Genomic DNA, 459,992 nt, shown 5'->3' with positions numbered 1-459,992 from the left:
GGCGTGCTCTGACAGTGAGGACAGTGAGCAAGATCTTGGGAATGATGGTGTCATGCATACACCTGGTCCCCAATGTAAGCCTACAAATGAGACCACTCCAAGAGTGGCTGCAACAGCAATGGTCACAAGCTACAGGAAGTTGGGAGGATCTAGTGGTTGAACCGCACACGGTGCAGGAAGAAATGAAGTGGTGGACCAAAGAGAGGATAACAATAGGGAAGCCTCTAACGCCACCGGACCCAACAGTGACTATCACAACAGACACATCCCAGAAGGAAGGGGCGCACACATGAAAAGGCTCAGAGTGAGGGGTATGTGGAGCCCAGCGGATGCAGTCAGACACATCAATTACCTGGAGCTGAAAACAGTGTTGCTTGCCCTCAAGGCCTTTCAGAAACAACTGTACAACCAAAAGGTGCTGATACAAACAGACAACACCACAACAATGTTTTTACATCAACAAGCAGGGGGAAACTCAATCATTCCCTCTAGCATGCTTGGCACAGGAAATCTGGAGATGGGCAATACCACTCAAAATAGACCTGCTAGCCATACACCTGCCAGGGAAGGACAATGTAGAAGCGGATTGGCTCAGCAGGCAGAGTTCAGCAGACTATTCAGGAGGTGGGGCACTCCGACAATAGACCTGTTTGCAACACGCCAGAATGCAAAATGCCAGTACTTTGCATCCAGACAACCAGAGGCACTATCCCAGGGGAATGCCCTATGGATAAGCTGGTCAAAAACATTTGCCTTCGCTTTTCCCCCAATACCACTGATCCCCTGGGTTCTCAACAAATGCATGACGAGCAACATGATGCTCATCCTGGTGGCATCACAATGGGCCAGGCAGACCTGGTACTCACAGATAATGGAGATGGCGCAGGGTCCACCCCACAAGTTCTCAAAAAGAAGAGACCTACTCTCCATGTAAAACGGAGAAGTTCTACACCCAGAGCCGGAGAGCCTCAGCCTCTCAGCTTGGCTCCTGAGGACTTGGAGTTCGCACATCTAAAACTACCAGAGAGCACCCTGCGGGTGCTGCGAGAGGCAAGAAGGCCCAGCACACGCAAGTGCTATGGGGAAACATGGAAACGATTCACTCAATGGTGCTGCAAGAAAAAACTCCATAGAAAGCTGACCAGGGAATCAATGGTGCTAAGATACCTCACGCACCTAATAAGAGCTAAGCTAAGCTCATCCTCGCTGAGGGTACACCTGGCAGCGATTGTGGCATACACAAGAGGAGAAACGGGGAGAAGCTTCTTTACATCTCAAGTAGTAAAAAGATTCCTGGAAGGGGCTAAGAGAATAGCGCCACCAAAAAGGATGCCACTGCCGGCTTGGAACCTGAATGTGGTACTGACAGAGCTCATGAAAGCACCTTTCGAACCCATCCACAAGGCATCACTGCAAATGCTGACAATGAAAGCGGCCTTTCTGGTAGCAATCACCTCGCTACGCAGGGTGAGCGAACTACAGGGACTAACACTGCAAGAACCCTACATCCAGATACAGTGACAGGGTCGTGATGAGAACAGACCCGCACTTCATGCCAAAGGTGGTGTCAAGGTTCCACATGAATCAGAGTATTCAAATTCCTAGCTTCTTCCAGAACCCCACGACAAGCGCTGAGAGGGTGCTCCACACTCTAGACGCAAGAAGGGCAGTGATGCACTACATTGAAAGGACGAAGGAACACAGGAAGACAAAACAGTTCTTCGTATCCTTCGCAAACAGTTACCTGGGTAGACCAGTGACTAGGAACACCATAGCTCGATGGATCGCACAAACGATACAATTCTGCCACAAGCAAGCGGGGCAGGACCTAACAGGAGGGGCACAGGCCCACTCGACCAGGAAGAAAGGAGCAACAATTGCCTTTCTGGCCAACACACCAATTCAGGACATATGCCTGGCAGCAACATGGGCTTCAGTGCACATGTTCACTAAGCACTATTGCGTGGTTGTACAGATGAACAAGGAAGCACAAGTAGGACAAAGAGTGCTTCAACATATATTCAACAACCAACGCTCATCTTCCACCCAGCCGCCACAAAAGTAACAAAACAGCTACAAAATCTATGCACAGCATAGTGAATCCAGAAAGATTCACCTTGCAAAACGAATAGTTTCTTACCTGTCCGTGTAGTTTTGCAGCTTGAAGAGCTTTCTGGATTCACTAGCGAACCCACCCGCCTCCGCCAGAAAGATGAGGCTGGAAAAGGTTCAAACGCATGGAATAGAAAGCAAGTTGAAGCTTACAAGATACGTGAAAAGAATTACGTTGGAGAAAGGATTAACAAACATAGCCATGGATTCACTACAATGACACAAAAGAGAAGAAAAAAAAAGAATCCGAAGATGGCGCCCAAGGGTGGGAGCTTCTGCCGGAAGCATGCAGACGTCACCGAAAGTACACCAAATGGTGGGAGGTCGACGCCCACCTGGGCTAAGAAAAAAAGACTAAGATTCCGGACCCAACCACCAGATAGCGGAATATGCACAGCATAGTGAATCCAGAAAGATCTTCAAGCTGCAAAACTACACCGACCGGTAAGAAACTATTCGATACTAAGGAACTACAAAAGTTAAAGTAGTATACTAGGTGTACTATTAACACACGGGGAGCTTTCTCCTTCTTTAATGCAGATCTACTGAGTGATACTACGTTCGAGGCATATGAGCTGCAGATCACACTGTGCATAGATCTCCATCTGGTGTTGGGCCCGGATGTTTACACTTTGTTGTTGTCCTGGAAAAGTCTTTGGAAGTCCTGAGATAGGTGACTCTTCCTTTGCACCATAGTGCGCATGGGCATCTGCTCCATCTTCAGATTGTTTTTTTCTGCCATCGGGCTCAGATGTGTTTCTCGTGGTCCAGTTCGGACAGTCACTGATTCCACTTTCGAAACGCTAGACTTCACCCTTTGTACAGTATTGTTTTTGATTGCGATCCCTAGTCGTTGAGTATCTCTCAAACTTCATAGTACTCGATTCTGATCGTCGAGGGCCTTCGGGCCTACTTGGGCCTTGGCATCTGGCTCGTGGAAAGGACTCCATTAAAAAAGTGTCCTCAATGTGGGTCAAAGTTTCCCCACACCGATCTGCATGATGTGTGTAACCTCTGCCTTTCACCAGAGCACGAGGCCAGAGACTGCAGCTTGTGCCTCTTTCCGCTCCAAGAGTCCAATTAGGATTGTCGAGCTCGAGGAAAAATGGCTCGCTCGTCGACATCCATTCCCAATGCCATCTTCCAAGAGGGCGTTGACGTACCTAAACAGGAGCGAGTCCAAGAACTCCTCATCAGCGCCTCCGAAGCAGAGGACTTCAACGTCAAAGAACTCACTCCTGCACAGCAGGTCGTAAGTGAAGACATCGACCCTCACCCCCTCCATACACCATTGAAAAAGGCTTTGGTCACACCTTCACCTTCGGGCCCAGGTACACACAGAGAAACTGCTTCCCATGCCCCGCCCTCTGGCTCTGCAAAGAAGCCTATTAAGCCTTCAGGCGACTCTGGCTCGAGTCAGTCAGCACCGGTACCGAAACCCGGTCACCGGCACCGTAAAAGAAACCACCCTCCTCCGTGCCGATCGCTGCCTCCACATCCAAGCACTCTGCACCTAAATCTACAAGCACCGACCCATCCACTCTGAAAAAACACACGGAGCCGAGCAAAAAGCTGCTCCCTAAAAGTTCGGATCCACACTCTTCAGAGCCAAAAAAAACCTTGGAACCAAAGAGAACTGGTTCCACAGACTGCTGCAGAGACTGCAAAACATCATGGTTCCAAGCCAAAAGACCACAAAACTGTTCCGGAGTCAGTGCCGCGTAAGTCTATCGAACAGAAAAAGTCAGTGCCGAAAGATCAGCCTCCATCAGAAGAGCTTTTTACACCAGACCCTCGACAAGCTCCACTAAAAGACCCTAAAACTGGTAAGCTCACCCTATGTTTGAAGAAGAGACCATTGGATACGCCTCCACTGGCTCCACCACCTAAAAAGAGGGACATTGCCACATCTCCACTCGGGGTCCCTTCTCCACCATCACCTCCTCCACCACCACACCATTCTCCTCCACCATCTCCTCCACCAGGAAACGATGATGACACCTTTGATGAAGGGAGGGGTGCAGATGAGGAGCCACTAGGGGACCCTAGTCCACCTTCTTCCCCTGATCCCTGGGACGATTACAACACGCCAGATGTCCCTAATGTTCCACAGGAGGACGTGTACCCCTCTATGCCTTTCCCTCCAGAGGACACAACTGGTTTTAATCAGCTGCTTCACGGAGCTGCCCAATACCACAGTTAACTTGCTTACAGACCTGGCGGAAGAGGATTTCCTACGGGACACTTTTGATACCTCACAAAGGTCCACTTCTATTTTGCCTATTCTAAAAAGGGTCATCAAGTTTGCACCCGAAGTGATTAAAGATCCTGTGAGAGCTAGAGTTATTAGCCCCAGGATCGAGAAAAAGTACAAAGCTGGCCCTGCGGACCCAGCCTACATTAAGGGCCCTGTACCTCTAGATTCGCTAGCAGTCTCCAATGCTAGGAAAAGGGCCAACTCTCAGACATCAGGGGACGCTCCACCCCCGATTAGGAGTCCAAACTCTTAGACGCCTCTGGCAAAAGAACAGCATCACAAGCAGTTAACATATGGCGTATCGCCAACACAAGTTCTGTTAGCCATATATGATAGGACACATTACGATAAACTAGAGTCCCTATTGCAGCACATACCAGACAAATAATAAAAACAGGGCCAATGACCTCATACAGGAGGGAAAAATCATCACTAACACCTCCATTCATTGCGCCCTGGACGTAGCAGATACTGCCTCCAGAGCCGTCAACACAAGGGTCCTTCTGCGTGGACCTGCTTGGCTACGCATTTCAGGTTTTAAACCTGAAGTACAAACTTCCATTTTAAACCAGCCATTCGATCAGTAACACTTATTTGGACCTAATGTAGATTAATCACTTGAAAAGATGAAAAAAGACACACACAGCTAAGTCTATGGGAGCCTTGCAATCACAAGCTCCCAGACATTCTTTTAGTCGCTCCTTCCACAAAGGCACCTCCAGAGGCTACTCCTCTGACAACCCCTCCACCTCTTACAAGGCTCCCACCCAGAATACATTCACCAGAGGTTACCAAAGAGGAGGCTACTGAGGCAACAATAACAAAGGTAGAGGCAAGACTAATAATACCAGATCTGCCTCCACCCCTGCCCAAGGACTTACCTCTGCTCCCCCGGACCATTGCACTCCAGTCGGGGGGAGAATACAACCGTTTCTTCCTGTCTGGAGCAACATCACCCCAAACAGGTGGGTGAGACAAATCGTTCAAACAGGTTACTGTATAGAACTCACTTCTACCCCCAAACATACCACCCAGGCAGCACCCAACATCACTAGAACACTTATTATTGTTAAAACAGGAGGTCATCTACCTCCTGCAAAAACATGCAATAGAACCGGTACCCCTGCGTCAGCTAAACACAGGGGTTTACTCCCTATACTTCCTCATTCCAAAGAAGGACAGCTCTCTCCGACCCATCCTGGACCTCAGGACCCTAAACCTGTACATACAATCAGATCACTTTCACATGGTCACACTTCAACAGGTCCTTCCTTTGCTCACACAAGGCGATTTCCTTGCCACTCTAGATCTCAAGGACGCCTACTTTCATATTCCCATTCACACCTCTCACAGGAAATATCTCTGGTTTGTAGTGGACGGTCTGCATTATCAATTCAAGGTTCTCCCATTCAGAGCCACCACAGCACCCTGAGTCTTCACCAAGTGTCTAGCAGTAGTGGCTGCTCACCTATGAAGGCAGCATATTCACTTCTACCCCTACCTAGACGACTGGCTCATAAAAGCCAAGTAAAACAACCAGTGTGTACGCCACACTAACGCCTCAATCCAACTGCTACACAACTTGGGGTTTACCATAAACCACCCAAAGTCACCTACAACCGTCCCAAATACAACAATACCCCGGAGTTACAATAAATACCTCAAAGGCACTTGCATATCCCAATCCAGCCAGGATAGCAAGCATACAAAGCCTCGCCACAAAGTTTCAACCGCAACACTCTTCCAGCTCGAGTGTTCATGCAACTAATAGGGATGTTGGCCTCTTGCATATTCATAGTACCTCACGCAAGACTCCAGATGCGTCCCCTACAAGAATGTCTAGGCCATCAGTGGAACCAAGCTCAAGGTCCGCTGACAGATCTGGTGTTAGTGGACAGTCGCATGCATCACTCTACAGTGGTGGAACATCAAAAACCTTTCCAAGGGGCAACAGTTCATCGAGCCAGTCCCACAAATTGTGCTAACAGCGGACGCATTGCTCTCAGGCTGGGGAGCTCATCTTTTACATCATATTATGCAGGGCAGGTTGACACCCCAACAAATGTTGCTCCACATCAATCACCTAGTTACTAGCCATATTCCTAGCATTGAAGTCGTTCCAGAAACACATTCTGGGCAAAGCTGTCCTAGTCCACACAGACAATGACAGCAATGTATTATTTACAAAAACAAGGCGGGACACACTCCTTGCAACTCTCCAAACTAGCACAAAGCATATGGAGATGGGCTATTCCTCAAAACATTTTTATCCTAGCCCAACATGTTCCACGAGTCCAAAACAATATAGCAGATCTGTTAAGTCGTCAACCACAACAGACTCACAAGTGGGAACTTCATCTGCAAGTTCTTCAAGCATTTTTCCAGTCTTGGGGGCACCCAGAGATAGATCTCTTCGCCACACACAAACGTCAAATGCCCAAGCTTCGCCGCCAGGTATCCACACCCATTGTCCAAAGGCAATGCGATAAGAATGAATAGGTCAGGCAGATTGTCGTTCGTTTTTCCGGCTCTCCCACTCATTCCACTGGTGGTTCGCAAACTGCAGCAACACTCACTGACTCTCATCCTAGTTGCTCCAGCAGGCGCCAGACAACCGTGATACACCACATTACTGGAACTAACTAGTCCCGCACCAAAAACTACACCTTCTCCACACCACCTAACACAGAGCCATGGAGAAATCAGACACCCAGATCCTGCACAGCTCAACCTAGCGATCTGGATACTGAAGTCCTAGAGTTTGGTTACCTTAACCTTCCCCTTGATTGTATGAATGTTATCAGAGAAGCTAGACGCCCCACCACTAGAGCTTGCTATGCAGCAAGGTGTAAACAATTCATTATCTACTGCAACAATAACAACATCAATCCCTTAAATGTGTCAATCCAACACATCGTATGCTACATCTCCAAAGGTCTAATCTAGCATACACATCTATTAGGTTACATCTGGCTGCTATAGCAGCCTACTTTGAATAGTGACAAATGTCTGTTTTCCGAGTACCTGCCATCTAAGCCTTTATGTAAGGACTCAAAAGAATAATTCCACCCAGAGTACCACCTCACCTGTGTGGAACTTAAATATTGTTCTCACAAGACTAATGGGGTCCTCCATTAGAACCCCTACACAAATGCAAATTGCAGTTTCTCACAGGGAAAGTCGCTTTCCTAGTGGCCATTACTTCTCTTAGTCAGTGAGCTTCAAGCACCTACTATTAAAGAACCGTTTTTACAACCCCATCATAACAAAGTGGTTCTCAAAACAAACCCAAAATTCCTTCCTAAAGTAATTTCTCCCTTTCATCTCAACCAGTCTGTAGAGTTGCCAATATTTTTCTCGCAACCACAAACAGTCGCAGAAAGAGCTCTTCGTAGGCTAGACGCAGAAAGAGCACTCTATTATATTGACAGAACAAAACCTTTTCGCAAAACTCAACAACTTTTTGTATCCTTGTCACCACTACATAAAGGCAATCCTATATCAAAAGCTGGAATTGCAAGGTGGATTTTAAAATGTATACAAATGTGCTATCAAAAAGCAAAACTTACCAGAAAAATAGGGGCTTCAATGGCTTTCATAGGGAACATTCCCTTAGATGACATCTGCAGAGCAGCTACATGGTCTACACCACACAGATTCACAAAACATTTGTGTAGATGTGCAAGCAAAGCAACAAGTTAGTGTGGGCCAGGCTGTACTCAAAACTCTATTTCAAACAACTGCAACAGATACTGGTGGTCGCTGCTAAGGTGGAGTACTGCTATACAATCTATGCACAGTGTGTGATCTGCAGCTCATATGCCTCAAACTGAAAATGCTACTTACCAGTATGCATCTGTTCTTGGCATGTAGAGCTGCAGATTCACACACGCCCACCCGACTACCTTTATATGTTCCAGTATCATCTTATTTAGATAAAACATACATGGGAATCTTTTCTGTTTCTCACAACTCCATCATTTCCCTAACTGGGAAAAACAATCAGAAGATGGAGCAGATGCCCATGTGCACTATAGTCTAAAGGAGGATTCCCCGATCTCGTGAATTCCAAAGACTTTTCCAAGACGACGACAAAGTGCAAACATCTGGGCCCAACACCAGATGGTGATCTATGCACAGTGTGTGAATCTGCAGCTCTACATGCCAAGAACAGATGCATACTGGTAAGTAGCGTTTTCCTTTTAATATACATCATGTTAGTGGCTGTGTGACTGTATTTATCCTTGTGCATATCGGTGTGAGAGTGGCTGTATGAGTGGTTGTGTGAGTAGCTGTGTGGGTGTGTGTCGGTGGGTGAGTGGATGGGTCAGTGGGTAATTGGGTATTGACATGGGTGAGTGGATGTCTGAATGGCTGTATGAGTTAGTGAAGGTGTGTTAGTGGCTGTAGGGTTGATTGGCAGTTTGAGTTGGTGTTTCGTTAAGTTACTTCGTGTGTAAGTGACTATTGGACAGTGAGTGTGAAAGGCTTTATGGGTGATTACAGGAATGTGAGTGCTTGTATGGATGTGTAATTAGGCATGTAAGTGGTTGTGTGATTGAGTGTATGAAGGCTTGTATGGGTGAGTGGATGTGTGACCTTTGTAGGTAAATAAGTGGGTGTGTGAGTAGCTGTATGGGTGAGTGGTTATGTGACTGGCTGTATGGGTAGGTGAATGGTTAATTGAGTGAGTGGGTGTGTGAGTGGCTCTATGGAGGAGTGAGTGGGTGTGAGTACTGGTATAGGTCTGTGAGTGCGTATGTCAGTGGTTGTATGGTTGTGAGTAGGAGTATGAGTGGTTGTATGGGGGTGTGAGTAGGTGTGTGATTCTGTGGATATAATCATCAGTGCCATTTGAAATGTCTAGTGATGTCATGAGTGATGTAATATGTGAGGTCCTAAGCAGTGCATTGCAGGGGCATAATTTCTAGTTACCTCAGGTAACTAACTGCCGAATTACAGTGGTTTTGTACAAGTTCTAACAAAATATCTTCTCTCTCCTTGGTACACTGAATCCCTAAAGAAGGAAACCCTTATGTAGGAAACATGAGCGCAAAGTGAGAGTCTAAATCAGATTAGGATAAACTCATTTATAAATCAGCATTTAAAAAATATTGAAACGAGCATTAAAAATGCAATCGATCTCACCTTTGATTAGGTTAAACCCATTTGCTTTGCTATACAATACCATTAGCGAAGCAAACAGCTTTAACTTAATCAAAGGCGAGATCTATTGTATTTTCAATGCTTGTTAGAACTGTTGCTCTGCCGCCAGGAAAGAAAAGGGAACGCCTATGACTGTTTTGTAAGGCGCACAGCATTCAGTAAATAAATGTTGGATGCAGTCTAACAGTAAGGCAGTATACACCTTAAAAAAAAGAAACCATGATGAAGCAGTATAGTTAATAAATGTTATCATCATATTTAGATGTGCTTCAAAGAAAACAAGAAAGCGAGTTGAGTAGATGGGCATGCTGATAACAAGGACATTTCCTGCGGTGAAAACCAGGTGTAGAAACTGACAGCATGTGCCTAAAAGCAAAGACCACTTTGCTTTAGCCTGTGAATTTAAGTCGAACCCAAAATAGCGACACAGAATCTTTTTGGTTACAATTGCCCTGCTGCCAGAAAACAAATGGGAACGGGTGCAACTGGTTTTTAAGGTGCACATAGACACTTTCTATAACTGTTTCTCTGCAGCCAGGAAAGACACCCAAAGAATGTGCACCAAGTTCCACACCGAGCGTTTAAGTAGAATAAAGACCGCATTGAACCTGGCAAGCTGCGTACTAAAAGCAGCATTTTGATGAAACGTGCAGGTAGCTTTAAAGTATGTTACCCTGCTAATCAATCACACAAACAATGCACACAAAGTTCCACGCCACGCGTTTAAAGAAAATAAAACACACCCTGAACATGTCAAATTCTCGTGTCCGTAGTAGTGCTGGTTACTGCAGACTGCACAAAAATGCTGTGTCAAAGAAGCACGGCTGCGAAAGCGACTGGGCCGTCAAAAGGAACAGATAATCCAGGGTGCGTGTGCCTACAACTGTGACAAGCTGCATGTCACGTGTAAGCAACAAATAATCCAGGGTGCGCTTAACGCGGTAAATTCTTGTTTCCCTAGTACTGCTGGTCACTGCAAACGGCACAAAAAAAACTGTAATAAAAAAATAAACACACCCCGAACATCCGCAAAATAACAAATTAAAAAAATAAGCACACCCTGTATGCGTTAAATTCTTGTGTCCCTAGTCATTTAAAGAGCAGCAGCAGCGCAAGTGAAATAGTTGGTTTTATTAAAGTAAATTAAGCGCCCGCCATGATGAATGCGCAGTAGCGCAAGTAAAATAGTTAGTTTTAAGACTAATGCACAGACAGTAAACCAGCTGCTCGAAGCAAAAAGACATAAGTGGATGCCTGCTTGTGCCCCGCGGAACTGCAGGACAGAAAATATAAAAGCACACGAGAAGCTGCATTTTCGTTGCTATGGCAACAAAATGGCGTGGGACTGTCCACAGTCCCTACGGACACGCGCAGGCGGCTTGCTATGGACAAATGGCGAGAGCAGCCATGTTTGTCCATGCAGACGCGTCCATGAAAGCCCTTGGCAGAATTGATTCCAAAAGTTACTCGCAATAGCGAGAGCAGCACATGCGCTGCTTTCGCCAGCCGAGACCTAAAATCTCCAATACTCCAAGAAGGACCCACATTGTCGACCGAACAAACTCTACAAAACTCTTCAAAAGAGCTTTTTAAATTTTTAAATTAATTCACTATTCAGACAATCTGTAATTCCACCATCCCATCATGTAATGATCTTGCAGTACTTTTTGAAATTTCAAATAATGTTACATTGACAAAACCAGCTTCCCCTGAAGTCCTAGATAACTCAGTCCACCACCCTGGAGCTTTTTAATTCTGCTACCCCATATCAAGTATTGGATCAGCCAAATAGGATCAAATCGGGATCCCCGTTGAATCTCACCCCCATTATGTTATTGCTTCTCTGTCTCCAATACTTTTTTGTTTAATTCGTTTTTATTAACCTTTTTTTGTTTGTGTTTGCACATTTCTCAATAAAACATACAGTCGGAACAGCACTCATGTAATCGATGGAAAAGGGAGGGGGAGAAGATTAATTGCCAGTAGCAAGGTACAGTTTGACTAGTAATAACATGGCAATGAAAATTCAGATTGCATTAGTTACATCAAGGCTAGTGACAATATCCCAAAAAAAGAGTGGTGTTGACAAATCCCAGCATCGGGTAGTATGCATGGAATTCGGGCAATAAAACATATAGCCAGGGTATTACTCATGTAACAGCTTGAGAAGGAGAGAAACTGATTATCGACGCCAAAGCATTCTTGGGCTGATAACAACCTGACCATGAAAGTTCAGAGTGCACAAATTACATCAAAGCTTGTGGCAATATCTCAAGAAAGACAGTGGGATGCTGGCAAATCACTGCATCAAATAGCATGTGAGTAATGTGAGAGCAGTGCAGTTCAAACTTGACCTAGGACATCTGGCACAACAAAATGAGGAATACGAAAGTGAAGGAAGGGTAGGGCAGAGTCGCGTAAGACCTGTCGCCATAGCCAGTCGCTGGAGGACATCAAACACCTTTAAGACTCAGTGGCAGCGGCGTTCTGTGGTACAGAGGCAGTGTTGATCTGGGAGTCCATGTTAGTCCGCAGGCGCGTCCGTGGGGGAGAGGGAGTATTCTGAGTAATAATCCTCTGTGACGCAGGTGGGGATCCCATGTCTGTTTCCAAAAGTTTGGAGACCATCGCATCCCATTGAGGTGCCAGGGGGAACATGCAAATTCCAAGCAGGTCTTCTCTGCTTAGCGCTGCACCCTCTGCCCTAGCCCAATCGGATAGGGATAGACGCCAAGCAAGAGGGTGAGGCGGTAGGGGGGATTCCCACTGCTTGGTGATCAAGCGTTTGACTGTTATCAGACCTAGGTCTAAAAACGCATGGCAGCTCGATATTTCTTGTTTCTGCTGAAGAGGTGCAGTACATGGGCTTCCCAGGTCGGGGGGAATGGAATGGGGTGTGCCGCTTATGAGGGTAGTTATCACAGTTTTCCAGTAGTCAATCAGGACAGAGCAACCCCAAAGCATATGTATCAAGTCGGCATCCGATTGTCGGCAGCAGGGGCAAGCTGCATCCACGCGGAGGAAGTATCTGTTTTTGTAGGCTGGGGTAAGGTAGGCCCGATGTAATATGAAAAAGTGTATCGTTGGAATAGGTGATACCGGGTGATGCGGGTTGGACCGCTACGGCAAGCCAGCCATTCCCTATCTGTGAACGCTCTACGCAGGGCCTCCTCCCAGTGAAGTCGAGAGATCTATTCCTGTTGGCTGTTGAAGTGAGGATGCAAACCAGCTCGTGAGGTGTCGTCCTCTCCCCATCACATGAAGGTATTGCAAAGTATGGTGTATGGGGGGGTTCCTGAGCAAGCCCACCCCGTTTGGACGCTAATGAGGCGGAGTGTTCTGTGTAGTAAAAACTGCCCAGGATGTATATTCTCCCCCATTATAAGTTCCTGAAATGGAAAAAGAGCGCAGTCTTGAAATAGGTCCCCCACATCTTGTATCCCCTCCGAAGTCCAGTTATGTAGCTCTGCTGCTGTCGTGTAAGTGTCCCCCGTGGGGTTCCCAACAGTGGGATGGCGGGTGCATATGGAATGGTGGTTCTAGTAAGGAGAAGGCATCTGCGATAGCATTTGTGCGCTACAGTGAGAAGGAAAATATCTGGAGGTCTAAGCGCTGAGCGGGGTGAAGACCTGGAGTAGAATTTTCAGCTGCAGCGGGCGTCGCAAGGAGTCCGTGTCTAGTAGGTAACGGGAGGACATCCACCTGGCGATCCATTGCAGCTGGCAGGCCAGGTAGTAATGTTCAAAGTTTTGCACGCAGGGCCGCCCAGCTCCGTAGGTAGATAGTTTTCCCATGGACACCCTATGGCGCGAGTTCCCCCATATGAAATCTCGCACTACAGCCTCCCACTGCCTGAAGAAGGGGGGAGATGATGAGGGGTAGAGTGGCAAAATAATAGAGGAGGCGGGGAAGGACCACTATTTTAACCAGGGCGATTCTACCAGAGATCGCTTATTGGAGAGTTTTCCAGAAACCCAACTGGGATCGAATCGCAGTGGTAGCTCGGACAATGTTTCCATCAAAGAGGTCAGCCTTGGCGTGATAAATCAGGACGCCTAAGTAACGGAAAGGGTCAGTGCACCAGGCCACCCGTGTCCCCCCCCCATTCCCCCAGGAAGAATATTATGAAGATCCCTGGCATATATTAACAGATGATTGGCACAGAGCAATATGGTGTGTACGCCATCCCCTAGTTCAATTCCCATGTCAACTTGTGTGTGGATATGAGCTGCCAGCGGCTCCATCGCGAACGCAGACAGCGGGACAATGGGCATCCTTGTTGGGTCCCACGTCGCACTGGAATCGGATATGGGCCCGTCCGAACACTGACTGATGGAGTACAATATAACCGCTGCACTAAGCCTAGTAAGTATGGGCCAGCTCCAAACCGAACCAGAGTAGCGAATAGGAAGTTCCAGGCTAGCGAGTCGAAGGCCTTCTCAAGATGTAATACCATGCAACCGGAGAGCGGCCAAGTGGTTGGGGCATATTCTGCCAACCAAAAGTAGCGGCGCCTATCAGGGGCGTGTTACGCTGCGGAACAAAACCGTTCTGGTCAGGGTGCACCAGATCAGGGACGAGTGGGGCCAGCCGATTGGCCAAAACCTTTGCCAGGATTTTATAATCCGAATTTAATATAGCGATCGGTCGGTAGGAGCCAAGGGATGTGGGGTCCTTACCAGGTTTCAACAACGACACCATGTTAGCGGTACGCATGGTAAGGGGCAGGGGCCCTTCCGAGATTGCCTCCAGAAACAGAGTGTAATTGTGGTGCTAAATGGTCCACGTAAGTTTTGAAAAATTCCGTCGAGAGTCCGTCCGGCCCTGGAGTTTTACCCCAAGACAAGGCACGCAACACAGCTCATATTTCGTCTTCAACTATAGGAGAGTCCAGCTCCAGGTACTGGTCCACTGTGAGAGTAGGTAACTCTACCATGTCTAGGAAGGATCTTGCGTCATGTGTGTTACCCTTCAGAAGGGTGTCGTACAGATGCTTGTAGTGCTCAGTCATCAGTACGTGTATGTCTCCATGGGTGTTACACTCTCTACCAAGATCGTCGAGTAAGAGAAGTATGGGGCGCTGGGGAACTCTGGCTCCAATACTTCTTGTCCCCAGTACAGACCTATGCAATCTTTCGTTGAAGCTGGCAACTCTTCCATCTAAATGGAAAACTGCATGGTTTACACCCATTCTCAAACCTATGGCTAATTCTACAGACATACAAAATTATAGGCCCATATCACTGCTCATCTTTGGCGTTGAAAGGGAAGTCATTGGTAAATGCATAATAATTGCGTGTTGTTACCTGAGTAGAGCAGGCTCATTGGGTCAACATTAGTTAAGGGCATGTGAATAATATTAAATATGAATTTTGTCACGGTAAAACATAGGCATCTAAAATATTGTTTTTATTTGTAGATCTTACATCGATAATGTCTTTGTCCTGATGAAGGTGATCAGATTAACAAACACCGAAATGCCGCTTCGACTGTTTTTTAACTAATTTCATGGTTTTTTGTACATTGTGATGATGAGATATTATGTTTTTAACTATGAGCAACATTAAGTTTTATATTTAGAGTGTAACCCAAAGGGAGGAATTAAATAAATAGCATTCTTTTTTACGAAATTGACTATGATGCTTAGTAATTAGTGACACTTGCCCTAATGTTCTGAGTTTTTAAAAAAGTTTTTTTATATATTTTTGTGAAGCACTGAAAGTACCCACGTATTATAGGTAGTTCTCTCTACTAGATCTATCTGACTTTTCCGTCAAAATACCACAGGGTTTATCTTTATCACTTACCCCCTTCCCTGTCAATAAGCATAGGGGTATCTTCCTATTTTTTGCACGTCATTGGTAAACCAACAGTTGGTGTCTTTTTTCGAATCCAACTCCCCGTTACATTCCTCCCAGTCATACTTCCGGGCTCTTATAGCACGGAGTCAGCGTTAATGGAGGTTACGGACACAATCAGACTTGCCTTAGATCAGTCGAATTCGGGGATGGTGATTTCCTTGATCTATCAGCTGCATTTGACACCATTTCCCACCCATTGTAATCTGGAGATTTGTGTCGCCGGTAAAGCTCTGAAATTGGTGTAATTTTTTTATGAGAACTCGCAGTACAAATGGATCCCTATTGTTCTAGAACAATGGTCTTTGATAAAGGGGGGCCACATGTATCTATTTTGAGTCCTACTCTTTTTAACCTATATGTGGCTCCCTTGGCCAGGCTTACCAGGTCGTGTGGTTTCGAAACAATTTCTTATGCTGATGACACACAACTTGTCATCACCATGGATTCTAATCCGGAACTTACCAAAATCAAATGTAAAGATTGTTTGCTAAAAAAGCATCATGAATGACAGCTAACTTCCTTCAGCTCAAAACTAGTAAGACTTAAGTCTTGCTTTTAGGGAAGGCCCACTCAGTCTGGTCTACTGACTGGTGGCCATCCGAACTTGGATCGTCCCAGATTCTTTAAAAAACTAGTCAAAAACGTAGGTGTCGTTTTAGGTTATGATCGCTCCATGAACGAGCATGTCAAAACTATCTCTGGAATATGTTTCGGCCTGATACTCCTGCTTAGAAAAGCTTTTCACTAGGCTCCAGAATGAACGGAAACCCTAGTCCAGGTGCTGATAGTGAGCAGCCTGGACTATGGGAATTCCCTTTTGGTCTCAATGAATGAAGGCCTTTTTTCCTGACTTCAGGTGGTACAGAATACAGCAGGGCGCCCCCTCGACTGTAATCTTCCTCTGCAATCTCCATCGGAACCTTTATTACGTTCCATTCACTGGCTTCCCATATAAAAGCATGTATCTTCAAAGTTGTGTTTGGTCTTTAAATTACTACATGGGAATGGTCCATGTTAACTTAAAAACAAACTGCAGCCATATATCCCGGTATGCTGGCTCTGATCCAGTGAGCTACTACTGCTACGCCCCAAACGTATCCGTACATCTAGATATGGTGGCCACTCCTTTTGATTTTTATCTCCCAAACACTACACTTGCCTCTTAGTTCTTGCTCAGACCTAATCACCTTCAAGAAATTCCTGAAAACATGGCTGTTCGATCTTTATTTACCTATGGAATTGTGACCTGTATGTGACTGCTTCGGGCCCCAAGAGATCCCCTCTGGGATGATTAGTGTGCCTAATAAATAAGTGAAATTTGACCCTAACTAAAACATCCCTGTAACCTTTGTTTATTCCCTCCATTAATTTCTAAGACCTCTTAGCAATCCCGCTGTATAGGACTTACTGGAGACAAGTCCCACACAGCGGGATTGCTGAGATCTGATTGGCAACACCCTGTTTCTCCACCATTCTGCAAACGGGCCTCCTGGCGCGTTACTAGTAGGGGATATGGTCCCCTTGGCTATTAAGGGTCTTTGGGGGCCAACTGCCACTCCTGTTACCTCCAGCATGTCCCACACAGTAGGCTGATAAGGTTTTCGGTGGCCCCACCCCCTTTCTCCACCACTCTGCATACACACCTCCTGGCAAAATGCTGGTTAGGGAGCTGATGCGCCATTGGCTGCTTAGGGGCCATAGGAGCCAGCAAGCCCTCCTGTTACCTCCAGTAAGCCCCACACAGCTTGATTGAGAGGTCGTCAGGACACACCCCCTTTCTCCACCACTCTGCAAATGCGCCTCCTGGTGCACTGCTGCTTGGGGTAAGAAGTCAACTTTAGTCCTGTGACCCTCGGGAGGCAAGGGGATCTCATCCACCCCCACCCAGGGTGCAGAGATGCATGTTTGAAGAGTGGTGGATAAAGTGGGCCTGGCCTCTGACCACCTCTCAGCAAACCCACTGTGTGTGGCTTACTGGAGGAAACGGGAGTTCTTGTTGGCCCCTAAGGCCCCTCAGTAGCCAAGAGGACTTCATCCCCTAACCAGCAGCGTGCCAGGAGGAGCGTTTGCAGAGTGGCGGAGATAGGCGACACAACCACTCACACAGAAGGGGCCCCAGATGTGATGCATAGTCAGGGGGAACAGGGGAAACTGAGAAATACAATCAAGGAAAGATCCCTCTGCCTGCAGGATGTAACTGCTGTATATACACACAAAGCGATACAAAAGGGAATGATGGACGGAGCGTTTGAGCAAATCAAACACTCGCCCCCAGTCAACTTATCTGGGTTTAATCTATCACCATTCTTTAGCTCAGTCCGCCACCCCAGTTCAGACATGGCTATATGCTAATCAATCTGACCCTGTGCCTCATGGGAACAGTCCAGCCCGAACTGCCAAGCCATGTCTTCCCTGGACCGGAAACAAGTATCCTGGGACCGGTTTCAGGTTCATAACCCTCATCAGCCAGGCTATCTTGAATCCAGTGGCAAAGTGAGCAAGGGACCCACGTCTGAGCATACCCTGCTAACTTAGGGCGAACAAAGCGATACAAAAGGGGATGATGGACGGAGCCTCTGACCACCTCTCAGCAAACCCACTGTGTGGCGTACTGGAGGAAACAGGAGTTCTTGTTGGCCCCTAAGGCCACTCAGTGGCCAAGGGGACTTCATCCCCTAACCAGCAGCATGCCAGGAGGAGCCAGGGCTGTTTCTAGGTGTTTTGCCACCCTAGGCGAGAATTGAAAAATGCCGCCCACTCCTTTTCACTACCATCACTCTCTCCCCCCGTCATCCAGGCTAGAAGCCTCAATCATTTCCTGCTTTGATAGAGTTTCTATTATGGCCTTTGGGCCTTTTTGAAGTATTGCACTAACACATGGTGTTGGTTGGCACACATCAATGCAGTAAATCACTCTAGCTTGCTCTCACATTCCCTCAAAGGTGAAAAGGTAAAATTTGTTCCTTGACAGGATATCACATTCTTTCAATCCAACCATGAAGATGAGTGCAAGAAGGCCCTCGCCATCATCTCAGAGGCACCACCTCGGAGTACGTATTGGAATGGTCCACCACACCTTAGACACACTTATGGCCTGTGTCCATCATCTCACATGGGACATCAATCAATGGTAGAGGCAATGAAGGAGCCTTGGAATGGCCTCTAGTCTTGCCACTCACTTTAGATGCTGGTCATACCTGGCTAGTAGAACAATAGATCTAACCTGTCCTTTGTCTGTTTGGCTGAAAGTAACTTATGTTATGAGCTAGAAACAAGATAACGTTTCTGTGTGCGTCTAGAGCTATCAAAATAGGTACTTACACCTGTTCTGGTTCTATAGGTTTTCTGTACGGTAGACCTTCCTCCCAGACCAAGCTTTGCCTGCTAACCACTCCAGTGGCAACTTGTTTTTTGACCACCATGCATAGGCCCAGTAGAGTAGGACATTCTTCTTGTGTTTGTTTGCACTTCCACCTGTAGCTCTGACAATGACCCTGAGTCAAATACAAGAGTGACCCCAAGGGCGTCAATGTCTGGAACAGAGGCAGCGGGCACCATAACAATATGGTTTCTACTACAATACACTCTCTAGATCCTTCACCTCCAGGTGTGGAGACAACCTCAGCCTAAAGCTGAAATACTGCCTGTGATCTCGACAGCAAGGTTGTCCAGGAAATACAGGCCTCTGGCCATGGCACTAGCTCAGGCACAATTAGGTTATTGCAAAGTAGGCACCCAGCACCCTTTATCTGTTCCACAGCTATGTCGACCAAGACCATGTAGCTGTTTACCTCTAGCACGCGTCTGTTCATTTGCAGTGGCTACTAGGAGAAGGCGCTGACAAGCTGCCTGAATTCACGAGCACGGGTGGCAAACGGGGCCGGACTGGTAACCAAAACTGGCCCTGGCAAAGTGCTCGGCCAGCGGCTGAGCTCTTTGCCAGGGCCGGTTTTTGTCCGATTTTGTTAAAGGTCCTGTAACAAAATCGGCCACCAGGGGCTCAAAAGCGGCCGCCACCCGTGCGGCGCACCGGGGGATTGCCCGGTGCCGGCTACGGCCAGTCCGGGCCTGGTGGCAAACCGAAAATGATTGCTGTGGGAGGTGGCACGAGGCAGCCCTTAGCTTGCTGCTGCAGAGTCAATGGCCGAGGCCAGACACACAGCGCTATGGCTGCCTGGATGAAGATCAGATCACCAAGAACAGAGAGTTAAGTAAAGTAAGTTTTGCCACCCCCTCCCGAGTATCTGTAAGAGTACTAGATTAATGCCCTTCAATTTCTGGTCCTTTAACCTGACTGTGCAGTATGTTTAAAGTCTTCTTAGTGTTTCTCGTTGCTGAAATTAGTGCAATTTCTGATATTTATGTGTTTCCCCCCCCTCATCTTTATGTTGCTTTACAGAAAGTATCACTCATAGTCCCTGAAACGTCCCTCATAATTACACTGAAATTATGCACGTCACATCACACATAGCATTAAAACGAAATCAGCCATCCCAGGTATAGAATGATGTTTAATTATCTCTGCAATTGGTGTAATCCTAATATATTAACTCTATTATAGCCCTTTTATCATCATAACTGATTGAACCACATGTTAGGCCCTAGTCATAATAATACCATAAAAATATGGGCAGATATTTACATCTCCAGCTAAAAGTACTTTTCTTTTCTATTCGCAAATGTTCCCAGAGGTATGCTTAAAAAGCTGCCCCAGACAGAGATTTCCGTGTATACTGGGAACTCATGATACATATCCCAAGGGCTCCTCTTACACCTGTGCACAACTCTTCTTGCCTTAGAGCAGGTGTCTTCAAACTGTGGGGCGCGACCCCCAGGGGGACCATGGAGCAATGCAAAGGGGGTCACGCCTTCACAGTGTCACTTCTGCCATGGCCTCCAGGGCTTCAGCCCCCCTCCTCCCCCCATCCTGTGTCTCAGCATGGGCTGCTGCAGTGCAGCTCACGCTCCTGGGGCCTCGGCTGGGCAGTGTCTGGAGTCTTATCTCCGGCCTGAGTTTTTCACAGATCTTTAAAGACCATTAGCATATTTACATGCCTTTTGTTAACTGATTACCAAAGCTTTATTTTTTTATGGTTCCAGTACCCCCTGGGCCCCCATTCTGCCTATTCCTTACATTTGTATTTTTACACTTACTGCAGTAGTATGAGAATGCATTTAATGAAAAGAAATATAAAGTTGGGTTGCCAAAAGAAACATGCCTGCAATGTGTTGTTTAAAGATCCTGCAGAGACCTGCTCTTGACACTAAATTGAGTTATAAATAAAAAAGTATGTATTAATTAGTGATGTGACTTTTCTGTATTTATTTTCTTTAATTATTAGTCATGGACCATTGAGGCATCCCTAGAACACAAACGTGCTTTCTATTTATTTTTGCTGTTCTAAGTATTCACAGATAAGTGCAAAAAATACAGCTGTAGGTGACTGCTTATTTCTGGGCCATCAAAATAATGAGCTGGTAACCCTAATCATTAGACTGGAAGTTTGTTGCAGGATCAGCACATTATTTATTTCTTCCACCCTCGAACCCTGATTAATGCCATTATAGCAATAGTTTAACTTCTATCTGAAACCCTACGCTTCAAGTTTCTGGGAATGCACCCTGTTTTCAAACTACTCACTTCTCATTCTCGCCTTCACTTTCACGTTCACCCTGCACTCCCAGCGATCACAATGCACTCACACCATCACCATGCACTCATAGCGATCACCATGCACTCCCAGCGATCACTATGCACTCACACTATCACCATGCACCTATAGCGATCACCATGCACCCATAGCGATCACCATGCACCCATAGCGATCACCATGCACTCATAGCTATCACCATGCACTCATAGCTTTCACCTGTACTCACACTGGTCACCATGCACTCACACTGGTCACCATGCACTCACACTGGTCACCATGCACTCACACTGGTCACCATGCACTCACACTGGTCACCATGCACTCACACTGGTCACCATGCACTCACAACATTCACCCGCTCACCCTGCTCTCACAGTGATCACTCTGCACTAAAAATTTGCTTGCATTGTTCACTCTGTACCTCACCCTGCAGTCACACGAGCACACTTCTCACCCTGCACTCATGTGACACTCCACTCACCTGTCCCCCCCCCTTACTGCTCAATCTGTAGCTCACTCAAACAAGGCCATCACTAACCATGCACTAATTCGTTCCCACTCTACACTTACAGCCGGACCCAAATTCATATGGTCATCTCACTCACCCTGCAGTCACTCCTTTTACCATACTCTCACACTGTTGCATTGCTCACTGTGCAGTCACATAGGCACTCTTGTCACCCACACAGTGCGGAAGGTTAAAGTGCCGGGTACAAAGAAGATGTACCATGCACATCACAGGACTGAGTGTGAGTAAACTATGAGTAGCGCTATAAAAAATGAAATGTTTGTCAGACAGGTGCTATAGAGAGATGAGGTGTATTGTTGGTGAGTGGTAGTGAGGGAATTCATGGAGAAGGTGGAAAGACTGTTGCACTGTGTGCGACCAGTGCTTGGACAAGCCCTGGCTGGGAGTGTTAACCCCCCCCCCCCCCCCCCCCCCGAAGTTCAGGTCTAGTGGATCCCCTGATTCTGCCTATTATTCACATTTGTACTGCGCTACTGTTACCAAAAGGTGTCCTGGGGCTAATAACCATCTGCCTGAAATGTGAGAGAGGGATTCGGGGTTGGGAGAGGAGAGAAGAGAGGGATGGAAGGAAGGGGGTGAGAGGAAAGGGGCATGGGTAAACTGCTTAACTCTGCACAAGACCACCACGGTTTAAATGCACCCTTGCTGCTCCCGGCCATGGCCAGGTGAGCTTCTAATGTGGCAGCGCGTATTCCTGCGGATTGGGAGGCCCTTCACAGAGGTTGACTAGACATCTTTCTGATGTTAATTGCTGTATTTTGGTTATAAACTGGTACTGATGGGGTGAAATCTTTCCTCAGTATTACTGTGTTTTAAAAAATTCTAAATCATAAAGTAATGCTACCCCAAAATACGCAGCATCAAAGAACATTATTTACATTTTCAACTCACACAATTTAGTGAAGCCTGTCGCATAATTTGGCCCTCACCTTCCTCATAACCTAGAGGTTTAGAAATTTTTGTCATGAGGGGGTCCTTACGCTTGAAAATGTTGGCAGGGGGGTTTCGGCATCCAAAAGTTTGAAGACCTCTGCCTTAGAGTTTTGGCAGCTATGGTTTAATGGCGTGCCTGGAATGACCCGGCCCTGCACGCACTTCAAACCCCTCTCAGCTCCAGTCAGACAACACTGCGGCGCTCGACTTACTGCTTGCTCACTTATTAATACTTAGTCTGGGCCAGGTTATAAGTAACGGACCAGGCCATTAGCCCCCTATATTTTTTTTACATATACCTGCCTGTCACAGGCTACCCGGATCCCACCAAGGTCTCCCCCGGTACCTGATAGGCAAGCCTGCAGGCAGCAGCAGGAACACTCTCTCTCTATGCCTCTTGCCGGCCACGCGCACACAGCCTCCGCCTGTAGCGCCGAAGGCACGTTACATGGCCTCACGGGAACGTCACTGGGATTGCACAGCACTCGAGACAGTCATGGAAGGATCGCAGCTAATTTTTGATGATAGATAAGATATGGGGAGAAAGCACACCAGCCCAGCCACGAGCGAGCTCAATAATTGTTTGGGGTGAATAACGCGTTGCTGAATCTGAGCTTCTACTCGGACAAGCACCTGCTTCATTTATATCTGTAAGTGCTTCCTGACTGTTGAGGTTTCATTTTTTTGCAGCGGCGGCCGGCCGCCCTCCACCTTTTGCCGCCCTAGGCAGCCGCCTAGGCCTGCCTAATGGTAGAAACGGCCCTGGGAGGAGCGTTTGCAGAGTGGTGGAGATAGGCGAAACAACCACTCACACAGAAGGGGCCCCAGATGTGATGCATAGGCAGGGGGAACAGGGGAAACTGAGAAATACAATCAAGGAGAGATCCTTCTGCCGGCAGGATGTAACTGCTGTATATACACATGTGCATGAAACTGGCCTTCCACAATACGAAATCCAAGTTTATTGGATACAAAATTGTCAAATGTATTCAATATATTACAGAAAATACAAATGTTCGAGGATTAATATATGATAAACAATAAATGACCCACGCGCAACCTACACAGTACACGCACTATAGTTCATACAGACCAGTGCATACCTACACATACGTCTTAAAATATAAGGGTTCAAAACATTATCAATTCAGGGTTGTTTCAAAGCTATAAAACAATAGTCCAGGAGCTGGAATTTTTATGTTCATCTGTTGCCCCCTGATATAAACAACTATGCCAATAAGAAATTGATTCTGCCTAATGATTTATATCAACTATTGTTGCAGTTTTGAACGATCTGTAACTTGGAGGTGGTAGCTTGGGGGGCTCTTAAGTAAAGGGCATTCCCATAGTCCAGGCGTGATAGAATAAGAACCTGGACCATTATCCTTCTTGCCTGGAACGGGAGAAGAGGAAGTATTTTGCGAAGCATCCTTAGAATGCCATAGCACGTGGATGATAGTTTTGCCACCTGATATTCAAAATTCTAGGAGCGATCCAGCCACATGCCCAAGCTTTTGATCTGGTTCTTTGGTTTCGGAGTGGGGCCATAGTAGCTCTGAATTGAAGATTGGAGAGTTGCCGAGGAGTATAATCTCTGTCTTATCTCCATTTAGTTTCAGGCACAAGAGCTCCATCCATTTGGCTACCTTCTTCATGCAACAGCCTAGGCCACCAGATAACTTTTCCTGGTGGTTTAAGGCCTTCCCAAGCTGCGTCACGTCGCAAGTAACTTTTTATGCCAAATGGCCAGACTATCTCTGCTAGCGGACTCATGTAGACATTAAACAGTGAAGGGCTCAGGGAGAATCCCTGAGGCACACGGCAGCTGAGAGACATACGCTTAGAAAATATATCTCCTTCGAAGACCTGAAAGGACCCGTCTTCTATGAAGGATTGCAGCCAGCTGATGATCCCCGTCACCCCAAGACTCCAGAGTGAAAGAGTTAAGATGTTATAATTGATGGTGTCGAATGCCGTGCTGAGGCATGTGCCTGAAAATCCGTGTTGGATGCAGCAGGTAGTTCCAGTAGACAGCTCTGTACGGCCATCACTTTACGCCGACACAATTTTCCGAGAATCTTGGGATTGAAACAGGAGGTCCAGTGAGCCCTAATCAAAATGCCCTTCACAAGGAACAGTCTGGAGAGGCGGTAGACTAAGCACTTCAGCACATGGAAAAAAAAACAAGACCGCAGAGGCCATGGGAGCCCGACGATCTAAGATAACTTTCCAGGGAAGCATTGCCCAAAGAGGACTGGGTCATCAAGTGGAGATATGCAGCCATATAGACTTGCACAACCTTCAGCAACCACCCCTTCCCCCACAATGGCAGTACCGCTCACGCCAGCACTTTTGCTGCCGCAAAAGAGGAGGAACCTCGAAACGGTGAACCTACACTACCAAGTGACTGCACAGGAGGAACTCTCCTATACAAGTCAGGAGGAAGAATGGGAGGATTCCTGAAGGAATGCAAGATCACCTCTGATACTAAATATCATAAAATGTGTTAACTGCATACAGTTGAGTCTCCACCAAAACACCACCAGCAAAGAGGATAAAGGTAAACTAACAATGACTGACTACAACAGGAAGTTGAAGAACTATTAAGCAAGGAAAATATAGAAATAGTACCCCAGAATCAAAGACTCAATGGGGTGAACTAAAATTATTTCCTGCTACCAAACCAGATAAGACATTAAGAACATTACTGGACCTGAGGTCCCTAAAGAAGTTCATAAAGACAAAAAATTCTAAATGACCGCTACAATAAGGTATTTCTCCGAGAAGGGAGGTAGACTACGCAGAAACCACAGACCTCAAGGATGCCTGCTTGCACATACCAGTAAACAAGCAACACAAACAATTCCTCGTTTTGATTTGAACAAGACACTACCAATTCAAGGTTTTACATTTGGAATAAAATAAGCTCCATGGGTGTTCACCAAATGTCTAGCTGTAGTTGCAGCACACCTCCGGCGATAGGGAATACACGTCTATACATACTTAGATGGCTGGCTTGTGTAAGCAAATACCAGCAACTAGCAAAATAGGAACATAAACACGGTTATACAAACCATATACTCACTAGGGTTCTCCATCAATTACGAGAAAGTCACAGAACCCAGACATGAAGAAAACATTCCTGGGGGCAATCTTGGACTCTTTGACCATGAGGGCGAAATCAGTGGACTAAAGGGTCAAAGCGATCCCTGCTACCAGAAGGGGCAATGTCTGATAAGAACAGTGGGGAAAAAAACGCATGATGGCCTCCTACATGCGCCTGGTGCCACACGCAAGACTAACACATGAGACCAATACAGGACTGGTTTAACGATGGCAAAATCAACCGTGAGTTGGGAAGATCTTGTGGTTGTTACAGACAAGGTTCAGAGAGAAATGCAATGGTGGAACCTTAAAAACCTAACATGGGGGAAACCATTCACCACTAACTCCCTTGGAGAGCATCACAACAGATGGATCCCACATGGGATGGGGGAGCTCATGTGGACAAGCTAAACATTAGAGGCCTCGAACTCCAAGGTAGCAGTGCAACACATAAATGTACTAGAATTTAAAACTGTGTTGATGGCACTAAAGGCCATTCAGAAACCTGAAACAGAACGAACAGTTTTGATTCAAACAAGTGACGGAACGACAATGTACTATCTGAACAAACAAGGGGAAAAAGTCCCACCCACTATCAACCTTGGCCCAGGAGATTTAGAAACGGGTGATAAAGACCAGGGTATCAGTAGTGGCAGTATACCACGAGGAAATGAAAACACAGAAGTGGACAGGCTAAGCAGAAAAGTGAACACCACACACAAATGGGAACAAAAACAAGAAGTGCTTAGGCAGATCTTCTAGATCGGGGAAACACCGCAAGTAGACCTACTCGCAACACAGAAGAATGCAAAATACCATAGCTTCACATCCAGATTCTCCCACCCAGGGTCACTGTGGAGTGCTCTGTTGATGAATTGATCAGGGAGATTTGTTTATGCCTGTCCACAGCTTCCAGTTATAATGCAGGTGATTCAAAAGTGCAGGCAAGAACAGGCTAACCTAATCCTGATAGCCCCACAATGGGCTACATAGACATGGTTTTGCAGCATGAATCTGTCTGGATTCACTATGCTGTGCATTATTCTGCGGTCTAGTGGTTGGGTCCGGAATCGCAGTCTTTTTTTTTTTCTTTCTTTCATAGCCCAGGTGGACATCGACGTCCCACCTTTTGGTGTCCTTCCTGTGACGTCGGCACTCTTCCTGCGGAAGGTGCAACCTTTGGGCGCCATCTTCAGATTCTTTTTTCTACTGTTGGGTCAGGATCGTCACTGCGAGGTTCCAGAGTTTTTGGAGAAAAGATGAGGAAAAAGACACAAAAACCACAAAAAAGATTTGGAGACTACTTCTCCAAGCAAGACCACTGAACCCGGACGACGAAGAGGAAGGAGAACATCAAAAACTTCGACGTCCAACGGAGAATGCGCACACAGGGGGCCCCCTGTGCACAGGAATGGCAAACACCTTTCAAATTCTGCTGCAATTGCCAACACAAGTACGTGCAGAAGGACCAGCATCTGGTTTGTAACTTCTTCCTGCCGGTCGACCACGAAAGCAAGGATTGCAACGCCTGCTCCGTTTTTACCCCGAAGACGCTCAGGGTAAGCGAGAAACAGAGGGGAACCAACTAAAAGAGACATCGTCCCTTAAGACCCCGACAGACTCTCGAAAAACAGAGTCTAAGTCCTTTAAAGGAGCACTGGCTCCGAAACATTTGACGGACGCAGCTGCATCTAGGGACAAACAGCCCAGCAGATCCTTCGGAAAGGCCTCCCAGTCGGCGAAATCCCAAGACAAGCCTAGGTCGTCAAAGTACATCCCCGGAAAGGCGCGCTCGATGCCGAAGGAAAAAGACCCAAAGGCAATTTCGACATCGAAGAGATCTTCCGAAACCCTCAACGCCGAACAGGCCGCCGAGCTGGAGAGGAACACGAGAAGTCTTGAGGCCGAAATGGACAACATCCTGCAATGGAAATGGGAGTTTGATGAATGGATGAAAAGGTTCACCATCCCGTCGAAGCAGACGACCATTGTCGAGGACGAAGAGGAGTTCGACGTCGAAGAGCCGCCGAAAACTCCGGAGCCCCAAGAACACCAAGAGTAAGAGGGCCTATACTATTATGAGGGAGAAGGCGAGGAAGACCGGCAAACAAGTTTGGGCTCGGCCTCCTTTGTGGCGCAGGACCTGGATTGGCAGGACCTCGACGCCGGAAGCCTGGATGAGGCCGTAGATACGTATCCTTCGAGGACTTCGCCGCCAGATGACATTGGCATCTACAATATGGTCATCAGGAATGTGGCAACAGCATATGGGGTGAAACTGGAGGAAGAAAAACCAAAAGCCTGCTTCCTCTTAGAGACACTGCTTCCAACACAAACTAGGAGTCAACTCCTCCCCATGCTCTAAAGTTTCCTGGACCAGGGAAGGGAAGCATTCAAAGATCCTGGAAAACTGCAGGACTGTCACACCTAGGACAGAGAAGTACCACCAACACTCATCTAAGGATCCACCATACATACAGGGATCCGTCACGGCTGACTCAATCATTGCAGCAACAGCCAGAAAGAGGGCCAATGTTCCCACAAACTGGCCCACCACCAGACAAGGAGAGTAAGAGGATAGAACTCACTGGAAGGAAGATAGAGAGGAATGCAGCAGTCCACTGGCCCATTGCCAACTCTAATGCCCTACTCAACAGGCATACGTACCAGCATTGGGAGGAGGTTGGATAGCTGCTCAAACACCTCCCTGAGTAATACAAACAGAGAGCAACACACCTGGTGGAGGAAGGCAAGAATATAGCAAACACATGCCTAAAACCAGCCCTGGATGCGGCAGATAAATTCAGCAGACTCATGATGATTGGGGTCACAGAAAGAAGACATGCCTGGCTGAGAATCTCAGGTTTCAAACCAGAAGTCCAGACCAACATTCTGAACACTCCCTTCTATGGAGAAACACTGTTCAGAGCACCAGTGGATGAGAAACTGACGCAACTCAAAAAGGAAAATGAAACTGCAAGGGTCATGGGGGCTTTGCAATTCAGAGGAATGAGAAGGGGCACCCCGACACGGAGACCAAAAGCAAGGGGGGATAACCAGCCAGGAACATCACATCAGACATTCCAGAAGAACTACCAGGGCAACAACCAAGAGCAGCAGGGCCAGCAGCAGCAAAACTGGCAATACCAGCCCAGGGATCAGTCCTTTCGCGGGAGAGCGAATGGACGAGGACAAACAAGAAGAGGGGGCCAGCAACCCACCTCAAAGTGACTCCGCTCCACCAAACGTGCCCACCCACAGAACACCTCGAAGGGGGGGGCACAACAAAATAAGCAAAAAAGCTTTACACAAACTAAGATCAGGGATCAACGAACATTTAACACCAGTAGGAGGCAGACTAAAACACTTCTTCCAGGAGTGGAAGAAAATAACGACAGACAAATGGATACTGAACATCATACAGTTTGGTTATTGCATAGAACTGGAAAAGATGCCTCCAAACAGGAAACCAAAAAGAAAGGTGCGCTCTGCAAAAGAACTAGCGCTACTCCTAGAGGGATCACAAGAACTTCTCCACAATGAGGCGATAGAAACAGTACCATTCAAAGAAAGAAACAAGGGAGTGTACTCCAACTACTTCCTTGTGCTAAAAGTGGACGAAACGTTAAGACCCATCCTGGATCTACGGTTCCTAAACCAATACATAAAGACTCAAAAATTCAAAATGACATCCCTACAAGAAGTCATCCCTCAGATAAGGGACAGATTTTATGTTTACCATAGACCTCAAAGATGCCTACCTACACATTCCCATGAACAGACAACACAAATATCTACTGAGATTTGCCATCGACAAAGCGCTTTACCAGTTCACAACCCTGGCCTTCGGACTAAAATCTGCACCAAGGGTCTTCACCAAGTGCCTCGCAGCAGTGGCAGTGCATCTACGAAGGGAAGGGATTCATGTATACCCCTACCTCGACGACTGGCTAATAAAAGCAAGTTCCTACAAACAATGCCAAAGACATGCACAGCGGGTCACACAGACGCTGACAGAACTGGGATTCTTAATACACTGGAGAAAATCCTCAATGGAACCAGAACAAATGAAGATCTTCCTAGGCGCACAGATCAACACCATACAGAGCAAAGTGTTCCCCAGCGACAAGAGAACACTTGCCCTGCTGAAGGAGAAACGTCAGTACCAGAAGGGGCGAGCTCTGACAATGAGGACAGTGAGCAAGATCATGGGGATGATGGCGTCCTGAATACACCTAGTCCCCGATATACGACTCCACATGAGACCATTCCAGGAATGGCTCCAACAGCAATGGTCACAAGCTACAGGGAGTTGGGAAGATCTAGTGGTTGTGAGGCAGGCAGTGCAAGAGGAGATAGCCTGGTGGAACAAGGAGAACATAACAAAGGGGAAGCCTTTAACACCACCAAACCGAACTGTGACCATCACCACAGACGCACCCCAGAGGGGATGGGAGCACACATGAACCAGCTCAAGGTGCGGGGTCTGTGGACCCCAACAGATGCGATCAAGCACATCAACTACCTAGAACTAGAGACCGTGTTACTTGCTCTAAAAGCATTCCAGAAACAACTGTACAAGCAGAGGGTGTTGTTACAAACCGACAATACGACAACAATGTTCTACATCAACAAACAGGGAGGAACACAATCCGTTGCACTATCCAACCTAGCAGAGGAGATATGGAGATGGACCATCCCACTAAAAAAAACCTCCTGGCTATACACCTACCAGGAAAGGACGACGTGGAGGCAGACCGGCCCAGCAGGCAAACATCAGCGTCCCACGAATGGGAGCTCAATGCACAAGAAACGCAAAAGCTATTCAAGAAGTAGGGGACACCAGAAATAGACCTATTTGCAACACACCAGAATGCAAAATGCCAATACTTCACATCCAGGAACCAGGGAAACAATCCCAAGGGAATGCCCAATGGGTAAGCTGGGTAAAAACATTTGCCTACGCTTTCCCCCCAATACCACTGATACAAAGGGTACTCAGCAAATGCAGAACCAGCAACATGACACTGATTCTTGTGGCACAACAGTGGGCCAGGCAGCCCTGGTTCTCACAAATAGTGGGGATGGCGCAGGGACCACATCACAAGTTCGCAAAAAGAAAAGACTTGCTCACCATGCAAAACGGGGAGGTACTAAACCCAGAGACAGAGAGCCTCTGCCTAGCGGCATGGCTCCTGAAGACTTAGAATTTGCACACCTGAAACTCCCAAGAGAGCACACTGCGGGTGCTACGGGAAGCAAGTAGACCTACCACACGGAGGTGCTACGTGGCGAAATGGAAAAGATTCACACAATGGTGCATCAGGAAAAAGCTACACAAGAAAATGACCAAGGAATCAACCGTGCTAAAATATTTAACACACCTGCTAAAAGCGAACCTAAGCTTTACCTCGCTGAGAGTACACCTAGCAGCGATAGTAGCCTACACAAGAGGAGAGACGGGAAAGAGCTTCTTTACATCCCAAGTAGTAAAGAGATTCCTGGAAGGGGCTAAAAGGATCGCCCCACCAAAATAGAATAACCATCGTCCTCAAGGTCGCCACCCACACAGTAGAAACCCTTAACACCGCCAAAGACCTCCACTTCCGGATCCACACCGACCCCAACATAGGGACACTCATCTACAGACCCTCAGCTACATTCAGCGACTCCAACGCCGACCTCACCAGCACCCACGCACTCACCTCCACGGACTACATCCTCCTCGGGGACCTGAATTTCCACCTCGAGAACAACAACAACTCCGCCACCCTGATCGACAACCTCGCCAACCTCTGCCTCAGACAACCCGTCACCGCACCCACCCACGCCGCTGGCCACACGCTAGACCCAATCTTCTCCACAGGCACCCATGTCACCTTCGACCACACCACCGAACTCCACTGAACAGACCACCGCTGCATCCATTTCACGTTCAATAAACTAACACCGCACCCAACAGCTACCTCGCCGCTGCTTGAGCAAAGTCACCGAAGACCAGCTGATCACCACCCTCGCCCAAAACCCACCCACCCACCCCACCAACCCAGACACCGCAGCCCGCAACCTCAGAGAGTGGATCGACGACTGCGCCAACACCCTCGCCCCACTCAAGAAACCCTCCAACAACCACGCCAGCAAGAGAGCCACCTGGTTCACCGACTAGCTGCAGACCTCCGAACGCACATGCCGGAAACTGGAGAAGATATGGCTCCACAAACGCACTCCAGACAACCATGCAGCCCACAAGGACGCCACCCGCAGACATCATCACCTCATCAGTTTAGCCAAGAGATCCTCCTTCAAAGACCGCCTGGATAACAACACACACAGCAAAGAGCGTTTCAGCATTGTAAAGGAACTCTCCAACCCCAGCGCCAACGACATACCGCCCTCACAAGAACTGTGCAACTCACTGGCCATCTTCTTCCACCGCAAGATCGCTGACATCCATGACAGCTTCAACACCATGACCGCCCGACTACACCAGACCCCACCTCCCCTGTGAACACCACCAGCGCCAACCGCCTGACCACCTGGTCCAACGTCAACGAGATGCGCAAGGTCATGAACTCCATCCACTCAGGATCTCCGTCAGACCCGTGCCCACACCACGTATTCAACAAAGCAGACGCTGCCATTGCACCCCAACTTTGGAAGGTCATCAACATCTCCTTCGAAACAGCGACATTCCCGGAAAGATGAAAACACGCTGAAATCAATGCCCTCCTCAAGAAGCCCAAGGCGGACCCCAAGGACTTCAAGAACTTCCGGCCCATCTCACTGCTCCAGTTCCCGGCGAAGGTCATCAAGAAAATCGCTAACATGCAACTGGCCCGCCACCTGGAAGACAACATCTTGGAACCGTACCAGTCCGGGCTCAGACGAAACCACAGCACTGAGACAGCCCTCATCGCCGCCACAGACGACATCAGGCGCCAACTAGACAATGGCGAAACATCAGCCCTCATCCTCCTGGACATGTCAGCGTCCTTTGACACGGTGTGCCATCGCACTCTAAAGACACGCCTCCCAGAAGCTGGAATCCAAGATTAGGCCCTTGACTGGACCACGTCCTTCCTCTCCCGCAGAACCCAGAGCGTCTGCCTCCCACACTTCCGATCCGAGGCCACCGACATCTGCGGCGTCCCCCAATGCTCATCCTGATACTGTTCAACATCTACATGGCCCCCCTCGCACAAGTGTCCCACCAGCGAGACCTCAATATCATCTCCTACGCTGACGATACCCAGCTCATCCTCTCCCTCACCAAGCACCCACACACCGCCAAAACCAACCTCCACGAGGGAATGAAGGCCGTCGCTGACTGGATGAGGAACAGCGTCTGAAGCTGAACTCTGATAAGACGGAGGTACTCCTCCTCGGAACCACCTCCTCAGCCTGGGACGACTTCTGGTGGCCGACCACACTGGGAACAGCACCGACACCTACCAACCATGCACGCAACCTATGATTCATCCTCGACTCCTCCCTCACCATGTCTAAACAGGTCAACGCCGTCTCCTCCTCCTGCTACAACACCCTCCGCAGGATCTACAAGTGGATCCCGACCGAAACAAGAAGAACGGTGACACAGGCCCTCGTCAGCAGCAGACTGGACTACGGCAACGCACTCTACGCAGGAATCCTAGCCAAACACCTACGACGACTACATCGCATCCAAAACGCCACCGCCTGATTGTTCGTCAATGTCCCCCGCCGCAGCTACATCACCCCCCACCTGAGAGACCTACACTGACTCCCAGTCGACAAGAGGATCACCTTCAAGCTCACAACGCACACAAAGCACTCCACAACGCCGGACCAGCCTACCTGAACAGCAGACTCAGCTTCTACAACCCCACCTGCCAGCTCCGCTCTGCCAGCCTCACCGCTGTACCCCGCATCCAACGAACAACCTCCGGCGGCAGATCCTTTCCTACCTCGCCTCCAGTAGTTTTCAATCAAAAATAAAAGCGGGCTCACTTATATTCTGGTGTGATTCACCATTGTCTGGTGACTAATGTACCTGCTGGAGCGAGATGCAAATTTTTAATCGTCTAAGGTAGCAAGCTGCGGCCATACTGAAAAAATATGAAGTGCACGATTTTCTCAACCTAATATAAACTTATTTTGACTTGTACTTAGATGGTTGTCTATTTACTTACTTATATGCTATTGCGCTACCACCTCTGACGTGTCTGTAAAACGTACCTTTTGTCCCGAAGTTTTGTCCCGAATTTTGACCTTTTGTCCCGAATTTTTGTCCTGAATTTTGCCACGTTGTCCTGAATTTTTACACTCACCGTCCTGAATTTGCACCTAGGCCATTTGGTCACCCTACTTACTCTTCGCTATCAACATTACATACTGTCAAAGGGCAGAGTGAGAAACCCTTACAGAAAGACCAAAAGAGCACTCCCCAAGGCAAAAAGGGGCAACCCTTGCTTTCCTAGGCAGCTTAGCACTAGAAAACAGTTGCACAGCTGAGACATGGTCATCAGTACATACCTTCAAAAACATGTGGATATTCAGATCAACAGGGAGGTAGGAAGTGGGACAAAGAGTACGGAAACATTTGTTTCTAGACACTTGTCGGAAAGTCTTCTTTTTTGTATGGTCACAACCACTTTCTGCCTAGTGTTTGATGTGAGTTTGCCTGGAAGTGCACTAGGTTCCTGCTAACCCAGTCCCCAGAGCAGATCTGTCAAATCTGTACGATTGTTTCCCCAATTGGCAGTACATTTAGCACTCTTTGTAAGTCCCTAGTGAATGTACCCCTGGCACCTAGGGCAAGGAGGCTAATGAGGGTATTCACGGGCTGGAGCACAAGCCCTAAAGGACCACTCGCAAAATTCGGTCGGGATCAACTTGTAGATCCTGCGGAGGGTGTTGTAGCAGCAGCAGGAGGAGGAGGCGGCGTTGACCTGTTTAGACATGGAGAGGGAGGAGTCGAGGATGAATCCTAGGTTGCGTGCATGGTTGGTGGGTGTCGGTGCTGTTCCCAGTGTGGTTGGCCACCAGGAGTCGTCCCAGGCTGAGGAGGTGGGTCCGAGGATGAGTACCTCCGTCTTGTCAGAGTTCAGCTTCAGACGGCTTTTCCTCATCCAGTCGGCGACAGCCTTCATTCCCTCGTGGAGGTTGGTTTTGGCGGTGTGTGGGTGCTTGGTGAGGGAGAGGATGAGCTGGGTATCGTCAGCGTAGGAGATGATATTGAAGTCGTGTTGGCGGGCCACTTGTGCAAGGGGGCGCCATGTAGATGTTGAACAGCGTCAGGATGAGCCCTGGGGGACGCCGCAGATGTCGGTGGCCTCATATCGGACGTGCGGGAGGCAGATGCTCTGGGTTCTGCCAGAGAGGAAGGACGTGGACCAGTCCAGGGCCTTCTCTTGGATTCCGGCTTCAAGGAGGCGTGTCTTTAGAGTGCGATGGCAGACCGCGTCGAAGGCGGCTGACAGGTCCAGGAGGACGAGGGCTGATGTTTTGCCATTGTCTAGTTGGCACCTGATGTCGTCTGTGGCGGCGATGAGGGCTGTCTCGGTGCTGTGGTTTTGTCTGAACCCTGACTGGGACGGGTCCAAGATGTTGTCTTCCAGGTGACGGGCCAGTTGCATGTTGACTATTTTCTTGATGACCTTCGCTGGGAACGGGAACAGTGAGATGGGCCGGAAGTTCTTGAGGTCCTTGGGGTCCACCTTGGGCTTCTTGAGGAGGGCGTTGATTTCGGCGTGTTTCCAGCTTTCCGGGAATGTCACTGTTTCGAAGGAGATGTTGATGACCGTCCGAAGTTGGGGTGTAATGGCAGTGTCTGCTTTGTTGAATACGTGGTGTGGGCACGGGTCTGACGGAGATCCTGAGTGGATGGCGTTCATGACCTTGCGCGTCTCGTCGTCGTTGGACCAGGAGGTCAGGCGGTTGGCACTGGTGGTGTTCACAGGGGAGGTGGGGTCTGGTGTAGTCGGGGCGGTCATGGTGTTGAAGCTGTCGTGGATGTCAGTGATCTTGCGGTGGAAGAAGATGGCCAGTGAGTTGCACAGTTCTTGTGAGGGCGGTATGTCGTTGGCGCTGGGGTTGGAGAGTTCCTTTACAATGCTGAAAAGCTCTTTGCTGTGTGTGTTGTTATCCAGGCGGTCTTTGAAGGAGGATCTCTTGGCTAAACTGATGAGGTGGTTATGTCTGCGGGTGGCGTCCTTGTGGGCTGCGTGGTTGTCTGGAGTGCGTTTGTGGAGCCATATCTTCTCCAGTTTCCGGCATGCGAGTTCGGAGGTCTGCAGCTCGTCGGAGAACCAGGTGGCTCTCTTGCTGGCATGGTTGTTGGAGGATTTCTTGAGTGGGACGAGGGTGTTGGTGCAGTCGTCGATCCAGTCTCTGAGGTTGCGGGCTGCGGTGTCTGGGTTGGTGGGTGGGTTTTGGGCGAGGGTGGTGATCAGCTGGTCTTCGGTGACTTTTCTCAAGCAGCGGCGAGGTAGCTGTTGGGCGCGGTGGTGCGTGGTTGGTTTATTGAAGGTGAAATGGATGCAGCGGTGGTCGGTTCAGTGTAGTTCGGTGGTGTGGTCGAAGGTGACGTGGGTGCCTGTGGAGAAGACTAGGTCCAGCCTGTGGCCAGCGGCGTGGGTGGGTGGGTGCGGTGACGGGTTGTCTGAGGCAGAGGTTGGCGAGGTTGTCGATCAGAGTGGCGGAGTTGGTGTTGTTGTTCTCGCGGTGGAAATTCAGGTCCCCGAGGTGGATGTAGTCTGTGGAGGCGAGTGTGTGGGTGCTGGCGAGGTCGGCGATGGAGTCGCTGAATTGAGCTCGGGGTCCGGGGGGGTCTGTAGATGAGTCTTCCTCTGAGGGTGGTGTTGGGGTCGGTGTGGATCCGGAAGTGCAGGTTTTCGGCTGTGTTAAGGGTTTCTTCTGTGTGTACGACCTTGAGGGTAGACTTGTGGACGATGGTTATTACTCTTTGGTGGGGCGATCCTTTTAGCCCCTTCCAGGAATCTCTTTAAACCTTGGGATGTAAAGAAGCTCTTTCCCGTCTCTCCTCTTGTGTAGGCTACTATCGCTGCTAGGTGTACTCTCAGCGAGGTAGAACTTTGGTTCACTTTTAGCAGGTGTGTTAAATATTCTAGCACGGTTGATTCCTTGGTCATTTCTAGAAGAACGGTGACACAGGCCCTCGTCAGCAGCAGACTGGACTACGGCAACGCACTCTACGCAGGAATCCCAGCCAAACACCTACGACGACTACAACGCATCCAAAACGCCTCCGCCTAATTGACGTCAACGTCTCCCGCCGCAGATACATCACCCCCCACCTGAGAGACCTACACTGGCTTTCCGTCGACAAGAGAATCACCTTCAAGCTCCTCACCCAGGCACACAAAGCACTCCACAACTCCGAACCAGCCTACCTGAACAGCAGACTCAGCTTCTACACCCCCACGTGCCAGCTCCGCTCTGCCAGCCTCGCCCTTGCCGCTGTTCCCCGCATCCAACGAACAACCTCCGGCGGCAGATCCTTCTCCTACCTCGCCGCCAAGACCTGGAACACCCTCCCTACCCACCTACGGCAGACCCAAGACCTACTCGCCTTCAGAAGACTCCTCAAGACCTGGCTCTTCGAGCAGTAGCGGCACCCCCTCCGCGCCTTGAGACCCTTACGGGTAAGTAGCGCGCATTACAAGTACTCTGATTGATTGACCGACCCACACCTTATGTCAAAGGTGGTGTCAAGGTTTCACATTAACCAAACAATACAGATACCAATTTCTTTCAGAAACCAGCCACAAGCGCAGACAGGGCACTGCATACTCTGGACGTTAGAAGGGCAGTAATGCATCACATAGAAAGAACTGAAGAGCACAGGAAAACAAAGCAATTCTTTGTGTCCTTCGCAAGAGGTTTCATGGGAAGACTAGTAACAAAGGGCACCAGAGCACGATGGATCGCACAAACTACACAATTCTGCCACAAGCAGGCAGGGCAAGAACTACTAGGAGGGGCACAAGCCCACTCTACTAGGAAAAAGGGAGCAACAATAGCCTTCTTGGCTAACACACCGATTCAAGACATATGCCTGGCGGCAACATGGGCTTCGGTACACATGTTCACTAAGCACTACTGCGTGGATATACAAATGAACAAGGAAGCACAAGTAGGCCAGAAAGTGCTTCAACATATATTCAACAACCAACGCTCATCTTCCACCAAGCCGCCACAAACATAACAAACCGCTACAAAGTCTATGCACAGCATAGTGAATCCAGAAAGATTCACGCTGCAAAACAATAGTTCCTTACCTGTCGGTGTTGTTTTGCAGCTTGAAGATCTTTCTGGATTCACTAGCGAACCCACCCATCTCCGCCAGAAAGATGAGACAGGAGGAGAAGGGGATACAAAGACAATATACAGTCAAGCTCTTTAAAGAGACAAATCTGGAGTTCCTTGAAAAAGGGGGAAGAACCTGAAAGGATTGGAAAAGGATGAATAACGATGACACAAAAACAAGAAAAAAAAAAAGAATCCGAAGATGGCGTCCAAAGGTGGGAGCTTCCGCAGGAAGCGTGCTAACCTCACAGGAAGGACACCAAAAGCTGGGACGTCGACGCCCACCTGGGCTACAGAAAAAAACAACGGAAAAAAGACTACGATTTCGGACCCAACCACTAGACTGTGGAATAATACACAACATAGTGAATCCAGAAAGATCTTCAAGCTGCAAAACACCGACAGGTAAGAAACTATTCGTTTTCAGTCCTGGACATGCCCAAGGATAGTACATCGAACTCCCAGCACACCAAGACTTATTAACGATACAGGAGGGACAGGTATGGCTACCGGAACCAAACACACACTCTGGCGGCATCTCTCCTGAGAATTTACAGTTCAGCCAATTCAAGTTGCCACGGAGAGCGATGGAGATTCTAAAGGAAACAAGGCGACCAACAAAAGGAAATGCTACAGCAAGGTGGAAGAGGTTTCAACAAAGTTCTAACAGGCCTGGGAAACACAGACTGGACACAGGACACCACAGTCATTAGATGCATAACACATCTACTGGAAAAGCATCTTGCCTATGCCTCTATCAAGGTCCACCTTGCAGCCATTGTAGTGTACCCAAGAGGCATACTAGGTAGAGGTTTCTTTCCACACCAATAGTAAAACACTGCCTAGAAGGATCAAAGAAGGTAGCAACCCCAAGAAGCATGCCAATGCCTAAGTGTAACCTCAATGTTGTACTCGCACAACTAATGACATCTCTCTTCGAACCAATGCAGCATCCACAACTTAGATTTCTAGCAGTCACATCCCCATTCCTTTTCGCTATCAACATTACATACTGTCAAATGGCAGAGTGAGTAACCCTTACAGAAAGACCAAAAGAGCACTCCCCAAGGCAAATAGGGGCAACCCTTGCTTTCCTAGGCAGCTTAGCACTAGAAAACAGTTGCACAGCTGAGACATGGTCATCTGTACATCGCTTCAAAAACATGTGGACATTCAGATCAACAGGGAGGCAGAAGTGGGACAAAGAGTACGGAAACATTTGTTTATAGACACTTGTAGGAAAGTCCCCTTTTTTTGGTATGGTCACAACCACTTTCTGACTGGTGTTTGATGTGAGTTTGCCTGGAAGTGCATTAGGTTCCTACTAACCGATTTCCCAGTGCAGATCTGTCAAATCTGTACAATTGTTTCCCCAATTGGCAGTACATGTAGCACTCTTTGTAAGTCCCTACGGCAAGGAGGCTAATGAGGATATTCACGGGCTGGGGCACAAGTGTTGCCACCCCAAAGGACCACTCACAAAATGCACACAGACAGCATGTCTTGCTGCAGACAAAAGTGAAAACACAACATGCCACACATCCCTATGTGCCATGCCCACAGACACTGCATGAAGTATAGGTGAGTCACCCCGATAGCAGGGCTATTGTAGGGTGCACTATACTACATGTGTGCACATTTCTGCATGAGCAGATATGCTCCTGTGCTGGTCATTTCCATTACTTGCTGGTACAAGTGACCAGGGAAGCAGTTTTAAGTACATGTGCTGAACTCTGGTGAAAACGAGTTCCCAAGAGACATGATGCCTTCACTGAACCCAGAGATGTTTGGTATCAAACATCTCTTAACAATATGCCCACACTTATTCCAGTGTTGGATTTATAACACCACCCAGAGGGCATCTTAGAGGCTCCCTCTGAAAACCTACCACCTTTTTGTGTGCTCATTGACTGGTGTTAGCCACCCTAGACAAGTTTCTGACCCCCAAGGGTGAGGGCCTTGGCTCTAAGGAGGTCAGGAACAAAGCCTGCTCGGGCAGAAGGTGGTTACACCCCCCCCCCCCTCCCCCCGGATGACCTCCAAATTAGCATTCCAAGGCAGTGAGCTTCAAAGAGCCTTTGATATACAAATCTGGCGTCCCACACAAAAGGATGCTGACACCTCCCACCCCCCCCCCCTTTTTTTTTTATTATAACCAGGGCCCATTTGGCGGTTGGGCAAGGCAGGAAAATTTGTAGTCATAGAGGCGTGTTCACCTTCAGGCTTGTTCTACCATTAAGGTGGGTTGCCTGTAGTGAAGACTACATTTGTGTCAACTTGGTAACACAGGGACAGGGTTATGCCCACTTCTCACAGGAAGTGGCCATATCGGGGGTGTAGTGACCCCAAGGGTAGGTAGCCCATTGGCTACTACGAACCACTCCCCTAATGCCCCTAAATGCGGTATTTAGGGGAGGCCCGACACACGGAAATCAGATCCTGCTGATCTGAAAAAAGACAACAGATATGAGGAGTCGCAAGGAGCAAGAACAGAAGAACCAGCAACAGAATTGACCCCAACCCTGCCAGCCTGCCTGCTGACTTCGACAATTGCGGCAAAATACGATTTGTCCTGCATCTACTGTGTCTCCAAAGCCTGGGGGACTTGCCAGCATTTCACCCAAGAACTCTGCTTCCCTGAATCCTACAGGCACCCCAAGAGACCTGTGAGGACTTTAGACCACAAAGACCTGACACCGGAAAGCACCACTGCACCTGAGCCGCCTAGCCCAAGCTGAAGTGGGCGAACGGTGCCAGCATGAAACTCTGGCGATAAAGCCCACCTTGGACATGCCCACTGTGGACTCAGACGCCACCTTCAGCCTCTGTTTGCAGGTCCCATTGACTGAACGTGCTCCCGGTGACAGAAACTTGATGCCTAAAGACACCTGCACCCGTTGTCCCTGGGACGAGGAGAAGATGATTAAAGGTGTCCCTATGTTCTCAAGTATCAGGAGGCCTGAGCCCCTTTGTTGGTTCAGCCCAACTAGCCTCCCAGTTCAAACCTGCAGCCTCTTTTCACTAAGAATGATCCCCATAGACTAACATTGTGCACCCAATGCTGTATTGCACCTGGACACCATAGAACTGCAGGAGGGGACATTGCCCCATGCTCACCTTAGCTATAGTAGATTGGTCTCGTAAGTCACTGCACTCTACCTGTGGGACGTATTTGTTTTTACTCCCATAGGATAACATTGTAGCTTCTGAAAAATGCACTAAGTGTTGACTTTTCAATTGTAGAAGTATTTCTCTTGCAAAATTTACTTACCTGATCATATTGAATCTGGTGCCTAAAAAGAAAACAACACACACTCTCTCATATGTATTTATAAAGTTATATATATATATATATATATATATATATATATATATATATATATATATATATATATATATATATATATATATATATATATATATACACACACACACATGTTATTTTTATAAATTGGTATGGATCTCCTTATTGAGTTGTGTGTTCCATATCTATTGACTTGTGTATTTCCACATGTTTACACTACTCTGATAAGCCCAAGGCTACCCGACCACACTACCCCGTAGAAGAGCACCTTGTAATTGCCAGAGCACATCCCTATCTGCTCATAATGGAGTATGTGGACTCTTTGTATGATATACCACTTTTTGTATAGCAGATAACAAGCCAGCTGCCTAAAACACTCTATAAGGCCCGGCCTACTTACAGCAGGACAAACCACTCTGCAATCACTGCACAGGACATGAACTCAGAAAAGATTCATGCTGCAAAATAAAATAGTTACTTACCAGTAGGAGGAGTTTTACAGCTTGAAGAATGTTCTGGTTTGATATGCAACCCACCTCCACCAATAGAGATATATTTACAAACAACTTCAAGTAACACCGATGAGCATAAAAGAAAAAAAAAAAGTATCTGAATGTGGTGGCAGCATAGAGGATGTTCGGGTTGTACGTCTGAGGTCTCTCAAGGAAGAACTTAAACCCAAATGGTCGATGTCACAAAAACAAGAATTGGAAATGCAATAGGCCTCGTCTTTGTTAAAGTTGAAGCTATTTATTTTGTAAATGGTATAGTTTTTTAGTTTTGTTTATTCTGTGGGGTGTTGTATCTATATGGTACATTGAAGCTTAATCCCATTGTGTATCAACACCATACATGTGTACGTAACTGCAATTTGAATGACTAAACTGCCTATAAATTAACGCCCACATGCGCGGCAGCATGACGAAGATGATCCTCACCTTGCCATGCGGAATCAAGCTACGAGTGTTTAACTCTTTTCAATTGGCTGATCGAATCTGCCACTCAGCAGGCCCCTCCAGACAGACAGACCTCACCCCGCCCCCATGACTGTGAGGTTGGTTGGCACAGCAAACAATCAGTGGCGCTGTTGAGCACAATGTGTGAATGCCTCCAAAAACCCAATAAACCCTGTGCCTCAAGATCTCTCATCCACCGAACAACTGCTCCGTAAGAGGATTTGTGAATGCTGAAAAGGACATTGACTGACTGCAAATGAAACGTGGAGCACCACACTTGCCCCTCTATTTACCTTTGGCAGGGGGAGGAGGAGGCGGGGAAAACCTATGTGATTCACTCCCCAAGATCCGTAGCATGAGCAGGAGGCAGGGCACACACATACTGGTAGGACACGGTTTCAAATTTATGTTCGATCTCGGAGCAGTGGTGGGTTCGTGCAAACACTGAGCAAGACGTAAGGAGATGGATGGTAAACGAAACCACGAGAGAGCAGGAAAGAGTCACTCAAGAGAGCGAAGCGGACTGCGCTTGTGCGCCTAATTAAATAATTAAAGAAAGAAGGGCGTCCGAAGCGGACCTCGCTTGTGCAATTTAGTAAATAAACAAGCACGAAACGTATGCACTTTGAAAATGAAAAGAGCACAAGCCCCACGCCCCTTAAGCCTACACATGAAAAAAATCACCAAAAGCCCCACACACTTTGAGCCGAGGTAAACGTGAACAATAGAAGGGAATGCATCCCACACGCAAGACGCAGACCTGCAATAGTAAAAAAAAAAAAATACGAAAGTGCTGAAACTTAACATAAAACCCACTGTCTCACGCCTCCAGTAAAACATCCAGTCCAGGTGGGCGTGGCCTAAAGTAGACCGGATAGCAACCAGAAGGGGCTAAAGACCTAATGCTGCAATCAAAAATTGGGCTTAACAAACACTGATGACCAACGACGCTCGCAAATCAAAATTACAGGCGGAGAAGAGACACTACGTCTAAATCCGTATTGCTTCCAAGAGGCTCTTGCAGGGCAAGAGCAGCGCATGCCTGCAGCTAACGCCAGGCGAGACCTAAAAACAAAGAAGAGAGACTTTAAGGAGATTATTCCAGACCCAACCACTAGATGGCAAACTAATGCACAGCTTGTGAATCCAGAATATTCTTCAAGCTGTAAAACTACTCCTACCAGTAAGTAACCATTTTGTTAGTGTTGGCTTAGCCTGCTATATTTGACGTTTCTCTGGTTTCTAGTTTTTGGATAATAGCCATAGCATCCCTTGAGCTGACATTTTTAGTGGAATACAAATGTCAAATAATTTAAGGCAATCGCTTATATTTCAGATGGCGTGCACCCGGGTATTGCAAATAGACTGGATTATTCAAAGTTATTAATTTCAGTTTAGATTTGCAGGAAGGAGAACTACAGTTGAAAGAAGGTACTTGTCTGCGATGGAACAATCCGTTGTGAGCTAAAATAAGCCACATTCAGGCCACCTAGGGCCTCATTCTCTCTACCATACTACAGATGCTGGCACAAGCCCCCATTTGGGCCCAAAATAGTATTAGAACGGGTATGTGCACAGTCCACTTCATAATTATCTTTACGATTGCTGCAGTTAAATTATGCAGATTCCGAATGTGTGCATCTCTGAATGGGGGTGCATGTGCTCTTTTACTCATTGAAGCTGAAGGTGCTATAATTGTGCACCGGGTAAGTACAGCAGCCGTTATTGGTATTTACTGGAAGAGCATTTATTACCCTGGTTTGTGATTATAAGGGTTGCAATTCTGATTACAAAATACAAGAATACTGAACTCAACTTTGTCTCATCAGTTAGTTATTTGTAACATGGTTTAACTTTCTAAATTGAAGTGCTCTGGTCATGGGAAGGCATAAGGGGTCGCTTTGGAACAAGCTCAGCTGAACATGATTTTCAACTAAACAGATGCACCTTTTTGTTTTTTTATGGACTGCTGTCCCTTGTTGAGAGATTCTTGTCTGCATCAAAACATTTAGGATACATTTTCATTTTGTTTCACAGGAAATCCTTGATTTCACCTTCAACATGAGGTTCTAAAGAAATGCTAATTAGGATTGGAGACCATGCCATTAGTGCAGTTTCTGCTGCCTTCAACCTAAAGAAATCCTAAATGATGGAGTTTTACAGTCCCATCCAGTTCCTATACCTGAAATCCTTTCTCCAATGTTATCTGCAAATGGCATTAAAGCTTAGATGCATCGGCTAATCAAGAGACTTCTCCAGCTTTATTTCTTTCATTGATTAACATGCCTGAATCTTCTTGAAGAGGGAACTGTAGGAAAGTATCCCTTATGGCATGGTTGCCCCCCCCCCCCTGTTGCCTAAAGTTGATGTACTTTGACTGAGTGTGCCATGGGTTCCTGCCAAACAGGTATTCAGGGCCTATATTCTTTCCCTAAACTATACTGTTGCAAAACCCAATTGGCAACTCTCTGGCCATGTGTAAGTCCCTTGTAAAAGGTACCATAAGTACCAAGGGCATTGTAACCAGGGAAAACTTCTAAGGGTTGAAGCACTTATTGTGCCACCCTTAGAGGCCCTGTACCTTTACACACACTGCCATTTCAGGATGCGTGTTTTGGTGAAGACAGTGCTTAATTTGTAAAATATGAAGTGCAGGTGCTCACAGTCTTTAATGAGGCCACACCCACTTCCCGAGCTTTGCCCACTCCCTCCAGTGGCCCCACCCACTTCCCTTTATTGGCCCCATCCACAAGCCTCAACACATCGGAGTCACCTCCTCCCTTATTGAGTTCCGCAAGAAGATGAAGGGCTGGCTCTTCACAAAATCAACTCAGGCACCTCACACCTGCACACCTGCCAAAATCCCTGGATACCCTTCTAGGTGATTAAATCAATATAACATATTGGAAGCCTATGAAAAAAACTTAAACGTGAACTCAAATTAGAGAAAGGTCATTTGAGGACTTGAGGCAGCTTTGCAAAGAAAAGAAAACGTGCTTGCACTGCGCTGTTTTAAAGAAAGAAAAGAATGAAGTAAGGAATACATTAAAGAAGCCAGTAACAAATGCAGGCAGAAAGAGGAGCATTGGAGTAAGGAAATACATAAGTAATGGATGAAAAAAGGAGGAAATAAGTAAAGAAAAAATGAAGGTATAGATCGAGAAACATACCATGTATGTTTGTAAAGCACATATTCACTAGAGGGGGGCCTTGATACCAAATTAAAAATGCTATTATCCAGCTCATTTGCACTAATTTTATCTAAAGATGAAAGACTGAGTGGCCACACCAAGATTTCAATTTATGACCCTGAGATAGAACACAGATTCCTGGAGTAGATATAAACATATGTGCAAAAAGGAAAAAAATCAAAGGGAGAGTGAGGGAGGAGGAGAGGTCTAAAGGCAAAGATAGATTCAGTAGACAATGTGAAGAGAAATGTGGAAAGCAAAGATTGGGATTGCAAGATTGGAGTAAAACGTGATGAGAAGAAAAAGTGAAAAGAGGAGAAAGGCAAGGGAAGAAATGCCAAAAGTGGGGAGCGTGTGAGAGTAGAGTGGAAGGGAAAGATGCAAAGGTGAACAATGGAAACCATGTAATGAGGGGAGGTGGCGATTAAGAGAAAACGCAGATGTAGGGCAGAAAGTGAAGTAAGATTGGAGAGAAGTGAAGGAGTGAGGTGTGACGGGGAGAAAGAAAAGCAGATACTGAGATAGAGCAAGCAAAGAGTACACCTCTGCTTTATTAAATATACAGTCATTAATTATATAAAGTTGAGAGGTGACAGGAGTGTATCATTCTTGGCCTGTCTCATCAATGCACAGCAGTGTTGTCCAAGACACACAATAGCGATTCTTTAACTGTGTTAAGTTTTATGCCATAAAAAAACGTTTGGTTATGTCACAATAGGTATTTCTGATAAAACATAATAAAGTGTCAGTTATACCATTGGGATTACGCCTTGATGGAGCACCACACTCTCATGCTTCAAACAAATAGTTCTAATACATGATCAGAATAAGTCGCAAAATCCCACTGCCACCTATTTTCAAATGAAGTCAGACATTCAACTCCACTGAGACAGTCTTCTACGCATACTTTATAACTAATAAAGCACAACATTCAACTCAGTCTGCCGCCTGTGCTATATTAGGATTGTAATTTATGATCAGCGAGTAACAAAAGGACGTCTGTGACAAAAAACAGAAACCCACTGAGCTATCCACATAATATAGTTCTGTCATCTGCATGGTACATGTTCTACATTACCCCTCTGTGCTACAGTCAAAACTTCAACTAGACAAAACTCTGAGCTCTCTCCAACAGGGACATAAGGCTGTAAGTATGCAAGCAGGGGTTTACAGGACATGGGTCTTTGGAGGTGAAGAGAAGGTGTGGGGCAATAGATCTCAGCAGGCTTGTGGGGGAGGGGCGAGGTACAGAGCACCCAACACAGCCTAGCCCCTCTGATAGCATGTTTTGAATCAATGCTATTTTTCTCCAGGTCAAAGCTGAGAAACTCCCTGTGTATCCTCTCTCTGGTTAGGGGGTAATTGGCAAAGCCTCCTGGTTCGAGTGGCCAAGACTGAGAAGGGCTTTGCGGTCTCACGTGCAAACTCAAAGTATGGATACTCAGGGCTCAGTGCATGCTTTATTACAAAGCCATGGTGGGGAGGGGTGCTCTGAGAGTGAGGGAGGGAGTCAAGGGGTACTGTAACAGGAGTGAGCGAGCGTTGTTGCAGGGAGGGGGATTGTGGTACAGAGGGGAAGGGGACTGTAAGCAGAGGGGCACTGAGATACAGATGCGAAAGGCATTGTGGAGAGACGGGCAGTGGGATAGTGGGAGAAGGCCACTGTGGCGAGAGTGGCACTGTCGGAGGTAACGGTGGGGCACAGTCACAGTGGCAGGGATGGGAGGTGTTTTTCAAGGTGCCCATTGCAGAAGGGAGAGGATGGGTTTGATAGAGATGAGATGGTACGGAGACAGGTAAGAGCATGGTACTAATACACTGACTGGCAGGAAGAAATGTTTTCACTTTCGGACCACCCTCAGCTGCTTCCTGTATTTTGTTATTACGCTGCAAGGCTTTGTCTGGGCTCCTGAGGCAGGCAGCTACTGGGAAGTTTCCTGCGGGTGCCACTTTGCAGGAATTTATTGATGGTGTCCCATGGCCAAGCACTATTCTGTCACCTGTAGGATAACAGTTGTGTGTAAAATAACGCACACACAACTCACCTAACCTTGCAGCTTTGGCTACTTTGGAAAGCGCAGACTGCTGGGTAGCGCAGCTGAAATTATGCTCCCAGTTCATCGTTCGTGCAGTGTACACTGCGCATGACACAACACATCTGCCCTTCCCCCACCCTGAAGACCAGCACTGGTGCACGCCAAAGCAAGCACACTAGCAGCGTGCACCAAATCTGAACGTACAGCTGCACAAGCCTCATTCGAGGTTGGGGCTTTTTAATGGCCTCTGCACAGTGCTGGCTGTGCACGGGAAAAAAAATCAATAGACCCGGCCCTGAGAAATAGGTGCCGGTGCTCAGCACCTGAAAGCACCTGCACAAATTAAGTACTGGGTGAAGAACAAAATGAAGTCAACATGGCACACATCCCTGTGTACCATGTCTACAACCTACTGACATGGCACAGGTAAGCCACCCCTCTAGCTGGGTGCACTATACCAGTACCCTACAGTGTCTAAGTCACTTAGACATTGTAAGTGCAGTAATGCCATAAAGAGTATATGGTACTGGGAGTTTGTCATTACGAACTCCACAGCAACATAATGGCCTTATTGAAAACTGCGAAGTTTGGTATCAAACTTCTCAGCACATTTAACAGACACTGATGCCAGTGTGGGATTTAATGAAAAATGCATTCAGAAATAATCTTAGAGATGCCCCCTGAAAAACGAGCTAACTCTAGCGTCCTAGCAGAGTGACTGCTCACTAGCTGCCACCACCAGACATGTTTCTGGACCCCTGGGTCGAGAGCCTGCAGCTCTTGGGGTCCTGAAACAAAGCACATCCTGGGACGAGGTGACAAGCCTCCTCCCCCAGGATGAGCAGGGTCCACGAAGAGAAAGCTTCAAAGGCTTGCCACCTTTGTGAGCTACCCCAGCCCTTTGCTGCTTCCAGCAACTGTCCCCCACCAGTTCTGACCCCCCACTTTGGGCGGGAGAATCGGCTGGAAAACCAAGTTGGGAGGAGAGGTGTGCCCACCTTTGCCAACCCCACCCCTCAGATGGAGAAGGCAAGGTGAATCACAACTCTCAGCCCTTACCACCTTGCAGATGGTGTGACCCAGCCTACCAGAGGGAAACTTATGTCCCCCTCCCACTAGAGGGTGGCATAACAGGGGGTGTACCCACCCCAAGGAGGGGACCCATTGGTCCCGACCTGTAACGCCCATAAATTTAGTATTTCGAGTCAACACTGAACCTTGCCTCCTCAGAGAAAAGAAGGATCAAAGAAGCCATGCTGAAAGAAGAAGAAGAAGAGGAGGAGGAGGACCCCAGCCCTACCGCCTGTCCCAACCTCGACCTGCTCCAGCAAAAATCCTGGTGTGTCCTGCAGCCAGCAGCCCCCAAGAACCCGGAGGACCTGCCCTGTCTTACCAAACCAGACTTTGCCTCCCATGAGCACCAGATTTACTCACCCACAGACGGCTCTGGCCAAATCCGTGAGTCTGCACCCGATGCCCACGGCCCAAGTTCAAGTGGCCCAACACCACAACTAGGTCTCCCTAGCGATCCTGACCTGGGATATGGTGATCCCTGACCTGCCTCAAGTCTCCAACCAATGCCTGCAGCCCCTTTCTGGAGGATTTCCCTGACAGCGAACGGAGGCGGTGAGAAAAAACCGACGCTAAAAGATACCCCTGCACCCAATGTCCCATGGCATTGGGAGGCCCAACCGACGGTGTCCCTGCATCCCCAGGCATCCCAACTTACCTCTCCAACCAGTGGTCTTTTCCAGGAGATCTTCGTTCACGAACCTGCAGTGTTTGTTGGAACCGGATAATACCCTTTGAAATCAACAGGGCATCTGGCGCCAAAACAGCACCCTTCACCCAGCTGCCCCTGTGCAGCTGTGGGTGCACCTTGTGTGCTAAATCGGATCCCCTTTGCCCTGAGCCTAATACCAGGAGCTTTGCTCCCACATCGTGGTGGCCTGCTCGTGAGCAGCCACCAACCGAAGACCCCCTATCCCCATTGGATAAAATTGGGCCCCAGCACTCTTCACCTGGCCGCCCTAGTTCGGCTGAGGGTGATTTGAGAGTGAATCCTTGACCCTGGGGGAACCATGGTTCCATCCCCAAAAAACCAACTCTCAAACCTAAGTACTTACAGTTAAACTGATAACATTGTTTTCTCCCATAGGACTGCATGGACTGCTTTCTAGTGAAAATTGTTGTGTGTGGAGTTGGTTTGTATGAAACCTTAAGAAACGGTGGGGCTTATCAACAACTAGCGATATTTATCGCTAAATGAGCTTAGCAATATTTTTTTTATCGCCGCGCATTGCCGGATTTTATCGCAGAGATAACATACTATTAGCAACGTTTATCTCAAATGCGATAAAATATCCGGTGATAGCGGCTCAATGCGTGAATATCGCTGGAAATCCAGCGATATTCAGGCATTAACCTGAATATCCAACTCCATTGGATATACAGGTTAAGAAGTGGTCTGAGCAGGCGTTAGTTTTTGGCGATATTCGCGCTTAGCACAAATGTTTTCATCGCTGTGCCTGCCAAGGGATGTTAGGAACTGCTTTCAGTCGCTAACAGGTTGGGTACGCCCACTTTGCATGTCATTAATGATAAATATCGCTGACATGCAAAGCAGGCCCCAAACCGCTCGCGATTGCCTACAAACTGTCGCTAACTGCTGTTAGCGACAGCTTGCTAATAGGGCGATGAAATAATCGCCGCTTTAGCAGGAAAAAGTCCAGCTAAAGCGGCGATAAGGCCCTTGATAATATACCTTTTTGCTAGGAAATTCCCAGTGTGATATCTAGGCATATCACACTGAGAAGAAAAAGTAACTTAAAAAGAAATCTGAAAATTAACGTAAAAAGTAATCTCAGTAGTAACTGAAGAGTAATTCTAACTGTTTTTTGAACAAGTGGCTGACCTGTAACCAATCCAATTGCATTCTAACTGTATTTAACTGCATTATTCTGGCAAAGTATTATTACACTTACCAGGCCTGGCTTGGTTCTAGAAAATAAAATACTACTAAATAATGTTTTTTAAATACAAATTGCTCTGAGTTCAGTCTTTGAGTGTGTGATATCTAGCCCACCTTCGATTCATGACATAAGTAGATGTTTTTCATGGTGCAACATAAAGCTTTGTTGTAAACACCTAGGCAAGCACTGCACACACATCCAACACAGAAAAGATGTGCCATAAAGTTGGGTATGACCGGGTGCACAGCAGCACAACGCTTCTAACACTAATCCACGTAGTGCACAGAAACCCAACAAGGACCAGATACGGGCATCATTGTGCTCGCAATCGCACTGTAAACACAGCACAGCACACACTAATATATAACAAATTAAGACCACTCTGAACATACGTCCATCGCATGCCACATAATGAATTCGCTGGCTATGACCACGGTCCATCACACCCGCACATCTGATGGGCACTGGACAAGTGCTCCGACCAAGAACATGTCCATATTTAGTCCAGCCCTCCCATCTCACACATCAAAAACTCGTGACACGACGAGACACCCCTGGGTATTTGCGCGCTATAAAAATCGCCAAAACATAAACAAACACGCTACCCAACAGAGATGCATTACCAGCCACTCGCCTGTCTGCAGAACTCCATGACCCAAACCAATTCCCGATCTGTGTTGGAAACCTGGGAACAGTCTGAAGGTCACCCAAGGGCTGCAGAAAGCTCACAGTAAAGGCAGAATGTGCAGTAAGCAAATGCCACCATGAGAAGGTGCGATTATTCCTGGAGTATAAATCTTTTTTTTACAAAAATGCTCAAATAAATGAATATCAGTTTAAAAGAACGCACTAAACAGATCGTACACAGGTACATGATTCGTGATTAGATGACAACCAAATGCATAGCACCCCTTGCTAGCAACTGTAACACAACAACGTAAAAGGTCATAGAGGCTGCCCGAAGATGTCGCCCATGTAATGGTAGAAATGATCTTATGAGAAAGAGAATGACATCTATAGCGAATCATAGAGGGAATGGGTGCAGAAGAACCACACGGAATAAAGTCATTCCGTTCCAGAGTATATTTGACATAATGCTGAACTATAGGTCTACGGTCAATATGCAAAAATATGTAGAACGATGTCGCCCTGCGTACGGGTTAATGACAAGTCAATGGAGTCTCCTTCTCCAATACAAAACTAGGCCTGCAGACATCCCAATATCGAGTATAAGAGAGTGTATGACATGTCAATGGCAGAAGGAGTCTGGTGTTTTTGGTGGACTGTGGTATGACCCCTGATCAAGCAGTAACGATATCCTAGTCCGGGTAGGATAAGGCACAAGCAATCTCCTAAATTAACCTGTGCTCACCCTCCAATAGCTTGGCACAGAGCAGTAACGCTTAACTTGGAGGCAAAGTATTTGTCCAACACTTCAAACAGTAAAACACCACACAAAAAGATTCCACGCAGGTTAGAAAAATAGACTTTCATTTAACAAATGAAACAAGACCAGAGCGATAAAACCCCAATCAGTAGAGCTTGAGATATTGAGTTTTAAAGAATAGAGTGAAAAATAGCGCCAAAAGCACAAGATGCTAGTGAGGGATATCTATTCGATCCGGACTGGGACAAAGTCAAAAGATTAGGCCACCGGCGATGGAGCCAAGGCCAGCTACAGGGACCGAGTTAGGCCCGCTAAACAAAAGTACCTTAATCCTAGTTGCGGAGCGATGTGTGGATCCATGGCATTGATTATGCGTCATACAGCAGAGGCAAAGCATCCGTTCCGAGATGCAACAAGGCTGGGGTACGAGGTGCTGATGCGTCGACGTGGAGGATCCTGTTGACGAGGCTTTCAATGTGAAGGCCAGTGTAGAGGATGTAAGGATGTTTGTCATCTGATAAGCGGTGTAACTGCGATGCGGAGCATGCGCCGAGAAAAGCGTTGCGCAGTGTCTGTTCTGAAGGTGATGCGTTGCTCCCTAATGCGGGATGCAGGGGCGATGCGAATCTTCTGTGACAGGTCCAATTCACGTAACAGCAGCAATACAGCGTTTCTGCTCAAAGATGAGCCACTCAGCTGAGTACATGCGTAGGTTCTGCTTGAGGATGCATCACTCAACAGCGGATGCATCGGTTTCACTGGAGAAACACCTTGGGTCTACCTCCAAGGGTCCAGGACTGGGGTTGCGCCACTTGGCAAGACAGACTCACGGATGGTAGAGTCAAGGTGCAGAAGCAGCGTGGCTGGAAGTCTTCAGATCAGGAGGCCAGCCAGCTAACGCTTGGAGTCAGTGGGACTTCTTGGTCGGTGGATTATGTAGGGCAATGGCGCTCCAGGGAAATACGCAGTGAGTATATATATATATATATATATATATATATATATATATATATATATATATATATATATATATGTACATTTATGATTGCAGGGCATAAGGGTGTGAGAGCCACTGTCCTCCCCAATGTGTGGATAACCACTGATAAACCAAAACAACAGTCCCTTGCATACGCCGACAGTATATTATGTATAATAAACAACACTCTTGTTTCTCCGTTGAAACAGTCACTTGCATTTAATCATGAGATCCTTCGCCAACACGTGTTTCGTTGTGCTTAACCATTGTGCACAGCGAATTCTTCAGGGCTAAGAAACAAACAAGTGTATAGAAGTTGGGAGTAAAAGATATACATCACTAACATCAGCTGTACGTTACCCTTGCAACAGTATGTTTATCGCAAAGAGCGTCTCAAGTATAGTCCTCGAGCCTGTGGAAACCCATGCTGTTTTACTAAAACATATCACCATTGCTGTATCTAGACAGACTTGTGCAGTTAAAAGACGATCGCTATTCCAAACAAAAATTGTCAGCAAATGAAAATAATCCCGTTTCTGGTGACTTATTTAGTGACATCCAATCTCCGAACATTTAGCAGTGACTTTGGGATTAGACCACCGACGAAGTATGTATAATTTGACTGCCGACAAAATGAAGGCAATCATTCGGAAATTGTTTGATGTAAGAGTCGACAATCCTCGGGTGTCATGCACAATCGCCAGCGGAGCTTAGAGAGAAGCAATATAGCCAAGAGTGAGTGTCTTGTATAAGGGGATCGACCCCATCCCAGAAATTATTAAGAGTAGGGCAGGACCAGAGAATGTGTAGTATGTCAAAGTCACGGCTGTGACATCATCAGCAATCCGATGTGGGAGTCAGTCTTGTAAAACTTTAAAGTATCAGAACTTCATTTGAGCTTCTCTCATACCCCTGCTATGAGAGGCAAGGAGATCTAATCATTATGCCAGTGAGTAATCAATTTGTAATCAATTCGTAATCAATTCTCCCGTCGAGTCCGGAGAAGGCGTTCCAGAGCCTCGGAAAACATCTTGGAGATCAGGCGACTATAAAGGCCAGAAATCATCTTTTTAGAAGTGCCCCATTGCACCAAATATGTATGGAGTGAAGACCGAGGACCAGACCAATCCCATGTGCATCTCTAAGAGTAGAGGCTATGTCGGACCTGGAGATCTCTCCAGAAGTGGGAGCGTGGAAGGTGGAATTCTGCAGCAAGACTTTCAAAGGATTGAACATCCTGAAACCGTAGATGGCGTATCTCCAGAATCCTTGCACGTTTCCAGTCCAACCAAAACAGTAGCGAGTGGTCAATGGTAATGGATCCTTTGTGTCACAGGAGTGCACTCGTATGAAGAAAGCGGTCTTCCAGCAGGAGAGCATGAGTAATTTTCCAGACCGCATTCATCTCTAGTAGCATGGGATTGCATGAATCTTGTGAGGACCATGGACCTGCATACAGAACCGCGAGGTACAGCACGTCATTATAAAGGTGTTGTCCGATCTTGACCCATAGAGGCAATTTGCTGTGTCGGCAGAGATGGTCTGCCATCTGTCACAAGTGCTGAGCCCTGTAGTAAGTCTAAAAATAAGAAGTACGCAGGCCCCAAGAGGAATGGCAATATATAGTTTAGTATATGCTAGTCTCTGGAAAGAGGACCCCAAACAAATCTGCGGACAATGGAATCAGTTTGTGAGAGGAGGCTAGCTGACATATTGAAAGCAAGCATACCAAACATATGGATAAATCTCAGGCTTTTCACCATCTTGACCGTTTGAACTCTCCCCCATAAACATTGTTGCGGCGCTGACCATTTGGCAAAATCCCATTCAAATCAAAAATCAAAACCAAGCTTTATTCGATTTTTGTAGGAAAAAAATCATAAAAGCATACATAATATTACAGATATAACCATTTTTTTTTTTTTTTTAACATCGTTTTTATTGCATCTCCAATAGAAATGTACAGACAATATATTCAGCAATAAGAACATAACATGTACAGGCTTAGTGTGGTCCAGTCGATCTCCATCCGGGAGGTTCACCTCGATCTCGGTGCGGGCGACCTCATCCCTGGCCATATCTTGTAACTCCTTACAATGTCCGACCGCGTCCTACAGCACATAACCCTGGGATGCTTTTGTGGTTTTCACCCCTCCCCCTCCCCAAATTTCGGTACCCCAACATCCCTCCAAAACAGCCTCCTACCCGCCCTCCCCCGTGGTCGCTCTGCACTTGGTTAATAGTGTAAAAATGTCCGGTGTGTTGCAGGAGGAAGTAATCTTTCGCTAAGGTGTGTTCTCCTGTGTAATGTTAGGGTCTGCTCCATCTAGGTCGCTCTCGCCATCCTGCCCCTCATCGTCCACATCCCGGAGCGCCTGCACCATCACCTCCCATGCAGTCGCCCTTTCCAGTGCCTTCTCGTCGTTCAACCTCCAGGCCATCTGGTATCGTAGGGTACTTTCACACGCGGCCCATCTCAGACACTCCCCATACCATCTTTTATACGTGGGCCCCACTTTGGACTTCCAGTTTCTTGTGATCTCTCGCTTGGCCAGGATAAGCCCTAGATCTATAAATTTACTAGTCATCTTATTCCTAGGTGTGTGCGGGAACCAATGAAGGACGCCAACTGCTTTAGTAACTGGATATCCCTGTCCGTCGCGGCGTTAAGGGCCCGCCCGACTTCCTGCCAATAATCGCCCAAAGAGGGGCAATCCCACAGCATACGACACAAATCCGCCCCAGCCGTGTTACATCTGGGGCAAGCAGCGTCGGTCGCCCCAAAATACTGTTGGATTTTCCCGGGGGTGAGGTATGCCCTGTGAATGACATAAAAGTGAATCAATTGGAACCTGGCATTCCTCGAGCTCTTCCGTGCCCGCCTTAGCAACTGGCCCCAGGTCGTGTCTGGTATCTCCACCTGGAGGTCCAGCTCCCACTTGGCCTTCAGGGCTGCCAAAGGCTGCAAGGCCTCCCGCTGCATCCTAGAGTACAGGCACGTGACAGCCCTAAAGGTTCCCGCCGCCATCATGGCGTACTGGCAGGCCATCGAGGTGCCCGGTTCCTGCAGCCCTTCCCCCCAGTGGGCTCGCATGGCGCCCGTGACTGCTGCGTGTAGCAAGTAGTCGCTCCTCGGGAGGTCAAATCGCTCCTGCAGGTCCCGAAACGGCAGCAACACCCCATCTTCGTAGAGGTCACCCAGCATTTGTATTCCCGCCTCCTCCCATCCTAGCAAGCGCGACCAGTCACCTCCATGTGGGAGGGCGGTGACCATTCCCAGCGGTATTTCGGGGGCATACATAAGGCGGACACCCGCCCGCTTACGGGCCCGGTCCCAGCAAAGCCGGAACGTCTGCTCCTCGACCGTCAGGTCTCCCACCCGGAGTTTCTGGTGCAGCGTAATATAGGCCAGAACGTGTCGCGGGGTGCCTTCCACTCTCGCGTCCTCGGGGCCTCTATACACTTTCGCCACCTCCTGAGTAAAAGTCTGCAGCTGCGCGGCTAGGTAATATCCTTCAAAATCCGGCACTGCCATACCTCCTTCATCTTTGGGGCGCAACAGCGTGTCGAGCGCTATGCGCCTCCTACCCGTGCCCCACAAGAACGCTATGACCAGTGACCTCAGGCGTTTGAAAACAGAGCTCGGGACCCATACCGGTAGTGTCCTAAAATAGTACAAAAGCCTGGGCAGGGCTATCATTTTAAGCAGGGAAATTCTACCAGCCAGGGAGAGCGGCAGAGTTGCCCAGAAGTCCATGGACCCCCGCAGGGCGTTAATACAGCGAGTGATGTTGCCATCCAGTAGGTCGGACGGGGCGTGGTAAACATAGACCCCCAAATAATGCAGACAGCGCGGTTCCCACCGGAGTTCCTGAGCAGTGAGTGGGCACGGTTCTCCCGGCCTCAGGGGAAACAGACAGGATTTAGGCCAGTTGACCCTCAGGCCCGACAACCTACCGAACTGCCCCAGTAGCCGCCGCGCCCCCTGGAGCTCGGGGCCCGCATCAGCCAAAAACATCAGCAAGTCATCTGCGTACAGGGAGATGAAGTGCGGCCTCCCCCTAAATGACAAACCTGCGTAGTGGCGGCCCAGTCTGGCTTCCGCAGCGAAGGGTTCCATCGCCAACGCGAACAGGAGCGGGGATAGGGAACAACCCTGTCTAGTGCCACGCCTAATCGGGTATTGTCTCGAGATCAGTGTGCCCACCCGGACCCTCGCTACCGCCTCGGTATAGAGGACCTTGGTCCACCTTATATATCCGTCCCCCAGCCCGAAGCGACGCATCACCTCATACAAGTATCCCCATTCGAGGCTGTCAAATGCCTTCTCAATATCAATGGATAGGACAAATGGGGAGACGGCGTCCGGCCAGTCCGCACCCATCAGTCTCGTGAGTCTACGGATGTTATGAGTGGTGTTGCGTGTCGGTATGAAACCGCACTGGTCACCGTGAACCAGGCCTGTCATGTGTACCAGCAATCTGTTGGCCAGAATTTTACTGAGGATCTTGTAGTCCGTCGTCAACATAGACAACGGACGATACGAGGATAGCGCCGCACCCTCTCTGCCCGGTTTCAAGAGCGGGATCATGAGAGCCTCGCACATGGAGCCCGGGAGTCGGCCCTTCTCCTGTGCCTCGTTGTACACCTCGCGCAGCCGTGGTGCAAGGTACTCTAGGTATTTGCCATAAAATTTGATCGGTAGTCCGTCAAGGCCCGGGGTCTTGTTCCTAGCCATCTGTTTTACAGCACAACCTATTTCTCCAAGAGAGATGGGCCGCCCTAGCTCTTCTGCCTCCGAGTCCTCCACTCGCGGCAACTGTAACCCGTCCAAGAACTCCTCAAGCTCCTCCGCCCCTCCCGTTCCACCACTCTCATAGAGCCCCTCATAATAAGCACGAAACTTATTCAGGATCCCGGGTTGAGTGCGGCAGGGCTCCTCCCCTGGCTCCTGGATCCCCATGATCGGCACTCCCCCCCGGACTGGGTTAGCAAGCCAAGCCAACATCGACCCCGCCTTATCACCTTCCGCATGCGCCCTTGTCATGTACGCCTTGTGGTCGAAGCTACGCAGCCGCTCTAGCTCTACCGCCAGCCCCTCCCGTGCCCCGCTAAGCCCCTCCTGCAGTTCAGGGTGATTCGGGCGCCTCTTCTCGAAATCCCTCAGCCGTGTCTCAGCCTTATCCAAGTCATCCAACAGAGTCTTCCTAGCCCCTGCCGCGTGTCCAATACAGTGTCCCCGCACCACCACCTTGAACGCATCCCATTCAACCGCCCTCGTGGAGGCCGAGCCACTGTTCTCCTCAAAATACCTCTCAATGCGCTCACTCAGGGCCTCCCTGAACAACAAATCGTCCAGGGTGTCAGGTTGCAGGCGCCATGTTGGCACGCAGTTAACAGTCACCATCCATTCCAGAGACATCAACAAGGGGTTGTGGTCCGATATCGTCCTGGCCAAGTATTCCGCCCCTCCCACCGCGGGGAGCACACACTCCGAACAAAGAAACGCATCCAGCCTCACATGCAAGTCATGCAGGTGCGAGTGAAAGGAATAGTCCCTAGCGGTGGGGTGCAACGCCCTCCATGCATCCGTGAGGGCCCAGCTCTCTTGCCATTCCAACCTACGCTTGGCGACCCTATGTACTGGGGACGCGCGCAGCGGGGGATGGGACCTATCTAGGAACACATCCTCAACCGAGTTGAAGTCCCCCCCCAAGAGGACCGGTCCTGCCAAATAACCCGCCAATCTGCCCGAGATGGTAGACAAGAAGGCGGGCAGGTCTACATTAGGAGCATACACATTACAGAGAGATATCACCCTGCCTCTCAGCCTCCCCTCCACCGCCACATATCTGCCCTCCGGGTCCACCGATGACTTTGAGACCTGGAAGGGGACCCCCGCCCGTATCCAAATCAATGCCCCCCTTGCAAATGCCGAAAATGTCGTGTAGAATAGCTGCCCCCTCCAGCGCCTTTGCAAAGCCGCTCCTTCTTGCTTATTTAGATATGTCTCCTGCAGGAACGCTATATGAACCCCCCTACGCTTGAGGTACGCCTGAACTTTATGTCTGCGCGTCATGGACTGCATACCCCGCACATTCCAGGTCACACATTTCAACGCCCCAGTACTAGCCATCCCCCCCCACACAACCGGACCATACAGCAAAGAACAATGTCCGCATAAGTCCCGCGACCACGGGCCCACCCACCCACCCTCTCCAAACAGGAAGCCGAACCCCTCCAACAACAACTACCCCCCGAGCCACCCCAACTGCTCGCAACTCCCACCCCCCCAGGACAGGCCCCCCCGCAACTGGAAGTACCCCCATCCAAACCAACACTCCCGACCACCCCTCAAGGAACGGTGGTAATGGTCGCAGTCCCCACTGCGATGACCTTAGGGGCCAGTAAGGCGCGGCTCAATGCGATAAGACCTTAAAACAAATCAACCCCACGCGCTCCACCCCACAATCCCCACATTACAGCTCCCCAAAACCTCAATCAATAATGGTCTACTGCTGCGGGCCCAGTGCCCCGGTGTCCAACCAACGAGTCCACTCCACCAGTTCAGTTCAACACGCCTCCAGTATCTCCCCCGAAGTCTGCGGCGTCACAATAGGGCCCCGGGCTCCACCAAATTCCGATTGTCCTGTCTCCGAGCCCGTGCCCGGGTCCTCCGATTCCGTGCCCTTCCCGGACTGAGTCCTGGCGGTCCTAGATAAGTCCACTACCGCCTGTAGTGCCGCCTGCCTCTCCGCCTCCGTCTGCGACACCGAAGGTTTCCCGGTTCTTTTGCGGTTCCTCCTGATCCGTTGGGACTGCCTGATCGGCTTCGCCACCTTAGCCTCCTCCTCCCTGGCCTTAGCACCGTCCGTTCCCGCTTTATAAGTGTCCCACCAGTCCCAAGCGTCCGCAGAGGTCGTGAAGAATAATGATTTCTCATCCACCACCACTCTTAGCTTGGCAGGGAACAACAGGGAGTACTTGATGCCTTCCTGGCGGAGCTCCCGCTTGAGGGATAGGAAGTTCGCCCGGAGTCGCTGCGTCTCAAACGTGTAGTCCGGGAACATGGTGACTCTGTTGTTGTCCACTTGAAAGGGCCCTGCCTCTCTCGCCCTCTGTAAGAGCCAGTCTCTGTCCCGGTAATGGAGCAACTTGAACACCACCAGGCGAGGAGGAAGGCCCAAGGCTGGTGGGCGCGCTGGAACTCTATGTGCCCGTTCCAGGGAGAAGAAGGGGGACAGACCTTCTGGTGCCACCTCTGTCCGCAGCCAGTTATCAAGGTAGCCCACCATGTCGTCGCCTTCAATTTTTTCCGGCAGGCCCACTAGGCGTACGTTGTTGCGCCTGTTTCTGTTTTCTGCATCCTCGGCCCTCCTTTCCAGCACCTTCAGGCGGTCCATCACGTCTGCCATCTGGGCCTTCATCGTCTCTTGGCCTGGGGCTAATTCCTTAACCGTGATCTCCACGGATTTCACCCTGTCTTTAAGTTTGTCGTGGTCAGCCTTCAGGAGGCCCAAGCCCGTCGCCACCTGAGCTATATCTTGTTGCAGGGCGTCCTTTGTGGTGGCGATGGCCTCCAGGATACGATCCTGCATCCGCTGCAATGCCGCTTGGTCTCGCTCCGCTCCCTCCGCAGCCTCAGTATCGGTCGCGCCATCTCCCTTCCCCTTCGGCTTCCCCATCTGGGCCGGGTGGGCGGTGGTCTCCGAGTAAGTTCCTGGTCGCCCTCCGAGTGCCGTCGGGTTCCGTCCTCCGGCAGGGCTCCCGGGCCCAGATTAGTCACCAAGAAGCAGGAAACACTGAGCGATCGCAGCCCGGCCAGCGCCAGACGTGCCAGGGGCCCGGGGCTCTCGTCACTGGGTCACTGCCGCACTGTCGTCGCCCCTACCAGGGGGCGGTCCTCAGCCACCGCCCGAGGGTGCGCCCAAAGTTCACTCGGCACCCGGGGAGAGGCGCGATGCGGCCGCCAACACCCCTGATTTGTCAGGGAGCTGTCCTTAGTGGGTCTCCGGGCAGATGTCTCCGTCGCGTCCGATCTCATGCCCTCGCCGCCATTTTGGGGGTCCGCGACTTCTCGCCTGAGTTCAACTTTCAAAGTCGAAATACTGCTGTGGGATGGCTCGGTGTCGTCCTCCGTGGGCCCCGGACCCTCCGCAGTACCTTCCAGTACCGGATGGTATCGGTTACCTCGGGGTCCGATCAAATTTTCAGGATATTTTCCGGGATCGGGCACGGAGCTCCGAGCTCACGCTGCCTACCTCCTCGGCATCCAAGCCACGCCTACAGATAAAACCATAACATTTAAACACAATATTAAATTAATTCATTAGTCGGTCAAAATTACATAAAGACATCCCATTCAGTGGAATGCAAGAGAGGGAGAATGTTATTTCTTTCCATAGCACAAAAGTCTCTGAATAACAAAATCCCCAAATATCTCAGACCGTTCAGGAGCCATGTTGCCAGCAGTGGAGCTAGTGAGCGTTCTGAAAGTCTGGGAAGTTAACGCCATTGCTTCCGTCCTGGACCAGTTAATCTTGTAGCAGGAAAAGCGGGCAAAGGAGTTGACGAGTCATGAGAGCTGGAATCGATACATCAAGATTACTCTGGATCAGAAGGATATCGTCTGCATACAATAGGAGTTTCAATTCTCCTTCCCTTGTCTGAATGCCTGAGATGTGTGCTGAAGATCTAATGGTCATGGCCAGAGGTTCCAATGCCATGAGGAAGAGGAGGGGAGATAGGGGAAACGCTGTCCCGTACCGCGGGTCATGTATATTGGATCAGAGAGGATGCTGTTAAAGCTGATCATCGATGAGGGGACTGATATAGGCACTGAAACATTTAGAGGAACATAGGTCCAATTCCAAATCTGGCCATGGTGTGGAACAGGTATGGGCATTTGAAATGATCTAATGCCATTTCTGCATCTAGGGAAAGGAGTAGTTTGTCATCCAAATAAGCCTTAGTAGGCCAGATGACTTGCGCCTGTGTTCGTAAATGATTATGAGATAAAACAGAGCCCTAATCACACGCGCCAACCTGGTGGCCAGAATCTTAACCAGTATTTTCATGTCACAGTTTAGTAGCGAGACGGGGGCAGAAATTGAAACAATAAAGATGATCTTTCCCTGGTTTTAGAATGAGAGAGTTGTGTGTTCTATTGAATTCAGGTTGGAGAGATCCAGTGGACACAGCTTCCTGCAGCATAGCCGTGTGGAGTGGGACAGTTTGGGCGCTGGTGGCTCTAGAATTCTAATGGAAAGCCATCTTTCCCAGGCCTCTTGCCTGTACTCATGGTCTTTATAGCCTCTGCGACTTCTTCCTCTGAAATGGCCAATTCCAGATCCTCTCGGTCACTCGCAAGGGGAGTGGGAAGTCTAAGGCCAGACATGAACAAATGTGTTTGCGTGGTATCTACTGGGCAATCTGCAGTGTAAAATGCAGTATAGAAGGCTAAGAATTCTTGCACAATGTCCAGGGGATAAGTCAGCATGAGCACAGAGGCCTTCTGAATAGCCGGGATTGCTTACCGTTCTTCTTTCTGCTTCAACTGCATCGCCAAAGGTATACTGCTTTTTCGCCATGTTCGAATGAGTTCTGCCTGGCGCGGGAGAGGGCTTTTTTTGCCACCAAGGTTTAAAGACTGTTAAGGTCAAGTTTCTTTGCCATAAGAGCCCTCAGACACTCCAGGTGGGAAGACCTCGGTGCTTCTCCAGAGGGGATTGTATCTCAGCTTCTGGTGTTGTCTTCTGCATTGCCTGGCAATGCTGGTTTATTTCATCAGCCTACCTCGTAGATATGCCTTCCCTGCTTCCCATAACATTTGTTTGGAGTAGCTGTCAGTTCATTGAGCACCCGGTAGTCGCCAATAATGGTTCCCGGTTGGATTATTATTATTATTTTTTTTCTTCTGGCGATTGGAGCCGTGATGTATTCAACCGCCAAGTGCAGGATTGGGCAGGATACATCCAAGTCCAGGCACACATCAGAGTAAATGAACAGTATGTAAAGTCACTACACAATTCGTGACCAATCAAATCAATGAATAATGAAGATAGCGTTGCTTTAATCTTTAATTCCGTATTCAATCCGACCAAAACAGAACCAGCCGACACGTGTTTCGTCGCATGTGGAAATAGTTCCGGGACTTCCTCAGGGCTGAATGGTGACGATTAAGGTCTTTGTAATCGCGCTGCCGGTGATAATTCCAACCTGCCTGGGCTATATCCTAAAGTAGTACCGATCAATGTACGAAATGCGTCTGAGAATAGACGGTCAGGGTTAATATCTTGTAGCGGGTGCCGTGAGGGAGTTGAGCGTCAGACGGTGGCTGCGCTGTAGCGAGTATGCTACGGACTGCCTCACGGATGATCAACGTGTTCCGGGTATGGATTGGGCAGGATCAGACGCAAATCTAATGTGAGGGCAAGATTCTTCACGGTGGAGCAAATAATTGATTCCTCTTTCTCAGGTCATAAACACACTTTCAATGCAAATCCCTGTGAGCTTAGTTCATCCGTTTATGAAGAGACATTTGTGGGGACAAATTAGTTTACTCTGACCCCACCGGACACCAAAGGAACAAAATGTAACAAATATCTTTATTTGTTCCCTCAATGCACCAAGTAGGCGTGATAATATCATTCCATATGCGGTGATCCCTTACTCCCTAACATTTATCACTCGTTAGATTTAGGGAAGAGGTTTTTTTTTTTTACTAAGGTTTGGATTAATTCACATCTTAGTTAGATGGTGTGCTAACTTCTATACCTTGAAAAAACCCTGACCACTCATTTTACAATCCTCATTTTGTCTGGGTCCCTCATTCCCCTATGCCACACCACAATACTGAGAATGAAGGGCCAAACACGAGTCAACGCTTTGAAAGCGATACAGTGATGCCACAATGTTTTACACCTTAATATGGGTTTGAACCAATTGCCACAAATTCCTCCATCTGCTGCATGGATTGCAGACGTAAACAAAACAAATATTACTTCTAGTTCAACAAGATCAAAGATTATTAGGAAAGCTGCCCATGGGAACACTACCCAGACAGTGTACAAAGGTATTGGTTGCTGTACTCAGGAATTTTAAGAGGGATCAGTGTTCCCCGATGAAGTTAACGCCCTGTGATGTACTGGGGAAGGGCTTTGTCTACTGCAAGAAACTACAAAGTTGACAAACTTAAATGTAGTTCAGAAGTAGAGACAATGGTTCCTTCTTTGCCAATGTATTTTTTTTTATACAAAAACATTTTTTGTATTGTAGGCACTGCCTCAAATCAGCAATTATTTCCAAGAGACTGTTCTGTTAGCCCCAATCACAATGTAGGAAAATCCCAAATGTGTTGTAAGGTGTGATGCTTTGGAGGCTGTCCCTGGGCTCAGTGTGACAGGACACTCCCGGCAGGGGAGGGGGGGACACAGCTCACAGATGAGGTGGGAGGGGGGCTGCTGTTGAACTTTCCATGGCTGCCGCTTTGTTTGCAAGGTCGTGATCTCGGGGCGGCGTGAAGTCAGGGAGAATGAATGAGCTTCAGGGAAGATGACAAGCCCAGCCTTGTGCACGAGGCTTCGCTTTCTTCCGGCCTCGGTTGCGCTCACACATGGAATCAATCTCACAGGGAGTGCAGGGTTGGGAGCCGAGGCGCTCACTAACTAGACACACTTGGAAGCGAGTCCTGGCGAGGCGCTGCACAGACAGCAAACCAGTCCTGCCGAGGCGCTGCAGAGACACCCTACAGCAAACCAGTCCAGTCGAGGCGCAGCACAGACACCCTACAGCAGAGCTAGTCCAGCTGAGGCGCTGCACAGACACCCTACAGCAAAACCAGTCCAGCCGAGGCGCTACACAGACACCCTACAGCAAACCAGTCCTGGCGAGGCGCTGCACAGACAGCAAACCAGTCCTGGCGAGGCGCTGCACAGACACCCTACAGCGGAGCTAGTCCAGCCGAGGCGCTGTACAGACACCCTACAGAAAACCAGTCCTGCCGAGGCGCTGCACAGCCATCCTACAGCAGAGCTAGTCCTGGCAAGGCGCTGCACAGCCATCCCACAGCAGAGCTACTCCAGCCGAGGCGCTGCACAGCCATCCTACAGCAGAGCTAGTCCTGGCAAGGCGCTGCACAGCCATCCCACAGCAGAGCTACTCCAGCCGAGGCGCTGCACAGCCATCCTACAGCAGAGCTAGTCCTGGAGAGGCGCTGCACAGCCATCCTACAGCAGAGCTAGTCCTGAAGAGGCGCTGCACAGCCATCCTACAGCAAAACCAGTCCTGCCGAGGCGCTGCACAGCAAACCCAGTCCTGCTGAGGCGCTATAGAACTAACCTAGTCCTGCCGAGGCGCTGCACAGCTAAACCAGTCCAGCTGAGGCGCTGCACACTAACCTAGTCCTGCCGAGGCACTGCACAGCCATCCTCCAGCAAAACCAGTCCTGAAGAGGTGCTGCACAGCCATCCTACAGCAGAGCTAGTCCTGCTGAGGCGCTATAGAACCTAGTCCTGCCTAGGTGCTGCACAGCTAAACCAGTCCCGCTGAGGCGCTACACAACTAACCTAGTCCTGCCGAAGGCGCTGCACAGCCATCCCACAGCAAAGCAAGTCCTGCAGAGGCGCTGCACAGCAAAACCAGTCCTGCTGAGGTGCTGCACAGCCACCCACAGCAAAGCTAGTGCTGTTGAGGTGCTACACAGCGACCACACAGCAAAGCAAGTCCTGCAGAGGTCCTGCACAGCCATCCTACTGGAAAACCAGCCCTGCAGAGGCGCTGCGCAGCAAAACCAGTCCTGCTGAGGCGCTGCACAGCCATCCCACAGCAAAGCAAGTCCTAAAGAGGCGCTGGCTGCACAGCCATCCTACAGCAGAGCTAGTCCTGCCGAGGCGCTGGACAGCCATCCTACAGCAAAACCAGTCCTGCCGAGGCACTGCACAGCCATCTTACAGCAGAGCTAGTCCTGCCGAGGCGCTGCAGAGCCATCCTACAGCAAAGCAAGTCCTGAAGAGGCGCTGCACAGCCACCCACAGCAAAGCAAGTCCTGAAGAGGCGCTGCACCGCCACTAACAGCAAAGCTAGTCCTGCCGAGGCGCTGCACAGCCATCTTACAGCAGAGCTAGTCCTGCCGAGGCGCTGCAGAGCCATCCTACAGCAAAGCAAGTCCTGAAGAGGCACTGCACAGCCACCCACAGCAAAGCAAGTCCTGAAGAGGCGCTGCACAGCCACCCACAGCAAAGCAAGTCCTGAAGAGGCGCTGCACCGCCACTAACAGCAAAGCTAGTCCTGCCGAGGCGCTGCACAGCCAGTGTCCTCCACCTTGGTTACAGACTGGTGTTACCGCTGCCAGGGCACACCGCTCTCTTCCTGGTCTTGTGCATAGAACACGGTCCCTGCACCTGCTGCCGGGCCACAGGGCAGGCCTCTTATTATTGTCTGTGCCTCTGTTCCTGCTCCTGTTCCTGCGGGACCGCCTGGTGACTTTAGTATATGTCTAGCGGAGCTCCGCAGCGAGGCACCCGGGTGTGCACAGGCCAGGGGCGCCTCCGCTCTCCACAGGCCAGTGGCACAGCTCTTGTGCACACATCCAGTTACTGCCGGGGAGTACAGGTCGAAGCGCTCCCCATAGTGCACACTGCTCGGTAATCGGCAACGTGCACAACTCCAGCGAGGCGCTGGGGCTGGGTGTAAGCAGGACTGCCTCCTACGGGCCAGACCCGGTGTCCACAGAGGATGGAGGGGGGCGGGCGGACGCGGGGGCTCGCCACCCGGTTGCTGATGGGGGGACTCCTGCTCCTCGCCGTGTGCTGGTGCTGGGCGCTGCATGGGGGTGCAGAGGTGAGTGCAGTATTATCATTCCATGTTAGCATTTTATTTCCAATAGTGCTCTATATGACGAACGAGGCTTCGGAGCGCTTTCTAGGGAATTGAGTAAACAGCTACATCTTTTTGTGCTTGATTGGTAGAATCTGCGTTTCATTGGGTGTCTGTGGGCAGTATTATGGCATGTGATGAAGCAGAGAGATGTGAGAGGGTCAGAGACACGTTTCCATAGTGCTGGAAATACAACAACAGTGCAAGTACAGTTGGGCAATTTAGAAAAATCACATGCACACCATGGTCCCTGGCCAAATCCAGCCTACAATCTGGCCTCGTTAGATACTGAGAAACATCATAATATCTTTAAAACACATATGAATAACGTTTTTACGGCGCATAACATGAAGAGAATCACCTCTTGTTGTTCCCAAATTTGCCAGTGAAGAAACACGAGGCACTACGCTGCAGGGTGGTCTGCCCAGGATCATACAATTTGGGTAAACGTGGATGCTGGGATTTGAGCCTAGGTTTTCAGTTGGCATTATTCAGCCACAAGAGGTATCTGCACCGTCTCTACTTTTGTAGAAAAAAAGACATTGCTTCGTGTATTAATGAAGTGTGGTCAATAAAACTTGCATGTCGAATATAGGAACCGCTTGCTAACCAACCTGATACTTCACAAGACGTCTGTCCAGATAGTTAGATAAACCCTATGCAATCCAATCACAACAGAGCAAGAAAACTCCTTTTTATGTTGGTGTGCAGGGGCGGGGCTTGGTCAGGATGATTGGGGGTGGGGATATGAGCTTCAGATTTGCCAACAATCACACTGGGACATCTTGTTAAAAAAGTATTATATGAGAAGCAGAACATGAGGGGGCTTAAGCGGTAGTGCAAAGCGGGAGGAGGGGGATATTTAGGGTACTTAAAACGCAATCTTTGTCAAACTAATCTACATTTTTAAGGCCTTCCCAACAGACGAGAGAGAAAGTGTGTTTTTGTCAGTGTGGCCATGTAAAAATCCCAGATGTATTATGACACTTCACATTACTCAACTGAAAGCACTTGTACCCAACTATTTACTACAGAATACAATTTAAGGGGGTGTAACCCCTCTATGCCCCCCCCCACTCCAGACTACGCCCCTGTGAGACTGCCATCCTTTGACTTAACAAACAACACTGGTCTATGCCACAGTTCACTGTAAAATGAATTCTCCGTTAAGTTTACTATAGGGCTCTGTGTTACCAAGGACGTAATGCTTGTCTTATAAATATTGTCGATTTCAGATAGGAGATAAATTGCAGCTACTGAAGTGAACCAGGTCTACAAATCCTATTATATTTATATATTAAGTTGTTAAACAAAATTCCAGGACTAATTCACTCTGTCCTTGGTGACATGGAGCCATCTGGTAACCTTAACAACATAATAATTAGGTGCTAGAAATCTCTGGGCGCTTCAGTTGAGCTGCAGTTCTCAGTAATAATAAACGTTCCTATTATGCATGTATATCAAACTGCAATTTCAGTGTAAACAGAAAGCACACCCACTGGCCACCGAAACTCTTTGTGGCTGGCAAAATGGCTCCGAGAATCACGCTCTCGCTACTCACCAGCAGTCCTAGAGCTCAGATCAGCCAAGGTCAACAGGTTTTCATCCGTGTGAGGTCGAGGCAAAATGTGCCATGAGGCACTATAAAAAAAAACAAGTTATCAGTCAGCCTTCGATTTTTTTTTGGTTTCACATGGGACCATAAAAGAACACACATACAGGATCAATAAAAAAAGAAATCAATAACGAAAAAGCAAGAATACAATACAAGATTAAAAACAGCAATGGAACAGCCGGTGAGAATACACAACATACAGCAAATAAAGTTTTCCTCAAGTGGACTGCACCAGATAAAACATGAGCTAGGTTAGAACAAGTCAGTACAGCCAGTAATAACATTAAATAAAACAGAGCGGGTCGGACTTGTGCAAATTGTTTATCAACGAGCAATGGGACATAAAAGCGTTCTTAGGGGCACATGCATGAAGCAAAATACCGGTCGCAAATGGACTGATTCGCAGAATCGGCCCATCTGCGACTGGTATTGAGCTATTTGGGAAGCATCAAGCCCAAAGCAAATCACAAAATAGGGAATCGCAATGTATGAGATTACCTATTTTGCGAATGCATTTAGTGAATCGCATTTTGAGATTCCCTAAATGCAATGAAGCAACCATGACAAAATTGCGACCCTGCTTTCAGGATTCGCAAATTACCACCAACTTCAAGTTGGTGGTAATTTGCAAATCCTTGGAAAAATGTACTTTTTTGCATTTTTCTAAGTGCCATGTGGCGCACATACATGCCCTTTGGGCATGTATGTGCACAACATGTACACACTTACCTGTATTGGGGTGCATCAAGGTGGCCTGTTGGCCCCCTATCACCCTTGCAAATTGCATGCGCAATTTGCGGGTACCTATTTGGTACTCGCAAATTGCGAATGCAATCCCATTCAGAGGCCCATAGGAATGAATGGGAAGCCATTTTTTAATTGTGAATCGCAATTTGTGATTCGCAATTAAGGAATGTGTAGGAACCGCTAATATTTTAGCGAAACCTACATGCATAGGCAATTGCGATTCCTTAATAGTGATTCCTTAATATGCGCTATTAAGGAATCGCAATTGCACAGCTTGATGCATGTGCCCCTTAGTCTTTTAAAGGAAGTGTAAAACATAGTAAAGTTCAAAGTGTCCTGGGCTGAATAGTTGTCACAGCTACAAGTGATAAAGGTGGTGCCATATGAACTTCCACATGGAACTGCAACTAGATGATGTACTACATTTAATCTAAAACGAGTTAGCAGGAAAAAATGGTAATAAGACAGGTTATATAAAAAAATATGGTTCTATTAAAAGGATAGTCTTTAATGGTAAATAAGCTTTTACTGACAGCTTAAGCAATAAGAAACTAGTTACTTACCTGTACACTATAGTTCTCCAGTATTATCTTTCATAGATTCACATGCTTGTATCTTCCCCGTCGTCATGGTGGGAGTCTCACGGTAACAGAATGACCAAAGCAGTATCATAGAGATGAAAAAACTGCATAGAAAACCCCATAGAGAATGAAATATTTGGTAACCAGACCTCCTCATTGTTTGGTCCAAAACTCAGCCAATCAGTAGCCAGCCCTGACATCACACTCCCCAGCAGAACTCTCCTACCTCAGATTTCCGACCCCAAGTGAGAGTCATGGATATACTCAGAGGTAAAAGGTTCTACCTGAGAAACGGGGAGGTGGGCGGGCGCATGTGAATCTATGAAAGATAATTCTGGAGAACTATAGTGTACAGGTAAGTAACTAGTTTCTTCTCCAGTATTGAATCTTTCATAGATTCACATGCTTGAATCAGATTACCAAGTAGGACCCAACAATCATAGCGTTTCCAGGATAGAACCTTAGTATTCTGGTTCTGTTCCTAAGCATCGTGATGTCATAACCATTTGACACCATCCACCAGTACTGGATAATGACATACAGCAGCACTTAAAGTTAGAGCATAAGACAAACATTGTTCATCAGTCTGTAAATTCTTGAAATAATTTTCCTTAGACATACGAATAGATACACATTTGTATACTCAGAAAATAACTGAATATATAAAAAGGGTACCTTATTGAAATAGACGCCGTAGAACAGGTTGCCCCACTACCATATCCTCCTTCCACGCAGTATCTAGACCTTAATGCCTAGTAAAAGAGTGTACACTCTTCCAGGTGGCTGCTCTGCAGATGTCTTGCAGCGACACTCCTGCAAATAAGGCCGTTGAAGTTGCCATTTTTCTAGTGGAATGCGCTTGTACCTTGTAGCGCAGTGGATTCCCGGCTTTCATGGCATTTGATAATAGCCGAAGAAATCCATCTTGAAATACTTGATCTTGATAAAGGCAGTCCTTTTCTCTGTCCCTCAAAATGTATAAACAGTTGATTAGACTTCCTGAAAGGTCTTATCCTGTTGATATAGAATTTCAAACATCTTTTAATGTCTAGTGAGTGTAGGGCCCTCTCTGCATCTGTTGAAGGATTTCCAAAGAAGGTAGGTAATATTACCGGTTCATTGAGATGAAATATTGTGGGGACTTTCGGAATGAATTTAGGGTTTGTCCTTAATATCACTTTGTCCTGACGAAACTGAAGAAAGGGTTCTGCTATTGAGAAGTCCTGTTTTTCGCTTGCCCTCCTTGGGGCCAAGAGCAATGCTGTCTTCCAAGATATGAATTGCAAGTCGGCCCTATGTATTGGCTCGAAAGGGGGCTTCATAAGTTGCGATAGTACTGTATTAAGGTACCAGGGGATCGGAGGGCGTCGGATCGGAGGGAACGCCCTGAAGAGACCTTTGATGAATTCCTTGATTACTCTATGCGACCAGAGAGAAGCTTGATTTGGTACTCTCCTATATCTCGAAATTGCCGCTAAGTGCACCTTCAATGACGCTTGTGAAAGACCGGCTTTCGACAAGTAAAGAAGATATGGCAAGATTTGCTCTGGAGAAACTGTGAACGGATGTAGCTCCTGAGATGCGCACCATTGACAGAACTTTTTCCATTTTGCCACATATGTCTTATTTGTAGAGACTGCTCTAGATTGAGACAAAATGTTCCTACAATCCTGAGGAATGTTTAAAGATTTGAATTCATACTCGTGAGGTTCCATGCTGATAAATGTAGCGATATCAAATTTGGGTGGAGAATTTGTCCTTTGTTCATGGAGATCAGGTCCTGAGTTATCGGAAACTGTATCCTGTTGCACACAGAAAGTTGGAGAAGCTCTGAAAACCATGCTTGCCTCGGCCAAGCTGGAGCTAATAAAATCACATGGCATGGCTCCGACCTCATTTTGCTAAGCACTCTCGCAATCAGGGGAAATGAAGGAAACGCATAGGCGAACATTCCCGTCCATTTCAGATGAAGAGCATTTCCTAAGGATCCCATTTGTGGATATCTGCTGGCGAACTGGTCGCACTTTGAGTTGTCCTGGGTAGCGAACAAATCTAATGTTGGCGTACCCCACAGCTGGAAGACTCTTAGTAGTTGTGCATGATCTATTTCCCACTCGTGGGACTCACTGGCTGTTCTGCTCAGAACATCTGCCTTTGTGTTGTGTATTCCCTGAATGTGTTGCACCTGAATAGATATGTTGTGACGTATGAGCCATCTCCAGATCTTTTGAGCTTGGGAAGAAAGTGGTTTTGATCTTGTCCCTCCCTGTTTTAGAAGGTAGAACATTGTCGTTGTACTGTCGGTTTTTATCAGTACCGTAGAACCGCTTATCCTGGGAAGGAAAGCCTTTAGGCCCAGGAACACCGCTTTCAGTTCCAGCATGTTGATGTTTAAACATGTCTCCTGCTCAGACCAGTGACCTTGGATTTCTAGTTCTTGAAGATGCGTCCCCCAACCTTGCAACAAAGCATCTGACGTCATTACGTAACAGTGACGTTGGGGTTCGAAAGTTAAACCTTGTACTAGGTTCTCTCTTAGTTTCCACCTTGACAGAGCTTACTTCATTGGAGGATAAATGGTGATCCGATCCTCGAATGACCCTTGAGACTGAATCCACTGATCGTCTAGTAGCTCCTGTAAAGGCCTCATCTGTAGACAGCAGTTTGGAATCAGTGGGATACAGGAAGACATCATTCCCAACAAGGATTTGTACATTCTTACTGAAGAGTACTTTTTTGACTGCAGGGATGAGGCCAGATTCAATATTTTCCAAATCCGCTCCTCCGACGGATATGCTTTCGCTTCCTTTGTGCAAATTAAAGCCCCTAGAAATTGGAGCGCTTGAGAGGGCACTATTGAAGATTTCTCCAGGTTGATCCACAGACCCAGGCGTTGAAAGAGATCCATGCAGCTGTTTAATGAGAACTGAGTTTTCCTGTAAGATGGATCCTTTACAAGCCAGTCGCCCAGGTAGGGGAACATTTGATGCCCCTGCAATCGTAGATGAGCTGCGACTGGGGCCATGCATTTTGTAAAGACCCGTGGTGCCGATTTTAGGCCGAAGGGCTACACCTTGAACTGAAAGTGGCGACCCTCCACTACAAAATGCAGATACTTTCTGTGTTTCCGATGAATTGGGACTTGGAAATATGCATCCATAAGATCCAGAGATGCCATGTAATCTTTCTGTCATATGAGCAAGAGGATCTCCTGCAGTGAAAGCAAAATGGAAGGGGATGTTCTTGATGCACTGATTCAAATCCCTTAGGTCCAATACGTCTCCATTTTGAAGTCTGTTTTTTCTTTATCAGAAAAAAGTGCGAATAAAATCCTTTTCCTCTCTGTTGAAAAGGGACTTCCTCTATAGCTCCCTTCTGAAGCAGCGATAGAACTTCCGCTCTTAGAGCTGAGAGGTGTTGTTGACGCCTGAACACTGGGGGGTGATGAGGTGGAATTTGAACAAACTCTAGGGTATGTTCCTTGTGTATTACATCCAATACCCATTTGTCTGATGTTATTGACATCCAATGCTTCGAGAAGAGAGACAGATAATGGTCGTTGTCGGGTATAAACCAGTTGGAGGGCGCCTTGGGTAAGTCATTGCCGTCTATTAGATTGCTGTCCTTTGCCGCGAGCCGTGGTTTTACCTCTAGACTGTTGTTGAAAAGAGGAATTTGAGAAGCGATATTGCTGGTTAAACTAATATTGCCGGTAATTTTGCTGGTTGTAAGGCTGGTATCTGTTCGACTGATACGATGACCTTTGACCAAATTGACCTCTAGCTCCTCTTCTCCGAAAGGATTGAAATCTTCCCTGCTGAATGGACCCCAGCGCCCGCGCCATGTCCGTGTCTGCCTTAATGCCTTGGAGTGCGTCGTCTATGTGTTTCCCGAAAAGATTTTCCCCTTCAAAGGGTATATCGTCTATTTTGACCTGAACCTCGGGCCAAAAAGAGGTAGCTTTCAGTCAACCTTGCCGTCTAAGTGACACAGCTCCCGCCATCTGGCGAAAAGCTATCGAAGATATATCCATGGCGGTGTAAATGGATTCCGAGGCAACTCTTGATCCATCCTGAAGAATAGCCGCTGCTTCTTCTTTTTTATCATCTGGTAGATGGGCCAATAGCGGCGCTATATCGGACCACATCTGCCTGTTGTAATGGCTAAGGAGAGCCATAGCGTTTGCTGCCTTGATGGTAGAGGCTGCCATTACTGCAAACCTTTTTCCCGCTCCATCCATTCTTCTTCCTTCCTTATCCGGCGGAACCATAGATGTGGATACCGGATTTTTAGAGTTTCTCTGCGCGACCTGCATCACTACCGATTCCGGCCGTGGATGTCCAATCAAACATGCGGGCGAAGTTTCTGGCGCTCAGTATTTCTTTTCAATCCTTGGAACTGACGCTGCCACTGAAGCTGGCGTCTTCAACATTTTGAGACCCTCATCCCATACATGCTGTATGATTGGGATCGATCTGATTGACCTTCTTGATTTTAAAATCATATAAGAAACATTCTGTTTCTTGAACCGGCATTTGAAGTTCAAATCTTTTAGCAGCCTTTTCGATTATATTGTGAAACCCTCCAATGTCTTGAGGAAGTGAGTTCGCTGGTGAAGGAGATGGAGAAGGGGTTGTTGTTAAAATGTACTCATCCCATTCTACTCTAGCCGGAGCGTCCTGAATAAGCTCACCCTCTTCCGGTTGATCATCTCCATCACTGTCGGCCAAGTCATCTCTTATTGTGACTATCGGCGGAGAACGTACTCTTTGTGCTGCAGGTAAAGACTGTTTTACTGGTGCTTGAGGCTGAACTACTGGAGCCAGCGGATTAGGGGTATTAGCCTCAGGGAAGCGATGGTAGTAATCATTAATCATAAGACGTAAGTTCGTCACTAGCGATGCAGGCATTGATATAGATTCTTCCCTTCTTTCAGGTTGCTGTTCTTCCTCTTCCTCCTCGTAGTCACAAGGTTCCTGAAAGGATTCATATCTTGTGGACTTAGTCTGAGTAGCATCTTTAAAGGAGTAAACTTCCTCCTCGTCCGTGTCCTGACTCTTGATTTGTAGTTGGGAGGGGCTATACGCCACTCCCGAAGATTCTTCATCGTCCGATTCCTGCATTTCCAATAAGTTTAATGGAGGAAGTGGGGATATCTTCGTCCATGATGTAAACTCGGAAGATTTCCTTATTGGGCCCGTCGTCGAGTGAAAAGATCTGATAGAGATCATGGTCCTTGACTTCGGCGATTTAAAAGCCTTCGGCGACGGAGATTCCGTCGACGAGGCTATCGTGGACAAGCTCGTCGTCGGAATTTTTATAAACCGTCAACGATGTCATCGACGGGATGGCCGACGACGTTACCTCGACGAGGTCGACGTCGTTGCTCGTCTCGTCCACAGAGATGTGGCTTTTCCTGTCGACGGAGTTGACGTCGTTGACGCAACAGACTTGGTACCTGTCGACGCTGCCGTCGTCGTCGAGATGGTCGTCGTCGACGTTTTGACAGGAACAACAGACTGGAGCACCACAGCACTGGATGAGGGGGCGGAAGACACCGCCCTATGACCAGAGGACTTTTTCTGAGGAGTTTGAGGAAGAGAAGAAGCCTCTTTTCCCTTGGATTTTAGCTTTTTAGGATCCACAGAATCTTCTGAAGTGGAAGATTTCCTCTTCTTGGAAGCCTGGCTAGTGGATTCCTCCTCTGATTCAGAATCTGAGGTGGCCTTCTTCTTCTGAAGCCACAACAGAAGACGTGCCTCACGATCCCTTAATGTCTTAGCAGAAAAGGTCCTGCAGTGCTTGCAGTCTTTTGCTATATGTTTGGGGTGAAGGCAGTATAAGCAGTCCTTGTGAGGACCTTCTGAAAAGAGCCTGGCTTTCCCACAGGATCTGCAAGGCCTGAAAAGCATCTTCTTAGAGCTTTAGCCATTATAAGGTATAATATGGAGCACAATACCTTAATCCAGAAGAAATTTAGCAGTTAAAAAGGTCAAAAGTTCACACAGGAACAAACTGAGCAGAGCTCAGGGAGACTCCTTTCTCACACGAAGTCGGTTGGAAATCTGAGGTAGGAGAGTTCTGCTGGGGAATGTGATGTCAGGGCTGGCTACGGATTGGCTGAGTGATACTGCTTTGGTCATTCTGTTACCGTGAGACTCCCACCATGACGACGGGAAAGATACAAGCATGTGAATCTATGAAAGATTCAATACTGGAGAATATCCCCTCCATAGCTCTCCAAAACATGTTATCATTAGGGAGAGGGTTTGTGTCCGCCTGGGTACCGATTGTCAATTGAAGCAGTCATAAAAAAACTTGGGCACACTGTGAACAATTGTAGACATTGGCTTTGGACGAACAAGGGAGCTATGCAAGTGTCATGCATATTGTGTAGTTGTCTCACCATGCTAATGTGCCACCTTCAGTTTTCATCAGTGGCTGTCAAAAAAGATATGTCAGCAAAGAAACCAATTTGAAAATTAGTTTTTATAGTTGCATAACTGAACTACGTTTTCAGTTTCAGACTTGCTTATTGTGTCTTAACTCCTATGTCTCCCATTACGATTTACTACATGGAAACTTTCATGTTTGCAGGGAAATGTAAACCGCGGTTAAAACAAGGTTCAAGACCCAAGCAAAGTAAAATTATTTGTGTTGCATGTTTGTTTTGTACACCTACAATTTAGCAAAATACCATTTTGGAACGGTTGTATTTCTTTACCTGTAGGCAGTGAACATAAGTGAAGTTGCAACAATCATACAAGCAAAATTCATTTTTGTGTAGAAAATAAAATGAAACCAGTTAAGTTAGTGAAGGCATAATCATGGTGGCAAGATCACTCATCAGATGCTAATTCTTTTACCACTACTCCTGAGCTTTTATTAACAAATCAGTGCCGCCAGGGAACTGTAGCCTCTGCTGTTTTCCTCCTTACTACCGACTGTGCTAAAAAGCCTGTTATTACCTGGCATAAGTCAGGTCACCAAGTATGGATATGAACCAATTCATTACTTTCTCCCTCTGTAGAGGGGCAACAAATTAAGTCAACATGAAGAGTTCATCAACCTAGCCCCACCCACACACGTACTCGTCCATCTGCCTGCCTACATATCCTTTTGCTTGTTCATTATTCAAACCACCATCCAAGTCTACCATATGAACACTGTCTTTGTGCATGTGTGCTTCTGAGTGTCTTTGCATGAATGTATATTGCCCTTGTGAATGACTGCTAAGCCGAGCATGAATACGTGTATGCCTGTTGCCTTTGTGCATTTATAGTCATATGCCAGTTGTCCTGAGTGCCTAGGTTCAAATATGTCTTTCCGTGGTCATGAATGCCTTTGACTGTTGGTCTTTGTGTTTAAGTGCCTTTATATTTGTTGTCTGTGCATTTGACACCCAATGTCTGTTGGTTTGTGTGCAAGAGTTTCTAATGTTGTGTTGGTCTGTGTGCATGAATGCCCATAGAAGTGTAAACGCCATCAGTCTCTCTCTTTCTGCTTTCTCTTATCTATCCAAGTATGCTTTTATGTTTTATTTGTGATTGTGTACATGACTGTGTGCCAATCCGTATATGCGAATGGCTGTTTTCATGTTTGTAGGCTTGTGTGCAAAGTGCAAATGGCTGTTGATTTGTATAAATGGTCTGGTTTTTCTCCATTCATTTGTATGCAGGAGAACTGTCGTTTTTGTCCTCTGTCCATAAAGGCCTTTGTGTCTATTGGCCTGTGTGCATGTATGTCTGTCCATAAACACCCATGTGTCTGTTAGCCTGTGTGCATATATGCCTGTGCATCTGTTGCCTTGTGTGCATGTATGCCTGAGCATAAACACCTATGTGTCTGTTAGCCTGTGAGCGTGAGTGCATGTATGCCTGTACATAAATACCTGTGTGCATATATGTCTGGGTATAAACACCTGTGTGTCTTTTGACCTGTGTGCATCAGTGCATGTATGTCTGTGCATAAACACATGTGTAGTTGACCTGTGTGAATGAGTGTATGTATGTCTGTGCATATATGCCTGTGTGTCTGTTGGCCTGTGTGAATGAGTGTATGTATGTCTGTGCATATATGCCTGTGTGTCTGTTGGCCTATGTGAATGAGCGTAAGTATGTCTTTGCATAAACACCTGTGTCAGTTGGCCTGTGTGTATGAGTGTGTGTATGGCTGTGCATACATTCCTGTGTGTCTGTTGGCCTGTGTGCATGTATGTTTGTGCATGAATGCCTTTGTGTCTGTTGGCCTGAGCGTATGTATGTCTGTGCATAATTGCATGTGTGCCTGTTGGCCTTTGTGCATGTATGTTTGTGCATAAATGCCTGTGTGCCTGTTGGCCTGAGTGAATGAGTGAATGTACGTCTTTGCGTAAATGCCAGTGTATCTGTTGGTCTGTGTGAATGAGTGTGTATGTATGTCTGTGCATAAATGCCTGTTTGTCTATTGGCCTGTGCATGTATGTTTGTGCATAAATGCCTGTGTGTCTGTTGGGCTGAGCGTATGTATGTCTGTGCATAAATGCCTGTTTGTCTGTTGGCCTTTGTGCATGTATGTTTGTGCATAAATGCCTGTGTGCCTGTTGGCCTGAGCGTATGTATGTCTGTGCATGAATGCCTGTTTGTCTGTTGGCCTGTGTGCATGTATGTTTGTGCATAAATGCCTGTGTGCCTGAGTGAATGAGTGTATGTACGTCTTTGCGTAAATGCCAGTGTATCTGTTGGTCTGTGTGAATGAGTGTGTATTTATGTCTGTGCATAAATGCCTGTTTGTCTGTTGGCCTGTGTGCATGTATGTTTGTGCATAAATGCCTTTGTGTATGTTGGCCTGAGCGTATGTATGTCTGTGCATAAATGGCTGTTTGTCTGTTGGCCTGTGTGCATGTACCTTGGGCATAAATGCCTGCGTGCCTGTTGGCCTGTGTGCATGTATGTTTGTGCATAAATGCCTTTGCGTCTGTTGTTCTGAGCGTATGTATGTCTGTGCATAAATGCCTGTTTGTCTGTTGGCCTGTGGTCATGTATGTTTGTGCATAAAGGCCTGTGTGTCTGTTGGGCTGAGCGTATGTATGTATGTGCATAAATGCCTGTCTGTCTGTTGGCCTGTGGTCATGTATGTTTGTGCATAAAGGCCTGTGTGTCTGTTGGGCTGAGCGTATGTATGTAGGTGCATAAATGCCTGTCTGTCTGTTGGCCTGTGGTCATGTATGTTTGTGCATAAAGGCCTGTTTGTCTGTTGGCCTGAGTGAATGAGTGTATGTACGTCTTTGCATAAATGCCCGTTTGTCTGATGGCCTGGGTGCATGTATGTTTGTGCATAAATGCCTTTTTGTCTGTTGGCCTGGGTGTATGTATGTCTGTGCATAAAAGCCTGTGTGTCTGTTGGTCTGTGCATGAATGCCTGTTGGGCTGTGTGAATGAGTGAATGTATGTCTGTGTATAACTGCCCTATGTATGGCAGCCTTTGTGTCTGTTGGCACCCTCCTGAGGTGATCTTTCCAGGAAAACGTCAAAAACGGAAAGGGTGCTGACACCCACTCGTTTCCCACCTAAACATAATTCAGTCTCTAGAGTTTAAGAGGGTCATTTGGAGTTTGTCAGAACAAGTGTCCCACTGTAGTTCAGCGGGGCCTCCTGCCTCACCGAGCGTGTGCTTCCCATGTCCAATGTAAACGTTTCTGGCTGCACAGTCTGAAGGCTCCGCCATCGAAACCCACTGGCCGGTCAGGACCCACCAGCCATGGCAAGGCCTTCTGGTGGACATCTTTCCCGAGGATTGCCACCAGGCATGGAGAGAACCCCCAGTGGGTCAGGGCCATTTCTTTTTTCATTTCCGAAACAAGCCTGGCTGTCTGCCATGAAACGGCCTCCGGGCCACATGGCTTTTCAGAAGTAATTGTTTCTTTCCACCGAGTCTGCCGGGGCACTTTCGCCAAAACGATTCCTGCCCCATGATGAAGACCTGTCCTGTTTCCTTCACCCCCTGGAAGTGCTTGTTACTGCGGGTACCGGTAACTCCAGGGTCCGAGGTAAACTGAATTACAAATGAAACCCTGGAGTTCCCCAGAGGAATTAGGAATTACCAGGGGAACCGATAATTCCGGATCAGATTTCCTCTGTAGTTCCTGAGACGACTTTTAAATTTCACTTATAGATTTCAGCAGCAGATTTAAGGCACATAATGTAATTCTGATAGGGCAAGTGCCCTCCGATACCGGCACCATCAGAATTAAAAGAGACACTTAGTCATCGAGTTCTGAATATGTGAAGATTTGAATTTTACTCCATTTTACTGCTCCAAACTTAAATCTACGGGTAGTGCCTGTGTGAATGAGTGTGTATATATGTCTGTGCATAAATGCCCGTGTGCCTGTTGGTCTGAGTGAATGAGTGCATGTATGTCTGTGCAAAAATGCTTATGTGTTTGTTGGCCTGTGTGAATGAGTATGTATGTGCATATGTATAGCAATGTTAGAATTATGTCCAGACATCACTCCCAGATTTGACCTTCAGTCCTAAATTAACACTTTCCATAATTGATATCCATAGGATTGAAGGTTAAGAGGAGTACCTCACTTGGAGAAAGCAGTGCAACTTTACTGCCATTACTAGTGCTCCTAGAGGCCAATGCACACATTCATTCGTGTAAATATAAACACTAAAGCAGGCTTTCACCAGTGGTCCCTTCAACCTCATGCTTTGCAATGGAAACACTATTTTGCAGGCGTGCAGGAAGTGATGAGGAAGGATGCAGTAATTTGGTTTGTCACTTCCGTGTCTTTCGAGCCCTTACTTGAACATCACTGCTACACATCACACCCATGCGACTGGATCACTGGATGGTAGAACGTACAAATCATTGTCCAGTTGCAGGTATTGCCTTTTAAAACAGAGGGATCTACATTAATGCTCACTAAACCTATAAGACAGTTCAACCAAGACATTCATAAATAGACTGGAAGGTTCTAGCCCTAAGAATCCAGAGTTTTTTCTTAAACACTCTTTCTGCAAGCTTGGGGTCCGCGATGGAGACCAATGTGTCCTTTGCAATCGATGTTGGTTAATGTTGTTCATTGGCATAAAGTTCATTCAGTGGCATGAGGACATCCAGCTGTGTGGTTTTAGCACCAGGGATTGTTTTGGAGGTGTCCTTAGACCTCTTCGTCCTGAAACCCTCCCGTGTAGGTCTTCCATGAGTGAGGTGATGGAGTGATCGCATTCAAGGATAACTCGTTGCCTGTGGGTTCCTAAGGTTGCGAGACCTCACAGTTGGAATAAATGAGTCTTTTGCTCTTTCATGAATTAGTAACAATTGGAGTCTGAGAAAGACAATGGAAACCCTTACAGAAATAATAGATCTTGTCTACCGTAGTAGAGAATAGATCCCCATTTTAGTGGTGGACACAGGTTCTGACCTCGCTGTGCCCTGGCCTGGGACGGCATTGTGGATGTTGGTGGCACCTGGACGACAGATCTACATGTGGAGGGACCTTAGTTGGACAGGACGGCAATTCTGCCAGCAGCGGTGGACCCAGATCATGGAAGGGTAATTACCTCTTGTGGGTACCCTAGCAGTAGGACAACCGCCCTCGATGGACCAATAGGATTTTCGGCACCGCGTGTCACCAGCTCTGGTTTTGGCTCAACAAAAGTCAGTGCAAGGACTTTGAGGGGGGAGTGATATTGGGGCTGCAAGTCACATTCAGCTGGGACATACCCCATATCTATATGCATATTGTTGGAACACTTCTGGCTTTCTGCAGGCTTTCGCGTGGTAGAAAGCATTGCCAAACATTGTGTTGATTTACTTACCATTATAAAAACTGTGGTAAATCTAATGATTCTTATAAAATCCAACCTCTTGTGTTGTACAAGTTATTGGCAGAGGCAAGGGTGATCCGTGCTCGTGCAGGGACAGAGACTTGTACCGTGCTCTTTTACGGTAAGGAGAGGGATGGTGATCCGTTTTCAGCATGTGCCATCTGATGCTGACCTGAATTTCTATGGCAAAGTGGTGTGTTTGTACTTTGTATTTATACCTATATGTTTACATGACTGTCTGTTTCCATAAATATTCTACAATTTAGACTCCTGCATACCTGACGCTCATGATTACAACTATACCTCACCTACGACTCTCCCACTCAGTCACTGCCTCGGTCTACGGCCATCTCTGATTCACCTTTATTTACTGCATTGTTGCCTCTATCTACCAAACCATCACTCCCTTACCATCTTTGAAAGATTCTACTGTACATCCTTATTACTGCTCTCTTTATGGCAGCCTCACTCAATGCCTATTACTGGCTGATCTCCAAGTGGGATGGGCAAACCCATTTTTAACTCCCGAAGCTCGATGTGGAACTTAAGATGCATTTAAATAATGAGGCCCATTCAGGCCACTTGGTTTACTGTTCTGAGGCAGCTTGGTCTATCAGCCCAGAATGTACTGTCCCTTCTCTGATTTGCATATAGTTACTTCCTCTTTGTTAGGCCCCAATCAGCACATAAGGCTAGGGCAGAATGTGGCCCTGAGAAATAGGTATACCAGAGGGTAAGATTGTTTCAAACGTTTCCAACAATCATTTATTGCTTTTCACCAGAATCTCTGGTCCAGGCTGGGCCTAGTCTGTCTCCACCTCCATCAATGACAGTCTTGCTCCATGTTCACCTTTGATGCATAATTCCTCTCCTCTTGGTTTTCCATGCTTTTCTCAATGGTCATCACAAGACTATTCTATTGAATTCATCTCCTTCCATAACGGGTTCCTGGGCGCTTCAAATATTCATAACTCTCTGACCACCTGCTTCCAACGCTAACTCATTGTATGACCAGACTGTTCAAGCTCTGTTTAACCGACGGCCGACCCTTACATGAACCCATTGTTTGTTTAACATTCAACAGCAAGTCTACTAAATTATAAGACCGATTTTTTGAAAGATGTGACCAAGCCATGCTTTGAAGAACGGTGTCCATTAACTTCTCAATCCATTACTTGATCACTTCTTCTGTTACAGAAGAGAGGAGCCGCTGTCGGTATGAAGGTCTTGGCGACATCAGATCACAAACCAGGACTTCTATCATCTAGAAGGAAACGATACGCCATCAATCCCTTAGGATACAAGTGGGACCATCTAAACCTCACATACAAGTGAGTACACACCCATCCTGGTGCAGGGCACTGCAGTAAACTATAGAACATGCTGCACTTTCACCCATAAAGCCAGTGGAGAGCTCTCAAAAATGTACAGCACAGGGTTCTCAACAGAAATGCTGTCCTAATTTAATCAAGGCATTAGGGACCATAAGAGTACGAAGAGAAGAGCACATTGTATGGATGGGCTGATCTAGTGCTGGAACTCACAGTGCCTGAAATTAAATCCTGAATTTTTATAATTCCTAAACTCTTTTACAGGAATGGCAACGGCTACATGTCTTTCTGGGCCCTAACCAGACTCCCCTCTGTTACAAGGCTCATTGGTCTACTCAACATTCCATTTCTCTATACTACATCCCCTGTGGAACTAAATCGAACAGTCTGCTACCACGCGTCCTACAACAAGGTCAGCACACCTCAAACAAAGACCCATTTTCTGTAATTTTCCACACCTTCCACAACAATACTCCAAGAACCTGACCACCTTTCCAACAAGAGGCCCATTTCATCCCCAGATAGGCCATACTACTTCCAAATCACTCCAGTCCTGTACTTAGATCAAACTATAACACGTTCCTCCACCCACCTGTTGCAATTAAACTTCTAGATTATACTTTCTATCACTAGGCTATGCCTGCTGATACAAAGCAGCACCTTCTGATGCTCAGACGTGCTTCTGGTTTCTGGGCCATGCCTCCATGCCTAATGCCCCTAGGCCATGCTTTTAACAAATAAGGGCCAGATGTAGGAGCCTTAATACCGGTCGGAAACGGCCGTTTCCAAACCGGTATTTGGCTTTTGAGATGTAGGGGGCATTTAATTTACAGAATCGGTATATTTACCGATTCGGCAAATATACAGAATCGGTAAAATACCGAATCGGTAAATTTATCGATTCTGTAAATCAAGATGTAGGTGGCACTGTAATCAGTGCCACAGGCCCTTACCGAATCGTTATTTACCATGGAATACTATTCCATGGTAAATAACGATTTCCAGTGTACATGCACATCTGTGCATGTACACCTGTGCCATGTGGCACACAGACATGCCCTAAGGGCATGTCTGTGTGTCACATGGCACACAAGCCAGAAACAGGGGTGCAACAGGGTGTCAAAGTGACACCCTGTCACCCTTGCAAAATCGGTAATTTTACCGATTCTGTAATTACAGAATCGGTATTTGCCATTGATTCCTATGGGCTTCAAGGCCCATAGGAATCAATGGCAAATACCGATTCTGTAATTACAGAATCGGTAATTACCGAATCTTACAGATTCGGTATTTTTACCGAATATTTTACCTACATAGCAATTACCAAATAGTGAATACCGAATCTGTAAAATTCGGTATTTACCATTCGGTAAATTGCTATTACCTACATCTAGGCCTTAAAATAGCAAAAAAACAATTCGACCTGTCACTCTACCATCCATACTGCCACTAAACAACAAATCCTACCGGTAATTTAAATCTCATGAGTGAAGAACGCACCTCTTTCCACAAGGCAGTGCCTTAAACTTTACCTTGTTACATGCATAAAATCCATTTAATCTTGCAGGAATGCCACACATCTCCTGCAGGGAGATCACACCTGTAGCCAAAATACAGCAGTTCCTACAATTAGACCACACATTCTGCCATCATGCTTTATGCAATTAAACTATACCCTCGACATCAAGACCACACGTATTGCACACAGACCACTACTTCTACCACTACACAACATTTCATGTCTTTAGACACACCACCTGCAACTAGTTTACACTTGTGTTAATAGGCAACCTCCTAACATTCAACCATGCCTAGTGCCACTGGGATCATAACTCTTTAAACTATTCCAAATCAAAGCCCACTAAACAAATCCACCTGACATCAGACTGCACCTACTACGCACCCGATCACACCATAAGTCATTATTCGATACCCACTGCCGCTAGACAAGGGATCATATCACCAAACAAAATCCCTTGCACGTAGAACACACCTCTTTGCACCAGACATACCACATTCCTCTAGACAACACCTTCAAATGGAGCACACCTCTAGACAAGAACGTCTATCACCAGACCATGAGTACCACGCTCTGACCACATTCCCAACGACTAGACCACACCTTCATTCACTAGATTTTACATCCCCCCTGATTCTACGGATCCTGCCTCTAGGGCATAATTCATTCTACTAGACCACTCCGCCTGCCACTTGACCATACCTATTGGCACTAGGCCAGACCTTCCACTACTAAACCAGCTTGATTACCACTAGACCCTACCAGCCCCTATACCATTACTAACTATACCACTAGATCATATCTACAACCACTTGACCTGGCAAGTCGCTGGCCAGTCTTACATTCTGGTTTTATTTTACCATATGGAATACCACTCCATCGACTTACTATGACATGGAAGCTTCAACATAGACTTACCACTACATTGCTCAGATATGTGCATAATATAATTGTCCACTACATTGACCAAAGCCAATCATATCCTTTACTTCTACCATGATCGTGGTCCTCACTTTATCTTGTGTCCTAACTCTAAAACTCGAAAATACCTATTGCCACTAAACCACAACAGCGGGCAACAGACTGCACATACTGTCCCTTGACCATGCCTATTGGTCCTAGACCATACCCACAGCTACTAAACCAGACTAATGGCCAGTAACCCACACCACCTGTCACTAAACAATACGTAATCTCACTGAACCATTCCATCTTCTAGACCATACGTACTGCCTCTAGACCATACCTAATGCCACTAGACCATACATGCCTAATCCCGCTGGTGCATACTTGCTAACAGTAGACATACCTAATGCTACTAGATCATACCAACTGCCACCAACACCACACCACACCACCTGACCCTATACCATTCCTTACTACCACTAAATCATATGTACAGCTACTAAGCCATAGCTACTGATGATATACATTGCCAACACAACCACAACTGCTACCAGCATAGCATACCTATGGACTTTAGATCATACTTACGGCCACTAGACCACATTCAGTGTCACCAGGCCACTCATGGTGCGTGCTACTCTGTCATACATCCTTACACTATATCATACCTATTGCAATTAGACAAGATCTTCTCCGACTAAACCAGACTGATTGCCACTAGACCACAACATCTGCCCCTATGCCATACTACTAGACCATTCCTACAGTCACTAGGCCATATCCATTACACTAAACCACACCAACTGCTAACAAACAATATGTGCTGTCACTAGACCTTACCTATTGCCTCTAGACTATAATTACTGCCACTAGATAACATTTACTGCCACCAGACCATTCTTGTTTGCCACAGCATATTACATACTACCACTCACCCGAATGTGCTGCTGCTAGATCATACCCATCGCCACTAAACCGCAGTAACAGCTAACAGACAATACATCCCGTCAGGAAACCATTCCATTTGCCTCTAGATTATACTTACTGCCGCCAGGTCCCATTCACTGGCACCAAATCATTCATATTGCCCCTAGATCATCCTTACTTCCTCTAGTCATTAGACCACACCTTCTGCTACTACACAACAATTGAAGCCATATGGGCAAGTCCCCACACACTAGTCTACAGTAAAAGGCAATGGGCCATACCCACTAACTCTACACAGCATTGCAATGTATTAGTCAATAGATCCTGTCATTGAACCAACACTTGTGCCTGTAAGCTAAGGCCCGGGTTCACCACGATTTCAAGCAACGCAGCACAGCAAGGGAAGTTGCTGCGTTGTGTTGCATGAAAGGGAGGGAGCAGAACTGCTCCATATTTACAAAGATATGGGGCCAGTCTGATTTCTCCACGCGCTAGCAATCTGGTGTCTGCCTAGCAACAATGCAGGCACCCTCGCACCATGTAGCTTTGTTGTGGTCAGGAAGGGAACCCTTCTTGCACAAAAACTGTCCTTTGAGTCTTATTCCTCTGGGTATGTGTGCTGCAGAACCCAGCGCACACCTCACATGCAAGGAGGAAGTAAAGAGGAGACCTAAAGATACCCTTGGTCTGCCAGCCTTGGGTAGGCACCTCCTTTTTGGCGTGAACCTATGCTGACAAGGTTTTGTAAATATGGGTTTGCGTCAAAATGCAGGTGTGGATGCACCGGACTGTCCATGCTCCACCCAGGTCAATCCACTGCATTACCTTTTTTACAAAGCCAAACAAATCAGGCTTTGTAAATCCAAGAAAGATTTTGTTTCGGGGCATTGCTAAAAAAGTGAAACACATTCAACATATGAGGCTGTCGAGACTGCTAAAGCTGTCTGTGCCTTATCTAAATAGATGAGACTGTGCGTATATTTTGGTGGGCGTCCGTATTTCATTTAGGGTGACTACGTCACAGGTTTACAAAACATTACGCTTGTGTAGGCACTCACGATTGCTTTGGCCACCTTGCTGCAACATCTGATGAGGGCCCTCTATCATTCCACTGAAAATGCCTCCAGCATGGATGAAAAAAAGGCCTGGGGCCGAGCATGGATCCCATTCGTGGTTCCTCTCGCCCGCACTGCAAGGACAGCAGAGGCCTTCTTTATTATCCATCCATGCACATGTTTTGGCAACCATGGATCTGAAGATAGCAGACCTGCTGTAGTTTCAGCAGGTCTGGCCTATAACTGCAAATGCCTCTTCAGTCATTGGACAGTTTAGGAACTCAATAAGACATCATTTGTACATCCTCACTCATTCTTGTACTCATGAATCCGTTCATCTACTCAGAACTAATTCTTGAATTCCCTCTCTTACCCATCCACAATAAAACACACACAAAAGCTCAACAAGCACATGAAAGATGAAAAGTAGAAAAAAAGAAAGAATGCTGCTGCCAAAATGTGGGAGGCATATGCTTGCAATAAGAAATTGAAGTACATCCGTCTTGCAATGGTGTTGTAAATGATGTATTCTTGTTTTAAAGTTTCAACATAGCTTTCAAGTTTAGAAGCAACACATTTGCCATCTTGAAATGATAAAACAATAAAAAACAATCATTTCAAGATGTCTACCAGTGAAGAACCAGCGGCCATGAGGGATGTGGCACACGGCAGATGTAATGAGCGGCAAGCGAACAGCACCATAGCATTATCTGAGAGGCTATAGAATGCTCGAAAAACAAAAATTAAAAAGTAAAGCAATGAAAGGGGACTAAAAAGGGTAAAATGGAAAACTATAAGCCTACCCGAACCAGCCGTGGAACAAAAGCACACTCCTTTTCAGAATGCTTTTGCTCCGTACGCAATAGAGACAAGGGCTGATATAGGCTGACCCATTCCACCATGGAGTAATAGGTGGACGCAGAATGTAAAAGACACTCAAAAGGACCAATTACGGAAGAGCACTGCCCCAAAGGCCTTCTTTGTATGTATATGAATTTATATATTTGTTTAGGAGTTTTTTTTATTACAAGAGGCTGACACACAACTAAACCGTTCAGGTTCTCCTAAGAGGGTCTAACAACGGTTATCATAGTGCAAATCACAGGGAAGCTTTAACAGACGCGCCAGGCGAAGTCACAGTGTATGACTCATGTTAAAAATGGCTGCCATTGCTAAAATCTTAGAAGTGAAAAAGCTTAGCCTGGGAATGCTCTGTCGGAGGACTTGCCAAAACACTAGACGGCACCTAGATGTGCCATGTTTTTGTTCTCCATAAGCACCATGATTGGTGTGTGAGAAACTGGAAAGCCCTGTCACAACCCCTCCGAGCCCCATATAGTACATGTTGCTTTTCTTGATAGCATGATGATGATCAAACTCTTGTCTTCTGAGCCCCGTAAACCTGACAATGTGTAAGATTCCATTTAACAAAATACCTGCCCACACGCTTTAACACGAGGAAATAGCAATTCACAATTAATGGTCCATTGACTTTAACATATGCTTTTCACAAAAAATATGTCAGGCCTACTCATTTTGTTGCAAATTTTCTTAGTGCACAGATCTGACCTGTGACATTTAACATGCCCCTCCCCAATGAACCCCCCAAACCTATAGCCTTGTCACCATAACCAGTGCAAGCCTACAGAAGTGACCATAAGCTTTCCTGAAAGGCAATCATCAGAAATACAATTCTAATATTACAAATATGTACAATATTACAGTTCAGAAAACAACCCTTTATAATAGGGCCAGACAAAAAGTATCACAGTGCAAATCTTTTATCCCAGTGGTGTGTCAGATGGGGTAACCAACACCAAAATACTCTAATACTATGGTAATATGTGAGATGCAACCTAACATTACGTGTTTACACCCTTTACCAAGTTTAATACCAATCCACCCTTTAAGGTCTATTGGCTTTAAGAAATGCTTTTCACAACTAATAGGCCAGGGCTACTGTCTTTGTCATTACGTTTCGTAGCAAACAGATCAGACCTACGGCATCTGATGTTACAATTGGCAAACAAATATACACGTATTCCTAAGAAGAGTTAATATGGAATATCGCAGTGCAAATCTTCTATATACTGCGTTTTTCAGAAGGGTAACTAACTTCAAAACTCTTACTAAGGTAGTCTGAGATTCCACGCAACATTTTGCAGGCTACAGCAGAGTGTAATGTGAATGCACCCATAAACATCTATTGGATTATATATAGGATTTTAGAATAAATGTTAGGCCTACTGCCTACATTGTAAACTTTCATAATAAGTAGATCAGGTCTTAATAAGTAGATCTATAGTCTTGATCCTTGGCTTGTCTCCATAATCAACTCAATTTTGCAGGATTAAACGTAAGCCTTCCAACAAGGCAAAATGTGTAGTAAAATGACTCTTTTAAGTGGGTGTACTCAGTTTTAGCCCTATCAAATGCTGTACTTGAATTGAATCAACAATTGGGGAGACGAAGCCTATCTCTCAGCATTGCTTCTCAAGAATCTATTTTCTGTTGATTACATAGGGCTGGCCAGACCGAATAAGAATATCTCTGTCAAGAAACAGCTTCATCTGTCTCCTCCAATGTGTACAGTAAGTCTTTTCACTGGAAGTGATTGAGAGAGAAGGTCACTGCAGGGGAAAAATGGGATTGAATTATTGGAAAAGAAAAGAGCTGAGGATGAAGATTGGATGAATCAGAAGGAATAAAATGAACTAAAAAGATAAAAGGAAGGTAAACGGTCCTAAAGGGTCATAAGAGAGGGTATATTGCAAAAGAAAGAATAGCAGTGGAGAGAGACGTTTTGATAGAATAAAAGCGATAAGAAGAAATACAATGTGTGGAAGGATAAGGGCAAAGACAAGACATTGCTGGAAAATTCAATTTCAAAAGAGAAGTAAATATAGATGGCTGAAAGACTAACATACATACATACAAGACCCAATACATAGTTCCACCCTTCTGAGGCTGGCAGAGGTTAGGTGACAAAGACTTGATATATATGCTACACAGCTGGGATTTCATGGACCCAAGGTAGAATGAACTTCACTCTGACAAAGTGTGTTCATACCACATGTTTCCACTGCCACTCATTATAGCCTGCTGCTCCTACACCATCTAGCACTGCTGGGTGCCACTCCTTATCACTCCTGACTGGTTGTTATCTCTAATCCACTTATAGGATCGTCCAGTACCCCAGCACTCTGAACAGAGAAGACACAGACAAAGCTTTCGCCATTGCCTTCAAGATGTGGAGCAACGCATCTCCTCTAACCTTCAGGCGCGTGCTGTCGCAGGAGGAGTCTGATCTCAAGATAGGTGAGTGAAAGCTCCAGTGGGGGCCCGCGAGCAGTTTATAAAAAAGAAAGAAGTGCCAGGGCCCAAGTTATTACCAACGAGGCCACCTAAGCTTGCACCAAAAAACTGCCAGCTCTCTACCAAAATCCAGGACAAATGTTCCAAATTAACCATCACACTACTACAAATGTCCAGTTTGGAATAGTCCAGGTCAGGAATGACCTGGCACACTCTAATTACTATTTTTAAGGTACATTAAATTGATACATTTGTAAACAATCTAGTGCTGTGCTCTACTCAAAAATAGGTATCACATTGTAACTATTCAGAACATCTGTCAAGCTTCATCTCATCACACAATAACCATCACCATATCACACCATGTCGTCCCACTCCACCCCAACCAATTGCTGAGCCCCATGGTAGAGCATATACCTCACAAAACTACACCATACCTCACCATATCAACATGATATTACACAACCAAACACCATTAAATACCACACCGGACAGCATCACATTACACTTTACCACATCATAGAACATCACATTTCTTCACACCAAAAAATCACACTACATCCCTAAAGCTGTGGAACACCTTGCCGCAGTACACTACACAAGACTGCAAAACACCACATCACACCATCCAACATTATACAAACCATGCTACACCACATATCTAATCAACTGCACCACATTCAACTTCAATGTAGCACGCCACATTTCACCAAAATACAAACAACCAATGTGATAGCACTCCTTACCATAGGGTATAACGTCACACTACTGCACTCCATACAACACTTGCCTAACCAGACCATAATACAATGTGACATTCCATCGAGCACCACATCTCTCAACAACACATTGCATGTCCGACAACTTTCACAATACAACACATAACTATGGACCACACTGCATCAACTCTCACTACACCACATTACACAGCCTACCCCACCCAATCAAATGGCACAACATCTTGAACCATCATGTTGCTCTGCATCACACCAACCAACACATCACCCCCGGGAAAATATCACTCTACCACTCTGTATACCACATATTCCCTAACATACCACACACTATAGAACACACATCCAACACCACTGTACACCACACCTTTCCAGTACATTGGTCTAGTATCAGATTATTGTCTCATATGAAATTGAGTCCTAAATATTGTCTTGAAAAATATCACCCATCTGGAGTACCAATAGAAAATCTAAGCCCAAGGGGATTATATTTTTGTTACCAGTATTTAGGACCGAATATGTATGTCAGACAATATTTCTGTACACTATTCTGACAAATGCAAAAAACAATTGATAGCAGAATGCTGAACAATGTCATACATTCACCCCAGTACAGAGATCTGGGCCTAAATCCATCAGTTTTTTTTTGCTTCCCATGCCGTTCCAGTTTAGACCCAGCCATATGCAAACCAGTCTTGACCCTGTTCCCCATGGGAACAGTCCACCCCGAACTGTCAAGCCAGGTCCTCCCTGGACTGGAAACAAGCATCCTAGGACCGGATTCGGTGTTTCACCCCATATCAGCCAGGCTAGCTCAACTCCAGTGGCATGGAGAGAACAGGACCCATGTCTGGGCATAAACGTCCCACTCGGAGTGATAAATGCAAAAAGAACAATTGATGGAAAGAATGCTGAACAATGTCATACATTCATCCCAGTACAGAGATCTGGGCCCATATCCATCGATTTTTTGCTCCCCAAGTTTAGACCGAGCCATATGCAAATCACTCTTGCCCCTGTTCTCCTGGGAACAGTTCAGCTAAGCCAGCAAGTACTCCTTGGACTTTAAACAAGCATCCTAGCACCGATGTTGGGGGTTTGACTCTCATCAGCCAGGCTAGCTTCACTTTAGTGGCATGGAATGCATGGGACCCACATCGGGTCAGACCCGTCCCTTCGGGGTGACAAATGCAAAAAGAACAATTGATGGACAGAATGCTTAACAATGTCATACATTCACCCAAGTACAGAGATATAGGTCTGAATACATATTTTTTTGCTCCCCATGCCATTCCAGTTTAGACCCAGCCATATGCAAATCAGTCTTGACCCTGTTCCCCATGGGAACAGTCTACCCGGAACTGCAAAGCCAGATCCTCTCTGGCCTGGAAACAAGCATCCTAGGACCGGTTTCGGGGTTCCAGCCTCATCAGCCATGCTAGCTTGACTCCAGTGGCATGGAGAGTACGGGACCCATGTCTGGGCATCCCCGTCCCACGGATACTTGTTTCCAGTCCAGGAAGGACCAGGTTTGGCAGTTCAGGCTGGACTGTTCCCATGAGGCACAGGGTCATGACGGATTTGCTTATGGCTTTTTCCAAACTGGGGTGGCTTGGTCAGCAAAATAACGATAGATTAAACCCAGATCTTTGAGACTGGGTTGAATGTTTGCATTGTTCAGCATTCCGCCCATCATTTGTTCCTTTTGTCGCACTATTCTGACACACAACTCACCACACCACTCAATATAGAGTACGGAGGGACACAGACTTAGGAAGGTTGAGGGAGTGCATCACAAGAACATCACTGAGGTGTCTTAAAGTTAACATTTTTAAATTTGTTTTGAAGTCCATTTTCAGTTGTCATTTGCGTTACAAGTGATTTAAAATGACAATTCTCCTGGTTAAAGGGCATGCTCCTAAAAAGGTGAAATGGTTTATGAAGTGTTTAATTTGAATACGAATCAATTTTACAATCTTTCTGAAATTAGATTTTAAGTAATGCTTTTGAAATTGCAAATAATGCATTAAAAAAACTAAATTTTGAAAAACATTCTCAAACAGAGTTGGCATCCTATTTATTTATTAGGTGTGTTTTACTGCTAGAGCAGACCCCTCGCCCACTTGCATATTCACATGAATCCTGGAAGAGAGGAGTTTCTCAGGACCAGCAACTTGTTAAGTTTTAAAAACATCGGTGTGCAGACCAAGGAAGAGTGTGATCACAGATAAAAGTTCCCTTTATTTTAGCAGCCCTACCATCTTCAACTCCTGCCTGCACTAGGATCAAGCGATTGTCAGTAGAATACTCCTACAGATCGCATACTTAACATTCCAATCTGAAAGCCACAATGCTCTACAATCTGCAGATAATTTTTCTGCATCCAGAAATCCTTACCTCACCTTCCGGCATACCCTTCCCACTCCTTTCTCTGTGATCATCCTGGTGTATCTTTGCTTTTAAATCTCTTCCTGTTTTCCTATTCTGTTGTACCCCCACTGTGGAGAAGTGTGGCTCAATGATTAGAGCGGCAGACCCTGATGCAGAGGTCTAGCCCGGGACCAGGGTTCAATTCCCCACCTCGGCGGGTCTTGGGCTCAAAATTCCACGGACCTGATAATTCTCGCCTCGGTGCCTATTCCAATCATGGAGTCCCACTCTGCAACTCTGGGCAATAGCTTGCTTAATCTCCACAACGGCCCCCACAACGCCAAGGATGCCTGGCCTCCACCTTGGGGGTGCCCAGGAGTGGACGCCTCATAGGGAAAGCCAGGATGGGTTCCACAGCGGTATTCATACAAGCGCCTTGAGACCCTTGCGGGTGAGTAGTGCGCTATACAAGTATCAATTTACACTGTGTTACTTCTGTTCTATATTATCTCTCCTTTACTTCTCTTCCCTGTTTTACCTTGTGTTCACCTTATCACTTCCCTTTCTGCTGTTTTACATTAAAGGTTTATCCAATTCTTCAATCACTCTAACTCTTTGTCCTCTGTCCTAACTCTTCTTCCTCCACTGTAGTGTATTTGCCATCTAAATCGCTTCCTTTGACCTTACCTCTTCCCTTTCTTCGCTCAATCTTTCCGGTCAATCTTACATGTTCTTTTTATCCCTTACCCTTCCTTCTTTCTAAGAAGGAAACAAACTTTCTAGTTAAAATCTAGATGGCCTCAGGCTTGTAGAAAACTATAAAAAAAACTACCCCCCTTCCATATTCTGTGCCCTTAAAATGTGTAGTAGTGCCAAAAATGCTTATTTAAATATAACACATTTAACATTCAGGATAACACCAAACTAAGGGGCTCATTAGGATGGCAGGGGACCTGAGTCCGCCTGCCATCCCTGCGGTGCTTGGACCGGGCCAGATATGTGGCGTTTCCGCACCACGAATTAGGATGCGACCGCCACCAATGCGGTCACATTCTGCAATTTAAAATCGCATGTCTAGCATTTCACTGCACCACATGGCAGGCACCACACAGTGCCTGCCTTTTGGTGCAGTGAGATGTGGGTACCATAGGTACCCCCCCAAGTACACCCCACCTCCCCCAGACGCAAGGGGAGCCTGCAACAGGCCTCTAGACCCAATCCCCGCCAGCGGAAAGGCCTTACATTTCCCATATCCTAATATGGTGGACGGTGCCTGCTAGGCACCGCCACCATATTAGTGGCCCTGCTCTGCCCGGCAGGCAATCGTTACGATTGCCACCGGCAGTAAAGCGCCGGACGGACTTTATGGCGGTGGGTAAATCTCATTGTGATGGTGGAACGATCGCCACCGCCGGCGGTGGCAATCGTTCCGCCATCGTAATGAGCCCCTTCGATATGGATACAACGATATTTCATCTTTGGGTCCCAAAGTATTGCGTTGAAAAGCATTTGCCGCCACAAATCTCTGTATGGAACAAAATGTCTATTTTATTATTGGTTACAGAGAACAAGAGCAGTATTTCTCCCAGAAGCTGTACATAGTTGCAGACGTGTTACATGAGACCATGACCGGTATGGGTAAGTCCATATTGTTCACTGACAAAATATCGACTCCCGAAACATCGCCATACCACAATACTGAGTCATAAATATCGATGACATAAATAACGACATCCTATATTTATAAAGGCAACTACAAAAATATTGGGGGAAAAATATCGATGACATAAATGTAGATGCTGCAAAAATCGTTTAATATATAATATATATATATATATATATATATATATATATATATATATATAAAATAATACATGTTACATTTAGCAAATAATGAACTTAATTAAAATAAATAGATTGGTTTCACCGCCCTGTAAGGACGTGGTCCGATTCCAATGGAGTGCCGACGTGCCCGTATCTACTTCCTTGGGGAGGACTCTGGCCCCGCCTGGGTTTTGGGAACTGCCGAGGGACCTGGTTACTTCGTCCTCCCCGGACAGTGCGGTTGTGCGAGTGAGTGACTCTTTGGGACGCGTGCTTAGCTTGAGTCTAGGGACGCGACGCTGTTCTTCTTCCCGGGCCGTCCCGACAACACCGCGGCACTTGCCGGACTGTGAGATTTCCTCTTCATGGAAGGTATTGTTGTGCTTGAACTTTGTGACACCCGCGGGCTTGGTACCGACGCCCTTGGATGTCGGCTGCACGCGTCCCAATGGACTCGAACTGCTGGATTTTTTCTTGGTGTTGTTCGGGCCTGATTCGCTTGGATCCTCCAGATCCTCCAAAAAGTACTGTATATTGATTGTCAAGGGGTCATTTGGTGGTTCTGTTGCTAGGCGGGGCCAGGGATGATGCATTTTAGGTTTCGGTGGCCCTCGCGTTAACTGACGGTGCTTTGGGTGTGTTGCATTGGGATTGTATTACTGATGTAATTGGTACTTGATGTTCTCCATGATACTCTATTCTGCTTCTGGATCTTCCCCATGTGCAGGGGTGATGGGCGGGGCGGGGCGGCGACTTTGAGGGCCCTGCTCCACCTATGCTTCTTGTCTTTTCTCTTTTTCTTTTCTAAATTTCGGGTTCCAATAGGGCAACAGGCACGCAGCTGGGGGGGGTAGGCCTTGGCCTTCCGCGGGTGTGCAGGGTGGGGGTAGGGGGGCGGGGTTTGCTCGTTCTTGTTTCCATGGCCCTTTAGTCTTTTTTCTTTTTCTATAGTGTCGTCTTCATTCATGGTTCCTGTAACGTGTATTGTTTTGAGAGGTGGGGTTAGGGTTTGCTACCCACCGGATTTGTGCCTACGTTTCTCCTGATTTGTGTGCCTTACCTACTTCGTCTGTATTTATACTAATTGTAGATATCCTGATTTGCGCGCTGTATTGCAGGACCACGTGTGATTGTATGGCACTTTTACAGTACTTTATATTTAAAAAATGAACCTCTGTAATCCTGACTTTGGACCTGATCGTTTGCCCACGAGTTGTCTCCTGGTATACGTATCGTCCCGATTTTTGAATTGTTCTGACTCTCCGCATTGATTGCTATACTTTTACTCTGTTTCGCGGCCGGCCGAGAAGGTTGTAGGCCCGTACCTGTAATTGATTGCAAGACTAATAAAAGTTTTCAAAATAAATAAATACATAAATAGATTGAATATACATTTTAACAAAAATAAAACACTTAACTTAAAAAAGTTAAACACATATATAGCTATTATATATATTTACTGTAAAATAACTAATAAACTATTAATGTATTTTATAATTTAACAAAATATATAAAAATGTAACAAATATATATATATATACATATACCAATAACATAAAAATGATGTTAAAAAAACATTCTATTATTAATTAAAACATTCAACTATTCAAAAATATTTAAACTTAAATATCCCACTCCAGTCAATGCAACAGTGGGGAAAAGGTTGGATAGCGGAGGGGTAAAACCTACTATTCCCACTCCAGTGGGTGCAACAGTAGGGAAAGTGTTGGATAGCGGAGGGATAACATTTACTATTCCCACTCCAAAGCATGCAACATAGGGAAAATGTTGAATAGTGGAGGGGTAAAAATTACTATTCCCACTCCAATGAGTTCAACAGTAGGGAAAGTGTTGGATAGCGGAGGGGTAAAAATTACTTTTCCCACTCCAATGAGCGCAACAATAGGGAAAGTTTTGAGTAGCGGAGGGGTAAAAATTACTTTTCCCACTCCAGTGAGTGTAACAGTAGGGAAAGTGTTGGATTGTGGAGGGATAAAATTACTATTCCCACTACAGTCAATTCAATTAAAAACAAAAAATATTTAAAAAACAAAATAATAAAATATATATATAAATGTTTTAATTTTAAATATTTTTATTAAAGTTTTTTCCCCTTTTTTTGTTGTACAGGGCACATAAATTTGTTAATGAGATACAGGAATATTGCAAAACATAAAGTACACGAAATATTAAATAAAATCAAGAAAAACAGTTTCAAAACCTAGACACAGAGTTCTATACATACATAATGTTTCTCTCACATTTATTCCATCTTGATACTACCTAGGATCTCCTTCCTTCCATCTATGTATGGGTTCCCATATTTGTATTCCTAATTTCTTTCCTATTTTGCCCCTCCTTGCATATATTGCTTTCTCAAGATTATAAGCTGCTAATAATTTGGCTAACCATTGATGAAAGGTCGGTGGTAAACGGTCCAGCCATGCTGAAGCAATACACAACCTCAGTACAGCCATAGCTACAAAGATGAAGTACCCATATTGTGTCTGCCTATCAGTATCATCAACCCCGAGCAGAGCTACTGCCGGTGTTAAGTTAATCTCTATTCTTAGTGACCTTTTAAGAAATAGCTCAATTTCATCTTGTGTTGTTAGTAAATGAGTACAAGTAGCGAACATGTGCACTAGATCTGCCTCAGAACTGTCACACCTGGGGCTGGTAATACCAGCTACCCCTCCCCATTGCGCTATCCTGGAAGGTGTGTGATACAGTGAATATAATGTTTTATAATGTTGCGCTTGGAGTACTGCCGAACACAAAACTTTCTGCCCCATATCAAGTGACATACGAAAACATTCCTTTTCTATACCTAACTTCTGTACCCATTTATCATCATACTTCTCAAGGTCATCCATGTTATGTTCTATCAGTTCGGCATAGAATCTTTTAATTGTGCACCATCCTGAATAATGTCCAAAATTGAATTGCTCCCAAATCCCGCTGGCCCTCCCTTTTTTGTCAACATAAAACTTCTGATTTGCAAAAATGTTTTAAAGTGTCTTGAATCTAAACCATATATTGTCTGAATACCAGTGAATTGCATCATTCCCTGTGCCCCCATCATATCTCCCATCTTGGTAATCCCGTGTCTTCCCCATTCTGTAAACACAGCATCTGCAAATATATCACCAGGGAGTGTACAATTATTACTCAGTCTGGTGTATGCATTGTATCTCCCTAGGCCAAACATTTTCGTAAACGCCTTCCAGGTATTATGTGCTGCTATTACCGATTTAAATTTGGTCCTTTTAAAAGAACTGTGATCAGTAAATTTCTGAAAGAGGTTCTCCGCATCTGCACCTAAAACTAAAGCGTAGATGGCTAATGTTCCTATCTCGTCCTGCCCTTCCATCTCTGCTCCCCCCAAAAAGCCAGTCATATATTGTAGAGCAGCTGCCCAGTAGTACAGCCTCAAATCGCGTAAGTCCCACCCACCTCTATCCCTAGGGAGTGCCATAAATCTCAGCACTCTTCTGGTCTTACTGTGCGCCCACACAAATCTGTTTATTATATGTTCTAGAACCTTGAACCCATTCGCTTCAAACAGCATTGGGATGGCCCTGAATAAATAAAGAAATTTTGGGAGAAGAATCACCTTAACGATATTGGTGCGTCCTACTATGGAGAGGTGCAAATTATGAAATCTGTCTAGGTCCTTATAAATACAAAAACATATTATAGTGTTAAATACATATCACAAATACCTACAAATATTATATGAAATAAAATATAAAAATATTTTTCAAACAAACATTATTTTAGTTACAAATTATTTATAAAGAAAAACATTACATACATTTATTTTATTTACACCCTACCCTATAACACCACACAGTTTACAGCCCACACCTAAATTAAAAATAAAATGTACTTCCATAATTAACATAATTATCAATGAAATAAATGTACCTAATTAAAAAACAAAATAAAACACATATTAATGTATTAACTTCCCACTCTTTACCTCTATATACCCCACAACCCAGACCTAAAATGAATTACACAATTCCCATATTTAATTTTCAATTAATTAAATATTAATTAACTAAAAATAAATTACTCCCCACCCTTTACCCCTATAAACCCTACAAGTTCGCGCTATATAAAACTTTATAAATAAATAAATAAACCTGCACCTAAAATTAAACAATATCCATATTTACTTTTCATTTACATATTCATTAACAACTAATTATTCATTAAAAATAAATTACTTCCCACCCTTTACCTCTATAAACCCCACAACCCCCACCTAAAATTTAATACACAATTCCCATATAAAATTAATAATAACAACAAATTATAAATAAATTACTACCCAAAGTTACACTATAAAATCTCAATTACATAAATATTAATAAATAAATAAATATCATTCATTTATTATAATTAAATTACTTCCCACCCTATACCCCTATAAACCCACTACGGAACTAAAAAACGAAAAATGTAATTAAAATTGATACCTGCTAAAAATGTAACACATATATTAAAAACCATAAACAATACTTATACAAAAAAAGTCCTCACATACATTTGAAAGATATACTAAAATACATAAAACTAATTTTTTTTAAAATCAATATTTTAAACAACTATATTTTTGCAAACGATATTATTGATTTCTATATTTTTTTAAAACGCTTTTTTTCTTACCTTCAAATCAATATTCTTGATCACGATATTCTTGTTGTCGATATTTGTTACTGACAATATTTAGGATTAGATATTTCTGTAGTTCCAAATTTCCAAATCAATATTTTGTCTGCACACCAGACCATATGAGTAAATCCATTAGGAAGCGGGAATGTCAAAACAACACAAAAATAAAATGTATCAGATATACCTAGAGAAAATTGAAGAGTTGACTACTCTTAATTCTTGTGCAAGTACTTTCATTTCTTACTATAATCATGTATGGTTTATTAGGTGCAAGGTATAGTGATCGAGGTTATGTATTTAAGTTACTTTGTATTTTAGTTATCTGTCCTATATATTCCATTATTTTAGGTGGTTTATTTTTAATTGATTGTATATGATTGAGGATTTTATGTTTTATATGTTTGTTTAGTTTGTTAAATCCCGTGAAGTTTGTTTGGGCCAGCATTATTTGTTCTCTGCAAATAACAAACAATACATTAATAAATAAGCAATGGCAAAGCCACAAAGCCGGGCTTGCATTTTCATTACAAGCCACTTAAAGTGGCTTTACCAAAGTCACCAGGTTTGTTGATATGTGTTTTAACAGCAGGCAGGTGTGGAAGTGTTATGATAACGTCCTCAGGATCGGTTTGTGGAATAGTATGCCCACCTCTAGATCGAGTCAACGCCTGAATAGCCGTAATGGCACAGAGCATTGAAAGGATCAAGCGAGGGGAAAAAGATGAAAGAATCAGAGAAGGAAAGGAAGGGGACAGCAGGGAGGGAGATCTGTAAGACATAAACAGAGCACACACATAAGACTATGTTTGCATCATTCAGAACTGACAGTAGATATCAAACTACCTTATAAGAGTTATACCTGTGAAGGAAAATATAACTCTTCTAGATGTGTAGAGGTATCTGGCAGCGTAGGAATTGTTGCGGGTAACTATAACAATACAAAAGCAAGTAACAGCACTATAATAATTATGCACTCCTTTCAGTGTCTCTCTATACATACATCACATAGGGAAGAACCTACCTAAGTATTCCTCTAACAGTGCATCACAGGGGAAGAGTGCAACCATACACCTCTAGAATACCCCTGTTAAGTGGAAGAGGTAAATACAATAGTTAGCACCTATACACAATGCAATATACACTGCCACCTTTTGTAATATCCACTTCTAGGAAAAAGAAACATGCGAAGACCCTTGGTACTTTAGTTCAATTACCAGCCCAAATAATGCTTCTTAGATGGGTTCAAGGGTATAATCCAAAGTATGTGAGGTGAATGACCACAACAGGTAATGTGCGCCCAGCACACCACGAAACCCCGTCAGGGTAATCTCCGTTGGCCGACAATGCCAACCGGGCCAAATCCAAAGTCAAAATTGTCACACAACCTACTCCACAGTAACAGCCGTTACCGAGTAGACCAAAACGAATAACAAACAAAGAACTCAGCGATCCCGCTGAATTGCGCTATGGTGCCAGGCACCCTTACCGCACCAGACACACCAAGTATTCCAAACGCCGCTATCAAAAACTCTGGAGGAATTCCCGACACCGCCATCAGCCGCCGGCTGTCTTTAATGGGTTATCGTGACAGTACATCCCCCCTTTCAACAGAGGAGATCACGGACCAGGTTTAGAGGGGCATCTCGTATGGAAGGCCGAGACCAAAACCGGGGCATGAATCCCCAGAGCAGGTTCCCACGAGTTTTCTTCGGGCCCATACCCCTTCCATGACACCACATACCACAACTTACTCCTCCGATGCTTGGAATCCAATATTCGTCTAACCTCATACTCCAGTTATCCCTGTACCAACAGAGGAGGAGGACGTTGCTTGCCCTTCGAGCGTGAAGGTTTCAACATTGAGACGTGAAACACCGGATGAATGCGTAAATGGGAAGGGAGCTTCAGCTTCACCGCAACCGGGTTCACGCGTTTCAACACAGTATAAGGCCCAATGTACAGAGGGTTGAAAACACTGTGTTTCCTGAAGCGTAGGTTCCTCGTGGATAACCACACCTCATCACCCTTGCAGTACAACGGACCTTGTCTCCGATGCTCATCAGCAGCAGCCTTGTACCTGTGTTTCACCGCCTGCAACTGATCCTGTGCTTTGGACAACGTTTCTTTGATGTGTTCCACTCTTTGCGCCACCTCCGGAAGGAGAGAATCAGCTTTCGGGTGTACAAAGGGAAGAAACCGGGGGTGTCTGCCATACAAACAGTAGAAAGGTGTATTCTTGGTAGAACTGTGAGTGGCACTGTTGTAAGCCACTTCAGCCAACCACAAGTAGTCCACCCAGTTCTCCTTACTGTTATCCACATAGCACCTCAAATACTGCTTAAGAGTCTGAGTCAACCGCTCAGTTTGGCCGTCTGTTGGCGGGTGAAAACTCGTGGAAAGGGCAGTTTCAATATGTAATGAAGAACACCATTTCTTCCAAAACGGGCGGTGAACTGTGAGCCTCGGTCTGAGACTATTACACTCGGTAATCCATGTAACCAAACCACGTTGACCATGAGTAGAATAGCCAATTGACCCGCCGAAGGCACCTGCTTGCAGGCCACAAAAGGCCCCATCTTAGACAGGTAGTCGACCACCACCTTTATTGCCGTACATCCCCGGTCAGCAGGCAGACCCACAATGAAGTCCACCAATATCCGATCCCAAGGGATCGAGGGAGTAGGGAGAGGCTGCAGCAAGCCCTGTGGCCGTGAGTGGTCGGATTTCATGCTTGCACATTGCGCACAGGCGGACACCCATCGCCCAACATCAGGTCTCACAGAAGGACACCGAAACTGCCGCAGCACACGCTCCAGGGTTTTGGCATACCCCAGGTGACCCGCACACGGTGACTCATGGCACCAAACGTAGACTCGCTTCCTCAAGGCCAATGAAGGCACCAACAACCTGTTATTAAACATTGGCAGGCCCCCATGCAACTTCCATTCCGGGTGTCTACCAAGCCATGTCCTCCAAACGAAGGAGTCAACACCCTTCTTGACATCCCTCAGGAACGTATCAGGCTGCATAGCACATACCACTCTGTCTGGCTCCACAATACTAGCCATGTCCCTCTCCCCACACAGGGTGACCGTCGACTGGCGAGTTAGAGCGTCCGCCTTCCGATTGTCCGCACCTGGGCGGAACGTGAAGACAAAATTAAAGCCAGAGAAAAACATCATCCACCTGAGCTGCCTAGGCGTGAGATGACGAGCGGCAGACATAAACTGTAAATTCCGATGATCGGAGTAGACCGTCACCACATGACGGGCTCCCATGGGGAAATGCCGCCATTCCTGAAATGAGTCCCGAATGGCCAGAAGCTCTTTCTCAGCAATGTGATAGTTCCTCTCGGCAGGATTCAGTTTACGCGACATATACGCCACCGGATGTAGCTGACCCGTATCTGCATGGCGTTGAGACAAGATTGCCCCAATCGCCACATCCGAAGCATCCGCCTCCACAACATAAGGTCTCTCAGGATCCGGATGGGCCAATACCGGGGCTGACACAAAAGCGTCTTTGAGAGCAGTGAAAGCAGCTTGAGCGTCCGCAGACCATACAAACACGCTCGCTTTCCTCAACAGCTGAGTGATAGGCGCCACCAACCGGGAGAACTGATTGATGAAACGCCTATAAAAATTGGCAAATCCAAAGAAACATTGTACATCACGGACATTACAGGGAACAGGCCAATTCCGAACAGCCGCTACCTTCCTTTCCGCCATCTCATGGCCATCAGGACTCAGCATTACCCCCAGAAATTCTACATTACGAACATGAAAGTCACATTTACTGAGTTTGCAGTAAAGATTGTTTGCCTGCAAAATGGTGAGCACGTTTGCCACATGCTGACTGTGCAGATCCTCAGAGTCCGAGTAGACCAGGATATCGTCTATGTAGACGATCACATACCGGTCCAAGATTTCACGAAAAACGTCATTTAGAAAGAATTGAAAGGCCGCTGGGGCGTTACAGAGTCCGAAGGGCATCACTCTGTACTCGAATAGCCCATAGCGAGTCTTGAATGCGGTCTTCCATTCATCCCCGCTACGCAGGCGGACCAAATGGTAGGCCCCTTTCAGATCAAGTTTTGTGAACACCGCAGCTTTTTTCACTTGTTCCAACAAAACACTGATCAAGGGAAGAGGATACCTATTTTTCACAGTGATGGCATTTAATGCCGTAAAGTCCACACATGCGCGTAGCTCACCATTAGCTTTCGGGATGAAGAAAAGTGGCGAGGCTGCTGGAGATTTAGATGGACGTATGAAACCCAGCCCCAATAGTTTGTCCAAGTACTCACAAAGGTGCAAGTTCTCAGGCTCCGTGAGAGCATAAATCCGCCCACAAGGTACCGCAGCTCCCGGGACCAAATCGATCTGGCAGTCATACTGCCTATGAGGGGGGAGTTCCTCAGCCTGTGCCTCATTGAACACCTTGCCAAAGGACTGATACACCGCAGGAAGTTGAACACATTTTTCTGCGGCCGTGGCAATACAAGACCCACCAGACAAGGCTTGAGCGGGTTTCATAGCTCCCTTATGACAATGATTCAAGCAATACTCTGAACCCATATGAACGGTTCTGGTGTCCCAATTTATACTAGGGTTGTGTTTTTCCAGCCAAGGTAAGCCAAAGATCAAACCATATTGAGGAGCCCTGATAACACTAAATGCAAGAAACTCAGAGTGTGTGTCCCCTAGTAACACCTCAATTTCTTCTGTGTCATAGCTAATGGGACCCATACTAAGCTTCCTCCCATCCACAGCATACACGTCTTCAGGCCTCTCTTTCTGCACTAGAGTTAATCCCATGCGTTGGGCTTCCGGTAGATCAATGAACATACCAGTTGCCCCTGAGTCAACCATAGCTGAAGTGACTACAGATTCACCGGCCAGCAGTAACGCAATGGACACAAACAAATGATTTGTTACCCTATTCATTCCACCACTTAAAGAAGGGACATGCATAGGACTCCAAGAAACCCCTTCATGTTTCCCAGAGTCTCTATCACATCTTCCAATGTGGCCATACTTGCACTACCCGACCAGGAGGACTAATATTTGTAGGTCGGGAATTCTGTTATGATAACGTCCTCAGGATCGGTTTGTGGAATAGTATGCCCACCTCTAGATCGAGTCAACGCCTGACTAGCCGTAATGGCACAGAGCATTGAAAGGATCAAGCGAGGGGAAAAAGATGAAAGAATCAGGGAAGGAAAGGAAGGGGACAGCAGGGAGGGAGATCTGTAAGACATAAACAGAGCACACACATAAGACTATGTTTGCATCAATCAGAACTGACAGTAGATATCAAACTACCTTATAAGAGTTATACCTGTAAAGGAAAATATAACTCTTCTAGATGTGTAGAGGTATCTGGCAGCGTAGGAATTGTTGCGGGTAACTATAACAATACAAAAGCAAGTAATAGCACTATAATAATTATGCACTCCTTTCAGCGTCTCTCTATACATACATCACATAGGGAAGAACCTACCTAAGTATTCCTCTAACAGTGCATCACAGGGGAAGAGTGCAACCATACACCTCTAGAATACCCCTGTTAAGTGGAAGAGGTAAATACAATAGTTAGCACCTATACACAATGCAATATACACTGCCACCTTTTGTAATATCCGCTTCTAGGAAAAAGAAACATGCGAAGACCCTTGGTACTTTAGTTCAATTACCAGCCCAAATAATGCTTCTTAGATGGGTTCAAGGGTATAATCCAAAGTATGTGAGGTGAATGACCACAACAGGTAATGTGCGCCCAGCACACCACGAAACCCCGTCAGGGTAATCTCCGTTGGCCGAAAATGCCAACCGGGCCAAATCCAAAGTCAAAATTGTCACACAACCTACTCCACGGTAACAGTCGTTACCGAGTTGACCAAAACGAATAACAAACAAAGAACTCAGCGATCCCGCTGAATCGCGCTATGGTGCCAGGCACCCTTACCGCACCAGACACACCAAGTATTCCAAACGCCGCTATCAAAAACTCTGGAGGAATTCCCGAACCGCCATCAGCAGCCGGCTGTCTTTAATGGGTTCTCGTGCGATCGCGTTGTGACGCGAAGGATCACGGGAACTGTAGTTTTCGGCCCAGGGCGTGCCAGGAATTGTAGTTCCTTCGGTCGCGATCGTGACAGAAAGAGCTGCTCAGTGGAAATCATCATCCACTCCATTCCACTTTACGACCCTCCAATTTACGCCACTCTACACCACTCCACTCTACAACCTCCATTCTATAACACTCTACTACATACCACTCCACTGTACAACACTCTACTCCACTTTATGCCACCCCACTGTACTTCACTCTACACCCCTCCACCCTACAACACTTTATTCTACCGTGCCTCTCCATTCCACACTACTCTACTCCACAACATTTTACTCCACATTGCTTTATGTCACTCCGCAACACTCCACTGTACGACACACTACTCCACTGCCTCACTCATGACTCCCAACAAGACAGACACAAGTCTGGGATTGCTCGTGTTCTGGTCTAGACGGAACGTGGCCTGGCATTTCGGTCTGGGCTGGTCTAATTGGAGCATGACCAGGGCTAATTTGCATATGGCTGCTCTCTACCTGAGGTAGAATGGCGGGCAATAGCAATGAAGAATGGGCATGAGGCCAGTGGTAATTCCCAGTGGCTGGAATTATTTGAAGCATTAAAACACACTATCTTGCTGTTCTTCCTCATACTAAGGTGGTTTCTTAATTTCACATCCAAGAAACGCTCACGTAACAGGCAGTCGATGGAGCTCAAATCTTTGGCCAGGCCCCACTCACTACGCCGGAAAATGTATACTATAGCCACAAAATACAGGACTCTGGAGCCAGACTGTGTTCCCAGAAAGCCGGCAAGTCTGCCATAGGGCTGCTGGCTCCAGATCAGACAGAGCTTCTTTCAAAGCCTTGCAGGGCCGCCCCACATACCTCGGGAATAGATTCCAGAGATCTGAGCACTGACTGCAATAAGAGACCGCAGTCAGCCCCATCTGGACAACTGAACCCCGCCTTCCTCCAGGGAACCTCGAAACCTTCCTGCTTCCATGACCTACCAGGACGTCTCCTCCCCGGGGCTCCCACCCCCCAATGATCGCACCTAACCGCTAGTAATGTCATTACTACAAGGAAACTGAGATAATGCACGAAATATTCATTTGAGAGCACAAGATTAAGCAACAACTGTTAAAAACCAATGGATTAACCACTAACCCTGGGCTCGGGAGCAGCGTGCTTCTTGCTACAAAGCGCTTCAGCGTCTAGTCAGGGATTGTAAAAGCTTTATAAATGCAATGACAATACAATGCAGTACGTAACAGTTTAAAATATCAGTTCACTCATGTCTATCGTCCCAGATAGCACAATTTGTTTAAGATTACCCGATGACTTCATGTCATCAGAGGCACCAATTGTCAGTCCTGGGCTGTTCTTCCAATAAAGCAAATGCCTTCTGGGAGTTGTAGGCTGGTTTCATTCTGATGAAAGCCATTGAACTCGAAAGCAGTGATAGGTCAAAGCAAAGACTCTGACTGGAACAAAATGTCTCTGATGGCATGGAGTCATCTGGTAACCTTAGCTTGTCCAGTCTTGGCCTCCAACTGTTTATCAAAGCGACCAGATACAGTGCTGGCTCCTTTAGACACTGATCAGATACTCACCAACCAAACACTACATTCTCAAACGGCACAACATTTCGGTCACTCATCCCTCTAATGAGCTTGGACTTTGTTAGGGCACTCATTCAGTTTAAGCCAAATGAACCCACCGCTGTTCTGATTCACTGCTCACCTCTGTGGCCCTTTAAATTAACTAAATAAATTCACATTTGTAAAGCGTGAACATATCACCCCTAGGGTTATCCAGGAGCTAGAGGGCCGTCGGGAGATTAAGTGAGCTATTGTCCATAGTCACATGATGCTGAGCTGTGCTGCCGCCAGCGACAGGGATCGAACCGTGAGTCCTGCGCTCCGGAGTCATCCGCTCTGGCCTCTGCGCCACATCTATAACAGGCCATCACCATCGATGCTTTGAATGCTTTGAATAAAAAGTGCACTTTTTTAAATATACACATGTGGCGTGCTGGTGAGTGAGTCACTCTTGGGATGTATACGGTGGTGACAGATTGTACAGGGAAGATGTACCCTTTATTGTGCTGAACACTTAAATAAATCTATTGAGAGTAACAAGAGAGTGTGCCTTATGTACATTTCCTTGCCCTTTACAGATAACATTGGCAACGAGGTTGGCATGTGAACCTGCGCAATAGTCCATGTGGTTGAGCAGTAATGGTATAATACATATTGTAAGAAATTGGGTTGTTGATTGACTGAGGTGTGAGCCCAGGTCAAGCAACAGCCTCAATCCTTGCCAGGTTGAGGCACAAGCCAGCCCTAAATTAACCTGTGCAAGGCCCTCTAGTAGCCTGGCCCAGAGCAGTCAGGCTTAACTTAGAGGCAATGTGTGAAGTATTTGTGCAACACTTCTAACAGTAATAAAGTGAAAAATATCACACAAAAAGGATCCCACACCAAGTTAGAAAAAATAGAGTAATGTTTTAAATAAATAAAACAAGACCAAAACAACAAAAATATAATCAGTAGAACCGGAGATATGCAATCTGAAAGATTTTAGTAAAAATAGCACCAGAAAAGGTCAACTGTGGATATCTAGTTGTGCCGGAGCAGGACAAAGTCACAAGTTAAGGTTGACCGCGACAGAGCGCAGTCCTGCTACGGGGATACATTTAGACCAGCTGAACAAGTTGCCTTTAATCTTGGTATTTGGAACATTGCGGGATCTGTGTCAAGCCAAAGCGATGCGTCGGTTCTGAGGGGCGGCGAGGTTGTGGTGCAAGGTCCTGCGTGGTCATCGAGGATCCCGTCGACAAGGACTTAAGATGAAAAAGGCCGGTGTAAAGTATGCATCGTGCAGCCTGGGTGGTGCATCAGTTCTGAGGAGCTGCGAGGCTGCAATGCGGAGTCTGGTGTCGTCGTCAAGGTTGCCGTTGACAAGGGATGCTAGGGACAGTGTCAAAGACGCATCACGCAGCGGCAGTTCTGATGGAGTGATGCGCTGTGATGCGGGTCTTTGCGGTGGTATTGACCCACTCAGCAGCGGCAATGCATCGGTACGGCTCATGGTTGCGCTCCGCAGGAGGGGAGATGCATTGGTTCCACTGGATCAGTGATCCTCATGCATGACACGGAAATACTTCCAACACAGGATCAAAATAATGATTACATCCTTCTAAACACACACCCTACATACATGCTGTAGCACTCTCCCCAAGTAGGCAAGCGCCTCAGTGCCCCACATAGGAATAGTAAGCACTGGAGAGGTGTGGCTCACTGGTTAGAGGCGGCAGACCTGTAAGCAGAGAACGGCCCGGGACCAGGGTTCAATTCCCGACGCGGCAGGGTCATGGACCAGGTGTTAACGGACTCAATAATTCTCGCCTCAGTGTCTACTCTAACCTGGGAACACACTCGGTAACTCTGGGCATTAGCTTGCCTCATCTCTACAACGGCCCCCACAGACGCCGGGGATGCCTGGTTTCACCCTGGAGATACCCAGAAAGGGAAAACCAGGACGGGTTCCCCAGCGGTCTGCAGCGCCAGGACACTCGGTTAGAGTAACAGTGCGCTTTACAAATATCCCACATTTACTATATACATTTTGTATTCAGATGTGTCCTTGACAGGGGCATTATTGTAGGAAAGAGGGCTCCTGGGAGGGCAGATTAGGCTCTTTTTTAAGGCCCTCAAAGCATGCAGAGTGGGGGCTGTGGGTAGTGCGCAGGAAGCTAGGCCCCTTCAATCTTTGTCAACACAACCCTCCCAAACTGTGAACGATGTAAGAGGAAGGAAGGAAAAGGGATAAGAAAGAACACGAGTCAGCAGGTGTGAGCCACATGTGCAACTGCACACTCAGCAAAGCCCACAGCAAGAGGCGGAAACCGGCTTTAATAGGACATGGGAGAGCTGCTGGTACCCACCTTTCATTGTATAGGGGAGAGCTGCTGGTACCTGCCTTCCATGGTATAGGCAGGGCACAAGTCCCAAAAAAAGAAGTGGGGGGACACTGTCACCGGAAGTGATGTCACGACAGGAAGTGACGTCATGAAAGGTGGCTTGCACCATCGGGCTCATTGCCTCCCCTCGACTACCCCTTAAATGTGATTGCATCTGAGAAGCCAGCGTGTGAGCAGCGTGCCTTGAGCTCTGATCTCGCCCAGAGAGGCCAAAGAGTGAAGTCCAGCTGTTTGGCAGGGGGGCGACGTCCACCCGGTAAAATAAGTGGGGGGGATGCCGTCCACCCGCGTGGTACCCCGACTCGAGCCCTGGGTATAGGGGAAAGCTGCTGGTACCCACCTTCCATGCGGTAAGGGAGAGGTGCTCGTACACGCCTTCCATGGTATAGGGGAGAGCTGCAGGTACCTGCTTTCCATGGGGTAAGGGAGAGCTGCTGGTACCCGCCTTCCATGAAATAGGGGAGAGCTGCTGGTACCAGCCTTCCATGGAGTATGGGAGAGCTGCTGGTATCCCCCTTCCATGGGGTAAGGGAGAGCTGCTGGTACCCGCCTTCCATGAGGTAAGTGTGAGAGCTGCTGGTACCCGCCTTCTATGGGGTAAGGGAGAGCTGCTGGTACCTGCCTTCCATGGGATAAGCGAGAGCAGCTGGTACCGATACTCCATGGGATAAGGGAGATCTGCTGGTACCGGCCCACCGTGGGATAAGGAAGCGCTGCTGGTATTGCCCTCCCCAGCATAAGGGAGAGCTGCTAGTACCGCCCTCCCTGGGATAAGGGAGAGCTGCTGTTACCAGCCTTCCATGGGGTAAGGGAGAGCTGCTGTTACCCGCCTTCCATGGTATACGGGAGAGCTGCTGGTATCCGCTTTCCATGGTATACGGGAGAGCTGCTGGTACCCGCCTTCCATGGGGTATGAGAGAGCTGCTGGTATGCCCCTCCCATGGGCTAAGGGAGAACTGCTAGTACCTGCCTACCATGGGATAAGCGAGAGCTGCTAATACCAGCCTTCCATTGGGTAAGTGAGAGCTGCTGGTACCCGCCTTCCATTGGATAAGCGAGAGCTGCTAGTATCAGCCTTCCATGGGATAAGCGAGAGCTGCTGGTACCCGCCTTCCAGGGGATAAGGGAGAGCTGCTGGTACCCGCCTTCCAGGGGATAAGGGAGAGCTGCTGGTACCATACCTTCATGGGATAAGGAAGAGCTGCTGGTACCAGCCCTTCATGGGATATGGGAGAGCTGCTGGTACCGGCCCTCCCCGGGATAAGGGAGAGCCACTGGTATTGCCCTCACCCGGATAAGGGAGAGCTGCTAATATCGCCCCCCCCCCCCGGATAAGGAAGAGCTGCTGGTACCACCCTCCCCGGATAAGGGAGAGCTGCTGGTACCAGCTTTCCATGGTATAGGGGAGAGCTGCTGGTACCAGCCTTCCATGGTATAGGGGAGAGCTGCTGGTACCAGGCTTCATTGAACAATTAGCTCTTATACAAATCATCCCTCAGATCGAGAGAGCTGCTGGTGCCCACACCCCCCAGGACAGGAGAGCTGCTGGTGCCCGCACTCCCCAGGACAGGAGAGCTGCTGGTGCCCGCACTCCCCAGGACAGGAGAGCTGCTGGTGCCCACATTCCCAGGACAGGAGAGCTGCTGAAGCCCACACTCCCCAGACAGGAGAGCTGTTGGTGCTCACATTCTCCAGGACAGGAGAGTTGTTCGTGCCCACATTCCCCAGGACAGGAGAGCGGCTGATGCCCACATTCTCCAGGACAGGAGAGTTGTTCGTGCCCACATTCCCAGGACAGGAGAGCTGCTGATGCCCACATTCCCCAGGACAGGAGAGCTGCTGAAGCCCACACTCCCCAGGACAGGAGAGTTGCTGGTGCCCACACTCCCCAGGACAGGAAAGCTGCTGGTGCCCACATTTCCAGGAGAGTTGTTCGTGCCCACATTCCCCAGGACAGGAGAGCTGCTGGTGCCCACACTCCCCAGGGCAGGAGAGCTGCTGGTGCTCACATTCCCAAGGACAGGAGAGCTGTTGGTGCTCACATTCTCCAGGACAGGACAGCTGTTGGTGCCCATATTCCCCAGGACAGGAGAGCTGTTGGTGCCCACATTCCCCAGGACAGGAGAGCTGTTGGTGCTCACATTCTCCAGGACAGGAGAGCTGTTGGTGCTCACATTCTCCAGGACAGGAGGAATGCTGAAGTCCACACTCCCCAGGACAGGAAAGCTGCTGGTGCCCACATATCCAGGACAGGAGAGTTGTTCATGCCCACATTCCACAGGACAGGAGAGCTGCTGGTGCCCACACTCCCCAGGACAGGAGAGCTGTTGGTGCTCACATTCTCCAGGACAGGAAAGCTGCTGGTGCCCACATTCCCAGGACAGGAGAGCTGCTGGTGCCCACACTCCCCAGGACAGGAGAGCTGTTGGTGCTCACATTCTCCAGGACAGGAGGAATGCTGAAGTCCACACTCCCCAGGACAGGAAAGCTGCTGGTGCCCACATATCCAGGACAGGAGAGTTGTTCATGCCCACATTCCACAGGACAGGAGAGCTGCTGGTGCCCACACTCCCCAGGACAGGAGAGCTGTTGGTGCTCACATTCTCCAGGACAGGAAAGCTGCTGGTGCCCACATTCCCAGGACAGGAGAGCTGCTGAAGCCCACACTCCCCAGGACAGGACAGCTGTTGGTGCCCACACTCCCCAGGACAGGAGAGCTGGTGCCCACATCCATTCCCTGGGCAAGAGGAGCTGCAAATATTTATCTTTTTCCAAGAGGTAGCTAGAATAAGCGGTGACCCTATATACCAATAAACCACGTGACAGTATACAATAAAGAGGAACACCGGTTCGCATGGGGTCATTCAGAATATTAAATACTGCTAGGGATGCCAGCACGTTACTCCCAAAACAAATTAATCATCCAAAGAACAAGACACAATTATAAGATAATCAAGACCTAGATATAGTGTCTATTAGATATGAAAGGGTGCCCAAAGTGAGAACACTGGCACAGTACACATGAATTGTGACAATTGTTACAAATAAAATACAGAAGACTTAAGGAAGTGTGAAGCGAGTTGGATGGTCTATTCAAACAGATGCAAGGTAAGGCTGAAATAACATCAAGCCAAAACTGAATCGTTGATTTTTGTACCCGTGAATTAAGAAAGGGTTTGTCATCAGGACTTGTGAAACGTGCCTCTTGAAAGATGATGACGGGCCAATTGGACAAGAGGGAACAAGAAACAATCAATTACATAACTGGTGCTAACAAGCACGTGCAATGCAATGGGTTTCGCATTTATGAGACTCTGAGCCACTGGCATTGTCAATGTCAATAGCTTAAATTCTCGCAATGCGAGACCTTTTGAAGTGCAAAATTTTTTGTTTCCAAGTGCCCCATGCCGCGCCTGTATGTGGATAGAGGCCACGCCTCTTTCTCAAGACGAGCAGCGCCTAAAGTAAGGGGCGCGGCCACCATTAAAGTGAAAGCGTGTTATGGGGCGATTTTACCAAAAAAGCATTTGTTTGAAAAACAAATGCTTTTTTTGTAAAAGCGTCCCAAACAGTGCTTTCATTTTAATGGCGGCCGCGCACCTTTCTTTAGATGCGGCTCGTCTAAAGAAAGGGGCGTAGCTTCCATTAACGTGCAAGCGTGGCATGCGCCACTTGGAAACAACCCAAAATAAATCTGCAAAGCAATAGGTCTCATATTTGCGAGAGCTTAAGCTATTGTCATTTACAATGCTAATAGCTCAAACTCTCGTAAATGCCAGACCTATTGCATTGGAAAGAACCGACCACCATTGTCCTGGCCGTTTGGAAAGTGAAAGCGTGCATGGCGCACTGAAAGTCGCAGGAAATCATGTTGTGCCTGCAGTAGGCGAAACTCATTAAAGAAAATAATGCTTACAGACTAAATAACACAGACTGGGTAACCGAAGTAAAAGGGCCAGTCCTCATGGGAGGTTACAAATGAAGACAAGACGATACCAAGGAGGGACTAACAAGCCAATTACTTGATCAGAAGCCAGCATTAACAAAGGACAAAGACACAAGCCAATGAAAAATATGGGCGGACAGTAGGCATAGCTTCAAGTACATACTCTAACACAGCATGCCTCGCAGAGCAGCACATACGCTGCCAAAGCTCCACCTAAAAAACATTTGTGGAGAGAGAAGTGTGACGCTACAGATAAGTAAGCTTAGCCCCTTTGATTATGAAGGTTAGGGCCTTAGGAAATATAAACTGCAATGGAAGGCAGTAAAAGCCTGTTAGGATTGTGTAGAGAAACTACATCACATGCAAATACATGGAAATTGTATTGTATCATATTGTAATTGCATTTATATAGCGGTTACTACCCTGACGAGGCATCAAAGTGCTTTTTCGGCTAGAAGCACACTACTCTGGAACCCATAAAGGATTAGTGGTGAATTAGTATAGTGAAATATTAAATTAATTTGAGCGGTGCATATGTTAGTCTGTTATTTGGATTGAGAAGGATAGTGGAGGGATAGAAGAGGGAAGGGTCTAGAAAGTTTTTTTTTTTACTTCTAACCACACCTTTACCACTTTAACAAAATATGCTGATAATAAACACTGCTTTAAAATCTGGGCTTGGCCACCAACAGCATCATATCCCTGGGGATCTTTGCACCTAGCTATCAGAACCACACCCACATCAGTAATCTAGTGAACATTTTGGGAACCATGGAACAAGGGGGAATGGTTTTTAATCCCGGTCTTCGTTTATCTTTACAAGATTGGACAAATTTAGAATTCGGCTTAGAGTTTGTAGAAGTGTGTGATAATAAAACTGGAATGGAACCCAACACATGCTCATTGGATATTATGTCTTTTCGAGACTGTACCCAGCCTTTTGGTTCACTCATCAAAATGTAGTGCAAAACCAAGAACCTGGGAACAAGTAACAATTGTAGTTTTGGTTCCTCAGCTTCACCAAGCTGTCTGATCTTGTGCATATATGAAGCAAGTTGTATAAACGTTTCTATGGTCGCAAACAGTCCAAATAGCTGTGTAACCCAGCATAAATGTTTTTTTAGCTATTTACTAAACCCATTTTAGGAATCAGTAATATTTTAACGGCTTCTAAAATGATTCAGTACTTGGAAGGGCATATTGGGAGAGTCTCTTTCCCAAGACCAATTGATATGAGTTCATCCCCGTTTACTTAAAGGAAAATGGGCTGATTTAAAAGAAATAAAAAAATCTTCATTTAAAAAGCTGAGACATAGTGGTCTGCTGATCCTTGCAGATCATTATCCCTGTGATTGTGTCCAATCGAATCGGGTCGCTATTTGCGACCTACCTCATGAATATTAATTGCGATTCATTCAGATTTAGAACTTGTACATAGTTTGGGTCCACTCAGGTAGGAAAAATACTTTTCATAAATTGAGATTACTTCATGCGATCTAATAGTACACTTAATCCCACTGCCTTTGCTCCTTTATCTTTTGATAAGTTTGAGACCGGATCACTATCAAATTTGAGTAACAAGGACAAGCATAGTTTTAAAATCAGGCATGTTTAGAATGTTATTTTTTATGGCTAAGAGGCAACTAATGGCAGGTAATGACTATCTGGTACACCCAAGTTCCTGGATAATGAATCACCACGTGTAGGAAAGTGCCCTTTCTGCATGGTTGCCCCCCAACATTTTGCCAGCTACCTGATGCAATTTGACTGAGTGTGCCCTGGGTCCCTCCCAATCAGGTTCCCAGGGCCTGTGTTCTTTCCCTAACCTGTACCCTTGTTTACACAATTGGCACAACGGTGGCCTACCTGCAAGTCCCTTGTAAGGGGCACCAATGGTACCAAGGGCATGGTAGCCAGGAAAAGGCCTCTGAGGGCTACAGCATGTATTTTGCCACCCTCAGGGACCTCTCACCACAAACAGGCACCACTGCCATTATAGCCTGTGTGTCGTGGCACAGCTAAAAGTGAAGAGTGGACATGGCCCACACCTTGTGTGCCATGCCTACCCAGCACTGCATGAGGTCTAGGTAAGTCACCCTTAAGTCAGGGTACCTTATACCTCATGTTAGGACCTCTCTACATGAGCAGACAAGTCCCTATAATACCTAAGGCCATTCTTAGATAGTATAAGTGCCCAGTAAATTCATCGTGAGTATATGTTTTAGAAACTGGTCATTACAAGTTTCCTAGCACCATAATGGCTTTACTGAATCCTGGGATGTTTGGTATCAAACATCTCAGAATATTAAACCTGCACTGATGTGTTCCAGAGAAATATCATGTAATGACGAGTGTAAGTAATCACCTTTTAGCAGGACGGAAATAGCAGAAATCAATTGGGCTAAAAACAGAGAAGTCAATACAATTAAACAAAATGCAAAAATTGGCATGGATCTAAAGCAAGCCAAGGGATAGACTTATGAACGTACTCAAATGTAAAGGACGGATAGATAGCTTGAATAATGAATGAAGTATTAATAAAGACCAGAGGCAAACGGGGACCTAAAAACACGCTTGCGGCACAAAGAGAATACTTACAGCGCTCTTGTCCAGATCCTGTTGCAGATGGGAACCGGCAAACATCTGCACGTTTGAAATTGAGATGTAGAGCTTCTGCCAGGTACTGGCCAAGCACAGACTGGGAGAGCTCCGGGTACCAGCCTTCCCCAAGACAAGGGAGAGATGCTGGCACTGGCCTTCCCCATGGCAAGGGAGAGATGCTGGCACCAGCCTTCTCCGGAAAAGAGAGAGATGCTGGCACCGGCCTTCCCCGCGGCAAGGGAGAGATGCTGGCACCGTCATTCTCCCGAAAAGGGAGAGATGCTGGCACCGACCATCCCCACAGCAAGGGAGAGATGCGGACACTGGCCTTCTCCCGAAAAGGGGGAGCTGCTGTCCCCACAGGCCTTCCCCACAATGAGGGAGGGATGTTTGCACCAGTCCTCGCCTGAAAATTGGGGTGATGCTGTAACCATCCTTCCTCAAACAGGTAGCCTTGATGCTGGCCTTCCCCAAGCGGAGAGGCACTGTCTCCTCACCGGAGACAGCACTACTACTGACCACTGCAGCTACAGACTGCAGTACGTGCCAGTCTTCTAATTAGAGAGGCGCTGTCTCCTAACTGGAGACAACACCACCACTGAGGCTCCAGAATGCAGTACGTGCCGGTCTTTTAAATAGAGAGGCTCCGTCTCCTCACCGGAGACAACACTATGACAGACCACTGCGGCTCCAGAATGCAGTATGTGCCAGTTTTTCAAGTGGAGATGCCCAGCCTCCTCCCTGGAAACACTAGTACTAGACCACTGTGGCTTCAGAATGTAGTACATGCCAGTCTTTCAAGTGGAGAGGCGCTGTCTCCTCACTGGAGACACTAGTACCAGACCACTGCAGATCCAGAATGTAGTACATGCCGGTCTTTCAAGAGGAGAGGCGCTGTCTCCTCACTGGAGACAACACTACAACAGACCACTGCGGATCCAGAATGCAGTACCAGCCAGTCTTTCAAGACGAGAGGCGCCGTCTCCTCACTGGAGACACTAGTACCAGACCACTGCAGATCCAGAATGTAGTACGTGCCAGTCTTTCAAGTGAAGATGCTCTGTCTCCTCACTGGAGACAACACTACTACAGATCACTGCGGCTCCAGAATGCAGTACGTGCCAGTCTTTCAAGTGGAGAGGCTCTGTCTTTTCCCTGGAACACTAGTACTAGACCACTGTGGCTTCAGAATGTAGTACGTGCCAGTCTTTCAAGTGGAGATGCACGGTCTCCTCCTGGAAACGCTAGTACTAGACCACTGCGGCTTCAGAGTGTTGTACGTGCCAGTCTTTCAAGAGGAGAGGCGCCATCTCCTTCCTGGAAACACTAGTACCAGACCACTGCAGATCCAGAATGTAGTACATGCCAGTCTTTCAAGTGGAGAGATGGTGTCTCCTCCCTGGAAACACTAGTACCAGACCACTGCAGATCCAAAATGTAGTATGTGCCAGTCTTTCAAGTGGAGAGGCTCTGTCTCCTTACTGGAGAAAACACTACTACAGACCACTGCGGCTCCAGAATGCAGTATGTGCCAGTCTTTCAAGTGGAGATGCACGGTCTCCTCCCTGAAAACACTAGTACCAGACCACTACGGCTTCAGAGTGCAGTACGTGCCGGTCATTCAAGAGGAGAGGCGCTGTCTCCTCACTGGAGACAACACTACGACAGACCACTGCGAATCCAGAATGCAGTACGTGCCAGTCTTTCAAGACGAGAGGCGCCGTCTCCTCACTGGAGACACTAGTACCAGACCACTACAGATCCAGAATGTAGTACGTGCCAGGCTTTCAAGTGGAGATGCTCTGTCTACTTCCTGGAAACACTAGTACTTGACCACTGCAGATCCAGAATGTAGTACGTGCCAGTCATTCAAGTGGAGAATCTCTGTCTCCTCACTGGAGACAACACTACTAAAGACCACTGCGGCTCCAGAATGGTGTACGTGCCGGTCTTTCAAGTGAAGATGCTCTGTGGAGAAGTTTGGCTCACGGGTTAGAGGAGGCAGACCTGGAAGCAGAGGTCAGCCCGGGACCAGGGTTCAATTCCCGGCTCTGCGGGGTCTTGAGTCCTAAAATGTCCATGGACTCGACAATTCTCGCTCCGGTGCCTACTCAATTCATGGGTTCACACTCTGCGACTCTGGGCAATAGCTTGCTTAATCTCCACAACGGCCCCTCGCGGCGAGATGCCTGGCTTTCACCTTGCGGATACCCTGCCGGGGTTATCTCACAGGGGAATACCAGGACGGGTTCCCTAAGCAAGCGCTTAGAAACCAGTGGTGATTTGCGCTATATAAATCCCTGTACGTTTACATTTACATTTACATTTTCAAGCAGAGAGGGCCCGGGCTGGAGTTCTGGATCATCAACCTAATGGAGAATCTGTAACCGTGACATTGAAATACCATGTCACTACGCCCTACAGACGAGGGCGCGGATTTAAGAATATCTTTCTTAAACATGATGCACAGAACTGTGCAGAAGCATTTACAATCCTAATTAATCCCCTGACAATGAGATTTGCTACGCTTGGGATCCACTCTTAAATGAGCGAAGAAAGGTTGATGGTAATTTTAACAAGCATTGGTAAATGCCTTCGTTTTTACCTACGTGATTAATAATACGTTTTTATTTCTAGTGACATATAAGTTGAAAAAACTCCATAAAAGTGTTATGACTTACTTACTGAGAAATATATTTTACAAAACAAGGGAACCCAGGGTGCAATCGTTAGGGACCTATGGGTAGTACTTTTAACAGAGACAGTGGTCCCTAAACAGACAGGATTAATTCAATGAATATAGACTAGATAGTTCTATATTGAAGTCCAGCCGGACCGTTTTATTTAGTTAGATAATTGATTGTATCAAAATCTTAAAAATGTAAGTGGGACCCCAGCTCTATCACACATGCTGCATTAAAACGAAATAGCGAGTATTAAGTTAGCTGGCGCTTACCAAGCTCGTCAGAATGGTGGGAAAAACGAATGCCGAATTAGATTCCACCATTAAAGGGCCTGGGGGTGTAGAATAATTACGAGGTTATTTTTATCCACATTGTGGTTAAGGCTACTGCACGTTAGTTAAGTTGCATGGGCTTACCGGGGAAGAAATTTATGCAAGGGCAGTTGGCACATCAGCAAAATTTAAAGTTGCCGCGGTCCAGAGTAATTATAAACAAACAGTGGTCCTGAACCTATAGATTACAGTATTTTAAACAATTCAAGAATGAATCAATATTTGAGTAAGAAAGCAACAATGATCTGTCTGCTAATTGTAAAGACTATAATGTCTTTGAAAGAAACCTTACACCACGGTTAGAGAAAATATATTCCTATTTCATTTTTGTATTCATATTTTTGCAATACTTTTTATATCAATAAAAACACAAAGGTTGCCCCAGAACAGGAGCGTGCAAAGGAAAGGTGTGATTCAGAAAATGAAAACAAGTGAAAAGGGAGATAAATAAGGAAATAGTGATTAAGAAATAGTTTGCATTATTTTACAATCAATACTGAACAAAAATTTTTTCATTGTATTGAACACCTGGCCAACAGCATAGTTTTTTGCAATCTAATCAAAAAACATTGTAGTACATGAGCCTAAATATCATCAATTTTGCACTGTGTACAATGCTAACAGACAATTGGTCCAAGGTGTATGTATTGGAGATGTCTACGTTTCGACTCGACTTATTCCCAAGCGGCGAGTTGGACCTGGGGATTGCGAGTCTTCATCAGGACTAAAGGTAAAATGAGGCAACCAGGGAAAATTAAATAACCCTAAAAAAGAAGAATTGAGGAAATTACTATCCGTGGTGAAAGTGATAGCCTATCCCCAAAGTGTGGTATGGCAATTTCTCTTACCCTTGATAATAGAGCAAGTGATGTGGGGAGATCCGAGTTTACCACAACTCAACAGGTATCCTGTAGAGACAAATTGAAATCCAGAATGTATCTAGATCAACTAGTATGCAATTCGTCAATAATTACTATTATGGCCGAGTCATCATATTACCTTGAATTCATATCTTTATCCATGTCAAGGGGACGTTGCTTCATATATGACATGGTATGGGGTACCTAAAATTAATTAAATGACATCAGTATACCATAAACTAGATCACTGATAGGTACCGAGTAATTTATATGTGTGGCGGCGTAAATTACCTTACTTGCAGATTCAATCAATGCACCCAAGTCGTTAAATTGCGGACTTCCACTCCAGAATTCAAGAAACGCTATGGGAATGACAATGGATCCTCATTCATTATATGCCATTAGTGCCACTACATGGCATTCATTAAGGTGCAATAATCAAGAGACTATAAAAACTTTGTGGAGCTTACCTGAATTTAAAATGTACAGTTTTCAGGTAAGCCATGTGCAAAAATACTCCTACTCAATTTTGGGAGGAGCTGTGTGAGGGGACAAGAATCAATGAGTTAATTATCACTCGGGGTACTAGCGTGGTTGTGTGTGAATAGACCAAGCATGTTAAAGGATTCACACCTACCCGCTGTTTGTTACGATCTCATCGTGTTCATCCGAGCCTCACGGTGCTAACGGATGTCCTGGCCGGTTTAAAGTCAGTTAAACTGCTGCTCGTTTGGTGGAAAAACTGTGTAAGGAAACACACGCAGAACTTAGTTCGGTTGTTACCCGGGAGGCGAGTGAGTGCATACATAGGTCGATCAGTCGGTGCAAATATGCTCTCCACCTACCCACTCTTCCATACAATGGAAAACGTCTCAGTCCGAGCCTCAAAATGCTTCAAGACGCCGTCGGTGAACGCAACAGGTTCTTCCGCGTAGGTAAATACCCAGACTTCTGAGCGCAGTCTGCATAGAAAGGGGACTGGTTGTGGCGTATTAATGCGTTTTTCACCCTTTGGAAAATTATAGTTGACAGATAGAAAAACAAAGTTGCAAGTCGGCGCGAGCTGCAAAATCGCCTGAATTTGAAAAGGGCGATATTTGGAATTATTAAAGCTCTTTGTCCGAAAGCGGGGGTGATATTATTAATGGGTCACTACCCTTACTTAAATATTTATTTTACCACTAAGGATGAATGGTAAAGACATCCAAAAGATTTTTAGCGAATCGAACTCGATTCATATTGGAGGAATGGAGACATCAGTGCCACTGTGTAGAAATAAATAAAGGACTAGGGAGGTAATTCTGAACCCTTGGATTGTCCTGGATACTGTCAGTTCACAATCGAGTTGCCACATAAGCTACACCGCCGCCATTACTCAAATATTTGTTTACCAATAAGGTTAAATAATGAAAATGAGAAGGACCGAAAAGGGATTGCTCGATTCATACTTAGGATTATAAATTATCCACATTGAATTGTCCTGGATAATATCAGTTCGAAATGAGCGGTGTAGCTTATGTGGCAACTCGATTGTGAACTGACAGTATCCAGGACAATCCAAGGGTTCAGAATTACCTCCCTAGTCCTTTATTTATTTCTACACAGTGGCACTGATGTCTCCATTCCTCCAATATGAATCGAGTTTGATTCGCTAAAAATCTTTTGGATGTCTTTACCATTCATCCTTAGTGGTAAAATAAATATTTAAGTAAGGGTAGTGACCCATTAATAATATCACCCCCGCCTTCGGACAAAGAGCTTTAATAATTCCAAATATCACCCTTTTCAAATTCAGGCGATTTTGCAGCTCGCGCCGACTTGCAACTTTGTTTTTCTATCTGTCAACTATAATTTTCCAAAGGGTGAAAAACGCATTAATACGCCACAACCAGTCCCCTTTCTATGCAGACTGCGCTCAGAAGTCTGGGTATTTACCTACGCGGAAGAACCTGTTGCGTTCACCGACGGCGTCTTGAAGCATTTTGAGGCTCGGACTGAGACGTTTTCCATTGTATGGAAGAGTGGGTAGGTGGAGAGCATATTTGCACCGACTGATCGACCTATGTATGCACTCACTCGCCTCCCGGGTAACAACCGAACTAAGTTCTGCGTGTGTTTCCTTACACAGTTTTTCCACCAAACGAGCAGCAGTTTAACTGACTTTAAACCGGCCAGGACATCCGTTAGCACCGTGAGGCTCGGATGAACACGATGAGATCGTAACAAACAGCGGGTAGGTGTGAATCCTTTAACATGCTTGGTCTATTCACACACAACCACGCTAGTACCCCGAGTGATAATTAACTCATTGATTCTTGTCCCCTCACACAGCTCCTCCCAAAATTGAGTAGGAGTATTTTTGCACATGGCTTACCTGAAAACTGTACATTTTAAATTCAGGTAAGCTCCACAAAGTTTTTATAGTCTCTTGATTATTGCACCTTAATGAATGCCATGTAGTGGCACTAATGGCATATAATGAATGAGGATCCATTGTCATTCCCATAGCGTTTCTTGAATTCTGGAGTGGAAGTCCGCAATTTAACGACTTGGGTGCATTGATTGAATCTGCAAGTAAGGTAATTTACGCCGCCACACATATAAATTACTCGGTACCTATCAGTGATCTAGTTTATGGTATACTGATGTCATTTAATTAATTTTAGGTACCCCATACCATGTCATATATGAAGCAACGTCCCCTTGACATGGATAAAGATATGAATTCAAGGTAATATGGTGACTCGGCCATAATAGTAATTATTGACGAATTGCATACTAGTTGATCTAGATACATTCTGGATTTCAATTTGTCTCTACAGGATACCTGTTGAGTTGTGGTAAACTCGGATCTCCCCACATCACTTGCTCTATTATCAAGGGTAAGAGAAATTGCCATACCCCACTTGGGGGATAGGCTATCACTTTCACCACGGATAGTAATTTCCTCAATTCTTCTTTTTTAGGGTTATTCAATTTTCCCTGGTTGCCTCATTTTACCTTTAGTCCTGATGAAGACTCGCAATCCCCAGGTCCAACTCGCCGCTTGGGAAAAAGTCGAGTCGAAACGTCGACATCTCCAATACATACACCTTGGACCAATTGTCTGTTAGCATTGTACACAGTGCAAAATTGATGATATTTAGGCTCATGTACTACAATGTTTTTTGATTAGATTGCAAAAAACTATGCTGTTGGCCAGGTGTTCAATACAATGAAAAAAATTTTGTTCAGTATTGATTGTAAAATAATGCAAACTATTTCTTAATCACTATTTCCTTATTTACCTCCCTTTTCACTTGTTTTCATTTTCTGAATCACACCTTTCCTTTGCACGCTCCTGTTCTGGGGCAACCTTTGTGTTTTTATTGATATAAAAAGTATTGCAAAAATATGAATACAAAAATTAAATAGGAATATATTTTCTCTAACCGTGGTGTAAGGTTTCTTTCAAAGACATTATAGTCTTTACAATTAGCAGACAGACCATTGTTGCTTTCTTACTCAAATATTGATTCATTCTTGAATTGTTTAAAATACTGTAATCTATAGGTTCAGGACCACTGTTTGTTTAGAATTATATTCACCCAGGTCCATACCTTATGGGCTACCCCATTTTTATAATGGCGGTCCAGAGTAAAGTACGGAATCCTAATGAAGGACAGAAAAAACCAAAGGGTAGTGAGTGGCCTGTCTCTTATATCGAATGGAGGTGATTTGGGGCGCTCTAGATATTACGCTTACCCGGTAACTGTTGTGGGGAGAATCTAATTCGGCATTCATTTTTCCCACCATTCTGACGAGCTTGGTAAGCGCCAGCTAGCTTAATACTCGCTATTTCGTTTTAATGCAGCATGTGTGATAGAGCTGGGGTCTATGCATGCGAACCAGCTTCTTATCCCGACCCACACTGTTCTTTGTTTGTTTGTTTTTTTCACAAACACCGCGTCTTCGGCCAGGCTATTTAAATTACCACCGTAGACTTTCCATCGCCTATTTTCACCTCGATGTACACGGGTAATTTAATTGCACCTCGCGTCACACACTGGGGTCACTAGCATTACCCACACGAAAATTTTGACCTTGTTTGTATTAAGTCACATGGGTTGTAAGGTCCCAAGTATTATTGGTTTTTGTCACTACAATTGCTGGAGAGAAAAATAATTTTTCGTAAATATGATAAATAGTGTGGATAATCTGATATGCCAATTTATAATGTACTGTTTTTATTCTCTCTTCTCCTTATCCATGTTTGTTCCTGTTTATTTGTTGGCAAATCGAATAATTTGTTATTGGTATGCGAATTTAGCACAGCCATTTAGACTAGGCAAAGGATCAATAGTCCTGAAGATGAACTCTAAATAAGTTGTAGTTCGAAACGTCGTCGACAGCATACACAAACGTCACTAATGCATTGAGATTCTGTATGTGCATATGTGTATTTTATGATTAGTCTGTTTATAATTCATGCCAATCAGACTACCTCTTGTTTTGCCTACAATTTATGTTGTATGTTTTTCCCTTGTGGAGTGTGTTTAGTCGGGCACCGGCTGGTGTCCCACTTAAATTTTTAAGATTTTGATACAATCAATTACTTACTGAGAAAGGCAATATATTGTGCAGGAACTGGTGGTAATATAAAGGGGTTGAGCAAAACAAAGAGCAGGGAAGAGGACGTGGCAGGTTAAAAGCTCTGCAGAGGGTGGCGATTTAACATGCCGTAGAGGTCATGTGGACAATCAGTTATTTGTTCTGTAAGTAAAGTGTGGACTAATTTCAAACATTAAAATGGGAGCGCCTAAAAGCAGGTTAGAATGCCGGTATTACCTGCTGTATGTAACTCACATGACATTTGTACAGCGCACCGCCCGTTCACAGCCTGTGTAACCGTAACCTGGACAAAACGCGTTGACATATTTTAAACATTTACATCAAAGTGTACATAGATGTTGAGCAGAAGCTTTCACTGCCGGTCATCCAAGGCACAAGTCAAAGTTCTCCAGGAATTCAGGCGCTCACCTAATGCATGAAACAACTGCAAGACTAAATAAATATGAAGTAATCAGTTTCAATAATAAGAACCAATCATAAATGCACTATACACACCACAAAATGAAAGGTATCATATGGAGTGAGGGGAAGAAAATAAAAAAAACATTGACAAACCCAATAGATGTTGTATAGGTGCAACCTATTTGCTTTGCCAATGCTTGTTTTTCTATGTCACGCCCATATGAGCTGTGAAGCACTGCTCTTCCTGTGGCTCACACAAGCCCATGTGAGTTGTGACCCACTGCACCTTTTGACACCTTGCACAGGCCCACATAACTCGTAAACCACTGCACTTCTTAATCTATTAAACAAGTACCAGCAAAAGGACAATTACAAAATATTTAGTCCATATATACAAGGTACAAGGCAGGTCAGTAATTGATTTACTTTTTTGGGTAGTGAGGTGTACAAACCTTGCATGTTTTAGATTACTGTCTATGACCTGGACAGTCATAATAAAGAACCGAACACTCCAATTGATGTGGTGTATGCAAGAAATAGCGGTCCCAGAGAAAAGTACATGATGGCCGGCAGTGTTTTGGAACGCATAATGGAAATGCTTATTAATTGTGCGTTCCAAAGAAGTGTCATCCATCTTACATGGTGCAAGGGCTAGGTCGGCTGAGGTTATTGCTGGCCCTGGTGCCATTGCGCCTGCTGCGTCAATTTAAACTACTGCCCTGACTTTATATACATCCAAAGTAGACATGCGGAGTTAAAAAAAAACCTTTAAGAAAATTAAAATACTACTCCTAGAATGCAAAGTGCATTTTGCTACTACCGCCGGAGGGACTGAAGGTGTCACATATGACATGGAGTCACTCCCTGGCTGCTACACTTTGAGGCTAAAAGTCTGTAATAAAACGCAGACTTCTACATGAAGGGGTGAGTGTGCCCATTATGAGTTAGTGAGAACAGACGCTGCACCCTGTCACACTTGACTAGTTTCCACCTAACATTTTGGTAGAAATTCACCCTGATGCTGTAGTGCCAGGGAATGGTGGAGTTTCTTCTTTGACAGTGGGTACCCTGTTCAGCAGCGCTTTGCCTCATTCTGTTAAAAGCCTGTTATTTTTGTACATCCGCTCAAGGGGATGGGGGGCACCTTCTATCTCCTTCCCTCATTCCGCGCAGCAGTTTCCTGGAGCACTGATCAGACAAGCCACTCCTTGTTTACTGAGAGGCGGAGCGGAGAGCCCCCCTTGGGGCGCACACTGCGACAAAAGCATCAGAGGTTGGGGGGAAGAAGGACAGAGCAGCTGCTGCGCTGGGGGACACCCACAAGGCCCAGCTGCTGTCCCGTGCTCTGGCTGAACATCTGCTGCTTGACGTAAAAGGTAAGCGGCTTGGACATCAGTGTTCATTTGCTCCTGTCTCAGTGACAAGGACTTCCCAGTGCATCCCAGCCTTCATTCCTGGTCACCGAGATTGAGATGCTTGTCGGGACAGGAGCTGTTTTTAATGATAAAAGTAGTACTTCATATAGCATTTTTTCTGGTCTCCTCGGAGGTGAGCCTGTTCGGGGCGGGAGTGCAGAGGGCATGCAGGCTCGAGGCAATAAGCATGTGAAATGCGTTTTGCCAGGAGGGAGATTATGTCGACCAGCCCAGCACAAGTGCTGTAAGGGTAAAACATTTTAAAAAGTGCCCCAAAAGCAGATGGAAACAGTACTTGGGCAGCGGGATAATGATAAGAGAAGAACATGAGGAGCAACACGAAACAGAAAACAGTATGCTACAACCAATAGAAACGGAGGAAAAGTAAGTGGCAAGTACAGGAACCAATGAAAAGCAAGAGGTCGGGATGTAAGCCCCTTTTAAGATTTATATTGAATACAATAGATTTCACGAGCACAGCGCAAGCCCTGTGCAGGCGAAACCAAAAAAGTTATATTATTGCAATCAGTTGTTTAACAATGTATTATACACTTCATTTTACTTGTGTGTATCTATGTGCTTTTGTGGGATTTTGTTTAAGCCGTTTGTCGGAATCAATAAAGGTTTGTGCTTTTTGTAGTCTTAGAGGTGGATGCTGTTCGGTTCCACTGGTGTCTCTGGGCTTTATGTGCAGTACTTGGCTTGTCCAGTGACTTTGACTTGAGAAAGAAAGGGAGGAAATGGAGAAAGAAGGAGAAGGGTAGAAAAACCCTGAGAAAGGGAGAGAGCAGGGATGAAAAACCATTTAAGAGTGAGATCAAGAGACAGGAAGGTAAGGGTGTGGAAGAAAGAGGCATGCGGTGCAATTAAGACAAGTCCGCCTTGATATTTAAGAATCCTGCCGCTCAGCAGGAAAGACAGCGGGGATTTAAGAAAAACTTTGGCCCCTGAACTTTTGTTTTTTGAAAGCTAGGATCTGCGTTTATGCTGTTTACTCGAGTTGGATAGCAAGGTTACTCTGTACACTTGCTTCTAGTGATACCAAGTAGTCATGGCTCATTGTAGAAAGCAGTACAGGGTTTGTAACTAAGGGACTTGTTTAGACTTTGGTGTGCTACAATACTTTCTGCCAGGACAATGGCCAAATGTACTTCATTGCCCTGGTGGAGTACAACCCAGACTCTTTAGAGATCTTCGCCAGGCAGGGAAGATTATTCTGAAGGAAATTCTACTGGACAATCCTGTTGCTGCTGCGTTGGTTGCTGCCGTGAACACTGTTTGTGGTGAAACGCTCTTAATCCACTACAAGCGCCGTCACCCTGAAAGCGCTATCTGGCAGCGGTGGTGACCAACTGCTCGCGTTTCCCGCTCCGCGGGAAACACTCGTGATTGTGGGGTTGAAGGCGGATTGAGACTCAAAGAAACACCATTGCCCACAAGCCATCTGGGCCTGGAGCACCTCCCCGCCACGCCCCCCTCACCTGGCTTTAATTGCGCTGGAAGTCCGCTGTGGAGCGGAGAACAATATTGTTGCTGCTGCGTTGGTTGCTGCCGTGAACACTGTTTGTGGTGAAACGCTCTTAATCCACTACAAGCGCCGTCACCCTGAAAGCGCTATCTGGCAGCGCTGGTGACCAACTGCTCGCGTTTCCCGCTCCGCGGGAAACACTCATGATTGTGGGGTTGAAGGCGGATTGAGACTCAAAGAAACACCATTGCCCACAAGCCATCTGGGCCTGGAGCACCTCCCCGCCACGCCCCCCTCACCTGGCTTTAATTGCGCTGGAAGTCCGCTGTGGAGCGGAGAACAATCCTGTTGCTGCTGTGTTGGTTGCTGCCGTGAACACTGTTTGTGGTGAGACGCTCTTAATCCACTACAAGTGCCGTCACCCTGAAAGCGCTATCTGGCAGCGCTGGTGATCAACTGCTCGCGTTTCCTGCTCCGCGGGAAACACTCGTGATTGTGGGGTTGAAGGCGGATTGAGACTCAAAGAAACACCATTGCCCACAAGCCATCTCGGCCTGGAGCACCTCCCCGCCACGCCCCCCTCACCTGGCTTTAATTGCGCTGGAAGTCCGCTGTGGAGCGGAGAACAATCCTGTTGCTGCTGCGTTGGTTGCTGCCGTGAACACTGTTTGTGGTGAAACGCTCTTAATCCACTACAAGCGCCGTCACCCTGAAAGCGCTATCTGGCAGCGCTGGTGACCAACTGCTCGCGTTTCCCGCTCCGCGGGAAACACTCGTGATTGTGGGGTTGAAGGCGGATTGAGACTCAAAGAAACACCATTGCCCACAAGCCATCTGGGCCTGGAGCACCTCCCCGCCACGCCCCCCTCACCTGGCTTTAATTGCGCTGGAAGTCCGCGCATCGCGGGACGCGCGCAGGCGACGCCGGGCTAAGCCCGGGCAAAGGGCGGGCCCTCTGTGGCCGAGGTAGGCCGGGCTGGGCCCTGTTATTTTCATCTTTGTACAAGTCAGACCTAATAGTGTTTGAAGGCGTGTAAATCTGTATTTTTGTTGTCTGGACGTCTATCCACACAATATGACAGCAAAGAAACTGCGTTCTGGACGAGTCCTAGGGGGGAGGTCCTGTATAAAAACTAGATCTAACCCCTTAAGAAATAAATATGAAAATAGCGTACAACTTAAGGGACAGATGCAGCTGTTGAAAATATGGGAAAAACCAGTGAACAAATCTATGGAAGCTCCAATAATCACTGACAATGAGATAATATCAACGATGGAACCGCAGCTTGAAGTAGTGAAAGATATCAAGCACGAGCTAACTGCGGATAAAAACTCGTCTATTCGATCCTCTAATATTGATGCAATCTTGCCTCCAAGTTCATCCAAAGGAGCTCAATCTGACCCCTTGAAAGCAGATTCGAAGGTTCTTCAGCCTAACACTCTTAAGGACACAGAAAGTCAGGAAGTGGATATAAAAGAACTTTCTATCCCGTCCAGTATCGATCTCGAACTATGTGGTCGCTATATGGATGAAAGAATCCTGATACAGTCGGAACCCTGTCAAACTCCAAATGGAGCTACACCGTCGGGTTTATTGCTATATAGTAGCACTCCTTCTATAACATCCAATGATATCCCTTCAATGCAGTGTGATTCGAAATCTCCACAACTTAATCTATCAGGTATCTGCTCTCTTTCTGCATCTGGATACCCAAAACATGATAAACCTATTTCAGACTCCCTGATAGCACTTGAACATTTACTGGCTTCCATACTTTTTCTATTAGGCAAATTTGTTGGGAGCTCTGACTGTATTTTGGACTCAGTCACTGAGATACTGAAAGTATTACTTGCTAAAAACACTGAGAATGGGTCCATTTTCCCCACTGAAAATGTTGTCCATAAGGATTCGGTCAGCAATAATACATTGAGTAAAAATGCACCAGTGGAGATGTTGCTAAAGGTAGACATTCATGAGCCCTCTAAGACCCCAACCCCATTTACCTTACAACGGAGGAATGAATCAGAACCAAATCTGAAGGAAGAAAGTTTTGTGGAGGTTAACCAATCCGCTGTGAAAGAACTTTTTCCTATTTTTAATCAGGATAAAAAAGACCCTGAAGGAACTGTAACGACTAAGGGGCAAGTAAAAGAAAAAAGTAGAAAGAATAAAGGGAAAAATAGGAAACCCATCCACAAGTATAAGAAGAGAAGACAGAGACATTATCTTTCAAAAGCATATAAATACAGAAGCCCTTGAGGTAATAGAAATTGCAGATAGTTTACTACTGGATACTTCCTCCAATAAGGCTGCTGTTTGTTCCACTAACCCAGTAGTGGAAGGTCCCCTTGATGTTAGCACCATGAATGGGGGAGCTTTATGTTCCGAAGTTGGTGAGATAAATCCCCCGGAATCTGTGGAGGAAGCCACAAGAAATAAGTCTATGGAAAAAAGGGTACTTAATCCATCAGCACCTAATTTTCGTCCTCTTGCGGATGCGAGTACGATCATAACTAATGCACCTTTAAAAATTTCTAACCCATATGTGGATACCTTGACATTGGACTTTCTTCCCTTATTTGACTACGACCTACATTTGAACAGATCATGGTTGCTTAATTCCTTTAAGGATATTGAAAGCCTAAAACTTATTTTGTCAAGTGATATTGACTTGGTTTCTGTAATAAGGCTTGAAAACAGGCAACGAGCACAGGTAAAATTCTGTTCAAAAATTGTTGCTAATCTTGTCCTCCAACAAGTGGAAGCATTCCAATGTAGAGGGATTGATGTGTTACCCTTCTTTGATATTGGAAAGCGTATCTTTTCCAGAGAAGGAGTCTCTAAGATGGGTCTTAGACGGGAAGATCAGTCCACCTTTAATAAAGATTTAAAAATCTGGGTCTCCAGAGGCAAACGCATGGTCTCTCAGGTATCTCCTACTCCTGAGAATCTGGATATACCTCCAATAGAAGACAATCAGTTGTGGAATTGGCTTCCAGGAGTGTTGTCTAATAACACATCGAACAACCCAAGACTGTTTCAACATCTTTAACAGTCAATTAAAAGTTATATCCTGGAATGTAGCAGGACTACATAATTGCCCAGAAAAGCTTGACTTTTTATTTTCTTTGCACGCAGATGTGCTATGTATTCAGGAAACATGGTGTAAAAACAGCCTATATGGAGGGAAAGATTATTTTGTCCTTGAGGCCGCCGCTTCACCTTCAAAAAAGGGCCATGCAAAAGGTGGAATTGCCTGTTTTTTATCAAATTCACTACAATGGCAATTTTCCCATTACACGGACACTAGTAATCTCTTTCATTCAATAACTATTAATAATATAGAGTCTGTAGGAAAATGTTCTTCTCTTGTAATTTTAAACGCATACATTCCACCGGAAGATACTTTTAACATTGTTTTGAAGCGAAAGTTTTCCTATGTAAAACAATTATTAGAGCATGATCAGCCCCCACATATCTTACTTATGGGTGACTTAAATAGTAAAGTGTCTAACTCAAGTATAGATATGTTTAGAAACAAATTCAAGGAAGAAGCATATAATATACCCCAAGCAATCTTTCCTAGTAAAATAAAAACTAATAAAAGAGGAAAGATATTACTTGATGAACTTAGCTCTTTAGAGGGCTTAATTGTAAACGGTAGAATGCCTTCTGACATCCCCGCTAACTTCACACATAGGTCTTTTAGAGGTGAATCCATCCTGGACTATGTGATTACGGACTATGATACGTTTCCCTTCATTCGAGACATAATGATCTCTCAATCTTCTTTGAGCGATCATAATGTGATTAACATAACTGCCTCATTACAACCTCCAGATACTGACTCCTGGCCCATAGCAAACAAAGGAGTTTCTATTCTTTGTAAGTCTGGAAGGTGCTTCTGGGACCCAACTAATATGAAGGATGTACAAAACATACTTGCCCAAACTGTATTAGAATTAGATGAATGGCAGGGTAGGGAATTCTTATACTTCGAAAACTTTAAGAAGAAGCTTACTTTGTTAGCTAAGAAAACAAGAAATCTTAAGAAGTTATATTCCCCTCCCAGTATATTATTACCTTTAAATAAGGAAATAAATAAACTTGTGAGGCAACAGTTCCTTAGTAGAACTAGGGAAAAAGAGCATAAATTAGCCTTACTAAGAAGAAGGAGGGTGAGACTGAAAATAAAATTAAAAAGAGAAAAAGAAGATTCCCTCTGGATTAGGCTAAGAGAAGCATCGGCCTTTAATAAATCTAGAGAGTTTTGGTCTATAATAGGGAAGGGATGTGGAGCAAGAACCACCCCTATCCCGATTTCCATTGCTGAAGATGTTTGGACACAATTTATATCTAGTCTGTACGCATCTAACGATGTAGAGGGTGATAATGGGAACCCAGCCTCGAATAGCGAGAGTAACATAGAGCTCCCAACCGAGAAAACCATAGCTTTGGTGATTAAGAGTATGCGCTCCTCCGGAGCTATGGGTCCTGATGAGTTGCCCATGTCATTAATAAAGCAAGACGTCACATCCTGGAGTAGGATTCTTCTCCCAGTGTTCCATGCATGCCTCCTTTTGAGATCAGTCCCTGACTCATGGAAGGGAAGCATATTAATTCCCATATTTAAAAAGGGAGAGCGGGATAATCCTAAGAATTATCGCCTAATAGCTCTATTGGATTCAATAGGAAAAATCTTTGCTAAATATCTTTTAATATTAATTACTGAGTGGATAGAATTAAATAGTATTTTACCCTTAGAACAAACTGGATTTCGCAAAGAGCATGGCGCTCTCGATAACTTAACAGCATTACAGGTGATTGTCGACAAATATGTGCGTGTTCGAGGTGGTGGAATGTATGTGGCATTTATAGACTTCTCCACAGCGTTCGACAAGGTGGATCGTCCAACGCTGTGGAGAAAGCTTGCAGCTTTAGGCATGCCAATACATTTACTTGACCTGGTAAAGTCTCTTCACTCGAACACGTGGTGTAAGGTACTACAAGGCGGAGAAAGGGGTCTCTCAAAATCAATCCCTTCTCCGAATGGGTTGAAACAAGGGTGTATATTGGCCCCTATATTGTTTTCACTTTATACAGCAGACCTACCCTCTTCCATCTCTGCTTGTGGTGGGCAAGCCCCGATAATTGGAGGATCATCTATATCGGTTTTAATGTATGCAGATGATATCCTCATTTTAGATTTAACCCCCAAGGGCTTGTCTAACCTCTTACACGCATTAAATCAATTCGCAGAAGCACATTACATGAAGATAAATGTATCGAAGAGCAAAATTATGTGCATTTTTGGAAAGAAAAAATGTAGGTCTGAAAACTATAGTTGGGCCATAGGAAGACAGAAATTAGAGGTGGTTAAAACGTATACTTTCTTAGGGAAAATAATTGCAGCTAACCTAAGTGAGAAACCCCACATTGAGCACAATTCAAGTAAAGCATCGGCTCATGGAATGGGGTTACGCTCCTTGTATAACGCTACAGGGAAGAGACACTTTACACTATTTTTGGAGGTGTTTAGAGCAAAGATCCCTGCTACCCTACTATATGGATTAGAATTAGTGGAGTTAAAACACTGGGGATTCTTGCAAAAAATCGAAGGAAAGGTGCTAAGAAGAATTTCTTCCTTAAACACAGCCTGCTCTGTATCTTCATGCAGGCTGGAATTCGGACTCCGAAGTTGTTGGGTACAGGGGTCGATTGCCCTCGTAAGGTGGGTGGCCCATTTAGCGAGAGGTCAACCGGGTACCTTACGGGAAGCTATTAAAAATGAACTCCTGGGTAATTTTAACGAGTTTTCCACGTTAGTTAAAAACTTTAGAAAAGCAGTAACTTTGTTAAAGTTGGATGTAAGCACACTGTTTTTACTTACTCTTTCTGAACTAAAGTCTAAATTAAAATGTGCATCGTGGGAACTCAGTTTTAAAATGGACATGATTGCCATACAAGGGAAAAGAGAAAGCCAATCACTGTTAAACACATATATACCAAAGCAGGCCCAACAATACCTCTCCTGGAATATTCCCCATAGAGTCCGTAGATTATCGTACCTTTTAAGACAAGATCTGCTCCCACTAAACCTCCTTCTTGCAAAATGGTATGGTGTATCTCCTATATGTAATCTTTGTTATAATGCTATACAGGATCGTAATCATGTCTTGTTTATCTGTCCAGCACTTCGCCCATTGCGTCTTAAATGGTTAAAACCTATTTGTTTACAATTAGGAATTCTAAATGTAAAAACCTTTTTTCATGCACTTTATTGTCCGCCAAATGAAATGTTCTGTTTTAGAATTTTTTACTTTTTAAAGGATTTTTAGATATTTTTTAATGATACATAGAGAAGAGTTAGATGATTGTTTGACCAGTGAATATGTAGTGTTTCCTGTTTGACCAGTGAATATATAATGTTTTCTTTTCTTCTGTTACTTGTGATTTTTATCGTAACCATTATTGTATAATCGTGTGTTTATTTTATGTGGCCCTCATTTGAGAGCCAAAACATAATAAACTTGACTTGACTACTGGTTGTGTCTGCTCCGGAATTTTCACTTCCTAAAGAATTTGGAGGATTTTCCATTACTCCAACTCTGAAACAGGGCCATATAGACTTTTTACAGCAGGTAATATTGCAAAACTATCCAGGTTCCTGTTCACTTCATCAGGTGTTGGAAAAGTGTTCATTGGTAAATATCGCTGTAGTACTGTGAATTAAGTGCTAACACTCCTGTTATTCTGACACAGGTTTCTACACCTTCAACCACACCGACTGCTGGTTCTCACCACTGCACCCATGCTTTGACGGCTTAAATGGAGAGCTGGCCCATGCATTCCTTCCCCCGCGGGGAGACATCCACTTTGACAACCACGAGTTCTGGATCCTGGGACGTTCCCGCTTTAGTTGGAAACAAGGCAAGTAAGATCTCTTTTTTACTCTCCCGGACTGCATTTGAATTTATCTAAAAGGTGCTTTTGGCAACAAAAAATGCCTTTCGCACAGGAAATATTAACAGAAATAAAAAATAAAAGTGAATGTGCAGACATTAGGAGGTCCAAATCATATCTCTCACTGCCATCAGTCTTTAAAGTCCTCGGTTAATTTGAGAAGAGCCAAGCCTGCTGGTCTCAATTGAGAATGGGTGTGTCCAGATCTGATCTGTCATGGCTAACGCAACTGCCTTTCACACTAGAAATAGCAACATAGCATAAAATAAAAACAAAAGCACAGACATAAGGCAATCCAGGTAATTTTGCTTATTCTGACCAGAGTTTGGTGACTTTGTCTTTTTTTAAAAATTGGGCCTGCTTATCTTAGTTAAAGTCAAGCAGATGTTAATCTTGTTTATTGTGAAACGCTCAGTGAGACTATCTTGGCTGACGCATCAGGACACAAGGCTTCTGTTGATCTGATATGTTCTTGCTGATCCTTAAGGAGACATGTTGCAGGACTGTTTGAACTTCTTTTTTCAAATTCTTTTCTTAGGTCTCAGCTTTTGATGAGAAGCCTTCCTTCCTTTCTTGTCACTGAGCAAGAAAAAATGTATTCTCCGACACAGAGTAGGCAATCATTGATTCACCCAGAGATGAGATATACTAGGTTTGGTTCTCTACATAGTTTTCTAAGCCTTCCAAGCCCCCATAGGTTTTGTTTGTCTACAGTGTCATGGGTTGCCGCAGGATTAAACTAGTTCGTTTTAAATCCACCCCATGGTTTACCTCCACTTTCCCATCTGTTTCGATAGTGGGAGCATCTGACAATTAATTCCCTAAGAAAAAGTTTAACTACCATTATTTTTCCCATGGTTTTTGTTTAATATTGGTTTCCCACTGGTTAATCTAAGGTACCATTTGTTTTCGCAGAGAACAGCTAAGGTGCAGTTGGGAAGCCCAAGATTTGAAATAAAGTGGACCCCCCCCCCGGCTGACTTGGGACCTAGTATAGATAAACTACCATGGCTTCCCACAGGGTTTAACTAGACTACCTTTGGTTGCCGCACTGTTGCATTGGGCTATTCTGAGTTCCCCTTAAGTACAGACAGATTATATACGGGATGCATTCATGGTACCCAGTTTTAGCCCGATTACGCCTGGTATCTCTAGCTTTTATTCACATTACCATTAGTTGAGATTAACCAGACTAGTACTTTTCTTCGAGGGTATAGCTAGGTTCAGAGTTTAGTAATACTACATTTGGTTCTCAGAGGGTTTTGCTAAGCTTTTGCAGGGCTCCAAGGTTTAGCTCTAGTATATTTAGTTCACTTTGGTGTAAGGTAGGCCACCATTAGTTTCCCCAAAGTTAAACCACTACTTTTGCCCGAGGGTGTAGCTGCGTTAGGATGCTTCAGCGTTGATTTGGGTAGTCTCGATTCATCAGGGACTCAGTTGGACTACCTTTGCTTCTCCCACTACTAAGCTGGGTTACCACATGTTACCCAGGACTTAGGCTCTGTCAGTGTGTCACCATTATTGAGCTGGGCTACCTTACTTCCTTTCATGGTTGAACTGGGATACCACAAACCCCCAAGATTTATGTGGGTGGCTGGGCCTCCAAAGTCTTCCTCTATGTTTGATGGGTTGCCAAGTATAGTAGGGAAGGAAAACGCTGCCCGTATGATTGTCATTGGATAATCATTCTATGTCGCATTTCTGTATTGTAAATCTTGTCAAAGGCTCAGGATTAATGTAGTCAGGCAGAATTTCTCTGTTGCTAAAACAGGATCATTAGATATATTCTGGGACTGAGATAAATTGGCTGGGATTCTCCAAGATCCAACAGGTTAATTTAGGTTTCCCATGACCTGTGAGCAGGCTCCTTTGGATTGGCTCGTTGCCAGCATTTTCACCTGGCAAGGAGGGGTTGCTGAAGTTTTTTCAAAGGGGTGAAATACATTGCCCATTTTTTTATTACTGCCATGTGCTTCACTTGAAACAGACTGCTGTGGAGACTGCAGCAGTTGCCCTATAACAGACTCTCCTATGCTGTTGCAATGGATTACCAGGGGTCTGTAGTTTTAAGGAGCATGTACTGTTGTTTTCTCTACCTGAGATAGGCAGTCATTTTATTGCTAGGGCGGGCGTGGGAGGGGGGAGCAACAGGTTCTTGTTGAATTCTGTGTCTTCCATAGATTTTACCTGGTTCTGGTAGATAGTCTGGTTTTCCTTTATGGCTGGGGGATCTTTATGTTTGAAGTAGACTGTGCAGGCTTCAATGAGGTGCCAGAGTTTAGAAGGACTGGGATGGGATCACTGTTAACCAGCTGGCCATGGAAGCAGTTGTCCAGGTTGTCATGGTCTACCAGAGAGATCTTAAGTGTGGAGAACCACTGTAGCGGGGACATCTCAGTGTCCCCGCTACTTTCTGCAGGAAGAGACCCTGACTTGAGATTGTGTCAGGGCACAGAACCCCTGGCTTGGGTGAATGTCTGCTGAGGATTTTATGGTGTATTGTAAGATTTCTCTGGGTTGAGAAAGGGTCATGGCGGACTCCAGCTGCCTGACTGGTTGTACTGGTTGTTAATATAGTCTTTGAAAGAGGACATCTGGGTAGCTCCTGGATGGGCAATCTACAAAGACCATTAAGTGTTTCTAGTAGCCGATAATTCTTATGCATTCCAGGTTATTTTGGATGCCCATTCTCAGCTAGCTATGCAAAGGGGTACATCCCATGACGAGCCCGAAACCTTTGTTCCATTTTTCTAAACCACCCTTCATGAACAGCTCCCCCTGGCAGAAATCTCTTCTTGTCCATGGCAGCATTGCCCTTCCCGGTTTGCATGGTTGTCATACCATGATGCATAAAAGCTGAAGGTGATGATAGATATTCAGTGATCAGTTGTTTTAATTTCACATTCCACTCTCACTTAGTCTTTGTTTCCTGTCGCTAACTCTCACTTTGTTGTCTTCCTCTTTCTTGCTGCCCCATCACTCTCTCTCCCTTATCTCCATTTTAATCTCACAGTCTAACTCTTTCACTGTGTTCTATTTTGTATTTCTTTTTGGCCTTTGTCTTCCATCTCTTTTTTTCCATCTCTCTCACTCTCTTTGTTACTCTTACCTTTTCTCTCTGGCTTTCTCTGTACCTGTCTCTACCTTACCCCTCCTCTCCTATCCTTTTTGCAACTCACTCATCTCTTCCGACTACAGTGATCCTTCGTCTGTGCCATCTCCTTTTCCTCACTCTTTTTCTCCTGCAATATCTCCCTGTCTCTCTTCCAGGTGTTTGGTACAATGACTTGGTGCAGGTGGCGGCCCATGAGATCGGACATGCCCTAGGGCTGTGGCATTCCCGCGACTCCAGAGCTCTGATGCACCCAAATGCCACCTACACAAGGACCCGCCACATCACCCAAGATGACATCTGGGGGATTCAGCGACTCTACGGTAAATCAGTTACTTGATAAATCGACGCTTCCTGAGCATCCTGTGAATCAAAAGAATGACATAACTAGCCTTTTTATACTCCAACAAGAATTGTTTTGTCTTTTGTTCACCAGTGAGGCTTCCAGGCACCAAAAAGCTAAACGCCATTCACAAAATATTTAATTAAATCTTTTTGGGACTCTGGTAAAAGGATGAATATGGAGTGATGCATGTGACCTACTTATATTTCAGTAGAGCCTTACGACTGTTCTGTACAGAAACACTATCAGCAAGATTAACAGCCTAGGAAAGTGGTGAGGTTGGTAAATTAGGTTAAGGAGAATGATAGCGATAGGCGACAGACAGAGGCGCAACTAGAGCCAAATTTCGGGTGGGGGGGCTAAGAAAAAATGTCGGGGGGGCTGAACCTTTAATCGGTATGCAGAGTGGAGCTGCAGGGCCTCCAACAAGGGGTGAAACAACAGCAAGGCCTAATTACCATTCAAACAGTCTTTTAAAGACCTGTTAAACGATCGGGTGCGGCTCTGTGTGTGCCCGGGATCTGTCTCATCCCGGGCTGACACACACGACGGGGGGGCTGAAGCCCGGTGAGTTCAATGGGTGTTGCGCGCCTGGCGACAGAGTGCTATAAATAATGTGCATACTGGAAAACAGGTGACCTAAAGCGGGGATCCACTAGGAACAGGTCTTAGGTGCCCGTCACTGCATTCATACGTGACAGCACAGAGCAACTGCTGGGTAAATTATCCAATATAACAAAAAGTCTTGTATACTAAGATTAGGGACATATTGTTTCATTAATACAGTGTAAATATATTTTAACCCAAATTACTTACAGGAGAACAGTTCACAGTACAAGAATCAGCTAGGGTGACAATCATCTATCATTACATGGTCATGTGTGGTCAGGGTGTTAGGGAGAGGCTGCGCTGGGAGCACCCGGTTGATTGGAGGAATGCATGGCACACTCTTGATAGTCATGTGAGATACAGGGGATGGGGGAGGCTGAGGTTTTACTGTTTATGTGAGGTGGGATAGCATTTGTAGTCTTGGCTATCAGGTAGAAAGCTGGGTAGTTGGCTTTCAATGTGTATTTGAGTTGGATGGATTTGGAAGCAGGAACTGACTGGTCATTAGTTGGCTGTGTGATGTGGTCATGGCACTGGTACGCTTGTTTTTTAGTGGTTGTGTGAGGTGCAGAAGGAGACGCGTGGCATGGCTTTCAGTGATCATCTGAGTGGTAGAGTCACACTGGCTTCTCGGTGGCTGTGTGAGATAGAATGGCAAAGTTTGAGGTTCAATGGTCATGTGAAGTGGGGGTCCTGGGGACAGGCCAAGCTTTTATGACTGTGCACAGAACATGCTTGCTTTGCTATCTGCTGCAGGCTGTCTGGACCGAAGGAGGCAGTGTGAGTTCTGGTCTAAGCTCGGCTTCTGCGACACACGACGACTCTTCATGAAGAAACATTGCTCTAAGACATGTGATTTCTGCTATGGTGAGTGCCTTGTGAGTCAGTGCTGCTCGGGGCACTCCCCTTTTACACCCAACTCTCTCCTCCAGCAGCTTGCATTCCCAGTTCAATGTGTCCTTTGAAACTCATCTTCTGACCTTTCCCAACATTTCCTACTTATTTCTATATTCCTGTCTATGGTTCCATAACCATAATCTGTTCTCTTCTCTCCTCCTTCCACAAATCATCTTCCTCTAACTCCTCTTTCACTCCATATGCATATGCTTAGATATTTTTAATGCTCAAAATTCTAAACATGTTTGTTTACTGGGATATTTCAAAAGCCTAAAATTCTCTCTGTTGCTTGTATGTTTATCTATACTCAGATATATATATATTTTTTTTAATTGAGAATTTAATATTGGTACAAAATATCCATAATCATGATTTCATTTTATACATTATTCCAGCTTGCAAGGTAAAAAAGAAAGAACTTAAATACAATAAATAACATACGATAAATAGACATAAATGCGTTCACAAAAACTTCAATATTTACAACGAGGTGATAAGCCCTCAATACAGAGAGTAGGTTATGCAGATATATGAGGAAATATAGGATATCTAGTAGCCAAGGTTTTAAATATGCTCAGGTTCTGCAAATATTAAGAGCTATAAGACCCCGCATCTCCCTGGGCAATCGTTGTAGTATACTTGAAAATTTGTTAAAAGGGGGGAGCAGAATTAAAGTTATTTATAGGGGCCTAATAGTAGGGATCCAAGATGACCTAGAAAAAAACTAAGCCGCCTGGGCCATAAAGCTGCAGGATCCAGATGCGGATTTGGATAAAGCGCTACATTTAGACAGAGATTTTACAATCGTCTAATTTAAAGGCACAACATTTTAAAACACTTTTTAATCTCTATTTTACACCCTCTAATTTATGTACTCAGATATTTCTAATGCTGAAATTTACCCCCAAGGTGGCCTTGTCGATCTAAGACTTACTAAACTGAGTCTAGAACTAAAACCACGGATTACATTGTAAAAGACTAGGTTTTAGTTACTATATTTATGGGGGCCTTTCAACTTCTTCAGAAGGTAGTTGTGTAGTTCAAATTATACCTATTCTGGTAGTCTAAATACAATGAAATAAAAGCGGTCACGCCAGAATACTTCTGTGAAGCCACTGTTATGCTTTATAAATTCTATTCCATTCCATAATTCCTATAGAAAAGGCAAACGTGGAAATATTTTTTTTATTTGAAAAACAATGGCTCATCAATCCTCTGGTTTGGAGGCATATCAGACAAATTAAAGTTGTGAGTGGGGGCTACTCAGGCAGGCACCTACTGCATCTGCCTGAAACCTTTTTGATCAAGGATCCAACAGTTCAAAAAAAAAAAGAAGATGATACCTCTAGTTTTGTTTCATCTTTCTCCAATTCTGTCACATTTTAAATTAAACTAAATAAACACTGGATGTGGGCCAACATGCTGATTCACTAAAATCTTTGCTTACTCGAAACAGTCCATAAAATTAATTCAAAGGGTTGAGTCAACTTCTGGGGAATTCCCCTTCAGTCCTCACCCTGGGGGCTTGTCTAGTTCCTGTGTGTGGCCTGTGATCTGGGAGCCTATGCTGATCATCACTCCTTTCTTAACTTCAGGTCTCCTCCTTGGTCGAAAAGTGTCTCTTTCAACTTAAACAAGAAGTTGTAGAATCTCTTCTTTCCATTTTATGCCTTCTAACTTCTTAACTCAGTTATACCCAATGGATTCAGAACATGTCCATCCTTCTCCTTACCCAAGCTGGCAAAGAGATCATATCACCCCTTCCCTCGGAGTCCTACTTTAGATGTCAACCTGCAAAGGTATCCAGTTGGAGACCATGAACAACTATCGCATAGAAGGTACCACCACCCACAGCTCTAAATTCAAGCCTACTCTGCTGACTCCAACTTGTTCTCAGTCTCTGCAAATCCTGCAACAGTTTTCTCAATTTTGGGATCATGACATGGCATGACTCTCCAGGAGCACCACACAGATGACAATGTAGAAGACTCCGAGGTACAAGGAAACAGTAGAGCAGTCTGGCTTCTACCTATTAAAAAGAGGACTTTCGAAAATGTATCTAGATCCGGTGATGGTGTATCCATATCTACTGATCGATTGAGCGTTATCAAGAACAGGGGACTGTGCCTTTAGCATATCATTCAAAAGAGATGTTGAGAAGGATGGCTTAAAATAGCATAGGGGTCAATCAATTTCTTTAGTTGTTCAGTCTCCGCTCATTCTAAAAACTCATAAAGGGAAGAAGTGAGAACGTCTCAACATCGGCACTGTCTGATAGATCAAGGGAGATTTTCTTTAGGTGTGGTGTAATTCTGGGTATTTAGAGGAAATGGGAGCAAGGAAAGAAAAACGAATCAAGCTCTTCTGTACGTCACTCCACCTTTTTCTTATCCCACTTTCTATATATTTGCCTACTCACCTCTTCTCACTTTCATTTTATACTTCGATACACCTTGCTTCTTTTATGCCTCTTTCTTCATTGTGATGTTGGTGAACTTTATTCCTTCTATCTCCCCTATTTTCTATTTGACCTTTTTTTGTTAATTAAATAATTTTAACCGAATGAAAGATATGATCAACACATAAATAAAACAACATAATTATTTTTTCTTACAAGATAGAGAACAAAACAACCATTTCAGATATCTGCAACCAAAGAATTAGTTAACTACTCTTCCAGTAAAAGTAATTAGTAAAAAAAATACCGATACATGGAAAAGGCAAAGAAGAAAATCTGCTTTCTCAGCAAAGATAGGTGTGGTCATTGTGCTCCTGGTCCTCAAGCAGGCTCAAGAGGTGTGGAAGAAGCTGCACTCTAATCCATGGACCCCTACGACTTGAAGCTCCTTTCTTGGAAGGCTACCTTCCTAGTCAGCATAGCTTTTGTCAAGAGTATTAGTGAGCTTTATGTCCTGTGCACCTCTGAACCATACACTGTGGTCCGTTGGGACCGAAAAGCCCTAGGACTCCTCTCACTTTTGTTTAAGGTATTGACTGAATTTCTACTTGACTATGACATTTTGTTCCCCACATCATTTCTACTGAATAACCTGGTATACTCTTAGGTTTTGTTTTGATTGAGCTAAGCATGGTGTTCCATTGCCCATATTCTCATATGATGTGCACAGTTTACCTCACAGGCCAAGCTTCTGCATGGGAAAGACCCTCCACTGGGTTTCTAAGTGCAATGTACCTCAGAGTCTAGAGGTCGGACTCCTTCCGTGGCATTCTGTAGAGCTGAATCTGTGAGAAAAATATGAAGGATGTCTTCCTGGGCTAACCCATACACATTCTGCAGGCATTGCACACTTAAGCCTCCTCCTTAAGCCTTGTACAAGTCAGATAAAAAGGCTTCATGAACCAGGTTGACAAGCCTGCTATGTCTGATGCTGCCTTCACACAGGCAAAGTATGTGAAAGAGCCAGGCAGTTAGAGGGGAAAAACATGGCCAGTATGGAGATTTTCTCACAAGAAGTCTATAGAAACCAGACACAGGCAAAATGTGAACGTTTTGTTACACTGGTATAATTCTGCGTAATTTCTGGCAATTCACATTCCTTTTGTTTTACAAAATTACACAAATTCTGCCATATTTTGGAATTTCAAGTTTGGGTAAAAATCTTATCGCGGGACCGCAGAAACAACGCGAACGAACAGAACGTGAGCTGCTGTTGTTCATTTTTCTGAAATTGTGCATAATTACATTGAAGGAAACTGGACAAATTGTGCATACCTTCAAGAATCCTCTCACTTTCAACCCACCCTGCCAACCCCTGAGCATCGGATAAAGAAAAACACTGAATAACTCCCTTCAAAAGATGAGAACTGTCAAACGTGTGCACCCAGGTGACGGATGGCACAACTTGTTTTGATGGTGCAAATCGCTGTTGAAAAATTATTATATTCTTTGCAGCTAGTACAGAAGGCTTGAGAAATCATGTTTACCACATTTTCAAGTTACTGAATTGGCTGCCAGTTTGTAATTTTTAAATCATTCTCGGTCATATGTAAGCCCTCTATCAAAATATACCAGACATCCTGGCCACCAACTTTAAAAGCAGCTCTCAATCTCAGGTTTTACAATCTGTTAACTGGACATTACTCACAGTTATCAAAATGAAGTTGGTTCCTTTCAGTGACAGGGGTTTCTCAATGGCTGCCGATAAAAGTTAGAGCCCATTGTATGTCCCCATTTATTTAGGAACCATCCTTTGGAGGTTTAGGAAATTTCTAAACACCTGTCTGTATAGTCCCTAAATCCTCCATCTACTCCCGTCCCAGCAGTCATACTTGTTTACTTCAAAAGAGCCCAGACACCTTGGGGAAATTTTGACTTTGAAAATGAACTATATAAAATAATGCAAGTGAGCTTCTGCATTTTGAGTCATAGGGTCAACGTAAATCTAATTTTATCCTTTCAGTGTGGACTTCAATTACTCCAATTACTTCACCTTTCACTGCATTACAGAAGGTTATTTTGTTTCTTGAACCTGCAATAAGCTACATAATGTGTAGCGGGAAAATGAGGTTACTGTGGTTACTTCGCCCTACATTAAAGAAGATTAATCCGATTATACTGCCCTATATTTAATTGCAGACAACATCGCTCTCCTACATATATCATTTGCTTCATTAAAGAACTTTGATTGTATTACTGTTCATTTGATCTCCTCAACAAATCACTCTTGTCTTGCATTAGAATACAGGCAGTTCTGCTTAGTTTATCTTGCATTAGATCACAGAACCAGAACAAAATTACTGCTTCAGCCAGTATTAGATAAAAGTACTCTCATTACTTAACTCTGTATTACAATACTGGAGGCTCTTTTTTATCCAGTAAGTGTGCACATAAGGTTACTCACTCTGGTTACTTTATCCTGTTTTAGAGTTCACAAAATTACTCTGATGTTTTGACCCTTTAGATTAAAGAAGTCAAGTGAAAAATATTGCTTTGATTACTTTAACCATATTCAAATAGAGAATGATATTAATATGATTTCCTCATTCTGAATGTCAATGTAGGACATACATTTAATTACATTTCCTTCAAATGGATTACAGATTATGGATATTTTGATTGGTTACCCCTGTATTAGATTACAGATGGTAACGGCTCTTTTTACTTATTAAATTAGAGAATGAGAATACTATATCACTGGGTGGTTGAGTGCAGGGCAGTGAAGTGAAGGATTACCAAGGACTGGACTATTTGATGGCAAGGACGCACATGTTCAGCCTTTGTTTTACAAAACTGCACCAACACCTGGTTGATAGTAAGCTCACTGGCCCCAAGGAGCTTGCTAAAGAGGCGGACATGGCAGTGACCCCAGAAAGGGTGGTTCAGGTTAACCCCAGCAGAGTAAGTGACGTTAAGGAAGACACATACACGCCCCAGAATAAAGTGGGAGGAAGGGTTTCATAGCCTCTTCTGAGAAACGCAGAGGAGGTTCTAGTGAGCGATGGCACAGGGCGCTGCATTTCCAACCCTAGTGCTTTGATTGTTCTCAGCTAGTACACAAGCAGGAACAGATCACCACGAAGCAGCCAGCTACTCAAGCACCATGAGACCCTCACAGGTGATTTGCCGCACTTTATAAATTTGTGATTGATTGTTTAAAGCAGGGGGACTCGTTCTGTCCTAAGAAACCACCCACTGGAAGGAATTCTAGAGGAGTGGCCAATGTGGCCTTAGTGGGAAGTAGCCTCCAGGGGCAGATCATAGACTATGCCATGATCTCCCTTAGCTCAGAGATAGACCCAAAGGGTGGATGAAAAAGATCCCTGGCACAGCTTTGAGAGACACTGAGGCTAGCCAGACCATGGTAGTAGAAAGTCTGGTTTCTTCAGAGCAGTACACCAGCCAGGTGTGTAGGGTAACTAAGGTCCAGGGACAGGTCTTTTTCTGCCCCATGCCCCTGGTATCCTTGGAGCCGGGTGGGGAGATGACCCAGAGGAGGGTCATAGTTAGTCCTCAGGTGCCCATAGACTGCATTCTGGGAAAACGTTCCCCTGGTGTCAGGAGAGCTGAGGGGACGGTCACCCAGGGAGTCCTGACAGGTCAGTTTTCTGGGGGTACCACTCCCACGTGTTGTGTACAGGAGCCCGGATGGATGGGCAGGGTGAGGGAGGACCTGCTCAGCTTCAGGGTCCAGGCCCTGGGTTGAAACTCTAGTCTCAGGATACCCCCTGGACTGGGAGGTACAGTGAAAGTAGCATGACTAACACCCAGGACTGTTGCCCCCCACTCTGAGAAACCTCAGAGGTCAGAGAACCCTGAATGGCATGGTGCCAGTCTCTTGACACTGACATCTGTCAGTGACCACTGTTGGTTGCTGCGCTTATGGGCTTAATTTTCCTTGGGTTGGGGACAGAAGTCTGATCCAAGTGGGGGAATGGGCCATATCACCTTGTTGGCATGGCAGTAATGTTTGCCTATTGGGCATGCATCTGTGAGTAAGTTAAGTTTAGAAGCATAAACAGATGGGGCTCACAAGTGAGGAGAAGGTTTTCACAAGGGTCAGTTCAGTGGCTCAGGAGAGTATAGACAGTGGAACCCAACTGAGTTCAGAGAGGCGAGGAACTGACAAATGTTCCTGCACAACAGGGCCTGTGTCCATGTTCTGGAATTCTCTTCCAATAGTCATTAAATCTAATGGTTCCTTACTCCAATTCAGGAAGCTTTTAAAAACTTTTCTGTTCTCCAGCACCGGTTAGTTTCTGCCTTGGGATTCTGTCTTTGTTTTGTCAGTTAGCGCCAAGAAACCTCTGGTGTTAGTGCGCTTAAGAAGTTTCACTTAACATAACATAACATAACATAACATCGCCTAAGTAGGGAAGCCCATCCAGGTATTGATTAGTCTACCCTGGCTTTTGGCTGGAGTGGAGTTATGTTGGACTTTGACCTCTCTGCAGGCCAACCTTAAAGTTTTTGTGTAAACTCTCAGGTTTTCTGAACATGTTTTTTTGGCTTGTAGGACTCTGCTCACTTTACCACTGCGAAAGTGCTTGTGCTCACACCCTTAAACATGGTATAATTAGCGTTCACCTAATTGGCACATTTAATGTATTTGTAAGTCCCTAGTAAAATGGTATGAAATGTACCCAGGGCCTGTACATTAAATGCTACTAGTGGGTCTGCAGCACTTATGGTGCCACCCACTTAAGTAGTCATTTTAAACAGGTCTCAGTCCTGCCATTGCAGCCTATGTTCGCAGTTTAAACTGCCATGTCGACCTGGTAAAATAAACCTTATGCCAGGCCTAAACCTTCCTCTTTAAAACATATGAATCACCCCTAGGGTTGGCTCTAAACAGCGCACAGGGGAGGGTGCAGTGTATTTAAAAAGTTGGACATGTACTTTTAAGTTTTACATGTCCGGGTAGTGAAAACTCTGAAATTCGTTTTTAACTACAGCAAGGCCTACCTCTCCCATAGGATAACATTGTGTTACCTTTTGTATTTCATAAGTGATAACTTTCAATTTGAAGCAGGTGGGAATGTAGAGTTTGGTCTCTAAAGAATTGTAATTTAAAAGTCTCTTTAATGGTAAAGTTGGATTTTTCGTCACAATTCTGAAAAATTACACTTTTTGAAAAGTGGCATTTTTTTGTCCCGACCATTTGGATCCGGTTGTCTGTACCCTGGGTCACAGGACTAGGTGTAGCTGGCAGGTGAGGTGGACTTTGTGTATTGCAACCAGACGGGTATAGGTATTGGCATGAAGGGCCATCCCTGACTTGATGGGGGGCAGAGCTGCCATCTACTGCACTTGCACATCACAAAGACTGAGCCTCAGCACATAGACAACGGGATTCACACTAGTCTTTTGTACCCCCAGAAAAGCTGGGGCCAGGGCAGGGAGGCAGGAAATTCTAGACACCTCTGGGGATGGAACCCTCTAGAAGCTTCTCTCACTTCAAAGCGGGCATCAGTTAAAAAATTATGGACTTTCCGACCAAACTTCTCAGTATAAATCTGGGTCTGTGGAAAACCAGAAGGGCTGCTCTGCTGCAAGAAGGACTGCTGCTCTGTTACCCTGCTTCTCTGCTGAGGGAGAAGGACTGGACCTACATCTTGAACCCAGGACCACCAGAGTGACTCCGAGTTCTTGTTGGCTGGCCTCCAGATCAGAGCCGCAGGGACAGAAAAAGCACCAACCATCTTGAACCCTGCACCTGGATTCTGCCTGCTGTGAATCAGTCCTGCCCTCGAGTGGTGCCACCACAATCTGGACACTTGGAAGTGGACCTGAAGGTGCTCTGCCAGCCCACATGTATCACTGGTGCAGCGCCTTGCATAGCAGCTTCCCAGTATTGCTGCTGTGCAACACATCCTCAACGCAGGGCCTCACATCGCAGCCCGCAACTCATCAGAACAAACACTGCGCAACGCATCCTCAATACAGGTTCTCGCAACACTCCTCAACCAGGATTTAAGGTACTTTGTTCAACGGGCCTAGCTTGGTCCATGTATCCGGCCCGCGCTCCATCACGGTCAGCCTGAACTTGTGACTTTGTCGCGGTTCGGCGTGACCAGAGAACTACAGTTGTCACTTTGTGAATTTAACACTATTTTTACTTCGGTTTTTAAACTTACATATCACTGGTTCTACTGATTGGATTTTTGTTGTTATGGTGTCAAATAATGTTCTCTATTTTCTAAATTGGCAGTGGACTTTTCTGGTGTTATTTTCACTTTATTTCTATTTTTGTGCTGCATAAATACTTTACACATTGCCTCAAAGTTAAACCTGACTGCTTTTGTGCCAAGCTACCAGGTGAATTTGGAGTTTGTTTGCATTTTACCCTGACAAGAATTATGGTTGCAGCATGAGTAGCGTGTCACCCGCCTCAAAAAGTAACCCAATTTCCTACACTCCGGTTCAAACAAACGATAAAACTCTAAATGTTGTAATACTTAGTTTGCAAAACATATTGTACCATCCTAGGAAAAGGCTGTTGTTGCAATATTAAAGTAAAGTTACTCTTTCAAGGTGGCTGTTTAGTATAGAGTAGTAAACCTGTCACATGGAAGCAATTTTTATTCTCTCAATGCCTGACTTGATTCCTCTTTATACAATTCAGAAGCCAGACTGGAGTCAGCTGCTCATGTCATTTAAAAGAACATGCTGCACAAAGCAGGAACAGTAAACCTCAGCCAGCCAAAAGAGAATGCAGCTTCTACTGGCAAAATTTCCAAGTGGCGGCAGCCCTATAATACTGATACCTCCAGGACATCACACAAACAATAGATCCTTGAAGTTCCTAAACCGAACCGAAAGTTGTATGCCAGCCAACATTGCTCCAAGCGAGTAGAATTATCAAGCAGGCCTTACTATCCTCAGGGAGTTTTAGGAGTGGACTCCAGAGTATACTTGAGGCCAAACAGGATATATAGGTATTAACCCTTTGCAGTAACTGAAATGTAACACTTGCATCTTTTAACAACTCGTTAATAAAACATATATAAATGTTTTGGCTTCTAAATTATTTAGTACTGGAAGTTCTGATGGAGAACTAATGGAATATTCCAATACTTCAGAGCCTGCCACAGTACCCAGAAGCACTATTTCTTTATAACAGCAAATCATACATGTGGCTATGGGAATATTCTGCTCTCGATGCAAGACACTTGGTGTACAACAAAGGATATCGTTTTGCCACAGGAGAAGAAATGGCAAGGCACTGTGACAGAAGGAGGTTACTTATTATCCTCAGATTATGGACCTTATAAGAGAATTACCTCTGCATGTAAAGCATCAATGTCTTCTCCATATTCCCCTGTATGTAATCATACATTGCCATGACAGTTTGCACACAGCCTCTGTACGTAACATGAAAGCCCTTTTCCATATTGCCCTTTATATACAGCACAGATATGCCATGATCTTTCCACTTTTCTGTCTCTAAAGCAGACAACTGCTGTGTCTATTTACACATTACTCAGTTTGCAATGGAAGGCACATACAATTACACTTTCCATATTGCCTCATGTGCGAATGAAAATGTGTCTTACATATTGGGCAATATGTAAAATATTTACATATTTTGTTGCATGTAGAAAGCATACAATCATTCAATACTATTTATACATGTCCTTAAAGCACTTAATGATGTACCCCATCCCACTGCATCCAGCAGAAAGCCCTGCGCCCCGTAACTGAATCCCAAACTCTCAGCAAACAACTATTAGTACATACGCCCGGCATGGAATTATACTTTCAGCGCCTGCCTGAGGGTAATGAAGCAGAAGGGCTGCCAGCTGGCAAGTAGACAGAGTCCCACTGCACCATTCTGATAACTCAACTGGTTGGATGCACAACTTAAAAATGTGTAGCTGTTGTTATTACAATGGGAATGGAGATAAAAAAGGGCCATTGTGGACCTGGTGCAAACTGACCTCCAGGTCTCCTGCCTTGCAGGGGTTTGTCCAATGTATCCTGTTAGACAGCCAAACCTTCTCATTTGAGTGCCATGAACACCATTGATATTATACAAAGATTGAATTCCTGGAAGCAGCCAAGTATCCCAAGCAGTTGGAACCCTCTATGACCTCTGAAAATCCTAAGACCTGGTATTCTGTTTAAGACTTGCTGCCAGTATACAAGAGAATGGGCATATATGCTAAACTAACTTGGTCACAGAGCAACAGGTTTCAAGTACATTTCAAGCTTTTGTTTGACTCCTTGCTGTTTGTTGTACTATCTCGAATGGTGCAGATGTGTTATTCTTCTCTGGTAAATCTTTACACTTTTACCTCTTTCGCTTTCTATTGGGTATAACACCACTCTGAACCTTATGAATTTTTTCTTATCGCAGAGGTCGTGAAGTCCCAGCCCTCAGCGACGCCCCCGAAAATCAAAGTACAGATCACATATGTTCCTAAGGGACGCTCTGTGACATTCCGATGTGGACTGGTCTCCTCTGGGCCCCTCCTGAGAGTCAGGTGAGAGAAAAAGAGAGCTCCACGTGCAAGGAATGATTCAGGAGAACCTCAATACTCGCAGAGGGCTATTTAATCCCTAAAAGGAATCAGGGAGGGCAGTTTGTCCTTAAACAGAAACCTTCCAGGGGCTGCCAGTGTGTATGAAGATGATCTAATAGTTCTGGACAAAATATTCATGATGGCCTTCCTTCAGGCAAGACAGCTACCTCAGCCTGTGGACAGTGGTCATCTCTAAGTCAATCAAAGAGTGCAAACAACCACAGCAGACCTTGAATGTTAGAAGTTCATGCTTCATTTGGAGAATACTACCTCTCCATCCACATATAAGAAGCACATGAGGCAGGCTGCAGCAGTCACATGTTCCTACAAAAGGACATCCACCAGTGACTGCCAGGAAGGAATGGAGCTAATCAGATTTCTTTCCAAAAACAGTTGAAGTGTTGTTGGAAGACTATTTGTTCGATTCTCCGTCCCAGGCCAGCCGAGAGAGAAATTTGTCTACAACTGTTGCAATCCTGTGGTTGCAGAGAAGTTTTTTTTTTTCGAAAGGGGCTTTACCATTGCGATTTTCCAGGCCTTGGGGACAATACAGTTCTATAGTGAACAGTCAAACAGCTCCAATAGTTGAGCCTTGTAAATAGAATATAAAGGATTTTGAATTTGATTAGACATTAATTGAAGGGCAAGGCAGCAGGGAGGTAGCAGGTTCTCATGATGGAGTCAAGAGTTGTGGTGTCTGAGTGTTAACTCCTTGCATGTGGGCATCGGCCAACGGCCGTCGCAAGCACTACCTCGGTAGTGCTGTGCACGTCGGTTGGCCGACGCGGCCCAACCCACTCAATAGAACTCCCGCACTGTGGCGGAATTTGCGGCGCGGTTAAGGAGTTAAAGGAGTGAAAGTACAATTAGCTTAATCAATTTAGATTCTAGAGACTGATTGTCAGGAGTGGGAATGTTTTCTGTGTGAATATTTTCATTGATTGTTTTCATTTTGCTGAAAAAATGACAGTGAAATAATCACATGGTTGTTGAGGGTGTTGAAATTCAGCTTGGAAAGATATTGGGGACTGTAGTTCAGATACTATGTGGTATAATTTGTGAATATCTCTTTCACAAGATCTGGGGCTTGGGAGACACGGTTTGTAAAATAATGTTTCTGAGACTCTCTAACTTTACCTTGTAAGCAGCCATTGAGATGATACAGTTGGATTTTGCTTTTAAGGCAATAGTCTTAGAGCTAGTGTCTGTTAGCCGTACCCAGAACTTACACTTTTTTTGTTCGTCTGAGAACAAAGGGTTCTGTTTTTTTAGCCAATATTTTGCAGTAAGTTATAACTCTTTGACTTATCTCCTGCAAATCAAAGCTTAAAGAAGGGATATTTGGCAATTCAGTGAACCGGGTGTAGTGCTTGGCTTCTATGATTCCAGGGACAGCAGCAGTATTTGCCACAATTACTGTTTTCTTGACTTTGGTTCCCCATACTCCAGAGAACTGGCCCAACACTTCTGCATGCCTGACTCCATCAGATGTCTAGATGTTGGCAAAGTGTCATACACTGAGAAAGTTAGGGGATTGGGTGTTTGGCAGCTACAACTTGTAGTACAAAGCCATGGTTTGTGGTGTATTTCTTGGCAGAAGATAGGGCATTAAAGCTTTTGATGGGGAGGGTACCTACGGTGGACAAAGACTAACTCCAAAGACACCTGCATTCAAGCTCAGAGATTTGACAAAGGAATGGAGATATCCTTTAACTTATGTCCTTCCACTACCCAATGACTTTCATGAGAGCAAGCGCACAGTCTTTCTCTATGCAAGAAACATGGCAGGACAGGCATAGGCACTACACATCTGAGCACTTGACTGCCGTGGATGGTTTGAGGGGCTCATGAAATCAGGACTTAGGGTGAAGGCATACAGATCACATTCCTTTCAATTGTACTCCTCAGTTCTTCTGAAAGACTCTTAAAATCTTCTACATTAACTGACTGAAAAGAGAATTAATCCATAGGCCAATACTGAGGCACGTTTTGGCAAACTTACAAAGACCTGTGAATTATTGGCTTTTACTTCTGCTTTTGAGACCATGCAGCTTCCGCCTGTAAGATTGCTGAAAAAGACACCATCGGAAAGAAAAGTACATTTTTATAAGATGAAATTCAGCGAGGAGTATCAACTCAAAGCTGAAGAATGTCCTGCTTTACAACAAGTTGATAGGGTGAGATTCACTGATTCTGGAATATCAAACCTTCTATACCTCTTCTTATGGCATTTGCATATTGTTTAGTTATGGGGCATTCCTGGAGCTCTGAAAGTGTAAAGTCTCTCTTGCACCTTCCTGTGATGAGGGCCTTTCCTCAATGACTTGGCAGCATTCCCCTTTTCAAATATTTCTTGCATTAGCTATAAGACTCAGTCACTAGGGGGAGGAGGCAAAATCCAGAGCTGATGTGCCTTGTCAGGCCATGACGGATCTGAAAGGAACATACATGTGAAAGCCAGCACAGTTCAGTGGTACACCACCCCTGGAGTCACCAGAATAAGTGCAGGTGTGCATCAGATATCTGACAGTTGAGAAAGACATGCAAAAGTAGTGTGGGTCAATGGTAGCAAAGGCTTTGGCGTAGGATGCGTTGGCTAAGGAGGGACAATTGAGGAAAAAAACACATCACTGGTTAAAAATAAGAGAATACATGGACACAGGAGGATACAATTTATCCCAGCTTACTAATTTGATGAAAACTATGATGTCCTGGGACAACTCTTGGTCTCCCTCTTCCTTAATTCTCATACATGCAAAAGGCTAATCTCCCCTAAAAAGGGATTGATAAATACTTTACATTTTAGCCTGTTCTAAGACTAGACTTTGTACATGTTGATGGGGCAGTGTAGAAGAATCACTGATGCCCCTGCTATGATGCTGTGCTGTACCTGTTGCATGAGTTTTGTTTTCCAGAGTCCTCACCAGCCTCTTCATTCAGGACAAACATGCCTCAAGGTTTTATTAGTATGAGAGCGTGAAGGATATTGCTTTGCTTTAAAGAGGAGTGTGTGCATGTGCGCCCACAGTCATCTACATTGATAGTTACATTATCTATCTTTACCAGCATTAATGGAGTAAACTTGGTTGCTATTAAGTGGTGACTGTACTAATGGCAGATTCAGAATAGCTGACAACAGAAGAGTTTACTTATTGGGGTGAAGCACTAAGTTCTTGCAGATCAGGGCTTCGGTATATGAAAACAAAAGTGCTGTATGCTACACACTTTCACATTGCTAACCTTTCGCCTTTCTCTATTTGCAGCTGGTACAAAGATGGAGAGCTGCTGTCTCGGTCTGTCCCTGATCACTTCACCCTCCTAAATAAAGACCTTATCATCATCGCCAATGAAATGAATGAGGGAAGGTACACATGCCTCATTCGACGCCAGACAACAGTCCTCAAAGCAAATGCCTGGGAGATTAGGCTTCAAGTGAACCAAACAAATTGATGAGTTAATCTCAGACCTTAGAATCGAGACTGTCCTTACTTGGAGAGACCTACCCCTCTTCATCCATTGCATACCGACCCTGATTCCCTTCTGCTTAGAACTTCAAACCCGAAGCATGACAGATCCGACTCGAACTTGACAGGTTGGAATAATAGCACCGATTGGAATCATGCATCGAGACAAGGCAGTCTTTCATTAAAAAAAACAAATGCCATTGAATCATCAAACGTTTACTTCAAGGCCAAGCTTGTTGTCATCTCACAAATTGATATTGCGAATTCTGTTGGTGTAGACCTTTATTTGATCCCTCTTACAAATACACCTGTTCCCATATGTGACTTGGTTGATTTCTTTTATTTATTTATTTTTGGCATTTATTAAGCGCGAACAATTGCCCGCAGGCGTCTCGGCGCTGTACGGTTTTACCCTCCTATTTAATCTGTGCGGTTTTTCAGAGGTTGAATAGCCAGGTTTTCAATTTCTTCCTGAAGGACAGTAGATTTGGGCTTGATCTTATGGTTTGTGGAAGCGTGTTCCACAATCTTGGGGCGGCAACTAAAAAACGTCTGTCTCCCCAATTTACCAATCTGGTCCGTGGCACTACCAGGTCATTCTGTCCTGCAGATCGTAACATTCGGGTGGGAATGTACGGGACGAGATGGTCGCACAAGAATTGTGGCGCTTGATGGTGTAGTGCCTTATAGACAATACATAGCGTCTTAAATTTAATTCGGTTCCTAACAGGTAGCCAGTGGAGACTTCTCAAGGATTCGGATATAGGTTTGAATTTAGGGATGTTGAGGAGAAGTCTGGCTGCTGCATTTTGGATTGTTTGCAGTTTCTTGATTGTCTTAACTTGGGCATTTGCAAACAAGGCATTGCAGTAATCCAATGCTGAAAGGACCATTGCGCTGACCAGTGTCTTTCCCACATTAGTAGGAAGAAAAGGGAGGATCTTCCTTACCAATCGTAGCTTGTAGAAGGCTTTGGAGGCCGTCTGATTGGCGTGAGCCAAGAAATTTAGGTTATCATCAAAGATGACACCCAAGTTTCTCACTTTCGTAACTGGTTCAGGTACAGCTCCGAAAGATGATGGCCACCAAGTAGGGGACCAGCCAGGGCTGAGGTGGCCAAAGGTGACCACCTCGGTTTTGTCGGAATTTAATTTCAAGCAGTTTGCTGACATCCATTTTCCAATGGCCAGCATACCTGTCTTGAAATTTTCCGCCACAGTTTCCCCGTCATTTCTGACAGCCAATATCAACTGAGTATCATCCGCATATGAGGTAAGGTTCATCCCGTGCGCTTTGATGGTATTAGCGAGGTCCGACACATAGATATTAAATAGTGTCGGACTAAGGGATGAACCTTGGGGTACCCCACATGGCAGTAATAGTTCAGCAGATTCGTATTGGCCCAGTATGACCGCCTGGGATCTCTCTGCTAGAAAAGATGCAATTAAGTCTTTTGCTAGGCCTTGTATGCCCATCATTTCGACACGGTTGACTAAGATCTTGTGGTCAACCGTGTCGAAGGCCGCTGATAAATCCAGGAGCACCAATAATGCAGTTCCACCTTGGTCTCTGATTAATCGGATATCATCCGCTGCCTTTATGAGGGCTGTTTCCGTCCCATGAAACTTACGGAAACCGAATTGTGTTTCGTCGAGCAGATGGTATTGCTCGATGAATCCCGCAAGTTGAATGTTCATGGCTTTTTCAATTACCTTGGCGATAAAAGGGAGGTTTGCTATAGGCCTATAATTTTTAAGTTCTGCTTTATCCAAGCCTGGTTTCTTCAAGAGTGGTTTGAGTAAGGTTTTTTTCAACTGGTTAGGGAAGATTCCTGTGCGGAACATGAGATTGGTCATTTGAGTAATAGCTGGAATTACGGCATCTATTAATGACCGAAGAGTATTTAAAGGGCAGGGATCCAGAGCTGATCCGGATTTGATTGTTTTCACAATATCCTGAATATTATCATCTGTTACCTCTGCGAAGCGAGAAAGAGTATTAATTGGAGGAGAGGTATTTGTTTTCCTGATCCATTGATCTTCACCTAGGTTGAATGCTGAAAAAATGTCATTTACTTTGGTGAAGAAGACTGCTGCTAAAGAATCGCAGAACTCTTGTGAACAAGGAGGATTAAGATCTGGGGCACATCCCGCAAGATGTTTAGTTATTTCGAAAAGCTTTTTGTTCGAGTTTTTAGCATTTCGATTTGCTCAGTATAAAACTTCTTTTTTGTCTCTATAATTAGAAGTTTATATTGAGTTAAGAGTTCCTTATACACTGTCTTGTCCTTGTTATCATACTTTTTCCTCCAGATTCTTTCTTTATTTCTGCATTGCTGTTTCAATTTTTTAAGTTCTTCAGTATACCAGGGGGCTGAAGGGGAACTTCTGTTTCTGGACATTCTTTTTTCAGGTACCAGTTTGTTAGCCGCCTGGCCTACCCATGTGTGATATTGTTCAATAACGGTGTCTGGATCAGCTGCCCATTTGGGAGTGGAATTCAAAAGTGCCTCCTTGAAGCAGGGGATACTGATGTCTTTCCAGACCTTGAACAATTCTCGTGGGGGAGATATAGAGGGTGTAGTGGTTTTGTTAATTTGAATGGTTGCCAGGACCAAATAATGATCAGACCAAGCCATCGGCAAGACATCAGACACTGATATATTTTCCAGGTTGGTGAAAATACCATCTAAGGTATGGCCTGCATTATGAGTGGGTCCTTTCACCAGCTGAGATAGACCAAAGACCTCCATTTCAGATTGCAATGATATGGTGTCCTTGTCTTCGCCACATTCCAAATGGAAATTAAAGTCACCTAGCAGAGTTATCGAGTTGTCAGTACCTGAAGTTTCTAGGATGGTAAGTATTTCTGTCAGGAAGTCTGCCCGGGTTTCTGGTCTTCTGTAAAGTAATATACCTTTGAAATTATATGAGGGGGAGAGATAAATGTCAAATTGAAGCGCCTCACATGCCTTTGAAGGTATGACAGTAGTACGAATTTTAAAAAAGTCACGGGCAATTATTGCAACCCCACCGCCTCGTTTGCCAGTTCTGTCTAGTCTGTGGCATTTGTATCCGTGTGGAACGGCTATTACGAGGTCTGGGTCAGAGGCTTTATCCAGCCAGGTCTCCGTCAGGAACATTATGTCTATGTTCCTATCGGTGAGTACATCGGCTACCTCTTGCCTGTGTTTAGGCAAAGAGCGCACGTTGATCAGGGCTATCGTGAACATTTGGTTAAGTTGGTTCACGTTTCCACTACCTACTCTTTTATTTAATAGGGGAGTAGACATTTGACAATATTTACAGTGCAATTCAGTTTTAGATAACAGGGAGTCGGGGCTATACCTTGTACAATTTTCCGAGATTTGTGGGCGTAGGTCGGTCAAGGCCGAGCGTGGGTATGAGATGAGACTTGCGTGGGCGTTCCAACCAGGGGGGGTGGCCCTAGGCCCGTGTCTGGCGCGGACGGGCGCAGACGGGCCCGCCTTTGGCGCGCCCGCTGCGCGGACGGAATGACCCCATTATTTTATATCCTGCCGAGGAGGGTGGGAGGCGTCCTGCCACTGGACCGCCAACCCTTCCTCCCTCCAAGATGGCGCCCCTGTCCCGCGTCGTCAGCCCGCAATCGGCCACGCCGGGATGAGGGGGTGAGTGAAGCACGCCTCGGTGCTAGATAATTCCTGCACTCGAGCGGTCTATATTTACACAAGCTTAAAATTGCCACAATTAAAATATTTACAATTTTTAAAAGTCTGCGCAATATCAGCGTTAAAGTCTGTGCAGTGTCTGCGCGCTTCAACAAAGGGATAGTAAATAGAACCCCCGGCTTTTCGCCTCAGGGGAGAGTAAGCTAGTACAGCGAGCGTTGCAATTACAGCTCCTTAAGTATCCGGGAGGGCGGGAGGCGTCCTGCCACTGGACCGCCAACCCTTCCTCCCTCCAAGATGGCGCCCCTGTCCCGCGTCGTCAGCCCGCAATCGGCCACGCCGGGATGAGGGGGTGAGTGAAGCACGCCTCGGTGCTAGATAATTCCTGCACTCGAGCGGTCTATATTTACACAAGCTTAAAATTGCCACAATTAAAATATTTACAATTTTTAAAAGTTTGCGCAATATCAGCGTTAAAGTCTGTGCAGTGTCTGCGCGCTTCAACAAAGGGAAAGTAAATAGAACCCCCGGCTTTTCGCCTCAGGGGAGAGTAAGCTAGTATTAGAAGATTCAAATAGCCCTGTTCTATGCACTTACAATAGCTGGGACTTGAAGCAGAACATAAGCTAATGATCACAAGTGTCATAAGAAAGCTAAACCTTTGCAGAGGTGTTAAGAGGCCGTTCAGCTGTCACATACAGAAACACCAAAAAAGTTTAATAAACTATTTCTGCTCCAGTGCTTTGTTGCTGTCCCTTTGGTCTATAATGATCGAGTAAATACCAGTTGCAAATTATTTTTGTCTCTCTTAAAAAGGAACTCAGTCTTTCTCAATTAGGAATTTTTACCATGCTAACACAACTGTGATTTGTTATATTTTTTACTTTTGTGATTTCTCAGTTTTACCTCCAGCCGTAGATGATGTTGGACATGGGACTAAGTGCATCGCAGCACAGTTTGGGACCATTCCAGGTTACAAAGTACACCTGGGCAAAACACAGATGTTGATTAATAATATATTAGAAATTGCTGACAACAGGCCATGTCAAGTATCTAGGCATCACTCTAGCATAGGAATGTCCTTGCATCTTTCTAGTTACTATACTCTAGGAACAAATCATGTATAAAAATATTTCATTTTAGATTAAGGATCACCAGCCCTGCTACTTGCCTAGATTTGGTAGCCAAAGGTTCCATCATCAACAAACCCATTACACAGTAATAATAGAGGGTTCTTTTTTAAAGTCTGGCAGGATATCACAAAGTCCTTCATGAAGGATTATTGAGGTGCGGTGCTACGGGGAAACTCTAGTTTGCTGTTTCGCGTTAATTATTTGATGATTAATCCATACAACGCTTCTCTCATCTGTAAAAACCAATTTAGCATCCCTCCAGCAAGTTCTTTAAATGTTTACACATTTGTAATTTCCATGCATTTTTTGTTTATTTCCTCTTAGTGAATCAGGACCAGTGGGAAACTAAATGGTCAAATTGAAACTCTAGTCTTGTTGCAATATTCTATGGTCTACTTCTCTAAAACTGATTTACGAAGTAACCACAGTATCAAACTATCGAGTTCAGAATAATTTAAACTTATTTAACTTCTTCTTTACCCACATCTGGTCACAAAAATGGGATACCCAGGCAGAGCCTGTCTGCCCACTTTTTAAGACCAGCTGTTGCTCTGTCCGGGTCCACATGTTTGCCATGTATTCTGGCCTGGTGGGATACTGTGAAACTATTTTTTAAGTGTCTAGGCCAGTGTTTGGCTCAGAACCTTAAGTCGTCAAAGTTTTTTTTCCGACAAATTGTACTCAATCAATCATATAATTTGTAAAGCGCACTACATACCCGTGAGGGTCTCAAGGCACTGTTCGAAGAGCCAGGTCTTGAGGCGTCTTCTGAAGGCCAGTAGGTCTTGGGTCTGCCGTGGTTGGGTTGGGTGGGGAGGGTGTTCCAGGTCGTGGCGGCGAGGTGGGAGAAAGATCTGCCGCCGCCGGTTGTTCTTTGAATGCGGGGGACTGTGGCGAGGGCGAGGCCTGCGGAGCGGAGCTGGCGGGAGGGGGTGGAGAAGCGGAGTAGTTTGTTGAGGTATGCTGGTCCGGTGCTGTGAAGTGCTTTGTGTGCGTGGATGAGGAGCTTGAAGGTTATCCTCTTGTTGACGGGGAGCCAGTGCAGGTCTCTTAGGTGAGGTGTGATGTGGCTGCGGCGGAGGTGTTGAGGATCAGACGTGCAGAGGCATTCTGGATGTGTTGCAGCCGTCTCAGGAGTTTGGCCGAAGTTCCTGCATAGAGGGCATTTCCGTAGTCTAACCTGCTGGTGACTAGGGCCTGGGTGACTGTTCTTCCCATTTCGGTGGGGATCCACTTGAAGATCCTGCAAAGCATTCGGAGGGTGTTGAAGCAGGAGGAGGAGACGGCGTTGACCTGCTTAGTCATGGAAAGGGTGGAGTCGAGAATAACCCCTAGGTTGCGTGCGTGGTCGGTGGATGTCTGGGCTGTTCCCAGTGTTGTCGGCCACCAGGTGTCGTCCCAGACTGAAGGGGTGAAACCGAGGATGAGGACCTCCGTCTTGTCCGAATTCAGCTTCAGTCGGCTGTTCCTCATCCATTTGGCGACGGCCTTCATTCCTTCGTGGAGGTTGGTTTTGGCGGTGTGAGGGTCTTTGGTGAGGGAGAAGATCAGCTGGGTGTCGTCGGCGTGGGAGATGATGTTGAGGTGGTGCTGTCGGGCGACGTGGGTGAGGGCTGCCATGTAGATGTTGAACAGCGTCGGGCTGAGGGATGAGCTCTGGGGTACACCGCAGATGATCTCGGTGGCATTGGAGCAGAAGGGGGGAGACGGACGCTCTAAGTTCTGCCGGAGAGGAAGGATGTGGTCCAGTCCAGGACCTTCTCTTGGATCCCGGTGTCGTGTAGGTAGTGTGCGGTGGCAGACCGTGTCGAAGGCAGCTGACAGGTCCAGGAGAATGAGGGCTGCTGTTTCCCCATTGTCTAGCAGGGTCCTGATGTCATCAGTGGCGGCGATGAGGGCAGTTTTTGGTGCATTGGTTGCTGTGGAACCCGGCCTGGGATGGGTCCAGGATGCTCTTCTCCTCGAGGTAGCGGGACAGTTTTTTGTTGACTGTTTTCTCGATGACCTCCGCCGGGAACGGAAGCAGGGAGATGGGTCGGAAGTTCTTGAGGTCCTTGGGTTCTGCCTTGGGTTTCTTGAGTAAGGAGTTGATCTCAGCGTGCTTCCAACTTTCTGGGAAGGTTGCTGTCTCGAAAGAGATGTTGATTGCTTTCTGGAGATAGGGTGCGATGGTTGTGCTGGCTTTGTTGAAGATGTGGTGGGGGCATGGGTCTAACGGTGATCCGGAGTGGATAGTGTTCATGATCTTGCTGGTGTCCTCGTCGTTGATGCTGGTCCAGGAGAGCAGGTGGTTGGTGCAGGTAGTGGTCGTGGGGGTGGAGGTCTCAGTGGTTGTCGGGGGGGTCGTGGCGTTGAAGCTGTTGTGGATGTCGGCGATCTTGCAGTGGAAGAAGGTGGCCAGCGAGACACACAGGTCTTACAAAGGTGGTGTTGAAGCTGGGGTTGGAGAGTTCCTTCATGATGTTGAAGAGCTCTCTGCTGTTGTGTGCGTTGTTATCTAGGCGGTCTTAAGGGGGCCCTTTTGGCGGATGGGATGAGGTGATGGTGTCTGCGGGTGGCGTTCTTGTGGTCAGCGTAGCTGTCCTGCGTTCGATCGCGGAGCAAGTTTTTCTCCAGTTTTCGGCATGTTTGTTTGGAGGCCTTTGGTGAACCAGGTGGCTTTCTTGCTGGTGTGGTTGTTGGAGGGTGTCATGAGCGGGGCAAGGGTGTTGGTGTAGTCGTCGATCCACTGTCTGAGGTTACGGGCGGCGGTGTCTGGGTCGGCGGGTGGGCTCTCGGCGAGGGTGGTAGTTAGCTGGTCTTCGGTGACTTTGCTCCAGCAGCGCCGAGGCATCTGTTGGGTGCGGCTGTGCGTGGTGGGCTTCCTGAAGGTGAAGTGGATGCAGTGATGGTTGGTCCAGTGGGATTCGGTGGTGTGGTTGAAGGAGACATGGGGGCTTGCGGAGAAGATGGGATCAAGCTTGTGGCCGACGGCGTGGGTGGGTGTTGTCACGAGCTGTCTGAGTCCGAGGTTGGCAAGGTTGTCGATCCGGGTGGTGGAGTTGGTGTCGTTATTGTTCTCGATGTGGAAGTTCAGGTCTCCGAGGAGGATGTAGTCCATGGAGGCGAGGGTGTGTGTGCTGAAGAAGTCGGTGAGGGAGTCGCTGAACTGTGGTCGGGGTCCGGGGGGGCTGTAGACGAGGGTTCCTCTGAGGGTAGTGTTGGGATCGGTGTGGATCTGGAAGGGCATATGTTCGGCGGTGCGGAGGGTGTTGTCGTTGTTGGTCGAGATTCTGAGGGTGTTTTTGTGGATGATGGCTTTACAGTTAAATAGATAGTGTGCCAGACTCAGTCATGTTTCATTTACATCAACACTGTAGCTCATGAATAACATCACAGATTATCAGTATACTTTTCATTATATCTTTACTCTATCACAAGCAGCATAGTGCAGCTACTTGAACACGACTGCCTGAGCATTGACAGTTAAAACGATTATCTGGGTCCCCAATCTCAGCTGTAAATCACGAATATGTAACTCTAGTCGTGCCACTGTCTTTAGTTAGGGACTATGAAGCTGGATTTGCCCTGTACTGACTGTGTTATAGCATGATTGCTAACAACAGCTTGAGGCCTCTCATCCAAGGTCATCCCTCCTCCATTGTTTGCCCCCTCTGCATTTCAGTAATTGGATTGCCCGTCTTATACATTGTTTACTGTGAATGTGAACACAACCTTGTCCCACTCCTGTGTAAAGTCGGAGTTTGTCACTCAACGCCATTAAGCCCAGATAGTTACGGTTTCTCCTTGGCGTCGTATACTGATGACACCCAAATTGTGGTATCATTGGCAAATCCTGAAAGCAATCTGGGGTTGGCATTCAGCTCATGTAGGACTAAGGTAAGCAACTGTATGGACTGCAATTGCCTTAAACTGAATGCCAAAAAAACTGAGGTCATCATCTTCGGCAATAATCCCTCATTCTGGACACCGGACTGGGGGCCACCAGAGTTTGACTCACTACCTGAACCCTCAAATAAAGTAAAAATGTAGGCTTCCAGGTAGACAAAGAATTGAAGTTTAGAGACCAAGTAAACATAATAACATCTGCCTCTTTTTGCTCTTTAAGACTTGCGTCAACAGCTACCTCCAGCAGAGGTGTACCGGCGCTATAGAAGCAATCAGCAGCGAGTGACCAGGCAATGTCATATCGGGTCCAAGGAGCGATTTAGACTGAGCTGAAAAGCCATGTTATTACAGCTTTCCTGAATAGTGATTCAGACTTAATCAGCCGTATGCAGTTGGGCAAAAAATCCAAAGCTTGGACGCCCCTGCTGTAAATGATCTGCCGCCGCGTCGGGGTTTCTTAACTCGCGGAATACAAAACAAATTCTGGGAATTAGACCTCAAGCTGCGATTCTGTCTGTAGATACATAAACGTTGTCTCAGATAGCTGGGACACCTCCCTGAACTGACGGAAAAGCTAACGTTAGGGCTTTGAATTAAATTTTTTTCACCGGAAGCCATTGCAGCTCTTTGATGTGCAGAGAGATATGGTGACAAAATGTAATGCATCTAATCAATCTTGCAGCCGCGTTCTGTATCATCTGTAGTTTTTTTTATTAGATACGCTGGCAACCCCAGGTATAGGCCATTGGCATAGTCCAGCCTCGATGTCACCATGTCATGAAATATCACCTGGCGGGAGTCTTCTGTAGAAATTTTCGCAGGTGTCTCAGCTTGCTGAAACAGACAGCTGTTACTTGCTGTATCTGCGCCGAGATGGAGAGATCAGCCTCCCATTTTACTCCCACATTTTTTACTATGCCTGCTAGAGTGGGCGGGGTACCCATCTCCAATGGCCACCACAGATCCGCTATAGGTGGTAGGATCTATCCAAAGAATAGTACCTCAGTTTTCTCAGCATTGAGTTTAAGTTGATTGTTATTCATCCAAAGATCTATGTCCTAAAGGCAACCTTTAAAAATGTTCAAGGAATACGCCGTCTGATCTTTAAAAGAGAACACCAACTGTGTATCATCAGCGTAAGATATCGCCCTCATGCCCCAGTTTTCTATAAACGTCAACAATGTTGCCAGGTAAATATTAAAAAGAAGCGGACTCAACGCCGAGCCCTGGGGCACCCCACACTATAAATGTTTGGGTTCAGACAAATAGGGTTGCAGTGAGACTCTCCGAGTACGGTTTTCAAGAAAAGACTTTAGCCAGGCAAAGGTTACACCTCTAATACCAATGTCCTGGAGGCGCTGAACCAGCCGTCAGTGATCAACCGTATCAAAGGCAGCGGACATATCCAGGAGCACCAGCATAGCCGATGCCCCTGAATCCGTTGCCATCCTTACCGCCCCTGCCACTTCCAGAAGCGCCATCTCTGTGCTGAAAACAGCTCGGAACTCAGATTGGGTGTCATGCAGAACGCCTTGGCTTTCAATTAAATTGGCCAGTTGTTTTATCCATGTTGATGCAATTATGAATCGGTCGCCTCAGTGGAACATAAATCTAGTTTGGGCCTTATTCATGCACAAATCGTTTGATCCTGCAGCATTCTGTGACTTAGTTACATTGCTTAGCTGGCCATTTTGGAGGCACTCGCCTCTACCAAGAGGATCATAGATGTATTAAAATCAATAAATGATCTTTCCTGTCTTACTGCTTAGAACCCCTGCTCCTTCAATTAAATAAACTAATGATGTTTTAACCTGGAAAGGACAAAACATGTTATCCAGCCATCTGTTTGTGACACAGGGTGTCTTTCTAAATAACAAAGTGGCTAGGTGGAAAGCCAGTGGAGCTGTCCAGGCTCCTCAGACACTTTACGCGAATTTCCCAAGAATCAAGGCAGCATTAATGGCCCTCCAAGGACAAATGTGCAGACATTTGAAGAGTAGAAATGCGGATTACACCACTGATTACTTAGTATTACTCCCTGGGCACATCTTTCAGAAAATATCGTTTTCCTCTAGAAAGTTCTTCTCAAAGTATTTGCTTATTATGCATTGTCCCCTTGTCGCTCTGATTCACACACAGTTGGGAAGAAACAAGAGCAGGACCAGTGAGAGTAAGGAACAATTACCTAATGGTGATTTTATTTCTTGTTCTGCCTCCTATACAACACCCAGCCACACCCTGGCTTAGCATTTCCTGTCTTCAAACTCTGCATGTTGCAAAAGCCTGTAGCAATTGTGTATAGCTGTTGGGGACACAGGTATCATCATCCTAGATTGGCTTAACAGAACAGATTTCGCACATACCTAAATATCTTTTGAATAAAAGATTGAAATTGTAGTTCATAATCAAAAGTAAAACCCTTCTAAAATAACCATAACTTGAAAAAAATCAACAAAATACCACGAGTAACTTAATACACTAACTATACCTACAATTTACAGTTTAAAATAATTAACAGCTGGGCAACAATAAACACATGTTAACTGCAAATAGTACCAAGAAACATCTCAGAGTGATGGGATCTGTGCAGAGACCAGTTGTTTTACACCTACTTAATATTTCACCATGTTATGCGCTAGTGCAGGGGTGAAGTCAATCAGATGTATGAGGGTACTTGGGGGCATGACTAACGCTGCCCGAACTCTAGCCCCCTTTCAAAAAAAGACTGATGGCTGTTTCTGGCCCAGCCCAGGAGGCTTTACCATGCCATCCTGACATGTGATCCACAGTGCCCAGCACAACTACTAACGGAGCTTCTTGTCTGACAAGGAGCTGAATCTGAACTAGCCATACCAGTCTGTCAGAAGCAAATCTGTGACCTGATCTTAACCAGCCCTCCTGACCTTTCACATTTGTTCCTGGCATATGAACAACTACCGCTTAGTTCTGCCAGTGGGAATACTGACATTTCAGAGTCTGCTCATCTTTCAAAGATGCTGTTTGAAGAGCTGCCAAAATGCCCCGTCATGCGGGAATCCACCATCCACAAAAAAAAAGTATCCAACAGGGTGTTCCGTGAGTTTACAAAACAAAGGCATCTTCTTTAGCACAGGGAGCCACTACATTCTCTGTGGTTGTTAGAGAAAGCGAACAAAGGTAAGACATAATTTCACATAATATTGGTCACAGATGCGGTTTAAACACCGAAGACCTGCAGGCCAATCCCAACCAATGTTTTGGACCATGCTTTAATGTCATTGATCCTAAATCAAGATTTTGCTACTTATTTCTATTAGTTGGCATCTAAGACACCTAGACTGTAAGCAATGTACCACAATCTCGACTCACCAGACCACCGTGCCAAGTACTGTTGCTCTCCTAGGATGATTTCATTCCATAACACCATGATGACTGAAAAGATTTATAACACAACACACAGCTACAAAGTTTCTGCACACACATATGTAACAACTCTAATCAATTACAGCAATGATATTATTTACAGCAAGCTTTGCACGTGTCATGTGTGACAATGAGCCACATTTAATCACAAACAGGAAAGTGATGTTTCCATCACATAAAACTAAGTTATCCCAAACCTATGCACTATAGGACCGGTGTCAAGTGTTCAAGACTATATTTATCAGGCACTTGTCCGCTGTGCATTAGGACACTCACCCACTATATTAGTGGCATGCTTCATCACTGGGTTGAATCCTGGTAAGCTTAGAAAATACGTTGAAGCTACCCCTCAGGGGCCCTTCATCATATGGCTGAAACATGTCAACGAGCCAGTTGCTTGTGTAGATAAAACCCAGCAGCATTCACAGTCTCCTATTTTTAAGCATACCTGGGGCACCCAACTTAAAGGGATACTGGGCTAGCCTCAAGGTATTTTTAGGCATCTTTACATCCCCCTACAACCAAATATTATCAAAGTACTCCCTCCGCTGCGGTCAATCCCACTCTGGTATTTAGTGTTACCGGATGAGACCTGATTATGAAGCATGCCACTAATAGAACGGGTAAGGGTACTTTTATACAATAGGCACATGCCTAATAGTTGTTGTCTTGAACATCTCACGCCATTCCTATAGTGCCTAGGTTCTGGATACCTTAGTTATATCATCGAGTCAAGAGGCTGCATTCACAATCCTTTATCTCTTCTCTCGTCCCCCATTTGGTGAAGGTTGATGCTGAAATCACCAGTCCTTAACGGCTGGATGCATAGTTTTTAATTGAAACATTGGAACAACACCGGCCAGAATTTAATGGCAAAGGATATAACTAAATGAACTACTCATACTTGACATGGAACAAATAGAGAAGCCTAGATCTCTGTCTACTTTTCTCTCTGCTGCTTCCACACATATTATTTTTAAAAAGTTGATAAATATGTGCAAAAGCACACCCTTATTTTTTTTAAATGTACAACAAAATTTACACAAATATCTCAATGTGCTTAATGTCATGGTGAGTCTCTCAACCTGTTCCCTTTCTTCCTTGCATTCCTATAGTTGGTTTCCTTTTCTGATTAGAAGTATAGAACTACAAATACCACTATACAAATCAAAAAACACAGGATTATGTACCTACACCAGAGCTCTCTAAAGAAAAGGTAGTTTCTGCATATGTGTGTATATATTTTGATTTTTCTGGAAACTACAGTTGTATGTTTACTGTTGTACTTTCAATTACCTTCTATCAAAGCACAATATTCTTAGGTGAGCTGTTAACATTTTAGTTCAAACTAAACTTTTAATTGATTGTTTTTTTTATTTTTATAGACGATGACTAATAAGCATTTTTTTTTCTGTCAAAGTATTACAATGTTCTGCGAAGAAAATACACCCAAGCAGTGGAAGAGAAACAATTCACCGCTCTTTTAAAGGTTCAATACTCTTTAATAACAGGTGCATCATACAAACAACGTGCATGCTCCCGATTACACGTAACACCTTCTGCATCTCCTGTTCAAGTTTATCGCCTCGGCGAACACCTCAAATCTTTTTTGCTTCCTCAAACGTTTTTTGAAAATTAAGTGCCAAGAAAACGTGGAGGGGAGAAAAAAAGAGGGTGAGAAGCATTTCTTATTTAAACTACCAGTAGACTAAACCCTGTGGCTTCTTTTACATTCCATCCCCGCAACTACATGAGGGCAAAATATCAAACCAACACCAGAAAGAACGACATCCCATAGTGGTACAATTGCTAACCGCTCAATTTATCAGGGTGCTTTGCCGCCTTGTCGGCTGAACATATAGTCTTGCCCCGTCCCTCACTCTCAGATGTGTCATGAACAAAAGAGATCAATAATAACAATTCGGTATCCCAGTAACATGTAAACCCTGGGGATTATCAACAGTATCCGGACAGAGGTTCTGTTATGAAGAAATAAATTATTTTATAGATCAATTTGTCTTCACTGATTTAGGACTATCAATTAAAGATGCATGAAAACACACAACTGACCATAAACATTAACACAAATCACAAAAACTCAATTAAACTTGAAAAGTTGTGTACGATATATTAGAAAATCATATATCGTATGTGATTTATAAATATATCAATAATAATGAACAACAGGACTAATACACATTGTACAAATTCATAACAGAACAGGAAATACAAAAATACGTAGTCTTGACATAAAAAAGTGACGAAATATTACACAAATATCAACAAAAATAGAAAATCTAAATATTATACATACCACATAAACAAAGACTTATTTCAGCATCAATATATACTAGATCACACTTGATAGGCATGCAATTTTCATTCCAAGCATAAATATGTCTATTTGAGCAATGAACGCTTGTGCAGTTAACATCAACGTTTCGACCCCCCTCCCTATATAAGAGTGTGGATAGGCAACATCACTGTGGGGTCTTCATCAGGTCTGTACAGCCTGTGTAGTAAAAAGATAGGAATTTCAAAGTCAGTGTGTGAGAGATAAAAACGCAAAATGAAAAGTCAGAACCGTTTTGTCCATCTCACCTGTTTACGCTAGTTCTTTATGCAGGTTTTGTTTTACTCTAACGAAGAGTGTGCGATATATTTTCACCATCTCTCCAAGAGAAATTTTCTTAAACAGGTGAGATGGACAACTGATAGGCCTATATAAGTGAGGACAAATTGATCTATAAAGTCATATGCTTCTTCGTGGCACAACCTCGGTCCATATACTGATGAACAAAAGAGAGGCCTCCAGGTCTGGGAACGTGTGGACATTACCCCACTTCAGCTGGAGATCAGGCTTCCTGGACAATGCTTTTGTCACCAGTTCCCCTTAGCTCAGGATTACATAGCTCAGGATTACAGAGTTCAAGCAGCAGAGTGCCATTTTCTGAGGTGATGCCAACTGGACCTCTAGATGGCAAAAGTACGACTCTTGTCACCCCCACCATTGTCGAAGACTCAGTATCAGGCACTTTCCTCTTCTAAAAATCCCTAATTCACAGGTCTTTGTCAAGGCGTTCCAGAAACATAAATTGTGCAATACATGTGGACATTTCACTGAAATAAAGCATGTACAACATTTTTTAATAAAGAAATTGAAAAATCTTTTTTTTTTAAAGTTTGAAAATACTTTTATTTGCAAACCTTGCGTTTGGGCCATTTTTTTAATATCTATAGCTGAATCTGGGACTCAGCTTTGAAATATTAGCAGGTTCCTGAAAACTTAAGGTTTGGATATAAAGAGTAGAGCACAATGTCACAGAAGGCAGGTAAAGAATATTGCTGTCTATTGCAAATGTATTGCTTCAAAAACATGAAAAGTTGGTACCAGTACCTCTAAGGAAGAGTCAGTTTAAAAAAAAATAAAAGTATCTGTTAGAATTGGGGGTCTCCAGTTGGCAGAGGCCAAGGCTTCTGACCAAATAGGGACCCTCTCCTCCAGTCAGGGCAAGGTGGACACACGTAGTCCACCTTGTAGATAATAGATAGTAGATAATCCCTGCTCACCCCCTTGGTAGCTGGGCAGAGCAAACAGGCTTATCTCCAGGGCAATGTGTAAAGTATTTGTGCCAACACATACAGTAATAAAATAGAGCACCACAAACGGACACCACACAGGTATATTTATAAAAATAATATATCTTTATATATTTTTAGGCAGACTTTAAAACAGACCTAAACCAACATAAAATAGGCTTCTTGAAACAAAAGTATTTTTCTTGTGGAAAGGGTTCTTAAAAAGCAAAAAGAGTCTGTTGCAAAAGATTGTGCAATTCAGAATGCACCACGAGCAGTCTTTGATTGGAAAGGACTGCCCCTCTCTTCATGGGGACCCTGGGCGCGTGTGCGCGTAAGAATGTAATGCCCCCATGAACTGTACCTTCTTAAGGCTACTCGGATGATGATCCAAACAATATCTTCCTTTTAGTCCGGTACCGCACTTCACTCGGGTGCCGGTAAGGGCTTCCAGGGAGAGGCTCGGCGATAGACCCCTTCAGCGCCGGCTGATGCCGGCGATCCACACAATGTTTATTTATTTATGAACTGTGCGATTACTTAAAATCATTACAGTATAGAAAAATACAGTTTGGTTCAATAAAATACAGTAAAATGCAGTAAAAAGCCCCCCCCCCCGCTCGGTATACACTGGTCTGGCCCATTAGTACCGATAATTGTTCTCGGTGCGGACTATGTTCACTGGTGCTATACATTATTAAAGGAATTAAAAATTTAGAGTCAACGTGAGACCTCGCTTACTAGAGTCTGGAGGGCATATATAAGTTTGAGATCCTCAGTTGCACTGTGGACTACATTGGGCCCAGGGTCGGCACCGGTTGGATACCTCTGACCGATGGAACCCTTTTCTTTTTGGCAGCTCCCTGTATTATCTATGGATTGCCAACTTTGGGACGACGGGTCACAGGGCTCTTTGGGATGGTATCCTTTAATTGGTCCTCGAGTGCCATTTTAATTTGATGGATGAACTTGCCTATCCTAGCTAGTAAACATGTTGTGGTTTCAGAGAAACACCAATCCGAGGCCTCTTTGCAAGTTCTGTGGCCCAAGATGCGTAGTGCCGGACGTAGCAGACGCTGTCGGTCGCTGGCCAGCTTGGTACAGCAGCATAGCAAGTGTAGCCAGGATTCTCTGCGATAATTGCAAAGTCGGCAGGCAGTGGCTCCGTCCGGGCGTGCCCAGCGAGGATTGAAGTCCGTTATCCTGAGGGCCAAGAGGCGCATAAACAGAATTTTCTGTCTTGCTTCGGTTGTTAGTGAGTCTTGCAAGTATGGTTGAGGTTTACCGGGAGTGTAGGACTTGTCCAGGGCCAACGTTAGTGGGTTGGGCCGGAGCGAGGAAAGGTCTAGCTCAAAGGAAATGGACTGGACTTGGCGCTTGACGGCTTTTGCCCAGGCGGAATATGGAATTTCGTGTAGGTGCAGACTCCGCCCCTCGATTTTCAGAAGTTCAATGGCTAGTTCCACCTGGGCTTTCCATGGCGAGCCTGCTTCACCAAAGATGGTTTTTAGCGCGTGCTTTAAGGTGTTTTCGGGCGACTTCAGAACTCTGATGTAGTATTTTAGCAATTCCCCCAATAGTATCAGTTCAGGACGTTTCAGGCCTATTTCCAGTCTCACCCTGTTGTTCCTGGCCTGTTTGGGGGCCCGTAGCACCATCTTGTATGCTTTCACCTGTGCTGCTTGGACCACTTTCCCAAAAGCCCCTGGGTAGGCTATATGGCCGTACGTGATAGCGGGGATCAATTTGGCCCTGAGTACTGTCAGCATCGGATATGCAGAGGGACTGTCCAGGCTGTGGCTTAGACGTCTTAGAGATGTAATTATTTTGTCGATTTTTGGTTTAAGCGCCTTCAGATGTTTGACTGCGGTGGCCCTCTCTGATACCCATGTGCCCAGATAGTTGTAGGATGGGGCCGTGGTGATTCGGTGTTCCCCCAGAGACCATGAAAATTTTGTTTTGTGTGGATATTTACCAAAGATTATTATTTTGGTCTTGCTCACATTAATATGTAACTCGTTCTCCTTGTTGTACGTCGCAAGACTGTTTAAGGCTCTTTGGAGGCCTACCCTGGTGTGGTCCATAATTACTGTGTCATCTGCGTACTGGAGCGTGCCCAGAACCAGCTTCCCCAGTCTGGGCGGTGCTAGGTTGGCATCTTTCAGGGCGTGCCCCATGTCTGCAGTGTACAGGTTGAAAAGCAGGGGGGCCAGAACGCACCCCTGCTTTAATCCAGAGTCAGTGGAAATTCTTGTGGTTACAGATGTGGCGCTTAGTTTCACCTGAACCCAGGTCCCCTCGTAAAGTGCTTTTATGGCCTTTAGAAGATCTCTAGGGATCCCCCAAGACTCTAGTTTTGCCCAGAGCCGGCGTCTGTTCACACGGTCGAAGGCCGTTGAGTAGTCTATAAAGCAACAGAACAGGGGCAGCTTATTCCGCATGTTGGCCTTCTGAGCGAGGTACGAGAGCGCTATGATGTTGTCCAGCGTGGAACAGTTAGCCCTGAAGCCGGTCTGTGAGGGCGGGAGTATGCCGTTCTTATCCACCCAAGATTCCAGGTCCTTAAGTAGCAGGCGGGCATAGATCTTGGCTTCAATGTCAAGAAGGGCTATCAGTCTGTAATTAGCCGGATTCGAGTGGTCACCTTTTTTGTGGATAGGAAAGAGAATTGAGCCTTTCCAGGAGAATGGCAGGGTTGCAGTTGCGAATGCATGGTTAAATAGAGGAGTAAGTTTGGAGGCGAAGAATGCAGGATCTTTCTTAAAAACCTGTGCGGGGATTCCGTTAGGGCCTGGGGCACCGTCGGGTCTGATGGCTTTGATGTATTTTGCTATCTTCGCCTCCGAGAATTTTCCAGGTACGGGCGGACATGAGACATTGTTCAAGGAATTTTCAGGGCTGATGGTAGCTGCTGCCGCCTTGGGCCACCCGGTTGTATCGTGAGACGTTCGATTTGACTCACTGGTATACAGCCCCTTTGCATATTGTTCCCATACTTTTCCTCCAACACTGTTAACCTTATGTACACCACCTGATGACAGGCTGTTGATGTAGCGCCAGAGCTTGCTGTTATCTTTGCCTTTAATTATGGAGAACACTGTCAGCCAATTCTGTTCGATCCGTTTTCTTTTCAGATCCCAGATGTTCTTTTTGTACTTGGCTCGCAGAACGGCAATGGGGAGCCCCCCTGGCAGGTGGATACCTTTCTTTTTTGCTCTCACTGCCTTGTTGAGTGCATGCTTGGCAAGCTTAAGACTGTGGGTTTTTTGGTGACCTGGGATGAGATTTTTTTGTCCGTTTCTTGATTGGTGGGTATTGCCCAGGCACTTCAGTAAGTCATTGGTCAATGTTTCCCATTGGTGTAATATACATTCACTTTCATGTGGCCATGGTACTGTCGCCCTGTTAGCTATGAATGCATTAAGACTGTGGCTAAGATTGGTCGACCATTTTATTCTTTTAAGGACTAAATGGTGTTCTTCGCCTGTTGTCATACCAATTACGGCGTAGGAGTCCGCCTGTTCTTGTGTCAGGTTGAATGTGACACGAAGGGGTCTATGGTCGCTTTCGTCTCGGTCGTCCACAGTGAAGTTGCAAAGTTTGTTAGCCAGTCCTGCATTGATGAAGATATAATCTATAGTGGAGACATTTCTGAAGGTCGGATAGGCAGACCATGCGGGGTAGCGCATTTTTTGTATCCCGTGGGTGGATTGCAAGTTGTAATTTGCTAAAAGTTCAATCAGTTGGGCTGACTTCCTGCTGGGTGGTTTCATGGGTAGCAGATCCAGGCCTCTCAGGTTAAAGTCACCGACTATGATTACATCATAGTGCAAGCGGCTTATTAGTAGATCTTCCAGGGCGGTGGTGAATGATTCCAAGCCGTGTGGAGAGTGAAGTTTTGCAGGGTTGAGATAACAGTTGATTAATACAAGCGGTCGGGTTGTTTGGTCCGCTCTCAGTCCTTCTATTGAGATAGCTTGTAGGTCAGGTGGCTCCAGAGATAGTTCTTTTATTTTTAATTTGCAGGCGTGGCTTACAAAGATTGAGAGACCCCCTGACGGGCGACCAAAGATCGTCCTTTTGGTTGCTGGTTTGAAATATTCGTGGTAGCCAGCGATTGGTGAAGTGGTCCTTGCCCAGGTCTCCTGGATACATAGTATGTCCCCCAGTGCGAGATAGTCATGGGTGGCTGTGACCCTGCGGATGTTATTTAACCCTGCAATGTTCCATGAGATGATGCTAAGGTTGCGATCCTGGCCTCTTGGTGGGCGTACGCGACTGATGTTTACGTATGTGTGGGGGGGGTTAGGAGCCCCGTCTCCATGTGTCCTCCGAAAGGGCTGGTCCTTGCTGAGGTCGTTGCACGATACGCTGTTTTTCTTTTAGCAAGAGTTTTATTTTTAACGGGGATCTTGGCCTCCCGGCTTTCAGTCCCCCGTCAGAACACGTGGAATTTGTGCCTTTGAGAACAGAGATGGCATGTTGTAGACCATAGTGTGGTCTGAGGACGTGCGGGTATTTTGGAACCCTGGGGGCGGTGACTTCTATACCCCATTCTGCCAGTTGGGATGATTCTTGGAGGACAGCGGCGATCCACACACTCCGCTCCTCCCTCTTCCCCCAGGTGGACACGCGCTCCTCCGAAGCAAACACTCGAGAGTTACCTGGGGGGGGAAGCGGCAGGCAGTACGGCTCCCGGGTTCCTGGTGACGTGAAGCTCTTGGCAGACGCGCTGGGCCAATCCCAGCGCTGCTTCCGGGCTTTCCTCCGGATGACTCGGCGAGTTGCGAGCCACTCACAGCGCGGCCTCTGGGGATTCCGGTGAGGACGTCAGGGCCCATGGGCCAATCGCAGCGCGGCGGGTACAACAAGCCCCTCTTCCCTCACGGCGAACTTCTCCGTGCGATTCCTCGGCAGGGGGCCCCTCTGGACCTCGCGGCTCCAGCGGTGGAGGTCAGGGGCCCTCGGCGCTTGTGGGAAGGCACGGCCAGAAAGGCCCAGTGGCCGCAGCGGTGATCTTTGGTAAAACAGGCACCAGGGGGAGAGCGGGCCGGCAAGGCACACGCCGCTCTTGTTCTCCTCCGGTGCAGATGCAAGAAAGGGTGATCTTCCCACTCTGAAGGCAGCAGAGCGGTGTAGGTCAAAACGGCAGGAATTTGATGGCCCTGATTCCTGGGATCAGGAGGCTAGCTCTACTTCTAGCCCTTGGATAATTCTTCTTGGCAGGAGGGGGACCAAATACAAAGCACAGTCTCAACGGTCCCTCTTAGGTAGAACAATAAAGACAGCAGGTCAGCTCCCAGACACACAGCAATGGCAGCACTGTTCCCCAGGTCTTCTTCCGGTGTTCTTCTTCAGCAGGGATCCTCCTCTTGAGTCAAAAGTAGTCTGATTCTAGTGTGCACGGGTCTTTCCTTTATACAGCAAATTGTCTTTGATGCATTTGAGGTTTTGTGATTTAAGCACGGGTTGCCCTTGTCCAGACCCTGGCGGTGGGAGTCTCTTGGTCCTGGGGAATCTTCCTCTTTGAAGCAGGGAGGCAGGGACATCCGTCATCCAGCAGACAGGGAAGCCGGTATCGTAAAAGGCAGGGCACAGCCCAGCACCACTCCTCCCCTAACCTTCAGGGGCAGCCAGCTATCACTCCACTGCTGGAGCTTTCCCAGACCCTGTCACACTCCCTCTAGCTCACACACCCAGGCAGGCCCACAGACAGACTGGACAAGGAAATAGCCACTTTCTAAAAGTGCTATTTTCAGACACACCATTTAAAAATCATCTGTGCTAAAAGATGTATTATCGATTTCTGAATCCTGGGAAACCAGGTTTGGATTTTTTATCTTGCTTCTGTGGGAAGATAGGCAGGTACACATGGGACCCAACCCTCCCTCATTCTGTCCTATGGGCAAGAAAGCCTTGCTACAGGGAACAACGAATTTGGCAGTAGTCCACTACTACAGCATGTCCCCCACATCAGTACAGGCCCTACTAGGAGCACTTGCAGTTTGGCACTGATCAGCAGTGGCAACGTGCCCAAAGCATCTAAACCAGCAAAACGTAATCCAGCATAGAGTCAAAAACATAGGAGGTAGAGATCAAAAAGTCAGGGGAAAGCACGCCAAGGATGCCAGGTCTAACAGTATCCATCTCTAGAACTATAACATTTTTATAGATTTAGTGATGGATACATTTCATATTTTTAATATAAATACATCAAAAATATCAATAACTAACCCATTACTCTGCTGGTACAGAAATTCAAGAAAATGGGATGCATGTCTCAGGTTGAAGGTGCTGGGCACCGGCACTCGTTTTTGCAGACAACAGCTTATTTTATATCATCAGGAGAAAGGCAAAAAGCAGGAAAAGCAAGCTAGGAAAACAGTGACCATTGGAGAACGCAGGGTGCGCTGACGTCATAGTGAACGTAAAATGAGCAGATGGGCTAGTTTAACTTTCACTTAATCCGTGCACAGGGCATATCTAAGCTCCCCCCCCAAGCAACGATTCATACAGGAGAAGTATTTTTTGAAAGGGGTGAATCTCCCCTTTCCTATGGGACTTCTGCCAAGTGGATCTCCGCTTTCTGGTCGCCAAAGGAGAGCGGTCCCCAAGCAAGGATCCACCCACAAAACACCAGGGATAGAGGGACCGACCCCTTGGGCAAGGGCTTGTGCTACGCCTTGGAAATATATATATTTTAGTCATTCTGCCCCTGTCTAGTGGGCAGAAAGCCCACTAGACACCAGGAACTTTTTTAGTTTCATACCATATTGGGGTGGGGGCTGCCCAGCATGGACATGGCCATGCCCCCATCACAAATAAGTGGGGCAACAGTCTTTCTGCTCTCCCGTGGGAGGGTAGACTGGCATAATTACTAACAATGGGGTAGAAAGACCACTATACACTAGGGATTTATTTTTTAATATAAGGGTGTAGGCTGCCCAGCATGGGCATGGGTATGCCCCCAACCCAAATAAATGAAGCAACAGTCTTTCTACCCACCCGAGGAGCAGGTGGGGGTAGCTCTCCCCAATCTGCCCCCTAGTGCAGGCAGGAAGACTTCTAGACACCAAGGAAAGCTATCCTTTGTTTAAAATATAGGGTGGGGCTGCCCACCATGGGCATGGCTATGCCCCCACCCCAACTAAATGGGGCAACCGTCTTTCAGCAGTAAGCCCACTGGATGGCAGGAAAATATTATTTTTATAAAATAATGGGGTGGGTCTTGTCTATCCTAACAGGCCCACCCTCAACCCTAAAATCTTACCAGTTTTTCTGTTCCATTGCGGACTACAGCATCCCATCCCAATGGCAAACTAGAGGACATCTGATTCTTTTGGGTATTGTTTTTACATATGGGCCAGGAGTGCCTGGCTAACTCCCAATATCGTCCCATTTGTAATGGTGAACAATGCACTTTTTGAGCTTGGGTAGGCTGGAAAAACCTACCAGACCCAGACAGTTCTGAAAACGAAACATCCGGGGGTGTCCAGGGTGTTGTGCTTCGAATGCATCCTACACCATTTTCTTACCCACAATGCCCTGCAAACCTCAAATTTGGACTAAAAACACACATTTTTCTCACAGTTCTGAAGAAAACTTCTGGAATCTGTGGGTAGCTGCATATTCCTACTACACAGCCTTCCCCCAAGTATCCCGATAAAAATTGTACCTACTTGTGGGGGTGGGTTAAGAGACCTCGACACAAAAGGCGCTAAAGTGCTAAGTGGAGAGATCAGCAATAGGGGTAGCTGCTTGATTTGATGTCGGGCTCGACCCCCAGCCATGGAAATTTACCAACCATAGACGTTTTTTAAAAGTAAAAAAACAGGAGATTTTAGGGTAATGTGTCTTGCGTGAATCCAATGAGATGTTGTTACCCATAATGCTCCACGAACCTCAAACTTTGCCAGGAATCACGCATTTTCCATATATTTCTGTGATGGAAACTTCTGGAATCTGCAGGGATCCACAAAATTCCTACCACCCAGCATTGCCCCACTTGTGCCGATAAAACGCTGTGCCACTTGTGCGGTTTGGACTACTGCCCGGGGCAGGAGTGGATCAAACTGAGATCAATGGGAGTCCCCACGCAAGGGCTCCCATTGACCTTGGTTTGATCCATTCCAGTCGGTGGCACTAGATCCAGCCACACAAGTGGTGCAGTGTTTTTCACTATATGGAAAAACATAGGGGCAACTCAAACTTCCAGTTTCATGGGATAGCCTATAAAACAGTGGACAAGAGAGGTGATGATAAGGCGTGATAAGGAGTTACTCTTAAAACAACCGAATCTAAATAGATATGGCGCTTAAGATCAATAAAAGCATTTGAGGAGTTATATCAATTAGAAAGATGTTCTTTAGTATATGATGAGGGAGAACTTCAAAACTGTCCTCACGGACATCTGATTTCCTTTGGCTGAGGATCCCTTGTTTAAAAATATTCTGAAGGCAGGAATGCAGTTCTTTGAACTATCAGCGAGTGGCACTTAAGAATATGTTATATGTAATAGATGGTAATGGATAGGCTAGATAATATATAAATGAACTCGATTCGATGTAGTGATGGATACGTTTCAATACTCAACTGGGCTTTAATATATTGCATCAATTGTACTTGCATTGAATTAACTTGGTTTTGGCATGTTCTAAAACCTGCACTAAGAACGTTGATTATGAGTGCTGAAGATGGCGTCCATGTCTATGTAAAAACATTACATGTAATGCATAGCGTTGGCATGATTCTGCTATGCTAGTAAATATTTACTTACTGTGTTGACCTATGGGATGGATTGTGCTGTCATAATATTGAAACCATACTCAGTGTATTGATTGTATCAACTTCGGAATAGCTATTATTTTTATGCTGATAGATGACATCCAGTGTTGTGACCATTTTGTTTTGTAAGAACTTGTGAGTTGGCCACATACTTGTGGTGTAGTGGCTACAATCAAAGAGCAGTGTATGGGAAGAAGTTCATTGTGATGTTTTGTTAGTAAATACTATTTAGTTTAGCGATCGACAAATGTAATTTTGTCATCTGGACTGACAGTGATCGTACTCATTGCATCGACACTGGAACAATAGTGCATTTTGCTATATCTACAGATGGAGCTTAGTTTAGTGATTTTCTTTTTTGACAGGAACTGATCTTTGGTCATGCAGGTGCGGTGCATTGACACAATTGGGGAGTAGTATATAAGGATGTTTGTTCAGGACTACGCTTCTTTTTCAGTACGCTATGTGCTGTCTATGAAATAGTACACAGACTCTGGTGAGTAGAATTTGGGGTCATGAGCAACTTATATGCTTTGTATGTAATCTAAAATTATGTCATTGTATATTGTGTTTGTTCTCATTAAACTACATGCACTCTGCCTGGACATGTGATTGCTGTGGGTGGAGTGTTGGAATGCTCTTGTTATTGAAGCGCTTTATATAGAAAGTTTTTGGTATGAGTTAAAGATGGCGCCCGACTTTGCAAAAAACGTTCTTCTTTCTTTGCTGATGGGGCTTTGGATCCTGGTATTTCCACGGTGCAGTTGGCAATTAAATCTGTATTGCGCCTTAGTCTGTTTCCCATATTGGTAATCTGGCACTTGTTTAAGGATACAATAAATTCCTGAAAATTACATTTTTCCTTTTTTCCTACATGATCACATTTTTGGTTTAATGTTCGTGATGGTTTGTATTCTTTCACCCCATCAGGTGTTGTTATTGGTTAGTTTATTCCCACAACACATAGGGTCGCGAGGTGGAAAATATCTGCGTATCACTAAAACATTATATGATTGAAGACTGGGAATTATTTATTCCATAAAAAAGAGTGGAAGTAGTGTTGAGAATAAACTACAATATTTGCAGATCCTGAAGGAATTTTGAGGATATAGGAGTCTTTACAGTTTATATGGTACGTGACATCAGCTTTTTTATATTTACTCTTTGAACTGTGTGGGTCCCTGCGTATATTTTGTTACCTAGGCGAGACTCTTGGTAATGAATTTAGATATGATCATCCTTTGTTTCAATAATGGAATTCATAACGTGATGGACTGGAAGTGCAGTGGATATACATTTGAATGTTAGTTTTATTGTGCTCTTCTCTTGTTGGCATTCGAACAGAAGCAGTTCTAATCAAATATGTCCAAATGTAATTGGAGTATAGTGCCGTATGGTAATATTTTTTCTGCATTTTAATGTTTATATATATTTAACGTTGATTAGTTGTTTATATGATTTCTTGTCATATGACTTTGCAGTGTGTTTGTTGTGTCTACTGGATAATAACGTTATAGTAAATTGTTATATATTGTGATAGGTCTTGTAAGTGTTGCAAATAGTTATGTGTTTAAATATGTTTTAATCTGTATTATATCTGAAGCCCTTAAGAAGTTCAATGTAGAGAAACATGTTGGCTGGAATTATTATGCAACATGAAGAGAATTTCTTGAATCTACTAAAGCAGAAATATTACTGATTGAATCAGACTTTTTAAATTGTTGTATTCTTATTTGAGCGCACTCTGTTGAATACATTATGCATTCCTCTGCTTTGCAGCAGAACTATTAGCAGCTTGTACTGCAGAGTACGCATCAAATTGTCAACAAGGGACAATTTGGATGTGCTGTGCGTTGTACCTAGCTGCTAAGTGACTTCTTTAGCTGATGAGAAGGGGTTGGAGCCCAAGTCTGGCACATGCATACATGCCAACATTTCAGAGCAGGCAAGAGGGAGATTTAAAAAAAATAGTGGGGAGAATGCATTTTTTCCACTAACATATTGAAGCAGAGGCAATCTGCCTGATTCGGGTCTATTGGTATATATGGTGACGGACAATAAGCATTTAATTTTTGGCAGTTTGACAAAATGTTAACCTTTGATATTGAGGTAATTTGTGGAGGAGGGATATTGGAGTGTGCGCAACAGGCATCAACATTTTATTTTTGCATGCAGGAATCAGGAGGCGGGAGACTAGCCTTGAAATCGGTAGTATCCTTCGTAAATTGGCAGTGTTGGCATGTATGCATGTGACATACATTTACCCAAGTGAAAGTGGATCTCTTTGGAAATCACCCACTGGCATAATCTGGGATGTTTTTGGAAAATTAGGCATGACACAGGATTTCAGAAATGCATTCATGCAAAAGACTTGATTCAGGAAGGAGACTCCTGATTTTTTTAAGCAAAAAATGGCTTTATTTTGGCCGCCACCCACCTGAAATTACCTAAAATTCAATAGAAGTCAATAGGGGGGAAAACAATTCTCCCAATTATTATTCTGTTTTTTTATTCTCCCACTTTTCACTTCTAAAATGTTAGCATGTATGGCAATGTGTACCATGCTGTGACAGGTCACATGCCAGAGTGACCTATCAATGCCAGGAATTTGTTTCTACCCATACTAATGCAGCTGAAACTATGCTTCCCTGCTCTTATTTACTATTACTGTATTGTTAAAAATATAGTGCTTACTACCTCTGACGAGGAGTCAAAGGGCTTTTCGGCAAGTAGCACTTCCACTCGGAACCCAGTGGTGAATTAGTATATGGAGATATGAAATTAATTTGAGCGGTGGACATGAGAGTTTGTCATTTGGATTACTATATTCACAACGATAATAGACGTCTGTTAATTAAAATATTTCTTCCCCTCCACAACACACCTTTTCAACGACGGCCGTTTATTTAACGGTCCTGCTACCTGCTAGAATTACTTCTTCGGGGTACCTGCCCTTGTTGTCCCTTTTTTGTTTCTACGGCGTGGCTCGTCTGAGGAAAGCGCCGTCAAACTGGGACACAGGCGCACTTTATTCCCGGGTCGCTAGAGGTGAGGCGCATGCGTAGTAAAGACGACTTTTGTACCTACCCGTGACACGACGCATGCGCAGTGGAAGAATGTCTTTGGCAGGACAAGCTAGCGGAAGTGCGTCATTAGGCGGCGCCCCCGTGAGTTGCAGATGACTACGAAGCCGGCTGTAGAGAGGCTGACATGGCGAGCATCGTGGATATTCTGAGCGATGAGTTCCCTGGCTTAGATTCTGAGGTGCTACAGTATGTGACTGGTAAGGAGCGCGGGCAGGTCGGCGTATAGTCTGAAAGGGGGGACTAGGGTGAATGAATTATTTAAGAATGAATAGCGGCAGTGCATGATAGGTCAGCCATTAGATGGGAAAACATTGTAGAAGCTAAGGTGGGAAGCATTGGGGCCTAATCGGAGGTAGAGAGCAACAGCCTGTGACAAGTGAGGAGAAGACAGGAAGAGGAGGTAGTGTGCCTCAGTTAGAGGCCAAGTGTAATGAGTGACAGTTGAACAGAGGGTAGCAGTCTTCGTCTTCTGAAGATGGTTTCTGTATGTTGTCTAGCAGTATGGCTTGGGGACAGGTAGGCAGTGTGTAACGTGTGAGGAGGGGATATGTGTGGCAAGAAAGGGATTTAGATAACTTGAAAAGGGGAACGAAGATCAGTGGCACTGTTACTTGGAAAGGAAACAGGACGTGACTTTCGAGTGTTGGAGTGAGTGTGTGACAGGCAAGATACCTGTTAAACTCGGAGTTTAGTTTCGATTAGTTGCAAGACATTCTCATCCTTGTACTATTGTATTGTTCTTGACTACTGAGAGAGATTGTTGAAACATAAGGGGACGGCAAGTGCCAGAATATTTCTGGGTAATTTTCATGACTCACACCTACACAAAATACTAGTGCCTAAGACGTTTGAGATCTGTTCTCCTTCACGTTTGCCTCCAATTAATTGTGCTGTCTTTATACATGGCATTATTCAGCAGTGACTTCTTCAGGTCACTTAACACATCTTATACGTGGACTAGTAGAACAGCTTGGAATAATTTTTCCATCAATCTTCACGTTTCTTTTTTCGATAATCAAATTTATTTGAATAAACCAAACATACAAAGGACAGCATATGATTGCGCAGTAAATCAAAGCCCATCTTCGGCATACAACAGAAATCCCAGCCATAGTTTGATACCTTCGAGCAAACAGCCCCACCGGAGAATCAAAGTAACAAGGTAGGAGAGAAATCAAGCACATATCTCAAGACAGTAGGTTTAGCCATTTGCCCCATATGTTATGAAATCTCGCAGGACATCCCCAGGCCTCAAAAAGGGGTTCCTCATGGGCCGTGCACCAATCCACTCCCCCTGTTGCCACTTTCGTATGGTAGGAGGTTTGGACTGAGCCTAGGACGCTGCAAAGTCTTGCTTCGCCACTGCTGTGCCTAGAAAGCGTTTGTCGGCTCTAGAGCCGTTCAATCCATCAAATGCACCCAGAAGAAGGCGTCGGTGATCATGAGGAACCTGCCACCCCAGAGTTTGTGTAGGTTCAGACTCCGCACCCGACCAAAATGGAGCAAGACCAGTGCATAACCAGACCATGTGGTAGAAATCAGCTGGAGCTTGGCCACATCGTGAACAATCTGGGGAGGGGCGCAGTCCCACCATGTGTAATCGCGCAGGGGTGAGATAAACCATGTGGAGGTAGTAAAGTTGGATGAGATGTAGTTCAGAGGAGGTTATCAAGGTTTTGGGAGCCATAAGGGCATCGCACTAATCTTCCTCTTCTAGGGGGCCCAGCCATCCCTCCCAGCGGTTCGCAGTCTAGGGTGGTTGGGCCATTGTTCATGAGGGAGCGATATATCTGTGACACTCCTCCCCTGCCTAAGTTTCCCATCATGACCTGGGCGTCTAGCGGACTGAACTCAGGAAGCGGGGTGCCTGGTGGAATGTGTTTTTAGGGCGTGGCGGAGTTGTAGATACTTGTAAAATTGGGTAGTGTGAAGGGAATGACGCTGTTGCAGATCGGGGAAGGTCCTGACATGGTCTCCTACCCAGACGTCCCTGAGGAGCGACATCCCGATCCCGCTGTCAGAAACCCTCAAGGGTCGATGTTGATTGTAGCCATGTGCTGTGCCACAGAGGTGTATGTTGGGTAAGTCTCTTGTCCCATCCCATGTAGCGCAGGTTGGAGCGCCAGGCCACTAGAACCGCTCTGGTGATAGGAGGGATCCTTTGTGGAATAGGAACCCCATATAAGTAGGCTTGGATTTGTGGGAAGTCCATAGTGCGGAGCTTAACCCGGTAGGCCAGGTCAGACCAGCCTCCAGTGAACCAGTCGTGGACGACTATTAGTTTGGTGGCCAAATAGTAGAGGTGGAGATTTGTCATGCCCATACCCCCGTCAAAGGGAGGGATCTGGCAGCAAGCCAAGGCTGTATGTGGTCTCCCGCCCCCTCAAGAACCTGGTAATTACCCCATCAAAGTCTCTGAACCAACTCCCTGGAAGGTGCATAGTGGTGGTTTGAAGAATGTATAGGAAGCGAGGGACAATCGTCATTTTAAAAAGCACCCCTCTTCCAAGGGGGTTGAGGGGAAGGGATTGCAAACGCTTAAGGTCGCTTTTGCCTTTCGTGACCAGGGGTGTAATATTTAGGGCCCATTCCTGCTCTGGAAGCAGTCTCACCCAGATCCCTAGGTACTTAAACAATTGTCTCCGTAACGGGATATTAGATTGCCAGTCAAAGAAAGCCCTTGAAGGATGGAGGGGGATTAGAGTGGACTTCGTTGGGTTGACCCGAAACGTTCTTGAAGGCCCGTAGCACCTCCAGACAACGCGGGCCGGAGCTCTCTGGGTCAGCTAAGAAAAGAAGGACGTTGTCCGCTTATAAGGCAATGTTATCCTCCTGGTGGGGCCCTCGGATTAGGGATCTTCATGTTTCTAAAGAAGTAGTTGTGCTTATGAGTCTGTCGCTTGTATCTGCATTAAGACCACTTCAAAAGTCCATCATTTCTTATCCCAATGTAGAAAATTATGATTGAATAAGATGTACTTATAGAGCACGTAGCTACTCCGAGAAGTCCTGGTGCTAAATTCGTGCCTATTTTGGGGTAACCTTGATGTGACCGACCTAGTGACGTTTTTGTTCCATGGAGCATTACTCGATAACACTATGCAGAAGCATAGTGGTTGTAGCAAAGAGTTGTCCTACTAATCACCTCATGCTCTGCCTCATTTCCTCACAACTACAGACGACATTTGTGCGGAGTCCAAGGCAGGAGTGAAGTATGAACTGCTTAGGAGAGAACGTGAGCATGCATGGATGTAGGAGGACTAGAGAACTCCAGTGGAGCCATAAGGAGACCCTTACTGTGTGCCGTAATAGCTGCAAAGGTGGTAAAGGTGTTCTCTGGAGCCTGGGGGATGAGCTCTAGACGTGCCTTGTTATAGAGAACTTTGTAGTCTGTTACATCCAGGGCACCAGTGGAATCAGAAGTACAACCGTTTTTTTGGGTTCTTGGATGGTGTACCTAAAATTGTGAGATAACATTAAAATTATATGCATGTCTGCGGAAGAGGGGCCTTCCAAGCCATGGCAGTTAATTGCTTATGTAGTGTCTGGTACGTTTAATTCATTTTGTGATCCGTAAAAGACAGAGGAGCAGAGCTAGGGGCAACTGGACATCAATCACCGCCGACACATGTTCAATCGCATTCCCAAACCATATGAATAAATGTAGAATCTATATAACCGCATCTCAGGCACGCCAGGGACACCGCCGGAAATATTTTGTGTAGGCTGTGCGGTGTAAGGTAGGTTTGATGCAAGTAATTGAATTGCATGAACTTTAAACAGGCATTACGCAACATCTGCTTCACCCGTTCAAAGGCTATGTTCCATTACTTGGTTGTCCATTCCGTTCCCAAGCAGTCATCCCGTTTGGGCTTGCCTTGGGTCAGATATTCACTGTATAGAAGCTGTCATACCAATTTTTTTTTTTATATATATATTTCTTTTTATTTAAAGCACGGCAACCACCGAATACATGAGTGCATAGAACATACGAGGGTCGTCCACACTATCGGCATATGATACAATTAATGATGAACTGAGGGTGGGGGGAGGAGAGGGTACAGAAGAGATACGTCAGCGTTGGCAGTAAGGGGTCAGGGGGAAAGTGGGACATCAAAGGTTGCAGTCGCAGGTGGTACACATGTGTTCCCCCTGTATCGATTCCACGGGCCCCATACATTATTCCATTTCCTCGGGCGGCCTGAGCCAAATACAGTTTTTTCCCCGAAACATTCACCAATCCATGTTTTCAATCCACACCTCAATAGCGGGTGGCCTCTGGGACCCCCACTGCTGTGCTATGTTCCGTTTAGCAATCATGGCCCCCAAAGTCACCCATTGGGTCTGTGCCGTATTGAGATCAGTCGGCTCCCAGACATTCAACAAACATCGCCTAGCTTCTGGCAAGAGAGCCACCCTGTCACTTACTGCATCACCTTGTGGACCCTGCCCCAATATTCAACCACATACCGAACTTCCCATATGATATACAGAAACGTACCCAAGTGACCACATCCCCGCTGACACAGACCGTCCGCCGTGAAACCCATTCGGATCAAACGGGGACCCGTGACATAGACTCTGTGTAGTATTTTAAGCTGAACCAATCTCAATCGCTCCGGAATCGCGACCTCCTTTGGTGAGGAGATCGCCTTTTTCCAGTCCTCACCATCAAGTTCTAGGCCGTCTCGGGTCCACTTATCCCGTAGTTGTGTCAAAAGGTCAGCTCTGTGATTGATCAGCTTCTTATAGACCAGGGAAATGGTGCTATCAGGCAGATAACCGTCCAATATACGGTCCACCAATGGGGTAGCCTCCGGTATCTCCACCCCCTCTGGGAAAACCGATGTCAGTGCGTGACGAACCTGCGCATATCGAAGGTATTCCGTCTCTCCTAATTCGTACTCGGTCGGTAAGGCTACAAGTGTTATAACCTTTCCCTTCACCCAACCAATTTTTTTTTTAACTGGTTCCATCTATAACACTCCCTCCATTACATATTTGATTGGATACTTGATTACCCACACAATTTGCTGTTTAATATAAATTTGATTGTCCTCATACAAGACTTGGACATCTCTTTTTACCTCCAAAACATTACAAGCTTTAAAAAAAGTCAATTGTGACAAAATCTGTGTCCGCTGTTGCAGGTGTCATTCTTTTGTCTTGGACAACTATCAGAATCTACCTATGTCACATCATTGTTCTACATATGACTAAAGTACCGAATGTGCATGTGTGTTTTCTCTGATAGCAGTATTATTTTATTTGACCTATCCAATGGGTTACAGAACAACTGTCTGACGCAATAAAAACAACAAAATGTACAACTGTTTGATATCCATTGTTAGTTAACAGACTGTACCTGATTTCACCGTTTGGTATGCCCCCAACAAACCTTACGTAGAGCCGGGATTGTTTATTGAAATGCTGGTTTGCTCTTTTGATGACGTTGTTCCCATGCCTAGCTTTGTCTGATTTCTACTGTTGGCAGGAGAGCAGAAGTTGGACAAGTAGTGGACGTGTTTAATACCTCCATAATGTACCGGGGTGGCTATGGGAGCACATGAAGAGCAAGAGGAGACTTTCTGTAAAGTGTGCTGCCTTTCCTCATATTGTTAAAAAATAGTTTCCTGAAAAGAGATGTATTGATAACTGTCAGCCTTGGCTAATATTTGTTTTCCCCTACAATTTTGGGTGGCATTCCAGAAGTTCAGGTAGGAAGCCTGCTAAGTGAGGTGTGATATCTTATTTTGTATTTCCAGTCTGGGGCTCAAGTGCCAATTTATGGCTAAACATAAATATATCTTGTTGTCTCATAATCAACTGCTGCTGATGTGGGGGAAATACTTGGACATCTTTTCTTGCAAGAATTCCTGTAAGTTGGATGGTAAATCAAAATGATTCCACCACACAGAACACCTGATTAGGTGATTACCAATCCTTATCTAGTCCTGGACCTTATGCTGAAAGTGCCCTTCTGTGAATCATGTTTTACACAATTCATAATTTTGGTGGACAAAACTCTTCTCTGCTTCTCACCTTCCTAGCACATTTTCGTGGTTTTGACCATTGTGTTCTTATAAGTATTTGAAAAGATAGAAGGTGCATTGACAATCCGGCTCTAAAATGCTCTTAAGTTGAAGCCAATAAAGTGGTTTCAACAGAGAGTCTGAACCTGTCTTTCTTGGCTAATACCATTACCATTCTGTGTTTCCCCAATACCCCTGCCTAACTGCTCTACTGTTTCGCCTGCATGTCAATTCAGTATTCAAACACAGGGAAACCGCAATAATGATGGCAAGGGTGGCTGTCAATAATATGAATAATACCACCAAATCATCCAGACAATCATGTCCCCTTTTAATTTCTAATCTGCAGAATATGATTTGTTCCCCACTCTGCAGCAAGACACGTTGATGTAAATAGTTGTATTATTAGTTTCAGAAGTGTATACAAAAGTGTTGTACATCACACAAATGTATCCAACAGAAAATCCCCCAATTGTAAAATGTAAAGGATCCTCATCAGTGGTGCTAATTCGGTAAACCACTTTGATTATGTCAGTGCTCTTTACAATGGAAATTCTGTACCCATACCACCTTTCTCAGGACACGCATAAGACACACCCTATACTGGTATTGGGAAGATACTAATCCTATAAGGAGGGGGTTTTCCTCCCTTCTAGTCTCTGTTGCTATTTGGTTATAATTGAGATATCTTTTCAGTAATGTTTATCAATATTTCTCTGGGTTCATCAAATTGTCACCTTTTTAAATATTTTTTTTCAGAACAAAATTTTATTTTGGCGTTGATAAATTGCATAACAAGCACAGCACCTCGGGAATCGGAGGAGCAGTGAGCATTAGAGTAGTAATCACAGTGAAGCAATTCAATCAACAGTTCAAGAGGAAGAAATGCAACCAAGGCCCCCCTCCCTCCACCCTCCCACTCCCCCAACCCAGAACTCCCCCAACCCCTTGCACAGCGTCTAAACAAATTCCAAATACAGATACGGTAAGAAGCGTACAGTGTGTATGTCTCATGGCCCGGGCTCAGCGTCCAAGTGTCCCTCCACAGGCCGATCCAGTGTTGGCGGTTCCAGCCACAGTCCACGATAATCCGCCCACCTCTTCCAAATTTTATAATGTTTCCGAGGGCAGCCCACCTTTTAAATATTTTCGTGCTTCTAAGGTAAGCAACAGATGCCCTTTTAGGGGCAGTTGTAAGTATTTCAAAACTGTCCACAAAATATATTTTGAATAAAAATTATGTTCTGTTTTCATGCTTTACTATCTGGTATTATAGGATCAGAGCATATTTAAAATGAAAAAATCAATAATTTTCAATGTGCAGTTTCCAGCCTGTGTGCACCTTGGTCCGTGCACCATGTGCCCTTTTGATTTTTTTGATGTCCGTTACCCTAACTATGGCCATGCAACTGTTTTCGTCTTATGGCTGATTACGTTTGAAAACAGTAAATATGAATCATTCTCACTCCTCTGAGTGCCTCTTCCTCTTTACGGAAAGTTGGAATTTTTCTAATTCTATTTTTAGTGTGTTTCTGTGCCATGATATGTTTGAAGTTGCATTACTCTTTCATTCTGTGGTAGGACTCCATACAAGCTGCAGCACTTCATAGGGAGCAACCTAGCATCGCTCTCCTACGCCCATCCCCGCCAGTGAACCACGTGGCATTGGTGCTAGCCCACGTTTCATAGATATTGTCATTTTTAGTTGAGGGGGGAATCTCTTTCCACCACTGAGCATTCTATCCTTGGTCCTAGCTGTGCACTCCTGGGAACCAGCCATCTCGCTGACTATTCTGTGATCTCAGGTGTCCCCTTCTGAGACCAACGCCATCTTCCAAGGCCTCTCCTAAATGGTATTTTTAGATACTGTTTTGATTGTCTTTTAATTATGTCTTCTCATTTTGTAAATGTTTTTCAGATGTTTATTACTTATTCTGCAATCTAAAATGAACGCCTTCTTTATATCTGCCCATTCATGTAATGGTCAACCGGTACAAGGGTTGAGGGGCTAGTTTGCACGGTTTAAAAACATAAATAAAATGTATCTTAATCAGTAAGTGATCAGTGTATAAGTAGTGGCTCAGGCTGCTCTTCCCATCTTTCCATACCCCCTAACCACTTCATGGTCAACCATAAGGCCATCCATGGTTACAAAAAAGTCTTCACATTTTCACCTAAATGTTTACAAGAATGCCTCTAAAGTCAAATAGTGCTTCAGAAAAAACTTTCAGGCTCCTCTCCCTTTTTTCCGGGAACACTTGTCATAGTCTAGTAATTTTATATTCTGTATTGTGAAAAGCTCCCATGTGGGGGTTGACTGGAGGATTTTCTTGGCGTCAGTGTTTGATTGCACCTTCCATTTTTCTCAGGTATTTTGTCCAGTAGCAGCTCTGACTTTGAGTCTGAGGATGACTTGTTTGAAGCTGTAGGGGATCTTCTTCAGGATGTTTCTAGAGATGTCAAAGATGATGTGGATATCCGGGACGTCTGCCAGAGGATGTATAACATCTTGTGTCTGTGAGTATAAGCAGTCACTCACTTCTATTGAGATACAGGTCTGGGTCAGTTGCTGAACTTTGTGACTCCCTAAACGGATGTGAGAAAGTGTTGGCTGATGGATTTATGATCAATAGGAATGCATGCTGGTACTTTATTAAACACTAATAGTAGACATTTCAGATCAGTGGTAACTCCTACAATGCAGTCTTACTGCATCAGAGTTGCTAAAATCCTGGGGCATTGTTTGCTTTAGGTATAGGGACTTTGTCTAGGCTCTGCTTGGTACACTTGTGAGTAAGCACGCCTCTAATGGCTGTTTGAGTTTGTATGCCTTGCTTTTTCTTCAGTGTGCTAGCCTCTAGTTGTTCAGAATGACAGTTGTGGGCTTCACTTTAATTCTGAAAATTTATTTTCTCAGCGATGGTAAGTCCTGCATGGGACAACAACAGGTGCTACTGGATGCTCCTATTCAACTCTCCAAAATTACTGATGGGTGTGGTAAGTCTTTTTCACAAACTTGTGCTACTTGATTTATTATTCATAGGATTGATGTTCACGAACACTCAAGGGGCCATTAATCATCCAAACTGACTGTGTAAAGGAATACCTCTCTAAAGTTTTGTCTTGTTCATTTAGGTAGGTATTACAGTATTAAGGAGGTAAGAAAATCGCCCCACTTTCAATGTCGCAGGCTCACCCTTCAATCTGATGTTATTGCTTTGGCCTTTGACTGATGATTGTTCGCCCCCATGTATTTAGAATCATTGAAAGCAAGGCTCTGCTGTTTTTTACTTATATTTGACTAAACACAGTCAGGTTTCTTGATTGGGAAATCACCGGTTAATGTGAGCTTCCCTCTTGTTTTTGTGAGTGAATGCTGTTTTGCCACCTGTTGCATCACAAGGAAACCTAGTGCCTTGACTGTTCAAAAAGTGTTCTTTGTATGGCAAGAAAAGCCAGGAAACGACAAACATTACTTGTGTGTCCTGTGCCTATCTAGTAGTTACATTGTTCAGGAGTGCTCAGAATACCTGAACCTTTCAGAAGGAATTCATCTTAACAGTACTGAATATTCGAGAGTCCACTTTGAGTGATTGCTATCCTCATCCTCTGACTCATCCTGAAGTGATAGTCGCTGGACTCTGCTTTGCTTAGACTTACCACCTGATTCGATCCGTCTCTAAATGGTGAGTAACTGCAACCTAGCCGCCACAATACCTCTGCTTGCCACAGGAGTAAGGCATTATTAAAATAGATCCGATAGCAGTAAGATCTACACACTTTGCAACAGCATCTCAATGCATCTCTTGTCCTGGTTAAGGACTTCTGATCCTTCGGTGCACAGCAAAAAAGAAGGTTTATAGAGGAAACACTCTGTACTGGCTGATGTGCCGATGACAAGATGCAGGAGATGAAAGTGAATGCGGATACCCTAAAATCCATATGGCTGGAGAGGGGGGTGCACTACAGGGGCTATTAAGATCCTTTTAGCTTTGCGTCTGTGTTTATCAGTATCATCTGTCCTGTTGGCAGCAAGCACACTGCTAATATAAAAATAATCAGTTTTAGCAGGAAAGACAGTTGAGGGGAATAAGGCGGCACCTGCCTTTGGCCTCCGCAGGGATGTTCCCTGCTACATTAAAGAGATGAATACGTCGATACACTCTGCCTGCTGTCATGTAGGGGTTGGAATCCTTGACAAACAAGCATTTACAATGCAATGGTCTCGGCATTATTAAAGGTAGAGCTATTGGCATTGCTCATGACTTTTTTTTTTTTAAATCTTAAATAAATGGCATTGCCATTTACATTGCTAATAGCTTAATTGTTAAATAAATGGTATTGTCATTTACAATGCCAATAGGTTAATCGCTCGCAAATGCATGACCTATTACATTTACGCCCACACAGAGCCACACACACAAAGCCACCCGCACACACAGAGCCACCCACACAGAGCCCCCACACACACACAGAGCCCCCCCACACACACAGAGCCCCCCCACACACACAGAGCCCCCACACACACACAGAGCCCCCCACACACACAGAGCCCCCCCCCCACACACACAGAGCCCCCCACACACACACACAGCCCCCCACACACACACACACACACACACACAGCCCCACACATAGAGCCCCCCCCCAACACACACACACAGAGCCACACACACACACACACACACACACACAGAGAGCGGGATACTTTGTGCATTAAAAAGATTTCCCTTTCGGGAATAAAACACAGGGACGATGGTCTACTGTTCCTTGTAGACCATATTCCTTTGTGTGTCATCAAATACAGGGAGTCACAAATAGCAACCTGCCTAGTTAATTTTATTTAAGCTAGTTGTTCTGATGCCCCTTGTGGATAGCGATTTTGCGACGTAATTATTAGCATGTAGGTCACATCACAAAATTGTAAAAAGTTGGTGCTAAATTTGTGACCACTTTTGATGATCTGTCTATTCGTACATCTGACCCTTGGCTCTACATGTAATGATTATTATAAGAGTAGCCCCTCTGGGCTACAGGGGTTCCTTTTTTGACAGTTTTTCAAAAGAACAGAAAAAAGAAAGAATGAAAGAAGTAGGGAAGAGGGGGAAGAAAGACAGAAACAGAGGGAATGAAGGAAGGGAGAAATGGAAATAAAAGAAGTCAGTGAGAATATAATAAAGAAAGAACGTCAGAAGAAAGAAATGATGGAACAAATGGCTGAAGGATACAACAATGAAGTGGAGAAAAATAAATGTGATAAAACAGGGAATTACTGCTACTAAATGCGGAATTGTGTAAGTGAACTTTCATCCGCCTCCCTCTCTCTTCTGTTTTCTCTCTTTCTATTCTCAGGAAGTAAAGAACACACCGAGGATCACTAAAATATTTGTTTAACATAGCAGTAACCCTAAGGTGATATATCACATGAATAGGTCAGAGGAGACACAGGGCCACCCCCTGCACCCAGGAGCTTGTTTCCTTCCCAGTATAAGAATTGGCTTGGTAGTTTGGTTTGCCCTGTTCCCATCATGCACTGGGACAGGAACAGACTAATTTGCATGTAGCCAGGTTCTGAGCTGGGATGGTGCAGTGAGCTAAAAAACGGTGATGGATCAAGCCCTGATCTTTGGACTGGGTAAGAGTGATCTGCTTAATTCAGACACTCTGTTCATCACCACCCCCTTTTCTGAATCGAAAAGTCAGGGGGCAGCCATGTATACGCTCTATCATGGCAGATGAAGTAGGTACCCTTAGCTGCTAAGAAGGACGGGGAGGTCTGAGACGGGGAAAAAGTATGTTTCAGTACAGACACTCTTCCCTAACTGAGCTCTAGGGTTTTTGCCATTTCCCTGCAGACATAGGTGACCCTGATGGGGTACTATCCAGATCGGGGAGGATTTCTTTGCTCGCTGGCTCTCACTCAAGGAAATTCCATATTTTGTTATATTCCACCTACTGTAAGGCTTCAATTCATCTCTGGGAATTGTTCTATACGTGTCGATATCTCTGCTCATATTTCTTATTCCTACCACTAGTGCCTTGTTGCTCGAATTGCTCCCTGTGGGACGTGGGGGATATGGTTCGATGGCAAATAGGAACATTGTTTGAAATGCCCACAAAGAACCATAGTAGCTAAATGGCAGGACAAAATATGGGATACCCTTATCTGTCGTGTGTGGCATAAGTCCACATACCCAACAATTTGTTGTGTTCATTACAAACTGGTGCTGGTGTAGGAGCTGAACGAATGAGTTATTTATAAATTCTAATCTTCTGGCAGACTCGTGTTCAGGCAGAGGGTGAAAAGAGTGCGGGGAAACAGTAGGAGGAGGTGTGTGGTGTGTGCAAACGATACTCGAAAGGTGAATAAAGCATAGCCTATTAAGAACATCACTATACTACACAACATGAAAATGCATATTATTAAAAATCGAGTTTTTGCCATCACAGTGCATATTCTCGTTTCAAAGTTTGTTGATCTGACAAGTCTCTCCATCTTGGGAAACTCCATCCTCTAAGTTTCTGCCCGCGGTGGGAGATTGTTTCTGCTAAGGAGTGCTTCTGTCAGTTTAGGGCAACTCCCTTAGACCAACCAGAACTGTCGACCTAACCGTCTCCAGCTGCACTCCAAAGACTGTGGCAACCGCGACCCTAGCAGCAGAACCGGATGGCGGTCCGAAAATCAAAAATGAGCAAGTTTCCTGGATGAGAGAGCTGCACAATCAAAAAGAAAAACGTTTATTTGTCCATAGTCATAGGTCTTGGCCTCAAGTTATAGCGATCTCTACCATGTGCTGTGTGGTCTAGAAACAATAGTTCAGGCTCTGCAGTGTCCAATCGCATTGACGGAGGCACAGCTTCTTGTAAAATGTTGTCGCTTTCCTTTTCAGAAGTAGTTCCTTTCAGACATGCATCGCTAAAGGGCAAGAACCGAGGCACAGTCTCAGCCTCAGAGTCAGCAATTCCCTCCTGGACCCACCGGTCATATGGAAGGGGCAGAGGGACCCTCTTACAGTGGTTGCCGTGAACCCAATGTTTTTTTCCTTCAACTCGGACGGCAGATCTCGTTGAGAGGAGGACTAGGTGAGGGCCGGTCCACCGGGGGTGGTCATTCTTTGTTCGCTGGAAGTTCTTGACCAGCACATAGGATCCAGGATCGATAGGATGCCCTGGAGCTTCAGAGGCCTGAGGTAGAGAGTCGTGGACCTGTTGGTCTAAAACACGCAATTTAGCCGTCAATTCATACAGATAGTCAAGCAGTACAGGATGCTCTATTTCACTGAACCTGGTGGGCCTTGGCACTCCCCATATGTTGGCCGGACGGCCGAACACAATTTCATGTGGAGTAAGTCCCACTCTAGAGTGAACAGTCATTCTTGTGGATAGGAGCGCCAAGGGCAGAGCGTCCGGTTCATTTAAGACCTGTGCTTGCTTGAATCTTGGCTAGTTTCAACTTTAACGTGCCGTTGTAGCACTCTACTAGTCCAGCTGACTGGGGGTGATTTGCAGCGTGGAACTTCTGTTGTATGCCTAGCCCCTCACACACTTTCTTCATCACGCGTCCCACAAATTAACTCCCATTATCACTCCAGATCATTCTAGGCATTCCAAACCTAGGGAAAAACTCTTTGACAAGGGCTTTAGCTGTGGACAAGGCAGTATTGTCCTTAAGGGGATACGCCTCCACCCACCTGGAAAAGGCACAAACAACAACGAGTACGTATTTCAGATTGTTGCACCTTTCCATGTGGATGAAATCCAGCTGCAAAACCTCAAACTGATACGTTAGAGGCGCAAAATGACCAGCTGGAGTTAGGGTTCCCTTACCAGGATTGTACTTCAGACACACCATACAGTTCTTGACCACATTCTCTGCACATTTAGGGATTCCACTATTCTGCCATACTGGAGCCAACAACTTACAGATCCCTTTCACACTGATGTGAGCCATTCCATGAGCCATTGTCACCACTGCAAGCACATACGCATCGGGTAACAACCATCTTTGATGCTCTGACAATTCAACCCAACAACCATTCGCATCCAATTTACCCTTACTTTCTCTCCACTCATTCAACTCTTGCTCTGTGGCTTCCGCCTGAATGGACTTCACACTCTTAATCGTATCTTCACACATACCAACATCACCAATCCATCTCGCAGGGCCTGCAACATACATTCGACTCATCACATTCTTTGCAGTTTCTTTTGCAACTTCATCCGCAAACACATTTCCACGACCAACATCATCCGTCACCTTTTTGTGTGCACTGCATTTCACAATCGCAACTTGTAATAGCAGGGTCAGTGACTCGAGAAGCTCATTTACTAACTGACCATGTTGGATCTTGGTACCATGCGACGTCAGGAACCCACGTTCTCTCCACAATCGTCCAAAACTGTGAGCCGCGCCAAAGGCGTAATGGCTGTCCGTGTACTTATTCACTCGTTTTCCTTTTGCCAACACACATGCTCTTGTGAGTGCAATCAACTCTGCTGCTTGCGCAGAATTGTGTGGGATACGTGCAGCTTCAACAATCGTATGCAACGTCGTCACAGCATATGCTGCAGTCGTATCACCATTCGGCAACTTGAAACATGAACCATCAACCCATAAAGCATCATCACATTCAGGAAGAGGAGTGTCCTGTAAATCTATTCTCCCTCTTGTCTCTTCTTCTGTCCCAAAACAGCAGTCATGTTTTTCGACCTCATCTGTCTCTACTGGAATGGGCAATAACGTGGCTGGGTTCAGTGTGTCGCATCTCTTTATGTGTATGTGACTCGCTAACAGTGTCAGCTCATAACTTGACAATCGAGCACTAGTTAAGTGCTGTGTCCTTGTTCTGTTTAACAAAATGTCTACTGCATGCGGGACCATGACAATCAGCGTATTATTCATTACCAGCCCAGCAGACTGTCGAATACAGACAGCTGCTGCCGCAGTGGCCCTCAAGCAACTTGGCAATGCCTTAGCTACCGGATCTAGAGTTGCCGAGAAGTATGCGCATGGACGCTGTTTACCCCCAAAAGATTGTGTCAGGACTGATAATGCACAACCTTCCTTCTCATGGACATATAATGTAAAAGGCTTACTGTAGTCGGGGGTACCCAACACAGGAGCCGAACACAATGCATCACGTAACTCGGAAAAACTTTTCTGACACTCTTCAGACCACAGAATGGGTTTCGGTGTATCCTTGCAAGTTAATGCCACCAAAGGACTGGCCAACAAGGAGAAATTCGGTATCCATTGTCTGCAATATGATGTAATGCCCAAGAAAGCACGCACTTCTCTCTGTGTCCTTGGGACACTCAATTTTGCAAGTGCCTGAATTCTTTCTGGGGTCAGCTTCCTTCCCTCCTTCGATAAGTCCTAAGTAGGTCACTTCTTGTCGACAATATTGCAACTTTGATAGAGAGACTTTGTGGCGCAGATCACATAAATGACGCAACAACGACAATGTGGCTTCCTTACAAATATCCTCAGTATCTGCAGCTATTAGCAAATCATCGACGTACTGAATAAGAGTCGCGCCATCAGGTAGAACGATCGTGTCAAGCTGTGATTTCAGAGCCTGACTGAATATTGATGGACTTTCACAGTAGCCCTGAGGAGCGCGTTTGAAGCGGAAACTTCGGCCTCCTAAGTTGAAGCCAAAAATATCCCTGCTCTCCTCGGCAATCGGGATGCTGAAGAAAGCATTCTTCAAGTCAATCACCGAGAACCTAGTGGCTGAAGCTGGAATCATAGTCAACAGGACAGTGATATCGGGAACAACTGGAAACTGTGGCACAACAATCTTATTCACTTCTCTAAGATCAATCACAAGCCTATAGACAGGTGGTTGGGAAAGATCAGTACGCTTTAAAACCGGCAGAAGAGGACTATTACAGATGTTGCCTCTTGTCTCCTCAATTACATCTTTCTCAATCAAATCGTAAATGATTGCTTACAACGCCTTTTCACCTTCACTAGAGATCTTGTATTGGGGAATGCGTGGCAGCCTAACATTAGTTTTCAGCGTTATAACATATGGCGCTATTTCCAAAAGACCCACATCATTGGATCCAGTAGCCTAAAGTATATCTGGAAGGGAAGACCATTCTGTTGGAAGTTTTTCCCTTGACAAATACATTGGAGAAACCACTTTCTTACCCAGTTTAAGTTGTACTCCTGAAGGAGAACAGTACAAAATCGCATATAATCTTTTTAACAGATCCAATCCCAACACGTTTTCACCACAACCTGTTGTAAGAATGAGGGGTGCTTCTAATTCACATGGCCCAACAGAAAGGGACATAGGACTAGAGATCGGGTTCCTAACCGGGGCGACAGAAAAACCTACTGAAACGTTCATTTCGCCAGACAAAGGTGTGCCAGGAAGTTTTGAGTGCATAATAGAACTCTTTGTAGCACCAGTATCCAACAGAAAAGGCTCTGACACACCTGATGTAATCACCTCGACATAAGGTCCATTCTAATCTACTGGAACTGGAACAACTCCCTCTCTTTGTCCATGGCTGTCCTAGCAATCATTACCCTCATTCTTGTTTTCTGCATAGTAGTCATCAGCATAGTACTGAGCTGTCCTGGAAGACGCATTATTCTGTTAGTCAAAGCTATTCATGGAATTCTGAGGCGGAAAGAAACGAGCGTTCTGGGGGAAATTTTCATGGCCCCTACCTCTAGGAGCTTGTGGAACACCTCAACCTCTCGCACCAGAAGCACCATTCATGCGCTGTAACAAAACCGGACAATTAATCTTGAAATAACCCTCTTCCTTGCAATACGCACACTGATTCAGACCATATGGTAAACGTCGTTGAGAAGATTTGTTTCTTTGCGAGTCCCTCGAATACTGTTGGGGTTGCTGATAATCGTGCTGACTAGCAGTACGAAGTGGATAAGCTTGCTGCAGAAGGACTTTAGTTTTCAATTATTTAGTCTTTTTGTCTGCCTTCTCTAGCTCATCTTTTCGTCTATTCTCGTAGTACTGGGCTGTAGCTAAAATCTGCGCTGACGTGGAAACAGCCCAAGCACTCTCAGAATCCTTCAACTTGTTGCGTAGTTCAGGAAGCAAATTATGTACAAATTTGTCAACAATCAATCTCTGGCCACCCTCAGTAGCCATATCCTGACCACTATGATCGACAAAAGTCTCTTCAAACCACGTGAAAAAGTCAGATACATTCTCATCTTTCTTCTGTTTGCACGCAGACAACTTGTCCCAATTCACACGCAATTCGGGCATTAAAGTCTTCATATGTGCAATAATCCTACCAGGAAGTTCTGCTACTAAAGGCTCGGGCTTAGAGCCACCAACTTGTCTAGCATCAGCAGCAGCAATATTAACCCATGTATCGCCTAACTCTTGGTCATGGTCTGTATGACTAATCTTTCCCCATAAGGGCTGTGGAACAACATTTCCAAACAACATGTCTATATCTGCTAGATTCATGATACAGGAGCTGGCAGTTTGTGATAACTCCTTATAATACCCTGCGGGATTTTTACGGGGATCAGGCAATGTCTGTTTTAGCGCTAAACCCTCAGTTCTTTTCCAAGGGACATGTACCCACACACGCTGAAAATGCGGTGGAATGGCTGGATTAACATTTGCGTTACCTTCCCTCCAAACTGGGGGAACCTCTCTCATGGGATACTGTCGCGCCTTTTTCCTACCTGGCATGTCCTGTTCAGATAGTGAACGAGAATTGCTTCCCTTACTCCTATAAGACAATAACATCTCAATTGCTTGTTCAACATCGGCACCCACAATCATGCCTTCTGCGAACTTGAATCGCATACGGAATAATTCATTCATGTCGTACTCTGGATCATTTCCCTCCAAATCTTCACAGAGGAATATACACATTTGTTCAAAAACATATCTCTGCGTAGATGCTTCCCACTGACGGAAGACTTCCATGACGGACTGAACGTCATACTTTGCAGTATTGGTAACCCATTTACGCGCTAACTCATTTAGTACTTCTCTCTCTTGATAGTCAGGCAGTCGACTCCGCAACTGTCTACGTTCTGGGTTAGGGGTCGTATTAGGCAACCCAAAGAAAGGTGAGAAAAGACCAGTGACAGTGTTTGCTACTCTCTGTCGAACAGAAGGAGAAACTGACGGAACGGCAGACACGCCAGAAAAGACAGGCTGATGTAAAGCAGAAGTGGAGGCAGTAGCAGAGGCAGTATTAGGATAAGCAGTTGGAGCAGTAGGCGAAGTCGTAGAAAAGGTAGATGGAGTAGGTAGCAAAGGCGGCGGCCCTTGAGAGGGCTGCGCCGGAGGAGTAGAAACCAGCTGAAGAGGAGCTGGTGCTTGTATTAGGACCTGTTGTCCAACAATAGGGCGTTGTACAACCAAAGGTTGTTGCGGTGCTGTAGCACTTTGCGCATATGGAGGTGGTGAACTCAGTAAATGGGACATTAAAGGATCCTTCTCAAGTGTCTCTTTTGATCCTTGTCCTTTATGTGGCAAAACTGGGTAGCATTTGTCTACCGCTAGCTTCCTGCTTCTAAGCATTTGTTCATTCTCTTGCTCTTCCTCATTATCCCTGAATGCAATGGCAGCTTGTACCATCAACATACCTTGTTTATTTTTCTTTGCTAATTTGATTTCTTTCTGTTTGGCTTCCTTGCGCCATAGGCGAAAAGAGTCCAATATCGCCGGCCGGGCTTTCTTCTTGAAAAGTTTAACCTCTAGATTATCTAAAATCTCTGTGTCAAAGCTACCATATTGAGGCCATTTTAAAACACCATCGTTTCTGGTGTATCGGATCCACACTTCATTATATGTGATAAGGCCTACGCCATGCTTTACATAGAGCTCATATGTTGGAGTTCCAATTGGAGGAACCGGACACGAGTCCTCCAATCGGGAGTCCCTACTACAACCAAGACAAAACAAATTTCCAAATCTGCTAAGACCAGGTATCTTCGCTCTCTAGTCTAGCTTCAAACTTCAAAGGATTATCGAATACGATAGTCTCGTGAATACACGAGTCCTTCGGTTTTGGCACTTGCAAGTTCCAAACAAAGCTATCCCAAAGGATATCAAACTAAGAACCAAACTAAGGACTGGGAGACGCTCCACTTATACTTAAATGAAGTATTGGTGATTGATGACGTCACTAGAAGACTCGTCTATCGTTTCGCTCTACCAAGCATCAAGGGTCCAAAACAGGGCGATAGTCAGGGCAGCAGTCCTTCGTAGCCGTCGGGACGCGGGGAACCTCGCAGCAAAGACCTTCGAAACCACGTCGACATGCAGGGGTCGCTGAAGTGGCTGGCCGTCCTCTGGAATTTTCACACAAAGCTCCTCACGAACATCTGGCTTGGACCAATACCGCTTGACTGAGGTACCGGGTTTTTATGGACCCGGCGGTGCCACGGGGAACACCCGAAGACCTCTTGAGTTCTTCCTGTTTCGGACCACAGAAACACAGTCTTCTAGGTGATGTCAAGAATCGAGTTTATTGGCTGCAACCAGTAACCGGTATCCTAGAAGTACAACAGCATGAAGCGCATGTATGTTCTCAGGAGACTGCTCGTTTTTACAGAACCAGCCTTCTCTTTTTATACTAAATATTACACTTCAGGCAAGAATTCTTTGTTTTTACAGTTGGTCATATAAATACTTCTACTACAAAGAAAGAGCAGAGTCATGATGGCAAGCCCATATTTTCGTTTGTCCAGTTTGTGATAGATTACCCAGCAAGGCCCAGAACTTCCATCAGATATCGATGAACCCCCAATAAAATCGGGCACCTCCTCCTTGTAAAACTAGTCATAAAGAAGAAACAGGGACAGGTGTGTGTGTGATTAGCCATAGCTTGTATGCGATGAACGGTTTATGACATGTTGTGCTTTGATGCTAATCTCGCTCGGCCATTGGGATGGGGACTGCCCGAACAGGTTTGGCTTGAGGCAGTGGAGTCAGCTTGCCCAGGTCACAGAGGAGTCGGCAAAGGTGTACGTGTCCTTTCAGATTGAATTCAGCCTTGGTCAATTGACTATGTAAGGGCAACCACAAAATGGATGCCGCTCACAAAATGGAACCCGAGGGTTCGAGACAGAAACTACAATTTCAGGGTGATTTCGTCACTCAATCATTTTTTTTTTTTTAACATCATTTTTATTGCATCACCAATATAAATGTACAGACAAGATATTCAGCAAAATTTACAAGACATGAACCGATTCAATTGCGGTCATTCAATCCTCATCCGGGGGGGTCACCCTGCTCTTGACGCGGGTGGCTTCATCTCCGTCTTGGTCTCGTACTTCTTACATTGTCCGACTGCTTCATTTTGCACATAACCCTGGAATGCTTTTGTGATTTACGCCCCTCCCCCGCCCCAAATTTCGGTGCCCCAACATCCCTCCAAACCAGCTTCCTACCCGCCCTCCCCCGTGGTCGCGCTGCGCTTGAGTAACCATGTGCTAGTGCCCGGTGTGTTGTAGGAGGAAGCAAACAATCGCTAAGGTGTGTTCTCCTGTATAGTGTTAGGGTCTGCTCCAGCTAGTTCGCTCCCGTCTTCCTGCCCCTCACCGTCCACATCCCTGAGCGCCTGCACCATCACCTCACATGCAGTTGCCCTTTCCAGTGCTTTCTCGTCATTCGACCTCCAGGCCATCTGGTATCGTAGGGTGCTATCACACGCGGCCCATCTCAGACACTCCCCATACCATCTTTTATACGTGGGCCCCACTCTGGACTTCCAATTTCGTGTGATCTCCCGCTTGGCCAAGATAAGCCCTAGATCTATAAATTTACTTGACATCGTATTTCTAGGTGTGTGTGGGAACCAGTGGAGGATGCCAACTGCTTTAGTATACTGGATATCTCTGTCCGTCGCACCGTTAAGGGCCCGCCCAACTTCCTGCCAATAGTCGCCTAAAGAGGGGCAATCCCACAGCATATGACATAGATCCGCCCCCGCTGTATTACATCTGGGGCAAGCAGCGTCGGTCGCCCCAAAGTACTGTTGGATTTTCCCGGGCGTGAGGTATGCCCTATGGATAACATAAAAGTGGATCAATTGGAACCTGGCATTCCTCGAGCTCTTCCGCGCCCTCCTCAGCAATTGGCCCCAGGTCGTGTCTGGTATCTCCACCTGGAGGTCCAGCTCCCACTTGGCCTTCAGGGCTGCCAAAGGTTGCAAGGCCTCCCGCTGCATCCTCGAGTATAGGCACGTGACGGCCTTAAAGGTTCCCGCCGCCATCATGGCGTACTGGCAAGCCATCGAGGTGCCTGGTTCCTGCAGCCCCTCCCCCCAGTGGGCTCTCATGTCGCCCGTGACTGCCGCGTGCAGCAGGTAGTCACCCCTCGGTAGGTCAAATCTCTCCTGCAGGTCCTGGAACGGCAGCAACACCCCATCTTCGTAGAAGTCACCTAGCACGTGTACTCCCGCCTCCTCCCACCCTAGCAAGCGTGACCAGTCACCTCCATGTGGGAGGGCAGTGACCATTCCCAGCGGTATTTCGGGAGCATACATAAAGCGGACCCCCGCCCTCTTACGGGCCCGGTCCCAACATAGCCGGAAAGTCTGCTCCTCGACCGTCAGGTCTCCCACTCGGAGTTTCTGGTGCAGCGTAATATAAGCCAGAACGTGTCGCGGGGTGCCTTCGGCTCTCGCGTCCTCGGGACCTCTATACACTCTCGCCACCTCCTGAGTAAAAGTCTGCAGCTGCGCGGCGAGGTAATATCCTTCGAAGTCCGGCACTGCCATACCTCCCTCATCTTTGGGGCGTAACAGCGTGTCGAGCGCTATGCGTCTCCTACCCGCGCCCCACAGGAACGCTATGATCAGTGACCTCAGGCGTTTGAAGACCGAACTCGGGATCCATACCGGCATTGTCCTAAAATAATACAGAAGCCTGGGCAGGGCTATCATTTTAAGCAGGGAAATTCTACCAGCCAGGGAGAGCGGTAGAGTCGCCCAGAAGTCCATAGAGCCACGCAGGGCGTTAATACAGCGAGTTATGTTGCCATCCAGCAGGTCGGACGGGGCATGGTAAACATAAACCCCTAGATAATGTAGGCAGCGCGGCTCCCACCGGAGTTCCTGAGCAGTGAGTGGGCACGGCTCTCCCGGTCTCAGAGGAAACAGACAGGATTTAGGCCAGTTGACCCTCAGGCCCGATAACCTACCGAACTGCTCCAGTAGCCTCCGCGCCCCCTGAAGTTCGGCGCCGGCATCGGCCAAAAACATCAACAAGTCATCCGCATATAGGGAGATGAGGTGTGGCCTCCCCCTAAAAGGCAAACCTGCATAGTGGCGGCCCAGTCTGGCTACCGCAGCGAAGGGTTCCATTGCCAACGCAAACAGTAATGGGGATAGGGAACAACCCTGTCTAGTGCCACGCCTAATCGGATATTGTCTTGAGATCAGTGCACCCACCCGGACCCTCGCTACCGCCTCAGTATAGAGGACTTTGGTCCACTGTATATATCCGTCTCCCAACCCGAAGCGACGCATCACCTCATACAGGTATTTCCATTCAAGGCTGTCAAATGCCTTCTCGATGTCGATGGACAGGACAAATGGGGAGACGGTGTCTGGCCAGTCCGCACCCATCAGTCTCGTGAGCCTACGGATGTTATGAGTGGTATTGCGTGTCGGAATAAACCCGCACTGGTCACCATGAACCAGGCCCGTCATGTGCCCTAGCAATCTGTTGGCCAGAATTTTACTGAGGATCTTGTAGTCCGTCGTCAACATAGACAACGGACGATACGAGGACAGCGCCGCACCCTCCCTGCCCGGCTTCAAGAGTGGGATCATAAGGGCCTCGCACATAGAGCCCGGGAGTCGGCCCTTCTCCTGCGCCTCATTGTATACCTCGCGCAGCCGCGGAGCAAGATGCTCTAGGTATTTGCCATAAAATTCGATCGGTAGACCGTCTAGGCCCGGGGTCTTGTTTCTAGCCATCTGTTTTACAGCACAACCTATTTCTCCGAGGGAGATGGGCCGCCCTAACTCTTCTGCCTCCGAGTCCTCCACTCGCGGCAACTCTAGCCCGTCCAAGAACTCCTCAAGCTCCTCCGTCCCTCCCGTGTCACCACTCAGATAAAGCCCTTCATAATAAGCTCGGAACTTGTCCAGGATCCCGGGTTGGGAGTGGCAAGGCTCCTCCCCTGGCTCCTGGATCCTCATGATCGGCCCTCCCCCCCGGATAGGGTTAGCAAGCCAAGCCAACATCGCCCCCGCCTTATCACCCTCCGCATGCGCTCTCGTCACGTACGCCTTGTGGTCGAAGCTACGCAGCCGCTCTAGCTCTACCGCCAGCCCCTCCCGCGCCCCGCTAAGCCCCTCCTGCAGTTCAGGGTGATTCGGGCGCCTCCTCTCAAGATCCCTCAGCCGTATCTCAGCCTTGTCTAAGTCATCTAACAGAGTCTTCCGCGCCCCTGCCGTGTGCCCAATACAGTGTCCCCGCACCACCACCTTGAAAGCATCCCACTCAACCGCCCTCGTGGAAGCTGAGCCACTGTTCTCCTCAAAATACCTCTCAATACGTTCACTCAGGGCCTCCCTGAACAACAAGTCGTCCAGGGTGTCAGGTTGCAGGCGCCATGTTGGCACGCAGTTAACAGTCACCATCCATTCCAGAGACATCAACAGGGGATTGTGGTCCGATATCGTCCTGGCCAAGTATTCCGCCCCTCCCACCGCGGGGAGCACATATTCCGAACAAAGAAACGCATCCAGCCTCACATGTAAATCATGCAGGTGCGAGTGAAAGGAGTAGTCCCTAGTGGTGGGGTGCAACGCCCTCCATGCATCCGTGAGGGCCCAGCTCTCCTGCCATTCTAATCTACGCTTGGCGATCCTATGTGCTGGGGACGCGCGCAGCGGGGGATGGGACCTATCTAGTAGCACATCCTCAACTGAGTTGAAGTCCCCCCCCCAAGAGGACCGGCCCTGCCAAATAACCCGCCAATTTGCCCGAGATGTTAGACAAGAAAGCGGGCAGGTCTACATTAGGAGCATACACATTACAGAGAGTAATCATCCTGCCTCTCAGCCTCCCTTCCACCGCCACATACCTGCCCTCTGGGTCTATCGACGACTTCGAGACCTGGAAGGGGACCCCCGCCCGTATCCAAATCAATGTTCCCCTCGCAAATGCTGAAAATGTCGTGTAGAATAACTGCCCCCTCCAGCGCCTTTGTAGAGCCGCCCCTTCCTGCTTATTTAGGTGCGTCTCCTGCAGAAATGCTATGTGAACCCCCCTACGCTTGAGGTACGCCTGGATCTTATGTCTGCGCGTCATGGATTTTCGTCACTCAATCATGACGCAAATGCACAGGTATAATATCTCAATCATTACCGGTCTGCCAATACCAAAATCGTCATGATATGATGATATTTTTGACACGAGTGAAAAGCTTCGGTACCACACAAGAACAGAGTCCAGAATTCTCAGTACCACAGGTGTTGAAGTGAAGAATGAATATTTACGGGAAGGGTGGGGGGTCTCCTAGTGTCATGGCGTGGGGAGGGGGGGTCACAGCCTCAGCTCAGCGCGTCAGATCCTATAAAAGTAAGCCTGGCAAAGAATGCCCTGTCACATTTTTATAAAGTAAACACCCAGCCTGCATTGCACAATACTACCCCCCCCCCCACCCCAGCCTGCATTACACAGTACTACCTCCCCCCCCCCCCACCCTCCTCCGAGCCTGCATTGAAGAATACAAGTGACCTCTACCCCCACCGGAAGTTGCAGTGAGAACAGAGACCCCAAACTGGACCTTTACAGTTTCTTGGATCCAACCGGTTCTTCCCCGTTCCAGACCCGGCAGAGACAGCCCCCGCCGGCATTTAACCCCCCCCCCCACACCGTTACCCCTGCACGTCACTTCAACCCTGCCTGAAGCAAGAGGGTAAAACGCAAAACCAGAACCGAAACCAAGCAAGAGACTGGGCCGGGCAGAAGTGGGGGGGGGGGGCTAAGCCAGGTAGAAAGGGGGGGTGGGGGGCGAATCGAGCCAGACAGGAGGGGAAACGAGCCAGGCATAATGTGGAGCCGAGCCAGGTAGAAACGAGGGGGGGGGGGGGCGGCGAGTCGAGCCTTGCAGAAAAGGGGGAGGGAGAGTCAGGTAGAAGGAGGGGCGAGCCAGACAGAAGGGGGGGGGGGGCGAGCCGAGCTAGACAGAAGGGGGGGGCGAGCCGAGCTAGACAGAAGGGGGGGGGGGCGAGCCGAGCTAGACAGAAGGGGGGGCGAGGCGAGCCAAACAGGCTAGGAACATGGTAAGAAGCCAGGGCCGGTCATGCACCTGCTGCAAGGGTCTGCATTGAGCTCACTGTCTGCACTGCAGTCTCTGAGCCGGGTAGGAAGCCTGGGCGGGTCATGACTGGGAAGGCTACCACAGGAAAGAAATGTGATCCAAATCGAGATCTAGCAATACAATTTTATTGGAGGGATGATCGCTATCCCAGATGGGTGGGGGGGAGGGCCGCAAGGAAACCCCCCCCCCCCCCCCCCCCCCCCCCCCCTCCAGTCCCTCACCGCCCCCACCAGAGCAGGGAACAATATGTCGCGGCTCCACCAAGTCTCCGCCCGCACCGCAGCCGCCCCAGCCGATCAATGTCCAGTAATGCTGCCGAAGCTTCCCCCAATCAAAATGGCGGTGGCTGTCGGTGCCCGCCGTCGTAGTGATTACCAATAGTTGTAGCAGACCCCTCCGCTCCAAACGCTGACTGAGAGTGAAGCGCCCTTGTAAATTCAATAGGGGAGCGTGTCCTCCATGCCCAGTGTTCGTCCAAACGCTTCCCCCTTGCAATGTATGGCAGCTATAGCAGCTTCACTTGGGGCTTAGCGCACCTCTGTCAGCGCGGTCACCTCGGCATCCCCGAGCCCCTGAGCGCATGACTCACCCTCTCCAAGGCTGGTTATCGGCCGCGCAGGCAGTATGCCTCTGCGGGGGGGTGGGGGACCGTTGACTCCGATCCCCGGGACCAACGCTGCTTCATCCAGAGCAGTGGGAAGGCGCTCCGGCGAAGCCGATCCCGGCCGCCAACAGCCGCCCGATGTTTGCCGGTCCTCTGGTGCTCTCCGCCGCTTGCTCCGAAATGAAGGACACACAAACATCTTGCACCACCCTTCGCGGCTGAAACAGGTGAGATGCGGCGCCCGTACCTGACGGGAGCCGCCACGGTCTTGTAATCGACCGGAGCCGCGTTTGCACAAACCTCCTCTGCCCCTGTCCACCTGAAACAGGCGAGAAGCGGCGTCCATACCTGGAAGGACAGCCAGCGTCTTGGAATATACCGGAGACTGGAGCAGAGTCACATAAACCCTTCTAGAGCCAAACGTTCAAGATCGGACCCGCAGGAGGCATTTTATTTTACTTGGAAATCAGTGTAGAAGAAAAAAATGGCGGCCACAAAGCTCAGCAAATTTCAGATTCGGGGGCGTGTTTTTGGGTTCTGAGTGATGGCTGACGCCACAGGGCGAAAGAACGCCAAAAACACGCACCGAATCCGAAAGAGACAGGGCTTGTTTCGAGTGACTCCCTTCTCCTCCAATGGCTGGCCTCCGTTTAGGAAGCCAGCCAATGGAGGAGAGGTGGAGTACAGAGGCGGGTTCAAGTCCCGTACTCAAAATCATTAAATCTCCGACCGGAAGCTGGCAAGCCAGCATTTCCGGTCCTCGACCTAAAAACAGAGTGGCTATGCTCTGACTTTCAAAACACTGTTGCGAGACATAGCACCCACAAGGTATTCTTAATTTGATCTCATACTGCTGATACAGAAAGCATTTCTATTGCCAAGAAAGAGACTTCGAGAGTACCCAGGTCCCACATCACAAAAGAAATTTACATCGGGTGATCCCTGGTGCTCAATAAGAGTCTAAAAAAGAAATCTAGCGATCATGGATCCAGAGCATAGGAAAGAGAAACTCTAGGTATTGGCATTTATTCCGATATTCCCACAAATTTAGTAAAGTGTGTGTGTGTGTGTGTGTGTGTGTGTGTGTGTGTGTGTGTATATATATATATATATATATATATATATATATATATATATATATATATATATATTTATAAAATGTATTTTCTTCACATCCAAATGGTACACAACTCATGCAGTTTCTCCTTTACATACTATAGGAGCTCTGCCAATGTTAAGGTCTTACCATTTGGCCTTAAATATGCTTTGAGAACGTGCTTAAAATGCGTGCGAGTAGGGGAATCCTATCTGAAAAGAAAAGAGGTGTTTGTCTATCCTGGATGACTAGTTGCAGCAGGTTGGCTCCTTGATGTCTACCACACAGCAAGAGCCTCATGTCGGAACTAACAGTTGTACAGTCAGTTTGACCAGAGGTAAAGCACAGCTTGGTGACGAATCACACAGGTGCCCTGTGCTAAATAAGGAAGTAGCATGAGACTAGATTGTAGACCCTCTGGAGGAAGTTCGTATCATTTGGTACCGGGGTCCTGGATGGTTGGAAGAGCCTTTCAGTATTGAAGCCCACGTTCTAAAGTATAAAGAACAATCCAGCAGATGCTTGTCGCCTATTCATCATAGAAAGTCTCAGTGGGTCATGTGTCATCACCCTCTTGGACAAATATTCCATCTCGGGGAGAACCGATGGACCTGTTACTGCAGCGGTCGAAATGACACCATATGCATAGACTTTTAGTCCAAGTACTTGTATGCCATATTTAAGAAGAATGTTGTTAATGAACTAGTCAAAACATTCAGCTAGGACATTTCACTAATCTGTCTGATCTCCCAGGTTGATCTAGTACATGTAAGCCAACAAGAATGAGTGTTGCTTAATCTCATCGGACCTCGCCACTGGTTATTCACAAACCTGCTTAACCTACCTGTACAAGCACCAAGAAGGTGGCCTCACAAACCAGGGCGACTGAAGACAGAATCCTGCAACACTACTGAGCTCACTGGATTGACGCCTGAATCTATTCAAAACAATCGTCCATCAGATGTTTGCGTTCAATTGTAAAATATTTTGCATTTGGAAGAAATCCATTGACCTAAACTCAAAGCCCCAAAAACGCAGCCTTGCATGCCAACCATGAGGCAACAAAAATGGTATAAGACTACATTGCGTGCTTTGGGAAGTCTGGTCTAAAGTTCTCTTCGATTAAAAGTTTCCTTGTTGGCTATCGCTGCTCTACTTTAGTCTTCTTAACTCTCCAAGTGACTATGGGCTATATTGTGTATTATAACCTTCCAGGTAATTAGAGTACTCGTTTGACCAACAAAAAGACATTTATTATGTCCTTTCTCAGAAATGTCCCAGTTGATGAGATCTGCGTAACAGCTGCCTGGAGATTTGTCCTCTTGTTAGAAGCAATAATGAATAGATAAAGACTCCAGACCACTGGTTCAACCGAGTCAGCAAAGCATCTTTGTGAAACTATTTTGCTTATTTTCTCTTTTGCCTGTTCACCTCATTTCCCCTCTCTTGTTTTGGCATTTGCCATTAACGCAGTTTTATTCGCTGTTAATGAAAGTCAGCGAGGATGCCCTAATATGAGGCAACAGTACTTCTTTTTACCTTAGTTCTTCTTCATGGAAGTCTTTGCTGATTCATGAACAACTTGCCCAACTCCCCAGGAAAACAGGACAGTGGAGCAGGTGGACAGCCATCGCTTAAAACCCATATACCTTATTCAAACTTCAGCGTGTACTGCCCGTTAGGTACCAAAGCAATGCTCTTTGGGAATGCGGTGAGTCAAGGGTTTAATGCGGGTGATGTGATCATATTTCTTGAAGCTCTGTATAAGACATGCTGTGGTGTGTAGGAAGCCAATTTGGAGTACCAGTGTAGGGTTTAGGAGGCCACGAAGTAGGGCATTACCACCACCCAGATGCAACGGTACGAGGGACTCCACAGGTGATTGAGTTCTTTTGTGACCTGGAGGTACACATGCGAACAATCTGATGTCTGTCTGGAAAGGTGGGAGAAGAACCAGTGAAGGACATTGCTATAATGCTCATCTAATCAATTCTTGTCAATACTTTTCAGTTTTTCAAGAAGCAGTAGAAAAGAATCGAGGCAGCTGCCTCTACATTGTTCGTTGAGGGGTTTAATTGACCGATCAAAGCTAATCACTGTTCATGAAATTAGCAAGTATTTCTGTCAATTTAGAATACAAGTAACTAACCTTTCCTTTTCTATGCCACCTATTTATTAAGAGTGATTTTATTGGGATCTTGTTTATACAACCCTTATTATATGGAGCTTGCAAGAAAATGAATGCTTTAGTAGCAGAGTCTGATGGTTAGGGGGATTTGAGTTGATTTGCAGATACTGTTGTGGCGCTGTTGATGATGTGGTAAGGAAGTAGGTGTGAATCCTGATCGGAGTGTGCGCACAAAAAATAAGCATGGGGTTTGTCACAATCTTCAGATAAGCATCTTGGGTGACTGCTATTCTTTTCTGGCCTCCCGTTCAGATCATACGTTTCCCCCATTCTTTGGGAATAGGGGAGACCCACTATACGGAAGTATTGGAGCACTTGTGCTTCAAATAGAATGGTGTGGTGCTAAGGAGGAGAAAGATATATTCGGATTTTAGAATGGCATGGTGTTGGTCAAAGACTCAAAGTGGTTTATCTCCCACCTCGGTTGCCTGCTAGCAGCATTTAAAGTAGAAAGAAAGGAGAATATTTTGAATTTAGCAGAATGGAGACTGTTGAAATTTGCAGAAGTGTCTGGGATCACGGTCAGACAGATAACACTAAGTTATCTGGTACCACGGGATGCAAGTCGTTGCTAACAATGGAATGATGGAAGACTATAACAGCTCATAGTGAATCTGTTATTGTATCCTGCTGGCTCCTGGCATGTTATGCTCATGATGTTGATCTTATGTTCAGTATTGTTTACTAAAGCCTAAAGTTTTCTTCTTCAGATCTAAACATTGAGCCTGTGACTGTTTTATTAATGAAGAAAGACCAGACTTCGGTAAGAACTTTATAAATCACTCTAGCAATACTGTAGGAGCTTTGAATCTAAACTAGTTGGCTTCATTGTAATCTGCCACATCATCAGACCCAGCCTTTGTGGACGTTACTTGTTTGTCACAGACAAAGTACTGTTAGCTACCCTTACGTCACACCGATTTTCTTATATAACCACTTTTCCTTAGTTTGTATCCCTGCTCAGCCGTAGCTATCGTTGGCCTAATACACACTGTTCTTATTGCTGATACCGTTGTCATGTCTCTCCCTGTCTTTTCCCTATACCATATCTTGCACTGTGTTCTTGGGTTTGTCCTAAGTGGCCAGGGTTTGCCTAGACGTTGGTCCCTTGCTTGCTTTGCCACTGGATTGGAGTTAGCCTGGCTGATGAGGGGCGATACCCCAAAACCGGTCCCAGGATGCTTGTTTCCAGTCTGGGGTGGACCTGGTCTGGCAGTTTGGGCTGGACCCTTCCCATGAGGAGCAGGGTAAAGACTGATTTGCATGTGGCTGGTTTTAAACTGGAATGGCATGGGGAGCAAAAAAAAAATCATAGGGGATCTGAATTTTCTTTTTTCCTGCTACAAGCAGGAAACTTTGCAAATAAAGATGGTATTTTTTGTGAACACAAATATTTTTGCTGTCGCAATAATGAAAAACTCCATAGGTCAAAAGGCTTCGAGAGAAGTTAGTGTGAACCAAATTTTAAGATATTTGAGGGGTTAAGAAAAAGGTCAAAAAGTCCAAGCTCGGTGCTCCCAGATCCTGTCACTAGGAGCTGTAAAAAATAATTCCGGTAATTGCCACCTGCTGGGCTTAATATTGAAGGGCTGTGGGCCTTTAAGGCGCAATGTCGGTTTTCCTACTTGCGTAGCTGCGTCCTATATGTCTACATTGACCTGATTCCTTCAAGTCCATTTCCTTTGAAAAAAAGTTTGTCCCCGAAGTTTTTCTATTATTATGTTGCCATTTTTTAAAATAAATAGAATAAATTGGCCAGTGTATCCTATTTTATACGCTGCAAAAATATTTAATGTTATTTTGAAAAAGATTTGGCCTTCAAGCAGAAAGCCAAAAATGGAACACTCAGGAAGATATATTTGAAATAAGCGATTTGGGATCCTGTGGGTGGGACTATTCTTTGCTTATAATTTCAAAGGCGATCCCCTGAGGAGAACATTTAGTTCCACTCATAGGACAGCCATGCAATGTTTGACTTGTCAGGCACGGTCAGTGACAGGAGTCTGCCTACTTATTGTCTGTTTTCGGGGGTACACCCGCACATGGGTTTCATGCACACTGCGTCAGTGGAGCCCAGATGTACATGACTGATGAGCCCATAACCAGGGTGAAACCGGTCCTGGGTTTCTTGTGCTCCTGTTCAGAAAGGAACTAGTCTGGCTGTTTGGGCTGCACTGTTTCCATTGGATCAGATTCAAGACTGATTTGCCTATGGCTGGGTGCCAAACTGAGTTGGCATAGGGGTGAAAAATGATGGGTTGAGATGTGGCCCGAGTAATTACAAGTGATTGAGATTAAATACCGCATTGTAGCTATCACTTTTGTATACTTTAAAACACTCATACTGAAGCACTTACATTTTGCTGTAGAACTGCTTACATATGTTCCACCTTGCTTGTACTGAGATGGAATCAATATAGACGTTATTATAGTATTTTAAATCAAGCCTGATCTTGGGCCATATAAAATACAACATCTCTGCTTTTTTGAGTTCTTTTTATCTCTAGCAAGCCAAATCTGTCACTTGTGCTGCAGAGATTTGTCCATTATTGTAGATAGACGGATGTTTCTGGCATCCCTAAAATAAAATGTATGCTCCGATTAACTGGGTTTAGGTAAGTTAATTTGGAGTGATGTTTTTTTGTTGTCAATATAGGTCACTGTTGGTTTACCTATGCCCCAATTTTAGCAGGCCTGTGACGTGAAGTAAACTTTAATTTAGTACACTGTTCTTTGACACAGTTGTGTTTAACAGCCATTTTGTTTTGCACGTTATAGAATGTCAGTTCCAAGAAACTCGAGAAAGCTGAAGCCAAACTGAAAGCCAAGCAAGAGAGGAGGACCGAGAAGGATTCCCAGAAGTTGTCTGGACCACTGTAAGAATCAGTCTCCTCCTCTGTTAAATCAGTTTCATTGTGCCTCCTTCCATTCTCTGTACTAGCAGTTTCTAGCCTAACATCAGCGAAGCATGCTGCTGATAGTAATTTTCTATTCTTTCAAGTTGTGTATGTCTTGTGAAGCATACAAAAAGTGATGGGTTAAATGCATGAATTAATCTCTGGTACTACTAATTACTCACAAGCCACCTCAGTTTGAACCAGACCTATGCTTATCATTTTTTACCCTGCTTCATTAGGAACTATCCAGCCCAAACTGCCTGGAGCAGTGTAAAAACTAATATTCATATGGTAGGTCCAAACTGCGGTGGCATGATGTGCAAAAGAACTCTGGACTGAAATTCAGCCCAAGTAATTAAAAGTGGGTGAAATTAATTAAAGTATGCAATCTATCACCTTTTTGTGTACTTATGTTTGTGATGTCTCATAAAGCTGCTTCCCTGCGTCTGGGTGCTACAGTACACATTCAGAGTGTTTAAACTGATAAATGCTAGAGTGAAGACAACTGCTGTGTGTTGTGTAGGTATTTAACTGCTCGCACACACAAGTCTACATTTTAAATAAAAAATATTCCCAATAGTCAAATGATAAGCCAATTGCCTGCCTGGAACATACTCTCTATGATGCATTGCTCTCTTCTGGAAGGAATGGTGAAGAGTTAATGGTGTCAAAGGTGGTACTGTTTTCTTCTTTTTGCCAACACTGTCCTTTTGTATTTTCAGAATACTGGAAGAAGCTTCAGCTAGCCAAGCTGCCAGCAAGAAAGAGAACCGCATGGAAAACTCTGGAAAAAACAAGTCTTATGATGTGCGAATTGAGAACTTCGATGTTTCTTTTGGTGAAAGGTGAGTGCTTCGCAGGAACCAGTCACCTATTCTGATTTTACATTTTCTAACAATTACTCATCTGCTCATGGTATGTTTTTCTGCTTGATGAAAAAGTGCAGCACTTTACAGTTTTCATTTTCTGCTTTGAAATGTCCGATTACCCCAGCCAGTGGCATGGTGATGGGATGTGAAGAGACCACTGATGGTTCACCATATTGTGCGTGTGTGTTATCTCAGCAGTATGCCTACCAGATGTCCAGAAAACCATGCTGTTCACAGCGGTGTGTTGGGCTGACTGAGTAACTTTTGAGCCCATGATGGAGGCAAAATTGGTGTTTTGCTGGTTTGAGTGCTGGTAATTTGTAGTGCTATACTGCAGAGGAAGGGTTCTTCTGATTGAACAGTGTTGATTTCTCCAGTGGCATTTGTGTATAGGGAGCTGTTGTCCTGGAGGAACAGAATATCTTTCTACTAAAGGGCCAACATTTTTTTCTAGTAAATCAGGGTTTTGTGTAGATATCGGACAGTCTGGAGATGGTGGTTTTATGTTTAGAGGTGAACTGCGCTACTACAGTGGCACAGATAATTCATTAGGTAGACTGTCCTGGTAGGATGGTGCTTTTAGGAGGTGGTCCAAAACAATTGTGCCTAGCTGGGATTTCCTTATTTATCCAAAAGCCGGCCAACCAGGTTTTTCAGTCAGGGACTGTATTAGTGTGACTTCAAGGGCTCACTTAACATTAACGGATGGGTTTAAGGACCGGACAAACTTAAGTAAGACATTTATCTGTGTAGATTATGCCACAGCCTGTGACAGTGCCTGCTTTGCTATCTGACCTGTCCCTGGCATGTGTGCTGAAAGGACACTATTTAGTCTTCAGGCTTCTTAGTCTTTAGCTCTAATTAGATCTCTAGCTGCCTCATTCGACACTTACCCTCTGTGACTAAAATAAGTCAATAAGTGTGTGTGTGTGCGTGTGTGTGTGTGTGTGTGTGTGAGAGACACCATTGGTGGAACTACACCACACATGGCATCAGAATGTTTTTTTAATAAATGATTCACTGTGCTTGGCAGAAGGTTGTGCGCCGAGGCACCTTGGTTTGCACTGGTATTGGCCTTTGGCCAGGCTATACTCCCAAAGCCATGCTGTGCTCCGCCAAAAAACATGGCTTATGGTCCTGGTGGAGCTAGGCCGCAGCCTGATCACAGGCCGTGCCTTGCATCTTGAGCCTATGAGCAGCTGGTACAGTGGTGCAGGGTGCAGAGCTACCTCCTGTGACCAGAGCCTGCTGCATACACTTAAGACTTTGTACAGTACATTAAATAATTATGGGTACAACATGAAGCAGATCATACCAAAACCCCTCAGATTCACACAACAAAACATTATGGTTTATGTAATGGTTAACTTTTCAACATGGTTATTTAAACATCCGAAAGTTGTTGAAGAAGCAGTTAGGTTGAAGTTACAGTTCCAAAGCATTACCTATTATTATTATTATTATTATTATTATTATTATTATATTGCCAGTTATGTAAACCATACCTCCCACCCTGACCGCCATGCCCTACTCATGTCCTCACTCATGATGGCTTCTCTGATGACGTCATTGATGATATCACCTATGACCTAACCACTTATTTTACTGTATTAAGTATAGTGTGTGATGCATGTTTGATGGGGGTTGCATTAATTTCTGCACCTCTTATTGACCTATGTTTAGCAAATACCCAACACTGAAGCTCTTGTGGGCAAAGTGTAGGAATATGTGCACCAGCATCGCAATACCGAAATGCATATATGCCAAGAGAGTAAATTTGCTTGCTTGCTCAGTAGGGCAAGTGTCTGTAATGCATTGTGCCATGTCTTCCACATGTCCAATAAAGTTTGTTTACAAAAAAAAAGTGTAGTGTGTGACGCTGTCTGTATGTATATAATGCAAGTGCAAGTGTTAATTCAAGACCACACTGTGCGCTTTCACAAAAGGCAAAATAACATTCTGCACAGTTAATGTCCAGGAGAAGAGTTGAGATCTTATTAATTTCTTTTAATTATTTGTATTTATTTCACAATACTCTACCTCTTCAGGTATTAGTGCACTTTCCAGAAGACACAACAAGTAGCGATCTGCGTCTCTTGACACAAGTTTGTTTGATTTATTGACTTGTCTATACGAAAAAGGTGTTTTACTAAGTGGGCTTCATTTTGTCTGTATCTGCCTGCTTTAAATTATATTAATGGAATCGTTGCTATTGAGGTTTAAAATCCATAATTAAAATAAGACTACTTAACACAAAAATGGAGTTCTGAAATTCTTCACAAAAAAGTGAAGCAATGCATTTCAGCTCTTATTTCAGCATCATTACACAATATAAGGCAAGGCACAGTGAGGAATACAGAAAAGAAATGGAGAGGGTGAGTGGAGGAGAAACGTGGAGAGGCAGATAGATAAGTGAGATCAGTCAAATGGAGGTTTAATCTGATTAGAATTTAAAGAGTGGAGGGTGAATGTAGGAAGAATGTACTTCAGGAATATATTGTTTGTATGACCTATATATCAAATGGGCTCCTGCCCAGAGCACAAGGAGATGATTATCTGAACCCAACTTTGTGGATACCTGATACAGGAGGTAAGTGATGAGACCTTGGAGTGTGATTGAAGGACTTACTGTTTGCATTATAGTTACACACAGTTAAATGCACTCTGGAAAAAAACCTGGGGTGATGGTTAGAATGATTGAGATGTGCTTGAAATTCATCTGTATTCCGGAATAGGGAAGGCAAATTAAACTTTTCCCCAATTGTAATGCGCTACGGTTGCTGTATAGGTTTCATATATTTCAGTTATTAATCCATCTTACATCTCATCGTGATACGGTAAGCATAATGTTACACAAAAATCTCCTTGAGTAAGTTATCAGTTAAAAGCTAAGACAGTCTGAATCTAGTACAGAGGTCTTCACACTGTGGGCGGCCCACCCAGGGCTGAGGGGAGCTTAATAGATCCTAAAAGTGGAAATTGAACAGAACTGCAGTGTTTAAATAAGTTTAAGCATATTTAAACATTGCCAATTTTAAAGAATGAAACCGTGTAAAAACTGTGTTAATTCTGGGGGCCCGGTGATTTTTCTTTTTCTACTTCGGGGTGGGGGGGAAGCTATTGAATAGTTGGAAGACCACTGATCTAGTGTGACCTAAGGAACACACACAGTGTAACCACCTACTGCGACTTAAGGTCATGCTTACAGATGATCAGAGTTCTTGAAATTCTGTAAGATATTCTCAAATGCTATTGTGTAATCTAATCATGCACTTCGAGGGGTGGGTCTGTGCTAAAGTCTAAACAGTGTATGCTGCATACTACTAAACAACGTGATTTTATTGCCAGCATTATTTTCACGTTTGGTAGCACTAGTAGGAACTGTGAAAGAATGGATGTTCAAGATTTATTTTGTCAATTATGTATTGATATCCTCGTAGACCAATTTCATGTTGCAATAAAATTGAGTGCCTACAGTAGTGATGTCATCAGTGTAATTTGTAATGGCATCAGTGAGGTCATGGGCAGTGAATGGTGGGGAATGGAGCTATGGTTTGCCTTCCACAATTGATAAGTGAATTTTAGGACTGGTTTGACAATTGCCTGACCTTGTGATCAAGAAAAAGTTTTCAAAGTACCATTGAGAGTGGGGCTTAGGCTCCACTCATATGTTTGTTCCCCTGAGTACAGGATCCGAATGGGCTAAAACTGCATGCTACCACTGGAAAGAAATGCTTGTAGTGCACTTTGGGCCTCGTGGCAAAGTTTATAGCAATAAGTTGGCTGTGGTAGCTAGGCAATGATCGTGGCGGCTATAAGTCTGATCTGTTCATTATAAAATTGTAATTGCAGTTTTATTGATAAATGTTGTGATGAAGGCAGATGGCCTGATGCATTTGTTGTGAATCCATTTAAAGGTGAATTGTTCTTAATCTCTTAGAAATTCTACAGCAAATTATTTTGTTACATGGAATCTCGCTAATTACTGTACTAGGCAAGGATTTTGGTGCTGGTTTTCCCCTCTGACAAACTGTGGGGATAGAAGATTTGCACTGTGAGGCTCTCTTAGGTGAAATAGTGTGTTGCTTGGCCAACTGCAGATTAGTATACATTTGTAATTTTATAAATGTATGCCTGATCGTTGCTATGTGGGAAAGCTTAGTACAATAGGCATTAGTTGGTTATGGTACGAAAACAACAACTACAGGCTTGATTGGTTAGCGGGGAAAAGTTATGCCAGATGACATAAGTATGTTTATTATAAAAGGTTACGATAAAGGCAGTAGGCCTGGCTTTTGTAGCGGGAAAAGCATTTGTTGAAGCCAGTAGGCCTTTAACAGTGGATTGTTATCTCATAGTTACAGGCTGTGGACAAGTTCTTTTTTTCATTTTTTTATGTTTTGCAGTTTACCACAGTAGGCAAGGGTTTTGCTGTGGGTCATTCTTGTTAGGCCCTATTGAGAAGAGTTGTATCTTGTTTTGCCAACTTTAACTTTCTACGTATTTGTAAGTTTAAAACGGCATGCATGATGGTTGTGGATCAGGCGCACTGCAGTAGATCTGTGTTGGTTAGAGTGTCAAGACAATGGTGAAGGTCAAACCTTACTGGTTCTCTTGGAAAAGTTATGTTCTATTCCTTGGGGGTGAACTGGTTGTAATAAAACGTTATGACAAAGCAAGTGCACCTGATGTACTATGAAAAGAATGTGTTCAAGGCATTAGACTTAAGGGTGGATTATTATTACACCGTGTCAAAGCCTAAGGGCAGGTATTTGTGACAAATCTTGCAGATGACCATCGCATGCAAGGTGTTAGTTGCCCATCTAAACAAATCATGGAGAGAGATTTGCACTATGATAATCCCTAATAGGCTGGTCAATTGGGTTGACAACTGTAATTTTGTACATATTTGTGATTTTATTGGAGTGTGCCTGACTGTTGCCTTATGAGAATGCTTATGCCCAACACAGTAGGTCGGAGTAGGTTATGGTGACAACACAATGTTAAAGGTTAGAGATCAAATAGCTTATCATGAACAGTCACGATAAAGGCAGTAGCCCTAACCTATTGATTGTGAAAGGCGTATGCCAGTAGGCATTTATGGTTGGATTGTTAATACCTAGGTATAGGCTTTAATACAGAGTAATGTAAATGGATTCTCACAGATTACCATAGTGGATAAGGCTTTGGTGTTGGTTACACCCATCGACAAACTGTGGGTATAGAAGATTTGAACAGTGAAAATCCTTGTTAGATCCTCATAGGAGAGCGAGTATTTTGCTTTAATTACTGTAATTTCGTACGGTTTTGTAATTTTGAGACTGTGCTTGATAGTTGCCTTGTGGGAAAGCTTAATTAAGCTCAGTACAGCAAGCCTACAGATGACAAGCCAATGATAACCGCTATAGGCCTGATTTGTTACCTAGGAAAAGATAATTCAGATTCCATAAGTATGATCTGTTTATTATGAATAGTTATGACAATGGCAGTAGGCCTTTAAGGGTGTTATTTTTTTTATACACCATGTTAAAGCCCGCAGTCGGTCTTTTGTTGCATGAGATCTGAAGGATTACATTTGTATGGAAGGATTTTAGCATTTGTTAATGATGTTGATAAAGTGGGTAGAAGATGTGTACTGTAATAATTCTTGCTAGACTCTCTTCTGAACGCCTAACAGGCTTAGCTGTCTGCCAGGATCTTGTAATAAAAGAAAAATCATTAAATGAACTTATATCCCTTTATGTAAGTAGTTACCCATATCGGATCAGCCCTCTTCAGTTAGTGCTCTGTCTGAGTGACATTTACACTCTGCTTTCTTCAATGACTGCATGGGACACTGTTTCAGTCCACATCAGTCACTAGCTCTGTTGCGGTGTGAATGACTTTATTTGCTGATTATGTGCACATATAACTGCAAATTATTGTGCTATAATTACCAGCCCTTTAGTTTTAAGTTTTCTTCTGTTCTAGTTCCTTTCGTGTTTTTTGCTTCTGCTTTCTATTTAATTTTTTCCTAAGAGGATACTACAGCTCCCCAAGCAGTTCGAACAGGCTGCTTGCTTGCCACTCATTTAATCTCTTGTGTACTGCATTCTAGGTGGCTACCTCCTCTAACCTTGCAACCATTACGGAACTCCATTGTTCATAGTGTATCATTGTTTTACATTTCCAAGATGGCCAACACTTGGGTTCTGAATGTGGCAGCCAGGCGGGAACTTTAAAACAACCAAACACTGTTATAGTTAAACTATTTTAAGCTTGTGTCCGCCGTGTTTTTTCTTTTATTCTAGTTGTTTTCTTTTGCTGTTGCATTTGTGTGTTTCACGTTGGTTATGTTCGAGTGAGTGCAAGCATTAGTCAGTGGCTGGATGAATGGATACAGGAGTGCAAACATGAGTGGCAGAGTGCATGTATGGTGGCTTGAAAAACTGCAAATATCTGAAAACTGCTCTCTAGGAAATGTCCCAGTCGGATATCTAGGCATATCCGACTGAGTAGAAAAAGTAATTCATAAAGTAATCAAAAGTAATTAACAGTAATTTCAACTGTATTCAAAGTATTTACAAACCTGTAACGGAGTCATTTTCATTCAGCTTGCTTGTATTGTTCAACCTGCCTTGAAAAGTACCTTTTACACTTACCTGCACCAGGCTTGCTTGGTTCAAGAAAATAAATAAATAATATTTTTATACAAATTGGTCTGAGTTCAGTCTTTTGAGTGTGTGACATTTGCTGCCTGAGTGTGTACAACAAATGCTTAACATTACCCTCTGATAAGCCTTACTGCTCGCCCACACTACCAGAAATAGTCTAGGGTGCTATCTACTTTTACCTCTGCCTACCTTTGGGGTTCCACTGGACTTTGTGCACACTATACCTCATTTTGGTAGTATATAGGGGGCCAGCTTCCTACAGACTGTCTTGAACGTTCTGTATTTTGAAGCCAACCATGTTATTTTTAACCCTTTTGTCTTTCAGAGTTCTACTGACTGGTGCAGATATGAACCTTGCTGCTGGCCGCCGGTACGGTCTGGTTGGCAGGAATGGCTTGGGAAAAACCACACTGCTAAAGATGATGGCAAGTCGGAGCCTGCGGGTGCCGTCCCACATTAGCATCCTACACGTGGAGCAGGAGGTGGCAGGAGACGAGACAGGAGCATTGCAGAGTGTGCTAGAGTGTGATACAGTGCGAGAGAACCTGCTGAAAGAGGAAAAGGAACTAAATGCACGCATCAATGCTGGCAAGTGAGTCGTGGGTATGAGGGACCTTTTTGGAAATTATTTAGATAATTGTGTGGCATTTTGCTCATCCAGAAATGGATTTTCAGACTTCTTCAAATCGGATAAAGACAATCACCTGGATTCTTTGAAGCATCTTTCTATGGTGGAGATAAACTGTAGACAACTTGTTTTGTAGTTACAGGGAAAAAGAAGAGTCCCCACCATGGAATCCAACTCCGGTTCATGTGCTTGTATTAATATGCTGGTTTCAGAAAAGACCTCTAAACGCAAAAAAATATATATTTTTAAAGGTTTTTTGTTTTGTTTGTTTTTACGTCACAAGGGCTACCAATTTTGTTGATGAAGGGGAAGATTCCAATAGTGGTCAGTATGTTTTTTCAGGGTTTGTGACATTCTGGTATTTTTCAAACCATTTCACTGTGTACTTAAAAATTTTTTTAAAAATCTTCTTTTCACAAAATCTCTGCTTGAGCAGCTCTGGGACATCTCTGTAGATTCTCAACTTTGTGACTTGAATGTACATTAAAAAACCTATACAGGGGCAGTTTCTATTACCTATGTTGGTTAAGGGGACACAAGTGGCTGTTTCCAGGGGGCTCTCAAAGTGTAATTCTAATCGGAAATGAAACTGGAGATGGTGTTAATAACTTTTCTTTGAGTGCTAGCTGAATTTGGCTTGTCCCCACCCCTGTGACTAAATAGGTTTCAGTAGCTTTCTCAGCACAGCTTGTTTATCTTCTGAAGGATCGCTTTAAATGTTTTACATTTATATCTTCTGAAGGATTGCTTTAAATGTTTTACATTAAATGCCTGTATTAGAATTAGTGAAACAAAAGGGGATGATGGACGGAGCGTTTGAGCAAATCAAACACTCACCCCCAGTCAACTGATCTGGGTTTAATCCATCACCATTCTTTAGCCCACTCAGCCACCCCAGTTCAGACATGGTCATATGCAAATCAGTCTGACCCTGTGCCTCATGGGAACAGTCAAGTCCAAACTGCCAAACCGTGTCTTCCCTGGACCGGAAACAAGCATCCTGGGACCGGTTTCTTATTAGAATTAGTGGCACTGCTGCTTTGCAGCCATGTATGATCTTGCAATCGTGGGTGTTTTAGTAGTGCTCAAAATTATCATTATATTTGTTTGTTTGTTTGGTATAACCTAACCAGGTAAGGCGTGTTTATCGGCTAGATTGAAACAGATAGGGCAAAGTGTGCTGATGCTTCACCTTTAATGGTTCTCTCATTCTGCAGAATCCTTGGGACGGAGAGTGTCCGGCTAAGTGAAATCTATGCGAAGCTGGAGGAGATTGAGGCAGACAAAGCCCCTGCCAGGTATGCTTGGAACCCCATAGTTTGTTTTAGGTGTGTGTGTCTGTCTGTCACCAGAAAGGTATGTCTGTGGAGGGACTGATCTCTCCCTTCCCCCTTGAAGATTGGCGGGGAACCTGGCCCAACAACTCCTAGAAGCTGCCTTTTCAGTGTGTTCCCCTCTGACCAAGACAACCTTTTGCTCTAACATAGTGCCATTTACTGTGAGGTGTTTGGATAAAGCATTTTTGTGTTAACTTAAAGCTGACAAATGTCTCCCTCTGAAGTTCATCCTTAATTCTCTTCTTTGCAGGGCGTCTGTGATTCTGAATGGGTTAGGTTTCAACCCCAAGATGCAAACTCAGCTAACCAAGTGAGTCTCCATTTCAATGATCTGGGTGGTTTTATTGCTTTGCATGTGTACGCTATCCATGAGCCACACACAGGAACATTTGTGATGGTCACATGTTGGGAGCTTATGTGAACAGGATAGATTTCAAGTAGATGGCTAAATACTTGTTCGCATTTTATTTGTGTGGAGTGGCGGAGAAGCAGACTCAGACACGGGATTGTTGACAACCGAGTGGAGGCTTTATTCAGAAGTCTGACTTATAATTTATTAGTCCAGGTCTAAGGTTTGTAAGGTTAAAGAACACAAAGGGAAAGAAACACGTTCAGTCTTTGGTTTTCCGGCAAGGGGTTATGGGAGATGTAGTCCGCTTTCCGCTTCTTTGTCCACCCCGGGTCGATATTCCCCCTTCTGGAGTTGGTTCGGGATGATAGGCGTCTCAGCGTTGCAAAGGACCGGAAAGAAAACAAAACACAAAAAAACTATAAGGGTTTCTCCCTCCTATGAGTGTCGCGGGTAGCTCGGGTAGTGTAGAGGATAAGGAATCACCACCTTCACCAGTGTTCGCAAGCACTCCCAGCTGCTCGTATAAGGAACAAGATGCTGTCCCTATTGGTGCTCTCCCTTTCCTCCTCCACCCTTAGGTCAGGCACTGTTAAGTCCCACCCAAGGCGTCCCCGTACCTTGTCCAGCCACGTCCCTCCTGGGCCGTGGCGGGCTTCTCACGTTGCCAGCCGGGGTCTGGCTGCCCGTCTGTTCCTCCTCCGGACTCCGCTCCCTGGGACGATCCTTCGGCGTAGGACGATTCCTTCACTGCAAGTGCTGGTCCTGCGTCGTCCCACGGTAGAACCGAAAAGGTTTCCACGAGTGCCTCTTCTTCCTCCTTGACTCCACGAGACGGTCCTAACGAACGCCTTCCAGGTCCGGCGTCTTCAGTCTTGAAGGGGCGTACGTCATGTGACTCCCTCACATGAGCGGCCAATTCGAGAGATTTAAAGGGATAGCAGTCCTCTGGCTGAAACCACAGAAGGGAAGAAGAGGGAGTAAAAGGAGGTAAACAATGTTCCGTCGTAGAGTCCACTGACTGCACGTCCTCACAATTTGATACAGATGTTTGGATCTGTCCTGCTAAATACAGGATTTGAGAGTGAACATATGTTACATTGACATATCTATTTAAATGCTTATTTTACTATAGTTTTAGTTCTTCTGCAAGAACGTTTGGTATTCAAATGTTTGAAGTTAAAGATTGCATGGCATTGTTAATTAGGGAATGAGATGCAATAGAAGCACTGTAAAGCTCCAATAATTTTGCTTTCATGTGGATTTAAATTAGTGAATTACTTCCTGTGTTGGAGAACGATTTGCTTATACATGGTACTTCGTAGATGTATCAGGCATTGCTGGTGCCTTATTATTGAAAGCGTTTTGTGTTTTTTTTTGTATTTCTGCCCGCCGCTAACACAGTGGATTGTGCCCTGCTCCTTTGTTTATCTCCTCTGGCCAAATATGGCTTGGAGGAGAGCTAATCTGTGACACTCTGCATCTGTGAGGTTATTGGAATCGAAAATTTAGCAGGGGATAAGTGGACGATATTTACCATACAATGCGGATTTTGGTGTGTTAAAACACCCTAATCCACATTACATTCCCAGTTAACTCGTAATAGGTTCTATTTATCGCACCCAACAGGTAGCTTTTACTGATTAATTAGGCATGTTCAATCTTGTGAATTTTGCCACATCTGCAGAGCACAGTCTACCAATAGTTTGACCTTCTAGGGCTGTTGGCATTCTGGGATTGGTAATCTCTACATGTTGCCATCGCACCACAATTTTCTGAAATGTTTATAAAAAGCTTTCACTCCACTATTACTTTTGTATACTGTTTTTATTACACTCCACTATTACTTTTGTATACTGTTTTGTTACAGTAATGTTCAAGATCACTTTAGGAACTGCATTTTTCTTTTGGCAAATTTTGTTTACCATTTATGTTGTCATTTTAGGCACACAATATCATTGCTTTTTACTGAAAGTATTGGGCATAAGATGGTTTGGCCCTTCACTTGCTCCGTATTCAATGTGCAAGCCTTTTTGTCAAGTTTTTGCTAATAGTGGTGTAGAATACTATGGTCAACTTATTCTAGCTGAGGTTGTTATGCTGAACTGAGAAGCTGCATTTTAGGCCTATAATGTTGGCATCCGATGAACCTTTAAAAAGTACAATATTGACCAAGCTATCTCTAAACACTTGACCATTATAGACATCAAGAGCACTAGCTAATTAATGTGACTGCTGTAGTTTGCAAAGCCTTCAATGTCTAGCAGTAGTGGAACATTATGGTAATGGTAAGAGAGTCAGTGTGGTACATGATCAACAAAATGTTCGAGGCGGTTGGATTGAAAGTGAAGCGCTAGGAAGCAACTTAACTGGCCAAGCCATGACTGAGTGATATGAAAACATTCTGAACTTGGTACTTGTGTAAAATTTGTATGTCTGAAACACTGGCCTCAATCTCACCGGAATTCAAGTTCAGTTGTTTCCTTTTAGAAAGCACACATGTCCTCATTGGCTGCTTCTAGTCTACCTAGCTCCACCATTCTGAATGATTACGGATTTGTAGAAAGGTCATTAGAAGGAGTTGGCATAGTGAAACTCTGAGTTGGTGATTCCTCCACAGTAACATGGTCGTCTTTGGCTACGTATGGGAGAATACTCCTCTCAGAAATATTAAATATTTAAAAAGCAAATACTTTTTCTTAAATCACTTTTTCTATATCTGTATTTTTTTTAAGTTCAAAATGATTTTATTGAAACATTTTGCAAACAGAAGAATTAGACAAATACAATACAAAAGAATAATTCTTATATGCGTAAATGATGAAATTGTGAATATAAAATGTAATAATCCAAAGAATAAGAAGGGGGAGGGAAGGGACGGGGTAGCCTTTACACTTTTCTCCATATTAACTAGTTGAGCTTGAACACTCTACCACTCCCATGTTCATTCTCTCTGCATGACTCCTGCCCCGTCTCATCTATTTAAGCATGGAAAGTTGAATCATCACTGTCTGGTATTTTGAAGAGAGCCTGTTTTATTACATCTTCACTGATATGTTGTTTCTTTGCACAGAGAGTTCTCCGGAGGCTGGCGGATGAGGCTTGCACTAGCCAGAGCTCTGTTTGCCAAGTAGGTATAACTCTATGATTACAGACATTTCCATGGCTTATTTGTTTGTTAGATGTACTGTTGAATGTGTTGACACCTTGAATGATTGTGAAGGTTTCATTTGTTAGACTTCTGTAGTGCAAAGTTTATCTTATTTGTTGAGTTTTTTGCTTGTTCACTGTGCTTTCATTGTGGTTCAATCTCTTAGCAGCTCCCATTTCAGCTTCCTGCAGTCAAACAAGGCTGTGTTAGGCCATCAGGATTTTTTTTAATGTAAATTTTTTGATACTGAAGATAGCTCCATCCTGTTTCATAGCCACCATTCTACATACATTGGTTTTTGGTGTGAGAGGTTAATTTTGTGATGCTATCTATTTCATGCTAGAGAGACCGGTTTCTCATAGTGATCTTACCTGCTGTGTCTAACCGCCTGATATTCACACACCACAGAGTAAAACACAGGTAGTGATATACCTAAATCCGACTATGGATTCCTTCATCAGGCAAAACTCCCATAGCTCCAGTCTTATGGAGGTGGCAAAGTATCGACTCTGATTCTCGAGGTTAACCCAGAAGTTGTCCATACAAAGCTCAGAAAAAGTACATTGTAGAAAGTTTCCTTTATGCACTTCCCATGCAGCAGGTACTGCTTGCTACTCTGCCAAAAGCACGTAATTGTAGAGAGGATCTTATGTTGGCTAAAAATAGATCCTTTAAAATATGGAATGCTTCAGCAAAGAAATCGTTTAGAGTTCACCTCAACCCATTCTCCTGTTAGGGAGACAGTTTAGGTATTCAGTTTGCTGTTGCTCCTTGAAAAGGAAATTAATATGGTGTCCAGGGACAGAAAGTAGTTGCATTCACAATATTCACGGCCGAACAGACATTAAGTCTCTTGAGAGAGCTCTCGGCAGAGGAGTTAAGTGCAGTGCTCCGGGAGATCGCATGCTGTAAGGCGCTAGGCCCTGATGGGCTACCGGTTGAGTACTATCCAGCATATTCGTGGTTACTCCTCCCCGCTTGCTAGAAATGCTCCTGGAGGGAGGGGAGCGGGAGATGCTACTGCGGTCCATGCGCAAAGCCCAGATAGTTATGCTCCCAAATTGGGTAAGGATCCTTTCTTTGGGCTCTGGTTCTCACAGGCCCCTGTCTATGCTGGGAGGTGATGCAAAAATCCTTACAAAGGCTCTTGCCACTAAGCTACCCACCAAGGTCACTCATTTAGTTCAAAAGGTGGCGTTTTAACAGTTTAGATGTCGAAAAGGCTTTCAACACCCTTGATTGGGAGGTTCTACGGAGAATAGGGCATGGACCAGTGTTTGTCATGGGGGAAGCTACTCTATACTGTCCTGTTTGCAAGTGTTCAGACAGGCCTGTGGTGTCGTAGTGTTTTCCCATTGAGCGGGGTACTTGCATGAGAAGGAGGTAGCAAGCAATGTGAGATTGAAACTCAGTGTTTTACCTACACCACGCCTACCTGACTCCACTACGATTACACAGGACCACAGGGATTGCTTGGCAGAGTGCCTGTGCCATCTTTCCTTCACTAGATCTGGGAATGTGGTGCATTAGGAGGGTACTGGGAGAAAGTCTTGAAGGCACTGTAAGGAGTCATGTGGATATCGGTGGAGCTCTCTGTGGAACACTGCTTGATTGAAAAAAAAAAACCTGACGCCTAAACGTGGGACCAGCATATGCCATAGGTTCGTACTCCTGGGACTGGTGCTAGCCAAGTAACTGCAAATGTGCTGTCTGTTGCTAAACTATTGTTAACTTACAATGGGCTTGGACCCTGTCCATTGGTTGACTTCATTGTCAATCTAATTTCATTGCTTCTTATTTCTTAGTGTATGTAGCCTTTTCCCTGCAGCACTTGTGCTTCTATTGCTCCCTTTTCAGAGAGTATTAATTTTTTTTGTAAACATTCTACAAGAGTATGTTTCTATTCCAGTAGTCTCCCTTGTAAACTCCCCGTCTGCTGCACTCGACATGTTGCTCTTTCACTGCCTGTCTACTTCTCCCCTGCCCCCTATTGTGCTCATACCTTGTGTTGTTTTTTACCCTGTTTGCTTCCCCCACCCCAGGTCCATGTTGTGCTCTCTAGTCCGTTTGCTCCCACCGCTTTACTCTCTCTTAGCTTGCACCCCTCCACTCATGCCCTCAGTGTTTCCCCTAGTTGGGCCCTCTGTTCTTTCATCCCCCTGCAAGCCCTGTGTTCCTTCCCCACCCCGACCATCCTCCCACCTTTGCGCCCTTGTGTTCTTTCACCGTCCCTGCCCTCCTGTTGCCCTTCAGCCCTCCATGATTCTGTCCAACCACCTTGTCCTCTGAGTTGCCTGTCCCCAACTGAACTACTTTTTTCATTTTTATTTACCAATCTAAATTGGATTAAAAAGGGGAAAAAACAGCTCTCGTGCTTTTATAGCTGTCCAAAATGGCCCACATAAAAAATTACATTGGCAGACATATCATAGGATTTTTTTCCTTTTTAAAAATGAATTAATGTGAAGGCTGTGTTGCAATATGTTAGTTAGTGAAGGAATTCAAACGTTTGAATTTATTTTATGTAATCACTGGTAAAATTAATTGGAACATTCCCTTTGCCAGGCTGATAGTAATCCACACTTAGTGTGGCTGTTTCTAATAGCTATCTGAATTGCTTTTCATGAGAATCTTTTGCTTTTCCCCTTGCACAGGCCCGACCTTCTATTGCTTGATGGTAAGTTTCTGTTCATCCCTTTATCTTATCTGGCCAGGCTAGGTCTCTAATTTGGTTTTTAGGGAGAATGGTGACCATATCAGACGTGCTTTTTTTGTTGTTGCTATGGAATGTAAGTGGAGATTATGTATTTAATTCCTTTCACATGGAGAATAATTGGATGCAATTTAAGCTGCCTTCGTAATGGGCATGGGGTAAAATGGGCTCTGAATTGGCTCTCAATAAGTTAATACTACTTGTACAAAAGTTGGTCACTCCGAGGAGATGTATGGAATTAGTGGGTAGCAAAAGGATCATTACTTGGATCGTTTTTCCCAGTATGGCAAGAACATTGCAGGTGAGTTGGAAGGTTAAGTAAGGTGCTTTGTAGGTGACACGGATTATTGTAACTGGTTAATACCCAAACCAGTGTGAGGATAATTTGAGAGTTTTAAGAATGTTTGGAATGATAAGCGATGTGGTGTCTGAATCATGCACGGTCATACAGTTGGGTGAATGAAACCAGTGGGCACGTTAAAAAAATAAAATAGATTAAGGGAGGAAAGCGTTCCTTTTTTAAATGAGTGGTGGGCATGAAAGTAAGTAAAATGGGTACATGGAGTCAAAAATGCTGTGTACCTGTGGGAGATTTAAAGGTGTGAGTGGAGAGAAAGAGGGCCTGGAGATGCCAACACTAAAGGTGATGGGATATGCCATTTGTGTAGATAGTAGTCGCTGAATGAATAGTCCATGAAATTTGTTGAAAGTAGAGCTTTTGTTGCAGCCCCTCCCCACACCTCTCACCCCCGACGTGTACTAGGTCCCTGCTAACAGGTTTCCAGTCCCAGTGTTCCTTCCCTAAAAAGCTGTACAATTGTTCCCCCAGTTGGCAAAACATTTAAAACACTATGTAAGTCTCTAGTAAATGGTACCTAGGGCCTGAGGTACTTAAGATGGCCCCTAAGGGCTACAGCACAAATGTTGCCGACCTAAGGGACCCCTCACCAAGCACATGCAAGACTGCCATTGCAGGCAGTGTGTCTTGGTGCAGACAAAAGTGAAAACACAACAGGTCACATCCCTGAGTGCCATGCCCCCAACACTGCATGTACTATTTGTAAGTCACCCCTACAGCAAGCCTAACCACCCTAAGTCAGGGTGCTCAATATTTCATGTGAGGGCACACCTGCATAAGCAGATATGCCGATGTGCTGGTCAGTCCTATTACTGCCAGTACAAGTGACCAGGGAAGCCATTTTAAAACATGTGCTAGACACTGATGAAAGTGAGTCCCCAAGCTACATGATGGCATTGAAAATTGGGATGTTTGGTATCAAACATCTCGTATAGGTAAACTCAGATTGATGCCAGTGTTGGATTTACCAGTAGAGGTACCCCCTGAAAACCTACAATCCTCTGGTGCCCTTGCTGACCGATTTCTGTGAGCCTACCACCTGAGACGCTGTTCTGACCTCCTAGGTGGAAAACATTTGCTCTCAGGAGACCTAGAAAAAAGCCTGTCCAGAAAGGTATAAGACCCCCTCCCCTCCCACAGGATGACCTGCTGATTAGCCTCCTTGGGCCGGCGCGCTTCAAAGAAGCTTTTGCCTTTGGAATGACAATCTGGCTCCTTTCACAGGAGTGGAAGCCACTCCCTCCCCTTGTCCAGGCCCCCTTGGGAAATTAGTCAGGTAGGCATGCCCCTTCCAGGCTAGTACCTCCCCTAAGGTGGGGCTACTGTCAGGTGGACTCTATTTTCGCAAGTAGCCATCTTTGTAATAACATACTTCAGAAGTGTGTAGTGACTCCAAGGGTCAGTAGCCCATTGACTGAATTCAGTATTTAGGGGAGCCCCTATCACCAGAGAAACAGATCCTGATTACCTAAGAAGAGAGAGTACACAAAAGAGCTGCAGAAGAGGAGAGAAGAAGCAGCTGACCTGGTACCAGCACCACCGGCCTGTCTACATCCCTCGTCAAAAACTGTGCCTAAGTAGACTGGTCCTGCAGAAGCGGACTCCAGAAACATGGGAGGACTACAAGCCTTCAAAAAAGACTCGAGACCACCTGTGGACTTGTTCTGAAGACACTCTAAAAGCGAAGACTGAGGCCTCCAGAACTGTCAAATCCTGACAGCCGGAGTCACCACTGAAACCGTCGCCTCCGGTCTTAGTTGAAGTGGGCCACTATGACAACAATATTTGCAGCCTATTCTCTGCAGTTTTAAATAACTCGTTGGGAATTGTATGGCGTGCAGACGGTCCATGGTAAAAACTTCGATCTCTGGAGTAATTGTTGATCATCCGCCCCCACAAAGCTTACTTGCATGTTTCTCCTACATTTTAGCTTGTAGCAGAGCAGATGTTTATTGAGGGGGTGACTGGGTTGGTATTGTCAGAGGAAGAGCAAGAACTAGGTGTGACGCCATTAAAGTAATTTTCTTTAGCCTACTGTCCTCTCTCCTTCACATCTGATTTGTGAAACCAACTTTTCAACTTAGCTCAACTGGCGGAAACTGACCCAACATACTTAATCAAAAGATTTTGCTGAACTTTCTGTTTGAAAGCCACCTTTTCCTTGATGATTATTTCAGAGTGTAATGTTTTGGAAAGCTTGGAAGGCCATATTGCTGCTCTGCAACTACCTCTGAAAGAGAGATGTCTATGCAAGCAACAGTTACTACCTTTTCTTTGGTGCAATACAGCTGAAGTGTCTGTGAAGCCCGAACTCCATTAACGTGATTTGCTTTGGAAATGCATTGGACTACCCATCTGCAATGGTCCGTTTAGTAATTCTCTTGCGTGGAATGAAACCACCATACAAACAGATGCTCACAGTTTAAATTATTTTGTTCTTTCTAAATAGAACTTCAAAGCTCACGAGCTAACCATATTGTTTCTCTTTAACCCCAAAAGTGTGCTTAGTGCCACTGCAGAAAAAAAATTGAGAATTCATATATTTTTTTATGCAAGTTGAATTTCGTCAATACTTTCCTAGTCTTAAAGGTAATGGTTCAAATGGCATCCATTTGAAAGTGTTTCTGAAAATATCTTCCTGTCAGTTGGTTAGACCCGCTGTGCCAGCTATTTTCTGCCAACCAGGAGCTCTGAGTTGTCAATCATTATTTATATGGTAGCTTTGACCAACCTCTTTTTCAGTCTTTGTGCAGTCTAAATTGTTGTGTACATGTGAGGTGAGCACAGTGCTTCCTTCATCTATTTAAATCATTGTTGATAAAACCCAGACACATACCAGCTCTGCTGCAGTGATCAGTACAACGAAGGGGAAATGTTTGAGAGGAATTAACTGCATATGGACATACGGTAGGAGGGGGCATGCAAGATCTCTGTCTTGGCTTATTTATTCCCTAGCATGGTAAAGCAGCCTAGGTTGCTCCAACTTGTTATATATTCCACAACATACATACAAAGACAAATCTACCACATGCACACATCTCTCTCACAAACACACACCACATGCAAACACTTCTCTCATACGCACCACCCGGGAGAATGTCTTGCGGGCCACACAGATTTACCAGTAATGCCAGCATGTAGCCTCTCCAATAAGTGTTACTTAATGGGCAAGTGCCCTATTAATGTTCATCAGTTGCTACCAGCAGTCATGCTATGACCTGGAGGTGGACATGAAGAAAAAGTGAAACCAAGGCCACTTTTGAGTGATTTCTCATCTCTACAAGAGTTGCATTTCCTACAGGTGGTCAACGTTTTAAAAAAACTGAAGAAAAAGTAGAGCGAACCTACTAGCAGCACACAATATAAGCCTCTGGGATGAAATATGTACCTGGTCAGTCAGAAATGTCGAAATTAAGAGATACTGCATCGCAAGGTTTTCCACACTACGCACCTACACTGTTGATCTTTATCAGAAATCCATACCATACACAAAGTACAGGTAATAAGTCCAGATCTTTCTCATTCCCTGGCACTAGCTTCATTGCTCTCTGGGAATATTTTTTGATTTCTTACAGTAAATTTGGTGATAACCTCTGTAATCTTGGAGGATATGAACGTTTAACTTTATTATCTTCACTTTAGATTGTTGTGTTTATGAATCCTTGATATTTACAGGATCTCTGTTAATGAAGTTCCTTCTTTCTGGGGATGCATGGTCCAAGAATTTGTTTCTGGGCTGCATGCCTCCTGGAGAAAGTCAGCCTGACATAGAGGATGCAACAACTGCTGCAAATGAAACCAAGGGTGTTCTTGGTTTTGAAAGATAGCTCGCCCCAAATTTCCTTAACGGGTAGCTCTTTTTATTTTACTTTAAATGGTCTAAAGCCTTATGGGGACTGAAAAATAACCTGAATTCATTTTTCCCCCTGTTACTCTGCCTGTTGTATATTTTTTAGTACTTCCTCTGTTGGTGGCGAGAACAAGCTTGTACTATCAAAAGTTAGGCTTGTGATTTTCTGCAAGGAAGAGCTCCTTTTTGACATGTCCCCTCCACTTTTTGCCTGGTCATAGCTGTGATCTCAACTGCAAGTGCACTGGGTTCCTACTAACCGGGTGACCAGTGCTAGATCTTGTTCACAAAAACTGTACAAGTGTTCCCCTAATTGACAAAGTCACTAGTAAATGGTATCCAGGGCCTGAGGTACTAAAGAGGGTCCACAAGGGATGCAGCACGAACTGTGCCACCCTAAGGGACCCTTTGCCAAACTCATGCAAGACTACCATTGCATGCTGCGTGTTTTGGTGCAGACCAAAGTGAAAACACAACCTGACACACATCCCTGTGCGCCATGTCCCCTAAACACTGCGTGTAATATTTGCAAGTCACCCCTACCACCACAGGCCTTTCAGACCCTATATTCCATCTGTGGTCATATTTGTCTGAACAGATATGGCCCTGTGCTGGTCAGTTTATTACAGCCAGTACAGGTGAATAGGGAAGAAATTTAAAAAACATGTACTGGACACTGGTGAAAACGAGTTTCCCAGCTATATACTGGCTTCACTGAAAATAGGGATGTTTGGTTCAAACATCTCGTATTCACAAACCCACCCTGATTCCAGTAGTGCACACAGAGAACCTACCAGCCTCTGGTGCGTTGGCTGACTGGTCTTTGTCAGCCTGCCACTTGAGACTGGTTACTTACCTCCCGGGTGATGGCCTTTGCTCCCAGGAGGGTAAAAACAAGGCTGGCACGGGAAGAGGGTGTTTACACACCCTCCCACAGAATGACTTGCTGATTAGCATCCCAAGGCAGGGCAGTGTGAAAGAGTACACCACTTTTGAAATGCGAAATTTGGCTCCCCTCTCCGGAGAGGAAGCCGACCCGCTTTGTCTAGAGCCCTTTGGCACCTGGACAGGTGGGAAAATTAGCTAGTCAGGTAGGTGTGCCTACTACCCCAGGCTAGTTTTACCCCTAAGGTGTTCTAAACGGAGGTGGACATGACTTTTCAGAAGTAGCCATCTTTGTAACAGCATACTTGGGAATTCTTGGACAGGGTTAAACCCACTCCCCACAGGAAGTAGTCGTATAGGAGGTGTAGTAACCCCAAAAGTATGTAACCCATTGGCTACTATCCTTCACTCCCCTAAATTTATTATTTAGGTGACCTCACACACCAGGAACTCGGATTCAACTTCCTGGGAACTGAAGCGGAGAAATAAAGAGCATTTACTGTGAGAACTGAGGACTGACCAAGAAACTGCCTCAAAACCCTGCCTAACTAGCGGAAGCTCGACAATTGCAAAGACCTGGCTTGTCCAAAAGCTGTGCACCCTCTCCAAAGCTTGGAGAACTACCCAGCACTTCGACAACCAGTGGCATCTCCTTTGGGGTGGAGGAGCCATCCAGCTGCAGGGACCAACCAGCATCTTCCCGGTCCACCATGTTGCTGGCCATTGGGCCCACCAAGGGAGCAGCACTCTAGAAAGAGGTCTTTGTTGCTCTAGGAGGTGTGATTAGACTCCCTGTCTAGTTTGGATACACCAGGACCTTGAGGAGCCGCCCAACACCAATACCCTGGGTACCAGAGCATTTGCTGCGACTAAGGCTTGTTGTGTGTCTAATGTGGACACTGACCTACCGACAAGGGACTTAAGGCTCCATGAGGGCTTCATCCAGAGAGGCCCTTCTTCCCTGTTTCTTTCCTCTGTCCAGGTCACCCAAGAGCTGTGAGCCTCTAACTCCTGTGACCCGCCGGACCAAACTCCTATGCACCGAGCCTCCCAGCCCAAGCCTAATGAAACAGATGGAGTCTCTGTGGTCCTGAGAACCTCAAAAGCTGAGCCCCCCCTCCCCACCCCTTTGGGTTATGCCATACTGGTCTCCTAGGCTCCACTTGCAGCCTTTCTTTCAGGGCCTGTTCTCCATTGACTTCAGCCTGTAGCATTGGAGGCTACCACCGCTGAAAGCACCTCTGCTTCAAGATACCCCAGGGCAGGTAACCGTGAACTCTTGGTGCTTCTTAGACCTTGTCCCTTCTTGCTTTTAAGTCCAGAAGAACAGTCATGTGAGTTGTTTACAAGTGACCCTACACAATGTAGGTTTCTCTCATAGGATAATATTACCACATTCGAGGTTCATGCCTCAAATCTGGCAGCTGTATTTTCTAGGTCTCTCAAAATCACTAACACGATAAGTACTTACCTGATCCCTAAGATCTCGGTGTCTAAAATTCTACAAATATTGGTGGTGTTTTTACAAAGTTTTGACTGGTTTCCTTATTTAGTGTGCGTCTTATTTATTGACTCTGGGTCCAACAAATGTCTAACACCCCAATGATGCGCCTAAGGCTGCTCGACCACACTACCACAAATACAGCACCATGGGATTGTTAAAGCGAGCCCTTGTACGCTAATACCGGATACCTGGACTCTACACAGTGCACCTAATTTTGGTACACTATATAAAGAGCCAGTTTCCTAAAGGAGTCCTCTCGTATAATAATATATTAACAATAGCGCACTGTTCATACACACCACTGTAATATTATGATGTTTCCTCTGGGACACCAAGGAGAGATGTACAAGTTCACTGGATGATTTATGGTATTATTAAAATTGCTAAACCAAATAAAAGGTTAGCATATTCCTCGAACGTGAAAATGTGCAATAGACTTGGTCACCAGAAAACATTGGCTTGCTCACAGTTTGTAGGAACTTGTACATAATTTAGCCTTGACAATTGGGATTAATCTCATAGTTTGTGCATGCCAAAGTACAAACATTTGGCTGACGACAAATCTTTGACCTTACCCAGTGCAATATTTTCATATAGTTATTGGTACAGGATTCTTTATCGAGCTTCAATATTTGTGTCTGTTTACCCCTAACTTCCTAGCCAGTTTCACATTTGCAACGGTTACCCTTGCACATATTCTGCTGCATGGATTAATTGAAAGTCAGAACTGAGCCCTTTCTTTAAGCCAGGGGTACTCATAGTACGGCCCGCGGGCCAGTGGCGGCCCGGCAAGCCTTCCCTGGCGGCCCGCGGACCTTGTAAATATCGTACCCGAGTTTTTTTTTTTTAAGTCTGTCTGCAACCAGAGCGCCACTTGGCAACTCTGCTGCTCTGTGGGGGACGGGCGATTCCCGCCGTAGTCCGAGTGGGGCTGCAGGAGCGCTGAGAGGTGATCAAGGCATAATTAACATGCTAATCGTCTATTAAGGATCTGTCAAGAGCTCGGGTGCGGCTGTGTGTGTGTGTGTGTGGGCCTGCGCCTGGAAGCTGTCACAGCCTGGGCACACACAGCAAGGGTGAGGAGACAGAGGGAGAGAGGGGGAGGGAGGGCGGGAGAGAAAGGGAGGCAGACACAGAGGGAAAGAAGCGAATGGGAGTGAAAGGGAAGGAGAAGGATTTACTCTCTTGTAGGATTCATTGACTGAATAATGTGCGTTTTATGTAAAGCGCTCTGTGACCCTACATTAGAATGGGCATCGCAATAATAACAATTCATTGCGAGAGGGTGGCTATAAAGAAATGAGGGGAAGCACTGAAAGGAAATAGTGAAGGCATCCTTAGAGAAGGCGGGAAGGGGGGCAACAAAGGCTCTCGCAATGGGAGGCTACTAACGCTAAAGCCGACCCTGCCCAATGCTATTTCAGCATTTTCAGTAATGTGGTGCCACTGTCCCACCTGGGACAGAGTAAGGCCCGTGACCAATGTTTGACCTCTCTGTGTCCCTGGGGGAATCTGCGGTGTGATGGATGGCTGTCTATGGGGACAGCTCGCCCTTTGCGTTTGGTGTAATTACAATTCATTCCTCTTCAATTCTTGGGGAGAGCTGTTCGCAGAGATGAAGCTCCGAACCTTACTCCTGAAAAATAAGCGCAGTTGTTGAAACACCTGTTGGAGCGAGAAGGTACTGTTGTTGCCGTTGGGTATTTTTGCTTTATACTCAACCACCAGTTCACTAACTAGTGCTTGCCTAATCTGATGCTTAAGGATGTTTTAGCATTTAAATTCAGCTTACAAGCAAAGTAACCTTTTTGACTAGCGTTCAGCCACGTCTATAACCCACAAAATTGGGGTTTAGGTTCGCAAATAAATTCTCTCATACAAATTGAAGTACCTCAGCCTGCCAGCCGTAACGCAACCCCACTCACCATTGGCTGAAGTTGTGCACCCTCTGTGCACTGGCTAATGTAGACCCACTGCAGTACCCTACAAAGAAGTGAGTGTATTCCTGCAGAAGGTCAGTGGTTCTACTTGGTGCTATCTTTGTGACAGGGCCCACTTTCCGATCCCATCAGGCAGCATTTTGACGAGCACATTTAATGTTGAATAATAACTCACCAGCCGCATTTCAGAACCTGCACTTTATTAAAGATGAGCAGATTTCAGGGGGAAGATGGGAGGGGCAGGGGGTGGATTTTAATGCGCACGCTCATTTTGTACAACATTAGTATAACATTAAAAGGGCGTTTATAATATAGGAGAGACTGGAATCCCTATATTAAAGCGTGTCTCTGATTTCCATACGGTAGGTGACTTGTGACATCTCTAGTCGCCTGTGAAAAAACACTGACATAGCTGATCAACTGTAATGCCTGATTACAGCTGAGCTCTGACATCACGCCCGCTGCCAGAGCCAGCGGCAAATGTGAAAGGGAGGACATGGAGCATTATTAAAGCTGCAATTTAAACATGCAAAAACGAAACCTCGCATTTTCTGAATGAACGATGATCTGTAGAACGGAGACATTTATGGCAACATATATATATTTTTTTGCATGCATGCATTAGGAAATGATGGAAAAATATATCATCTCTGTTTCTGTCCATGCATATTGCTTCTGCACTACAACATTTTTAAAAAATCTGACATGTATTAAACTGATTCCAATATCTTTTTGCAAAAAAGTCTAACTGCCCTTTGGTGTGTTTAATTTTGTGGTACAGGTGTGACTTTTATTCATCAGGTCAGCAAACATACTATCGATTTCATATGAAAGTGCAACAACCCAAGGACTTTAAGCAGTGTGTGGGAAGGGTGATGGAGTCACCATATATTATAAGAAATAAAGTACCCTGTAATTTGCATTAAAAGGATATTGCAAGGCACCCCAGAGTACCAAGACCATATGAAGTGAAGGAGAGGGAGGAAGGGAAAGGTAGGCAGACGGAGGGAGGGAGAGCGAGAAGGAGGGAGGGATAGGCAGGGATAGGGAGGGAGAGCAAGGGTGAGAGGGAAAGGCACGGAGACAGAGTGAGGGGGAGAGGGAGGCAGAGGGAGAAGGAGGGAGGGAGAGGGAGGGAGGGAGGCAGAGAGAGAAGGAGGGAGGGAGAGGGAGGGAGGGAGGCAGAGGGAGAAGGAGGGAGGGAGAGGGAGGGAGGGAGGCAGAGGGAGAAGGAGGGAGGGAGAGGGAGGGAGGGAGGCAGAGAGAGAAGGAGGGAGGGAGAGGGAGGGAGGGAGGCAGAGAGAGAAGGAGGGAGGGAGAGGGAGGGAGGGAGGCAGAGAGAGGGAGAAGGAGGGAGGGAGGGAGGCAGAGAGAGGGAGAAGGAGGGAGGGAGGGAGGCAGAGAGAGGGAGAAGGAGGGAGGGAGGGAGGCAGAGAGAGAAGGAGGGAGGGAGAGGGAGGGAGGGAGGCAGAGAGAGAAGGAGGGAGGGAGAGGGAGGGAGGGAGGCAGAGAGAGGGAGAAGGAGGGAGGGAGGGAGGCAGAGAGAGGGAGAAGGAGGGAGGGAGGGAGGCAGAGAGAGGGAGAAGGAGGGAGGGAGGGAGGCAGAGAGAGGGAGACCTCAGAGAGAGGGAGACCTCAGAGAGAGGGAGACCTCAGAGAGAGGGAGGGAGGGAGGCAGAGAGAGGGAGAGTGAAGGAGGCAGAGAGAGGGAGACCTCAGAGAGAGGGAGAGTGAAGGAGAGAGAGGGAGAGTGAAGGAGAGAGAGGGAGAGTGAAGGAGAGAGAGGGAGAGTGAAGGAGAGAGAGGGAGAGTGAAGGAGAGAGAGGGAGAGTGAAGGAGAGAGAGGGAGAGTGAAGGAGAGAGAGGGAGAGTGAAGGAGAGAGAGGGAGAGTGAAGGAGAGAGAGGGAGAGTGAAGGAGAGAGAGGGAGAGTGAAGGAGAGAGAGGGAGAGTGAAGGAGAGAGAGGGAGAGTGAAGGAGAGAGAGGGAGAGTGAAGGAGAGAGAGGGAGAGTGAAGGAGAGAGAGGGAGAGTGAAGGAGAGAGAGGGAGAGTGAAGGAGAGAGAGGGAGAGTGAAGGAGAGAGCGAGAGGGAGACCTCAGGAGAGAGCGAGAGGGAGACCTCAGGAGAGAGCGAGAGGGAGACCTCAGGAGAGAGCGAGAGGGAGACCTCAGGAGAGAGCGAGAGGGAGACCTCAGGAGAGAGCGAGAGGGAGACCTCAGGAGAGAGCGAGAGGGAGACCTCAGGAGAGAGCGAGAGGGAGACCTCAGGAGAGAGCGAGAGGGAGACCTCAGGAGAGAGCGAGAGGGAGACCTCAGGAGAGAGCGAGAGGGAGACCTCAGGAGAGAGCGAGAGGGAGACCTCAGGAGAGAGCGAGAGGGAGACCTCAGGAGAGAGCGAGAGGGAGACCTCAGGAGAGAGCGAGAGGGAGACCTCAGGAGAGAGCGAGAGGGAGACCTCAGGAGAGAGCGAGAGGGAGACCTCAGGAGAGAGCGAGAGGGAGACCTCAGGAGAGAGCGAGAGGGAGACCTCAGGAGTGAGCGAGAGGGAAACGGAGTGAGCGAGAGGGAAACAGAGTGAGCGAGAGGGAAACAGAGTGAGCGAGAGGGAAACAGAGTGAGCGAGAGGGAAACAGAGTGAGCGAGAGGGAAACAGAGTGAGCGAGAGGGAAACAGAGTGAGCGAGAGGGAAACAGAGTGAGCGAGAGGGAAACAGAGTGAGCGAGAGGGAAACAGAGTGAGCGAGAGGGAAACAGAGTGAGCGAGAGGGAAACAGAGTGAGCGAGAGGGAAACAGAGTGAGCGAGAGGGAAACAGAGTGAGCGAGAGGGAAACAGAGTGAGCGAGAGGGAAACAGAGTGAGCGAGAGGGAAACAGAGTGAGCGAGAGGGAAACAGAGTGAGCGAGAGGGAAACAGAGTGAGCGAGAGGGAAACAGAGTGAGCGGGAGAGTGAGCGGGAGAGTGAGCGGGAGAGTGAGCGGGAGAGTGAGCGGGAGAGTGAGCGGGAGCGGGAGCGGGAGCGGGAGAGGGAGAGGGAGAGGGAGAGAGGGAGAGAGAGTGAGAGTGAGAAAGAGAGGGAGGGAGACAGAGAGAGAGATGTGTGTATGCTGGGTCTGGTGGCTCAGTGGACGAAGGCGTCCGCTGCAGGGACCTGTGATCAACCTCATGGTTGCAGTTTTTTTTGTTGCTCTAGCCCGCCCCCTTCCCCACTGACCCCGCCCCCTTCCCCACTGACCCCGCCCCGACCGGTGCGGCCCTCGGACACAAACCACACTGTAAATTTGGCCCCCGAGAGAAAGTTTGTGAGTACCCATGCTTTAAGCACACCATTTACATGCATACGCTTGATTTTCAGAACCTACAAACATGTTGGACGTCCGGGCTATTATTTGGTTGGAGAACTACCTGCAGGTATGTGCTATATTAAATAAATAAGAGATTGTTGTAAATACACTTCTGCTGTTTCTAAGAAAATAACAGTATGGAATCAAGGTTCATTACTTCTAGAACTTAAAGGGCTTAGTTGGTGTCTTTGGTATCCAGTTCCTACTTTTGTTGTTTTACTCCTACTCCCCACCCTTTACTGCTAAACCCTTTTATTGTCTCTTCCTGATGGAAAGCCTTGGACTGTGGACTGCCCTTGATAGACCATTGCATCCACAATAATTGTTTAAAGGAGCCTCCCTTAAACCATGGAGCAGGAAACAGTAAGCTTCTGAAGTGTTATAGTGTGGCAAATTTTCCATCTTGCCCGGTGTAAGCTGTATATGCCTGGCACATCATATGTTGGTTCCCTGATACTGGGGAAGAGCTATATGTGCCTTCTACATGTACCATCTGTCTTGAGAGTTTGGTATGCCTGGCACATCTAAAGGCCCTCAACTGTTTGAGCTGGATCTTCTGGTGTAGCTCGTTTATTTCCTTTTGCTATGGGAGCTGGTTATTTTAACCTTAATTTGTATTTTGATCCTTGACTGCAACAGTGTGTGTGTATATATAGATGCTCTAAGTTATGCCTTTGGAGCATAATGATCATATGTACGTCCTGCTCACCTGATGCAAAGATAAAGAAGGGGAATAACCCAGACAAGACCTGTTTTTTCAAGGCCACTGTAAACATGTGAAAATGCATCTGGCACTGGGGTGCTTGGGCACCCTAGCAGCTAAACTGTTAGTTAAGGGTGGAACTGAAGACTGTTCTATTTGGTCTAAGCGTGTGATACTGAAAGTTTGTCCTTTTTCTATCTGTTCTAATCTGATGCTTCACCTGGAGTTCTATGGAGAGAAAGAACACGTTTACCCTGAAATAGTCATCAGTCAATTTTATTGGGCAGTGGTGATAAATGGCAAGTCTGTCTTCCATTGACTGTGGGGCAGCACTTTTTGGTTTGGCCCTTACTATTCTGCAGTCCTTCTCTCTGTGCCCTAACTGAGCACATGTGCCATACTAGACCATCCTCTTGGCCTCTCATGCACTGGATTGTATCACTCTTTCTCTATTTCCCACTGTACATGCCTGGTCTGTGCTGTGGTGACCTTCATTTCGTTCTGATCTCTGTTTTCGCCAATCTTATAGCTCTGTTCAGCTCCTAGTCTCTTATGTGGAGTGTTCATGCTGTCATTTTGCTTGATCTCTCCTTAGTGTAGTAGGGGAGCCCTTCTCATGTTTATATGTTTGTCTCTTCTGCTACCTTTCAGCATCACTTGTGACCTTAGAAGGAATAGCATTTTGTTTTCTGATTCTAGCTTGACTTGGACAATGAAAGTTTTCCTTCAGCTCTAGTCATCTTTTATTTCTTGTAGCTTAATTTGGACTTCTCCTAAAACGTTGTTCTCCTATTTGTTGTTCAGTACCCTACCATATTTTAGCTGGGCTTTAGCTTGGATCCCTTCCCTTGCTCTAGTGTGTGTCTGTCCATGCAGCAGTTGAATGCCTCTTGCCCTTCCATCCTGTCAGTGCGTACACGAAGCCCTGTTTATTATTTTGTTCCTTTACAGACTTGGCAGTCCACCATCCTCGTGGTTTCCCACGACAGGAATTTCCTGAATGCTGTAGCCACTGACATCATCCACTTGCACTCTCAGCGCCTAGAAACATACCGTGGAGACTTTGAAAACTTCATGAAGATCAAAGAAGAACGTCTAAAGAACCAGCAGCGCGAATTTGAAGCTCAGCATCAGTACAGAGAGCACATCCAGGTACAGAGGCTTTGGGGCTACAAGCTGGCATTGAAAGGTCTGATTGTGCCCTAAAATTAACAATGTTCTATTTTATATACTCCGAAATGCACTGCTGTGAGCTGAGTAAGTTGCATGTTGGGGACTGGCTGAATCACTGCTTGGTTTCTTCTGCTACCAAACTTTCTGCATGTATCAACATGCATGGTGTTCTGTTACATTGATATTAATTCTGCCCTTCCTGCTCACCACAATATTCTAAATTAGTGTGCCCCTGTTTTAGGTTCTCTACCTAAAATTTAAAATGCCACCTCTGCGGCATGTTTGAATTTAGAGGCTCCATATCATTGACTCTTCAGTAGCAATCTGTTTTCTAGGCTACTGTACGCTTGTTTGAGAGACTGTTGACCACACCACAGAATGCAGTTTCCTGATATGGTTTGGCAGCTGGTCATGGTGTCCCATTTGGAGGCCTCTGGTTTTCATCTCTTGCAGCCAATGTTAAGGAGCAGTCATTTTGCAATCGTAACTTTTTTTTGGGAGGCCAAAAGATGGTTAACTGTAGAGCAGGCTTAATTAAGGCCCCAATGTCTGCATTTAATTAGTTCATTATCTCTGTTCAGTTCCCAGTGGATATTCTTCCACTTTGCTAAACATCGTAGGGATGGTTTGAGTATGACGTCTGATTTACTCTGTTGTGAAGAAACACTTCTTGCTGTAGAGAAGGTTCTAGGTATCTTTGATAACCCTTCCCTCACCATCTTCACACCAGTGCTTAAAATACATTCATTAACCAGCTCATAACTTTTGCTGTCATTTTACTTAGCATAATTACCCTAGTCCGTGAGAAAGGTCCTGGAATCTTAGCCAAACTTTTCTGAGTTAAAAGGATTTTTTTTTAGAATTTAATAACTATGTGCATAAAGCAAATAAGAAATTAGTTAGTTACTTGTACCTCCAGTACTGGCATATTCTATATATATTGGGAATCCCCAAAAATCCTAAATAGCAGTAAAATGGACTTAAGCCTCAACAACAGTGTTATTTTAGTAGCACATGTACCTCATTTGAGGCAATACAAACTTCTTTCAGTGGGTCGGAAGGGCTGAGCACTCCTGTCCCTTAAGATGCTGCTACAGTTCACATTTTAAAGCACAACTATGAAGAATATTAATTTAGAAGTGAGCCTCGGACCATGAAGGAGGGGTGGTCTCTGGTGAATATATGAGAGATGCTAATGCTGGAGAACTGGAGTTGCAGGTTAGTAACTAATTTGTTCTGCGGCATTGGATCTTTCATATATTAGACATGCTGGAGTCAGAACAGCAAGCAGTACATCAATTTGAATAAGGCAGGAAGCAGGCTCCGCTTTACCGGCTCATTGCGTGGAACTGTCTGCCCAACTGCTAAGTCGATGGCTGCGTTCGAGGGAGTAGTGATTGGTGAAAATGACCCTGATTTTCGACATAGCAGCACAGCAAATGTCTTGTAACAAACCACTAGTATTATGTACAGTAGTTTGCCAACATGCTTCTTGTAGAATGTGTCCTCTGTCTGCCCAGGAGTGGACACTCCACCTTACTGTGGCAAAAGGAGATGCTGGCTCATAGCCAACTTGCTGTGCCCTGTTTGGATAGTGTCTGGCCTCTTTCTGACTAGCTGAAGGACATTAACAGCTGGTCTTATTTTTACATCCTGTTCTTTGGCCGTGTTGAATCTAATGCACCTGTGGACATCCACTGAGTGCAAAGCTTTTGTTGCTGATGTGGAAGGAATTGTGAGATTAGTAAATTGACTTACACACACATCAAAATCTGACTTTGGCTTGAGTAATACCAGGTAGCTAAGGTCGCATATGAACTGTAATAGAAGAAATAGTCTATATAAAAATGTCTTTGTTCACGGAAATATTTTGGTATGACAACCAGAAATGTAATAACCATATAATAGAACATAGCTGTACCATACATCAGACTAAGTGAACTACTATACTTGTCAATCACTTTGAGGTCTCAAAACACAATGAAAATGACATTATGGACTATTTTTGACTTGCACCAAAAGATGCCTTTCATCTTTGTTCATCACTCATAGTTATATCAAATATATTTTTGAAATACCATTGAGAGGACACATTTTATAACTGCGTTTTTGATCAGGCTCAACCATTAGGATAACAGCGGAAATGAATAAACAACAAAGTAGACCGGCTTTAACGAGGAGCCTAATTTCTTTCATAAAGAGAGGCATGGACGCCGAGTGGGGCATTGAGGTAAGAAATGACTTTATAGTGTAGGTATGCAGAGCAGGAAACACGGGAAGTATCCCTTGAAATGGGCAGGCAGAGGCCAAAACATTCATTGTTCAGCTTTCTCGCTGGCATATTGCTGAATGGGGTGACATCAATTGAGAGTACCACTTTATGTCTGTATAAATTGTATATCCAATACAATATAACTCATCCCCTCCCTCCCCCGCATCCCCCCATCCCCACACACAGCAGACTGCCCAAGAAGCTCAAGCCTTAAGGCAGTTAATAAATCCTTCTGGTTCTGTTCAGACTGTCTTGATTCATGACTGGAGGATCACTTTTTGTGACAATGGAGATGGGTAGGGTGTGTAAACAACACGTACCGTGATATGTAGTTTGTGGTGATCTTGGAAGCATGTAAAACCAACTTCCTTATGTATGCTGTTATATATATTTAAAAAATCCTTAATGTAAGCAGGTTTTTATTTTTCAGTCACTACAACCAGAGAATGCACACAGCTCTGACAGGTGTAGAGTAAAAATTTCAAATTTTCACATTTACGGGTCAGAAGGACAGACCTATTAATATATAGGGTCACTATGCGTATGGTGTCACAACCATGATGAATGCCCGGGATAAATGTTAGACCTTAATAACGGGGAAACACTTGAATATAGCTTTCAAAATCCTGTGTCTTTAATTTGTGATGGGGAGTGTGAATACATTTTGATTGAATTACTCCAATACACTAACTTTAAAGTGATGCCTACAGGACCAGAAGAAGCTTCAAATGAAGGATAATCACTATTTCATGACGAAGGAGGGGCCCGCTGATTATGCATGTCACCTCACTGAGTGAGAACCTTAATTATCTTTTTAGGAAATGCCCCTAGATAAATCTGTGTTTTCAGCGTCCATACGGCTCATGAAAGTGGAGTTCAGTTTGTGATCCAGTTACATTGGGAGGGTGTGCTGCAACTCCGCTATCCCTCTGACTCCCTTTCTTTGGTATAAGACTCTCTCATACATGACATGCAGTTGAAATCTGAGCTATGGTGGCCTCTAGGGGTAGTAGAGAGCTCAGCACTTCCCCATCTTTGGCCGAAGTTCGGGTTGTTTCATATGAGGTGGATGTGCTACTAAACAAACACTGCTGTTGAGGCCTACAGACTTTTTGACTGTTCACTGCTATGTAAAGTTACAGGGGGATCCACAGCCTGACTGGGAATGATTCGACCATGTAAATATAAGAAAAATCTAGTGCTGGATAAGACAAACTTCAAAGCTAATTAGTGAGTGTTGTAAAGTGCTGCTCTGATAAATACAACTTGAATGTGTTGTGACACTGTTTTCAGGGACTGATGTGCTCTTGCTACACCTTTTTTCTCTTAGATATTCATTGACCGTTTCCGATACAATGCCAATCGAGCGTCTCAGGTCCAGAGCAAACTTAAACTACTGGAAAAGCTGTGAGTACGTTCTCTTTTCCCTTATGTCAAAACTGTGAAGACCTTTCACTCTTATTCTAGTGCAGCGAGAACATTGATACCAGTGTTTCAACATTTTGCAGGTATTTGTGCTGTCTTGTGCCTGCATTGAAATTACTTGACTATACATCTTTAAAGTACCGTGGTTCGACATGTAATTGATTTATTGAATTGACAGTTATGTATAAGCACTCGGCACCGGCCTGCGCACCAAGACGACGCCGAAAGTCACTAGTATTACCAACACACAAACTCTCACAAGCCACACACCCAGACAGGGCACCTATCCTCACCCAAAGTGGTTGGGACGCTAGCCCCACTTAAGCCATCACCACATTTATGTGTGATGCTGCCCTCAGCCTCCGGTCGACATCGAGGCAAGGTATTTGATCAGAGTATGGATCCAGTCAGATACTCTAGCCCTATATTAACCTTCAAGCCTAAAGTCACACCTCGGCACCCAAACACACTTCGAAACTGAAGGCCTTGTCAGCATCTCAGCCACATTCGGCACCAAAAACTCTGACTGCCCCGCGTCCAGCTTCGACGGCTGGATCCAAAGACTTTGACAGGCCCATTCTCACAGCTTCAGCATTAGCTTAACTAGAGACAAGACTGTCATCAGCCACCCACAGATGGTAAAGATTTCTGCTGGCCTTAATCAGACCCCCCAGGATATTGCGGCATAGATTTGCTAATTTAGCGGCACAAAAATGGAAATTTAGCGGCATTATTGCGGCACTTTATTTTTCTCGGAATTATTACTTTTCAGCATTAAATCAATGTAAACTGATTTTGCAAGTATTCCACTGTGTAACAGGCAAGTGTCTGCGATTCTACGGAAGCACAGCTCAAATCTGCACCTCGTTAGATGGGGCCTTATTTCCCCCTGGGGTTTTCTAGCACCAATGTATGCACCCCTGCAGGGGCACCACTGCCTCCAGACATGTCCATTTTAAAAAACAGTGATTTCTATCAACCTTTTTAACATTGAAAATATATGGATAATACAAAAAAAGGCCCCTTGCAGGAATGCCTGCTTTGCTCCTAGAGCGCTTTACCAGAAAGTAATGCTGCAAATTAAGTGTGGGAATTTAAGATACAGTTTGTGAGTGGACTAAGGCAAGAAAAACCATTTAAAAAACTATCGTCTTTTCTGAAACCCAATGTTCTAAAAGGGGCCTTAAAATATCCCCAGCAGTTCTGAAGTTCGGCTGCTGGGTAAATAGCTGCCAAGGTTTCAGATTGCTTGTGTGTGACATTTTCATAAATTCAGTGTAAATATGAGTGACACTCAACGACTTTGAGTGACACTTTCTCCTGAACAAAATAAAGCAATGAAGTCTAGGTAAATAGCTGAATATCCTAAATTACCCCCATTAGAGCAATTAGAAATTTTAAGAATATTTCGAAACTGCAGCAAAGTACCGGAAATTGGAGGACACTATCTTAGTGCATTTGTAACCTGATTTACGTCCTTTGCAGCAGGAATAATCCTCTGCCCTTTTTATCATGACAAAGTGCTGATCTTGCAACAGAAGGAGCATTATTCAGCAGTTAACTTGACATTTTTTATTGTTGCTTGAAAACTCCAGGATACTAAAGGAATTCAGCATCGTGCTGCATAAGTTCCACAAGCAAACAAAAGGATCTCTGTGAGAAAAACAATACATCACAGTTATCCTCATAAAATATGGTTTTGCAAATATGCGCGCTACGTGTGATCACAATTACCACAGACCATGATGGTGAACCTACAATTTTAAGTTACCCCTTAGGCTTCGCAATCTATCCTCACCCTGTCCCCTTACTTCACTACCTTCCGGTCCTTAGTTTTTTACCCCAAAGATTTGCACTTGTCTCTGAGTAACTATCCTTGTGAGGAAACGGCTCCAAAAAAACTCAGCTACCCAGTCAATGGTTAATTTACAATTGGATCAATTAGCGTTTCTCTGTATGGTTCTAACACCTCTCCTCCCCCAAAGACTGCCCCGGCTGGTGAGAGGAGCTCATCATATTGGCGCCACTTTCCTGAGAGCCATGCTGTGTGCCATTTTAAGACACTCAGCACCTGCTGTCAGACTCACTATTACCAGACACAAACCCCGGTGTCCAGGTGTCCCTGCCCGCTCCCCCTCCCCCCTCACACACAGCAGGGTTACAGCACATGTCGAGTTCAGGAAGGATGGGCCGTCTTGCCATGCTCCTATAATTGAACACTAGCGCTCTGTGTCAGCAGCAATTCCTGCGGGCCTGGGCGGCAGGAAATTGATAACATTCTTCCGCAGCCTGAGCCGACCGACGCTCTCTCTGAGTATCTGTCATCATCGAGCAAAAGTCCTGTTCATGTAGGACTGACTGCAGCAAGGCGCCAGTAGGCGAAGTTAAGGGGCGCATTTGCACATCAAAGCCACGTAGGCTAAATGCTTCTATCTTGCTGAAGGAAGGGGTACTGGACGGCTGAACGGCGGCACGTAGTGACGTGTGCGCGCACAGCCATTAAAAGGATATTGTTTTACTAACGCTTTTCTGTAAATATCGCGGCAATAATTGTAAATATTGCGGGCATCGCGCTAGTCAGCTGATGTCGCAATTTTTTTTTTGTGAATCGCGATATGCTGGAGGGTTTGCTAAATGGAACAGTACCCAAAAAAAACTCTGGCTTGCCTTTGAGGACAGTCCTGAACCCGATCCCTGGTCGGACTCTTGGCTCCAGCACCGGAAAAAGGTACTGATTGACAAGGCCACCAGCCATCCACTGAACCATCACAGCCCCTTCTTGCCTTCACCTAGAGGTCACTGTTGTTCTTTTGGCCACAGGTAGTCCTAGTCCCTACTCCCCCATAAAGAGGACTTTGATGCCCCACTCCACCTTCACCCTACTTGACTACCCAAGGGAATACTATGACAGAACCCTCCGGGATATCCTGGCCTTGAGCTGGTCCTAGTCGAGGCTTCCACCAGAAATGACACCACTACGTACCATAGGGGCATCTTATGCGCAGTGGCCTCCCTCAAAGTAGACTTGCACACCACTCCTGAGGATTACTTCCTGGTAGAGGGACTCTTCAGGACAGAGCGTTTGCTCCAGTTCTTCCCCAGGCTCAGGGGCGTGCTTAAGACTGCCAGACTGCCCCTGATACATTCAAAGAGCCTGTCCTACTCAGGATGGAGAAGAAGTAAATACTTTCTCCCTCCAACCCCTTATACATCAGAGGACTTCAGGGGTTTTTACTCATCTGGGAAGAGATCACATCAGATCAATGGGTTCTTTCCATCATAGAGCATGGCTACTGCCTCATGCTCCCCTCAACCTCAACAAACATCTCACCCCACAAACACACCCTTAGCCTGGAACTCCATCGCCTTCTTCAAGAGGAGGTTCAGGTGCTCATCCTCAAGGGTGCCATAGAGCCAATATCACTGCATCTTCATGCATGGAGATGTACGAATCACCAATATGGACTGGTACCCAAGGCCCATACTAGAATTCAGGCCCCATAACAAGTGCATTCTCTCAGAACACTTACACATGACTACTCTAGTATTTCATCCTGTTGTTAAGCGACTTCATGATGGCACTCGATCTGACGGATGCCTACTTCCACATGTTTATCCAGCCCGCTCACCACCGATACTGCTGCTTCATGCCAAGTGGCCAGCATTATCATTTCAAAGTTCTGCCATGCAGCATCGCTACAACCCCAAGGTTGTTCAGCAAAAGCCTGGCTGTGGTAGCCACGCAACTCTGAATGGCTGGGGCATTCACATGTTCCCCTGTCTTAACCATTGGCTGATCAAGAGTGCAGGCAAGCTGTGGTGCCTGGCACGCACCTAGAACATGATTTCCTTCCTTCACAGGTTGGGATTTAACAAAAATGTTGCCAAATTATAGCTCCATCCCCTTCTGATTAAGCCCTTCTTGGGAACCGTTCTCAGACCAGTCACCAGCAAAGCTTACCCTAGCCAACCCAGAATACAAAAGTTACAACAGCTGCTGCCTCTTTTTCAGCCATGTTGTCCGCTCAGTCAGAAAAGTGATGCTTCTCGAGGCATGATGGCCTCCTGCATAGACATTGCCCCCATGCCAGATTGCACATGCGTCCTCCCTAGCAGTACCTATTGGCACAATTGGTACTGCTGGGGACCCCTTAAATTGACCACTGAATTGGAGAGACCCTTCGCACTAGGTTACCACGATAGGTACTGCTAGAATATCACTGTAATGTTAAGAGTTGCTCCAGTGATAAGAGGGGCTGGTCCCAGCTGTTCGTTTGTTGTCTTTCTGAGAGAACACTCTCTCCCGACTGAAGTCTGATAACCTCAGCTGTGAACAGATATGCAGTGGACTAGGCTCCAAGAACCTCTAGCTAGCAAGCTAGCTATTCCATGCTCTCATAGTGTAGCACATATGAGTAACTTTAGTGCAGGCTGTTGGTCTGTTCGTTTTAATGTAGCTGTTAGCAACATGCACAAGGGCTGTTTTAATTATATTCTGTGTTGTTATTACTTGTGGTATGCAACAGGATGAAACTGTCAATGAAACACTTGTAAATACTCAACATCCTGCGATTCTGGACAAATCACTTAATCTTCCTGTGTCTAACAAAAAAAAATTAATGTGTCCTTGTGTAACGCAACTGGTGCTCATGTAAAGCACTCAGATACCAGATGCCTTCGGATCAAGTTCTCCTTATATAAAACTTCAAGGACAAAAAGAAAATACATAGTGTCTTTACTCAGTGCAGTGCTTGTGTGTGCTATGCTAAGAACGAAATTGGGCTGAATTGCCACTGCATCCCTGAACCCTTCATGGGACTGTTAGTAACCCAGAAAACACGGACATATCACCAGCAGAACGAATCAGTGGGTGGTGTGGGGCTAATGTAACCTGTAATCCACGATGGTGCTCATCTAAGTACCTGTACCTGTGGGTTAGCAATCCAAACCTTGTAGACCTGTGCACTAGACCCCAGATAACGCATTTCCACATTTGGGCTGTGCTAAGGAAAGTCCCCTAGAAAAGGTTCTTCATTAGTTGTTCTAATGGAGTGTTAGTGGTGTACAGCCCCGACTGCCAGAGTACCCAAGGAGTATCATCAGGGGATCATGTGGAAGTGTCATTTTTGTAATGGAGCGTATGAGAGGACGTCTCACTAGGAAGCTTAGATGAGAGAGCTTGACCACCATGTGTGAAGTCATGTGATGCGACTCTTCACACACTTGATGTAAAACACACCCTAATGTACTGCATTGACCGGTCCAAAACGCAGCAACTTTTTGTTGCATTCGCTACACCTCACAAAGGTCATCTTCCTTCAAAGGTGATTATAGTCGGGTGGATTGTCAAGATCATTCAAACCTGCTACTTCAAAGTCAAGAGAATTTTACCTCCACCTCCTAGGTCGCATTCCACCTGTAAGAGATGGGCCACCATGGCTTTCCTTGTTAATACCCCTATAGCTGGCATTTGTAAGGTAGTTACATGGTCCACTCCACACACATTTACTGAACACTTTTGTGTGTATGTCCTAGCTCGCAAACAAGCTAGAGTTGGCCATACTGTCTTAAGAAGTTTGTTTCAAACATCTGCACCATTCACTGCCTCACCACGGGTGGGGTACTGCTTTACAGTCTATGCAGAGCATGTGTATGTACAGCCAAACACGCTATGAATGGAAAATGTTACCTGTAAGCATCTGTTTGTAGCATATAGTGCTGTAGATTCACATGTGCCCACCTGCCTCCATGATAGCCAGTGGCTGGTACAGATATTCTTTTTTTTCATTTAAATATTTAACTTGTTACGCAGAACTTTATGCATAGTCATCAAGCTATCCTACTTACTGCTCCATCAGTACGCTCACCCGCAATGTGAAGAACAGTAACAAGGGAGCAGACCCATGTGCATTGACAACTAAGGGAGGAGTCACTATACCGCCAGACACTAATGACGACTGATGAAAAACAAGTTGCAAACATCCAAGCCCAAAACTAGATGGCATGGGTTTGCAGAGCATGTGAATCTACATCATTACACACTGCAAACAGAGGCTTACAGTGTAAGTAACATTTTCTTTTAGAAGTTTGTTATCGAGAGGTGCTGTGATTTTTGGATAATTGCGATAAACACAATATGGAATTGAGTTCTAAATTCAACTTCCAAGAAAGCAGGGTTTGGATTCTTTCTGTGTTTATTTATTCTGTTCTTAACTATTTTTTACGAGAGCTCATGTTGTGTTTTTTTTTAATATAAAATCTTGCACAACTGGAGTATAATTCTAAAGACTGAGCATGGCACCTGTGTATCCATATTTACCTATGATGAAGTGAATATCTCCTATCTCACAGGAATCACATTTCTAAAGTTACTGAATGAGATTTAGTCAATCACCAATTGAAAAGCGATGTGTGATTGTCTAAAGTATCTTCATACAATGGGCAATTGTGGAATTAACAATACAGTCCAGGAAATAAATTAATGCAAATGACTTTGATGGATCAAATGTTGCTCTTGAACCAATCGGACTCTTTTGACCGACCCCTGCTCTAGACGTTTAGAGTTCCAGCAAATCCCAGGTTTCCTTGCCGAAGGTGCTAAGTGGTTGAGAAATCAGGAATTCTGGTTAATGTCTCCAAACAAGAGATCTAAATTTCATAGACTTGCAATAGAATCTGTCATGATCAAGTCACTCCCTTGCAAGTACAGGGATAATTTCATAGGAAACTGAGCTACAATCCTTTTGGGTATCCTACTCAATGATATTTATGAAGCATTTCTGTGTAAGCCTTATCTGTGCTTAAATTCTTACTCCCTAGCCACAGATCACACCACCCACTCATTGCTCAGAATTGTATGCAATCCTTTCCAAATGAACTCACGAATGCGTGTTCATATTTAAACATAACATAACTCTTTATATTACCCCATAGACAAGATGCCTGTTAAGTGTAGATACACTGTATACTCTCATACCATGAAGGGGTTATTAGGGAATGCTGCTAAAATGAAAGCAAGTTTTTATGGTGGCCATCATTCTCAGTGGCTTTTGTGTGGACTTGACGATGGGACTTGCGCAGTATCTGCCCCTGGCCTTAAGTGAATTATTTAAAAAGAAAAGTTTAGATTGTCTGTTAGCAATACCCAGCCTCAGAAACTCCCCCAACTCACCTTATGTTTGTGCAGGTAGGATAGTCAGTGAGGTCACCATCATCAGATTGTAGTTAATGTTCATGAATGCTACAGTAGGTTCTGCTTTGTTTGGGATCTTTGAACAAATGTTTTGAAAGAGAAGCATCACTGTTGTCATTGTTGTTCAGTTTTGTTTTTCAATCTATATCTAAAGTAAATAGATGAAATGGAATGAGTTCACATTTTCAAATTGTTCTAAGAAAGGAAAAGGATTCAATATTTGTTTGCCTCCATAAAGAGGACATTTTGACTTTAACGTAAATGCGTCAACCTTCTCTATAGTTTTCTAATGCAGTGTAGTGCCTTTTCGCTTTTGATTCATTCATTTTTTTACTCCATGAAGCAAGGGCCCCAGACACAGTGTTTAGGTTTTTTTCATTAATGTTTTTTTTTTTTTTGCTTCACTTTCATCTTTAGCCATTAGTCCAAACTTGCAGTCAGGAGGTAAACTGCTTTGTTTATACAAGGAGCTGTCACATATAATAAAAACTTTAAAAGAAAAAAAATTGTCAATCTACTGTAGATCAGGGACTCTTTATTGTGGCTGAGGACTTTCCACCTAAAACTGTACCAGTAGTTTGCAGCCTCAACACACAGGCTGCATGCATACTCCATACACCCAAGATGTTTTCCACTATGGGTGCCATCTTAAGTGTATTGGTACCATCTTAGGTACATTGAGTCCACAGACTTTTGTCATCATTAAGGGTGTGTCAAGTTTGCGGCCTCTGGAAATGGTCTGCAGACTACCAACACATTTGTGGGCTATATTAATCTCATTGATGCTCATGGTGAGCTGAGCTCGTCATGATGCACTGCGCTCCGGTGCTCATGACGAGCTCAGCTCGTCATGAGCCGTGGAACGCTCTCATGCGGGGATAAATCCCCTGCTCTGCTGAGCGTTCCACGGGAACGGGTCTGCTCATGACGAGCTCAGCTCGTCATGAGCACACGAGCGCCGTGCCTCATGACGAGCTCAGCTGTGCATTATTCCGCCATATAGTGGTTGGGTCTCCAAATTCTCCTAAAAAAATCTTTTGTTTACTATTTTTGTCTTTTGTGGGTGGAATCTACCTCCATTTGGTGCCCCTTGTGATATTGTCATGCTTCCTCCGAAAGTCCTCACCTTTGGTCTCCATCTTTAGAAATTTTTTGTTGTTGCTGTTTTTCTCCCAGCGTGATTCACATGCTGTGCATAGATTCGGCAGCAATTTGTTACTACAGTGGTGGTTGGATTGAAGATGAGCAATGATTTGAAAATGGATGTTGTAAGACCCTTTGCCCTACTTGCACTTCCTTGTTCATTTGAATATCTACACAATAGTGTCTTGTGAAAGTGTGCACTGAGGACCATGTTGCTGCCATAGAAATATCTTGTAATGGAGTATCTGCCAGGAGAGCGATGGTTACTCCCAACTTTCTTGTTGAATGTGCACCAGGAATGTTTTGTAACATTTCTCCTGCATTCTTGTGGCACAACTGAATAGTCTGTGCTATCCATTTTGTAATTGTGTTCTTGGTAACCGCCCTTCCTAGAAAACTATTTTCAAATAATACAAAGAGTTGCTTTATTTTCCTGTTCGCCTTTGTCCTTTTGATGTGATAATATTACTGCACATCCTGCATCCAGTGTGTGTAATATTCTCTCTGTATACGTTTTCGTTTTTTGAAAGAAGCTTGGTATCTGAATACTTTGGTTCATGTGGAAGTGTGAGAACCTTTGGGATGAATTTTGGGTCGGTTCTCAGGACAATTCTGTCTTTGTGAACTTGAAAATAAGGTTCCTGTAATGTGAGAGCTTGTAACTCATTCCGCGTAGTGATGTTATGGCCACTAAAAAAGCTGTCTTTAGTGTGTGCATTTGTAATGTAGCCTTGTATAATGGTTCAAAATGTGCCTTCATCAATTGTGAGAGCACAATATCTAAATTCCACGTGGGAGCTGGTATCCTCTTTGTAAGTCCAATTCTTGTCGCTGGTTCTTTAAAACTTCCTTTCCTTGATCCAAAACACTAGGAGCATAGGTAAAAATTGGTTCCTTGATTGTGTAGGCAGAAGAGTTTATAGTAGAAAACTGGATTGTTGTCTCTTCTCTTCAAACTGTACACCATAGCTCTCTGCTGCCTTCTTTATTACCTGGTTATGAATTCCAATATCATCAGGTGGTGAGGGTCTTGAAGGATACAGGTCTACCCCTTCTTCTGGTGAGTCTGTTTCCAGATCTTGCCATTGTGTGTCTTGGTATTCAGAAACCTTGGATCAATAGTAGATTTGCTCTTCTTCCTCCTCCTCATTGAAGATTTCTTGTTCTTGATATTTTTGGGGTTCAGAGTTAACAGCAGCTCTATTTCCTCGTGTCCTTCGTCCCCTTGATCCTTCGATGTCGAAGACTTACTTGGGATTCAAAATTGCTTGAGACTTTCTTCAAAGTCTTTCTTCTTTTGCAGGTTACTTGCCATTTCGTCTTTGAGCCATCTCCTCTTTTTCTCAATCTAGGCTGCCTGTTGTTGGGTGTCGAGATTATTGTGTTTTTTCGTCGACGCAGAGTCCTTTGAAGACTACGTGTTTGGCGAACCATGTAATTCTGTTTTTGACCGCTCCGTTTTGATGTTGATGCGTCTTTTCCCTACCCGCCCTTCGACGTCTTGGATTTTTTTCGGGGTCTTTACTGCTGCAATGTCCTTTTAGAAGGATCCGAAGGTACTCTTCTCTCTGGTCATGCTTGCGGTCATAGAGTGCGTCAACACCGATGCAGCCTTTGAGGATGTAGAGTCCGATTTTTGTGACTCTGGTAAGATCTTTAAGGATGATGTGTCCCTTAGCTCTGTTCCAGAAGTCAGCGTCCACGATCTGGATGTCAGCCTCCGCATACCCTTCTGCGACATTCTCTTCGTCGCTGGAGAGGCCCAAATTTTGGATGGAGCAGGATGTTGGCCCTGCATTGTATGTTGGGCTATTCTCTGCTGCTGTCTTTCCCTCAGAGTCTCTGGGATTAACGCTGAAGAAGTGTTGCAATCTTTGCTACGGTAAACTACCGGTAGGCAGAGGTTGCCGACCAGGTGCTGGTCCTTTTTTGTAAACTTATAGTGGCAATTTTTTGCAAAACTGGAATGGTGTCTTCTCCATCACAAGTACAGGGGGCCCCCTGCACGTGCATTTTCCAGAACAGTTACTGATGATACCTTGTCCTGCTCCTAGAACTTCTCTGGTATGTTCTTTTGATGTCTTCTTCGCTCCGGTGGACCATTGGCACTTTTTTCTTAATATTCGGCAACTTTTTCATTCAGATTGTTGGAGAGCTTTCTGCATGCATCCAGACCCAATGTTGGGAAAAAAAAGAATCTAAACATAGCGACAAAAGTTTTTTTACGAGACTTCCAGACTCACCCACTAGATGACAGAATAATACACAGCATGTGAATCCAGAAATGATTCTTGCTGCAAAACTCCTTTGTGTGGGAGTTCTGCTTACAGTCCCCAGGCGCAAAAAGTGAGCACTCACCAAGTCAAGTCAAAAGTAATGTTTATTTAGACCTTGGTCTTAAAACAGTTGTAAACCCAATTATAGTTGCTAAAACAGCACAATTTATTCATTCTCAATGTTAAAAAGTTGGTAAGCTATCAAAAAGGAGTAACACCGGTTTTCCTGCACGGGGCGGCACAGCTCGTTATAAAAATTATATATAATTTAATAAAACTCTAGAAATCTATACAATTCATCTAGTTTAAAATGTATATTAAACCTTGTACACAAAATTTAAAAAAAATTTAATCTCTAAGAATATCGGCTCTTTCTCCCGAAAGAAGCTTTTAATTGCTTTCATATAGTTCCCTATTGCAATTGCTATCTCAAGGTTAGGCATTTCTGTGAGTAAAACTACAGCCTGATGCCGTAACCTTGTGTCATATTTTAAAAATATTGGGCGTAGGTATCATTTACGCTGATCTAATACTGTAACAGAGGCGAACAAAATGTGCAGAATATCGCTTTTAGTTCCCAGCATACATTTACAGGTTCCATCGGGCTGTAACATTTCTGCTTTTATTTCCTCATTTACCAACCAAGGGTTTATGCCAAATCTTAATCTTAAAATCTCCTGTCTATACCAATGGTTAGGTAGTCTATCCAAGTAGGGGAACCAATTTTCGTTCAGCCATGATTCCCTCCTAAATTGTACTGATTTTTTTCTTACTCCGATATTCCATGTCAGCCCTTCTGGAGACTTCTTGCCCATGGGTTCTAGGGTCACACTTAGAAAATTCTACGTGCAATGATATTTGACAGATTTTCATTTTTATATTCTCTCCAACCAATAGTAATTTATTCCTTGCCTCATTAGCCCATTTTAGGCTACTGGATTGGAGCTCCTTTCTGCACCATTGTGATACCTTCTGGCCTATCCCTGTGTCCAGTCGTTTCCAGAATCTAATTAAAATCATTTGAGACTGTATGCTCTAAGCAGTTGTGCCTTCCCTTCCTCTAAATCCTAATCTCGTTTGCCACTTAAATTGAGGACTCACAAAGTGACCTGCGAGCTGTGATATGAAAAACTCAGCCTTAGGACAGAGTGATCTTTGCATGCCTGATGGCCAAGCATGGGAGGAAGTATGAGGTACCTGCCGGACAGGATCAGAAGAGAGACAGAGGAGAGTGCATCAAGAATGCTGCAGGAGTTGCTAACCTGTTGAGAGATTTTGCTCTATAATGTATAGAGGGGTAACTCTACATCTGGTGTGGAGAACAATATAAGATCTGAGAGGATAGCATATCCAAAAGTTCCATGAGTTAAACAAATAAAAGTGCCCGTTTGCCACTGCAATTGAGAAATCAGTAACCCCCCCACATTATCCAGTGTGCCTCCAAAAACTGTTCTTATGCAAGCCACCTGCAAAAACGGATTGTCTCTGTAAAGCATGCTCTGAGTTGGGTGCACGGCCTGGCCACAGGCAAAACCTGCCTCACACAACCAAAGGCTGTGTGTAGTGGAAGTTGGGAATTATGGCTTATCATAAATAATCCTGGAAATGTTAAAGAAAAATTCAGTTAGATATTAACTTATGGTTCTCTCAAATTTGAAAAACCACTGAAAATCACCAGTTATGGTTTACCAAGCTACACCACAACTCGTGTTATCCACTGTGCACAACACCCATTTTCCAGTGGCATTGAAAAAGGTAGTCTGGTAATAGTAAAACATGTTGTATGATGTGATTTAAGGGTGAGTTTCATTGCATTTCATGAGTGGCGAGTTTCAGTGGTTTTCATGCTGGCGCCAGAACCATAACTAAGATTTTTTTTTTCTTTTCTTTGAATACATGTACAACGTACAACACTAAAAGGATTACTTGTGATGCAGTCACTCCTTATGTAGCTACATACATTGGGGAGGGTGAGCTGATATAACCTTTGAATGAGGTCCTGCTCCATTTCTTTGCACACTCGCTACACAGTAGTGTAAAAACTTGCTTTACGGATCTTTTGTGCCTGTCCATTTTCATCCCTGAATATTTGTAATCTAAGGATTCAAGAAAGACATGCCGAGGACGTAAAAATCTTTTGTTCTGTATCTTTGGCTTACTTTTTCTTTTTTGATCAATTCTTTATTTGCATTAGTAACATCAAAATCACGCACATGTATCACAAAATCATTAAAGGTGCCAGGCAACCGGTATCCATGTACCTCATGGTGTGGAGGAACAACCATATTCATCTTTGGCTTACTATTAATCAGTGCTGGTCAGAAAGCATTTGGTTTTAATGTGTCCATCTACAGAGATCTGTTTGTAACCAAAAGGTTACACTGTCAAACCTCCACAATGTCACTATTCTTTTAATTTTCTTTACGCGAGTAAAATACGTGCAACTGAGTTGAGAGATTTTTGCACCCGTTATTCATTTACATTGCCATGAATAGACAAACCGGGGTAAACCAGCACGATAATAAAACAAATGTGAAATTAGTGAATCTTGTGCAAATATGCTTTGAAAACAATGCTTTCTTGTCATATTGGCTCATCAGCCTTTCTCCGTAAAGATACCATAGGAGTGCTTAGGCCTTATATTTCTTCAGGTGTAATTTAGCAGAACCTCTTCACTAAGCCATGTGAGGTTTTTGAGGGAGTAACTGGAATGCTAAACACATTAAGTAGATATGAATGGCAGCAACCCTGTACCTACTCCAGACTCTAAGTGTATCTTTCTCTTTTTTAGGCCTGAGCTGAAGCCAATTGACAAGGAATCTGAAGTTCTTATGAGGTAATTCTCTGGTTTTCCATTTTAATTTCTCTATATAATGAGAAAGGTTGTTTAGATCACCTTCATCACTCTGGGGACCAGAAATTCGTACATTATTTATTGTGGCAACGCTGTCTACATTAGATTTGAAATGCCTTGCTACTATTATGGAATGATAATTCTTGCTTGCAGCTTTTCACAGTATTGTTCAGCTCTCCATCTTGGCTGTTTTTCCCTTCTCATTTTAGTTTGTTCTTGGTAGGAGGTTGTTTTATTTAGTTTTCTTCATGGTTAGAATTCTATTCGTTTTTCTGCAGGTTTCCTGATGGCTTTGAGAAGTTTTCTCCACCAATTTTGCAGTTGGATGAAGTGGACTTTTCCTACGGCCCCAAACAGGATGTCTTCAAGAAACTCTCAGTTTCAGCTGACCTAGATTCCCGCATCTGTGTGGTACGTTTTAAGTGTGGCTGGAGTTGTGGGCTGTTATGCCTCTTAATTCATGGCTTATTAAAACAGTGTCCTGTTATTGTTATGTGTAGGACTTAACCTTTCATAATTAATCTAGAACGTGCCTCTATCATTAATGATTTAGTGTCTTTTTCCAGCCTTTCTCTTTTTATAATTAAAGTTAACAGACGCAACCATGTCTGGTACCATGTTCACTAGAGTCTCCAAGTTAGAATATTTCTCCACTACTACAGTTGGAACTGTGGATTTGCCACTACATGGCTTGTATTGAAAACCCAATTAAAACCAAGCCATAGTGCATTCCACTCTGCTACGTGCCAAATCATTCTTGTATGTTAATTCAAATATATGGTTCACACAGCAGTAAATGGCAACCATTTAGTAAAGTGTCCTTATACACAGTGCAGTGCATCCACCATCAAATATTACATCAGCTCTGACTTGGACCCAGGTTAAGAACTGGTGTAGAGTGCTTTGTGTTTTCTAATCCATACACTAGTTGGTGCCTTGTTTCTCTGCATTACTCTCAAGAGTATTGAAGTACATTCTCATTTGCTCTGTTCTCAGCCTTTTCTTCAGTACAGTACTGCCTAAACACAAATTCTGTATTGACGAGCATCCTTAAATGTATTGTTCTAATGGCTACTGGTGCCTCTGCAAACCTCCGTGCTGCTGCTGTGGGTTTCTGAAGCCTTTGATCCTGGTTGACCTAGATTAGCCTAGTTGGATTCTAGATCTCTGGCTCTTCATAGATGTTTAGTTTGAGTTTTATTAACAATACATTTTATCTGTGCATGTGTGCTATTCTAGTGCACGGTATACTAGCCAGGTTTGACTGAAAACAGCAACCTAGCATGTTTTTTTTAAAAGAAGGAATATGGTGCTCTTATACTTTGACTGTAAATTAGGGTAAAGCTGAGCCTGCAAATGTAAGTTTTGGTTGCTGCCCTATCTCCTCAAACTCAACAGGAAGTTAGTCTGTTCTGTTTATTTTCTACTCGCTGAACAGCGTTGCTGAATGCTCCTGTTTTTTGTATATAATACTGAAAACTGTTTTTAAAGACAGGTTTGTTTTTTCCTGCTTCTTTCTTTGGACGTGTTTCTCTCCCACAACTATTCATTTATTTGCCATGTCTGCTGTCTTTGACAGATAACCTTCTTATAGAGGAAAGGTGGGAAAAAGGCAATTTTTATGCATGGTTTGCCTTCTAGTCTCATACTATTAAGGATTGTCTGATCTATCAAGATATATCATAAATGAGGCTGAGGGGAAAGGGACAGTGTTTGCCTCTCATGCAAGCAAGGAGAGCTTGGGAAGCGCAAGGTTATCGCTCCGATTCAGTAACTTTATGAAGCATAGTCACTGGAATGAATCTCCTGTTCCAAAATCTTTGTGCGCACTCTCAGTTGAAATGTTGAGGTGTGGCATTGATTCTATATCTTAATAACTGGATGCTTGGAGGTACTTCTGTTTGACATAGAGGCACTCTTCTAATTGGAGGACTTTACCAATACTAAGGATCTCATAGTCACTCTGGGTGTCTCCTTCCTTCCTTCCTTATCAGTCCACTTCACTACACCATAAAGCCAAAAAGGCTGAACCTAGGACACAATACCTATTTGTCTCCTGAGCTTCTGTAGCCTTTAGTTGAATATATTGTCCGAATTAATGTGTAATAAGATACTTTCCTTTGGCAGCTGCACACCAGTGAACATACCAATTTAGGGTAATAACAGCTGTACAACCACTATCCGAGTTGCCATAGATTCTAGCTTTTGCATCAATTTACCTTCCTCCTTCTGCATAACTCTGAAGGAGAAATCAACAAAAAAAATCAAGGGATGACTATTGTATGACCCTGCTGTTAAAAAGTGGAGGGAATGCGCCCATACCATTAAGGTCATGTTCCACGTTTGGGCTATAATGTGGCCGTGCACCACCTTTAGGAGTGACCTTAAAAGCATTGCTTTAGAAGTATTGTTGCAGCCATGTATGAACTGCAGCCAACGCCTGTTCCACTGTTCTACCACTTGGAAATGTTTACTTTCAGCACTGGTTAAGGAGACCCCTAGTACTGTAATGTTTTGGAACCCAAAAGGCCTCTGTGCGTAATGTGTTCATGTCAAATAATGAGCTTGTCCTGTCTCAGCAGTGACCTGGTCAAAATTGCTATTTCACTGCATAGGCTCAGTGAGCTTTACCTCTATGAAAAGCCTGCATGGCTATCATGTTTAAGAAATGAATTTAGTGTTGAAGCATCTTTCCTTTGTGGTGTGCATGGTGGTATTCTTAATCTGGACTTGGTCAAAGGACACAAGGTAAGTGCACCTGATAAAAGGGTCTCACTAATCTGATGGTCAGGGGGCTCAGAGTTAACCTAAAAGAAGACAATCGGTGCTTAAATCAAGTGACTAATATTACAGTGCTTTGAGTGGTGTAATGCATGTTAATACAAGCCTTCAATCTTTGTGGTTGTGTTGTTCTATATATGATTTAAATTGGCAAAAACGCATGTCAGCAAGTGAGCAATCTGTAACTATGCCACTATACAGAAATGATTTCTTTGATACTGATCAATGAATGTTGTAAAAATAAACACAAACTCGTCTTCAGAGCACCCGTAACACATGTTCACGTAAGCACCACAGTACCAAAGGCCATGTGAACGGCAACTTTTCACTTACCAACACACAAAGTAAATTTTGTCAACATAAAAGTTGAGCTACGTTCATGGGATTATGGGCAACCATATCCATTCTTCCTTAAAACTGATGGATATGCCTGGGTGTGCTACGCATAAAAGACACCACAGTAATCATGCTCCATCTTAAAATTTACCCATTTCAAATGGGAAGGCACACAAACACCAATGCAAACCCTATGATGCTTTTCCCATGGCGTATATGCATTCTGTAAAAAGAACATGTTAACGTGCTATAATCTAATTATTTAAGTTTCCTCATCTGCTGTTTCCTCTGTTTCTAGGTAGGGGAGAACGGAGCTGGAAAATCCACAATGTTAAAGCTCTTGATGGGAGACTTGAGCCCCACGGAAGGAATTCGACGTGCACACAGGTAAGTGGTGTGTTCCAAGTATTTTCCTGTCCCTCCTAATTTTTTGTCCATGGCTTTTAGAATTTATGATGAGGGATCAAAAAAGAGTTTTAATTAAGTGAAATATATAACGCAATAATAGTTATACTTGTAATACACCTAATACTAAATTAGTGCCTTGAGGCATTTACGTTGGGATTAAAGAGGACAAAGAATAATCGAGGAAAGGATCTGGATTCCACTTGCATATCACCTGAAGGACTATTCCCAAATTAATTAGGATGAAATCACATGGGCAATTACTGATCATAGCTTTGAATATTGCAGAGACCATATAGACAAAGACCATTCAAGGCAAAGGATTGGGAAGTACTATTTTCACTTCTCCCTCTCCTCCCGAGTCTAGCGTTTCATTATTGACCACATCTAGTGGCATTCGTGTGCCACCATAGCAGGCTTGTAAACAAAAAACAATTCCCAACAGGTATTATTGAGAGACCGTTTCAATTGTGCATGCCTTTAGGCATTACTAAGAACAGAAACAAGGAGTCAATTAGATTTTGAAGAGAGGTGGTATTATTCACCAAGGACAAGGGGTATTCAATGTACATTTACAGTTTGAGACAGCACTGTAAAGATTAGATCTTGTGACAACCCAGTGGCACTTGGTGCAAGGTGCTATATACAGTTAAAGTGAAGTGAAAGTGCAAGTGCTTTTTAAAAACAGCATTGGTGGCGCATAGAATATAGTATATACATCAATTACAGCTTCAATTACAATACAAGTTACAATCACTTGGAAAAAAGTTATTTTCTTGTAAGAGCTTAAAGTGTCATATGCGTCATTTAATTCAGGCTGTGTGGTCGACGGCGTTTCGATCCCCTTTCGTCGGGATCGTCATCAGGACGGGGTTGTCGATAAGTACAGTGCTGTGGACAAAGGAAGGGTGGTGATGAGCGTGTCAGGTCGAGAGGGCGGGGAAGGGGGTGGGGGGTGAGGGGTGAAGGAGCACTCAAGGGGACTAATTCGCAATGGTTTACTGTGTTTAAGGAGGGGTGGGGGTGGTGGTGGCCGGAAAGGGAAGAAGAGTGATGCTTGGGGTGCCTAGTGTGGAGGGTAGGTCAGTTATCAAGGTGGGGTCGTGTTCCACACAAGCGAAATGGAAGAGCACTTACAGGAAGCCAAGCAGGGATGCGTGGCTTGCGGCATTCGGGGGAACTGTGCGCTGGTTGCTGGAGGAAAAGGCAATTATTAGTTTTAAGACGCAAGGTTGACTGGTGATATCAAGACTGGCGCTGGTGGTATCAATACCTGGTAGCGACTTGTCCTGGGGCTGCTCACGTAGTTGGGCAGCGTCTAGATGAGGGAGACAGAGAGCGCGGTCAGTCAGGGAAAATGCCACCGTGGGCGAGTAGGCGTGCATTTTAGGTGCGCGACCTAGGCGCGCCGCCTTTGACCGGGGGAGAAACTCTTACCTGAAGAAATGAGGGGCGCAGAAGGCAAGAGCTCATCTGGCGTGGCTGTTCAGCAATGAATGCAGTGGCAGACCGCGTCTTCCCTGTGTCATGGGAAATACAGTTTACCGCGAGGTGGAGGCGGGGAAGGGGGCGTGTGCCAAGGGCGGGATCTGCGAGTGAATGCAGAGGTGTCGCGAGGCCATTGGTGTGGGTATGAGTGGGGGGCGGGGTGTGTGGAACGGGCGGGCGGGAGGGTTCCTAAGGAGACCAGAGTAAACAGGAAGTCTCAGAACCCGGGCGGGCGCACTGGAGAAAGCGCGTCGTAACGGGTCCAAGGGGTTGGAGACAAGTGCTTGTGTCACATACTGGAGGAAACGCAAAGAAGACCAAGTTGGGGCTCGTATGGTGCAATGTAAGCATTACAAAGTAAAGGCATTACACATTACTGAGAGGAAACAGAAAACAGCTGGCGCACAAAGGATCAATTAAGGATCGCATGGTGCAATATCAGCACTACAAATAAAAGGCATTGCAAATACAGTGCTGGGCGGCAGTAAATCACAGTTGAGCAATAGGTTAACATAAACTCGGTCAAGGTATAAAACCGGGCGGTTAATTACAGAATTACATTACGTGTTGGGAGCCAATTAGAGAAAAAATTAATGAAAAAATTAGAGAAAAGGCACTTTGTTATGGATTCTAGATCATTGGTGGATCAGACGATTTTAGCACAGTACTGGTATTATACCACTCGTATTGGCAGTGGGGCCTGAATGCAGGAGAGGGAGGACCGGACAAGGAATTTAATTTAAATTAAATGGAAATCGTACTAGTCCATTCATCAAGGGTGTTGAGCCCATGATTGACCGAGTCAACCCTGGCAATCCATTTGCATTCGGCTCTGTTGAGCAGGGCAGTCATGTTACCTCCTCTGAGGGGTAAGGTGGGTTTCTCAATGACCTGCCATCTGAGGTCCGAATCCGTGTGAGAGTGCTCAATGAAGTGTGCAACCAAGGGTGCTGTAAGTATCTTGCAGTTAATTCTGCTTTTGTGTTGTATGATCCGCTGTTTTATCATTTGGGTAGTTTGGCCGATGTAGATCAGGTCACACGGGCATCGGATAGCGTAAATTACGTTTTGAGTTTTGCAGTTGGATTGATGGGTGAGGTGGTGTGTCTGGCCCTTGAATATGAATTCTTTGGTGTTACATGTCAACTCGCACACGCTACAGGATTGGCATTTGAAATGTCCGATGACCGGGGGCAAGCCCCATGCAGCTGTGATGGTGTTTTTCTCAGTACTGGAGGTTGGCCAAGTAATGGCACGAACGAGGTGGTTGGCAATGTTGTTACCTCTCTGGTATGAAAACAATGGTGGTGCATTGAATTGTTCCTCTGATCGTAGCACAGTCCAGTTCTTTTTAATTATTTTGGCTACTCTGTTACTGTCTGGGCTGAAAACTGAGACAAAGGGAATCCTCTTCAAAGTTTTTTTGTTTTGATTTGGCCTCAGTAAGTCCTCCCGGTGGTTGTACCAGGCCCGTTTTTTGGCCTGTTTGACCAGACGTCGTGGATATCCCCTGTTGATCAGTTTAGAGACTAGGATGTCTGCTTCCCTAAAGTAGTCCTTTCGCCATTTGCAATTTCTCCGAATGCGGAGGAATTGGCCAAAGGGGAGACCATCGCGTAGGCCTCTGGGGTGGTTGCTTGAGTAGTGCAGTAACGTGTTGCGTTCATTTGGTTTACGGTAGAGCACAGTTCCAATTTTTCCTTCTTCCGCATGTATTGTAACATCAAGGAAGTGTAGGTCATTAGGTTTGGTTTCGTATGTGAATTTAAGATGTTCCTGGGAAGAGTTTAGCCAATCGATGCACGGCTGTAGAGAGTTAGCTGAGCCATTCCAAAATAGTAAAATGTCATCGATACACGGGATTGTTGTCTTCAACAACACCGAATATGACCGAGAGGTGGAACGACAACTCACGAACCACGACCATTACCGTGCTCTAACCAAAGATCCACTAGCAGACATAAGACAGAAGATTCTCTCTATAACAGCTACAGCAAGAGACAACAACATCATCACCAAAAAAGAGTTTGAGTTCTTGAACAATCCACACCCCAGGACCCCTATCCTTTACGTACTTCCCAAAATACATAAGGATGCCAGAAACCCACCTGGACGCCCGATCGTATCAGGGTGCGGTTCCATCTTGGAACCCCTTGGCAAATATGTGGATTCGATGATTAAAGAGTTTGTACCCATCACAGACACCTATATCCGTGACACTATGGATCTAATTAACACAATTGAAGATCAACCTTTCGATATGGACAATCAAATCATGGCGAGTCTGGACATCGAGTCCCTCTACACAAACATTCCCCACTGTGAAGGACTCGAGGTAATCAAAAATCTGTTGAGCACCAGACCACAACCATCCAAGATTCCTACTGATTTCATCATGGACCTTTTAAGAGTGGCACTACAAAACAATTACTTTATGTACAAGAATACCTACTATCTGCAAATCAAGGGAGTAGCAATGGGCGCTTGCTTTGCTCCAAATTTTGCCATCCTATATGTACATGCCCTTGAGAAGTCATTGTTCCTAAACCAAATCAATCCATATCGACCCCAAATCCATCTGTGGCGTCGATATATCGATGACATTTTACTATTTTGGAATGGCTCAGCTAACTCTCTACAGCCGTGCATCGATTGGCTAAACTCTTCCCAGGAACATCTTAAATTCACATACGAAACCAAACCTAATGACCTACACTTCCTTGATGTTACAATACATGCGGAAGAAGGAAAAATTGGAACTGTGCTCTACCGTAAACCAACTGAACGCAACACGTTACTGCACTACTCAAGCAACCACCCCAGAGGCCTACGCGATGGTCTCCCCTTTGGCCAATTCCTCCGCATTCGGAGAAATTGCAAATGGCGAAAGGACTACTTTAGGGAAGCAGACATCCTAGTCTCTAAACTGATCAACAGGGGATATCCACGACGTCTGGTCAAACAGGCCAAAAAACGGGCCTGGTACAACCACCGGGAGGACTTACTGAGGCCAAATCAAAACAAAAAAACTTTGAAGAGGATTCCCTTTGTCTCAGTTTTCAGCCCAGACAGTAACAGAGTAGCCAAAATAATTAAAAAGAACTGGACTGTGCTACGATCAGAGGAACAATTCAATGCACCACCATTGTTTTCATACCAGAGAGGTAACAACATTGCCAACCACCTCGTTCGTGCCATTACTTGGCCAACCTCCAGTACTGAGAAAAACACCATCACAGCTGCATGGGGCTTGCCCCCGGTCATCGGACATTTCAAATGCCAATCCTGTAGCGTGTGCGAGTTGACATGTAACACCAAAGAATTCATATTCAAGGGCCAGACACACCACCTCACCCATCAATCCAACTGCAAAACTCAAAACGTAATTTACGCTATCCGATGCCCGTGTGACCTGATCTACATCGGCCAAACTACCCAAATGATAAAACAGCGGATCATACAACACAAAAGCAGAATTAACTGCAAGATACTTACAGCACCCTTGGTTGCACACTTCATTGAGCACTCTCACACGGATTCGGACCTCAGATGGCAGGTCATTGAGAAACCCACCTTACCCCTCAGAGGAGGTAACATGACTGCCCTGCTCAACAGAGCCGAATGCAAATGGATTGCCAGGGTTGACTCGGTCAATCATGGGCTCAACACCCTTGATGAATGGACTAGTACGATTTCCATTTAATTTAAATTAAATTCCTTGTCCGGTCCTCCCTCTCCTGCATTCAGGCCCCACTGCCAATACGAGTGGTATAATACCAGTACTGTGCTAAAATCGTCTGATCCACCAATGATCTAGAATCCATAACAAAGTGCCTTTTCTCTAATTTTTTCATTAATTTTTTCTCTAATTGGCTCCCAACACGTAATGTAATTCTGTAATTAACCGCCCGGTTTTATACCTTGACCGAGTTTGTTAACCTATTGCTCAACTGTGATTTACTGCCGCCCAGCACTGTATTTGCAATGCCTTTTATTTGTAGTGCTGATATTGCACCATGAGATCCTTAATTGATCCTTTGTGCGCCAGCTGTTTTCTGTTTCCTCTCAGTAATGTGTAATGCCTTTACTTTGTAATGCTTACATTGCACCATACGAGCCCCAACTTGGTCTTCTTTGCGTTTCCTCCAGTATGTGACACAAGCACTTGTCTCCAACCCCTTGGACCCGTTACGACGCGCTTTCTCCAGTGCGCCCGCCCGGGTTCTGAGACTTCCTGTTTACTCTGGTCTCCTTAGGAACCCTCCCGCCCGCCCGTTCCACACACCCCGCCCCCCACTCATACCCACACCAATGGCCTCGCGACACCTCTGCATTCACTCGCAGATCCCGCCCTTGGCACACGCCCCCTTCCCCGCCTCCACCTCGCGGTAAACTGTATTTCCCATGACACAGGGAAGACGCGGTCTGCCACTGCATTCATTGCTGAACAGCCACGCCAGATGAGCTCTTGCCTTCTGCGCCCCTCATTTCTTCAGGTAAGAGTTTCTCCCCCGGTCAGAGGCGGCGCGCCTAGGTCGCGCACCTAAAATGCACGCCTACTCGCCCACGGTGGCATTTTCCCTGACTGACCGCGCTCTCTGTCTCCCTCATCTAGACGCTGCCCAACTACGTGAGCAGCTCCAGGACAAGTCGCTACCAGGTATTGATACCACCAGCGCCAGTCTTGATATCACCAGTCAACCTTGCGTCTTAAAACTAATAATTGCCTTTTCCTCCAGCAACCAGCGCACAGTTCCCCCGAATGCCGCAAGCCACGCATCCCTGCTTGGCTTCCTGTAAGTGCTCTTCCATTTCGCTTGTGTGGAACACGACCCCACCTTGATAACTGACCTACCCTCCACACTAGGCACCCCAAGCATCACTCTTCTTCCCTTTCCGGCCACCACCACCCCCACCCCTCCTTAAACACAGTAAACCATTGCGAATTAGTCCCCTTGAGTGCTCCTTCACCCCTCACCCCCCACCCCCTTCCCCGCCCTCTCGACCTGACACGCTCATCACCACCCTTCCTTTGTCCACAGCACTGTACTTATCGACAACCCCGTCCTGATGACGATCCCGACGAAAGGGGATCGAAACGCCGTCGACCACACAGCCTGAATTAAATGACGCATATGACACTTTAAGCTCTTACAAGAAAATAACTTTTTTCCAAGTGATTGTAACTTGTATTGTAATTGAAGCTGTAATTGATGTATATACTATATTCTATGCGCCACCAATGCTGTTTTTAAAAAGCACTTGCACTTTCACTTCACTTTAACTGTATATAGCACCTTGCACCAAGTGCCACTGGGTTGTCACAAGATCTAATCTTTACAGTGCTGTCTCAAACTGTAAATGTACATTGAATACCCCTTGTCCTTGGTGAATAATACCACCTCTCTTCAAAATCTAATTGACTCCTTGTTTCTGTTCTTAGTAATGCCTAAAGGCATGCACAATTGAAACTGTCTCTCAATAATACCTGTTGGGAATTGTTTTTTGTTTACATAATATACCCATCCCAACGTGGTTTATGGGTTTCCTCCTGTTTTTCTTATAACCATAGCAGGCTTAGCATGTGGTCTCCCACTCTCCACTTCTTTTCTGTTATGCTTTCTTTGACACTTCTCCGGCCAACGCCCATGAAAACATATCAGCACTTCATTTTGTATGCTGAAAAGGTATTCAATGTGTATTTCAATGTTAAGCTTGTGCTTCACTCTCCATCGCGTGGTTGCAGTCATTACTGGCTTTGTTCTCTTTAAGAGCAGTTATATTTGTTCTATATGATTGTAGCAAATGCACACAAGTTATAGATTTATATCTACAAGCTATTACTAGGACACACAGAATCTCTGTCCTGTGGCAGACCGAGCCTTGTTAAACGCGTAATCACTGAGGCACTGTCAAATTGACACACTTTACGTAAAACATAAACTGCTTTTCAACAGCGTTTCACCAAATTTTCATTTTGTAATCTTATAAATTGGGTATAACCTTAATGAGTATTGAATGATACATGATTTGGTGTGTAGCAGTGTGAAGCCATCTTTTCCTTCTGTGATTTGATATATTGAACTGGACTCCTCCAAACATTTGCACAAATATTTAAACCCTCCCTCTTGAACTTCCTGATAAAGGAAGGCTTCTCTCTGAGTAAAGTGATTGGGTTATACCTTAGACTCTCCCTTCGTCCTAATTTTTCACAAAGGGAATAAGAAAATTCTTCCCCCGCTCACTAAAAATAGCCAAGCACTTAATCTCCTTGACCGCCTAGAAACTGCTGCCAAAGCTTTAGTCACTTCCAAGCTTGATCTCTGATAAACAATAAAACCGCTTCTATCCCCCACACTCTTCTGAAAGCCACACTACACTTCGCAGTTAGTTGAATCACTGATGATAAATAGGGCTCCCGGTTTTATGGTGTTTTAAAAATTATTCTTTTTTTTTTACTTTTCTGCCTGTATTTATCCATATTTATTTTTTGACCATCTTATTGGTATTTATCCATATTTAATTTGTGTTGTATGAATAAATGGATTTTAAAAATGGTATATTTGCACATTAATTTAACCAATAAACATGTACTCATACTTTGCTACTTTCCACGTTTTCGCAAATTAAGCAGCTAAATATAGCAAAACATTACACCCACAGGTGAATTTCAGCATTATAATATTCATATATGTAAACATATGCCTGTATTTAGGGAAATCTGAACCTGTTTTTTAACTTTCCATTATGTGTAGCTGTTTGGCTGTTGTCCTGGAAAGCAGGAAAGACACCATGGAGAGTCCCCTACAAAAAGTATAATTTTCAGCTTTTAAAAATAAACACAGACCGGAAACTCATTGTTTACTGTCTGTATTTATCTGTAAAAATGGAAAACTGGGAGCCTTAATGATAAACAATTCAACCACACCACACAGTTTGTACATGACTTACATTGGCTGCCCATTTAAGCAAGGTTAACTTTCACATTATGCTGCCTCGCCTTTAAAGCCTTGCATCAGAAAAAATGTGTATTTGATACCTCTCTTAACTATTGCAAGCAGCCAAAGGGGTCTTGAAAGTTCTACAGTTGTAAGTTCCTTGCTTCGAAATCTCTCTGGCACTGAAAGACTGCTTCTTTGGTGCCCCATGCTATCTGAACTAAACTCACTCTCCTGCAGTACAGTAAACATCTTTAAAACTCCTCTCTTTTGCCTCTACCTGACCTAAGATAAATCACTCCACCCTGCCCTCCGTAATTCGTAGTCTCAGAGCCATGTATGTACTTGGTTCTAAACTGATTGTCCAATTTAATTTGCTATTTGTGTCAGTTACAGTGTAACTAATGTTCACATGTTTAAAGAGGTTCTGTGTAAAGCACCCTAATATTCCCTGTTGTGCATGTATCCAATATAAAATTGCATTGTTCATCTGAAAGAGTAGAATAGTTTAGTTGTGTTTTGCACAACAAATGATCTGTCATGGTTGTCACGTGTTCTTCCACTGCAAAACGTTAAGAAGGTGTCCCTGTGAATGCCAGCAGATGTATTTGTAGTTCTTCTATTTAAATGGATTTGCAAATAAAATCCTTGGCTCCTCTCTGCACTTGACAAATATAGTCTGGTGAGTGCCTATGCTCAGAGGAACAGCGTTGTGAGTCATGCTAGATATCCGTTTCACTAATAGTGGGTTCAAAGCTGGAGACTGGCACAAAGTGTGGAGACAATCTCCTGTGTGAGCAACCAACCACATCTATTTGCAACTGCTGACGTGTTCCCCTTCTTGTAGGAATCTGAAAATTGGATACTTCAGTCAGCACCACGTGGATCAGTTGGATCTGAACATCAGCGCTGTAGAGCTGCTTGCTAGGAAGTTTCCTGGTAAGTGACATCCCACCCCTAGTCCTTCTGTCTTAAACAAGTTTCATTTGTCATTCTCTTATACTAATTTCCAATGTGCATTACTAACAATTGTGAGGTGCTGACACTGTCTATACCAAAATGTTATCAGCAGCTAGTGTGTCTTGAATTGGTCTGTCACCCTAGATATTATACTCATGAGCGGTATTAGCCATTATCAAAAGGCCTTTAGACAACATTTTCATAGTAATTTGAACATCTGCCATTCATAGTAGTGATGTTGCTGTGTATTCTAGGGAAGACTGAAGAAGAATACAGGCATCAGATGGGCAGCTATGGCATCTCCGGCGAGTTGGCTGTCCGGCCTGTAGCCAGTCTGTCTGGTGGTCAGAAAAGTAGAGTGGCCTTTGCACAGATGACTATGACCAGGTGAGGAAGTGGATTACATTGAAGAGGAAATGTCCACCAAGTTTTGGATGGTATTCTTAATATATAATTTCAAGGAACAGAAAGGTAAAAGTAATGCTTTCACCATGTATACTTGTAAATCGCATGCTGTACATTATCCTGCCATCTAGTCTTAATCTGGAATACAGAAACAAATTTCAGATTTACAATAAGTTTGTTTGGACAGCTGTCCATAAAACATTCCAAAAAAAAGGTTACATAATAAAAACATCCTAAAACCACAAGTACAAACTACTAAAAAAATAAAAAACATATTCTGAACCATTTCTAAAATACTGTCTAACAAAAAGAATAGGGTCGAACTCCGTAGAGTGGGAGGACCCAACCCACCTACCACAACAGCTCCAGCAACCCAGGTTCATGTGCCCCTACAACTGCTGAACAACTCCAATGCGTGTTCAGGGTCTCCGTACCAAAAGAAACACCAGCGTCACTTGTACCAATTACCTGGAATCCACTCTTAGTGTTCAACCCCCTGGCTACTGGACAATGTCAGCGCCCAGTGACCTTAACCCGGAGTCTGTAGTTGTGACATTTGTAACTCAGGGCTGGTGTTTGTAGATTGCAGAAACTCACAAGGAAGTAGTTGGGCGTTAACAAGTGCATGTAGCATTTCGGTGTAGTGGCACCAGGAGGAGGTCCTGCCACAGTTTTGAAAAATGAAGCTCCTTCAACAAGATGGCTTTGTTGCTCAGCCGTTGAGTAAGTCTAGTACAGTCTGAGATTCAGTCCTCTGATCTCCTCGATGCCTCTGCCTGCTTCTCGCTCTGTCCTAACTAATTTGAGAGTCCAGCACATGCAGAATATTCATAGTTGCACTCCCAGACACCCGCAGTGCAGCAGTACACAGGCTATAGTCCCTTACCCCCCACCCAGTTCAAAAGTGTAATTATCTTTTACTCTGTCACAATTGATGAACACAAAGTTTGTCACCTGCTGTGCTCAGAGGGCCTACCATTTGCAAAAAAATCGTCCAGAAATAGATATCATGTCAAATACAACTTGCCACTAGACATATGAGAAAGGCACTATGGGCTGGGAGGGCGCTATGGAAAATACCTTGAGATGGATATGTCTGACCGCAGATTTCTCATCTTAGAATAGTCCACCGGTGCCATACTGGGTCTTGTAACTTTTCTTCAGCAGGCCATCTGCTAAGTGGTGCCATGTAGCTCACATTGGCTCTGTGCTGCCCCATAATTGAAGGAGTTGAGCTACATTTAAGCACCACACCTGCACGCTGTCTGTTCCTTTCTTTCCATTCCTTCCTACTTAAATCCAAAGCATCACTCTCAATCTTGTCAGTCTTCCAACCAGTCTGGTTACCACTGGCGGATCCATCCTGGGTACCGCCTGACTCCCTCGGAGCTGGTACAGGCCCATATTGATAGCGGGACAGATATCTGTTCCAGCTCAAAAACCTGTGCTGGTCCCTTCTAAATGAATGGTGGTACCGGCCGCACTGGCACAATAAAGAGACTCTGTTACCGATACAGATATCTAATAGCCAACAGACTTCAGCTCAGTCTCAACCATTGTAGCACTACAAAATCAAAAGTGCAACCAGTTGTCCTGCACCCTGACTCTGCCTCTAACAGGGCGTACAAACCAGCAGAGGCTCCACTATTTTTGTGGCTCTGATGTTGATTAAACCCTCCCACCCCCGCCTCCACACTTATTTGAATAGATGTTTTTATTGTCCTATTACCAAAGGTTACATATAATTCATTCCACCACAGAAAGATATCAGTTAATACATGAGGTAAAATGAGACTACAGTATGTCTATATTGAGTGTATCCGAATGAACTGTGTGTGTAATGTTGACATTGTTATGTGTATAGGAAATCTGTTGGGCAGTCAGTAATAGTGTTGCACTTCATTCCCATGCATGGCTGTGTTCCACAGGATTGTCTGGGTATGTGTAATCCCTGGCTGCCCTCAGGATTGGGTTATAAACGTAACACCAAGACCTTATAACTACAGCATAGAAATAAGGCAACCACAGACCATAAGTATGTATACTCTGATTTATGTAACATCCAACTCGGTTCAGGTATTACGTTGCAACGTCCAGCAAGAATGAAAACGGGTTAACGCCACCCAAGATCACCCTATCAGCGTTCACACCGTCCTCCTCATGAATGTCGTTCCTGACACTCCCCAACGGAGGGCACCGTGCTAAGTAGTGGCCGACAATGCCACTCGAGCCTTGATATCCTTGAAACGACTAGTCCGCCGTCCTAACCGTCCCCCGCAAGAATGCCGGTCCCGGCACTCGCCAACGAGCGGTTCAGTGATGCCTTGGTTGATTGTACCAATGGCTGTTGTATCAGTGGCTCCCAAGAAGTCTGTGTCCCTTGATCGGCTTTGGGTTAGGGTAATTACACAAGAATCCACACGGTGGGCAGGAAGCCTTGTATGTTCCCTTTACTGAGTAAATGAGGCTTGCCCACTTCTATGTGTGGCGTGGCAACAATACGCACAGGAGCAGCCGCTCAACTCGCGTTAGACTGTCGGGGTTTTCCGGTAAGGCAATTAAAACCCCCTGCGAGAAGTCTCAAACAAAGATCCCAGTGAGCGCACTCGCTTGGCAGGTCAAAGCGGAGCGGCAGTTCAAACCACTCGGTAAACCGCTCTTGGCACGTTAATATGGAAAAGCAGAAGTAACGCTTTTCCTTACCTAACGGCGTCTCCCCAGCCTTCGGCATGGAACGTAAATATCCGACGTGTTTCCTCGGCGCCGCCATCGTTTTATACGCCTCTGAAGATAGCGCATGTGCTGCGAAAGGGCCTCATGGGGTTTGTAGTTCCTCCCGGGCTTGGTGATGGGATTTGTAGTTCCGTTCGTTCTGTGTTGCGATACGGTCGTCCTCCTACCGCTTGTTTTTCCTTCACTCGTCGTGATACATGACAGTATGTACTGGCCTCCCTCGTGGATATGGCCTTTGATGGGTCAGGCATTTTCTGTGAAGTCTAATCTCCCCTACCAGTGCTGCGGTCACCCCAGCCCTTTTGTGGCTGTGGGTCTGGTAGACCAAGCCTGGGACGGCAGAAGGGAGTTCAGTGCAGATGGCCGGCTTCATAATTTCCTATGTGTATGGTGAGCCATCACGTCCAACAGAAGGGTCTTACAAATCTCTCAACATGGCTATGCCCGGCCTTTCTTTTTGCCCTGTCAAATATTTCACCAGATCAAATGTTAGACAAGCACCTATCCATTCTACTGCAATAAGTATAAGTGTGAATTTCCAAGGTGATATTAAATGGGTACCGACATCTGACCAGAGGAAAGGGTTGTTGCTCGCATTGTGGCCAGGAATACCTTCTTGTTGAGGGACAAATTCAGAATGCTCAACCTGGCCCAGGACAACTGGATGGCTGTCCTTGGACCTGCAGGATGTGTATGTTTATATATGAATCTTGCAGTCTCACAGAAGCCAACTGCAGTTTAAGGTAGCCCAGGAGCAGTTTCAGTTTGCTGCACTCCCTTTCGGGTACACCAGCACTCCTCAGGTGTACATAAAAGTGCTGGTGGTCACTGCCCACTTTTTGAAGGTTGAGCACACTTGTCTTCTCCTACCTTGACTCCTTTTCAGTGGTTTCCTTTCAATGGAACAGTCGTGGACACAGTACAGTTCCGATTCTCCAGTATTGGGGTGTCTTTCATAGATTCACATGCCTGAATCATTCCCCGTCGTCTGAGTGGGAGTCCCACGGTACATAAAAAAAGCAATAATATGCACATAATAACCAAAATCATTTGTAATAAACAACCAGGAAGTAAAGTAGCCCTAAGCTACAAGAGAAACTTCCACACATGACTATCATAGTCATTTTGTATAGTCCAAACTGCAGCCAATCAGGCGACAGCACCCACCAGAATGTTCTCCCCAGAGGCTCAGGCTCTCAGATTTTCTACCGCACGTCGTGTGAAGGGAGTCTCCCTGAGCTCTGCTCAGTACTTCATTTTTTTGACTGGATTTCTATCCTTTAGGGTGTCTTCTACTAAAAAATCTCTCTTCAGGCCTTGTGAATCTTGTGGCAAGCTCTGGCTGTTTAAAGAAGATCCCTACAAAAAGTGCATCTACTGCTTGTATCCTGATCATGAGGTGAGAGATTGTAAGATCTGCAGGACCTTCCCTCAGAAAACCCTCAGAGATGGGGAAGGACGCCTACTTCTGTGGCTGCAGAAGATTAAAGACCAGGATAACCCTTTATCTGAGGTGGGAAGTGTGGCTTCAGGTCCATCTGTATCCTCCAGAAAGGATGGCTGAAGATCTATCTTCTCCTGGGGCTAAGGTGTTGAGGAAAGTTCAGCCCTCCAAGGGCTCTGGCTTGCCTTCTGGAAAAAAGGCTTCTCCACCTTCTGGATCATCTTCTATTTCACCCCTTAAAAAGACTGGAAAGTCTCTGGCGTCTTAAAAACTTTCTGAGAAGGTTTTTTCAGAAGAAGACCACGCCGTCAACAGACTCGTCGACGGCTCCTTTGTCGACGATTATAGTCGTCAACGCTACTTCAACGTCGACAGTCGCCTTCTCATCGCCGAAGCCAAAGATGATAATGTTGTCAGCCTCCTCACCGTCGATGGTGGTCTCTGTTTCAGTAAGACCTATCTCGTCGACTAAGGTAATGCCATCTATCGTCAACGCTCCGTCGTCGGCGACGAAGGGAAGAACAATTCCGTCGACGCGTGCTCCGTCGACGGAGACCACCTTGTCAACGGCTACGTCGTCGACAAAAACTACCCCGTCGACGGCTACCTCGTCGACGAAGACTGGCTCAACGTCGACGACCCCACTGTCGACGAAAACTACCTAGTCGTCGAAGGCCACATCTTCGGAGATAAAGGTGTCGTCGACGAAGGATGCCTTGTCGTCTAAGCTCTCGTCGACAAAGATTTCACAGTCGACAAAGTTAAGTCTCTTCGACACCATCGCCTTCGACGGCAAGACCGTCGACGCCTCTTCTGTCAGCTTGCACTGAACTGCAAGTATGGTCCTCTACACAGTCTACAGCCTCCTTTGCCGCACCGGTTACGACCGCTTCTTTACTTGAAAGACGTGGCTCATCATTGCAAACCCTATCAACCCTTAAATTGCCTGAACAACTGCTGGATTCTGATGACCACGAGGAGCAATCCGATGTAGAAGACATGTTCCGCACTGAGTCTGTCTGAATTGCTCATTAGATATCAGGAAGAAGATCAAGACGAACATTTTTCTGAGCCTGTGGATCAAGCTCCTGCCACGATGCCCACAGCACAGACGCCTTTGGCCCTTCTCAATCATTTGCAGTTCATGTTAGACGATTACTATCGTCGTTTCCCTCCATCGGAGTCGGCGGGGTCTCTCCCATCAACTTCTATGCCTCCGGCCTCTGCATCTTCTTTGAGATCCCCAAGACCTCCTTCTCCAGCGCCATCTCATCATTTTCAGGAGGCTAATACCACGGATGAAGATAGTAAGGAAGGAGAGGTGGATGACAAATCTGTTCTGTTGGAGTGGGATTAGTACCAAATTCAGACGCCATCACCTTCTGCACCAGCTACGGCTAACTCCCCTCCAGTAGACATCGGAGGCTTGCATCTACTGATGGAGAGAGCAACTAAAAGATTTCTAATCCCAATGGAAACCAAGAAAGACGATTGTTTTCTTTATGACTTTAAAGACCAACTGCGAAGACAAGTCAAAACTATTCCCATTATTGACTTAATATGGAAGGAAGGTTTACAAATTATGGCAACACCCAATCCTCTTCCTGCTGTCTTGCCCCGGTTAGACAAGAAGTATAAAGCATCGGACAAATCCCCTGCATGCCTAATAGGACAACCTAAGGCTGATTCGGTTGTCGCCCAAGCGGCACAAAGACGGGCCAGGAACCACTCTTTGCCTATATCTGCTCCACCAGATAGAGATCGCAGACGATTGGGTTCCATCGTAACAAAGGTCTCTACGATGGCAGCAACAACTGTAGGTGCAGCGAACTCCCTATCGATATTAGGAAGATACGAAAGGCAAATGTGGTCTGACATCTCTTACGTAGAAATGGTACCAGAACCTTCAAAGTCAGAGGCGAGGCAGATATTGTGAAAAGGTGAACTTACCTCAGAAGAAATTATCGATGCAGCAGTAGATGTGGCGTCGACACGATTCAGGCAGCTAGCGGGTGCAGCTGTGTTGAGAAGGCAGGGATGTCTGAAATCAATATCTTTTTGCCAAGAGGTCCAATCCAAAATAGTTGACATGCCATTTGATGGCTAGTTTCTTTTTGGCCAACATGTTGACTAGGTCTTACAGGCGATCAAGAAGGACACAGAGACGGCGAGATCTTTGGGTAGCCTTCAGTTTCGTAGGTCGTTCTTTCGAGGTGCTAAAGAGCGTGGATTCTATTCCAACAGAGGAAACTATAATCAGCAGAGGTCATACCAAACCTCGCAATCTAACCAGAGATACCAGCCCTACAAGCAGCAGTCTTACGGACGGAGGTAACTCCTACACGCAGTCAAGAAGAAATCCTCCTACTGTGGAAGAGATTCCAATAAGAAACTGAGACACGCCAGCTGCCACCATCTCTACCCTCCGCCCAGTCAAAAGTTGGAGGAAAAATATCCTGTTTCTACTCAAACTGGTCCACAATTACTACAGACAAGTGGGTCCTGGATATAGTGGCCAGGGGCCACAATTTAGAATTCATCAAAATCCCTCTAAATTCTCCTCCCAAGGGCCCACCTCCAGCTCATATCAAGGAGTTGTTTACCCAGATAAATTTGATGATACGGAAGGGAGCGATCGAAAATGTCCCTTATTTGCAAAAACGAACAGGTTTTTACTCCAGGTTTTCCTCAAGGTTTTTCCTCATTCGGAAAAAATCGGGAGAATGGCGCCCCATCCTCAACCTACGCGCCCTCAACAAATACTTGAAAAAGTTGTCCTTCTGGATGTTAACGCTTCAAGAAATCCTCCAGCTTCTCTCTAGGGGGGAATCACATGGCCACCCTCTACCTTCAAGACGCTTATTTTCATGTGCCGATCCTCCCCAGACAGAAAATTCTTGCGATTCAGAGTGGCTGGCAGGGATTTTCAGTTCAAAGAACTCCCTTTGGACTTTGGTCAGCGTCCAGTGTTTTCACAAAGGCTCTAGCACCGGTGGCGGCACACCTCCACTTAGAGGGCATTCAAATCTTCCAATACTTGGACGATTGCCTTATCAAGGCGAGTTCTTTTGCAAAAGCAAGCGCACACGTACAAAGATGCCTATCACTATTCCAGTCTCTGGGTCTCTCCATCAACTTCGAGAAATCCCATCTCATTCCGTCACAAAGAAAGTTCTTCCTGGGAGCCACACTGGACACCCAACTCCCTCAGGCTTTCGTAAAAAAAAAAAAGACAGCACAAAATCTGAAAGCTGGTGTAGGAAGGTGGATATCTGACTATGGTTACCCCCAAACTTTTTGCCTGGTGTTTAGCTGGTTTTTGACTTAGTTGGCCTGGGATCCTGCTATTCAGGGCCCCAGGCTGATTGCTCTCTCCTTAAAATGGACTCCATGTACCTTAGGTACATAACACAATTGGAATTGGTTCACCTTATAGGCCCCTGTAACAGTGTACCATAGGTACCCAGGGCATAGGTGTAGCCAAGGCCTACCAGGGGCTGCAGCACGTATTGTGCCACCCCTGGCCTGGCCTCCATAATTGACACAACTGGCTGATCACTCAGCTGGGGTAAGTCGGTGTAACCACCTCTTACTTAGGTACAGTATGCCTGTGCCTAACCCTAAACTGGACACATACGTTCCTATCAGCCACTCCTATGGAAGGCCTCATCAATCCTGGAGGCAGAGTGCTTGGAAATATGTGAGATGGTGCTCTAGCATGAGCTGAGCCTATCTGCAGCGGTCGGGAACAACTCCCTAAGCTGTTCCGGGATATTGCCATACCATATACTCTTAAGTGCATTATAATCCTCGCGGTTAAATGCTATCTTTGGTTTGGCTTTATCAAAACATGTCGAGTAAGGTGTCATACGAATTGGAATACTATCCCCTCGCCAATTCTGGCGACGGGGATAGCATTCCACCCTTCTAGAGGGACACGACATGTGTGTAGCCTTAACCCCGGTTAAAGTTAAACAGAGCCTCAGCTTCACAAAATGGACGCTGCCACCACAGACACAAGTCTGGCCTCCTGCTGCTGACCGAAACTCGGCAGATGGTGGCCTGGACAAAGGGTTTCCTGCCTTGGGAGGTGCGAGCACCACCCCAGACAGGATTTTGTGTATTGGGTAGGACAGGGCTGAATAGAATCAGACATGCCCGGGGCACACAAGGTGTCCCCGTGCATAGGCCAGCCCAAACCGGTTCTGGGGCCTTCCAGCCCCAGTCCTGGCGCGGAGCTGGACAAAGGAAAGGGGGTGTAACCGCCCCCCTTCCTGGTTCCTCCCAGAGGAGGGACCTAGTAGGTGATCCACCCCCTAGATTGGAATAAGAGGGGGAGCAGTGCCATTGCACAGCAGATCATCCCGAAATCAACTTAAAACTAAGAAGAAGACTGGACTTCGACATTCTGCTGCACAGAAGACTGAAGAAGAATCTCCCTTGTGGCCAAGGAGTGACCACCCTGTGAACACAGGTACCAACCAGCAACTCGACGTCTGCTTTGCCGCCGCCTCCCGCCGGAGCCCGAGCCCAGAGCCCGACAAGAACCAGATTCCCAGACCTCTCAGAGCCCGATCCACAGTCCCTGCAAAGAAGGGACCCGTGGAGGCACCGAGTGACGTGGGACCGGACCTCTTGAAAGACACCCGAAAAGCTGACTGCGCAGCTTCTGAGGCATCCTCGACGTTGTGCTTTGGGGATTGAGAACCCCCACCACCGAGCAGCCCTTGCACCGAAGATCAGCCCTCCAGCATCTCCACGATCTGCGTGGGGCCCTTTTGCATTGTGCCACTCGACGCGCCATCCCGGCCACTAGCCACGCGGCCAGCGGCCATCTTGGCGACGAACCCGAAGATTTAAACAGCAGGTCTGGTTGCTCCAGACCTACCCAAGCTCCTGTGAAAAGGAGCACCCGCTCTGACCTTGCTGGTCCGAGTGAACAGCATCTTTCAACTTCTGCGTGGCTTGCATTTGCCAAGGCCTGTTTGCTCCGATCAGGTCGCCGACACCGCCAACAGCGAGAAGCCTACGTGGGACAGCTCGTGACCGACTCCTGGACGTCCTCGACCCCGGGTATCCACGTGGCTGCTGAAAGAAGCTACCCGACAACGCCTGTTTGCACCCGACATCACCTGGTTCCACTCTGGTTCCACGGCAGTCACTGGCTAGTGACTTTGAACACTGTCCCCTCTGCTTTCAGGTCTTCACATCTACAGATCCACCCTTGGATCCACCGGAACTCTTCTCATCGAGCCGCCTGCAGCATCTCCTGCTCCAAGCACCATCGACCAGCGTGACGAAACCCGACACATCTTCGACCCTGTGCACCCGCTTCCTGTGGGTGAGGTAACTCAGCTCCGCCGGTGCTCCTGCACTGGTACACATCCCAAGGGCCTGTGTTTTAAGTTTCAGCTCCGTAGGTCACTCGGAAGGTTCCTAACTTTCTAACTTTGTGCTTTTTACGCACCATAGACTTTGTATTGAGAAGTGCGTGCACTTTGGACACTGCACCCGAGTCCCGTGGGCCTTTCCCGACTTAGCTAACTCCAGTCTCGAATAGCTCCAGCGATTCCCAAGGCCCTAGGCCTCTTCACTTTCCTCCTGGTATCCCTTATACCACTTATTTAGTATATGGTTTAGGTGGCCCCTAGGGCTCATCCATATTGTGCAACTTTTGTGTATTTTAAACTGTCTTGTGATTTAACGCTTGTGCTTCTGTGCTCATAAAGAGTCCAGAGGATTTTAATAGTTAATAAATCAATATATATTTTCAATATATATCTGTGTGGTGTCCCTTTCATTTGGTATTCAAGGGGGTTGTGTATGGTATAACAGCTGGCTTCACATGCCTTTCAGAGTTTAGCCTAAGACTGCTTTGTCCACGTTACCACTAGGATAACTGGTCTACAAGGTTGAATTACAACCATCATCATAAGGGTTGCTTGGCATGGTACAAAGTGATCACTAGAATTAGTGAGCATTATATACCAGGCCAACTTCTCACATTGGTGAGCAGCGGATTGGGATCTGAGCTTGCTGTTGTTTTACCATTACAATCTTTGAGATTATCATTTGAAAGATCATACAGGTACCTGCTAGGTACATATAAAACAAGACTAGTATACTTAAGTTCTACTGAACTTAGTTGTTGTAGAGCAAAGGGAGTAGCACACCCTAGCTACAACTACTAGATAGGTTTAGTAGGTAAACACCAGTGTAGGTAGATTGCAACACATCCACCCACACTAGAGCAATGTCTGGAGCAGAGGGGTCCAGTGGACTTACTCCTGTTGAGAGTGACCCTCCAAGGGCACCATCCAAATTTGCTATTTTTTCCTTTAAGGAATTAAGACAGCTTTGTGTCTTAAGGGGTCTGAAGACAGGGCCTTCCCCTACTACAGACCACCTAAGAGAGCTCTTAGACCAGTCTGAGACTCTAAAGCCCTCCAAGGCAAACCCCACAGGGGATGCTGAAGGAGGCCATCCTTCAGAGGATGACACTGTAGACACCCCTACCCCTATCATCCTAGTAGATGAGGAAGCCTCCACCACTGGAGCTCCTCAGGTAGAAGAAGAGGAGGAAGAGGTGGAAAGCAGTGAGTCAGATGATGACAGAGATAGTCAGGTGCTGGTCAGTAGACTGAACCAGGCTAACTTAAGTCAACTTGGGAATGAATCAGGTAACAACCCATTCAGACCCCCAGGTGGACTTAACCAGGGCCATAGGAGGAGGAGGCATCACTCAGGTGAATCCAATACCTCCCATGTCTCTAGAGGCTCTCATGGTCACTCCAGAAAGGAGATGACTAGCCCTCAGAGAAGGGAACATGAGGCCAAGATGAGAGAGGCTGAGCTTAGGATCCAGAGGCAAGAGTTAGAGGTTGCCCTGGCCAAGGAGAAACTTGCTAGAGCAAGACAGCCTAGAGAGAGTGGATTAGGATCCACTGGTGGCAGCAATATCCAGAAGGATAAAGACAGGTCCTTTGATACAAGAAACCTGAGTAAGATTGTGCCCCCCTACAAAGCTGGGGATGATATCCACAAATGGATGACTGCACTTGAGAGAGCCTGCATGGTACAGCAGATCCCTCAGGAGCAGTGGGCAGCAATCTTGTGGCTCTCCTTTGAAGGTAGAGGCAGAGACAGACTCCTCACAGTTAGTGATGAGGATTCTAGAAACTACATGGTCCTGAAGAGTGCTCTGATTGATGGGTTAGGCTTAACCACTGAACAGTACAGGTTAATGTTCAGAGATACCCAGAAGACACAGACTCAGGACTGGTCTGAATTTGTTGAGTGTGCCACTAAGGCTCTGGAGGGCTGGTTGCTGGGAAGTAAGGTTACTGACTATACAGGATTGTATAATTTAATTATGAGAGAGCAAATCTTAAGTAATTGTCAAAATCAGCTTCTACATCAGCACCTGGTTGACTCTGATCTGACCTCCCCACAAGAATTGGGTAGGAGGGCAGACAAATGGGTCAGAACCAGGATCAGGCCTAAGAACCAGGGTGGTGACCAAAAGAAAGAGACTACCAAGCCTCAAGAGAAGGGTGGGGATAAAAGTAAGGAAAAGACGTCCCCAGGGCCCCAAAACTCCAAGAATGGGGGTGGGTCCCAAGACACTTCTACATCCCAGAAAAAGCCTTACTGTCATACCTGTAAACAGGTGGGGCATTACAAAACCGATAGCTGTTGTCCCAAGAATGGCAATAAGGAGAATATACCTCCAGGTAAGGCTCCAACACCTCCTGTCACTGTTAGCAGTGGTCCCCCAGGTGGTGGGAGCACCCCCAAGAATTTGGGTGGGTTTACTTTTGGAGGACAGGTGGACTCAGGCCTATCCAGGTCCCCTAACTCAGATACTCTTGTCTATGAGACTGGCATGGGGTTTGCCAATTTCACAGCTTGCCCAAACACTTTGAGCAAGTATAGACAGGAGCCCCTCATCAATGGCTTGAAAGTTGAGGCCTTCAGAGACACAGGGGCTAGCGTCACCATGGTGGCTGAATGTCTAGTCCCCTCAAGGCAACTTTTACCTGATGCCAAATATCAGGTGACAAACATTGATGGCATAGAATCCAATCATCCCATGGCAGTAGTCAATCTTAGCTGGGGAGGTGTCACTGGCCCAAAGAGAGTGGCAGTGTCAGCAAACTTGCCTGTAGATTGCCTACTGGGTAATGATTTGGAAATCTCAGCCTGGGCTGAGGTTGAACAGCAAACCCATTCTAGAATGGTAAATCTCCATGGAAAGGTTAGTGGGGCTGTAATGGCTACAGCCCCAATTCAAGATGTCCTTCCTGAAAAGGTTGGGAGGGCTGAGCAAACCTCAGCCCCATCTTTAGATAACTTCCCTCCTGGAAAGAGTAGCAGGGCTGTACTAGTAACAGCCCATACCCAAACTGAGTCTCCTCCTGAAAAGGTTGGTGGGGCTGTGATGGCCACAGCCCAAACTCAAACTGATACATGGGTAGTGAAGCCTGAAATGATGGATCACTCCACCCAAACAGAGAGCATTGAGGAGGAAGAGAAATCTCCCTCCCACCAGACTTTAGGAAAGGATCAGCCTCCTCAGGGAACTGATCTTACCCCTGATGAAGGAACTGTCCCAGAGGTTGTTAGGCCTGGCCTGACAGAGCCTCTGATGGCAGTGGACCCTTCTCAGGAGGGACCCAGTCTGGAGCAGGTAACCTGCCCCTCTCTACCTTGCCTTACTCAGCCCAGGGCTGCAGAGGACAAGAAGGACAGTGAGACCCAAAGGGCCCCCTGTCAAATAAAGCACCCCCATCAGCAGATTAGGGGCACCAAAACTAGTAGCCCTAGTGAGGTGCAAGCTTTAAAAACTCCTGAGGGATCCCCCTTAAAAGTAGTTAGGGACCTCCCCCAGATGGATATTGTTGGGCACAGCAAAACCTGGGACCCTAAGGGCCCAAACCTGACCTGTCCCTCCAGTAAGCCAAACAGAGGGACCCAGCCTCCAGCTTTAGGTAGCCAGAGGTTGACCCTGAGAGCACAGTGCAACTCAGTCAGAGAAAGAAAGGCACACATGGTGGAGAGTGATTGGAGGAAGCTGAGCCCTACAGAGGAAACTCACTTCAGTACCCCATTTCAACACCAGCCTTTGACTTTGCAAAGACACACCACAGGTAGAGATTCCCTATGGTGGAGACCCTCCGATACCCTTAGGGTGAGGGATTGCTTAGTGGACCATGAGACAGGGGGTTACCAAGCCAGAGCTGGTACTTCCTTATATGGCCACTTAGGCAATATAGGCTTACCTGGTCAAGGATAGCCTTATCTCCTTTCGTTTGGGGGGGGGTTATGTAGGAAGGTGGATATCTGACTATGGTTACCCCCAAACTTTTTGCCTGGTGTTTAGCTGGTTTTTGACTTAGTTGGCCTGGGATCCTGCTATTCAGGGCCCCAGGCTGATTGCTCTCTCCTTAAAATGGACTCCATGTACCTTAGGTACATAACACAATTGGAATTGGTTCACCTTATAGGCCCCTGTAACAGTGTACCATAGGTACCCAGGGCATAGGTGTAGCCAAGGCCTACCAGGGGCTGCAGCACGTATTGTGCCACCCCTGGCCTGGCCTCCATAATTGACACAACTGGCTGATCACTCAGCTGGGGTAAGTCGGTGTAACCACCTCTTACTTAGGTACAGTATGCCTGTGCCTAACCCTAAACTGGACACATACGTTCCTATCAGCCACTCCTATGGAAGGCCTCATCAATCCTGGAGGCAGAGTGCTTGGAAATATGTGAGATGGTGCTCTAGCATGAGCTGAGCCTATCTGCAGCGGTCGGGAACAACTCCCTAAGCTGTTCCGGGATATTGCCATACCATATACTCTTAAGTGCATTATAATCCTCGCGGTTAAATGCTATCTTTGGTTTGGCTTTATCAAAACATGTCGAGTAAGGTGTCATACGAATTGGAATACTATCCCCTCGCCAATTCTGGCGACGGGGATAGCATTCCACCCTTCTAGAGGGACACGACATGTGTGTAGCCTTAACCCCGGTTAAAGTTAAACAGAGCCTCAGCTTCACAAAATGGACGCTGCCACCACAGACACAAGTCTGGCCTCCTGCTGCTGACCGAAACTCGGCAGATGGTGGCCTGGACAAAGGGTTTCCTGCCTTGGGAGGTGCGAGCACCACCCCAGACAGGATTTTGTGTATTGGGTAGGACAGGGCTGAATAGAATCAGACATGCCCGGGGCACACAAGGTGTCCCCGTGCATAGGCCAGCCCAAACCGGTTCTGGGGCCTTCCAGCCCCAGTCCTGGCGCGGAGCTGGACAAAGGAAAGGGGGTGTAACCGCCCCCCTTCCTGGTTCCTCCCAGAGGAGGGACCTAGTAGGTGATCCACCCCCTAGATTGGAATAAGAGGGGGAGCAGTGCCATTGCACAGCAGATCATCCCGAAATCAACTTAAAACTAAGAAGAAGACTGGACTTCGACATTCTGCTGCACAGAAGACTGAAGAAGAATCTCCCTTGTGGCCAAGGAGTGACCACCCTGTGAACACAGGTACCAACCAGCAACTCGACGTCTGCTTTGCCGCCGCCTCCCGCCGGAGCCCGAGCCCAGAGCCCGACAAGAACCAGATTCCCAGACCTCTCAGAGCCCGATCCACAGTCCCTGCAAAGAAGGGACCCGTGGAGGCACCGAGTGACGTGGGACCGGACCTCTTGAAAGACACCCGAAAAGCTGACTGCGCAGCTTCTGAGGCATCCTCGACGTTGTGCTTTGGGGATTGAGAACCCCCACCACCGAGCAGCCCTTGCACCGAAGATCAGCCCTCCAGCATCTCCACGATCTGCGTGGGGCCCTTTTGCATTGTGCCACTCGACGCGCCATCCCGGCCACTAGCCACGCGGCCAGCGGCCATCTTGGCGACGAACCCGAAGATTTAAACAGCAGGTCTGGTTGCTCCAGACCTACCCAAGCTCCTGTGAAAAGGAGCACCCGCTCTGACCTTGCTGGTCCGAGTGAACAGCATCTTTCAACTTCTGCGTGGCTTGCATTTGCCAAGGCCTGTTTGCTCCGATCAGGTCGCCGACACCGCCAACAGCGAGAAGCCTACGTGGGACAGCTCGTGACCGACTCCTGGACGTCCTCGACCCCGGGTATCCACGTGGCTGCTGAAAGAAGCTACCCGACAACGCCTGTTTGCACCCGACATCACCTGGTTCCACTCTGGTTCCACGGCAGTCACTGGCTAGTGACTTTGAACACTGTCCCCTCTGCTTTCAGGTCTTCACATCTACAGATCCACCCTTGGATCCACCGGAACTCTTCTCATCGAGCCGCCTGCAGCATCTCCTGCTCCAAGCACCATCGACCAGCGTGACGAAACCCGACACATCTTCGACCCTGTGCACCCGCTTCCTGTGGGTGAGGTAACTCAGCTCCGCCGGTGCTCCTGCACTGGTACACATCCCAAGGGCCTGTGTTTTAAGTTTCAGCTCCGTAGGTCACTCGGAAGGTTCCTAACTTTCTAACTTTGTGCTTTTTACGCACCATAGACTTTGTATTGAGAAGTGCGTGCACTTTGGACACTGCACCCGAGTCCCGTGGGCCTTTCCCGACTTAGCTAACTCCAGTCTCGAATAGCTCCAGCGATTCCCAAGGCCCTAGGCCTCTTCACTTTCCTCCTGGTATCCCTTATACCACTTATTTAGTATATGGTTTAGGTGGCCCCTAGGGCTCATCCATATTGTGCAACTTTTGTGTATTTTAAACTGTCTTGTGATTTAACGCTTGTGCTTCTGTGCTCATAAAGAGTCCAGAGGATTTTAATAGTTAATAAATCAATATATATTTTCAATATATATCTGTGTGGTGTCCCTTTCATTTGGTATTCAAGGGGGTTGTGTATGGTATAACAGCTGGCTTCACATGCCTTTCAGAGTTTAGCCTAAGACTGCTTTGTCCACGTTACCACTAGGATAACTGGTCTACAAGGTTGAATTACAACCATCATCATAAGGGTTGCTTGGCATGGTACAAAGTGATCACTAGAATTAGTGAGCATTATATACCAGGCCAACTTCTCACAGCTGGCTTGCCTATTGCAAGGAAAATAGTAAGTTTCAGTTCGGATGTTCAAATCTTTCCAAGGGATGATTTCATCCTGCATCCCTCTGATACCCAACTGTCATCTCAGAATTAGACCTTTGCAAGAGGAACTCAACCTCCAATAGTTGCAGGTTTTGGGGTCATTCGACGACATCATTCACATAACTCCTCGGATGCGAGGAGCCTTTCTCTGGTAGACTCAGATAAAGAATTTACAGGAAGGATGTGCATTCCTGGCGGAAGTACCAAATTTCACCATCACCACGGATGCTTCTCTCGAGGGATGGGAAGTGCACCATGAGGGAATGACTGTCAACGGAAAGTGGAATGTGCAACAAAAGAAGTGGCACATCAATCTCCTGGAGCTGAGAGCCATTTTATTGGCCTTGAAATCTTTTCGAACAATCATCCAAGGGGCCTTGGTACTAATTCGGACAGACAATGCAACAAGTATGCATTACTTAAACAAACTGGGCTCTCCCCACAAGTCCAGGAGATCTGGGACTGGGCATTAAGTCAAAGGATCGGCATCTCAGCTGTCCATGTTCCGGGGATCTCCGATGTTCTAGTGGATTCCCTCAGCAGATCTTCAATTTCCAATCACGAATGGGAGATCCATCAACCAACATTGGACGAGTCTTTCGGGACTGGGGCCACCCCGATCTGGACCTGTTTGCAACAAGTCAGAACCGCAAATCCCATACTTTGCAAGCTGGCTTCCCCACAAGGACTTGTGCGGGAATGCGCTTTCTCCCCTGAGGCGGAAAGCCGGGGGTTCTTGCTGTCTCTGTGGTCCAGAACTATATATGTGTCATTGAGCAATAAATTACCCGTTTTTAAAAAATTTGTGAATATTTTAGCCAGCACATTTTTAATTCTTTGCTCACCTCGGCGTGAGATTACTTCGCTCCGAGGCCACTTTGGAGCAACATTGAGTCAGCGCTGCTGCTGCTAGGCGCTGGGAACTCTTGGCTCGATCCAGATTGGCCGCCATCTTTGGTTGGGGAAGGCTGCTGGTCGAGTTGCTCCTCCCTCCCGCCCTCCCAGGTTACTTTAGAGGGTGTTTCCTGCATCCTCGAGCTGCTTATTTCTCCCCTGAGGCGGAAAGCCGGCGGTTCTTGCTGTCTCTGTGGTCCAGAACTATATATGTGTCATTGAGCAATAAATTACCCGTTTTTAAAAAATTTGTGAATATTTTAGCCAGCACATTTTTAATTCTTTGCTCACCTCGGCGTAAGATTACTTCGCTCCGAGGCCACTTTGGAGCAACATTGAGTCAGCGCTGCTGCTGCTAGGCGCTGGGAACTCTTGGCTCGATCCAGATTGGCCGCCATCTTTGGTTGGGGAAGGCTGCTGGTCGAGTTGCTCCTCCCTCCCGCCCTCCCAGGTTACTTTAGAGGGTGTTTCCTGCATCCTCGAGCTGCTTATTTCTCCCCTGAGGCGGAAAGCCGGGGGTTCTTGCTGTCTCTGTGGTCCAGAACTATATATGTGTCATTGAGCAATAAATTACCCGTTTTTAAAAAATTTGTGAATATTTTAGCCAGCACATTTTTAATTCTTTGCTCACCTCGGCGTGAGATTACTTCGCTCCGAGGCCACTTTGGAGCAACATTGAGTCAGCGCTGCTGCTGCTAGGCGCTGGGAACTCTTGGCTCGATCCAGATTGGCCACCATCTTTGGTTGGGGAAGGCTGCTGGTCGAGTTGCTCCTCCCTCCCGCCCTCCCAGGTTACTTTAGAGGGTGTTTCCTGCATCCTCGAGCTGCTTATTTCTCCCCTGAGGCGGAAAGCCGGGGGTTCTTGCTGTCTCTGTGGTCCAGAACTATATATGTGTCATTGAGCAATAAATTACCCGTTTTTAAAAAATTTGTGAATATTTTAGCCAGCACATTTTTAATTCTTTGCTCACCTCGGCGTGAGATTACTTCGCTCCGAGGCCACTTTGGAGCAACATTGAGTCAGCGCTGCTGCTGCTAGGCGCTGGGAACTCTTGGCTCGATCCAGATTGGCCACCATCTTTGGTTGGGGAAGGCTGCTGGTCGAGTTGCTCCTCCCTCCCGCCCTCCCAGGTTACTTTAGAGGGTGTTTCCTGCATCCTCGAGCTGCTTATTTCTCCCCTGAGGCGGAAAGCCGGGGGTTCTTGCTGTCTCTGTGGTCCAGAACTATATATGTGTCATTGAGCAATAAATTACCCGTTTTTAAAAAATTTGTGAATATTTTAGCCAGCACATTTTTAATTCTTTGCTCACCTCGGCGTGAGATTACTTCGCTCCGAGGCCACTTTGGAGCAACATTGAGTCAGCGCTGCTGCTGCTAGGCGCTGGGAACTCTTGGCTCGATCCAGATTGGCCGCCATCTTTGGTTGGGGAAGGCTGCTGGTCGAGTTGCTCCTCCCTCCCGCCCTCCTCCGCCTCCCCGAACAATGCTTAAAAGCACTGGGCCATCCCGTCCGCGCAGCGGGCGGGCGCAGCGGGCGCGCCGACGGCGCGCCGAAGGCGCGCCTAAGGCAAGCCCGTCTGCGCCCGTCCGCGCCCCGAGGCGCCCAGGGGCCAGGACCCCTACTCCATCTCCAGATGCCCTACCCACTCGAACAGGGTATGCCCCTGAACAGCTAAAATCCCTCATGCCCAATCCAAAGGCTTTATGTTTCCACTCTTTGGATCCGGATGTGTCAGGGGCAAAATGCTCCCACTGTCTTTTTGCTCCATGTCCCTCTTTCAAGCGACCTGAAACCGGTAGCCTCTTTAAATTTTTTCTCCTAAATTGCCGTTCCTTGATCAAACATTCAACTGAAATGTCAATTCTTCTTGAGGAAACTAATCCGGATGCCATTTTTCTTACCGAAACTTGGCTTAAAGATGAGGTTAACCCCGATATTTCCACCATACTACTCAAGGGATATGGACTACATAGGGTTGACAGGGCAGAGGGCAGAGGAGGAGGACTAGGCATACTTTTCAAAAACTGCTATCAATGCAGAACCAGTCCTACGACTATTCCATCTTGTGAAAGTATGTCCTTTGCTCTTGACCTCTCCCCCACACTAACTTTCTCTGGCCTACTTATTTATCGCCCTCCAGGCCAAATGGGCAATTTTTTGAACCAGCTTCCTCCCACGATCGCTGACTTAGCTGTTTCTGCACCTCATTTTACTGTTCTTGGTGATATGAATATTCACCTGGACAATCCCTCGGACCCCCTAGCCAGCACCTTTCTCAACGGTCTGGCAGCCCTCCAGATCATTCAGAAGGGTTTTGAACCTACTCACATTAAAGGCCATCTGCTGGACGCAGTTCTTAGCAACGACCAGAGACTTATTACTGGCCATCCTATCCCCCTGCCTTGGACCGACCATTTTTTGGTCCCTCTCCTCTGGCTGATACCCAGCCTTTGCTTGGCGCCCGTCCGAACCACACTTAAAGGTAGGGATTGGTCGAAGCTCCCCCCTGACTTATGGGTGAGTTTATTATCCTCTACCCCCTGCCTGACAGAGGGTGATGTAGACACTCTCTACACTCACTATATCAACTGGCTACAGGCCACCTTAGATATAGCCGCCCCTCAAAAAACTATCAAGGAGAAAACTAAGTTTAAAAAGTCTCCTTGGTATACCCCTGAGCTAAAAGAGTTAAAGCGCGCATGCAGAAAACTCGAAAGAACGTGGAGATTTACTCTCAAGGAAGAAGATAAAACCAGCTACCGAGAGGCCATTAAGAAATACAAAACAAAGACCACACTGGTACAAGCTCGGTTCTATGAGGAAAAAATTACTAACTCCGCCAACTCCTCAAAAGAACTATTTCAGATAGTAAAAACTCTAATCAATACCCCCTCTTCCCTGCAAAATCCTCTCGAAGCCCAAACTCGCTGCGACGCCCAAGCTGAGTATTTTTATCAAAAAATACAAAATATCTCTTCTTCTTTTGTTCAGGCCACCCACCAGTCAGTGGTCAACGACACAGCTTCGTCTTCTTCTACTGATAGTTCACTGGCTGAATTTCCGTTATTAAATGAAGAATTGCTTGACTCTCTCATGCTGAAAGTCACATCAGGCTCTCCACTAGACCCTGCCCCCCCACGACAGCTTATGAAAATTGCTAACACCATCAGACCAGCAATTTTAAACATTGTAAATAAGTCAATCAGCTCAGGAAGAGTCCCAGGTACTTGGAAATGCGCGCAAGTCAAAGCCTTGTTGAAAAAACCTAATCTTGACCCTAGCAATATGACTAATTACCGCCCTATTTCACTTCTCCCTTGGGTGGCTAAACTGCTTGAGAGACATATTAACACCAGCCTGATGTCTTACTTGGAAACTAACCATTTGCTTCACGACTCACAGGCAGGGTTCCGTCCTAAACTGGGGACAGAAGCGGCACTCCTGACGGTGACTGAATTAGCACGCAGGCACATGGATCAAGGCGGCACTACAGCAATAATGTTGCTAGACTTAAGTGCCGCCTTTGATACCGTGAATAGCAACATCCTTCTCTCCCGTTTAAAGCTCCTTGGAGTAACGGGCAACGCCATTCTATGGCTTCAATCCTTCCTGGAAAATCGCACATTCCAGGTGGTAGAGGGTGAAGTCCACTCAAAAACCTGGCCTCTCAACCAAGGCGTGCCTCAGGGCTCCTCCCTGAGCCCAACGCTTTTTAATGTTTACATGCAACCTTTGGCAGAAATCGTCCGACCATTTGGCTTTGACATTGTGACCTACGCTGACGACACTCAGCTGGTGCTAGCTTTGAATCAGCCAGACACTTTTTCGAACTTGAGTAGCTGTCTGATAGCGGTCACAAACTGGATGGCTTCCTCCCATCTCAAATTAAATGGGGATAAAACAGAACTTATGTTTCTGGGAAACTCAGCCCTCCCCAGCCCCATCCTACCTTGGCCACCTTGCATGGGTTCTCCCCCTGAACCAAAAAAGCAAATCAAAAGCTTGGGCATGTGGCTAGATAACACCCTTACCTTTACTCATCAAGCCACCACACTTTCCGCCACCTGCTTCGGACTGATGCGCATGCTGCGGAAAGTCCTGCCTCTTCTCCCCTTCCAGGCTCGCAGGATACTGGTCCAGGCCATTATCCTGTCTCGCCTGGACTACGGGAACGCCCTTTATCTAGGTGCACCAAGTAGCACACTAAAAACACTACAGGTCACCCAGAACGCTGCCGCGCGTCTGCTGCTGGGCCTGTCCCGTAGCCACTCAGGCACCATGGCTCTGAGAAACTTACACTGGCTGTCCATTCAAGCCAGAGTTAAGTTCAAAGCAATGTGCATCATGCATAAGGCCATGAGGAAAAATGCTCCCGCCATGATCTGTGCCTTGGCCACTCCCTACCACCCCCATAGATCTTTGCGGTCAAGCACTGCTTTTCTGGCAACAGCGCGGAAAATTAAACGAGCCAGGTGGGGCGGACGCTCCTTCTCCCTTAACGCTGCCACTACCTGGAACTCCTTACCTCCTGCCCTCCGTAATGAGCCCAATCTGCTAAAATTCCGTAAATCTCTTAAAACTTTTCTTTTTTCCACATAATTCAGTAAGTCTCCCCAGAAGTAAGCAACCTTAGCGCTACGAGGCCTTCGGGTAGATTTGCGCTCTATAAAACCCCTTTTCATTTCATTTCATTTCATTTCAATGAAGTGGTCTCAGATATATGCATACGCCTTTCCTCCGATTCCTTGGTTCCCAGAGTCATCCGCAAGATGAAGAAACAGCCTTGTCGCCTCATTCTCATTGCTCCCAGATGGCCTCACCAATACTGGTTCACCGAAATTCTCCTCCTTTCGGAGTGCGATCCCATTCAGATTCCACCAATACTGAACCTTCTGTCCATTCAGGAGGGTCAAATCTGTCACCCGGACCCAGCCTCCTTAAGATTAGCGGCTTGGCTCCTCAACACCTTGAGTTTGCACACTTAGATATCCATGCGGATTGCCAAGAAGTTTTAGCCAATGCTAGAGCACCTGCCATGATTAAGACATACAACAAATGGAAAAGATTCTGCACCTGGCGTCAATCTGCCAATTTGCATCCAATTAATGCCAGACCAGAACAGATCTTATCGTTCTTTCTTCAATTGGCAAAATCAGGTTTATCTCATTCCACATTGAAGCTGTTCTTGGCAGCTATCAAGGTTCCATCAGGATGGTTCTAACTCTCTCTACTGGAGTTATTCAGCAATTTTTTAAAGGACTATTTCGAATTTTCCCTCCTATTTGGCGTCCGCTTCCATCCTGGCATTTGAATTTGGTGCTCGCTCAACTCATGCGTCACCCCTTTGAACCTATTCATAAAGTGGATCTTAAGTTCCTTTCTTGGAAGGTATCTCTGCTTTTGGCGCTGAAATTCAAGTATTTACGGTTAATTCACCTTTTCTACAGTTCACTTCCAATTCAGTGGTGCTTCGTACCAATCCCAGCTTCATGCCTAAGGTACCTACAGTTTTTCACCATAATGAACCGATCATTTGAAGGCTTTCTTTCCAAATCCTCAAACAGCGATCGAAAGAGCCATACATTCCCTTGATGTCAGGAGGGGTCTCAAATTCTATCTTCCACGAACGGCTACAATTGAGAAATCAGATCAGCTATTTATAGCATATGGAAGATTACGTCAAGGATATTCTGTATCCAAGCAGAGAATAGCACGTTGGATGTCTGCGGCGATTAGTCTGTGTCATCAGCAGGCGGGAAGGCCTTTACAGACAACCCAGAGAGCGCATTCTACGAGAGCAATCCCCTCATCTACCGCACTCTTTGCTGGTGTGCCGCTTCATCAGATCTGCAAAGCAGCAACCTAGTCCGGCAGACACACTTTTACCAAACATTACTGTTTGGACGCTTCCAGTGATGCAGATACGTGGGTTGGTCGAGCTGTTCTTTGCAATCTTTTTAAATAAGGTGAGTCTCTGTTCTCCCTCCTCCACTTGCTCTTTTTAGACGCTTATTTACAAGCTGGTATATATCATGATCTAGTATGCATATGTTCGCACTAATGCATTTATACATGTTTATGATATTGCTTATACTTCTTTATTATATGTATACTGTGATACAAGGAGCGTCTAACGAGCATTATGTTATGTACTGCTATCTACTCTGATTCAGGCAAGTGAATCTATGAAAGACACCCCAATACTGTAGAAGAACAATAGTTACTTACCTATAATCTGTGGTTCTCCAGTATTGGTGTCTTAAATAGATTCACATGCAACCCGCCCACCTTCCCTCGGAGGCTGGTTTAGGCTATAATGTTTTGGTTCACTCCTGTGCGAGAAAATCTGAGAGCCTGAGCCTCTGGGGAGAACATTCTGGTGGGTGCTGTCGGCTGATTGGCTGCAGTTTGGACTATAGAAAATGACTATGATGGTCATGAGTGTTGAAGTTTTTCTCTTGTAGCTTAGGGCTACTTTACTTCCGGGTTGTTTATTACCAATGTTTTTGGTTATTATTGCTTTTATTATGTACCGTGGGACTCCCACTCCGACGTCGGGGAATGATTCAGGCATGTGAATCTATGAAAGACACCAATACTGGAGAACCACAGATTACAGGTAAGTAACTATTGTTCATTTTCCCTCTGCCATCAAGTCCAGGACATTGAGGTTATGATCCAGATTTTTTTTTTTACGCTTCAGTCCTGTTTCATGGTAAGAGCAACTTGGAGGCTTCTTAGCCTCTTGCAACCTCTGGACAAGCTACACCAGTTGGCACATGTGGGTTGTGCAATCGAATATGAAATTCCAGTCGGCCCAGCATCAAGGAAATCTGACATTTGTCAACCAGATCTTGTAGGAGGTGGCTCAAAATCTGCAGTGGTGGTTTGATCGAAATTGGTCCTCAGCAGGCTCCTCTCTCTTCCTCACCTAGAAGTGACAGTGGTCAGAGATGTGTCCCTGTTGGACAGGGAAAGTCATCTGGGAGAGGTGGAGATCAAGGGACTCTGGTCTCCATCAATAGCCCAGATCACAAATCTCCTAGCAGGGCCCCTGAATGTCAAAGTAGATGAGCTGAGCAGGTGACACCTGGCAGATCATGAGTGCTGTACATCCCTAGGTGGCATGGGGCATCTTCTAACAGTCGGGAGAACGCTGGCTAGATCTTTTCACCTCCAGTGAAAATGTGCAATGTTGAATGTTTTGCACATAAGTGTCTGCAAGAGCACTTGTTATGAGATGCATTCTGTCTGGAATGGAACACACGACACCCGTATGCCCTCCTGCATCGCCTTTCATGCCCTGAGTTCTGAAAAAGAGCGATTGGATCCACATCACCCTAGTGGCTCCTGATTGGGCCAGGTGAGTGTGGTGCTCAAAACATCTGGGCATGAGTATCTGTTATTGAATAAGTCTGCCACTTTGTGAGGATCTTCTGTCACAACAACAAGGCAGTGTTCCTCACTCAAATCTGAACAATTTACTCATTCATGTGTGGAGATTAGGAAGCAGTAAATGACTGCATTTGATCTATCACCTGGAGTGGTGGATGTCATCCTTACATGAAATCGATTTATGCAGGCTGCTGGAACAAATGTATGGCCTGGTGGGCATTAAAAGACTGATCCCTTAGAAGCAAAACTGTTGGACGCCTTTTTTTTTTTTTTTTTTTACTTCGGCCAGCAAGAGGCATTAAAGATTATTTGTCAGCCCTTTCGGTCTTTCTACATTTACCTGGCAATCCTTGTTTAATCATCGTTTGCAATGAGTTTTACTAAAGGTTTAAAACACATGTTCCCTCCCAAGCAGTTTGTGATGCCACAGTGGGACTTTAGCTTGCTCTTGACATTTCTTGTGTACTCCCTTTGAGCTGATGCATACCTGCTCACTAAGACCCCTGACCTTGAAGACTGTGTTCCTCATTGCAGTTATGTCCTCTCGTAACATGAGTGAACTCAGCTCAACCACTTTTTTCCCCAGACAAATTGGTGCTGAGGACTCTGATGCCATCCTTGCCAAAAGTCATGACTCCCTTGCACGTTGTAAAGCCATCACTCTACCACTGTTATTTGCACCTCACCTCTTGAAAGAGGAGGAGAGATTCCATTGGCTAGCTGTGAGAAAGTGCCTCTTTTGCATCGTTAGCCTCCCACTTTTTGCCTAGTTTTGATGTGGTTTCAAATGTAGTGCGCACAGTCCCTGCCAACCAGGTCCCCTGTGCCAGTGTTTCTTCCCTGAAAACAAAACCCCAATCGGTACTTCTAACCCCTGTCAGTCCCTAGTACCTAGGACCTGGGAGCAGAAGAGGGTCCCATGGAAACCTTCCCCCCACTGGGACTCCACTGCCTTGCAGCTTGTATGCCCCCGGGAGGGAGAAAAATGATAGTCAACATGCCACCCTGCACTGGCTAAAGACCTAGGTAAATCACCCCTCCGGCAAGCCTCACAGCCCTAAAGCAGGGAGCACTATACCACAGTTGATGGCATATCTGCAGGGGCAGATATGCTTCTACAATATTTCACTCCATTCCTTTATATGGTACGTGCCAGTGAAGACAGAGAGAGTACATGGGCTGGAAACTCGACAACTCTAGTTCCAAAGCACCATGATGGTTTCACTGAACACAGGAGTGTTGGGTACCAAACTACTCCATACGATAAATCCACACCGATGCCAGTGTAGGATTTATTGCACCATGTACTCAGAGGGCACCTCAGAGATGCCCCCTGAAAACTTACTAACACTGAGACCCTGTAAGTACTTGCCTCTTCTCGAGAGGTCGTTGTCACTGGGCCTGGAGTTGCTCTATTTTCTTCTTCAAGGGGGGCAGCACCTGCTACACCGCTATAAAGATTGACACGTCTATCACTTGGCAAAAGTCACCATCAATAGGGAGGTAAGTAACCACCTCTTCTTCATAATCCTCAATTCTAACAATATTTTGACAACCTAGGGAAGACAAGGGGAATAACAAAAACGGGGAGATCCCCTGTGCATTTAGTGCCGCACGAGGAGTTAAATTAGGGCCTTTTGGCCTGGGACCAGTCCTCCCTTGATCGTATGTAGGGAAATAAATCTGCCTGGGCACGGTAAATAATCTGAGCGAGTCTTTCCCGTTAGAATGGGTATTTCGCTCCAGGTAGTGGCTCTTACTAATATGGGAATTTCCTGACAAAAAAACACACAACTGTACCCCCCGCCAGAGCTTGCGGCGCTGGACGCACTTCACCAAGCCTCTGCGTTCGGTGAATGGCGTTCAGCCGTGCAGAAGGTCAAGACTCGCAGTAGCAGGTTTAAAAAAAAAATGTTTTTAACTGTACCCATTCAAGACCTCGCTGCCTGACAAAAACCTCTGCATAGCACACAGTTATACAAAGGGCAGCTCTCAAGCATTGGGGTTACTGGGTCTGTACAACAAGAGCAATATTTCCTTCTAGGAACCTTCTATCATTTTAAGTAAAACTTAGTAACAGCAGTCTAGTAAAACATAACGGAACATTGCAAAACCCCAGTGAAACTAGATCATTGACTCCAAGAGTGGAAAAAAGTAACATAAGTGATCCCAATTATATCAAGGAGCTTGAGTTGCCTGACTGGGATTGTGCTCACTGCTTGCTAGAGAGCCTTTGCTCTAGTGACGTCTGATGGGCCACTACCAGATAAAGTAAGCAAATTGATGCTGCAAGAAAGAGAAAACGGGGAATAGCCAGGAATTGCAGGATTGCTAGTTCCGAAGTTCTGCTCAGAAGTTACTAATAGATCTGGTGGAGAGGTTGTAATGGAAGAGCTTATACACCGTTTATTAGACATCCTAGCGAAAACAGGAGATCATCCGTGCATAAGGGAAAAACATTTCAAGCCTGGCATCTATTGTTGCTTGGAGTGTTATGCTTCAGAATAGGATTCCAGCAAAACTTACTGAATAGGCTGTTTGATGGGTAACCTCTTTGTACCACAGATTGATGGCATATCGGAGACCAGCATTGACAAAGAAATAGGTCTTGCTGGTGCCACCTATTGGCTGTGCAAGTGGTGTTTTTTTCCCTCAGGTACATGCGTTGCACACCAACCCAAGCAACAACTATTCTGATTTTACAATCAATATGACTTCATCTAATTACATTCAAAAACAGGGTGGCCATTCTCCGTAGTTGTCCAGAATTGTTCATCAGATTTGTCAGTAGATGCAGGAATCATCAAATCCACTTACAAATAGAAAATTTCCAGGGTTGGAAAACAGCCTTGCTGATTTCCTAACCAGATACACTTAAGACACTCACAAGTGGACTATCAGGACAACGGTATTGGGCAAGTACTTTCAGAAGTAGTGCAAACCACAAAGATGTGTTTGCCACTAGTGAAAATCAGGAATGTTAACGAGTATGCAAATCCTCTCTCTAGGCAATGTGCTGTGGATAGAGAGGGCAGGGATCTTTGCCTGGGCTTTCCTCATCTCCCACTTATTCATTATGTGCGGCTGAAGATGAGTATGGCATGATCCAGTGACCAAGATCTTTGTGGCATCCATAAGGGCAAAATAACCATGGTAAACGCAACTATTAGAAATGACTGCTCAGCAATATTGTAGACTTCCAAATCTGTCAAACTTACTAACTCAATTGATGGGTTGGATTTGTCACCCAGGAGAAATGCATTCAATGTGGCGATGTGGCTCCTGAGGTCTTGGAGTTTGGAAAGTTCAAGTTACCTCAGGAATGTATAAATGTTCCCAAAGAAGTTAGGCCTCTTACAAGACATGTTTGTTATGCTGGGAGATAAAAAGGTTTGCATCTTACTGTACATCTCTACCTAACAATTATTTGCAGTTTTTTCCATAAGACATTTACAATATCTACTTGCACTACCACAGTAGTTTAACCTACAGTTTTGTTTGAGCATGTTTAATGGTAATAGACCCACTTTCAAAACCGATAGTTCTGCTAGAGACTTCTAGCTGTAGATTCCTCACCTTTTGAGTATTCCCTCTTTGTCACTCGATCTGGAAACTTTTCAGTAGTGCCTCTGTTTGCTGGAAGGTGGCGCTGTGTTTCTCCACACTGACATCGTTCCACTCCGGAAATGATGCGCAGGGCCTATATAGGCACCACTCCCGCATGCCGACATAAATTCCTTTCTTTCCACACCACCATACACCGGTCTGGAACTCCCTCTTGCCTCCGAGACATTTGCCTCCATATTTTCCATATATGTTCTCTAGGGTGCACGGGATGTCACCCACTAAAACAAAAACCTTCAAGCCTTGTCGTGATTGTGGCAAGCACATGTCTGTGATGGAGCTACATTGGGTGTGCTGAGGTGCTTGGGGTTGTGCCACAGGGTCTGATTTAGATCTCGGCTGACTGGTTACTCCGTCACAACTGAAATGGATTTTCCGGTCCGCTGAAATATAAATCCTATAGGATATACTGGGATTTATATTTCAGCAGATGCGATATCGTTCCCTGTTGTGACTGAGTAACCCGTCCACGGAGAACTAAATCAGGTCATCAATCTTTTGACTAAGAGCAAAAGTTTCACAGCAGCTACTTGGTTTTTCTTATTGAAAAAATATTTCCTGTTTAACTGAACAGAAGCCCTGTAGGCCAGCTTCTCCGAGAAACTTGTCTGACTGAATGGTAGTTTCCTTTATCTGTATTGCCATGCTCATGCAGATATTGCTTTCCTCTAGCTAGAATAAGTGTGCTGCTATTTTTTTAATCAAATTTACTCTTTTTAATGTGCGATTTTTCTTTATGAAAAGAGAAATTGTCTATCTTTAGCAATGGGTTATGCATAAAGTGATCAACATGTTTTGTAAAAATGTTCTGTGATCCTCTGCATAGGTGGAGATGTTTAGTGTTCCTGGATTCAGTGATTGGGAAACTAGGTTTACAAGTGACTTTTATTTCCATGCGACTTGCACACAAGATCAACTCTTTACAACCCACCTGGGAAAAAAACTCCCCAAAAGATTCAGTGAGCCTCATTATGTAACTTTTGCAAGAAGGTGCTGTCATGATGGGTATTGAGTGGGCAAAAGAGGGATATAAGAGGGGCAGAATGTGCTACTGAGGTGCCAATGGAAAGAGAGCAAGATGATAGAGTAATGCTTCCAGACCAATCACTCTACAGTCAGCCACACTAGCTATAAACAGTTTGACCTCTCATTCTTCACGGTCTGTTTCCATAGAAAAGCTCCATCTCTAAATTTATGTTTTTGTGATTTCACAGCCCAAACTTCTACATCCTTGATGAGCCGACAAATCACTTGGACATGGAGACAATTGAAGCACTGGGAAAGGGATTGAATAAATTCAAGGTAAATGTGGCCATTGTATTCTTGACCAGCACTGATGAAATATTAACTGTAATTAATTCACTATCTCCATGCTGTACATTTACCAAGTCATAGTAGATGTCATATGAAGTACACTTCGCCCTTACTTCATAATCAAGTTGGCATCTCTGTGCTGCATAGATGTTTTGAAGGTCTCTTGCAGGCCCCCTTCCTATAGGTTCTTGTATTTTAATCCTTTCTTGAGGATACTTCCTGATGTGTAAAAAGAAGCATTAGTTGCTTCTGCTAATGCTTTAACTGTTTAAAAAAAGTCAGGGAAGATTGGAACCGAAGGTGGTGGGGAATTTGTATCTGCTGCCAGTTTCTCCCCACTTGTTTTTTGCTCCTTTTCCATCCCTTTCCTCTCCAACACCGCATTCTTCTTGTGTTTTCCCTACAAGTCTTTCAAAACATCTACCATGACCTAAACCTAGTTAACAACAATTAAATATGGTAAGCTTGCCCTACTCCATGCACCTGACCTTCAGGATTTCATGTAGCTTGGCTGCATAATAACCTCTCCTTTTAGGAAGGATTGGGAGTTTGGACAGCCTCCGTCTTTCCAGCAACAGGGAGCAAAAAGTATTCTAAATGTTGGCAACATTTTCTGGCATGAAGTGCGAGCATGCCATAACTCCATGTACTGTGCTCTACCCCTCCGAACTTCAGCTATATGGACAGTGCCTGCAGGCCACTTTGGTCACAGCAGGTGTTATGTTAATACATTTCTAAAGCTCATAAATACCCGTGGGTGTCTTGGCTCTGATAGGTGAGGCAGTTTGGCAAGGAAGAGAAAGGATTAGATGTGGAAGAGCCAAGTTTTGAGCAGTTTCCTAAAAATCAATAAAGTTTCCTACAAATCAATAAGGTGGAAGCTACTTTGATGCTTATAGGCAGACCGTTCCAAAGTGTGGGGGCATCTGAGTAGAAACTAATTTGTTTTGATCAATGTTTTTTATTAGGAACAGCTTTGGAAATGGCAGAATCTTGCCAATCTGTATAGTCCACTGTAGCCTGATTTGGACCAAGTACTAGAACGGGATCAATCTGAGACAGAAACTGCCACATTAATTCAAAATTGGTTTTAGTCCAGAGATGGTGTGAGGTGGGGTTACGGTCTACTTTTGCTGTTTTGAATGGGGTTAATTCAAAGACAATAGCTTTATGGTCAGGCCATGTAAGCGGCAGAAACTCCTTGACAGAAATAAACAGGTTATTAGAAAAAATAGCATCTCAGATCATTAACACAGCCCTGTATTTTGATATTTTACCGCACGCTAATAAGCGTGTCATCAGGCAAAATATGCGAGGAGTCCGGATGTATTCCCTCAGTGGGTAAGTTTCCTCACTTATCAAGAGTGTGTTAGCAACTGATGTAAATTGGAACTGATGTAATCTTGTAATGTAATTTTTGTGGAACCTCATGTAAAGCGCTCTGATACCTCCGGGTCTAGCCAGCGCTATATAAAACTCTTAAAATAAATAAAATAAATAAATATGACTGTCACCATGAGTGAGCTGATTTGATAATTGGGGAAGACTGAAAGCATTCGTAATATCCAGGATATCCTGCGTATCTTTATCTTCCACACAATCCAGATAAAAGTTAAAGTCACCTACTACTGTAAAATCGCTGTTACAGCCCCCTCCCACGAACCAGAGTATTAATGGAATGTAGAAAGGCATGTCCTGGGCCAGGGGGACGATAAATGAGCAGGCCTGTGAATGAGTAGTTATTAATTACCTCCAAGCTAAAGGAGAGCATCTTGCATTCCAGATTGGGTGTGGAGTCCGTTTTACACTTGAAGCAAGTTTTGTAGATAATTCCTAAACCTCCCCCTCTTTTGATCGATCGACCTATCTACTCTGATCATAGAGTATCCAAGAGGGGTTGCTATTAGGAGATGAGGGCTGGAATAATTATTTGCCGAAGTTTCTGTAATGAATATGACATCCTGCTGATGACTCTCCATGAATTCAGCAAGTTATTGAACATGTTTTACCAATGATCGTGCGTTGATAAGAGCAAGGTGGAAGTCAGGGGAGATTTTATACTGAACATTCGTCACAGGGGTGGATTTGGATCCTGACTAGGATCAATTTACAAGCAACAGTGATTGAGTTTGTTAAGGAAGTGGAGGTCTTTACCTGACCAAGTAATCCTGGTCTCCTTTCCTGGGACAAAAAGGGAGGGCAGCATCTGACCCTCGGCACGATCTGGGCGCAGACGGGCTTGTCTGCGCCTTCTTGTCCAGCATGCTATTTTGTAGCTGGAGTATTGCAGAGTGCTGACCTGTAAACACCCCCCCCCCCCCCCAAACCCGAAGTTCGGTAAGGGAAGGGGCTGCTAACCTCTACACAATTGGCAACAATTGCCGCAGCGGACCGGGGAAGCAGAGAATAGTGAGCACAACAGGTAAGAGATAATCAAATTACATGAACTAATTTACAAATCACTAAAAGTCACTAAAAACTATCACTTCAAACAAGCTATTAAATTATCCAGTATTAGGGGTGTCTTTCATAGATTCACATGCCTGAATCATTCCCCGTCGGGACTTCCATCCCGACGACTGGGAATGATTCAGGCTTGTGAATCTATGAAAGACACCAATACTGGATAACTGCAGGTACAGGCAAGTAACGCATTTCTTCTGTCTTGCGCATAATATGAACTGAAGTACCAGCATATAATAAAAACAGGAATCACTTTGCATCGCAAGTGGCTTACCAAACGACAAACTGATCTGAATGCAGCTGTACATTTTTGATTGGAGAGGTGTGAGAAAGTGCCATCTTTCTTACATGGCATGCCCCCACTTTTTGCTGAATTGCTTTGACTGAGTGTGCCCTGGGCTCCTGCCAATCAGGTGCCCAGGGCCCGTGTTCCTTCCCTAAAACTGTGTTGAAGCTAAAACCCAATTGGCATCTCTGACCACATGTCAGCCCCTGGTAAATGGTACCATAGGTACCCAGGGCATTGTGACCAGATAAGACCCCTAAGGGCTGCAGCACTTATTGTGCCACCCTTAGGGGCCCTGCACCCTGAGACACAGACACACAGACACAGACCCCCCCCCCCCCGGCATCAGTCACCCCTCTAGCTGGGTGCACTATGCCAGTGGTGTGTGCCCAGGTACATGAGCCCTGTGCCCCTACAGTACCCAGGGCCATTCCTGGGCACTGTAAGTGCAGTGATGCCATTAGGAGTATATGGTGCTGGGAGGTTGTCATTACAAACTCCGCACCATAATGGCTACACCGAAGACTGACAAGTTTGATATCAAACTTCTCAGCACATTAAACCTACACTGATGCCAGTGTGGGATTTAATGTAAAATGCACTACAGAGGGCATCTTAGAGATGCCCCCTGAAACCTAACCTACAATCCAGGTCTTGTCTGCCACACAGCAGACATGTTGCTGGACCCCTGGGTAGAGAGCCCCCTGCTCTCCTGGGCCTGCAACAATGCACATCCTGGGCGAGGTGCTTGGTCTCCTCCCCCAGGATGGGCAGGGGGAAGCTTCAAAGGCATACTACCTCTTGTGAGCTTCTCCAGGCCACTTGCTGTACTCAGCAACTGGCCCCCACCGGTTCTGACCCCCGCTCTGGCGGGAAGACTGGCGGGAAACCCTACGTGAGGAAAGGTGGTGTGCCAGCTTCACTCCTTGGGTGGGAGAGGCAAGGTGAAGCACATCTCCGGACTCCGGCCATCTTGAGGATGGGGAGCCCTGCCCAATTAGAGATAGGCTCCTGCCCCCCTACCACAGAAGATGAGCAGGACAGGGGTGTACTCACCCCAAGACAGGGACCTATTGGTCCCTGCCCTTCCCCTACCTATAACTCCCCTAAATTTAGTATTTAGGGGCACCCTGAACCTTCCTTCCTCAGAACCCGATTTCAAAATTAGAAAGAAGAACAATAAGACCTACCATGCAGCTGCTAACAAGAGGACAACACTAACTGGCTTGGCCCCAGCCCTACCGACCTGTTGATCCTTGAACCTGATCCTGCTAAATCCCAGCGTCCCTGCGGACCGCATCCTCGAGAACCCCGGAGGACCTGCCGGCCTTGACCCTCTTAGAGACTGGGACTCCCATTAGCAGTGGTTCAGTTTAAACCGCAATACCACTGGCGCCAGCCAGGAACTGCAAATCCAGCACACTCTGCACCCGCCCAGCCTGTGCCTGAGTGGACAAAGACCCTGAGGACATCCCCTGGCGATTCTGACCTGGAATACAGTGCCCAAGGACCCTCCTCGACGACCCAGACTGTCTGGGAAAGGTAGTCTGCACCAGTTTGGTGCTTAGGTGCCATGCCGAGATTGGCCCCACGGGCTTGTCTGCGGATGTCCCACTATGTAATGGGCATGCCCTTTAATGGGTCTAGCCTGTTCAGAGCAGAGGCGGACTATGCCGTGAAGAGTTTTAACAAGAGTAAGCACACTGCCTGCTCTTGTTTTAGCTGTGTCAACGACGCACCTGTCGAGGCTTCATTAGGGGCTACCTGCGGAGACGATAGCTGCCTCAGCAGCAACAGGCCTCTCTCCCACTCCTTTCGAGGTTGAGGCCAGGGATCAAGCCAACAGCGCCCAAACTCCATTGGGCAACGAGCTACTCATACCCCAGCTCCTGCAGCCACTGCGAAACAGTTTGAACTTGTCCTCTGTGGCCCACCATTGGCCAGTAGGGGGGGTCGCATCACTTCCACCTCATCTGCTGAAGGAGCATCAAGTCCAATCAAAGGATGTGCCAGATCATGCAGAATAGTTACTTCCTACCCTTTCTGCCCTACACCCTAGATATGCCACCCGCACCACAACAACACCCGGAGGACCACTTGTCTCTTGGCCAACTGATCAATACAGAGGGTGCCAGAATCAGAAATAGGGACTGGTTGTTACTCCGGTTACTTTTCGGTGCCAAAGCAGGATGGGGCCTCTGCCCTATTCTAGACCATCGCCATATGAATTTCTCCTTCTAGAAGGACAAGTTCAAAATTCTGACTCTGGGTCAAGCTATGTCTGCCCAGGATCCAGGAGACTGGATAGTAACGCTGGACTTGCAGGGGACATAGTATCAAATAACTCTCTGCAGTTTGAGGTAAGCCAATAGCACTTTCAGTTCACTGTGCTCCCCCCTTGGCCGTGGCAGTGGTGGCAGCCCACCTGCGCAATACGGAAATACCAAGCTTCGTGGCAATCTATTGCTGCAGGCGGGCTTGCCTCAAACAGTCATAAACCACCTCCAAACAATATCCTGTTAACATGATTTGGGTTTTCCTTGATGACAGTTATACTCGTAGGTGGCACAGTTAGTCTTCCACCAATAAGAGAACTCCGGCTCAATCTATTCACCACCACAGAGACCACACAGTGTCCAGCCATTTGTGCATTGGAGTTCCCAAGGCAGTCCTCCTTTGAAGACGCCTTTTTCCTACACTAGAGCGTGGGACCTCTTTATGCCGTTGTGCCCCTTCCTTTCCTGCCCAGAATACTGAAAAAGATCAGGGGCAGACAGGCCAAGTCATCATAGTGGCTCTGGACTCGGCGAGGAGAGTCTAGTACCCAGAACTTCGGGCCATGAGCATTTATCCTCTGATCTGCCTGCCTCTTTGGGAGAACCTCTTGTCGCAGCAGCAGGGACGAGCCCTACACCTGAGCCTGCACAACCTACGCCTCCATGTGTGGAGATTGAGTAGCAACAGTTGGCAGCTTTCAATCAAATCCATTTATGCAGGATGCCGTGAAGTTTGTTGGCTGATGCTCTTCCCAGTAGGTAGCAAAGTTTGTGAATGTTCTCCCATCATTTTGTCATTGGCCCAGCAAGATCTTGCTGTGGAAAGAGATAAAGGTTACCTCTCTGCCCTTTTGGCGCTTACCTGACCAGCTAATTCTCTTCAAGTGGCCTGTTGTGAGTTTTTTTTTTTTTTCTAGGGACTAGTTCATTCATATGTTTCCACCTACTCAATTTCCTTGGTATAGTGTGACCTTAATTTTTGTGCTCACCTAATTGTTGTGCAGTCTCCCCCCAAACCAATGCACAGTTGCTTTCTTCATCTTCTTACCAACAAGAAAGTATTCCTCATTGCCATAACATCGGACAGGCGAGTGTCCATTGTTCCCCAATATACATCTTTCTTTCTGGACAGATCAGTCCTCAGGACAAAAACAGCATTCCTGTCATAGGAGTCTTGCACTTCCACATAGGCCAATCCATCCCCATGCCAGCTTTCGATGCACCGTTTCACCTTTCCATGGAGAGTAACAGCTTCTTCAACTGGACCCTAAATGGGCACCATGTGCACTGAACCAGAGATTACCAAGAGGGCAACCAACTTTTCTTCATTTTCTCTGTGGCTAAGAAAGGCAAAAAGATGCAAAAGAGGCCCATCTGAACATGAATTGTATTATGCATCAAGATCTGCTGTGGGCTAACCAAGACGTATCCTCCAGCAAACTTGTGCTCTAATTCCGCGAAGGCTGCTACCACTGTGCTGGCGCATGGTGTTCTAGTCCTGGACCTTTGCCAATCTGCTACATGAGCGTCCTGCAGATTACAAACCGGCCCACCCTCCTCCTCACTGTGTGTATTTAACTCATGTAGTCAAGTAATAAGATTCCAACCTAAAGTCTTCACACTGCCATAAACTGATTTCAATGGCTTTGCGTCCTTTGGCGCAGATGGAAATCAGAAGAACACGGACGTCCGCACACAAGGTCGCACTTATATAGTGGCCCTGGCTTCATGTCTGTGGTGGGGGGGCAGATCCGTTGCCACCTGTCGACATTTGTGGGAATTGCTACAGACCATTGTAGATCCAGTTTGGTACCTGGGAAATTCAGGTTAGGAATCTGCAGTTGGATAGTCTCTACCAGAAAAGGTGTTTCCAAAGGTAAGTAACTTGTTTTTAAGATGTAGTAAAATGCTCTACCCACTGAGAAAGTGCCATGTAGCCTCTGTCCATTGCTTCAGCATGACTCCAAATCCTTCTTCCAATCCTGTTAACTTGCAGCATTTTCTCTGTGTCTTCTTCCAGGGTGGCGTCATCCTGGTATCTCACGATGAGCGATTCATCCGATTGGTGTGTCAAGAGCTATGGGTGTGCGAGAAGGGTGGTGTTACCAGGATAGATGGTGGCTTTGACGAGTACCGCAACATACTCCAGGAGCAGTTCCGGAAAGAAGGCTTTTTATAGGGCTGTGTCATTACTGGATCTAACAAGGCAGCCACACACAGCAGGACAGTGGGACATTCAGTTTTTGTATTTGTAAGCGTAAAAGAAAAGCTGCCCAAGTCTGGACATCACTGCAATGAGGGACTCCTCAGAAGTAACTGCTTTGGATGCTGGGGTTCAAAGGCCTCTGTCAGACAGAGAATCTAAGGGTTCTTTGGGATTCAATTAACACATCCCTTGGCTTTCTCTGATGCCACTGCTTACAGCTCCAAGGAGTGGATTCCAGGTGTCGCATTGAGCTGTCCAGCCATGAACTGTGACACCAGGCCTCAGACATGCATCTGAAGGAAGACAGCTGGGGTGTGCTCTGGATTTGTCTGGCTTCTTTTATGGCGGCCATGGTAACTCTTGAATTTGTTTATGCTGGGACTTGTATGGAGTTTTTGAGAGCTATTGTGACCCGCTGTTCATTTGTGTGTGTATGGAAACTGATTTGACATCCAACAAGATTGCGACTGGAAAACGAAGGGCCCTTTTATCGTATAAAACTAAATTTTTCTTTCCTTGATCCAAGTTTAAAAAACTGGATTTTTTTCTTTTGTAAATTGCCAAAGTAAAAACGGTGTAAAGGAATCTTCAGAAAAAGAAGTGTTGAACACGAGTGAGTTTGGTCATGTCTGACATGCACAACTTTCTTTTGGTTGACCGTAGTTTTTGTGCCCTTTTTGTTGCAGAGACAGAAATTAAAAATGCATCTGCTTTTTAAGTGATGAGAAGTATTACTTTACTGTGCAGAAATGTTCGCAGCTTAATGGGTACAATGAAAGGTACAAACAAATTCGCCCTCCTACAGAACTGACCTCTAGTCTGGCCCTTGGCACTTATCAATCCTTGGATCAGCATTGTGCATTCTCTCACTCTAAAAAAAAAATAAACTGTCCAGAGCTGGTTCATCCACACCCTTTCGCAGATCTAGTGAGTTTCCCCAACTTGATAATGACTCTTCCCCAATATGCAGTCTACTTTCTTGGTTCTTTTAGTCTCTCACTGCCCAATACTGCAGACTCGATTTGATGTCACAATCAATCTAATACATGCCCCCTCGTTGTCAGAGACCTTGTCCATCCTATATTAAATAAAAAAATAAAATTACACAACTAAAGTAATTTATTAAGTCGTTAAGAATAGCCACCAGTAAGCTGAATCTGAACCTGTAAATAAAATTATATAGTCCTGTGTTGTGTAGTTGGGTTACATTTTTGTACTTGAATGTGTTATTTTTATGAAACTTTTTTGAATTTATTAGAATAGAAAATCGAACATAGAGGGAGAGCCCTCAATATATTAAACACAAAGGAGCAGTGTCTGCTCCTCCGCTACAGTGAAGGTGTATCATTTTAGTTTTCCTGTTGTGGCGTCTTTGTGGGGCGGGGCTCCTCTCAGAGCAGAGGGAGGAGTGGTTTGCACTCCCTATGTGAGCATGAGTGATTGGCCGTCCCTCTCGGGCCGCCCAAAACAGTCATGCACACATACTGTGTTCTCCATGCAGGGTGCATTACAGCATGCGTGGAGAACAGGTCCACAGCACTCAAACCAATCACAACGCTGCATGTGCCCCAGTGCTTCCTAACTACCCCAAGAAGCCAATAACAGGACATAGGAGAGGTGGCGGCCCGCTAACAAGGTAAGTGATTTTTATTATTAACATTCCCCTTGCCACACCCCATCCCACTTTTGCTAACAGGTAGCGGCCGCTGCTGCAAAAGAGATACCTCCTTCCTTCTATGCCGCACCACCTTCTCTGAATGCGATACCGAAGGTTATGTTTTAAAGAAATAAGTTATTATCTCTGATTTTCTGGACTGTCGGGATTTCTTCTGGTTTGTGAGAATAGCTGCAGCTTTCTGAGGTGCAAAGCCCTAGAAGTATGCTATCTAGAATGTATTGGTAATTCAGTAAACCCAGCCATACCCTTTGGAAAATAAATTGTCTTGGGACCAGTCTCACAACTTTTTTCTAGAGCCAGGGTCCACGGTTATTTCAGTAGGCAGTCTTTTCTTTTCCCTAAACTTAGCACACAGCATTTCTGCAGAACCCACTAACTGTAAAATGTAGTAATTTTATTTCTGAGATCTACAATTTGTACACCAGAATCAGCCTCAGAAACCTGATAACACCAGAGTGCACACATTGCTTAATGTAAGAGTGCAAATCCCCTTTACTGAATATGAGTTTGCACTCATAACTGGATTTCATTTTGCAGATTGGTGGAATTTGCAATGTGAGTAACCTTTCTCTCAGGGGTGTGTAGTATGTTCCAGGGTGACCAGTCTGCAGAACATCAGGGAACTATATTCAAGTTTACCAGGGCCGTAGATAAGTAGCTCAGCCAGTCAAAAGATTTTTTTATTTTTGAACTTGTAGTGTTTTTTTCATCCCATTATAAATACAGGGAAATACTTGGCCTGGGTAAAATATTCATATATTAGCCTTGTAACATTAAACTCTGGATACACATCCACAAACCTGCACATTTATGGAAATGCAGACACTTTTTGTTAGGTCTACCTAGACTAGAGAAAGACCGCCCATGAAATAAATGAACATAATAAATACGTACACACACACAGACTTTGGACAACCTCTTCTCATCTTTTGTTTGACTCTCATTCATATTTTGCTTTCGCCCACCAGAGCATAGGGCAATGGGTCTATACTCTCTAGCTATTGGCACTCTCAGCATTTTGTTTTGTCACATGCACATCTCCTAAAAACTGTACCAATATGCCTATGTTACTTTGCCAATGCTTTTTTAAAATTTAATTATTAGCCTTTTTTTGCCATCTTTGTGTGTTAAACAGTCTTCAGGTTACAGTGATTCAAAGTCAACAGTACATTTTTCTAAGCTCTACTGAATAGCCTATGTTTGAGGCATGTGTGCTGTAGATACACCTACTTTGCATACTCACGCCATCTAGTATAGGGTCCAGATGTTTGCAAGTTTTTTTTTCTTTGAAGAAGTCTTTGCAGTACCGAGATAAGGTGGGTCCTCCTTTTGGCGATAGTGCGCATGGGCATCTACTCCATTGTTAGATTGGTGTTTTTCCGCCATCTGGTTCAGACGTGTATTGCTGCGCTCTGATTCGAAACCGTCAATCGGGATCACTTTGGTTCGCAATTCACTCTACCCTCGTCTGTATTGTTTTCGATCCCGTTACCATCTTTTTCATTTCGGAAAACTTTCATTATCCATAACCACTCTGACCATGTCCTTCGGGCCTAGATCTTCAGTTTCCACTCGAAGATCCTGCACACAGTCTTCCGCCAATGGAACGGAAGCCATTCCAATTCTTTCCGAGGTGCCACCGATCTTCAGAAGGTCTGTAACCTTTGTCTCCACTCAGATCATAAAGAGGAAAACTGCGGCCAGTGTAGGTCATTTAGTTACACTCGACGCAGAGACATGCAACGACAATCTATCGAAAAAACTCTTGATAACTTCGGCTAAGAGGCCAAACAAGATGAGATGGAGGTGTCGGAAGAGGCCTTTCCCTTCAGAATTCTGATTCGGAGTTGGAGATTGAACTTGAGTCCCACGTTGTTACATCTGGGCAGGGTTCCATGAGTACCAAAGTCCCTTTGCTCACGAAACCCACTCGAATCACGCCTAAGGCTTCTGGGCCACCACTGCGACTCTAATTTCTAAGGTCCCGCCTTCCAGCTAGGCACTGAAACAAAAAGTCAAGCCTTCCGGTTCAGGATCGAACAAAGATGATACAAATCCAGCTCAGCACCAAAAGACAAAGATGTTCCTTTCTGGAGAAAATGCAGCCCAAGCTGGATCCTAAACAGAAAAAAAAAATCCACATTAACCCGAAAACTGGACATATTACCACTACACCTGTGATACCACCTCCAAAAAGTAAGATAGACATGGAGTATAGAACACCTCTGAAGAAGAAAAAAGGCATAGCCGCTAGTCCTATTAATATTCCTCCAATCTCACCACCACTACCTGTCATACCACCATCACCTGTCATACCACCATCAGACCCATTGCACATTACACCTCCAGGGTATCCAGACATTGATCCAGATATAGCTGATAATCAAGACGATGATGATCAGCTACCTGACACATGGGATTACTATAACATTGATCTACCGGGAGACAGATCCTGATCTGAATCCAGCCAAACATTCCACTCCTGATGATAGTAACACTTACCAAGAGTTAATTGCAAGAGCAGCCACTTATGGGGTCACTTTACATAAAGAAGACCTAGAAGATTTCCTTTTTGAAACTCTAGGAAATACACACAGAACATCTCAGTCACTGCCCATGTTAAAGAGCACGATGAGGCATGCATACAAAATCTTTAAAGATCCTGTTAGGTTATTTAACTTCACTTCTAGAATAGATTAAAAAAAATACGAAGACCCTGTATTTATTAAGGGTCAGTTGCCTTTGGATTCCTTGGTGGTTTTCAACGCATGTAAAAGAGCAAATTCACAAAGCTCAGGAGAAGCACCTCCTCCTGATTAGGAATCAAAGCTAATAGCTGCTTCTGGAAAGAGAGTAGGTGCTTGATCATTGGAGAATGGCCAACACTCAATGGCTGTTAGCTAGGTATGATAAGGCACATTGGGATGAAATGGAAGAACTATTACAATATCTTCCAGAAAAACACAGGAAAAAAAGGCCAATATATAGTGCAAGAAGGCAAGCTTATTTCTAATTCATCCATTAGATGTATTGTATTGTAATTGAATTTATATAGCGCTTACTACCCCTGACGAGGCGTCAAAGCGCTTTTTCGGCGAGTAGCACGCTACTCCGGGACCCATAGAGGATTAGTGTTGAATTAGTATAGTGAAACATGCAAGTACATTTTAAGTGGTAGATAGGTTAGTCAGTTATTTGGATTTGGAATGATAGCAGAAAGATAGAGGACGACAAAGGTTTGTATTTATATAGCGCTTGTTGACGCACGCTATTCAGGAAGCCTACAAAGGATTAGAGGTGAATTAATATGGTGAAATATGAAGTCATTTCAGTGGTGGATATTAGTCAGTTACTTGGAGTGAGAAGGATAGCGGAGGGATACAAGGGGAAGAAAGATTTGCATTCATATAGCACTTGTTACCCCTGATGGGTGTTGAATCGCTTTTCTGGCGAGTAGCATGCCACTCCAGAACCCATAAAGGATTACTGTTGAAAATTAGTATAGTAAAAAAATATGAAGTAATTTGTGTAGTGGATATGTTATTCAGTTATTTGGGTAGTATATTAGTATAGTTTAATATGGAATTTGAGAAGTGAACATGTTAATCTTAATTTCGATTGAAAAGCATAGTGGAGGGATAAAGGAGTGAAAGATTTTTTTTTTAGGTCTTTTTTTTTAGGAGGCTTTTGGGTGAGTAAAAAGGAGTTTTGGATATTGCTAAATGAGAAAAGGGGCAGCATTTCTGGCCCTAGACCCGACCAGTCTCGAACAGGCTCTATCAGGCATCTGCTCTTGTCCTCTCTGCCCTTAGCCTCAACTCCCGGGCTTAGACGCCCTAAGCCTGGCCTTTTTCATAGCCCTAGTAATCAGGTGACCCCTTCAGCCAATGGGAACCCTTGCCCTAACACTATCCAATCACACTAGCCCTAAAATCTAGAACCAATAGTAGACCAGGACCTTACAGCCAATCTTAACCCTAGTCCAAGCACCCAATCAGTTCAAAAACCCTGATCTCTAAGTCCAATAAAGGCCCTAACCCTACCAGTAGTCCCAAAAAAAGTCCATGCAACCAATGGCACATGTAGCCCTAGTCCCTACTTCCAGTAGAAAGCCTAACCCTACTCTAAGTCCCACACCTAGTCCAGCAACCAATCACACCAGAAGCCCTAATCGCTACTTCCAATTAAAGGTCTAACCCTAGCCCTAGTCCCACCCTACTCCCAACAACCAATAACATAGGAAGCTCTAGTCCCTACTTTCAATAGAAATCCTAATCCTAGCCCCAACCCTACAATGATTGAATCACAGACGAAGAAACCAATCAGAACCCTCAAATACCCAACCAATGAGGAAATTAACCCTAATCCACTAGAAACACCAGATACAACCACCAATCAGTGTACACATCTACCAACCACTAGCAGACCATATAAGGCCCCAGCGACCTCAGACAAGGTTTGCTGGCCAGGGAGTTGGAAGCTGCTTCTCCTGTTCAGAATCTCCTAGGAGACAGACAGGCTCAATCCACACTTTTGACTGCAGCAGGTAAGGGCCTCACTAACTTGAAATCTAACAATACTGTTTGAATAAAACGTTACTCCCCATGCTGGGCAAAAAACGAAGTGCACAAGCCCTAGTAAAACCCAGTTTAAACAGCTCACAGAAGCACCCTCTGATGTAGAAAAATCCCTGTTGCTGGGGTGGGGTGGCAGGGGGCTGGGTTTCACAGGCTTGTGAACACAAAATGGTTCCTGGGAGTGCACGGTTTTAACATACAGGTCTTAGCATAGAGCAAAGGAGAAATTTGGAGGGAAAACAGAATTGTCACGAAGGAATGAGAGGGACCAACTACAGAGGTTGGACTGCAAATCCCACAATTCAACACACTAAATGGAGGCAATCATGGGCAGGGAAAACCACATATTTATAGCACAACACAGGTGATAAAATATGCAATTACAGGCAGGCTAAAACTACAATTTGTAACTGCAACAACCACAGGCATAGACTGTTTCTGTCAAATAGAGGTTTCTTTTGTCACTCCTGCTAAAGAGGGGGCTCCAAAAAAAAACCCACCACAGATGATTTCACATCTTCATACATAACACAAGCACAGTCTTCCTTCCTCTAGAGGATTTTATAGAGGTGGATATAGAGGTAGCAACTTCAACGGCAGAGGTTCAACATCACATACCCCACCCGCTAATAACAAACAGTGACTTGATATCGGCTCCCCTCGAATATTCTTCACCTGTAGGGGGAAGACTACATCAGTTTCTACCCATTTGGCAGTCATAACAACAGACAAATGGGTGTTCGATATTATCCAACATGGTTACTGCCTTTAGCAACAAGGTGACTTTATGTCCACGCTAGACTTTATGTCCACGCTAGACTTAAAGGACGCATACTTTCATATACCCATTTAGCCAGCACACTGCAAATACCTCAGATTTGTGATAGGGAAAAATCATTATCCGTTCAAAGTGTTTCAGTTTGAGAAGACAACAAATGCACGTCTTTCCATACGTAGGCAATTGGCTCATAAAAGCCATCTTGCATCTCAAATGTGTGCATCATACTCAGATTGCCTTAAATCTTCTACATCAGTTGGGATTCAGTCAATATACTGAAATCCGGAGGAGCGATGACGGCGGCCAAGATGGCCGCATAGACGCCCAGCTCCGCCGCTCGTCCTCGTCTCCCATAACATCCTGCCCGCGATCCTGCACCCCAGCCGCGGCCCCGCGCAGAGGAACAGCGGGGGAGCCCGACCGTGTGACTTCGGTCCGCGCACCGCCTTGGATGGCCGAGAATCGTCGTCCTGAAGTCTCCGGCCTTCATCCCGGATGAGCCGGGACCTCGGGTAGCGTTGCAGCCGCCTCACAAGCGATAAACAACGGCCCGATCAGCCATGATGGTCCGATCCCCCGAGTGTGGAACTGAAACCACTTCTGTCGCAGACATAGAGTGCGTTGCGGCGCCGGACCTTTAAGCTGCTGCATACAGGCTTTTGGCTGATATTCGTGATTTTGGGAATATATCGCTGTGAGGCAGAATTGATTGCCAGGACCAGATTTCGGCTGAAATGCGGTGAGAGGCGCGTGACGCTGTAACTAAGCGAGGGCTTGAGTGTGACTCTCCGCAATTCCTTTACGAACTGCGCGTTAATTGTTTGAGCCGAACTGCTGCTTTGTTCATTGAGACCCGAGGTCCCGATAAACTGACTAGGGAGAAATGGCGCTTACGGTGAGAGATCTTTGGCTGGCCATCAATGACTTGCACATTGCCCTGAAAGGTATGTGGACGGATGTGCACCCCACGCAGCTGGTACCTTCTCCTTCTATGGCACATTTGGGCGCAGACGCACGCAACAAGGAGTGTATGCCTGACTTGTCCCTGGCTGTTGTAGCAGTAGACTCCCAGGAGTGTGTGACGCTAGATGCTGAGACTAGGGGACACAATATTCGAGACGGTGCTCCAGTTAACCTCTTTGCTTTCCTATCAGCTCATTTGTTTCCCGACAATGGGCGCCCTGCACTACCGTGGAAAGTTGACTTGCCCCGGAGACACGCTCCTTTGTTCTTGCTGTGGTCTTTGTCATGGACCTGTGTGGCCCCAACTGGTACTATTGGTTTACTGCGACTCTCTGCGCACGAATTGGGAGGAATGCTGACTTTTTCCCGGACTGGTCAGGGCTGACCGCTGCCTTTATACGACACTTCCTATGATACCTCGGTGCCGAAATGGAACATTGTTTGAACTGGAGTCTTTTATTGGCTGGGATGATTGTACATTAATGTCCACGCTCCCTCTTGGTGGATTTCCGCTTTTTGGGGGTGGGGGAGGTTGGGGGTGAGCATGGGGCTGGAGCTAAGGCCCTCCTCCGTTATTTCCCGCTTTTGGGGTTCTTGGGGCAACAGGCATGCCTATGGGGTGGGGTGGGGGGGGCGGGCCGTGGCCTTCCGCTGGTATGCAGGGTGGGGGGTTGGGGGATGGGCTGTGTTTTGTGTTCCTTCTTTGTTTCTATGGCCCTCCTTTCTTTTTCTTCCTTTTACTCTGTTTCTTTCCTGTTCCTCTATACCTTTCACTTAATTGGGGATTGGGATCCAGTATTATTGGGGAGTCTACTGTAATGTGTTCTCATGTGACTTAGCAGTTGCCCTTAGTTTCTAGCTTGTGGGATACTGTTTTTGGGTGGGTGGTTACTATGCATCATGTTCCCCAGTATGTGCTCCTTTAATGATGAATACTCTCCTGTTCTGGGATCTGCTCCAATTTTATACTTTTTGTTGATTTTCGTAACATTGCAAGCTATAAGATCCTTTTCTCTTATTATAAAAGGAAAACCTCCCAACTCCTGGAACATTGTGGACATACCTATTTATCGATCCTTACTATAGGCCTACGCTGACCGCTGCAGTAATGTCTTCCCTCGCTGTGCGAGGCTTTATATCCTTTTATGTTGTTGTCGATGGATACTGGTCTGTGCCTGCAATTTCCTGTAATGGTATCTTTGAGGTTTTCCAATATAAATTAAAAAAAAAAAATACTGAAATCCCATCTTCAACCCAATCAGAGACAACCATATCTAGGAGCCATTCTAAACACTCACACGGCTCCAGCATATCCCAATGCAGCCAGGATTCAGAATTTACAAATACTGTGGCAACAGTTTCATGTCAACCAGTACCTCTCAGCCAGGACAGAACATTCATGCAGTTACTAGGGATGATGGCATTGTGCATCTTGATAGTGCCTCATGCAAGATTAAACATGTGCGCTCTACAAGAATGCTTAGCACGTGGGTGGAATCCAGCACAGGGTCAGCTGGCAGATCTAGTGTTGGTAGACAGCCGCACTCATCACTTTCTGCAGTGGTGGAACACACAAAATTTGTCAAAGGGCGGCCATTCGTCGATCCTAGTCCAGAACATGTGCTAACAGACTCATCTCTCACAGGGTGGGGGGCACACTTATAACAGTCAACAGTTCAGGGTCTATGGAACTCCAAACAGCAGAACTTTCACACAACTACCTAGATCTGCTAGCAGTTAAAGTAGCGTTGAAAGCTTTTCTACCTCATCTGGTAAAGAAAGTTGTCTTAATCCAGACGAACAATACAACAACAATGTACTATATACAAAAATGAGGTTACACACTCTCTACAACTATCACGCCTCTCTCAGACCATTTGGCGTTGCGCAATTCATCACAAAATCCATCTGCTAGCAGAGCACCTTTCTGGCTCAGACAACATTTTTGCAGATCACCTCAGCACAAGGAAACAACAAATACACGAATGGGAACTTCGCCCACAAGTTCCCCTTCCCTACTTTTTCGAAAATGGGGATTTCTACAAATAGACCTCTTTGCCACAGCACAGAACCCAAAATGCTTAGACTTCGCCTCCTGGTTCCCACACCCTCTATCCAAAGGCAATGCCCTATGGATGAATTGGCCAGGAATATTTGCTTACGCTTGTCCGCCTCCCTCTCCTTCCATTTCTAGTTCGGAAACTCAGGCAGACAGCTCTCACACTGATTCTCGTAGCTCCCACATGGGCTCATCAACCATGGTTCATCACACTGTTAGTACTGTCAGTGGTTCCACATCAGAAGCTTCACATAACATCAAAATTTCTCACACAGAACCGTGGAGAAATCAGACATCCAAATCCCAAAGACCTCAACCTTGCGATTTGGCTCCTGAAGTCCTAGTTTGGTTACCTAAAACTACCACGTGACTGATGACAATCCTCAAGTAAGCAAGAAGACCTATCACTAGTGGAAACGATTTCTCATATATTGTAATAATAATTCAATTGATCCGCTAGCTGTATCTATACAAAATATTATTTGTTATCTTTTACAATCTACAATGAGCAGGTTTAGCCTACACATGTATCCGACTACACCTTGCAGCAGTAGCTGCATATCTTCAGAGCTCGTAATCTTTATTTAAATTACCTGTGATCAAAGCTTTTATGGAAGGCCTTAAAGTAATAATACCACCCAGAGTACTACCTGCACCTGTCTGCAACCTTAACACTGTTTTTACAAGACTTATGGGCCCGCCGTTTGAACCATTACACAATTGTTCACTGCAATTTCTTTCATGGAAAGTGGCTTTCTTAATAGCTATTACTTCACTAGGACAAGTTAGTGAGTTATAGGCATTAACCTTAGAAGAACCCTTCTTTCAACTGCATAAAAATAGGATTGTTCTTCGTACAAATACAACATTTCTTCCAAAAGTTGTCTCAGCTTTTCACATCAACCAATCAGGTGAGTTAGCTATATTCTTTCCTCAATCTGATTCCGTACAGAGTGCGCTCTACAAACACTGTATATCAAAAGAGCATTATTGTACTACTTTAATTAGTAATAACTGAGCACATTAGGATCGAAAAGTCTAAATGAAAGTCTCTTCAGAGACCCATCAACCTCACAACAATAAGCACGATGTGGATAAATGGAATGTGTTGCTCTCATAATGTCGACTTCGATGGCTGTGTATATGCAACCACGATTGTTATAGCTTCTTCGCATAGTCCTAAACATCTGAAAATCAAGGGCACTACCGTTACAGATGTATCAGTTGGAGTAAACATAAGAACAGAATTATGCAGTCAGTTCTTGTTTGCACTACTTATTTTCGGTAAGCATTCGGGTTTGATGGATTTAAACAATCCAGCCCCCTGCTCTGTCTATTTATACATTCCTAATTTTTGTAAGTGGCTAGATTACATTGGGGGCGGGGGGCATGAGAACGTTGGGGTTATTGTTGGCACCATTAACTTGAAGGGTGCCTTGTTTATTTATGTCCGTTAATTGAAAGGACTGCACAACTATTGTTTATTCTATATTTTGCAGATTTGGTCAGTGTATTCTGCAAGTAGGGTCTTTTCCTCATGATTTTGTAACCTGACATTACTGAACCCTTAACAATGTGAATGCTACAGTCTTGATAACCATCTCCAGATTTTGGAAGCTCATAATTTTTATTTTTTGTGTTCCTATGAGCTTCACTTTGTCAGCGGGTATAATAATCTACTCAGATGTATGCCTTTTCTAAATTGCTTCTTCGTTTTATCTGAAGATCTAAAGTGGCAATTAATTAATTAAAAAAATATTTTATTGACAATTTCTCTATTTTTTTTCCCTTTTTAGGTCTCGCCTGTCGATGCGCATGCGCATCGAGCTTGCGAGACTATGGGGGCTTAAACACTCTTTAACCAACTTGCAAGGAATCGTGGCGATTCCTTGCAGTGCCCGTGAAATTTAAGCTCAATGCGCATGCATTGAGCTTAAATTTGTATCCCGCTTTCACCACATCCACCACATCCACCACATCCACCATCACCACCATATCCCCCAGATCCACCACCACCACATCTATATGTGTGTGGCTCTGTGTGTGTTTAGGTGCAAATGCAATGTTCTTGGATTTTCGTCACAATAAAATACACTGAACTTAATCTTCACAAAAGTTATTTACAAACGTTTAAGCTATTGCCATTATAAATTACAATAACTTTTATTTAAGTATTAATTATTTACAAAATTAAAAGCCATTGTTATTTGTAATATCAATACATCTAAGTCACGTAAATACAACACACATTGCATAACAAATGCTATAGGTGTCACATTTGCAAAAGTTAAAACTATTGACATTGTAACTGACAAAGCTATTAATTTTGCTACTTTCAAAACCAACGCATAAATAAAAAAGTGTCATTTACAATATCAATAGCTCAAACTTTCCTAATGCGAGACCTATTGCATTTCCAATGCTTGTTTAAGTATATCAACTGAATTTCATTGTTAAAGCTTCATTCAGTATACAAATAATTTTTCAACAACAAGATGTTCGTAGCCCAATGCATTTTGGGACACATTAGCCGTCCCTTCGTCAGGGGCAATGCTGCAAACCAAAAAGATAAAATACAGACACATAAGTAACGGTTTTCATAATGATACATCAACATGTTCAGGTTCAACTAAGGTAAACACCATCACCAGAAAAGGAAGCACCTCGTGTATCAAGTGTAACATAAGTCAATGGTAAAACAACTTACTCAAAAGACGGAGGAGCCAACACTCTAAGTACATATCCTTATGCGTGCAAAAACAACTCCACTCCCCCTATTTCTGAAAAATGCATGATTTTTACTAAACACGTTCTTTCTAGTTAAACAGAAATCAGTACTTAAAGCTCATGATGTTTTCATACCTTACAAACTGGGTTTTATTTCCTGTGGAGAAGCAAACAAAATCATGTCTACTCGCTCAAATGGACATGAGCAAGACATTTCCTATTGTAAAATTCTCTACATCTATTCACAATTTTTGGAATCTGTGACAGTGGCAAGTTCCCAGGTGTACGCCTAAAATTCTTATGAAAAATCAAAAACATCAGTGATTTATTAAAGCTAGGTGTAAATCCACAGGATTAACCCCTTAAGTGCTGCCTCGGTGCATTGGCCGACGGCCGCACTACCTCCCCAGTGCTGCGCACGACCATTGAACGTCCATTCAGCACTAGTTCTAATGGACAGCGCAGCACTGGGGAGGAATGTTTAATAGCAGCTATGAGGTTAAACGTAGAAATGTTTTTCAATCTGTAACTTGAGACCTTGAGATTTTACCATGTTTGAATGGACTGATGGTGTTCATTTCTTATTTTCCCGTTATGCCATCTAGTTGGCCGCTTTTTAATTTTTTTAGGTCAAAGCTACTAGACTAGCGGAGCTGTCTGGTTTGCTAAAGGCATCTTGGGGACATTTTGAAAGCTTACCGGGAATGCATTCTGCCCATTGATTACCATTGGCTTTGTAACTCACTTTTGCTTGCTTTCTATTTCTGGCTTTATTTGTTTTAAGCTGTCTAGCATGTGTTTGCACCTCCTGTGGAGCACAGCATATTTACTGTATTCTTCCACGTTCACATTTACTGAGCATTCAAAGACAAAGGTCAAATGTTAGGTTCTTTCCCCGGCAGACGCCGCTATGGCACTGTCAATGGCTGGGGGAACTCAACAAATTGAAAGGCTTCCGACGTTGGGATGACATCGGCATTTCAATAGTAGGGGACGTGATCACAAGGGGAGAGTTGAAAACATTTGAAGCACCGCAGCAAGACTTTGGCTTACATAACACACAGTACTACAAATACACGCAACTGAGACATGCATGGAGGGCACAAAATATCACTCTAACAGACATCCCAGAATACGCGCCACTGGAGGGTAGTGTTGTGACCTAAGCGTGGGGCACTAGGACCCCATGGGTCGAGTAGCTGGGGACAGGTCACCAGAACAGACATCCGGTCATCTGGGGGCGGGGAGAACAGCAGAATATGGGATGACCAAGAGGAGCGAGGACGCCATCCCTGGGGTCTACAGCAACTAGGATAGTAACTGCAATTATGAAAATAAAGGAACCTAAGCAACCTACCTGAGTGATGCGTCATGTATGTATAACTCCAGCACGAAGACACTACAACTGGCGTACGAGGGCGGGATAACGGATCGACGCAGATTCCAGCAATTGCCATCTCGACGAGGAAACAAGCGTGGACAAAGGCGGAAAGCAACAGGAGCGACGCGGGAACACACCACATCTAAGATCTGCAAGAACGCGGTAAGCGCTCGAATTAAGCGCGTGTATTGAGATAGCTAGCGCGAGATCTCGCGAGAGGCGGCCATATTGAAATCAGGCAATTGGGAGGAATGAACACCGAGAACGGCATTGGCGGCCATCCTAAGGACAGGAAATGAGATTTTGACCGCGAAATATCGCGATAACAGAGGCGGCCATCTTAAGACAGGAAAGGAAGAGGAAAATACATAGGAAAAAGCGGAGCGGATATTTTAAGGCCGAACAAGGCTGAAAGGAAGCAAATTAAAAAGGAAAAAGCCAGAGATAAGGCTAAACAGAGGACAGAGGCTGAAAAAGACAAATGGAAAAGGGAAACAAAGAAGGAAAATAAGAAAGAAACAAATAGAGTGGAAGAAGTCAGAGACAAGGCCAAACAAAGGAAAGAAAAGTGAAATAACAAGGAAAGAAGGGAGAAAGACCAACAAAGAAGCAGAAAAAGGAAAGGAGAACACGGAAGGAAAGAAAACAAAAGGAAAGACAGAACGAAATACAAAGAAGACACAAACTGAAAAAGGAAAGAGCAAAGAAGAGAAGACAAAGAAATAAAACAAAGAAACAAAGAAATATTACAAGTGCACACAAGGAAAAAGAAGAGAATAAAAAGAAAAGGGACTAAGAAAGCCCAGAAGAGGCGAAATAAAGTAAAACAAAGGAAGGAAAAGGGAGAAAAGATCACAAAAAGAAAAGAAAGGACATAAAGAAAAAGTAGAAAAGAAGATAAAGAGAAAAGAAGAAAAAGAGGAAGAAAGAAGATAAAGAGATAAAGAGATAAAGAGAAAAGAAGAAAAGAAGAAAGAAGATAAAGAGATAAGAAGAAAATATAGAGAAGAGAAGATAGAGAAAAGAAGGAAATAAAGAGGAAATAAGAAGATAAAGAGATAAGAAGAAAATATAGAGAAAAGAGAAAGAGAAAGAAAAGAGGAAAATAGAGATAAGAGGATAAAGAGGAAGGACCAAAAAGAGCAAAAGGACAAAGATAAATGACAGAAAGCACGAAGAGTCAGTGAACAAGCACAAGAAACAGAAAAGAAGAATATAAAAGGAAAGGAGAAGAGGACAGTAACATGGGTGAAATGAGACCAAGTAAACAATACCGCAGACAAAAAGACAATCCAAAAACAGAGTCCGTGACCATAGAGGCGGGTCCCCACAAAGCGAGGCTCGTGCTCGACAGCGGCGCCACAAACATCTCAAGAGGATATCAGAAACAAACAAGAGGACTAAGAAAGCTGAAAGGAAGGAAATCACTACTGAGTCAAGAAATCATCGAGCTGGTAGACGGACCGACAGCCTGGGTAACACCAATGGTAGATCACCTAGACTACTTGGATCCAACACTAGGCACGAAGATCACAGCAGATGCCGGCCCAGTGGGATTAGCGAAAATGGCCCAACACAAAGCAGAAAAGGAATCACCAATAGTGACGGACCACCAAGAACTAAAAATGATTTATGGCAACAGAAAAGCAAATGTACCACCAAGGGCAGAAAGGTGGGAAAGAACGTTGATGGACTACGAATTGAAAATAATCAACAAGCATGATAGAGAACAAAATGTAGCTGACTACATGTCCAGACATCCACGGCCATACAAAAAAGACGCAAGAATAAGGGCGGAAGATCACCTAAACCACATCCTAGAGAACAGCGCACCGATATCAGCAACAATGTCAGAACTAGAACAAGAGACAAAAAGAGACACCACCATGCTAGTGATCCAGGAAGTGTCGAGGCAACAAAGATGGAGACACACAAACAACAACAGCCTCACGGATCAAGGAGTCAGCAGAGAAGAACTATCAACGCTCGAGATAATAAGTGAAGAACTGTTAGAAACAGAGAAAGGCATCTTGATGGAGGAGGCACGAAGAGGAACACCTCACAGACTGAACAAGACGAGAAACAGATCACACTTAGAGGAGCTGAAGACTGAAAAAAAAAAGAAGAAACATCAACGGAACCCGCAACAAGTATAACGGAGGAGATAGAGGAAAACGAAAGGAAGATGAAGCAAGGCTGAGAAGAACATGCAAGAAACTACAGAGACAATTTGTTTGAAGAGAGACAAAGTGAGCAGGTCTCTCTCTCTCTCTCTCTGTCTTCATCTATATCTTCACTTCTGGCAAATGATCACTATCAACGCTGGCTAGCAGTGACTGCAGAAATGTGTCATGAACATTTGTTTGTAACAAAGGGGGAGATGTCGTGACCTAAGCGTGGGGCACTAGGACCCCGTGGGTCGAGTAGCTGGGGACAGGTCACCAGACCAGACATCCGGTCATCTGGGGCGGGGAGAACAGCAGAATATGGGATGACCAAGAGGAGCGAGGACGCCATCCCTGGGGTCTACAGCAACTAGGATAGTAACTGCAATTATGAAAATAAGGGAACCTAAGCAACCTACCTGAGTGATGTGTCATGTATGTATAACTCCAGCACGAAGACACTACAGGTAGGTTACTGCAGGAGCAGATAGGGGGGGGGGGGGGTATCCCTCACATATAGAACGCTGACCAACAATATGCTGGGTACCTTACAAGACTTGCGCACTAAATGGGAGGCAGACGCCGGGGCCATGGAGGACCTAGACTGGGAGATGGTTCTTATGCACCCGCGCGAGGTAGCGATTAAGTCTAGGCTTCGCCTCATACAGCTGAAGGTGCTACACAGAGCCTACTTCGACAGGGTACGCCTTTTTAAAATGGGGAAGGTCACGGACACAGCGTGCCTTAGATGCCATCAGAAGGAGGGCGACTTCTATCATACACCCTGGGGTTGCAATATCATACAAGCGTACTGGGAAGAAATATTTGTGGAATTGGATGAGATACTAGACACTACTCTACCACGCGACCCTAGGCTGGCTTTATTGGGTTTGACAACCGAAGTGGACCTGACCCGTCCCCTGATCATCTTTCTAGTACTGGCTTTGGTGGTGGCAAAGAGAGACATTGCACGATACTGGGGAGCGGCCGAACCGCCAGATTTAGAGGAATGGAGGAGAGGGCTAGACTTATACATGGCGGCAGAGAGAGTGACCTATAAAGCCAGAGGCTGCCCAAAAAAGGTTCGGAGAGTGTGGGCAAAGTGGAGACAATACCACGGGTTGGAGTGAAGCCACAGAGAACCTGAGTGGGGGCCTCGGAGGATTTGCCTGGCGACACAGGCCCAACGGAGGTGACTAGGGGTGGCAATGTCAGGGACGGTAGTATACAACCCAGATATGACGAGTGGGTGACAATGCATCAGGAGAGGGTGGGGAGGACCCTGGGGGGGGGGGGCATGCATGGAGGTGGCTGTTTCGGGGATTGCTTTTCTCAGTTTTTATGTACCTACTATGAGTTTTGCTAAAACCCTACGCTTTTTACTTGATTCATCTGTGATCCTGGGAATATAAAAAAAAAAAGTTGCATAACTGACGGGCATTGGCCGAATGTTGAAGCCAGTCCGTGTACTTACCTTTTCATTTGTGATACTTTTGATGCAACAATAAAAAGTGTTTATAAAAAATAAAAAAATGTTAGGTTCTTTCGCCATGCGTTATTTCGTGGACTGGATGCATGGATAAAGTGGGACTCTGTCCTTGAACTATAAGACGCCACCAATTGAAGTGGATATTGTAGATGACCAGATCCTTCACATACTCCTAAATTATGGCTTTGTAACAAACATCTATGTGGACGTACCTCTAATTAAGAGGATACAAAAATGTATGAATTATAAGACTTTAAACATGGTAACTACTGTCAAGTCAAACTAAGAAGAATTTTATTGTGTGCCCTGAAGAAGTCTGAGAGGACGAAACGCGTTGGCTACGGTTCTTAAACTGATTATGAAGAAGAAGGTAAAAAAATAAAGGATAAAAAATCCAATATGGGTGATCAATGTTTTCTACTATGAAATAGGTAGTTTGTGTTAAAACATTTAAAGTGTGTTTTGCTGAACTCTTACCTGATGTAAAATTACTAGATTCACATGATTTTAGATGCTGACCCATTGTGTATTTGACAAATTTACGATCTGTCTTCCAAGGGAGCTTGGTGTTTTACTTTTATTTCTCTGACTTCAAAGCTAGAGGATTTATATGACAATCTTGCTAGGAAAGGAAAGGCTTTTTCTACCACACAACAACATTTAAATGTCTGTAAATGAACTGTGCAGATATATCGGCATTAGGAAAGCACAAATGAAGTAATTCTTTTTGTAAATCTGAAGTGTGGTGGAAACATTTTTTTTTAATAAGATCTAAACAAATCAATACACTAGGTGATGACATTGCCACACATTGTGCACTATATACTTTTAATCAGTATGTCTGTGGTCATTTCAAATCAAAATGTGTTGTCTCTACTGGCAGTGTGCTACCACATCCTGCATACCCCACTTTACTCTGTACTACTCCACTCTATGCTGATCTACGTTACTCCTTTCTTTGCCACTTTACTGTACGTTACTACACTGCACCACTCCATGCTTCTGCACTGCAAAGCTCCACTCTGCACTACTCTACAGCACTGCCCTTCTACTCTGTACTACTCCACTCTAATCTACTGTGCTCTACTACTTTGCACCATTCCTCGCTAACATGCACCATTCTACTCTGTACCACTCTATTCTATACGGCGACATTCTATACTGCTGCACTCTGCAAACTGCACTTTACACCACACTGCACCACTACACACTATGCCAATCCATTTTACTCCATGCTAATTTACCCCACTCCACTCAATGCTACTCTATGCCACTACACTTTACGCCAGGCTACTCAACTCTGTGCTCCTCCACTGTACCCCACTTAAGACCACTCTACACCACTCTACTTTCCAACATGACTACAAGACATTGGCAAAGCCAGTAGCTCTTGCATAGGCATAACCTATTGGGTTTACCAATGGTTGTCTTCTTTGTGAAGCACTATGTGAATACATTTTTCCCTTGCAAGCCTCACTGCCATCCCCCTGTATCTTACCTACTCATGTCTCTCCTTCCTGTGGTTCTTTGGCGATCTGCTCCCCACCCTTCTCTCTCCGAATTCTTGTGGATAGATGTTATCTTCCTGCCTCCTGTTGCTTTACCTCTTTTCCTAACCTGTTTTGCCAGGAAAATGTTTTAAAAAACTTTCTGTGCAATTTGAGTTTTTTTTACCTATATCAAGAAGGAGGGACTCCGAGCACGTAAAGGTCCAGCATACATGCTCCGATTAGCTAATCAAGATCACAGGGGTATGCAGTTCCTAGTAAGTACGGATTTGTCTGTTTAGGTCAGTTAAGTTCCACTAAGTCTGCAGGGAGCATTACTCTGTAGGAACAATTGCGCTCACACACCTATATAGGTGTTCATGCTTCATCATTGGGCTTTTGCTCCACGTCAGGCTGATGCTGAAATGCCCGACAGGCACCCTCAATGGGGGCTCTTTACCGGAGATCTTTTTATAAGAGGATGGCGAGGTGTGGGTAAAATAGTAGACTGGTGTATTTTAAGTAAATATGTGAAAGAGTGGGATTAGAAAATAGGACAGAGGGTACTCTACAGAAATTTTTTAATGATTGAGTCGTACTGCCTATGTTAAAATATGTGGTGCCACCTACTAAAAGTGATTATCTAAGGTAACTGAAGGTCGACATGTTTCAAGCCTAATTTAGTTATGTGAATGATCTAGCTGCTTTTCTTCAGGACCATAAAAAACGAATCTACACAGTGACTAGGGTTTGGATATGATTTCATTTGTGTTACTCCCAGCCACATATACTTATCTAAGTATCAATATAAGTAAATCCCTTATTGAGAAGACCTGTGGTGCACAAAAAATTATGAAATTTTCACTATTATCAAAAACTGGACAATTTGAGACACCAAAGCATGCTCACATGTTCCTGCTCACTCTCTAATGTGTAACAGGCAATAAAAAGTGCAATACATCAACACCACATGGAAGATAAAGCATATACCATGACATTCTAAAACACTCTGTTGATCAGTGAGGAAACTTACCCACTGAGGGAATAAATCCGGAGTCCTCGCATATTTTGCCTGGTGACACGCTTATTAGCGTGCCGTAAATTATCAAAATACAGGGCCAGTTGACCCGTGTTAATGAACTGACGAGCAAGCAGTTACATTGCACCAACGCACTTTTGGAAAAATAGAGCGGCTATGCAGTACTTACGAACTTCTGTATATCAGCACACTGGAAGACCTACTCACGCCAGTGACCTCAGAAGTGCAGTGGATCTCCAGTACTCAACCTGTCTTCCATCAGCGTTAATTAGAAGCAGGTGTGTCTCGTGCAGTTGATGCCCGATTTCAACCACTAGAGCAGAAACCCTTCGGTCAGGCGTTTGGGTCTGTTTTTTATTTCTAATGCATGTGAAAATGTGGTGGCCATTTTAACAACGGGCACGAATCTGTGAAGTCAATGTGGGCTAACTTCGTCAGTCCAGTTAACCCCTTCCATGCTGCTGCGATTCTGCGCCTGTGCGGCAAAATTGCGAGTGGGCGGGTTTATCACAGCCCCCAGCCGTCATCAGCACACGAGCGCCGTAATGCATGACGGATGGGGGCCGTCATCAGCATGCAAGGGGTTAATATTAGTTTTAATAGTCGGATTGACATAAACACACTCCTATTTTGATGACATGATGTGTTTTTTTCATTAGTGATTCAAAGAATTGTTTTCCTTGGAACAATTATTTATTCTTTGAATGAGGATGGTAATGTAGACATACATGTGTCACTCACTAATTGATCTAATTTATGTTTTGTCCCAAGAAATGTCATCATTCAGTCCGATGATGTTCGATGAAAGGCAGAATGTCCATTGTTGTTCCCTTCTAAAGAGGACATGCTGGTTCATGTTCGGGTATGCTTCTAGCACAGTCCATCGTATATCCTCTGCAGTGTGTTTCTCAGTGACGAAATGTGTGCTTATTTTTGTATTGGATTTCTTGCAGCGTATAGTGCTGCGATGTTGGTTTATTCTCAGTTATACAGGGCGTATGGTCATCCCTACATATTGTTTATCACAGGGATAAGTGATCAAGCAGACCCAGTTCTTTGTGTTGCAATTGGTGTAGGATTTTTGTGTCCATATCCAATTAGTCTTCAAAGGCAACACATAATCTACATGGGAACTGGCCTTTTACTGGGGATAGATCCCATAGTAATCTCTGGTCTGACCCTCTATGGTCTCGTGAGCGTGTGCGTATTTGCAAGTCCTTTAGATTAGCAGTTTGTATAAATGCAAACCTAGGTGGTGGGATGGATAGTTGCCCAGTTGGAAAGATTTTCCAGAGTTTAATTATTTTGCATATCTTATTTGACTAGGTGTGTAAGTAGTGACACATGTTAGTCTTGTTGTCTAGTGTGTGGCTCTAGTAGTGTCTCTCTGTTACAATCCCTAGCCCGTTAACGTGCAGTTTTTACACATTGACTAGGGCAGTGTCTTGATTCCAAATCTACGTCCAGCTTTAGTGCCTGTGTAACAAAATCCTTTAGTCTATTGCAATTGTGTCTCAGGCGCGGAAACAGTCTGTATGTTAGGTTGTCGTGAAGACGTTTTGGGTGATGGCTATTGTAAAGAAGAAGGCTATACCCCTCTAGGATTTTTATATGAGCTTACTATTAGCTCATTGTGTTTTTCTTCTTGATCGAAAAATCCAGGAATGGTAGTTCCTTTTCAGTGATTGTTATTGAACATTTCAGGTAGGGGTTTAAGGTGTAAACCCAGGAGCAAAATGCCTCTCATGTAGCCAGGTTCCCTTTCCAAAAGATGAATATGTCATCTATATAGTGCCGCCAAAAAAGGAGGTTAGGTTTGTACGGGTTCTCTGGAAAGAGAATAAATTGTTCTTCAAAATGAGACATGTAGAGACATGCTGGACTTGGGGCAAAAGTACTTCCCATGGAAGTACCTTGTATCTGTTGGTATAGTTGTGTCCCATATTGAAAGAAATTTTCCGTGAGGGCCATGCATGCACATTCCATGATAAATTTAATGGTGGTAGGGCAAGTCCACTCCTCCATAAGGAGAATGGTGTCTATTACCTCCAGTGTGGCTGTCTGTGGTATATTCTTACAAAGTGATTCCACATCCAAGAAGTCTATTAGGTCTAGCTGGTGTGTGGCAGTAGCGGACTCAATTATATTCAATATATCTTGCATGTCTTCTATATGATAAGAGGTTTTTTTACACATGGTTGCAGAAATTGGAGAGTGGTTCCAGGAGGGAATTTATCCCTGAGACTGTGGGTCTGCCTGGAGGTTAGGGTTAGGAATCTTTGGAAGGGTGTAAAAGTATGGGACCCTGGGGTCTTTGTTCACTAGGAAATCTGTTTTATTCTTGGTGATCCATCCCTGTTTTTCAGCAGCAGTTACCATGGAGATTATCTGCATTTTCAGCCTCGCTGTTGGGTCCTGTGCGATGGGTGTGTAATACTTGCGGTCAGCAAGTTGATATACAAATTCATTCTCAATCAGTGATGGACATAATTACCGTCACACCACCTTTGTCTGCTTGTTTTACTGATCTGTTTGTCATTGGCCAATTCTCTAAATGCTTTGTGTTCCCTCTGGGACATATTGTGAAAATTCTGTGTGTTATAGTCATTCCCCATCTCTTTTAACACAGCTTGTTCAAAGGTCACTAGTTCATATGGTATCATGGCTAGGTATGGCTTAAAAGTGGACAGATTGTGAAGACATAAATCTGTTGATGCTAATGCTGGTTTGTCATGAAAGAATGATTTGAGACGTATTTTTCTGAAGAATTTTTATAACTCGCGGTTCCTCTGGAATTGGTCGATCTTGGGAGTAGGAACAAAGCCCAATCCCTTTTGTAAGACTTTCACTTCAGTTTCTGTGAGCTCTCTAGGTGAAAGATTTACAACTATTCCTTCTTCCCTGAGTAACTCCGTAGTACCATCTGGGGGAGTGGAGGTTCCTGACACTATAGCAGTTTCTGCTGCCCTCTTTTTCCACTGCTCCAACCTCTGTCTAAAAAAGGAGGTTTGTATGGAGATTGGACTGGGTGGTGTGGTCCCTGAGGAAACATTGGGTACAGCCACATTGATGGATCTGGGAAGGGCATCATTCCATAACCATATTGTTGGTGTGGGGGAAGAGTCTTTCCATTCTGGTCAATGTTCCAGCTGTCCGAGCTGGAGTTGCTGTTAAAGGAGCTTTTCATCCTCAGGGAGGGTAGGCTCTCATCTGAAGAGATATCTCCTGTACTATCGACAGAGTCAGCATTTAGATAGGGGTAGATTTTCTATTTGTCACATTTTTTGTAATGCCTTTTTGCAATTTTTGTTTGGTCCGATATTCCCTGTTCTCTGTGATTTCATTGTTGATTTCTGCTAGTTTAGTTTTGTAGGCGGTCAGTTGGATACTAGTTTTTAAGGCTCCTAAATTGATGTTTATGTTAATGATCTGAGCATCGGCTAGGCGTTTCGCCGTGTTGATAATCAATACCAACCAGTCCCTGGTGCATTTCCAGGCTACCTGGAGCCATGTTGTTTTTTAAATAGCATCATCAAGAAAAATGTGGTACATTAACCACCACCAATCCATTGCGGCAGATGTTAGCCCTTAGATATTGTCATGATAGCACCATGTAGTGTAATCTGAACTAATTGTCTTTTCATTGAGGTGAGACTGTTCCAATCTTCGGATTGGCTATTAGACAGGAGTGAACCATCAGTGTCTAGAAGTGAGGGTGTCCTCAGAATATCATTGACTATATCATCCCCAAAACTAAGGCAGAGGTTGTGATCCATAGTGGTTGTTTGTGTTAATCTGACTTGTGTAGCTGCTTAATTTGAGCACTGTCTGGTATTGGAAGGTATGTCAATTGATCACACCCACAATTAAGTACTACCCAAAGCTACTTCTTTTATGACAAAGTTCCACGGCTGAGTCATAAAGATTGTTCTGGTGAGCAAGGCGACAGGACCGCCGAAACGCGCCAGATCACGGCACCCTTGACACAATGAAAAGAAAATCAATAAAAAAAACCCTGCTACATCCATTACCGAATCCGGTGTCCGTTTTTCTCCTGGAGAGTGCTGGCTTGTGCGGTGCGCTGTGGGAGCGTCAGCGTATATATGTATATATATATGTGTATATATATATATATATGTATATATATATGTGTATATATATATATATGTGTGTATATATATATATATATATGTGTGTATATATATATATATATATATATATATCTATATATCTTCACAACAATGTGGCAGGTCCCACCAAGACTTCCACAGCACAGAGAATCCACAGCACGGCAGTTTCCTCAAGGTATTTTTTTTTCTTTTCTCTACACCAAGTGCAAAACAAAAGGACGGTCGACACGTTTCGGCTGATGCCTTCAACTGGACCAGATATATATCTCTATCAAGTGGGAGGGACTCAGAACACATTAAGATCCAGAATATATGTTCCAATTAGCTAATCAAGATCACCGGGTTATGCAGTTCCTAGTAAGCAAATTACTAGGAACTGCATACCCTGTGATTTTTTTTATTACCATCTTGGCCCCCTACCAAAATAATATCACCTCTCCAAGAAGTAGATGAGGAATTATGTTGTTTTAGTGGACAGTTAATCCTGTACCAGTCTTGCTGGGGGTTAATGGGTGAGAGTTGTCCACCTAGATGTTCTCCTTGCAAAAGGCCTGCGTTAATCTCAGTTAAACATCAATCCTTTTTAGATCAAGCATGCAACAGCATGACCAGCTTGCTTGTTAACTATTGTATACACAGCATGACCAGCTTGCTTGTTAACTATTGTATACACAGAAGGAGCTAGTAGCCCACCTATTGCATAGCATCAGTCGGCTTCTGTCACTCTTCTGTGCTTCCCTTACTGTGGAGCACAGATTGATGCTTCCTAATTGGTGCCAGCCCACTGCTCTGTGCTGTGATTCCGGAAGTAGTAGTTCTTCCCCCCTACTACTTTCTCCCGCCCACCGCGCCTCTCTCGTAACATGGCCCTTAAATTTAACAAACAAAAAATATGCTATAATGTGGTACGTCATACCGCTTTTTTTCTTGCATTAAATTTATGCAATACAGTTACTTGTCTAAAGTGTTTTGGTGCGTAAGCAATATGCTTAAATAATAGCAAAACGCTCATTAGGTGGATAATACAGCTGCTACAGAATGTTAATCTCGAATTTGGAGAACCTGTTCAGCATGAACGTTTAAGATGCAGGATGCATAGTTCTGGCTTCAAGAAGAATAATCTTAAATGCGACACTGGTTTGTGTACATAAACAGATTATTTTAATAAGGACTGAGGGGTTTCATGTTTTTCACAGCAGATGTTTTAAGGGAAATTGGAAATAGCGTGGTCACAGCCGAGGCACCCTGGTGAAGGTTACTACAAGTGACAATGTGTTCTAGTGCAATTTTCCTGCAACAAATGATTGTAAATCAAGACTAAAACTCAGAGAATCCATTACATTGTTAAATGAATGCCTCAGGCTGAAAAATGTCGTCCCATTTGTTCGAGGTAATCTGGGGATCTTAACACTGGTCCTAATAAATAATACAAGGTTAGTACTTGGCGATTTGACTATGTTGCACGCCTCTGGACTGTCTATTGAAACTTATCACTTAGCTCTACGCCACTCTACTATATGCCACTCTGCAACACGACACTCTACGCCACCCCATCACAATATTTGTACTCTGCAAAACTCTACTGCACACCACTGTATAACAATCTAATCTATGCCACTCCACAGAGTGCCACTCTGCTCCATTCTATGCCACTCTGCTCTTTACTTCTCAACACCCCCTCTACTCTATGCCACTCTCCCCCACACCACACCAATAACATTTAGCCATGCTGTTGTACAACATGGCTAAAAACAAATTGACAAAGCCAGGCACTCTCACATAGGTGAGATATGTTGGCTTTGTCAATGCTTGTTATTCAGATTTTCCTTGCTTCATATGTAAATGTTTTCAGTAAACATAACAGGTGCACTGTTCACATGTTGAAATTGCAAGGGAATCATGGCCACTAATAGCAGTCGCTACCTCTTTGTATACTCTCTCATGTCAAACTACGCTCACTCAAAATATGAGGCGTAAAGCACGGATGTCTAGATTTACCAAGGCGCGTGCGTGGCATGGCTCCGTTTTATGCTGCACCCTCAGTCCTTTTTAAGGATAAGTAAATTAATGCAGTGCTTTACGTCGCTCTACACCACGCGAGCGCCCATGCAAAATGTTAGTAAATCTACTTTGCAGAGTTAAAAAAAATATAAAAAAAGTCGACAAGTAAGTTCAGTGAGGCAGACACTCGCTGCGGACACCTGTGTGTAACTTGTAGGTCATAAATGATCATTTTGACAGGGCCAATGTAACCATTAATCCTTCCTATGGCTAAACATTGAAAAACATCAATATTGGCATGCTGCAGAGTTTAGTGTAGCACCAAGTAGGGGACCTTTTGCCACTGTTGGATGTTCTGGCTTGCAAGCTTTCGACTGCCGATTTTTACGTTTTCTCAATGGCATTCACTCCCATTGGGTGGTCGGTCGTACACCCTTCAGCCAATCCCATGCGTGTGAGATCAGTGGCTCTGGAGGGGTTTTACCTTTGTATTTTTGTCTCTCTCGTGATTGTACAGGGGCCTGTCCTATAGAAGTATACTTTTTTTTTATTCCAGTGTAGGTGCATTTCCCTCCCAATGTGATAGACTAGTTATCCCAAGAAAGGTTACTCCATTTCTCCTTGTTGTACAGATCTTGTCAGTTGACTCTGTGTGGCAGATGTACTAAATTACAGCACAGTGCAGCATTGGTTGTTGTGCTGCTTTGCACTAGAGGGAGAAAGCAGTACAGAGCCACATTTACTAAATATAGTCCACAGCTGCTCTCTTTTTCACTGGAATGGTGTCCTTCCTGTGCAAAATCCTATGCCAAAACAATCTTTAAAACTTTTCACACATTGGATGTGTGCAGGACAGTGCAGATCAAATGCAATGTGTGAAATGTTAGGGGGGAAATAAAAAGATTTCTCAAACTTTGCACCTTCCTCGGGAGGCTTTTTTAAAAAAATGTAAAGCTCAGTCTAACAATTTTAGATGATAGGGCTTTGCGTCAAAAACCTCGTGTGGCGGTGCTGGAAGGCCCAGGTACCACCCATGAAACGTCTCCCTGTGGAAAGTACCGCAACATACTATTTGCTCTCGAAAGGGCACTTTTCCAGCACAAAAAAATGTTTTGCACTTGAGAGTAAATACTCTATTGAGATGTGCTTAGCAGCACCGTATTTTGGCGCTACCAAGGGTACAGCGCAAATCCTCAAGCATCCTGCAAGCAGCTAATAGACCATTCTTGTTCCCTGGCGGGTGCTCCATATGATAAGGTGAGGAGTTTCGCCCTGCTTGGAGCCAGGATGAGACTACACAAAATCCACCAGTGGACCTGTGTTAGATAATTTGTTCTTACAGTATACCATTTTGTCAGTTTTGTTGGGTCATTAGGAAACACCCCTATAGTATGATATTATTGACCCTACGTTTGGCCTGCAAAGGAATAAGAGAGACGAGACACTACAGCAGGGGGGTTGAAGTCTTACAGGTGGAGACCTGCTGTGTCAGCTACTAGGATGTCTGGAAGAGGAGCCTTGCCCCCAGCAGGCACACAAAACAATCCGTGCTGGCAGACACCCTGCACCAATGCATGGCTTTGGAGAGAGTGGAAGCTCTTGTCTCAAAGGTAGTCTAGAGTGTAGCAGGCCTATGGAGTGTTGCCTGGCATAAGAACAGTATGGCCACAATCTGGGGCCTTCTACCCCTGGACCTCAATCAGTGCAGCAGAGAGACCGGAAACAGCACCTGGAGGACACTGGCCCAGAGAAGAGACTCCCTCAAGGGCACATCAGTGAAATGCCAGCTGGAGGCGGACAAGATCCCCTGACCCTCTGGGAGGAACGGCTGACTGGGACCCACACTTGAAGTGATGGTGAATCCTGTCCCCAGACAGAGAAGCCTGTATACCTCTCAGATGTCTGCATATCAGAATTGGAGGATACTACAAAGGAACTCAAATTAACAGTCCATCAACAGAGGGCTGATCAGGACGAAACAATCTGTGATTTGATGGGTTTCCTGAGTGGTGGAAAGTACCCATGCCTAAGAAGTTTCTGGAGACTTGACTCCTTATCTTCGGGTTTCCTTATAGAAAGCACCCACCGCTAACTCGAAGCCAAACATCCACCGGGAGCACCCACCCAACCAGATTGTACATTTCTTGAATTGTAGGGACTAAGATCTGATGTTAAGTACACCCAGAGAGAAGGGGAGGTCAATTTTGGAGGGGGAGGCAGCAGATTCTTGTATTCTAGGCTACATGAAACTGGTACAGAAGCAAAGAAAGTCCTTTGACCAAGTGAAACAAAAACTCTACTTTATGGTATGAAAATACAAGCTTCTGAATCTGACAAAAATGAGTCATCCATCAATTCAATGGGTACAGGAGCTCTACATTCTACACAATGTTTTAAGGAACAAATGGTCCTGGACAAGAAAGTTGTGAGGTCAAAGCATATTAAAATAGAAATACAATGATATCTATTTTTATGTCCTATTGGATATGATCATTTAATGTAAATGGTAAAGAGAAAAACATACAAGTGGGAACATAATTATACCAAGGAATTCAGGCAAACAAGAAGATGTGGATGAATAATGTACAGCATTCAAGCACCCAGAACACTATTGTGTTCCCTTGTTTGTTTAAAATACATTTTACACAAGGAGCAGATTAACGTTTTGATGGGAGTAATGTGCACCCGGTCTGTGAGACATGGCCTAAGGGCTAACGACCCAGGTGCTGGTGTAAGATGAGAAAGTCACCAGCTGAGGAGGTGGGTTTTTGGCACCGTGACAACTTGCAAGGACCTTTATAACAAACTCAGTGGAGCAAGGTCAAGGCCAACCTGCTGATATCCAACCAGAAAGCGAGTCCGATTTGGGGAGGAAGATGCCAGCAGAGAAGAAGAATACTACCTCCCTATGAACCATTTCTTATAACTTCTTGGGTCTGGCAAGTAGGTAAAGGGAAGGTCTTCTGCGGGTGGAGAGGGTGGATACAGGAAATAAACTGAGGAAACTGTTGATTTTGATTGTATGGAGAGACATGCATTAGCCCAAGTGTGCTTCACGAATGCCAGTACGGCTAGGTTAGGTGTGCATGACTGAATCCTTCTAACAGAGAACAATATGCAGATGGGAGTGTGATGAAGGCAGGGGCGGCCGTCACAGGTCGAAGGTAGGGGGGCAGCGCAGAAGGAGGCGGGAGGGGAAGTGGACGCAGAGGAAGAAGCTATACATTTTTTTTAACGTACATTTTTGCCTCTACCTCGCTGCGTCTCTCCTCCATAGTCCTCCCTTGCTCAGCCACAGGTAGCACACCCAAGTTCCCAGTCAGCCAATCACAACGCTGCCTTACCAACATTGTGATTGGTCTGAGCGCCGTGTTTCGGCACTCAGACACTGACTGGAGGCCTAGGCATGTTCTCCACGTAGGCTGTAACGCAGCCTGCATGGAGAACATGCGAAGTGTGCAAGACTGTTTTGGGAGGCCCGAGAGGGCCATCCAAGCAGTCACTGCACACTTTAGGAGGGTGCTATTATTCCTCCCCTGCCCCCTCTCCTCATGCAAAGCTGTGGGCGGAAGTAGGAGAAAATAAAATAACGCACGCTATTATCATTTTATTTTCTCTGTTTCACTGCAAAAAGCAGTGGTGCGCCACTGGAAGAAGGTAACAATTTATTAGGGACCTTGGGCTTAAACTTCCCCCTGAAGAACAAGTATAGGCGGGATTGATGTGGAAAGACCATATTTAAAAAATTGACCCAACATCAAGGGGACCTCTTCAACTAAGTCCAATATTCAGGGGAGACTACAAAAGACCTGCAGTGTTGGCTGCTGGACCATGATGCCAATGCGTTCCTTCTGGGATGGGAAAGCCACCTGGGAGAGGTGGAGATCGGAGGTCCCCGGCGGACTCCTGTCTTCAGATTAATCTGGATCTGAGGGCCATCAGCTTCGCTTTATAAAAAAGCCTTCCTCCCATCCATCAATGGAAACTTGAACAGGTGTATACAGACAACTCCACTCCATGTGGTATTGCAACAAGCAGGGTGGGGAGAGGTCCTGGACCCTGTGCCAGGAACCACTACGCCTCTGGAAATGGCTGGCCTATCACAGGATTTTTTGGTAGGGAACCACCTGGCAGGACAAGCTCAGCTGTCAATGCCTGGTGGATCACGAATGAAGTTGCGCCCGGTGGATGCACAAGGTTTCTTCCACACATGGGGAGAACATAAGCTTGATCTATTCGCCACCACCAAGAATGCACAATGTCAGCAGTTTTGCATGTTGGAGTTCCTAAGGCATCTCTCACTAGGAGATGTGTTCTCTTGGGTTAGAAATCGGGACTTTAACTTTCCACAGATACCCCTGCCCCAGATTCCAAAGGCGATCAGACCCGACTGGGTCCAAGTCATCCTTGTGGCCCCAAATTGGGCATGGACAGTTTGGCATCCAGAGCTTCTGGTCATAGGCATCTGGCCGATCAGGCTACCTCTCTAGGAGGGCCTACTGTTGCAGCAACAGTGAAGAGTTCTGCACCAGAGCCTTCTAAGTCTTCACCTTCATGCTTGGAGATTGAGCGGCGACAGCCAAACACCTATGACCTTTCTCCAGAGGTGGCAGATGTCATCTTGGCAGGGCAGTCAGACATACTTTGACAAAAACTGAATATGCCAATAGTTGGGACAAATTTGTGGATTGGTGCAATCCACGACAGATTATCTGCCTTCTGGCTAAATTATCTGACATTTTGTTTTGGTTTGTTTGTCACCTGGAAAGCCTTTAGGCAAAGTTAAAAGGTATCTTTTGGCTTTCTCCCTTTTTACGGTTGCGAGAGAAGCCCTAATTATTTAGATCACTGTTTGTGATGTGTTTTTTGAAAGGCCTGCAACACCTTTCCTCACTCTCCTTTCGTATTGCTGCAGTGGGGCCTTAACTTGGTCCTCTCATATTTGATGTGCACTCCCTTTGAGCCACTTCACAGCTGTCCTTTGCAGCTTCTCACCCACAAAACAATGTTCCTTGTCGCCATCAAATGAGTGTGGCAAGTAAATAAGCAAGCTTCAGGCTCTCTTTGTTAACCCGCCATATACCACCTTCTTCCCAGAAAAAAACTGGCTCTGCAGACGCGAACATCCTTCTTGCCAAAAGTTGTGACTCTATTACACGTCAGTCCAACCACCAGCCTGCCGGCATTCTATGCTCCACCTAATCCCGCTAAGGGGAGGAGAGACTATTGCTTCGACCACAGAAAGAGCACTGAGCTTTTACATCAATAGTACTAGAGAACACCAGGTGGGCAAACCACTCTTTGTGGGGTTCCCTGGAGTGACGAAATGGCAAGGCCATTCACAAATGGACCATCTTCCACTGGATTATGCTCTTCATCAAGATCTGCTATGAACCAGCCAAAAAGTGGAATCAAAGCAACATAATTTCAACAGGGCAAAGCTGCTACCATTGCATTGGCATGGATTGGCATGCGTAGCTCCTGTCCTGGACATCTGCTAGTTGAAGCCTATTTGAAAATGGAGCCACGGCCTACTTGGAATGGAGTCCGGCATTATATCTTTTGATTGCTTCTACCCTGGCTCCTTTCCACCCAAAGCCACTCGATGACTAGCCCATCATCATCAGCCTGGACTCCGAGCCAGCACAGCTCAACGCCAATGCCTGCATCATCCAGCCCCTACACTCTCAGCTGCTAGATAGACCCTTACCACCTGAAAGGGGAGATAAGGAGAAGGGGGTTGGTCCCCAGGAGGAGGACCCTGAGCCAGAAGAAAATAAATGGGTACAAGAAGCTGGGTGACTAGTGAGTTGGACACTTCCCTAGACTCTGGAATGCCTTCCCTTCCAGACCCAGATTCAGAGGAATGTGCATCTTTTGCCACAGTGATGCGCAGGGCAGCAGAGGGCCTTGACCTTCTGCTACCAGCAGTCGAGGTCAAGAATATCTGCACAGAGGTGCTTCACCCAGGAGTGGGTTCGTCTGAACAATTGCTCTCCTTCAAGGAAATCCTCACCAACATTCTCCTGGGGGTCTGTGCCAAACCTTGCCCAGGGGCTCCTGTGCACTGCATGATTGTCCGACACCACTGTCCCGCCCCAGGAGACCCAGCCTTCCTCTCCCAGTATCCCTCCCCTAAAAGCCTGGTTGTACAGGCCTCAATGGCCAAGGTCAACCCAAATGCGTTCCCTTCCACTCCACTGAACAGGGAATCCAAGAGCTGGACACCTTTGGGAAGCTTATGTTTTTTTATCCACCAGCCTAGCATTTCGGTCAGTGACCACCTCATGGGCCAATATTCCCATGCGTTGTGGGACTTGGTTACACAGTTGCTTCCTATGCTACCTGAGAAGGTCTGAGCCTTCCTCAACCAACACTTATTGACTGGTCGGGATGTAGTGAAGTTTGCCAATAGGTGTTGGCTGGGCACTTCAGACTCCGTGGGTAGAACCATGGATTCTAAAGTGGTGCTGCATTGTTGCACTTGGTTGTAGGGTGACCAACTGGCATAGGTGCAAATTCAGGACGGTGAGTATAAAAATTCAGGACAAAGGGTCAAAATTCAGGACAAAAGGTCAAAAATCAGGACAAAACTTCGGGACAAAAGGTAAGTTTTACAGATACGTCAGAGGTGGTCGCGCAATAGTATATATGTAAGTAAATAGACAACCATCTAAGTACAAGTCAAAATAGGTTTATATTAGGTTGAGACAATCGTGCACTTCATGATTTTTCAGTATGGCTGCAGATTGCTGCCTTAGACAATTCAAAATTCGCATCTCGCTCCAGCAGGTACATTAATCACCAGACAATGATGAACCACACCTGAATATAAGTGAAGCCGCTTTTATTGTTGATTGAAAACTACTGGATATATAAGGAACTTTGGAGTGCCAGCCCCCTATAACAAAACCGCCCCTCCCTTTCCAGCCTCCCAGGGAAACACCCGATGCCCAGTCCGGCCAGTCCTGCCTTGCTATTACCCTTCAATGGCGCCCCTCATCTTCACTTAGACCGTCTCTCATGTGTATTTAATTTCTCTTATAGTGTTACTCATCCCAATTATGTAGGGCAGGGTGTCGGAGTGCGATACATCACACACATATAGAGACAATGACTCATATTAACGTGAAAGTCAATGTATAGGAAATGCTACTTAAGAAATGGGTGCTACAAGGTGTAATCATTCTTTTATCTATTATTCAGTCTTTCACCATTTATTCTGTCCTTTCATCTATGTGACCATTTATATCCAAACATATTCGACCATTTGCAAACCTATCCACCATATATCCTTCCATCCACCATTACACTCATCCATCCATCCACCCTTTCAGTCATCCATCCATTATTCATCTACCCACCCTTTCACCCCATCCATCCGTACAGTCATCCATCCACTCTTTCACCCATCCATCTATTCCCTCATCCATCCAGCCATTCATTCATTCATTCACTTACTCATCCATCCACACAGTCACTTATCCTTCCACCCATTCACCCTTCCAGTCATTCATCCTCCCTTTCTCTCTCCATCCCCCTTTCACTTATCTATCCATCATCCACCCATCCATCTACTCATCCATTGATCCTATTACTCATCCATCCTTTCACTCATCCATCCACCCGTTCTCTCATCCATCCACCCTTTCACTTCTTCACTCATCTATTCATCCTTTTGTCCATCTACCCCTTTCACTCATCCATCCATTCACCCTTTCACTTATCAATTCAATCCATCCATCAATCCTTTTACTCATCTATCTACCCATTCACTCGCCCATCATCAAAGCTTTCACTCATCCACCCATCCATCTACCCTTCCACCCATACATCCATCTATTTACCTTTTCCCTCATCCATACTTCCACTCATCCATCCATCCTTTCTTTTATCTATCCATTCACCCTTTCATTCATCCATTCATCCTTTCAGTCATCCATCCAGCCATTCACACATTCCTTCACTTATTTATTCACTCACCTTTTCACATTATGAGCTGAGCCTTTGTCTACAGAGTTGCAGACAGAAGAGGCCCATCAAGAACTTCACCCTCACTATAGTTCCTAAAGCAAGGGGTGAGGTGGGGTGGGGGAAAGTTCACTATGCCCCTGCACATAGGCAGTCTGAAAACGTAAAAGTCATGAGTCCTGCATGATGCACAGTGCCAGGATGTGAGGTGACTGTGACATGGTGTTGTTTCCAGGGCTTTAAGTGGTGTAAAAAAACTGGGGGGTCTCTTCAAAGGGGGTGTTCGATGTAATTAAGGGAGTAGTTTAAAACACCTAGGCTAAAAATCAGCGCTAGCGTAGTGTTCCTCCCGACTGGTATTATGTTGTTTATGTCTTTGCATCCAGATATATATATATATAATACAGCAAGTATCATTACACCAACAAAAACCAGGACTATTGGCTTTGTCAATGGTTGTTAGTTGCTTAAAATAAAAAAAGCAGCAACCATGTCTTTGTTGGATATAATATTGAAAATACTTCAGTTAAAAAATGATGAGACAGTGTAAGAACGATAACCCAATGTTTTTAACTTATTTTAGAGGCTTCTTTATATACACTGTTTTTTCACGTTGCTAAAGTTGCAGCATTAGCGTTTTGCCTTTTATTTTACAGAACGCCCTGCTGTACACCGAGGCATGAGGAGGCTGCCACATGATTTACCAGCCCAGACTGTCCCATTGACATTCTGTATGTGGCAATCATCAGCCCCAGACAGAATGACAATGGGTGGAAGGGGCTGCTCTTTTGCTCAAGAAGGAGCGCGAGGCGCCTCATCAGGAAGGTGAGGCCTCAAAATTACGGACAAAAGGCGTCCGTAAAAGCTTTCCTCACAGACAACGGATGTGAGGCCCAAATTACGGACTGTCCGTGAAATTTATGGACGTTTGGTCACCCTACTTGGTTGAGGTCCACTAGGTTCTCTGGGTATGTCCAATTGTCCTTGATTGACATGCCCTTCGATGGCTATCACCTATTCAGGGACAAAGCAGAGATGGTGCTCGAAGGCTTTTAGGAGAGCCTGTTCAATGCTCTCTCAGGTTTTCAATAACTGCCTGGCCCAAGCAACAGTCCTTTCGACCCGCCGGGGCACTTATGGGCAACTGTAATACCAGGCATACCCACCAGTCCAACAGACTGCTCACTCATTTCATGGACAGTGCCACAGATAATAACGTGTACACTGGAGCCAGGCCCAGCGTGTTGTTCAGTTTCCCATACCCACCGGCTCCTGCAGCCTATTTAGTGTATCATACATCCAGCATAGATATCCAGTTGGAGGCAGGATCAGGCACCACCTGCCCAAATGGTCTGACATTAGCTCTCACAACTTGGTTTTTCAAATTGTGTGGCAGGGATACGCCCTTCCATTTGTAGAAACCCCTCAGCCCCTATTCCAAGAACGGCTGACTGAGAACCATCTCCACTTGCTCTGTCAGTAAGTGCAGGCCCTTCTAGCCAAAAGAGCCATTGAGAAGGTGCTTGCGCTAGAAGTAAGTCATGGTTGCTATTCCCTTTACTTTCTGGTGCTGAAAAAGGATGGAGGACTTTGTCTGAAAAAGGACGGAGGACTTTGTCCTATACTAGATGTACACCCTCTCAATGACTTTCTATAGAAATAGAAATTTAAGCTGCTCACCCATGCTCAGGTTTTATTCAGCATGGACACTGCACCGTAGCATTGGATTTGCAGGACGCTTACTTTCACATCCCTGGCCTGCAAGCCCATAGGCATTACCTATGGTTCACGGTAGGCCACGAGCATTTACCGTTTGCTGCGTCCTCTTTGGCCTCACCAATGCCTCCGGTTGTTCACAAAAGTACTGGGAGTGGTGGTTGCAGCTTATCTTCGGAGGTTGGGACTCCCAGTCTTCCACTACTTCGACTGGCTGCTGAAGGCAGGCTTGCTACATGCAGTCATCACCCACCTTCAGACTACGGCAAACCTTTTGCTCTTGCTGGGGTTCATTAACAGCATGTTGAAGTTACACCTGACTCCTTCTCGGAAGTTCCTTTTCAATGGTGCCCTTCTGTATACAGTAACGTTCCGCGCCTATCGTCCAGAGTGGAGAATCCAGGATGTTTGGGCTATGTTTCAGCATTAATCTAGAATTTCTAACATATTGACCCTGAGGCTGCTGGGTCTGATGGCCTTTTGCATAATGCTGGTAAAGCCCACCGGATGGCATGTGCGCGCTCTGCAGTAGGATCTGGCATCCCAGTGGGCGTAGCACCAGGGTAACCTCCAACCTGGTCCAGATTCCGAAGGAGATTGTAAAAGACCTGCAGTGGTGGCTCACATACTGCGATTGGGTCAGTAGCAGACCCGCTCCCTCTTCCTCACCCAGAGTTGACAGTGGTGACCGATGCATCACTTCTGGGATGCGGTGGCCATCTGGGAGAGGTGAAGATTAAAAGACACTGGTATCTGGCGGATTCTCAGCTCAATATCAACCTTCTGGAGCTGACCGTGATCCACATGGCACTAAAAGATTTCTTCATGTCTATCAGCAGAAGGCTGGTTCAGGTGTTGAAGGACAACACTACTGCCATTTGGTATTGCAACAACCAAGGCAGGGTCGTGATCCATGTGCAATGAGGCTCTGCTCCTCAGAACTTGGCTGGAGCACCAAAACATCTTCCTAATTGTACAGCACCTGGCAGGCTCATTGAACTCCAGGGCGGTGACTCTCGATCAGAGATGCTTGGTGGCTTCAGATTGGGCATGGAGGGTATGGTATCCCAGCATTCTGAGTATAAGTATCGGTCCCCAGATCAGGCTGCCCCTTCTGGAGGATCTCCTGTCGTAGCAACAGGGCAGGGTCCTGCACCCAAACCTGCGTACACTTCACCTTCATGTTTGGACATTGAACTTAGGCAGTTGAGGGTTTTAGATCTTCCCGAGGTCTGTGATGTCATTTTGGCAGCCAGGCGGCCCTTCACTAAAACTCTACATTCCTGTTGTTGAGATAAGTTTATGGCCTTGGTGCCCTCATGTTATGTGGACCCCTATCAGAGGCGTCTCTCTTTGTTCTATCCTTATCTTGGCAAGGCCTTGCATTGGGCACTGTTAAAGATTACCTTGTTGGGTAATTCGGCTTTTCTGCAGTTGTAGGATCAACCCTCTCTATTCAAGTCACCAGTTGCGGCTCGTATTCTAAAAAGTTTGCAACACTTGTTCTCTCCTACCCCTTTTGTGATGCCCCAAAGGGACTACAATCTAGTCCTCACATTTCTCATGTCTTCACTCTTCGAGACTCTACACAGCTGTTCTCTGCAGATCTTGACTATCAAAATTGACTTTCTATTGACCATTACATTGGCGAGCTTCAAGCCCTGTCGGTTCACCCTCCATACACCAGCTTGTTCTCTATTAAACTGGTTCTTCAGATTAGCACTCCATTTTATGTTAATCTGAGTATTGTCTCGATCAGAGTATCACTCTGCCCACTTTTGTTGCTCTGCCTCATCCTTCCAAGGTGGAGGAGAGACTACGTCGTGTGGACCCAAAGAGAGCGCTCTTGTTCTCCATTGATAACACCAAAGACCACTGCATCCGGTTCAATGGAGTAAAAAAAGGCAAGGCTGTGCTGAAGCAGATCATCTGTTGATGGATTGGGCTCTTCATTAAGATCTGCTACGCATTAACTAAAAGGCAGCCTCTAAAGGGATTGCAGGCCCATTCCGCCCAAGCCAAGAACGCTACTAATTTGTTGACATGCTCGGTACGTGTTCTGGACATCTGCCAAGCTGCTACGTGGGAGTCACTCTACACGTTCATGAAGCACTATTGCTTGGACAGTCAGGTCCGTCGAGGCAGACACTTTCAGAATTTTCTGATTTGAGTAACTTTGCAGGCTCACCTCTAGGGAGGTATTGCTTGGGTATATACTCTTAAGGTGAGACTTCAAAGGTTAGAAGTCTCTATCAGAAGAACAAGTTACTTACCTTCGATAACCCCTTTTCTGATAGAGATCTATCTAACTGCAGATTCTTCACCGACCATCCCATGGTCCCCCTTCTGCAAACTGGACTCTTCACCCTTAAGATCCCACTAGACACTGCACACTGGTCAAACGTGTTTTTTGTTTGGCTCTGTGTTGTTGGCACTGAAATAGTCACGAAAGAAACTGATGTCAGCTCGCGGGGTGGCACCTATATGGGCACCGTAACGTCCTTTCACCAATGCAGATCAAGGGCACCTAACTGCGCGTAGAGATACTATTCAAGATTTTCCAGACCCAGTCTGACACCAGGGGAATATACTAAGGTGAGAAAAAGTGTTGCTGAAGGTAAGTAACTTGTTTGTTATGAACGGTCACACATTTCTACATCATAAAAAAAAGAAAACACGGTGTTTTCCCTGTTCTCATGGCCAATTCAGATTTTATTACTCTTTGCTTTATTTGATCAGTATTGCATGATACATGCATATTAAAGCAAAGGTTGCAGTGAAGTTAAGTTTAGCTTTGGGTATAACAATGTAATCAATTAAAAAAATATATATATATAAATTCACTTACAAACACAATTAAAGTGCAGTTAGGTTGCAAACTAAAACAAATAAGAAAACACTGATATTTGCAAGTTATGGTTAGGTGTACACTCTATAAATTGCACATCAAATGCCTTGCTCATGACCTCACCTTTGATGTCACAAATGCAAGTACAAATGTTCTAAATCATTTTACAGATATGAATAAATAGGACATCTCACTTAACAATATAAAAGAGACTATGAATGTAGTCTTCTTGGTTTGAGTCAGTATTTTTTTTTAATACCTTTGGGTGTTGTTATGTGTATTTGTAAAGCACACAATCACCCACAAAGGTGTCCAGGTGCATGTCCCTAGCCCTGCCTATGCTAGGTTGGTTCATTGAAAAGCCAGGTCTTCAGCCTTCAGCTTATTGCAGAATTATGGAAGAGAGAGGAGGCTTTGATGTGGAATGGGTGGTTGTTCCGCGCTTTAGGAGCGATGTGAGAGAACGCTCATCCTGAACTGGTTCAGTGTATGTGTGGGATGTGTGCCAGTAAAAGTGCTGCAAAGTTCCGTAGTGCATTAAATGTGTGTGGGTTTGAGGAGTTTGGAATTAACAGGTTTGTGTATCAGGAGTGGAGTGGTGTGGTGTGATGTCAGTTCTGTGAGGGAAGTTGTGGACAGGGATGTGGAATTCCTACAGTCGGACACCCAGGACATATTGTATGGGGTCAAGGGTAACAGGGTTTCAGGTGTATTTTGTCCTTGGGACAAGTAGGCCGAACCTCCTACAGCAGAAACCCTTTGGATACCTAGCTACAGTACTACATTATGGATCAGGGAAGGGCACTGTCTGCAGTTAAGGTAATATGTGTGCCCATGTGTTAATGCTGTTCAAATTTGTATTTATGGTTCATTAATGCAAAAGCCTTTATTATTAGGGTGAGCGCTCGAAGTAAATGTTGTAAGCTCTGACTGCACTACGGACAGTAGTGGTCCCAGTATTAAAATGTGTACACATGTTTAGCAATATGAGGCCATGTATAATGCTCCCAGAATGCTCTCTTATTCAAAGCAAATATTTGCAGAAGCTTGAAGGCAAGATTGATGATTCATTGCATTCAAAATAAAATGTTCACAAAACAAAATGGAAAAAAAACATTTTGCTAAATACTGTAAAGTTTTAGGTACCATTTCTTTGCAGCATCATTTAGTACAATGTGTTGATATATCCTAATATTTCCCAAAAATATTCATAATGAAAAATCAGTGTAACCAGTTTCATTAAGAACATTGGAAACATAAAAATAAATAAGCATTGGCAAAGCCAGTAGGTTTGAAATTGATGGTCAGCCTTTTAGTTTGATCAATACGTGTCTTGTTTTGGCATGGTTTTTGTAAAATCTTATTGGTGCAGGAGTTGCCGGGCTCTCACCATTATAGCAAACATTGACAAAAGCAAAAATTGTTTTTGGTCTCAAAAAGCACACATTGCCATAGTAGTTCCTGGCACTCAACAAAACTACTTTTTGTGCCGATATGCTCCTTGTGAAAAAGCAGAATACTGTCATTCACAGTGAAGCCAATAGACTGAGAGAGAGATAGCATTTTAATAAACACAAAAGGTCATGGTTAATGCCAGACCTAATTAGGGAACCAATTATTAAGGAAAGTCTCAAAAGTGCACCCTTGGTATATGTCCTTGCATTAAGTGCAGATTTACGGCTTTCGGGAATTCACAAGAATTTAAAGAAGTAGGCCAAGCAATCGTACTCCTAGAAAATATTTGTGAACTGCATTTTAGCATGAGCAAATATGCATGTGTAGATTTGCTCCTGCTAAAATCTGTTGTGTTTTCAAGTTCACTTTCCCTCCAACCACTTTTTCCCCAGCACAGGAAGAAGTTTTACATCTGTGATTGTTGGGAGTAAATTTTCAACCTTTCTCAGTGTGGGAAAAAATTAGAGAAGAGTAGTTGAAAATCCTTAAAACATGCAAGTTAGTGGGTTTGAACATACTCAAAAGGGCATTCCAACCCTTGAACCATTGCTTCCCACTACCTTCAGTCCCAGTCAAAAGTTCTGCGGAAACGTGGCAAAATAAGGGAATTGCTAGTTTTCAAACTCTACTATGGTATGAGCCCTGGCATAATCAGAGAGGCTATTTCAGAGTTCTGATATAATAGGATTGCTGCTATAGTTTACCGCCACATTACATGGCACAAAAGGGACAAGTGGATTTGTTACAGGACAAGTTGATTTATGAAGCAACCTGCCCCATGGACAAGTAGATATTGTATTAAATTTCACACCCCCTGTTGTGGAAGGGTCTTGCTGATGAGTTCTGGATGGTTTGTAGTCTTCTAGTCTATTGCTTAGTGAACCTGATGTAGAGGGTTCTCCCATAGCTGGTGACTAGGTGTCAGTTTTTCTAGTGTTGCTTGGGAGCTATTTGAAGATCTTCCTCAGCACCTTCAGGCTGTGGAAGCAGGATGCAGTGACAGCGTTAACTTGTGCATTCTTGACCAATTTGCTGTTGGCCGGCCACCGGTAAAAGCCCCACGGTGAGGTGTTCTTGTCAAAGATCACTACTTCTGTCTTGTCGGTGTTAAGCTAGAAACAGTTGACTTTCATCCAGTTAGTGAATTAAGTCATGCAGGCGGTGCTCAAACCTGTTTCTTGTGTGGGGGTCTTATCCGAGTATGAATTGCATCATGGGCGTGAAAGAGGATGTTGATGTTATGTACACAAATGACATTGGCCCATGGGATCATATGTGTGTTGAAGAGGGTGGTGCTGAGCGACTAAGCTTGAGGCACTTCACAGTTGAGTTTGCAGGCTACTGAGAAGTAAGGTGCCAGGCTGACAGCTTGTATTTTATTAATCAAGAATAGCAGATCCAGCGGAAAGCTGGACCTTAGATGCCAATCTTGTGCAGGCGCCGGATGAGGATGGAGTGTGAGACCATGTCAAATGCTGCAGAGAGGTCTAGGAGAATGAGGGCTGCTGTGTCCCCTCTGTCAAGGATAATGTGTGTTGGTATAAATATAGTGGATGGATGGATGGATGGAGATATATATATATATATATATATATATATATATATATATATATATATTTTTTTTTTTTTTATGTGATGTTGTGCATGTTATGAATTTTGTAGCTGACATCATCCCGGCACAGGGATCCCCTAAACTTGACTGAGAACCACTAACATTAAACCCAGAGGTATGAACTACAGCAGCTCATGTACTTTGTATCATTGACGGTACCTTGGCAGAGAAGCCCACAGTACTTGATTATATTGTTATACCAGTAACCCACACTGCACATGTACTCAATCTCAAACACCCACCCGTTACAACCATATTTCTTCCACTGTCCTCTGCCTACTCATGATAATGCCCATGCCAACCCTTTCTCTAGCGCTCAATCATACCACTTCAACACATAACCCTCTTCTTTTGTCACCCAAACCAGTGTCAACACTCCCCTCCACCAAGAAGGCTAAATGTTACCCCAACCCTTGCTCTAAAAACCTGTTTACCCTCTCACACTCAATCTAACCAACCCTCCTTCAACATCCACCCCTCAGCAGTCCTTCACATTCAAATCTTACACTTCAAGATCCTACCAAAATATTACATAACACTATCCCACCAAAACAAACACAAATACAAAATGTATCATCTAAAAAAATCTCACTCCTTCAGAAACACCCAACCATCACAAAATATCTACATGCCTCTACCCTGCTTCAAATAACATAAATAACACATTCAAATCCATCTCTACCTCACAGTCCCTCAACAACAGACAGCAACCACTCAATCCACAAACACGCAACACTCACGTCTATCATCCATTGCAGAATTCAGAGCCATACAACATGACACTCATGCTCCAACACCCCTACACTTTCAACATACACATAAGAAAGCAACTCCACAATACTCTTCATAACCTTGCATGCCCTTGCCCTTCGCACAAGCCTAATTTTCAGATACAACCCCACAGCCCATGCGTCAGCTTCAGCAGGGCTCATCAGCACCCACCCAGACCCAAATTAATCTTTTAAGCCTTTTGGAGGAAGATAACAAACACAAATAACACTTTCTTTGTCCTGCAACAGTTAACACCATCGCCAATAGCACACCGCCTACAACTTTAAGGGACAATTCTCTCTCTCCTGCAGCACAAACGCACACCACCTCAAAAAACATTCTTTAGACTAACTACTGATAAATATTTCTTCCATTTTAAATGCACAAGTAGCACATAGTCAACCTATTGACAGACACAGAACCTGACTAACTTTTTATAACTAAATAGGGATGTGGGAAGATATGGCACTGGTATTGAAAGAAGCAGTTCCACCAGGCAATCAAACTGTGACATAAAATCACATATGCAAAAAATGACGCGGATTCGCCGTCCTTTTTAAGGAAACAACAAATCTCACCAAAGCGGAGGATGTTTCTTTACAAGTTTGTGAGGCCCTTCTTGTCAGATGCAACCCTGCCCCAACCTTCTCATGTATTTTTCTCCTTCTCTACAGATCGCCACCTAGCATTCGAATATTTCCAGACATATCTCCAACCTTCTTACAACATAATTGAACCTATGCCTCCTTGATGACCTGAACATATGGCTTGACAAACCTAATATGTGGCACCCCCATAACCATCCTCACTATCCTAGACACACATAACTTACAAAAGCATATTTGCAAACCCACACACATTGGAGGACACACCTTAGATGTCATTTTTGGCAACCCGGACCTATTCGCATTCCAAAAAATTACTCCGGTTATGTGATTCGACCACTAGCTGGCTGCCTTCTAACACAAGGCGCCACATCTCTCTATTAAAACAATTGCAAAAACAACAGTTGATGGACAGAATGCAGAACAATGTCATACATTCACCCCGGTACAGAGATGTGGGCCTAAATCCATCGTTTTTTTGCTCACCATGCAATTCCAGTTTAGCTCACTATAGCTAACTCATCTTACCAGAAACTACCTTGGAACAAGCAGAATTTAGAGGAACTAGAAAACCAACTTACTGCCATCACAGATCTGGTCACTATAAACTCTATACAAACACTCTATGGGTGGCTACATTAAGCGATTGACCTCTTAATACTACTCAAAAGATCATGAGTGAATACAGAACTAAAAATAGATTATTAAAATTGGTACGCTTCAATAAATCTGGCTCTTAACAAACAACTCAAGACAAAATACACCTACACAGACATAACAGAATGTATGTTAACAATACAAAAAATCTAAAAACCAATACTATTCCGGAAAAATGTACAATGTAAAAAGTACTAATAAATAAATCTATAAAATGCTCGCAGAATTCCATAATCCAAAATGCACAGATGGAACAGATCCAATTTCTCATATTTTTGACAAACTGGCAAATCATTACACAACTCAAGTAAACATGTTGGATTCTTAGTTACCCAATCAAAAAAAAACAACATTAAACCATTTGCAACAACTCCATCTAGGGGAAGGCTAACACTGCCTCAACACTCCATAAAATAATCATCATCAACTAAATTTCTGAATCTTGTAAAATCCAGCAAGCCAGTCACTGCCCCTAATATATGCCTGTTATTAAAGAAAACTAACCTGGACACAAGAACCTGACAACTACAGACCTACAGTAAACTGACCATTCCTGGGCAAACTAAATTGTAATTGTAATCAGCATTTATAGAGCGCACTGTGACCCTACGAGTATCCTGGCGCTTGAACACGTGAGACCAGCTAATCTCTCAGTATAATGGAGGGCACGGGATCAGTAGAGCTAGAGAACCACGACCACAACTTATGCCCTAGGAAAGAGCCAAGTCTTCAACTTCTTTCTAAACGGAAGCAGGTTTTCCATCTGCCTAAATTCAGCTGGGCGTTTATTCGAAGCCGAAGCTGCTGCAATACTGAAGGCCCTTCCTCCTGATCTGACTCTTCTAAACCTGGACACTCTCACCAGTTTAGCTGAGGAACGAACTTATAGAAAGAGCTGCATTCATCCAAATGGCACAATTCATTGAAGACAAATCCTTAATTTCAGACTTCCAAACTGGATTCCATCCAATAAAAGGTACTGAATTAGCCCTAATCTCAATCTGGGATTACATTAAAAGCACAGCAGACCAGAAAGGTGTTGCTGCCCTACTTCTCTTGGACCAGTCAGCGGCCTTTGACACAGCTAATCCTGATACATTAATCCAAAGATTCGTGAAAGACAGATTAGATGTCTCAGCTCTTGCTTGTGTCATGTCCTACCTACAACTAGAACAAATATCATGCATACTCCTCCGTTCTCTTCCAAACTATGCAGCATAAAAGTAGGAGTTTCTCAAGCTCAATCATCTCCCCCATGCTTTTTAACAGCTACATGAAATCATTACCAGAACTGAAACATGTTTGTTTAACTTCAACTATACAGATGGCACACAAATACTTCAGGAAATTGAAAGTGCCAAGCTCACTGGAAAATCCAAGAACTTCAGTTGCCTACGGGCCATTGACCGATGGATGACATGGAGCCACTTCAAACTGAATGCGTCCAATATTCACCTATGGTAACTGAAAAACATACAATCCTCTCTGCACCTGGCCTGATGAACTGGACCAATGCCAAAAATATCTAAGGAGGTAAGAAACATCGGAATTACCATGGATACCAAGGTGTCAAAAATTCCCAAGTGTATAAGGTAGCCAAATGAAGCTTTCTAACAATGAAAACGCTGCGATGCATATTCCCATCAAGTTCCATGGAGAAATCTATCTTGTTCTATCTAAATCTGATTACGCTAATGGTTTTTATCATGGCTCACCTTCATCAACTGTAAAAAGATTACTAAGAATTCAGAACTCTGCCACTAGACTACACCTACATGTAAAGCCACAAACATACTTTAAGGCCCTACACTGGTTACCAGTAGCTAGAAGATCCACCTTCAAACTGCTTTGTATCACCCACAAAACAATATATGGCAAAGGACCACTTTTCTTCAGGAAGAGAATCACCAAATACAGAGAGCAAAGGAAGGTACACTCTAGAATGGCACCCGTCTCAAAATACCAGCATACAAGAACAAAACCATGGGTGGAACATCTTTTTCTGTTCAAGCACCCAAACAATGGCATTTGTGACCCATATTATTAGGTATCAAGGGGAGAGGGAGAAACAGCAGGGCTAGTTCACTTCCCCTGAAATATATGTATTATCAATGGGAACTAGCCTCAAAGGGCAAAGGATAGTGTGTTTGTACGGAGGAAAGAAATATTATTTCTTTTGAAAGCCCTCACCCACCAACCTAGTTGGTTGCATGCTTCATCATCATCGACCTCACATATTGCATCACTCATGACATTCTATGACATCACCAACGACATCATCTTCCTGGTTGAAGTGTTGGCAACCAATCAAATTTCAGGAGGCTCCGCGAGTCCACTGCAAGGACTCGCCTCTCCAGATATCTATATTTTTGAAACTTAAATATCTCTAAAACTACAGAATGGATTTACACCATATCACAAAAAAGTACGCTTTCTGGACCAACATCTAGCTTTCTGCCAAATTTGGTGGAATTCCAATCAGTGTAGCGGTAGTCATGTTCAAAAAATGAAAAATCCCCATAGACATTACATAGGGGGAAAACATGTTTTGGGACCCCCCTTTTTTCTCAACCCCCGCTTGACGGATCACTCCGAAAATTCCAACACAGCAGCTGAACCACAAAGGGGTATTTATTCGATTTTAATTATTAACCACGCAAGTGTATTGTCACATTTTCCCGGTGGTGGCATAGCTTCTATTTGCTAATACCTCATAATTAAGCTGTGTATCGGCAAAGGTCACTATTACTCATAATTATGAGGTATGAGCAAAAGGTCACTATTACTTATAACTATGAGGTATGAGCAAATAGAGGCTATGCCACCACCGGGAAAATGTGACAATACACTCGTGTGGTTAATAATTAAAATCGAATAAATACGAGTCATCAGAGAGATAAATGCGAGACCTCGCGTATACCATCAAATATTGTGTATCATTGTAAATAAATGTGAATTTGTACATGAAATGTTATTTAAAAGTGAAAGAACTTCAAATATGGCACCGTAGTCTCTGGAAAAATGAAATCTCCTTTCTATGTCCATGATTTATGATGTAACAGAGTTTAAGATGGCCCCTCGCAGTGCCGATAGTAGACACTGACGAAGGTAATAAACAGCTGAAGAAAACTTTCCCCGCGAGTGCTTGACTCTTTGCTAAAGAAGAGAGTGAGAATCGGCAATATTACGTGGTGCACCACCACGGAAAAGCACCCGTCCGCAAGTGACCCGCCTGGTGCAACACGGAGCGAGGAATAATTACGGAGGCACCGTCCCTGGCCAATACAGCGTAAAGGAGAAGCACAGAAGATCACAGGCAGACCGGCACACCCGATGCAAGTGAAGAATCACGGTCGGGTAAGCCGCAGCCAGTATGGGTTTAACGCATGCAAATTGACCAGTGACAGGACGTAGGGGAGATTCATATCTAAAGGCATAAGAACTCTATCACGACTATCAATGAAGAAATGTTTTGCGAATCGGCATGGAGAGAGGCGGCCATGGGCATGTTTAAAAAACGACAATCAGAAAGTGGATCGAAGAGGGTGGAGTCTAATTTAGAAGAAGCAACCAATTTAAGTACTTTATTTACGAAATTAGAACAGCTCTATGAGAGAGAATTAAGGAAGTGGGGGGAGGCCACCTCCCTCCAGAATTCTATATCAGGACGGAGGCGAGGATTATGCAGTCCTTTCTTCTCTTTATTATAATCAGCACTTCAAAGAAAAACCAATCAAAACATTTTTCTTGAACCACAACTCCCATGAGCACATGGGAAAACAGTGTCCATAGCAACCAGCAACCAATGATGGCTCCGTCCGCCGTATAACTAGCCATGACGTCCTCTTCTATTCCTCTTTCTTCTCTGCTCGTCAGATAAGTCAAACCTTTTATCTTCCTGACGTTTGGTGTCTTGTGTAGATTAAATTGTTTTGCTTGTGCAATAGCGCTTGCTTTGCGGTGCGCTTGATTTGCTTTAGCCCCTCGGCAGTTCGACGTGCGTCAGGCGCTGCTTGCGCCGTCTCTGCCGTTTCCCTCATCGCGGGCTCTGTGGAGAGCGTCTTCGCTTCCCCTTAGCTCCGTTGGGCGCCGCTGTTCGGGTTAAGGCTGCGACTGCGGCGCTTGCCCCTCGGATCGGTGCGCTGAGGCAGGTTTTCACCTGACTCACCAACCCTCGCCTGACACCGGGCCGGTGTAGCTGCGCGCCCTCGTGCGCGACGCCCTCTAGTGGCGGTTGTCAGTCACCGCACCCTTAGTTGACAGCGGTACTGTCTGAGCACCGGCGAGGGGGCTACCTTCTGAAATTGAGTAAAGGTGTTTAGTGCTCTCACCCTCACACGATGCAGACTGCTGATCAGTCGGCTCCCCTCACTCAGGGGACGGAAGAACCTGGCTGTTCCCAACCACTGCCGCCGGCGGTTGGCCGCGCGTTGTCACAGGCGCTGGATTCGGTGCTGGCTCCTTTGCGGGAGAGTGTGGAGGCCCTCACTCAGAGTATCCCCGGGGTGTTCAGTGGCGCAGTGCCTGCGTACCGCGGAACTAAAGGCGTGCAGGGGGGAGGGAAAAAGTCGGCGAAGCGTCACGCGGGGCACTTGGAGGAGTTCGACCGCCTGAGGGAATCCTTCCATAAAAGTGCGCGGACGCTTAAAAATTTACCCTGCCGGGAGGGATTCTTCCCCGGAGATGATGGCGACGAGGTCGCCCCGAATTCAGACCTAGATGATGGTTTCCCCTTGGAGGGAGAGGGTGTAACCGAGGACGAGACCTCCTCGGACGATGAGGATGAGGGCTCAGGACGCCCTTGGCGCCCTGCGTCGCACTCCTCTGGGTCCCTGGAAGGGGATGACAAAGTCCCGGACATGTTCGACCCGGCGAGGATCTATCATCCGCGCTCGTCGGAATGGACCCCGGATCCCAAGGTGGCGGCGTATGTAGCCAGTAAAGTGCGCCAGCCCCTGGAAAAAGAGGTTAGGACCCGCATGCGGGGTGAATGCCCTCGACCTAAACTGGAGGGCAGAGTGGCAGCCACTCCTGATATTGACGAGAAGCTGTACGCGTTCTTCGCCAAATTTATGAAAGACCCCAGGAAGGGTATCGATCGCTCCTGGCGCAGCTGCCAGGATAAGCTCCTGGACGCCGTGGGCCCCGTCACCCAGATCATCCAGTTGGCCGAGAGGGCCAAGGAGCCGGGGTCTCCGATGTCCACGGAGGTCGTGGCAGGTTGGGCTCAGCGGGCCTTATGCTTCCTGGGGAACGCAAATTGTGCGTTGGCGGCAGAACGGAGGAGATCCCTCCTCATTAAAATAGATCCGAAGCTAGGGGATCTAGCCACGTCAGAGGCAGGCCCTGTTGCACAAGGCAGGCTTTTTGGGGAGCCGTTTATTAGGGAACTCAACAAGTTCGTAACAACTTTCTCTGCACTCGACAGAGCACAAACGTCCATAAAAAAGATTTTTCCAGGACGGGTTTTTGCTGGGGCCGGACGAGGACGGGGTCGCTCCTCCGGCCGTCAGCCCCAGCAAGGCCCTAACAACAAGGCCCAGCAGCGCCGTAATACTGGCTGGAATGATGGACGCCAGGGGAACTTCTACCCTAGCAGAGGCGCCGGCCGAGGGCGCGGCAGAGGTTACCACGGTGGTGCAAACGCACCAGGAGGCCCCTCCGGTGAGTGTTACCCTTTTTTCCCCAGTCGTTCTGGGAGGGAGGCTTCGGGATCATCTCCACAACTGGAGCAAAATCTCCTCGGACCCGTGGGTACTTCAGACAGTCAAGGGGTTCAGGATAGAGTTTTATGGCACTCCCCTACAGAGGGTTCGCCCTCGTCCCTTGGTTTTTTCCTCAGAGGACAGACTTCTTGTCGACACAGAAATTGCAGATCTCCTCAAAAAAGGCGCGATTCGCAGAACGCGCCTGCACCCTTCGGGCTTCCTCAGCAATATTTTCCTGGTCCAGAAAAAGGACAAAGGGTTTCGCCCAGTTATCAACTTGCGAGAATTCAACGAGTGGTTGGTCTACCGCCACTTCAAGATGGAGGGCATCCATCTTCTCCGAGACATTCTCCTTCAAGGGGATTGGATGGTCCGTCTGGATCTGAAAGACGCGTATCTCACGGTACCGATCTTTCCCCCTCACAGGCGCTTCCTTCAGTTCATGTGGAACGAGAACGTTTACGAATTTCAAGCCCTTCCGTTCGGCCTCTCGTCGGCCCCATGGTGCTTTACGAAGCTCCTTCGGCCGGTGGTGGAAACACTACGCGAGAGGGGAGTTCGGATGATCATATACCTCGACGACATCCTGATCATGGATCAATCGTCGGATCGTCTGCGGTCACACTTGACCATGACTATTGCCCTGCTCCAGGACCTGGGTTTTGTGGTGAATGCCCCGAAATCGGATCTCTTCCCGAAGAAACAAATCTCTTTCCTGGGCTTCCTCATAGATTCCGATGCGGCGAGTCTCAGTCTCCCGCAGCAGAAGGTGAACAAGATCCGCAAGGAACTTTCACAGACCCTGAGGAAGGACAGGATCTCCCTTCGACATCTGGCCCGTGTTGTGGGCCTGCTCTCCTCCTCGATCCAAGCGATCTTTCCGGGCCCACTACACTACAGGGCTCTTCAACGCCTGAAGGCACAACACCTCCGGAAAGGCCTGACTTATTCCGAACTCATCTCCCTCACGGAGGAAACGAGGACGGAACTGCGATGGTGGATAGAACACATGAGTGCGTGGAACGGGAGAGCGATCTTCGGATCCAGCCCGGACCTGATCATAGAATCGGACGCCAGCAGAGAGGGCTGGGGAGCCCGTTGCGGAGAGATCACGATGGGGGGCCGTTGGTCGGAGGACGAACTCCGTCTCCACATCAACTGCCTGGAGCTTTTGGCGGGCTCCTTTGCGATCAAGTCTCTGACGCAGAACAAAGTGTCGTGCTGTATTCTGCTACGCATGGACAACATGTCAGCGGTTCAGTATATCAATCGCCTGGGTGGACCTCGGTCCAAGGCCTTAGCGAACATGGCGAAGGACTTCTGGCACTATTGCCTGGAGAAACAGATTTCTGTCTCGGCGGAATATCTCCCAGGCACGCAGAACTCGATAGCGGACTGGCACTCCAGAAACTTCCTGGACTTCAGCGATTGGAGGCTGCACACAGCGGTCTTTCAGGCCCTGCAGGGAGCGTGGGGTCCGTTCACGCTGGACCTGTTTGCCTCCAGGCTCAACCGTCAACTTCAGAGGTTCGTGAGCTGGAGGCCGGACCCGGAGGCGGTCGCGGTCGATGCCTTTTTACAGGACTGGTCGACGGAACAGGCATACGCCTTCCCTCCTTTTCTCATGATTCCTCGAGTAGCGGCTCAAGTTCGCCGCCAGCAAGCTTCCCTGGTCCTAGTGACCCCCTTTTGGCGGGCTCAGGCATGGTTTCCCTCACTGCTGGAGCTGTCTTGGGACTGTCCAATTCAACTGCCCTCGTTTCCGTCGCTACTTTCGGGGCCTCTGGGAGAGGGGCACCAGCTGGTACTTCAAGGGACCCTGGTCCTCATGGCATGGAGGATTTCCGGGGTCGGTGGCAGGACGACCGCCTTTCGGCGGGAGCAGCAGAGCTCATCAGCAAGGCCTGGGCCCCTGGTACGATCAAGAGGTACCGATCGGCTTGGCAGCGATATATACGATTCTCACGTATGAGAACCCCGACCCCCAGTTACTAGAACTATGGGTAGAACACACAGCCCTATCTTGCTAGGGAATGCTGGATCTCCTAATTAGATTTGCATGGAATGACAGAGGAAAGTTGTTGGCGGAGATCAAAACACTGGAAGAGGAAATTATGAAGGACGCTGATAAGAACAAACAAGATGAATTACGAGATGCTATGAAAAAACGTTTGCAAAAGTATGAATCAAAAATAAGGCAATGAAAACAAGAAAAATGTGAAAGGGATGAAAGGGACTATTCCCAGGGAAGGATATTGACCTTAGCGAAGAAGTTGGACGCACCGCGAAAAGAAATGAGTAAAAGAAAATCCGCTCCACCACCAGCAAGAGTGGAAACCTCTGAATCCGAAGTTACTGAAAATGAACAATCAGGAGATGAAACTCCTACGACCTCAAGTGAAACCCCCAAGACCCCTTTTCATGTGGAGATCAATGTGATTCGTCAAACGTCGCTGAGTGTAGGGAAAAGCAAACCACCGGAAGCCACAGGAGAACAAGGAGAGGTGGTTGGAAGGGGGAGAGGAAGAAGAACATAACGCCAAGAGTAACACGGAGCAAAAGAGGAGGGAGATGGTAAAAGATGTGGATAATCTAACCATCGTAAATTTGACTTCAAAGATATTAACACCTGTTGAAGAGTCAACTTTAAAACTGGGTTTAACCTTCTGTCCTAACAATGAAATGGAATTTACACAAACAAGGATTGACATCTTTAAAATTACACAAATTCTTAAAATTGAAATCTTCTATCAAGGAATGCAGACAACTGAAATCAAAAGACACCGATATTTTAACAACGGATGATCTCTCTGCATTAGAGATTTCAAAGGGCCTCCGCTCTGAAGAAGAGGGGAAGATAGATCAAAGTGGAACTCTAACACAAAGAACGAGGCAGGTTGGTGTGCAACAAGAAGCACAAACAATATTCTATAGAGAGGGTCAAGGGGATATTTACCGACCTAGCATCCCATTCCCCTACTTAACTTCACAAACCACAAAATGGGGATACCTGGTCAAAAAATGTGTGTTGTTGTACAGAAAACTAAGGAAAGAAGAGGCGACATACTATGTGTAATGAGTCATATCTGGCTGAGAAATTCCCATCAGACCACCCTCATTGGCGGAGTATCGTCATGTGGGAGTTGGTGTTCAATCCCAATACCGCCCAAACCATCTGATGACGGTGCGGATATGGATCTTCAAAGACTCTAGCCAAGATAATGCTCAAAGAGTGGATCTTTCAGTTGTGATCTTTCAAGCAACCACCGTAAGCATAGCCCGTATGCTCATTAATATAGTGCAAGCTTTTTTGTCAGTCATTTTCAACTCCTTGATTGTATCAGTTTGGAAGGATCGTATTACAAGAGTAGGGATTTCTCTCCGATTCCTCCGTAAATATTGTGTTTTCAATTAGACACAGCTCGTGCATTGCACTGAATAGCATACTAACTCAGTGCCACCCTTGCGCGTAGTAGTATAGTTCCATAAACAATCTACTGAGCATGCGCGCTGATCAGTATAAACGCGCGAGAGGAACACTTCACAGCACATGCGCACTAAGAATAGAAAAGAGAACAGTGTACGCCAGGTACGATTCAATGAGCATGCGTGAAAGGAAAGGCGGCGATCTTGATGTTAATTGGCCGTTTTAACAGGTGATTAGACCAATCAACAACGGTATATATACACCAAGGGCTGTCCAGTCGGTACCTCCACTTCCTCTTGGATGACCGAGAGAGGTACCGACGGACAGGTGAGACTTGCTGGGTCTATAAAAGGCTCTTTCGGGTATTTTCTAAGAAGGAACAGTCCTCTCTCATTAGTTTTAGCACTCGCTAGTGCTACATTATATTCTTGGCATTTTTAACATCGTTCTAGCTCCCCCTTGATTACTCACTATCTTTTACCCTTTGGTGAACTGCAACAGGAGAAGAGGGGTAGTGACTTTTGTCAATAGTCTGATTAATCCTACTTAGTAACATTAACAATTGGGATATTATGCCGATCCTGTTTGAGTCGGTTTTGGGCCTGATGGTGTGGGGTCCACTACTTTGTGAGCCAGGTTTTTATGCAGAGCCAGTGAGCTGGACCCATTGTATGACCTAATGTGTTTCCTTTCAATTCTTTTGCATGTAAGAGCGGGCCTCAATTTCCAGAGTAGGTTGCCGGGTGAGGTGAGGTCTTCTCCCACATAGAGCTGGGTGAGTATCTCAGTGGAGGCTAATACCTCTCTGTGAAAGAGATTTAATACTCTTTGGTTGTTGCTAAGTAAATAGTACTTTTGCATGTGTGTTGTCTGTGCAGTTTCTTTGTGTTTTGAGTGGCTATATATGTTTGCTGTAAGTTTTCTTTTTATGTTCTAACAGGAAAAGAAAAACTTAAATCTCAAGGATACATTGGGGCTCCAAGGTCCTCTGAGACTCCTGTATTGTAAAGTATTAATCATTTATTCACACTTCACTTCACCATGTATAATTGCAGTAGCTATTTCACCTTTGGGTCCTGAAGAAAGCCGGATTACTAATCCAATAGGCTGAAACATGTCGACAGTCCTGCACAGCGCCACTTTGTAGTTATTAATTTCCACTACAGGGCGTGGTTTTAACCTTGACACTTAGACAATCTCCATTAAACATATTTTTTGTCTAGGTAGTTAATTTTAATTATCACTTTCACTAGAGCACTGCACTTTATCCTTTCCACTCTTTGAGCATTATCTTGGCTAGAGTCTTTGAAGATCCATATCCGCACCGTCATCTGATGGTTTGGGCGGTATTGGGATTAAACACCAACTCCCACATGACGATACTCCGCCAATAAGGGTGGTCTGATGGGAATTTCTCAGCCAGATATGACTCATTACACATAGTATGTCGCCTCTTCTTTCCTTAGTTTTCTGTACAACAACACACATTTTTTGACCAGGTATCCTCATTTTGTGGTTTGTGGAACAAGAAGCACCATCTACTATCTTTAAACCTGTATCCCAGTTCACACCACAAATGCTGTATGATGCCATAGATTCCTTCTCGGATTCGGTTATGAAGGATTTGGTGAAATTTTGGACAAATAACTAATTTCCAAAAAGATCAAAACAAAACATAACCAAAGAACAAAGACTAATACTACAGACTTTTGAAAAAGACACTCAAATTATTTGCAAACCTGCCGATAAAGGGGGCAATATTGTCCTAATAAACAAGGGAACAATATTGCCAGGAGGAGGTAAGACAACTAAAGGATGACAAGTTTTATGAGAAAACAGATAAAAGACAATATTATGAGAGCGTTGTGCAATATCAAACTCTAATAAATAAATGGCATTTAAAATCAGTGCTTGATACAGAGGAATATTTTTTCTTAAAAAATAACAATCCAGTAATACCAACATTTTATCACCTTCCGAAAATTTATAAAGACAGAACACATCCTCCTGGGAGACCAATTGTCTCATTGATAGGAAGCCTTACAGAGAATCTATCCATCTATATTGACCATTTCCTCTTTAAATGGCTCTTGCAGCTAAGCTCATATATCAAAGATACCAAAGATTTTATTGATAAGATCAAAGAATTGAACTGGGAACCTACCTATTTACTGATTGCATTGGACATTACAAGCCTCTACACATGCATTAACCACCAGCATGGACTGAATGTAGTCAGACATTTTCTAAATAAGAGGCCTATGAAGTTCACAGAACATAGTAACATGTTAATTGAATGAATTCAATTTTGTCTAATGAATAACATCTTTTTATTAGAGGGAGAACCCTATAGACAAACATCTGGAACAGCTATGGGTACCTGCTTCGCCCCCAGCTATGCAAACTTGTTCGTGGGAGGAGCAGGCACTCCAAGACCCAGAAAATGCTAAGTGGGTCGACAAAAGTGTAGTTAGGTACAGATATATTGACAACCTCTTCCTTGTATGGAGGGGGTCGCCAATTTCAGCGGAGGAATTCATTCACCATCTCAAGCAAAATGAGGTGATTTTAAGATTAACATCAGATATCAGTCCAACAACAGTGAACTATTTGGACCCGAGGGTGTTTGAGCAAGAAGGGAGATTAGAAACTGAGTTATTTAGAAAACAGACGGCCGGCAATTCTATTTTACATGCCGAAAGTAACCATCCTCCCAAATTGGTGAAGAGTATACCCTATGGGGAGTTCCTCAGATTAAAACGAAACTGCTCCAGAGAATGTGACTTCATAGCTGCAACACGTGACAGCATTGCTAGATTTACAGTTAGAGGGTACAATAGGGATCTATTAGCTACCACTCTAGAAAAGGTAAAGAGAATCCCAAGATGTGAGTTATTAAAAGAGAAAGAAAAGAAGACCAGTATTGAAGCGAAGGATGGTGTAAAGTTCAGATTAATTACCACATATTCTGATGATGCCAATTCTGTAAGAAACATACTAAGAAAAAACTGGCACATATTAAAAACAGATGTCATCATAGGGAATGATATTCCTCAAGTCCCACTGATCTCGTTCAGAAAAGCGAGATTACTACGGGACAGATTAGTCCATAGCCATCTACAGAAAATTCCTGAGAGAATAGGCATGATCAGAGACATGAAAGGATTTTATCCCTGTGGGAAATGCAAGCCGTGTGCCAACAGCAGAAGAATGCTAGCCGACGACATACCAGGTCTAAAGCAAAGGAAGGTGATCAATACATTTTTGACATGTCACACAACACATGCTGTCTACTGTCTCATATGCCCTTGTGGGCTGAGATATGTGGGCAGCACTGTACATAGTGGTAAAATCCAGGTTCTAGAACACCAGCGAGCAATTGTAAATAAATATTTTAACTACCCAGTGGCCAGGCATTTTGCTATCAAGCACCAAAGCAACAGGGAACTGTTGCAGTACTTTGCAATAGACTATGTACCATTAGATCCGAGAGAAGGGGACAGGGTACTGAGGTTGCGGAAACTAGAGTCCTGATACATCATTGATTTACAATCAAAAGCACCTCAGGGACTAAATAGAGGGGAGGAATTTGCAGTACACTTGGGTAAATAAGATATGTTACACAGAGAGATCCCTTAAATTTGACCCACCCGATTTTCAAAAAGTTTAAGTGTCTTGGACATTGAAATTTTCCAATTCATGGCGAGATATTGGAGAATTGTAAATAGTGACCTTTGCCAATACACTGCTTAATTATGAGGTATGAGCAAATAGAGGCTATGCCACCACCGGGAAAATGTGACAATACACTTGCGTGGGTAATAATGAAAATCGAATAAATACGAGTCATCAGAGAGATAAATGTGAGGCCTCGCGTATACCATCAAATATTGTGTCAAATTGTAAATAAATTTGGATTTGTACATGAAATGTTATATAAAAGTTAAATAACTATTTTTATATGGCACCGTAGTCTCTGGAAAAATTAAATCTCCTTTCTATGTCCATGATTTATGATGTAACAGAGTTTAAGATGGCCCCACGCAGTGCCAATAGTAGACACTGACGAAGGTATCCCGAAACGCGTTTGTTGTGAAAAAATAAACAGCTGAAGAAAACTCTCCCCACGAGTGCTTGACTCTTTGCTAAAGAAGAGAGTGAGAAGCGGCGATATTACGTGGTGCACCACCATGGAAAAGCACCCATCCGCGAGTGACCCGCCTGGTGCAACACTGAGCGAAGATATATATATATATATATATATATATATATCCTTTATAAAATTACTCTTTTTCATGAAAATAATCATCCGGCACTCCGAGGAAATTTCTGACACTCAGTCTATTTTATTGAAACAAAGTTAACACACTAACACACACACACACACACTAACACACACACTAACACACACACTAACACACACACATATATATAGACATGCCAAAATATGCATGTCAAGGTATGAAAATGAGGATGTCTTTATACATGTGTGTCCCTGCATTTGGAACTATGCTTCCATTCATAAGCAGATACATTAATATAGGGGAGAAAAAAAGAAAAAAACATTCCCTGTATATTTAGCCAAAACATACAAGTGTATATCAGACCATATACATATTGCTGCTTCTGTGTACATATGGATTTTATCTACTGGGGATAGTCAGTAGGTATTTCTAGTTAGGACCAACTTTTGCGATAGACAAAGCATTTTTTGCTTTGCTAATAATTTTGGCACGGTTTGATGAATCTTACACCAAATCTGGCAGAAAGCTTTTTGTAGTTTGTTGTAAATCTGTACCGTAGTTTGGGAGTTATTAAAGAAATAAAACTGTAAACCTAGGGGCGCGTATCCGCAGGTACCCATGGATTCAATTATATATTACTTTACATTTAAAAAAACTACAAATTCACGGAAAAAACCCACCCAAACCATAGAAATTCAGCAGCTGAAGAAACTAGAACTCAAGTCGTTAAGTAACTTTAGGCCATACCTTTTAGTTTCTTAACATAAGTATAACCATAAGTGTTGGACTTGGCCTTTTTTCCCCCAAAATGTTTTGCTTTTTGCCCCCCTAATTTGAATGACTCCCCCATGGTATTAAATATGTATGGACCATGTGTGGTAAGAGTTGCCCTGTTGTGAGATTAAATGTTATTAAATGGTCTGCAGAAAACAATCCCCATTTTAACAATGTACCCGACTAAAATGTACTGTGTTCTTAAAATGGATGCCATGGCCCTGGGTAGTGCCACCTGACTGCGTTAGGTCAGCGGTCTAGATAATATTACCCAGCTACCCCTAGCTTTTGGAGGGAAAGCCTGGCACCCAGGGTGCTCACCCCCTCCCCTAGAACCAGTTTAGGCTAGATTTGCCAACATTCTAGAAGGTCCTGGCACTGCCTGGGAGGAGGGTATAAATAGGGAGAAGTGCCACCAGAAAGTCAGTCAGCACTGGGACAAGGAAGAGAGGGGACCTGCTGTGAGGTGCTACCGCCACATGGGCCTGTGAGCTGGGCCCTGCACCCCTATAAACCCCCCCTCTACTGTCCCCATGGGCCCCTGACAAGGGAGGGCCCCTATCCAGGTCACTGACGCTATTTGACCGGGTACCACGCCAACGCTGTGTGAAGAAGCGCCCAGGAGGTGAGGAGTGTGCCCCTGAGGAACTGCTGTGGGACTGTCTGCCCCTCTGAAGCCCCCTGGGGAAGATTGTGCCCCCAAAGGAACTGCTGCGGGCTGAGGTGGTGTGAGGCCCCGTGGAAGCGCTGGGCCCCTGGGACTGTTGTGGCCCCCTAGTGTTGGAAAGCCGCTTGTCCAGCGCTGTGTGGTGAAGCGCTAAATTCCAGCCCCCTTGGCGTGGTCTGAAGAAGGAGCTGAAGTTGTGGGCAGAGGGAGGCGCTGTGCGCTATGAAAAGCTCTGTTTTATAAAGAGACTGTGGCAGCTTGTAAATAGCGCCATTTTCGCTGTTTTTCCTGAGGAGACTGAGGCAGCTAGTGACTAGCGCCGTTGGAGGAAGCGCGCTTTTGCCAATGTGGAGAATTAATTAAAAGGGAGCCTACCCCTTATTGCCACCGGAAATCACCGCCGCGGCCCGGCGCTGTCGTGGGGATTCCCCCCACTACTGTGGCGATCGTTGCGGCGGCCCCCGGTACCAGGAGAGGGTCGCCGAAGTGAAGGAAGGGCCGCGCTCGGCCCTGAGGCCGCCGACTCCCGCATCACGTGACGGGGGGACCAGGCCGCGTCATCGGCCCGCCCCCGCCGCGCACGGATTGGCCTGCGCGGCCGTGACCTCTGAAGGCCGCGCAGGGATTGGCTGTTGGCCGGGAAGGCCAGGAGAAGGGGAATCGAAGCCCCGGGTCCCCGTGAGGTAGGAGGGGGACCCGGGTGAAGCGCTGGTGTGGGGCCCCCGTGGACGAAGGGGGAGCCCCGAGGATCGAGCGACCGGAACGGGAGGCCACCCCGCCGGTCTGTGCCCGCGCTGGAGGGAGAAGCAGAGTCTAAGCCCCGGGTCCCCGTGAGGTAGGAGGGGGACCCGGGTGAAGCTCCGTTGCGGGGCCCCCGTGCCAAGGAGGGAGCCCCGAGAGAAGCGACCGGAGCGGGAGGCCACCCCGCCGGTCTGTGCCCCACGCGAGGGGCCGGTGAAGAAGGCGGGGCCGGGGCACACTGTCGGTGCCAGCCCCGCCTCCCGACCTGAGGCGCTCGGAGCAGAGCAGCTGCGAGGCTCCCGTCAGGAGGAGGGAGCCCCGATTGAGCTGTCCAGGCCCCCGTGAGAGGAGGGGGGCCCGAGTGATGCCACAGGGAGGGAGGGGCCTCGAGGCACATTGCCGGTGCCTGCCCCCTCCACGGAAAAGAGCCCTGCAGGGGAGTAGCCCGGTGAGTGGGGCCTGAATTAAACTGTGTGGGGAGTGGAGAGGGCAACGGGGCACAGGGTCGGTGCTCGCCCCCCCCCCCCCTCTGAACTGGGCCACGACATTAGTTAATCCCTGCCTGGGGTGACCAGGTAAATACCAACTAGTGTAGGCCCTGGGATTTGTGGTAGTGTGGCAAGGCAGTGCTTTCGCTGAATTTCACGCCCAGTGTGTCAGTGTGGTAATGACCTAAGGGCACGCCCCCATATAGGTTGGCTTGAGTGGGCCGGGAGGGAACAGATGCCTAAGGGAGCCTTCATTAGATGATGCACCAGTGTGGCGGGTTAGGCTCATGCTCATGGGTTAATGCCTAACATCGCTCTATAATGTGTAAGCTTAATGTTCATGCAGAGGATTGGCTGTTGTGTACACCCTGCTGTTTATGTTTATAGTGATGCCAACGTTCTGCCTGATGCTTGGAGAAGGTTCCATGCCAGTGGTTATTTCCCCTTGCCAAAGAGGAAACTTTGTTGTGCCTTTTAATACAGGTGTGCCCCTATGCTGGCCTGACGAGTTATTCCAGGCCCCTGGCTACGCCCCAAGTTTGTGAGCTGCAGTACTGATTTCTTACAGGTGCTCCTGTCTAATATGTGCTGTGATGCTCTGTTGTACTTCCCTTACAGGGGTGGGGTTTGGCGTTATAACGCATGAGGTGTATTTCTGCATAATGTTAGAGTTTGCAATTACAGCCTACCCCCGAGGATGAGAGCCTGAGTTGGCCCCGCCAGATTGGCCCCAGGTCTAGCGTTTAATTAACCATCCTTTTCCCTTTCAGCATGGACTTTGGACTCAACCCTTTTTGTCCCATTTAAATAAATTTAAATAATCCCCCACTGAAGTACTTGGCTCTGGTGCCAGTTGGCGCCTTGTTGTGACTACCACTATTCTGTTCCTTTTTACCTTGCAGGTTGGAGACATCACTAAACTTAATCTTTTTCCAACCAAAGGTGGTGTTGTGACTCTTTTGTGGTGTGATTGGTGTGTCGTCTGTGGGTACTGCGTGAATGCTTCACATGTCCTCGAAGTTTGGCCTGCCCGCTTGATGCCATGCTACCCCTTTGGAGATTTGGGTAACCCCCATTTCTTACAATAAGTATAACTATAACTGCTGAATTTCTATGGTTTTGTGTGGGTACAACTAGAAAATAACTATAACGCCCCTGTAACCTTTGTTTTTTTCAGTGAAAAATATATATCACTGAAAACAATCAAAGGGTAAGGTAACATTATAATTAGATGAGATGTTCAGTAACAACGTAACGTTTTAAACTAAAAAAAACAAGGTAATCATAACTCGTGGCCCCACCATGCACTCCACCTTTGGCCGTGCACAGCAGGTGGTTGGCCACAGAGCTTGACCTGCCACCAGACTCTGTGGCCAACCCCAAGCAGACAGCCAACCCCACACCGTGCACAGCCTTTGACGTGTGCTGCATATGGTTGGCCTTCGAGCCCTGAGATGCCATCCCCCAGGGCCAAAACACATATTAAGCAGAGGGGGCATGTGGCCTCCTTTATCGAGCCTTCTTGGGCCCGACTGACTCCACCCCAGGGCCAAATTCCAAGAAGAGGGGGTGTGTGTCCCCCTCTACGAGCCTTATTAGGCAGAGCAGGATGTTATTATAAAGGGGAGGGAGTCCACAACGCCTCCATTCCTGAGCCTTATTAGGCTCCGGAAAGCCAATCCCTGAGAGCCACATATTATTATAAAGGGGAGGCCGTAGCTCAGCCCATCCCCCTGAGCCTATTTTGGCCCTGGGGACCCAGCCGGCTCCCCAGCATGGTGCAGAAGCCAGCATTGCTCAAGCCCAGAGGGAGCCGCTATCTTTGCTTGCACCCTGCAGGTGGGAGCAATATGTGTTCTTCTTCCCTACCCGCAGGAGTGGTGGTAGGATAACAGAACAGAAGTCTGCTCTCAGCAGGCGGGAGCACGTTTAAAGCTTCCGCTGACTGGGAGCAGACCTGTATGTTTGCTCCTGTCTAATGGCAGATTTAAAAAATGCTCCTGCCAGACGGGAGCAAAATATGTTTCCCTGCCTCCACTAGTGCAGACATGGAAACTACTGTGTCCCGTGGTGGGCTCCCAAGGACCCAGTCACTGAGCCAGCCCCGAGGAATGGGGTCCCAGGTTTTTAAAGGCTCACAGTGGGGCGAGGCAGCACGGCCCCCTACCCTTTTTTAAATAATTTGTACCCTTGGGATGTGGCCCGAGGGCCTATTTAGGTTTAGGGAGGTTGTACGAGGGAACATAGCATGCCTTTAACACGCATGCCTTTACAACGCAGATTTACAAAAACATACCACTACTACGCAGTCTTTACAATGTATGTCACTACAACAGACTTACATATGTGTACATTATAAGTACCTTTACCACGCACACTGTAACAAGCACACCAATACCACGCAAATAGTTACAACGTATTTTAAAATTATAAAGATAATATATCCTTTTACTGGTGGATAAATATATTAACTTCCTAGGAATTGAGGTAAAAAACTTGGTGCAATAATATTTTTTGTAAGATATTTCTGGCAAAGACATTAATATAAAAACATTAAAGGAATACATTAAGTACTGATATAAAAGCATGTACACTTCACTCATTTGTACTGTAATCCTTCCTTTATTTTAACCCTTACTGTGTCGCCTTTCCCAAATGAAAATGGCTGTCGTCATATGGGAGGCAGGTAAAATAACATCTTTCTTCCAAGAAATAAAATAAATATAGTTTCTGTCAGATTATTACTTGCATAAAATAACACATTTCAATGCATATTTTGTTTTAAAAAGTCATATAACACCCAAACTACATATACAAGAAGCTGTCCAACATTTTGTGTTCAGTGGTACATTGACATCACGGCCATCTATCTATCCACACAAGTAGAGCGATTCCACCAAATAACTTTAAAGCACTAACTCCAAAACACACATATTAATATATTTTTCTAAAAAATATCACAGTTTTTGTCCGGATTTTGCCCAGACATTGTATTGGAAAGATTTACTGGAGTGAGAACACTGCCAGTGAGTTGTTCAGAGTTTTTACAAAAATTACATTCACAAATAAACTTGCCCATAAAATTAATTTTTGAAAAAAATGAAAAAAACTTCAACATTAATAGGAGACTATCTGTTACCACATGCCAAGGACTGGACAGTGCATGGGGCCAAAATTAACATTCTAACTTTGCAGGAGACTTACCTCGGGACAGGTACTGGACAGTGGCTGCGGGGAAAATGTGTATTGTGACTCTGCTGGTGGCTTACCTCAGGGCAGGTGCTGGACACAGTGGCAGGGGGACAAAAATGTATATTCTAACTTCACAGGGGGCTTACCTCAGGCCAGGTGCTGGACAGTGGCTGGAGGCAAAATTACTATTCTAACTCCACCTGGGCTTACCTCAGGGCAGGTGCTAGACAGTGGATGGGAGCAAAACAAATATTCTAACTCTGCCGGGTACTTACCTCAGGACAGGTGCTGGACAGCAGTTGGGGCAAAATGACTATTCTAACTCCACCGAGTACTTAGCTCAGGGCCGGTACTGGACAGTGACTGAGGTGCAAAATGACTATTCTAACTCCACCTGGCACTTACCTCAGGGCAAATGTTGGACAGTGGTTGGGGGAAAAATTACTATTCTAACTCCGCCAGATACTTCCCTTAGGAAAAGTACTGGTCAGTGGCTGGTGAACAAAAATTAAGCATAAAAGACAAATCAGTTCTACATGTTTTTGTGATCATTAAAACAGATTGAACTACCAGCAAACCGCATTGAACTAGTTACTTACTTTCGGTAGAGCTTTTTCTGGTGGATACAGTATCTGCCTGTGGATTCCTCACCTTGTGAATATCCCCAGCGCCAGCAACATTCGGAAACTTTTGTATCTCTCCACGCCGACGAGGACGTAGACGACATCACAGAGGCATGACTCCGCTCGCGACCTCGCTGACGTCACTGGATCCATAATAGAGCCTCGTCGGCGTGATGACGTCAGTTCCGCCCTTTTTTCCGTGCCCCCGAGGCACACTGACGGACCGACATAATTAGGTACAGTATACACAGTACACAGTATTCAAACTAACACACATAGTGTGAAATCAATTAAAAAACAATTAAACATTTCTATAGAAAGACACAATCATAAAATAAACACTTAATAGGTATAGAAGAGTGGACAACGGGGAGGTGGGTGGGCCAGTGAGGAATCCACAGGCAGATACTGTATCCACCAGAAAAAGCGTTACCGAAGGTAAGTAACTTGTTCTTCTGATGGATACATCTGCCAGTGGATTCCTCACCTTGTGAATTTAATCCCACAGCAGGCCCCACTCCCGGAGGAGGGTGTCCACTCCTCTAAACCAAGAAATCCTGAAGGACAGAACGCGCACAATGGCCATCCCTCCTCACTTCGGAATTTAAGCAGTAATGCTTCGCGAATGTGTGGAGGGAGGCCCAAGTTGCCACTCTACAAATGTCCTCAACAGGAACACCTATAGACAAGGCAGATGTAGAAGACTTTGCCCTGGTCGAATGAGCTCTTAAACTCTCTTGGAGGTTCCTTACCGGCCAAAGAGTAACAAATCTTGATGCATAAAACAATCCATCTGGAAAGTGTGCGCTTGTGCACCGCTCTGCCTTTTCTGCAGCCAGCATAGCCCATGAAGAGCTGATCATCCACACAATAGTCTTTAGTTCTGTCAAGGTAGAAGCTCACCACCCTCTTTGGGTTCAAGCAGTGAAGCCGCTCCTCCTCCTTGGAAGGGTTAGGGGGAGGATAGATGGTAGGAAGGGTAATGGATTGCCCCAGATGGAAGGGAGTTACCACCTTAGGCAGAAAAGCAGCCCTGGTCCAGAGTATCGTTCTTTCAGCATGAATGGTCAAGAATGGGGGTTTCGAACTCAGAGCTTGAAGCTCACTTACCCTCCTTGCTGAGGTAATAGCAACTAGAAAGACAGTTTTAAAAGACAACAGCCTCAAGGGACACTTGTGCAAGGGCTCAAAGGGAGAACCCATCAAGTAGGTTAAGACAAGATTTAAGTCCCATTGAGGCACAATAAATGGAGTGGGTGGAAACTTGCTGGTAAGGCCCTTAATAAAACGTAAAACAATAGGAGATTTAAATAATGATGGCTGATCCGGCAAACAGAGGAATGCAGACAAAGCCGACAAATAACCTTTCACAGTAGCCACAGCAAAGCCCTGCTCGGCTAAAGAAAGAGCAAACTGAAGGATGTTGGATAAACGGGCCCTTAAGGGATCAATAGACTTCCCTCCACACCATGAAACAAATTTGGATCATCTATAGGAATAAATAGACTTGGTGGAATGCCGCCTGGCCGAAGGAAAAACCATCTACCACGTCAGGCGGGAGAGAGATAGAATTCAGATTGCCACGTTCAATCTCCAGGCATGAAGGTGTAAGCGCTGGAGGTGGGGGTGTAGAACCTGCTGCCACTGCGAGAGGAGATATGCCCTGAAAGGGAGATGGAGCGGAGGGCACGAGGAGAGGTGGAGAAGATCCGTGTACCTCACCCTTCTTGGCCAATCCGGGGCGATCAATATGACTTGGGCCCGGTCTTGGCGAATCTTCCTCAGAACCCGAGGAATAAAAGGTATGGGAGGAAACGCGTAAAGGAGTTGAGAGCCCCAACTCAACTGAAGCGCGTCCCCCTGCATCGGATACTGGAGACTGCAGAATAATGGGCAGTGAGCGTTCTCTTGAGTGGTAAATAGGTCCACCCGAGGAGTTCCCCACGTCCGGAAGACGTGACGAACCACCTTCGGATAAAGCCTCCATTCGTGGTCGGCTGAAAACCTCTGAGACTGTCTGCATGTACGTTTAGAACTCTGGCCAGATGATTTGCCATCAGACAAATCTGATGATCCCGAACCCAGGACCAGAGACGCAGAGCCTCTCTGCAGAGACAATGCGACCCTACTCCCCCCTGTTTGTTGACATACCACATCGCGGTAGTGTTGTCCGTTAGGACTTGAACCGACTGACCGTAAAGGGAAGGGAGAAAGGCCTTGAGCGACAAACGTATTGCCCGTAATTCCAGAAGGTTGATGTGAAGCAACCTTTCTTCTGGAGACCAAAGACCTTTGATGTCCATATCCCCCAGATTAGCACCCCACCCTAAAGTGGATGTATCCGTTATAACTGTGGCCACCGAAGGAGAAAGATGGAAGGGCTTCCCTTGAGACAGATTGCCCTCCACGCTCCACCAAGACAGATCCGCTGCAGCTTCTCTGGAGATCCTCACAGACTCCCTGAGATCTCCTTTGTGCTGATACCACTGCCTGTGGAGGCACCACTGGAGCGCCCTCATGCACCAGCGTGCATGGTTGACCAACAGAATGCAGGAAGCAAACAGACCGAGCAGACAAAGGACCTTCAGAACTGGAACGACCGCTCCATTGTAAAACAAAGGAATCATTTCCTGAATATCGAGAATCCTTTGAGGAGGAGGGAATGCTCGACAGACAGTAGTGTCCAGTACCGCCCCTGTAAACAGGTTGCGCTGTGAGGGCACCAGGTGAGACTTGGCTACGTTTATCGAAAAAACCAATTTGTACAACAACTGGGTTGACACTTGCAGATGATGACACACCTTCTCTGGCGATTCTGCTTTGATCAACCAGTCGTCCAGATAGGGGAAAACTGAAATCCCCGATCTCCTGAGATAGGCTGCCACCACCGCCATCACCTTGGTGAAGACCCGAGGTGCAGTAGTAAGTCCAAATGGGAGAACCGCAAACTGATAATGTTGCGACTCCACCGTGAAACAGAGATACTTCCTGTGCGACTTCAGGATCGGGATATGAAAATACACGTCCTGCAAGTCGAGCAACACCATCCAGCCCTCCTGCTGCAGTGCTTGAAGAACCTTCGCTAGGGTGAGCATCTTGAACTTTTCTTGCTTCAGAAAAAGAATCAAGACCCTGAGATCCAGGACTGGACGCAACCTGCCATCCTTCTTGGGTATCAGGAAATACCGGGAGTAGCATCCCTGACCCCTTTCCTGCTCCAGAACCACCTCTATCACACCTTTTTTTAGTGAGGTTAGAACTTCCTCCTGCAGGAGAAGAAGATGGTCCTCTGAGCAAGCTCCTTGGCAAGGAGGGTAATTTGGAGGGAATTCCCGGAAGGGAAGAGCATACCCATTTTCTACAAGATTAAGAACCCAACGGTCTGTAGTGACCAATTCCCAATCTTGTAGAAAATGAGTAAGCCGACCCACCACAGGACCAACATGATCCAGAATGGGGGAACTAGGGCTGCTTTGCTGTGGTAAGAGGGGGAGAGGTGGAGAGGTGGAGGAGGAGGAGGGCTGACAACCTCGTGGGCGCCCTCTGTTCCAGCCCCTATAGGACTTGTATAGGGTGTTCTGCTGCTGCTACTGAGGCTGTTTGTAGGTCAGAAATGACAACCTCCTAAAGCCTCTGTATTTTCTACAGGAAGAACCCCTAGGCTGTGTCTGCAGACCCAGAGACTTGGCTGTAGCCTTGCTGTCTTTTAATCTTTCGAAAGCTGCATCTGCCTTCTTCCCAAAAAGTACAGAGCCATCAAAAGGGAGGTCCAAAAGAGTCGCCTGGACATCCTGAGAGAACTCCGACAACTTAAGTCAGGCACTCCTCCTAGATGCAACCGATGAACCAATTATCCTGGCTACAGAGTCCACTGTATCAAGGCACTCTGGATCACCTGTTTTGCAGCTGCCTGAGTGTCAGACAAGACCTCATCAAAGTTCTTTCTGTCCTCCTCCGATAACTTTGGGGCCAGTTGTTTAGCAGAATCCATCAAAGCATGGATATATCTGCCCAAAAGGCAAGTGGCATTGGTGGACTTAAGAGCCATAGAAGCTGATAAAAACACCTTTTTAGCAGTCTGATCCAGTCTCTTAGACTCTCTGTCACCTGGAGTCTGAGGAAAAGCTCCAGCCGATTTCCTTGAGCAGGCGGCTTGAATAACTAAACTCTCGGGTGCAGGATGTGAGGATAAAAACTCTGGATCTCCTGGAGCCGTCCTATATCTTATGGCAACTGACCTCGAAACTGCAGGAGCCAAAAAGGGTTTTTGCCAAACTTCCATAATTGGCTGAGTGATAGCTTTATTAAATGGAAGTAAAGGTTCAATTACTGCAGAAGGAGAATGAAGCACTTCTGTCAGAATATTAGATTTAAATTCCGTTGTCAGGAGTTGCAAATTCAAAAGATCAGCCGCGTTACCAATAACAGTGTGGTAAGGAAGCACATCTTTGGAGGGAACCTCTGAAGGAGGAGAGAGTTGCCATTCTGGTGATAGTTCCAAACCACTTGCCTCTCTTAGGTCTTCAAGAAAGTCCTCTGACTCTTGAAGTTCTCCTTCCTCCATCTCATCGTCTGTATAATGCTGCTCCTCTAGCAATCTTTGTGCCTCCCATCTGGAGCTTATTTTCGGGGCCAACGGAGTCGCACACGGATCCAAAGGAGTCGGAACCGGCATCGAGCACAGATCCAGGGGCACATTCGAAGTCGACCGAGGCCGAGCTGACGGCGCCGGAGATGGAGGAATCGACGTCGACGTCTTCAGCGCCGGGAAATGCCGAGATGGAGCCGAAGGCAGAAATGGCATGACGGGAGCTGGAGCATACGCTTGAGGTACTCCCAAATTGAATGCCATGGGACCCAAAGATGCACCAGAGGGGTACATTTCCCTCGCAAAGACACCGTACATCGCATTAAGATAATGCGTCGGGTCTTGCCCTGGACCAGGAAAAGGAGGGTACTCGTCTGGAATGCGCTCAGGTATAGGCATCACCGGACTCGGGCCTGCCGGCGCCGACGGTGGATCCACTGGAGTCGTAGGCCTTTCAGGTACTGGTACCTCTTCTACTGGAGCCGGAGAATGCTCCGAAGATGGCGAAGGATTCGGCGCTGGTGACTGCACCGTTGAAGCCACAGGAGAAGATACTCTCACCGGGGAAGGAGAAGGAGATACATAGTCCTCTCGATGTCGATGTGCTTTCGAAGCCGACGACTGAGCCTCCTCTTTATCGGAACGGCGTCGAGAGCCATGCGTCTTCTTTTTCTTATGCTTCTTGGATTTTGAAGCATGACCCGACTTCGAGCCCGATCTCGACCTTGACCTGGTCTTCGATCTCCTCCGAGCTCTTTTTTCTTTACGCATCTTCGTCATGAACAGCTTGGCTTCCCTTTTATTAAGAGCCTTCAGGTTCATTTTCTTGCAGGAAAGACAATCCTCAACGTCATGGTCTGATGATAAACACCATACGCAATCGTCGTGAGGATCTGTTATGGACATGTGTCCACCGCATTCCCTGCATGGCTTGAATCCTGATTTTCTCGACGACATCCTTGAAAAGAGTAAAAGAGAGAACAGGATACAAACTGGAAAACACAAAGTAACAAGCATCGGAGAGTCCCAAAAACCGTTGGCGTAGACGGCACGGAAAAAAAGGGAACTGACGTCATCACGCAGACGAGGCTCTATTATGGATCCAGTGATGTCAGCGAGGTCGCGAGCAGAGTCGTGCCTCTGTGACGTCGTCTACGTCCTCGTCGGCCTGGAGAGCTACAAAAGTTTCCGAATGTTGCTGGTGCAGAGGATAGTCACAAGGTGAGGAATCCACTGGCAGATGTATCCATCAGAAAGTGCAACACTGGACAATGGTTTGGAGAAAAACTACACAATACAACGCAGCAATTTCCACAAATAAATCCACAGTTCTTGAGGTAAAGTAAATGTATGCATTAGGAAACAGCAACAAAAACCACAGTAATAATGAAAAACGTTTATAAAAACCAGTTCTCAAAATCCTACTTTCTACCTTTAACCAGAGAATAAGCCAAAGGAAACCTCTAGCAACTTGAAAGCCAGTAACAAACAGAAAACCTGAGAGAAGTAAGTAAGTAAGTAAGTAAGTAAGTATTTATTTGTTGATTAATTAAAATCATTACAAAAAAGAATAGATAAAAGCAACCTACATAAACAAACATATACTATGCACAAAGGTATTATCATCTTAAACTGATCATCTAGAATTGCATTAATACAGTCAATTCCATATTAATATTTAAATGTTTACACACTGATTAAATTACAGGTATTAGCTAGAGTACAATATATTAGCAGCAATCACTGTTATAGCAGCATTTAACTAAAGTGACAAGTGTTAGCAGTAGGAAATACTAGTATAAATACATTTTTTGCTGTTTTCCATTTGCAAGCTATAGTAAAGTGCAATGTGCATAACTATAGTAAATTACCTGAGAGAAAACTCTTTAAACCAAAAGCAACAACCATCCAAATATCGGGTACAAAATCTTGTCAAAACATTTTTCTTAACCTAACATGACAACATTCTTTTTTAGGATACAAAGCTAACAGACCAATAAACTTCTCCTCAATTTAACAGGGCATCTAAACTCACTTCTTTCTCCACAGAGTGCTTTAAATAACAATGTATTTTTCCTTCTCTAAAGAGGCAAAAATCGAAAGGTGTAAAATAAAAAATTTCAGTAAAAATACATTGATATACTCTTTTCTGTTTATTAACAGAACCAACAGTAATGGTTACATCCAGTCAAGGCAGAGGAATAGGCTTCTAAAATATGGTGGCTACATTTACTGTAAGGAAAGATTGGCTGAGCCCCTGAGTCATTGGAGGTGTCTAGAATATTTCTCTTCCCATCGCAAAGGCAGAGCCGTTAGTCTATGTTACACTGTGGAAAGGACCACAGAGCAAAACCACTCTGCCTCTGCAGTGGAGATTGAAATAAGTTAAAACCTGCAACAGATACAATTATTAGCAGGTGCCTCCAATGAACCCTGCGGCTCCGTTTTGCGGGCGGTTGCACAAAACATTCCCATGCATGTTGCAAGTAATATGCCCACAATTTCCAATATGAGAAGAATAACTGAGAGAACAAAACAGAAGAGTAATCTGCAAAGAATAACACTACAAACCTACTCAGATAATAGCGTCCCCCTGAACGTTTACTAATGAACCTTTCCTTCTGCATGACAGTGAAAACTCACTCAAACATATACTAATCTTCTCGACAATGCATAACTTGATAACCCTAGAGAATACTGAAGTTTGGATGATTGATGGTACTTTTAAATCAACAACCCCTTCATTCACCCAAATTTACAATATTCGTGGTAATATTAACAATACTACTATTTCCCTAGTGCCCAGCTTACTCCCTGACAAGCAATTCTCAACTTACACTGAGCTTTGATCAGTTATAAAATCTTAAACTGTCAACAAAAGTCCTAGGAAAATAATAATGGACTTTGAATTACACACAATAAACACAATTACTAAACTGTACCCCGATACCCAAATTCAAGGATTTATTTTCACATTTCCCAGGTCTAATAGCGAAAAAATTTAAAAACATCCTTAGCTGAGGTTTACGTGTCAAACAGTAATCTGCAATACAATTTTTTTTAAACTAACTTTTGTACCTTCTGAGTGGGTGGATGACTTATGCACATTAGTTATACACTCAGATTATTTCACACAAAATAAAGAAAAATTGCCCCCCATTCTAAATTATTTCAAAGACACTTGGGACCTGATTTAGATCTTGGTGGATGGGATACTCAGTCACAAACGTGACAGATATCCCGTCCGCCGTATTACAAATGCCTTATTTCCTGCTGCACTTGTAATACCGCAGACGGGATATCCATCACGTTTGTGACGGAGTATCCCATCCGCCAAGATCTAAACCAGGCTTTTAGACTGGCCATCTAGGCAGGCTGGGTCGTAGGTGGAAGTCAAAGTTCCCTATTGACTGGTGGAATGGCTACTCGATTTGCTTAGAGGGAGGTGCAAAAACAAAGAATGCCATAGAAGGATTACATAACTCCTTCAGCAAAACAATTGACAAAAGACACCCAAACCTGTATGATTTCTTGGAATTTTGAAAAAAAGAACAAAGTTTCCAAGAAATTAAAATGGCTCAATCATTTTCTGTTGGACTGTATCACTGAGTATTAAAAAAGCAAAGAAATGTGCGAGAGACTGTTGGCAAACATCCATCAGTTTCTGCTGATGGGGGCTTCAGACTACCTAGAAAATATTGCTAATTTACAACACTATTAACCGAAACATCCCTGTGAAATTTCTCGCTTGTTTTATAACCCTTCTTATGATTCAATTGGCATTTTTCTTAAAAACAATTGCAAATGTAAAAGTGAATACCACTTCCAAGTCTTACCTATGGAGGTCTTCTTTCTTCAAGTCATGGGGATTTTTCAAAAATACTGTCACCAAGACTTTAAATAGGTCCATCAATACTACCCAATCAATCAAAATTGGCAAACAACAATCCACTTTTGAAACAATCCAATATTTTCAAACATCCACTTTTGAAAAAAAATGTGAACAATCCCCAAAAATATTTACTTTTGAGGGGAAAAAATACAAGTGTGCAAAAGAATCTTCATCCCAAAAAAAAGTGCTCCAAACCGTCCACTTTTCCAAATCTTCACCTCGTAGGACATCTGAATGTTTTCAAAAGCCTAAACAGTTTAAAAGTTAGCTAAGAAATCCAAAAGTCCCCAAAAACTCTCCATCCTAAAAATCTGCTCCAAATGTCCAGGAATTCCATTCTTGTCCTCTTAGGCCATTGTTTTTCTCTTCGACATACATTTTCCAAAGTAAAACTAAAAAAAAGAGAACCAAAAAAGCAAAAATATTTCTTGTTTCTCAAAAAAGGTTTCAAAAAGGTGTTATTTTTTAACACAACCTTTTGAAAACCTGCATTGGAAAAGAAGAAATCGTCCTGAAGTGTGTATATGAAAGCAACTTACACAGGGATGTAAACAGGGTTAAATCAGTAAAAACAAGAATACTTACTATCTACTCCACCTAATAACCACCGCCCTCCTCTTTCCTTACAATAAATGTAACCACCATAGTATTTATAAAAGTTAATTAAAGATTTCTTACTGGACCACAGCTCTTCCTTGCTTCGGATCTTGACCGCGATGCTCCACTGACTAAAGAAACAGACCTAAAACTGTGGACGTCAAAGCTGAAAATAAAAACAGAAAAAATGGCAATTTTCCCTTTTGAAGTCAATGGAAAACTATGGGAAAATGCATTACAAATGTTGACAAGCTTGAAAAAATGGTGTTCTATTTTTAAAAGAGAACATATTAAAGTATTTTTTATAAAATGATTTAAAATTGTTTATATTAATAATCTGCAGTGTAAATTTAAACCTGATTTTTTTTTTATCTAGTTAAAAGTATAAAATGTGCTGTTTTAAATTGTTTAAAAATAAATACTCTGTTATTAAACTTAATGCCTGAGTACTAATACACTTCCCCACCCAATACCGTGTATCCTTTGCATCCTGACCCTAATGGCATGTTTTGGATATTGAAAAATATTTTAAATTTGTTTTTATGAGTCTGCGTAAGTATTTTTTTTATGTATAAAATACTACTCCGGTGTTAAAATTAATATCCGAGTATCAATAACCTACCTCGCCCAATCTCTCTTGCACCCCAACGCAAAAGGCATGTGTTGGATATTTTTTTATATTTTTTAATTCATTTTAAGAGTCTGTTTAAATATCTAAAAATGATTTAAACATTAAGGCTCAAATATCTGAATTAATACCATAATATTAATACACTTCGAAATCCAATACCCCGATATCCCTTGAATCCCATTCCTAAAGGTGTGCGTTTCATATTTTTAATAAAAATAAAATATATTTTTTGTTTACTTTTTCTATATAGATTAATACTCAGGCATTAACATTAATACCAGAGTATTAATACACTTTCCTGCTTAATACCCCTATAACCCTTGCTTCCCATTCCTTAAGATATGTGCTTGATATTAAAAAATAATTTTCTGTAAAAGAAATAATTACTTTAGTTATTAATTCCATATATGTATATGTATAGATACATTAATAATCAGGAAGTAACATTAATATCGGAGTATTAATACACATTCCCACAATACCACTTTATCCCTTACACCCTGACCCTAAAATGTATGTTTTAGGTTACTTAAATATTTTAAAACTTAAATATTTTAATACTTAATATTATTCATTTTCTAGCATCAATACTCTGGTATTAAAATGCATACCTGAGTATTATTGCACTTACCCAACTAATGCCCCTATCTCTTGCATACCATCCTTAAAGGTAAGAGTAACATTTTTAATACATACAAATTATTATTTTGTTTTTTAACAAATTGTAAAATTATTAAATTTATATACGTTAATACTTAGGCTAACGGCTAGGGCGCTTGGCCTCGGACCTGGGGAAATGGGTTTCAGTCTCGGTAATGACGCTAAAACATCCTGTGATTCTGGGCAAATCACTTAATCTCCCCGTGCCGAACAAAAAAGAATGTGTGTCCTCATGTAACGTAACTGGTGCTATGTAAAGCGTTTGATACCTGATCGGGTCAAGTTTGCGCTATATAAAACTCTGCAATTTTTTTTTTTTAATGCATGAATATTAATTAGACTAATCCACCCAATACCACTTACACCCCATCCCTAAAGGTATGCACTAAATATTTTAAAAACATATATAATTGAAGATAGCGCTGAACGATGATTGGCTGCTGGATAAAACTAATGAATATTGGTATCAGGATAAAGATGATTATAATCTGTGCCATTATGGGAAGGATGATGGCTGGCACTGTGCATATACACAGTCTGTGCCAATCGTTAGAAAAACCAGAGATCGGCTTTGGCATCCAGGTAGTCACCTCTGCTCACGAGGTCAGTTGCCTGTTGTCTACATAGTGCTATCAAAGCCTTCGGAGCAGCTTTCTGTCCGGCGTAAAAGGCTACAACACTGTATGGGCTAGGAAGTGCTATATAAATGCATTTACAAATCAAATCCAATTTATAACTCAGACTAATGGTAATAGCAAAAGACTTGGCGGTTGGACAGTTAACTGTAGTTCATGCAGGCTGCATAATGGAGAAATGTGGCTCAATGGTTAGAGCGGCAGACCATGATGCAGAAGTCTGGCCCGGGACCAGGGTTCAATTCCCGCCTCGGCGGGTCTTGGGCTCAATTTCCTCGGACCTGATAATTCTCGCTTCGGTGCCTATTCCAATCATGGAGTCCCACTCTGCAACTCTGGGCAATAGCATGCTTAATCTCCACAACAGCCCCAACAACGCTAGGATGCCTGGCCTCACCTTGGGGCTGCCCAGGAGTGGGCACTTCACAGGGAAAGGCCAGGAAGGGTTCCTTAGCGGTATTCGTACAAAAGCACTGAGATGCCTCCGGGTAGTCGTGCGCTATACAAATACGTATACAAATACAAATACGTAATTATCATTATAGTTGCTCCCTTTTACTTCTTGACATTCTTGCATTCAATTAAGACAAAATTGCTAAGGGGCTTGTTCATCACTCGGTACTATACCAGTCCATAGCAGTAAACCACCCATCACCAACAGAACGGGCACAGAATAACTAGAGAGGTGTGCCACATGCTGCTGTGCAACGGAGAGTTTTAATTCAGTCCAACACTGCAGGCCCCGACTAGCAACACACTATGACCGCTTCTTGACATCTCACAACGACCATCATGTATGGGATATTACCAAAATACATCTCAGTGGCTCTCTCCAACATTTCTCTCTTTAACCTATGCCTGCTCAGGACCACAAACTTTAAACAAATATCTTAGCATGGACAGCCCAGCGCAGCCATCAGTTTATTGGCTATGAATATAAGAAATACCATAAAGACACCAGCAAAGCTGCTCAAAGCTACCAGCCTGCTGACAACTCATAGATTTCGCCTGTCTTTCAGACTTCTCCATATATCACACTGCTAAGAGCTGCATCCCATGGCAGATATAAGCACCTCTGTGTTCCTCACGCATGACACAGAAATACTCCCAACACAGGATCAAAACAATGATAATCTTGAGTGAATTTGCAACTTGTATATATGTAACTCTAACCACTGGTATCTGTAGTCGATGTATGTACTTACTACTATTCTTATGTGAGTTTAGAATTTATATGTTTCGGATGTTTTATGGAATTCATGTATATGTAATTCATGTACTCTGACTGTGTTTATGCAATGTAACTGGTTGTATTGTAAGGCGCTCTAATACCTTCGGGTAAAGTTTGCGTTATATAAAAAAAGCCTAAATAAACACGCTTCCAAGCAACTTACCTGCACCGTATAGTCAATCAATCAATCAATTGATCTTTATTTCGGCACTACATGGCCATAAAAGATTTGCACAGCAAACACATTTCATTTATAAAATACATTTCAAACCCCATTTTTAAAACAACGGACAATTATGGCTATTAAAATCAATACAGTTTAAAAAGACAAGTATAAAACGTAGCAGCATACCTAGCTAGTGGAACATTTGGACAAGGAGCTGGAAAGTAGACCATATAAATACACACAATCAAACCACTAAACATATAAAACCAAATAAACAAATGATTTACAACTATGTCCTTATAGCTTTAGGCCTTTTTTCCTGCGCACAAAGTGGATAGAAAGCAAAAATCTACTGACACTAAATACTATTGTTCGGGTTGTATCAGATTTGATAATTCTTAGTGCCATCTTACATGACCTTATTCCCAAAAGATTACATAAAGGTTTGATCCACTTTCTTCTGGCCAACACATAGGCTGGGCAGAAGAAAAGGATGTGCTGGTCATCCTCCTTGAGATTACCCTCGCACATAGTGCATGTTTCGCTGATCGTTGAATCATCAACAACATTGCCCCTTCTAGACCAGCGTGCCAGGGTTGAGTTGGTCAGAAGGTTACCATATCTTAGTTTCATAAAAAGGGTTTTAGCTAGCGGGGGCTCAACTTCATCTAGGAAATTCTCAAAAAGAGGCTCGTCTATGAAGTTTAGGAAGTTGTTTACTAAAGTCCCACCACTATTTCCATTGGTCATTTGGTAATTAATAAAACCCCAAAAGGCCATTTTCAGCATTTTTTAGCGTTGTACGGTAACCTTTCCGGATTCTCCCAAAATTGAGATAAACCTATCTTGGTTAACCACAATCTAACATGTTTTAGCCAAACATTGGAATTCGATAGATCCAAACACATTACCTCTTTTAATCCATTCCTATAGTCAAGCAATTCTGGTGTTTGCCAGAGTCTCACCCAGAACATTAATGGTCGGAGAATAGTGTAATGGTCAGTTCTCTTGACGTTTAGGTCCAACTGAAGTGGTACTAAAGGAGTGCCTTTTGGGGCCCTTACAAGGCTTCTCATGAATTTGTTCTCCAAAATTGTAAAAACATCCTTTGACATGGGCCCCCAAATCTCAGCATCATAAAGAGTTGCCGGTTGAACTTTGAATTTAAATAGCTCGAATGCTGGTGACACAGCTTTGCTAATGCTTGCACCCTGCTTCCTTAGGATGGGTATAGTGTTCTGTGTGAAACCGTATAGTCTGTTACCCATGTAGGCAGGCGCTTTATCGCTACACATAGCGGTAGTTGTGTTTATTACTGTTCTTGGTCTTGCGACCTTCCTCGCGCTGCGACCTTCCTCGCGCTGCCCCCTTGCCGCGCGCCCTCGCCTACTGTGCTATGACGTTCCCCATTTCTATTATAGAACCTTGAGCGTGGTTGGCAGTTGGAGGGCAGTTGGAGGAGGACTGCTGTTCTGATGAGACGCCCATTGGTGTCAGGGCTCTACTTTAAATAAAGACTACTTCACTTACCTGATCCTGGTGTTGTGGTCCTTACGAATTTGGCGACGCGGACCCTGACACCACGACAAGCCTGTGTGTGTTCCCTCTGTCTTCTTCGAGATTATGATCTCAGTGGGAGTCAAGTGTTCTGGTTTGCATGCTGAGGTGCCTGCATCTAACTACTTCGGATTTCGAAGCTGCACCGACTACGTATGTGAGCGAGACCTGCCTCCAGCTCCTCACGGTGAGTTCAACACTGTTTTAAGCCATTTGGTCCCCTTTTAAGACAACATTATGGGCATGGGAGTCAACAGGGAGGAGCATGATGCTAATCTAAATAGAGTACTACGGACTTTGGTGAATTACGGTCTCACCGCTGACATTCAAAAATGCTAATATGCTGAGACCAGTGTTACCTACTTGGGACATGAGATTTGTGTGGAAGGCATTAAGCCAAAGAAAGAGTTGTTATCCGCTATGAGAGGCTCCCTCCCCCAAAAACAAGGACGAAGTGAAAGCCTTTCTGGCGTTGTCTGAATTTTATGCAAATTTTTGTTCTAGGCTTCTCTTCAACAACCTTCTCACTTAGACAACTTGTGAAACAGGGCTGTAAATTTGTGTGGTCTGAGGATTATGAGGAGACATTTACTAACATTAAAAACTAAATTTGCAGTGCCCCACCTTTTTAACCCCTCCTTACACAGTATAGTCACTACTGATGCTAGCGGTAGGGGTTTAGGAGCTGTTTTGAGCCAAATTGACAACTTGGCCAATGAAAAGACTGTTGCGTTTGCCTGACGCAACATTACACCTACAGAGGAGAGATACTCTGTTATAGAGCGTGAGGCTTTAGCATGTGCATGGGGTTTGGAGCACTTTAGACAGTACATATGGGGATTTCACATTACCCTAAGAAGTGATCACAAACCTCTGGTTAAAGTCCTAACCACTAAAGGTTTACAAATGGCCTCTCCCTGCCTTGCACGCATATCAATCAGGATGATGGACTACAATTACAATGTACAATATGTTCCTGGATTCAAGAATGTTGTTGCAAACTGTTTAAGTTGTTTGCCCTTACCTTGTACGAGTGATTCCACTATAGAAGTTGAATCCTGCTGTGTAGCTAATATACTTGATGAGGTACCCTGTATTTCACAACATGATTGGTTGTCGGCCCAAGAAACAGATACTATTTCGTGCCAGGTTGGGAATTGCATTATGTATGGTTGGCCTATTAAAAGAGACTTACCCTACCATTTACGCACTTTCTGGGAATTAAGGCACAAATTGTCATCTGAAGGCGGCCTTATCCTAAGAAATGGCAAAGTTATACCCCCTACCTCACTCCGTACCAAACTACTTTACATTTGCCATGAAGGGCATCTTGGTATTGGAAAAACAAAAAGTAGAGTTAAAAACGCATACTGGTGGCCGGGGTTGGACCTGGAAATAGAGAGGAGGGTGAGGGACTGCCCTGCTTGTAAGAACTCAGACAAGTCCCAGGGCACTTTTAGGCCACCACTTCAACCGCTATCCAATCCTTGTATGCCATGGACCAGATTAGGAATAGACATTTGTGGTCCAATTTGGGAAAATGGTGAACAAGTCTTCCTTATTGTTCTGGTGGACTGTTTTTCAAAATGCCTGAAGTAGAAATCGAACACAGTGCTGATGCCAAAACTATCATCAAGTTCTTAAAAACTTTGTTCTAAAGAGAAGGGTTACCCAAATGTATTGTAAACGACAATGGTCCACAATTTATTTCTGAAATGTTTCAAAAATTTGTCAACGACAATGGTGTTTCTCACAAAACTACCTCTCTGTACCATCCAGAGGGTAATGGTGCAGTAGAGAGATTTAATTGCGTTGTGAAAGGAATTGGACAACTAGCTCATCATAACAACCTTTCTTGGAGGAAGGAATTAACACACAACTTATGGGCCTTTCCGTGTCACACCTTGCGAGTCCACTGGTTCTAGCCCATTTGTGGTATTAAGAGGCAGAGCACCTATCACTAAAGACACTGGTGGGTGGTTCACTCCTAAGAAAGTGGACTGGTCCATGGAAACAGTCAACAGCAGAATTTCACACACTAAAAAACACTAGTAAGAGTTATTATGACTCCAAACACGCCTGCAAACTTGTCAACATTCACGTAGGTGAGTGGGCCCGAGTTAAAAGTAGTGGCTTTGTGAAGAAAGGACTCAGCCGTTATTCTCCACCCCTTATGGTAAAGAAAATCTTCTGTAATTCCGCACTCTTAAGTGACTGAAAGGTATGGCACTTTTCATCCTTATCATTATGCGGGGGGATCCGACCACGGCTCTGCAGCACCCCAGTCAAGAGAGTAGGTGTACCCCCCCCCCCTCCTCTAGATACGATTGGATTCTTGATGATGACACCGGTCAGGGTTTTAACCCTGAAGAGTGTGAGCTTAGATTAAGGGCTCCCTTGAGCAATCTGGGTGAGGGCACTAGTGAAAGCTCCAACCTAGCGGAGAGTGACAAAAGGCTAAGTGACCCTACGAATGTGTTTCCCAAAGATGACCTCACTATTGACACTCCCGTGGAGGAAACCCTCGTTAGCACTCCACTCGACTCCCTCTCTTACAGTGCTAATGACACACCTCAGGCTGGAACTTCTGACATTACACAAGGTTGTTCACCTCCCCATGGTTCCCATGTTGGCGGCACCATGGTCAAGGAACCTGTCACAAGTAGACACGGCAGAGAAATAATTCTACCAAAAAAGTTACAAGATTTTGTATGTGATTAACTTATTTTCGCCTCGCACCTCCTCTTCCTCCCCCCTCTCCCTCTCCTTTTTGCATTTTTAAACAAATTTCTGAAAATTAGGAGATGTGTTGTGTTTATTACTGTTCTTGGTCTCGCAACCTTCCTCGCGCTGTCCCCTTGCCGCGCGCCCTCGCCCACTGTGCTATGACGTTCCCCTGTTCTTTTTTTTAAAAAAAATTTTATGGGTTTTTATCATAGAACCTTGGGCGAGGGTGGCAGTTGGAGGAGGACTGTGCTGTTCTGATGAGACGCCCATTGGTGTCTGGGCTCTACTTTAAATAAAGACTACTTCACTTACCTGATCCTGATGTTGTGGTCCTTACAGTAGTAAGCGCTATATAAATATTGAAATAAAATAAATACACTGTTAACTGGATGTGCTCTTCTGTAACGTAACTGGTGCTCATGTAAAGCGCTCCAATACATTCGGGTCGAGTTCGCGCTATATAAAACTGCAAACAAAAAATAAAACTGCAAATGCAGAGATGGATGATGGGGCAGGGGCTCCCCCTAGTGGCAGTGAGGGTCAAGAAGAGCCGGTTCATCGCGTGTCCTGTCAGCAGGAGCGAAACCCGCCGGCTCAGCAGAGCGCCCATGGATGACTTCATTAAAGGCAAAATCTTTCAAGCAATTAAACCCCGAGCAGCGATCAATACACGGGGTGAGAGGGGGGATTTCGGAAAAGACGGACGTTTTACTTTAAGGTGCACTTAAAAAAACATTAGGCGGGAAAGAAAAAACGCGCGGTGAAAAAGTCGATGGTGCACCGGGTGCAGTAGCACCGGAACCCAGAGGCGTGCGTTAGGGTTGTTTACTCGCCGACCTGAGGGTTTTCTTTAGGGGGGGGGGGTCCTTGCTTGCACCAACTGGCGCATGCTTCTGCTGATATTAAGGACATTTGAAATTAAGAGGCGGGTGTGGGATTTACGGAGGGGGGGGGGGGGGGGCGTGGTATGAAGGGGAAGCTGAGTTTTGGGAATTAAAGCAAAGGCGCAAACTCCAGTCCGAATTACATTTTCAGGGATCTGAGCAGTTATAAGAACGGTGAACTCTCCTTAGCCAAGTCTGAAATCAAACGCGAACACTTCTAAAACAAGTCGGCTACAAATTACGCTGGGTCCCGAGCAAGGCAAAGTGGAAATGGTGAATTTTCACAAGGTAACTGTAGTTCCCCTTGAGGTGTTTTTCTTCTCCTGATTTCACCGGCCACCTACAAATAAGGGGAAAAATGGGCATCAAATAATGTCACTTCCGGTAAGAGTTTTGTGGCCATTTGCATCTACGGCCACAGTTTAATAGAGAACAGACCACTCTCTCTATTCAGTCTAAACTATACAAACTAATCTCACTCAATTTAATAAAATATGAAAAAATATAGTCACGTTTTACATTTGCCAGAGCACGTGAAATGGGGGGGGGGGGGGGGGGGGCGTTCTGGGCTCAGACAATAATGTCAATTTCTGCTGTTTGTTAACGTGTTATGGTACTGACAGTAAACAGAAACATTAATAATCACCTTTAGGCACGTCAAGAATCCAATGTAGCCCACTGCAGATCATATTTGAGCACACGGTCGGTCTTCCGATAGGATTTTTGGGGTGGATGGTAAGCTGACGTCACCAATGATCTTACTATTTTCAGCTTCAATGCTGAAGCAACACATAGAAACCCCCACCAAAAAGGAGGTAAACAGAACTCCTCCAAAGGAAGGGAAAGGAATCATACAGGAAAAGAAAGGGATACCAAGACATGGATCCAAACAAGCAAAGGGACAGGTGTTCCAAGGGGGGCAGAACTGAGGAGAAATGCAGGCACGACAGCTACCACACGGGTGCGAAGGCGGATATCTATACCCCCCTCACAGAAAGCAACCGCAGTGCTTGAAACCCAATTAGGCAGGTAAGAACACCAAAAGGGTAAACATAGATACAAAGAATAACAAACTGCTGAAGATGAGCAGCATTAGGAGCACAATACAGTAGAAAAAGGCCTACACAAGAATGTGGTACACAGGTACAGTTTAAACTAATACTCCAAAGAAGTGGACTCCAAGGGTCAGTTGGCTGACCTCCTGTAAGGCTACTGGGAGGTATTGAGCTACAAGAGGTCTATCCTGAAACTCCACAGCTGACCAGTGGCAACTGGACCTGGAGTGGACGCTACTGTTGCTGTCTGCCTGACATGTTTTGAGCATCTCAGTTCCTTCCCTGAGGTCCTGGGAGGCTTGAGAAGTGTGCTCCTGTTGTAGATTGGGACTTAAAGGACTAATTTAGAAGGTCAAATCGTTGGCTGAATTTTTTATCAGGTCCAGTCTGGCACTTGGGGAGACTTCTAAGATAAGGAATCTGCGGCAAGATTTTTCTATCAGATTATCTTCTCAACGAACACACAATAAGCCATGCCTACTTGCAGATTTGTTTAATGTCCTGCTGTACACCCAGAGACCATGCCTCAAGCTTTAATAATATTACTTCATGTTGTCATCACTGTTATTTGCATGTTGATAGCACCAGCCATTTGTACGTGACAAAATGTCACAGTAAGAAATCTGCATTTTCAGCCTATCACTCTGTATTTTTCACCTTTTGCTGGACCCTATATTATTGCAGGCTTTAGGACTGTGTGCGCTCCCCCATGCTAAACAGTAGTTAAGCACCTTATGCACACCATTTAAAGACTGACTAATTGGCATATTCCTAAATGGTACATTTAGCTTACTTATAAGTGTCCAGTATATGGTCAAGGATATGCTCATGGCCTGGAAGGTAAATCCCACTTCTGGACTGCAACACCTCTTGTTCCATCAAATACAGTGGCAGTAAGAAGCATCCAAAAGCTAATATTCACTGTGATAGGCCTAGCTGTTCTATATAGAAAACCACAGTAAGAATAAAATCCTAATAATGCATCACAGGAATGGGACTAGTTAGAAAAATAATGAAACTAATATTATTGATAGTAAATCCAAATCAATGGGGAAGTGGGATTGTTAATAAATATCAAGGAAATGTTACTTTTAGAAAGTTACCTTTACTGTTCCTGAGGTTCCTGGAGACTAATTTGCAGTTGCTCTCAAGCTTTTCCCAGTCAGGTCAAGGACAACTGACTAACAATTGGGAACTCATGCCCATACAGTACTGACCCAGAGACATCTGGGAACCATTACAGAGGTATCTCCGGTATCTCAGTTCCCATTCACAGGCACCTGTTGGCCTACCCCACTGCACTGAATGAATGCAATATGCAGGAAATCCTCCAGCCTGCGCACCAACCGAACGGACATGAATCAGCGCACTGTGTCATTGTCACTGGGAGTCCGGCATCTTCTCCCTCATTACCTTTAACTCTCTCTATTTCCTCTCATCATCCCCTTTCCCCTGTAGCTCTGCAGGGTTTGTTCTGGGCTTGCAGGGCTAAAAATGTTGGTGCACACCATTGGAACTTACAGCTGTACAGGTGCACGATGGACTGACAAATGTGCTGTAATAGATAGAAGACTATTCACTATCACGGGCGCCGGATGTTGCGGCGGTCAGCTTCAGTGCCTGCATGCAGGAGCTTGCCTCCTGGATGTCTGACAACTGCCTGAAGCTGAATGGGTCCAAAACTGAGGTGCTCATGGTGGGGAATGGTCCGAGTGTGTGGTCATCAGCATGGTGGCCAGCCTGTTTGGGCTCTACCCCTATGCCTTGCCAACAAGCAAAAAATCTGGGGGTAATGTTTGACTCCGGTCTTACATTTGCTCCCCAGGTCGATCGAGTAGCCGGGATGTGCTTTGGCATTCTTAAAAGTCTACGAAAGATTCTAGATTTGCTCTTGGTTGGAGCAAGACAGACTCTTGTGCACGCCCTGGTGACATCTAGATTGGATTACTCCAATCTTCTTTACCTGGGAATAACAGCAAAAAGCCTAAATCGACTCCAGGTACTGCAAAATGCCACAGCTCGGCTGGTGCTAAGACTTCCTAGAAGATCTGCCTCTAGAGCCGCGTTAAAAACGCTCCATTGGCTCCCGGTAAGGGAGAGGATAACTTTTAAAGCTCTATGCGTATGTCACCGCATCCTAAATGGCAAGGCACCTAACCCCTTCCGGTCCCTTATCACTCCCTACAGCCCAGGACGCAGGCTTTGATCTTCTGGTACCGGGCTACTTGTAGTCCCCAAAATACATAGGACCCGAATGGGAGGCAGATCCTTTAGATTACTGGCAGCGAGGAGCAGGAACATGCTTCCGACGGAGCTGCGTCTTGAACCCTCCGAAGTAAAATTCCGTAGAGCTCTAAAAACACATCTTTTCCGTTCAGGTTTGGTGTAGCCTCCCCGTTGTGTATGCTCACTCTCGCTTTTTTAGCGCGGGGACATGCCGGTGTGCGTAATGCCATGCGCTTTATAAAAGTCCAAAATAAAAAATAAATAGTCTTCCTGCTATCATGAATATTAATTCAGTGCAATGCGCTGTTGATGCCCTGTAACCTTCTGTTATTAGAACAAAATAATACAAAAATAAAAACTTTTCACAGTCAGGGATTAGCCTTATAATGCATGTGAAAAAGGTGTGAAATGCTTCCCAGGAACAAATAATAGGCTCACCTGAATAGGTAGTGATGACTCCTCCGATCCTCACGGAATATGAAGGGTGGGGGCTGTGACCATCCTTTTTGACATGGTGTAAAATCCTGATTGACAGGTCTGCTTTGTTTATGTATAACACTTTGGGGCACACTTAAAAGGCAAAGAACAGGATGACAAGACATTGCTTGCATATCCACTGTCTGGTTACAGATTTACCCTGCTTTCTCCTACCAGACTTCTTTCTCTGGATTTTATATATTACACTGGGGGCACAACTGAAAGGAAGCGAAAAAGGATGCCAAAACAATTCTTGTGTATCCACTGTCTGGTTGCTGCCAAACACTACTTTAATTCTGACAGACTTCTGTGGCTTATTGGGGGTTCAGTGATGACCTTAAAATGGATTTTGGTGGTAAATGTAAGCATACACCAGGATTACCGTAGTAAATTGTAAATTGATACTTGTATAGCGCACTACTCACCCGCAAGGGTCTCAAGGCGCTTGTACGAATACCGCTGTGGAACCCATCCTGGCTTTCCCTGTGAGGCGTCCACTCCTGGGCACCCCCAAGGTGGAGGCCAGGCATCCTTAGCGTTGTGGGGGCCGTTGTGGAGATTAAGCAAGCTATTGCCCAGAGTTGCAGAGTGGGACTCCATGATTGGAATAGGCACCGAGGCGAGAATTATCAGGTCCGTGGGATTTTTGAGCCCAAGACCCGCCGAGGCAGGGAATTGAACCCTGGTCCCGGGCTAGACCTCTGCATCCGGGTCTGCCACTCTAACCATTGAGCCACACTTCTCCACTACACTCCCCACACACACTCAAACCCTCAGAGCTCAAGATTACTTTGGCCAAAGACTTCTGCCATCTTGTAGTAATTAAAGTGGTTAGCTTTGGCCCCGGGACCCTTTACCCCATTGGTTAAGGGATGCCCAAGAATCATTCCCATCCAATAGCTGGCACCTAGCATAAATGTGGAATCTCTAAGCACTAGTTTCAGAACACTGCTGGACCTGAGGAAATACAGAGGAGAATTGGACCCTCTGTCTGTGACCTGCTCCATTTTATACCCAGGACAAATAAGTGGACTCCAAGGGTCAGTTGGCTGGCCTCCTGTGAGGCTTAAGAGAGGTATCGAGCTACAAGAGGTCTATCCTGCAACTGCTCAGCTGACCAGTGGCAACTGGACCTGGAGTGGACCCTACTGTTGGTCTCTGCCTGTCATCCTGTGAGTATCTAAGTGCCTTCCCCGAGGTCCTGGGAGGTTTCATAAGTGTATTCCTGTGGTGAATTGGGACTTAAAGGACTAAGTTAGAAGGTAAAATCATTGGCCAGGACGAACCAGGTAAGTGTATCCGATCCTTTCTCCATCGAGGTCAGCATCAAATTGTGCCTATGTACTGATCTATTGATACCATTGACTATTTTTGTCACTTTATGCTTCTTGGCACTGTTCAGACTTAAACCGTTAAAAATTAATATCTCCAGTTCCCTCTATTGGATTTTTTTGTCATTTTGCTGTCATATTGTTGACCAAATTTGACTATTTTTATAATTTGGTTTGGGATTTTTATTGTTCTGCATTTTTACTTTATTACTGTTTTACTACTGCATAATTATTTACACGTTGACTCTAGGTTAAGCCTGTCTGTTCTGTGCCAAACCTACCAGGGAGGTTGAGCTTAGGTTTATGTAATAACTTTAGTGGTTCACCCTGACAAGGGTTGTGATTTTTTTCTTGAGGTGGGTAGTCACCCACCCTAATTCATAATCTAATTTCTTACGGGCTAACTTTGTGTAGGCCATTTACATTAATTCCCCCCCAGACTGGTCTGGTGACTCCTAATGTTAGGCTTCCATGAACGAATATGCCAGGCCTATAGCCCCGCTCTAGCATCCCTGCTTTGCTAGCCCTTTTGAAGCTTCACTTAAGAGTGGGCCTAGACCGGCCCATAAACATTTGTCTCGGCCCTTCATAAGAAGATGGCGTTATTCCTCCTCCAGGTTAAGACTGCAGGCACTTTATGGTCCTTGAAAGGGAATGAGCCCAGCTGCAGCTCTCATATGCAAAGAAAAGGCAGGTTGTATGCTTGCATCTGCGAAACTAAATGCAATGAATGTATGAACCCTAAAGACAACATATGCAGTGAGAAACTAGCTAGTGGTTTCTCTATCTGCAGTCTCTAAACACCGGGAGTATCTAGCAGAGCAAAAGAATGGGAACTGTGCAAAAAAGCAGATTTCTAGGCACCTCTCTCAGTCTGATGTGGAAAAGTCTAACATTTCTCCTGGAGGATTTTTCTGCAAATACAATGGCATAATGACAAACTACTACAATTGTAGTGGTCTCTTTGTATTGTCTGTCTTCTTTGACCTACCTTTTCCTTGTCTCAGTGTTGGCTGTAATCACTACCCATGGTAATTAAAAACCCCACTAGCTACGTACGGACCCCCACAGTGAGAAGGACAACACTAACCCATCCATAGGTGCATCACAGGTCAACACCATGGCCAACGAGGTTAGATGACCTACTTTGCTTCCAATGTGTAGGCTCGGCCCTCCTGCACAGGCAATCTCTTACCAGAAAGCAAACCTAAAGCACAAGCTCAGTGATCTTTTAACCATTGCCAGCTTTTAACTTGTCTATCCTGACAACTAACATTTCACCTACAGGTAAATTCACCTTCAGGCTGTGGACTGATGAGGATTTAAATAATGGTCCATGGGACATATCTCCACATATCTCTAGCCCTTCCAGTTCACTTAGTCCTGGGTGAACCACACATCCCAGTACTTGGTATCTTAAGCCAGGAACAGGCACTGGGCCTGAGACTCCTTGCTTGCCCATCCCAGTTAAAGTATTAAACAATCGGTTCTTTCGGAAACACTGAATTTCTTCACTTATATCTTATTTTGAGCAACATATTCCTTTGTAACTAAATGGATAAGTCAAAACACAAATACAAATTATGCAATAAAGAGAGAAATCAAAACCATCTTTAAAGTTTAGGAGATACTTTATAAATTGTATTCATTTATAAGACCTTTCATTTAGACAATATGAAGGCTATTGAATGGTGCACAAGGTGAAAAGTGTGATAATCGGTGCTCAGTGGATTTTGTGCCATAAATATATACAGTGTCAATTTTACGTGACAGAGGGGTTTCGGGGAGGGGGTAAGCGTGACCAATATGACAAATATTCACAATAAACTGTATACCGCAATAGTCAGTTTTGAAATACAGAATTTTTGGAAATATGGTCCACTCATGTATAAATGTCGACGTTTCAACCCTAATGTCGCACTCTTGAAGCGTCTGTGCGAGTCTTCTTCAGGACTGAGGGATGGGGTAGGGGAGATGCGTGGTAGCCTCCAAGTAGACCCAGCTGGGCTTTCCTTTGGAGTCTGATGTGAGTAGGCTATCAATAGGTAGTACATGATTCTTTCTGTATCGAGGTCTCAAGTGGGTTAGTCTGAGGTTCCAAAATTAATTTGGGGTTTCAATTGCAAGAAGCAAAACTGAAGAATCCAGTAGTGTCTGGCAGTGTCAGAATTCCTTATAACGGTCACCAAGGATCCGAAAAGGAGGGCATCAGTAATTACTGCTGCATGCGCATCCAGTAATGCCTCGAAATGGTAGAGTTTGCTATAATGTCGGCAACGCAGGATCCGAGCATGTATGCAGTCTGTCCGGCGGCCAGAACGCTCTGTCCTGGTTCGGCTTCTTTCAGTCAATTAGGCCCACCCAAGGTTCCAAGGAGGATGACATTATCAAAGCACCTTTCTCTCAAGGTAAAAACATCTTTCCAACCACCACCTTACCTTAGGGTTTCTTGTACCCTGATAGCACACTCTTGTGAAGTTATTGGGCCCTGAAATACTAAGTCTTCAGGCTATGTCGCCACCCTCAACTGCTCCTGAGGAAATAGGCTTCCGACAACGCAGAACTTCTGAGCACTCTTTAAAGTATCCTTAAATCTGTGATGATACTGCTCTGGAGTCAACCCAAACATCAGAATCCCTTTCATGTGAGTTTACTGTCTGCATTCTGTCTTCTCTAAGCTAAGGACAGCATTCCTACCCAAGTATTGGAAATCATCCCATGATCAATGTTTCTTCTCTCCCTCAGTTTGCATGTCATCCGCCACCTCATATTAGCATACGATATAATTAGGGTACTCAGGTTTTGAATTTCCAGCACTCTGTGGTCCACTCACCACTACATTGCTGCTTCTACCACCACTAGTCTCAGAAGCTTGCTGAAGTGTCATGCACTAAGGGTGCTCATATTTGTCCAGCACAGGATTGCTGTTCTGGAGCTCCAGTTAGTAACTTCTCAACTTCACAAGGGCCAACTGTCTATCCCTGAATTCCATACGGCACATCTCCAGGCTTGCAGGAGTCAAATAATGAGCTGATAAACGCTTATTAAAGTGCAAGCGACTGGGCTCTTTCATCAAGACTACAACACCTGTAACTTGGCAGGGCGGATGGGGTAGGTAGGGGGCTGCTCCTGTCCTCTCACTTACCCCTAGACTGGATGCGGGTGCTGGAGGGGCCCCCCATTGATAAATATTCTGGCTGGAGGAGGACCTGAGCAAGGAAAAGAGAAGACCCCTCTTCCAACAAGTGTCTATGAGCCCATTCTGTCATGCCCGGCAAACCCCAGATAGAAGTCACATGAGAACCTTCTCAGAACCAAAGAACATAAAAAAAGAAAGCACCATAGACCTTGATCACCTTCACAAGTCTGTATCACAATCTCTAGATACCTGCCACTTTTGAAGAAATAACTGCTATGGTCATTCACTCTAGGCCCTGACATATTTGTTGAGGCACTTCCTGCCCAGAAATGGTTCATGACAATGCAGGACTCTCTCCAGCAAAGGGAACATTGACAAATCTGACAAGTCCACCAACAAACTTGCCCTACATTCAGCCTCTGCTCTTTCAAGACACACTAAAAATGAAGCATGTGAAAGCTTGTCAGTAGTAATCATTCTGCAAGTAATCCAAGACACTCACTACAAAGTAAATTATCAGAAGGTAGCCTGGCTCTCTCTCTTCTGAAACAGGACCTCCGATATGTGGTAGATCATGTGACGGAACAGAAGAAAGAATCTCTTGTGCTGATGAAAATATCTAAACTCTTCAAGGCTAGGTTGCACAGTTGCAGAAAGTCACCAAAGAACTTGAAGACAGAGTTGAAGATACTGAGTGAAGGCCTATATGCAAATATATTTGAATAGTGTAGGATCAGCGACAAGAAAAACGAACATGGATCTTTGATAAATCTCTATTAGCTAATGAGCAGTGGGTGATCAAATGTGAGAGGCATTGACTTTGTTCTTAGAGAAAAATGTGGATCCGGGCACGGATTTCACTGTTTGGGGGGGGCTTTAAAAGCATTTTTTGGGGGGGGGAGTAACAACTTTTTTGATAAGGAAAAACATACAGAGAAGGATAAAATTCAGCAACTACAAACAAGCTATAATCAGGTAACAGTAGATTTCATAGCTGTCCCTCAAGTCAAGATAAGTATGTTGAAGCTCAGGCTGGAAATAAGCTAAAGGATTATTTCCCGTCTAAAGAGATACTAAATCAGAACAAAAGTCTACAACAAAGGTACGTAGAAAATAAACATATAGGGAGATATTTAGCATGGTCGATCAAGCGCAGGTCAAATGCCAATTGCATTACAAAGATTCAAGACCACAATTTGGAAACGATTATAACCCAGTCACAAGGTATAGCAGAGGTGTTCCTGCGTCACTATGAGGATATATATACTTACACACATATGGTACACCGTCCCAAGTAGTAATTGGTTAGAAAAGTTCAGCATACCTATCTTGTTACAGGAGTACCAATCACTCTAGAAGAGCTAACACAGGCAGTCAATCTTGCTCAGAATGCAAAAGCCTGTAGTAATGATGGGATTCCCGTCGAAATATATAAAGTATTCCCTCCCCAGCGTAATCAATTTTTAGATAGATTATTTAATATTATTTTGGCAGGAGCAGCTATTCCAACTTCGTTCACCGAAGCAGTTATTATTAGCATCTTAAAAAAGGGTAAGCCTGAGCTCAATGCGAACTCATATGGACCAATCAGCCTCTTAAACCACAATTATAAATCTTTTACATAGATTTTAGCAAATCGCATAGCCCTGGTAGTACCCACGATCATTGATAGGGATAAAAAGGCTTTAATTTGGGGAGACAGATGGCAAACAATACACACTATCTAATTCAGGGGATAGATTACTTTTTAGTACAGAACATTAAAGTGGCTATTATAATGCTGGACACAGAAAAGGCATTTGATCACATCCAGTGGAATGTTTTGTTTATCATTTTAGATCGATTCGCTTTTCCAGCTGCGTTCATTTCAGTGGTAAAAAATCATATGTGGGAGTAAAGGCGAATATAGTTATCAATGGTAAATCAGCAGGAAATATCACTAGAAGTTGTGGGACTCAGTCATTTCGCCAATTTTGTTTTCACTGTTTATTGAACCACTAGCCTGCGCTATCTGTCAGGACACTAATATTAAAGCTTCAATTCCTGTGGCATCGAAATTAAAGCTGTTCTCAGATGATTTGGTGCTTATCTAGCTGCGGATAAAACTAATGTAGTTAACGCAGAATTGGGAGGGTACAAGATCAATCATGCTAAATCAGAAGCTCTTCTTTTTAACTGCACTGTGAATATACTGCCTCTTATTTTTATTTATTTTAATTTATAAAGTTTTCTATAGCGTGAACATGATCCCGAAGGATATCAGAGCGCTTTACAAAAAAATAGAAGAAAGGACATAAATCCAATATCGACATCAATTAAGAATACACAACAGGAATAATCACAAAATACTCAGACAATCAAAACAAGGGGAGAAATACAATAAACAAGAATATAGCGGGCTAGGAGGGGGGGCACACAATGCGGTACAGGAGAGCAGCAACAAATGATGGTCCAATGGTTGTAGGATCAATTAATTCGAGCAGGAGAAACCTAGAACCAATTAGGGTAAGAATTATTATGCAACCTCATTATTCCCCTGATATGCCTGTAAGATACCTAGGGATATGTGTCACCACCAATATAAAGGGATTTGTTTAGGCTAAATTTTAAATCCACCTTAGATAAGATTCATGGTATTACGTCAATGGCAGAATGTCTCCATGATAATTATGCCCCCTGGTAAAAATGTGTATAGTCCCGTTATTATTTGTGTTTGCAAACATTTTGATTAAAGTTCCACAGTCGTTTTTCATCTTGATAGATACGGCTATTCGATATTTTATCTGGCAGGATAAAAACCCAGACTTAAAATGGATGCTATCCAGATGGATCTTGGATGGATCGTTTTATTATCAGGCGTCCTTTCTCAATTGGTTGTGGGGTCTACTTACAGTATTCCCATTGACGCAAAGTTTTATTTAGAACAAATGGCGAAAGCATCTGAAATTTGTATAGCTCACTTTTTACAAATGTCAACGCTTCCAAAGAGATCAAGGTATAAGACACAACATATTATTGTAGAAAGGTTTCATAGTATATGGGAACAATGGGGAATTCCTAGGCTTCACCCCCAGTTGAAATTTGCAGAATGTAGGGTTTTGGGTCTGTGCTTATCCACTCATTTGTGTGATAGGTGGGGAAGGCTGGGTTTCGGAGGGTTAAATTGTTTTCCTTATAATGAATTCTTGCAATGGCAGCGATTAGTTAACTTGAATTCTGCTCTTAGTCCCTCGCTTTTTTTTTCTACAAATCAAGATATGTTGTGCTGACTTTGTAATGAGGGATGGAATTTTTATAGAACCCCTCAGTACAGCCTACTTCGTGTCTAAATTAATGGGTACAGGCAACTGGTACAGACAGACTGCTGCATTCTAAAGGCAGACATGTTGATATCAGAGATTTTACAACAAATTGAATCTTCAACAAGGTGTAAGCTGGATTTTTCACAGTGGAAATGTTTTAACTGTGTCAGCGCTAAGGCAGTGCGAGCTGCCAATTTAAGACGAATTTCTTTTTTTTATTAAATATCACACTCCAGCTAAAATAACCTTTACCCAGGGGTTGAGCCTAAATGTTTTAGATGTAACAATCGGAATGGGGACTGGCTCCATATTATATTCACCTGCAGTCATGTTATGGGGTTCTGGGACGACTTATTCGCGGAAATCAGTGCGAAGCTTAAGCTTGATATTCCACTAGATGCATTTGGAGCATTGTTTGGGATACTGGTCCATTCAGGAGATATATCTATCAGTCAGCGTCAGCTAATATTTATCTCAATGCTGGTGGCTATATCATTAATCTTAGCAAACTGGAACTCCGATACAGTTCCCCTCAATATCCCAGTGGATTAATAAATGCATAGAGTGCAATGATATGAAATACTATATGGAAGAAGTATAGGGTCATGCTAAAAATAGCAAAAATCTGGAAAAATTGGTAGGAGTAGACATGTATTTTGTATCGATTAAGTAATTTGTGGATCTTTAGGAGAGTTGTAAACGATGTTAAGACGGATTATTGGAACGATTGGATGGTTTTGAATAATTTTTACATTTGATTTGCTTTGCATTCTTGTAATCTGTAAGGGGCTATTTTTTGTATCCAAGGATCATGCTGCATCTATATAAATAAAAAATAAATAAATAAAGTATACATTGGGGTTGTGGGGGAGGGGGAAATCACACCCATTTTGTGTCAAACTGCTAGTGGTCATGGGTCCAGTCAGAGAACCTGTCTCATTGTTCTTTGATGGAGAGAGCCCATTGGTTTTTGCTCCAGGCTCATATTCTGGGATGCCACACAGGCTTGTCAATGTCCATCTTCCTAATTACCTGGACCGCAATTCAATATTCAATGCCTTGAGGCAGAAGGGGCTTGTCCTTCATGAATCACCTCCGGTTATGATCTTTCTGGATTATACGATCAAAGTCGAGGAAGAGTTTAAATCATTTTATGTGGTGAAAAAGAATAGGAGAGCAAGGCAACTGAAATACACGCTCCTATTCCCTGCCAGGCTCACAGAGCTAACAGCTAGTATATCATACTTTTGAGATAATCCTTAAATGTGCCCTAGACAGGGTGAAGGAGAGGAAATCCCTGGGGGACATGCATGAAGCACAGCAGAACCCAGCTGATCTATGATCACCCATCAAGGGCCATCATACATTAAAACTCTCTTACTCAGCGGAGGACTTCTAGGCAGGGTCTCACGCTCTGATAAACTAAGTGGCAAACTAAGTTCTCCTCTCACTGTGAAGGTCCTTTTTCTTGTACATACTGACAATACCAAAGCCTTACACCAAAGTAAGAGGGTGAATTACCTTCTATCCCTTATAGGGAGGCCCTGAACCCAGACTATGACATATCCCCAATCCCCCCTAACAACCCTCCCCTTAAACCCGCTTAAGCCTGGAAGGGCTTTTAGACAATGTTCGATCATTGCCCAAGCATGCCTTTGGAAAATGGGATATGCTAACTTCTGAATCCCCAGATCTAGGTTTCCTCACAGAGACATGGCTAAAACCTGCCTCGATCCCCTCCATTACTCTGGGACTCCCTGAGAATTATCGACTACTAAGAACAGACAGGGAGGGTAGAACGGGAGAAGGAATAGCCATTATTTACAAAGATTCCTTGAACGCATCTATAATTGAAACTGTTAGGAGAATGAGATAGAGATATGTATTTTTAGAAATGAACTCTCGCCCCAAGACTGCTGGAAAGGAGCCCTTGTGTATCATCCCCCAGAACCCGTACGAGACTTTAATCTCAAACTGATGGAATTGATTGCCACCCACATTCTTTCCACAAAACACTTTGTTTCATCGGTAGATTTCAATATACACAGTGAAGATCCCTCCAATATGGAGTCAATTCAACTCCTTACAGATCTGGTAATATTAGGCCTGAAGCAGAACAACAGGTCCCACCCCACACAGCGGGACACACGCTGGATCTTATTTTCACCAATTCTCCTTTCATCTCTACTAAGGCCCCTCACCCTCTACTTTTATTTATTTATTTATTTATTTATTTATTGGATTTGTAAGGCACTCAGCTACCCAAAAAGGGTTTCCCGGCACCATGGCGGACAGGGAGCAAAAAACGTGGGGCAGTCAGGTGGAGTTATTTATCAAAAAGCCAGGTCTTAAGAGTTCTGCGAAAGTGGATATAATCGGTTTCTTTGCAAATGTTAGAAGGCAGAGTATTCCAGAGGGAAGGGCCTAGGTAGGAAAAAGATCTCTCTCCCCCATTCTGGAGAGTTTGACCCTGGGTACACCAAAGTTGCCCATGGTTTTAGATCGTAAGTGGCGGGAAGGAACGTGGGGACGAACAAGTGCTTGGAGGTATTGAGGGGCAGTGCCTGCTTTGATTTGGAACATATAGCTCAGGGCTTTGAACTTGATACGGTTCTCCACCCTGAGCCAATGTAAGTCCCGTAGGTGTCCAGAAATAGGGGAGGTCCTGGGGATTCTACAGAGGAGTCTAGCTGCAGAATTCTGGACTAACTGAAGTCTGCGGATCACGGCCTTGTTTGAGCCAAGGTATAGAATGTTGCCGTAATCGAGCCGCGATGTAATAAGGGCATGGACCACGGTTTTTTGCGTGGAGACAGGCAGCATCCATAGGATTTTACTGAACCATTTCAGGATGGTAAAGCACAGCGCTGTTACTTTAACGGTTTTCTGGTGCATGTATAGTGAGTCGTCAAAAATGACGCCCAGGTTCCGAACATGGCTAGTTGGTTTGGGGAGGTTACCCATCTCAGCCGGCCAGTGAGAAGGGCCCCAGAGGTCTCTCTGCTTACCCAGGATGAGAACCTCCGTCTTCTCTCCGTTCAGCTTCAGGTGATTTTGGGTCATCCAGTCAGAAATGCTACTAAGGCCTTGTTTAAGACAGGAGGGTGCCAGGGGGTTGGAGTTAGAAAGGGAAAAAATAATCTGGGAATCGTCAGCATAAGTGAAGAGAGTTAGACCAGCCTGGTCCGCAATGTCAGCCAAAGGTCTGGCGTACAGGTTGAACAGCAGTGGGCTAAGGATCGAGCCCTGAGGCACCCCATGAGGTGAGGCGTGGATTTTGGAGCAAGCTGTGGCCGAAACTATTTGAAAAGTACGGTTGTCCAAAAAGGAGGCAATCCAGTCCAGAGCAGAGCCGCATATGCCAGAGGATTTTAAAGTGTGAATAAGTAGTTCATGAGAGATGGTATTAAAAGCCGCACTAAGGTCCAGCAAAATAAGTGCGACTGTCTGTCCTGCGTCGAGATATTGATGTAGCCTTTCGGTGACTCCTAATAGTGCTGTCTCTGTGGAGAAACCGGCACGAAAACCTGACTGAGAAGGGTGGAGAGAGTGCTTAGTTTCGGTGAACTGTGAGAGAAGAGAATGGACATGTCTTTCCAGTATTTTGGAAAAGACTAGCAAGAGAGAAATGGGTCTGTAATTGGCCAGAACGTCCGGATCTGCTGTTGTTTTTTTCAGAAGGGGGTTACCATTGCATGTTTCCAGTGTGCCGGTACCATGGATTCTAGTAGTGAAGCATTCAGAGTATTAAGAATCACCTGCAAATGGTGGGTAGCTAGTTGTTTCATGATGGTGATAGGGAGGGGATCTTTGGGCGAGCCAGATTTTACTTTGTCTATGATAATTTTGAGTTCATCAATATTTAGGAGTGGCCAACAGTCTAAGTGAGCAGTAGGAATAGGGGACTTTAAGGTGACCTCATAGCGTGAGGGAGTAGTGGTGTCTGGTGAGGGTGAAATCGAGGTTGAGGCTGCAATTTGGGCCTGTGGAGGTCTGCTTAAGTTTGAGTTAGCCATTTCCAGATGATTTTTTTTTTATTCTGTGAAGAATTGGGCAAGATTGTCACACTGTTGTTCATTTAATGGCAGAGGGTTTGCAACTGTTTTAGAACCCGCCAATTCTTTCACCAATCCAAAAAGAGGTTTTGAACGATTGGTGGCTTCTGTAATGGTTTTAGAAATAAAGGTGGCCTTAGCCGTGTTGCATAAATTGTGGTAATAATTATTTCTTGCCTTGATATAGGTGAGTTTCGAATCAGGTGCATAGTTTCTTCGCCATTTCCGTTCTAAAGCTTTGCATTTGGATTTTTCTGCTTTAAGGGAGTCATTGAACCATGGGGGATGATGTTTGTTAAGTTTTTTATGAGAGAGGAAGACAACGATCAATATCATTGGAAAGCCAGTTCTGTGTCTTCATAGCAAGAGCGTCGGCTTGTTGGTCAGTAGAAGGGACGTCAGAATATAAAGCGTTATTTAAAGCAGTTAGGTCAAGTTTTTTCCAGTTCCTTTTAGGGGTCATCATAGGAGAAAAAGGAGGAGTGGCGGAGGTTGGCAGAGTGAGACTAAATTTGGAAAGAAAGTGGTCTGACCAGCAAATGGGGGTTGCAGGATTTCAAATAATTACAGAGAGTCTGGAGAAAATTGGATCCAACAGATGGCCTGCTTTATGTGTGGGGCCAGAGTTAAGTAAGTTGATGTTTAGGGCAGCTAAATAAGCAATGAAGTTGCTGCGTATTGTGTTGGAAAGGTCCTCTAGATTTAAATTTAGGTCACCTATGAGAGAAAAGTTTTTGGAGCCCAAGTGTAAAGGGATGATGTAGCTGGGGAAGGTAGTGGCCCATGGTGTCGGGTTCCCGGGAGGGCAGTAAACAAGTAAACCAGAAAGCGTAAAGTTTGGGTTAAGTGCTAATTTAAAAAGGGCAGCTTCGCAGTTAGGGATGTCCAGAGGGTCAAATCTGCAAGATAATGGCTATGCCAGCTCCTGCTTTCATTGCTCTGTCTTACCGAGTGATGGCATAGATAGATAGAAGAGCTGCAGCTATGTCAGGTCCGGCACTCTCATGGAGCCAAGTCTCGGTAAGGAAAAGAGCATCTGGCTTTTCATCACAGAAAAGGTTAAAAATGTCTAGTTTGTGCTTAGGGAGTGAGCGACAGTTTAAACTGAGGAACAAGAAGTTCTCAGTGAGGGGGGCAGTGTGAGGAATATGTGCGGTGTAGCTAATAGTAGCGGGGGGGGTAAGGCTGAAGATTTAAAAGGGAAAAGTTGCAGTTATAGCATGTTTCGTTACCTGTATGCTTAGCTGAAAGTATTTGACATCCTTTTAAAGTGGGGGGACGGAGCTCCAGAATCTGCTCTGATGAGAGCACAGCTCTGTGTGGGGCTGAATTGCCAGGGGTCATGGCTCCTGGTCCCGTTCGGGCGCAGACAGGCTTGCTTTTGGTGCGCCTTCGGCACACCCGCTGCGGTGGACCGGGGTGAGTACTATTGAACAATGCTGCCAATAAAGGTTTGTCTTATTATACACAGGGGCCACCCAAATAACCCTATAGCATCTGGGTAAAGAACATATGAAACAAAATTAGCGATGCATAGGAAATAATAACAATCTATTTAAAGGAGCGAGAAAAATTAATTATCCCTTCCTACTTGAATTCTATCGTATCACAAAATAATCTCTACTTTATATTCATCCAAAAATCAAACTGCAAATTACCAAAAAATAACTGGTTCGTTTTTTAGGTCTCGTAGCGATACAGCGCGTAAGCGCTGTCTTCGCCGAGATCTATTGTTACGGAGTCTGCTGCCCAGGAGACAGCACCTGGCCGCGCGCATCTCGCAAAAGGAGATCGGCGCAGGCCACGCGCGCGCGAACGCGCTCGCCGTGTCTGTCTCCTGGGAAGCGCATACATACACAGGCACACTTCCCCCTGCACGCATGCGCACACACAGACACACACACGAGCGCACATACATGCACGCACACATACAGAGACCCCCGTCGCGCACACACACACAGGCTCCCCCGTCGCACACACACACACACACGCTCGCACACACAAGCGCACCGCCCCCCGTCCCACTTACCGCCAGTCCGGTGTTCTGTAGGCTCCGCGGGGCTCAGCCCGAGGGAGAGCCCCGCGTCACCGTGAATTATGTCAGCCTTCCAGCGCGTGGAAGATCCGAGGCCGGGGCCAATGGACTCAGAGAACGAGGCTGACGTCACAGCACCCCTCCCCGCCCCCTCCTCCGCCGCCGCCGCCGGACGACGCAGACTGCCATTTGAGCCGTGAAACCCCTTGTTATTACAGCAAGGCTCATGTGACACTTCTGTTTTTACAATTATTAAGGTAATGTTTTCATTTGGGATTACAAATCCAGGGTATATTAAAATATATTTGAGCTAGATTTCTGGAAAGCCTGCAAGGTACTACAAGGAACAAAGTCCTGCCCTAAATCTGCAAACTAAATATGCACGGTTTGTTATGGACAGAAGTGGATATCAATTGGAAAGCAGAAAGAATGGCTAAAAGGGGGTTTGAGGAAGATTTACTAAATAGGTTAATTAAATGAATTTTAAATTATGGCAGATATGGTTTCACAGCAATGTCTTTCTTTACAGCTTGGTGGATTGGCGTGTAAGTAGTTTCTATGTGGAAAGTATTTCCGCAATCTAAATATTCCACTGACTTTAGTTAATATGCAAATGCAATACCTTTGAAAATTACTGGTTTCTTTTGAAATCAAATTAAGAGCCAGTGCAGGATTTATTAGGGACAGATCCAGCACGGAAAAAGGCTCAGTCTTTCTACCACAGTCAGTCATGCAGGATTGTGTGCCAGTAAAATACTTTTAGTACACGGGATATGTTAGCATCCCTGTTTATGGGCCTTTGGGTAAGCCATCTCCTTCAGTTTCGATAAACCACTTAAAACCTTTTGAGTAAATGGCGCATTTCACACAATGAATCTGTGAAGAGAAGCAGTGGTGGATGTCGCCATAATTTCTCCCGAAACTACTCCAAAACGGACCACTGGGTCGGCTCTGTCAGCTTTAATTTGTTGACTAGTCCACCGCTAGTTGTCTTTGCTGCATTGCCAAGCTCTTCGATGAGCTCTTTATCTGGGATACACTCATGTAAAGGCGCGTGACACTTTACCTTCCTGGATCCCGGCTGTACCGGTGCTAGCCTAGGAGGCGGCTCCTTGCTAAATTCTTTCGTGCAGTTCTGACTTCCTCACAGCGATCTATCTTCCTAGCCCCTGCTCCTCGCGGACAGGAGTGTCTGCTGTCCGCTTCCCTCGGAATAATCAGACCGTGCAGCAGCACACCGAGCCAAGCTGCTTTGACCGTTCAACAGCCTCTCGCGTTTGTCTTTACTTTTAGGGAGGCCTGGGACGTGGGTGTTACGTTATAGCACTTCCTTCAACCGTTCCTCCGCGGGCATCTGAATACAAACTTGTCGTGTATTATTGCCTGACATCTGTGGAAATATTGGGGCAGCGATAGGCCATTTATAGGATGGCAGGCTGAAGGCATGTTTTTGTTTACCAACTCAATATCTTGTAGCATACCCACAACCCACCCTAAAATGAAGCGAAACGCATCTACTGCAAGAGGATGGTGAGCACTAAATGATCCAACGTGCAGCTGCTCTGGTCTGATATTTAGAGGGAGGCGGGCTTCAGCCACTCCTGTCAGTTGAGTGGCAGGTGCTGGAAAATGCGCTCTGTGACGAAAGAAGGGCTGAACTTAGGGGAGCCTATAGCGAGGGAGGAGTCCACCCAATACCGGAAGAGTCTGAACTCGGCTGGGAAACGCCTCTTGGGACAGAGTCGATGCACGCTGGGCACTTCAATGTTTAAGGGCCTTGGCCTAATCTATTGCGAAAGAGAGTGGATCTAACTGCATGTATGTAGTATATATTGGGGACTGAACCACTTACTGTTGTACGGGCACCGCTTTAAATTGGCATTTCTATTTCTGTCAAGATGTCTTCAGGTTTGTGTCTCTGTTCTGCTATAGTCTGTCCTCTGCTGGTCCTCTGATTGTATTCCCTGTGTCCGACCCCTGTTGTGTCTCTATTCTGAGTGTCTACTCTCTGCCAGTCTGTATACCAAGATGTCCCTGTCTCTTCTTCGTCACTTTTACCATGTGTGTCCCATGTCGCATGGTGTTCTTTTCTGCACCACGGTATGATCTCCCTCTCTCTGACCCCTTCTGTCTCTTTGCGTCTATTGTAGGTCTCCTGGTGTAGCTGTACTTTTGGACGCCCCACACACACACACACACAACTACACATGCTCAACAACACACACACACACACACACACACACAACAACACACACCACCACAAACACAACACACACAACCACACACACTCAACTACACACACAACCACAACAACACACATAACCACACACACAACCACACGCACACACAACAACACATACAGCCACACACAGAAGCACATCGTCAGTGCACACTTTCACCAACCACAGACACCATCAGTCATCAGTGCGCGCTTTCACCGGGCACAAACACCACCAGCGCACAATTTCACCAAGCACACACACATACCACCAGCCGTAAATGCACGAATTCATCAGACACACGCCACCAGCCACAAGTGCACGCTTTTACCATGCACACACACCACCAGCCGTCAGTGCACGCTTCCACCAGGCACACAGAACTTTACCAAGACTCAATTTTAAACAGCTGACAAATTAATGGTGCCTTAGGCGATGTTCGCAAATAATCCTCGCAGCATACTTAACTAGGGGTATATTTGCAAAGAGTTCATGCAGCGCAGCAAGCGAAGATGCTGCACTGCCTTGGCACTGCGTCAGCCCTGTGCGTGAGGTGCATCATCACAGCTGTGTGAATAATAACAGCTGTGAGCCCATGGCTGAGGTGCATCATCAGAGCTGTGTGAATAATAACAGCTGTGAGCTCATGGCTGAGATGCATCATCAGAGCTGTGTGAATAATAACTGCGTCAGCCCCGTGCGTGAGGTGCATCATCAGACCTGTGTGAATAATAACAGCTGTAAGCCCGTGCCTGAGGTGCATCATCAGAGCTTTGTGAATAATAACTGCGTCAGCCCCGTGCGTGAGTTGCATCATTAGAGCTGTGGGAATAATAACAGATGTGAACCCGTCCATAAGGTGCATCATCAGAGCTTTGTGAATAATAACTGCGTCAGCCCCGTGCGTGAGGTGCATCATTAGAGCTGTGTTAATAATAACAGCTGTGAGCCCGTGCCTAAGGTGCATCATCAGAGCTGTGTGAATAATGACAGCTGCGAGCCCGTGCCGGAGGTGCATCATCAGAGCTGTGTGAATAATAACAGCTGTGAGCCCGTGCCTGAGGTACATCATCAGAGCTGTGTGAATAATAACTGCGTCAGCCCCGTGCATGAGGTGCATCATCAGACCTGTGTGAATAATAACAGCTGTGAGCCCGTGCCGGAGGTGCATCATCAGAGCTTTGTGAATAATAACTGCGTCAGCCCTGTGGTGAGGTGCATCATTAGAGCTGTGTGAATAATAACAGCTGTGAGCAACAGCATACTCTTGTACACACTCAAACTGCTCACCAATTCAAAGTTTGCTAAAAAATGTATGCAACGCATTGTCATACACAATGCCAATAACTCAAACTTTAATGCTGCGAGACCTATTGCATTGCAAATGCTTGTTATTATTATTATATTTTGAGAACTGTTCTATTTTTTCATAGACAGAAAGAAACAATTCTTTTTTTGATTTTGCAAAACAATACATATATACAAACTCTGCATACATATACACATTACATATATATTTCTCTCAAAAATATATACAATATTTACACTGACAAACTGACACATAAAATAAAGGTTTGTGCAATTTAAAAAAAAGAAGGTTTGGTGCAGTTTAAAAACAGTATTTTAACAAGAAAGCGAGGCAGATTCCACTTACAGATCGCACTGCCTTTCAGTTAGTGCGCGCCTCCGCTGCGCGGGTTGTCTGTCATCTTTTTCAAGTAGTGGACAGGCTCTAGGTCACGTGACCGTCGGGGCTCCGCCTCTACTTGTTTTAGCCAATAGCGCGTAATCAGGGAGGACTGAATCCGCCCAACACCCTCCACAACAATCAGGCCTAGAGCCCGCGGTGGACCGGGGTGAGTACTATTGAACAATGCTGCCAATAAAGGTTTGTGCAATTTAAAAAAAAGAAGGTTTGGTGCAGTTTAAAAACAGTATTTTAACAAGAAAACGAGGCAGATTCCACTTACAGGTCGCGCTGCCTTTCAGTTAGTGCGCGCGTCCGCTGCGCAAGTTGCCTGTCATCTGTTTCAAGTAGTGGACAGGCTCTAGGTCACGTGACCGTCGGGGCTCCGCCTCTACTTGTTTTAGCCAATAGCGCGTAATCAGGGATGACTGAATCCGCCCAACACCCTCCACAACAATCAGGCCTAGAGCCCGCAGTGGACCGGGGTGAGTACTATTGAACAATGCTGCCAATAAAGGTTTGTGCAATTTTTAAAAAAGAAGGTTTGGGCGGGTTTAAAAACAGTATTTTAACAAGAAAGCGAGGCGGATTCCACTTACAGATCGCCCTGCCTTTCTATTAGTGCGCGCGTCCTCTGCGAGGGTTGCCTGTCATATTCATTCACCCAAACAATTATTATAACATGTAGTCTTAACATCATATACCTACTGACACATCTTTGGGCAGTCACTCTCCCATACAAATAATCAGTTAACTAATCAATAACTAATATACACTTTCATGTAGCTAGTAACTAAATGGTGCAGCAGTTTACACAACAACTTAGAAAATAATATAGATATTCACACAGTTTATTCACTATCCAATAAATTTAGTGAGACACAATAAATTAGTCAAGTAAACAGTTAATCACACTGCTACTAAATCCTCCATCCAGACACTTATACATTCACTCATTCTTCAATGCAGATTGGTATATATATAATACAAATTGACATATGGAACCAAACCACATTCACCGGATGATGTCATCAGTGATGTCATTTGAGAGGTCATCAGTGATGTTATCAGTGATGTCACTGACCATGTCATGAATGATGTAATATGTGACATCATCACCAGTGGATTGTGGGCGCAAGAGTTATAGTTAGTACAACTAACTATAATGGAGGAATTTCAATGGTTTTGTATGAGTGAAATGTCCAGCTAACTGACACCCCTAAAACCTATGGTTTTTTCAGTGACATACATACACATAAATATATGTGGGTTCCCTACATAGACAACATTTTTGTCATTTGGGATGGAACTGAAAAAGAGGCCGTTGAATTCGTGAGAGAACTCAACATCAATACTTTCAACTTACAGTTTACTGCACAATGGTCTAAATATACACTTGAATTTTTAGGCCTACAATTAACTGTTTGTGACAATAAACTGGAAAGTTCGTTGTTCAGAAAATAGTCTCTTGCACGCTAGGAGCTGTCACTCTAATGCTCCGATTCAAAGTATTCCTTTAGGTGAGCTCCTACGAGCAAAAAGGAATTGTAGCACAGTGGATAAATATCAGAATTAAGTTACCATCGTGACTAAAAGATTCTTAGAGAGAGGTTATTAGCAATCTACCATCAAAGCATTAACTGAAGAATCTGAAAGAACGAGAGAGTCACTTCTTATTGAAAATGCTACACAGCAAAAGCAAGATGAAACGCAGACCATTTGTTTCATAACAACATATAACAGACAGGCACATGAAGTACGTAAAAGTCTCAATAAGTTTTGGCCAGTATTATGTACTGATAAAGATCTGGCAAAAAGCATAGGAACATACCCACAGATCACGTACAAAAGAGCAAAGTCTCTTAAAGATACACTTTCCAATGCAGTAGAACTCATGGCATCTAAAATATCAGGAATACCAGGCTTTTATACTTGTCGAAACTGCAAGGCATGCAAAAATAGTAGAAATGTAAAAGAATGTAAACTATCAACAGAATGTAAACCGTATGTGATCACTAAACATACATCATGTAATACAGAATACGCTGTATATGCCCTTTTTTGCCCATGTAAAAAAGCCTACATAGGCAGTACAATTAAGAAAGCCAAAATGCGTATACTTGAACATGTACGTGCAATAAAGACTGGGGATAAACAATACCCCATAGCACGCCATTTCCAGAGTTTTCATAATCAAAACCCTAATCTCTTGAGTTTTGTTGTGCTTGACACCATTAAGCTTAATGAAAGAGGAGGAAACAGAATGAAAGAGCTGCGAAGACTAGAGTCCAGATTAATTATTCAGTAAAGGACTCTAATACCTACAGGTCATAATTGTGATGAAGAATTAGCAGTCCATCTAGGTTAGATACAATAATTAGTTATATATTGCTACCCAGGAGTCTGTTCCCGAAAAATAGGTTTAGTTTGATGTAATTACAAAACCTAACCCTCTATCTAGGTAACTGTTTTTAAGATATTTTCTATTTGCCTTATCTGCTTCTGAGCAGTGTATAAACTATATTTCTATACATATTATGTGTATGTTCCTAATTTTATTATTTTTGTTTTTCTACAGATGTCTATGAATGAAGATTCGTTAAAGAGCAAAAGTATTAACATTTTCTTGGAATCAGCCCACATGGGCGGAAAATATGTGTGAAATTATATTGAAAGTTTCTTTCTTTATTCCCACCGTTATTTATTTATTTTTTATTTATTTACTTTTTGTTTATTGTCATGCAGAACTTGTTATGATCGGTTTATGCTACTGTTTATCATAGGTTCCAATAGATCTCACAATTATGCTGAATATTAGTTGTTTACCCTAAAGCCCACTTGGGCGGTATGACTATACTTAATTCTTGGCTGCTGATTGAGTATGAGCATGGATAAAGTTAATTTGAATGACAACCTTAAGTAATAGTAGATGTTGACAGATTATTTTCTGTTGACCTTGGTACCAACTAGGGCGTCAGGATCATGCTCAAAGTTTGTCTATATGTTTAGTAGCGGTATTGATAAAGTTCTAAGTTGAATGACACTGTGGGTAAACTTTTAGTGCTGCGGCGCATTGCCGACAGCTTGCATATTATGCACTGATATGGTCTTCAGGTCCGCATTTCATTATTGAATGATTCTGTAATGTGTTATTGTTTATTACATGGCGCAAAGATGTAATTTCAGCTTTTATTTATATATCAACTTATTTTACCGATTTACATTTAATTAGCTTGTGGCAGGAATCCTAAGCACCTTGGATCTACAATGAATTTAAACTTCAGTTCTTTCTTCTCTGCATGTTTGAATGCCATCATTTAAATATTGTATGAGCACTGCATGTATTCTGTATAACTTTGGAATTTTTCGATTAATTTGGTATTATGATGACAGTCTGTTTCCACTTTTTATCTTTAAAAAAAGCACGTGTTCCTAAATGTAGTTGTGACGTACACACATACACTCGTGACCAAGGGAGCGATCCCGAAATGCGTAGATGTTTCGGACATTTTGCCTGTCGTTTGTTAAATAAATCTTTGCTGCCTGAAAAGTCCTTTATGTTGTCCTTGGCTGCTGTGCTTTGATAAGCTGTGGTGTGTTGTTGGACACATAAATATATATACATACATACAAATATATATATATATATATATTAAACACACAAAGGATTGCCCATTTGAGGAGCCTCAGGGAGAATTAACAGCTTTATTGCAGAGTCGAGGCAGCAATGTAAGGCACAGCGTCTATCTTCAAAAAGTTACGCCCAACGCGTTTCGAACAGAAAAGTTCTTGGTCACGGGCTCAGGAAGTGGAACAGCAGTCATAGTTCAGAACGCCCTGATAAGTGTCAATGGCTCCGCCTCCGATTGAAGGATGCCGCTAGGCATGCTGGAGTCTGCAGTTCTGACATCGTGTTGCCCAAGTGGGTACTGCCATAATCCACCATAGTATTCCAATGAAAAACCTCTTGTAGGTGAAGGTAAGGTCCATGGTTACACTGCCGCGAGGAAGCCTGCTGCTGATCTATGGCAGTTTCAGCGCTCGGAAGGTTCGAGCGCATTAAGGGAGAATGATGCAAGCAGGATTGTTAAATAAATGCGGCAGTGTAACCACGGACCTTACCTTCACCTACAAGAGGTTTTTCAGTGAGTATATGTATGAGTGACTATATAGAACTGTTGGTGAATGAGTGGATGTGTATATAGATGTTGGTATTACTGAATTGGTTGTTGTAACTGGTATGGATATCTCCATTTTTTTGAAAATGTTAATTTCTATTTTTGAATTTGTGTTTCAAGGGTTACATTACACTGAAAGGAGGTCTATCACTCTGTCACAAAGATGGTGTCATCAGTGATGTCATGAGTGATGTCACTGACCATGTCATGAGTGATGTAATATGTGAGGTCATCAGCAGTGCATTACACGCGCAAGTTATAGTGAGTCCAACTAACTATAACGTGGAATTTCAATGGTTTTATGTCAGTAAAATTTGCAGCTAACTATAACTGGTGTGAAACCTATGGTTTTTTCAGTGAATTTAATAGGTTTTTTATATGCTAATTCCTAACTATAACTGGTGTGAAACCTATGGTTTTTTCAGTGAATTTCATAGGTTTTTTAAATGCTAATTCCTAACTATATATAAGGCCCCAAACCTATGTTTTTTTCTTTGAAGTTCAAAATTTGGTTAATAGCAAATGTCTATAGCTATGAAATGTAATATTTTTCAAAATGAATGAATCCTATATTTTATTTGTATTTTTTTTTATTTTTATTTTTTATTTTTTTTTTATTTTTGACCCTGGAGCGCTCCCGGGGCGCGCCTCGGAGAGCGTAGTCGTTTGAAGCGCCCCGGGGCGCGCTCTGGGAAGCGTCCCGTTAGCGCCAATTTCGCGAACGAAAACATGATCGTGACATATCGCGTAGCCGCGTCCGCGTGATACGCACGGCGTAAGCGCACCCGGAAGCACTCGAGCGAATACGATCGCGCAACGTAACCTTCTGACGCGCTAACGCGACGCGACCCGGGGCGCGGGCGCGTGGCGTAAGCTCGTCGGTCATGTGACCTGAAAATAACACTTTTAATTGGTGCAGAACAGTTTTACTTTCATAATGATGAAATCCCTGGTCTTGTGACCTGAAAATAACACTTCTCATTGGTTCAGGCCTTTTTTTTTTCCAAATGATGAAAGACCCCACCTTTTTTCCTTATTCTGACTTTGTCATTTGACTGAGGAAGACCTGATTGTACCTCTCTGTACCTTTTTCATCTATATAATGGCTTCAGTAGCAGCAGCAGCTGGTGCATCTGCACCACCACCACCACCACAACCACCAAGAGGACCACCACAACAGTACATTGGTGGTCAAGAAGAGGAGGAGGAAGAGGAAGAGGAGGATGGGAGAAGATGGCTGCCTGAACAAAATACCCCATACAAGCCCAAGTCACACATTGTATGGGAGTTTTTTTCACTCCCAGAGGGTAACTTGCCTAATCTGTAAGGAACAACTCTCAAGGGGCAACCCAAACAAAAAGTATTCCTTTGGTAACAATACCATGATTCGACATATGATCCGTAAGCACCCTAACAACTATTCTCGTGCAGAGCTCAGGGAACTGGCCAGTAACCCCCCCAGTCATCAAGGACCACCTCCCAAAGAAACGAACCCACTTCATCGGGACCAGAAACATCAGAGATGATGCGTTGTATTCAGCAACGATTTGCTGATTTTAAAATCACTTGTACTGCATGTGGCAAGCTTATCGCCTATGGTGAAAAGAGCGTAAAGCTCATCGTCCTTGCAGTGACAATCACAAGTGACCCAAAAAGAAGTAATTTTTTTCTTTTTTTGTTTTTTGCTCCAGTTGAGCCAGTTTCAATTCCCTTTTTTTTGTTTCTCCCCCTAAAAAAATACAAAAAAAATATAAAACTGTTTTGAAAAGCCAAAAAATGTACAAAATGTTCAAAAAACATTAAAAAAATATAAAACAACAACAACAAAAAGAAGAAAAAAAAGTTCTTTTCAGAACTACCTCCAATTTATAAAAAAAAAAGGCTTCATTTTTAAAAAACTCTGTCATTCTTTTTTCCTCATGGAACGCTCCCCGGTCCGCTCCCCGGTGCGCGTACCGGGCGCTCCCCCCGCGCAAAACGAAAAAATGGTAATTTCTCCCTTTGTTTTGGCCACCTCTTGTGTCTCGATCCTACCGAGACACAAGACGGCGGCCGCTCCGGACTGTTTCGAATGTTTACAGACACCCGAGAGCCAATCAGATTTCCGTGCGCACCTCGCGTGTCGCGCCCGGGGCGCACCCCGGTGCGCGTACCGGGGCGCTGCCATAGATATATATATTTTTTTTAACCTAAATTACTCAAAATCCACTGGAGCACATATCTTGAGACATAGCAAAGTCACATCGGGCTACCAGTCCCTACAATTTTGCCAAGTTTGGTGCAAATCCATTCAGCCGTTCGGGCTAAAAGTGAGTTCGACCGCCCTATGGAAATTAACATGGGGAAAACACGTTTTGGGACCCCCCTTTTATCTCGGCCCCCGCTTGACGAATCTCCCCGAAACTTTCAAGGAAGGGCCAGAGCTCCACAAGGCAAATTTGAGGAACTTTTCAGGCGCCAAAGTTATTCCAAATAGAATTTTGAGATTTTGCATTGAAAAAAATCCTAACTATAACTACCTACAGTAGGATATATATATATATATATATATATATATATATATATATATATATATATATATATATATATATATATATATATATATATATATATATATATATATATATTCACTTAAAAAAACATAGGTTTCAGGCCTTATATAGTTAGGAATTAGCATTTAAAAAACCATTGAAATTGCTCCTATATAGTTAGTTTTACTAACTATATTTCGCGCACCCGCAATCCACTGCTGATGATGTCACATATTACATCATTCATGACATGGTCAGTGACATCACTGATGACATCTCAAATGACATCACTGATGACATCACTGATATATACAAGTATTCGACATTTGGACTGTATTGAAGCTGTCAAGTATTACTTGACAAGAAGGACTGGAGAATTCAATCGAGGTATACACACAACAACAAATTAGAGAGCAGGTTATACCGAAAGGCCACCGCGGGAAACACAATACTACATGCGAGCAGCACTCACCCAGCCCATCTGATACGGAGTATTCCGTATGGGGAGATGCTTAGGCTCAGGAGGGTATGTAGTGAACCTGGGGAACTAAAGAAGGCACAGGAAGCTAGCACACGTAGATTTTTGGAACGTGGGTACCATGCAAACTCAATAAAACAGGCAATCCAGAAATCAACGATCAAAGACAGAAAGGAGTTGCTTGGTTGCAAAGAGGTCTCGGCTGAGACATCTAGCATCCCAATGACAACAAGCAGAGCAGAGTTGACAATAACTGAACCCTTCAGGATAATAATGGGATACTGCAAGCAACACAGGGAGGTGCGCAAAATTATAGACAAAAACTGGCCCATAGTTAGTAAAGACCCTATTATTGGGCAGAACCTCCCCAAGAAGGCATCCATTACGTTCAGCAAAGCTCCAAATATGAGAGAGAGGGTAGTTGTGACATGTCCAGAGATAATAGACGAAGTTTATCAAAAAATGAAAAGGGACACTTGTTACACCTTACAACCTTAGGTTTAAGGAAGAAGAGTACCCTCAAAAACTCAATGCAATTCGGAGTGCGGTATATTTGTTTCATCCGCCCCGCATTGTAGTTATGGCAGTTATCATTGGGATTTCTTCAGTGTGTTAGCTGCCAGCCTCATCCAGAGGCAACTCTGGGTTATTTGGTGCAGTGTCCAGATATTGAGGGTTTCCCCACTTACAAAGTGACTGGTGATGATTCTGCCCCCGGATGTACCAGCACCAGTCAGGAAACTCTCCACACGCGGCTCTGCGCTCAACAAGCGATTTCCCCCGCTGTAGCAACAAGTTCGGCAAATTCAGAAACCGGACAAATTGTTTATATCTTGAAAAGACTAAACCGATACTGCACAAATAGTGTGAGTATACACTTTTTTTGTTTTTTGTAAGTCCTGACGAAAGCTCCACAGACCCCTAGGGCCTAAGGAGCTGAAACATGTCGACGAATTCCCAACAACTTTAATACTTATAGACCTAGTAACTCGGTCTACATTAAGTACCATCTCCTTTTTAAACCAATTGGAAACCTACCCCTCAATAAATCCTTGGGGTTACTTTCCCATTTTTAAATCAATTCTTTGCACATCACTTTTCTTTTCCTTTTTTCACTTTGTAAGTGGGGAAACCCTCAATCTCTGGACACTGCACCAAATAACCCAGAGGTGCCTCTGGATGAGGCTGGCAGCTAACACACTGAAGAAATCCCAATGATAACTGCCATAACTACAATGCGGGGCGGATTAAACAAATATACCGCACTCCGAATTGCATTGAGTTTTTGAGGGTACTCTTCTTCCTTAAACCTAATGTTGTAAGGTGTAACAAGTGTCCCTTTTCATTTTTTGATAAACTTCGACTCCTATTCCGGGGAAAGAAACGGACACAGCAATTCCTCATCCCTCCATATTGATGAACTCAGAGATAATAGACAGCACATCATGGTACAAAAACAATCAAGGGTTCTTCAAATGTAAGACCTGTAAGGCCTGTGTACATGCTATCAACAAGCGGGTATACAGCAATGGCTTTAGTGAACGCGAACACCGAATCACCAAAGTACTTACCTGCAAAACGGAAAACGCTGTATATATCCTGGAATGCCCGTGTAAACTAAAATATGTGGGGAGCACAAAGCTCCCCGTCCACAGAAGAATAATGCAACATCTGAGGGCAATAACCACACAGGACAACACCTACCCGGTGGCGCGCCACTTCAAGACAAACCACCAGAGCAATAACAAAGAACTGACATATTTTGTAGTGGATGCAATTACAGCTAGCAGAAGAGGAGGCAATAGGGAGGCCAAATTGCGCAAAATGGAGACCAACTATATCTTAAAGTTCAATAGTAAACAGCCAGGGGGTTTAAACCTCACAGAAGACCTTTACACATGTCTGCATTAGAAGGACATATAACCAAGTTAGTGTTCGGGTAACAAAATACTAAGGAAAACACATGAGATTTTATATATTGTATATAAATGAATTTAGAATGGTTTTTTATTGTCATATAATGAAAAATGTATTTTGGTATATTTTAGTATATTTATGGTTTTAAGATCTTAAAACTGTTTTAATAATATATTTCGCAGTATTGTAGCCCGAACTATTAACGAAAGTAGACTAAGAGCAAATACATGGGTCTGTATAAATCAATAACTATTGAACGTGATATGTAGGTTATACCCATCTCCCTGTAAAATGAATCAGAATACTAAGGCTCAGAATACTCCATCGCCCATGTTGCAAAAACGTAATGAACTTAAGCCTATCAGTAAACAATAGCAAGGGAAGCTGAAAGTTAAAATAATGAAACGTATTATATAACATGAGATGAAGGGGACACGGAAAGCAAGTAACAGAACTAAAGTAATGAAAGGATTTGAAATAAGAAGCTCAGTCCTACTATGACAAAGTTTAAGTTTATTTAATATTTATTAGCACACAAAAGCACTTTTCACGTATTGGGTAATGGGGTTAATTCACAGGGGAAGACTAATATTCCAACATTTGTGCAATACTTACAACTAAGGGATTTATCCCACAATTTTGAAAATGTGTAAATGAGTTGTAAATATAATCAGGGATTTAACCCAAGATTGTTTATCACAATTGTATATATTTATATCGCAAAGGCGGAACTCAGTACTGGCAAAGTTTTTATGTACTAGTTTTTTCGAACCTGTATTTTTAGGTACGATATGCCTGTGACAAAGAGTCTTTCCTTTATATTTATGCTTAAGATCAGACCAATCACGAAACAGCACTGTGCACTTTAAAAACTCACGTAAAATGTGGTTACGCTGTCATGTGATCAAGGCTTTGTGCCGAAACGTTATGGCGACAGCTGAATAAAATCTAACCAGCATCTGAAACTCTGGTCCGTGTCTGTGTCCACAGCGTGATCGTAGTGAGAGCGATTGCGGGAGGAGACGGTGGTTGTTCGAGATATATATATATATATATATATATATATATCTCCGTCTCACAACTTGCGTACATCTGCCGACAGTTAAACTCGAGCCCAGATTCTTCAAGTATGAAAAGGAAAATGCTACTTAGCAGTGTGCATGACTCCTCCCTTGGACAATAGTGCGCATGGGCATCGGCTCCATCCTTAGATTGTTTTTGCCATGATGGGAAATGATGGAGTTAGTAGAAGTAAAGAAAAAAGATGTCCATTCGTGTGCATCTAAGTAAGATAAAATTGGAACAGATGCAGGTCCCGGGGAGGAGGGAGGGCGGGTACAACTCTGCAGCTCTACATGCCAAGAACAGATGCATACTGGTAAGTAGCATTTTCCGTTCGAGGCGTATGAGCTGCATATTGTACACTTAGCATCGATTGTGCAGCAGTGTCTCCCCTAGCGGTGGTCACCTGTATCTGTTGCAGTAGTTTGAAAGAGAGTTTTAAGGACAGCTTGGCCTACTGCAGCTTGCTGCTTGGCTTGCACATCAACACAGTAGTGTTTAGTGAAGGTGTGTGTTGTAGACCATGTTGCTGCTTTGCATATGTCCTCTAGGTGGATGTTTCCTAAGAAAGCCATAGAGGCTCCTAGTTTGCGTGTTGAGTGCGCTCTAGGAGGAACTGTTAATGTACGTTTTGTTTTTTAATAGCATATTTGTATACATTTTACAATCCACCTTGCAATGCCACCTTTAGAGATGGGGTTGCCTTTATGAGGTGGAGAGAAAGACACAAACAGTTTTTTTGTTTTTCGAAAAGATTTAGTCCTATCTATATAGTAGAGAAGAGCTCTTTTAACATCTAATGTGTGTAGAGCTCTTTCTGCCACAGAGTCTGGGTTTTGGAAAAACACAGGTAACTCTACAGATTGGTTTAAATGAAAAGGACTAATGACTTTTGGAAGGAATTTTGGATTAGTTCTTAGAACCACTTTATTACGGTGTAGTTGTAAAAATTGTTCTTGTATTGTGAAAGCTTGTATCTCACTTACTCTCCTAAGAGAAGTGATAGCAATAAGGAAAGCTGTTTTCCACGTGAGGAATTGCAGTTCACATTAATGTAAAGGCTCAAAAGCGGGTCCCATTAGCCTTGTAAGAACAACGTTTAGGTTCCATACTGGAGAAGGTGGCAACCTGGGTGGTATGATTCTTTTTAATCCTTCCATAAAAGCTTTAATTGCAGGTACTCTGAAAAGAGACAGATGTTGTCTGTTTTGTAAATATGCTGCAATTGCTGCAAGGTGCAGGCGGATGGATGAATATGCCAAGTTACATCTTTGTAAATGTAAAAGGTAACAAGTGATATTCTGGATGGAAGCATCTAGGGGGTCAAATTGGTTATTGTTGCAATAAATGGTAAATCTCTTCCATTTAGCAGCATAACAAGCTCTCGTAGTAGGTCTCCTGGCCTCCTTAATAATGTTCACACAGTCTGGTGGTAGGTTAAGATAACCAAACTCTAAGACCTCAGGAGCCAGATTGCCAAATTCAGTTGATTTGGGTCTGGATGTCGGATGTCTCCATGGTTCTGAGTGAGCAGGGATGGAGTCAGTTGTAGCTTTTGGTGTGGAACTAGAGAGAGTTCTAGCAGTGTGGTGTACCACGGTTGGCGTGCCCATGTGGGAGTTACTAGGATTAGTGTGAGAGACTGTTGTCTGAGCTTGCGCACTACTAACGGTATTAGTGGTAGTGGCGGAAAAGCGTACCCAAATCTGCCTGACCAGTTCATCCATATCGCATTGCCCTTGGACAGCAGGTGTGGAAACCTGGTGGCGAAGGTTGGGCATTTTGCGTTTTCGTGTGTGGCGAACAGATCTATGTCTGGATGACCCCACTTGTGAAAGAATGGTTGAAGAACCTGCGGATGTAGGTCCCATTTGTGAATTTGTTGTGTCTGTCGATTCAAAAGATCTGCTATCTGATTGTGAACTCCTGGAAGGTGCTCTGCCAACAGATATATATTTTGTGGAATGGCCCATCTCCAAATGTTCTGTGCGAGCTGGGACAGTTGTAGAGAGTGTGCCCCCCCCCCCCCTGTTTTTGTATATAATACATGGCTGTCATGTTGTCCGTCCGGATCAAGACAGCTTTGTTCTGTACTTGTACTTGGAATGTTTTGAGTGCTAAAAATATTGCTAGCAGCTCTAGATGGTTGATATGGAACAATTTTTGTTGACTGTTCCATTGTCCTTGAGTTGTATGATGTAGGAGATGGGCTCCCCATCCTGTGAGGGATGCGTCTGCTGTGAGCACTAGTTGTGGAACAGGTTTGAGGAACGGCCGCCCTTTTGTCAAGTTTTTGGTGTTCCACCACTGCAGAGAGCGATGTGTGCGGCTGTCTACCAACACCAGGTCTGTTAGTTGACTTTGAGCCTGGTTCCACTGCTGTGCTAGGCATTCCTGTAACGGACGCATCTGCAGTCTTGCATGTGGTACTATGAAGATGCAAGATGCCATCATGCCTATTAGTTTCATGAACACTCTGGCTTGCAGAGATAGTTGCTGTTGAAAGACTGTGACTAAGGCTTGAATGCTCTGTATCCTTGCTGGACTGGGATACGCTAGACCTGTAGACGTATTTATTGTAGCCCCTAGATACTGATGTATGTGAGAGGGTTTTAGGTGCGACTTGGTGTAGTTGATGGTAAACCCCAAGTTGTGCAATGTTTGAATTGTCTGATGTGTGTGTTGGACACACTGATTAAATGACTTGGCTTTTATGAAGCAATCGTCTAGATAAGGAAAGACATGTATTTGTTGTCTCCTGAGATGTGCTGCTACTACTGCTAGGCACTTTGTGAATACTCGTGGTGCTGTTGTCACTCCGAATGGAAGGACTTTGGACTGATAATGTTGTCCTTCTAGAACAAACCTTAGATACTTCCTGTGAGCAGGATGTATAGGAATGTGGAAGTAGGCGTCCTTTAGGTCCAGTGTTGTAAGGAAATCGCCTTGTTGCAGCAGTGGGAGCACTTGTTGTAAAGTGATCATGTGAAAATGATCTGATTGTATGTAATGATTGAGGGGTCTGAGGTTGAGAATTGGTCTTAGTGTCCCGTCCTTCTTGGGAATTAGAAAGTACAGCGAGTAAACCCCTGTTCCTTGTTCTTGTAAAGGAACTACTTGTATTGCGTCCTTTTGTAGAAGTGACAGAACTTCTTGTTTGAGCAGAGTAAGGTGTTCTGTAGACATTGGACGCTGCCTGGGTGGTATGTGTGGAGGGGTTGCTGTAAGTTCTAGGCAATAACCATACTGGATAATCTGTCTCACCCACTTGTCTGTTGTGATGGAGTTCCAGACAGGCAGGAATTGCATTAATCTGCCCCCCACAGGAGTGGAATGCTGTTGGGGGAGCAGAGGGAAGTCACTGTTTTGAGGTGGAAGAGGTTAGATTACTGTTGTTACCTCGACCTCTTCCTTTATTGTTGTTACCTCTATATTCTCCTCTAAAATATCCCTTGCTAGAGGATGTTTGTGTGTTCGATTTGAAGGATGTTGTGTTATCTGCACCAGTTTGTTTGGAGCCCCCTCTATAGAAGGAGCGACGAAAGGAACTTCTAGTTTGTGTGGACTGTAAAGCTCCCATAGATTTGGCAGTGTCTGTATCCTTTTTCATCTTCTCAAGTGCTGTGTCTACTTCTGGGCCAAATAATTGGTTTTGATTAAATGGCTGATTTAAAATGGTAGTTTGCACTTCCTGTTTAAATCCTGAAATGCGTAGCCACGCATGTCTTCTAAGTACGACACTGGTATTTATAGCTCTAGATGCAGTATCCGCTACATCTAGTGAGCACTTGATTTAGGCATTAGAAATAAGCTTGCCTTCCTGTAGGAGGTCAGTTGCTTGTGCCTTATATTGGTCAGGTAGATGTTCTAGCAGTTTTTCTAACTGATCATAATGAGCCCTATCATATCGTGAAAGGAGGGCTTGTGTATTAGCTATTCGCCATATGTTGGTAGCTTGCGCAGCTATTCTTTTGCCTGAGGCATCTATGACCTTGGATTTTTGTCAGGTGGGGGTGCCTCACCTGAAGCTTGTGAGTTTGCTCTCTTTCTAGCATTTGACACAACTAGTGAGTTTAATGGTAGTTGTCCCTTAATGTAGGTTGGATCTGCAGGGGCAGGCCTATATTTTTTCTCAATTCTAGGATTCAAAATTCTAGTACGTACAGGGTCTTTAAAAATTTCAGGGGCATGTTTGATGACCCCTTTTATCATAGGAAGAATTTGGACAGAGCCTCTGTGATTGTTCAAATGTATCTAATAGAAAGTCTTCCTCTGCCTCATCAGAATGCATTGTAACCCCATGGTAAATGGCAGCTCTGTTTAATAGGTGCCCAAAGCCAATGTTATCTTCTGGGGGAGAAGGTTTTGATGGGTATGACTGTGGGTCAGGAATATCTGGTATATCCTGTGGGTTGGGTACTCCGAGACTGTGTCACCGGTAGGGTATGGGAAAGGCTCATCTGTGGCTAACCCTCCTCCTAAACTATACTTATCATTATTTTAAGGTGAGTTTGGTGATAAAAGAGGAGAATGTGAAGGAGACATCTAGGTGAATTGTTAAGAGGAGCAGGAGATGAAAGGGAAGGAAGTATAGGTGAAGAAGGGTGCATAGGGGATGTGGCAGAGTCCTTCTTCTTGGCAGGAACCACAGGTGTGGATGTTTCATCTGCCTTCCTCTTCTTGTGAGGTGTAGTGGACACCTGACATGTTTTTTGGTCAATGTAGATCTTCTTTTGCGGAGGATCTGGCTGGAAAAGTTATTCTCCTTGTTTTTTCGGTACCGCACGTGGTTGTTGCTTGTCTTTAGCCTTAGGAGTTGTTACAGTGTCCTTTGGCGTAGTTTGACACGGAAGGTGTTGTTTTTGGTGTCGTAGGCTGTTTCGAGGTGTTGGATGAGTCGGAATCAGGCCTGGTTGTTTTCGGTGTCGAAGGTTGTTTTGAGGTCTTGGACGCGTCGGAATCAGGCCTTGTCGGTTTCGGCACCGAAGACGGTGTCTTCGGAGTAGAAGTTGGTCTCGTCAGCTTCGAGGCATCAGACGCTAGCTTCGTACCCTTGTCTTTAGAAGTCGACGGGTTAGGAGCCGAGACTTCTTTCGGTTTCGGTGCCAAGGGAGCTGGTGGGATCGGCACGTGCGGTTTGCTCGGTACTGAGCTACCAAAAGGCTTAGTTACTCTCTTAATGCCGGGCTAGATGGCGGTGCTGTCGAAGTGGTTTTTCGGTCGTGACTGGGCCCCGGAGGCGGAGTGTTGACCTTTGCCTTCGATCTGGCTGCTGTGTGTGGTGCAGGGGCAGTAGTACTCACGAGCTGACCCGATGGTATGGAGTCATCTGAGTCGTCTGCCTCTGATACGATCTGCAGATCATCGGAATTTTCTTCGAGAACGAGCGGAACCTCCTCGCCGAAGATAGCCACCGGTTCCGGAGCTGATCTCTGCATGGCGTGTCGACGGGCCCTCCGATCTCTGATGGTTTTCTTAGATCGAAAGGACGCGCAGGCTGTACAGCTGGATTTGTCGTGTTCTGGCGATAAGCACAGGTTGCAGAGCTCGTGTTGGTCACTACGTGGAAACTTTTCTCCACACCTGGGGCATCTCTTGAATGGCGTCCTTTCCATGAGGTGTAGGCCTCATGGCGTGGATAGGCCCAATGGCCCGCGTCGACGACCGGAATCGAGCTGATGGAGTTGAAACGATATTAGTCGGTATTGAAGTTAGTTTGGAGAGTTTTAGGAAGTTTTGTGCGCTTTGAAGTGCTTGAAAAGTCTATTTCTAGCTGGAGCGGAAAAAGTTCATCCGAACCCAGTGGCGTAAAAAAAACAATCTAAGGATGGAGCCGATGCCCATGCGCACTATTGTCCAAGGGAGGAGACACCTATCTCGTGACTACAAAGACTTCTTCCAAGAAGACAACAACATGCAATCATCCGAGCTCAACACCAGGTGGCGATCTAATGCTAAGTGTACAATCTGCAGCTCATATGCCTCGAACAACACATTTTGCTTTCTCCATGTTTATTTAATAAACACTTTCATGCTTGAAGAATCTGGGCTCGAGTTTAACTGTTGGCGGATGTACGGGAGTTGTGAGACAAGTATTAGAGATTTGCGACCTCACTCGAGCCCGTCGTCATAAGTGGAAGAGAGATCCGCAACTTTGCTGGTGATATATATATACACACACACACACACACATACATATATGCACACACACATATATATACATATATGCACACACATGTATAGCTGCTACGCATATATGTATATAAATATCAATCGAACAAACACTCCGACCACTTCCACCAAAGCCTCTTATTTTCAGGCAAGATGTTCTTTATTCAACCGTACATATCCACAACAGCAATCGACAGATGACGCGTTTCGGGCTCGAGAGCCCTTAATCACATGATCACATCAATATATGCACACATATATACACACACACATATATACATACACATACACACACACACACAACATATACACACACACATACATATATATATATTTTCATTACATTGCCAAATCCTTCAGGTTTCAACCAAAACTAAAGCCCTTGAAATGTGTATCAACCAGTCCCTAAATCCTAAACCCCCTCAAAATTTCCACACCTTTCACTACCTCGAACTTTAAACTCTCATTCCTACCTGAACCCTAAACACTACTAAACGAAGCCCTTAAAATCTAAAAAACCATCTATCTATCCTATACTCACGTAACTTACAAACAGTAATGTGATGTAACTGCAACACGTAACTTGCCTCCTTGCTGCTTACTCACTTGTAATTGTAACTGCATTGTAAAATTTTCTAAACATGTATACATGTTTATATATTAGAATCAGTGTCAGGAATGGAAGCTGAGCTGACAGCTCACTGTTTTTCCTTAGAGTACCTACCCAAACAGTAAATAATTTGCATTAGTGAACCATACGTTCAATTTTGACCTTACACACGGACGCATATCTTGCCCCACCAGGAAACAATCCTCTTACCACAACAATAATGCACACTAAATTGGCAGCCAAGGGTTTCATGCTGCAGGGATTTACATTTAACTGTACACTTAACACAATAAACATGAAAACTTGCTGTTCTTGACCCCAAACATTAATTCCTGGGCATAGTGAAACAAGTAGGACTTTATACACAAAATCCAGAAGCCAGGAGACAGTTTCAACACATGTTTATTCTTCATGAAGGGTCCCATTCATCCACTGTCATCAGCTGCTGTCAAGATCTGCCAGACCCAGAGCTCCTAAGCATTCCACATGACATAACATCATTCCACTAGAATGATTACCTACACACTATAGGTTTAAACATATACAGGCATCTAAGATGCCACACATAGGCCATATGAGTTCCACACCCCTGATGTAACCAGTTTGCATTAGCTGTAAGATCTACTTATTATATGTTCTCTTTTGCCACTCTCTGAGATGTTTAGAAACACTCCCTCCTACTAGATCAGAACACAGAGGCGAGGAAGTAGATTGGTCACTGCCTTGAGTGAGACTGGGGTTTCCCTGAATGGGAAGCGCACAGTTGTTTCTGAGGCCCTTTACCTCTGCCAGCTCTCCTATTGTTGAAGACTGCTGTTGATGTCTACCTTGCAGGTGAGGCTGCTAGGACCACGAGTGGAGAGTAAATCCTCTGGCAATCCCAGAATGTATAATGTAATCTAACGAAATGTCTTCTCTTCCAGTTCTACAGCTTTAAGAGTCTTAGCTTCATTCCTTAGCCTCTGCATTTCATCATCTGTGTGGGGCCCAAGGTGTACTGATCCAGTAAATAGCATGTTCATGATCCTAAGTTGTGCATCTGACTTCAGTGATATTAAGCGTAAGAGTGATGCGTGTCCAAGTGAAATGCCAAAACAGAACTATAAAATCTACAGTCAGTGGATGTGCTGATGACCTGATTGGATGCCAGCAATCCTTCTCACAGCACCTCATGAAATCATGTCCTAATTGTTTAGGGAGCTCTTCTGCAAAACCATGCAAGGATTCCCACAGGGCTTGGTCATGTCACACTAGAAAGACTGCAGCTCTTAAATGCTGTCACTGCAGATGCATAGACTTTTCACCCTGCTGAGTTTATTCAGTTGCTTTCCGTAAAGAAGGACAGATGTCTCTACAGCCAATGCATGCTTCTCCTGACAGCTGAGACCATGACTGAATCTGGTTTGAGTTACTGACGTAGAAACATAAAGACCCTGATCGGAGGACTGTATTTCATGAAGAGCCAAGGTGTCGGCTTTTTGACAGCGGCTGGAGTGAAATGCTTCTCTTCTGCCACCTCTACAAATCTGGGTACCATAGGCAGCACAAGCCTTGGAGCAGCTCAATAATTACAGAGGCTGATGTTTGTGGGTCTTCCACCCACATGTTTTGTTTTGCTGCATCTCTAAATAATTGAATGTTGCAAAGCGGTCCACATGAAACAACCTAGAAAAGTGATCTGTTGGTGAAGTTGGAGTACATGAGGTGTAGGAAGAATCCATACCCAAAGAATAGTACTAGGAAATGTGGAGGATGACTTCCTATTGCGTCCATTATTAGAATCCACAGGTGACTGATCAGGTTTATCACGGGCTCAGAAGGAGAGTTAGAAAGTAACAGTGTTGCGGCATCTTCCTGAAGGGGGCCACCGAAGTGCCCCTCCGAATCATTAATGATCTTGGTGGAAGGTTCAAGGGTAGGAATGAAGGTTGCAGTGGATCCTCTGCAAGACACACCATCTTAGGTCAACTTAATGGTAAAGGAGAAAGTGGTGGTGATGCTTAGAAAAGTAGATGTCAGAAGTGAATACGAAAGCACTGTCACCGCTGATTGCACCGCCATTGACCTCTTTGAAAGCGAGTAGCTTGACATCACTTGTCATTGATTTTCTTGAGCAGCGAAGAATGTCTTGACGGCTAACGTCCTGATGTCAACATGGATTTCTCAAAGGAGAGTATTTCCACATGGATCACTTTGGTATTGCGACAGAAGGCTTCTACTGGGACAGTTGATGGAGCACTTTCTTTGGCATCGATATCATACCTCCAGATGAACTGGCTTTCATCGCTGAGCCATGCTTGGATGCAGAGACATGCCACGTCAAGCAGCCATCTAAGGAATGGCAGAACAAGCATCACTGGTTGTGACAGCAACTCCACTTCTTCTCCCTAGAGTTCTCTCTTTGGGATTCTTTGCTGGAGAGGAGCATGAATGTTTTAGAAGAGGCACTTCCTTTGGCCGGTCTGTGCTGTTTTTTCTGTTGTTCCTCTGTCCTGCCCTGAAATCCTTCAGGGTTCTTCAGGACTCTTTTTGTCATTTAGGTGCAGAACTCACACTTTGAAGAATGCGAGAGGCATGCAGACCACAAATAGAGCATTTGGAGCAGAGGCAGCCTTCCTCCTCCCACAGGAAGTACACTTTACAAAAAGTGAAGAGATGTCGAAAAAAATCCCCCTTAAACAACGTAAAAATAAAGATGGGTAAGCTTCAGACATCAAATAAAGCGAAGAACAATAAGACTCTGAGGAGACACCTCAGAAAATAGGGCTAAGAAACTCTAGAGGTGTTCAGAGATCCTCTCCTTATCAACTGGAAAAATGAACTGAGCCTGAAAGTCAACTGCCAGTACAAACCATGCTGGGAGATGGAACTTGCTAGCTCTTTAAAGTTCAGTTCAGGCTGGACTGTTCCTATTTGGAAAGGACCAAGTCTGATTTGTATATGAGTGTGTCTAATCTCAGGTGGTATGGTGGGCAAAAGATTGATGGGTTGGAATGCTACCCCAAGGAATTTCCAGTGGTTAGGCAAATTGCAAGAATTCCTGTCATCACCTTTACTTTGTTTGATGTTTCGCCCTAGGGGGCCAGGGGTATGCCCAGATGAGGGTGTGTCCCTTGATCACTGAGCAACTGTAGCCAAGCTGCATCTGACCAATGAGGCCCAACTAGGGTGAAACAGGTCTTGGATTGCTGGTGTTCCGGTTCGGAGAACTGGCTTAGCAATTTTGGCTGGATGTTTCTATTGGAGTAGGACCAAGACTGATTTGCATTAATCTGAGGTGGCATGGTGGGCAAAAGAATGATGGGTTGAAATGATACCAAGCCATTGCCAGTGGTAGGAAAAATTGTAAGCATTCCCCCTATTACCTAATGTGTGTCTGAGGCTTCTTAAAGTAGTGGCTATTTTTCAGTCCTGTGTATATTTAATCTAAAAGGGGCTGTCTTCCTTCATGTTTCCTCTCTCATATATAGGGGTTCGATTTGGTAATGCTTTCTGACTTGCAGGGCAGTTTAGCATGGATGCTGCAATGTTGCTATTTCATGGTAGTAACAAACAGAGAACAAAACTGGTAAAAATAGCTTGTCTAGTCTACAGAGGTGGGATCTGCATTTGGCTAATGACAGCTGTTACCTCCAATGCAATATCTGGACTATATTTTTACAAAAGTGTTCCCAGGGTCCCTGCAAGCAGGGGGAACAGTCTACATTTTTTGACTACCAGTGAAGATTTTATGATGTTGACAAGACATAGTTGACACAACCGTGTGACCTTTGGAAAAATTGAAGCCCCTTTTAAACCAACTGGAGAACTATCATTGCTTCAATTTCATATTGTTACACATACAACACAAATTGTTTTTAACTTTGTATATACACACACACACACATATATATATACACATCATGTGATCAAGCCTGTGGACACATGCGAAACGCGTCATGGCGGGCATGCTGAGCATTAAAAGGCACGAATAAAAGCACCTTCGTTTTGGCACCAGAATTGGGTTCTACTCTTCGTCATTTGTTCAACTGGAAACTGAGTTGGTGGCGCTATAGGCGTCTGGCGATATATATATATATATATATATATATATACATATATATATATATTCCAGCAAAAGTTTTGGCGCAAAGCTGTAGTGGCCTCTTGCAGCGGCGGGCCCAGGACGGGATCGCCAGTCCCTTTACATACCACCACACTCGTTCACGATTCTCAAGAACGATGTCCAGGCCACATATAGTTTTCAAAAACCGGATTTATTCACAGCCCTACTCGACGCGTTTCGGGAATTGCCTTCCCTTTCTCACGAGTACAAGAGTCTGTTTGCATCCAACATTTAAAGTAAATCACGTGATCGTGTTGAAAAAAATATACATAGACATAGCCAACAGACTACCATAACATCATACGTCTGGAGCTATGCAATACATTCATCTTTCAGCAATGTGTGGCATTTCATAATATCATATTTTTTGATTGGTTAGACATTGTCTGTCTAACAGCTTATGCTTTTGGCAAAAGAAAATTACATTGTAAATTCATTATGCGTGAATGGTGTTCCTTGTTACGGCAGGGTCATTTCAAAGCCTCGAAATTCCACATGATTTTGCATACGTAGTATCACTTGGGGATAACATCTTCCTTAATCAATAATGCATTCTGACTTTTTAACTCAAGGTAAAGAAATTACAGGCTAATTCATTGTGAAATACAAAAAAATATATAAAATCATAAAATAAATTATGCTCCGAGTGAAAATACAGTCAGCTCGAAGCCTCGAACTCTCAAATACCGAGTTCATGCGCACCCGCACTGATCGTCTGCTTGGTTGAGCTATATCGCTGCCTCCTGTTCTGCAGCTCTCACTATCAGCCAAATAAAAGACATATACTGCGTGCTTTGGACTCATTGCGTCCTAGTAAAAAGGGCAACCTGTATTTCACTGTCCTAAGTAATCCTTACTTTCATTCAAACTGCACCAAACTGGTGCTCCAGAATTCCGCCCAAGTGGGCCAAGTGTTTATCCGCTTACAAGTCCGTTTAGTGTTAGATCCAAATCATGACTTACACCAGGAAACACCTTTCATTGTAACATTGCCCAGCGTAATTTCTGCAACTCGATACACACTGCCACACAATTTCTGACTGTGCTGTATTTTCATACTCTCCCACATTCAATGGTACCTGTGACAAATGATAAAATACAGTGATTAAATAACCTACCCAGTCCGTGCCTTTCATACATTCATGCAGATAAAATCAAGATCAGAGGACAGGTCGGCAAAAACAATTATATCAGCACAAATATTTCAATTCATCCAAGGTGTACACCTAGAGCTTCATCAAAATTGTGCCCCTGGGTCTGTAAGGTATGATATTTGATTATAAATCTCGACTCCAGGTGTCTAAGCTCTTGAAGTCTATTCCCGCCTCTTTCTCTTATGGGTACTTGGTCTAGTACCACATAAGAGAGGAGGCTGCTGTTGCTTCTGTGGTGGGATGCAAAGTGTCTAGCCATGGGATACTGTTTGTCATGGTTTTTTATGGCTCTTAAGTGCTGTAAGATCCTGTCTTTAGCCGGTTTAATTGTGCTGCCCACATAGAATTTGTTGCATGGGCATTTGAGTGCATAAACCACATACTCTGTGTGGCACGTCAGATGTTTGGTAATTTTAAAAGGCTCACACAGATGGGATAATTTTATCTCTTTGACATTGTGGCTGAATTTGCACGCTTTACACCGGCCACAAACATAAAATCCCTGGATTGGATTAGCTCTCTTTTTGTTGACTATCATGGTTTGGCATAGTTTGGCAAGTGAAGTAGTGTGGCTCACTGGTTAGAGGCGGCAGACCCGAGAGCAGAGGACGGCCCGGGACCAGGGTTCGATTCCCGGCGCGGCAGGTTTCTGGACCAGGGTCAGCGGACTCGATAATTCTCTCGCCTCGGTGCCCACTCTGATCAGCGATCACACTCGGCAACTCTGGGCATTAGCTTGCCTCATCTTCACTAACGGCCCCACCAGACCGCCGGGGATGCCTGGTCTCACCCTGGAGATACCCATTAAAGGACCATCTCTCAGGGAAACCAGGAAGGGTTTCGCAGCGGTCGAAGCGCCTTGGGACCCTACGGGTAAGTAGTGCGCTATATAAATGCCTATACATTTACATTTACATACTTGTCTTTTAAACATGTGGGTTTTCTGTACGTAATTTGGGGGTAGTCTCTGATGCTTGGTTGGATATCTTTATCAGTCTTGAGGGCATTCCAATATTTATTGATTGCTCCTCTGACCTCTTTGGTTTGGGAGTGGTAATCAGTAATGAATCTCACTCCTTCTTTCATATCTTCCTTTTCAATGGCTAAGGGTTGGTTGGTATCCCTTTCTTCCACTTTTCGTACAGCCTCTGCGATACATTTTTTATTGTACCCTCTGGACTTAAATCTGTCACACATGATGTCTCTCTCTTTCTCATAATCCAACTGTCTAGTACAATTTCTTCTGGCTCTTAGTAGTTCACCAAAAGGAATTGAATTTATCAGATTTCGGGGGTGGCAGCTTTGTGCATGGAGGTGGCTGTTTCCTGCAGTCTCCTTTCTGTACAACGTTGTCACTAGGTTCATTTCTTCTATGGTGATTTTTAGATCTAAAAAATCAACAGTTTTCTTGTCAATGTGGCTTGTGAACGACAAATTGAATTCATTTACATTCAGGACAGCCACAAACTCTTCTGCTTCCTCTCTGGTGCCATCCCAAATGATGAAGATGTCATCAATGTACCGGAGCCAGGTGCGTACTCCGGTACAGTATTGGTCTAACTTTCTGACAATTAGTTCTTCCCACCAACCTAAGTATATTCCAGCAAAACTAGGGGCAAAACAAGTGCCCATAGAAGTGCCAAGTAGTTGGTGGTAGATGGCACCATTGAACAAGAAGTAGTTCTGAGTAAGACATGTATAAATCATGTCTAACAGCATTTCAGTATGAAACAGGTATGAGACTGATCTTGTGCCTAGGAAATGTCTGCATGCTTTTATACCCATTTCGTGGGGGATATTAGTGTAGAGGCTGTTGACATCCAGTGTCATAAGTAAACAGCCTGCATCAACTGTGACATTAGATATTTTTTCTAAAAAATCACCTGAGTCCCTCAGATACGATGGAAGGCCCTGCACGATAGGTTGCAGAAAATGATCTACGTATCTTGATGTCTTTTCTAGGTTGCTGTTCCTAGAGGATACTATTGGCCTGCCTGGGGGGTTGATAGGGTCGTTTTGCCCTACATCTAACTTTAACTATACCCAGACCGCATAGACCTTTTCCAATTTACTAGGAAGCTCAGACTGAGGAAATGCTGTTAGACATGATTTATACATGTCTTACTCAGAACTACTTCTTGTTCAATGGTGCCATCTACCACCAACTACTTGGCACTTCTATGGGCACTTGTTTTGCCCCTAGTTTTGCTGGAATATACTTAGGTTGGTGGGAAGAACTAATTGTCAGAAAGTTAGACCAATACTGTACCGGAGTACGCACCTGGCTCCGGTACATTGATGACATCTTCATCATTTGGGATGGCACCAGAGAGGAAGCAGAAGAGTTTGTGGCTGTCCTGAATGTAAATGAATTCAATTTGTCGTTCACAAGCCACATTGACAAGAAAACTGTTGATTTTTTAGATCTAAAAATCACCATAGAAGAAATGAACCTAGTGACAACGTTGTACAGAAAGGAGACTGCAGGAAACAGCCTCCTCCATGCACAAAGGTGCCACCCCCGAAATCTGATAAATTCAATTCCTTTTGGTGAACTACTAAGAGCCAGAAGAAATTGTACTAGACAGTTGGATTATGAGAAAGAGAGAGACATCATGTGTGACAGATTTAAGTCCAGAGGGTACAATAAAAAATGTATCGCAGAGGCTGTACGAAAAGTGGAAGAAAGGGATACCAACCAACCCTTAGCCATTGAAAAGGAAGATATGAAAGAAGGAGTGAGATTCATTACTGATTACCACTCCCAAACCAAAGAGGTCAGAGGAGCAATCAATAAATATTGGAATGCCCTCAAGACTGATAAAGATATCCAACCAAGCATCAGAGACTACCCCCAAATTACGTACAGAAAACCCACATGGTTAAAAGACAAAGTATGCCAAACTATGATAGTCAACAAAAAGAGAGCTAATCCAATCCAGGGATTTTATGTTTGTGGCCGGTGTAAAGCGTGCAAATTCAGCCACAATGTCAAAGAGATAAAATTATCCCATCTGTGTGAGCCTTTTAAAATTACCAAACATCTGACGTGCCACACAGAGTATGTGGTTTATGCACTCAAATGCCCATGCAACAAATTCTATGTGGGCAGCACAATTAAACCGGCTAAAGACAGGATCTTACAGCACTTAAGAGCCATAAAAAACCATGACAAACAGTATCCCATGGCTAGACACTTTGCATCCCACCACAGAAGCAACAGCAGCCTCCTCTCTTATGTGGTACTAGACCAAGTACCCATAAGAGAAAGAGGCGGGAATAGACTTAAAGAGCTTAGACGCCTGGAGTCGAGATTTATAATCAAATATCATACCTTACAGCCCCAGGGGCACAATTGTGATGAAGCTCTAGGTGTACACCTTGAATGAATTGAAATATTTGTGCTGATATAATTGTTTTTGCCGACCTGTCCTCTGATCTTGATTTTATCTGCATGAATGTATGAAAGGCACGGACTGGGTAGGTTATTTAATCACTGTATTTTATCATTTGTCACAGGTACCATTGAATGTGGGAGAGTATGAAAATACAGCACAGTCAGAAAGTGTGTGGCAGTGTGTATCGAGTTGCAGAAATCACGCTGGGCAATGTTACAATGAAAGGTGTTTCCTGGTGTAAGTCATGATTTGGATCTGACACTAAACGGACTTGTAAGCGGATAAACACTTGGCCCACTTGGGCGGAATTCTGGAGCACCAGTTTGGTGCAGTTTGAATGAAAGTAAGGATTACTTAGGACAGTGAAATACAGGTTGCCCTTTTTACTAGGACGCAATGAGTCCAAAGCACGCAGTAGATGTCTTTTATTTGGCTGATAGTGAGAGCTGCAGAACAGGAGGCAGCGATATAGCTCAACCAAGCAGACGATCAGTGCGGGTGCGCATGAACTCGGTATTTGAGAGTTCGAGGCTTCGAGCTGACTGTATTTTCACTCGGAGCATAATTTATTTTATGATTTTATATATTTTTTTGTATTTCACAATGAATTAGCCTGTAATTTCTTTACCTTGAGTTAAAAAGTCAGAATGCATTATTGATTAAGGAAGATGTTATCCCCAAGTGATACTACGTATGCAAAATCATGTGGAATTTCGAGGCTTTGAAATGACCCTGCCGTAACAAGGAACACCATTCACGCATAATGAATTTACAATGTAATTTTCCTTTGCCAAAAGCATAAGCTGTTAGACAGACAATGTTTAACCAATCAAAAAATACTGATATTATGAAATGCCACACATTGCTGAAAGATGAATGTATTGCATAGCTCCAGGCGTATGATGTTATGGTAGTCTGTTGGCTATGTCTATGTATATTTTTTTCAACACGATCACGTGATTTACTTTAAATGTTGGATGCAAACAGACTCTTGTACTCGTGAGAAAGGGAAGGCAATTCCCGAAACGCGTCGAGTAGGGCTGTGAATAAATCCGTTTTTTGAAAACTATTTGTGGCCTTGACATCGTTCTTGAGAATCGTGAACGAGTGTGGTGGTATATATATATATATATATATATATACACACACAAAAGAGAAGCAGAGCACTCTGGGTAGTTCTCAAGTTTAGGTGTAAAGCAGCTCCTGTATAGAGCACTCTCAACTGCAAAAACAACAGTTGATGGACAGAATGCAGAACAACATCATACATTCACCCCAGTACAGAGATCTGGGCCTAAATCCATCGTTTTTTTGCACTCCACACCACCCCAGTTCAGACATGGTCATATGCAAATCAGCCTTGACCCTGTGCCTCATGGGAACAGTCCAGCCCGAACTGCCAAGCCATGTCTTTCCTGGAGCAGAATCAAGCATCCTAGGACTGGTTTCTGGCTATCAGCCGTCTTCAGCCAGGATAGCTCGACTCCAGTGGTGTGGAGAGCATGGGACTCACGTCTGAGCAAACAACGATGGATTTAGGCCCAAATCTCTTTACTGGGGTGTGAATGTATGACATTGTTCTGCATTCTGTCCATCAACTGTTGTTTTTTGCATAGAGCTGTCAGAGCTCGGCCCCCCCCATAAGAGGAACATACCACGCTCCGTATGTATGTGGAGCGGCGCTGACTCACACGAAGCACGAAGTCCTGAAGCGGCCGGCGGTGGAACCACGCTCCGTATGTACGTGGAGCGGCGCTGACTCACACGAAGCACGAAGTCCTGAAGCGGCCGGCGGTGGAATGACAATTCCCGGCATGCCGAGAATCGCGGCGCACAGGAGACGCGGGGTCAGGTGCTCGCCCGGAAATAAGAAGGCATCTGAAACCGGCGCCGGCGCCGATTATTCAGCTGAACCCGGAGACTTCGGTGTGGTAAGCCTTGGTAGCGGTAAGCCGGTTCGTTTTGCTTCTCGTCCCTCATTGCTTTGGGGGAAATCCTTGTTGAAACATTGCGAACACGCAGGCAGCGTGTTGAAAAGGACTTCTGGTTACATTCAGTAATGCCTCAGAATCGGACAAACAGGTAGCGTGTGTGTTTATGAGCTTCACGCTCTCTCTCGGCTGAGAGAGGGGATACATGGCTCAGTGAAGACTTTGTTGTCACAGTAGTAGTGGCGAAGTGTTGCAAGTCGATTTGCTGCAGTATTTATGGTCAGAGTTATGGGACGTGCAACAAGTGCATAAGAGACACTGTGACATTTTACAAAGCAAACAGCGTTAAGGAGTGATTAACTTTGGTTGCTGTCTTTTGTTTGTTTACACAACCCTGTTTTGTTTTATTTTCATATGCAGGAGAACCGAGAGAGGGGTACCTTAAGTAAGGGGTCCTGTGTTGTTGGGTGAGCAGTACAGAGACGGTATGCGTGATTCGTATGAATGAGCGTTCAAGTCTTTAATAGCATCAGGGTTTCATGCTGGTTCCCTTTGTCTTTTTCTACAGTGAAACAGAATCCCTGGTATCACCTCAAGTCTCTTCTCCTCGCATTTAATCCCTATTATATTCTCCCCACAGGTAGGAAGGAAAGGTTATGTGACTGCTTTGTATTTAACGTTAGCAGTCAGTGGGCACGGGGGGGACTTCTTCTAATTGTCTGTTCGTTTGTCGTTTCAGATCTCCCTCCCCGCTGTTCCCTTCCTTTCCTTCCCTGGGGGAATTGCCTTTATGGTCTGTGTATATTCAGACGTTGGGGTGGTTCTTCGAGGGAAGGTAGAGGTCTTTCAGCACAGTTCCGAAGAGATAGAGGTGGAGCCTGACAAGAGTACTCTCAACACCAGTGACACTCTAGATCTGCTCACCTCAAATGTCTGCTTTTCTATCAAAGTCTTTAAGCATAGGATTAGCACAGTGCCATGCACACCGAGATAGAAAAGGACAAAGTCTTTTGCCATTTCTATTGCAAACTATTTAAGCATAGGAGTAGCACAGTGCTGTCCATGCCGAGCTGTAAAATGACAAAAGTCAATTACCACTGAAGGCACAATAGTACAGCTTTGAATTGGTAAAATACCAACCAAGCCAACCTGAAATGAGTAAAAGCAACCCCTGACACAGTGTTTCGCTCTACTTAGAGCTCCTCAGAGAGGTATAGCTTTGTCCAGGCACAAGGGAGCACACACACACTCTTACATTTCATAAGGACTTTATCCACAGTTTGTCAGAATCGCACATTATCGATCCCTGGAATCCCAAGTTTTGTTTCCCTTTGCCTGAACCCTATGTCTCTAATGTGTCTCTGGTGGACTTATCTCTCTTCTACCAGGGCTTGTGCCACACTCGAGGTACAGCAAATCACGTAGAAGCCCTATAAACAGCCCCATGTACACCACTGATCACCAAGAGGTGCAATGCCCAGCAAACCCAGTGTGAACAGTTAGAGGACTCCCCAGATCCAGCCCACTGTTTCAAAACATGTTCATACTGTGACTCAAGGTCTCCCTTCTGCGCACACCTGCCTAGTCCAAACTCCAGGATATACCGGCAAAAACAAGCATGACTGTTGCTCTTGTGCAAGATTGATATTTCTCATAGAATGAATACAAGTGCAAAATATGAGAAGGAATCCCTCAAGATTTCGAGGGCATCTTGGTAGCATTTGAGATTTAAACTGGACCCAAGAACTGTTACCTAGATGGCTTTGAGGTTGCATACTGAAGCTGGCTTATATAGCCCATTCTCCAGAAATCAGGTATAACCCCTGCAGTTCTCCTGGCTTCTTTGGTGAGGAAAGTAACATGTTTGCAGCATTCATGAACCCACGCTGTTACACTTACTATGCTGTCACGACTGTCTATCTTAAAGAACACACGAAGGTAGAATTTGTTCTTACATACCTAGGAAAGAATGCAGGAGTGTGCTGATGGGATAGCCCATTGCTGTAGTGCTGTCAAGCCTGTAGGGCCTCATGAAACAAGCCTTTTTCTGTCAAAGTAGTGTTCAGTAAATGGACAACAAACAAGCTTCCTAACTTGAGAATGCAACCCGGATTTGTTAACATATATTACTGTGTTCAACATACTGTTATCAGAGGCAGAATGCCCAGAGGCAAAATGATTGACACTTTTCTCTAGGGGATTGAGAGACTATTTAAAAAATATTCTTGATCAGATAATTAACACTCCTCCCAAAAAATTCAGACATGATTGACGAGTTCTACTAGATAAACTTGATCACTGTTTAGAAGACAGAAAGGGGAAAAAGAGAGGAACAGTCATTACCAAACTCAAGGAAGCAATACCAAAGACACTAAACCTTTAACACACCTAAACACAGGCAAATCAGGGAGGTGTGGCTCCATTGACCCGAGAGGAAAAAGGAATTAGGTGAAAGCTAAACTGTTGTTCTACTGTGGCAAAGCTGCCTATTTGTAAAAGAATTTCATGTCAAATTAAAAACGCAATACAATGTAGTAGTAGCCTCAAACCCTGTGCCAGAATAGCCAGAAAAGTATGCTTCTCAACAGTAAATGAGACCGCCTTCTCTACATACAGTAGCAGATGTAGGAGTAGGAGAATATCATCTTGCCAGAGCTCAGGAAGCCAACAAATGGAAGACCACATTTTTTAAGAAATTCATTTTTTAAGAAATTCATCTCTATGAGATAAGACTTTGTAGAGATGAATTTCTTAAAAAATGTGGTCTTCCATTTGTTGGCTTCCTGAGCTCTGGCAAGATGATATTCTCCTCACCAGCCCAGTTTAGAAACTGTAGCTTTGAGGACACTAGGGTTAAAAGTAGGGGATACTTGTTCTTGGTAGTAATCCTTCTGGGTCTGTAATGCTCCAGTGGCTTTCCATGTGTCTAAAAATTAGATTCTCAAGGACTTTGTGGACATTTGCATATAGGTATACATTGATGACATTCTAATTTATCCCAAGACTAGGCAAGATCACATTCAACATGCCTGTTCTGTGCTGCAGTCGCTTTGAACAAACAACTCCTAAACAAAGCCAGGTAAATATGTTTTTCACATGGATTAATTCCTTGTTTTTCTTTCACTCCATAAAGAATCCAAATGGATGTTGGAAGCCAATGCCGTTTTCCAATGGCCAATTTCATTAACAGTCAAAGAGGTGCACAGCTTTCTTAGCTTTGATCTTTTGTACGGGAGATTTACTGCATAATTCTCCGCAGTGATTACTTCCATTACCCGGCTTTTGCGTAGATCGGTCAAATTCATTTGGACTGTGGAAGCAGAAGGAGTAGTTTCTGTCCTGTAACTCCAGTTCTGTAGTAGGGGTATCTCTGTTATAGTCATAATCTAGTGAATAGTCCCGCCCATGTGCGTGGACCCCGGCAATCAAAAATAATCTCTTAAGTTGTCAAAATAATGCAGAAACTGCAAAGACACTTAAGAGAGAATTTAAAGACAAATAATGCAGCCTATATCCACAGGCTACACTGTCCAGTACTTCAACTAGAAATTCCACCCAAAAAAATACCACACACAGTACAGCCTGCTAGTTTCTACCATAGAGAAACCTGCCTCCCCCAGTCAAAGACTCAGGAATGATAGAGAGGAAGGTAGGGACAGACAAGCCCCATAGGCTGCCATTATGTGGCTTAAATAGGATACTGTGCCTTTAAGAGAACTTTCCAGAACTTCTCCCAGTATCCCAGAATGCATAGCAGGTCCCTCTACTTTCAGTTCTTTTTGAAGGCGAAGCACGCCAGACCTGTCGCATTCCTTACATGATGAGAAATCTCCACCGGGGAGGAGGGCGGGCGCTTATGACTATAACAGAGATACCCCTACTACAGAACTGGAGTTACAGGACAGAAACTACTCCTTCTGTAGTAGGGGATCTCTGTGTATAGTCATAATCTAGTGAATAGAATGGCAAGCCCATCCCCACAACAAAGCGGCGGTGGAGAATAAATACATAATGCCACTATTGTGCGAACAAATTCCGCAGCGAAGCCTGTCCAACCTGAGCGTCTGCCCTGGCGTCAGTGTCCAGGCAGTAATGCTTAGCAAAGGTATGAACCGACTTCCAAGTGGCTGCCTTGCAGATTTCAGCAATCGGCACGTTACGGAGCAGAGCCGTCGTGGCAGCTTTGCCCCTGGTGGAATGAGCCTTAGGCTTACCTCCTAAGGTCTTATTAGCCTTCTGATAACAAAATTGTATGCAGGACACAATCCACCTAGAGATGGACTGCTTAGAGGTCGCAAGACCTGTCCTGACCGATCCATAATTGATAAACAATTGGTCAGACCTACGAATATCTTTGGTTTTATCCAGATAAAATTTCAACACCCTCCTAACATCCAGAGAATGGAGAGACCTCTCCGCTGGTGATGAAGGGTTCTGAAAAAACGTAGGCAAAGTTATAGTCTGGTTGACATGAAAATCAGAAATAACCTTGGGAAGAAATTTAGGGTGAGTACGCATAACAACCTTAGCAGCATGAAATACAGTATAAGGTTCATTACAACACAACGCCTGAATTTCACTCACCCTGCGGGCCGATGTAATGGCCACGAGGAACGCCGCCTTCCAGGACAGGTGCTGCAACGAAGCCTTATGAATAGGTTCAAAAGGTTCCTTCATCAATCTGGACAGCACCACATTCAATTCCCATGAAGGCGAGGGAAGCCTGACAGGAGGGAATACTTTCTTCAATCCTTCCAGAAAATCTTTGATCACGGGGATCTGGAAAAAGGAAGTCTGTGAAGGGCATTTCCTGTAGGCAGTCAATGCAGCCAGATGAACCTTAATAGAATGCACATTAAGGCCAGACTGCGCCAAATGTAAAAGGTAAGGAAGGATGACATCTTCCTTACATGTCGTAGGATCATGGTTCTTAGACTGGCACCAGATACAAAACCTCTTCCACTTGTAAGCATATGAAGTCCGAGTGGAAGGTCTCTTGGACTCCTTCAGTATGACCATGCAATCATCGGGCAGATTCAGATGGCCATATTGCACTATCTCAGGAGCCATGCCGCCAAACTCAAAGACGAGAGGTTGGGGTGTAACATCCGTCCCCCGAACTTCGTGAGAAGGTCCGGCCTGCACGGCAACCGAATGTGAGGAAGGAGAGACCGGTGAAGTAGGTCCGTGAACCACCACTGCCTGGGCCACTCCAGGGCGATGAGTATCATCCGAGCTCTGGACCGGGCCAGCTTGATGAGCACCGCCGGAATCAGGGGAATGGGAGGAAAGGCGTACAGAAAGCTGTTCGTCCAGTCGATCCATAACGCATTCCCCAGCGTCCCTTGCTGGAAGTACCTGGAGGCGAAGTCTCTGCACTTGCTGTTTTCGGCGGTGGCGAACAAATCTACATCTGGAGTTCCCCACCTTGCGAAGACTTCTCCTAGTACTTCGTCGTTTATGACCCATTCGTGGTTTTCCTGAACCAGTCTGCTCAGTGCGTCTGCCTGAACATTCTGCACACCTGGCAGATGGGTGGCCGTTATCGTCAGTCCTCTGGCTAGGAGCCAGTGCCAGATCGTCTGCGCCTCCTGTGACAGAGTGCGCGATCTCGAGCCCCCCTGCTTGTTGAGGTAATACATCGTGGTGGTATTGTCCGTCTATACAAGCAGAGAGTTGGTCTGGAAGGACGGAAGAAAGGCCTTCAGCGCCAAGTGAACAGCCCTGAGTTCCAGGAAATTGATGTGATACGTGGCCTCCATCGGGGACCACGTGCCTTGAATCTGTAGAGTCCCGGAGTGCGCTCCCCATCCCAGAAGAGACGCATCCGTCACGACAGTCTGCGTGGGAATGTCCTTGTGAAAGGGAACCCCTTTGAGGAGATTCTCCGCCGAACACCACCATTTCAGAGACTGAAGAGCATGCAGTGACAGGCGAATCTTGTCGTCCCAAGATCCTCTCCTCTGATCCCACTGGTCCTCCAAGCACTCCTGCAGCGGTCTCATGTGCAGCCGTGTGTGTGGCGTCAGGAAGATACAAGAGGCCATCGATCCCAGTAGAGAAGACACCATCCTCACTGTTGTAGATGGAGTCGTCATAAGAGCCTGAGCCTTCCGAAGGAGTGATAATCGTCGCTCTTCCGAAGGAGACACGCTTGCTGACAGCGTATTGATGGAGGCTCCCAAGTACTGTATGCATTGGACCGGAGTCGGAACAGACTTGGCCATGTTGATGTGCAGCCCCAGCTTGTTCAAGAGAATGCACGTCTTCTGGAAGTGTGCTCGCGCTTCCGAGAAGGAGGATGCCTTGATCAACCAATCGTCCAAGTACGGGTAGACGAACACCTTGTTCTTCCTCAGGTGTGCTGCTACCACCGCCATGCATTTCGAGAATGTTCTCGGCGCAGACTTCAGTCCGAATGGGAGTACTGTGTATTGATAGTGATTGGTGCCGACTTGGAACCGCAGGAACTTCCTGTGTTTGTGTGCAATGGGCACATGAAAGTAAGCATCCTGTAGGTCTATAGCGCATAGCCAGTCTCCCTGTTGCAACTGAGGGTAAATCTGATGCAACGACAGCATGCGAAACTTTTCTCTGCGAATCCATTTGTTTGCCTGTCGCAAGTCCAGAATGGGCCTGAACTCGTTCTTGTCCTTCTTGCGAACCAGAAAGAACCGGGAGTACAGACCTCTTCCTCTCTGAGACCGAGGTACGTCTTCTATCGCCCTTTTCCTCAACAGGATATCCACTTCCGCCTGAAGCTCGCGCAGCTGAAACTGCGAGCTGACCGGGGGAATAGCTGGAGGAGGGCTGGTGAACGGAAGACTGTATCCATTGCAAACAATATTCAGCACCCACTTGTCCGGAGTAATTTTTCTCCACTCTGCCAGAAAAAATCGAATGCTTCCCCCTGCCGGAGTGGGTAACAGATCCGGGGGAAGTAGGTTCCTAGGGCCTAGACCCCGCCTGGCCCTTGGGCGCTGGGGCCGACTGCTGGCCACCCCTGCCCTTCTGGCGCTTCTGGAACGGCTTACGGAACTGGTGTTGCTGTTGCGATTGTCCCGAAGCCTGTCCCCGTCCTCGGCCTTGCCCGCCGAACCGCCGTTGGAATGGGCGGTACTGCTTCTTGGTCTCCTTAGGCTTCTCCAGGCCTACAGCCGTCAGCGTCTCGGCCTCCGCCTTCATGCGGGCCATCTCGTCGTCCGCATGCTTCCCGAAGAGGGTCTCAACGGAGAACGGTAGATTGGCTACCCTCTGCTGAGCATCCGGCTTCAGGGACGTAAGCCAGAGCCATGCGTGGCGCCGTTGGTTGACTCCGTGGCAAAATCCGTGAGCAGCCAACAGGGAAGAGTCCGCTGCCGCGCTGATGATCTGGTTTGCCACCAGCATCCCCTCACTCAGTACTTCCACAAAGTCTTCTCGCTGCTCCCGAGGTAAATGCTCCGCAAAGCGCTCGAGGGAGTCCCAGAGGGCACGGTCGTATCGGCCCAACAGTGCCGTGGCGCTCGCCGCTTTCATGGAGGTAGCGGAAGTGCCACAGACTTTCCTCCCCGCCGAATCCATCCACCTGGACTCCTTATCCGGGGGAACCGTGGAGGACGGAGTGGTGGCATGCTGCTTGCGGGCCGCCGTCACAATGACCGAGTCAGGAGGAGGTTCCGTTCTTAAAAAGGCCGGATCCGAATCGGGGGCCCGGTACTTCTTCAGTAATCTTGAAGGGGCCGCCTTCGTCACCGCAGGGGTGAGAAACAGGGCCATCGCCGGTTCTTCCAGGCCGGGCACCAGGGGCAGGAGAGGACGAGACAGATGTTTCTGATGTAAAGTCTCAAAAATGACTGATGTCTTCGGAGTGGGCACCGTCAGGGATATGCCCAACTTCGCCGCGCCCCGTAAAAGGACGTCATGGAAAGCCACCAGGTCATCTATCGGGGACACTCTCGTGTCCGGTGACCCCGATAGGGTGGGAGAATAGTCCCTGGTCCCCGAGGACCTCGTGTGTGAGCGAGACTCGCGCCTCCTACGGCGGTGTCTCGACCTCGTGAATGATCTGCGTCGCGATCTCTCCTTCCTCCCAGAGCGAGAACGAGATCTGCCTGCACGTGGACGCTCCTTCGGTTTACGTGGAGGGGTCTTCCTCGGTTCCTCACGGGGTTTCGTCGGTTCCTCACGGGGTTTCGGTTTCGGGGTCCCCTTAGGAGGAACAGGTAGGGACGGCAGGGAAGTGGACCTCGGAGGAGGAACCTTCGGCTGCGGGGTGGGCCCATGTGGAGGGACCGGAGGTGGAGGAGGGTCTCCTGAAGGCAGTGGTGGTTTGGGCGGAGGATCCTCCTTAGGAACAGGAGGAGGAGGCGGAGTCCTGGGCCGAGAAGGTGTGTATACCTCTGAGTACACCGAGCCCGGTGACCCTTTCGGCGAAGGGTGCGGAGAGCCAACCCCATCAGCAGGCGACCGCTTCCTTTTGCGTCCTCCGCTCGAAGCAGCGTGACTCCTGGGACTAGAATCCCTCTTGCGTCGTTTCGGAGAGGCTGACCGACTCCTAGACGCTGACCGCTGTCTGCTGTGCGCAGAGCGACGCTTCTCCGGCGTCGAACGACGCTTCCTTGACTCCGGCGTCGATCGCCGTCTCCTCGGCGTCGACCCTCTCGTCCTCTGAGTCGACCGTCGACTCCTCAACGTCGACCTCCTCTTCCGTGACGTCGTACGCCGTCTTCTCGACGTCGAGCGTTCCGTCTTCGACGACGAACATCGCCGTCTTCTTGATGCTCTCGACGTCGAGGAGCCCCTTGACGTCGACCGGTGCCTTGACGTCGATTGACGGTGTCACCTCGACGGCGAGCGTCGGTGCCGCTTCGACGGCGAGCGTCGGTGCCGCTTCGACGGCGAGCGCCGATGCCTGTCACTTTGCCTTCGACGGCGGTATGAAGACCTCGACTAGGACGATGACGTCGACGGCGGCTTCGACGGCGGCTTCTCCTTCGACGTCGAGTCATCACGTCGTCTCGACCCGGAGCCCCGGGGAGAAGGGGAGCACACCGCCGTCATCCCTCTCGACGTCGTCGTCGATGCAATCGACGTCGACGGAGACCGGGACCGTTTGCCGGAATTCCTGCCCTTGGGGAGCCCCCCAGGGGCCTCGGCAGAGGCAGAGGGAACCTTCCCAGCCTGCCCAGACCCCCTCTGCAGCCTGCAGATGCCTCTCCTCCAGGCCAGCCAGCCTGATCTTCAATCTGTCCCTCAGAGTCCGAGCAGAAAGCTGCTTGCAGATGACGCAATCCTCAGGGACATGATCTTCTGGGAGGCACACGATGCAGACATCATGGGGGTCAGTCTTGGCCTTCTTCCTCTCACATGCTGGGCACTTAACAAAAAGGCCAGGCATTTTAGAGCCCTAAAACGCCTAAAAACAGCACAAAACAGGAGAAGAGAACACCAAGAAGTAAACTGCAACACTTTTAGAAGTCAAAAGTGCCAAAAAACTCCAATAAACCCTTGAAAAAGGGAGAGCTCAATACCAGGGTCCTGTAAGCAGGAGCCGGAAAAAAGAACTGAAAGTAGAGGGACCTGCTATGCGTTCTGGGATACTGGGAGAAGTTCTGGAAAGTTCTCTTAAAGGCACAGTATCCTATTTAAGCCACATAATGGCAGCCTATGGGGCTTGTCTGTCCCTACCTTCCTCTCTATCATTCCTGAGTCTTTGACTGGGGGAGGCAGGTTTCTCTATGGTAGAAACTAGCAGGCTGTACTGTGTGTGGTGTTTTTTTTTGGTGGAATTTCTAGTTGAAGTACTGGACAGTGTAGCCTGTGGATATAGGCTGCATTATTTGTCTTTAAATTCTCTCTTAAGTGTCTTTGCAGTTTCTGCATTATTTTGACAACTTAAGAGATTATTTTTGATTGCCGGGGTCCACGCACATGGGCGGGACTATTCACTAGATTATGACTATACACAGAGATCCCCTACTACAGAAAGAGCATTTTGGACCCTAAAGATAAATTCACGTCAACACTGTTGTGTGACGCCCAAACCCAGAACTACTGTGCATTGTCAATGCACATCACAAACTGTTGAAGGTTCTGAGTCGGGATACGCTCATCCAGTGACATTGCCTCTAAAGCGAATAGCAATGGAGCAAAACTACTCTGCAACAGACCATTTCCAATAATGTAGGAACTTCCTGCCTAGGGAAAATCACACTGTGACTATTTGCACGACCATGGTAATTTGCAATGGTTACTCTATGCCAAGGCCTGCCAACAAGGCACTTACGATGGACCCTGTTGCTTACGGAGGAAGATTTTAGTAAAGAAATACTAACCAGGAAGCAAGAATACCAAGGCAGATGCCTTGTCCAGGTGAGGTCAGGTGCCAGAGCAAAGGCAGGTGACTTCCCAGCATACAATTTTACCTGAAAGCACATTGATAGGAGCAGAAGGCTGCTTTAGAGTTTATAGATCCAGTACCTCATAATAACTAAATTAGTAATATACAAGTCTAATATCATAGTAGATAATCTATTCTTTAAGGAGACTGCATTGATTCTACTAAATGATATGCTTTACTATCAAGCTCTACATGACTTAGCCCTTGCATTTTATCTGCAGAACACAGAACCATGTTTTGGCTGGAATCAATAGACAAGGATGTAATTTTGTTCGTACTTGAGCCGTGTGTGCCCAAAACAAGACTACTCATTCTAAACCATCTTTTTTGCTGCACCTATTCCATTCCCACACAACCAATACAACACTACCTCAATGGATTTCATTGTAGAATGGCTTTTACCATCATGTTGGTGGTTGTTGATCATTTAACAGACATCCCACCAAATATTACCGACAGCACAAATCTTAGCGTACGTTGCCATACAAGATATAGTATAGTTAAATGGTCATATTATGTGTAAGTTCTTCAATCAGTCTCTCATTTCTAGAAACAGCAATGCAAACTGCTGAATCCTGATGCCAATTTGTCCTCCGCATACCTTCTGCAAATGGGTGAACAAAGATCCTGTCAATTAGACACTCAAACCATACCAATGGTGTTATGTCTGGATGGTACAAATGTGGGTTGCAGTCCTATTGTTAATGGAGTTCCCTCACTGTAATGCCTCTTGACTGGAATGTCTCTGTTCTTCTGTTTTATGTGACATGCTCCTAATACGAAGCCTCTGGAACTCACAAGAACCAGCACCACAACAACCCTACAAGAACATCATGACAATCCACTACAGCCCTTACACTCCATGAAAGAATATTTTCAAAAACCTGAAGGATGCTTACAAGGCTGATGCCCAACGTCAACCCAAACCATCAATCCCACAGATAAGGTTGTTGTCTACCTGACACCTGCATCTCAAAAGGCCAGAAAAATGTCTCCCTCAATCCCTATGCTAGTGCCGAATTTTTAGCATAATAGGCCCAGTGAAAGGCAATCTGTATATACTTGGAGCATTAATTATTAAATCTTCTCCATTTCATGATAAAAACTTGTAAAGACAACACTCTATTAATTGCACCACCTCCACCACTGAATGCAGAAGGAAAACCAAAGTATGAGCTCAGTGAAGTGTTAGACTTAAAACATGTCATCTGTACAATCTCTCTGACTGGAAATTATACAATCCTGAAGAGCATGTGTGCATGTTCCTCGTTTGGTGTGTTTGTTCCCTGCCTTAGCCTGAGTGGTGGTCTTTAAGAGGTGGGGGTAATGTCAGGGATTGTTCTTTGTGCTAAAACACAGGTATCACAAATCACATAGCTGTGCAAAACTCTGTAAATAGGCACCTGAGCACCACTGATCACCAAGAGGCGCTGTGCACAGCAATCCCTTTGTATCCTGCGTGGAGAGGTGTGGTGTAGCAGCCAGGGCAGGTGACATCAGAGCACAGGGTTCACGGTTCGATCCCCGGTTCCGGCAGCAGCTCAGCACCATGTGACTCTGGGCAATAGCTCACTTAATTTCCACGACGGCCCCCAGCGCCTTGAGTCCCGCAAGGGTGAGTAGTTCACACTTTACAAATACGTATTTATTTATTTATCCTGTTATGGATAATAATTCCAGGGGTCCAGACCCTTGTTTTCAAAACATGTACGCAAGGGAGTCATGGTCTAGTCCATCCCCTGTAGGGTTCCTCCACAGGCCCAGAAACAAAGAAGCATTCCGGTTGCTTTCCCATGAGATTAGAGCTTCCTGTAGGCTTAAAATACGAGATCTCGCTGGAACCCGCAAGATTGGGCAGACATCTAGGGGATTGTTAATATTTAAACCATGTCTAAGAACCATCACCCACTTGGCTCTTAGTTTTTCAACCATAGCAGAGCCCAGTCTCCAGAAATTCTTCTGGATTCAGGCTTACCAGTTCTGCTAACGCCTTGGTGTTCCACTGCAGCCCTATCTGTGTTGCGGTTCCAGATTCGATGTCCTGCATACTGAGTCTTAGCCGACATCTTACATCTAGAGAAATCCTAGAAACAAAACAGATAAGACAACAATGTTAGGCTCATTGAGGACATTGACTGTAGTAGTAATGGAAAAACAATATAGAATCGGTAAAGCAAAGATCAAGGCTTAGTGCAATCAGTAAATCAAACACTGTGGGAATACAAATCAAGATAGCACAGTAAGAAACTCCCGGGCAAAAGTATATTGAAGTATCATAGCATCACAAGAACTCTGGAACTATATCAGGGATGTGGAATTCCTATAGCCCGACACTCAGGACATATTGTTTGGGGTCAAGGGCAACACGTTGTCATGTGTATTTTGTCCTTGGGACAAGTAGGCCCAAACCCCTGCAGCACAACCTCTATGGCTGGCAGTTTGCAGGACCACATTATGGATCAGGGAAGGGCACTGTCTGCAGTTAAGGCAATATTTTCGTCCATATGTTAATGCTGTTCAAACTTGTATTTATGGTTCATTAATCGAAAGCCTTTATTATTAGGGTGAATGCTCTAAGTAAATGTTGTAAGCTCTGACTGCTATTCTAACAGTGGTTCCAGAATAAAAATGTTTACAAACATTTTTAATTTTTAGCACAATGAGGCTATGTATAATGCTCCCAGAATGCTCTCTTATTTGATGCAAATATTTGCAGACGCTTGAAAGGAAGATTGATGATTCTTTGCTTTCAAAATAAAATGTTCATAAAAAAATGAAAGCAGGAAAAAAACATTTCACTAAACTACTGTGAAATTTCATGTACTATTTATTTGCAGTATCATTTAGTAACATATGTTCATGCATGCTCGTATTTCCCAAGAATATTCATAATGGAAAATCAGTGTAACCAGTTTCAATAAGATTGTGGAAAACAAAAATAAACAAATATTGGCACAGCCAGTAGGTCTGAAATTGGTGGTCAGCTTTTGTGTTTTGTCAATGTGTGAATTGTTTGGCATGGTTTTTGTAAAGCCTTATTGGTTTGAGGAACTGCTGGGCCATCACCATTATAACAAATATTGGCAAAAGCAACATTTTGTTGCTGTAATATATATATATTTTAATTTGGCAAATATAGCCAATAAAATGCCACACTACATACATTTAAAATGTGAATTATACAACCACTATGCCCATAAAAACAATATAAACCTTAGTAAAATGCCTGATAAAATATACAAGGAAACTCTGCCAACATATAAGAAGCTCTTAATTAATCCACAAAGTAGGAAAAGGGTCACTTATACATTAATATATACATTTATACATCTGTACAGGATATTCCTAAGTCTTGGGTAAAGTCATGTTTCTACCCCGTGCCCATTTCACATTATATTGCCAATTCCTTCAGCGACTCCTGTATTGCAATTAAAAACCTTCCTATTACACATTCCACATTTAAAAGTCTCATATTTATCAATAGCCTAAGTGCTAAAAGCAAAACATATTTTGATCTCAAAAAGCACACACTGCCACAGTAGTTACTGGCACTGAACAAAACTACTTTGTGTGCAGATATGCTCCTTGTGAAAGAGCAGAATGCTGTCACTCACAGCGAAGCTAGCCGATATAGAGAGACAGAATTTTAATAAACGCAAAAGGTCATGGTCAACGCCAGAACAAATTAGGGCCCCAATAATTGAAGAAAGTCTTAAAAGTGCACCCATGGTATATGTCTTTGCATTAAGTGCAGCTATACAGCTTTCGTGAATTCCCAAGAATTGACACAAGTAGGACAAGATATAGTAATCCTAGAAAAAATTTGTGAACTGCATTTTAGCATAAGCAAATATGCATGTGTAGATTTGCTCATGCAAAAATCTGAGTGCTTGCAAGTTCACTTTCCCTCCAACCACTCTTTTCCCACAACTCTGGAAGATGGTTTACGTCTGCCATTGTCAGGAGTAAATCTCCAACATTTCTCAGTATTGGAAAAGATTAGAGAGGATTTGTTAAAAACCCTTAAAACATGCACATTTGTAGGTTTGCACAGACTCAAAAGGGCATTCTAACCCTGGAACTATTGCTTACCGCTACCTTCAGCCGCAGTATGTGGATTTATGGAAACGTGGCAACATAAGGGGATTGCAAGTATTCAAACACTACTATGGTATGAGCCCTGTCATAATCAGAGAGGCCATATCAGAGCTCTTATATCATGAGATTGCTGTCATAATTTATCGCCACATTACCGGGCACCAAAGGGACAAGTGAATTTTGTTACAGGACAAGTAGATTTATGACGCAACCTGTCCCATGGACAAGTAGATAGTTTATTAAATTCCACACCCCTGTATATGCCACAAGAGTGATGAGTGTGCTTTACACCAACATTAGTGTAGCGTAGAGTATCTTATACACAAGACTGGCTTACTGACTTAAGCGAGTGTAACATATGGATGTGTAACAGATTGTTCTTGTCACTCTTGCAAGCTCCTGTTTAATCCTGGTTGTCTTTTCTGTGTTTCTATATTTAAATCTGGCATAAGCTAGCAAGCAGTAGCAGAGGGTGGCTGGGATTTCTTACAGAGGTCCATGGCCACAGCTGAGAGGCGTTCCCTGAAGCAGCTGTTTCATCCCCATTTCCCTTGTATCTTCTATCTCGCACTCCATTCTGGAAATATATCAATCAAATTAGCAATGGGGGCCAGTCTAAGGAGAATGCGGTATCTGAGAACGTCTGGGTTAATCATATCAAACAACTTTACAGCAGTGAGGCAAGGGACCGACCACAAGCCCCTCACTCTTCTCAGATACCAAACCTCAAGAACACTCAGAGTCCAGACATTAAGGAACACATGGTAATCAAAACAATCAGTCGTATGGCGAACGACGGCGTGCCAGGGCCCAATAGAATATCCACTGCAGTCTTTAAAAAAAATCTATCCTTTTGGGCAGAGCTCCTCACACCGTTCTTTAAACAAGCCTTTCCTACAGCTACCATTCCACCTACAGGGCAGGGCTTAATAACACAACTAATTCACAAAAAGGCCAATTACAGGCTAATACCCTGTCAAGGGGCAGAAATCCACGCTCAAACATCACCGATTAGACAGATATTGTCCTCCTGCCTGTTAAAGGTGCTGCGTCCTCCCAAACATGATGACTGCACCACACTTGAGGTGTATCATGCAAGATACGCAACCTGCCCATATTGCAATCTCTCACTCACAAATGTCCAACCATACCCCGATAACAAGAAGGGACAGAAAACGCGGGAGCAGTCACCTGTTCCTACCGCCCAAGACTTTTTGTTTTACAGTGTAAACTGCCGCTCGTTGCCCAAACACAAATTGGATATCTTTAACCTCCTACTAGAAGAGCAACCTAGTGCACTTTTCTTGACTGAAACCTGGTTACAAGATAGTGCTGGCCCAGACATAGCTACAGCTCTCCCCTCAAATTATGCCATTGTACGGAGAGACAGAGCAATAAAAACAGGCGGTGGCATCGCAATTATTTTCAGGAGACAGCTAAAATGTAGCCTGGACTCTGTAGACATTCCAGACTGCGAAGCAGCTTTCTTTAAAATAACTATGAATTCAAACTTTACGTTATCTGGCATGTTGATTTATCGGCCCCCTGGAAACCCCACTCATTGGGCCTCTACACTGGCCAACTATATTACCCCTTTTTATCTAGGTTTAAAAAAAGTTTCCTTGATTGGAGACTTAAACTTACATTTAGAGGACTTGTCTAACACCTTGTGTGCTAATTTGCTAGATGACCCAAGAGCTTTAAACATCAAGTTACTTATCTCAGGCCCCACACACAAGGCAGGACACCTATTGGACCCGATTTTTTCGAATCTCAATGAGTTAGTATGGCACAATACGATCCCCATCTGTTGGTCGGACCATTATTTAATTAAGTTTAGCCTCAAACTACCTGCTGCGACATCTGCACAGCCCACTTTCCAAACTACATCCAGGAAAAACTGGAAAAATCTTCATATCCTAAATTTCAATAAGGCACTTAAAGAAACCTCCCCCCCCCCTAGGGGCCATAATATGAAAAGTATAGCAAAAGCAACTCATGAGTGGCTTAGTAACGCAGCCGACCTATGCCTTCCAACCCCTCATATAAAACAAAAAAGCCACCGTCCCGCAGCCCCATGGAACAATTACTCATTAAAATCTGAGAAAACCAAATGTAAAGTATTGGAGAGACTATGGCGGAAAGATTATGCACCGGATAAAAAGGTGACATACAACAATGCAAGAAACAAATACCATGCTGCGTGTATGAAAGCTAAAGCCCTGTATGTGTCCAACACTATTATGAAAGCAGCAAACCGATCTAAAACTTTGTTTAACACGGTCAAAGAACTGGGTGGTGCACAAAATACAGCTACTGCCTTCGCTGAAAAAGTTGACAATATAATCATAGAAATAAAAAGGAACAAGACTGACACCATCACCAAAGTTGCCACTGACATGGTCTCTACCACTAAGGTTTCTCTGGACCACTGGCCTCCCATTACAATAGACAAGCTCAAGACCATTCTTAAGACCATTAAATCAGGATCCCCTAGCGACCCTATCCCTATTAAGGTACTAAACCAAATTAACACTCCTTCCTTGGAGATAATAGCGGACGCTCTAAATTCCTCCTTTCGACACTCTACGGTTCCTACATTGTGGAAACATGCAATGGTGACCCCTCTACTGTAGAAGCCAACAGCGGACCCCGAAACACTGTCAAATTATAGACCTATATCGCTTCTTCCGTTTTCTCAAAGATCCTTGAAAGACAGGTCCATTCAGTCCTGACTCAATTTACGGAAGAAAACAACCTCCTTCACACATCACAATCAGGTTTTCAAACTGGTTTTTCCACGGAAACAGCACTGTTGGGAGTCACCGAAAAAATCCGGAAACTCCTTGACGATGGTCAAATGGCTGCCCTCATTTTATTAGACTTGAGCGCGGCCTTTGACACTATATCACACGAAAGGCTACTCAGTATATTGGAAAATACTGGTATCTGTGGAGAAGCTCTTAAGTGGATTAGTTCTTTCTTGAAACACCGCACTTTCCAAATCTCATCATCATCAGCATGCTCAGGAATTTTCAGTTCACTGCATGGAGTACCTCAGGGCTCAATCTTGAGCCCTCTGTTCTTCAATTTGTATGTCAAACCTCTGGCTGACCTAGCTGACAAAGTAGGTCTTACCCTTATGACCTATGCGGATGACTCACAAATCATCTTCTCTCTCTCAGAGTCTAGCCCTCTATCACCCTCTTGTCTTAAACAGGGGCTCAGTGACATATGCAACTGGATGACTAGCAACCAGTTGTAATTAAATGGAGACAAGACGGAGGTCTTCTTACTGGGAAAACAAAAAGACCTGTGGAATTCCTCCCACTAGCCTACCCAAATGGGAAACCTCCCGGCACCGTCCACCCAGGTTCGCAACTTAGGGGTCATTGTGGATAGTACTCTCTCCATGAAACAACAATCAGGAAAGGTAGTGGCCTTATGTTTCACCATTCTGAAATGGCTAACAAAAATTCTCTGGGTGCTGCCCACCTCCACCCAAAAGACCGTAGTCAATGCCCTCATTACATCTCTGCTTGACTACGGTAACATCTTGTACCTGGGTTCAAATAAAGCGGTAGTGCGGAGACTGCAACTAGCCCAAAACTCAGCCGCCAGGTTGCTGGGTAGAATCCCTAAAACCGCCAGTATCTCGTCGCATCTGCGTGACCTACATTGGCTCAGGGTGGAAAACAGAATCAAATTCAAAGCCCTGAGCTATATGTTCAGGATCAAAGCGAGCACTGCACCTAAATATCTTCAAGCAT

The 459,992-nt window shown here is 45.1% G+C and overlaps 2 protein-coding genes and 1 long non-coding RNA gene across 3 annotated transcripts; 2 read left to right on the top strand and 1 right to left on the bottom strand.

Moving 5' to 3' along the window:
- Nucleotides 1-64,379: 64,379 nt before the first annotated feature.
- LOC147684103 (matrix metalloproteinase-23-like) lies at nucleotides 64,380-155,128 on the top strand. Its single transcript, XM_086944459.1, has 8 exons — nucleotides 64,380-66,584; nucleotides 82,580-82,713; nucleotides 90,302-90,438; nucleotides 135,188-135,355; nucleotides 138,659-138,823; nucleotides 140,209-140,319; nucleotides 151,167-151,293; nucleotides 154,596-155,128. Exons 1-8 carry the CDS (start codon nucleotides 66,480-66,482, stop codon nucleotides 154,780-154,782), a joined length of 1,134 nt encoding a protein of 377 aa, XP_086800585.1. The 5' UTR covers nucleotides 64,380-66,479; the 3' UTR covers nucleotides 154,783-155,128.
- A 27,206-nt stretch (nucleotides 155,129-182,334) lies between these two features.
- ABCF3 (ATP binding cassette subfamily F member 3) lies at nucleotides 182,335-312,331 on the top strand. Its single transcript, XM_086944458.1, has 21 exons — nucleotides 182,335-182,514; nucleotides 190,719-190,866; nucleotides 191,267-191,346; nucleotides 212,252-212,304; nucleotides 214,320-214,417; nucleotides 215,161-215,283; nucleotides 222,286-222,552; nucleotides 223,806-223,886; nucleotides 224,176-224,235; nucleotides 227,348-227,404; nucleotides 230,080-230,102; nucleotides 242,028-242,083; nucleotides 243,671-243,871; nucleotides 247,495-247,571; nucleotides 260,992-261,036; nucleotides 261,333-261,465; nucleotides 264,470-264,558; nucleotides 273,850-273,941; nucleotides 274,217-274,349; nucleotides 303,811-303,898; nucleotides 310,956-312,331. The coding sequence occupies exons 1-21, from the start codon at nucleotides 182,442-182,444 to the stop codon at nucleotides 311,112-311,114; spliced, it is 2,136 nt and encodes a 711-aa protein (XP_086800584.1). The 5' UTR covers nucleotides 182,335-182,441; the 3' UTR covers nucleotides 311,115-312,331.
- A 1,776-nt stretch (nucleotides 312,332-314,107) lies between these two features.
- On the bottom strand, nucleotides 314,108-454,210 carry LOC147684101 (uncharacterized). The gene is made up of 3 exons (XR_015300981.1): nucleotides 454,100-454,210; nucleotides 384,273-384,357; nucleotides 314,108-314,937 (listed from the first exon to the last, which is right to left on the bottom strand). It is a non-coding gene; the product is annotated as an uncharacterized LOC147684101 (long non-coding RNA).
- Nucleotides 454,211-459,992: the final 5,782 nt, after the last annotated feature.

This window comes from Lissotriton vulgaris, chromosome 11, assembly GCF_964263255.1.
Source record: "Lissotriton vulgaris chromosome 11, aLisVul1.2, whole genome shotgun sequence".
Taxonomy (NCBI): domain Eukaryota; kingdom Metazoa; phylum Chordata; class Amphibia; order Caudata; family Salamandridae; genus Lissotriton; species Lissotriton vulgaris.
The sequence above is the reverse complement of the archived record's forward strand: the minus strand, read 5'-3'. Positions and strand labels throughout refer to the sequence as shown.

Bases quoted from the DNA above. Each gene is read 5' to 3' on its own strand.
- LOC147684103 (XM_086944459.1), top strand. From the start codon at position 66,480: ATGGAGGGGGGCGGGCGGACGCGGGGGCTCGCCACCCGGTTGCTGATG. The intron at 135,356-138,658 runs GCAAGTAAGATC...TCTCTCTTCCAG, and splicing joins CCGCTTTAGTTGGAAACAAG to GTGTTTGGTACAATGACTTG. The intron at 140,320-151,166 runs GTGAGTGCCTTG...TTCTTATCGCAG, and splicing joins GACATGTGATTTCTGCTATG to AGGTCGTGAAGTCCCAGCCC.
- ABCF3 (XM_086944458.1), top strand. From the start codon at position 182,442: ATGGCGAGCATCGTGGATATTCTGAGCGATGAGTTCCCTGGCTTAGAT. The intron at 222,553-223,805 runs GTGAGTCGTGGG...CTCATTCTGCAG, and splicing joins GCACGCATCAATGCTGGCAA to AATCCTTGGGACGGAGAGTG. The intron at 261,466-264,469 runs GTACGTTTTAAG...CTCTGTTTCTAG, and splicing joins TAGATTCCCGCATCTGTGTG to GTAGGGGAGAACGGAGCTGG.